The following is a 528,894-nucleotide window of genomic DNA, read 5'->3' as shown; positions in this document are numbered from 1 at the left end:
TAAATTTCCAAGGGCAGCTCATTCCGAGGATAGTTCCTGTACAACAGCAAAGCCTGGGAAAACACTAGCTGCAAGTCATTCCCGAGGAGTTTAAGTTTCCTTACTGCATGATCTGACCACACCAGAGCTAAAGAAGGGTCAAGCAGAAGTTATTCCTCATTGATGCAAGTCCGTGCATCGGTATTTTGACAGCAAACATTCCAGCCAAACTCATATCTGATAGGCAATGCCAGGAATGCTGTTCACAGAGAAGTTGGCTTGAAAGCCAAATTTGTCCCCATGTAACACTACTAAAGTGTGAAGACACTAGAGATGAATTTAGCTTTGTAGATCCTCCTTGTAGCTTTTCTGCCATCATCTGAGTTGTCTTTTACTTTGGATTTGTGACAAAGAAAAATAATTGCTACACTCATGCATAACATCTGCCACAAACAAACTTTTGCCTCTCTGGAACAGAGAATCGGGGGGGGGGGAGGGGGAGGCAGGGAAGGAATTGGTGCTTTTTAAAAATAAAAGTGAAATTTCTGGGAGCAAACTTCATCCACTAGCCGCTTGAAACACAGTAGTCTTTTAAACCTGACTTTTTAGTTCCCTTATATCCTCTTATTCCTATGCTACCTTTACATATCTCTTTTCAATACATCTTAAAGTCCCTTCCCTCAAGTTTCAGTTTAAATATAGACTTTTTAAAATACTTGGGAGAATGAATTAAACAAACATGGCAACTTAATGCTCATAAGCATAAGCTGGCAATAACATTGGAAACAGCTGGAGAAGCCTTTCTCTTTAATCTTGTGATTAAATGAGTATTCCACAGCCTCTAACAATGGCATTCATTGTACCATGCTTCATTTGTGATGGATCACTTTTTTAAAGTATTGACTCACAACTGAGGAGATACGGTTTAATTCCCGACTCCGCTGTGGTGTACCCACGTCATCTTATGCCGAGTAATAATCTTTATGTTTTGGTTGCTGCTCTGAATTACAAAGATAATGATACATCGTCCATTTTGCTTGGAGCAAAAAGCTGCACTGGGATACAGCAAGACCCAAACTGGTGGAGCAGTTACAGAAAGCAATTAGAACAGGAAGCAACCACAGAGGTGTCATAAAGCAGCTGTCTATTGTTTTCACACTAATTTCTTCAGTTTTCACACTGATTTCTCCATGACTATTGACAATTTATCCTTGTCTAACCTCCCTTCTTCACTATCCTACCTTTTTTTTTTGTTCTTTTTGAACTCAACTTACTGAAAGTAAGTAACAAGGCATACCACAGAACTGACATAACACTCTCAGGCAATGCGATATTCACCCTTGCCTGTTTCATTTAGATATATAGAACTGAAGAGACCTGCTGGGACAATGATTCCTGTCTGATGCTATTGCAGCTGCCACAGTTTATGACTCCTTTCACACACTTACTGAATTCCATCATAAGAGCCATTACATTTTTTGTTCCTACAACTCACGTTAGAAAGCTGTTCCAGGCCTGGTTTCCTCTAATGATTAGGAACATTCTTATTAATTTCAGCCTAAATTTATTAACTGACAGCTTATGTTTGTGCCAGCATTAAACTTTACCTCAAGTAGTTGCTTGCCCTTCTTGTATATTTACAGACACCAATCTATCCCCTTTCAGCTTTCATTTCAGAAGAGTAGGCAAGCTAAGCTCTTCTAGTTGCCTCACTCCCTCTCTCAAAAAAAAAGTGCACATTCCACCAATTATAATCAGACTACCTCTATATGAGTTTCAGATCGGAGTTTTATTCCATTTTTCAGATGAGGCCTCACCAACACTTCACAAAATTATTCCCCTTTTGTCTGTTATGCCTTGACAGAACCTATGCTTGTAGCATACGCAAACCCTCGGGCAGCAGACATTATTAGACAATATAAGATTTTTAGTGGCAACTGTTTCACTTGATAAATCATAAGATGATGAACCTCTAAAATGATAATTGCAAATCAGATTCTGCTTTACCATCTCAGCTACTTCTTTTTGCTTTCCAGTCTGAAGTTTCTACCCCAACTTAAAGTATAGCCACAGACAACCGACTAGTAGGGAGGAAGGAGAGTGGATGGGAATTATAGTTAACTCAGATTTTTAAAAAACTTTCTTTCCCAAATGTTTATATATATATATAGATATATATTTGCATTAAAGCTTGCTGCTTTTCACAACTTAAGTTTAGACTAATACTTCATTTTTGTATGACATTTAATAAACCCCAGACTAGAGTGACATCTCTTTTATGCCCCATAAATAATGTCTAACAAGCAGTAGAATTTTGCTTGAAAAGTGCTTTAAAATAATTTACAGTATCCATTGTATGCGCCATGGCTTGCACCAAATTTAATAACAAAGATGTTTTAGATTGGAAAATCAAACTGGAGGCTTATGATGGCAGTGTCTTTGTTCAGATTAAATTAAGCATGTTCTCAAAGGCATTCAAGCAGGTACCTAGAGATAAGACTTTGTATGCTAACCATGGATTAGATCTGGCAGTAAATTTTTAATGAAGCCTTATTGAGGAGCACAAGATTATAGATGTTGCTACTATTTAAATGTTATGTCAAAGGTAAATCAAATTAAGATACAGTAAATTTAGACCTGTATTAGATGAGTTCAGCTCTCTGTTTTGTTGGAAGAGTGCTACATAAGCAGCTGTAACTGGCCACATGTTCTTTTGATTGCTTTATTTAATTATTCACTAATCACAAATTAATTCACAAGCATTTAGCAAATATCTTTCTTAGAAATGGCTTTTCATGAGTGTCAAATATGCTGCAGGAGGTGTGCGGCAACATTACCCTCATGGCAGAGCAGCTGTCAGTCACTGAGAAGGTGTTGTGTAGTCCGCAGGCTAATAGGAGGGGGGAGGGAAAAACCAAAAACAAAATCTCGCAGACTTCTACTGCAGGCAAAGGCTGAAGTGGGCAGAAAGCAAAGGGGGGCAGGCAAGGGCGTCTGCTAAGGAGAAGATGTCTCTGAGGTTGCATTGATAAGAACTGAGCTCAAAAGAGATGAGTCAAACGTCTAGGAAACTACCGCAGTGAATCAAAAACAATTATGGGCAGAGTGGTATAGTCCCTAAGATTTCTTGGTTTAAAATTCACTGAAAACAAGAACTAGAGATAAGTTCCAGGCCCTGCTCTGTCACTTGCCTTTAAATCAATGCCTTACTTTCCCCAACATGTCTTCCCCCCAGGAATAAAATTTTAAGCCTCAGTTGATCTTTGTAAACTACTTTAAAACTTTTAAATGTATAATACTGTTCTATATAAATGCCACATTCCATTCTCTAGAATAATTGCAATCATTATGTTGAGGACGTTCTAAAAGAGATAAAACATTAGGACATTAGGATATTCCTTTGTGTTTGTACTTACTACCAGATAGATGGAAGTAGGACTCTTCAGCACAGAAATGAAAAAAAAGTAAACAAAGGGAGCTAAAATTAAAGTTAGAACTGCCAGAAATGTCGTATAGGAAGCGATGGCCCAACAGACAAAAAATACAAGATATCCTGAGGGGAATGAGGAATTGCTAGAACACTGAGACCACCCATGTCAAAGGCCTAGATCGAAGAAAGCAGAAGCGATCTCAATTTTTGTGCTTCTACAGAATAGCAGTTCATAGCACCAAACATCTGTCTCCCAACATTTCATTAATATTTCCCCATAATCATTATTTAGTTTTATTTTTTTGTATAGCATTATTACTACAGATTGCTTTATATAAAGCAGAATTCTACTAAAACTTGCTTTGGGATAGGTCATCATTAGGCATTTGCATATTAGGACACCAATAGAGGAATTTTCTGGGTTTTAACTACTCCAGCAAGTGAACATCTAGTCATCCAAATCAAATTTGTCAGTAGGAAGTGACAACAATCATTTAGGGTTTAAGTGACTAAGGGACGGAGTTTCAGTTTGTCTTGTATTTAAAAACCCTTCCTCATCTATTCTCATCTGCTTCAGAGAACTGGAGGCAGGGAGGGGAAGTCCACCCCAGGCATTTAAAGCCTTTATTTATTTATCTGTTTAACTTGGGTACATGCAAAAAGCATGTACACTTACTTTTCTCAGATGGTCTCAGAGCAGAAACTTAAAAATAGAATTTTTAATTGCATTTAATGATTCTGATCAGACAAGTCCTACTCACTGCATTAGGATTTTTTTTTTTTTAAGACATTTAAGTGCTTTTGAAATGTAGATCCCCAAACTCTGACACAGGCACAGCTAACAGAACTATCTTCACCACTCAGCCTGGAAGGAAACTTGGTACAGAATTGTGAGAGATGAGTCTCGTCTGTAATTCGCTTTTATTGCCACCAGTGCAAGTTTGAGACATCTTGCACTAGGTACTGTACAAGCATAAGACAACTTTTGCCCCTTGCTGCTTCACAGGTCGTCTTGAGATGGAGTGCAACAGCGCACATCTCAAATATTTGAAAAGAGCAAAAGGTGGGAGAGACGCTGAGTATTCATTTATCATAGGGTGGCCTGCAGTGTTCATAGCTGAACAGTTGCATATCTTCCGCGTTGTATTTAACTGATGAATGAGAGAAATATTCAGGTCTTTATCTGCCAATCTAATTCTGATCTTATCAGCGGCAGCGGGATACAAACGGAGGGTTTCCTCAAAGGACAAAAGAACAACACATGCAAACTGCAACTTTCATCACATCCCACGTTTTCCAGGAAGCAAATGGTTTTGAACAGTAGTTAGAGATTGAAATTTGCTAGAGATTTACATGCAAGTAGGGACAGGAAGAAAGGAAGGGTTCTTACCAGGATCCTCCTATGCCACATTGTTATCATGTGAGCTGTACTCCAACGCCATTGCCAACACAAACTCTGCAACAGAACATTGTAGGCAAAAAGGCAGATAGGGACACATGGCTTTCATGGTCAAAGCTGAATGAAAAAACAAAAAGCAAAGAAGAAAACAGCTTTATTACTTCTAGAATTCAGTTTTAATAGCCTCGCTGTGACTAACAATAACAGATAGGAAAAATGAAGTCTTAGTATTATTTTCTCTCTCAGGAACCCCCACAATATTTTTTAGCAAATTCTGTATTTATTTTTTTAATCCCAAATACTCAGATCTGAATTCTGTACACTTAGTAATTACCCCTCCCACCCTGCTTGGTGAAGAGACATGTTAGCGAACACGGTGCTTGCCAGGGTTGCACCTTGGCACATCCAGGAGACTCCAAGAGCAACACGATTTGGATTTTTCCCCCTTATTTGTGGTACAAGAGCACTTCTCTTTTTACACGTGCCCTACAGTTCACTGGGTCAACAGCTGCTTCCCAGCGCTCTCGCGACTGTGTTCAAGCAGCTGCCCTTCCACCACCCCGACGCTGTGCCTCCTCTGGGAGGGACACGGCCAGGTCCTTCGCCCCTGTGCTGGCAGTCAGCGCCTGCAATTTCCTGGCAGGGGCAGGCACCCAAAACCTTCCTCCTTCCTGCTGGGTTGGTACCACACGAGCAGGGTGGGGAGGCCAAAAAGGAAAAGGCGCAGCTCCCCGCCCCGGACGGCTGAGATCTAGCGACAACACAGCGCAAAGGTAGCAGCTACAGCTGTGCGGGCAATAGCTGCACAAGACCTACGTACCTGTGCATCAGGTTGTAGCAGATATGGGAAGAGGCATCCGGAGAGCCCTTCCCGAGCTTCTCCAGGAAAGGATGGCAAGGTAGATGGAAGCATCCCACAAGCCTTATTTGGGCTGTGGGCTACCTCTGTTTAGTTTTGCCAGCCCTTAAGAAGAGGATTAATTAATATTTTTGCTCAGCCACTTCCCTCTGGATTAGGCTACACCTCTGTTTAGGCAGTCCATGACGGATTTAAAGCCACTCAGAATTGCTGCTCATATTACCACTCGATACATAATTTCAGCGCATGTTACTGACAGCATTATCTACGTAACCAAAGTCAGGCACATTACCTGCATTCTTAGCTATTTTAAGATTTGTGGGCAAGAGGTCCCCCACTTTCACTGAAGTTGCCTTTGCAACACATAAAAAAAACAGCATAAGGCACACTCCACTCCTGATGTTCTCCTTAGTAAAGCTGCCTTGTGTGTGGAAGGGTGACACAGTCACACTTGAGGCCCACAAAGAACAGTGTAAAAAAAAAAAAAACCCAAAAAAACAAACAAACAAAAAACCAAAAAACCCACACACCATTTTTTCCTGGCAGACTTTGTTGACTTTCCTCCAACCCAAGGTGCCACAACTAATGAAAGTCACAAGTAAGCGCAATGCATTAGAATTTTTTTCCTAAATATCACGTCCTTGCTGTTTTTCTATCAACCTGTTTGATTATGCTGCATATGGGAAAAGTGTGATAGAATTAATCAGCCTGCTGAAGTGAACTCTAAAGGAACAGATGAGCTTTGCAAAGGCTGTTGCTAGCATTGAAGAAAAGCTGTGACAAGAAAAAAAGCAGACCTAAATCCAGAAGCGCATCATTCAGAAAGTGAAACATGCTGTGATTTATCAACACAAAAAAATTGATGGGAACATAGATCCCCCATCTCAAAGTGTTGTGTCTCTGCAAATTAAGAGTAGTATCTGTCATCAAGAAACAATGGGAGAAGAAATATGTTTGATAAAAGCAATTCTGTACTCTCTCATCAACAGAAAAACACTGTGTCATTGGAAATGGAGCTAAGGGATTTCTCCACAGTACCATTTCTAGCAGCAAAAGAAGTGGCGTGACAAGAGGAAGAGCAAATAATTAATAACAGAAGATCTAATGGAAGGAGTGGCTTTGCAAGAAGTGACTAATGTTGACCCCGTTTCAGAAAAGTCCAAATTACATTGTAGAAAGAGGATGCTTGCATTGCCCCCAGAGCGCAACGGCAAACCCAGTGCACAGCAGGCAGCGGCTTACCACTGTGGCACAACAGGGCAGCTTTCCCCTTCAAAGAGAGGGCTCCTTTCTTCTCAGATCAACAGCTGCTGCACACCAGTCTCCAACATCATCTTAGCAGTTTGATTTTTGTATACAAAAAAAGCAATATCAAAACATAAAACATGTAACAACTTTATGAACATTTTGCCAGCAGCTGATGCAATGGAAAGCACATCTCAAAACAGCAGGACAGCACAGGAAAACAAAAGCCATGGAGCAAGTGCCTTCACATAATTCGGCACATACTTGCTTTTCCTTGATTCCATTTCATATCTTGGAATGAAAGGCCAAAGTGTCTTATTTACTAATTAAGGTCTCATATGATAAACACTGAACAAGCAAACGACACCCACAAACAGAGAAACGTGTCAGCTGTCATGACCTTGCCAGCAGACTGATTTCTCAGTTCAATGACTTCACACCACAGATAGCAAAAAGAACTCTGGACAACTGCAAATGCGTATGTGTACGCGGTGCCTACTCACAGACACACAAGTATTTTTATGCTGGCATGCACCCAATACCACCGATTATGATCCAAAAGTTACACCTCCCTGTTTGAGCTAAGGACACTACAGATCCTACAGACAGGCGGGGGACAGCAGGGAGAGAAACAGGGACACTAACATAACAGACCTCTATTTTATAGTGTCACATTGTTAATGCTAATAATTAAGGATTCTAAAGTGCTTTAGAAAGTGGCATTATCTATCTAAACTAGTACGATGCCCGTAATCTGTGCAGAGCCAATGAAGAACTGCTGATGAAGCCTACAACACAACAACAAAGTCTGACTGCTTGCCATCTGCTCAAACCACTACATCACACCTCATCCCCTAAATACAGCCATCAGCCACAACAGGATGTAGATGTCCAGATTGTTTAGCTGTCACTTCAGCTGAACACACAGTGGCCATTGATGTGTTACGGTGGACTCTCAATACGAAGCATAACATATCACTGCCGGACAAATAGCTCCTTCCATTTTATGCCTTGCCCATTTTTGTGTGTGGGTTCATTGTTCCCATGAAGCAAGGTAAAACATTAGGGGTTAATTGAACAGTTTGCCCACCATGTTAAGTATTTGTATGTGTTATATAAAAATATAGTTAAATGATCTCTAAAACTCTTTGGCACTCACTCTCCCTTTGGTTAGAAGCCCAGGTACTCATACAAGAGCTTTTGGCTCCTTTCAACTAGATCTACTATTATAAAAAGCAGGTCTGGCATATTGAGCAGATTCTTGCAATTCTTAGCAGTAGAACTCCAGTTCAGAGGAGCTGGAGGTTGCCAAATTGTTGCAGTTTGAAAGAGAAAATTGGTACATTCAAGGAAGGGAGCAATTTGAAATTGTTATAAGGCACTTGGACGGGATGATGATGGGCAAGAGTTTCTTCTGTCATTTCTCTTATCACTTCCCAGCTGTTTCTTCCACTTTCAGATAGTTTCAATTTATCTTTCCATTTTTACCTGCATAGTTACCTAAGAGCCTTCTGGTTGATGCTGCTGTTTTTAGAGATGAGGTACCAGCTGTGCATCCTTGCAAGGTGCTGCACGTATGACCTTGAGATATTCCATGGAGCCAGTCAGAAAATGGCTTTAAACAGTGTCTCCTATCTCTCTGACAGCATCTCTCAATTTTTAGCTCTAGATATATATCACTTTATAGCATCCAAAGTGTTGTGCAAATGTTACCCAGCTAATACCAACAGAAAAATCATTCCTCTCCCAGCCCATACCCTGTTATTGTCTGACTGTTCCTCCATTTCACTGAAGTCAGTCCTTTTTGCTTGCTCCTCTGCAGGAAGATTAAAAGAGAATAAGAATAAAGGGAGCTGTTAATTTTATATCACAGCTAGGAAACCAAAGGTCTTCAGATCACACTTTCTCCCCAGTCTTTAATTGCAAAATTATACTTGAAGGTTTGATGCAAGTCTCTCACCTCCCTATTTTTAAGCTACTAACAAGAGAAAAGAGCCCCAAACCTACATAACCTTGTTTAATCTGCAAAGTCTGCACAATGCCTTACTTTCCAATAGGTGAAGTACTGTTAATTACTAGCATATTCTAATAGTCCTTGACATTTTACAAGAAGCTGTGTTGAACTAAACCAGATTATGGGTCAGAATATGTGCTTTTTTTATTTTTTAATCATTGACACAAATTCCTTCTGTGGATTATGGCATTCTAAAGTGGCACCCCCACCCCTAAGATGAGTTTTTCCCGATAAATAATGCTAGCCTCTGGCTAGCATTGCTCAGCCTCTTCATAATTATTCATCACACTAGATCCAGCAAAAAGGTGTTCACAGCATGCTCTTCTCACATTTTGTTTAATCATTAGATACAATAGCAGTTAATAGACAATTCTGATTTTCAAGTAAGAGATATTGGAATTGTTGTGGGGGGGGGGGAGAATCGGTGACTTAAAGAATTATTGCTTCAGGAGAAAAGGAGGAAAAAAGATTCTTGAGCAGGGCATAATGCCTTTCTTTTTTTTGGATAAGCAATACAAGATCCTGAAATGCTCCCACTTCTAGATATGATGTTTATTAGCCTGTACTTAATTCCATATTAAATTTTAAATTAAAATAATGGAAGTTTTACCTAAATAAGTTAGACCATGACATCTTGTGATACTCCTCCAGATCTCACACTTTTTGCCTTTGCCATTAGACCTGCAAAAGCTCAACAGCACTTTGACCGGTCATGTCCCAAGGTCCTCGCCTGGCATCCTGGGTTGCTCACTCCCACCATCCCCTGTAGCCACTCATTGCCCTTGTCCTGTAATTAGACTCCAGGCTCTAGGATAGAGACTCATTGCCCTGTGTCTGTACAGCACCTAGCACAACAAGATCTTATCATCTAGAGCCCTAGCTGGCAATTATACAAGTAAAACATCATCAAAACCTTTTTTTTCCTGCAGATAAATGTTATACAAGTTATGCCTGCCATAAGATATAAACAACAAAGTGCACCTCTTTGCATTCCAGCGTATTGTAGAAGATCATAAAAACACTTAATATATTATTTAAGCCAGTTAAGCTAGATAGCACAACTGCAGTAATTAGCAACAACTCTCCAAATCCCCATATGCCAGACAAAGGATCATGTTTAGCATTTTCGGGCTGGTAGGAGGGAATCAGAACATTGCAGAAATTAAATGACACACACTGCTTTTTCTTCTTCTGCCTCTCTCACCATAGCCTACGTTTCACTACAGCTACCCCACTGCAATATAAATACAAGAGACTGAAACCCATCACATAAAGAAGGCTGGTCTTTTTTTCATTACTCGTTAAGAGGGCGTGCAAAGATTTAAGAAAAGGAAAAGTTAAGCCACTTCTCTCAATTAGATGCATTCTGTAGGCCAGAAGGGAATTTCCTTTTTCATAAAAATCAAACCCAAAATAAAAAAAAAAAACACCCCAAACCCCAAACCTGACTTCCCCTGGAAAATCCATGATCTGAAGTAAGTGTTAAGTAGAAGTTTAAAATATCCCAGGCAGCAGCCCCCACCCTTGAAGGGAGGGTCAGGCATGGGGCAACATGGTGTGTGCTCAGGTGGGGGCCCCAGGAGAAAACTGGGAAGCGCCAGGTGGGATGCGGAGAAGGGCACCAGGCACCGAATGAGGACAAGTCGTGATTGCTATGGGCAGACAGAGCTCTGCAACCGCTGCAGCCCTGGCTCCTACCACATGCCCCAAAGCCTGGGCAGGCATAACTGAGTTGAGGACAGCCTTCTGAAAGGTGTCCATCTCCACGGGCATTGCTCTATCAGGTTCTCAAGTTTATTGGAGGGAGGGGAAAGTGAGCAAGGTAGTTATTGCCTACGACAGTTTATATGATGTGATTCAACAGATTAACAGAAGAAGTTAAGTCATTTTTGATATTAAAAGATACTCAACTTGTTATAGACTTGACTTTGTGAACAGCAGTGAAGGGGCAGGTTTATGAACATGCCATTAACTCTGCATATTCAATTTGCATAAAACTCTCAAAAAATTCCCAAGTACACTACGAAGGAAGGCCTTTAACTATTCTCACAGGCTGCAAGTCACAAAGTATGGAGGAAGCTGATAAAGCCCTTTCAGTTCCTCAGAAGGCCAAGCAGCTTAAAACAACTGAGATTAGCAAACACCATTAATAAGCACACTAACATCTGATTGGAAGTCTAAAGAGAAGAGCTCAACAACAAAACTGCTGGAAGGACAAAAATAGTGTAGGAACATGAAGAGATGCATCTATTGGCAAGGGGGTATCCAGCACATGAGAGCAGTCACTAGTAGCGCTGGGTACTGTGGAAGATTAGCTAGCTGCATCTTCCAGTAGGAGAATATTTTGCACATGTCTGGTCAGTTTTTTCAAGAAAAGATGAAGATGGTGAAAGGGATGCAAATGTATTTATGGCTTCATGCTTAATACCTACATGGCACTGGACACAAGTAGTATTTGGGTTCTTTACCACATCTGTTCAAACAAGTGATTAAATGAACAACTCCCAACACTCAGCAAAAAGGGGTTCCTATGATGTTTTAAGATGCCTTTAATAACACCACATAGAAACAATAGCTAGGCCCAAATTCTCTTTTGGATCTCTTCCACTGATACAAGATCTATTAACTTGAGCTGTATTTACTGGCATCAGACTACAGGGAGAAGACCGGTCTCCAGCCGGCTGTGAAAGTTTGCATCATGCTGAAGCACCATGAAAGGAATTTCCAGCTCCAGTTAGTGAAGCCTCCACCTCATACGCTGAGCAGTTGCACTGGGTATCATTAATCATTCTATCAAATAAAGTGTTCACCACCCTCTTGGTAGGAACAGGTTACTAAAGAGCATTCCTCATTACAATTGCTTTTCAGTATTATACTGAAATACATCTGGCAATGCTCAATTTGGTTTTTATATTTAACTAAACCACATGTACATTAAGCTGATTTTCAAGTATAATGAAAAATACCTGTACATCTGTATGCGTTTGTCAGCTCTCATACCCTGTGACCTATCACTAAATAAATATTGCATCAGATGCTTGTGTATAATATATGCAACCTGACTCATCAAATCACACATGGTATCCATACTAAATCTGCATAAAATAGCAAATAACAAACAGCAGCATAAACAGAATATCTACAAATATTTCCTTTTTGGCTACATGCATAATCCTGCACTGGAAGAGCTGCTCCACCAGAAGAGTTAGCCAATGTTTGCATTTTCACAGCTCATTGAAAACTAAGACACTCAATAAATGGTAGAAATTACTATTCACAAAAGAGCTGTCAGGGGAAAAGGAAGAATTTTCCCTAAGGTGTACTGTTACAGTACTGTGTGTCTGACTGGCACTTAGGCTCCCTTTCCTTCACTGGGAGAAATATAAGATGTACAATCTATTTGTATTCCTGACTTTCCCCCATCCAATTAGGGCACTTTCAAAGCATTCCTGACCTTAAGCAAGCAATATAATCCAATAGATTTACTCCATAGATGTGGTCTGGGTTTGTACCATCTCCAAACAGGATGGGCTTCAAAGTGGAAGTTAATATCGTCTTCTAGAGGAGCGAGGGCAGGGATACAACCAGACATCTACAGACTCAAAGGCATTCTTCATGCCTGATCTTGTAGGAGTGGATTCATCCACAAGACCTTACGATGAACAAAATGAACTGAAATCTGACTCAGTGCTACCAAAAAAATGCCAAGAGACAGGAAAAACTTACAGCTTCAGTGGTCAGAGTACAGCTTTGAACATTATTACAGAGTTCAAAAGCAGAAAAGAGCCTTTTGCAACCTCACCCTTCTTGTCCTTTCCTGCTCTGCTACTATATCAAGTAATTCCAGAGAAGATTAGTAAGATCACTGCCTCTGTTGTGAATCAGGTTAATGGACAACTCTTAAGTTCAGTGAGATCCTCAGATGAAGAACGTCCAAGGAAGTTCATCTCTACCTCCTGGTTGTATATTTATTGCATTGGCTGTGCTGTCTGTGTGTGGCATATACCAAAAACATAGAACAAAAATGGGATTTTCAAGGGGAACTCAAGGCCTTCTCCATCCTCTGAAACAATGATGTGTACACATGATAAAACAAAAGAGCCTTTCCATGCCGTAATCACGTGTTTGTGGAAGCTGTTATCTCACAAGTGCACAGATATGGCCATGCAAATATGGGTTATGCCTGTGGTAGCGACTGGCGTATGTCCCTAGGGCTCCTGAACAGCTTCTAATCTGCGTGCCAACCTGTGCAAAAGCCCGTGCTGCAGCAGCTTCACTGCTTTTGTTAGCCAGGGACACGCTGTCCTTTGATATCACCCGGCCTGGGAGGCGAGGACATGAGATGGCAACTTCTTGGTTTAGACCTTAGCAGGGGAAAAGAAAAGGAGCTGCCTGCCACACCAAGGATGGATGCCACAATCACAGGCAGAAGATCCAGTGGCAGGGTGTGCTCCAGGCAGCGTTCAACATGTTGAGAAATCAGCTGTGCTTTCAACATCTCCTTCCACCAAACAGCCTCCAGCACAGTCCCCACAGACACCAAACAGAAGCCGTCATAGGAACACTTACCTGGGCTATCTTCACGCCTTCACTCTGCTACGTAGACCTTACTTTGTGTTAAGTAATATACAGCATATCTTAAAATCTGACTATAGACTAAGAAGGTGTAACATACCTCAAAGGGCCAAAGCAAACTTCCGGTGAGGCATTAAAAGGCTGCTTGTCTTTGCCTCTGCTCAGCACCAGCCTGGGCAAGGCTCCTCCGGCATGGAGCTTGCAGTGAAACCGCAGGCATGGGGGAGGCAGAACGCAGCCAGGGAGAGAAAAGATCCACAGATGTGCCAAGGGGGGGGCTTTGCTTAATGGATTTTTGTCATTATTGGATTCAATCACAGATAAAGGCCAAACTTCCATACAATGGCCTGAAAACAAGAACCTGAATCTGTTCCAAGGTCCATACATGAGTACTTTTCCAAAGTTACTACCTGCAACAGCTGTGTAGCCCAATGGGACCCTGAGGGTGCTCAGCATCTCTGCAGGCAAATGAGTTGCCCAGAGAGAGTGGATCAAAAGTGTCCCTCCTTCTGCCACAAAGGGCACCAGTTCCCTCAGCACAACCCCATTCAGGAGGGTCCTGGTGAGCAGAGGCCTTTGCACAGGCCTGGAGATGACTCTCCGCACCAGGAGCAACCTGGCACGGCTGAGTCACAGCCGCAGCGATTGCCCCAATTGTACAAGGGACACAACAACCTCACTTGTCCAACCGGTCAGGGCATGACAGGAGCTCGGCACGTTTTTCTTTGTGAAAGCATTTATCCTTGAAGTAAATCTCCAAGATTAAAAAAAAAAAAAAAAAAAAAAGTCCCTTTTACTCCAAGCCTTTCCAGACTTCCTCCTGGCAAGTGCAGTTGACTCTTTTTAAAAAGGAGAGTTTGCTATTGGATGTCACCTAGAAAAGTTTGATCTCACCGAGGCTGGCTTTCACCACACGTGAAGGAGATATCCCTGAATTTTTATTAAATTGTAATGGGAATTGAGATCTCAGTTCCACCAAGCTCCTTTAAAAATACCAGCCAGGAGGTTTCTGTCACACCTAGATGCGTGTGGCATCCCACAGCTGGGCCACGAATTACCTTGCTCCTAACGTGGGAAACAGCCCAATCCCTGAACGCACAGCAGAAACCAGGGGGAGAAGGAGTCTCCGCAACAGGGAGTTATGAGAAGGAAAAACTGGTTTTAGGGGGAAGTATCAGACCAAGCAGGCTGGGACAGTCCTAGGTCCCTTTACGTGTTGCCATCCGTGTTTCCCATCTCTGGGTCACGGAGAGCATCTACAGCCAGGAGCCTCCAGAAACCAAGAAGGGAACGTCTCCCTCGCTCTGTCTGCGGGAGCCGCCAACAGCGTTGAACATCCTGACTGCCGATAGCACGGGGAAAACCCCGAGTTTTCCGCTTATTTCTCAGGAACGCGTTTCCATGCTGCCGGTGGGGTTGGGGGGTCCCAGGCGCTGTGGCCGGTGGAACTCAGAACCAGCCCTGGGTTGCCCCGGCAGCACCCCAACGCAGGAGCCGTGGCCCCTTCCCAGGATGGGAGAGGGCCCCGTGGCTCATGGAAGAGATGACAAGCTTGGAAGAGGAGGAGGACGACGCTACGGCAGACATGGGAGAGCCCCGGGCTGGGAGTGGGTCTGGCCAGGTGAGCGCGGGCAGGGAGAACGGCACGGAGCCGAGGGAAGCGCAGCTTCAGTTTTACCTCCGAAATGGTGTTTGGGCTCGAATTTGCAAGAAGTAGTAATCTTACAGAGGAGTAGAGCGTGTCAGAGAAGAAAACTTCTCTTCCTACACATTTTAGCATGTTTTAAAAGGCAACATAAGCTTGTTTTCGAGTCAGTTATATAATCTTGACTTTCCAAAAGAGGAGTTACCTACACAAACATTGACACTGGGGAAAAAAGCCATTCCCTTTGCAAAAAGGGAAAATTTTACCCACAGACCAAGGAGGACCAAGTTCAATGGCTGAGTGTTTTTACTGTTTGTTTTTAATCTGGCTTTGTAATGGGTCAGTCCTGGCACCCTTTGACATCAGTGAACGTTTTGCAGGGAACGGAGCACAAGGCGTTACAATTAGCCCATTGTAGCAACGCATTTGCACTTAACAAGTAAATGCCAGCTCTTATTTGATTAATGCCATTAGGAACGAGTGGCCATTGTTTATCTTGTAATTTATTAGAAGTAGGATTTCCAAAAGGGACTTAAAGTAAGTGCCTAATTCTTATAGACTTTTAATTATAATTGAATACCTAGCTTCATTAAGCACCTTTGAAACCCCAATCTGAAATGCTTTTGACACAGAGAGAGAGACAGAGAGAGAAGTGCTTCTGAACCTTAGGATGTGGTTTGTCCTTGACACCTTTTTAAACAGAGGATGAAAGATTTGCATATGCTGAAAGACTAATCTATGGTTTTGGCAATTTGTAGACCACAAAGCAGGATCTGCTTGGCACAGCAAGTGAGACAACCTATTCAAAGGGCAGTCTGAGCACTCCACCTGGCAGAACTCCACTCATCCGCTGCACAGACGACCTTGATCAAGACACCTTTCAAATTGTGAGATACTAAATAGATTTTAGCAGTAGGAAAAAAAAAAAAAGGGGGTGGCATTAAGTTCTCTTGAGAGAATGAGCAAATAAAACTCAGAAGTTTGGCAGATGGAGCAAAAAAGCATGACAAAACACTTCATGCTGTAGCTACTTCCTTTCACATCTGAAAGTTTTTAACCTCCTCATTGTTTTCTAGTCAACTGGGCATCATACTGACTTTTAGTAAATTAACAAAAATGCATAACCAAAAAAACCTCTTCACATTCCTTGTTGAGGTTTTTGAAACACGTACTGCTACGTTATTATTTCATGTAATGCCACATGCACCGGGATTTCAGTTGTTTGGTGGATCCGGATCGCTTACGCTGCGATCACAAAGCTGAATTTCCTAATGTTCCTACAGAGCCCCTATAGAGGGGCACCTCATTTCCATTTCTGTTACATCATGGCATAACCACATGCAAGCCCAGTCCTGGCTGATTGCATATAACAGGAGGAGGAGAAAGAAGAAAAAAAAAAAGAAAGAAAGAAAAAGAAAGAAAAAAGAGGGCATCCAGAAGGTGTTGTTTGCTTTTGCACACCGAGTTCCTGTCATGTGCTAGCATTTACAACATATCCCAGGGTACAGCCACAGGAAGCAGAACTGTGTGAACAGAGGTTCCCTTCCCCCTCCCTGCACAACCATAGCTCTTTTGCAGCCTGAAATCTCTATGTTTTGCCCTATGATGTCAAAAGGGAATCCCGGGTCTTGGAAAGCCGTAAATTCCCTTTTGCTTTCACATTTGACATGCTTGACTCTGGGCATCGTGCCAGGAATGAACCTGAAACCTGCAGGCCTGATCCCCTTGCGCATGCAGAGCGGGCTGCAGAAGATCCCAGCCCAAACCCATTTTAGTTCACCCATGTCCACCCAGAAGACATTCACTAAAACACATGGCTCCCTTGATGTTTCTTCAGCCAGCTATTTAATCAGTTTATTTACTGAAGGAGAGTGTCTGAGCGGGACTTTGAGTGCTAAACACATCCATCTCAACACATTGAACTGTTTTCCTTCACAGTGCAAGGAGTATTTGAGACCCTTCAAAAAATCACTTTGGAAACTGTACTTGCCCCAACACGTCGCCGGAGAGAAAAAGCTGAAGTACACTAAGGAGAGCGTGACCTTACTTGGGGACCGCATCAACATGTTTCTTCAGCAGCACTGCAAACCTTCGGAAGTCAGGCACTGGAAGAAGTAAGGTCACCCTCCTCCCCAACAGCGATGGTGCCCTAACAGCGATATTCCCACACAAGGGGCTCCCGGCTCTGCCCCTCACACCTGGGCACTTGGACACGTAATTTGACACCCCCCCAGTTTCCAGATCCTGGAAAGCTCGAGACTCAAGTAGTTTTTGCTCCAAGCGCTGGATGCTTGGAGATGAGATACTGAGCTCTGGCGTTTCCCTGCAGGTAATTTTAGCAGAGACTGAGCGGCACCTAGTACTATCCAAAACAAGGCTGGTTTCGATGAGCCACCCAGGAGCAACATCCCTTGGCAAGTGCAAGAGTTGCTGCTTGGCCACCCTAGTTAATGGGTAAACCTACACATGCTTAGGGAAGAGCAATTCTTCACAAGTTCATAAGGTTTGGAAAAACCGTTGTGCTGGTCATCCTTGACAACCCGGGGCTGGCAAGAAGCACTAGGAAGGGAATGTAATAAGTCTGTACTCACGGGCACGGGTCATCCTTTCCCTAGGATGCTGTGGAGATACGTCTCCCTCTTCTCGGAGATGGATGCGAGACAGCTGCACAGGCTGTATAAATACGCCAAGAACAACCAAATGCATAAATTTCTGGTAAGCAATCGGGAAAGTTAATACCCAGCAAGGTCTTCCTGCTTTAAAAGGATGCCTATACCATGGCTGGATAGTGTTAAAGGAGAAACCTTTACTCCTCCTGAGAAGTCCTGAGGTGACTGCCTGGGGCTTGGTGATGTGAGGTGACATCTGCCACATGGTGTTTTATGGTTTTGGGCACAGTTTGCTGACCTGAGCCCCTGCCACCGCGCTCCTGCCAGCACCCCTGGCCAGTCATGCATTACAGAACAAGTTTTATCCTTAGTTTTATTTGATAATGGAAGAGTTACATTTTGAAACAAGCAGCTAATTCAGAAAAAAGCAGTGCTTCCTAAAGCTCTCATCTCTATGCCTCGGCACCAGCTAGAAAAAAGGAAACTATAGTGATCGCTTTCCTGAGAACACAAACTCCAGAGAGTTAATCCAGCTAAGCACATTCATGACCAATCACAAATATCTCTCCTGACCAAAGGCTGAGGACTCCAGGAAGTGCAAAGGTCCTTAAGAAACATATACCTTATCGAAAAAAAAAAAAAAAAAAATTTAGAGCCACCTAGGAAACTCTTTCCAGTAAGTTAGAAGACTGCAGCAAACAAGGCCTCATTCAGTTACCGTAGCACTGTTTGCTTCACATTAAAGAGAGAACTGTGGTCATCTGATATCTGGCAGTGATCAGGCAATAAATAAGTTTGAGGCTGCAGGTAAACAGCTGTCTCTTTCCCGTTTTGAGGGAAAGGGAGCAACCAGCCATACAGCTTTTGGTTTCAGCTTATGGGGAAATAAAATCATTTATTTACCTTTAAGACCAGAAAGATATTTCCAACAATGAGGAAATTAAACCTATAGTTTTAAAAAAAACCCAAAAACCAAAAAACATATTGCTAGTGTGAGACACTCAAGATTAATTGGGGATATTAAAATAGCACCTGGAGGCTCTGGGACTGCAACGGGTGTTCTCGCTCCCGTAACTCCAACTCTTCAACGCTACCCAGCCAAGTCAGCTCCGTTTCCAGCACGGCCATTCCCAGAGGCTCGGCCCGGGCTGGGACACAACCTTGGCTAAGGACGAACCTCGCAGAGCCCATTTCTCTTGCGTTAGCGCTCTATAACCACCCTGAACAGTAAGTATTATAAGAAGAATTTGAACAAAAACACCGTCCCATCCCCAAAATAAACCGCACAACCAAAACACAGAATCCGCACCACGTTTCTCTCTCTCCATGGAGAGAAAAGGAAAAAAACCGAATCGTATGTGACAAGCATTAGTCATGCTGCATCGTGCACTATCGGAGCGCATCAGCGCGTGCCGATGAGCATCTACAGGAGCCTGCACAGAAAAGGCTGCCAGATCCCACTGCGTAGCGCTTGCAGGCTCGTCTGCTTCCAAAAAGGCTGGTAGGAGCAGCGACAAATCAGCCCGTTATATAACGGTTGACAAATGCCTTTTGTTATGCAAGACAAGTGGGAGAAAATAAGCATCTTTGCCCTTTGTGGGAAGGGAACAGCAGTCGGCTCCCTGCTAAATCATAAACAACCGGCTGCGGATCGGAGCGGTGCCGGCATGCTCTCCGCGACACAGAAATAGGCTGTTTGGAAACACCTCGTCATTTAGATAAGTGAGCATAAAAATACGGAATCAATGCGTATCTCATAATTGAGGTTGCCAGTATGCTAATTTGATAACTTCGTGATTTTTTTTTTTTTTTTTTTTTTTATACAAGAGATGCCTGCAGCATTGCCAGTGAGTTAGCGGTACTCATTAGTCATCATAAGATCAAAAATCTGCCTTCCCTTGCCTTGCATTTGGGCTTTTCAGCCTTTTTGTTTCAAAAAGGCATTTGAATTTAAACGCTGGCCCCAGTCCTCTGGTTTTAGGCTTCGGTACTGAAAATATCAGGACTGATCCAGTTCTAGGGGTAGAACTGGAAGGCAGCAACATTTTCCCTTGAGCTCTGCTTACTTTCAGACAAGGCAGAAAGCCCATTCGCAGTAGAAATTAGCCCCACGTCTCAGCCCAGAAAACATATTTCTTTGCTTTTTAAGACCACCTGCGATCCCAGAAAGGTTTTTGCTTTTCTTTTCTCTTTGTTTTTTTTATTTTTAAAGAAACGTCAAACGTCATGACTGCTGGCAACGTGAAAATCTTCTTTTTTTTCCTACGGGATTCTAGAGAGGGACGCGGATAACATCGCGAGGCGTTCAGAGCAATTCTGCCCACGGCAGGTCCCGTCGTGGGGACGTTGCGGCTCCGTCCCGGCTCCGGCTGGGCAGCAGCGGCTGCTGCCTCCAGCACAGACGCTGCCTAAACCGACAGTGACATCCAGTGGCAGCCACACGGGCCGGGAGCGCCCGGCTCCGAGCGCCCGGCTTCGCCTCCACGAGTTGGGGCCAAACTCCGGTGCCCGGCGGGCGCGCGTGGGCCCGAGTTCAAAACACGTAGCGAAACGGCACCATCCGCTAGTGACCCCAAAGCGCCTGAAAAACGGCAATATCTCCCTGCAACGGGTGCGCCGGGACGGGTTCTGGGTTTAACCCGCAGCCTGCGGATTTCGGGTGGCTGTGGAGCTGGGGCAAGACGGGGATCTCGCGGGGAGCCGCGGCACGGTGCGGGAGAGCGCGAGCGGGCGCGGATGCTGCCTGGCCCCGGCCGAACGGGGCGAGCGCCCGGGAAGACGCTGTTGCAACGTCTCGTCTCGATGCCGTTGCTGCCCAACGGGGCCAGGCTTGGGCAAGAGGCATTGCCCAAGCGTGAGCCAGGGCACGGCCTCTGCTCACGTGAACGCCCTTAAAAGCGTCATCTGTTCTTTTCCTGAAGCGATTATACTGTCATCCAGAAAACCCAGATTCGGCGCCGGTATCCGAAGAAAAGCTGAGGAAGCTTTGCGACGCGTGGGGACTGCGCGAGGGCGAGAACGACGCGCAGGGACGCCCGGCTCGAGGAGACGGCTGCCACAAAGGCTCCCGCAAAGCGGCGCCCAGCGGCGGGACCGAGGCGTGAGAGGTAGCGTGGCTGGCGGGTGCTGGTACGGCCGGCGTCAAACCTCCCTACTCGGCCAAGCGTAGCCATCGCCGCTTGGCGTCTTTGCAAAATAACCAGGAGGTGGAGATGGACAGCAGCAGAGCGGGAGAAGTCGGGCAGGTTGGACCGCCGCCTCGGAGAGCAGGCACAGAAACAGGGAAAACTGCCGTAGGAAGGGCTACGGCCTCGGAGGCGGCGGGGAGGAGGACGGGAAAGGCATGCCTTCGCCCGCCCACCGCCAGTTGACATTAATTAGCGTGTTTTTACATACCAGTCTGGATGCTCAAAACATACTTGCGGTTTGCGGGCCCACCCCGGCGCAAGCCGCACACGCTGATGCTCTGCGGCAAAAATGCAGACCGACCTGTAGCGGGCAGATTAGCTAAGAAGAGTCACCGGCAACCTGTTTACTCCGGCATACGCACACCCTGGAGGAGGGATGGAAAAGGGACGCCAGGAGTGGCGGCGGGAGAGCTCAGCTCTGCCGCCAGCAGGTGCCCCAGCCTGCCTGTGACGGGCTTGTCCCACATACGCCTATTTTCGAGCTGCTAAAATGCAATCATATGTCCTGTGGGAGTTCTCACAAACCAGCTTGCCTTCCCTCTCTTTTCTCCCCAGGTTCTCTGTTTACCTCCAGAAAAGGTCTAATTTGATTATGTTACAGCACTTAAAATCCAAACTGATGAATTAAAAGTTGAAAAACAAGAAGTAGCTAGACAGCGTGATCTAGAAAACTCAGTACGGAGTTTTCCCCTGCTGGCTCTGTGACTCCGGGCAACCCTCTGCTGCTTCTGCTCCCGGTAAAAATAGGGAAAATGCCACCTAACCAAGCCAGCAGAGGTGACACTCGATTCTTATATGGGTAAATGCACTGAAGACACAAAGTGCACGAAACACTAAAGATCACTGTAATCGAAGTGTAACGACTGCAAACCAAGGATTTGGGATTACTCTTTGCTTGAGAGCCTGCATCCCTGGGCATCATGATCCATATGATGTTCCCATACATTTCTAATGACAAGATATTTGTGGAATTGACCCATATGCAGCATCCACCCGGTAAAGGCCCCAAAGGACAGCTAGGGCTAGAACAGCGTTAGCTTCCTTCAGCTCTCCTGCTGCTCGGGCCTCAGGGGAGTTATTCCTGCCATTTCCTTTGTTTTTTTAAGGTTCTAACAGACACCTTCAGAGGTCAACAGAGAGGCAGAAATCGATAGATGCAGTACCGTCACCCAGCAGCCCGGACACGACACACGTAAGAAAGCAGTCCTCGCCATTTCCCCAAACCGCAAAACACTGAAATACTTGCTTGCGGTGTCATAGCAACGAGCTTCACCCAAGCAGAATGAAAGCGTGCGATTTTAAGCCATGTGATCCTATTTATAATTACCCTGGAGTTTAACAGCGGCGCGCCAGCATCGAGACTTGTTTGAGGACGTCTAGCTATTGCATCTACCTCTGCCACATCACCCTTTCTGAATAAAGCCTCATAACTCAGGAGCAGTTTTGTGCCTGAACAGGCTGCACGTACATTCCCACGGACGCGACCCTTTTCCCACCAGGGTCCCTTCCCCTTCCAGCGCTACTCCAGCGCGCAGGGACACACGGACGCCCATGCGGTTGGCGGCCGCGCTGACCGGGCAGACGGGAGTCAAAGAGGGAGAGACCCTCTTAATGAGCGTGTTGTGGTGTGAAAGCAAGAGAAGTTTCATACCATCTACACACGCACTTGTTATTTCTAACCGTTCCGGGCAAATAATGGCCCCGAGCCAACAGAAATGTCAGCGTTGCTGGCAAGCGCCGTCGCTGCTGCCCATTGATCCAAACCGAGGCGCCGGCAGCCCTCTGCTCGGGGAGGGGACTCATCCGGGAACTAACGCTTAGGGACAGTAATAATTAGAAAAGAAAGTAGCGACAAAACTGCCTGCCCTGTGCTTCAGGGTGGGCTAGATTTGACAGGTGGAAGCTAGGTTTTAGGAAAACATCAAAAACGGCAATAGCATGGCATGGCAACTCTTTAGTCTGATAAGTAAAGAGAACAAAATGAGCAGATCCTGCCCTCGTGCTAAAATCAGATGGATTGGTAACGGCTTCGGTTATTGCCTCCACACCTGAGCCAAGGCAAGCGCCGGGCAAGGCCGTTCCTTGCTAGACCCCTTTGCAGAGCAGCCGATACCAGCAAAATTTTCAGAATTCTTCAGAAAAACAGACTCGCTTCTCAGGGGCCTCTGGGATCACGTCCGCAGGCCTTGGCGTGGGGCTAAGGCACCGGGCCACACTTCCAGCCGGGCACCTCCGCAAAGGGGCAGAGCACCGCGGCCACGCAGCGCCTTCGCCGGCCGGGCACCGCGTCTCTCTGGGGGTCTCCTCGCACGCGGTATCGGACAAGCAGGCAGGCAGCAGGAGCAGTTCAGTTTTATCGGGGGGCTGCAATGAGAAGACAGCTGCTTGTGCAGTGCAGACCTGGGTCAGCAGAACGGGAAGAATTTTCTTCCGATAATTCTGTAGGCTATTTCTGTCAACTAAAGGTTTGGAGCTTTCTCCACAGCACGCGCTCTATAGATCAAGTAGAGCATCACATGCAACTGCGTCAGAAAAACGCTGTATGCCCTCAAAATGTCACACTTGTTTAAAACGAAGTTGAGCAAGCTTAAAGCGTGCTCACATCCTGGATCATTCCTGAATTTATCCAGTAGGACTTGAGGGTCTTAGAAGTGACAGGAAAGCTCCCAAGGAACATGGAGCTCTGCCAGGAACAACGTCCCGGGTGATGTGGGCAAAGAGAGGCAAAAGGAGAGATGTCATCTTTGAGGTTCCCTACTCTCAATATATTCTGAGAAAACCTTTTGTATAAGCTATTGAACGTGTCGGTGACCCTAACGCCATATTACAGCGATGGCTTTTTCCTGCTGTTTAACATTGAAGGCTGGTGAGCAGTGGAACCACCGAAGGAGCCTTGCACAACTGCAAGGGTTCCAGTGCCCAACCCGCATTGCCTAACGCGGGCTGTTTTCTCATTTCCATTTAAACGTAGCATTGGCAAATTCATGGAAGCGTTATGCAAGCTTGGTTTTGGCTCTTAAGAAAAGCAAGGTTTTCATGCATTTTGTAAAATGCCAATGCATAATGTAGAACCAGCCAAAACACCACCCACCCGCTTCCCCCCCGGCAAAAAAACATTCCCTCAACAAAACACAAACCTGAAGAGCTGCAACAAGGCCACTGTTTACAGTTAAAACAAGTTCAGGACAGTAAAGCACGTAATTTGCAATGCAGAAAGCAGAAGTTTTGTTCAATAGGAAACAAAAGATGTCAGAAATAAACAGATACTTGTGCTGCCTGCAGCAGGGACGTCTGGTGGCAGCCAGCCCCTCCGGGATCTGCATTCCCGGCACACGAGCCGTCTCCGGCCTCGGCAGGGATGCACTAGCCTTTCTGCTAGGCAGGAAGAGCTCCCTGCGCTTCAGAGTCTAAGTGGAGGGGGGAAAAAAAGAAAAGAAAGAAAAGAAAAAGAAAACCCAACCCCAACCTTAAAGGAAAAAGGTCGCAGGGCTGAATGCACCAGGGCCCCCTCGGCGCACTAGGCACCGTGCGGCCTCCGCTGCGGTGCCACGTGCTCTTCCCTGGGTCCCTCGCACGTTTGCCCCCGGCCCGTCCTAGGGGAACCGGGGTTAAGTTTCGTCGGCATCGCAAGCAGCGCCGTGCTCGTTAGCCCTTGCTGGTGTCAGGGTTTTGGACTTTGTTCACACTAACCGGGAAGAAAGTCATTGCTGGGAATCAGCTTTTACCCGGCTCGATTTGGCAGCTCCTCCAGAATCACCAGGGGCTCGGAGCGCACGTCTCCATCTGCGGCCGGTTGCCTTCACCGGGGCGGGTTGACTCTTTGCTTGTTAATCCTTCCTTCGCACAAGCACGAGCTCCGCGGCTCCTCTTTATTAGTCTTCTGCTGTCGGTTTGGGCTTTGTCGCTTGGCTCCGGCACTCCCCAAATGTCAGCGTTTCCCTGGGGAGAAGGGAAGGAATTGAGAAAGCCGCAGGTGCGGGGGGAGCCGTCCCCGGCCCGCTGCTTTCACCCATTTCATCCGCGCGGCTGCACGGCGGCAGAGCCCCAACAACCGCGGTGACAGCTCAAGCTTCCCAGCCTCGGGATTCATTCCGGCTTTCCCAAGAGCGGGCCCTGACCACCAGGGGAAGGTGACACGAGGTCCTCAGGGCGTTACGACACACTCGAGGAGCGCCCGGTCACCTAGTAGCCAGGCGGGTATTTTAAGGCATTTTTCCTCTGCAATTGTAACTGAAGACATTTCGGCTCAAAACCGGCAGCGGGGGCACAGCGCTGCTGGTCCCAACCTCCTCCTCTCTCCGAAGGGGAAGGATAGCTTCCTCTTGGGTGCGTTTTTTTAAGCCTCATTAGAGTCTGCCATCAACAGCTTAAAGTTATTCTGGCACACGGACATTACCATGCTAATGCAGTATAGCCTGAACTACTCAACTATAAATACCACCTCTTTTTTTAATCTACTTTTAAAGTGCATTGCCTAAAGAGCTCCATTAAAAAAGCAGAATCAAGAAACTAAAACCATCAAAGCTTACAGCCCATATAAATAGTTCCATTAAGTTTTTCGGGTTTTTAATTCAACTGCTAGGAGTACCAGAAGATCCTAAGTGAAAAAGCAATTGCATTCGCTACTCAATATGGAGCATCAAAATGCAAAAAGATGAAGGGGTCAGCTAAGACAAGAAATCCCCAAGATGCATAACCAGAGTTTTATGCAAACCAAATCATCTTGCTCAGGGTGGATTAACCAGTCTTCTGCAAGCTTCTTCCCCCAGTAATGGCAATGATCGAGTCAGATGCAACCCAAAAGGTAGATTTGTTCAATGCTTTCTACGTTAATGGGGTAAACCGAAACCACGTGTGTGCAGACCGAGCACGTAACCGCTGTCCATCCTGTTAACGAACTCAAACGAGCGCAGTGCGAGCCGCCCTCCCGTCCAGAAGGCTCCTGCTCCAACGGGTAGTGACGAGCTGCTGGTGACAGAGACAGACTAACTAGATCCAGGAACGGCTTAAGCTTTTTATGGCATCACCGAGGAGCGAGCGAGGATCTCTGCCGCAGCGAGCCTGAGCGCGTGCTCGAGCTGAACTCGTGAGAATAAAGGTAACGGCGGCAGAAAAGCTCTAAGGCAACAGCGAGCTGCCGACTCGCTGCCGCTCGAGCCCGTTGCACGTCAGCTTCAGCATCACAGAAGCTGCATTCAAAACAACGCAGATATCACGACAGCCAAATCTAAAACCAGTTCGATGCAGGTTATGATAGAGCAGGGATGGGAGGAAGTGAGAAGGCAGATATTTTTCAAAAGCGAAGCTTTAACTGAATTCAACGCAAATACTTCAAAATGCAGGAACACTATATTTATTAGGTCAATATTTCATTTTAGCAATACAGTTACAGAATATCACAATGCTGGTTACAAACATAGTATGGTTTGATGGTTACAAATAATGTCGGGCACTGCAGTCTGTGAGAAGTAGGATACGAAACGTTAGTCTTGACACGACAAGTAGGGTGGTCTTCAAAGTCTAGTAATGATCAAGATACTTTCATATAAATGACTGTGGCACTACAGGCAGAGATTCTGGTTTAGAGGTGTTTTTTGTATAAGTAGTTTGATTTATACAGTTATACAGTTCAAGCAACATCTTTTTTAGAATGCTATTAAATTAAAATCCCCTGTAGTTTAATAAAGTATAAAAATAGTACTGAGCCTGGTAATATTCAATAAAATGTAGAGTTCATTCACATCATTAAGTAGTAAAGAAATTGTAAAGTTGTAGTTACCATGGCAACATTGCTTCCCATAAAGGAATATACATAAAAGAAAAGTTACACATATGGTACCTGCGACAATTATTTAGTGATCCAACACTGAACTTGTGCACCACAAACCAAGTTTCTAAATATCTCTATATATTTATATAGTATATATCTTTTTCATCTTAAAATTTACTTCTGAGAAAAAAAAAATGTGCACTTCAACAAACTCACTAAGGCCACTCATGCTATAGATACCTAGGATTGCAATGAAATATTGTTAAACAAGACCCTAGAGCACGCACCTTTATATCACTGAAGGGAAACCTTTTTCACTGCCTAAAACATTCCTGAGATTTACAGACAAAAGCGTTACTAGTGCTGTCAATTCTTCCATATATGGTTTATTTCTAGGTGAAGGAAATTTCTTCCCTGCTTCTCACAGAAATCCTCAAAAGGCCAAGAAATAAAACATGCAACAGGCCGTTTGTGTCAAACATGAAACACTCACAATGAATATTCAGATTTGCAAATAACATTTGGCCAGTAATTTTCTTCTTATAAAAACATAGTGGGGAGGGAAGGGGGGAAACAGCGAGCTTTAGATAAGGAAGTTTTTGCACAGGCAACAGAGGAAAGAATCTTTGCTGGAGACTGCCGAGAGCAAGGCCCCCGCGCTACCTGCTGCCAGCCCGTAAGTCAAACCCGACCTTTTATCGATCAAGTAAAGTTTTTGTCAATAGCTTCAATCATGTTTTAGGCACGATGCATTTTCCTTTTTTGTACTCTACCAATCTGTATGACTATAAAAAGGAAATTAAGTTAAATGTGCATTTTTCTGTACCATGAGAAGCAGCGCAATGGCACCTTTAGCAAATTTTAGACTGCAGCACATTTAAAGAAAAACTTCATTTTTAAAGTTAAGAACATAATTTTCCTAATAAGTTAGAATTCAACAACAACTCCCCCCCCTTCAAAATTATTTAACAAAAACCCTGTGTGCAAAAAAAAGTCTTAAACAATAGGTATCTATACAAAGTAAAGAGTGCACATACAGACTCTGAAACAGAGGCAGACACTCGATGGTCGTAATGAATATCATGCCATAAAAGTGACCAAACAACTGCTTGGAGCCAAATAGTCACTAGCTGTTGTACTTCAAGTAACTGAGGGATATACTTATTCTGAAACACCTTTCTGCAACTTTCCCCTTCCTCTTTTGTCAGTTCTTAAACACTGCATGTACTTCTCCCTTTCCATAAACTCTAGCTGGGAGGAAAAAACAAAACAAAACAAAACCAGATAAAAAACACAGAATAGCCTGAGTCCTAAGAACAGGGGAGAAATCCTGACATCACTTTCTCCCCTTTCTTTATAAAATTGAAGTGTTTGCATTAAAACAGGACATAAAAATAACTGATTCAAACAACTTTATGTTAAAAATAAAGTAGTAAGGGCTTGATTTAAACAATAATTAAAATATTCTCCACAAGGGTGACACCTGTCCTCAACACTCGTGAAGATTGACTGTAGTGTGATCAAATTACTTACCTTCAAGAGAGAAAATTCTGAAGAGGCATTTCCCTGGGTCCCAACTCTCAGGTCTCCCTTTTAATGCCAGCACCACATTGCACCTTCTGAGATACTGGTAGGTGCATTGTGCATAAACAAAATGCCAATAATTAATCAACTTTAGTGTTTCATAGTTGGCTACTCGAGTCACAGGAGGCACGAGTTCTCCCAACACGCAAGCTGTCCATATAGCCCCTTCCCCAATACTTACATTCAGACATGCACGAAAGACTTGCTTTGGGGGTCAGACAGGAAGAAAATTCCTCAGTTCTAACCCTGGGAGGAGGAAGGTGCAAGGTCTGTGCTGCAAGTCCTGCACTGAAGAGCCACACAGCGCAGATTTACCAGTAGGAGGAAGGCATGGGGGAATAGACCCTCCGCTCCTTCAGCTCTGCCTGGTAGGGAAGTCATGAAATAATATTGAAGTAATTTTTACAAATCACCTGCAAATTCACTGCAATCACCTGGGAGTTGCCCACATCTTTATGGAGGGACATCCCTTACTCTGGGGGTATGGCCCCGAAGATACGTTTACCTTACTCCAAAGTCACCCAACTGCACTAGACTCCTACTTTCTCAAAGATATCAAACAACGAGCTGTACCAGCAGAGACAACAACAGAGTAGGGTAACGACCGAAAACACAGCATTTCAAATAGTGCCCACATGCCAGTACAGAAGGCTAATTTCTTCTGAGAACTCCATTTGAGACATACAGATTTGAAAACCAAAGAAAATGAGAGTTTTGTAATACTATTACATGAAGAGTGCATCTGCAGCAGGGACAGCATTAAGTCAAGGTTTCAAACTACAGCATGCAGAGCAGGCAACGGGGCATTTCGTAGGCAGCTACAAAGTTGTTCTGCAACCTCCTGTGCTTTGAGAACTTTAGCAATCGGCCACAGTGCTCTTTCACCAAAATTAACATGCTGTGGCACGACTGGAGTTGCAAAGATGCTACAATGAGAAGTCCAACCCAACAGTCATGTCAGGATTTCACTCAGTCATGTGAAAGGCATGCTAATAGTCCCACAAGGATCACTGCAAATACTCTTGTCAAAGCCATGGTTTTTGGCCAAAGCCCATTATCAAAGAGAACTCTCAGTGATTTTTAGGACCTTAATTCCTTCCAGACAAGCCCTAAATACAAAGTATAGAATAAGCTGACGAAGCAGCTTCAAGCAAGAAAGAAAAGTACATCCAGCCAGCAGGTTTGATAAAACAGAAAAACCCTACTGATTAAATTAACTGAACTGATGTGTTGGTTATCAGACAGAAGCATAACCCCTCCCTAACCTGCCTCGTGTCGGAAGCTCTCCTGTTGGCCATAAACTGAAGGCAACTGATGAAACACAGATACAAACCACAGAGAGCTAAAGGAGGAGGGGGGGGGGGAAAAAAAAAAAAAAAAAGCAAAACCCCCCGCAATGGTTCATGTAGAGCACTTTCACCAGTATCGCTTGAATAAGGTGCCCTGCTCCAAATGAAACCTTGAGAACTCGGAGGTTCCTTTGCCAAAAACTAGAAGCAGAGACCCAAGACTGGAAACCCTGAGCAAGTGGTATCTCCAGACAACATAAATCCTTGTACCCAGTTTGAGGCTTTTAAACACTTCTGCAGTACAGAAATTATACAACTTTTCTAGCACAATCTTAAGGCCCCCCCTGCTCAAGTTCTGATACTAGTATTACCTATTTGAGTTTAAATAGTTTTAACAGGAATTAAGAATTCAGAAATTTTGTAATTCATCAGTGCCCTGCTGCATGAACACTCAGGGCTAAATATATTTTGCATGGTAGTAAGCCAAATACATTTGCAGTATCTAAAGCACTCACATAAGCAACAAAACTTGCTATGAAGAAATTAGAATTTAAATCCATGCATAATTTTAAGGTGGATTTTCATTGAACAGCCTTTTAGGATATACTGCAGTCTAAGTGTTAATAACAGTTTCTTGATGCAAATACTTCCTATCACTTCATTTAAAATATTCTAAGTACGCAATCATTAAGGCTGCGTTCACTAATTACATAACTACATTTTAAAAGTTGGTATTATTCAGCCTCTCCCCCCAAAAAGATACTTGAAGGCACTAGTATATGAACTATTTGCCCGCAACATTTCAGTTCTTAAAAGAGCCAGTAAGCTCAAAGTAGTGTCTGAAACTTCTGTTTTTTCTCTGCACTCTCTCAAAGACCTTCAGGCAGCTTTCCCTGCCCCAAACTTTATGAACAAATAAAAAACAAACCCCAAACAAAACATCCAGTCCAAGTCCTGTAGGAACCTTCCTTGCTGAGCCTCAACTTGGACTGAACTTTCACGGCCAAGTTATAAACCCCTGAAAATAGGGGAGGAAGGGAAAAACCCAAAACTGACAGAATCCTAACTATAGAAGCACCGTCTGTGCCACTATAATAAGAACTGAGGTAACAGCAGTGAGTTGTTTCTAGTTTGCTATGTTACACAGACTTTCAAATTGAGTATTACCTCAACATTAAAAAAAAAAAAATCCAAAACCAAAAAACCACACAACAAAGCAGCCCCCTACAAAACAGAAGAAAAATTAAGACAAGCTAGTGAGACAGGCATTATTAAAGGATCTTTATAGCTGACTTCTGCTTTTTAAATTAATATAAAGGAATCAGTTTCTGGTTGTACTGTTGTTTAATGTAGAAACGAAGCATCACAAAAAAGACCTGTTGTGCTTTTTGGCATTTTCCACTGACCCCTGCAAACTGTACAATAAGTTGTGTTCTCCAGAAACATAAAATTGAACTGGATTGTAATACAAAACTATTAGCTGGTATAAACAAGTTACTGCCTCAGTTATTAGATTAAGCCCATTCAAAAAGGAAAATAAGATGGCTGCAGCAAATATTTAAGCATTTCTAGTTTTTGCTTGTGGCATTGACATTAATATCTGTATAAGCTTACTAGTTAAAGACATGCCATCGCAACTGCTAAAGAACGTTCACTTCCTAGTTTTGTATCTATTACATGAATATAATTTTGCACTGATCATACATCTAAATGAAATAATTCTACCGTAAAAGTGAATGCAGGGGCAGAAATATTAAATTAAAGCCACTGGTCCAAAACTTTTTCTAGCAGGCTGGTCCACTTTTGATTTTCCTGGTCCTGTAATGAAGATTAGCACTCTTGGTTGGTACCAAAGAAAACTAAGATTGCTGGTCTACTGGATCTTCTATCACTTACAGATGAACACTGGTCCAGTTCAGGAGATTAAAAACAACATACGGTGATTACTTGCTTAACAACCTATTGTAGTTCACAAAGAGTATGTTGCTTTCCAGAGTGGTTCTTTGCCACTTTTCTTCATAAGGCAGCAGCCAAGGCTAGGGCATTCTCCCTTTTCTTAATGTTTGTGATTAACTTTGCTACAATGCACACAGTAGAAAGACCTTTCTTGTGTAATTTCTTATAGTACAGCATTTATTCTTTCTATTTGTCAGAAGAAAGCTCTTGATGAAACCTTCCATTCATAATAAGAATGCAACTCTTTTGGACTCAAACAGTTTTATTTAATGTTTTCTTGCAGACTTTCTGCAAAGTAGCTTCTTTTGAAAGAAGAGAGAAAGAAGGGGTTTTCCGGAATACCGAGTTCAAAATCTGAGCCGAACTAAACATGCCATACACATGCCGATAAGAATTTAACACACATTCATCCGTATGGGCACTCTTCAGTAGACTGGACCAGTGTTTCAATGCAAATTCCAGCCCCCAGAGAACTACATGGTTTAGATTTCACAGTATGACTTTCCCCTGTAATTTGGGGGAAAAAAAAAACCTTAACTGGTTAATTGACCAAGTTCCTTAGCTACTCTGTCCATCAACGTTCTGAGACATGAGAAAAGACTGGACCACTTCTTCAGTGGATTGAGGGCTGGTGCTTACGTCCTCCAGAGCATCTGTAACTGAAAACTGCCGATCCCGCAACCGGTTCCAATTGGCCAAAATATTGTGGTACTCAAAAACTTTCTCATAATTGCCAATGGAATTGTACAGTTTAATGAGACCTCTGTAATCATATTCAAGTCCACTGTATCCTTCACCAAAAAGCTTCTTTCCTAGAAGAAATCCAAAAGACAACAAAATTAAACGGTAATCCACTCATAACATTGTACTTTTTCTCATATCATTTTCTCGATGATGTGAATAGCACAATCATCACCTTTTGTTAGGGCAAATAAAAAAAAACACAACAGAAGCAACATGCAAGTTTGCTGGATGTTGACATGAATTTATATCCTTTTCCTTGGTAGATTCACATAGAATCTACCAGTCATATAAACAAAGCAGTTATTTTGTGTCCTAATTTCAGTCCAAGTTCAGTTTTAAGCACTGATGTTGGTTTTCATTTTTTTGCCTTCCAATTATATATTTTATCATAACAAACTGTACGTGCTAACTGTACAAACTAAGACTGCCTTAAAATTAAGCTAGAGCATTGCCCAGAGATGCATTTAATTTGCAGTGATAAGCTCATTGCAAGCGACAGATGGGCAAGAAAAAAAAAGAAAATTTTACCCACGATACAGGAAGGCTGACAGACGCAACTATTTTTCATTTCTTTCAAAATGTAATTACATTCTGAACTTAAGTTCTAGATACAACTCCAAAATGTAGTGCAAACACTAATACCCAAGCTTTCAATTAGTCATTTTTTCCTCAATGTTTTCAAGAATCAGAGTGAGTGAGTTCTGACAGAGCACTAAAAATAACACAGTTCCAGAATTCAAAGCCTAGCAGAACATTCAAGAAAAATAATTATGTTTAGATTGAACCCACACGCAAATAAATATGTTGCATTTCATTAAGTCCTTTATTAAAAGGCTTTAGTTTCCCGTAATGTCAGAATGGCAATATAGCATACGTTTTAAGTACCACCTACCAATTGCTATGGATCTCAAATAAAGCTTTTCAGCATTTTCATATTGATTCATATCATAGTTATATAGAGAAGCTAGATGTCCCACTGACAGGGCAACTTCATAATCTTCTTGACCCAGAAGCTGCTCCTTAATCTGAATTGCTTTGATGTGCATTTCCTCTGCTTCCTATTAGAATCAAATTCATATGGGTCAGTCATAGACACCACTCATCATGCCATAAAAAGAAAAAAGTTAGAAAACTAAGATTTAATGAAAAGTAACTATGTAGCAGCTAAGTAGTCCATAGTATTTTATAAAAGGCATAAAACCATAATATAGTAGTAAGAAAGCAAAAACAAATCAAGTTCTCCAAATTCTTATTTACATTAACAGCATATAATCCTACCTTAAATTTTCTCATGGACTGATACAGTCTTCCAAGGTTGCCATAGTGTTTTGCTGTTTGTACATTAAATTCCCCAAATGCCTTTTTAGCTAACTGGAGTGAGGACAGATGCAAGTCATGAGCTTCTTGAAGTAATCTCTGCTCAGTTTCCTTGTTGTGACAGTCTATTGCAATCTCCTCCAGGATAAGTGCTGAGGTACAGGAGAGAAAAAACAACATTACTGTGTTCTAAACAGAGAGATGTTAACTGTAGGCAGCAGAAAGCCATCTACCCAAGACATCTTGGGAGATATCTAATCAGGCTTTTTGTTTATTTCAAACTGTTTTCAGACAGGTATGACTGACCAGATATCTAGTTCCTAACATTTTCACATTCAATATTCTTACCTCTTTTTTCAAAAAGTTTTCCAGCTAAGTTTAAAGTTTAAAATTTTCTTTATATTTTACAAGTGGTGTTGACAGAAAACTTTAAGGGCTACAGTGTATTCTAGAGCAAGCTCTGTTTGGCAGAGGGGAAAAAAACGAAGTTACATTACCTCTGCTAGGGAACACGACAGCATATCTGAATGACTGATTTCCACTGATAAAATATTAAAATGTCTCAGTAATGCAATAAAGGATACTACCTTTAACTCTCTTGGAAGATGCCAAGAGAAGATGGTCTTCTGGGAGAATGTGAGTTATAATGCCAATAGCACGTTCAGCATGAAATCTGAAAGAGTTTAAGTGTATGCATGTTGATTTAAGTTAGCAGCTGACCAGTAAATATATTAGAAACAGAAGCAGTAAGCCAGCAGAGATGTACAACAAACAGATGCATTTAAATTCTAATTGGAAAATCGACATCATTTAAGAACATTTTTTCCTATTTACAGAACTAAATTGGCTGCCAATACCTCAAACAATTGTACTCACAGTGCATTGTCAAATTTTCCAGAGCTGTACTGGTGAACATAAGAAGAGTAAGCCAAGTCTTCATGAGCTGTGGCTACATGTATGTTTTTACCTCCAAATACTGACTGCCGGATATCAAGAGCTGTCTGAAAGTGTTACAAGCAAACAATTTTATCAATACAGAAAACAAAACCAAAAAACCCCACCAAAACCCTTCTGAATCCCTCTCAGTATTATAAATGTATACAAACAAATCCCACCCTACTGGCTAGTTCATATCTACGGAATATTTACAGGCCATAAATGCATAAAAGCCACTTTAGAATCAGGGAAAAAGAAAACCAAACCCCAAACATTTTTTTTTAAACCACAAGCTCTGCAGTAATTAAAAATCAACTGTTAATTATATGAGTTAGCTGTGAGTTCAATAGAAACATTTGAGAGATTAACAATATCAGAAATCAAGGACAGACATTTAGCCTTGCTGCATACCTGGTAGATCGCAACAGATTGGCATATATTGTCTACGTTGAGCAAGTAAAATCCATAGTCTAGTAGCGTATCAGAATATTTCGGATGCTTGGCTCCAAAGTGTTCCCTGTAGAAACGTACTTACATTACAAATTGAGGCAAGTTACGCTTAACTTTAAGAGGTATTTTTGGGGGTGCTACTTACCGGGCAAGGTATACTGCATGTTTTATCAGCTGTTCAGCCTTTTTAAATTCACGTTTTACAACACAAGCCTAAACAAGGAAATAAAGTATATGAAAAGGTGTATATTCAAAACATGTCTCCACCAGATATTGGCCCAATTGCTAACTAGTACTCTTCATTTCAAAACATTGTAATGGTTACTAAAGGACTTTTCAGTTATTCAAGAGAAAGTTCACAGGTGACTTATATTTTATTCTGACAAAAATGACATTAACTAAAGGGGTAGTACTTTACCTAGTCTAGCTCAAACAGGGGAACAGACAACCTCCTTACGGGATGTTAACTTTGTCATGATGTTCCTTTGAGCAGCTGTAACCACTTCTGGGGAGAAGGAAAAAACCCCACTGGCACAAGACGGAGGTGGATCAAACAGACAAATAAGAAACCATAAGGCTCACGAAATAATCCTGGTTTTCTAAGTATTTTGGAGGCACTACCTACCCTCACCCATTCTTGATAGTAATTTTGTTGCAAAAGAAATACAGAAGATTTTAAATTCACCTTTGAAGCTTGTCGTAAAACATCCACTACTACTTTTACAGGCAGGCCAACTGTGATCTCCTTCATAGCTTCTATACACCATTTATAAGCCTGTTGAACAAAGTTACCAACATAATTAAGTCTGAACTTCACTGTGTTGGAACATTAACAAAAAATATTATTCAGCTCTGAGAATATACTCTTGGTATTTACATTACAAAATTAAAAAATGCCATAAAATTGCTTATGTTTAACTAAACTTGTTCAGCTAAGTCTTAAAAGGGACTTAAAATCCCTTTTCTCCAAACTTAGTGTACTTGTAAATAACTGTTTTATACTAGCATAAATTCTATATTATTACAATGTATGTATTACCATCTTTCACAGAAAAAAAAGTTTTATAATCTTTAAGTAACCCTCACAATTCCTATTGTGGAACACAGCTTCCTGGACAGTATATTTAGGAACTAAAAGAAAACTACAGTTTATACAGCAGTTACACCAGAGTCCCAGTTTATACAAAATAGCTACAAAGAAATGCTATTCCTGTTCTGCTTTTCATTTTTATCTATTAAAAAATAGATAAAATATCTATCTTTTGTAATATTTCATATATGGATAATCAAAATACTCTATCAATCTATATTTCAGCATTTCAATCTATATTGAACAACATTTAGAAATGGTGAAAAGTACTGTTAAGAGTTTGTAGGTTATAACTCAGAACAGCAAATAGAAACAAGTCAGTAAATCGAGTATTCCTCTGGTAGCTTTACATAGGTACCAATAAAAAAAATCAGGAATATTATCTAGAAAGATACAGTGAATAATGAGCCAGTCATGAAACTTCCTAGCAGATTTCATCACCAGTTTCCTGAAGAAAAACAAAAACACACTAATCCTACTCACCTCATCATAGTGACTCTTGGCAAAAAGCAGCGCACACAGCTCCCCATAGAGTGCTGCTTTGTTTGCTTGCTGACCATGTTTTGCAAGTTTGTCCATGTAAGACTGAGCTAGTTTGAATGTTTCTTCTCCCAAGTGATATTTACAGTTACCATTTCGAACATGCAGCAACCTTAGGAACACATAAAGAGATCGTCTAAATGGTTTCTGTATAAACTGTTTCAATATACAGTAGTACCATTGATCTATACTTTGATATTATACTCACAACAGAACTGGGCTGTCATCCCAACAAAACTGCGCTCCCTGAATCCCATAACACAAAAAGCTACTTAGAGAGTATTATTTCAGTACTCCATGCTTTGCATCTTGCAGGGCAAGATTTTTTTTTATTTTTATTTTTTTAACTGCTGCAGATGTCGAATGATTTTACATATTGATGTAGTTTTACATATCCAATGCTTGAACCACGTTAGTACGGTGGCCTTATGTTACATTTTTCATAAAATCCATTCTTCTCAACACTGATAGAATCCCATTTTGAAAACCAGTGATACATTGCATTAAATCCCTTCTTTTGCCTCCTTTCCAAAATCTGGTAAACTGAAATGGACACGGAATGAGTACAGACATAGCTAATTTTCACGCATCTCTACACTTTTTCCTCAATCCTTAAGCAGTACAATTTTTCACAAGTTATTTTGTAAGCGATTCAACCACATTCATTCTACATGAAAAAATGTCATTTGCAAATAAGGAATGCCATCTTCTGGTCTGTCAGGAAAGATGGGACAACATTGTTGTTTGGCATTAATAATAAAGTGGGGCTAAACACAGTTGTGTTTTAAAACATATTCAGTATTATGCAATAGTGATTGTAGTCTGAGATAATGAAACAAGCATCTTTAAGAGAGAAAGGACAGCTTATCTTCAGCTGTCATGACAGTTGCTTGGATCATCGTCTTTTGAATGGTGGAAGCAATGTGATACCCACCTAAATCTTTCTAGGTGGGCAAAGCTATTGGAGAAATTCTGGATTAAATAGGGAGCAACAGTACTTACTTGTAGCTACAAGACCCAACTAATTTCAGCGCTGTCCACAAGGCTTTGACCCTTAGATACCCAGTACTGACTTCGCCCCAGCAGAAAAGACTTTGCTGGCCCAGTTTACAATAACTAAACAAAAACCTCGTCTTTCTCTCCCTCCTCTTGCTGCATCTCCTATTCTAACGCTGCTGCTTTCAATCTGAAGGATTAACAGAAGCTTCAGGAAGCAGAACAGCCAAATGCAGACAAAACACACCAGTGCTGAAACATACTCTTTCTCTAGGCAAGTAACAATTCTGGCTTCTGGCATCTATTTAAAACAGAAGTAAAGACTTTTTTTGTAAATGTAAGCTGATGCTTATTCACTTTAAGAGACACGCATTAGAAATGTGTGTAATATTCCAAACCTAAAGGGCAAAACTGTTTTCTTACCCATTGCAGGCTAAAGAAAAGAGACAGCTATACTTTCTCAACTGCAAATCCCTGCCATTTAGACACATGAAATTTAGATAAATGCACCTCTCTCGTCCCTCCTGAAAATTTGTTATTAGACAATGAGTAATATAGACCATGAGGAAACATGAGGAAAACCTTTGCAAATCAGGAGGACAACATAGCACAGGAAGAGAAATGTACGAAGTGAGGCAGAAGTAATGATGGGTTGAAAACAAGAGCTAAACCTTTGAAAATGTAATCTAATGTATAGCAGCACCACTTTATACCTTTTGTGATACTTTATGAAAGATCTTCCAAAAAACTGGGAAGGGTGAACAAAAGGAACAATGAGGTTTTTTGATCGAATGATTCTCTTCTCTAAACCAAAGTTCCTATTATCATTTGAGCAAAGATTTAAAAGTTACTGTAGCTATGTCTCCTGCAACAGCAAGATAAGATGGCTAAATTTGCTGTAAATACAGCCTCTAATGTAGCTTCTTCCTACACTTTCCTATTGTGAAACCTCAAATACTACAAGAGAGGAAATCAAGCTCACACTTTCACAAGAGTGGAGCGGCAGCCAAGCACATAGCAGATGTAAACTAGCCCTACAAAGAGAACACCAAACAAGACGACCTTCAAAAATACCCAGAAACAAGCCATACAAACAAACACACCAGCTTTCCAACAACCAGATACTCGGCAACAAAACTCAAGAACAGAAAGAAAAATGATGAGCATGTTTTTCCTTGGAAAAGGTCTGAGAACTAAATGTGATGCAGAAATGCTAAAGATTGAGTTCTTGGTCATAGGCAGAAAACCATCTAACATTCAAGTAATAAGAGACAGGAATTTTAAAGAAACTACAGAGACCAAGTAACCAGTTACAGCTTCCCAAGAGAGGGAAACAGTATTCTGACTACAGCATTCAGTTGGGAGCTGCTATGCAACATGAAAAATACTCAGCCCAAGTCACACGGAATGATACAGACTAGTAGGAATAGTACTGCAATTTAGATAAGCACTTGGGAAAGATAATATCCAACATCTGCTTCAGATGTTTGTTTAAAAACAAAGCTAAACCTAACACAGTCCTCTATACAAGCTGAATTTTGTTATTTGATCCAGGGTTTTTTTTGAGCAAATACATTATTAACCCAAAGAAATTTTAGAAGATAAAGTCAAGAGCTAAAATAAAGGTCTTAGGACATTTACGCTAATAACTACGAATTTTCTTTGATGTCTGCAATACTAGCCTTTCAGGGGTAGCCTTTTTTTTTTTTTTTTTGCAAAATAAAATTATTCTTTAAGAGCATACAAACATACCAGCCACACACTTGCACATCATCTCAGGAAGCCTAAAAACACCAAACCCCTCTCCTGAAAAACAGGATAGTTATACAAATCAAAAGAATTAGCAAAATGCAAAACAATGAAGTGGAAGAACCAGATCTTGTATTTGTGCTTTGTTGTTTAACATATAATAATGAAAACAAGCAAACCAAAAGGAGCATATACACAAGCAAGAAATAGTATACAAGCTTGTAGAAAAGAAATCTCAAATTTTCACATTTTCTTGAGTGTCTCCATAATTTACTACCACTAGTGCAGCAAAGAAAATCCAACTTATGCCTAAATAACATGAAACTGTATTTCTTCACATTTTTAAACTGCATTCTATTAATAACGCCTGTGAAAACACTAAATTTTCAGTTTCAGTCAGAATCTGCATGCTATGTTCAGGTCACTTCTGTTGTTGTTGTTGTTGATTGTTTTTAATTAAAAAGAACAGTTTTAAGTCTCAAACTTCATTAGACTTGTCAGTCTGTTAAATGATGACTGCAACTAATACCTGTTTCTAAACAAAAACTTCCTTTCCTCCTTACCACCAGTCTTAAGGACACTAATATTCATCTTGTATTAACAAGATGGCCTTACTCTGGCCATAAGACAAACACCTAGAAAGCTAGGGAGCAGATTTCAGTGCACAAGAGTGATGCTTAGGATGCAGCATATACTGAAAGACACGATTTAATATGATGCTAAAGGCAGAAAGACAGCAAGACATGTACACTCACACTACAAATAGAAATTTGACCCTCAAAGTGCAATTGCCTTGCCACATTTCTTATTATTACTTTTTTCCTTTTGTTACCTGTACTAATAATCTTTTAGTTTCTGTGTTCTGGGGCTTTTTATTGTTTATTCCTTACAGCTTGACTGCATTTTTATGTATTTATTTGCCTATTAACACTTCTGTATATTTGAAAAAAAAGTTTCCTCAAGACATAAATAAAGAACCTGAAGAATCCTTGCATGCTTATCAACAATTCATCTTTGTGTAGCCCGTGTTTTACAAACTGTTTATCCTATAACATTCTTTTCAAAAGTTAAGTATTAATAGTTCTGTGGATGCCTGTGAAAGAAACTCACCCTTAAAAAGCAACAACAACTACAAAAAAGAAGAAACCAGAGATTAGACTCTCTAGTTTTTAAGAACAGTGATTTTTAGACTGCCATATTTTCAAAAGCTGGACTTAAATTTTGTTCTCTTAAAATTCCATCTAACTTATTTCTCCAATGCAAACACAGTGGTAAGAACAGGGTATTCTACCGTAGAGATTAGATGGTCAAAACAAAAAGTTTATCTTACTGCCTTGTGATTTTGAAGCTGAGAATAATTACTGCTCTCCCCACAAAAGGCCTTTAGAATTTACATACTTAGCACTTGTGAAAGCATTTCTGCATTCTTTTCATTTGATACATTTCCAACTGAACTATGCTGTTATTTGATTGTTTGTGAGATGCCCGAACATAAAGCAGTGTCTCCTCATTCACACTACGGCCCAGAGGGACTTAATGTTACGTGCAGGCCATCAGCTTTCATTACAAGAACGATGGGTGTCTCTACACAAACAGAATTAACATCTACAGTTCAGAAAAGTTCATTCTAACTTTTTTTCTTCCTAGCATGAAATGGAAGTATTCTTTCCACAATTGTATGGATGGAATGTATGTAACATTCTTGCCCAACAGAAAAATTTACCTAGGGCTAAAGCAATTTCTTCTTCCTATATTTGGAGAAGGAGAGGGAGTTTATCTTTTAAGGTAATTTCTTCTTGCCAGACAGCCTAATACAACAAGGAAGTTTTCTTTAGACCAATTAGAAGGCAGAGGACATTGTCTAGCTAAATAAAGATGATGTTATTTGCCTCCATAATCCACTGATAGATCTGGATCATCCTCTTGTACAGGGAGGAATGTGATAGTGATTCCTAAATCCAATCCCCCTAAAAGCTGAAGAAGCAGCAACTTTATTCACAAGAAGAGGTAGGAGATAAACCAAGTGTGCCAGGGACCATAACAGCCCGAGAACTAAACTGGGAGGAAATGAAGCACGAGAACATAACATGACAGAAATAAGCTGGGAAAAAATTCCTATATTAGTTACATTCCTGTGTGTCAAGGGGTGGCTGCCCAGTACTGGCCAAACACAAACAGTGGTACTACAGCCATCATTCCCCGCTCCTAGAAAGATATATACATGGGTCCAGCCTCCTCCTGGCATCTTATTTATGGAAGGAAAGCCAGTGGTGGCAGGCAGGGCAGAGCAGCAGCTGTTGCCATGGCCCTCTGGTTGGCACATAAAGAAAGTGGCTATTGGCAAAGCCCAGTTGCTCTTCATATTTGTCCAACCATAAAAAGATGCGTTTTGGAGCAGTTTTCCAAAATAAGTTTTGCTCTATATTCAGATAAATACTTTATGTACTCTGTCATTCATTAGAGCAGATTAAAAAAAAAAAATCCTATTTTAACTATGCCTAATAACACTGGGGTGCTCAAGTTCACACTTGCAGCACACAGAGGTCAGGCCCTGTGTTACCAGCGCAGTCTGCCTGGGTACCTGCTGTAGACTGTATCAGCTCATCTAGATACACAACCATAACGTTAATAGCTTTGATAGTTCAGTAAGGAAGTCATGCACAAGCTGGATCTGACAAATCTCTCCTTATCTGGGAAAAACTTATTCCTTAGACCTTACACTAAGCATGTGTTTGTTTTTTTGTACTGTTTCCTTGTGTTCCATTGACGGAGCTTCCCAAACTTTCCAGCAGCTTTGCTGACCAAATACATCCACCTTCTAAAGATCAAATTTTCATAGAACAAAAACAAACCAAAAAGGCCTCAGCATTTTCAAAGAGCTTGATGAAATACTGCATCAGTTCAGCTTTACCTAGTTAATATGACAGGTGATTTTAAAAAGTGCTGTTTCATTGTTAGCTATTGATCATAAAAATACAGTTATTGTACTTACAGTTTTGAATACAACAGGGATACTACCACAAGGACAACTGGTTGCTACCAAAGCAAATATGGAATACAGCAGCAGAAGGTCATTTAAGCTATCATTAGGATCACATTGATCACACAAAACTCCAGACTTTAAACATGAAATGCTACAACACCGCTTAATAGATGAGGGAGCTAACTGTCATCTTAAACCTATTCTCACAGCACAATAAGCAACTAATGTTCTGTCTGAGCTTAACTAAGAGCCAATAATAAGGTCCATGTGTTACACAGAACGTGAAGGAGACAACTTCAGTTCACAGAAAAGTCTCAAGTTTGGACACCATTTTACTAGATGGAAAAGAACAGTTCACATCAAAATATGATTTGGTAACAGTTCTGTCAAACACAAAGACAATATTAGGAAAACTTTCCTCTCAAAAGGAGCAAGTGATAATCTTCCAGGGCTGTCCAAGAAGAATCTGAATCTGAACAGAAGGCTCTGTAAACAGAGCAGGTACAAAAACCAAACGCGTGTCCTAAAAGAAAAAGTTCTTTTCCAAGTTGTGAATGAAGGTGTCCGTAAGAATTGGACATCTGAATATTTACCTAAGTACACAGCACAGAGCAAGAGAACTCTCTGGATCTGGTATCAGGAAAAGTATGCTTTCCTTTTATTTCTGCATATTTGTATCATTTGCAAATGTATTCGGATTTAGTGAGTACTTTTTTATTAAATGTAATTTCAGCAAACATCAACACATGACATCCCTTCACATGCAAAAAGCCTAGAAAACAGGGATACTGGATCGCTCTCACTGTCTAGCACCTGCTGTCTACACAATATTGTAGAGAAGGCAAAATGGTGTTTTTCCACTGTGCTGCCAGTTTACAAGTAGAAAATCCAGGGATCTGTACAAAAGCAGCACTTCTGATCTTCAGCACTAGCCGGGAAAATTCTTTGGTGCACCAGAATACAGAGGAGAGTATCTGAAGCTTGATGATGCCAAGGCAGTTAGTAACATTTTTAATGGTTACTTCACAGCAAGATGTACGGGAAGTAAAGGTGAGCTCACCTTACGCAACATTCTACTGCGCGAAACCAATGAAGTATTTCATCATGAAGGGTGCACAACTGAAGGCAGGAAAGAAATACCTTCTCAGCATCACTATACCATCCTGCATCTGATAGGAACCCCCCTGGAAATTCAAGAACAAACAGAATTTTGAGCAGCAATACACTATTTTAAGAGAACAATGGTTTGCTCAAAGCTTGTGAAAAGAGCACTTATTTGACATTGCATTGTAAATAAAGACAAAAGAACAGGAATACATGAGTTCACTATTTCCCAAATACAGAAAGTCATTGCTAAACAACTTGGAGAGAAAAAAAAGAAAAAGTAAGAGCAAAGGAAGCACACTTCTGTTTTTACAAAGTAGTTGTACAAAATGTCATATAACTACATACTATGTATGGGAACTCTGTCAAGAGTTCCAGTCCTCCAGTCCTGAACTGGAAACGATGAAAAACGAGAGTGGAAGAATTCTCCTTCAACTGAGGATGACTTTTCAGTATTAGATAGTTTTCCTACAAGTTCTCTATCAAGAAATACTTACCAATATTAACATTACAAAGAGTCTTAACATTGTTTAAGCATCACATCTGCAAACAATTCTTAAATCTTATACATTTATAATAGCAAAGATAAGCCTGTAAGTTCTTATAAATTAAAATGCAATATATTTTTCTTAAGATACCAAGTAGTCTTCTAAAAATTATATTCTAAACACACACATGTTCTTCAAGAGGAATCAGTCATAAACACTGAAAAAATTAGTATTAGCTTAAATGAAGATTGCATGAGAGAAAGTATAATACTTAACAGCCCATCATCCCCAGTTACCTAAAACAAAACCAATCTGGATTGCTTTTTCTTTTACAGCAGAATCAGATTCTGCTATGTAGGAGCACCGTCTACTGAAAGAATAGGCCAGTACAGAAGCAACTTTTACTCCATGGTCCATCAAAGCCTGAAAACAGTGATGAAGCAGATGTCTGGAAAAAAAATAAAATAAGAGAATTTGATTATATATAACATTTTTAAAACATTCCGATCAGTTGACTCTTGAGTACCATAAATTCAAGCAAGTAGTGAATCAGAGAAAGAACTCCAAACCTCTCTCAAACCAAAAACAGATGAATACAAGCATAATTGTCAAACTCAAGGCTAATGGATTACAGTTGTTGGACCATCCAACAAATCAATGAGTGTACACATAGCTCTTCACAAAGACATCCTCCAGTGTAAGCAAAAAGTAAACAACCCACACATTATTAAAACTGGAAAACAACATTTTCAGCTAAAACTTAGGGGTAAAGTCTTAGGTTTACCCTTACCTCACAACTCCCAAAGAAACAGCAGATAAATGAGCAGTGAGCTACCCATTAACATCACGGATGTTAAAGCTTATTCTGATTAGAAAGAATGTGATCTAAAAAAGCCAGTTATGGGTATAGCAACACACAATGGAATATTTAAAGACAGGGAAAAAAAATCTTTAAACCGGGGAGATCCTACCAACTTATAACCATACAACTAGTACGAGCTAGAATATAAGGAAACAGACAGTGACAGACCTATAAGTTTTACTCAACTGTTCAATATTGGTTACCAAGGATAGGATTCCGGCTAGCATAGACCAAACGGCACTACCAAAGAAAGCACTTTGGGAACTAAGTACCATAGATACCTTGGTACATTTATCCATAAGTTTTGATTTTTTTAAATAATTTATTCATTCATTCATTTATTTTTGGGGGGGAGGGGGGACTAACTTGAAAGCTCTTCTGAAAATCTGAAGAGATATTCCTATGTTTATCATATAGGCTAGAAGACCAAGAAAATTAGAGACTTTTTCAAACTCATAACCCAGATCAAGGGCTAAGAGCTGAAATGAGAATCATCAATATATTAAAGTACTTACCTTTTATCTAAAGCTCGTAGCACCTTTGCAAAAACTTCTAGTTCACAAAATTCACTACCCAGCTGGCATAAGCGGCCCTGTTGGTAAAGCTGAAAGAAAAATATAAATATATTTAAAAACTTAAGACTGCAAGCTCTCCTAGAAGATTTAGCTTAATTCTAAAGATTACTTATGATGAAATCTAGACTTCAAAATATTGAACTACACCAAACTAAATATTAAAAAGTAATAGTTCCACTATCTCCACACAAGAGCACTACTTTAGCATTAAAAAACAGAACCCCCCCCCCACACTGAGTTCCATTAATTAGTGGTTGCAAGTTGTTTATCCACCAATGTATTTTCAAGTATCTACTACATCTATCTGCATCATCAAAACACTACAATACCTAAGCTTAAAAAAACCCCAAAAAAACAAAAACAACAACAAAAAAATCCACAACCAGCAAAAACCCCTGATGTTTGCAAATACTATAGTATATAGCTTCTTTGATACCAGATGCTTTGAACACATTTTTAAGATGGCACAGAACCTAACACACAACAGTGCAAATAAATTTTGGGAGACTTATAGGTGGAAATATGACCAAAGCTAGCCAGCATAAACTCAAACAACAACAGATTAAAAGCTGTGATCCTAGAAAGCTCCAGGAGGCCTCTAGAACAAAGGCTGTAACAAAACCCGAGTAAACAAACCAAAAGGCACACAAGTCCTGCAATTGGCAACTCACCAATACCGCAGTTACAGACAGACATTAGCTCTGACCCCATTAATACTTGAGCTTACAAGAGTAATTGCTGCTTGAGCAAATGGGAAGACTGAGGTGAATCTGTACATTTATTAAAAGCAATGGCTAGTTTTATGCCCAAAGTGATTTGTTTCTGCAGATAAACAAATATATTACACCATTTGGTTTGTTCACAAAAACAAAACGTGGAGACAGTTCTTAATACAAAGCACAGTTAAGCTGCAGAACTTTCTGCCACGCGATAGTATAAATACCAAGAGTTTACACAGACACAAAAGTGACCATACAAATATATGGCAGAAAAATCCATTGTGGGATATCAAGTCCTGAGCTTGGAGCAGTATCTTGAAGTCTGCCAGAGTCACAGTGCTGGATTACATGGAACATGAGACCGTTTCAGTACAATCATTTTATTTTAGATGTTTATTTTAGGTGTTTAAAAGAGACAACCACTTGTCAATAGTGCTTTGCCAGATTGTATTTTGCTTTCTCAAAATATGAATGCTTTTATAAACTCCAATGGAACAGACACATCATTTCTAAAGGAAGACAGACACTGTGGATGCCATTTTTAACTTTTGTGAGGCAGTAGCTCCCTGGGGAACAACAGAGAAACCAGGATGTGATGCCTCTCACAGGTACTTGTCTCTAGGTGCTGCATTTTTCAATGCAGGCTGTTAATCAAAAAATCCTAACTTTTAATGCATATGTTCCTTAAGCCATTCAAATACAGTGATCAGGACCAGCATATCCGTATCAGCAGTAAGACATGCTGTGCTATCTGAGCAGGTTTTACAGCTAGGAGCGACTTTCAAATTAGGAGTGCAACTACCTTTTTTATGTAAGCAAAAATAAAGGCCAAGAGAAGAACGTGTTATTTAGAAATGCTTAAGAACAAAAGACACATTTAACGAAAACTTTAATAAAATATTCCTCTCTGTCTCAATAATTTCCTAAAATAATTTTATTGTTAAGAACTGCAACACGTGCCTTCCATCTGTTTCGCTTCCTTACTGCACACGCAGAAGGCAGACCAAGTTGGATTCAAAACAAAGCACGTGAGAACTTCCTTTCCATCCAGAAATTTAGTTTTGGTCAACTACTCTTATAAAAGCACATGACACTGATTTTACAGCAGAGCAAGTTTGTTATTTTAACAACAGAACCTACAAAAAAGCCTTCAAAAATACTTTGACCTAATAATGCCAACTGCCAGAAAAGAATGCTCTGCTTTTAGTCACCTACTTCACCAGAGAAAAGGAAGCCTTTTAAAACACAGTGTAAGTCTACGTACAAAGTTATTCTTCAGATAAAATGGTGCCTTGTCCCTGTACTTCAAAAAGATCAAAATTTCTTCTGAAGCTATATCCTCTCTGATAGCAAAAGAACATCCAGTCCACTGTCTTTTTTTTAAAAAAGAAAACTATTGTTATGCTAAGTGCTCTTATTTTCCTCAACATAGCTGTCTAAAGGTAACAATTTAAAAAGTCTCAAGACATTTTCTGGAGAAAAAATTAAATTTTGACTAGCATTCCAGGCCCAAGACATCTTTCTGATAACTGATGACATCATCTGTTAAAGAAACTAAGACATATACCTATTTTACCAGCAGTTAAAACAATCAAAAGTACTATCATACACCCAGTATTTAAGCTTTCAACCAAGTAATTAGTATTTTCCCTTATCATCTTGCAGAAATAACAATTAAAAATGCAGATATTACTCTGATACTAGTTTACCAAATACTACCTGTAAGAAGACCTTTTGAATTAATATTATTTACAAAGTTAGATAAACACATTTTATAAATATCCACTGTTACATGTGATTTTTAAATTCCTAATGAATCCTTATAAACGCACTAGTTAAAAGGAGGAAAAAAACAACAAAAACCCCACAGAAACAAAACAACACTCTCCGAAAACAATACATACACATACCTATTTTAATATAGAAATAATTAAAGATCCATGTAGAATTTGACTTAAGGCCTCAAGGACCTGGCCTGAGATCTGCACATTTCTCTCTCCATTTCAGAGGTAAACACTTGCACCATTCTAGCATGCCAAAAAGAGTCTTTTTCCCCCCCACTGGTATAACCAGGAATACAGAATCCTTTGGATATTTACCACACTATTCACCCCTTCCCTCCACATCCTGGCAAACATTTTTATGGAACTAACTCAGCCTGAAGTCTCTTGAAACTGCTGTAGCTGTTACAGCAAGACTTTTCAAACAAAATCTGACATGGAAATAGTGAGTAGACGTCAAACCATGAAGCAACTCCAGGAGATTCAGTAACATCCATTTGTTCATTGAGAAGCAGTTGCAAGTACTTAAGAAATGGTTCTTGTTAAAGCTCCAGAGAGACAAAATTCCTGACCACAAGCATTGCTACATAACATGAAAAACAAAGCAAAATAGTGATTCAAGAAAAACATCCCCTGACAAGAATAGCAGAGGTTTGGACTTCTGAAATAACATTCGCTTCTTAGGAAGAAACGAATACCTTTTAGACACAAACTTACACTATTTGAAGCTCAACAGAGATTTTTAAAACTATAGAAAACTGAGTAAGAGCCTATGATATTACTTCCAGCTTCATCAGATCAGACTGAAACATTAATTCTGGCACTAAGGGCATGAATCAAGGTACAAATTTAATATATTAGCTTATTATTACACATGTGCACAGTCAAACTGTTTCGTAGAGCTACAAGAAAATCACTATAAACCTCCTCCAGGGTCTAAGGCTTAACATTTAATTCATAACACATTCAAAAGCTGTGTATGGTGGTGTTCCCAATTAAACAAATTAATTACATTAACTTGTAACTTATCTATGATTATATATCGCACTCAGTTCTATTGAAGTTCTTGTCACATTTCTCTCTGGATAGATTAAGTTGAGCATGACCTACATCTTAGCAAGCCTCTGAAAATAAAGACAAAGATATGTTAAACTGCCAGCAAAAGCAAAGCAAAGAAAAAAACACAAGAGGGAAAGCTTTATGATATTTGTATCACGAGCATTCTGGGCTGTTTTATTGTGCACAAGCACAAGAGAGAAGACTTTTTTCTAAACCTAATGAGAAAAAATCATAATTAAAAAACCCTCACATGGAGATTAACTTTAAGCAGTTTTTAAAGGACCCTCTAGAAGACAAAGCATAGCATATGCAATTAAGAAAATATGCTCGTATTGCTCCCATTTGGAAGACAATTAAAAAAATAAATGGGGAGATCAGAGTATAAATTGGACATTCCAGGAAGAATTAAAGATATAAGGAATTCCAAGGGGCTCCCCAGCATACTTAGTAGTATCTTGGATCACTGCATGAGTGAAATACTGTGTCCAATTTTGGAAGGCCTGTATATTTCATCAACAAAAGCAGTATTTGGGAAAAAGTCTGGCTGTGACCACAATCTCCTTTCTCTACTTAACAGGGAAGGAAAAGAATTCTTAAGAGTTAACAGTGCACAGAATCAATCCCTTGATGAATGACACATTAAAGAGAGAGAGAGACACCCTATTAATGAGTGGCATCAAAATATTAAAACAAATAAAAACCTATGCCATCCCTCTCCCCTGCAGTTTAACAGGTTTAGAAAATAATTCAATTAGAAATCTAGATATATAAGCATTTTTCTTAAATCCATTTCAAAACCATCTACTAAGCTTCTGGACACGTGCTAGTTTCTGTTAGGTTCTATCAGGAATGGTTTAGGGCATAAAACAAGCCAATTCTGTAGCTAAACTTACTTGAAAATATATTTCCAGTAACAAGAAGAGCCTCAAGCAAAAAAAAAAAATACTTACTGAATAAGCTTAATTCCACAGAAAACTTTTGGAGCCTACTGCTTTACACACATAGCAGCATACTTCTCCACACCTCTCCACTCACTCCCCCTTCTCAACCTCATCAGCAACTGTAGGAATGTCTTTTTGTTCTGCACCTACACAGAATCCAGCACAAAGGATGCAAGAGCCTGAACCTCAGAAAAAAACCAACCAAACAAGAAAAAGTCAAACACACAACTGATCCCCTGTGCAGCCTGGAAACAAATAGGGAAACCTGATTTTCTCTACCTATTAGACATGTTAGGTGTCTCACCTATTTAGAGGTGTTCCAACACCTCTATTGATGGTATGACCTCATTATGAGAATTATGCTTCAAATTTTAGTGTCTTACATTCAACAAGGATACTGAAAAACTAGAGAAGCCAGAGCACGTCATGTTTAGAAACATGCCTCATAGTTATAGGTTCAAAAAAACTTGAACTACTTAATATATCAAAAAGAAAGGTAAGCATAGGCATAAGGCAAGAAGTTTCACACCAGCAGACAAAGAAGTAACAAGGTGAGATGGCTTGATTCTAACCAAATTTAGACAGAAATATGGCACACATTAATACAAAAGTAATAATCACTGAAAAAAACTCAAAGTGATGACTCTCCTCCATGGGAAGACATTAATTTAAAAGGGGGTCATATAAAGTTTTGATTTAATTCAAACAGGATTCAGGGAAGCCCTCCTGCATGCACTATTCCACAAGTCTAACCAGACAATCAGAACGGTTGTATGTGTGCACATGTGTGCAGAAATCATGATTGTTTCCCCCATATACAATTAGTTTCTGATGCCCACAAATACAGCAGCATGAATTTAATTAAGTTTTTTGCAAAGTTGTGCTGATCAGTCACAGCAAAAGTCCTACAAAATATGACCTACTAACTCTGGCTTTTTGCAGATACATATCTGCAAGATACACTGTAAGATACGCTGCTTGCTTATGACCTTATTCATTTTCCTCCGGCCAGAAAACCTCAAAACCGAAGAGCAGCTACAATTCATATCATAGGTAATTTACCCTTTCCTCCCTCGTCAAGTACCAAGGGGTCAGAAGCCTTGAGACAATACAGATTTATTCTAATCTTATGGAAAAGATGCTTTTAATCACTCTTGATTAGTAAAAGCAATCTCTACTGCAATGCAGAGAATGATCATCATACTGCTTGTTGTGAACAGTGTCAGCAAATTTCTGTTCATTCATTTTGCTTTGTTAATAGAATAACTAGATGTGATACAAGAGCTTTAGTTAGCCATGCTCATTCTTTTTTTGGATTAGCAGAATACAGTGAGGAGACACGATATTGCAGCTACACTCATTGTATAAATGTTGGAATCTAAACTCAGAATCTGATATTTGGATTCACATTAAGGCAGAAGCACACTGGAAGTTTTAATCTACCATTTTATCTAAAGAAAGCATGATTATATCATGAGTTTTGCTTTTGCCTAAAAGTTGTAAATGTCCCCCCCCCCCCCAAGTTAGCATAGTGCAATTACTAAAGGTTACAGGCCAGCACTGACCGATCAAAACAGGTTAATGTCATCTCCAGTTGTTCCTGTGCTTAGTGATCTCATCAGAAACCCTTCAAAGAACAGCAGACCCAAATGATTTTAAAGAAAAATCAATGTAAGAAAAGAAAAGAAAAAAAAAATCACAATCCAGAAAAGACATTCCAAGAGCAGAATAAACACTGGCTGAAACTCCATGTTATCCAGTATAAATCCAAGGATTCCACTCATTAGCCTCCTGCTATATAGCTAACAAAAACTTATGAAAGAGGACATTAAAAGTGATGAAGCAGCATCCTATCAAATGCAGTAGAGAAACCAAAGACATGAGATAATCGCACATAGTAGAATTTAAAGCTGAGGGGTGGGGGGTAGAGGGAGAAACTAAAGCTTCTATATAAGATACCCTAACTGGACAGTCATTGAATTATATAGTTCAATATCTTATTTCTGCCAACAGAAACCAGATTCTTTAGAGGAACTCCCTCCCTCAGAAGGCTACCCTCCCCTCCACAAACCACAGCATAAAGTCCTTTATTAGAGTCTCCTCATTTTATTGCTTTATGAGGACTTAAACTTTTTTCTAGTTGTCACATACTTTTAAAAAGAAAAAAATTGGCATTTGCAAATATCACCCACCTGCCAACCATGCCCTCCGTTTCCTGAGATCCAGTATATTTCTTTCTTTGGCTACAAAAAGATAGACTCTGTCTCTCTCTTCCTCAACAGACCCAGTGAGAAGAACTTAACTAGTTTTACTAGAAAACAATGCAAGCAGGATATACATAAATCTGGCAAAGACACAAAGGAAACAAACCAAAATACATTTGTGTATCTATATATATATTTTTTTTTCCAGAAACAAGTGTTACTTGTAACAATATTAGTTATTAAGCTCTTTTAAAGACAGATGTGATTAATAGACATGTACATATTTCTTAGCACAAGCATAGAATTTGGAATTTCCAGGGTATCGGTACCAGTGCCATCTCTATTATTTTCCTAATGGTTGCCAGGAAAAGTCAAATGCCATTTGAACAAAATACATTTCTGGACAGGTTCATTGTTTTACCACAGTCATGATTACTTGATACTACCTCTTTCAGCTTTAATTATTGTTTAGGAATGCTATAGAAGGATAAATATTCTTGTCTGCTCTGTCACTTTGCAGCAGAACCCATTTCTTACCAAATCCACAATAAATAACACTCTGTGACTAGCAGTTCCTGGTTTGATTCCCCATTGAAGACTGGGGATGCACAGGTTTATAAAACACGCCCTAAAAGTTAACAAATCTAGAATCTGTAGAATTAAAATTGATTGGATTCATTAAGGAATGGTAAATAAAGGCAATATATTACGACAATAGAGCCAAACACTGGAATAGAGGGCACCCTGAGGAAAAGAGCCAAGACATTCTGCTAGCACTTTCCTCCCTTTTAACCAAAGGGCTACTGTTACGAGAAACTGGCTCTTTCCACTGTTGGGATAGTACCTTATCCTACCTACGTCTTCTCAAACAGCGTGAATAGGCTGGTAAACTGTGTAATCTTAGACTGAAAAATGTCAAGTACTCATACTGATGAATATATTAAAAAAAAGTTTTGTATAACCACAACCAATTAACATTCATACTGTATATCAAAATAAATCTGACCAATGCTGCCTTTCATTTTTTGCAATGTGTGTGCTAATTTCTCCAGTATCACAGACTGTGAATAACACCTGGATAGCAAAGCATAACTTGCAAGCTAGATGCAAGAGACTGGCAATATTTTTATTCTTTTTAATAATCACAGAAAGAAAATCTCCATTTTCTTCAAAATTCAAATGCAAGTATATTCATATGAATCCATTACATACTCTTGAAATATGGCTGAGGAACAGTGGTAAGTACTATTCTGTAAGACACTAACAGCTAACTGACAACCTCTCAACACAGCAGCAACAGTGTTATTCAACTGTGTTAGTTGTATTGCTGTAGCTATCCAGATATAGAAATCAAGAACTAGTTACTGAGTGTTGTATAGGTGTGTATTAAAGATGCAAGCACTGTTCCAAAAGATTTGCAATCTGGGTATGATTCTTCAAGGTATTCACTGCAGGCAGACATCTCTGCCTATGGTACTCCATTCAGTAAGGCCTGCAGAGTTTCTTTCAGCATCCTGGCCAAGGCTGAGTTATATCACTACGTAAGCTAATTTGAATATGGCTATTAAAGAGGACAGGTTCCCCTACATAGAAAAAAAATATATACATATATAAAAAAACAAAAAATGAAGAAATGGAAGACTACCTTACCATTGACAGCAATAGCAAAACATTCACTACACAGCGTAACCTAGTTTTATTTATTCTGGTTGTGGGCATTTCATAGATGTACTTTTGTAAGAGGAAGATAGACGCACCTTACACATTTCAGATTCTCAAAGTTGATTTTTGTTATAGAACACAGAAATAATAGGAAAGCCAATACAAATTACTGTCATTAACAAAAGTTATAGCAGCTAATGATTAGTACAACAGAAACGTTATTTTTGAAGACAGGTACTTTGCATGTTCCTTACCATCACCCAAACAAAACAACATATCATTGCACACAAGCAGAAGAAACAGATTAGAAAAATCTCTTTAGAAGTCAGATATATTGGTGGTTCCTTTTCACCTTATGGAACAATTTGAAATGAATCTGATTCAATGCAACCACTGAAGGGTATTAATGAAAGGATAATAAGTCAATGATCTCTTAAGCTCATCTACAGATGAGTTTTTAAACACTTTGCAAATAATACATATTTTGGCATTTCTGTGATTAGGAGTTTTCTTTCTATGCTTTTAAAGAAGTCCTGGAGTACCATCCTTTCATCTGAATAAGCATCAAGACAGAAAGAGCCAGAGAAGTCTACTTGTCAATAGTCATATCTATTAACAGTTAAAATATATTCATGTGCATTGTTAGTGTCGCATCTTTAGCATTTATTTGAAAATTGCCATATTCCAACTGTGTTATCTGTGAGCATGCTCATGTGCAGTACAGAGGATTTTCCATGTTTCCCAACACATAAGGCAGACAACATCTAGCATACAGGAAATGTACTTGCCTGTTTCAACTTTGTAGATGCAATTTCCCTGACTCTAGTGAAGATCAACCTTCCCTCTAAATACTATTCCTGTATTACTGTAGGCATACATGATGGCCACTACCTCTGGTTCATAAAGATCCATCTGAACAATTACTTCATGTAGCACATCCTAAATTTTTAGGAATTTACTGACAGAGGAAAGGAAAGGCTATCCCCCATCTTAGTTTTTCCACATTGCTTCTCTCCCGATGAACGCTCATTTTCATCAGATGGATGAAGGGTCTATTCAGTGGACAATAGAAATTAATGGACCGTCGTAGTGTCCCTTTAACTCCGGATGTTTTAAAGAGGGCAGCAGAACGAAAAATAGCCTCTCCATGAAAGAACGCCTTAAGCATAACAAGCTACATCATTTAAAGAGTCTCAACTCTTTTCACCTGGTCCCCAGCAGATCATTAAAGGAGGTGCAAGGGCACAGCAAACTCGGTGCCTTCTACCATGGACACCAGCTTTTCCACAGACACACACACACACACAAAAGGAAAAAAAAGGAAAAAAAAAAAGAAAAAAAAGGAAAAACGTCCCCCCAGCACAAGCAGCTCGGTCGCAGCCTGTCCTGCCGCCTCCTCCCGCTCCCGAGGCGGGGAGGCGCCTGCCCCCCGCCCCGGCGCCTCGCCCGCCGCCCCCGCCGCCCCCCAGGACGGCGCCCTCCTCGCAGCCCCCGGCCGTTTCCCCCTAGCCACCGCAGGGCCTCGGCCCCGGCCTCCCCGCTCCGGAGCCTCCTCAGCCACAGCCGCGACGGCCCCCGCGCAGGCCCTCGTTCCCCCGGCCCGGGCCGCGGGGCCTCCTCGGCAGCGGCCGACGCGCAGGGCCCCGCGCCGCAGGGCAGCCGCGAGGAGCGGCCTGGGGCCGGCCGGGCTCCGAGCTCCCCTCCCGCTTCGCCTTCCCCCGCTGCCCAGGCCCGGTCCGGCCCGGCCCCGCGCCGCCGCCTCCCCCTACCTTGTAGTACACGTCGAACTGGATATTCTCGGGCAGGGAGCGGATGTCGCGGCGCCGCGCCCGCCCGTAACTATCCACCACGGCCGAGATCGCCGTGTTATAGAGCGTCTCGGGCACCCACTCCAGCTCCACCGCCGCCATCTTGGGTGTGCGGAGCCGCCTTCCCCCTCTCCCCCCCCCCCGCCCGCCCGCCCGCCCGCTCCTCCCCCCTGCGCGCCCGCGCTGCCCGCGCGCGGAGAGGCGGCGGCCGGCGTGAGGAGCGCGGCTGTGGGGAGGGGCTCGGTCCGCGGAGGGATGCGTGTGTGCCTGAGGCGGGAGGGGAACCGCGGGGAATGAGGGATTATGGGGGTATATCGCGGGAGGGGTGAGAGGAAATGGCGGGGGGAGGGGAGGGAGGGAGGTGATTTCAGGTGGCGGCGATAGGGCGGGAGATATCGCGATAGGGCGGCTCCGCGGGTGTCTCCCGGCCTCCAGGGGAGGCTGCAGCCGCGGCGAGGGGTTGTTTGTGCCCGGCTGCCCTGAAGGGAGGTGGGGGGGTCCCGGCCCCCCCCCGCGCCGCCAAGCGCCCCCGTCACGCGCGGAGCCCCGACGTTAATATTTAAAAATAACCGCCCTTTCCTGAGGTAAATTAACCCCGCGACCCCCCTCCTCCGGCCCCGCGGAAATGGCGCTGTATTTTGTCAGTGTCTCATTAGCGTTATCACGCTGTTTCGAGGCGCGTTTTTCTTCCTAATTTGCCCTCCGCGTGGGGCTTGCACACAGCGCTGGGGACTGTTCGGGCCGTTTCCCCGCCGCAGCCGGCAGGTTTTTAAGCTGAGGTAAATAAGGGCGGTTTGGTCTCAGACTCGCGCCGCGGAGCCAGTGATTTAGCCGGAGATCTACGCTGCTTGGGGCAGGTTTGGAAGCACCCTGAGCTAATGTGACTCCCATTTGGCTGCTCTAACACATGGCCCTGAAGAAAACTTCTGTTCTGAGTTAAATATTCCGCATTTATCAAGCTTGTTGTCACAACCATCTATTAAAAAAAAAAAAAAAACACGACACACACACACACCTCTAGACCTGTAACTATGCTAGGAGATATTTTTCCTTCTGTCAAGTTTTACTTGGGCTTGCTTAGCTAATTCAGGACTGCTACTATGACTTACAGTTTGTTCTTTTCAAATTATTTTTGAATTTATGGGAGGCAGCGCTTCCCTCCATTTCACTTTGGGGGCTGCTTTTAATAACCCTAAAGGTGTTGTGGCTGCTGCCCTCCCCCCATCTTGTGAGAGGATGTTATTCTTTGTCCTTTACTTGCAGAAGGAAATGTTGTGGGGTGGAAGGAGTGAATGTGAAGCCGTGGAAGGTTGCTTTGTCCTCTTCTTCCTTTTGTTTTTGCCTATCAGTGGCTTCCAATTTTTTATTTTCCAAGTTTGAGTGTATGTGTGTGGGTGTTTTTTTATTTTTATTTTTCAGTTGAGGAAAGACAGCTGGTTTATGTTGGCAATTAGCCCCCCAAGAGATAGAGGCTATTTACCTCAGTTATTTACTACAAAGCTGGTTTGGAAAACTTAGAGTTGGAGGCCTATCAGGAGGGGACAAATAAAGGCAGCTTTGCAGTGTATGAAGGAAAAAAATATACATAGTACCAGGAAACTGATAATTCTTGAAACTTATGATGTTCTTTATTTTGCTTTAAAATAAAACATCTAATCAGATTTCTCAAAATACGAGCAATAGCTATATTTAAGGTAAACACGTTTTTCAAGACAATGTTGTGACAATGGACCTCAGCCTTTTGTAAGGTTACTATGTCTTGAAAAGCTAGCCAGAATGCACCTTTTACTGTCTTGTCATTTTTTGGTAGACAGAAGACTAGTGTGAATTCTCAAGGGGAAGTAATAAACATCACTGTGAAAGAAGGACATGGTAGAAACCCTCTCTGGAATATATTATTACGTATTCAGTCCATGATTCATTCTGATAGAGCCTGAGGAATAATCTTTATGGCTAAAGTGATTCAATCTCTAGGTAGAGATAAAATTTAGATATGGCAGCTTTTGTTATTTATTAGTACTGCGTGTTTTAATATCTTTATGTATTGAGCAACTCAGTGTCCTTCTATTGTAAGTGCATGTTTTGTTCTTAAAAGCATTCTTATTAGAGACTTAGTGTAGTCCTTAATTCAGTGTATGTGTTTAATGTTGCAATAATAGATATCCATTTAAAGAAATATGTAGTTAGTAGCCTACTACTTATAAAAGTCTGTTATCTTAAATCATTGGTCAATTTTCCAAATACTTTTAAACTTATAAGGTATCTTCATATCATTTTAGAGATTTACTCCCTTATGCTCTACTACTAACTTATTAGCAATATGTCCCCATTCAATGATGTCCCCTTCACATCCATAAATTATTTTAATGCAATTGCTCATTAATAGTTGCAGATGTTAGAAAATTTTTCTGACTCCAGTACTTGTTGGCAGAGGTTCTGATGGATATTTTTATCTTTGTTGATATCTTTCTCTTTTCTTTTGCCTTTTTTATATAGGGAAACATTTAAAGGACTTTTACAAATACTGTCTGTGTCTGAAAGCAAAATGGTAATGTATGTTGTTTAGGCAAAAGCATTCAGTCTGTCTTTTGTAATCTTAGCTTTTGAAGATGCATCTGGGTATCTGAACAACTCACATGTAAAGCGTATGGAGTGCAAGGGGTCTGTACATCTGTGTATCATTTTAATGGATGAAGGATACAGACAAGCCTAATAATGGGTAAATGTATATATAAAGAAAATCTAATCATAGTCTTCTATTATGAAAACTGTCCCTGGAGATCAAACGAGCTCTTGATTGTCAAAGTTTCCTCTGTTGAATAAGTTCATATAGAATAGATTTTACATCTTCAAAGAAAGATGGTTGTGTAATTTCAATAGAATGTCGCTGGAGCCTGATGTTTTTCTGCACCACGTTACAAAAACTTCCCCAGCACCCTTAAGAAAAATCCCAACCAGATATAGGTACCAAGTTAGTAGTTCTGGATAACAATGAATTGCTGAAATTCACCTCTGCTAGTGGAGCTTGTTCATGTGAACATTTCCAAGCCTGTATCTGAAACCATGGTTTCATGACTAAAAAGTCATTCTGTCTGCAAGCTGCTACAAGAAGTAGCAGTGTTGTTTTTGCTTCACACGGGCTCTAACAATTTTTGATTCTGTGGGTAGTCTGGAAACTGAAAACTTGCTTTGGGGGGTTTTGTGTGTGTGCAGACTTATGTTTCAACCAAATTAGGAGCTGTAACTTGTTAGAGTTTACATAAGAAGCAGCAGAATTGCCGCCGCTGCTGCTTTTTTTTTTTTTTTAACCAGTGTTAGTTTTAGATTAGCCTAAACCAACCCTAGTTTCATCTGACTCATTTTTATCTGAAATTAATTAGAAAGCATTCACATAACAAGCATTATTGGTAGACAGATATAGATGCTGATTTTTGTCACAAAGGTGGTGATAAGTGTGGGTGCTTTATTGACCCAGTGAGGAACTGAGATGTGATGTCTGTCTGCAGATGCTCTGCCTTTGACATGACTATCTCAAATCATTTTGTAAATGTGCTGTAATTAGAATAACTCCTGCAATTATTATATTGTCTCTGAGTCAAAAAGATAAGCCATGAAATATAGTTTGAGAGGCAAAATAGGTGAAAAGTACTATTTAAATACTGTGTCTGTTTTGTGGGAACATAATTCTAGCATGGATGAATGATAAATCTGTTTTATATCCTTCCAATGCAAGATTGTTGTTTGCATGTTTTCATTAAAGATAAGGTACTTTGTCTAATAGCAAAAATTTGTTTGTGAAATTAATATGTTCACACAGATGAATCTCAGTATGTATATAGTTGGAGATTCAAACTAAATCATCAATGGAAAAATAATTTCTTAGAAGTTTTAGGCTACAATCTAGCATAGCCTAGGCTTCTCAGATGAGACCAGTGGTTCTCATTTTGTCATGGTTTAAATGTGAGCTCTTATTTTTGTGAACGGCTCTATTTTTTAATTACTATAACTGGACATACTTAGTCCTTCACTTTTAGTGAAAAAAGTTTCTAAGAACACAACAAAAAACCCTGCTGAATTTCCCTGCAATATGCTTATTTCGAAGTGGGAAGGAAGTGAACTGACATGGATAACATATGAACCTTCTATATCTCCTTGATGTGGATATTAAAGGAACCTTGAAAATAGTTTATGGGCAAGTTGTTGGAGGCTTCTAATTTTAAATTCCTAACAGGAAATCATTAAACTGTAGAGAAGCCAACATAACAGACTGTTGCTCTAAAACAAGAGCTAAATGGAGAGCATTCACATGAACTTGTCAGACTTTTTTATTGCTGATATTTCTTTCATATTTACTGCAACACAGATAAATACATCTTAATTTCTATATTCTTCATCTACATCAGTTCTGCGATAACATTTTGGAAGAAATGTTAAAGCAATACTGCTATGGACATACCTTAGGGAATGTGAAAAAAACTGAGATTGTGCTCCAAAGGGCTCCAACTTAATACTCCAGAGGGTATTAAGTCCTTGTGTGGTCAGGCCCTGCACTCCTTCATTGGCTAGGGAAAAACCTTAAAAATGCAGATACTGTTCAGTTTGATTTTCTTCTTTTTACATGAGTTTCTCATGTTTTGTCTGAGGCTATTATACTAAGATGATGACACATTCCACATAGGTTATGCAAGAGCCATAAGAGGGATAATAACCTTGGGTCACTATCAGCTTGGCTTGTTGAAGCTTACTTAGGGGCAGAAGGAAGGAGAAAGACTGGAGTGGCTGTGAGCAATTAAGACAGGAGGATAGTCACCAAAGCCAGCTGAGGTGCTTTGCAGATGAGGGAGGCTTTAGGAATATGCTTTGCCAAAATCAGATGGGCAGTGTTGCTTTCTGCTGTTCTGTGATAAGTTTTTGCCCAGGTTATGAGCATTTTATGTATCTAAGCTATTAATAATTTTGTATTATTCATCTGTCAGGCAAAGTAATCGTGGCTTCCACAATGTTGTGTAACTTTAAGTAAAACATGCTACTAGAAAAGAGAGGGCAGGATGCTGGCCACCCAGCACTGACTTGTGATGCAGAATTACGATGTACTTCTATGTACCTGCGTCAGTTCTTTTTGTCTGATGCAGCTGGGAGAAAGGAATACTGCAGTAAAAAATGCTAGTACTTGTATGAGCCTTCTTCCCTGCCAGTCCTGCCTGAGTGTAGACCTTTAAAATGTTTGATTGCAATTTCATAGGAAGTGTCATTTGAAGAGCAATATGGTGTTTTGGTGCACACTGTTTTCTCTTGGTTCTTCTGCCTCAGCTACAGTGTGCCTCTCTTTTCTCCAGTATTTGAGCTCTGGGTATGTGACCTTGTGCACTGTGTTCCCCTCCGCCCGTTTCTTTTCTTCTTTTTGCTTTTCAGTCTTTGAGCCTGTGGAAGGGTAATCCTCAAAGATACCCTGACGAGTTCACTGATGGTTACATAATGTGTTAGTGAACATCAAAAAGTAACTTATGGAAGTTGTGACACTTATCTTCTGATGCCAGCCAACCCAACCCCTTCATCTGTGTTAAAACTACAGCTGCCTAATTTATTTTAGTACTTTAACAACTTTTGGCTAAAGGTGGGATAATTCTTTTTTCAAAATAGAGCTGGTTTATGTTAGCATAAGCCTACTCCAGAATTACTTAAACTACACTAAAATAAAAAAGTCAAGTTTTAGCCACAAAAGAAATTGTGCTACTTTAATTTTAAGAAATGACTTTTGAATTAATTGAACCAGGCCAAACAATAAAAATCCCCATGCAGCCATTCTGCAATGATTTATTTCAGTTTTTGCTTAAATCTGTTAGCCAAAATGAGAATAAGCTACCATCAAGGTCAAGTAAGTATCCGATTATATTAGTTCAGAAACATTTTACATTAAACGATTGCAACTCTTCTCATATAAAAAAGCTTTTAATTTTGATGAGCTACTTACCCTAACTTCAGAATCTTGTGTCTGTGAAACAGCTGAGGGGAGCAGGGGGAGTTTCTGCTGAGCACTTGATTCCTTTACATATAAAAATAAGGAAAACACTCCCCATATTTGTGTATTAGAGAGAGATGCATGGAAAAATGCTAAATTGCCTTTGAATTATTGCGTATTACTTCTGTCTTGAAGTGTGGAAACTGCTGTGGTACTCTCTGTCAAACTTCTTCATCTTTATTAAAAGTCTTTCTCCCTGCATCTTCACAATTTTTGCGTGCATGTTCATGTTTCTGCAAGTGTCTGGTTTAGTTGAATCCAATTTTCTTGTGAGCTAAAGGAATTCAAGAGGAAATTAGCAGTAAGAATGTTCTGCTTGCTGGATGGTCTGCTGCAGTTGTGTGCCCAGTAAATCTTAAAACAGGGTATTTTTGAAAATGTAACTGTTGCTTGCGAAAACACCTTTAATCTATTGTAACTTGATTAAATCTATGAATGTATCTGTCGCTTATATATGGTACTATTGTCTTGATTGTAAAAGTTAGTATTAACAGATAGAAATTAAGTGTTTTATTCCATTCAAAAATGCAAACCCAACACTTGGATGTAAAAAGGAGAAAAAGAAATACCTTGGAATTTGAACAGTGGTTTTTATGATAACAAATCATTTTTCTCCTTGATTTTTTTCCTTATTTTTAACTTCTTCACAAATATTAAACTATCTAGAATATGTTTACATAAAGCACATGAGTGGGAGCTGATGTTTTTAATTCTGTTCCTGGAGTAGTCTATGATTTTCCACTCTAAACTGTTTAGGAAAGTATTACCTATATTGAAAGATAATCCTTACATAATAACCTGTCTGCCTAAATTTATTCCCTTATGAAATAGGGCTATAGAAATTTTCAGAAGTACTAGCGAGACTTCAGTTGTCCCTGTGAGGAAATAGATCTGACAATATTGTTCTGTCATTTTCTTGTCAGTTGTTTCAAGTCAGTTACATTGTTTTCTGGCTACATTGTAGTAACAAAAAAAAATTAAAAAAAATCTACTCTCCCCTCCGCACTCTGCTGTCATCAGCAGTGGATCTCTTGCAGACTTGGCGATGGACAGGGCATGCTTTGTAGGTGTCCTTAATTGGAAGGGAAATAGAGATACGTTGTGGGTTTTTTGGATTGTATTAGTCTTAGCTCATTTGTATTAGCTCAAATCAGTCTTTGTGTCCTTTATGCATCTTTATGAAGTATACATTTCATTGTATATGTGGCAAATGTGCCTATAAAATCTTGTCTGAAGCTTAACGGACAGATTTTGAAGGCAGCATTTCTCTATTATGTATTTGGCTGTTGATCTTGCAATTGATCTGATGGTGTATTTCTGCCTGTAAAATAGGGAGGGATAGTTATCTCGTTGGATCAGTGCGGATTAATTCATTAATGTTTGTAGCAGGTCTTCAGATCACTGCGTGCTCTAGAAATCCAAAGCCCCGTAGATATATTACTTATTTTTAAATGCTATTGACTTTAATTTGGTTAATGGAAGGAAACCCGAAGTACTTGTAGTACTTAAGCCAGGCAATTATCTCCATTTTCCTGACAGTGGGAATATTTTTGCAAAATTCAGTAACTGTTTTGGCTGTTAAGAGCTTGTAGCAGAAAAGGGCTCTGGGCGTGAGTGGTAGTTGAGTAACAAATACAGCAATATCTAGAATTTACAGAAGCGAAACGCACAGAGCCCTCCTCTGCCCAGGGCGCGTCTTTCGCGGAGTTTTACGGTCGCGAGCGTAAACAGCGCATCAGCCCGCCTGGCTGTGCTGCGGGACCTGTAATTCCAGGGAAATCCCCGCGGGGAATCCTTACGGGCCAGCCCAGGGGAGGAAAGCCGGGCTTCAGGGGGCGGCGGGCGGCCCCTCGCCGGGGGTTCGCCGGCGGCGGCGCGTTGGCTCCCCCCGCCGCCCGGGCGGGAGCGGCGAGCTGCGCGCTGCGCGGGCGGCGGGCGGCAGGGGGCGCCGCGGCGCGCCCGGCCGCCCCTTCCCTTCCCTTCCCTTCGCGTCCCTTCCCTTCCGCCGCGGCGCAGCGCGGGGCCTGGCGCGGCGGCGGCGCGGCAGGGGGCGCTGCGGCGCGGAGCGGAGCGCGGCGCGCCCGCGGTTCCAGCGGGGATCGGCGGCGGCGCGGACATGCCCGAGCGGCGCCGCCGGCATCAACAATAGCCCTCGGCGGCGGCGCGGCGCCATCGCGGGCGCGGAGCGGAGCGGAGCGGCGGGCGCCGCCGCCGCCGCCGCGCCGCGCCTGCCTCCCTGCCTCCCGCCTCCCCATGGCGGGGCCGTACGCGCTGGGGGTGAGCGTGTTCTCCGACCAGGGCGGCAGGAAATACATGGAGGACGTGACCCAGATCGTGGTGGAGCCCGAGCCGGCGGCCGAGGCGGAGCGCGGCGCCCCGCACAAAGGCGCGGCGGCGGCAGCAGCGGCGGCGGCGGCGGGGGGGCCCCGCGCGCGGCCCCGCGGCGGCAGCCCGCGCGCGGCGGAGGAGAGCGCGCTGCCCGGCCGGCGCCCGCGCCGCTCCGTGGCCTTCTTCGCCGTGTGCGACGGGCACGGCGGGCGGGAGGCGGCCCAGTTCGCCCGCGAGAACCTCTGGGGCTTCATCAAGAAGCAGAAGGGCTTCGGCTCGGCCGAGCCGGCCGACGTGTGCGCCGCCCTGCGCAAGGGCTTCATCGCCTGCCATCGCGCCATGTGGAAGAAGCTGCGTAAGTTCCGCGCCGCCGGTCGTTCCCCCCCCCCCCCGCCTTCCCGGCCCCGCCGGGGCTTGTCCCGCGCGTGGGACGTCCGGCTCCGGCCGCCCTTCCGCGCCGCGCCGCGGGGGCGCAGCCTCCCCCGCCGCTGTCACCCGGCGAGGGCGCGAGAGGGGAGGCGTTTTTCGCGTTGGGTTGAGGAATTAGATTCAAAAAATATAAATAAACAACACCCCCCCCCCAAAAAAAAAACCCACCACCCAACCTTGTAAACTGCGGGAGAAAAAAATGGAATCGCAGAGCGAGAAGAAAATGTGGGGAAATTGCCTTCTGCGGTTGGAGATGCAGCAGTCGGTCTGCTGTTTTGCCTCGCAGATTTTGCCGGTTGGACCTGCAAATTAGATTTTTTTTGGGGGGGGGGGGTCTCCATCTTGGTGCCTTGGGGAATTGCACCCCCCCCCCCCAAGATTTTCCTTGCCCAGTGTCGTGACATGAAAAGAAAAAAAAATGTTGTTTTAGCAACCCTGCATGGGCCAGCGCGGTGTTTTTGCATAACTGTCCCTTGACCCCCGCTGTGGCCGGTTGAGCGTTGGTGGAAGGATTCAAAACATGGCTGTTTCATAAAGGGTTATTGTTCGCTCATTTTACTGTTTGAGCGTCGGGGAAGATGCGGAGCACCTGCCAAAACGGAAAGCACGGCCCGTATCCTCAAGGTTACGTAGGCCGTCTGCTTACCGCCCTGGGACAGTAGCGGGGGTCCCGAACGGGCGAGGGCAGAGGGAGAAGAGCAACGAGGCTGGTGGCAGGAGCCACCCGAGACCCGGCGGGCGAGATGGCCCGGCGGCGCTTCTGGAAGGGGATCCGCTCTTCTCCGTGGGGTGAAGGTTATGGCTGAGTTCGGGCATGGTTGTTTCCTAAATGTATGTATAGCGTGTGATGTACTGCGTGGGCATAAAGGTATAGGAAGGCCCCAGAACAAGAAAACGTAAGAACAGTGAGTATGCGAAGACAGGCAGGAGGGGAGCACACCGTAAAATCAGATCAAAAGCTGCAGGCAGGAATAGTGACGGCTGGGCCTGGGTGGCGAATGCGAAAAGCAGGGGCTGCAGTTACGGCACGGTGGGACTGGAGAAAGTGACTCACGGAGAGGAGAATCAGATTGTTGAAACAGTTTCATTTTCTTTTTCCTTTTGAACAAGCAACAAAATGCAGGAGTTGCGCAAGGGTCAGGTATGTGGAAAAGTCCTAGGAGAGCAACGGCGATGGTTGGGGGCACGCTGGAATCGGCGGGAGGAGAAAGGAGTGACTTGCAGAAGCACCGGGGGTTGCCCCGAGCCTGGACGCGGGGCTGCGCCCGGCCGGATGCCGAGTGGGGTGCCCTGCACCCGGGGAGACGGCGTGCGGGAGAAGGATAAGGAGTTGGGTTGTCTCGTTGCAGTCTCCTTGGTCTATTACTCGTCGCTGTAACTACGCGTGGTTGCAAAATGGGGAGAGGTGAAGTGTCAGGAAATACTATTTTAATACTGGGTGTTTAGCAAATAGCCCTTTTGTTGTGGAACCAATTTAAAGTGTTGTCAGAAACAGCGTAGCTCGGGCTACGAGTGTTTGATGGCCGTTCTAGGTAAGTTGTATGGTAAACTCCTAGCTTCTCTTCCATGTAGCATGTATGACCTTACTGATTTGTGCTGCATGTGCCTAACAGCTAGCAATTTAAGGGATAAAGCAGTAATCGTATCTAGTTTATACCTTTTCATGCTGTGTTACGGATTTCCAATGTGAATTTTACTTCTAGTAAATAGTTTTCCATATAACTTTACATAAACCGGATCTTTAGCTGTGCATTGACAAGACTGTGAACGTGAAAGGGAGGCTGGGTATTTTGGTGTCTTGAAATGGGCAGGAGAAGGGTTTGGATTATCTGAGATGAAAGCTGGAAGCTTTATCTTCTCCAGTTGACGTCCGCTGGAAGAGACGCTCATGCTCACTGCCCTGTTGGTTCTTGGAAGCTTTGGGTCATCCCAGTGGCTGTCTCTTGTGATTTTCAGGAAACTTATTGATGATCAGTGTAGCAGAAACGTTAATAGAGCAAAATAGCCATCTGTTGTTGCTGCTGCTTTTTGGGGTGTTAATTATATATTAATAAAATTCCCAACTATCTTTGCCAAAGAGCTTCCAAAGTAAAAGTTAATATTTGAAGCCCGTTTCTACACCTAGCAGTGGTCAGAAAGGTGTTGAAAAGAAGCATACCGAGGAGATCCCAGATTTTGACATGACTTTACTGAGGATTGGATTGTTTTATATTTCTGTGGTAATACACTATTCGTGTCACCAAGAGCTTGTTTTTAAATGTTGTGTTTAGCTTGATACTATTATCTACATTTTTTTCTAGTGCTATTAGTTATGGGTTAGATAGAGTGGTATACTTCGACTTTAGTTATAACTCTTCCCATTAAAATTAATTTAAGCAATAAAAGTGAAATAACATTTTTAATCTCTTCTGTAATAAAATTTTTGTAATAATTTTCACTGCAAAGTCATAATTCCAGAATTATTCTTAGAATTTTTTAAGAGTTTACATATCTATTTGTATTTGAAAAGGACGTAGACCATTTAAGGCAATGCAGACTTTCAGGATAATATAAAATTTTTATGGTCTGTGACTGTGTTAAAAGTTCGTATAGCATTTATTTTTTTGAAGTTTAATAAGATATTAGAATCTCACCAAGTTGAAATGAGGTATTTTAGTTTGACTTTGTATACATGCTTAAAGTAAAATGTATTCTGTAGCAATTTTTGTTTTTTTCAGAATAACCTTGAGTTGATTTTGTCAAAAGTAAACGAAGGCAGAGCTTCCACAAACGTGCTTTGGAGCGGCCTGTGTGCTTCAGATCATAAGCCAGCCATCGTAAATGAATTTGTTTTTTAGTCAGCCACAGAATATTTTGTTCCGTTAGGAATGTGGCTTCCAGGTGTAGCATCCTCATTTCGGAGAGGTAGATGCCCAGTTTGGGAGGAATGGTTTGTTTTAAACAGACTTCCTACCCCTCTCTCCAGCCCCTCAACAGAGCGAGGGCGGAAAAAGGGAGAAGAATTTGAAAGTAGTGTATATACAATTTACAGACCTGGAAAACTGCATGGATCGTCTCTTGAAACTCTCTGCTGCTGTCAGGAACAAACTTGGCTACGCATCTGATGGCTTCGCATAGCTCGAGGCGCGAGCACGTAGCTCGGATCCTCTCTTCCAAGGAAGCGTGGGAGGCGATCCGCCGAGCGGGAGCGCGTGCTCCTCTGCGGCGGGTGCTGCGCGTGCCCGGCCAGGCGCCCGTGCGGGTTCGCCTCCCGCTCCCCGGCGGCACCGGCTCCTCGCGTCCTCGCGTGCCCTGCGCCGTTTCGGAAGCGATGCGGTTTTCGGCTGTAGAGACCCTGGTCACAGCGGAATTGTGTCCATCCTGGGAGGTATCGGCGCTCCTAGCGCGTGGCTTAATAACTGCATGAAAATAAATGCAGAATTCGGGATATAGGCCCACGAGGAAACTTTGACTGACTTTGTTATTTCAAAAGGCTACCTGGAGATATTTCTCCCTTGCTGCAGGTGTAGAAGCGATACGTCATCCATAGACGCTTCAGGTATAACGCTGAAGTGTGGATTTTGTTTTGAGAGCTTTTTTGTAACTTCAGGATTTGTTTTGATCTGTCAACTTGGTGTGGTACTAAAAATGAGCAATAATTTGCTCTGAACATCCTGAAGTAAAGTTCTAAACTTGAAAGTGGATGTCATTTAATATTGTTTTGAAATAGTCTGTTAACTGTCAGAAGAAAAGTGTATGTGGGTTTACTGCTGACGGTTACTTTAATTTTAAAAGGATGTTACTGATGTCGGTTGTGTGCGAAGAAAAAGCTTGTTTCTCTTCTGGAGCAGGTGCCTCTTCAGTGGTCAGGCAGGGATGAAAAACTGTGTGTGTATTTAAGAGAACAACTGGGACAGATGTTTCTACCGAAGGAAGAGCCTAATGCACTGTCATTCTGTACAGTGTTAATATATATCCTCAGTTGATTTGTTAGAGGGGAAGGTGCCTTTGACCATACCAGATAGTTTGGACTGTTGGGGTATCTTATAAAAGAAATAAATGGCCTTTTTTTTTTTTTTGGTCAAAACAAAGTTTGATACCATATCTTGCATCTAAATCTAAGGATAAGAAGAAGGGAACAAGAATAAGATTTAAAGATATCATTTGATAGATTTTGCTGAGTTGTGGCATTATGTAGGTAAAGAATTCAGCAAGAAAGAAAACTTTCTTGATGATAGGGTACTGCGTATCTTTTGTTCATGCAATTTTCACTAAAACATTTTCGAATTTTTCAAATAAATAAAGGAGAAGACGACATGCAACCAAGCCAAATTTCATGAAGCAAAACATTTTATGCTTCCCGTGCTAGGTAGTGGGTGACAACAGTTTGCCAGCTGGTGTGCCAACTACAAAACCAATTGGAATTAACTGAGCGAAGGGTAGTGTTCCTCAAGTGGAAGAAAAAAATGTTTTAGAAAGATGCACTGGTGCATGACTTTGATAAAAATCAGGACCCTGATATGTGGAGGAGGAAACTCAAGGTGGTTAAGTGATTTTGATTTTAGTACTTGAGCTCAGAAGAAAACTCAGGAGTTTTGACACTTCTGTTAATATCGGATGAGACGTAATCTCTAAAGAAAGGAATATGCTGTGCTCCATGTAATATTTATTTCTAAACAAAAGCAAGGCATTAAAACCCCTTAATGATAGGCAGATCTAATTTCTAGTTCTATTGGAGCCTAAAATCTGCGGCTGCTGTATCATTCTTTTCCTCATAAGCGGGTGATTTCGCTTTCTGTGCTCTTCAATTCCCACAAAGACTGATTTGACTCTCCAATATATTTTATTGCTATTGAGGGGTTGTTACACTGACAGAAACTCATTAGTTGCAGCTTGTTTTCTGTTAAGTGCATGGCTGAAGTCCTCATTACCACTTGGCTTCTCCCCTCATTTGCTTTCCATTTGGAATGCGTTAGATTTAATATCCACAGTCACAATTGTTAGACAAAGTACTTTCAATAAGCTGATTGAATGTTTGTGTTCTTGAAATAATGCTGCTCCTGGGGAGAAAGTACGTTTCAGTCTTTAGAACGCAAAGCTAGAAGCCTGCGCTGAGACTTCGTTGTTTGAATTGCGCTCGATATCCCGGTAGCTGACCCTGAAGAAACGCAGCATTTGTCATCGCGCCGTCTGCGTAATCCTGGTCCTCCTTCAGCGCGTCCCCCGTGTCTTCCCCTCTTCCTCGCCTCAAGCATCTGCATATTGCTCGGTGGCACTGGAGTGCACTAAGTCCTCGGTCGTCTTTTGCTATGACTTTTGCCGTAGCTATTTTCTCGGAGAGGAAGGCCTAATTGATTTGTTTTTCTTTTGTGTTGTTGGGCCATAGGAAAATAAATAACGTAGTACTGTGGAAAGCTGCCTTGGGTACTTGTGTGGATGGAATCACGGTGGAGTTTTTATGCTGCACCGTGTAAGCGTGAATTGTAAAGTGCAAAAGCTAGCACGTGCCGAGGGGACGAGGCTCCCTGCCGAGCTCGTCTGGAGCCCGGAGAGCAGCAGAGCAGAAACGTGAGGGTGCTGGTGGCCATCACAGTCGGCTGATAACCGAGACCCTGAAGTCCGATATCTGAAAGTGCTGAAGTAGGGAGGCACATTGGTATGGCTGATCCTTCTTCAATAGGAGGTTGTCCCAGTCATTTTGTGGAATTTTGGAAGAAGGTGAACACGGGTGTGTAGAGACCAAAAAAAAAAAAAAAAAGACAAAAGAAAAAGGGAGCATGTAAGAGAAATTTGAATTGGACATGAATTGGGAGAACAGTGTACGAGAAAATAAGCATTTTGAGGGGAAAGCGGTCAAAAAGAGGGAGCATTTCCCTAACCATATGTAGCTCATGGTAGTATAGGTATTTTAATGTTTATTTGGAATTCAAGGAATATCTTCTGTGCAGATCAGATGTTGGGTTATGGATAGCATACTTAAATAGTCTGTATTATTCCATCCCCCAAAAGGAAACGTGAATAAAACTGTCAACAAATTATTCAACTTAATGTTGTTCAGCATATAAAAGTAAAATAGCATTTTCTTTCCTTTTGAGGAGATCAGTAATGTCCAGGCAACCTGATTGCAAGTCAAATATCCAGACAAAATGATCTGATTTATGACATTTTTACCCCTTCAGACAAGGAAGTGAATAGTAGACCTTAATGCAAAGCTTGATAGATAAGCTCAACACTCAAGTAACACTTCTCTTCCCACATATTATTCTTCTAGTAATACTTGGAAAATTAAACCCAAGGAGACAGTTTTTGGAATCCTAACTCAGTGCTTTGATATTGGTTTTCTATATATGTTTTCATTTAAGTTATAGCTAAGGAGTGTTGTTATGAAAGTGGGGGACCTGAGGGCACTGGTTTGCCTGGCCATACTGCAGTTACGCATGCACTTTTCTGTGACGTTATGCAAGCCTCTGCGACACACCCTTGATCTTGATCTTCCAAAGTATTACTGGTTTGAAAACGTTTTTTTTTTTCCCCCCCCATTACAGCAGAGTGGCCGAAGACCATGACAGGCCTCCCAAGCACATCAGGAACTACTGCCAGCGTGGTAATTATCCGTGGGTCAAAGATGTACGTTGCTCACGTTGGCGATTCAGGAGTGGTGCTGGGAGTCCAGGATGACCCCAAGGATGACTTTGTGAGAGCTGTGGAGGTGACACAGGACCACAAGCCTGAACTTCCCAAAGAAAGGGAGAGAATTGAAGGCCTTGGCGGCAGGTAACTGTCTCTCTGCTTTTCACTTCAGGTTTGACTTCTGGGTACCATCTATGTCTTTCCAATTGAACTAGGCTTAAGCTTGCTTATTTAGGTGGGTAAGCAATTTGGTGGATCTCTTAGTCCATTTATATTCCTTCTCTGTCTATACTTTGATTTTTTGATTTTTTTTTTGACACCCCCCCCCCCAGCTTGTTGGGTAATAAATGACACTGTTCCAGTGTTATACTGTTGTGCTTTTTTCTAGTGGCTTATGGGATAAACACAGCTTTAGTTTCCTGATGGATTCCCATGTAGCTGAGGTATGGTTACAACTCTAAAAGTTCACTGAAAACTTTGTAAGTGAAGATACCGATCTGATTTCTTTCTCATTAAATTCTGGGAAAATTGAAAAGAAATTTTATTTTGCTTTTCCATATAGATATCATTATGAGCTGTGGAGTATCTGGTTTGTCAAATGGTGGAAATACAGCAGTTTGAAGAGAAAATGAATACTGGTTTGGTTTTAGACTCTAGTCTCAGTATGGGCAAAGGATGGACTCTGAGCTAATGCATCATTTCTGTATCTAGTTAAAAAGATTCCATCTACTCTGTAAAATATCTTTTCTCGTTCATCCAGAGGTGACACTGGCAGCTGTGGAGGAGGCTCTTCGAAGCTTCTGTTTAAGGAACATGAAGATCTTAGATTAGTAGCAAGACATGGTTTTTGCTGCATTAAAGTACACGTTTAAAACACCATGTTTCAACATATATCTTAACATTAGTACTTTCTTCGGTGTCAGAAGCTGGCAGATGCTAGGGCATCTCCGAGTTGCGGCTGACACGTGCTCCCTGGGAGCGAGGAGGAGGGCAGGCAGCCCTGTCAGATGGCACTAATGCTTTGAGACAAACCTCGGCGCTCGGATTTGGCATAGCTTCACAGGAGCTCTCTGTGCTTTCGGTCTGCAGTGCCGCGCCAGATGGATGGGCACAGTTTCCTTCTCTCAGCAGCTCAGAGGCAGAGGTCGCTGAAGGTTTTCCTGTTGACATCATTCGTACAAGAGCCCTGTCATTAACCTTCGGGTATCTGTGGCTCTAGCAGGTGGAAGCTGATCCGTTAGCTGTGTTTGTGGTGGTAGGTTTACAGAGAGGGTAACCTGCAGTTTTGCTAGTACCTGTAAATGTATGGGTTTCCGAACCCTGTGTTCCAGCTGGTGATTGAAAGTCCCTGAAGCTTCAAAGAGGCATCCTGTGGAACTTCATAGCAGTAGGAATGGTTAAAAAATATTTTCAAAATAGGTATTCCTACGGGTGCTCCTGCTTTTCCCAGGCTATTGTGGGGCAAATGGTAGGAGTGAGGTGGAACTGTGCAGCTATGCTAATTAATGTCTTCTTTCCTGAGAGCAAGCTGAGAAAAGTTAATGGGAGGACACAATTGAACCTTTCGCTAGAAACAATATTTTCCTACTAACAGCCTCTGAGTGTGAGATGAGGCCTTCTTTTCAGATAAAGTTAGCTTGGTGCGGTCGTTAGTTATACACATGGATGAGATGGATTTGGGGATACGGTGTTTGTGCCGCTGCTGCGCCTTGCATGCGAGAGGCTGGAGCTGAGCATGCCCTTGTCGTTAAGGCCTTTGAAGTCTCAGGAAGTGCATCCTGAATAGCTTCAGTATGGAGAATCTCCAGGCCGTTCCAGAGCTTCTCAGTTTCTAATAACCAGCGGCTGTTCCTTGGATAAAAGCTAGCTTTTAAATGTCTGGTTCTGACTGTTGGGATGAAGCTTTGCTAGTTCCTTGCTCCATTAGCTGCTCTTGTTAAATGGCTCAAACTCTCCCTTTTTCCCTCCTCCTTGCCCGCTCTGTGATAATAGCCGGTTCACTTGCTCTCTAGCTTCTCTTCTGACCCTTCCAGTGCCATCTGTGAGAACTGAAACTGTTAGTGCCTTAGAGCAGGTGTTAACATTGAAATGCAGAGCTGGTTCTTCCTATCTCCTGCTTTCAGCAGATAACAACTATGAACAATTCCCCTTTATTTCTGCCTCGCGCTGGTGCACCAGTAAGGAAATCCCTACTGAAGGCTGCGTCTTTCTCCTTTGTTTTTGGAACTGTACTGTGCCACTCTTCCCTGCCAGACTCTGGCAGATGGAGAACACTGAAGGAGGCACCTACATGATATTTCTGTCCCTGAATGAGCTGATGTTGATGGTCCTCATCTGAGGAAAGCAAATTCGGTTTTGCTTTTTTTCTGACAGATGAAAAAGATATTCTTACATCTGGTTGTCAGCAGCCAGCCAGAATATCTTACAGCTTTTCATTCCCCACTCCCCCCACGCTTCTTTTGGCTTAATCTGGGCTGAAACTATCCAAGTGATACTGTGTGTTTTGAAGTACTTAATTATGCTGTGGACTACACTGAGGGTGCTGGCATTATTGACTCCATATTCGTATAGCTGTGTCACTGGAACTAACTTCCATGGTTTCATTTCCATTTGTTTTTAACCCCTGCTCCTTTTTAATGGTTCCAGTGTGATCAACAAGTCCGGTGTGAATCGAGTCGTTTGGAAGAGGCCTCGTCTGACCCACAATGGCCCCGTGCGCCGGAGCACCATCATCGACCAGATCCCATTCCTGGCAGTTGCGAGAGCGCTGGGTAAGTGAGGCCCACGTTTGGAAAGTGAGGCATCCCTACACACAGGCCACCAGAAAAGTACTGTACTCTGTTTTGCCAAAATGTTTAAGTTAGAGGGTTTTAGTCTCTTGCCTGGATTACAAGGCCTTCTAAAAGTTTGGGCCTTTATAAAGTTTTTTTAATGCACTAAGGATTATTTTCATTTTTCACATAGGGTTGCAGAAGGTGTAATCGGTGAGTGAAAGCCAGCCCTATAATATGCAGTCTTACAGGGCTTTAAATATCAGTCTTACAAGGATGGTACTTCTGCTTCGATGCAAATGAAAACTGTACAAAGCAGCATGTGCCTCAGGACTCTGACTGACTAAGTGATAAAAATAAGTTTTACTGTGTAGTGTATGAATTGCTTTTGTTGTTTTTCATGGTGAATCTGTTTTCTTTCAAGTCTTAAAGTAGAAGTAACAAAAGGATGAAGGCCAAGTCTGTGTGTTTTATCTATAACTTGCCTTTGCAAAAGTACTGGTAATTGGAAATTTTTTTGAGGAACGCTTTTAGAAGACAGAAAAGCATATTACAGTATCTTGTAAATTTTGTTGTGAATGATTTTTTTGGGAAGTACTTGGTAACTTGATTTTTAGCTACAATGTGTGTTAAAATTTTCTGGTTAGTTGCTTCCCTTAAACTTCAATGCGCAAGTCCAACCTTGTGCTGTTTTTTTCCCTTTTCTCCCTTCCTCAGCTCCAGTGAAGAATTCTCTAACCAGCTATAGCCAGTATAGGTTTGGACTTGGTTTTATGGAAACGTGATACCATATTTTTACCTGTGAGCACTGTCTTGTGACTTAATGTCTCCTTGGCGAGCTAGGCAGTTATGTGATAGGGTTGTCAGTGTTCCTAGATCAGCTGGCAGTATGTCACCGGCACAGTCTGTTCCTGGGACTGTGGTCTTCTGGTGATAATTGCATAGCACTACTGTGTCTTATTTCAAAGGCAGTGATATCTGTGTTTCACATGAATTTGTCCAATGTTAAGAGGAACTGTGCAGTGATAACTAATGTTTTAAAAGAGAGCTACACTTCAAGGAAGAGGATGTGTAGTTGAATGGTGATATCTTCATAAAAATACTTTTTTAAATTTGTATGGACACTTTTCTCAGTATCTCACAAATCTTTATCATGTCTCATATTTTTAGGTGATGCATATGCTTATTTTACGGTTGGTAGAACTGACTTGAGAGCTTGAGTAAACTCTTCAGAGTCATGCGTTAATAGATGACTAGCAAATAAAGTTCCTGAACCTGGATTAAGTCTTGTACTTTACCCACTGAGTAGCGTATTTATCTGTTCCCCTTTTCTGCAAAAGAGAATGTGTTCCTCATAGATTATAAAAGGTGCATGTTTCATTTGGATAAATTTTTAATTCCTATGATTTTGAGTTTGTTGTTTGTCTAATAGCTCAATGACTTTTGGTCTGATTCCTCTCAGCAAGTTGAACAAAAGGATTTGGCTGGGTTTTGTGTGCAGGTGGGAATTCAAGGAAGCATGCGTCTGTTAGCCCCCATTGCATTCTTTCCACCTGCATGGATGAAGGGGGATTGCTGGAGAGTTGCAGGTCGAAGAAATGAGAACACCTATCTTTTTCAGCAATTCTTGGATTCAAAAGTTAGCATAACTGAGATCTTAAAAGAGGTCGTTGGCATCTTCAAATCATGTAGGAGAAACAGGTTTACAATCTGGCTGTTTTGGTGTTTGTCTGCTCAAGGAGTCTCCATAGTCTCTTCACATCCCCTTCTGATGAGGTAGGATGAACCTCTTGGAAAAGGAAGGGAACACAGCTGCCTCTCTCTGTAGGACCCAGATGGTGCACAGACGCTCACAGTTTGGAAACAGGATTTAACTTCTCTCTGAGGCCAGCATACCCCTTACACTGCTTACAAAAGACCTACCACAACTAAAACCATTTGCATTCGTGCTATTGAGGCCTGCTCAACCTCTTGGCTGGCTCCCAGATTGCTACCCTGGTTGGCACCACACTGCTGCGTTGGAGCCTCTCCAAGCAGAGTAGTAACTGTCAAAGCTGACATACGCTGGTTACCAGTGTTTTAGTTGGTCCCGTTAAGATCTAGCACAGTCATTCCTTTTGCTGTGTCCAAATTTGGTTGTTACTCTTGATAGAAATCCCATACTGCAAAATACAGATCACAAATTGATTATTTAGACCAGAATTTTTAGTAGGAGGGCAAGACTCTCCCGATGCTCTGCCTTGCAACTAAGAGACAAACCTAGAGTTGTGAATTTATTATCTTTATTTTAAAGTGGGTAGAATATCTGCTGAAACACTGAAATTTAGAACATAGGTATTTAAACAAAGTGTGTTTGTCTTTTTCTCATACAATGCTTTACAGTATGTTGATGTATTCTCATCAATTATCATCTGTGCTAACTTATTACTCTCCTTCCTTCCTGATATCGAAGTGAGAGAATGATTTTGGTGGACCTATTAATCTTTTCTAGTTTATTGATCCCTTCAGCTCTTAACTCTAGCACTCGTTGCAAGGAGTATAGCAGACTTGTGGGAAAACACTGAGTCAGTCAAACTTCTGGAAAGCAAAAACGAGACTGGCGTGTTGAAGTCCTTCTAGCCAGATTAATGCTATTGACATTCCCTTTACTGTTTTGTTTGTCTGCAGTGTCTTACTGCCATAAAATACTGCCATGTGTACTACTTAGTATCATTGCTTCTCACTACAGTAGTGACTGCATTTATGTTATGTATAAAGTAATTTATTTATAGCCCCTAAGCAAGTCAGAAATGTTTAGGTTTCCTATTGCCTCTGTAAAGTATCTTGTATGCAGGTTTTAAGTCTTCTAATGAAATGTGTTAAACTGCACTTTAAGGATAGCTGCTTCTCCTTACCTCTTCTGGGAAATAACAAGGTTTTTATTTATACCGATTTGCTGTGCGATAGCTGCTTATGAATCCCGTGCAGTCTCAAAGAATTGTTCACCTCGGGACTTGTTGCTCATACTGATCAGAAGAGATTTTTGTTCCCTAAGAGCGGCAGCATCCGAGCGAGTTACCTGGCGTCCCCAGTTCCATGGTAACTGTTCCTTTCGTGCCCTTCCCTTTGAGCGCGAGGTAGCTCTGCGGCTGTGAGCGTGCAGGTTGCTGGGTGCCCTAACGCAGTAGATACTCACGGGTAACAAGCCGTCGTGAGATTTGCTTGCGTGTTCTAAAGAGCCTGCGTGCATCATTGCATGGTGTGTTAGTTATTGTCTCCCTGCCATGGATTTACAAGCTGGATTTTCCAGGAAGGCATCCAGGAAGGCATTGCAGCGAGCATGTTTACAGATGCATGTTTTAGGAAAACAACTCAGAGAGGGGAATAGCTTGCTCTCTGTGTGTATAACATAGTAGGCAGATAAACCCTAGCAGATAGGTTACATTTCAGCTATGCTGTCGATCAAAATACATTAACTTAGGCCTCCTGCCTCCGAGACAAGATGCAGTATGATAACCACAGGACTGTGCCTGTACGAGAAGATATGTCTCTTGTTCCCCTGTACAGAACTCATCGTGGAAAAGTGAAGCAAAGAGTTTGGAAGACAATTTTGATGTAAAATCTGGCCTAATGTGTGTGGAACTTTCAAAGACTGTATATAAAGTGGGAAAAGTGTGGAAAAACTACAGTGCGAGCTCTTAGGGTATAACTTGAAACAAGAACTGAATATAGAAACTAATAGAAAGACAAATGCTGTGATTAATCTGCTGAGCTTTGTAGGTTGACTATAAGTGTAACTTTAATTCTTTACAGATTTCTTAAGTTGCTATTTAAGTTCATATCCAGCTGTCCCTCAACCTAATGGAGTTGACTGGTAACATATGGCGTGATGGCAGAAATGGGTCTTGAGACTGTTTTATAAATCATGTGGGATGTCTCTTGTTGGTGAATTAGTTCAGGTCTAAATCTGGTAAATCTTCTATAGACTTTTTTCTCCCCCCCCTTTTCTTGGGGACTAGTATAGAGCCAAGAGCTGCAGCTGTCAGTAGGGTTATGCAGTCGGGGAATGCCTTGCACTGTTGTAGCTAAATCTTTTTTTAATTCATGAGCGATGAAACCTGAACCAAGAACCCATTAGTTAAACACTCATTCATGTGGCAACATGAAGTATCTTCTCTCTGTTTTTTGTGTACATACATGACAGACCCACCCGGGTATTTTTGCTGGAGTGGCCTCGCAATATAGGCTTGTCTTTTCAAGAGAACATAACTCTTTTTAGGGGTCAGCAGGAAATTTATGTACCAGAACAGTGAATGCTCAACATATAGCTGCTACAAGAATGTTGGCTCTGACAGTGATGTGGAAGCTGTTTTCCAGAGCAACCTGCTGGATGCCAGAATTGTTTTATGAAGCTCTCTGAATGTGCATACCATGAAACCCTAGGGAGGAGGGTATGGCTGACCTCAAATGATCTAAGTAGATTCTTTTATAAGGGTTTAGATTTTATATGCATTTAACTGTTGTGGGGGCAGGGGAAACAGTTACAGTCTAGAATGGGCACAACTGCTAGACAGTGTTTGCTTTTCAGGTCTTGTTTCCCATTTGTCTGTAGAATCCACCATGAAGAACAATCATATTAAATTGCATAAGCTGTACATTATATTTATACGTTGCACAGCATTTTTTCTGTTTTTTGATGTCATTTTTAAAAGCTTTATATACATAGATATGTGTGTGTATACATAAATATATCTATATACATAGACACACATTATATAATATGTATTTTAATGTACATTAAAACATATATAAACTACATTATACATATAATGTATAAAATATATAATGTATAAAACACATTAACATTTTAGATCTTAGGTTTCTTCATAGCAGACAAACTTGAAGCGCATTTGGGATTCTACTCTTGTCCAAGGGATGTCTAACTGTAGCTTGCACAATCCCCCCCCCCCCCCGCCAACAAAATACACACATATGCCTGTATAAACTGCAGAGTACATACTTTACTGTGCAGATCTGCGTTAGAGTTATTCAGACCATGTGAAGGCACATGTGGATCCATTTAGCTCAAAGGAGAATGTCTGGGGCTTTCTTCTCTCCCTTTTGGCTGCCTGGAGCTCTCTGTGCACGACTCTCTAGCGCTGCTCTTCGACAACGTATAAAAGCAATAATAAACACCTCTCCGAAAGGTAGAATTGCCGCCAGGTTTGTTCAGTGCATTCTCCTGTTTTACCCTTTGTCTTCAGCTCGGCAAATGCTGTCTAGGATTGAATGTTTTTTTGAAGCTTGAAATTCCACCTAAGTGTTCACTTTAAGGATTTAATTGAGGCCAGTTATTGGGGGGTAGCTTTCTGCATGCCACGTTAACTTCTCACTGTCCATTGCCTCTACTTTTACAGCCTGGTTCTTGCAGTCTTTTCTCTTACGCTTCTCATCCAGCATGTTCTGGATTTGATTCCTTGGAGTCTCAGACGCAGCGTCCAGGGCTGCGGTGGAGTTGAAGATGCAGAGCACTAGACTCGGGACGCCTTTCCTGCCTGTTGCCCGCGGTTATGCTAACACACAAGCAAAGACGAGCCATGCAGCGTTTAATTCACCGTCACAGCGTTGTATGCAGCGTTTAATTTGCTGTTGGTTTTAGGTGCAGTTTGTTTCGCTTGCCCCTGAAATACTGTCCTCTTGTCCGTGCTTTCCCTTTCTACACAGTGTTGAGGGTAGCGCTATTTCAAACGAGCATGTAAAGCTGCTCCTACAATAGTGCTCCCAAAGGAATAGTAAAAGTGTTAAAGCCTCAAGTGCCTCCGTGTAACTTTTCAGCTTGCTGCTGCCTTCAGTCTTACCCCGTCCCTCAGTCTGGACTGTTCTTCAGCCGTCGCCAGCTCGTACGAGCGTGACGCTGTGTTGCCCTCCTCTTTGAAGACTGCTGTGAAGATGCCCTCTTGTGGCTGCAGGGCTGGGTTGCCATGAGTTTGGGTGAAAAACGTTTTCCACTCCAGCTCGGCCTGGATGGTCTGAAGCGGTTTCTGTCCGTATCCTTGCTGGGATTTGTCTCGCTTCCCAGCATCGCTGCCTCTCTGAGAGTGGGAGGAGGAAGTTCTGTAAGTCTTTGCTTTGTTGGAACAGACTCTTTATCTAAAACTTTGATTTTAAAAAGATCTGGGATTAATCACATTGGATTTTTGTCTTGGACTGCGACTTGAAAAAGCGCTTTTCTTTCTTCTGTTAAAACGAAAAGATATTTTTGTATTCAAAACAGCATGTTCCAGAGACGTAAATGAAAGACTTGATTTATATAACTTTTGGACACACTTTTGCTATAAGAAGGCTTTAGACTTTATCTAATCCAGTCTACTTGCATGATGGGTGTTTTTGTTTGTAACTTCAGTTTCTTTCCTGGCAGCAGCTAAGTTACAGGTAGTTGGGTTTTTTTGTCTCCCGCACCCCCCACTGTATTTTAAAAAGTAATAGTAAGCAGATAAGGTAGAGTACATATTTTCATATTTTTATAGGGAGATCAGTTAGTTCCCTGCTCCTTTACTGTTTATTTTCAAATGCCTATTTTTCATTTTGCAAAATGTGATGTAATTTTTGTGTAGATATTTGTAATTTAGTCTGGCTGTAATCATGACCTAGAAACAGATACAATTTTTCTGGAAGATGTGGAAGGAACTATATTAATCTCATTTTTCGATTTGGAAAATGTATGTGCAAACCTCACACCAAAAGAAGTATTTCTGGTCTGTAAGCTTTTAGAGAACAAGACTGCTGAAGTTTTGCAATGTTTGTTTTCTGATTCAGAACAAAAATAGTATGGCTTATGAGATGAAGCCTGAGAACCTAGAGTTTCAGTTCTGTAACACTAGCCTTCGACACATCCCATCATTTTCCTCTCTTGGATTTCTAGCCTGCTAAAGGGTCACTCATCTGTCTGCTTGCTTTGGGACAGACTTAAAGATTTTAGAGCATTTTGAAATGCCTAGGGAAAAGTGCACTCTGCTCTCTGATTTACCTTCCTTTCCCTCTTTGCTTCCCAGGATTGGAGCAGAGCAGTTACCATGTAAAGTCTTTCTTCCAGGTTTGCTGCGTACTTCCCAGCCGCAGTGGATGCTATGCTCTCCAGCTGGCCAGAGAAAGATATATAGCTGATATTAGTATTCTAACTAGGTACCAGCTCTAAAAAGCATTGACTTAGTCTCTGGCACTCTGCCCTTTCAAAAAGGAAAACAAACCAGAAAACCCTTGGTGCTTCACCCTTGTGACATGGATTGGCCTTTGCTAGCTTGGAGCTGAAGGAGCTGTGAGAATCACTCTTTATGGCAGTACTGCTCTAGCAAGGGTCCTTCGCCTGCTTGATTAGTTTATGAGCTTGGGGATCAAATGGTAGGTTTGTGGGAAGTGGATTGATGATAGGTCAGCACCGAAGGCAATTTTCCCTCGTTTTAGGCCAATTTAATAATACTCACTGTGCTTCTGACCTTTGTATAATTGATATTGTCACTCAAATTTGCCTGGTGTACTAAGCAGCTTTGTACACACCAAGATTTAAAAAATGCTCCTTGCATGCCATGTCACGATATTAGGAACAAAACCGTATCAAGAATGAGTTTGTATGAAAAACGGAAATATTACATAGTGTTTTGTTCTGCTGTTCTTCTTTCTCCTCCACCTTTTGCCAAATTTCTGCTTTATGTAAAAACTGCTAGCTCCTTTCTGTCTTAATCGGGAATACTGGTGGTTCCTTTCTAGGCTGGGGAAGGAAGACACAGGGTTTCTCTGTGCCTCAGACTGGAGTGTACTTCGTGGAGTTTTTCCTGGGGCACAGAACAAGTGTTGGTTTTTCAGTTTGCAGTATCCAGAGCTCCATTTCGCTTTGTCTGTCAGGACTTGTCTGGAGCTGGTCAGTTAATACCTGCTTGTGGTTTAATGCTGTTCCATTGTCTGGTTTTGTAGGCAAGTTCTTGTGTGTCCCCTAGAGATTTCTGAGCTTCAGTTGATGGTGGGTACAAGTGAATTTAAAATTAATGGAAATTCAATTGTTCTCACTGTACATTTACAGCAAACTTGGAAAGCTATTTGACAAAGATAGTGCCACAGGAAATGATTTGAAAGACTGTGTTTTGCCAAAAACCCCCACATGTTTAATAAGTTTAGAAGCTGTGAATACTTGAACTGATCTAGCTAATGTTCTCCATTTGCTTTCAGGAAAATTATTTTCCATACTTTCCACTTGCGGTGTCTACAAGACTAATGTTTTTTTCTTTTCTTTTTTCCCCCCTCCCCTTCTACTTAAGAATGATGACAGTACTAGACAGATACGGCTTAGTTATTGATTTGTACCAGCGGTAGGGACTGTTATAGTCATGTAGTCTGACAGCGTCTCTCATGCAGATCGTAAACTGTCCGCTCTTAATTGCTGCATCAAGCCCACAAGTCAATGTATAGTTATACCATGGCCTTCAGAAGGACAACGCTTTTTGGAGGAGATATTGCTGCTGTTGGAAGGCTCTGAGTGGAAACTAGGAGGGTTAGGCTCCCAGCTGGGGATAGGGACTGTGGTTTGTGCCATGTGGATTCCTTGCACGTCTTCCCAGAATCTCTGCCCCCTTCAGCAGGTTTCCTTATCCTTGGAGTCCTTTATACTCCATGGGGAGATGCGATATTCCAAATTATCCCCATGAGGAGCATCTTATCTCTCTCTCTTGACTCTTGGAGGAAGACTGTCTGAAATCGGTGTCTTTATTACTCAGCTGTTTTCTCAGGAAAAGCAGCAGATGGGCACAATGACATGTATGTAGATGGGCCAAAATTAAGTAATACCAGGTTATTTTTATCTTACCACGAACAGTATTTTTTTTTATTAAAGGAATGATTCATCTAAAAACATTTGAGACTTCTCCTAAATGAGTATGAACAAACTAGCAAATAAAAGCCTAAAAATACTACTTGCATGTTTGAAATTGATGCTGGCACTGATTCCCAGATCTGGTTGTCCTCAGATCCCAAGCTCTCCCATCCTACCTGTTGTGTCCTTGACAGATGTGCTAGGAAGGAGTCAGCGTACGAAGACTTTTGGTGGCAATTAACGTGCAGTAATTGCTGTGCCGAAGCTCAGCTCTTCTATTACAGCATTTATTTTGCTGGTGTCGCCAGCCGGCTGGCTTCGCGCGAGCCGGTGCCTGGGGAGCGCACCTCTCCGCAGGCAGCCTTGCCTTCTCATTAGCCCGCAGCAGAAGCGCGTGTTTCCGTCTGCCGCCGCTGCTGCCGTGAGGGTGAATTGGGGCTGCTGCAATGAAGGTGAATTGGGGCTTCAACGAGAGCGAGAGCGGCCCATCCGCGCTTGCTGTGGTGAAGTGGGGTGACCGATTTGAAGTGTTCCCTTTCCTCATCCTTGAAAAGGCTTTTCAGCTGGCTGATAGCTTAAGGCAAAGCTAACGGAAGAAAGCAGGGAGACAAAAAGCTTATTTATTATCTTTAGAAGGGTGCTGATGGGCAGGGAGGAAGGCAGTTTTGCAAAAAGCAAGCAAGCAAACAAACCAACCTGGCAAAAGCTGACTCTTAAACTGAAGGAGTTCTTCATCTCCTGTATGCTTTTCAACTCTGACATTTCAGTTCATTTCTACTTTTAAAGCCATGTGTTCTACTCAGAAAAACAGCCAGTGCTTGCGAATAATACTGTGGCTTTTGTTATTTATTGCTATAGGAGGTTATTTATAAACATCAAGTGGGGAGTAGTCTTTTATGTTTGGTACAATATAATATGTTACCAAAAACAGATAATGTCAAAAAATCTGGAATGTAGAAATGCTTTTGTAAAAGGAGGAGAAGGTGTTAGCACAGCATAATACTCCTCTTGATTTCAAGGCCAAACCTTAGAAAAAAAAATTTTTTTTTTTTAGTGGGTACCTGATAAATGAAATTAAAATAAATGAATACGGAAAATGCGTTTTTTCTGCTTGGAGGCTCTAACTTGAGGCTAATGTGGAGCGAGCAGTTGAAGCAAGAGTTGTTTCGATTCAAACATGACTTGACCTGTTCAGATTCCGGTCGGGCCCCGTTGTCGGGGAGGTGACCGCAGCCTCGGTCCCACAGCAAAGCAGACTTGAAAACGGAGAGCTTCGCTGCGCTGGGCCCTGCGGGGAGAGGCTCCAGCTCTCGTCCGCGGCTTCCCCGCCGGGACCCAGGCGCTGCTTGTGTTCTCGTGGCTCCTTTCCAGCTCCAAAATCTGGCACCCGGCGCTCAGCTGGAGAGACGCTGGAGCACGGCCCAGCGCGGTTCTGGAGGTGAAGCGAACGCTGGGGAAGGAAGGAGGAGGAATGGGGGAAGGAGGCGATGGGGCGAATGAGGGCAGAAGGAAGGGCTTCAGCCTCCCTCCTTTGCCCTCTTCCTCCGTTCCTTCTCCGTGGCACCTGCGTGCGCAAATACACACATGCAGCAAGATCTCCCTGTGTGTTTCTGTGTGGGTGGGATGGCTGAGGAAGGAGAAGCTCAGATTCACAGATTTAAAAAAAAAAAAAAAAAAGAGCAGTTTAGTACCCTGAGTGTGAAGAGTGTGTCTTGTTTTGTTTTCTCCTCTGAACAGGTCCAGATAGGGTGTGCAGAGCAGGTTATCATCCTGGTGCAGAACCGGGTCTAACGCTCTATGTGACCTTGCGGAGAGAAGGGATATTACATGGTTGCACACACACACACACACACACGCGCTCTGAACCTAGTGTCGTAAACTGTCACACCACGAACAGATCCCTTCGGGGGAGGTGAAGGTTTTGTCCAGTATTTATGCTGCACCCCTAACTGGAAAGGCGTATTTTTGTCTGCTGGTGAGCCCAAATTCAGTTTGGGTTCAACAAAGACTTAAGAATAAGGCTTTAGTTCTGTTTCAGCATAATTTTAATTGTTTAAATAGGCTGGATGTTGCTGGCTTCACTGTGTTTTAGGTATTAGTCTGTTCAGTTTCCTCTGCTTTCTGAAAATGTGTTAAAAGAGCAGAAGACTTCTTATAAATATATGGGTTTATGCTTGACCGCATTTCTTGTTTAAATGATTACGTATCAATAAATGTGATCAGGAAGTGACAATAGCAAAACAGTAATTGTAATGAAATTGCATTGTATTACTGGTGATGGCTCGAGACTGGTAGAGTCGCTTTCATGGGAACAGTTTTCTGTTGTTTCCAAGAATCACAGTCAGATATAATGCAACAATCCTTAAACATTTCCTTCCTCACCAGGTGACCTGTGGAGCTACGACTTTTACAGTGGTGAATTTGTCGTGTCTCCTGAACCTGATACTAGTGTGCACACAATCGATCCCCAGAAGCACAAGTACATTATCCTTGGCAGCGATGGACTGTGGAACATGATCCCACCTCAAGATGCTATCTCTATGTGCCAGGATCACGAGGAGAAAAAATACTTCATGGTGAGAGCAGTGGATATTGGTCACCGTGGCAATTTGACACCTTTTTCCTCTAAAAATTGCTTAGTCTGGCATGTATGAAATGTACCTAATAACGGCATTGTTGTCCAGTTTTATTCAATAGTTCTGCCACACCAGATAAGCTGTTATAGTGTGGCCGATATTACTGTGATTGCATGTATTGTCAAATGTAATGCACATTAACATTATTTGTGAAATGCAGCTATTCGTATTATATTTTCCTTCTGAATTAAATTATTTAGTTGTCATTTTTGGGAAATCTGACTACCAGGATGGCATCTGTGAGTAATTAAGAAGACAACATATTCCTTCTCTAAGGAAGTTACACAATATATTGCCTGAAAATGAAATTTATTTCATATTAGGATGCATGTTATAATGCAGACAACTGTTTATTGATTTTTATGTGACGTGATAAAATCTGAATTCAATTATTCTGCTTTATTATACAAAACAGTTGAGAATTTGTAGAGTGGAGCATCAGAGCATTAGTTGGAAAAAAGTGTATAAATCCCTTTTAAGAGTTTTGGAAAGAATGTAGGACATGTTATGACCAGCCAATATAAACAAATAATTTGCATCACTTGTAGAGCTTAAAGCACTAATATATGTGTGGATTCTACCTTAGACTGATTTTAAAGCTACATTTCTCCAAAAAGAAAGATTTATTTCAATGAATATTTCCTCTCGTGTTTCTGAATGAAGTTACTTTGTTACCTGATGTAGGAGTAGATAATCTCGGGCTGTGCTGTATACAATCTCCATTTTACATTTATAAAGTTAAGTGGACCTGATCGCTTTCTCTCTTGCTCCCTTCTAACCCAGGGAGAGCACCGACAGTCTTGTGCCAAAATGCTGGTGAACAGAGCGCTGGGCCGGTGGAGGCAGCGCATGCTTCGTGCAGATAACACTAGCGCCATCGTAATCTGCATCTCGCCGCTGCAGGATAGTAAAAGCAACTTAGAGAATGAAGAGGAATTGTATCTCAATTTGGCAGAGAGTCCCTGCTATAGCAGTCCTGATACGAATACGATGACACCCTCCCGCTGCTGTACCCCACCTGTCAAGGTAACATCTTTTTTTTTCCCCCAACGTTTTTTAATGTTCCATTTTGAGTCTGGAGCCCATGGAATACTTACCAATCTCCTGTTCCTTCTCCTAGAAGTAATTTCTTTTTATATGGCTCAGTCTGATGTAGGATTGTGGCAATGGTGTAGCTGGACCATTGCAAATGGTTGAAGTAATACCTCTGGAAACTACTGGCCTGTCAACTTACACCACCATTTAATTTTACTGATTTTATACTGTAGTGACCTAGGCATTACCTATGTTAGATAATATTTCAGCTGTAGGACAGTAACTTGGCTGCAACTACCTGGCTGTATTCTCAGTGCTTCTCTTTATATACAAAGTTTGGGAGAAATATATGAGCTTTTAACAACATTTCTTAAAAGGCTTTGGAACACCCAGGCAGAGTATAAAGAATGAGGTTCTCAGAATTGCTGAATTTCAGGATACAATGTTTTCATAACTCTTCTAATCCTGATCACTTAATAGTACCTGTTGATCTGTATTCCTGCCTCCACATAAAGAAAAAACTAATGTAACTTCATGCATATAATTCATACCCTTCAAATACACTGTTTCCTGAAAATAAAATTTCTGAGATCCTGCAAAATCAGAAATAGGCTATCAAAAGAGAGAAATCAGACTGTGGGGATTGGGGGGGGGGGGGGAGAAAAAGTAAGTTGAGCTAAAGTTTTTTTTTCTTACCTTACCACATACTTGTATAACTCACACAGCTGATGAACTGCAGACTGTGTGAGGAGATATTTTTAATCCTCCCCCCACAACCAACCCATGGGTTAACGTGTGCAAGCACACGTTGTTGAGGAGAATGTTTTCTGTTCAGATTGGGAGATTTTTATTACCTTCCTCTGGTCAATGTAATGTTCTTTATTAGAGGAAAAGACATTATACTACAAGATCTTTCTTCAGGTTAGAAGTTTTACCCATTAACACAAAGCAGAGCCATTTGGAATCTTTTTTGCTCAAAAAACGGGAGTGTAGTTATGAGTGGATGTTTGTTTAAGTAATTACCAGCTGCTCCTGATTTAAGTAACTGTCCTTTGATGTTCTCCAGTATCTTTGGATAACTGTCCTTCAGATAAAGTAAAAAGAACACAAAAATTAGGAAGAGAGTCCTTAACATTCCCTGGTAGAGACGGGTAGCTAATAAAATGGAAAGTTCAACCTTTCTCTCTCCCACCCTTCCATTTGTGTAGCAAAATGCATGAAAAGAGCTTAAAATCTAGCAAAATCCTGAATGGAGAAAAAATATTTGAATTCTAAATACTCCTAAACTTTTAGGTTGTACCTTATGTTTTGTGTGTGATCTATTATCAATACCCATTGAGTAAACTTTAGGCTAGGTTGGTTGAAAAGGAAGCAGCATTTCAAAATAAGGACTTCCTGAAAATATTCTTCCCCTAAGACTTCCCCCTGCCATGTAAGTAAATTCAGTGCACTGTGATGTGTGAATCTCCACAAATTGCAGCAAGCAGAAACACATAGTAGAGAGATCAAAACTGTAGACAGTTTTGTTGTTTTCCATGTAGACAGGCTATAGTTGCTTATTTTTTCTTAAAGTGCAAAACCCTAGGGAAGACTTTGGCTGGCTACGAATATGCATTGATAATATATGCATAAATAAGTTCTATCTATTTAATGCAATATTTTTCCCCTCTTCAATTAAAACTAGTGGTGCCAATTCAAAAAATACTGATTAGATCCTCTTTCTTCTCTACTTTTTGAAATTAAAAGTATGCATAATGTAATATAGGCTTCTGCTTTAATAACAAGTATCCATCTGCCCTCACAGAATACCTGTAAGTGTGGGAGGAAAAGAAAAAGTGCAAGAAGAAAGTGGAAAAAAACAGAGAGAAAAAAAGGCTGCTGTACTGTCAGAATAATCTTGAAATGTTTCAGGAAAAAACAAATGTCTCTAGGCAGATCAGAATAAAGGAAATGTCTCTGCAGTGGTGTCCCCATGTATGTGTTCGTGCAAAAGAACCACCTTGTGCAGTTAACTATATTCAGTTAACTATACTATCCTGAGTAATATTAGCTTTTTCACAGTAGGAAAAGCTTAAATGAAAAACCACATTGGAAGGAAAAACATATTTCCATATTTTGGTTTATGTAATGTCTGGACTGTAGGATTTTCATTTATACAGCAAACTGATTTCATATGAACCTTCTGGGTAAAATTCAGTGCATGCAGGAGCACTGTTGGCTCAACATTTTCTTTAAAATGCAAATGATGTGAAGCATAAAATTGAGGCAGCTGGGACCCCCCCCCCAAATGGTCATATGAACAGTTTCTTGTGCCTTGCTTCAGTCATTAAATGGTAGCTTTATTACAAGGCAGCAGCTTTGTTTTGAAGTTCTGACTTAAATTGCCTAGACTGAATTCAGAGTTTTCCCTGGTGGTTAAACAGTCCTACTCAAAGTCTGCCCTCAGCAAGGGTTGATCCTCTCTTCCTCCCGCACCCCACCCCACCCCACGGAAGTGAAACCTCCAGCTGTATATGAGCCTCCCGTTTGTAAAGTGTTGTATATGAGCAGGAGAGATGAGAAATGCTTCCTGCTTCCTTCAGAGAATTTACAATGCATTGTACTTTTTCAATTCTATTAAACAATGCATTGTTCTAATACAGTTACCTTCATATATAATATAATCATATATGCTTATGTAAATTCATGTATACATTCAGGTATAATATTTCACCTTTAGGCGCCTAAGTTTTCTTGCATTATGGAAGAGGGTGGATTTGATCTGAGTAATATGCCCTTCAAAATTTTATAGTTACATTGTTCAATTAGAAAGATAAGTCTACCTGTTAAAATGAGTTGTCTGATATCTTAGGCCAGACTGGCAGTGACTGAGCGTTTACAGAAATTACACTTCCAGAGCAATTAATTCAGAGATAAATGGAGACCAAATTGAAATTCCTCAATTAAACAAAAGTATGTGTTAACTGTTACCAGAAGGATATGAAATTATTAATACTAAATAAATTCAAGCATTCCTGAGGTCAGTGATAACGTTTGATTGGATTGTTCAGAAATGAGGCTGATGACTCGTGTTTTATTTATTTTGTTACTCCTTCGCAGACATCCTGTAGTCCATCCTCTGGCTTCTGCATTTGGCTTCCCAAAGCCTTATCTGATCTCAGTTATTCGTGAGATACCACATAAGATACCACCCATAGAGGTCCTCCCTTTTGTGTAGCTAGACGTAGTAAAATATATTATCCAAATGGTTTTATGTAAACACGAGGAGCAAAGGGGTGGAGTAAAGGGACGGAAAAACTAAATCTAGATGCTCGAAGGCAATGATTCTGATATTCTTCTCTTTCGGAATGTGTTTTATTAAGCCTTAATGTTGGATTTTTCAGAAGTGCTGAGCGTTCACAGACCTCTTTTCTTGGAGGTGAACTGAAGTTGCTCTGGGTTGTGATTTCAAAAGCATTTAGTTCTTGCGATCTCGGATGCTACATTGACTTGGTCTGTTTCCGCCGCTCGTGCGCGAGTTGTCAGCCCATAAGTTTCTTGAGTGAAACAGTCATTGTCATTTGCTTTACATTGACAATATATAGAGTAATGTGGCCTTGAAATTTACTGTTGAAGGTCTCGCTGAATAACTAGGGATTTCTTCACAATTAAATCTTTATTAAGGTCATAATTCATATCTTCAGGGCACTGCATAAATATTAATATTCACAATCCCCATGTGGATAGTGAAAGGAAGTATTGTCCCCATTTTTCAGTTGGTAAAACTGAGATTGAGGCAAATCACTTATCAAAGGCTACAGAAAGGATGAACGCTTGAAGGTAGGATTAGAATTTAGAAAGTCCTTGGTTCCCAGGGCATCATACTAAGCAGCCTCTCTTCAAAGTACAGAATTACCGTGCATTATAGAGAACCAATAGATGTACTATGATGAGTAGAGTCGCCTTCTTTCCAAGTTGTAAAGCATAAAACTAGGCAATAAAATGTGTTACTTAGCTGTGGGGAATTGGAAATAGCAAACAGTAATTCTATTTTTAGAATAGCTATGTCCAATGAACCTGTGTTTTTGTATATGCTTAGGACACCTACGATGAGGAGCTTGTCCGTGTCCTTGATAGTCTAGTTACGCAGTAACTAAGAACGCTAAATGTAACAAAGGCCAGAAGACTATTTTTCTGCTGTTTGCCCTAATAGTACTTGGCTGTCTAATGACATTTAAAACCTTCAGAAGCACTGTGGCAAACAACATCGCAATATGTCTGAAGGACAGAAGTAATGTCTAGATGTTGAAAAATGCCACTGATGGAAATCGGAGATTGCAGACTGCTTTCTACGTGGCTTTCTAAATTAACAGAAGGCGTGTGTTGATCCCTTAAACAACTAACCCATTTTATACCAGCAAAAAGGAAGATGCACAGGCTGAGTAAGTCTGAACAGCCCTCCAAATGAAAAATTATGCCTGCCATTATGAGACTCTTGCAAATCGAATAATGGAAATGAATGCTTTTATAAAGTTGGTGGACATAAAGTACCAAGTTCAGATCCAGGGTCTGAATCTGTTTCCACCTCTCCATCTCTGCCTCTCAACATGGGGAAAGGATAAACCTGTTCTGGGATAGAATTCTTCTGTCTCTGATAAGGTTTAGTAGTGTTCTGTCACATGCTGTCTCTACCCTCAAACTTCAGAACTTGTTGAGGGTAGTGGAGGTGGAATAACTATATTTATTCATAAATATTTTTTCTTTTCTCTCAGCTTTTAGAGGATGATCCATGGCCACGACTGAACACTTCTGAGTCTGTTCCTTCCCTCATGCATAGTAACATGATCTCAGAAAAATATTTAGAGCTGCCAAGCGAGATTGCCAAAAGCAATATACCTTCAGGAGGAGCAACCTTGAAGGATTCAGGCCCGCAGGAGGAGAAGTGCAGCAAGGCCTTGGCTTTGAGGCTACATGAATCTTACACTAATGGTTTGTCAGTTAGTCTCTCCCCTTCCAACTCAGCAAATTCAGGCACGGACCAAAAAGGCTTCAAGGTGTCTCCTAATGGCCAAACAAAAGCCCAAGATGCAGAGAGGACACCCACAGCAAACTTTAAAAGGACATTAGAAGAATCCAACTCTGGCCCAGCTACGAAGAAGCCGAGACGTAGCCTGAGTCGAAACATTAGTGTCCAGCCAGAAGGCATGTCCACAACTCCACAGCGCAAAAACTCAAACAAGCTGACCATGCGGCGCAGCCTTCGTGGCCAGAAGAAGCTCAGCAACTCACTCTTCCACCCGCCCAGGAAGGCAGTCTGTGTTTGCTGAAGGGCATTTGTGTAAGGAAGCGTATTTTGGTCTGATTAGATTTTAAAGTCGGTGCAGAAGTTTGACACTCTTCCTGTTTATCTTTTTTTAAAGTAGAAACTTTTTTTGGTATCAAACAGCTTTATCCCAGCCTTGTACTTGCTTGTATTATAACTGTGAATTTTGTAGATGTGTAGGGTATAAGTCACTGTATAATGTGTGTAAATTTGTATTCCTTCGTATAAATGTAGTCTCTTTTCTTCCTTGTATAATTGTTACAGCAGGGCTAAACCTTGTTTTAAAAAAAACAAAAAACTTTTTTGTTAATTTACTAAAGTCATGAATTTGTATAAGCTTCTTGTGATGAGAATTTCACAACTTTTTAACTAAAGTAAATTATTAAACAGAATGGAAGATATGTATTTTCGTAGTACTATACGTTCCACCTAAAGCGTGTCTTTTAGAGAATACACTAGGTCTATATTTTGTTTTTAAATTTTAGATTTCTCTACTCAGAAATGAAATGTAACGTGGAAGCTGAGATGTTGAGTCTTGCTTTACACAGCTCATTGTCAATTTCTTTCTGTTAATTAAAATACTATGCAGTATCTTATTTAGTTGTATTTTTTGTAACCTTAATCGTCAAAGTATTTAGCAAAAAAGTGTGTGTTTTAAAAATCCAACTCCCGAAAGCATCCTATAAAGCCATTCCCATCCCATGTTATAAATGATGGCATTTTTATCCAGGCATAAATGTATGCCCTACAGAGGCATGATTTTTCTGCTATTCTAATAACTGATGGTGCTGCTAATATCTTTCAACCTAAGTTCTTAAATTATTTTATGACAGTTTTCATTGAGTATGTGGACCATGTGTATGTTCACCTAAATAAAACAAATGAAAACTTGACGGGGGTGCCTTTTTTTTTTTCCAAGCTTAGGTTCTGTTAAGCATGTTCATACTTATTTTGTCTAATAATCTCCTTTCCTTCACTGTGGCTATATGTTTTATGAAACAGGACATCCCACACAGTTTTGTTACAGCACAGATCTTGGAATTCATACTGAATGTGTTTGTTAGACAAACTGTAGCAATACATACCCTTTTTTTCTTGTTTTTAATGTGGAAATAAATAGCCAATGTTTTTATTCCAAAGGCCGGGGTGGTATTTTTAGAATCGAATCCTTTACTGCTAGAACAATAAAACATGGGTTGAAAATAGGCCTGCTATCTATACGTTACCATGGTTACAGAAATCCTAAAGGGAATCACAGGCTTTCTGAAAATGTATAATTCTCTTTCATCCAGTGAATGCAGCACTATCTTTCAAGATGAAAGCAATGTTCTGTCCAAATTGGATCAAGAATTTATTTCTGTGTATATGGGATGCAAACTATGGTTAACGGTAAAGTTGAAATTAGCATCGTATATGGGAATAACAGTAGCTTATCTAGCAACAACCTTTGCAACAAACCAAGACAGTAATTGTCCATTTTCGTTCTCCTCAATTTTACCCCTTGACATCCAGCCTTTTAAAAAGATGACTGGTCCCAATAAAGATGTAACATGTGAGTTACATGACTTTCTCTATTTCTCCTTATAATGTAAATACAATTTGAAAGAAGAAAAGATGCTCTGTGTATGCTGGCAGTTTTTCACTTTTTTGGCTCTATACAGAAGCAAAATTTATATTAAATTTTCCTGAAACTCAGATATATTCATGTATGTGCCTTGTTCTCCCACGCTTCCTCACAACAGTTCTAGACTTCTATTTATCCAGCTCCAGGGGCAGACGTTGCTTTCTTCACTTCTAATAAGCTAGGAAGAACAAAACAATTCTTCTCAGGAAAGCTCTCAAGTAATTTTAAATGTTAACATTCAAAGCTCTCCTGCGGTAGATATAAACTGGCTGCAGTTTACTTTTGTGTATTGGTTGTCCACCTACGCATCTGAAATTAATTACCAAAGCTGAGAGAGCAAAGTGTGAAAATTTACAGCTAACATGCTAAGAGCCCCTTTTCATGACACAAAAAAATCAAATTGAGTCATACCAACTTCTTTTTATTGTGAAATAAAGCTCGAATACGTGCGAGAACAAGGTTCCGCAACAACGACGAGCTGAAAAGCCCGCGTGGCTTCACCTCCCCGCTGCGCTTTCCAAAAAAAACTCCCTCGACGCCTTTTCCCCAAGGCGGTTCTCCCGTGGGCACCGTACCCGGAGGCGGGAACCGATCGTTCGGCGTCGTCTTCAGGGCCCCATCCCCGCCCGTCGTGCCGGACCCCGAGGCGAAGGCCCCGGCCCCCGGGTGGGAGCCAGGCCGCGGAACGGACGCCCGCGAGGGAAGCCGCCCCCCCGCCTCACAGGCCGGCGCCCACAGGCACCCCGGCGCAGCGCGCTCGCTTTCACGCCCTGTGCTGCCCGTTGAGGGGCTCAACCCCCGCCGCGACCCTGCCGCCTCCCGCGCCGCCCCCCGCGCCGCCCGCTTCCGGCTCTGCGTCACGGCTCCGCGGAAGGTAAACAGGGCCCGAGCGCCTCTTGGTGGGCGGGTCTTCGCCGCCGATTGGCCGCCCGGGTCGTGACTGATGGGCCCGGGGCTCCGCCCCACACTCACGTGCGCGGGACTCCCGCGGCGGCTCTCGCGAGATCCCGATGTAAACAAAGCGCAGGGTGGGGGTAGCGGTGGGGTGCAGCGCCGGCTGCGTTTCGCCTCTCAACCTAGCTTGGGGCTCAGACGCCCTCCGCGTCCTCGGCGCACCACCCCCTGCTGCGGAGCGGCGTGGGGATTGGCTGTCGGAAGGGAGCAGCCCGCCTCCGGGGCCGTCTGATTGGCTACCAGCGTGCGGTGCGCTAGGTGTCATTCCCCGAGGGGGTCCCAAACACTGTCAGTGAGGAGCCGGGCGGAGGGGAGCGGCGGCAGGTGAGGGCGAGGGGCGGCGGGGCTGCGGCCCAGGGCTCGGGGCCACGGCAGGGCCGAGGCCGGGCTCTGGCTCTGAGGGGGGGGCGGTGGGGATGGGAGGCTGTCAGGGGCCGGCGCGCGGGGGGAGGGGGCCGGCGGGGCCGCCTCGGGTAGGGGTGGCGGGTGGCCGTTGGCAGTTGGCCGTTGGCGGGTGCCGGCCGCGGGGGGAGGAGGCCGTGCCCGCGTCTGTGGAGGCCGCCGGAGGAGGGGGCCGCCCCGGAGAGGGGCGTCCGGAGGGAGCCCGGCGCCTCCCCGGGGGAGGAAGGCGGATGGCTGCGGCCTGATTCACGGCGCCGGCTGGGTGGCAATTTGGGGAGAGGCCGGTCAGGTTGGAGCGTTTCGTTCTGGCGTTGCTTAATCCCGGGTGGCTGGAGGGTGCTCAGGGCTTCCCGGTTGCCTGCTTTTTTTTGTGTGTGTGTGTGTGGGGGGGGACTTGTGCTCCTGTTTTGTCATGGCAAAGCCCTGCTGCTGTAACTTCTCAGGTGCTCAGAGTTGTGCTGCAGGTGACAGCACGCAGGGCTTAACGGCAGGCAGCGAGCACTGCCTGGCCCAGGTGTACTGCTGGATTAAGACATAATATTAAGAGGTATTTTATTCTCCATACCCTTGTTTTTCTTTTGGTGTTGCTCAGCACCTATGTCAAATTTTGTTCACATTGCTGAGCGATTTGGTGTTATTTTCTATGGGGCTAGGTTTTTAGCCTTTTTTTATATATATATACTATTATTAGAAGGCTTTTACACACACTGTAGAAACCATGAAATGGTGATGATAACTGATACCACGTTGGGGATTTGGCTCTTTCTATCATGTTAGTTCTCACTTGGGGTGGGGTGGGGGAAATGGAGTGGCAGAATGGGGGACTTTAGTGTTTTTTGTCTTTATGAAAGGTATTCTGAATTTTCACGTGAAAGAACAGAAGTGTGGAAGTAAATCTGAAGATGGCACAAAGAGCTGACATAAAGTAGAATGTGTTCCATCACATTTTTTGTGTTAGCTTCAATCTAACCAATTATAGATTTTCAAGAGTATAACATATTGCAGCTGTGATTGTGCATGATTTTTATGTCCATTGCTTTTTAAGACAACAGCTCATTAATAAATAATGGTCTTATTTAATACTGATAATAACTCTGTACCCCTACCAATATCTTAAGTGTGTGGTTAAAGAAAATTCTACTTTTTTTTTTTTTTTTTTAAGAGCACTGTAAAGGGGCACAGAGCCTTTCAGGTTTGTATAAGTGAAGTTTCCTTCTTGAAGAGGTTTTCATCATCTTAAGGAATATATCAGGAACTAATGTAAATAACTTAATACAAACTATTCTTAAAAAGAAGTGTGTTGCTTATAGGTATCTGCAAAGAAACAATGGCAACAGAATCTCCACGCCGGCCGAGTCGATGTACTGGAGGAGTGGTAGTTCGTCCACAAGCTGTCACGTAAGCATGTTTTGAAAAATAGCCTTTATTTGAAGTGTTTTGTATGTTTTTGTACAAGAAGAACCTAGCACGAATCTTCTTTCAAAGCTAGCTATGAGGGCTTGTGTTGACAGTACAGTTCTGCTGCACTGAGAACTTTCCAATAAAGGAAAGTAAACAGATATTTTGTTCCTGTCTCCTAGGATTATGCAGGTCAAACTGTCTCCCCGAATGGGATCCTTTTAAACTTAACAGGCCAAGAACTTGGCCCAGCCTTCAAAGTTGCACAGTTAAAAAATGAATGCTTTGTCTTCCAATGTTTTCTTGTTTGTTTACACAATTTTGTTTGCTGAACACTGCACTAGCTGTAGATCAACCATTGCAAAGTTGGTTCTTATGCTAGAAGCAACATATGGGTAGCATGTTCCTTTCTTGCTGTTATATCCATTCCTGTGATAACGTATTACATAGATTAGAACATATAAGCCTGTCATTAAAATGCTTCAGTAAGTGGAGTTGTGGATTCTAATATTTTTTTGCTCAAGAGAACAAAAACAGGAACAAAGGTACCTGTCTCCAGTCAGAGCAAATAAGAGACCATCCTTCCTTGCTCAGGCATCCTAATTTTCATTGTGTTCATGTGAAAGTACTTTCATGGGCGAAAAAGCTTGGAAAGACAGTTTAGAAGATATATCTCTTATCTTTGTCTGTTAAAGTAATTTTAGGGATTTTTTTTTTCCTGGGAACGTTTATGCTACTCAATTGTTGCTGTAAAATTGCACTGTATTGAAATGTTGACTTGTACTATTTGTTTCAGTGTTGTTAGTTTGCTTTAAGAGGTAATGATAGTACAACAGCACTGCTGATAACAAGATATTTAAATATCAAGAGTCACTTTTTTTTTTTAAACTGGGAAGCACAACAAATCTGTTGTTGTAACACCAAGAGTTGTGTTAGACTTTTGTCTTGCAACCACATAATAGAAGAAGCATTTGGTATGTTGCAGAATTTCTTCAACAGGTGCAGGTCTGGTTGCAATGATGTCCTCTTCAAAGTAAGCTTGTTCACTGAAAAAATAGTAACAAAAAAAATGTTGTAAGAGTAGGATTATCTGCCATTTTGTTTTATTAAATGTGGTGGTTTGTTCTTGATGTGTATCTCTTCACCTCAAAACTCTAAAGTATCAACTTTTCTATCAGAACTTGTGTGTGCTGAGCAGCATGTTACACCCTGCAACTTTCTGCTGCTTATGTTCTAGTGTCTTGTAATTCCTAGTGTCTTGTAAGTAGAAGGCAGTAATAGACTACAAAGAGGAGCGATACATAAGTAATAGAGAAAGTGACTTTGAACGTTCTTCCACTACTGATCTTCAGTCCCTTAATGTTAGAAGGCTTCTGCCTTTTTTTTTTTTTTTTTTTTTTTTTGTATGTGTGTGTGTTCTTGTTTTGTTTCTTTCTTTAAGTGCTTTAAAGAAATCCTCATGGAAGTTTTTCAACTTCAGGAAAGACTTGGAGTACATACACTGAATAAAACATTTCCCAAACATCTGCTTTGTTTACAATTCAAGATGTACTGAAAAAAATAAGTACTCGTTTTATGAACTGAAAAATGAAGACTTTATTCTTGCTGACAGACACTCAGATGAGAATTTCAGACACTGCATTTTATACTATACCCATAAGATAGACAAATGTTATTGCTATGTAACCAAGGGCTTTGAAGGTGTACAAAGACAGTTTTGGTGACCTACATAAATCAAAGAAGAATCAGCACTAGAAACCACAGCTCGTGTTTATAAAGCCTCTGCTTTAAGCAGTATGACAAACTTCATTTGATTCAGTAATCCTTGGATTGCTGACCAAAACCTAGTTTTGTTATTCATGGATTGGAATAAGCTTTTAAAATTTTTATGATTTATGGTCTTAGATTTATCTTTGTTTTCAGAGAGGATTCAACTAGTTATATATAGATAGGCTAATCAGGGAACAATGTTGCAGCATTTGACTTAAAGTATCTTCTCTATTGCTGTGTATAATGGAAAGTACTTAATTCTTAACTTCTAAACATGGCAATTTCTGATATCAGAAACTTACATAGCACTGTTTCAGGAGGCACGAAGAAAAGGTATGTACCTTTGGACATCAAGAATCTAGGTTTCCTCATTCTACTAGTACAATCTACCCTTGTTGCTGTTAGAAATCTTCAGTTAGTATGGGAAAAATGCCCACCAAAATAAAAATTAATCTGAGGACTGCCAAAGCTGTTAGCTAAATAAAGTTAAGGTTTTTTTAATCATTTCAGACTTTATGAATGTAGTGCTTGTTGCCAGCATGTTTCAGCATTACTCATATGCAAAAAGTTTGTGCTTTCTGTAACTTACCACACTGTCAGTTTAATGTAATCAACCCACATTATTATGCTGCTCAGGGATTACACAAGAGAATTGCTGCTCGTGTAAGGATAAGCTAATAAAAGCATTAGTTTAAATATACCAGAACAAATGTATCTTGCACTACATACTACTCTAAATTATTGCTGTTAATGAACTTCCAAGGAGGAATAAGCTTCCCAGGCTGTAAAAACTTAACTGAAAATACCTCCTTGCCCTTCTTAGTTAGGGTCTTCCTTTTCCTTCCCCTTCCTACCAGGGATCTGCTGTAAAATGTTTCATCTTGTTCGACTTCATTGTGGTGCATAGTATACGTGAGGTCTTACAGTTTACTTGCACCACAAGGAGAGCTAATGCTTCAGCCCTTATTTTTTTCTTCTTCATGGTACAATATTTAAATCAAGTGTGGGGGGAAAATACTGAGAAATAATTTCCAAAGCTCTGCTCTATGTTCTGCCAGAATAATGTGGAGGACATGGTTTCTCTCTTGAAGACTCAAGAGAGTTGAAGGCTCCCTTGTATACTTTTTCCTGAGCAGTTATTTCATAAATAGGTATCAGCTTTTTACAGGCTTTCGGGCCATATACATATTATCAAAGTGCATTTGGCAGTATATTAAGTAACCACATTGTATACTTCTTAATATTTTTGATTGTGTTGAACATCAGGTGTGTTTTCTGGAGTGATATGAGTAACTGAATATATTCATGACTGTTTATGAACTTGAGTAGTAATTAAAAACTCTCTTTCTGTTTTCAAGGGAACAGTCGTATATGGAAAGTGTTGTTACATTTCTTCAAGATGTTGTGCCACAGGTATGTGTACCTCTTTCTTAAAAGATGTTTTTTCAACAGAAGTTCCAGCAATACACAAAACAGTTGAAGTGTGTTTCAGGTGGACCAAAATATCATAAGGATAAGGGCCAAATTTTTTTCTTTGGACTCTCTTGAGACCTGATTTTTTAGAAAGCATTGGCTGCATACCACCTGAAAAGTAGGCCTCCAAATTTCCTCTGATAGATATTTATTTAAAGGTAAATGTTAGCATGCTACACAGAAGCTTAGAATATATTTATATATATAGTAATTTTTCAACTTCTTACTGTGAAGATGACTAAAGCCTTTTCCTATGATAGCTTTGGCAATATGATAGTTGTGAAGAGGAGAGACTGGGCCTAATAATTATTCTGCCTCTTACGAACACTTTTTCTCTGGCTCATTCTTGGAAACCTATGTATGAACTCATTTTCTGGCTGGATGGTGTTAGAAGAGCTTGATATCCATCTTCTGTTGCTTTAACTTTTATCATTGACTGAGAAGAAGAAAGTTTCTTTTCCTCCTTCACCCCCTAGCCCCTTCAATCTTTTTGTTCCGTGACTTGCCCAAAAGAGCCCTGGTTGATGTGGGATTGTGGGCTCTGCTCACCTGTTGTCATCCAGCATTCTTGAGTTTCATAAAGCAGGAGTGTGTCGCTCTGCTTTCTCTTTTTTTAATTTCTGGAGTCATCTTCTGTGGAGAATGAGTGTGATGCTTACCTCTGCTGCTGGTCATAGTTTTCCCAGGTAGCAGTAGCATGAAGCTAGTATGGTTGCTTCTCTGCTGCTCATGGGCCTTTCCATAGCAGATAGAAAGTAATTTTGTTTTGTTATTGTTTGGGAAAGCTCTAGTCAGTAGTGGAGAAGCGTTGCAGTTAATTGCCTGTAGCTTCAGGAAACTTTCTTGGTTGTTATTTGAAAGATTATCTTGCTTAACTAAAATTTCCTTAATGATGATGATAAAAGATTTTCCCCTCTCTATTATTAATTTGTGAAATGCATTTCTGGATTCATGGTTAAAATGAAAAATAGTTAGACTTTCATTTAAAAGATTGTTGGGTCCCCCCTTTAACTAAAGGATACAGTCTGTGTTTTATTTTACAAATCAGTTTGCCTTGGAAGCATGGAATGTGATTTGTTTTGAAAAGTAATACCCACACTTATTTTTTTAAATTTGTATTTTTGGTTCATGTTATTGCTTTCCTGGCATGTATAAAGTGATTATACAAGCTCTTTTCATATTTAATCCAAAATGCTGCACAGTACTTTGCTATAATTCACTTGGAAGTGATGGTATTTCTACTGTAACTCACACTCTTACTACCACAGTTCCTCCTGTGAACTGTAAAATGTGCAGTTTGGAAACACTGTAAGTTTACTTCACAGTTTCTTTTTGTATCTCATCTTTTAATGGGAATCTGTAGAACACACAACTGAAGCATGGATCTGTTCTGCTTGCGTTACAGTTTACTCTCTTTTAAAATGCCACAAATATAACTAAAACATGGCAGTAAAATAAACTATTTAGTAAAGGTCTCTTTCTCTCCTCAATTTTGCTTACAAAGCTTTTAAGTGAATTAAAAAAAAAAGAAAAAGAATTTTAAAAGTAAACATGCCTCACTTGAGAACCTCTAACACTGCTCTTAAAAGTAGTATACAACTGCTAAAGTTAAAGATTGTGGAAGCCACTGTATTTTACCTTCACTAGGTTGGTATAAGCCATGTGACGTTTCTAACCTGTTTGAGCATACTTATTGTTATATGTCTTGTCATTTCTACTTTAGTAAGTGATGTTACACTTGTTGAGTTATATTTAGTAGGACTTATGTTAGTCATGGAACCATCTGTTTTTAAAACAAAATCTCCCAGGCTGAGAGATGACAAGAAGATACGTTCCCCCCCCACCCCCAACCTGCATTCTGTTTTATGTTTATAGAGAGTTGGAAAAAATAGGTGTTAAACTTTCTTCTTTCAATCTTTCTGCTTTTTATCCAGGCCTACAGTGGTACCCCACCAGCAGAAGAAAAGGAAAAAATCATTTGGGTCAGATTTGAAAATGCAGATTTAAATGGTATGGCTTTGTTTTCTCTCACTTATTTTTGTTATTTTTGAGTCCATGTGCAATAATTTCAATTAGTTTTCATAAGTGAACACTGTGGGCTCAAAGTTAAGTATTTTATTTCCCTGTTCTAGTTATGCTAAACTCTCAGTCAATAACTGGGCTTTTCTTCAGTACCTGGCAAATAGAACAAATAGGCCTTGCAACTTCCTCTGAAGGCAAACTAACCCTTGCTTAGGAAGGGAGAGAGAAAGAGTGAAAGGCAAATCCCTCCCCCCAAATCCATTCTCTTTCCTTGTGGTAGTTGAAAACAAAGCATGGAACTAAATGCAGTTGATCTGCTGTTGGTTTTAAGCCCAGATTATCTAACTGTGAATCCCATCCAGGTCCCAGATACATTCTCAGTGATGTGATAGAATTCATTGAAAGCAATTCATAGAAAGGAAGAGCTGTTGAGGGAAAGCAGCAGGTGATTCCATAATATCTTTCTGGGCAATAACAGAGCAAAGCCACAAAATATTCTTAAAAAGTAACTTGTCATTTCCAGTGTATTTTAAGTCATTGGCAAAGACTACTGACTCGGTGTAGGCAACTGATCTTCAATGTCATTAAGAGAAAATGATGATGGTTACAAGCTTTTGCTGAAAGTGTTGAGTAAAGTAGATCTGCAGTTAAGATCTGAGTTGTTTTACCTAGTCTATCCCAGTTACCTTTTTTGAGTGAGGAAGGCTAGGGACTGAATGAGAGAGGGCTGAATGCTGCTGTCAAGTAACTACTTGCTGGAATTAATCAAAAATTTTATAGCTGTTTGTACAGTATATGTGCTTGTACTAGCTCTGGAACTAAGGGACCTGCTTTTTTGTTTCGAATCTCCTGGAGAACACTGGACTTAAGTCTTTCAGATAATTGCTGCTGCTTGTCTACTAACTTATTTTCCTGTCTAGAGCTCTATGGTAAAGGTTCTTTCTGGTCTCAGATGAAATAATAACAACCATAGCCAGAGCTATGGTGGGGAACTTTCAAGCTTTCCTGGAGGTTAATAGGGAAGATTATATATTTTCCAGCTGTTGAAATGGCACAGAGGTTGGCAGTTCATAAATTCATGGTGGTTAGAAATAGAAAAACCCTATCAACCTGTACATGGCATTATATCCAGCTTTAGGCTACTTCAAGTCTGTTTCCTTGTGGGTTTGTTTTCCTCTTCTGTTTATTTTTTAAAACTCTTGACCGTTCCTCTTGAGGTTCTTTTCTACAGCACAACAAAAAAGGGTTAATTAAGCCTTCATATTCTGTCTAAATTTGCTTTTGTGCAGCCTGATCTAATGAAACCTCAATACATCCTCTTTCACCATCCTAAACATTTGCTCTCTTTCTTTGATTCTTACATGCTTGCAGAACGTTTTTATTCATTATAACATGGTTTAAAATGTAGTATTAAAAGACTTTAGTCAAGGAAAGCTTAATATTTTAATTATGTCCTGTAGCACTTTTCTTCCTGGGGTTTTTCTTCTTCATAAAGTTAATGTAAAGATGAGTTGTATAGTATTTATAAAGAGCTTTGATCATACTGTGTGTTTCTAATTGCAGTATTTGTTAACAATTATTTTGTTGGTCCTTTTGTGAATTTTTCTCTATTTTGAAATTTTGCCATGTTTTATTAATCACTGGAGATAAGACTACAAAAGTTTTTGGGGTATTTCATGATAGCCCACAATATAATGAAGAATATTTTTTCTCCATCATTTTCCATTTTAATGCTTTCTAACCTCTCTGTGAAACTCTAATGAATTTATTATGTGTGCCTAAAAGAGTATGTTCTACTGCTTTTCCAGCATAAAATTTTAAACCACTGTGCTTTGCCTTTAATTATAACAACAGAAACATGAATTGAGAAAACAGTTTCTAGTATAACTGACCCTAACCATAATTGTTCCTAACCTGTTAATCTGTGGCTTTGATGTTTAAACCCAATGTAGACACATCAAGGAATATGGAGTTTCATGAAATACATAGCACTGGGAATGAGCCACCATTACTGCTCATGATCGGATACAGTGATGGAATGCAAGTCTGGAGCATACCTGTAAGTACGGAGTTAACTTGTAGGCAAGACACTTTCCCAAATGCTGTTTTTTTTTTTTTTTTTTAAGACCACATCAATATTGTTTTGATTGTAATATTGTGTTACTACTTAGTTTTTGCTATTAAAATAGAAAGAACCAACGTTCATTGTCCATGTCCATTGGTGTATATGTAATATGCTTATCACAGGGTTAATATTGAGCATAGATCATACACTTGAATTCACATACTTTCAGACTTGAGGGGGTTTTTTGCAAGTGATTTCTATTAGGTAAATGTTCAGTCTAATTGGGAGCAGCATGTGTCATTATAGAACAGTTAGCATCATAGAAAGGAAAAAATCTTTTTAAGCTACAGAAAGGAATAAGGGTAGGAAAGTATGAAAAGAATCTGCTTGCCCTAGAAATGTAAGTATGACAGTATTAATAGTATTTTACAATCACAGTGTTTGTCATGTACATGATTTGCAATTTTAATTTTATTAAAGTCTATGTGTGCATATGGATTTGATTTTGTACTGTCATACACACCCTGCAGTTTGTGTTTCAGAATGGTTTATGAGCACATGGACTTAATTTGGGGAATTTCCCCCAAATTTCTTGAACTACAGAATAAAGTTTAATACAGTAGGTCATAAAATTCTTAACTAAAAAAAAATAGTGCCCATAACACCTTGTCCTTTGAAATAATGTAGTGAGGATGGAGGTTTTTTTATTCATAAAATACATGGGCTTTTTAGAAATATGTGTATTTTTGTATTACTTTATTGGAATATAAAGATATGTCCTATGCAGCTGACTGTAGCTTAGAAAGTATAATGGAAAATTTTCTCATTCTGCACACCATACTGAGAGCTGTGCTAAGCATTGTCTAACTGAGTTTCACTAGGGTGTGGGAGAACTGGCCTTTCCCATCTTCACGTGCATATTGTTAGTTGAAAATGAGGAAAAATAAACTGCTGAGCTTTTGCATTTGAAATAGTGTTTGTAGAAATGGAATAAGACCTAATGTACTTTACTAAATTTCAGTGTAATTTAGGAACTTTTATCTGCTTATATGTCCTGAGAAACTATGGCTGATTCTAATTTTTGTGGCTTTATTTTTAATAGTACAAAACATATTTATTTATTTATTTTAACTTCCTTATGCTGGAATGAATTTGAATACAAAGAATGATTTTACAGTATCAAGTTAGTTTTGCACACCACTCTGAAAAATGAACAATGTTTTCTATAGGAATAGAAAACTGATATTAACCGTTTAGTAATGCTCCACTTTGTTCTTCAAAGTGTATTACAGAAAACAAACATTAGGTGTCACTAAGATATTGAGCTAAGCGAGGAAATACATCTGCAGCAATGCCAGGAGTTAGGTAAGCACAAGTTGATCAGTTAAGATACTAGAAGCAGTTGCACAGATGTAAGCTAAAGCATTTTTGTAAAACAACTTGTTTTATTCTGTTGAAATGTTTTTGTCCAATTGAAAGTGTTTTTTCTGGAAAGTGTACAAGGTGCTTTGTGTTGATGTGGGACTTGTCCTGGCCTCTCCGTGATGAGAAGAGGTTTGTGACTGTGTGTGTGCATATGTGTGTGGATGTAACATGTCCTTGCTTTGTGGTTAGGTGAGAGTTCTGTGCCTCCCTTCTAAGTGACTTTCTGTGTCTGAATGAGTGTCTCTGTAAGAGCTGTCTGTATCAATGCCCTTGAGAAATTTATTGTGAGATGGGATCTTACATATATAAGGAAAGCAAGAATGAAAGAAGAATATCTTAGTTCTTTGGTACATGAATGGATTACCACAGTGTAAGCTGTACTGCATTAACTGCCTGTATTTAAGTTCTTACCCCATGGTGCACTGCACTAAATGTGAAATAATGTGATCGAGCTCACTCAACAAATGAGTAAACTACTTTACCCTGTGTTATGTAGAGTAAGTGTGTTCACCAGTATTGTCATGCAGGTAGTACGAGGTAACTTATCCATGTTTCGCAGTGAGAAAGAAAGGGGTTCTTTGTTTTTGTTTGTGTCTGAATTGCCACAAGTTAGGCCATGGAGTGCCTAAGGTTATCTCTTCTTTCAGCAGGACAGTACAGCCAGATTGTATTTTTCTCCAGGGTATAGTAGTATTTCATAATTCCTAGTTTTTCACAGTATTTCAGTACTTTAGTAAAAATAAGAAAAATGAAACCACAGGAGAGTTGCTCTTAGTGTGGTTCAGTTCTGTGAAGGTATTTTTGATGTGGAAAAATATCCAGTAAAATGGAAGGAAATGCCAACTGTGGAAATATTGCACCACCCATCTTGAGAATGCCAACTGTAGAGATATTACATCCCTTTGTCAGCCCCTCATTTGTATATCCTGTGAAATCTAAGACCACATCCAAAAAGGCATAGCTTCACACTGTGCAATAATGCAATTTGTACGTGTTAACATAATTTCGGTGTTGGAAGGACTTGTTAGTAACCTTTGTTAGTAATGTGATCTTAGATAGCTTCTCAGATTGATAGTTTTTAATGCTGATTCTTTTTTTAAAATATCTTTTCAGAAGAAGATTTGTATATTTAACAAATTTGGAGGTAACATATCTTGTCTTCCCCCCCCCCCCCCCCCCCCACACACACACACCTTTTTGTTTCTCCATCTCATTTTTGTGCTTACTTAGTCTGAGTAAAATAAGACCTGGCAAGTTAGTGACTGACTTAGTATTTAGAATTTATTTGGCAACACTATTTTTGTGTTCTTTGGTATTATACAAAACTATCCTTTCCTCTTGATCTTGTTGAGTGTTTAGGTTATAATTATGCAACATTATTCCAGTTATTAAGAAAACAGATCTCTAGTTTAGAAACCTTTCAATCTGAAAAAGCAACAATATGACATTTATGTGAAAATCTACTCAGTAAGGCTATCTGTAGCATTGTGCTTTTTATTCATACAATTGAACCTCTATTCAGCACTTAATAAAATAATGTGTTGCAGGCAGTCCAGTTTGTGTCTGAGTGATTATGAAGTGTTTATGACAGCTTCTAAGCTGACACTCTCCGTAATGGTGTTACATTGACTTCTAAACACCTTTGCAGTCTGCCTCCAGGACTGTGTGTCTCTTTGCAGTCTGAGTGGTTTCACATTAACATCTCCTTGGAGTAAGATCTTTGACTACAGAAGTGTTACTTGCAAATGGAAGATACCATTAGAGCTGCTTCAAAGGACTGAAATAATGTTTGGACTGCTGGGTGCTGAAGTAACGGCTGGGGTTTTGAAGTGCGGTGTCTAAATCTGTATTGCATAAGAAGCGGAAGGTGTCCATCCAAACGACTTTTCTTTGATCTGTGTTTTGAAACAGGGGTGGGAAGGTTAAGTGTTCTTAAAATATGCCTCACTAAGTGGGGAGAAATCTGGGAATATACAAAAGTATGACTAGAAGTTCCTATTTGATAATTGTGCAGTGTAGCTTTGTGTTTTATTTGGAATTTGTTTTTCCCTTGCTCCTAGTCTCATGTTTCAAATACAGTTGGAACTGGTTTCTGCCTAATGTGGTTTCCAAGTATCTGTTCTAGATGTTCCTGTTCACAGAAATGCATGTTGGCTGGTTTTGTGGCTGATAACTTTTTTTTTCCCTTGTGTGCTGGAAGTTTCAGAATTAGAAAATTACATTAATTGTTCATTTTTCAATTAAAAAAGAAATATCAAGCTTGAGGTTTAGTAAAGTAGGAACTAGCAAAGGGTACTTTTAATAGCAAGCACAGCTGTATATTTAATGAAAAAATCCTTAAAGACTGTGGTTTGATGGTGCTTCCACAGACGGATGGGGTATGTCAGCCCGTATGGTAGGTGACTTGTGGTGGAGAGACCTCTGGAATGTGAGGGAATAGTTGGACAAGGATGGCATCCCACCCTGCTGTTCTTTCTCTGCCAGAACTTGAAATTATTTAAATACTGGTGTCAGTAACACTATGATTTTTAATTTGGTAGAACTGCATTTGCACAGCAGATGGTGTGTGTATGTGGATGTATAGATGGATATGTAATAGTAAGTCGGAATAGTAATGCCAGTTCCATTTTGCCTTCTCTACTGTTCATCAAAAGCCCTGTCTGCTGGGGTTTCAATGTAGTCTTAGTTCCTTTGTGATTCTTTCCCTTTTTAGAGCTGGGAAGAGGACTTGTTATTTATCAGATAGGAAGCTGTAATCCTTTCCCTGTCCAGACCCCCTTCTGACATGGGATACCACTGTTGAGGCTTGTATTAGCTACTTGGGAAAATGTAAAAATGACCTGACCTTGTAACCCTGAAAAATGTGCAAGGACTTTACAAAACATCTATGCAAATAACTTTCTGAAGATTTCTTTTTTTATACTGCAGAGACTGGAGGTATGCAAGAAATTTTCTGTTTTCACACTCATTAAGTGACTGTGCAAATCTGTTGAAGGTGTTTTAATTTATATTGTATCCTGTACCAGAAGAAAAAACCGACATGCAGAATGTTTGGCGGACTGTAGTAAGAAGTATCAGAAGAGTCTAAAGGAACTTTGTGTAGCTCCCCTTGGATGGGGACAAAGCCAAAATGAAGAATGTTGAGGGGTGTTTGTACCCATATTGTGCCTGCTTCAATATTGTCTGCTTCATTTTTGGTTTTGTATAGTAATGATTAAAAAGAATGCAGAACTGTCCCCAAATTAGGATTTTATAGGTAGCTTGCAGGTTGGACATGTTAAAAATCTTCAAAACATATTAACAAATAAAATGATGATGTTGAAGAAATTAAGCAAAACCATTACTAAGCTTTTTTTTTTTTAATTCAATTTGCGTTGTCGTAGTTTTCAGTGGTAGGTAGAATATCATACTTAATTCAGTCACCAGAGTAGACTTTTGTGACATTCTTTGAGAATTTAAATTCTTATAATTTTTAGATAATTAGGGAGATTTCTTTTGAATGAAAAAGATGACTACTTGAATTTCTAGAGTAAAATCCTAAAAATTGTCCTTTGGCCTAAGGTCCCTTCTCACTCTCCCAGTAGTGGGATGACTGGTAGTAGCCTTTAACCCAACAGGATTATATCAAACGATATTTTGTGGTGGTATCTGGCATTTTAGTTTTTGAGGGATGCTTATTATCCTATTACCATTTTAAAATATATATTCAGAATTGAAAAAAACCCTTATCTAATATCACCACTGTGCTTTGTGATAGTTTTTTTTTAATAGCAACAGTTTGTGTTTATGTAGTGGTATAGTAGTTTAAGCATTGAGTTTGAAACTTTGTACATTTGACTTTTTTTTTTTTTTCCACCATGTGAAAACCATTTTCTATGGTTGGAAACTATTAGTTATCCTTAGCATGAACAAAACTTTCTTTGTTCTCTTTTTTTTATGGGTGCAAAGCGGTATGCTCCTAACAATAAAGCTCTGTCATCAAAAATTAAATAGCGCTCCAGCTTTCTGGTCTGTCACACTTCAAGCAGCAGCCCAAAGCGTCGAGGTGGAGGAGCGAGTTCTCCCTCTCTGAGGCTGCCCCTGGTGGAAGGGGGGAGGCAGGCTCCGGCGCTGGGGCGGGCGCGCTCGCTGCTCGCCGCCCTCCGTGGTGGTCCGCAGCTCGCGGTTTGATGCCCTGCGCTGCGCATGCCGCCCGCTCCCGTCCGGCCAGCTTGGAGCCGTCGTTTTGGATTCGCTTGCTCGCAGAATGAGTACCTGAAGCTGCTTTTACAGCTTAATATTCAATTTTGAAACCTGTTTGGAAATTTTCTTGGCTTGTGGAATGGGAAAGAAAAACTTTTAAGAGCTTTGAAAGCTGCCACAGGGACTTGCTACTTAGCTGGATCAAATCCAAAATGGCAGCCACAGCCTAGTTTCTTCACAGGTGCTTTCTGAAGAATTTAAAGCTCTGTTTTCAGTTTGTGAAGTCTATTTATGTTTTGTCTCTGCTTATGAGACTGGATAGCTCAAGGGACTGGTAATGGGATGTGGAGCCTTTCACCGTGTACTTGCCAGCCACATCTCGCCCAAACTGGCAGTGACAAAGTCGTTAGCCATTTAGTGATGGGGTTTGGCTTTTGTTAAATGTAGTTATTTGTCCAACTTTAATTCCTAGCGGAATAAGCGGTCCTATTCACAGAAAAGATTGGCTCTCTTTGTTGGCTGTCTCCGCAACCAGATAAGGCCTGAATTGGCAGGAAGATCAGACTATAACCTCTCTCCCCAAAGATGGTGCTTTCGGTCAAAATTGATGCGCATGGCCTCAGCAGTGCTAATAAAGTTTTGTGTTTTATATAGACAGATGAAGGGCGTTAGCGTTAAGGACAGTTAATTCAGGATTTTACAAGACTGCAAATAGCAGAAGTTTCTGCTGGTGGTAATGTTTAAAAAATTTAATTCTAAGTCAAGGGAAGTCTTGAACTCTGAAGCCCCGATACATTTTTCAATGCCACAGAAACCAAGGAAGCAACCAAGATCTTGCTGATTCTTGACGTGAAACAAAATCTTGTGCCTTCTACTATTTCCTTTTTCTATAGAACAGTTAAGGATAGATGATTTAAAAAAACCCATCCCTTATGAAAACTGTTATTTTATTTAGCTATGATATGCTCATAGGTATTGGAATTGTAATCTGATCCACATAGTTAGTGGTGTCATGTCAGATTTTTTTTTCTCAGCTTTTTGGGTTTTGCTTTTTACCGAAATTGGCTTTTTCTTTAAAAATGAGGCTTCAGTGGCTAATTAGACGGCATCTTGTATTTTCATTACAAAATCAGCAGTGGGGATATGTCTTAAAACTTACTCCTCTTCTGGATACCATGAAATGAGTTCAGCAACATGTAATCTGCTAAGTATATTGAACTGTACAGATGTCTGAACTTATCTGAACAATTGCATGCTTTTTTTTTTTTTTCCCTTTCTTTCTTTTTAATTCTACACAGTTTGCCGTTTCCTTTCCTGGAAAAAAAATCCTATTTAAACTAAGAGGAAAAGGACACATTACATCTTGAAACAGACTGGGGAGCTAACCACTTCTAATCTTGGCTTTGTCACTGTCTGACCCTATGGCCTTGATTAATCCATTTAACCTTTCTTTTGCTGTGGCTTCCCCCAGTGGTAAAATGGTTACTTTTCAAGGGATGAGGATTAATTAGTAAAACATAAAAGCATTATATCTATGAAAAGAGTTGGGCTAGGATTCATGTTAGGTGCTAAAGTACAAATAAACTTCATTTGTCTTTGGACATTTTTGGGCCTTTCATTGAAAATTTCAGCCCTAAGCTTTACCAGGTCTTGGCATCCCAAGCTAAATAAATAGGCTGTCTGACGTTCAGTATATTTAAGAGCAGAAACTCAGTTAAGTAGGTTTGGCCTTCTTAGTGTATTTTACTGTTGGGACTCTTACTTTATTTGAAGTAGATTGGAGTTAGAGCCAATGTGCTGGCATGCTCAAAAAGTAGAAGGAGGTGACTGAATTGGGTTGGATTATTTTATGTGAATCACTTCTTCCATACTTTTGTTATGCTAGTTCTTTTTCCTTTTGTTTTCATTCATAGCCATTGATGTGCATAAACATATGTGAAACAGTGTTTTCATGATTTGGGGAATAAGAAATCTTTAATTGCCAGTAATAATAGTTTCAAAGCCTTATATTTTCCTTTTTCTTCATTTCCTCTTTCCTCCTTTTATAGAGCTGCTGTGTTCCCATAGACAGAAAACCTGCCACTGACTACATCTATTTTCATCTCTTTATTCCTCTCTCTTTAATTTCTCCTCTCACTCATCATTTTCTGCTTAACCACACTCTACTTTTGTCCAAGCTCTCTTTTTCTGAATGCAGATATTTTCATGTAGGTGCTCTTTTCCCCCCCAAACTGCACTCCCAAACTCATGACCTATTAATAATCAGCAAACCTCTACCAAGTTGATTTCTGATCATCATTCTTGTCTGGTATAAATTTGGTCAGTAAGCTCTTCAGAGCAGAGGCCTATTGCTGTCCCAGAGGAGGAATTAAGCTTGTTTTACAAAAGCTGGAATACTACAATACTGTGTTGTTTCGATAGTGCGACTGCTACTAGCTGGAAGAGTAGAATCTGTGATGACTGGAACATCTGCCTAGTAAAATAAGAACAGGATAGAATAAAGGATCAGTTCGCATATTGATTACGGTTTTAAAACTGTTGTGTCTATCAGGAATAATTCTGATAGCGTCATTGACATTAATGCTGATTAATACCACTGTGGGACTGCTAGCTGTCTGCACAAATCTGGAAAATGACTCAGAATGGTATTTCCACAAATTTTCTTTGTGTAGCTTGAATTTTATTCCAGGCTCAATAAGTAAAAGCAACATTTCACTACATCCTGTGTTTGCTTACTGTTAACAGAATGATGGACTAGCTCTGTAGTAAATACAGTGTTTTCAAAATATTCTTGTTAGACTTGTGCTTTAATGGAATAAGTTTTATTTTGCCCACATTATCTACAGCAGCGATAATAAATAATGAGGCTCAGAGTTAAGACTGGAAGTAAGCTAAGAGTCTGAAGTACCATACTCCTGATTTGTTGGTCAAACAGTAGTAGTATTTTAACTTTTCGAATCTGTGAGTGGAAGTGCAGAAGGAAATGGGAACAACTATAAAATGACATTTCAAAAAGTCAACTTAGATTTTTGATTTATGAATTCATAAGAACCTTGTTTCAAATCGTGTTCATTTCTGATACTGTAATCTTTACGCCAACATGCTGATTACATTTGTAGCCTCATTACATCTGTTTTAAGTTGTTGGTTATTTGGAAATGGGCTTCATAATGTTTGCCATTTTCCTGAAGTTTGACGTTCCATATCAGATCCATTACTAGGCAGTTATGAAAACGCGTTCTGACTGACCGTTCTCAGGAAGTCTGGAAATTCTTCTTAAATACTTTTGACTTAGTCTGTTCAAGATTTTCATTAGTGACAAACTTAATTAGTTTGACCCCACCCCCCTCACTTTGAAACATAACTTTCACACCTGGAAAATATGTAGTGTACTAATATATCAGATTATCTGTTTTTTTTAAAGCCAATATTTGCTGCTCTTAATCACTGGTTAGTCAGCACTTTTCTCAAAACATATGTACAAATGTTTATGTTCCAGGTTCCTTGAATGTTTGTTAGATTTTAATCAGCAGTCAGCTGCAAGTCTTGTTTCATTTAAAATGTGTAGTTATTAATAGTGCATAGTACTATAGTATCTCATTCATCCAAGTCTAAGACGTGTTTCTAGAGGCAGATCATCTCTCTTACTATAACTTGTGTTATTCAAGACTTATGTCTCCGCATTTCGAGGAAAATGGAGATGGCTGGCTTGAAAGGCAATGTCTTTCTTACCTGAGCATGCTTGCTTTAGTTTTCAGATGAAACATTTCATATACTGTTACATTTTGATTTAAGTTGGCTGGTCTCCAATGGGAATTACTAAGTAAGGGGGTGGAGAGAATATTAACTCCTCACTACTGTATTTCTGACACGCTCCGTGTTGCCACCGGAGTTACTGCTCATTTAAAACAAACCCAACAAGTAGGGGTTTTCATATCAAAAGGAAGTTAAGAAAATTGGATAAATTAGTGCAATATGCTACTGTGGATTGCATTGTACTAGTGCTAGATCAGAGACATTTGCTCTGGAACACTTTGTGTATAGTGACATTCCTGTTAATGCATTACAGTGATTAAATTAGTTTTGGAATTTGTTTCTTTACTAGATTTGTCAATTAAAAAAAAAAAAGTGCATAGTCAAGCTTGTAGGGTAAAAATGTCATTGTTAGCATATCCCTCCCATCTGAGGTATTGCCTGTTAAGAAAAAAGGAATTTCAGAATTTTTCTAAACTAAACTTCTGCCTAAAGTCGTAAGCTTGAGGATCGGTCTGTTCTCAGTATATATCTGTTACATTCAGTGCTTACCCTGTAAGGAGTCTCGCCTGCTGTGTGACATAATGAAACTGCAGATTTTTTTTATGACTAAGCAACTTTTAGTGGGGGAGCCAATTTATTATTCTACACTATTGCGCATCCTCTTCTAACCAGAAGTCTGCTTTTTCTCAATGTTTGCGTACTGAGCATTTGAGTGCTTGAACTTTATAGAAAGGATGACTGTTCAGGAATTTGTTTTTGAATGAGCTGACTATGGCACAGAACTTTTTTTTTTTTTTAAGAGATATAATGTTCCATGCTGTTGTTATTATTTTTTCACGTTGTCTGTTCACAATCTGTGTGTTGTGCAGATCAGTGGTGAAGCTCAGGAGCTCTTTTCTGTCCGCCATGGTCCAGTTCGAGCTGCACGAATCTTACCAGCTCCACAAATCAGTAAGTATATATTTGTATAGTGCAAAGTTTTATGCTCAACTTTTTCTTTACAGATATTTGTCCGAATCTTTGTTACAACCTGTTTTGTAGATTTTCCATTTATTGTAAACTGTCACCTTGACTAAATTACCCCTTCATAGTAGCTTTTTACAAGTATTACCTGTTTCTTTTCTCCTCTACTCCATAATCCAATGCTTTCTCCATTTTCATCTTAAGCTTGTGGCTTTAATACTGCTTCCTTTGTAGTTTAGAGGATAGGTAGATATATCCATGCTCAGCAATCAGTTAACGCTTCTTTTTGGAAATGTTTATTGTTGATATTTACAGCTATAAAATACTACTGAGAGGTGATTCCATCCATTGTTCCTGACATAATAAAAGTTTTATTAAAAATGTTTTTAGGTTTCTTAAACTTTTTTGGGTGTATATAGTGAACACTTCATCTTTTCCTCCTATTGTTTTTCTATTTATTTCACCTCTTCTGGGAAGACAGATGATGCAGAGCATGCTTGGTGTATGGCAATGTTTGAAGACACCATAGGTACAGGATATAGAGCCCACTCTTACCTGTGGTGTTCTTTTTTTAAAATAAGGCCTTGAAATATCTGAAGGATTTGGTTTTCTAACTGCATCTAGTCTAAATCTATGTCTGCTTTAGCGAGTAGCATGACCCAGTGGTAGTGCATTTGTAGAGTGAAGTGGTGCTGAGGACTTGATGTCACTGCTATACACGTTTCAGGCAGCTTTATTTTGGACTACCTCTATATTCTGGTTTCATGGAGTGAAGGCACAAGTATTTGGAGCAAGTTAGGTGCACTTCTGGAGTACATCTTCCAGTTTAATTTCATCCAAAGGAATCTAGTTTGCGTGCTTCAAGACCGTTCAGACCAAATAGGCTATACAAGCCTATACAGACTATGCAGATGGTGCTATTCAGACCAAAGCACAGGAAGGGGGAATGACTGGGTAATTCAATTCAAAAGTACCCTCCTGATCCAAACTAAAACATTAATGCAGATGGTCCCTAAGAGCTCCTTAAGTTATTTTATTTCTCTTATATTCCCCAATTATCCTTTTCATTTGACATACCACATCTAGCACAGTTCTGAAGGGGAATTTGCCCATACAGATAGTGATTAATGGAACTTGATTTATGGCTTTCACAGTATCATTGTTTAATTCATTTTTAAAGGTGTGTTACCCTGACAAGATAGTAGCAAGAGTATATTTGCGTTCTTATTAGAAAAGCGACTCTTAAATTATAGGATATTTTTATAGCTCTCAAAGCATTAAACAAATATCTGACAAACGTGCTTACAGAGAACAAATGGAATGCTATGCAGCTCTAGAGGGAAGGAAAAATTTCGGTCAAGGACACTAAAGAAGACTTGCATTCTCTTAGGAGAGCTGTGTTGTGATTTTTACACGCCTGTATTTAGCAGACTAAATGCAATTTTTGCAAAGAGCTGGTGAGTTTTTTTTCTTTTTCTTTTTTTTCTTTTTAACCCCAGTAGTTTTTGTGTTCTTGTGATTCTTGTGATGATTATACTGAGGTAGCCTGTAGATAAATATTATGATCCTTAATAAAAATCACTGTATAGCAAGGCAGTGGCTGATAGTAGTAGATATAGAAATTACTAAAATTAATTAAAAAATTCTGTTATAGTTCATTGTATACTCATAATGTGGTGCCTTTCTAACTTTTCAAAACCCTAAACTGTTGAGAAGGATATTATGATTTTGTTATGTCCATTCAGGAGCTGAAGCTGAAACAATGCAAATGAAATAATGCAAAAAGTAGTAGATCCAAGTAATGTAGCCTGTACAAGGAGGAACTTAACTTTTTTAAAACAAACAAGTAGATATGTCAGAAAAGACAGATGTCCTTTGGGGGATTTTCTGTATTTCATTTATGAAGAAAAATGTTTTTTCTAAAACATTTTCTAAAATGTGTAATCATATAAATAGCCTGCTAGTATATACTTTAAGTTTTAGCAGTTGCAGTTTTTAATGATATTTTTAAAGGAGTGCCTTTCCATTCTGATAAAAATAAGCAGAAAGCAGAATTTGTTATTTTGAGTGGTACTAGCTTTTAATTTGTTCCTGTTCTGCTAATTTATGTAAACTTTATTCAAACAGTTTGACCTGTTTAGCGATTGATTTTTTTGTCTCCTTGTGTGCAGACTGTGTGCACTTTCTCTCTTCTGCTCCTTAGATATGATTTTATCAAGTTCTAAACCAAGCTTCTTAGATTGTTAAACTGTATTGTTTCAGAAATTCTGAGTAACCCCTTAGAATTTGCTGCAAATTTTAAGCAACTATGCATAAACGAGCAAATCTTTTTAAAACCTGAGACTTCAACTCAAACACAAGACTTTCCCAAGAAGTGGGCCAATTCACATTTGCTTACAGTTATCCACAGTACTTTAAAAAATGAGTAACTGTGCATCTAGAGGAGAGAACCAGCTTTCTGACAAATTACCTTGAGATCCTTGAATGAAAAAAACAGCTTTGCTGTAATATCAGGAGCTTTTCTTTCATCTTAGAACTATGTTAATTTGCTTAATTGCCTGTTGGGAAATCTTGCCTGTGACCTTTCACAGTTAAAATAATGACAATCTGTCATTCAGGGTCTGGTTCTAGACTTCTGAAAGGCCTAAGATCTAACAGTGTTCTAGCTTATTTTCAATTCCAGCAGCGTTTTGCTTATTCACTCTCCCTGTAACTTTAGCTGGGCAAGCTATTCTGGAGCATGTCTCCTTTGAAATGGTCGCTGTGTTTCCCTTCAGGGTGAATACAGGGCACTCCTAGTGCGACTAAGGTTTTTGAGAATTCTGCTGGATGACAAATTTTGCTAGCACATTATGTATTATTTAACTGGAAAATATAGCCTAGCTAACTTTTAAAATTGTTACCAAAAATAACGAACTAAAATCATTTTGAGTAGTATTTCAATGAATGTAAATGAAAAAAGTTAAAGATATAATGGACATGCGTTACAGTGTCTACTTAAGCAGGAAAATATACAAACTATGAATACATGCAGTTCTGTAATAAGGGTTATGTTTTATTGAAGAACATGATGTTGTGGTCTCTAGGCAAGAATTAAACTTTAGTATAGGTTGAAGTCATTTGAAGTGTTTCACCAGCTGTATATTAGATGAGAAATAACCTGTTTTTTTTCTGGATAATCATAGAAAACATGATATTGAGCTATTGTTATTTGCTCTTCTGTGTCATTAAATAATGAGTGTCTGTGCCTCCCCCTCCCCGCAAGGGAAAAGGGAGAAGTAAAATGTAAATGGATATGAAGGAAATGAATTCAAGTACCTATAAACTCTATTTTTTCTGATAGTAAATTAGTGCTTTGTGATTTTTTTTTTTATTTTTTTTCCTTCCAATCTAGTAAGTTACACTGCTTAGGAACTTCTTCAAGCAGTTATTCTCTTTCTCTAAATTGCTTATATTTAGCATTTGACAATGATAGTTGTTACATTAGAAAACTATTCAAATTAGCTCATATTAAATTAAGTCAAACCTTTTAAAAACATGTTTTGGTCTCTCTTTACATGGCTTGGTTTAAATAAATCTTTGATTAAAAGTACATGAATGTATCATTGACCAGTATCTGGAATCAGATAAAAGTAAAGCTGTAATAAGAAGCCTTAGATAACTAACACATGAGCTTTAATGATTCTGAACAAAATAAAAGGAATTTGTAAAGGAGAAGCTGATTGCCATCAGTAGGCTCAAACGCTATTTTACTGTAAAGCTGTAAAAAGGGAATTGTTGAAAGTGGGACTCTCTTGGTGGATGGATTTGGCACGTTCCTAGAAGCAGATCTTAGTTTGTGATAAGAAGCTCATTCCCAGGTGTGAAAGGAAAGCTCATGGTTTTAACTTGGTGACTTTACAGCAGCAGAACTTAATAGTTTGTCAACTATGTTGCTAAAATACTGTGGTCCTTTGATGTTAGATTCTCTGCTGCATCATGTTCTTCATAGCATAATAAAGCATTGTTTAATAAGAGTTATTTCATGCAGGCTTTACTGCAAAGGAGACCTTCTCAAATCTGATTTAACAGGTTAAGCACTCCCAGTAACAGGAACGTGGTGCAAGACCTGGAGCTGGCCTTGCGCGCTGCCAGCTCAGATCCAACAAGGTTTATTAGTTCGGGCTCTGTGCCACACTAGAACATTTAAATGGCTTCTGGAACTGTTCTGGCCTGGCAGCAACACAGCAGCTTTCATGCAGGGTTCTGTCTGAGCTAATAAACCAGGCAAGACCTGACCTGGCCCAGCACAGCGGTACTTTGATGTCTCTGTGGCACAGTTAATCTGCAGCCTAGATAAGATGTCCATAAATAATTGAGAGATGTCTGTAAATAACCCCCCAAAATGTATGCATTTACTATTCTCTGTGAACCTGCTGTATTTCACTCACAAAATTTAGGGTCAGAAATGGAGAGAAATCTAGCTAGTAAGAAGCAGATGAACTTTGTATTATAGCTGATTGCAAACCAGAATGCATTCGTTCTCTGCCACAAAGCGTGGCAGGACTTCATTGTTTCTCTTGACAGCAAGGTTCAAAGGCAGGAGTCCACTACTGAAAACTTCTGTCTCTGATTTTCCTGAGGTTTACCCTTAAGGTGGCTAAATAATAAGCAATTGTACACAGGAATTTTTACAGTCAGTCTTTTCCATAGTTACACAGTAATATTCTGTTCTAGGTGACTGTTATGGACCTCCTCTACCACAGCTGGCATGCATTGCCTTGTCTTGAGATAACAGGGGCACAAATCTTGAAAAAATGGGCATTTGACAGGTCAGTTGAAAATGAAAATCATTTTTGATCACTGATTCAGGGTAGACAGGGATTCCTTTGACTCTGCAAGGACTGTAAATCTCTTGTTAGTAGTTAAATAGGGGCTATTAGCAACAGTTGAATAGGAGCTATGAAATATTTAAAAAAATTATACTTGATAGTTGTGAACTGTTTGTGTTTAGTGTGTCCGAAATGCTTCTTGCACTATCATAGAACAGAGAATAGCACACCAAGAATAATTTAGAGAAAATGCTGTGGCCATGGCACAACAGTGAGCTGAAGGATTTATTAGAGTGTAGTGTTTTCCAGAACTGGTTATGTCTATTGCTATGGACAGTGAACATCAGAGAGCGGACGTTACTTATGACTGAAATCACGGCTAGTACTGAGCTAAATTATGACAACTAAATGTGGGGAAAAAAATAGATTGGTTTATAATAGAATCTGAGGAGATAAGGCATAGCAGATGCAGAAATTCCTTTATCCACTAGAATATTGCTTTTATCTTTTGTGGTAACTAAAGAAGAGAAAGATTCCAGAAGGGAATTAATACAGATGCAGTTTTCAAGCCAAGAGTGTTGGTCAGCCTGTTGCTCTGAATTCTTCTGGTGGTGGTTGTGGTTATGGGGTTGGGGGGGGAGAGTTTAAAAAGCTGGCAGGATTGCAGAATGTTACGTTACTGTCAGAACACTGTTTTGGTTTTTGGCTGTTGCCAATGGGCCAGTGAAGTTTGGAAACTAATGATATGCAAATTTTCAGCATAAATTAATCTCTAGTTGATAGTTGGACTGGAATTACGTGTGATCTTGCATCATAAATACGGTGAGTGTCTCTGTGTGCATTAGTTCAAATGGGATTGATTTGGCTTTTATCTTCATGTATAGCCTGGAGTGCCTTTCGCTTTTGGGCCCATAAGCCAAATATGTAGCAGGTCTTATTTTTTTTTCTGGTGATGTGATTACATCAGAATGTAGCCAGCTGATTTCCTTGGCCTGAAGAAAGGAACCTTTAATTGAAATGTATCCAAACAATCATCTACTTCAAAAATCAGGTATTTCTCTTTAAGTGATTCCTGGAATAAGTATGAAATAAGTTCATGTCTTCTGATCCCAATTAAATCTTTGCTGTCCTCAACAGTAGATTATAGCTTTGATTATTCTCTACAGCTTGGAATATAAATGGCTTTTTTGGAGACTGAAATTTTACCATATGACCAAATTTCAGGCTTAAGAGAGCAGATAAAGTTGCATATTTGATACTCAGAATAAGAGAACATCTCTGTCTGGATGTTGTCAGTCCTAGGGAAAAAAACCAAAACCCAAAACCTAAGCCTTGGCATTTTGTGTGCCACGTGCTGCATTATCAGCTGAGCTATCTGGTTGGAACAGCTTCTTAACACACCTAGCTCTCCATTTTCAAATCTGTATGCTGTGATTGAATTTAATACTTATTTATATGTGTATAGGTGCCTGGTTTGCTGGGTTCTGGATTTCTCTGTGTGTTCAGATATATCAAGTGTACAAAGGAAAGATGATGTGTTTGGAGACTTTGATTGTTAGAATGGAGAAAATATTAAGTGATAGATATAAAACAAAACAAAGCTGAGACTCTGCCAGTTAAATTTAGCTACCATTCTCTGTGAAAGAGAAAAAACAGTTGGTAATGTTATTTTAGTTAATGATGGTGAGGAAAAACAAGCAAAAATGAGGGTGTATTAACTGCTGCCTCCTCCAGCTTATGATTCAAATTAGTGATGTTCTCACTGCTACTCAAGTTTCTTTGCTTTGGGCTTCCTCTTGTGCAGTACATAATGACTCTATTTAGCTACACTAGCCTAATTATTTATACTCTTTGTGCAATAAAGGTTCTTATTTTCACCATTTCTCTAGATGAGGAGCCTCAATTCCTCCATCATTTTCCTTTTCAATCGTTGCAATTCTTCTTGTCTACCAAAATTATTATTCTGTAAGTTTTGAGAAGTAAAAATGATGTGGCTGCATCCTTTCCACATCCGAGCAAGAACCTTCTTTTGCTCTTTGCACAGTTTTCATTTATTCCTTAGAATATTGCTTTTATGGACTAAAGGTTGAAGGCTAGAATGAACTTGAAAAGCTAAAATTAATTGGGATACAGAGTAGCTTTGCATTTGAAAACCTGAGAGAGACGGAAGTTCAAATTTTATTGCAGATTTATCTCTATACTCTATTTCTTACATCTTTGATTTTGGTAAAATAAAATGTGAACCTCAAAAAGCTGACTCAACTTTATGTGCAGGTATATTAAAAGAGCTATAATATTTAGGTTGCTTTCTAAAGGAAGGCAGATGTGAGTTTTGTATATAATCAACTGCTTGGGTGGCTTAGTGGTTTAAGTCCCTCAAGGCTGAAATAATTGCCTAGTATGTGCAGTAGAGAAACTAGCTCTACAAGCTGAACAAGCAGTAGCAGTTTGTAGCTAGATTTGGGTTGGTGCGAGTGGATCATGCAGGTGTGCGTTTAAATTTTGGTGTTTTGTAACTGTTATGTGAGTTGTTATGGTATAATGCAGGTTAATGTGCGTGGACTGTGGAAATTACAGAACAGAGTTCTCCACCATAGCAAGCAAGCCTCTTAAAGATATTATAGGGAGGAATTTTGGAGCACTACATTTTAAAATACTAATTTCTTTGAAGATGTGTGGACTGACCTGTATGCTATCTTTTCAGTTCTGGCCGCATCATATCAATGTTTTAGACCAACAGACCTTAAACTTTCACCATGTTAGACCGATATGTCTTTATGTTTTTCAAACAAGATTAAATCAAAATATAATATTTTCTTTCCTCAGTTAATGTGTGACTCTAAAAACATTGATCAACAGCAAATGTTTCAGGGTATCTTTTTCATTTTCATATAGAAGCTACTTTGTTAACTAAGAATAAAATTACTGTGTTCTGAGAAAGAAAAAACAACTTTTTGTAAACATGCATGGCTCTGTCTCTTTGACCAGAAATCTGTAATGTTTACACTGAATTTGAAACCATTGCAAAGTATAAGGACTTCTTGTAGGGGTGTGCTGGAAGTGATTTGGTCCAGTATTGTAGCATTGTCCATTAAAATCAAAGCCAGTTACTTCAGTGTCTTTAAAAAAAAAAAAAAAAAAAAAAAAAAGGCAGCTTCCTCTGGCAAATGCAGCTCCTTGTTGCTTCTGTATCTGTCTAGGGCTCATCCTGGTCTCTTCAGCTCTTGAACCTCTTTATTTGTATGCTAATTTTCTGAATACTTTTGCTCACTGCAGTCAGGAGCTGCTAAGATGTGCTCTCCAACCACCTGTTGGGCCCTGCTGACTCTTGCAGTTGCTTCTTGCAGCTCTGCTTTCTTGCCATCTCGGTAATGGAAAGGGCAGAGGAGGCAGCAGATACTGAGATTATACTGGAGTTGAAGCAGCTTCTAGGCTGATAACTTTTGGGAGATGTAGGAAACTGGTATGATGTTGCATATATTAGAGAGCGGCTTTGATACTTGAAATGTCTGGGTGATGCTAGGAGATAAGTGAGATAAAATAATGCAACACTGATGGGCTAGAACGTTAATCCTAAAGGAGTGCATGAAGGTCTGGGATGAGGACAGCAGTCACAGCTTCATTGGTCAGGAATGATACTGAGTAATGTGGTTAGAGCTTATCTGTGCAGGAAATAGAGCATTTATAGATACTAGCCTGAAGCTGAGGAAAGAATTCACACACTATTTTTAGGACTGACTCAAACCTCTTCACTTCTGTTTCAAGTAGCAAGTACGCTTTTTTGCATTTCCATTCAATAACAAATGCACAACAGAGCAGACACAAAATGGAGGTAATGATTAAAAAAAATATTAAGAAGAAAGAATTTTTCCCTGAAAGAAAGAAGTGAGACAAGGAGTGAAAACCATGCATGATGAATGAATGCCAGCCATGTTGCTTAATGCATTTCCACGTAGTGTTTGGCTACTAGACTGATGTGGGGCAGAATTGCAAATGCAACACAATTTTCAAGAAACGGATAAGAAGTAAGAGGGGACCTAGCTGAGCAGGAGATTCATTACGTTGTGAAATTGCCATGATGGAACTCAGTCAGTAGAATTTTATACCAGAAAAATATACTTCATAATGAATATATGCTATCTGCTAATGCTAAATAGGTCAGAATTTGACATTTATTACTTAAGGGAAACAAGGACACTTTATTATTTGATATGCAAGTCACTTCCATGGTTTTGAGTACCTTTTGAGTTCTTATGAAAATCAATGGGTTTCCATTTTTTCTTCAAAAAAGTGTTCTTTTATTACTTAGTGTTCTTTTTTTTAACTATTATTATTATTAGCATTACTGAGAGGCCTTAGCAGGCTCAAGAGAGGTCTATTCACAGCTTCATCAGAAGTACAATACATAAACTGGTTTGAGCCTATGCATGTGGATAACCTTTTGACTTCATAAAGTTCTAAAGTTGATTTGTATGAAATGTCATTTACCCAGAGATTTTTTTTCCAGGATTTTAAGTATACTAACTGATTTTTTTTTTTTTTTTTTTTTTAACATACATATCATTTAGCTAAATGGAGCTGTAGATAAGGTGCCTTGTTGGCAGGAAAGGCAGTTTTCATTACTCTAATTGTGTGATTTGTCAGGATTTTCAGCTTTTTATAAGTGCTGTAGTGTTATATGACAGAATTAAAAGGATTTAGAATAAAAGGAGTTTAAGAAAGACTTTGCAACAGGATTTCAATACTTTTTATATTTGATGGATTTAGCTAGCTGCTTTTCATTTCAATCATCCTACTGCATTTTGTTAAACACTGTGTGGAGCAGGTGTGTACAACATCAGTATATCGCACATGCAAATAAACACAATTTTAAATATAAAAATTAATCCACCATAACTTGGAAGATTAAATTCTATCCCAGAACTAGAAAGGGTTGCTGAGTCCATTAAGCATTGCAGAGAACGACACATGTTGTTTTTTTGCAATCTCATGAGCAGGACTGCTATTAACCTGATTTAATGCCCTGCAGAGTCCTCAAAATGTTTTTTTTTCTAGCATATTAATAGTTCCATTATTTATTTCAAATATATATTTTCAGAATGTATTTCTGAATGGTGGCTTTGGTCAGTACAGTCTGAAACTAAAAGTTTAAGCACCTGTTGCACAGATTTTGCAAATGTGTATTGTAGGTATTAACAACTGAGATTCCTACTGATTTTGTGCAGTTGTTTCCTGCCCACACCTTTAAAGCCTCCTTCCTTCCCCTTTCCTTGTTAAACTTAGAACTAGACATAAAGAAACACGTGAATTCATGTCTTTAATATATCTTGGTTAAAAAAAGTATAGTTAAATACGTAAGGTAAAATCCTGGCTCCACTTAAATCGGTGTCAGAGCTCGTGGTAGTCAGGCTTTCAACCTTAACCATGAGAGACTGGCTAGGTGAACAGAAACAAATGAAGTTCATGTTACTTGTATTGAAGAAAACAAATTGGTTGCCAGAGTCTTAAAAAGACTTTTTATGTTTCATTTATCAATTTACAGGTCAGTACATGCAGTACAGGTGTGACCCTTAAAAGACCTTGAAATAATAGGAATGAAAAGAAAATACATTTGTCTGTTTTAAGTTACTTGTAAACCTATTGTTGATGGTGAAATTATTGATGTGACCCATTTAACTTTATAAATACCCAAATGTGTAGGAGGGAAGACTTATCCTCATATAGATGAGTGCTGAACAGTTTTTGTTATAAATTAATTGCATGTGCCTGAGTTATTAATAATTAACAGAGACTGTTATGTGAAAATATATATTGTTAATTGTTGTACCTTTCTGAATAATTAATTTAGCGCAGCTACACCATTATTTCTGAATTAAATTTTGAACAGAATATATAACTAATATTTTTATAGGTCAGCTGGTTTAAAAAAGGAAAAATATATAAGTATATAAAAGATAATTAGAAACATAAAGATTGAATGAAAACTGAGGAAATTCAATAGTTGTTTGGTTGTTTTTCTGTTGTTGAAATTGGGTAGAAGCATTCTGGAATTCAGTAAAACATTGCTCAGAAATAAGACAGATTTTTTTGAGTCAATTGTATTTTTATTTATGTTTATATAGCAATAAGGCAAAGTCTTCAAAGCTTTTAAAACCCCATTTTAAGAAGCATGACGTCTTTAACAATTTGACGGATCTGGAGTTAAGGTGTGATCGCAGTTTGTGAAGACCAAATAGCTGGTTTTAATTGTCTAGCGGCGGGTACCGGCCGTAGCGGGGCGCGTGAAAGCCGTCGCGGGCAGAGCCGTCGCGGCAGCTGCTGGGACAGGACGACGCTGTGGCTGTGGCTGTAGCTGTGCTGTTGCGACCTGCTGAAGCTGATCCCCGAAGCGGATGGGACGTGCTGTCAGAGCCGCGCTGTCGCTCTGAGCAAACAGTATAGGCGCGTGGCCTGCGTCTCACTGGAAGGCTGTGGATGTTGTTTTCTTAAAGGCTTTAATCGCTTGGAAGTGATGAAGGCCGTCGGGAACTTCATCGCGTCTTTCCTCAGGCACGTGACGGGCTCTGAGCACGGCCGTGTTTTGGGCAAACGCGAGCATCCCAGCTTGTCACGCGCCGGAGAGCGAGCAGCCCCTCTCGTGCTGCGTGACCTCCGTGGAGCAAACTGGAAACAGTGTGTGAAAACTGTGCAGTGGGGGTGACAGCCTTATTCCAGAACGTCTTTTACAAAACAGTGGAAAGTGAGCAAATGTTACTTGCCTTTTCTTACAGGTGCAAAACCTGTGACCACAACTGAAATGAGCAGAAAACTCCAAAATCCTGGCCAAATGTTGCTATTCATTTAATTACTCATTATGGTCTTTTTCAAGAACAATTCTTCCAGTCAGTGTTCATGACTCTGCCTGTTGGTTACATTTTTATAGCTAATCTTGCACGGGCTGTTGAATTTTACCTTGCGTAGTCAATATCCTTCCAGTATATTGGGTGTCTCCCCCCTGCAACTCCCCCTCCCTGAAATACACATACATGCACCTTGAAATGTAACACATACAGTAAGTATATAGTGATTTTTTTCTTTTTTTTCTTTTTATTTTTTTGCTTTCCCTGTTATTAGGTGCTCAGAAATGTGATAATTTTTCTGAGAAGAGGCCTCTTCTTGGTGTGTGCAAAAGCATTGGATCTTCTGGGTAAGAATACTTTTCATGAATTAAGTCTTATATATAGATTGCGAAGTCATTTAAAAATAGAAAATTGCTTCTTTATAGCTTTCTTCCCTTTTTCCCTTTTTTCCTTATGGGATAACACAATGAAGTGCTCTTAAAGATTTTTTTCGGGGTGTCAACGCACATCTGTATATGGCATAGGCTTTTTAAAAAAATAAAAGATAATGACTATAAAATAGATGAAGAGGTATTGAGTTTGTTCTCAATGTAATCACAATTTTATGATTAGCCTTTTCTGATGTTAATCTCCAGTCAAAATTATTATTGAGAAGTCTCTAAAACAAATCCCCGTGTTAAAAAATAATTGAAAGATGCCTTGAAGCAGGAGGTCATATTCCAAATGAATTAAAAGCACCAAACAATCCTACTGTTACAATCACTACTATTCATTAGCAAAATACATGTTAAATCTACTTTTTTGAGTTAGGAAAACGAGTTACCAGTCTTGTCTTGTGCTCCCCTGATGGTATTGTTGTATCACTCCTCTGATAAAAAGAGATTCTAATTTGTGTCTGCGTTAGATATGTTGAATCCAACAGTGCTAAGGGTTTATATCCATACCTAGAGGAAAATAATGGCTTTTCAAGGGTAATCCTTTACACGGAGTTTCAAAGGCTAAACAGTTGAAGTAAATCTTACAATAGTAAGACTAATTCTGTGCCACACCTTTTCCAATTAAGAATTTAATCACTCCGGGTGTGGATGAAGATTAGCAAGTAAACTCTGCAAATTTCGAAAGGACATTTCTCTGTATGTGTTATTAGTGTGTTAAACTAGAATGTTAATGCTACCTGCCTTAAAGGTAAAAAACAAAACAGCACAACCCCCCAAATCAACAAATAAAAACAATCCCTACAGAGTAGAGAGGTGAAATTTCTTTCTTTTGATATGTTTACAACTTGCAAAACTATTTATAGTGTCTTTTGTGTCTTTTCTTAAGTATTTATAATCTTATGAACAACTTTTTCAAAATAAGAGTGCATGTAACCTGGGGTGCAATGCTGCTTAGCTTGCTCTTGTAGGATTTTTCCCTCTTAATCAAGGGTATTTATATGTGAAAAGATATGTTAACTGGAGTAATTTTTCCTTCATGCCCTTGCATAAGCTGAGATATATGAGAAATGCACAAACTATAAAGATCAAAGATCATTGTATTCATCATGCTGTTGTATTCTTGAGTTAATTTGAAAGACTACAAAGATTATTTAAAAAAAGAAAAAGCTGGTATGTCTCCAAAATGAATGGAACAGTATGTATTACTACCCATCAGTAATTGAATATCTCCAAATACAAAATAGAATTTTAAATCAGGCTTTCAGATCAGAAGATTAGAACATGATTAAAAAAAGGAGACTCTGCTACAGGCTCCCTTTTTCCCGTTTAATAAAGAATCAGTTTGCTTTTGATGGTAAACCTTCACCAGAAGATTCTGAAACACTTTTCTACGTTTGCTATTTATTGAAGGAGCTTTACATGTTTTGCCAGTAGCTTTCAGGTTAAGAATTCTTTGATAGTTTGCACTCTCCCCATGACTCCAGTTAACTTGTTGTGGTTTTGCAATATATATTATTTCTTGTTGCAAATTGACTCAAATATTACACTTGTATTCCCTTCTAATAAATTCATAGATCATTTGTTTACATTGCAATTTCTCTAGTGATCATTATACATCAAGAAGCATTTGTGTAGAACGTCAAAATGACTGTCATGAACGGCCTCTGAATCTGAGCCGCAGATTTAGTTCTGTTCCTAACTTGTAGTTTTGTGCTTAACATCATTTCCTATATGTCTTAATGGTTGTAGACAGATAGAAAATGTAATTTCATCATACAGATGAAGAAAATACTACATTTATTCTAGAGCATTTATTTCAAAGCACTTGATATTTTCTCCATAGTCATCTCCTCACCTACTTTGGAGATTAGGTTGGCTATGGCATGAAATACTGCAGCTGTCAGCACACTAATGAAACTGTGCAGTATAGGAAATAGGAGGACTATTCTGTCTGTTGAAATGGCAGGTAAAATAATCAATGGAATGAAATAGCACTGACACTGAAATATTTCCCATTTAACAGAAACGTAAACTTGAATGTCTAAAGACTGAATGATTTTTCTCAAAGGCAGCTAGTCCAAAGCAGACCCAGAAGTGAAATCCAAGTCTTCCAACACTCTATTTATTATGCTGATACATTAGACTACATTGTCTTTCTTTAATATAAACTGAATGAGGTTGGACTTGGTTATGACAATGGGGCCAATGTTCCTGTCTTTGCAAGATGTAGTTTCAAAAGAAACACTTCCATCAGCACAGCCCCTTCCACGCTCCTCACCGGGGCACTGGGTTGCTCTTTTCTTAGAGGAGAAAAGTGTCACCACCTGAAATGCTTCTGCTACTTCTAACAGTCCTCTGGCTTTTCCCATTCAAATTTGACCCTGGTTACTTTCTAAGGTCAGCCTGCTGCCTTGGGCAATGATTCTGTCTAAAGATTGGGGGGGGGGGGGAGGGAGGAGCGGGGTTGTGACTTCTTCAGCCTTGACCATTACTTGGTCTTTCCTTTAGCTGTTCTTCACAATTTCTGACTTCTTCCTTGATGCTCCACTAGAATTTTGCAGCTGTCCTTATTCTTTTCCTGGAACATCCCTGACAATTTTGACGTTTCCAAAAAAGTTTTTTTGTTATCAGTAAATAAGGGGCATGGTTTATGTTTTGGAAAAGTTGGTCGCTGGCACTGTGACTTATTATTGAAGGGTATTTTTGGACTCTGCTGTATCTGGAGTCAATATTCTAATTTAAAGCATCTTTTCCTCTGCAATCGTTCATACGGAATCCATTTCAGTAGTTCTTCTCAAAAGTGCCTTAAAATTACTGACTTTTTGAATGGAAGGTGAGGAATAAATATATTTTACACCTGACTTATGATATCATAACACCTCAATAGATTATTAACGCATGCATTACAGTTTAGGAGTTGCTGTAAATTATCACATGCTAACCTTGACCTTAACAAAACATATTTTAAAAAGCTATTAATGCTGTGTGTACACGTTCCTGCATGATAGATGAGGGATTATACTTACCAATGTGCTGATATATTTTGTGGTTTTAAGGACTCATGCAGATATATTCAAATGCATAAAGTGAGCAATTTAAAGTTCATTATTAAAATTATATATGCAAGTTATAAATGTTAGAGATGTTAAACTATTAAAGTAATACAAATGTGATAAATATGGTTTATGTTTAAATCTACTGTGCTGTCATTTCATAATGGCATTTAGTAGTATTTTATCCTTTGGGACTATATCAATGAGATATTGACACATTCAAGTTTGGAGCTGGGATTTCCTGGTTCTGACCACTAGTCTGCATTAGTGGTTAGCATCAGGAAATTTTTCTGTATTCCTTTTGCTGTAAAGAAATACATCACAATGAGGAAAATATGATAGAAAAATTTTTGTTTTTTTAATGTAGAACAATCTTTGATCTGGAATGCAAAGAATTTTCAAGTGCTAATGAGTTAATTCAAAAACATCACTACTATTAAGTAACTTCAGTACTTTTTACTATCCCTCTAGTACACCACGTATTTTAATGCAGAAAAATTAATGAATAATTTTGCCTCTTATACAATGCTAGGACTTTTCCCCTCATAAAATACAGATGGATATGAAATTATTTTATGCAGAGTAATGTTTGCCTAAAATCAACAACAGAGGTTTGCCTGTGGATCTATTTTTCACTCATGACATTGTTTCATTGTCATTTGTAAAGTGAAATGTCTTTTTGGTAGCTTAGAAATAAAATAGTTTAATCCTGAGATTGCCTAATGTTTTATTGTGTTATAGGTTTTTGATTGGTCTAAAAATATTAAGTTTAAGTATTTCTCTGAAAGATTTAACAACATATTAACTTCAGAAGTCAGCTTGTGGAAAACATGGCATATGAATTGTATCTTTTTCATAGTGTAACCTAACTCTATATATAATCGTATAATCTATGCTGATAAAATTTATATTATTTTGAAAATCTTTAAGGTCTTAACCTTCTGTTCAATATATCTCAATATTGAAATCTTAAAATTTTAGTGAAAGTTGTGGTTGAGAACCTGCTCTAAAAATTTTATTCCAATGCATCTAAAATTTTTAAATCTTCCCACTAAAGTGGTATTAACTGGTCTGTTACTGTTTGGAGAATATCTGGTGCATTTTTTGGTTATTTCAAATGATTTAAGTAGTTCCTTGATTCGGTGCAAATCATAACTTCAGTTTTGTTTGAGGGCTTTGGAAAGAAGCATGATATTCAGAAAACTGTTCATGTCTTCAGGGTCCAATACTGATGTTTCTTTGAAGCTCTGAGTATGCAGAGTGTAATTGCATCCCATTCTGTTCTAATCCCTTTCTTGACTACATACCGCTCTGTAAGTTTCTTATTGTATCCCAGTACTCTGATTAACAGGTATAGGGAAAATGTGATTTATTGCAAAGCAGTAAAAACTGATCTAGTGACCAACCAAAGTTCATATACTTTTCAAAATCAATTATTTTCAGAAGTTCCTAATATTTTTAATGAAAAAAATAAGTATAATCACAATCCATAGGGAATAAGCTAAGTTTGTTTTCCAAAAATACCAGTGTTTTACAAAGCTGGAGTTATAAATAGAAAACAATTAATTTAGCCTCCCTATGAATTAATCTAAAGTCAAAAAGAAACACTTCTCACAGCATGGGGCAAGGTTGTGGCTCTAGTCAGCTGACTTGAGAGCCATGAACGTACAGGTGTATTATATGGAGAAGTTTAGTTAAATAATACTTCCTGCTTGTTAGCTCAGTCCTTATTTTCTCCTCCTTCCATCCTCCATGAAAGAGTGTTTGAAGTCCAGCTAAATTTTTTTTTAATTTGTTCAGCAAGATTTCTGGCCTTCCATGGTACGGAATCCAGCAGACATCAATAGGACCCATCTGCTGTTACAGGAAAGCGGTAACTTTTTAATGACCCCTGTGGAGTCTTGTATTATATGGGACAAAACATTAGAAACTATTTGGGAATGAAAAAACTCCCGACTTGTGCCCAAAATAGACAAAAATGCATCTTTTTGCAATGAGTCTCTTTGAAGTGAAGCGGTGAATCTATTTTTGTGCTAAGCTGCAGTGGAGAGAAACTGCTGCTTTGAAATTAATTTCTGGCACCTGCTTTATGTAAAAGTTCTTTAAAAAAAAACAAAAAACAAAAAACAAAAAAACAAACACATTTGCAACTAATCTCAACCTTTGTGTTCTCCATAATAAGTGTGCAACCAGGGAAGACGAAATCTGTGTTTTCTAAACTTTTGCCCTGTAGCTGAGTTTCAAACTAGCTTTCTGTACATACGTTTTTGTATTTTAAAAGTCAAATTTTCCATCTAGTAAAATGACTGAAATGTCTAGCACAGTTTCACTGTATAATCTTTTCAAAATAACAGTTTTCTCAGCCCCCAAAAAGGATGCAGTCTTGACACACAAATGGGAAACAGATTGTGTTTTTTGGCTGATACTACTATACTGGTTTAGATGTTGATTCAGTCAACTTCAGTCTTAGATTACAAGATTTGCAAATTAAAGGAAAACCAAAACGGAAAGAACATCTGTGTAAATTTTGTCTTTGTCGGGTTTTGTACAGGCATGCTTGTTGTGTTCTTGGTAATAGGATAAACAATCATTTTGCGCGCGCACACACGCACACTCTCACACTCACTTGCTCAATGGCTTTCAGTTCATATTAATGAATTTTGTAGGTGGTGAAACATCAGAATTGGTTATCTGTAAAATGAACAAAGTAATGGTGGTGGCCACAAAACTACATGGCAGAACCGGTCTGTGGTGTTGAGAGCTACTGAATTTAGACTAGCTAGATAAGACCAATTATGTTTAATATAAATACACGTATATACACACACACACACACACACACACACACACACAAAAATATATAAATTCCTGTGTACCCTGTATGGGTTGTTGACACCACAGTTTGGAGCTTACTGAATCTCTAGAACACATTCAAATACACAGAACAGGTCCAAAATACGTTGAACTTGCTTTTTATTCAGCTGAAATGTAAATATACAGATATCTTTAAGCTATCTAATTGCTTCATTTTAACCAAGGCAGATATGTAAGGAGAAATTGAGCAGTATAATTTTTCTTTATTTTGTGGATTATTAAGAAAGAAAACATAGTTTTAAGAGATTCGGACTCAGTAACGCAGATCTGCCTTTCAGTAGAAGGTATAGGTAACAAGACAGCCAGCAAAACACCAGTGGGCATGCCAGGAGGAAAAAAGTATGTGTAGGTGCAGAGAAAGGGAGAAGAGGGCAGTGAGGACAGAGTATCCACAGATGCTTAAATATAAAACCAACTCTCCTGAATACACAGTGCTTTAAATACTTTAAACCCTACTAGCTGTCTTTCCTCAGATGCCAAGTGTTCTGATGACTCAGGAATTTACTCTGTTATGTTTTTGTTATGACATCTACTGAATTTTCTGTTTCTACCCTGAAGACTTTTGTTTCTTTTTGTTTTCTCTATTAGCTATGTAGTTAGGGGACAAACTTCTTGCAATAAAATGCATACCAGTCTGGCTAAAGGACTGCATCAGTACAACTATGTGCTCACATTATGGTAGGCTTTTGACTATAGTTCTGTGATTCCCTAAATAGTGGCAAAGCCAAATTAAAAGTTGCACCTCACTTTATCCACTTGTACTGCTGCTTCTGCACTGCTATTTTCTGCCTCCCTGGGCTGTGTCACTGCAGCTGGTTGTATAACCATACTGTAAAGCAGATGACAGAAAAAATCCTGATTAATTAATGCTTTTTTTTTTTCTTTTTGGTAGTATGAGTTGTTTCAGTCGTCTGGTTTTGCAGTACCAACTGCATACAAAATAGTAAGGTGCAGCTGAGAATGTAGAATGTAGCATGAAGGTGGGAGTAAACAAAGAGGCAGGAAGGAGCTTATTTGCTTGGCTTTGCTGCTAAAGCTGGTTAGCCATGGGATTGTGGCCTTACTCATGTACCTCCCACCCCTTCTATCAACAGAGCAAAACAAAAAAGTTAGAAATCCTGTAGAGGATTTGTCCCAACAACCATCTTTCTTCATGGTGGTATTTTAGCATCAGATAATGAATCGTTCTGGAGGATGTTGTGGAGGTGGGAATTATTGAAAAACTTCTTGAAGATGGGACACAGATTTCTAAACCATCCTTACAAGAAGTATTTAACACTTGTGCACTCTTGCCCTTTGCCCAGATAGGCCAATATAGATGCAGAAAAGTCCTTTCCTTTGAAAATGTATGGCCAAAATCTCATGTAGACATGTATGATACATCTGACAGCTATGCAAGTATAGCTACCTGGGAGATCAGTTATAGAAGTTTAAAAAGCAAACAAACAAAAAAAACTTTAGAGTTTGAGACCATTAGGCCATCTCTTCTAACCTTCTTCGTTATGGAGGGTAAAGGACCCTGTTTGCTATGTCACATGCCGTAGCATGTGTTAGGTTTCTAGCATGTATTTTAGAAGGAAGTTAATTTAAAGACTTCAAGTGATGGAAAATTTTGAATGATTTGAAGAATTGGATGGAGGTTATTTAAGGGCACGGAAAGCAAGAGGCAATTTCTTTTTAATCATGGGAGGAGAAAGGAAATAAAGGCAAGTTAAATAAGGAGGAGTAAGCTGGAACAAACAAAATATAAAACATTGGCTAGCCATTCTTTTTCTGCTCATCAGTTTATAAGGCAAATCAATATGAACAGATTTTCAGGAAACATGCTTCGTTAACATGGCTACTGTAGATTGAAACGTACTAACCTTAATGCAAGTTTATCTCAAGAATGTATTTACAGGAGTGTTAAAGTTTAGGCAGAAAGCAGGATTTACATGAATAAGAACAGAAACAGTGCAATTAAAGCATTAATATTTTTTCATGGTAATATTATTTTAAAATCATATGATCCTCTTCCTTATTTGGCAAGCTAACTAGTGAATGCTAAAATCCAATGTCCAGCTCTAATAGTCAGTGGCTTTTAATGTTTAAAATTAGCTAGCTGTGAAATGATTTGTCAGAGACAAACAGCAAAGCTTTCTGGAAGGATCACCCAAGAGAAGGAAATTAGCTATGATGAATGAAGTTCTTGTGCACAGTTCTCACACTGCTCTGAGTAACTCTCCCCGAATATTTTTACTGGAATGCCATTGCAAATACAGTGGTTATGCTTTAGACTAGCCAGGCTATGCCAGAGCCTGAATCATACAGTAGAATGTGTGAAGGGTGTATCCACTCATAATCAAGCAGATAAAATGCAGCATATTTTTTTCCGAATCACACATTTAAAAAAAAAAGAGAGATTGGCTAGATGGTTATGATTTTTTCAGTTGTACTGGACACCATGAAATAGATTTCATGGAGTTTGCTAAATATTTGTGGTCTTTCATTGAAGCCTCCACAAAATTCTGTCCATTTTTTTTCTCAGCTTTATTTTGTTTTGACCATCCTATATATATGTATATGAGTGTATAAGTTTAATTTTCTAGAGAACAAACTTAATTTAACCCTATGTACAGACTGTTGGAGTATATTTGCCTCTTTTAGTGCCTTCTGACATATTCCCCTTCAAAATAAAGCAAATTTCTAGAAACTGTAGGACTTCATTGCTTCATGTCTCAGCTTGGGTAGGTATGAGGAGTAGAAGAGCCTAGACAACACCAATTTTGTTTTGTGACAACTTTCAAACTGTTCAGTTTTGTTTTCTTTTCTCATTGGAAGACAAAACTTCTTGCCTGCATGTTTCTATTGAATAGGTTGTATAGGAACTGATATTTCTAGATCAAAGTTCTCCTGCTTCTTGATTTGCTGTTTTTCCTCCCTTTACTACTTGGACTCATTCTCCTTTGAAACTTGACATGTTTTGATGATAATTCATTTAGCCAGAGATTTTGTGCCGTGAAAAATACAAGGTTTTGTCATTTTGTTGATGTATTATGCTGCTTAACAGTAGGTGATTCAAGCCTGAGTTGATGGGACCAGTATGATCTATCAGACCAGAAAAGAAGCTGGAAACTCCAGAATTCAAATTTTGGCTTCAAGAGAAAACTCTTCTCTGAAACAATCTCTGAATGGCTACTTCTTTCCTGAATCTCCTCAGTGCTCCTTCGGTGAAGAGCTGTTCGTGGACACTGGTGTGTCGTTCTGTGGGCAGTGGCGTATCCTAGGGACAGAGCATGCTGTTTCCCTGTTGTATTCAGTTCTGAAGGTTTTTTGGAGTAAGCTCATAATCTGCTAGTTAGCTGAGCTGCTACTGTACTGTCAACCTGTATGACTGGTATTTATCTTTCCTAGAGATGGAAAGATGATAGAGCTTTTTAGGATTTTTATTCTTAAAAACTGGAGTAGAACCTTTTAAGCTGGGTAAAGCTCTTTTGTTTCTCTTATCTCTTTGAGGGAATGAGTCCCAAAGGCACTAATTTGTACTGCTGAAGAACTGTAAAGCATCGTTAACTGCGAGTGTGCTGTCCTATCATCTGGCTTGCAAAGATCTCCCTCAGTTCTAGCAGATGAAAAATACTATCATCCCTGGTTATTGTAGAAAACTCACTTTAGCCTTAACAGGTTGTGTGGTAGGTTTTAAATCCTGAGAGATACAAAACTGCTGAATAAAGTAGTTTAAATTCCTTTAGGTGGTGGTGGATTTGATTATTATGTTATGTGCTAAAGCTAGCTACCTTCTTTATTTAAAAGAAGCATGTTTCAGATCCCAGAATTGTTTTCGTGTAACTTGTTTCTGTTATTGATATTAATGTCCTTCCACTGTTTGTAGTGCTCAATTAATGTTTACCAGTAATTTTGTAAAATTTCTCACAAGTTAAAATACCAGGAGATACAGTCTTAATAGAATAAGGTAGTGCTTCTATTCATAAATATTGAGAGTAGGAAAGAACTGATGATGATCTGGTTTACTAAATGTTTGTCTGAAAAAAGCTATGTAATACGCTGTTAATCTTGGATCAAAACTGGAGGGAAGAAAAGGATTATTTGGGGTCAAACTTCCACCAGTTGGTGAGAACTATGGCTAGTTTTGAGCTTCTAGAGCTTTGATTTGTCTCGCTGGTAGTGTGGGGGTTTGGGAGAATAGATTTGCAAGCTGAGGCATCAGCTTACTGCTGTCCCCTGTGCCACCCCCCCCGCATGTAATGATACGGGTAGGAGATGGAGGGAAGGAAGTAGTCTTTTGCTAAATGCATAGCCAGATAAAACCCGCTGTAGCACATACCTTACTTGAGTAACTTGTCAAAAGAAGCACTACAGGGAAAAGATAATGCACAACGCCATTACAGGCAAAGCTGCTGGTTCCAGGGCCACTTTAAATTCCACTTTAAATTATTAAATACTGTAAACGCTATAAAGTTAATTAGAAGAGGAACAAACTCTACAAAGATAAATGTGTTTTCAATATGTTTCTCAGGGAGGGTACAGTAGAAACCAGTGAATGAGAGGAAATTTATTTCTGGCAGCACTCTAGACATGGAACTGTGGTTGAACTTTTTACCCTAATTACGTCCCCGCTAATGCCTGCAGCGGTCTGGAATCAAAGCGGCCCTTCAGGCCCTGGAAAGTCTCTGATGTGGCGAGCGTTTGTTGTGTGATGAGGGTTACTTAAGAAAAAATGGAATATTGTGACAGGATTTTTCAAAATTTCTCAGTTACCACCCACCTCACTTGTTGCCTACAAAAATAGAGTAATTGTTTGCATCTGTGTGTTTTTGTCTGTCTTAGAAATAACTGTTATAAATCAATGTGACATAGACCCAGAGAACGTTTCAGGATTATATTTTCTTTTCTTATGTGTTTTAGGGCTATTTCTATGTTATGTACTGTAAGAAGAATTTAAAGTACATTGCAAAATAGTTGGAGATTTCAGGATGATTTAAGGTTGTCCTCTCTTTTTGAGGATACTAATGCTATCAGATACTGAGTTATCAACACAAAGAAGATGCAATTTTATGTGCTTTATCCTAAGTAATGGTTGTCACTTCATGCTCTTAGTTTGACCAGCTAATTACAAACTGCATTGACTTACAGCCCTTCTATCTATATTATTACACAATTGCTGCCACTTGAGTAATTCACTTCAACTTGACAGTAGTTGAACTTTGCTTCTGTTACTACGTGCCATTTTGTATTTTACAGCAGTCTCTCTGGAGTCCTTGTCTTCTTTCTTTTTTTTTTTTCTTTCAGTAATATTTAATGTACAGAGGAAAAGCCAGAGGAGTTTACTGAGCTCAAACATTCATATACAAACTAATTTTTTTTTTTTTTTAAGTCCTAAGATGAGTAAAAATACCATTAGAACACAATAATTGGAATTAATAAACACTCTTTTTCTGGTATAGTTATTCCTTTTCTTTAGTTTTGATTAGATTTTTGAAATATAACAGTAATTTATTCAGCTGAATGAATATATTTTTGATAGCTTTAAAAATTTAAATTTGCAAAAGATGTAAAACGCATGATACATCAAAATTTTACTAAGTACTAAGCAATTCAAAATAGAGATTTAAAAGGCTCCTGCTTTGTGTTAATACAGTAAGGTATGTTCTTAATCTTTTTTTTTTTTTCTCTCCCAATTTTGCTGGATAATTTATTCAGAATATCACCTGGAGGAGAGTTCTTTCCACATTTTTGGATAGTTGCTCATAAATGTCTTTTTTTATTAATCTGAATTTAAATTACCTCATTCTAAGATGAGGCATTAAGACAGTAATGCTAACAATTTTAAGATCAGGCATTAGGACAGTAACAATAACAATTTTAATCAGTTTTGCCTGCGCAATTTGAGGGGCTTCCTGTCCCATTTCAGAGTCTGCTGTATGTGGTGATCATCTCTGCGGTGAGAATGCCTTATGTCTGTGCCCCTCCTTAATGATTGTAGTTCCTATTGAACAATGTCAGCCAAATTTAAGTATGAAATTCCTTCGAATTTTATGAAAAGTGGCACAGTAAAGGAGGTGGTTATATCTGTGGCTTCACTGAGGGAAAAGCTGTAACATAAGCTAATTCTTTTTTGATGTTGAGATCCATATAGAATCTCAACCTTAAGGCCAATTTGAAGAAATGCAGACTTTATTGGTTCTGCTATTCATGGAGTTCCTTGTTCAGAGTAATTATTGTCAAGTACTACTTCATATGTTCAAGTCGGTTTTCAGTGAGTTCAGTTATAGTGAAAATTCAGTGCTTCTGAATATCAGGGTCTGCTATGTCAAATCATATAGTAAATCAAATAAGACACAAGAACATATAATTAATGGGCACTTTTGGCCTACCTGATGTGACCAGAACCTTATAGAAACTGTGATTCACAGCACTTTTCAAGTGCCTTAACCATAAAATCTAAGTTTATCTCTGTTCCAATTCAGTCATTTACAATCCTTTCAACTTTTACATTAAATAAAACAGAATTTGCTAGAGTGTGTATAAGAACTGAGGTGTTTCCAAAGATTTGGGTTTACTGCGTTTTGGCAGATTATCATAAGCATAGGAAAAGGTACGTGTCTGCCCCAGAAGATACCACTATGATGTATTTCAGATCTTTTTGATAGCTTTTTGGAGAGAATATTGCCAGAATTCTTTTATCATGAGTGCAAAAAATAAAAAAAGTCTCCCTAATTCCTTCTTGGAAACAGAATTGTTTTGAAGCTTTTCAAAAAATGTAATCTGAGCCATATACTAGCATATAAACAGTTAAGATTTGGTGGATTTACAAGCACCTGAAAACAATGTCTTAAAATAAGCTTGGCCTTTGGTGATTACATGTGAGATGAGGGTGATTACATGTGAGGGCCTGTTGTGGTTATAAAGTCATAAGTGACTCCACAAAATGCTCTGTTTAGGTTCTATGCTTTCTTGGTGAAAGTTGGCTGTAGCTGAGAGATTTCGGCATCAATTGGCTTTCAGTGTTGTGCTTCCAGAAATGCCATATTTGTTAAACTGTGGTATGTGGCTGTCTCTTGATGTACAAAAAGTTTATGCGTTTTTGTTTTTGTTTCATCTTGCACGATCTTGAAGATCAGTGTGGTATTTATTACAATACAAATTACATACTTTTTCAGTGGTGAATTCTGCTTCATTTGACAGTAAGGAAAAGAAGGACAAGACAAACCTTAAATTTATTTCGTTCTGTAACTTTTGCTGGAAACACATCTACCACAATGCAAGCTTAATCAGCTGGTCATAGAGATCATGCTGATCATGTTAATCTTTGGTAGAACTATGACGGCCATGCAACTGTATTCTAATCAGTAGTTTAACTTTATTTATGCTCTCTAAGAATTGCAGAAATTTTTCTAGTTAAGCATGCATTCATAGAATGATCAAGGATAGCCAGTGTCTGATAAGTGCAGGTTCATAACTTCTGTGTAAAAGAACTGTTTGGTTACACACAAGAACAAAATCTGGTCCAGAGTATGCCAGAAAAATTGATTCTGTTCTCAAAAGTGAAGCTCCAGATGTATCTTTCCTCAGTGACAGCTATGATCAAGTAAGCCTTGTAGATGAACAAATCCCATGGGATGCTGCTTATCTTCCTATATTAGCTAACTCAAAATATGATGGGACAGCTATGTTTTGTAACATGTGGTATATCTCAATGAAGTGGAAAGTGTGTCACACTCCAGTGTTTCAGCAAAAGCATGCCACAGCTGAAAAGCCAGCTTGTGCTATATTTTACACTTCAGTGGCAGGCATGCCACATGTCGCAGAATGAAGCAATGTAATACAACATGCTGCAGTACGTAAAGGTAGGTTGTAGACTGTTGTTTGGCTTTATGTAACCATGCATTTTGACTAAGTTTAAAAAATATATATGTATATAAAGTCTCTTCTGATGACCAGTGTGAATAATGTTGTTACGGGCAGAAAGCACGCTAGTAGAAATACATTATACACTGTTGGTAAAGCAGAATGTGGGAAAAGCCTTTCTCTGCCTGAACTGAAGGGTATGTTGGATATAATCTGAGAGAGATTGAAATTAAATCGTAATGGTAATCCATTGCAGTGTTGCTGGTAGAGCTTGGCAGTTGCCAGTCATTTCCATTTCCTAAAGGATTCCACGTCCATCACACTATTCTCCTTGAACTGTTGGTACTGTCCTTACAGTATCTGTTATGATTCTACCAGTGTGTTAATAAACCTAGTCTTAAGCTTTCCTCTTGTTGGTATACAACAGTCTTTCTGACAGCCAGGCTGTAGATAGGAAGCAAGGCTGAGCTGTTGATTTGATTGAACAAAATGGACATAATGGTTGTCAAAAGTATTCCGAACTGGAGAAAAAAATCTGTGGCCTCCATCAGTTCAAGGCATCTGTTCCATGATTGCCAAGAAAATTTGTATTTACAGATACTTCCTGCACGCAGCCCCAGGAGTGGAAACAACTTTTCATTCTGTATTTGGTCAGGGGTTTTGCCTGTCATGGGAACTATGGTATGTGCTTGAGTAACCTCATTGTATCAGCAGTGGCATCGGAATGTTCACTTGAAGTTGCAGATGATGGCAGCACGCGCAACTGGTGAGGAAATGTTTATTTGCGTTGCCCTTTATTAGGTTCGCTTTTTATTAGATTGAAGTTCATGTTTTGATCTTCATTTGTCTAACTTAGAATTGTCAACTGACTCAGTAACTGAATTTTTCTCTTATGCTCTGCGTGACAAGCATTCAGCTTCATCTTTTCTGCTGACAGAGCTAAGAGAAACTCTAGGAATTAGGAGAATTTTTGTAGAGGCTGCAGCGGAGAAATCTGTTTCTGTCAGTGTCCTGGTAATTGCAAGCTTGGGGATGTTACTGCGCAACCTGTAGAGCGGAGATAGCTTGCCTTCACCTGTGGCCAAGTATAAGTCCATATAGGAAGAGATGTCAGGAATCCAGGTATCTGCATTTTTATTCATTGTACACAAAAAGCATCCATAAAATTACATGAGTAGATATCCTTAAAATGCTTCCACATGAAGTTCAGAGCAGTGGGCACTCAATTCAGAAAACTGTATTGGATCACCAATAAACGCTTGATTTATGTTTTATATTTAACTGGCGAGAGAATTAATGCTCTTGTCTACAGAAATATGTTTTAAACATAATTATGCTTGTTTTAATCTATAAATTTGAAGTAAAATTTTAGGAACAATTAATGTTTTTACTTTTTTTTAATGGATAAAAAACATTTATAGAGTGGTAGATATGCCTATAACCATCAGTCACTTTTAAACTTTATTTTCTTCATTTGTTTGGAAAAAAAAAAAAAAAAAAAAACCTTTGACTAGCTTTTACATGGACATTCCTTTTACAATAAGGCTTTGTTCCTATCCCTTCCTGTTTCCCCGTTTATCTGTTAATGGCATAAATAAGGATATATTAATTAAAAATACAACAAAGCAGGACTAGTTATTTGGTAACAAACCCATTTTAAATGGAACAAATTAAACTTTGGTATAGCTGTATTTCACTTTTAAATTAAATTGAAAACCGTTTAAAATCTGGTAGATGGTTTTGATATTATTTTAGAAGCTTATTCCTCTGGTGATCATTTTTATGTATTCTGATCTTTTTAAATAAAAGATGCAGCTTATTATGCTACCAGAACAGTAGTTTGCAATTTTTTCTAAGAAAAGGAACTATATTAATTTCCAGATGAATTTGCTGATTAAAGCTTTTTCTAATTGAACTTTTAACTATAATTTCTTATATGTGACCATTTCATACTTGCCAGCATGTTGGAACATTTTTAAATATGTTTAAGCAATATTAAGAAATATATAAGCATTTATTTCTATACGCTGCTTAAAACTAAAAGCTGCTTTTGACACCTTTTAAAAAGAAATAACATCTGGAACTATACAGTTCAACGTAACTGAAGATTTGGCCCGTAGTATTTTGCTTTGAACATTTGAAAGGTGTCTGGGCTGGCAACTTTTGTTCCCAAGTATGAGACTTCTGTATTGCCTACTAAAGTTGTGCTGTCCTCTCTGGTGATTACTCAGTATTCAGTATTGCACTCAAACATCTTGCTGCATTATTAATGCATCCCTGTCTCCTTTTTTTCCCACCACCTGTATTCTTCCTCTACTGTTTTTGCTCTGACTCTGGATTACAAGCCTTTTGAATTAAGGGTTTTCTTGCTTTTGTGAAGCGTCTTGTGGGTTCCTGCTGCTGTGCTCAGCGCTCTCGGTGGTGCTGGAACGGTGCGTGTGTGCAGTACGTACGTACGGGAGGCTCCACTGTTGTGGTAAGTGGATGCACTTGATCTCCTGGAGGGCAGCACTGGCCTTGCCACTCGCAGGCAGCACTTGACAGCTGGTCGTTAGAACAGCTTCACGCGACTCTGTGTGTCCAACACTCGACAGCAGCTATCAGCCATCAACTGATGAATAGGGATAAAACAGTGGGGAAGATTAGGTAGAGAAAATGGGGGTGGTGGTGGTTATTTATTTATTTATTTAACGAAGAGATACAATGGAGGAAACTGTGGCCTGTAATCTTCTGTGATAGAAGAGACGCTAAAATATTTTTACCCTCTCAATCAGTGAATTTCTAATACTAAGTTCAATCATTACCTTAGTTATCCCTCTGGAGACTGAACAGTATAGCAATTCGCTGGCACAAAACTGACTTTTTATTAACAGTTCTTACATCTCTTCCAAAGGTACAATGTTGCAAACTTTTTTGCTGAAGGCAGGTTTATCTTTTGCCATAGCTCTTTAAATTTATAAGAAGTTAATAGAATATAAAAATATATTTGACTGTCTTTGAAAAGGCAATTGTGTATAAGGATAGAACAGGACAGAGTAGAACATTTTTAAAACACTTGCAGACAATAATTATACGTGAGGATAGACCTGGAAAATTACGGAAAAGAATTTCCTTGATTTGCAATAAGTTTATTTTGATGTCCTATTACCATTAGGTATTCTTTGAACACTGTTACCAAGCTTGTAATTATATGATAATGTAACTTATCTAGTTACAAGTTTTGTCTTTTAATGATATTTAACTTCTGTAAGAATTGCTTTTGCTAAAGACAGAATGAACATAACTTTGTCTGACTTAAGGTATCCATGTTACATCATATCTATTTAATACATTTGTTTTCTATAATTTATAATAGGGCAGCTAATTATGATGATACAAATTTGTCTGTAAGCAGAAAAGGGTTATCCACTACCATACCTTGTAGTAAAAGCTAGATATTTTCATCTGAGGATACGCTTTTATGGCGTTGTACAGATAGAAAAACAAGATTCTGATAGTTTTTCTCAGTGATTTGCAGTCGTCAGGACCAACAGACCGCTGTGAAGCCTCCGATTCTCTCTGACCCCCACTTGAGTGGAGACAGAAACGAGTTCTTCCCGAGCCACTCGCTTGTTTTAAGTTAGGCATTTCTTCAAGGTGTAGAAGTCTTATTTATGGAATTATGGCGACAAAATACTGCTATCCTTGAAATTAAAAACATGAAAGGGAAAATGACAAATTCAGTCTTTAAACATTATCATTGGAAGATAAGGGATCAACACTAGGTGTTGTTTTGACCTTTTTCGAGATGCAAGAGTGAAGTTTGTATCAATTGGTATTTAACAGAAATATTTTCATGCCATATCAAATAATTTCCTTTTTTGTATTTAAGGGATTAGATTTAGTAACATATGTCTAAGATTGGTACAGCTTTTTCTTATTTAAAAATAACTGCTTCCATGCTTTTTGCAATTTGTGGTACACTTAAAATGTCTCTGCTGCTTTGTGTTTTACAGATATGTGCACATTTTTGGGAAGTGTCACTTTCTCAGAAATCTTACTCTGCTTTTCCTGATTTTTGAATGAATCTGTTAAATATCATGAGTGAAAGTAACAAAGTTACTTACAAACTTCAGTTTTGAAGCTTTTATTGTAGAAAGCTGTGATTCACAAGGCCAGGGAATTTTAGGGCACTAACTAGTGGAAAATCTTAGTGTAAGCTTTCTCTGCGGTGGTGTTCTCAAAAAAACTAATGCAATCCTTGGATTTCTTAAAAAAAGGGGGGATGGGCAAGACACAGAAATGATTTTGTTTTCTTTACAGAGAATTACTAATTCTATGAGCGGAGTTTTCATTCTGGTATACATTCTTCAGAAAGAACGTGAGACTATTGCAATACTGAAGAAAGTTTGGAGCAGGACTGCCAATATGTTTTAGGGCTGGAAAACAAGCAGTACAGTATAAGACTTAAAATCCTAACTCTTCCATTTTTTTGTAGATGAGGGATTGGTTTGGGTGCATACTGGCATGTGGAAAAGATAACTGAATGCAGTGAGCTTTTTTGTGTTGTTGACACAGACATAAGAGCTGATGGTTAAAAGCAGAATGTGTACAAATTCGATTTTGAAATAAGTAATTTCCTTAAAATAAGATAATCTAAATGTTGGAACAACTTATGATAGAGGACTCATCATTGCTTAAAGTACTTTAAGACAAGATTAGGTTGCTTGGTTATTAAAAAAACAAAACAACAAAAAAACCCTTTAAGCTTCTGGAATGTACATGGCCTGGAAAGAAAAGATGATCCTTCTACTACTGAAATCTATTAATCTAAGCAGGGGCCTTGAGGAGAATTGCCTTTGTGGTATCAATACACTAAGAATATTACTACAAAGATCGTAATCAAATCTCATGCTTCAACTTGCCTGTGTTAAGGCTCAGGTTAGGAATTTTTCCAATATATAATTAATTATGTGTACTCTGGTTTTGTTTCACTTTTCTTGCCATTCTGTAGAGCATCAGAGACTGGCCACAACTAGAGAGAGGTTACTGGATGAGCAGAACCAGTGCACTGCTGTTTGGAAGCTTGTTATGTTTTTTTTTTTTTTTCCTCACTGTTGTGGTCCTCCTGGTTGGTTAAGGAAATACCCTTTTCTCTACCAGTAACTTACTGGTAAAGCTGGTGCTTTGTAGAATAGTTGTTTTGTTTTGGGTTTTTTTATGTTTTTGTTTTAATCTTTCCTTAGTAATTTGTTATATAGATCATTTACACTTACTGTTACTTATCTTTCTCCTGTTTTGTGCCTGTGACGTGCTATTCAGTGTCAGTGCTGAAATACTTGCAGTGCGTTTGGTCTAGGTATAAGGATCGCTCTCTAGGTGACACTTATGACCTGCATTAGGCAGGAAGCCTGGGTGGTGTAATGGTCCCTTTTGACTTGAAGATGAATTAAGCTGTCTGCTGTAAAACAGGTTTTGAAGCGGTACTCCATTCAAGGCATCCAATAGTTTTTAAAAAGATTAAATGTTTCTATAAATGTTACTCCCACAGATTGTTAAACCTAGGCCTAATAAAAGATCACTGTACTAATTAGGCTTTTGAGTATGATCTTGGTATAAGTTTTAATATATTTACCTCTATTTTAAAGACACAAGAATAAAAAATATGCATATTTTCTATGTTGAGTCTGCTGGGCTTGAAAAAATGACTATTGCAATTTGCACATAAACAAATAAAACATCATGAGAGGAGTATAGTAGAATAATGAAGAGTGGTACTAGTTAATGACTAACTGGCCAAAAATTACCACCTTTACTAGAATGGAAGGTAAGTCCCGGGACATGCAGCATTGTAACAGACATATTCTAATGGTTGTGTTTTTGGAAACAGCATAAGGTTATATTGGTGAAAACGAAATTGTACTTCAACATAGAAGAATAAGAAAGTCACCTGACCTAATTTTAAAACACTGAAATGGAAAAAAGAGCTTTTTTTAGTTGTAAAGCAGAAATTTGAAGATAGCGGACAAATCCTGAAACAAAAGTTGCCAGATTTTTTAATTAATAATTTTGTTTTTATGTAAATTAGTGATAATTATAGGAGGACTATCTGATAAATGTTGAATTGCCTTTGACCGGAAATATATAATCTGCTGTTTGAAGGTTGTTTAGTGAGTGCGTTAGACTTACTGATCTACATAATTAGTGCTAGAAGGCTTAAAGTTTCTCATAATTTAGGTTTAAATTTAATTAACTTTTCTCAGGGAACGTAATTCCAATTTGTGGATTTTCTGCTTTTCATATCAAATAGTACTCATGTGAGTAAGAAAAGCAAAATTGGAAGTAGCATTTTCTAGCTGTTAGGAAGTAGTGTTTTGTAGTTACTGCAATAAAAAATATGGTTTTAGTCTTTAAGATAAATTAGTTATATTTAGCCAGATATTTTCTGTGATTTTAATCATATCTTTTTTTGTACCTAGCTTCTGAAGTTAGCAGGCATCTCTCCATTGAGGTCATCATATATATGTATATAACCTATACTAGGCTGCTACTGAATTTTACAGTTCTGTGATTTTTTTTTTTTAATGACGTCTTCATTGGCTACTCCTGTATACTGTCGTGGATATAGTTTCACAGACTGTATATTGTTGAATATTATTTAAATAACTTGCCAGATAATACCTGAAAGTATAAAAACTGGAATACTGATTAAATAAAAGACTTTTTAACCATACATTCATGTCATAAGTATGCTGATCAATAGACCTTTCTTGCATTTCTCCCCGCCACACACAAAACTGTCTTGCACATTAGGAAAGTCGTTACGTAGTGACTGGAGGATTCCCGCCACCCCCGTGTTCAGGAGACAGTTCGGTAACTGATGTCCATTCTCTGAGTGGGATGTTCATCACATGGCAGAGGTAGCAGGGAAGGAAATAAACACTTTCCTTCTAAGCATACAGGATAAAATATTTCTAGGCACAGAAAATTATGGCCTCATGTTGGTTCTGTCAGTCTTCTCCTTTTCTTCATATAAAAAGTGTGTGTGTTTTGTGCAGTTTATTTGTGTCTGTATGCAAACATTTTACACAGCTTTTATAAATTGGGTGATTCTTTGCTAACAAATCTGTGAAGAGATGGTAGTTCTGTTGTGATGCATACACACAGATGTATTCAAGTGCCAGCTGTACAAGGCATCTGTTATTTTTTCTTCTATCTCCATTTTGCAACAGTCAAATGAAAAAAGATACAAGAGCCTCAGTATAATTGTATATTTTATATTTACTATTGTCAACATGTTGAAGTAGTTGGTTGAATTTATGCCCATAATCTTTAAAATTTCAGTTGATATCTCTGCATTAAGAAGCTATTTTAATAATCAGGATATATAACAAAAATTTGCTGATAAGCTATGAGAGTAATTTGCAAGAATTTTATTTGACAGGCTTACTGTTGTGATTAAACTGCAAAAAGCAGCATTTTCACATTCCTGTCCTAATCTCTCCCCTTTGCATAGCCATCATTGGTACACTGAAATACGGTCAGAGCCTTTCTCACCAACAAGACTTGCATGAACCTTCAGTACTTTAGTTTATCAGAAGAAAAGCTGCTTCTTTAACTAGAAGTCTTCTTATTTTATTTTCCTTACATTCATAGAGTAATAAAATGATGTATGTAGTATAAATGATATGGAAGCAGATGAAACATTCATCTTATTTTCCTCTTAGCAGCCTTGGGTTCAGAGTCATTCTTAAATAATGAGTTCAAAGGAGTTGAGAGGTCTAGAATTTAAAAGCCTTACCTAGGATTTAAAATTGGGTCTAGATTTTTAAACTATAAGAGATTACTGTAATTGAATCTGATTATTTCTATGACCTGAGTCATAGAATTCCATGTTTGAAGAAGATTGGGAATTATGAAAATTTCAGCGGAGGTGATAAAGCGTTAGAAAAAGCCGCACTATGCTGCAGCTCTGTGGTGGCAAGCCAGTTCTAGCTTTTGCAGCCCTACTCCACATCTTTTGCTGGCTGATTCATGTTTCTACTTCCTTTCTTCCTTTCATGTTTGTTAGACCTTTCGCCAAGCCCTTTTGGTGAGCTAACCTGGGGGAGAATTCCCTTTGGAGGAGAGAGGAAGGAAGTGTTACTTCTCTGCTGCTGGTTTGGTGTGCTGAAATGGGTCGATAGAGAATCCATTGCATGTGAGAGCCTGTGGGAGGAAGGGATGGGAGCACACAACCTGAGCTGTAGGCAGCACTGCACCCAAATCGGGGAGGGAAGGATAGCTATTATAACTGGTTGCAAGTTCTTTTGGCTAATCGGGGTACTCTTACTGTTTTTTAATTGCTATGGCAGAGAAATGAATGCTTGCATCTGTGTCCATAATCCTCATTCTTCTGCCTTGGGAGAATTGATCTGCAAGCTGAGGAGATATAAAAGAGCATAAAGAAAGATCATTCAAAAGGCTCATACTTTGAGAAGGGTTGAAAAATAATGTCTTTGGAAATTAAATCAAATTCTCCAGTGCAAGAGAACCCTTGCTGTATGGTATTCTGTTCAACAATGAAATGAAATTTCTTGATTTCCCCCCCCCCCCCCCCCAAAGAACATGTTATCAAGTTGTTACTAAGGCCTGATCAAAAAAAGAACTTGACATTATGGATATCAGCCCTGTATCATTCCTCATTAAGGTACACAGCTTTTAGAGTAGAATTTATAAATTGAAATTAGGCTAATTCAATTAATGTTTCTATGTCTAATGAATGGATAGTACTCAGTAGCAAATGAGGTTCATAAGAACTATTGCTTTGAACAGGGAGAGGATTAAAATAACCAGAAGGAAATGCTAAAAGGAGAAGTCTTTCTGGTGCTTGAGACCTTTTCTTTTCTTTTTTTTTTCTCCCCCCCCCCCCCCCCCCCCCACTTTGGAAAGATTGCCAAAAAAGAGCAGGCACTTGTGTTTCCACCCTTTTATGTCATAGTTTGTGGATGCAGCACTTAGCCATGAAGCGGGACTTTCCCAGGAAAGTGTCCTCAGCTGTCTGAAGACTCATGTTACTGCTGAGTCTCTGTGCAGCTGGGAACACAAGCTTTATGGAGCAAGAAAGGAGTACAAGTATGACTTTTTTTAGCTATTGCCACTTGTTTCTCCTAATTGGGTCCTAGGACCATCCTAAAATACACTCGGCCTTCACTTTATATTTATCTGATAAATAAATAACTTGCATATCACTTTCTGATCGTAGACTGCCATGTTCCATGGAATTAAACGAAAGATAGGGTATGGAGGGAGGACTTTGAATTGGAGCAAGTACTTTTGACCCAATCCATACTACTACTTTATTATTAGCACTGGAATTCAAAAGTTATTTGTTTTTAGCCAATGCTGCTTACAAAAGTATTGGTAGCATGTTCTTCTCACAATTGGCCAAAATAAAGTTACGACATACAAATTATTCAGTTGAGTGACAAGAGTGTTACCCAAAATTCTGTTGGTGTGATATGTAGAAGCTGCACGCTCTTGAAGCTTAAAATGTTCTCTGTCGGGGCATCAGATTTTGCCTTGTTCTTAATCATGTTTATTTCTGTTACCCTTTTCCCCCGAGAAAGCATGCTTTGGCCTGAGCCGTATTTTAGTTTGTTACTCTTAGCATCCTTAGTGTTGAGAAGATGGGTCATGAGGCTGTGTAAATGTCAAGTCAAACGGTCAAAATGGCGCCGTTACCTTCAACGTGGGCTTAACCGATACCCTTGCTATTTCCATATATGCTAATATAATGTTAGCTGTATTGGCTTTTGTGACTTCTGTTGTGAAATAAGAATCTGTTGTATCCATCTATGAAAATAATTTCCTTTAGGTAATAAATACATATAATCAAAAGAAGTTTATAGATGGACCATTCTGTGGTTTTCTGCCTTTTCTAGCAGCAATGGGCTGCTAATATAAGGTAACTGGACTTGAACCTCACTGCTTTTAAAGTGCTTTTTGAAGGGTCTTTGAAGTGCTTAAAATAATAAATAGCACCCTCTAGTTATTAGCCTCAGTATGTGCCTATAAAAATGTATATTTTGGGAAGAGTTTCTGTAGGCAAAATGTCCAACTTATTTTTTCTGTTATTTCTTTGACTGTTGTCTTTTTGTGCATCTATTTTATATTGTTTCTCTGCTGTGTGCATGTTGTATAAACCATTTTATTATGATGAGACATTTGCGATAAACAGTTGGCAGTTGTACTCCAGTTTTCCTGAAAATTCTTGAACAGCTTGAGCAATCCAAAAGACAAGCAAGTGTTGTGGCAGGAATTGTGTTAAACTCTATAAAATAAAGCAGATGGGGCAAGGGGAAACACCCTCCTTTACCAATACTTAGTATATGTTTGTACAGCTGGCAACTTGTGCTGCTTCATATTCGTTGACCTAAAAGTAGCCAACATTTTAATGCGTTCTTGGAGGGGAAAAAGGTGTTATGGAAAAGAACTGCCACATCAAAGGCTCTCCTCAGCTTGTAAAATGGTTTCCACCACTACCTTCCTCAACCCTATCGGAGCACTCGGCGCTTTCTTCCTCTCAAAAAAAAGCATGCCTTTTTGTTAAGAAATGGCCTTAGAGCTTTATTTATATTAAAACGATAAAAGTGACACAAAGCAGTTGAAAAGATCTGTAGCTCAAACAAGTTCATCAAAGATGTAACGTTAAGTCTGTATAATGTGTCTGTATCAAATACACTGTCATGATTCAGCTGTTGCGTATAGGGTGGTAAGCGCTCGCTTTACGAAAGTGGTTACTCTGCAAAGCATTTTTTAAATGACTAGCATATACTCTGAAGCTTCGTACTTGTCAAATGATTTGTTTGCTGGTCAGATCTGCTTTCTAAAGCCTTCTTTTGGTACAAAGGAAAGTAAGGGTTTGATTAATGGTTGCTCAGAACAGGTTCCTGACCATTGCGAATATCATAATTCAGTATGTAATCATGCCTTCTCCAAATGTAGAAGGCTTCTGTTGACCCTTTGTTCTCCAACATTCTGGTTGTATTGCTGGATTTTTTCATTTAATGTGCTAGGTAGGCTTGCTTTGTCCTGCTGAAGTAATTTAAAAATAAGATTACAAAAAGACTTTTTCTACTCTTTTTTTCCTTTTGTTATAATTTTTTTCTTTTTCAATTTGTCTGTGCATGAAGGAGATTAAAGTTGATTTTGTGACTACAGAAATGTGTTGGACAATTTCTTTTTAATTTTTCCCATTGAAATTATATGTTTTTTCTTCATTTTAGCACAAGTCCACCTTACTGTTGTGTAGACCTATACTCTTTGCGAACAGGAGAGATGGTCAAATCCATACAGTTCAAAACTCCTATTTATGATCTGCATTGCAATAAAAGGTAAGGATGTCCAATCTATACTCTTCCTGTGTTAGAACATGTAAAATTTCAGTAACAACTATGATTTCTGGTGTCTGGCATTCGCTGATTTTATTCATTTAACTTTGCTGTAAGCATAGCTTGGGTTCTCCACTTCTCAAGTAGCGTTTCAGTTTGAGATATGACAGCACGCTTTTACAATGGATTTCACTTGAGAATCTCAGAAGTTTTGTACATGAAATCATTTAAGCTTCTCTGAATTGTGATGAGGGTAAGCTGGAATCAGTGGTATCCTCTCTCTCTATCTATAGATGGAGAAATGGAGCCATAGGTATTTTAAATAAGGTAGTCATGGTTGTGCAACTCAGTGTCTGATTAGGACTATAGAGTTTATGTCTCTTCCTCGTATTCCTTGTTCTGTCAGATACCTTGCCTTGCTGCACACCAAAAACCTGAACGTGTGCTCAGTGCTCTATGGGAAATAATGTTCCTGTGAGTCAAATAACAAAGCAGTATCTCCTAGTTGGAATAACTTCACCTAATTTCTGAGAGAAAATGTCTTAGAAGGCTGAGCATCAGGTTTTAAATACCTTGTTTCAACAGAATCAGAGGTTTAAATTTTTCTGAATTGACTTCAGGCTGTCATCTCTCCAAGACACACAAAACTTAATATGCTTGTAGTTTACTGCATCTTTTTAAGAGAGAACAGAAAACCCAGGTTCCCTCTTCTACATGAGGATATTGATGATCCTTGTTAACTCTAATGAGAGAATCTCATGCAGTGACTTTGACTGGAGACCGTGACCATGCTGCCTACTCTGATTCTTCCTCCCAACCTATTATTGTTGTTATTTGTCCTTATATGTGTCGACGTATCTTATGGAAGTTGTGGAATACAATTCTTCTGTTAAAGGTGGAGATTGGAAAGTGGAAAAGTTGCCGCATTTCCTTGACAATATGTATTTGTTTGCTGGAATTGATGGTCCTTCAGTAAGGAAGGTGCCAAAATGACATGAGTAATTAAAAAACAACAACAACAAAAAAGTGCCTATTTTGTGTGGCAGTAGATAGCATGTTTTATGTTAAGAACTGAGAAGAATGTGAGCATGTATAAAACTCATGTAACTAAAGGATGTTAGTAGGGTTGGAGATTTAAAAAAAAAAAAAAAAAAAGGATTAAAAGCCTAGAAGCCGCAAATATTTTGTTACAGACATTTGTCTATCATTGGACAATCAAAACCTAAACACTAATGTCTAAATCAAGTTAAGTACAAGTTACAGAAGAAAATTAGTGCTACAGAACAAACAACTTTAATACCACAGCTAACTTATTAATGAGGAGAATATTTTGGTGGTGTAAATGTCTTCAAAGAAGTAAAGGGTGGTAGTGCTTGTTATTCCCAGTCAAACTGATTATCATAGGATGTGAGTTTGATCCTTACATCAAAAAATAATTTCACTGAAGTAGTTGAGTTGGTGAAAATTATGTCATGAAAGAGGTCATTGTTCCTTTAAAAGCCTGCCAGAAGGAGTTCAGTACTTATCTGTGCAACTGTCTCTTTAAAAATTTAAAGTTCCCTTGTGTACAGTGTGATGATAGTAAATCTTTCCAGCCTGGCCTCCTAGCAGAAGAAAAATCCAATTGTAAAAACAGTCAAAAGGCAAATCATCATTCAAAGTCTCTCCCAACTAAAAAGTCTTTCCAGGTGCTAATGTTTCTTTTCCGAAGTGGTAAAAATGGAAAAGCTACTTCAAAGCTGTATCCAGGGTAGCTGCTTTCCTGGAATGTATCAGATTCTGTTGTTATCCAAGGAAAGTTCACTATTTCAGATTGAAAATGCATTAAACTGCCAAGTGTAGCGCTAATGGTGCGTTAACCATAGACAAATGGAGTCCAAAATTTGAAATTAAAATAAAACTTGAGTTGCAGAAGAATGGAGAAGTGTTTATTATTTATGTATTTACACTCCAAAATCAGCCATCTGGTAGGTTTCATTTATACAGAAAGACAGTTCATGTTCGAAGAGTAGAAAACAAATCTACAGGATTGGGATGTATTACAGTCAAATATACATAAGTTTTCTATATATACGTTAAACTTACACATGCATCCAAAGTGTTTCTGTTACAGAATCACAGAATCACTGAGGTTGGAAGGGACCTCTGGAGATCATCTAGTCCAACCCCCCTGCTCCACCAGGGTCACCTAGAGCACATTGCACAGGATTGCATCCAGGCGCATTTTGAATATCTCCAGAGAAGATATTGACTGGTTAATTTTCTTTTGAGCCTTCTGGAAGAAGTTACTTAGAATTGATAGGTTTCTTTTATTTTTCTCTCCTTAAACTTGAGCAATTCAAAGATACTTTGTAACTAAAACTATTATTTTTGTCTGAAACTGATACTAATTTATACATATGCAGAGTTGTCTGCTTTTAAAAATTGGGACTTATAAATTGGAAGAGGGGAGGTGGGAAGCATCTTTTCTGTGATAAGAACTACAAACAAACAAGAAATCCTACATTAATTTCTTTTGTGACTTAGTACATCTGAATCCCTCTTGAGTTACGTTTTCCTCCCCTTTCTTCTGGTGAGTTGCTGCTGTGGGAGCGGCCATGTGCTCCCTGGTTCTAGCACGGTAAATCTATGAATATGAAAGACGCTTGTGCAAAGTTGACCCTTGATTTCTTCCTTCCTTCCAAGAATTCGTGCTTCTCCTTGTTTTTAGTTAGAGGCAGACTGATAAACAGCACAGTGACCACGTGCCAGGGCGAGCTGTTATAGCTAAAGAGTTCTGAAGGACCTGAAGATGCAGAGCGTGGCGTAGCGCGTAAATCAGCTTCTAGGCTGAACAAATGGAAAGTGGCTGTCGTTACAGCAGCTCTGTGAAACTGCTTCCCCAGTCATCCTGGGAGCTACAGGTGCAAGTCTAAATAATTTAGCAAATGTGTTGGTAAAAAATTATAGCAAAGAGCAAAAAAGAATGGTGGGCACAAAGATAAATCATGCATATTAGAGTATTAATATAACTTTTCTAGAGGGAAATCATAACTCAAAATTATTTGTATTATCTGAAAGCACCAGCAAGCATGTGGGTAAGGGTTTTTTATTTTATTTTAATTTTTTTTAATTTTTAGTATATTCCTTCACCAAAGACTCTTACAGGCTTTAAGGTTTATGGTATAAGAAAGAGGTTTTCTTGTGGCTAAATAGTTAAAAATAGAAAATAAAGAGCAGAAGTTAATAGTTGATTTTTCAAACTGATGGGAGATCACCACCATTCTTTACCAAGGATGTACATGGAGACTCCTGTGGTTCAGCATCTTCTTAAATGTTGTTCTACTGTAATATGCAGATATCAGTGATTTTCTAAGGATCTTCATTTTCAGATAAAGTATAGGTACCTATTTTAGTCACTGAGAGATACTATTCATTTTTTGACACAACATACCTTTCCAATTAAAATTATTAGAACAAAGTTTGATAATGCTCCATTTTGTCAGCTAATAAAAAAAAACCTGTCTCATATCTCATATTCTTCCTAATAAGAGAATAATCAGATTTTTATTAATTATGTTGTATTGCTGGGGTTGCAGATAATCAGTAGATTTTATCTGTTCGTTGGTCAGCTTCCCAATGTGGTGCTTTCTAGAGTTTAAGGACATTGTTTTGGGAAGCCGTTATTATAGGAAAAGACGTATTTTGGTATTAAAGCTTTCAGAATGTTACACTTGCCAAGTTTGCATCTTGGGCTTCGACAGTATTGGTTCATGCATAGTTATGTGGCTTTTGTTCTGTTAATGTCTTTCAACTAATGAAGAGATTTTATAAGAGTGTGTATGCATGTGAGTGAGTGTATACATACACCTGTGACTTTCACTAATTGACACAAATCCTCTTTCTCTCAGCTTTATTTCTGTGCCGATGTGCTGCTTTTAGTAAATGAGAAACTGATGGTTTAATAAATTTGCGAAGAGATTGGCAATAGGATTATTTCAAATTTAGCTTGTGTTCTACCGATTGTTGATTTGATTGTTATTTGAGTCAGTGAAGGTAATTGAGGATCCTTGCAATTCCATTCTCTTTCTTTTTAATGGAGCTTTTACTGCAGGAGGTATATCATAAATATGCTATGTTGTTCTGTATCAGATCTGTGTACTTCCTGAAATGAAGGTTATGTGGTTGGGATGAGAGAGAATCCTCAATAACTGCCATGTATTGGAAACCTGGCAGTTTATCACCCTAGAAATTATATTGATGCTTTTGAAATAATTACATTTAGATATTGAATCTTTAAACCAATGCATTTAATGTTTAAAGTACATGTTCCATTTCTGTGTTTTCAGGATACTCGTTGTAGTCTTGCAAGAGAAAATTGCCGCCTTTGACAGCTGTACTTTCACCAAAAAATTCTTCGTTACAAGTATGTATAATGTTGTGTTTGATCTTTTTGCTCTAGTGAGTAGGTGGAGTGACATAAAACAGATTTTTTTTCAGTTGTCAGCAGAATGAAGTTGCATGCCAGAAATGATGCAGCAGCAAGTATTTGACTTTTTGTATCTCCAAAGCATCTGCTCATCTCCATGACTTCATTTGGAGTTTCAGGAAATCTGTTGCTTAAAAAAACCAAAACATTGAGGTTCTGTTACTCTGTGAATCTGTGACTCTTTGCACATCTCTTGTTGCTGTAGTTAATTTCTCATTTGCTGTGAAGAACGCTTACATTGACACCCCTAGGTAGTTCAAATATTCTTTTGTTTATTTTACAGAAATACGAAGACTGTATTTTGAGTTTTGGGTTGTTTGCATAATCAACAGTTTGAAAACAGATTGACAGTGATCTGCACACTTTTTATTTTTTTGTTGTTCCTTAGTCCCAGGTACATTTGTTCTTTAATTTCTCCCTGGTTTAGCAGTCCCCAAAGCTCAAGCGGGTCAGTGATGTGTTATAGCAGCAAAAGAGGTATTTGTCTGCAGGTGCTATATCTTGAGCATGCAGGAACTGTTTGCTGGTGACTCCCCTTCATCCCTCCCTGCTTGCCTCTCAGTAGGAGGCAACTGATTGTAGCAGGCAAGGTGCTCTCCAAAAGCTGTTCCTCTACTGCAAGTGTCCCTTTGTCTGCTGCGCTAACATCCGTAATGCAATAATTCACATGCTTCTAGGGAAAGATGGTAGTTTCCTACTGCTTTTGCTCTGACTTGTTGCTGGATGTAGTTAGGATTAGGATGCAATTTATCTGCTCCCAAGACTGTGTGTGTTGGCTATGTAATACTGAATGCCAGGAAATTATTAACCCCGGAAAATTGAAAATGTAATCTCTCCAAGTGGCTAATGACCAGTGCTAGTGTTCATTCATTAGGATAGCGTCTTAAAATCTCTAGATTACTGAGAGATCATAATCTACTTTGGAAGTATTGGAGTTTTATTGTTAACAAGGAAAAGCTGAAACTTCCTGGGTGTATTTTCAGTCACAATAGGAAAAGTTCTAAATTATCTTTCTATATTACCTGTGTATTTAAAGAAAAATCTATATAAGAAGCTATTTCTTACAATACTTTGAAGAAAAGCACCATTATGCAGTAATATTAAAGTTGCCAATAGGTGTCAGTTTCTTCCTATACATGGACATAAGATACCTAAGAATCTCCTAGCGTTCAGTAAAGACAACCAAATGGGGGAAGACTTGTTTTTTTTTTTTTTTCCCGTTAATCTTCCTTTTTATTCCACCAAAGAGAATCAGGGAACAAGTCTTGCTTTATTTTAGGTCAAAAATTTAAGAGTCTCCATTAAGTGTGTATTTTGTCAATCCTTGTGCTATTCTAATTCCAGTTATTTGCAAAGAAAAAAGATACTGAAATTTGTTTTTAAAAATTAGCTGAACTGTATTTTGCGGAACAGGGATATCCTGCTCCTGACTGTAACTTTAAGTTTTCGGTGCATTTTTGTGAAACAGATGTGGAATTTAAAGACAATAAAAATGAAGCTTTTGCAGATACTCAAAATGTTCTCAACCTCTGTTCTAGCTCTGGGGTTCCAAAACTCAGCTAAAGATATTACTCACTTTGGGTTAGGTGTTTGAAAATGCTGCGTAACCCAGCCAACGGCTGGAGCTGCTGCTGGCGTCACTGCCACCCTCCCACCAGCCCTGCTTGCCTGTGGCCGGTGACGGAGGGGTGACTGGGTAAAAACAGTGTGCTGCTCTTCTAGATGAACGAGTTTCTTGGACCTGTGCTGGTGGCTAGCTAGTTGTCCCGAGGATTTTGAAGCTCCGTTGTTTCACGTAATGGCTTATGCTGTCAAGTGGGTATAATGCTCTGGCATGTTGAAGGCTGCAGTAGGGCTCTTGTCTTAGCTTTCAGGTTTTGTATGGACTGAAATCTTCTAGACCTGACGGTACATTTTTAAAGTGTTAAATTATTCTAATGTGTGAACTCTTTGAAATTTGATGTAAATGAGCTACCTAGTTAGCTACTTTGGTTTCTGACGATCAGCCAACTGGCCAGCAACTGGACTCCTGTCTATTATTTTGCTTTAATTTAGGAAAGGGAAATGTCGGTTTCAATTGGGAAAGTAGAAATCTCTGAAAAGGAAGCTTGGCAAAGGTCTTATAGACCTCTTTTTTTCCTATTATTGGAGCATCCCTGCTCTGCAAAATGGTCAGACTACATCCCATCATGACTGTGGACCCATCCCGATACACCTCAGTTGGAGTGTGACAGTGAGAATCCCGGGGGCTTCCTAGAGAATTTTTCTTCATAAAGAATATTCTCAGCTGTGTCATTCAGCTGCTTTTGGTCAGAAGTAATGGCATAGAGGGCCAAAAATATGAAATTAGGATCGCTAATGCTTTGAAGACATTTCTGTGACAGTGTAAACCACTGGAAAAAGAGGAAAAAAAGACAGGTTTGCGAAAAAAGACTTGGTGATAATACGGGAAATCATATCTCCCATCTGTATCTACTTAGTGGAGTGTAAGCTTTCGAACCTCATTGAGACAGCTTAAATGCAGACATAATTAAGCAGAAGCACTTGTCCATTTTGTTGACTATTCATACATGGAAATTAAATGCAGAACATACAATTAAAAGCAGCGTTAGGAATTCTGAAGTTTGGTGTTCCTCAACTATGCTAATGCAGCTGTGTTACACATGAGTAGTATTTGTCTTTCTGTTTTTGTTTTTGTGGTTGATTGTGTAGCTTAATATATTGTTGTGACAAATATACCATAAAATAGTCAGGATGTAGAACATGATCAAGTTTGTGCTACTGTTGGAATGTTTAACTCTTGCGTTTCCTGATTGATATATATATATATATTTTTTTTTTTTTTTTGAGCTAGTGCAAACAGTGCAAATTTGAGACAGTAGTAATCTTCCTTTGGGGTGGGGGTGGCGGCGGGGAGGTTCTTCATGTAATTAGATGCAAATGCGCTGATTTTACTTGAGTGGCAGAGAGCCAGCACATTTTACTTGTTCCTTTCATAACAAAAACTCACTATACAGGTGCTCCAGTCTTGGTGTGTGAATTTAAGGCAGGTGTTTAAACTCCTAAAAATGTAGTGTGGATAGTCACAGAAAAACTACTTTTACATCTCTATCCTATATATCCACTAATGCATCCTGTGAGGCTGTCTTACTTCCCCGGCAGCTCAGGAAAGGCATGCCATCGGTGTGCAGAGAGCTCGTGCCTGTTGCTGTCACGTGGCAGTCTGTTCTTCGCTGTGCCTGCCTTTGGATCAACTCGGTTTCATTAAGAAAAGACTTGCGTCAAGGGGAAAACAAAACAGTATAGGTTGTGAATTTGCTGTTTGAAGTGCTTATGTGGCCAAGCCTGACAAATTTATTTGATACTTGTAATAAAAATGTTTCTCCTGGTAGCTGTGAATGTAAAGGTGTAGAGTTTTAAATTGTTAAGAGTTTTACTCTGGTTAATGTAAGATTTCCTTCAGACCTTTTTTCTTAATGCTGCATCTGATTGAGAGATCAAAACCTAAAGTGATGTACAGGCTTTTTTCCTGCTTTGTTCTGTAAAGAATAGATGCAAAAAAAAGCTGAATTTCATTGATTTCTATTCCATCAGCGTTCCCACAACCCTTCCCCAAAAATGCTTACTTAGTGAACATTGATGATTATGAATATGGCCTGATGAACACTTTCTTCTCTATAAAGAATATCCTTCCCACCCCCAAGGCCCTAAGTAAAGATTATCACAGATAACATCATGCATGTGGCATCATCTTTGTGTCCGATAACTAGTGCCTGCTCAGTTTCTCTGGCCCTTCCACTTCTTGTATTGATATATTCTCCATCCATTATTCTCTAGGGATGAAGACAGTTATTGCAGCCATTAGCTGGCACCACATTTCTATTGATGCTGTACAGCTAGAGCCTTAAGAGGTAATTTTCCAGATTTTAGTCAGAGTACTTTATTGTATATAAAGTCTCAAAAGACTTTTGCCTAACCACATGCCAAAAATTATTCAGTATATGTTAAATGCACCCCACCTGCACCTCTCAAAATAAGAAAAAACAGCGTTTGACTCTCTAATCTGTAATTCGGCTGTTGTAGTCCTATCTTCACTGATGTTCACATACAAGAAATAGAATGAAGGTTTCAGTTTGTCACAGGTCTGATCTGGAAATCATCTAGGCTTTTTTGTGCGTTTTTGTTAGCTTTGCTGGAATGCCTTTTCCCTGATCGCCACGTAGAGAACAGTTTGATCTCTTTCCTTTGAAGTAAAAACTCTAGATGTCTCGTGAAAAAGTTTAATGCCCAAAGAGTTATAAGCAGAGCTTCTTGAAGAATGTACGATTCCCTTCTCAACTGTGATCAGTAAGTGGTATTTACCCTGCGTATCCCACATGGTATAATAATTGATAGGATTCCTGTGTCCGTGGAGGGAGACTGTCGGTTCAGATTGAAAGTCCTTAATGCAGGTGGGAAGAAAACTCTTGTTTCACAATGACTTCTTGATCAGTGGAGAGAAGCCAAGTACATTCCTGTGAATTGTCCACAGGCTATTAGTAGTTTCTATATCAGTAACATACATGTGTGCACGTGTATATATAAAAATAAATAAATAAAGGAGAACTTCATGTACTTTGTAACTGCCTTCTGTGAGAAACGCTGATTTGATCTTGCTTTTTACTTTTTAACAATGTTGTTTACAAGAGCTTTTTTTTTTTTTTTTTTTTGACTCTGGTAATCAGTGTATCACTTACAGGATAATTAGGCTACTTTTTGAAAAAGCCTTTATGACAAGGTGGAAGATGTATGAAAACAAATGTCTTTGTTTGCAGGGTATTTTACTATATGTCAGGAAAGTGTAAATATTACAGAAAAATTGCATAAAGACAGAAATGAGACATTCACACCCAAGATTTATATCCATATGTCCTGTTTTTGACAAATTTAAAAACTTTATATAGAACAGGAAATGCTGTTTGCTTCTGCATAAGTTACTTTTAGCAAAATAACCCCCAAATTCTAAATGTTAAAGGCCAAAACAAAGCAATTTTATTCACATTGTACTGTACAGGAACAATAACCTCTATAGTAACATTATTATTTATCACTGTCCAATTGTCTGAGGGGTTGGGGGGGGAAGCCTCAAGATTAAAGCATAGTATGTCCTGAAATCAGTAAAATTTGTGTTAATTTGATCAACCAAGCTTAATGAGCATTAAAGGCCACAGTTGTCTATAGTGAAAGCACTGGCACTGGTCTTAAACCTGAGCACTAACAATAAAATACTCAAAAATGCCACGACAGAATTGAAAGGAAGAAGAGGTTTCTATAGTAATTAAGTATGTTTAAAAAAAAAAAAAAAAAAAAAAACTGGTCCTGCCTTGAGTCCGTGCGAGGGAATTCTCCCATGCCAGGATCGCTCACTGCTACGTTGCAGCGCTGAGGCTGCTGTGAACATAACACATATTACAAATATTGCCCTGTGAAGAGGGGTGAGGACAGTATGTGGAGCATTTGTGGACTTACTTTTTCGCTTTATTTCTGGACTTTTTTAGTGTTTGGTAGTGAAAGTGCTGCAAGGATTGAAAGGGAGGAGAGAAAAAAAAAAAAAAAAGATCCCTAGATGGCAAACATGGTTTCGCAGTAGGGTGCATCCGGCTGGTTTGCTCTTTTGCTCAGTTTTTATGGGTGATACTTAAGCAGAAGGAAGCACAAGAACAATAGAAGAGTTTTGGAAAGTATGTGACTGCGAGAGTAGTAACATTTATATAGGGCCTTTCATCTAGAAGGAACCCAAAGGAATTTATAAACAATATTACTTTATACAATTTATGAACAAATAAATTTGATTTGCTTGGTGACGCTAAAAAACAAACAAGAAATATTAGATAAAACAACTTATATGATCTTGAAATAAACAATGCTTCTGCAACAACAGTATCACTCTATCCATTATTTATTTTAAATACCCTTTCTATGCTCTTTGTCATGGGTCTTTTTTCAGGCTGCTTTGGATTGCAATACTTAGTAGTGAAATTACAAAATTATTTTCTACAGAGTGCTATATATTCCATAAGACCTAGAAAAAAATTATTGATTGTAAACTACATCCAGTGGCAGAATTTCTGAAATGTACCATAACTTTAGAGGGTTATTGCAACTACTTATTTAAGAATGCACAATAACTTTGCTTCATGGATTTTTAAAATAGTAAGTGGCAAATGCCTTGAATGATCAAAAGCAAATAATTTAGATCGAATAGAATTCTGCATTTTGGAATTTGCTCAGAAAAATATGTTTGAAAACATTAGGTTTGGAAACCTTTAATGAACCTCTTCACATAATGAAACCAAAAAATCTTTGTTTATCCAGTAATCTGTGTTCTCAGCAGGTTTCAGTTATTCAGTTTTGACTTAGAGGAGTAGGCACAACACACTGACTTACAAACCTCCTTTCTCTAGGATGTAGGTTATCCTTGGAAGTCTTCTCTGGGGTTCCCTATGTTTGCTAACTGTATCCTATCCCAACGTCATATTGCATCTCTTGAGGGTGATGAATATCTTTCTTCTCTTCTACTCGTACCCCCATATCATATAAACACCAAAACAGAGAGGTAGCCTGAAGTGAATTTGGACAGCACTAGTAGGCATTTCTTGCTGTCAGGTGGATACAAGGCATGGAATATCCATTAAAAATAGATGTTACAGTAATTATGAGACTAATCCTTATAACTGATACCAGAAAGGGTGAATATGTATCCGTGCAGAGGAGACCAGAGAGAATCTGGGAAAGGAAGGCAATGAAAATTATGTTAAAAAGATTTTCATTAAGCTGACATAAAGACAGAAAAGAACAACTTTCTAAAATGGTTTTCATTAAAAAGCAAAATCAAAGTCAAGTTAGAGGAGATGAAAGCCTGGCAGATATCGTAAACAGATTTTTTTTTTTTTTTTTCCAATGACTAAAATAGGTGTATATACGACAGTTCTTAGACTATGCTGTGAAAGGAAGAACTGACCAGTCGTGTCTTGATGAGCGTGAGGGGATTTGTTTAAATAAAAACAGTGATGATGATCTGGACCCTTCTGGTTTGGTTTTGTTTTCATTCACTTTATTCATTTGCACATTAATTAGGAACAGTTTAGAGCATGTCATTTCACACTGCATTTTGGAGAGGACTGAGAAGGGAATGCAGCTGTACTTTGTGTAAGGAGCCATGCTCAACTGTGAGTACGTCATTTGTGTACGCTGAAAATAAGTGACAAATTCTGACTGTTAGTGCCGGATTTTTCTAGAGACAAGCATTGCCTCCTAGTGTATATTTAAAATCTGAATACTTTGCAATGATAAGAGTTTATTTAGCTCTTCGTTCAGTGGAGCCGTTCAGGCTGTGCGGGATGTTTGTGCAGGGCACGTGCATAGCGGCGTGCTTCCTTTGAGGACGCTGGTTGGACTTGCTGATGGGATAGGTCATGGCGTTAGCTTGGATGACACAGGTGCATGGCTCTGGTCCTCCTGAAGAAATGAACCATTTAAGGCTTAGATGTCTATAGACATAGGCACAGTTTAGCTCCCAACTTTGCATCTTATCCTGGATAAATGTTTGGGTTTTGTTTAGCTTTTTTTTCTGCAACTTGATGGAGAGTTGCCCCAATTCAGATGGCTCAAGCTTTACGAGTGGCTGCTCGTAGGACGTGTTGTCTTCACGTCTGTGATGGCCCACGCAACTCCATAATGGCTCTGTTCCTCTTGACAGTGTTTTCCCAATGCACTGTTTGTTTAAAAGCAAAATGGCAGGAGAGGAGTCTTGCTTTTCTCTTCTTGGCTGCTGTCTGAGTATTTACACTGCTGTTACTGAAGCTACAGGATGAGCTTTTTTTTTTTTATTTTTTTTTTTAAGAAAATGAGTGGAGTCTTAGTTTTCTTTAGAAGCATAAATCAATGGAGAGATTCAGAGTCAGAGAAATAGATAACTGTGATTTATTTTTTATAATTTTATAACTCAGTTACAATTAAAAAAAAAAAGATGTATACAGTCTGAGAACTTTGTAATGCTAAAGAATTTTCCTACAGTACCATCATGATGTAGGGAAAATTTGTATACCGCGTGCCTTGTTTTTCCCGTTTGCAATATCAAGTACCAGTCTCACTCAGGATGCTGCTCGTGAAGTCTTCTGTAACCAGTCCCTGTTCTGCGGGCGCCTGTAGCCCATTTCTTACTCATTGCTGCTTATGGCCCACAGAAGTTGGAGCTCTTGGGCATAGTAACTTGATCAAGTTAACACAAAGAGCTTGCGCTTAGTTTCAGATTTTCAAAATACTGTTTTCTAGTGCTTTTCCTATTCACAGCTTAGAAGTAGTACCTCTTCTGTGTTTATCGTTATAAAGCACAGAAGAATAGAGTAATTGTGTATTTGAAAGCATTTTTAAATGGTTTCCAGTAGGTTTTCACCTTCTTTTGTGTGGGTGATAGTCCCAGTAAAGCTTATTATAAGATCTCGTGTTGTTTAGTGTTTGCTTGATTTGCTGTACTTTTGGAAGGACTTTCCCTTAGTGATCTTTTCTTGGATGACCTCTCCATACCATCATTAAAACTTGGAAACTTTGGTCTTCTTGACAGTTAGTCCTGCGTTCTCATTATGTTCATTCTTATTGTAAACATGCTAAAATTGCTGCTGTTGTTGCTTAGAATGGCTTTTTCCTCAGTTGTTTTGAAGTTTAGTAGAAATAGAAGTTAATCTTTAAGAGAGTTAGGCTTGTAATGATTGGATAGCTGAGCTTGATAGGTCACGCTGTGTCTCTCTTTTCATTTGCTTAGTAGATGATGTTCTGCTGACTCCAGCTGTTTTTTTTGGAAAGCAGAAAAACAATTTGCTTTTCCTTTCCATAAAATATAACCCTTTGTTTATCCTTGTACTGCTGCAAGTTTTGAAAATGCATATACTCGCAAAGAAAAGAAAGGGAGGAAATCGCTCTTTTTTTATGCTGCTTTTTGTATCTGAGAGAAGAGTTTAGTACTGAGTTGAATTGTTGACCTCTGTGGAAGTTATTATTAGAACTGACTGACTTGTGTGTGGAGCTGTATCTAATTGCTCAAATCCAGTTCATGGAACAAACCACCTACAATAGGTTTGGTGAAAACAGCTGCAGTTTTTCAGAGATAACTTTACAATTTTTTTCTGTTTGCCTTCCTTTTGGATTTAAAGAACAGTGCTTGTTGTAGTTCCTCATTTACATCAGTTCATGGAAAAAATTGATAACAGCTCCCTTTTTCCAAGCAAGGCATTTCTCAAATTGCGTGGTTTTTGTCCTTGCAGCGCATGTGTTGGCTGGTGCTGCTCCTGTTTTCTGCAGGAGAGAGGTTGCGATGTGCTTGCGGAGGCGTAAGAGAGGAAACGCAAGTGACTAATTCTGAAGTCACTGCAAAGATTTAGAGGCAGGTTATCATCTGGCAGCTTTTATGGATATCTTTTGTACAGAAAAGGGAAGAAAAATAAATGCTCTTTGGGGGGCCTGCATGTCTTTAAAGAGCCAGATAAGAACTGCTGAAGCAGAAATCCGCATTAAATCCTTACTGGTCCAGATCTATAATGTCATCGGAAGAACATGGTTGTATTTACAACCTTTTTTTGCTTTCTTTGTTCCTTAAGAGGCTCTGGCTACCCACATTTTATGCAGTGCTGGAATGTAATAACAATTGTGGCATCATCTCTTCAGAAGTCATTTTCCTTCCTGAGATCAAGGCGGTGATAAGGCCTTACAAAATATTCTCTTGGTTTTGCTTTCCTGGCCTGAGATGGGTTTAATTGGATGAATTGCTGCTTTTTTCCTTCCATTGCTTTGTGACCTTTGAAATAGCTTGCTATGATCTTTTGAATTTTGTAATGTCCTCACTGCTCTGCTCTAAAAAAAATGAAATAAGGAACTGTTTATGCTAAAACGGCATGAACAGTATAGAAGCCATTTCTGCATGTGCCCAACAAAAACTGCCATCAAGCGTGTCTTTAAGTGTTATCAAATGTCAGTTTAAAATTACACCTGTATATTATAGTTAACACCCTCCTACACACCTTTTCAATGGTTTTGAAAGCCTTGAAAATAATCCAGTTAACTTAAAAGAAAAGTTTGTTGTCTCCATTAAATATTCTGGACATTTTAGGGGCCTGTTTGAAAAGGTCCTGACTTTTGTCAAACGAGGAAGGGCAATAGGTTTAGTTCTTCTTTCTATGGGTAGCAGATGAGTATCCAAGCATCTGACACCTGACACGATGGTGGGATGGAAACCTATCCAGGCATGTCTTTTCCTTTGTATGTTACTTCTCATAATTCAACACTGGATCTTATGCAATAAATATCTTAGCATTTCAGAACAACACATATAATGTTTGCCTGATCTCAGTGCTCCTTCTGCCTGTGATACAGGTTCAGCTAACCAGGGCTCCTTTAAATGAGAGGGGCAGGTCTATAATTTTTAAAGGATTTGTTTTGATTCTGTGTTTCTTGGTCAACCAGGGAGAGACTCTGCCTTGCTGAATTGTCTATATTCGCCTGCGGTTCAAGAATTGAGGAAAATGGAGACTGACTGTTTGATAGCGCCCCCCCCCCCTTTATCTAATATTTCTTTTTATATATAGTTTTTTGCATATCAGAACTGATTTAGGCCTTGTCTAATAAATAGCTTTATTCATGTGGCTGAAGGCCTTAGTGTTTGAACACTCAAGCTCGTATCTTGTTATCAGGGCCCTAATCAGTAAACGGTTTTGTGGGTTCATCTGTGCGATTTTAGCGTCTGAACTTCCAGACTCTTACCTTGACCCAGAATCCCCCTAAACCCACCCTGCTAGAAGCTCACGGCCCGGATGTTTTCAATGTCAGGGCTGGAACAGCAAAGCGCAGATGCATCAGGAGCATTTGGGTGCTGAACACAAGTGAGGGTTATATGTTCAAAGGAACAACCAGCCCCTCTGAAGAACTTCATCTAAATGACAAAAGACAAAGAAGGGGAAACAGGACATGCAAACAGGACAGCAATAGCAATTAGCATGAGGGTCAGCATGCTGTTTTGAGTTATAGATTACCTAAGCTTTTAATTTATGTTTAACCATTATCTAATTGTTTGCAATAATTTTAAATCTTGTATTTTTAATCTGAGTAGCTAATAGTGTGGTACTCTTTATTTTTGCTTTGGCTTTATTTATTGAATTGCACTTAACATTGGCCCTATCCATTTTAAGCCTTCCCATATTTTCTTTCATATTATTTTTGATTTTTTTCTATTATAGGTATTTTCACCTTTTAATCCTCAGGAGAAATATTTTGTTATATTATGTTCGTCTTTATGCATGTATACATATATATATTTTTTAATTATGATGTAAAGTTTGTGAAAATCAGGCAAACAGTGGAAAGGTTGCCGCTGATTTTAGGGAATGAAGATTTCACTAACTGTGTAAAGCTAAGCATGTGCAGAAGTCTGGGAGACTAAGGGCTTCTGTACACAATTATTAAAAACAAAAGCAGAAGCAGAACACACCACACCTTTCACACCACAAAAAACCAGAAGGGCTTGAATCTAACTGAAACTGTTGATCAACAGTAATACTTCAGTCAAGTAAAATTAAAATGTGAAGATACAAAACCAATTGAGACGTACTTTTAAATATCCCCTCACCCCACTGTATCAAAATGGCATTAAAAAATGCAAGCATAAGGAGAAACTAGTATTTACACGTAATTAACTGTTCAAAATAGCTCATCTAACCACAGCCTTATCTTTAGCTACAAAAATGCAAGCATTTACTGAGTGATATTAGCAAATGAAAGGCCTTTGTTTAGACTTTTTGTTTTCTTGGCAATAAGTAAAATTCTTTGTAAGAAGTCATTAAGATATTTATTTAATGCTGCTTTTTTAAACTTTTCAGGCTGTTATCCTTGTCCAGGGCCAAACATGAATCCTATTGCTCTTGGAAGCCGTTGGCTTGCTTACGCAGAAAATAAGGTAAGGAAAAGCTTGAATTCTAAAAAACAAAAACAAAAAACAAAAAACAAAAACAACCCCCCCCCTTTTTTTTTAATATATGTGTATATACAAAAGCTAGAATTATGATGATTAACATCTCGGAAACAAGCCATGTGAAAAAGGTGATCTGTAAGAGGACTTCCATAACAATGATAGACCTAATTTTAGACCCCCGTTAGTTTTGTTTTGTTCTTCCTATGTATCAGCTTTACTCTGCACATTTGATCTAAGTTTATGAACTTGCAGGGCAAGTGAGTAGTATGGGCAGAGAAAAAGAAATCTATCAACTTGTGTTTTCAGTGAGGTCGCTCAATAATTAACTCATTTTACATTTAAGAAGTTCAAAACATTTCATTATAGAAACCTCTGAAATGTAGGCAAGTGAGGATTCTTAAATTCAATTTAAGGGAAACCGAGTCAGAAAGAAGGCTATGGATTTGTCTGACATAACACAGTAATTCCCTTCATAGGTAAAGAAACAGGATTAAAAATGGCTGCTTTATGACCTCCTGGCTGAAATTGGTAGGCTCCAGAGAAAAAGGGAATGTTGAATTGATTTTGCTTTTTTCCAAGAGTGGGAGAAGAAAATAAATACCAAGGAAAATAATTTTCACTCTTTTTCCCAAGTGCTAGGCCAGAAAAATAATTGTGTATTTTAAAGCTAGAAGCGTTTGAAATCTTTTAAATTCAGCTTCCAATGCCTTCTTTTTATTTCAAAGCAAATGTTTTTTCTTTCTTCCACCTGTGACTGGAATAACTCCTTCTAGAACTGAACCAAAAGTTATCAGAGAAGTGGACTCTATAAATTTATTTGTTGCTACACTTTTCAAGCACAATTGTTTTCTTGCCAAATTCTGGCCTGCCTCTCCCTTTAGTGCCGCGCCTATATGGTTTTGTAAAACTTCCCAGCCAGCTTGGGATTTAAAAAGAAGTACTGTCAAAAACATAAGCAACTGATTAATAAAAGAATTATATCAGAAAGGAATTAAATTACTTGTGTGTTTCCAGGTATATTCACTGTGGACTTCTCCTTTCTCCCTAATTTAACTACTTTCATTTAGATATTTTAACATGAACAGAAAAGGAATGTCTGCAGAAGCAAATACGTATTACAGTGGTGTTTTGTTTTGTTTTTGTTTTGTTTTACTTTTCTTTTAGCAAAAATGGTAGAAGGGACAATTAAACAGGCAACATACTCTGTGCACCAGCAATAAATATCTATAGTTGTTTTACCGTTTTATTTAGTAAGAAGCACAACTTCCTATTTCTTGTTAGTTAAGGTTCAAAGGCAAGAACTGCTTTTGTAGGTTGATGACAGGTAGAAAAGTCTTGTTTTGATTTATTACTTTTGAAGGAAGGCAATATAAAGTAAACCCCATGTACATTCCTCTAATCTATTAAAGTAAAGTAGCTCTTTTCCTTTGTCATTTCTTTGCTTGCTAGTCATAAAAAGGAGGGGAAAGCCGCATTGAAATTCTTAGAATGTCAGATATTTAATGTTACATATACATGGCTAAAGCTTTTGATTATATTTATTTAAATTTATTTGTGGTATTGCTGCCAGACCAAAAATCCCACCATTTCAAAGTTTATGAATTCTTAGTGACTACTCATCTTGTAATTGAAAACTGGAGTTCAGCATGTGACAGTCTGGGTGGCACCCAGAAGATTATAAAAAGGGGTTAAGTGTCTCAGCAGGGCTTTTTGCTATTTGTAGGAAAAAACACACCACTATACATGATAAATAAGAGCTATGGTAATGGGTTATGGGTTTGTGTAGTATAATAGTAGTTACTTCGTTGCTGTCTTTCTTCTTGTAGCTGATCCGATGCCATCAGTCCCGTGGTGGAGCCTGTGGAGACAACATTCAGTCTTACACTGCCACAGTCATAAGCGCTGCCAAAGTGAGTACATCATCCACTGCAGGGAGAGGTTATCATGTAAGGTAATTATTAGATTTCCTTGCTGAATTGTACTGATTTCTTTGTTTTTTCCTTCTCATTCACAAAAGAAAAAATAAGGTAAGAAACATGCTAGCATTAGCACCATGTATATGGTCCTGATCCTGCAAATCTCTGAGTAGCCATTATTTTTCATCTCTCAAAAGGTACTCCTGTCCTTCAGAACTGACTCTTTATTTACTGCAAGCACCTATTCCTACTAGTGACCCCTGCTATAGAAAAATCCTAATAAAATGGATTTGCATAATGACTATTTGTAAGTTATAAGCCTGTATGATCAGAAATCAACTTTCAAAATTATTGATCTTCTAGCATCATAGAAACTAACTTCACAAATGCTTGCTGCTTTTTGGTTTCAATCACATCAGCATTACATGTTTTAATCTCTCTGAAGGATGACTACACAGTATTGTGGCTGATTAATTACTTGGTAGCTTTCTTTGAAGATTAGAGTTTATTAATAATAGTTTATATTTAGGTTCCATTGCCTAGTTTTCTTAATTCTGATGACATTATAATTTCCCTCTGTTTTCAGAGAAATGTCTGGGTTTTCATAGTGTGAGAAGATGACGGTGGCTTGGAAAAATCTTAGACAAGCCAAAGAGTATGCAGAACTGTTGCTTTACTCCTCCCCCTGCCCCTTTCCTTGAGGACTTGCCTGCAACATTTTGCCAAGTTATTTCTTTTTCACGGATGCGTGTGTATACGCGCACACACACGTATGTTTTGGCATTGTCTGGCAAACTTCATGCTGATTACAACCTTTCATTCGAACCACTAGCCTTTTCATTTGTGATATACACAACAAAACAAATCTAATTATAGGAATTAAATGACAGCACAGAATAGAAAGTCCAACTTCACTGAACAAAACAACAGTTATAAGAACCCACAAAGAGAGACACAGGTCATGCCATCTCATGTAAAAACAAATAAAACACAAAAAAGAACATATTCCATCAGCATAGTTTTGGACACAATCTTTCTGTGGCTGGAGAGGGAGGAAAAATCACAGTTTTTTACACTGTTGAGGGGAATTTGAATTGCTGTTCATCTGAACAGTCCCTATGAAATGTGCTGTATCTCTTTGCATTCTTTCACCATCAGCCAAAAAAAAAAAAAGGAAGGAAAATCTCCCCAAACTCTTTGAATTTCTGCATTATTAACATGTTTTTATGATGCAGGTAGGTTTGAAAAACCAGCTGGCATAGCACGAGCAGCCACAGTTATGATCAGATGTGGTAAAATTTTTACAAATGGATCACTACTGCTGAAGTTTAGCCAAGTCATGACTGAAAAACAATCCAAAGCTTTGTTAATCCATACAGTGATTGTCAACCAATAGGCTCTGAAGACTAGTGCTGTTTCTGTTCAATTTTTCTGCAGATGAAAGTTTTTAAAAAAAGAATATCTGTTACAGTCCTTGGCATCCAAAGATCATGGATTACTATGTTTTAAGGCCAGTAAGGACCAAGATGATGACCTTATCTCTTGAGTAATACTAGTCAAGGATCTTAATCCAGAAACTTCCTTATTAAACTGAGTGTATGCAAACATTGAAGCAGTGATGTTGCATCATGTAAATAGTTACTGAAGATAAAATGTTTTTATAATCATAGGAAAGAAGAACTTGTTAGCCTCTGTATAGAGATAAAGTAATAGTGAAAGTTAGGAAATTGCATAATCTTATTAGCAAACCGTACGTGTGTTATTCCATGCCTCCAAATTTAACGTTGGTTGCTTATTAACGGTGAAGGGAAAGAGTTCTGAGGTGATAGACAGTAAAGGATAAAAGGCAAATCTTAAATTTCATCTGTGTGTCAGAACGATATCTGGCATTGTGTTTTCTTTATGCAGTGCTGTGATCTCTGTGCCATAGCTAACAGTGACCCAATTATATATGAAGAGCGTCTTGCATACAGTACAAATAACATGGGAAATAGATGTTTAAATGGGATAGCTGTTTGTGGTGTCAATGAGAATACTAGCTGGGGGAGATTCAGGTGGCCCTGGGCACATGGAAGGGGGAGAGTGGAGTGTCCTGTTGAGGTGTAGGTGTGCCTGAACCAGCTGTCAGTAATATCCCTGTGTCTCCCTTGCCGGCTTCACTGCCGCAGGTGTGAACGCGCCCTTCCTTCTTCCTCCGGGCTACGTGGAACGTGGAGAGGTGAGAGCGCTACGCAGCACTGGTTCGGGCTTGAACGTACCGCCAATCCTGCTGCTGCTCTTTGGCAGTTTGGATCGTGGCGATGGGGAAGCGATGAAACAGTTGGCATTTTGAATGTGTTAATCGCTTCAGTGCCCCTGTGTGGTTTAGGCTGCCATTTATACACTGGATTTCCAGGGGCATCAGGAGTTAGGCTGATGGGTAGCTTGGAGGTCTGGAAGTTGTTTTTCCCCAGAAGTCACTGATTGAGTTTCTTCATATGCCTACTGTCAGCCAGGAGACTTGCCTGAGGGATTTAAAAATAACTGTTCTTTTACTACTGTTCCTGGTCTCCAGGTTGGCTATAGATTAGGGAGGATGCAGCAGAAGAACCAGACACGGCATGGGTTGCCCTAGCACTGGTCCTGGACGTGCAGGGTGACACGCTTGAGACAGCCTGTGGTTCGCTTAATCTGTCAAACCTTGTTCAAGGGAGGTGGAAGAGACTGGAATTTTGGTATCCAGTTCACTCGGAGTTAGCAGACCCAAGTTCATAGGTGTTTGGCAGTCATGTTTTCATGTTTACAGTGTATCACAAACCAGGGTGTTTGCCCTCAGTGTGATGTACTGCTGTATACTTAACCGTACTGCATGTGGAAAATGTAGATGAATTTCTTGCTAAATCAAGGAGCTCGTGAGTGGGAAGCTCACCTGTCAGCATAGCATACCCAGCTGAAAATCAAGGTCACGGTGGAGTGTGTTGTGCACTGGCGCCAAAAGGCATGGTGTTATTCTGGTAACGTTTTGAAAAGTTCCTTTATGTCATCTTCCCATCTGAATTTAAAATTCCTAGAAGGATTTTATTTCGAACATTACACTTTTTCCTGTGCCTCCTTAGACGCATCTTGCCAAGAACGTTGCCTTCTGCTTTTGCTGGAACAATACCTAGGTGTTTTTCTAGTTCAGTCTCTATTTTCATTTCCTCCCGTTTGTTTGGTTGTTTTCTGTCTGTGCATGTTCTAAAAAGCTCTGATAACTTATGAAATTTGACTGAGTGAAAAATTCCTGGAAATAGAAAATGCATGAAGATTTCAAGTTAGGTTAATGTTAGCAAAGATAAAAATTGCTGACTTTGGAAAAATGCAAATATTGTTTCTTATGGGTTGAAGATGCTTTTCACTGCCAGCTGAGCAAACACAACGGAATGGACGTAGGCTGTCTTTAAGAATAAACCCCATTATTATTTGGCAGTGTTAGTGACTGGAGAATATGCAGGTGCTTGGTCTCGGATAAGCATTCGAATGTGAATTTGCTTGTTTTAGTTATCTATAGTTTTGGATGTGGCAAGGAAGCAGACATAAGCAAAGGAATATTTGTGTCTCCATGCTTGTCATCTTTTTTTTATGTCCTGTTGAAGAGAGGTCTGGTCTTGACATGTCCGTGGGTCAGTCATGTGTCACTTCACTCTCTGTTCATGTGGTGCTCGTGTGGACGTTCCCCAGCGTAATGTGTTCCTAGCAGTCAGGCTTTCTGTGCTGTTTAACATGAATTTGCTCATAGGTTTTCTTCCCTGTCTTACCTGTCTCTTTTCAGAGTATGTGGTGAGAGTGGGAAAGTGAAACAGCTTTGTAAAATATCAGCATTTCAGAAAAACAGTTTGAATTTGAATCTATAATTGATTGCATGTTCACGTTGTTCAAACTAAGCATGAGGCTTTTTTTTGATTACCAAGGCATTCATGTTTAAATAGATGCATATCTTTTTGATATGTCTCTTTCTCCTCTCTGTAGATTTTTCATTTGTAAACAAATAAATCATGTGAAATTTATTTATTATGAGAAACAGGAACAATATATTGTTTTGTCATTAAAAGGATGTAAGACCTTGTTGGAACAAAACAGTCTAACAGTCACTGAATGATGCATTTTAATTTTCTCAACTAATTAAAGATGTACTTATTTTTCAGTTAAGTGGGGGTGAGTGCATACATTTATTTTAATTAAATATGTGTGTTTCTTTATATTTGAATGAATGTGAACAGCTTTGTTTTTAAGCAGATAGGGTATACATGAGCATACAAAGAGTTTGTGTATTTGCACAATGTGCATCACTGCTTACAAAAGGAGTTGGATTAAGTATTTTGATTTTATAAGAAAATTTCACTTAGTATGCACTAGCAGTTCTCATCCATGACAAAGGAATCAGGACAGTGCAAAGTCTAACCTATTGCAAATTAAAATGTATTTGGTCTGTCAAATGTCTAGCATCAAATTATAAACCAAGTTCTTCTCACCTAATAACTTCTTTAGATGATTCTTTCTCCATATCTTTTAATCCTCTCGTGGTAAAGTGATTTAGCAAAGGCTGCATCTGTTTTCTCTTGTTACCTGATAACTTCTTAATGAGTACTAACAGCTTATGTGAGAGCAAGGTCATTAGCTCTAATGGATAGAAGGGACAGCTGATATGGCATGGGAAAGGTTAAAGATTACCAGAGAAGTTTTTGCAAATATACACATAGCACAAAGAAGTAAGTGCTGTAATGGTTTTTCACTGATATTTCTGTGCTAATGGCCTTGGCCACATCTTTATACACCTATTAATTCTCAGTAGACCTGCAGTCACAGTCTGCTGTGCCATGTAACAGTAATTCAATTCGTTAGATAAGCATGTTAATTTTTTTTTCTAAAGAGGCTTAAATTGTATGCTTAGCACTTTGTAATTCAGTTTCTCTAGTTAAAATATTGAAGATATTTTCTAAAATAGGTTGATTATTATTCTTGTTCTTTTAACCTGTGTAGGTATTTTGCCATATAGTACCTCTATACTGCTTTTTCTTTCTTGCTGTATAAACTACCAGTGCACTTTTTTTATTGTCTTATATTGGTCAGAAGACTGTCTTGTCAGTTTTTGTGAAGAACGTGTCTGCTGAAATGCGTTCTTGTGATGACATTGACTTTTATGTCTATTCTTTGGCTATCGTTATCTACTTTGTGTTACATTCTTCAGTCTTCTGAATGCCACTGTCAAAAATTGGTTTGTTCTCATTTGTTGTATCTGAGTATAAAAAGAAATAATAAGAAACAAATGGCAGGATATTACTAAAGACTTTAAACCCCGAAGACATTCCTATGATAAAGGCATGGCTCGATTTTAAGTGGTAGTATCTCCATTAGCATTAATGGGGTAAGTACATCAGCTGAGGCATCTCAGAGGTTAATCAGGCTTCCTGGCTAGATATTGCCATCAATACAGTGTGGCGCCTAATTCTGTTGGCCCTTCAGAGGTTTTCCTGACAACACACTAACAGACTTTGTGTAAGTCATTTCCTATGAATTATTAAAACAAACGTTTGGCTGCTAATTGATGAACACTAATGTGTTTTCTAATCACTGCAGTTTGAGATTTTAGCACTAAACAAAGCAGTTGCAATTGATTTGTGGCTGCTGCTTGGTTTCAGTCTGTGATATGTGCATTTTTTTTTCCTTTTCAATTTAGCAGGCAGCTTAGCTTGTCTTTTTAGTTAAGAATTGGCTTGTTATGGTGTCATTCTATTCTGATCTCTTTTGTTATTTCTTATTTATATTGCATAATAAATTCACATAATTTTATAGGCAAGTAAGGCACAGTCCTTGATTCAAGGAGAAAATATTTCAAGTTGTAGTTTGGGTTTTTTAACCTGCATCTTGCTTAATGTGTATACTTTCCTGCTTTTTCCAAATAAAATAAAATAACGTAAAAACAATTTTTAGCATCTTTGGAGAATAAAAGCCAATGCAATGAGTATGTTTTCAAGCCAAAGTTTGAAAAACATGCGGACTATAGCAAGTCACGTTATTTGTATTGGGGTATGGGTGTACTTTGCACAGAGCTGTCCTTTGCGGCACCTATTGGATGGAGTCTTTTATTCTGTTGGGTTTGAGTCCCAGATTCAGTCCGAGTGCTGCAAAGGGCAACTTCCTGAGAAACAAATGAGTGTCTCTGTTATATCCGTCGAAGGCCAGATCCCTTGGCTTCTGCTCTTGTGCTGAAGACGTCTAACTATTTCAGCATTAAGTGTTGTTGGTTGTAGGTGTTTCTGTGTGCAACCCTCCCCCCCCTTTGCTTAATCGTTTGATCCTTCTAACTATTTATGCTCTGTATCTTATGGAATAAGTATATAAAGAAGTTAAAAAAAGAAAAAAAGCCATAACATTTAGACAACATTTAAATGAGTATTTCTTGAAGTATGTTTTGGAAGTTCCTAGTTAAAATATACTTATTTGCCAAATATATCAAGTTGGTAGGATGATAAATCTTTTGAAAAGATTACTGTTACATACAGCATCTCTCACAGTTAATATATCACTTATAAAACATATTTCTTTTGTGTGCTTCTATTGTGTGTGTGCAGCCTACTTACAGTATTAACTGTGTCAAGAAAAAATTCAAGGTAGATCTGTAAAAGAGCCCTAAACATTATTTATTGGTTCTCTTTCTTTTTATAGACGATAAAGACTGGACTTACAATGGTTGGGAAAGTAGTTACACAGCTGACAGGGACGCTGCCTTCAGGAGCAACTGAAGAAGAAATTTTAGCTCATAGCAACATTCGTCGAAGTCCTCTGGTGCCGGGAATCATCACTATTATTGATACAGAGACAGTTGGAGAAGGGCAGGTAATGCAGTTTGCACAGAAACAGAACGTATTCTCGTTTTCACAGAAATCTTAGCAATACAATATATTTTATGCTTTTGAAAATGAATAATAGATGAGATTTTTGCTAGGTCAAAAGCTTTTACAGGCACACACAGCTGTGACAAAACCCTATTTGGGACTGAATTTAAGCCAAAATATATATTGTCCTTAGACCATATTTATATGACACTTTGACAACATCAAGTGTGAAGTGTCACATTTTCTGTCTAACACTTGTTCATAATTGACGTTGATTTATGCTGATCTGTTGAAATGTGTATGTAGTCTGATTATATTTATTAATACATAATGTGGCTGGAAAATATGATAGTTTAGAAATACAGTGAGCTGTTTAATTCCAGTGTAAAATAGACAGTGAGTGAACTTGGCTATTAAGTGCAAAAGCTTATACTTTTACGTATCTTCAAAGCTAGAGTGTAACTGAGTATGACTGTGTTCAGTGAGGTGTTTGTACTGTTTTACCAATAACATAGTTAAATTATGTTGTACAGTGCATGAGGTAAAATCAACTGTTGAAAAATCTATACAATAATCATACCGACTTTAAATTGGTGTTTTGAACTGTCTTTATGCTAGAGAAGATATCCATGTCTCTCTTGTTTGTTTCTATCAATAATTTCATTTTTAAGGGCCTGATCCTGGAGTCAATAGTCATGCAAGACTCCCATTAGTTTCATTATTCTGTAACTATTTTGTAAGTTATTTTTTTCCCTGATGTTCACATTTTGCATTTAAAAAAATTTTTTTTCTTTTTTTTCCCCCATAACTTTAGGATGCATTATTGCAGATAATGACTAATGACAACATTCTTTTTTTTCCTTACCTGAGAGAGGAAAATAAGATGTTTTACTTTATTAAAAAAAAAATGCTGTTTGAAATGTGGTTGTTTCTCAGAACTAGTTTCAGAAGTGCTTAGCCAAGTCACTATAGCATCCAAAGAGGATTGTTCATATAACATTAGGGGCCCTTCTTACAAAATTAAAAAAAAAAAAAAAAAAAAGTAGAGAATGAAAATTAGCACATATTTTACTTTAAGATCTTACAGACCCAGGTCTTAAAATAAGTCTGTTGACCTTTGGGATTTGTTTTTGTTTCCTGGAAAAAAGAAGTCTGTTGGCTTTCCTTATACTGCCAGAAAAAAAAAGAAGTAAAATTCTACTTCATAAATTTCTCATGAAGCCTTGTTTAATGCAGTCATTATTTCTGATGGTCATTGTCTGTGCTTTGACTCTTCTGCATAGGCCTAGGGGAAAAAAAAGATTTATCTTAGGTTTTTAAGTCTTGTTATATATGATTTAGAGGTTTTATGAACTTGTCCTCTGACCTTAACAATAGTAGGGAGCTATCAAGCCTAAAGGGCACTATGGAAAAGTAGTTGTAAAAATGATAACGCTTGCCTTGTCCAAATAATGCTGTTGTAACATAAATAAGCCATCATTTCTACTAAAATATTTTTTTGTCTTGAAACCCTGAGGGAAGAGGCTCTAAGATAGATATCTTAATCATGTGAATGTCTTGTGTTCAAGTTTTTGTGATCTGAAGTTTTAAAATGCTGTTAAATCATTTATTTTCTGTGATAAGATTTTCTTTAAGAACAACTTTTTTTTCCAATTTTACTAACTATTGTTATTTTTTTTACTAAAGTGTGGGTCTAACAAAGAGAAAGTTAATTATAAAATATAAATTAGATTTTTGTATATGGCCTCGGTAAAGGCTGTCATTCAACACTGCCCTAGTTCCTTCCATTATAACCTTCCAATATAAGGAGTCATGTGTGCTTATAAATCCCACTGAGTTATTACTGTTTTTCCCTTGCCAGGTAGGAACCTAAGTTTTTGCGCACGCAGCCGTACTTGCATGTGGCCGATGCTGACTTTGCCACTCGCGTGAATTGACTTGTGCGTCGGAGACTGGCAGGGATCCTGGTCTTTCCCGCTGACAGGAGCGGGCAAGCCTGGAAGAAATGACGTGTTGCTGTTTAGATGGCATGTGTATGTACTAGCTGGGTAATCCTGGCCAGGCTTTTGTAGCATAATCGACTGAAGCTTCAGGTCGGGAAAGCATTTTAGCATGTCTGACCTTTAAACCGTGCAAATAATCTCACTGAATTATATGTGATTGCTCATATGCTTCAACTTACAGTTAAGCATGTTACCGATTTGAAATCTGCACGACTGTTTGAGCTACACTGGTTCTTTCTCACTGTATTTATTTCCGAAATGATTTTACTCCTCTGTGGCGGTTTGGTTTGGTGACACTGGTGCGTTACTGCCAGGTTCACCTGGCTAAACAGAAGAGGGGCTGAGCGGAGCGGTCACTGCCGAGTGCAGCCTCGCCTCTGCTTGGAGGAAGGAGCTGTTGTGCAGCTGGGTATCAAACGCCTTGGCTTGCTCCGTCTCTTTTTTTGACATCGTTCCTTGGCAGTGACTTTTCTAAAGCTATTAGTTTATGATCCTGCTTTTTGGAATGCAGGTGGGAAATAAGAGGTCTGAGCGTGTACAAAGCAACACTTACTGGCATTCCTGCTCCCTCCCAAGATCGTGATGTGGCTTTGTGGTTTTTAATATTTCATTTCTGCTGGCTTGAGATGCTGCTGGATGGCAGCGCCCGCTGCAAGCACTGGTCTTCCGAGGCTGAATGGGAACCTGCAAGAATTAGTGATGCTGAGCAAGTGTTTTCTGGACTGAGTTACCAGTTGAAAGCCTTGCAGCCCTTTCATCAGAGATTTCTCCAGCAAATATATAAATATATTTGTGTGTGTGCGCAGGCACGTGTGCATGTGGCTTTTAAAGACTGTCAAGCTGACTGTAAGCTTGGAGGGAATTTCAGAAAGAAAAAGGAGTTAGTTTCTTATCACCCCCTAACTTCTAATGTAAACTGAGCACTTCATGGTCTTTAGGTCAATAAAGATTTCCATCTACCTGCACAGCCTAACTAAGAGTTGGGATGTTGTAATGAAACAAAACAATTTCCACATAATGAAATACATTTGAAGATAAAATATAGCAAGAAAAGGAAAAAAAGTAGTTTTGAAAAGAGGAAGAAAATGGAAAAAGGAGGCAGTAAAAGTATGGTACATAGGATCTTTTTGCAAGTCTTTTTGAGAGAGAAATAAGCACTTTTTTGGTGAGGGAGCAATATTTTATATAAAAAGGCTCACAAAGTAATGATATATGTGCTCATCCATTTACTTTGAGCTTAGCAGCGCGGGCTGTAAAAGCGGAGGTACTCTGTGCGTATGTGCTAACATGAAGATTTACCTGCCAATATGAGGATTAAGGAATGTGTTTTGGACATAGGTCAGGACTACAACTTTAAATTTTTACTAATCTTTTTATTCAGTCTACCATTTCAAAGATATCCAATGTAATGAATGCAAGGTGGAACTCAATGCATTTCATGAAATAATATTGTGCTACCATGGCATAATTTGAAATAATATTAGCTTTCCACTGAGAAATATACAATTAAGGATCGAAGAAATCTTTTAGTGTAATCTTGCAGAGATTAAATCTGTGGGGAAAATATTTTTAACAAACCTTATGAATGTAGATATTATAGTGAAATCTCATACCCAGCAGTTGTTAGTGATAGTTCCTACTTCCAAAAATTTTGGTACTCTAAGAAAATTCAAATTATGAAGTTGTCAAATAAAAGGACTGTAAGAATTCTTGGAGTTGGCTGTCATGATATATTTGTAAGGGAGTAAAAATAATTATCAAAATGCCCAAGTAACTTTGTGGTAAACCAAAATATGTTAACAAGGTTGTGTGCTTGTTTAAACTTCCTTCTAATGAAGTGTTAGCAACTTTTCAGTTACATGTAATGACTATTTATTTGAATCTGTTAATTAGTTGAAATGGATAAAACTAAAGCTATACAGATGTCCCCTTTTTCAGTAATTGGAATTAAGTGTGCAAGTCTTTAGTGGCTCGAGTTTTAAAGAAAAATTATTTTCTTTTGACCTTTGTTTCTGTATTCTTAATTAATTCGTCAACTAGGCCACCCACGTGCAGTCTGCAATAATGACCTTTCTCAAAAGTCGCCAGTTTTGTGACTGAATGTAAATCTGTTAAACATCTAACATTTAGTTGACAGGGAAATATGTGGTCATTTAAAACTACAAAATTTGATTCTTAATGCTTTTGATAGAGCAACGTGACTGATAATATATCATTGTGTTGCTTTCACAGATCATCCAAAGCACATGAGAAATATTTGAGGAAATATTTTAAAAATAACTTATAAAAATAAGATAACATGTTGATCTTCTTATGTTTTAAAATGTGATTGGTGCTTTTTTCTGTTCCCCATTAACTTTTTATTGCATTAAAGAGGAATTTTCAGAAAAAAAAAATGCAGACTGCTGCAGTTTCAAAAGTTCATTTTCATTTGGTAAGGAGTCGATAACAATTGAACCAAATAAAGATGCTTATCAGGAGTAAGAATTGTTGTGAAACTTCATCCTAAAGCAAAAAGAAGTGAAAAGAATAAAGGGTATTCAATAATAAAAGTTTAACTACATACATAATTTCCCTGGTCATTAACACCACTGCTTTTATTTATAAGAACAGCTTTCACAAAAGCTAATTTGACATTCTAATGCTCATGTATTTGGCATCAATTTTCTTCACTTTTTATATCTACGTGTATTACAGAAGAATGCTTTTTATATATAAATTAAAAAAGAGCAACAGGATTCCCTCAGAGCATAATACTGTCTGCCTTACTTTTATTAAAGGAGATCTGTTTTTTGTCAAGAAGACATTTTTGTCTCCGATAAATGGTTCAGGCTGAGCGCAAGGCTGTTTTGAGTTTATGCTGGATCCTATAAAAAGGAGTGCAGTAGTTAATGTCACAGATTTATCACTTTTAGCCCTTTTCCACTGATGTTTGACCTTAGCTATAAGTTGGGGGGAGGCTAATTGGGGGTTTGGAGGGGTGTTGGTTTGGGGGGTTTTTTGTTTGTTTTTTGAACATACAGCTTAGGAACTGAAGTGGACACTGCACTATAGCGATTTAAATCAGTGGAGACCTTAATCAAGGGATCTTTGCAAGTATATATTGTATGATATTCATATTTATAAATATTGTCAAACTTATTTTTTTTTATGATGATGGGATCATTCATCCTTAATTTTATTAAGAGTAAGACATATTTGATTAAATTTGTGTCCATTTTTATTTGTGTTACTTTCATGTTTTAGTTAAAAACATGTCTCCACTGGGATAAGTGGTGTAATTTGCCTTTTAAGATTAAAATAATTGAAGTCATAATTACCAGTGGCTTCTGTTCAGCAGTATGGAAAATACTGAAGAAAAATATGGCATAGGAGAAGAGAAGCTTCAGCTCTTGCCCTCAAAGCAAACACTATTTTCTGATGGTGAACGTAATGATCCCCTAGGTGTTTTGTCTGTTTCTCTTTTGGACTAAGATAAAAACTGCTTTGTTCATCTTCTATCAACCGCGGGGCTCTGTTCAGCTTTAATGCAGTTGGCTTGATAGAGCATTGGCTCGATGTGGCCGGTGAAGTGCTGGGTAGGCTGGGCTGCTTTTGGCAATCGTATTGCAGCGCTCTTGATAGGAGCCTATCTGGGAATCAAAAATAGGCTGAATGGTGATTTTCAAGGTTGTCTTGGTAGAACAATTTTAGTGATTGGGGTGTGTGTGTTTGTGGGGGGGGGGGGGGTTAATGCGGTTTCTGTTTGTAATGATAGGGAACTCTATAAGGAAGATGCTTAAGCAGCCTGGGCTACTATGCAGTTCTAAGAGGAATACTGAGATTTAATCACCTTTTACAATGAGGACTTTGTAAGGTCTTCTAGTTTTTAATAGTAGCGTGGTTAGAGGCTACCACTTTGGCGAATGGCATCTCTTTGGGACGAAAAATACTGCGGCCCCAGGATTCCTGTGGGCTTTGTCTGCTCTGTGCATGGGGAACTGAACGAGCTGCTACTTTCGAGCTTTTTGACAGCACTTGCATGCATCATTAGGCAATTTGTACCACTGCTTTCATTTCCAAGAAAAATTTCCAACTCCACTCTTTTCAGTGGTTTAAAAAAAAACAACAAAAAACAAAAAACCATAAAGTGGTCGAAAGGAACCAGTTGTACAATGTCACTATTGATCTAATGTGCCATTTGCTACCCTATGGACATCATTCTCTCCAACACCTTTGCAGATAATGTCTTCCACTTCAGCGTCTGTAGGAGGTGTTTTCTGATAACTGCGAAGTCTATGTGGTGGAGGAGGCCTTCAATCCTACTGCATTACTGTGCAGCTCCAGTCTTCAGCCTGGTCTGCATGAAATTTATGCTCCTGGGTCTATCTAACACTATACAAACCCTGTTGTATCAATGCAGTTACAACTGCCTGAAGGTCTTTCTTAAAGAAAATAATGTATTCCAGTATAAAGCATTGTGTATTATATCAACATAAATTTGTTTTCCTTAGGTGTTGTATGTAACGGTGAAAATTGTACTCCTACCAGAGAAAGCTACGCAAGCTCTGAGTTGGTGTGTGAACAAGGCTTACGTGTTATGGGGGATTTGGAAGGGACGCCTCCAAGGCGGCCGCTCTTTGGTTGACAGTATGGAGAGGTCAACTGCTGTAATTCCATTGATTCTTCCATGCGTTGTAGTGTTGAAATTGCAAACTGACCTCTGCAAAAGACCTTTTAGGCACGTGTGCAGGGAAGGACATTACAAATCTTGCAGTGCAGTCTGGAGGTTTAAATGCAAGTCAGTGATTTACAAAAAAGTACTTCCTTTCTTCTCTGTTCTAAAAACATTTTTTTATGTTGTTTTTAAGAAGATGAATATTTATTTAACTGTATGCTACCTTTCACAAGCAAGTGTGTTTCCTCCTGTGTGTTTCGTGAGCAAATATTTCCTCTTTGTGGCCACAATGTGAAGGGAGCGAGAGAGATTGTATGTCAAGAAAGGAGGAGTGTGGTACCCATCAGAAACTGTTTTGTTTGTCCAGATTCGCCACCATCCGAGGATTCCTCTGGTTTTGAGCAAGAAAGGTGTTTCTGTGTGTTTTTACTTTTTTCTTGGCTAATACAGGAGACAAACGTTTCAGTCTGAGTCTGAAAGCTTTGCACGAGGCAGGCTCAGGGGCAGAGCAGGATTTCCAGGATCTGCAAGGTCACGGTTGCTTTTCTTTTTTTCTTGAAGGGATGTTATGCCAAGAGGTTCATTCTTCTTTCTTTTATTTGTATCACAAACAATGGAATAGTATAAAAGCTGAGAAAGGACAAACTTGTTATATCTAAAAAATTAGCTTTTATAGTAAAAAGCAGAGGTTTTGAAAAACTTTTTTTATATTACAAACAAAGGGTGTATATCCAGGAAGATAATTTGAAGCAATGATTGAAAAACCATCTTCAAGCACGGACGCTGTTAGCATAGCATACAAATAATAGATTTTGGCTTTACTGTATGCTCAAATTCCTATATCTGAGGTGTTTCACAATTTTCAATGTCTTGAAATCTTTGTGTACAAGAAAAATGTTTAAAGGTCCTCTTACCAGTCAGAGTGTCCCTACTGAACAGGGGGTTTGGGTTGCAGGGATGACAACAGTGGTGCATTTATCATTAGTTTAGAAAAACAACAACCAAAAAAACATGTAGTGAATTAATCTAGTTTACAAACCATATAACTTGCTTTAACAATGGTTTAGATGCTGTTAATACCTACACGTTTCTAGATTAAATATTTTTGTTTAACAGACTGGATTTAAAAAATCTCCTATTTCTTTTGTGAAGCTGGTTTATGATGTTATTTTATCATTATCATGTATCTTTAATTAGAGCAAAATGTTTAGGATAAGGCTAAGTTACTTAAAAGTGGAAGCTGTGAAAAGATGATGCATAGGAGTTATTTAGTACAGCTTATATAGGCTGAGAAAAGAACAGTGTTTCTTTGAAAAGCTCTTAGGAAGAGCTCCAGACCCTTTGGTTAGCGGTTCTGGAATCGGCACGGAATGCTGACAACGGAAAGCAAAACCATAATTGTGCTTATGTGACAGTGCCAAGTAATTTGAACATTTAAAGTGACGCAGGCACAGGCCTCTTCATCCATATTACGTGACTTCTTTAAGCATTTAAAGATGATTTCTCTTTTTGAAGCGTAAAAATATCTTCTGATTATTCTGATATCTGTTAGGAATAGGAAGTATTAAAAACCTTTCGGATTATTTTGGAAAACAGCAGACAAATTATTATTGAACTTGAAATGGGAAATTTTGCACTGTCTTAGCAAGAAACTGGTTTTTGCTCACCGCAGATGCCATTTTCCTAATTTATTTTCCATCAGATCTTTCTCACTGTTTTACTTAATTCAGTCTTTTACATGATGTAACCAAGGGGTAAAATACTTTTTCATCTCTTCTTGCATCTGTCCACACATCTTTTGGTTCTCTTCTATAATCTTAAGAACATCTTTTCCTTTTCATATAATTGGACATTGATAATACTTGCAGCAGTTTCATGAATTTATGCTGTTCTAGCTGGAACTGTGATAACTGAGTAGCAGATAATTAGAATAGTAGGCTTTTCATTGTAGCAATTGCGTAACTTACCAAAATTATTGAAGTCCAAAGCCTCCCTGAGTGATTTATCTGTCATATGCAGTGTTTTGGTATATGAAAATATCTGTATTGTTTTTTGTGAACCTGCAGCTGGATATCTTGTTTCTGTGTACTTTATTCCTTCTACCTGTTGTTTTCTGTTTTCCAAAGTGAAGCAGTAGAGCTTAGCAGACAAATCAGCCGTTACCTACCTCTGAGCATCCCTCTTGTCCTTCTCAGGTCCAGCCCTGCCCTTTTGGAGATTCTTTTTTGTATCTTCAGTCGGCTTTAGTTCTGACTGACCCAGATAGTTTTTATCAACTTCAAACATCCTTTAAAAAAAAACAACAAACCTTTGTCCTTGCCTCCAGAAGATGTTGCACAAGCACAGATCTCGGCCCGTATACTTGACTTTTCTGGTCATTTCCCTATGTTGTGAAAACTCTCCGCGTCCTACCCTTTACTTGATTTTTAATTCACAAGGGGATATCTTATGACAGCATAGTTTCTTTAAGGGGTTTTGGTCAAGGACCTTTGTAATATTGTTATTTAACTGAGGACACTTCAAGATGGAAAAAATTCTTGTTAGCTTCATTTTTTGTAACGCAGCAGCTGCCTTCGAACACTCTCCCAATCCCCAGCACTTCTGTCATTTGGAAACCCAGTGGATACAAGCTGTAATATTCCTACATATGTGTAAACAAAACCAATGCTTTCCTTGACTGTTTTGTTTCCTCCATTTTTCCACTTGTTCGCCACGTATACTTTATATCCTCCAAAAGAAAATACTGATTTATGCAATGGTTAAATATTCCTGTCTGAAGAACTTTGAAAAATTTGAAAAACTCTATGCTACCTCTTGCTTTTCTTTGTATTACTTGGTGTATGTTGTCACTTAGAGAAAATCATTTGTCCTTTGCAGTTAAGGAACTGTGTGCACCCTTCGGTCTAATTACACCAATCCTCCTTACATTAGTTCAACTGCAAAACAAAAATCTCCTGATTAGCCGTAGGCAAGTGAGGCGCAGTCCCGCCGCCTCGCCAGGACTGGTGCCGAGGCCGGCAGAACGCGGGCTCCTGGCTGCGAAAGAGGCTGATGAATCATGGGGCCCTCTTGGTTGTGGACGCACAGCGAGGGCACGAGCCTTGCCTCAGCCAGCAACAACGAAGACCTTAAATATAGCTTCCCGTCGCACTTGCATGCAGAATCCCTTTGGAATAAGCTTCTATGCAGCTGCTCATGCTTGATATAGCAATACAGTAATAGTTTTCCAGTTTTACTTTGTTTGAATAGCATAAGTAAACAGGGAATCCTGGTATAAAATGCATAATCCTTTCAAGGTAATTGGTAGGATATTTGCACTTTTCTCACTTTTTATTTGAAAAATTTGCAGAAGGTTGTTTATGTGCATATGGATTTTTTTTTTTTTCTGGTTCACATGCAGTTATATTTCTAATTCATGCCATTGTGTATGTCCTATAAAACAAGTCCTGTCTCGGTAACTTGGTATTTTCACTTATGTTAATTTTCATTTCTTAACCTTCTTTTGTCTCCATTAATATTACGCAGGTACTTGTTAGCGAGGATTCTGATAGTGACGGTATTGTGGCCCACTTCCCGGCACATGAAAAGCCTATTTGCTGCATGGCTTTTAACCCTAGCGGTAAGTTATTTTCCTGTTTCAGTGTGATTGTCTTCATCTGGTTAACAACTATAAAATACCATAGGTGTGTGTTTTGTTCCTTTGGAGGAGCTGCAAATACTATTGTAATTCATGCAAATATCTACTTATTATTTTTATACCTTTCGACCAGTTTTGTTGAGTGTTCAATGTCATACACAGTTAATTTATCTTTTCTTGAAATTTCAAACTTAAGCAGCTTTATGCTATGGTATATGTAAGAAGAATCCGTCTACCAGTACAGATGTAGCAGAAATGCGAAGGGAGCTTATTTTGTTGGCTATCCTGATAGCCAGATATTCTGATACACAGGTATCCAGAGGATCAGTACTTTATTAAAATTTTCCTCTTCCACAAATATGAAAATAAAAATGGATCATTTCAGCGGCATTGTTTTCTAAAGTAACATGGTGCCAATGAGTGTTTTGTTGATGGGTAATTTGGAATTCGGCCCTCTTTCTTCTGAGTGAAATCAAACACTAGCTGAAAATACTTTTAAGAAACTCATCAAAAGCACCTATTGCTCTCCTTTCTCTTTATAGATGAAGAAGGATTGCAGGCAGGTGAGATTCATCCTGTTCATAATCTTATTCATTTAACAATTAACATATTTGTTTATCCTGAGGACAGCAAAAAAAACCCTCTTTTGGTTGACTGCAGTAGTGGTCAATGAGATGACCAAGGAATCACCAGCTTCCGCTTGCCTAAATTAGTGAGTTCTAAAATGTAGCAAATGCCATGCAGAGCTTGGGGATGAAGTCACATTTCAAAGAGTGAAACAGTGTGTGTCATTTATGTTTTCACATTTAGTGACCAGTTGGTCTTATTCTGACATCCCATCTGTTATGTCAGAACTCTTTAATAGTGGCATGCAGTTCAAAGCATCTTCACTGTTACTTTTTGACATAAAAAAAGCTGTACTCTCATCTGGCTTAATTTTCTTCTGATAGTTCAGAGAATTTTTGTGTAACTCTGCAATTAAGTGAGAATCAACTATGCCAATTCAAGAACAAAAATATTTTTGCTTTGTGCTCTGGTAGAAAGATAATACCTAGAGTTGAGCAATGCTAATGAACTGAAATAAATACAGCTGCTTAAATTTGAATGCCTTATAAATATTAATTAAATGCCTTCTTAAAACAATCTTTTTTGATTGTATAATTGTAAGGAAAACAATGTTTATGCAAACGCAAATTAACTTGCTATTAATTTTTTTTATTTGTAATATATATTTGAATGTTACTGGATTACTTGTCTCACAATCCAGTTCTTCCTGTTTGTGCAGGTACTAAAATTATATTCCTTTTTCTATAATGTAACAACATATTGCCTTACCTCTAATGTTGCAATAAGAAACTTAATGGGAAAATAGCTTTTTCTAAACGGTGTTATTTTTGACAGCTTGCAAGCTGTGTGCGTTAGGAGGTATTTGCAGAAGGGGATGATTCAGAGCAAGGTATTGAATCATACTGTACCTTCTGGGTTACAGACCAGCGTCAAAGCAGTTGAAAACTATAACCTCAGCTACCTACAGCATGAAATCAGCACTTAACACAGTAGTCTAGATTCTTTATTTAACATCAAGGTAGAATTTTGTTTGAAGCCAGTGTTGTAGGTGACATACACCAATGTATAATGGATTAAGGTTATTGCCAATCAGGCTGCGTCCTTTACAAAGCCGAAGAGAAACAAGAGGTGGCCTTTGGTGCTGGCTTCTTCTATTGGTTGATTATAGCAAACACACGCATTTATTCATATTTAGAAGCTGTGTCTGTGTGATGTTGTACCAAAACATAATTGACTGCTTTTGGTATGAAGACAAATAGTGAACACTGATCTGTGTTACTGAACTATTTTACTTGGTATGGCTAATCAAATAGCTTAATTTCATCATGTCTCGTCTTCCAAGTGCCCATGAGCTATGGAAGTATTCAGGTCTGCAAAAACTTAAAGGTTTGTCTAAAAAAACACCAAAACAACAGCAACAAAAAAAGCAAACCTGTGACCGCCTTCACCCCCAGCTAAAAACCCAACAAAAAACCACTGAAAACCCACTGAAAGTCAGTATCAAGAGGAAGATGGATATATACAGTTCTTGTGTAATAAACCAATAGAATTGACTACCGCAACCACTTTAAGCAGAATTTTAAAGGTATCGTATTGCCAGTAAGATACATTTTCAGGTACATTTTCTGCTCTGTTTTCATACTGAGCATGGACCTTGCTAGGGATAGGTTAATCAATTGCAATAAAATAACAATAACAAATTTAGGGATATTGTTGTAGGATATCATTTCTTTTCCTAGGAAGGGGTAGTATATTTTGCTTCATTATAGGACTTCCAGAAGAAAATTGAATGGTGAAGGCAAAAGATTCACTGATGTCAGTAAATGGCAGTCATGTTTTCCCTAATCGTTCTTTTAGAAACCGAAAAGAAATCCTTTACTGCACTTACAAGGACCAAGATATGTTAAATTATTACAGTCCTGATCAAAAGTCCATTGCAAGCAATGGCTGGACTCTTGCTGATGTGTTTTGGTTTGGTTTTTTGTTTGTTTTGTTTTTTCCCACCAGGTTAAATGATCCAAGTGGAGATCCATGCTAGGTTGTTTGGCTACCTGAGCTTGCTGTAAATGCAGCCTTTTACATTACTGCGGTACAAAGCAAAACCATGAAAGACCAAGCAGGGGTGTCTCTGCAGAGCCCTTTATTGTGCTGCGTAGGCAGGTCTGAAGTGACTTTTGTTGGCATTAGACCCAGCTTTTGTTTAAATTCAAGGCAAATCTATTGAATTTTTTTTCTTTTCTGTTTTTGAGGTATTCAAAGAAAGAATAAACTTGGCATAGAGATAGCATATATATATATATATATATATATATATATATATATATATATATAAAAGATCTATGGCCTCTCTGAAAATATGATTGGTTGCATAATAAAATAGCAAACTTTTGAAATATCATTTCTGAGTATAGTCAAGAGACACCTTACACTTTTAATGGTGCTGAACATGTCCCTGTACACATTTTCCAGGCCCTTATGATAGTAAAAGCCTGGCTTGGGTCAGTTGATTTTAGGCAGACTGTAAAAGTCTTAGTCTAAGGCCTACAGCAAATTGTGCTTAACATGAGAAAGAAGGGGAAAAAAAAACAAAAGGAGAAAAGCTGCAGTTTCTGGCAGTTTAGGTTTTCTGTGTTTTTTCCTGTGTACATCAAATACTAATTTATATTTAACTTAGTATTTTTCAGTCAGATACTAAATAAAAGAAGTTGAGGTGGTTTAGAGTCAGGGGGAAGGGGTGCTTGCTGGGTTTTGGTAGGGGAGGGAGGGTTTGCACTACAACTAAAAAAAAAAAAATTTGTGACCAGGAGTATCTCCCACAAAATCCCTTGGTTTTATGGAATTTCCAAAAGCTAGGTCCGTGCATATATTGTTATTGACGCTCCGCTTGACAACGCTCATTTTAATAGGTTAGTAAGATATGTAGCAGTTCAACGAAAATGAAAAAGAGCTGGTGCTCCTCGCCGTTTGCTGCTGACTGACTCTTTGGGAAGCAGCTGTGGAGCGCGAACTTGAGGCTTGTTCTAGTGGTAAAAAGAAAAAGTACGAGGCAGGCGCCTCCGTCTGTCCCGTTCGCCAGTTCTGTTGTGAGCGTCGGTGCCAGCGCTGCTCCTCGCCAGAGGGCACGTTTTCTGTATAATATACTTGTTCTGTTTTGGGGAACGTGCTTAATAAGCTGGATTCTCGATTCAAGTTCAGGTGACTTGACAGTGTTATTTATGCTTTGTTTTGTTTACATGTAATTGCTCAAATATTAGTATTTTTATGTCTTCCTCCCATAGGATTTTGACACAGATTTTCTGTACACTTTATCAAATGTCAAAATAATGATTTATTTATATAATGCCACATTTGTTAGTGGTTGCTTTTGGGACTTGCATGAAAATAAGATCCCTCTTCTGAAGTACTGTTGTTTTGATTTTAGACATCTAATTTTGAATAAAATAAATGTTGTTATAGCAATAATTCAGCATTGCCAAGTGCCATGGAAAAAAAATGCCACATATTAACAATAAAGAGATCTGATTTTGGAGTATATATTAGATTAAAAAGTAATATTAATAAGTAGTATGGCGTTTCTTTCATGCCACAGAGTTGATCTGTATAGAACCACTGTCTTCATGCATGTCTTATGGGATGTGAAGGAACTCTAGGAGGCATTTCTGTGTTTGCTTTTACTTTTTCATCATAAAAAAAATCTCTGGCTCTTATAATCACTTAGATGGTCATTTAGAAAACCAGTTGTGACTGACAGATACTGCAGCAATTGCTTTGTGTGCCTGCAGAATCTCAAGTACCTTTGAAAAGTCTCAACTCTTCCCCGTGTTCAGCTTATGCAGGCACGTTAAGTCTGTATGCCACAACTCCTACTCATGTCGTGACTGATGCACCACGATACATGGCAAGGGGACTTGCGTATAAGGGGAAGCAGCTGTGGGGCCCCTGGTAATGGTGATGGCCAGAAGTGGGGTCCTGCTGGCAGAATAATTCATGCAGCTTGGAAATGGCCGACAACCCAGCTGAATTTGGCCGGGAGAGCAGGCTAGCAGACTGGGCACGGCAGCTCTGCGCAGCCTTTTGAATGGCAAGCGCTGGATGTCTTGCAGTTGTAGTGCTGTTTGCCAGTTGATTGGGAGAAGAATATTATTTCTTCAACCTAATCCAAAGGGATCCAATTGTAAGAAGAAAGTCACATCTCTTAAGCATATAGAGACCACTGTGAGAGAAATGAGCTGCATTCAGAGACGATGTAGTTCACATTTGAATAGCCACATGACTGTCCGGGAGGCGCAGCTGCTGCGGGCAGAGCGGGAGTGCCGTGGCCACCCTTGGATTTTGAAGGGGATTTTTGAACAGAGGATGAAAGCCTTTAACTTTCAGGTTAAGATGAGAATAAATAGTGCACGGAAATGAAGTAATATTAATAGAGTGGGGACACTGTATGTAGAGGACAACATAGTCTTCATTCTGTCCACCGTTTCTTGTAGCTATGATTTGGCCTTTTCCCTGCTAGGAATATAAGATATTTAGAAATGTCAGTTCTGTTCAGCCAGTAACAATTTTCTGTTATATTATATAAAGCAACAATACTGACACTAAGCTATGTATTTATTATGGTTGAATATTTAACAGAATTAGAATGAGGTCAGGATAAGAATTCTTACAAGACTTTTTTTGATGTTAGAATTTTTCTTCTGTCAATGTAATGTTATTATGCAAGAACTTTTCATTAGGGAGGGGTTAAGCTTTAAACTGCCTTTTTTAATCATATATGTACATATATGTATTTATTTAAACAGGTACAAACACTTTAAAGAATGTCATAGTCATTGTAGTATCATGGAAGAATCCTGTCTGCTACGTAATGTAAATTGACACGAGCTTATTATGTAAACTCTGGATGAAGGTACCCTGGACTAAATTTTGGAAGGTCACAAATAGAAGGAATACACCATGGGGGTTATTTAATTTAAGATGTTTACAAAAAAGCCTCCAAGGTTTTAATGTGTTGATGATAGCCTGCCAGGGATTATAAGTGTATGCAGGGTTTGAAATGGGAAGAGGAAATGGGGAGCGGGAAGGGAGAGGATTAAATGTTACCAATTAGAATCAGTTGCTCAATGATAAACTAGATTAGTCTAAACTAGAGAGTGTCTAGACTGGAGACTGAAGGAACCGTACAAACATCCTCATTTTTCATTATGTTGTATTATTAGACATTGTAATTTAGAAAGGAGAAAAAAGCCTCACCAATTCTGATGTCAGCCATAGTCCATTAAAACTAATTCACTTTGTTCCATCTTCCGTCCTAGGCATCGAGATGATTGCCTTTAACAACAGTCACTAGTAATAAACATGCTAGGCTACACAGACCGCTGGCGTGACCTGTTATGGAAATTTCTGTATGCTATTTAAAAATTTTAGTTTTCTTCTATTCCTTTCAGTATAAGTGTTCCCTGTTTTACTCGTACTTTCATGTGGTTAAGCCTTTGGTTAAGCCTTAGGACCCTAGTGAAGTGCTTGATGTATATCAGAACTGAGATGGTACTGGGAATTAAGACGTGGATGCGATTTGGGAGGCCCTACGCCTGCTTCCTCTCTTTTTTTTTTTTCCCCCAACTATCTCTATATAAAGTTCCAAAGCAATATATTATTTGGAAATTCTTGATCAAAATTTCCAGATGTTTAAAAGAAGTGGTTGATTTTTATGAGACTATTCCCCCTGCCACTCCATGAAAAGGGGGGGGGGGGGGAAGAAGAAAGAAAAGAAAGGAAACTATCTTTTGTTTTGGAGGGCTGTGAGATGGTATTTCTCATCTTTTCACATACTAAACCTGAAAATTGAAAAGGGGACATTTGTTACATATTTGAAAAACACACTAGGGTGCTTTGTCTTATCTTTTTGCAAGATATAATTCTGTATTATTTTTCTTTGTATTTAAGGAATGTATTCCAAAATAAATAGGAAATGCTACTTTTTTATTCTAATTTTTTATCTGATTCTTCATTTATGTCTACAATTTTAAAGGTATGTGACCTCTGTTTACCATTTCTAAATGGATTTTTTTCAAGTATGTTCAGGTTCCTGATTCTATGCCTAATTGATATGAGTAATCCTATGAATTTTTGCAAGTTATTTTCATTGATTGTATAAAGATGTATTTACAAAGTAATGCTTTTGTTCTTAGAGGTAATTCAGTAAGTTTTGGAAAGTCTATAGACTAGCACAAGCTTAATGTTTCATTCCCCTGTATCTAGTTCTTTCATATGATTTTGTAAACGCATTGTTTCAAAAATATTAACCATTTGGTCATGGGATATGTTAAAATGGTCTCTGGATTGACACACATGCAAACATGAATTTATACATACAAAAATAATTTCTGTTCCTTTTGTTTGTGAGGAAGACTGAGCGATTGTGGAGAGATTACACAAATGCTGTCCATTGGCAGTACATGCTCTAATGAGAAACCACCAGCAGATAGTTTGCCGTTGTTTGCAGACCGCATCTCAAAGGAAAAGTTAAAAATACGGTAAAATTTACATGACAGAATAACACTGCAAAATGAACTCGAGAGTGAACGCTGCTTGGCTGAGTGGCTGGCATGCAGGCTGTGGTGTATGGCTTCTATTCATAGAAGTGAAATTAAAGGATGCAGTTAAACACGGTTGTGAAACGGCCAGTCCAACAGCTGCGTTTAGTTTGTTTTTCAATTTCTCATTGCCTTTCTTGTTTATTAGCTGTGACTCTGAGGTCAGAATTAAAACAAATATTTTAATGGCAGCATTTATGATGTTGGCAGGGAGCACTGTGGCTTAGCGCTGCGATGTGGACGGGACTCGCTATGGGCGGTGTGAGGTCGTCCCTTCCGCCTCCGAGCGGAGTCCCCGTTGGTGCCACTTGTCAAAGTATGGTGTCTGTAAATCACACAACGGAGAAGCATCACAGCATCTGCTTTGTAGTTGGGTTAGCAAACTGGACATGCCTAAAGGATCTCCAGTTTTAGGAGGCCAAAAGGGAGGATCCTTTTATAGCTTTTTTTTTTTAAAAAAACATGTTAAAACTAACAAAATTCTTCTGTTCATTTTGACAGATCTAAGGTATAAGGGCCTTTATGAACTGTGATAATTAAAACCAACTTGTGTGTAAATTATACACGTCTATTCATACGATAGAAATTGTTATACACACTTTTAAGAGTAATTTTAGAGTGTATGGGGCTATAGTTTTATTTTAGTAAATTGTCTTAACTTTGCCACATTTAAAAACAAATTATAGACATTTTATTTGTGCTAAAGTTGAATATTAGTTGCTAAATACACTGTTGTCCACACTTAGGCAAGTTCTGTAAAACCATAGGTAATGCAGTAAAAATAGAATCCATAAGGAAGGAAATAAGAGCAATGTTTTAGAAATCAGTTCCAGGCAGATAGATCTTTATATTATATCTATCATTTCTATCAGCCACATTTTATGATAAACTGTAAGTTTCCCCTCCATTCTCTAGGAAGACAGAAAATTTTATAGACATGCCAAGTTTAATTAAGTTTTATAAACAGTGAAGCTAAAAGCCTTTTTCTTATTATAACTTTTTATTTAAATATGGAATGTATATATTTTCACTGTAAAGTCATATCTTAGTATTTCTGAAGAAGGTAAGTAGAAAATAATTTGAATTTTGAAAATTACATAGATTAAGAGACTTAATACAGACTGCACAGCAATGCAAGCTACAAAATTTTTCACCTTTTTCCTCATATTAAGACTCTAAATGATGCTGGGCTGCTAAATGTGACAGGAAACAGTTGGTTTAGCTAGACCAGCTGCTCATCTTGCTGTAGCAAATGTTATCCACGAGCCTGGAAATAACCAAAACCCTCACCCTCTAATTCTGGCAGTTTTTTTTTTTTTAATGTAAAAATATATTGCACACAGTAGTATCTTTTGTCTACAAAATTTGTTTTATGTGGGACAGAATTTTTGAGAAGGTTATCTGAAAAAGGAACTTTTCTCAGTATTTATATTGTGTTGTGGCTAACGCATTTTGGATTTTGTTTATTTGGTGTGGTTTAGGGTCTTAAAATTAGGATTTTTTAGTATTTATAGAAATATGAAGTACAAAGATGAATATTCTTTTTCAGTTTAGCTTGAGTTAGTGTTTGGACTAGATTTAACACAAGAAATAAATGTGTGTTTTACCCCAAGACTCCCTTTTCCTAAAGATATTGAAAAAGAGATCGTATTTGAATCATACGTTGGGTGCAGTTCATAAATAAGAAATGTTGATTTTCTGTGCTTGAGACATTAATTTTAATAAAAAGTTTAGGTTTTGATTAAAATCAAGTTTTAAACTGGAAATCATGCATTTAGTGATGATAAAAACTTTTCTCTCCTATTTTTGACTGCCTAAGAGAGTGCATATCAGTTAGAGACTTTTATCACTGATATCTAGATGAAGTATGTTTTCTAACATTAAAGTTTTTAGCTAACAAGTGTGCGATCAGGCTTATTTTGTCTAGGAAAATATCGTACAATCCAGCTGTAGGTATTGCCCACAAAATTTACTGTGTGTCAAAACTATTGATCATTGCACAGGTTAATCGTGTTTTTTAGCAAGCTTTTCTTAGGACATATGAATGATAGCTGTGGTTTATAGGTTAAATTTCAGATGGTTGGTGACAGTTTTAATGAACACTTTAAAGTCGTATTCATTTTATTGTCTCTAACATAATTTCATTCTGTGCAATTCACTAGTTAATGGATAGTCTGTTCATTTATCTAGTGCATGGGTCAATAAGTTTCTTTCTCTTCCCCCACAGAGGGGAGGAAGGGCCAGATCCTGTGTTTCTGGCAGAGGAAGGTATGTTTTATACCGTCTGCTCTCCCTGACACCCGCCTGGTGGAATCGCACTTCCCGCCGCAGTCCCCCGGCTCTCCCAGCCTGGGCTCTCCCCTCCCAGGCAGCACTGACCGGTTTTTGACAAATACTGGCTTTTTATGACCAAAGGGAAGTTGCTGCCTCCTTTCTTGTATTTTCCACTCGTATATCCCTTGGCATATGGTGGCAGAAGGAGAATTTTCTTTGAAAATTAGGTAAAAACGTCCTTTGCAGGCTGTTGCAGTTCATCTGGGTGTTTTAGTAGCGCATGTTCTCTCGGTCAGGGCTGTGGTGGAGTCGGTGGCGGTAAGACGAGAAGAGAATGTACTTCATAAAACGGAGAAATCTCCACGCTTTCTGGCCGCTGGATCTGCGCAGCAGTTCTGTAAGTGGGTGTTAGGGTGAATGACCTCGGTGTCTGAAGTAAAATCCCCCGCCTCCAGTTGAACTCTGGTAGCATTTTTCCAGGCAGTGTGCTGTGTTTCTGCCAGGTTACTGAGATATTTGCCTCTCAGCCCTTATAGAAATTTGAGACAGTTAATTTTTGTTCTTAAAGCTGGCAGCATTCCTTATGAACATTTAGAGGGCTGCCAGCTATCCACTGTGGCAACTAATCACACAGCTATATTTCCTTTGATTTAATGTATTGTTCTGTGCCAGTGACTTGGGCTAGTCTTACACAAGCAAAGAACAATTTCTGGCTTATCCTGGGAAACAGAGCCTGGCTATCCTTTGCTCAGGACACAGTGTATAAATCAGACCTTTGCAGAATAACGCACTTGTCTGTCCTTTTTAACTGTTAGACCGAAGAGTACATTGCAAGCTTTATACAAATTATTACAATGCTCTTTGGTCACAGGTCTCAAGGATGCTAATGTGCAAATAAGTGAAAAAGTGAAACGTGAAAAAGTGACTATGTGTCATTATCACAATTATAAGTTATAAAGAGAAGTGAGGCATAGAGCAGTCAGCCCTAAACTTTAGATATGTCCACTAATTTTGAGTGCCTCAAATTTCAAATGTCTAGCTTGATTTTTAGACGACGCTAGGACATCTACTATGTTCTGCCTGACTTCAGTGGGACCTGCAGCACTCTTTTCCTCTGCAGTTACATTTTCTCTAGAAGTCTCCAGTTATGCACACCGATTTAGTGAATAATTTTGGAAGTTAAGCTGAGCTACCCAGGGCCATACTGAGACTGGAAAACAGGAAATAGTAATTAGGTCTTAATTCCTTTTTTCCACCAATGATGATTTGCAGTGTAGGATCTGAAGTGTTCATAACCTTATGTTTTCCATACTGATTTTCTAAGGTCTGTTCTGCCAGGGTTTTCAGACGAGGTGGTCGAGTCGCTGCAGGGCTCTGTAGTTATAGCGGGCTGCCGTTCAGATGCATGCACCTTCCCCTTTTTCTGTTTCCGTGTATGGCGCGTTTGGCACAGCCTTTGGCACGAATTCCTCCAAAAACCCTGTAGTTGCACAGTAACTGTAATAGTACAAGCCAGTAACTTATTACAGGGACTGCAGGACCTCCCAGTTTCAGATTTGTACTTTTGCTGTTAGTCTGGGACTAGCCAATTTGAACTTGGATATAAAGTTAGAAACTGCCGATGAGCAGCAGTGCTTAGATTTCTTGCTCTTATTCCTTGTTACTGGGAGCATACTTACAAATGTATCTATTACTTGGATTTGTTTTAGGAATTGAGTTAAGAGTAGAACCTTATACACCTATTAGAAGTTTTTTAAAGCTTAATCTATCATTACTGTTGTTACAAGATTTGTGCCTTGTTTATCCAATTATGGCTGGAGAGGGAAGGCCTTGTGCCAAGAACTCTGTCTACAAAAAATCCAGTAGGTGGCTGTGGGTACCCAGGAAAGATGAGAATTATTCTCTATTTGAATCTTTTTAGAGGTTGTGCTTCAATTGCTGATTTGTTAAAGCAGGTAACTGGACTTACAGCCTCTGAAAAGGACTTTTTATGGCAAAAGCTGAGTGGTCATCTTCTGTAGCACAGGGTGTTTCAGTAAAAGCTTTTTGACACAGGTCTTAAATGTATCCGTAGAAGTATTTGCAGCTACAGGATTCTGTCATGGCTTCCTACCATTTTAAGGGGAGCAGTAGAAGCAATATTTTTCAATACAAGCCCTTAAGTAGGAACTGGAAGTATTATAATTAAGCAGAACATTACAGTATCAGTCGGTAAGTACTCCTTCAATTTGACAGGAGCACCAACATTTAAGTTGATGGGACGGGGGGAGGTATGTTCTCGTATATGTAAGCCTCAGTGCACAGAAGTGTAAATTCATAGAGCTGCCTTGCATGCTTAGGCTGGGGTGTGTTCTTGGTCCAAGATAGCTTCCATGGAAGATAGGAAAGTCATAGGGAGCAGGACTTGATTGTTACTGAGTTAAGGACAAGATTATTTGTGAAGAAAGATTCCAGAGAAATAGGTTTTGAGAAGAAGAAAGGAGTTCTCAGCAAACAGGAAGAGGGAGACTTTTCAGACTGTGGTGGCTGATGGAGCGAATAGTGGCGTGATTCCAGCCGTGCAAGGAAAAGGGGATAGAAAAGACGACTGCAAACAGTGCAGAGAACAAAGAGCAGAAGTTGAAGCTATTGGTAGGATGTAAGTCCAATTTATTAGAGGAGGAGAGGTTAAGAAGAATATAGATATGTTGAAAATCAACTGTAAGAACTTCAAACTTTTGCAATATTAGGGAGTGAAACCTAACTTTAGGTAAATTGAGAGATTGAGTTGTCACTTGTTCAAGGTCACAGAGTAACTCAGTGACAGAGAAAACATAACATAGGATCTCTGATTCTTAATCCATTGCTGTAACCAGTAAATGACACGTCAAGTCCAGTTCTTTTTTTAACTTTGATTTTGTTGTTAATTATGGTAATTTTCATGTCAGACAGAGAAACTTTCAAAATAAGAAATTCAAATAGTTAAAAAAGGAGTAAAAAGTGCCGATGTTTTATAAGTATCTTTTTTTCCCTTTAAATGTAATGAATGATTGATCTGCTTTCCAAAAGTGTTACTCCTGACAGCTTAGCAGCTGAGAGCTGTGAAGTTCAACACATCTAAATTTTAAGTAATTACGCTTCCTTGGCTACAAAAGAGCTTTTTCATCCATTAATAACAAGAAAATTAATGTTGGACTAGCAGTAAAACAGATTAAACTGTATACCCCTTTGGATGCCTGACTGCACCTTTAACGGACCTGAAATTCCTCTGATTATTTAAATGCTCTATATTGAAATGTGATGGTGGCCTTGAGTTAATAGTTAAAGAGGTTTAAATTGGAATGTCTCTGCAGAAGTTTTTCCCATTGATCAGAGCAAGTGGGCAGAAAAATACCTTATTTGATTGTTGGGAAGCATTGATGGTGCCTCACAGATTAAATGAAAATCTTTTTCTTTCTCCTTTTACTAAGTAAGGTGTAAAATCTGACTTTTACTAGTCATACAGATTAGTTAATGTTTGGAGAGGTCTTTTATAATGAAAAGCACTTTTTACAATTCTAGCACTGATATGGCTCCAGCCAGCTTCTCATCTGTGCTTGGACATTTATCACGACTGCAACTTTCTTCTCAAGCTTGTGTGATTAATCTTATTTTTGATCATCACCTCCAGGATGTGTCATCTAGAGTAAAATGAGCTTGAGTTCCTTAATGACCAAAAAATTCTTTGCTTTTTCTCTGTTTATTTTGACTTTCAATTTTCATCTGGAATTGAGGCCTTTCAAGACAAATGTATTAAAAATAATGTAATGACATTATAAGTGATGAATTGCAATTGCAAAGATTGTGTCTGTCTATTTGGCATGTACTGTATATCCTGGGGCAGAAGGTGAGAAATAATTTATGATCTATAGCTTGCTTTATGGTTTGTTTGTGAAGGAAAAGTGTTAACAGTGGAATTTTTAGCAGCTAATATGTAAACGAGGACTTAGCAGAGAGAAGAAAAGTTAGTCTATTTTGACACAAAGTATGGTTTGAACGATGGCAAACAAATTGCCTTATGATTGTGTTTAGCCAGGTTGACACAAATGAGAATGCCTTCCTTGTAAAATTATTTCAATGCAGTTTTCTTCTGTATTTTTTGAAATTCCATTTGTGTATTTACTTTTATCTTTTTTCTTCTCCTTAAAACTAGAGCATTTTCTACCTGAAGGTGGAAGACTTTAGGTTATTATGTAAATAAAGAGAGGGGGAGTTCTTGGCTTATTTAAGTTCTCTATTAAAGAATTAGTGCATTTCAGATAGCCATGATTTAGATAAGTATTGTTTAAAAATACTGTTAAATAAAATCACACTTTTTTTACTGTGAGTTTAAACTTGGGAGCACCCTGAGGAGGATCTTGAATCTGGGAAGAGATGCATATGAAATCCTGTAATCAGTGCTGTGCAGCTTCATGTCATTTGGGTGAAAGAAATGTATTTAAAAAGAAGGCTAATAGTATAATTTTTTTCAGTGCACTGGTTTTTCCCTTAAATTTCAGAAAGATCTGCTCACCTGTGATTAGCAATAGGTTAAATCCATCACTTACCACTCTTATTCAGAACAGTTCAGATCTCTCCTTTTTTTAACTTAAGCTTTAAACCTATTATCAAAAGCAGCTGAGAACACGGGGCAAAACTGAAACTCCCAAGAAATTTATCTGAAAACCAGAAATAAGTATTAGTTAATGAGAGAAGTTCTTAGACAGTTTGACTAGTGCCCATTTCCTCCTTCAAAGTTTTGATATTTCAGTGGGGGGACAAGCTAGGAAACATTTCTTTCCATTGTCATCAAACTGATACTTTCGTGCAAATAAGATATTGTACTGCTGGAAATGTATGATAAATCATTGTGCTTCAACACCTTTCTTCTGCTGCTGACAGCTCATATATAAATGTATTTTTCTATCTATGTACAAAGTACAGCTTGTTTCATTGCTACTAAGTCTGTTTGATCTGAGGCCCTGAAGAGGATGGTCTTAAGCTCCCTGTCTTATTCAGTATATCCTCTATTCCTGTGTTTTTATCGAACAGCGACAGTAACTTTTGCAGTCTCCTATTCCTTGTTTTTAAGAAAAAGGGAGTTTTAGGGTCTTATATTTATCTAGCTTCTTTAGGACAAATGTATGCTTTTAATGTAACATTATTTAAAAATATATTCCATTTTTCCATGTTTTTTTCTACTCTACTGTAGAAAATCTCACAGTTTAATGAAGGATAGTGCTTCAGTCACCTTTTTTGGTCTTTAAATAGAAATTTTACATTTTGTTAGAATTTGACAAATTCTAAAAGTTAGCAAAGTGACTTCTAATAATAGTGTGTGGGCACATGTGTAAATATTTACGTGTTTAAGTGGCAATAGTGGTGAATACACTTTTTGATAAGTGATAGGTTTGTAATTAATTCTAAAATACATTGAAATTATTGGAGCAGTTGTTTAGCATAGCAGGCAATTTTATTGAGTTTTTGAACTTGCTTATGGGTTGAAGATACACAACTGCATAGAAAAGGTGAAAGTGTTTCCCATCTTGAAGTCAGCGGCAAAACTTCTGTAGATTTCAGAGAGGTCAAGATTTTACCCTGTCTGTCTCTGTGACATTTACTTTATTGTTATTCCAATGAAAAGAGGAAAACACAATAATATGTATCAGCAATAAAAATATTTACTGCAAACTCTGCAACTAACATAAACCAAAACACTAATTTAACAGTAGTGGCTATGGATTTGTATGCCTTTTGGAGGAATTACAAGCAGGGTTAAAAGAAAAGGGAGTCTGTTCCTTTTGATCTTTTGCCCTCATTTACTCTGCTGCCCTCAGTGTACGTGCTTTAGTTTAGGGAGGGAGAAACCCATTCTGATAAAGATTTAGTATTTATTGGGCCATCAGCTGTAGTCAGCTAGTGTTTGAAACTGCTGAATAGTATTTTTGTTTATTTGTTTTTAAATATATAAAGCATACCATTGAACCATCTGTTAGATGTGGTAAATGTCTGATAATTTCCATACATCCACCCCAAGCTCCAGATATTCAGATTAAATATATAATTGTCTTAACTGTCTTATAGGGTATAGTGATCTTCAGAGTACAGTGATTTCTAACCATTTAGTCACAAAACAATTTTATTTTTCTTCTGTTTCTTCTAGCTTATTGCTTTTTTAATATTTATTTTAATGCGATTTGTGTGTTTTTATGTGTTTTCTTGTTTATTTTGGTGCATTTTGGTGTTATGTTCATTTAAAAATCCATAAATCAGATTTTCCTTATTTAAATCAGATTATTAGTGACCAATTTTTTTAAACTGTAGCAGATGTGTTGCACTTGGAGATACATACATACATATATATACATACATATATATATACACACACACACACACACACACACCATGGGCTTAGCACTAATGTTTGGCTGTATTTTGACTAGTATCTGCCTCAGAGAGGAGTTAAGTGGGTATAAATAAAGAAACTGTTCATAGGTCGGGTCATATGTTTCATAAACCCATGAACCATATAAACTTGTCGCATCTTGCAGGATGCTGAAGAGGCTCCTTTCCCAGAGGAGCGGTAATGGGGTAGGGCACAATGGGATACAATTAGCATCAAGAGAGTAGGAACACAGTGAAATGCGTATGGACTAAACCAGAAACTACTGTAAGTCAGCATAGCTCCACTGAGTTCTCAGATACTGTAATTTGAAAACCTACAAAGCATAATATTAACATTTCATGGTATCTACGCTCATGTTTAAAAAATAAAGTCTGAGAAATTGTTCACTTTTTTTAGTGTCACTGTTTCTGTAAATAGCATATTTGTGCAAATGGCTACTTAGGTCTCTGGCTATATGCATGTGCAAATGTAAGAACTACATTCTTAAATTAAGTGTATCCTGACTATATATTTTCCTTACGCAGTTGTATGCCTCCTTTCTTAAAATTTGTGCCTTTGGTGTTTTTTAAGCCAAATGCAACACAGCTTGAATGTGTTGATTTCTTTAGTATATAATTACAGAATGACATTGTTTTAGAAGGAGAAAAAACCCTTCCGTTATACTGAAAGATGGTATTATTTAAATTTCCTCATGAAACCTAAACCCAAGGTGAAATTGTGTGCATCTCATTTGTATGCACGTAATAAACAACTATGCAATTAGATAGGTGTTATAAATAGGATGTGGTGGAGATGCTTAAACTACTCAGGTTTCCTAGATTTTACAGCAAGTACCCAACTGAGATTTGCTACTCTCTAATTTTGCCTTTTGGGCTAACCAGCTGACGCCTAGTTGAAAAGAGTTATGTTCGTACAAGGCCACAGAAGCCCTAGTATTCCGTCTCTGTCTGTGTTGGATTGTGGAGAACGCTGTGTACCATCAGCAACTTCAATCCCACCCTTTAGGCCAACCCTCATCTATCAAACCCGAGCTGAGAGAGAGAGGAAGCTCCCAGATAAACATACAGCAGCGCCTAAACTCCTAATCACTCTAGGCTTCCGCTTCCAGGCCCTATAATTAGAAGTCCTTCTTTTCCTTGTATTCCCAGTTGACGCAAATGCTTTTTGTGGCTTGGCACCTCGTTTAGGGCGTGGGCTTAGTTTATGGCCAGGCCAGAGTCTGGTTTAGTCTTCTGATACTGCATAAATAGCTCTTAACCCACAGTCTACATCTGTACTAGTTTTTCCTTTTATGCATATATTCTCTGTACTTTTTAATGTTTCTATTCTGAAAGAAGCTTATTGTTTCCCAAACAGTATGCATGGAAAGGAGGAAGCTTTAAATTAAGGCAAATGGATCTGTCAGCTAAAACAAAGCTGGAGTAATTTTTTTGCATCTAGGATATCAGTTCCTTTTAAACTAGATTTTAATAATCTCTGTGGATTTGAAAAACCACACAGACAGTCATTAATTAAACCTAGCTGCGCCCTTCACATTAGGGATAAGAAAACTCAAAAGTTTTGCAGCGAAATACATACTATCTCCTTTACTCACAAATTTTCACTGGGTTCTGTATATGCAAGACTTCCAATTGATTTCAGATGTTACCTGCTAAACAGGGATTAATGCCAGTTTGAAAAATAAGCAGGAAATCCTTGAAAATTATTCACTTTTCATCTATGATTATTCATACATATAGTACATCATAAGAGAATACATTTTGGAATGAACTTATGACAGCTTTAACCCGTATTTCCTGTCTAAACAACTTATTGGGAAAACTCTCACAAGGTCTTTTAGAAAACTGAGTGTGTTTCCTGCACTTGAAAGTGAAAGTGAGGCAACTACCAAGATTCAAGTTCATGTTTCTCTGCTGGGATTAGGTATTTCTGTATGGTGTTACGGAGTGGGGCAGTGTTCTTCTGCTGCAGGGAGGTGGAGTGAGAAACTAAATAGCTGAACTGTAGTAGTTGAAAATTGTGATTTCTTAGTGTGAAGTAAAGAGAGATGGCAAATACCACACCAAAGAAAGAAGTCAAATGCTCTAAAATGAGTGATTTATTGTTTCAATAACAACAGTAAGGAAGATATTTTAAAACACTAATTGCATTGTAAATATATGTTCTTTCACATCTGTGGTATTGTGCTTGGGACCTCCTAGTTGATGCAATTTATGCAAGGATATATTTTGTATTTCAAATGCAAATGTGAGTGTAACGAAAAAGCCCTTTTTAACTTGCTGAAAAATAGTTGCTAATATAAGTGAAGGGCCTGTTTTCCTTAGGCTTTCATCTAATAAAATGGTCTATTCCAAATAGTGACAGACAGCAGGATTTTAGATTAGACAGGCAAAATTGCCAAATCAGATACCGCCCACCTTTCTATTTTTAAACCAACTCCTTTCCACCCACAAATGCTGTATTACCTTTCACCTCTTTACTCCTTCAAACTAGCAAAAAAACCCCCAAAACCCAAAGGCAAGAACAACACATTAATATGGAACCAAAAGCTATTTACATCATATGGAACTGATCAGAACTATAGAAACACAAGCACATTTCACTGCTTAATTTGTTCAGACACTGTGCGTGTCATCAAAAGAAAGAGCAGGTAAAACCCTATATAGAACGCTTTATGAATTTGTGGGACATACCTTGTTTACAGAGACTGTTAATTTTCTCTCTTTTGTTCTAATTTTAGTGTATCTGCTACCAAAGTGAGTACCCTAGCAATGCCCTGCTCCAGGTAGATAGACATTACAGATTTGGAAAAAAATCTTTGTGAGCAGAAGAAGAATGAGATTATATCATGTCTGCTTACTGTGGGGTTTATTGCACCATCCAGAGACACCTGCATTTCTAGCCAGTATTGGAAACAAGATACTGGTTAGCTAAACAACGGGTAGATTTGATGGAGTATGCATTCCATATGCAATGCAGTATGGTAATTCCCGTGTTTTCACTGGCTTGTAATTATTACGCAGCTTTCTCTCTCCAGCTTCCAGACAGATTGTTGGCTCATTCAGAGTTTTTTATGGTCTTCCTTGCACTGTGCCATGTGATGGAATACACGTGAGGAATGTTGTCTCTGGGTGTGCTCAGTTCTGCGTATGTATTTATAAAAGACTTACAGCACTTTTGCAGGGGAAAAAAAAATCTACTTTAGCTGAGGCTGTCTGTTCAGTGTTGAGAGAAGCCTTACATATTCATCTCTTTCAGCTTCTCTCTTTCCAAAGGTCCTTTCCATCTGCATTAAGAGAGAAGTTAAGAGGACCAGAAGCATGCTCATCTTCCATATAAAGCTGTCTAATGTGTAAGGAGAGGCAAACATGGGTATATAGAAAATAAATACATACTGTGTTGAATTAGATCTTTTGGAATATCCTTGCTCCAGTAATAGTGGCAGCCTAATTCCAGCACAGAAACCATATTTGCTTCCAGTTTTCTCCACTGGAAATGGTATATATTATTGAGGACCGCACACTTTACTAAAAGGGAAGTGTATTTTGTGATGTTTCAGAACAGAATTAATGCAAATTGTGTGCATAATCCCACACTAAAGACTTGGCTGACTTGCACTTGAGCAACTTTAGCTGTATTTCCTATCAACACAGTCACTACAAATCAAGGAAATTGCCAGTTAAGCCAACATTAACATCCAGACCAACCTCAACTCACATGCCTTACCGCCCAAACATAATACCCAAATGCACTCATGGATTTCTTAGCTCCATAACAAACTGCCTTTCATTTCTAACACACACAATCAGAGTAACAGGCTTTAGCAGTAAAAGTATGTCTACTGGAGAGAATCTTGCTGAGGTCAGACATAAGGTTCTGCATTCAGTGATTTTGAGGAAATGGATGTGTGTGATGTGGGTGGCCTCTTTCTTGTCCAAGCCCTAACAGCATCAGTGGTCAAGCTGAAAAGGAAACTTGTAGGCAAATTTGTCTCTAAATGTGATTTAGATTTATCTGCAGTTTTCTACCTTAATAGTATGGTACTGGTGCGCCTCATGGTCTTTCAAGTATTTATGTTCACAAAATCCTTACTTCATAAGAGCTGTGATCAGAGAAACTGAGGCATCGGCATGTTCACGTGCTAGTTCTGTATTTCCCCGCTTAAGGGCTTAAGCGTTGTGCTGTTCCTGTCGACCGAGACCAGGTCTCTGGCGAAGCTCCTCTGACGGGGTGAAGCAGGAGCTGTGGGCCAGGCCTGTGGCTGCTGCAGTTCTCCTATTTGGGCCGGAGGGGAGAGGGTCTCCAGGAGGGCGAAGGCGGGAAAACAGCCAGGGTAGCAGTGAGGTGATGGGGTGACTCTGGTTAAGTAGAAAAGGTGAGAAATTAATTTAGCTTAATCTTTACTGAGAGTGTTTCTCTGCTGCTCAGTACACGAGAGCGTTTTTTTTCTTTTTCTTTTTTTCCCCTGTCCAATTCTAAAATTTTAAAAGGGGTATATGCTAGTACCTTAATGATAATATGTGAGGGGTTTTGAACTTGTAGTAAATACATTTGTTTAGCAGCAGCAAGTAGAAGAGGCAAAGATGAATTGTGGAGCCATGTGTAAATAAACTGAGAAAGCCAACGCTCTTTTATGACAGAAATAAGATAATCGTTTATCCTTCGAGTAGGTGTTGTGTTAGATGTGGAGACTTCAGTTCCCTTCCTGAAGGATGATAGATTTCAATTATGTTTTAAGTGAAGAATCAACACAACCAGACCTAAGTGGAAAATTCCTTTTTTTCTTTAATAGATACGATACCTTTAAAATTATTTAAAAGGCATTTCAGTGTAGCTATCAAACTGCTTAAATCAGTTTTCACTTTAAGTTAGTTAAACGTCAGAGATTTATTTTGGGTTCTCATTTAATAAATTTCATTAAGAAAGAAGGCGATATGGACTTTTTATGTAGAAAAATGTATGTGAAATTTGTTTCCTGTAGGCTTAAATTTTATCATGATGCCACACATATGTGCAAAAGTATTACTTCTTTGGTATAAAACCCTAAAGTCCTAGGATAAATAGACTTCAAATATGTGTTTCTAAATGTTTAAAAACTGGGTTATGGACTGACATATAAAGGGAGAAAAAAGTAAACACTGTATATAAGTTACTGTGATTCTACTGATCTTCTAATTTAATCATTTCAGTACATCCATCAGTGACCTGTTTTCAATGAAATTAGTACCTAATTTAATATTTCACTTGAAAGCTCTCAGCTCTGATGTGCTGCCTTTCAAGCAATAAATCAGACAGTTTCTCTTACATACATTTATAAGAGAGATGCTTCAAGATTGTTTTGGGTATAAGTTATTTTGGCTGTGTTTTAATGGTGTTTCTACTTCCAAAAATAATTATGGTGGAAACATCAATCTTTTTTTATATGGGCTCTTTCACAATGAAGAGCATTTGGGGGTTTCACTCTAAAGTTCATCATTTCAGTGTTTCACATTGGTCACACAAGTTCTCAACTTCAGGTTGAGTATTCCCAGATTTTTCAATTAATGTTAATAGATTTGTACTGTACTGCTTCAGCTGTGATACTATTACATGATTTCAGCTGAAGTTCTGATTCATTTTTATGAAATGAATCCCTTTAAATTCTGTAATTGTCTTGCAAATATTTTCTTTTGTTTCCAGAAAACAAAATGTAAAACATGTTAGCCTTCTAGATAGAAGTTCTTAAGCCTCTTCTTTTGCAGCAATTAATCTCTTGTGCTTTTTCTGTGTTTTCTTTTTTCTTTTTTCTTTTTTTATTTTACCTAGGGATGTTGCTGGTCACTACTGACACACTAGGCCATGATTTCCATGTTTTTCAAATACTGACACATCCTTGGTCATCATCACAAAGTGCCGTCCATCATTTGTATACACTTCACAGGGGAGAGACTGAAGCCAAAGTAAGTTAAACTATTTGCTGAAGAATAATCCCCAGACACCTTATACATTTTGTGTACGTTGGCACTTTAATGTTTGTTTCAGCACACAAAGAACCTTTCTTATGTTATAGCCGCAAAAAGGATAAGAGCACAGCGTTTAACCTGGACAATAATAAATTCTTGCCCTTTACAATGAGGTGCTGTCAGATTTATTCAGATATGACACTACCTCCAAAGAGCCCAGATTATTAGCTGTGTTTGTACTTAACCTTTTCTCATGTAACATGTTAAACATTTGTCTAGTGCCTGTGAAGCAACTGTCAGGGTTTGCTTGGCTTTGGTGGTAAAAGCCCAAGAAAGACACAGAGTTGAAAGCAAGAGTTAATCAAAAGACTCTGATTAACTTGTATCTGCACTTCAGCAAAATGGGGGAAGTTGCTGGAAACTATAGTGATACAGAGTTAACATAACAATCATAGTTCTAAAGATTAAAGTCTAAATTAGGCTAGATTAGAATAGGGTGAAAAAGACTGAAATTACCTTGAAATGCTTAATAAAGTAATTTAATGATAAACTGGAGAAAAGTGAGGGGCACCACTCTTTTGTTAGTACTGCAGTGATCCATGCAGTGCAACGTGTTATGCCCGAGTCCCTGCTTTTAGGCATCAGGAGAGCCTCACCTTTGTAGCACTGAATAACTCTGGGAGAACCTATTTTAAATACCCTGTGGTGACATTTTTATTTGTGTAAGAAATGCACTTGCTGATGCAATTACCCTCTGAAAGCACAGACTTGTGACAGTCTGGCAGATCTAAACTAGTGTGACAGAGAGAAGCCTCAGGCACTGTGATTATGACCCTACCACTGGAAGCCTGGATTACTGTGGTACCATGGTTATAGTTGCTTCAAACCATTTTTTCCATGGATTGTGCAGTTTTCCTTATTATTTCTTTTCCTTACCTTTGTAACAAGTAGAATCTGAAAGCTTTTTTTAAGGGTGGTTGATAATGTTTCAATCTGTGTGAATTTAAATTATTGGTAGCTTAAGATTGCATCATCTCCAAAGTGTTCTTGTTGCTACTGTGCTGGAAAAATCTAATTAATATTTTAGACAATTGTTTATTATAGGAATGAATAACCTATGTGCGAAAAGTGAGAGGAAATTAGGAACAAGCCTGTTCAATACCTTGGAAAATAATATAATACTTATCTTAAGAGGCACTTAGTTAACAAGTTTATCTTGCCAACTGTAAACAGTTGTTTGTTTGTTTTGTGTTTTTTTAAGAAGTGACTAATGATTTTGGATGGCTTTGGGATACAAAATTTAATTCTGTGAAATATCTTACAGTATCTCTAGGCTTTTCAAGAATGAGATGCAGCAAATCATCAGTTACATTGGAAAATAAGTTACACCTGTGCTGCTCTTGTATGTTATTAATTTTATAATCACTTCGCGCTATTGAACAAGAGCAAAAAGATAAGCAAAAATATAAGCAAAAGTGGAAGTGATTTTAAGGAACAGACATTAAAAACTTTAAAGATACTATTTGAAAGTGAGCATGTTGCATCAAGTAAAGTGAATATTTAAAAAATATATAAATAGTATTAAGGGCACATATTTGAGATCTGTGTGTATACATATACCCTGTCATCTATTTGAGTATCTGCTATAATGTTTTTGTTAGTTATTTTTGTTTTGCCTTCATGCAAAAAATTGGAAATACTCTGCAATCAGTATTCAAAACAAAAACGTATAACTCCAATCATTAGGAACAAAGATGTTCTATTTTAAAGCTGATAAATTTATATTTTTAAGTGTATTTTGGAAAACATAGTGCTCATACATTTGCAACAAGGCTTTTTTTCCCCCACTCATTTAAAGCTAGATGTGAATCAAGGCCAATGGTTTGAAAGGTCACCTTCTGTACTCGAACTATAGAAAGTTCTAATTTCTGTTGATAGACATGAGCGATTATCAGTGTCAAAATTTTTTTAGTTATTACCAGTTATAAGTTGTTTAAACATCCTCATATTCCCCTCTTACATGCGGTATTTAATACCCATACCAAAATCATCTGCTTTCTTACGTGAGTTTCTGGCCAATTGTGTTTTACCCCACATTTTCCCAAAATATCTTTCTTTCACAGTCTAATGCATGATTTTTTTTGTTGTTGTTGCTTTTTGATCAGTTAGCGTGTTTCTTGCAAATAGTAAGTATTGGTATTATAAGACCATGGACAAAGAAACTGGTACACTGGTAATACTTGTGAAAGTATCATGTACTTGTCTGAATAGCTCTGAATAAGCTGCTGGACAAATAGAAATTCCAAATTCAGGGTCACTGCTCATGCACAAATTGACTGTACATAAGATAAATTTTTTCCAAAAAATACTGGATTTGCGACGTGGGCCTCACACATTACATTGCATACCAATTTTTGCTGTAGGAGCAGAAACTTGGGAACCATGTATGTTGCATTCCGAATGCTGGCGGATATATCTGGTGTTCTAACAATGTTTGAGTCTCAATTTCACCCAATTTAGAACATCAGCCCGAGCATATCCTCCTTGGCTACAGAATTCCCAGTCTCCATTTTACATTGTCTGTCGTGGTTGAAGGGCAGACCAAGAGCTTAGGATTCCTCATCTGTCTCTTATGAGAAAGTGACAACAAGTCCCCTCTATCATTCAAATACAGAAGTATCTTTAGCGGATTAATTTGCATGCTTAATTTTTATTAAAGAAAAATTAGCAAGTGTTGTGATTTTATAATGGTATTTTCTGATTGATTTACTGCAATTAAGTAGTGTCTCTAAGTCGCCCATGTGTCTTTCTACTCAATCAGATGTGTTAGCTGTGCTGTCACTTTATAACTTAATGAATATCGTGCCTCATTCTTCATTGATTTTTCTAAATTCATGACGAAGTCTGGTTTGGGATTGAGAACTTTCTGTCTGAAAGACCATTTTTACTTTTCCTGACCATTTCTGAAATGTACATACTGGTTGAAAAGAGGTCTGTATGGATTCTGTTTCCTTTCATGGATGTCAGAATTTTGTCCTTGACTTAAGTAGCCTCTAAGTCTGCAAAAAGTAAAAAATGTAGAATTATCATATTTTGGAGAACTGTTATCTTGTGGTGTGATCCTAGATGTCTTGACTGGTTATTTCCTTAATAATAAGTGTGTGTGTGTGCGTGTATATATTTTATTCATATATATAAAATATGTATTTATATATATATTTATATTTTACACAAATGTAGAAAATTAGAAAATTAGAAAAATGTAAAAGGAGATCAAGTGAAATTTAGGCTCAGTAAGTTAAAGCATAAATGCAATTAAACACGAAGTTTAGGAGAACTTGCCTTGGTAAAGGTAGTCTTTTAAGTAATTGTATGAAATTTAGGTTTGAAAAGAGTGAGATTCTTCACGTTTTTTTCTTATCAGGACAAGCAGTGAAAGCTTCAGAATGCTGAACTTCAGAGAGAAAACAAAACAGGAATTTTTGTCTTGACAATCTATCCCAGTAGATGTACCTGTGCTATTTGTAACGTTTCTACTGGAGGAAAAAGGGAGGAGGCTCTTGCAATTTCCCCAGCAAAATAAGCTTTCTCTGCATTGAAATGCTGCTCGTAGCAGGCTGCACTGATATTCAACGTACGATCATATGTATTTTTTGTACTACCTAAGTTCAGTATCTCCTGTAGCCGGATCTGAATGCACCAGCTAGTCGTCATCTAGGTTCTTTTGTCGGTGGCCTTCTTTTTGAGGCTCATACACCATGCTAGTCTGCTCAGGGCTGGTTCTGTGATGCTGAGGGATGCTTAGATACTGTGCTTGGGTAAGGTGGGCTTTCTGAGCTTGCATTTCCTTGATGTGGAGCTAAGGTAAGCAGTAGTATTCTCCCGGACTATTCACAGCTAGTCTTTGTAACATGATTTTTAGGATTCTCTTTCTGCATACTTTGAGCAATGAAATAGAGCATGTTATTGACTTCTGAAGTGTTATTGGGAATCCATATTGTGTTTACTGACTTTGAACAGCAAGTATAGGAAGAAGTCTTATCTGCTGAATAAAGGATTGAGTTGGGATAGAGAAGGTGGCTCAGTTCCTAACTAAGCAACTGACTCTTTTGTCTGACTAAGATCAAGGTAAGGTGAGGTGGAAAGTGGACCTCTCTCTCATAAGTGAATTTTGAGGGCAACAACCACGAAAGCATGTGAAGTGCTCAGAAACTTTACTGGTTGGAGGCATGTGAGCCCTCCAGTCACAGCTTTCAAAGTTACTTTTCTGCAAACACAGCCAGAAGTCAGTGTTTTGGTTAGATTGGATTAATATCTTCTAGGCTTTAAGTTTTACTTGTGCTTTGGAAATTCATGTTTGCGTGTTTTTTGGTTTTTAGAGAACAAGAAACCAGTGTGATTGTGCTGTGTTACAGCACAAAGGTTCATTGCAAACCATGGTTGCATTTAACCATGTGAGAGAGTACTAAAGTTCTCAGAAAATCCACACTTGCATAATTCAGCTGTAAAGGGGAGAAGTGTGTGTGTGTTTTAGTTAAGGATACATTTTCCTGTCTTATGGTTCTTGCATTGTGAATCAATACTTACTGCACTCATATTTTTATCCAAGAACATTTTGCAAGATTTTGAATAAGGTATAGCATATTCTGAGCTGGGGAAGCTCATTTACTCACAGATAAAAGCTAGATTGTCACCTGATGATCCTTTCTCTTTGATCTTAAATTGTAAACAGAAAAAAAAGAGCCTGAAAACAGCATTATCTCAACCTAGAACAAATAAACGTAATGATAGCATCAGTGGGCTGATGGCCAGGGTCCTCTGTAATCTTTAGGCTGTCAGACTTCTGTTATTCTGACTCAAACTGCTGTTACAACTGACTTCAGTCAGTGGAGGTAAACAGAGAGAATGATAAAAACATTCCAGCCTGGGCTGCCACAGAACATTTTACACTTTTTTTAGGGAATGCATAAATGTTTTTGTGACACGACTTCATAGAGACTATTCCAAGTTATGTCACATACTGTGTTCAGACAGAGAAACATTGGAATAGTTTATAAATGTTTAATTTCTTCCTATCTTTTGACATAATTATAGTTACATAGTTGCAATTGTTGAAACAGTCTCTTGAAGACAGTATTCCTGGGAAAGAATCATGCCTGGAAACAGTCTTGAAATAATAAAGATTGATTTAGGGAAGTTGATCAGTCTTTGAAAGCAGCCAATAAAAAAATGCTACGGTTAAAAGTAACCTAACTAGCTTGAGGAGACAGAGCTCTGAGCACGATGGCATTTACAGTTTCAGTACGATTGAAGGACCTTACTTGAATGTCTCACTATGCCCAGGTTCGGCCATTGTTTTATTTTTATGTAGAGTTGAAATCAGTTTTGACTGTTCAGGGAGGCAGAGTTGGGTCCATGTGGGTCTGATGAATCATATTGTGTTAGTCCATGATTTTATTATTTTTTCACTTGTGTTTGCTGCCATATCATTTCCTTAATTTTTGCAACCAAAAAAAGAGTCAAATACAGACCAGTTTTCTAATTTATTTTGACCCTTGCCTCCTCAGTACTACTGCTCTTTCTTGCTGTTTAGTGATTTTGTTTTTTCCTCTGCCATCTCCCTGCAGAGCGTAATTAAATACTTCAGCCACGTCCTTCAAATAATGGTAAATTTTCTCTGTGACATTCCGCAGCGTGCGTGAAACTGGATTAAGTTCCTATTGTGGTAATGCTAGTCATGCTTTAGTGTTGTTTCACTTCCCTCTTAAGGTCTAATTTAACGCAGTGAGATGTACAAGGGTGTGCTTATTGTTACTGGTGTGACATCAAAATTCAGGGGAAGCGGGGGGAAAAACACTAGGAGGAAAAGCACTAGGAAGATCATAATGTGTTTTAATAGTTCTTTCTTGTACTTGCTATGAAAATACATGATTCAGTTTTGTGAGCTTCGCTTTTCCACCTCTTGCATTATGCACAAGCATCAGGAGTGGATTTGCCCAGGGAACGCACCAGCCCTGCCACTCTAGCCCAGCTGTCACAGTTGTGTGGGTTTGCAGCCTCTCTGTTTGGATCAAGGTTGCCTCTGTAGGTACTGTGATAACCCACTAGAGCCTCTTCTCCTTCCTAGGAAAACAGATGATGATGATATAAATTTAAGCAGACTGTGGCATGTTAGTATAATATGAACTTTCAGAAGCCCTGAAATATATCGGCTGGGGCTGTCAGTCATTTTCAAGAGCAGTGGTAAACAAGGTTGCTCTGTCCCATGTCATTACTTCTGTAATCAACCATACCTCTGACTACCCCATTTTAATCAACTGTTTTTAAAATAAGAAGTTTTCTAAGTGCTGCCTTTGCTTCTGTGTTTTTTTTAATTATGGCTTGAACTGTTGGTTTTTCTTTTTCTTAAAAAAAAATTAATAAGTATGTTTTAAGTAATATTGTATTTAAATTTGGAAAAGTTGTGAGAATAAGGAGAGAATGGTAGCAAAAAATTATCTAGATCTCCATTATATAAAGTAAGTAAATGTATGTCAACTCTGAAGTGTTAGGTTCAGATAATTCCCTCCAGATTTTCAGGATATCTGTTTGTGTAAAATGATTTTCTAATCACTACAATTTTGAAAGCTGAGTTCAGTAGAGTGATTGACAAGTGATACACCCTTTTAGAAGTCCATATATTAAATTACCCTACTGTCTCACTCCGTTCAGATTCTGAACCTAGAAGTAAAATTTTCATTCTGTTTTCTGGAGAATTTGACATCATAGTATTCAAAACACAGGAAAGCAGGGAAGTGGAAGTTAAAAAGAGGCATAGGAGGAGAGTAATTGAAAGAAGGCAGGGGAAGAATAGTGTTAGACTGAAGAGAAGTTAGAGAGATTAGGAGTAAATACGTAGATGAAAAGTTGCAAGAAAAACTGAAGATGAGAGAAAGGACAAAACTGAAGGAAGCTACGTAATGGAGGACTTATTGTATAATACAGGCTTATTGAAAGATTTCTGCTAAAATCTGTTAAGAAAACCTTTCTCAGACTGTTATTTCCATTCCATACAAGTACTGGATGATTTCTTTCTGGGTCATGCTAAAGCTTACCAGAGTATTTGAGCATTGTATAATCATCTCTGATAGGAAAATAGTCAATGTTCACTTGAACATAAAGCAAGAACAGATCTGTACGTTCTGTGAAGTGACTGATTGCTAAATGAATTGATGCTACTACAAGTCATTAACTAGAGCAAGAAAAAAAATTATGTAGGAGCAACTTCCATACTACAGGTTTGAATTAAGATTCTGTGGGTGAAACAGAAGGATCCAAGTGGTCAAGGAGGTACATGATTCTGAAAACAGTATTTTTAATATTGTGAAGGTACTGAATTTTTATTTCATCAAACTTGTCATATTAATACTGAGAAGAGCCCATTGTAGACAGTAATGTAAGAGGTCCAGGGTTTTCTGGGCTGCCAAAACCCCTTTGGGGTTAGAAAAATACTGATTAGGTTCTGAAAAAGTTGTGCTGCTGCCATATTATCAAATACAGACAACTGTCTCTGTTAAAAGTACATTTTCTGAGAGGAGGACCAAAGTAACGTGATCAGGGATTCTCATTTCAAATCTGCACTATTTGAAATTTGTGAAACAAGCTGAATGGTCTGTAAAGTAAAGACAAAATTTCTGTAGACCTCCCCTATAGCAGGAGTTATAGAGTACCCGGTTTAGACATAGGAGAATTGGAGGATGTTATTCTTTTAACCTGTAAGGAAATATTATGTGTTTGTCTTAAATAACTACATTCGTTTGGGCCAGAAAAACGCTTTGGTGTTTCTAATAAGGACCTTGAAGCATCCGGTGATTTCACCAAGACCTTTGAATCTGCAAAAAACATAGCTTGAACCTTAAGTAACTAAATTACTCAAGACAAACTGGGAAGTAATAGTATTAAAGCTAGGAGAAAGCTCTGACATTCTCCACAAAAATATTTAGTTTTGCAAATTAAAATATCTTAAAGGTTCCTGAATTAAACAAAATCTCAGCTCTGTATTTCCCTTTACTGGGACAGATAGCAGAAGATAGATAAAATGCTGAAATACAGACATGAGTATTAAATCTGATGTTGACCTTGAGCTATAGAATAAACTCTGAATTGAAAGAGATCTACTGTACTTTGTACTTCATTAACATATATCTGTAAACACTATGGGGTCTTGATTGATCTTTGGTATCTAAACATTACATCATAATTAACAACAAATCCAGAAATATATTATAAATACATGGAATAATAGTACATTAACCTAAAGGACAGCAATAAATTGCAACGCTTAGCATAAACTTGCAAACCACTAATGGGCCACTGTGCAGTTTGTTTATACTATAAGCAGTCAAGAACTCTGTGTAATGTACAGTAACAGTGTGGTGGATAACAACAAGTCTGTTGTGATAATTTATATACATCTTTTTCATGGACACACACAGCTGATTTTTTTTGAAATGATTTCTGAGAATGCTGGAACAAGCATTCTGACCTTAGCTTGGTCCGATGCTTTTTTCCAGTTCTACTGAAAAGAAGTTAAGGATGCTTTAGCCTTGCAGATGGATGTATACCACTTTGATGTGGAAGTATTTAATTCATGCCCATGTATGAAATTGGAAGGATACTCTGAACTGAACTCCTTGATCTTTCTGTTACACTGCTGCTAGTCTTATATCTCTGAAAGACAAGGTAGGCCATCCTTGAGACTTCTCGGAGATAAGTGGTATCCTTACAGGTATAAAGGTAGCTTCCAAAATACTCTTTGCTATTGCTAAGTAAGTTTTCATAGATATATTCCTATAAATCGTAATTCAGTTCACACTCATCTGTCAACACTTTTTTTTTAAAATGAGTCCTTAAAAACCTGTTTGTTCTCTGCTCCTGTGGTTTCAGACATATTTTAAGGAGTCATTACCATGATATTCACTGCAGTTGGGAGTGGGTGTTTGTGATCATTATTTTGAAGAGAACATTTTGGATTACATTGTTACAAACTTTCTTCCTGAAGATCAGGAATATTTGTTTTCTGTGTAATGTTTAGATTGAGAAGAAACATCCTGTAATGATTGTTTCCCCCTGTCTTGGCTTGAGTTATCACATGCCAGGGCCTTTGTATATTTTTTTAAACAACATAATCCTAAGGATGCATAGTAAAAACTGAGTAATAATATAGAAACATTCATTTCTGTTATGCAATAAAGATATATTTATTTCCTCTATCATTCCACAGAAAATGATCTGAAAATTAAATGTCTTAAATCCTCCACCAAATGATGTAACATAAGATGAGCGAGGGTATGTGGTAAACATGAGTGAAAGCAGCAAGTTAGAGTTTGGCTGTGAAGTCTTTCGAAGCAAGTACAGAAGGGAAGAGGTTGAAGAGGCGCAGACGGGCCCATGTGTCTCTTCTGTAAATAAGACTCAAAGACACTGGTTTGCAGGGAGATGTGTAAAGTACTTTCCAGATAGCTGCAGTCTGGGGGGAGAAGACTCTTGCGCTAGGAACACAAAACTACAGAACCAGATAGAAGAGGCCTGTGTTGGAGGCATGGAGTGAGTGCACAGAAGAGCAAAGAAAAAGGAAGAGAAAAGCCGTGTTCTTGAGTGCGGCTGGGACAAACAGTTTTAGAAATCGGGAAGGGAATTCAAAGCTGGGTCTGAAATGAATGGCACGCATTCGGAAAACAGTGATGTGTTCAGATGGGTCAGCACCTAAAGACAGCCATTGCCATTCTTCATGTTATCAGAAATAGAAAATAGGGCCTTCCATCAGATTGAAAATGTATTCCAACAAGTTTAATGATTTTTATTATATTAATGAGTTTTGTAATTGAGAATGTTAATTTGCATACAGTTCTTGTGTTTCATTTTTGACCTGTAGAAATTGTCCCTTTGAACAGCAAATATTTAAATACTCTTGGTGCCATAGTTTGACACTGTGACTTTGGCGTTTCTTTTTTTGGCCCTTGTTAATCCCTAGGGGGTCTCTAATCCTTCTTGAGCAATCTATTAAGGTGAAACACTTTGTAGGCAAACTAGGAGCTTTAAGTGCTGTGACTTTATATCGGTAATACCAGAATCACTGCAAGTGCTAAAGCTGTCAGATTTCTGGGAGGTTGTTTAGCTATATCATTAGCAGATCATTTGGGTATGTCACCATAATTGAAAAGAACAGGTGTGTAGTGCTGTTTTTTAGTTTATCTATGTAATGTTGATATAGCATTTTGTATAGTGACAGTCTGTCAGACAAATATCTTGTCACAAGACTTAAATCCCTTTTTATCTCAAGGCTTCAGGGCTCAGTTGGAAACTTGCACTTTGATGAATACTTGCTGCTTTTGTCTGGAATAGTTGGAGTGCATTTCTGGAATATTTGTCAAGATTTTATCAGTGTTTACTCCAATTTGAGTACCTAGTGTATTGTAAAACTGGCTTCAGTGAAATCTTAAAGAATTTTATTTAGTTTATGCTGTTTAATAATATAATGAAAACTAATCCTTCATCTATATGTTTATTTGCCATGTTAAATCCCACTTGTGTACATGGTTCTTTTTGGTCAGCTTTTACCTTTAAAAACGTTTTGGAAGAATTGTTTTAGGATTTTTTTCTATGATAAATCATTTTAACCTAATCTACTTGTTTTCTTGAATTGTCTGCCAGTATGGGGCTGGAAACAAAGTTTAATCTCTCTTTTAAAACATTCCTTCAGGAACAAGAATTTGCTTTCTGTTGAAGTGTTACCTAAAGCACACTTAAGAGAATTAAATCCTTCTGGATTTCATACCTGAAATCACAAGCAGTAGCTACAACAGAAAATATCTACCTATATTTTTATTTTTGCCTCAAGACCAGCCATTTTAAGGAAAAACTAAAATGAAAATCAGGTTTCTCAAGTGGTGGATAAGTACTCATAGGCATAAAAAGAAATCTAACTGGGGTCTTTCTTGGGACTTTAATAGCTGATTAATAAAGGTTCTTATGTGTCTGCTGTTAGTATTGTGACATCCAGAAGTTCCAGAAAAATGGCCAAAGTTGTTAAGTTTCTTTTTGATAAAATGTTAACACCAAAGAGGAGGATAGGTCAGGGATACCTGGATGAATGGTCACCTCATTGAGGGATAGACTGATAGTAGCAGAAGTAGAGGCTGTTATAGGCAGCTTTTGAAAATACTGGCCATTGATTTTTTTTGTATGTTTAAATTACGTGATATGTAGGACATGCTTTTCTGTTGATTTTTAAATACAGTTTTGTGTGCAAGTACTTCTCAAAATCAGACCCAGCATTTCTCAAAGTAGACTTCAGCAGGATCTGATTTTGAATATTCTAACTATTATGTTTAAGTAATTACGCTCTCATCCACTCAAAGATAGATGAAAAGTGAACTCATGAATCTGGACTTCTGGTTATCACTTAGTCACTAGACATATCAAAAATATCTGGCATAAATATGAAAATGTTGTCGATTTCTGTCTTGTTTTCTTACCTCCCTGGTCTCCTTTTTAGGTAGTTTCTAAAATTTAAAGCAAGAAAGCAAGTGACATAGAATATGTCATTGAAATGATTTCCCAACTCTTTTGAGAAGTAAATTAAATTTAAAAATTTACAGCAAACTCTTGCAGATTTATGTAGTGCTTTGCATCACTGTTTGTTTTAATGAGTGTAGGCATCTTGAAAAGAAAAATCTCAGAATATTTTGAAAAGTACACAGGATAACTAGGTATTAAACTCTACCAAAGATCCTTGATCAGTCAGTATATACAAGAAAAATTCAAGTTAATGTCTAAATTTTGTCTTTTCTTTAATGATTCCTATTAAGATTTGTCCTTTAAAACATGACAGTCCATTTTCTGTTTAGATGTGTGTATACTGACTATATATCCATTTCATTTTTCTATTTCCCAGGTACAAGATATCTCCTTCAGCCATGACTGTCGTTGGGTTGTGGTCAGCACACTTCGGGGCACTTCCCATGTTTTTCCCATCAATCCTTATGGTGGACAGCCTTGTGTCCGAACACACATGTCACCCCGAGTGGTAAATCGCATGAGCCGATTCCAAAAGAGTGCAGGTTTGGAAGAGATTGAGCAAGAACTGACTTCTAAACAAGGAGGTCGCTGTAGCCCTGTTCCAGGCTTGTCAAGCAGCCCATCTGGCTCACCGCTCCATGGTAAATTCCTTTTTTTCTTTCCCCCCTCCTTCTTTGCTTTCTTTTTTCTTTTCTTTCTCTTTTTTTTTCTGTTCCCCCACCACCACCTTCCTCCCCACCAACACACACATTGTCAGAAAACCTAACCCCTTGAATCAGTAATTCCCATATCCTCAACAATATTTCATTACCTGCTAGATAGCTGCCTCCCTCAAGAAGATTTGGTTCCAAAATACTTTTGGAGATCTTGGCCTAAACTTCACTATAGTATTCCAACTTCATATTTCAGCAGTACTTGCTAGCAAGCAGAAAAATGGAAACATTGAATTTACTGGAGTTTGCAAGACTAGATTTAGATCATTCCATTTGCCCATCTAGGTTATGCCATTAAAAATGAGAGTTTCATAAAAATAAGGTGCTGCAAAAGTATGTAGAGTATGCAGATATTATAGGAATGAGCAATGGTAGAAATACTTGAAGATAGGTCTAATTTTGCAGCCTAATTAAGTAAACTACGCTATCACAGATGTGTTAGTAACTTCCACTCTAAACTGAAAGTTTTGTGGTCTTTACGTTTCAGATTTTGTTTCACAGCTAACTCAAGGTCAGTAATCTGGCCTATATTTAAATACAGTTACCTAAAATTCTCATTGCTTATCAGCCTGGATGATCATGGAACACATCTAGATATCCACATTAAATATTATGTGAGGAGAAATGAAAAAAGTAAGCAAAATGATCTTGATGGAATAGATTTCGTCCACTTCATTTTTTTTTATTTTTTTGTTTTAGCAATGTGGTCAATAACAGAATATACGAAGGGAAAAAAGTATATAAGAATTGATCTGTAGCTCCTACTCTTGTGGTTTATATGCTTTGGGGAAACTAAAAGGAGAAGGGAAACCTCTAAAAAGGTTCAAAAATCCAGTTTCTTCAGTTTGTTTTTTGCTGTTTATTTTGCCCTCCTCTTTGAGGTTGTTACTGGTAGCTTGTTTGGATTCAGAATTTGCTCATTCTAACCTCTCCTTTCTCGTAAGAGCAAGTCAGAGCTTCCCTTGAAGTGAATGCTGAAATACCCGTTTGGGGGGGCCGAATGCCCCTTTCCAGCCTAAGAGCGTTACTCTCTGATTGCTACTAGTATTAGATGTGCTTGTGAGAACCTAACTGCTGGATATTTCTACTGTCATAGTCAAGATGGTTGCTGCTAGAGATGATCTCTGGGGGGTTTCTGAATCAAAGGGACATTTTCATTGCTTGTTGATGACTAAGGGAGCAAGAGTTCTCTCAGAAGAACTCTGTGTTTTCTCTTTTAGACTTTTCTAAACAAACATAGCTGTTCTGAAGCATCTACCATGTTCTTCTGCCTGGAGCTATCAGAAGGCATCCAAATGTCTCTGCAGTCTCATTCTTCTTGGTGATACGTGTGTATCTTACCGTTGTCGTTTCTCTCTCACCGTTACACAACAGCTCAGCATGTCATGCTTGAAACAGACTTGGGATTCCTGTACACAATTATAGCACATCCCATCACTTTTAACTATTGACATCACATAGAGAAGAGGCAGGAGCTATCAACTTATGTAGCTTTTATCCAACCAATTCTGTTTTCTGTCAGGGGAAATTACAGTAAGTTGTTGCCTTTACAGTATTCTTAGGTACATTTGATGTTTTTAAATAGATTTGACACATTTTATGAGAAGAAGAAGCATTTTCATTTGGCTTTATCATTTCATGGATTTAAGGCAGCAGGGTTGCTGTGACTACTGAAAGGTTGATAATTATGCCATAGGAATTGGAAGTAGTGAGTGATGACTGTGAAGTGCAGATGAGATCTCAAAAATAATACTGCAGTCTTACAAGAAAGGAATATCCTTTAAATGGTTCTTCCTCATCTGCTACTCTCGTTAACAAAAGCAACTCATGTCCACCTAGCAGACTTAGCATAAGAGTATGCAATAACCGTAGGATATTAGGCACATGTTGTTGTTTAAATTAGATAATCCAGAACACCATGGTGCTTTGACTGAAAATAAGAGATTTTAGACTTAAAACAAAACAGTTCTGTGTGTGTCTTACAAAAAAAAATCGTAACCAAAAGATAAAAATGCTTAATTTTAAATGATCTTCATTTGGTAAAATGCCGTAATGTTTTTAGTAATATTTATTGCTGCTTTTTCATTTAGGTAATCTTTTAGTTTACCTAGCACAAGTCAGGCAGGATATTGAACCATATTATATGCTTCTTATAAAAACCCCTTTATTATCAACTTGGAAAAAAAAAAACAACTGAAGTTCACAGTGACTTTCAATGGAGGGATTTTGTGTGAACGTGTGGCAGCTGGATTAGCCAGCAACTGTGGTGATTATTTTAATTTGTGAACTAAAATGGGTTTACACAGACTGTAACAGCTCCTTATCATACTGTGATGTTAAATTATTTTTGTTTGGAGGAGTTATGGCAGTCTTGTGACGGGAGTGTAGCTAGTACTCAGAGCAGAAAAGAGCAATTCTGGGTTTCATTCTTAGCTTTACTTTTAACTTGCTGTGTGACCCCGGTCAACTGATTCAACTGATTTTTGTATACTGGTTTTCCACTTTGTAACACAAAAGTAGTAATCTCTCTGACCTGTATGTGTAGAATTTAAAGTTTGTAAAAAAATATTTGAGATTACCGGAACTATTAATTCACATGTCTTTTTTTTAGTCTATTTATGTGTTTTTGCACTTACTTTCCATAGAATATTGAAGAATAGAGAGTGATTTTAATTCATGGGCTGTTAGAATTTTTACAAAGTTAGACGTATGTTCTTATTTTGTATTACTATTCAAGAAAGAATAACTATTACTTTCCTTAGTCATCCTTCTAAATGCAGATGATTATAGTAGAAATATCAGCATAGACAAGTGTTGCAGAGAGCACTGTTGCAATGATATAAATTGTTGATTAAATGGCAGATTCAGAGAAGATTATGGTAAACTGGTTTTATTTCTGATTTGTGTGTGTGCGTGAAGTCTTGACATCATGATTTTCCTTTTATGTCCTTCACAATTTAGAGAAGTTTTGAGTAAGCCTTAAGCTACAAAAACTGCTGTTAGTCCTTCTGCTAGTGTTTCTTTCACGTTACGGTAACATTGCAACAATCTTAGGCCAAAAGAATGGACTTTTGTGAACAAGATCTTGTAGGTTATCTCTTCTTTTGGCTACGAATTACAGCCCCTTGATATAAACTTGTGATTAGTTTTTGTTGCTGTAAATATTTGCAGAGTTCGGACTTTGTAATACTTTTCTCACTTGTTTTTTAACTTCTAGTTTCAAAATGAAACAATTTGCTATGTGTATAGTAGCAAAGCAATCTATTTACGTTTTGTTCTGAGTACCCTACAAATTGTTTACCCATACAATGTAAGCCTATATTGGGGGTGGCAATGATTTCATTTCCAAATGAATCATTGTTCAGCTTTGTTCTTTTTAGCAGAATGAAATAAACTGTTAAATAGAAGATGATAGAGGTTGTTTTTTTTGTTTTTGTTTTCGCACCTTTTATAGCTAACATAGATTTTGTTTGGGTTATTTTGTCTGTTAATCCAGTGAGGTTATATTTTTCTCATTCAGTTGGGTTGCCAGAGTATGTTGTCAGTGATATCTGAGTTAAGTTGGTATCCTTTTATGGGCTTTTACTATTATAAGACTATTATGACATCAATTGGTTGCAAGGCTGAAAGTTAAAGTAGAATATGGCCTTATGTGACCTTTTTACATATATAAAATAGAGGTGGCGGTACATAGCTGTCTCACAGGTATGCTTTATTGTGAAAATGGAAAGCTCTGTGCAACCCTTAAGTATTATTTTGCAAATTAAAATTAGTGTGTATTATCATTATTTCTCACACCAGCACTAAGTCAATCTGAACCTACTCAGAGCTTTTTGCTGTTGTTCACTGCAAGGTTTTCCAAAGTCATAACACAGCACAAATGTTAATATATTAAGTTAAGCGTACATTGAACCTTTCACTATGAATCTCCACCTACTAAGAACATTCAATAATGATATGATTTTTTGGAGTTTGTTTTCTTGTTTTTTAATTGTGGATTGAAGTTTTTATTTGCATTGTGTATTTTTGCTAAAAGACCATTTGTAATACACAGTGATTTTATTTTAAAGTTAATGCCTAAGTGGAAATGTAGTACATAAATTTAGCACTGTGAAAAAACAGGCCGTACTGTATATATTGCATTTAGGCTTGAATTTAGCTCTTTAGGAATATTCTATTATAGCACATTTTCCATTGCAAAAATCTGTCTTTTTTGATTTTAAAAGTTAAATGGCGTTTTCTCACTTTTCTTTCTTTTGTAATGAACTTGCAACATGATTAAAATCCAAGCATAAATCTAGAAGTTTGATAAGCCTGCAGTCTGAGATGCTTTAAATATTTTCACGTTACTTTTCACTATTTCCCAGAGTGAAACTCTTTTTACTAGAAGAATTCTTATGGGAAAGCGGAGTTGAAAGGACTGACATCATCAGCCCTTCCTGAAAAACAGATTGGTTTCCTTTAAGTAACACTCACTTAAGAAACCACCTATTTAGAGAGAGGAGGACAAAAATAGTTTCAAAGAAAATTAACTGTATAATAACTTAAAACACTGGGAGGCAGTTCCTTTCCAAGGTTTGACTCAAGAACTGGCACTGTAAACATGAGCTGAAAACAATTATTTGAAATGTCTCTATTAAGCTTTTTTCTATTTTGTAAATTGTAGCTTCTATAGCCTGAAAATTTTTTTTATAAGTGTATAGAAACGATAAAGAATGCTGCGGAATGGGCCCCATTTTTTACGTACTTTACGTGTTGATATCTGCTCGATCATCGCACTCTTCTGCAGCATTGCCCTTGGAGGGTTTTTATTTAAGTGGCCTTTCCAGCTGATTTGTTTCCCGGGCTTGTCCGGAGGCCCGAGCTGGCCGGCGAACGCTTCGCCTCCTCCCCGCGTCGCCGCTTCCCGCGGAGGGCGGCGGGCGGCGGCCGCCACCGGCCCCTCTAGAGGGCGACGTTTTCTCAGCGATGGCGCCGCAGGCCGCGGCGGCCGCTCGGCCGTGCCCCGGTTTGCTTATTTACCACCCCGTTTGCGCTGCCCGCCTGCGAGTCAGGGGTTTAGTAACGCTTTATTCTGTCGACTTCTGCGAGATAAGTTTTAAGAGGAAATTTTATTCACGCTTTGAGAGAATGTGCTTCTGATTATACTCTCTCTCTCTTTTTTTTTTTTTAATATATATTTATTGATGACTCCAGACAAACTCTCAGGTGTGCTCTTGGCTATTTTGTATGTGTTAAACATACCGAATGCCATAAGAATAGACTTTTTTTTTTTAATCAGTGCAGGAAGAGTTTACCTTGCGGTGGATGAGTCACTCGCGTAGATCCTCTGAATTCAGGGGAGGAATGGGCCGGTTAAAATTTATAACCGTTCTGTTAACTTCACGCGCTCTTGGCATCTCTCTCTACAGGTTGCAGGCAATTTAAAACAAACAAGCAAAAAACTACCTGTGGGGCCTTGTCTGCCTCGCGCGGCTTAGGGGCCGTCGTTGCCTTCTGGAAGGTTCCGGGCGCTGCCGGCGCGAGGGGCACCGACAGCCAGCCGTAAGCACCAACTCGGGCACTGCCAGCGGCTTGCTGGCCGTAAATGAGCTGTGTTTTTAGCCGCTTCGTTGTAACGGCTGGAGAATCGGTGCAGTGAAAGAAGTGGGTGGTGTATTTTGGATATTTTCTGAAGTGGAAGGAAAAGATCCATTCCCTTCAGGATAAGCAGGGAAGTAGACTGATAAATTCTGTCACAAGGGAAGTTCGTGTCTGTACATAAAGTGTTTTAGAAGTGGGTTTTTGTGAACAGTGGGGATCTCGGAGACTGGGGCAAATATGCATTTGCCTATATGTTTCAGAAGTTGCAAGTATTCCAGGTAAATTGAGGATTGGAGGAGGCTGACATCAGAAGGGAATTGCAGTTCCTGAGAGATGAAGTGTAAAAAATACGACTCAGTGATTTAACACAGCGAATGCCAAAGCAGTGGTCACAGCAAACTGTTTTGGAAAGGCTGCGTGTGCACTAGGAGAGAGGCAGTAATAGGTGGAGCGTAGGAGAGCGTGGTGGCGAAGACGGGCCGGGAGGTGTGAGGAAGGCTGGAACCGAGAGAGGAGTTAGACTGAAGCTCTCCTGCTTCAGTGGATGATTTCAGTCTTGGTTAACATCAAATTGAAAAAATTTCTATAGGGTCAAGTGCCGATGTGTTGGAGGCATGTAGCAAAGGAGTCTAACAAGATGTCGTAACCAGCTTTTAAAGTCTTTATCTGAAAATTACTTAATAAAATGACATTGTGGGATTCTATTATTATTTCTATTGTTCCCTCAATTTTTTCCTCATAATTTACTAGCAAAAGGATGTTTTTCCTTCTGCAGATCTTGCTACTTAACCAGGGATGTGAAAGACAGGCTAGCATATTTCCTTCCCTTACATCATGAACAATAAAGATGTCCTGCAGATTGTGCATTGCTTTTGCCATTGTCACCAGTGGAAATCAGTAAACCGTGACGGTAGTGATGCACAAGGAATGTGCTCAACCGTTTTATGGCTGCTTCAGTCCTGAAGACCTTTACATGACCAGAGGAACCGGATTCACTTGTATACAGTTTGTTTGCAGAGCTGAATGATGTTGTAAAGCAGAATTCAATGTGAAATTTAATGGAATTTCACTCTGGGAGATAGCGAATGATCACCATAAAAGCAGTCACTAAGATTAAACTTGGAAATAACGAACCAGCTGAAGAGAGATGGTCACCGAATGACTCAGCCAGGAAAGGTGTGTTGAATGGTGTTTGTGTCAGAAGCACAGAAGGGGAAAGGGCTGAAATTGGCCCAGGAGGAAGAGAGGGTCTAGGACGGGGAAGACAGAGTGGTCCAGAAGTAGGTTGGCGGGTCAAGGAGTGGGTTGGGGGAACCACCACAGGTGGAAAAAAAAGGTAGTTTTACCTAAGTGATCTAAGTCCATAATGATATGTTTGATCGGAAGGCAAGAAAGTGGTATCTAGAGTTTTGCAAGAGACCGAATAAGCAAAGGGAGGAGGTTTAATTGTTGAAGGTGTTATATGACAAGAAAGGTTTGGAATGAAGGAGAGTGAAGTCCCCTGAATATGAAGCTCTGTGTTAGTAAGCAGAGGGGGAAAGGAATGGGGGAAAATAGCTGTTAGGAACAGTAATTTTATCTGGTGAAATTACTGAGTTCAAGCCCAAACACTGTCTGCTTCCCCTGGCAGTGGGTACCTTTGGGGCACAGCTGCTACCACTGCTGAAAGGGAATCCAAGGCAAACCCCTTGTGCCTGCAGCGCTGAACCAAATTCTCTGTGTATACGATCAGTGATTGATTATGCAGTAAATGGGTGCTGCTCTTGTTGTCTTTGAGTTTATTATTCTTAAGTAAGGCATTTAAATCAACTGTGCATTTTTGGTAGTCTGAAAAATGTAAACACTTTAGGGAAAGAAACGTAAGCAGTAAGATTGAAAATAAAATATACTTGTATCTTTTAAAAGGTTTATCTTTACCCTTCTTAAATATGCTGATTTGGCTTATTCTATTTGCTTAGTCTTTGTGGGCTGTTAAAATCGGTTGCTTTTTCCCATCTCAAGGAAATGCATCTTTGACACTTCTCATGACCTGAGTCACGATGCTGACACAGAGCCAGAAAACATCCTTAACGGTCATGGGTAAAAGAGCAGAGCTGCTGAGGGTGTGTGTGGTGGGTGGAAGAGGGAGAGAGATTGCTATGGTTTACTTTAGTTCCTATTCTATGGGTGTTTCAGACAAGCCATTTATTATAATTATTCATGGCTATTATTATCAAGTTCTCATATGCAGTGGTTCTCAAGGCACGTTTTTTTTACTTAGCTTGTGATAAATACTGTGCGTTCAACCTGGATTGAATTCAGACATTAAAATATTGTGCTAATTGTTGTAGACAGAGCAAGGGAAAATAAGGTGTAGGTAAAAATGTTCAAAAATAAGCCACAGAGGTATTATTAACATGTAGTTTACCATGGATACCAAATTCTGATGAGCTAAATTTGGGTGAAGGGCTGCTATTGAACTTTCCTATTGCCTCACCCAACGCAACTGCATACAGAGCTGTCCTTCAAGAAATACCTAGAATAGTCTCTTGCAGTTTTAACGCAAACTGACCAGTTTTTCTGACTCTGCTGTCCCAGTACTAAAAAGGTAACAGTTTGCAAAGATCATTTTTTTTCCTATGTAATTGGAAAGTATAGTCCTTTCTGCAGAAGAGTTTACAAACTCAAGTGCAGTGCTGTGGTAGCTACAGCTGCACGGCTTCTGGTCCTGAGCTGGCTTACAGCCGCATGTTGTGGAGCATGGGCAGTGCACCTTCGCATTGGTCTGTAAAATGCTACGTACGCGTACCCCTAACAGTTAAGAGAAACCAATCTTGCAGTCTGTTAATCTGGGAAGAATTGAAGGTGCAAAGCCGTGTACAAACAGGATGGCCGCTCTCTGGACCCCTGCCTACAGCTGGCGTTTACTAGAGATGACCTAGTAGTAGAAAGGCCAGTTTAGCTAACGTTGCTGGTAACTACTGTCTGGAGCAAACCAGCCGAAGTGTTACTGCTACAGCCTGCTTTTTGGCTATGTGAAGCCTGGAGCCAACAGCTGGCAATCAAGTTTTGTTGTTGTTTTTACTTCATGGAGAGTTTTGCCCATAGATGGAGTTGAGCTTTGCACCAACAATGTTTTCGGTTAAATAAATCCTGAAAGATAATTATTAGGCCAGATATACGTGTGTGTGTTTCCGGGAGGGGGGGAGGGGGAGGCTGGGTTCTAATAAAGTGCTTCAAGGCTACTTAAACTGTGCAGATCTTTGGAGCAACTGTAGTACAACAAACCGGTACCTGTACAGAATGGGAGGGGAAGCAGCAAGGGAAGCAAATCTTCACTTCAGATTTTCAAAGAGAGATTTTTTTAACACGGTAGTTAAGTCTGTGGATGTTCCCATAGCTGCTGACGCGCGATTCCGGGGGGTGAGAGCAGAACGCCATCACTGTTGCTAGTACGCCTGGCTTTGTCTCCTCTTTGACTCCTCTAGACTATGAATGTAACTTCTTTTCCATGCAGGAAAAGAAAAAACATGTATGGAGGTAGGAATACTGGTCAGCTGTACATCACTAATTGTAGAAGTAAATGATAGATCCTAATTCCAAGTAGAGCTTGAGTTTTGAATTGTTTTTTCATAATTCATTTTGGATAGGTAGAGATAACAGGCAGCAAAGAGGTCAGTTGTAGTTTCGTATCCCTCTTAACCTTTTCCAGGGACGAGAGATGTTTAGGGCATCAGTGGGACACGTGGTAGCTGAGGGACGAAGATTCTGAAACTGAAGCTTGATAGAAGAAAAGAGAAACTTCAGAAGGAGAAAAGGAGTATTATGAGGAAATGCTCAGATTTTGTGCAGATGATGCTGCACAAAACTTGAAAAGAGTAGAGCTTAGACCAGCTGAAGTTCAAGGAGCTCGGTTAGGAGGGCAGAGGAATCTGTCTCTCATACGTAGCTGAGACACTTGGACTGATGTTCACATGTCTCGGCAGAGTATGCTGGACGTATGAGCTTGCTGGTCACCGTTATATGCCTTCCTGTGTGCAAATAGACAGAAAGTTCTGCTTTTGTAGGATAAGCATGAGAATTAGTGCAGCTAATGTGTTTCAGACAGTTCAATACCGAGCAGTTTTAAACATTGCAAAAACAAATGGCTGCATTATTTTCTCACATCAGTTTGCACAGAATTAATTTAGTGATAGGTTTTGGACCTGCACCAGTTTAGCTGAGAGAAAAAATTGCTACAAATAACTAAATTATGTGTGCATACATGCTGTAGCTTATACAATATATTCTTTCTTTAATGGGTCTAATTGTATTGTAAATGTTGAGGGTTAGGGTGAGAAATAAAGCTAATTTTGGTAGAATACAATTTGAGGAAATTGCAATGTACATTTAATTTAGAAGTGATAGTTTTACTTATGTAATTATGGTTAGCTGGCTTTTTATTCCTATTTTCTAGGAAAATGAGTAATATTTTACAAAGAAAAATAAAACATGTTTGACTGACTAAAACAAAACAGAAAAGAAAAAACCCACTTCGTCAGTAATTAGCGCTCGTGGTATTGAGTGTTTCTTTGGACGCTATTGAATTTGTCTGTCATGCTCTTCCAAACTACTTCTGTGAGCCAGCATTGCTTCCGCAGGGTTCTTTATTCAGGTCACAAGGCAGTGTTTCTCACCAGGGCGCTGCTGTTTCCTCTTCCGACTGTAGTAGATTACAGATTATACTGGAACATGTCTGAGAAAAGGTCAGAAAAGAGGGTGAAAGTCTTGGAACTGTAGCTGGGAAGCTTTTTATTCTCATCTGTGAAACTTTTTGTATTGAATGAAAAGCAAAACAAAATAAGCCACCACATATATGACACTTTTGTTTTCCCTGGCATTTGCTATTTTCCAGATAGAAAGGATTTTATTTCTCTTGCATTATATAATTAGTGAATGTTTAGTTGAGGAATCTTCAGGATTACCCTAGACAGAAATAATGGCTAAACAAAATTCATTTTCTCTGAAGTCAGCCTGCCAATGACTGCATAGCCTCAAGTTACTGTGCCTTTATGTACCAATTTAAGATGTTTATATGTAGTGTTAATGTCATTAAAATACGTGGTACACTTTGAAACCTAGTCTGTTAAGTTCTGTAAGATATAAAGGCTAATCAAATGGTTTTGAATTTTAATGATGTCACTATTAATCAGGTTTTTTATATAGGAGAGTAATAGAAGAATGGAAACAAAAAAATCAACACAAACATTTTACTATGCAGCTGAGAAGTGCTCAATGCCACTTTAGCTTTTTATCTCAAGGGTATGGAGAAACTAAACCAATCATTACTTTCCTACTAGAAAACACTGTCCTGTTTGCCTTGCTTAGTAACCGGGTGAAATTTCACAATGCAGGAGGGTCTCACAGCACTACAGAGTGGAGACAGGCCACATACACTTGAAACTGCTAGGGGAAATTTAATGGGTAAAAGTTATTTAATTTCATTTTGGTGTCAAGTTGGTGTATGCATCCTTTTAATGTTAAGGAATGTAGTTTGGGTCTTATAGCTAGATTGTGCATTACTAAGTACCCTTTCCTCTAACAGATCTAACTTGGTTGAGGTTACTGTCTGCACGTGAGGCTATGATCCCCAGTATAGATGTATTAGAGCTAGATTTGAATAAGGAAACAAGTAGTTTGGTTGCGTTAACATGGTGCTGTGCATGTACCAAAGAGAAGAGCAAATTTACAGTAGATATATCAATGTAGCTGCATCAGCATGATACTTTGAGGATCTAGTGTAGTATCTTTGCATAACATTGGTTGCACTGTGCTGTATTAATATATCAGCTCCTTGGGGCTAGCATGAGTTTATCTGCAGTGCTGCATTTTGATGCATGTGTCATTAATAGCTGCAAAAAGCAGGATGTTTTTCTCCCCCTCGCCTAAAAGAGGATCTCTGACAGTAGAGTGCCCTGAAGTACTCCATTCAAATGCTGACCAATTTGAAACCTGGCCTGAATTCATCAAGGCTCTTAGTTGATCAGAAGAGGACAAGTTCACTGTATTAATTACTTTTGGTTGATTGAATGCTTTTTATGAAGTGTTGCAAACTAGTAAGTCTAGTACATTTTCTCCTAAGCATAGCTTTCCCTTCATATTCAAAAATATATTTATAAAAATTGAAGAAATGTGTGAATTGATCAAATGGCTAAATCTCACATTTGTGCCTTTGAGTATTTTATACTTTTAAAAGTAATTGGGGGAAAACCACTCTCTGGTGATCCGAAATTAAAATTTGTAGCTATCAATAACTTACTATTACAATGTCGAAGGTATCTAAATAACGGACATTGCCACCCCCAGGTAGTGTTAAACTAGTGCATATTGCAGCTATGAAGTCAGCCTTCTCCTTGGACAAGGAAGGTGGTGGTGTCAGGCAAAGGTGAAGCAGAAGGGACACAAGCTCTGCAAGGCCTTACCTGGGAGTAGCTACTGATGGCTTTTCCACAGATGTCCGGCTTTGTCAAAAAACAGTAAATCTTGTGAAGCTTATTTTCCTTATAGCATCTGTGTTTTATAATGGTGCCTTTAATTTGTTTTTTCTTTGTCTGCTGGGATTTCTTTTGTCCGGCACTTTCAGGCCTCCCTTTTTTTTTTTCTTCTTTTTTTTTTTTTTTAGTGGAAGCAAGTACGTGAATGACGACTGGCTTGGGAATATACCCCTGCAAGGCTGACATGACAGGCTGTTCCCTATGTGTAACAACAAAGCCCATTGTTGTTTTCTTTCTTCACTTTTATCCTCAACTTAATCCATTTTTCCTATGAGTATTTGTAGAATAAAATGTCTGGAAAAATGTGGCTCAGATTTTGAATGGATGGTCGGACAGTGTTTTTGTTGCAAAATTTCAGTCAACGGGTACCAAGACAGAACCAATTGATTATATTTTTCATGTCTCGGTAGGCAAAGTTTATCCAATGAAACGCTGTACTTGTAAGTAAACTTTTGCTATCAGAATACCAAAGGCAGAACATCCTCTGTTTTTTGCAAATTGTGTGCTTGTTCTCTGCCTGCAAGTCCCTTAGTAAAATTAATATATAAGATTCACCAAGAGCTTGAATTGAGATATAAGAATTTTGTGCAATGGAAGTCTCAAAGGATGATTTAGGATTAATTGTAGGAGGTTTGCAATTTGTGTTTGGTGATAATTGGGAATTTGGACCTTTATGCATGCTTTCTATCCTTCTTGAATCTGTAGTATTTGAGTGGAAGTAATGCAAGAGTTTCCTTTTGTAGGGCATCTTGAGCTGTGGCCTAAGCTGAAGAGGGAGTATAGAAGTGTAGGCAATTGCAAGGAAATATATAGGAAAAATGAACCTTAAGCTAGACTGGCTTTAATATATTCCATGCACAGCTTGGAAATGCACACTTGACCAAAAGGATTTGCCTTGCACTGTGTCCTGAAGGTTGTTAAGCTCAAACTCTGGCTGATCACCAAGGAAAAGTGCCTCAGTAGTAGGGATGCTCTACAGAAAATGTTCTGACTCGAATTCTTGAGAGGGCACATTTGCTATGAAATTGTGGTGGTGGTGATGATGGTGATTAATTTTCTCTAAATTAACTGCAGTAGAAAGCATTCCTTGAGTGGTCAGTACAGTGTGACCTACCTGTAACATTCAGTATAAAACCAAGTTACCCTTTAAATTGTCAGTGCTAAGTGAAGCTACTCTGTTGTAGCTATAATTCAGGATTTTTATTCTTACTAATATATGTATTTCCTTACGAGTGTTAGTTTATACTGTCCACACGTGGCAAGGTAATTTGAGTACAGGATTCCTCAGTGTGCAGAATGCATTTGGAGGACTTAAACTTTAGCATATTTTGTTGCGTGTCCTTTGACAGTGAATCAACAACTGCTTGAACTGTAGAAATAATGTTGATGCTTGACTGCATTCTTTGTGCTCTTTTGGCCTGATCCTACAGGCTTTTGCACACAGAACTCCCATTTAGTGCAAGAGGAGTTTCACACTTATGAGGGCTGGAGGAGTGGAGGGTGGCTTCTTACTGAGTTTCTGGAGGGATGCAATAGCACACCACAAAATTGTGAGCTTTTTTGAATGACTTATTAAATGTAATGTCTGACACTCTTTCATTCCAGTAGTGAATCTAGAATATAGCTTTTCCTGAATGCTTAGTAAAGAAGCAACACTAGTCATAGAGTGCGTTTACTGTATCCCAAGGCTATGCTGGTAGGAAGACAAGGTTTCATCTTTCTGATAGGTCTGAGGTAACATTTTCCATGCAATGAAGATATGACTGTATAGAACACTTGCATCATAAAAATAGCTAAAAATAATTCAGTGAAAATGAAAACAAGTATTTTTAGTCTTTTCTATAAAGCAGTATTTTCCTTAACCTGATTCAACATCTCAACATTATTGTAGTCAGATTTTGAAGAAACCTCTACCGTCGGAAGTAATTTCTCCTTTTTGTAGCATTTCAACTATCATTTTTTGACTTATGTCATGGTTAATTACATTTATTTTAAATAACTAATATTGTTGTAGAAATAATAGATTGGAAGGCAATAGCTATTTGGATATAAATTTGATATTTACATTTTTCATGTTTGTCATACCTGATTTTTTTTTTTTTTACATTTGTGCTGTGAAGTGCCAAGCCTTATGAGCTCTACTTTAGTGAATTTTTTATTGAAGCTTGTATACATAAACATTAAGCCATTCTTTTAAAATGGAAACGTTTGAACTCCAAATATCCTCTCCTTGAGGAATTATGGACAAGTCATGTCTTTTCTCTTACCTAATGGTGCGCTTAGCAAATTATTTCACCTCTGAGGAATGGAAGCAATTTACAAAGGAAATTTTATATAGGTACAATTCTAGCAGCTGAGCAGTGCTTGCCAGAAAGATAAAATTCTGTTTCTTTTTCTACAGTTATGATGACCGTTTTCAAATGAAAAGGATATGTATTTTTCCTTTTGTACGGAGTAGATGTCACAGCTTGTGTTAGTATCTTATTGTAGCACAAATTTAAATGCTCGTGTTGATGGAAGTGTAAATATCACATATCACAGTGCTCTGGAGAAAACTAATTTGTGTAGGATTTTTTTTTCAAGACCATATAGAGTCAAAAACCACATTCTTAAGAACAAACTTCTCAACTGAATTGTTCATCTTGATTGAAGACAAGGAGTTCTGCAAAGTGCTTAAAACATAATTTAGCCAGAAATTAGGTAAAGGTGCAAGAGAGTAAAGTGTCTTTATAGCTTTATAATTTTCTAGTGCCAAAGAGTCTTAGATTTTGTTCCCTTTCACCATCTTTTTAATACCTTTTCAATTCTTTTTATACACTTTAATATTTTTCTTTGTGATTTCTTTTCTTGTGTGTGAGCCTAAAAATATATATGATTTTATTACTATATTAATGTTTTTTAAAACTCTAAATGATGACTTAATCCTGTAGTCTTCTGAGTATCCTTAACTGCCTTGGGATTCCTCAGCCGGAGTAGAAATAAAGAAACTCATCCTCTTGTAGGAAGCACATCTGTAAATATCTCACCTTTCTGCATGCAAATACTCTGAATCCACTGAAAGTTTTGCTTATGGAAAACTACGTGATGTTGAGAGTGGAGTAATTAAATTTGCCTTGAGAGAGAGAGAGAGAAACCTGGTACAGCACAGTCATTTGGTTCAGTGGTTCATAGTTAATCATTATATTCCTAACAAGTAAAAGAAAACAAATTATAGCAGTTGGAACCCCTTCTGTAGCCAGCGCTCCCTGTTTGCTGTGTAGCATGCGGTTGCCCGTGGTGAATGTAGGAGAGTGCAACATTTTCAAAGAGGCTTTGATTACATCCAACAGTAACTAATTAGACAATAATGCAGAAAACTATTCAAGCTGCTTTCTGCAAGAACCAAGGATGCGTTATGAAACTAATCTTAAAAAATTAATTGCATCTCAGTCTTAATTTAAAAAAAGACGTTTTTTTTTTTCTTTCCTGTTTCTTTTTATTCCAAGTTGGTGCAGGAAAATTGCTATTAATGAAATCTGTTCTCTGAGACTTCAATAGGCTTGTTATTCATTAAAGCCTTGCTATTTCTCTTAAAATGTATTGACCAATGTTCAGGCCAGATACTTAACAGAAAATACACTTTGTAATTTCATCATTTTTTGTTATTGTGCTTTTCTAAGATGCAGAGGTCTATGTACTTTGTAGAAAAACAAATAAAAACTCAAAGCTTACAGTTATATAGTATTAAAAGAAGGGTAAAGGAAGCATTGAGTGTCTTTAGGATGATGAGACATTCATTAAGATTTTTCCGCCTTCCTTTTCCTATTTTCAATCCATCTGAAGTACCATTAAAGCTTTTCAGCCAGCTTCCTGTGAGAAACCCTTTTCTGTGCTGTTTTTCTTCCTCGAGAAAAGGTGGCTGCTCTTGAGTCAGATTGTATGGATTTGGCCTGGGACTTGTATAATATCTGTGCAGAATGCATCGGTTGTTTAGGAGCCTAATTCCCAATATGGCTCCCTTTTGATTAAGAACAAAGCCAGCATTTCACAGCATTATAGGAACACAGAAAAACAAGTTAATGATCTAAACCTTTTAATTCATGGTTGCTTGTCTATTTAAAGTACTTTTGATTCTGTTATAAGCAGACTGGCCCCTTTTTTGTTTAACTCCTTTCTTTGGTTTCTTCACATTTCTTTCTCTGCTGTCCATGAAATTTGTAGCTAGTTTCCCTTTCTAACTGAAGAATGAAAGGTTGTGACTACAGAATGATACAGAAAGTAAGAAAGCGTATCTAAACTGGGCATATATCCAGCCCAGACCTCTTTGAAACAAGCTAAATTTAGTGTTGTTAGGATTTTTTTGTTACGTTTTCCCCTTCCTTCTTTTGAATACCTATATTTTATTTGCTTTTAATTCCTCTTTTTTGAATATAAATTTTGTTACTTCTTCAATTCTTTCTTGATTTTTAAATGTTTTGGGTTGGCTTTACTTTGTATAGATGCTTGTGGTATTTTTCTCCTTTCTTAGTCCAGCAGATTACTATTATGTGTGCCTTTATCCATAAAGACAACAAGAGCGACCTTTTCAGGACTTTCAATTATGAGCACAGAATGTGGTACTTCAGGAAAATAGTTCCCTTCAAGAATATTTTTTTTTAATAGAGAATTTGAATCTAGGATTTGTTTTTTGGACTGAACAGAACTCTCAGTCAAATGACAGCAGCATAAATAATTTCCTTTCCCTGGAGGGGAACCTTAACCCCCATAAATAAGCGTATGTGTATGTGTGTGTATCTGCTTCTGTTGTCTTTATATGTATATATAATTTTTTTACCTGAATTCAAGATGACTCTTTTGGATTTGTTTCTGTTTACAATAGGAGCTCATTATTCCTTTTTATTAGAAACAATAAATGGAGGAAAAAATTCCAGTAATACATTTCATTTCATCTTTATCCTATCAAGGTAAATTGAACAGCCAAGACACTTACAATAACTTCACAAACAATAATCCTGGGAACCCTCGACTCCTGCCTCTTCCAAGTCTGACTGTGGTGTTGCCTCTTGCTCAGATCAAACAGCCAATGACATTAGGGACCATCACCAAACGCACAGGGTAAGTGTATCCGCATAAACCTTTCTTAACTTGGTTATTTATGATTTACAAAGAAATAATTTGTGTTACTAGTGATACTTAGATTATTCATTCTTTTATTCCAGTATATATGATTTAATGGCAACAGAATAGATAGGAAAAGAGGTGTGGTGGGGGGAACTAGCAAGGAAAATTAGCATCAGATAAGCAAACAAAACCTGAAAAACAGATCTGTCCAAGAATTCAGGAGTGTTTGTTTGGATGGGTTATTTTCTTGCAATCTACTGTATGGGAAGTACTGTACACTGACATCAGGAGAAGTTTCATGGCACAAATTGGTATGATGGATAAGCAGACCTGTATTCAGTCAGAGTAAGTTATAAAGTGGTTTTAACTTAAAGATAGAAAAAATGTGTTTATTTTGATTTCAAAACTTTTCAACCAGAGATGGTTTTTGACAATCACAAATAGAGAGTAAGCCAGAATGAATATAAAGAGGAAACTTAATTCCAATATTTTCTTGATATTATTTTTCCATTTAAGTGACTGTTCTGTACCATGATACTTGTGGATTTTCACTCCAGAGCCAGCAGCACTTTGGTACTCTTCAGTGTGCCATGTGTAAAGCACTTCAAAATATTTGTAAAAAGCTCTACCAAATATATGTACTTTATAATTGCTCAGAAGATTGATAGTTTCAACAGTTGATATTTTTGTCTTGCTAATCTCAAATCTTCAGTTTTTGCAATTAATTCATAAAACTAGTAATTGATTTTTTTTTTCTTCTCCCTCTTTTTGGTAGTGTTTAAAACCTTGAACATTTTCTTGTTGAAATTTTGAAGTCTGATTCATTCATTATGTTATAGACTGTTTTTGTATTCATAAGAAAAATAGATCAAGTTTGACTTGTTTAGACAAAACAGTTGAGATTGCTACAGATTTATAATTTTTTTCTAGATTTTAGCAAATGGAGTAGGCAGTGTCTTGCTTCATTGGTTTCTTGATTAAACACCAACAGTTAGGTGAATTTTACCTTGTGTTTTCTGACCCAGGAGGTATTTTTCAGGAAGAAACTAGGAGTTATTCCCTCTCTTCCTAATTACACCATATCCTACAATTAAGTGTTTAGGACACTGTGTAAAATTTATTTGTTATTGTTTGTTTAGCAGTGTAAGTATGCATGATGAGATTCTAAAGCTTACATATGTATGTATATGTATATCTGTATATGTGTTTATCTAACAATTCAGTCCTCCTCTTGCTGCTGTAAACAGGAATTTCACTAGGCTTGTAGAAACAAATTCTGAACTGAGAACATGTAATTGCCTTAAGCGCGGAGACCATCTACCCAAACTTCAGAGATGATTGTAAATGGGACTTAGGAAACAGTAAAGAAACAGGACAAGGGTTATACTGTGGTTTGCTTTTTTCATGCATACATTTCAAGTGCTTATATTTGCAGGTTTTCTCTGCTTACAATTTAATCACAGGCAAGGGAAATGGGGTGTGTTAGTAGTCAGAAGTTGTAGAACAGGTGTGATCTTGGATGAGGACGGGAAGGGAGCTAAGATCAGAAAAAGGTTGATGTGCATGGAAATAAGCAGAAAGATACAGTTGCCCAAAGAGGGAAAGTATCAGAAATATATCTTGAAGGGTAGAGAATGCAACAGTCAGAGAAGGACAGAAATGCAATTCTGAGTTGAGTTGGTAGCTTACTCAAATTGGAGTAGATGATTAGAACTAGAGAGCAAGAGAACACAGGTGAAGAAAATAAAAAGACAGTTGAGGGTCTGCAGGAAGGACGGCAGCATGATAGGAGAAATGGTGAGGAAGATGGTTTAAAAAAAACAAACAACCCGCCAGTGCAGTTTATTACAACAGTAATTAACACTGCTGCCTTTATGAAGACCGTTTCTTTAGTGGAAATACTGTGGTGATACCACAGATTTTCTACAACTATTTTAAATGTAATAAATTGTGTTCCATATTTAACATTTTATTCTTATATATCTTAAATGTATTCAAATGGTTCATAGTTTTCATTAAGTAAACTTTACCCCGCATGAACTGTCCTTGTCCTGTTATTTTGTGTAATTTTTAAATTGCTTAAATTCAAAATATCCAGTGAGGCTTACATAGAACAACAACAACAACAACAAAACAGTCCTGGGAAATACCCGGCTGTGTAAATAGAGTTTTCATGAATGAGGATCATAATTTTCAGCAAAGCCTGTATGAATGTGTAATGCTAAGCCGATAGCTTCCTTCACTTGTTCTGCATCCAAAATATTTGATGAAAGTACACAAAATTAACATGAAAAGCTGTATTTATAAAGCAGGGATTTAAGAGGAACGCCTAGGATCCAAGAAGCCTGGCATGCCTAAAATGACCAAATTGAGACAGCAGCCTTAACTTAAACCTCCAGGGGGCAAAGCGTGTGTTTAACATATTTAACATCTGCCCTCATATTTCTAGAAACACATAGCAATGTAAGTCTGAACAGTGTAACATTTAGACAGGACAGGGACCATCTGCCTCCCTCGGAGAAGTGTAGGAGGCATGTATTACTGCAAATGGCAAAAGACAGATGTATTTACACCTACATGGTCAGCACCTCTAAGCACTGCTCCAAGGAAACAAGCTGCCTCTTTGGAAGCAGCTGCTTAACCTTGTGATTGTGCAGCGATCAGAAAAGGAGAAGAATTTGCCATCGGTTGGATTTTACAACCGCCGTTCAGTGGCACTCAGACCAGACTCCTTTTCTGTTGTTGCTACTTTTAAAGAATTATAACTGTAATCTGTTACAGTACAATTCTGAAAGTAAAAAGCAAGACTAAAAGAGTATTGTATAATTAGCAGTTCTCTAACTGTCCATTGTATTTGCTTTTAGCATTTGAAAGGCTTCTTTAACATTAAAGTTCTTAACCACATTTTACAGTTTTCATAAGCAAAAAGATGCTTTTTGTTCCGCTTATATCTAAGACAACAAAATATTTTTTGTCTAAAAGGATTGATCAGTGCTCTTAAAATTATCTGTCTGAAGCTGAGTTGCAAAGCATGTCACTTTACTTGACAAGCAGAAGAGTAGTAAATTTTTAAAAATTATTCACAGTAGCCCTTTGGGAATGAAAGACCAGGATCTGGAGTTGTGTCATTACTGCACTGTTCATCGCGGGTGCTTTTTCCTCATGTCAGCTTGTGGGTTTCAGAACATTTTTTGATCACTCATTGAACTCTTCATTTTGAATGCAAGTTATATTCTCACTAAGTACCTCAGAGCATTACTTGCTTGCCTGCCCATCACTCTTGTTTCCTTGTTTCTTGCCCTATGTTTCTTCACTGCTTTTTCAAACCTCTCATTGTAATTTCCCCACCTTCGTGAAGCACTTTGCTTTTGTTCCCATATTTTGTCATCTCATTGACTCGCTTTCCTGTAGTTTGTACTGTCAGCACAATCCGAAGAACAGATAGGCTTTCCCAAAGGGGCTCTAATACTAATGAGGAAGGAAGCATCTTATGTTTTAAAGATTAGGGGGATGTAAGAGGGTAAAAGAACTAGTTTTAATAAGTCTTTGTACATCTGTGCCTCAGTTTCCCTCTCAAAATTTTAGCAGTAATGCTGACTTCCTTCTCAGCTCTGGTGAAAGGATTAATTCATTGCTCATTTACAAAGAGCTTATAGATTTGAAAGGGAAGAACTGTATCATCCATCTCATGCTTGTCTATAAAAGACAGTGTATTAGAATATGTTAGAAGACAGCTTTGTGCTTTGCAGTAGCTTTTATAACCACTCTTGTGTTTATGGATCAAGTTGTAGTTAGTTTCCAGTTGGAACGAATGTGGGAACTTGGACTGTGATAGGAAGGAGGAGAGAAATAGAAGATAAAATAATTGCTAAAAAAGAAAAACTCTTGTAAAAGTTGGCTTCTCTGATAGCGGCATTTAACTTCTTGAGGAATGGTCATTGTATTTATATCATACTTCATATCCAAATTCATTACAGCTGTAGCAAAACAGCTAATGTAATCTTCATTATTAGTGTCTTGTCAAAACAGACACCTCCCACCCCCAATGCACCTTAGAAGAACAGGAGCAAGTCTTGGTTTTTCCACCTGAAAGACAGTGAGTTTTTAAATGTAAAACTCTATCCATTCTTCACTCCATTCTCCATTTTTTTTGTCCCCCATAAGGAAATGGAAAAGGAGGTAAAATCTCTGTTGAATCAGGATGAGATTTTATCATTTTAGTGTTTCTCACTGCTTGTATTAAACGTACTGAAAATCACTGATGCCCATTTGATACATTTTGACACAGAAGAGCTTGATTTATCACAGGTTCTATTACTGAGGCAAGCAAAAATAGGAGAGCAAAGTCTTGATGTTGTGATCAAATTACGTAGGTAGCAGTAATGAAAAAAGAGAAAAAAATAAAACTAAAGCTAAATAATTCAGAAAAATAGGTCAATTCACTTGCATGTTGAAGCCAGATATTCTCTTTTAGACACATTTCTCAAACATGTTTGTTATTATCTTAAACTTCTGTGCTAAATTCTGGTAATAAAGCAACTACCGTAATGATTTATAATTGGTAAGAAATACAGCAGTTTGCACTGCAGTAATCACTGCAGTGATTTTCAGATGTCTTTTTTTATGAAAGGATTCTCACTTTAGATCGCAACATGATAGCAGTGAGGGTTAGGGTAAGTGGATATTGCACACTTTATTAGGAGCTTAAATAGTTGCATGTTTTTATTAAGCATGCTAACAAAATTAAAGAACGTAACAGTTTTGAATTTGATAAAACTTGAGATCAGATAACAAATTAAGTAAAAATATATATATTCTCGTGGAATTTTGAATCGTATATCATCTTCATTTAATCATTTTCCTTTGTGATTCCCTACTGGCTTGTGGAGAACCTCAGTGAGTTTTTTGCCTTGGCATTGCTGTGTTACTGTCACCGAATATAGCCATCTGGTGCTATCTTTTCAAGGCTGGGTTATCTTGTATATTGTCTTTTTTTTTTTTTTTAAATTAGCATACCATCCATATTACATAAAGGAATTAGTAGAAAATAATTGTGGATAAAGATCACAAAAAAAAATTGTAATTTTAAAAGAAATTGGATCTACTGAGCGTAAAGAAAATGCTAAGCTTTCTCTCACACTTATGGCTTTTTATTAAGAATACACTTAGTCTTTTGAAATGTAATTGCATGTTCTTGGTGATACAGGAATTTGAATCTATGCCTAAAAAAACCCAAACGCCCTCCTTTTTAGAATGAATCCATCTCAGTCATTTTGCAATTTGAAAGAGAAAATTTGTTAATTTAGAAATATAATCATGTCAACAGATTATGTTGTGCCAAAAAATACTGTTATCTTCTAAAATATTCTAATCTTAAATAAGCGTCGTTTGCCTGCTTTTTGCAGACAGAGAAACTGAGGCAGAGAGAAACAAATTATTTGCCAAATATCCAGGATCATAATTTAGAACTTGTTGGCTGCCAGCCAGATTAGACCGCTAGTTGATGACACTTCAAATTAATTCTAGGTAGCTTCTAGCTTTTAGATTATATTGACTATGGATTATGCAAAATATTAACAATTTTTCATTTAATATTTACAAGGTGCAGTATGGCTTTGCTAATCTTCTGTTGAACCATTCGGATGGCCTTTGACTCAGGGACTGCATGTATTGACTGTATAAGAGATCCATTCATAAAATTTGGGTCTTATCACTATTCAAGTATGATATATTATGTCTAGAAAAGCAGCCAGTTCCACCCTAAGAGCGCTCTCTCTCCCAGAGTGGGAACCAAATATTTATTTAAATAAAACAATTAAAGGTTAGTCTGTTTACATAGAGTCTGAAAGACTTTTAATTTAGTTTTTGATGTATATTGCTAATAAGGGGAAAAAAAACAGGATTTTTTTTCCTGCAATATGGTATTCTTTACTGGATTTTTAATTCTTCAGATCTAGAAGAATACATGGCTTAATTTTTGTGCCTTCACCTAAATGTTCTTTTAAGAGCATGTCTGTACTGATTGATGTTGTGCTCATGTCAGATTTAGTTCACAGAATTAGTTTTTATCACGCTGGTAGATTCTTAATTGCGTAGGCATATGACTGCGTGCTTTATACGTCTCTCTACAGTAGGCCTTCCCTTTTACTTGCTTGCCTGGAAGTATTTCACTTCTGTTTCAAGTAGCCAGAATTTATCCCTGAGTCAGAGTATAAAAAGAATAATGACACACTGGCATTTACAAAATCAATTATTCAGCAATTTTGTGGATAATGTTGCATCCCAAATGAGAATTAAAGAAGCCTTGAGCATGTGAGTAGCTCTAAATTTCAGATTTTATGCAAGTGTGAATATAGCTGTGGCTTTTTCAAGGGTGATGTAAACAACAAAGGAAAAAATCTATGAAAAATGCACTGAAATTACTGCTGTATGATACCTCTCTAAAAGTTGTACACTGTGCAAAATACTTGAACAAAAAAAATTCATGCCGTGGATAAACTGAGTGGCCCAAAACATTAAGCCTAAATCAGCATTTAACATCAAATGCATTTGAAATAAGTCATGGTTCTCTTTCCCATGTTCCGTGCTAGCTTGTAAGTGGGGGAAAAAGAATTCTATGTCATACAGTTGCTAAAGCTTTTTAATTTAATAGTGTATTTTTATCTTGGAAAAGGCCTGGGGAACTCTCCCTAAAAGACACTGCTTGTGCCTGTAGCCCTTCTTGCTTAGGACTTTTAAAACTCTCACAGTCAGACCTTCAGTGTTTCATGGAAAACACCCACTTATTTGTTGCTGTTGATGGTAATTTACTTTGTGTGTTAATTTTGACTTTAATGTCTGTTTAAGGCTCTTGACTGCTTTTGCCGCAGAATTGTCAGCAGATTGCAGGAAGGAGAAATAAACTGTGTCTAACCTGAAAATATAACGTCAAAACCTGCTTGCGACTGACGCGTTACTTTTGCCACAGCAGTTAGTGCATGAGGAGCCTGCCCTGTAAACGCGTGCTTCTGGGCTGCGCTGCTGCTTTGTCAGTGGGACTGTTCACGTGAGCGGTTGTTACGTCTGTGAGCGTCAGCATGCTTGTGACATTGGAGTTCTACATCTCTTTCAGGGCACCATAAACAGTTATAAAAATTATTTTGTTTACCTTTTGCATATATCTTAATAGCATGATATACAGTGTACTTCTTGATAATTGAGTTTTCATCTAATTTTTTGTGCATTTTTCCCCTTTACGTGAAGACCTTACCTGTTTGGAGCAGGATGTTTTTCTATAAAAGCTCCATGGTGAGTTCCTAGTTCAATCCCAGCATGCCTATAATTCATTTGCAATACTCACTGAAAATAACTGTGTTAAGACTTTTTAATTTTTTTTGTTTGTTTACTGCATGGCTGATCCATAGGTGGAAGCACTGCATAATTTCACTTTTAAACTATGGATGTGTATTCACCATCAAGCATTGTGAAACCAATGTATTCACTTCTTTCTTTCTTTCTTTCTTTCTTTCTTTTTGTCTTTGAGAGGGCATATAATTTGCAAGTAAAGAGAAACTGAAAAAATGAAATTATTTCCCAGTAGGCAAAAATGAATGCAATCTTTCCAAACAGGTCTCTCTTTTTTTTATATATAGCTTCCCTTATTGTAGCAGCTGAGCACTAAGTTGCTTACAGACAGAAAACATGATGACCTCTTGATAATAAAGCAGATAGCAATGAATAGACAGTAAAGTAAAATAACCACTACCAAAAAAAAAGGCTTACCATGCTTAAAAAAAAAAAAAAAAGTTCCTCTAAAATCAGGATATTCTAAATAATAAAATCTGTTGGTTTGAATATGTAAAATTGCGGCCTATCACAAAAATACAGACAGAATAACGACAATCTTACCAAGTTTCTCTGTGTTGGAGCTTGGTTTAATATTCATACAGTGCTACGTAATCTCCTAGTCACCTTTTTATAATAAGGTGATGGTTAGGTGGTTAAAGATTAAGGCAAGAAGAATGTCAGAAGTTTGAAAATTTTAGAACTTTTTTAAAAAGTTTTAGATACTTTTAGCTAGGAGTTTGGATGGTTTTAAGTTTAGCTGAGGATCTGTATCAGCTATATCTGTGAATCTGTGTATGTGGTTCCTGGGTCTACTAATAGGAGTTTGTTCCACATATATCACCCCCTTATGTCTATATCAAAATTCTTTCTCCAGCAGAAAGAGCTTCTTAAGAGCTTCATTAAAATACTGAATTCTTAAGAGAATGGAAGAGGATAGTTAATGAAGAATTAAGAGCTATACCAAACACAAGAAAAGCAAAGGCTCTAAATGTAACACTGAAGGAAAGAAGGTGAAATTTCCTTATTCCTAGAGAATCATTATTACATGACTATTACATTAGAATGAACTAATAACACAAAGTTCTGTGAATAAAATACAGTATTTTTTTGTATGTGGTTCCTGACGTAGTCTTCCTAAGAACCACTTGTAAATAAAGTTTACAAGGCACAGAAAGGAAAGTTTGCAATGCGGATTGTCATAGCAAACGCATGTGTCGGTAGCCCCCTTCACAAAGCAGGCTCCCAGCGTTTCAGCAGACACACAGAGACACTTGTCAACCAGAAATGATTTTAGTTTGAAGCAAGATTAAAAGGCCTAGATTAAAGAGAGGAATATATGAAATAGACTCAAAAATCGTTGCCTGTCTTTCCCAAGACTCTTTTGTGGTTTGTTTAGTGCCAGTGCTAGTTCAGAAATATGGTCTCTACTAGCCTACAGAGAAATTGGGATTAAATATACGCTTTGGGCAGGGGAAGAAGTCATGTTGTTTCCATTAAAGTCTTAATGAGACCTAAAATTATGTAAACAAAATGAATGGAGATTTGACAGCTTACTGCCTGTTGAATAAAAAACCCTACATATTTTTTTTCTTATTTTTCTTATTTTTCTTCTTTGTTTTATTCATGATATAGCAACTGGAAACATGTCTTTTTTTCTTGTTTTAGGCACAACAGTAATTTATGTATTTTGAGAAAGTATGCTTTTTTTGGTATTTTATTAATGTAATGACAAATTTCTTGCAATATTTTTCTCCTGATGCTTTTGTTGCCACTTATTTAGGCTACCTTCAAAACCCAAGTACCTTTCCATTTCAGCAGTTTTAGTTATTGATCAGCATAGGTGCTTTTATTTTTATGAATCTGATGTATTTGAAGCCTATTCATTGGTACTATAAAACTGAATAGAAACTGCAGAGAATGCGAGTCATGCTATTTTTATAAATTTGAATTTGTAAACCAGTTCTATCATATCATGTATATGTAATTTATCTATTTGCTTAACTAGAAGATTTTAATCAAGTGTAACAAAGCTTTAAAAAAAAAAAAAGTTGTGACACTTGTTTGACTTTGTGAACTTAAAGACAGATTTAAGAGCAAACAGTATTTTATAAGACACACAGATCTTTGAGGAACACTCCAAAGCTGTACTGTGTAGCTGTCATCATATAGTTGACTATGGTTTTCAAAATATTTTAATAGTATTAATCCTTATTCATTTTCTTCAATAAAGTGAACTAAAAATGTGATAAAATAATTAAAATTAGTATCACTTATTATGATATGTAAAATAACACAATATATTTTCAGAGGTTATGACAGAATTTGTGCCGTTCTTAATCCTTTCTTGTTTCACTGTAAATGTGAAAACACTTGCATGCTACTGCTGAGTCTCTTAATTTTTTTAATATCTGCCAAATTAACTTTTTTTTTGGTTTGTTCCTATCTGTTTTAGGCCATTTCAGTAGAAAATGCTTATCTAATTTTTCTTTGGACATGTATACATCTATATCTTTAAGAATGTTGTCACTAAGTCAGGCTGTGATTCAGGAGTGTGTTAATACGTAGGATAGCACTTTGGCAAGGTCTCTTCCAAATACAGACCCAAGTTTCTTAAGGAAGCATAAATATTTATTATATAGTTTTTATGTTCCTTGTATAGACAATTACTTTATCTTAAAAAAAAAAAAAAAGTCTGACATGTTGATTTTAGAGTTTTACTAGAAGTTTTGAGACATTGTTCTTTCCTACTGGTAACTTTGTCTTGTGCTTTGAACACTGAACCAGGGATTGAGAGCTCTCAAACTCTGTTATCCAAATGTTGCCATTAAATTGTAGTATTTTTATGTGCCTAAGTGTTCCTGCATTTAAAATGGGAATAATATTCTAAAATGAATTTAGAGAGTTTAATGACTAGCAGCAACATGTATTTCCTCAAAGATCTTGGCATTCAACTGGACCTTGGTATTAATTTGACTTTTAATAGGAGTTTTTGTCATTGTCTTCAACTGGGGTAGGTGAACGTCAGCTGTTTGCAACTGCAGTTATGCTTAAATGGTCTTCAGTTCAGGCACAGCTCTCATTAAATATGAGGCAGAACAGGGCCTGTGTCACTGAAAGGTCTTTTTTATGGCTATTGTACTCCTACAGCTCATCTCTAGGAAGGAGTTGCAGCCACGTCTCTGCGGAAAGCATCGACCCCCTCCTCAATCCCCACCCCTTGTGCTGCGGCCACAGGCTCCGGAGGGATTTATGTGGCAGAGGCAAGAGGGCGTGCATGGTCTCCGCTTCTCTCTTCCTCCACGCGCTTTTTTATCCATTCTTCCCACAGCAGAGCTTGCGGTGAAAATCAAACCCCTCAGGATGTATATTCCAGTTCCTTGGGCCCTGCCCATGCCGGGCTTCCAGCAGAGGAGCTGCAGAGCAATGGGAGAACAGCGGAAGTGGCTGGTGGCAGTGGGTTGCCCTTGCCTTTCAGAGATCCGTGAGCCTCCACTTTTATGGGCAAGATTTGTTCAGGTGATAGAGGAAGAAATCCTTTCTGGCCGCCCTGAAGTGAAACAAGCAGAAAAGAATCTCTGCTGTAGGGAGGCTTCCGAAAAATTAGCTGTTTTTTTGGTTTTATTTTTCTTCCCTGCTGCTATAGGTTTCTGCCAAGATACAATTGTGACCAAAATGCTGCTGTGTCTTTTTGCAGTGGTGGTTTAGTTACATAGTTGGGTAGACCCAGACGTGAAAAAGTACACCCTGGCTTTTTATCTTCCCCATGTCTTAAATATAGTGCCATTTTTTCTCAGTGTGGAAGACAGAAAATATAAGGGTGAATATTTTGGTCCCATGTTAACGCAGATTTCCCCATCCAGATGCCCTTCTTCCTGCATCATAACCACTTTCAGTAAAAATACGGCCTAATATTCTGAAAGTCAGTATATTGTAAAGAGTCATTTAAATTAACTGTTTTTAGGAGTGAGGCAAAATGTGCCTAATTTCAGTCCTTGGAATAATTTATGAAGTGCTGACAGGCTAAGAGCAAGTAAAGAGCAGAAGTTCACAGTAGAAACAAGTCATTCACCACCTACCTTCATCATTATTGTTTTGTTATCAATTATAAAGCTGAGAGGGTGTTTGCATCTGTATAATAATTAGGATTTATAGTTTCCAAGTTGTTAAAATATCACATTGATGTGAAAATGTATTTTTCTAATGGCATTACTGTTACTGAAAATAACTGGGCTTTTGGGGTCTACTGAAAGAAATTTGATTTGGAATGTATTGATGAAAACTTGAGGATAAAGTAAAATGATGGTAAAATGAAAGATTCCTTAGTTACAAAAGTTTTCAGTATGGACTTGTTGACATCACTACAGTTTTTTCAGAAATATGTCTAAACCAATATGATGCACTAGTACTTGTTCTTTTTTTTAGCAGAACTAAGTTTAACCACATGAGTAATCATGTTTTACAAGGTCTGCTCTTTCTGTCTACAAAACATCATTCTTAAATGGAAAATGTTTTGGCACTGAAACCAACACTTAAATGCATGCCTTGAAAGATGTACGTTTTAAAGACATGGTGTAAATAGAATGTAGCTTAGACCATTTTCTCTAAGGCTGTTTGTGTGTGTATTTTGACAAACGTAGATCTTTGGGACTAAGAGCATGGAGAACCCTGTAAAGATTTCATACCTTATTGTTAGGGGACCAATTTCACTTCTGCTTAAGTGCTTAAAGAAGCTATTGAAGTCAGTTACATCTCTCAAAATTTATTCTAGTTTGTAACTGAGGCCAGAATATGTTCCCAGATGTATTTTTCTCATTTTAAGTTATTTTAGTAATCTCACATTGTATTGTATAAATGTTCAGAATATGTGAATCATAGATTATTCTCTTCACAAGTGTCTTATAAGAGAAAATGAATATAGCTGAATCATATCTGTACTTATTGTTTGTATTGATTGAGGGGTAGCATTGTCTTTTTGGATAATATTGTTCTATATTAAATACAATCATTTATTGATTGAAGTATAGATCAGTAAGTAACAGGACTCTAGTGCATACATGTACATTTTCATTTCTGTAGGAATACTGGTCATATATAATGTATGAATATATTTGGAAGGTGAGAACTAAAAATAGTTATTGATACGTTGTTTGTTACAGAACTGGCTAAAAATACTGTTTCTGTGACAGATGAGTATTTCAAAGTGAAATAAATCTATACTGAATTTTTCTGAGCTGCTAAAGTACTTAATATATTAATATCAATTTAAATATTCTAATATAGTTGTGAAGTGCCACTGGAAACAAGGTAATATATTTATAGTTGGCAACTTTTTGGAACACAGATTTTTGACCAAGTAATTTGCAATGGTAGTTGTAACAGTTGGATATTGGGTGCTTTGTGATGCTTCAATACCAGAGTTACTGACTAAATTATATTTGCTCTTTTGTGGCGTTCTAGTTTCTCATGTATGTACGAGAGCTTCAGGACTGATCTAAATCTGCTAAAATCTGTCTCAATCTTTCCATTGACTCTGGTCAATGTAATGGAATTTCTTTTGCAAGGCCTTTTTGTAAATGAAACCTGTGACCGCTGGCTTGCTATGTGTGTGATTAATGGCAAGTCGCTTAGTCCTGCTGTGCCTCAGTGGGTCCATCTGTAAAAGCAGCAGAGTAGTGTCTCACGAGGTGTTAGAAGCTCTATAACAATTTCTGTAAAGTCCTTGCAGAAACCTTTCTGCAAATACGGTGTGAATGCAAACAATCAGTCTTTTCTCCCGTTTTCGTAAGTGTATGTTACAAAAAGTATTTGCTTTAGGTTGAGTTCAGGTTGAAGGCAATTTTCAGTGTTTCAGGTTGCATGACAGTAATCATGGTGACTGTGTTTTTAATGACGTTCATGTTTTCCCCATGTCATTTACTGTATCTAGGTGTTGGAAAGAAATTAAGTGTTTGAAATCAGTGTCAATTTTGCCATATATTTCAATGAGATCAGGATTGAGCTTTAGAGGACCAAGACATAGGTCTCTGGGCAGCCCAGGTGCAGAAGTTTCAGAGGAGCCTAGCTCATACAATAATTTTTGTTTAACTTGCTTTTCTTATGTTATTTTTACATTATGTTGATTCATAATTTGTTCTCACTTTAATATCCCTGTAGGTTCATTCAGTTGAGCCACTTAACTGCGTACAAGTAACTTGTAATTAACAAAAAAAGAGTAGTATGAATTAAGTGCAAATATAATTATGCATAGTGTTTGAATTGCTGACAGCTATTTTTAAATATTTCTCTGCCCCTTCAGTTCATGATAATATATTTGCACACACACGCACACACACATATATGCAAGCGCTCACACACTTATTTGTTAGGATTGAAGAGCATTACTTAAAAACAAATAATATAACATGACAATATAATCACAGGATGATATACTGTGGAACAAGAAATTAATAGACGAAAAAAGCAAAGGAGGGTGAGGTAGCAAGTGAAGCAGTGAAACTGGATAAAGAAGGAGATTAAATAATCAGTTGAAAAAACTGAAATGTGGAGAAGGAGGAATCCTGGGTGAACCTCTCAAACATCTTTTCTACTAAGCAAAGGATGAAATCTTGGTTTAATGAATTGAAAAAATGGACAATGCTCTGAAAATTATTTTGAATTTATATAAAATAGAATATGTCAGAGTTTTATTATCCTTAGATTCCTGTATATAGTTTTGCTTTTGAGTGATTGATTTCACCTATTACAAGCTATTTGAAGCCTTGTTTTTAAGAAAAAGAAGAAGAAAATTAAAGCAACAAATGATGTTTCCATTAAACATAATTATAAACCCCTATACCTGCTACATGCACATTGTGGTGTTTCAGAAGAGAATGTTTGTTAATCTAATTTTATATGATAAAATTACTGATTTGTTTTAACATAACACATGTGTCTATGCTTTGTTTCCATTTCCTTGTATCCTCTGCATGTTGTTTCCTTACCCTTTTGCCCGTGTTGCATATATCTTAGTAGTTTCAGTGACATCAGCACTGTGCCAGGTTATAACTGATCAGCAGTCCATGTTAGATGTATTCGTAGGTATCTTTAAAAATGCAAGAAAATGGCAACCAACTAGAATGACTGACCCAGAATCTGGATTTTCATTCTCAAAGGACTTAAGATGAATACAAATGTCTGTATTCACTTTGTAAGTTGTTTGTATTGAATGCAGATGTTAAATATGGGGTCTTTCAAACAGTCAGAAAAATTCTGCATTATTAGACAGTACTCCTCTTAAAGTTAATGCGTTCAATGGTCAAGGGGAATTTGGGACCTATTATCGAGAAACTCCAAGTGTCTATAAACCCTACTAAATCTTTTGGGAACTAACCCTTCTGAATTAATATCTTAGAATGACTTTTAAGCAAGGGGCATCTTAATTTTTGAGAATTAACTGTCATAATTTTATTTTGTTCTTTCTTGAAGCAAAACCAAGCCAGCTCCACAAATTTCGCCCAGTAAATCTGTGGGAGGAGAGTTCTGTGTCGCTGCAGTCTTTGGATCATCAAGATCCTGGTTTGCAAACAATCCTGGTCTGAAAAGAGAAAAAGGTTTGTATACTACAAAAATAGAATTGGATTTAAATTTAAGTTCTCTATTTTTTGCCTCATTTTGTGGTGATTTGTGAGCAGATGGTGCATATTTATTTTGTTCCTTAAACTCAGCGACAATGGAGATTTTTTGGGAATGTGCAGTTGCGGTGCTTTAGGTTTAAAAAAAAAAAAAAAAGACAATTTACAAGAAATTTAAATTAGCTGAATGAGCCATTGATCTTTTATGTTACAATGACAGAAAAGAAACTTTCTGGTGGCTCAATGCAAAGATAACATGTGAAATTTCCCAGAAAAAGCAGTGCTGTAAGGGTGAAACACTTTTACTGCAGTGACTGTATAGACATACCTTTAGCAATGTGTAACTACCCAAACGCACTTTGAGAAACTCTGTTCTACCTACTTGTACATGTGGTATTTATATTTTTGTAAACAAGGTGAAAATTAATTGTGATTTGTACACTTTTCTCTTTGTCCAGCCCTTCCCTTCTTTTAATTCACATTTTTAATGACAAGCGTATAAAGGCAAGAGACTTAAAAGAATTAGGTATCTACTGTTGCTGTAAATACTTTTTTTGTGATTCTGATCTGCTGTTAATAAGATTTTCTCTTTCTTCTTGCAAATAGATCAATCAAAACAGTTTGTAGTGGAATCATTGTATATTATCAGTTGTTATGGTAGCCTGGTGGAACACGTATTGGAACCACGTCCACTCAGCACTGCTCCCAAGATTAGTGATGACACGCCCTTGGAAATGGCGACGTGCCCAAGAGCCAGCTGGACTTTGGTTAGGTAGCTCATTCCCTTACTTTTTCTTCTCTTTATTCTTGTCCAGAAAACTATCATGAGCTTTTCTTGGAAGGGGAAGAATGAACTGCATCATGATTTTCAGCCGTGTTTTTATGCTCTACAGAGTCCTACGATTTTCCATTGAAAGAGAGGACTCCTCATAGCAAATTTAAGACTAAGTTTTCGTGTAGTTCTGTTAGTGCTTAAGTGTCTAAATGGAGCTAACCATTTAAATACTTTTGTAGACCTGGATCTACATGAACATGTTTTAGATCAGTAGAGAGCCTTATCAACTAATGATTTTAAATGATCAGGTTGTAATTTAGTTCTTTATATAAAGAGAAACAATTATTTTAATAGTGTTAAAATACAGAATTCTGCCACAAGACACACATGAGGCTTCCAAGATAAAGCATTGCATCAGGCAAGTTATCCTGGAAGTAGCTGAAGGTAGCATTTCTCAAGATAGTTGCAGAAATTATTCCTGACATGTGGAAGAAAGTAAACAAAAATTGATGAGAAACTGTTGTCAGTGCTTTTGACATTTTAAAATATTTTTCTATCGATTTTTCTTGGCTCCTATATTCCTTAGTGCTGCTCATTGCTGGACTATATTGATCAATACTTGATTTACCAAGCTATTTAGGAATGGCCCACCCTAATTAAAATTACAACACAGACTTCTAGACCATTATTGTTGAAATGAGTAGGTTGTAGTGGAATTGAAAATTCTAATTGGATCAATAGTCCATAACTTTACACAGCTTTATTTTCACAGTTTATAAATGCTCAATTGACTTTACAGTATCGAAGCAATGCTAGTTAACAGAAGAAAAAGTTCCCTGGGTTCTGTTGTGTCTTAATATTAAATAATGTTAGCATGACATACGATGGTCCTAAACATATTTACTAAGTTAATCTAAACTGCCTTCATCATTTTTTGTGCAATATATACTGCAGTCATCAAAGGAGTTTTGTCTTTTCTTCACAATCTGTGCGAAGTGGTCATGCTGTTCAACTGTCTGTGGTATATTTCAGTGTTTGAACAAGCTAATTTAAATAATTGCAAACATTTTGTGAGCTAGTATAGATAATTACATGTGATGACAGAAACACTGATTTACATTCTTTGCATTAGCCTAAATATTAATAGTCTTGTGTTTTACCTCAGAACTCCTCAGTGGAATGAGCTCCAACCACCATTTAATGCAAACCATCCACTGCTCCTGGCTGCAGATGCAGTACAGTACTACCAGTATCTTCTCGCTGGCTGTAAGTAGCTTAGAACTCTTTGTCTTGTCATATGTACAAATTTTAAGCTAGGAATGTGACTTTCTGAAACAGTTTTTCAACATGCATTATTGGAACAAGACAGCAGCCGTTGTCCAGGAGAATTTCTAAAAATTTGTTATGAATGTGCTAGCAAGGCAGAGTTTTTGTGCAAGACATCAATGAAATGCGACAAAGATTTAGAGACAACTTACCATGAAAGATGCAATAGGTTAATTTTAGAAATGTAGCAGTGTATTGGGATAGGTAAAATATTTCCATGGCTTTCCATTATAAATTTCCACACTGATAAAAAGTAGCCATTTATAACTCAGCTATAAAATTTTGCTACAGGTTAAAATACATCTTAAAAAGCTGAGGTTCAATACAGAATTTTTTTTAATGAAAATATGTGGTTAAGTTTACATGACAAAAGTCCAGAAAAGGATAATAGCTTTTTTCTTTTTCTCTGGATAATTTTATAGGATGTGGAATTTTGGTGATCAGGTTTATCATACAGTTTACTAGCTTTGAATCTTCCATCTTTTAAAATTCTAAACTTTTCTTGATGTTTCTTGGCAACCGAGCCAACTGCAAGTTGTTTTACATGTTAAAAAATGTATGCATCTTTATGCGAAATAAATGCATATGCCATTATACCGATACCATGGACATATGGAACAATCTATAAGTATGTTCAGAAAGTTTATAATGCATATTAATATTCAGGTTTTTTTAATAATGCACCAAAATACATTGTATTAAAATACAGTAAACTATAGTAAAAGGGACATCATCTGGACAGTGTAGGGTACCTCCTGAATGCTAACTTATGTTGAGTAAATGCATGTTATATAATATAACTCATCCTTAATTGTGAATGCTTTGTTTTCTTTCCAGCCATGCAATAACCATTATTTACTGGAGAAGGCGAGGAGTTAGGAAAGGGAAGTGGTGTATGTACTGAAAAAGTGGGGAAGCAGTAGGCACATCTACAATGGCAGAAGCTTAGAACTGAGAGCATCTGTGCACCAGGAGTTTGTCAGGAACATACATTTATTTCAATACAAATTCCCCCTCAGAACAGGGATTCATGTAATCAACTATATTCTTAATGGTAGAGTAACAGGTACCGTTTCTTTTTGATCGGAATCAAAGCAGTAAATGAGGCATCATATACCCCAAAAAGCGAGCGTTTGGCAGGCCTTGCAAGTGTGACCCATTACATGTGCTAAAGTCTTCAGGGTTTCTTCACCTCGTTTCTTCTCTTGCTTTTAGCCATTTCCTCTCATGAATTTGATACTTAGTGACAACTGAGTGCATCTGCATTTTCCCACTCCCCTGGAATTCCTGATTGCTGGGCTAGTTTCAGCCAGAATCTCAAGCAGCTGCTTCCCTCCGGAACCTTGGCATCATTTCCAGGGATGTCTGCCCACCTGCTTCGTTCTGTGCGCTATCCAGCCGCATCATTTCAGGGAGCCAATGTGTATTGCATTGTGTATGCAGAAACATTTTATATACATACATACATACATACTTATATACCTTTATGTATATTTATATACACACATGTGCGTGCACACACACACATATATATATATTCTTTTTGTTTTGATCATTCAGAAAGGAGATGGCTATTAATAGTAAAGAGCAAGTCTTTTTTGTTTTTATCTAAGGTGTAGTCAAGATCAAAGTGATAAAGTCATGTTAAAGTTTCACAAGGGAACAACTCTTGGCATACGTAAAGGTACTCATGGGAAAACTAGACCCTGTGCTCAGTTGTCAGTGCAGCTAACGCCAGCACGTTCTGTGACTGAGGCATTTGAAATGCAGAAAGTGGACATCTGGGCCAAAAGACAATATGTCTGAATGGGACTGGTAAAAGCAGCATTGGCGCCAGATTAGATCTGTTGCTTTTACCTGTCCATCTGTTGCATGCTCTCAGAGCTGAAAATGTTGTGGAAGCCTACAAGGTTAGACAACCTCTGTAATTTTTTTGGCTGAGAAAATACTCACAAGGCTAAAAATCCACTTACCGTTTATTCCTTACTTTTAACTATATCTGCTGTATTGAGTATTTGTTCATATGCATGATTGACATATTTAATTCTGATCATTCAAATATAAGCCACCTGTGAATTTCTTTTTCTGTAATTGTTCACACTTACAAGTAAAAATAGAATTGTGATTATGGGGTCTTCATTTGTTTTATTTCAATATGTGGGTGGAATGACATTGTCCCTGAAAATACTTGGGAGATTGTAATATGAAAACAATGCTGTCATTGGATATGGAGGGAAATGGCTTGTCTTGCCAAAAGGAGTGGGAAAGGAAGAGTGCTAACGCATGATCCACAAAGAAAATAAATATGGTACAGACTGATAGGTGCAATTTTCTATTTGAATGAGAATGTTCTTTCATAAACAGATTTGTTCATTGCAACAACTTTAAAATGTTTTTTTACTTGCAAATATAGTACCATTTAATTACAGTTTCTGGATTATTAGTGTGCAGAAGGACAATGCTAGTTCTAAACTGAGTGTAAGCAGAATTGAAGTGCTGTCTAGATTCTGTGCTTCATTAGTTAGGATAAATTTCACCCTAGTCAAGAAAATAAAATCTTAATTTAGGCTGAGGCTTTCTTTTGCAGTGTTGGAAATCTTTACGTTAAATTCTTGCTGGAGAAATCTAGAGTTTTTTACTAATTGCTGCAGCTTTTTTATAGGTGAAAACTAAAAAAAAAAAAAAAAAGTGTGGTGTATAATGTGATATTTCCTTAACATAGAGAGTAAACAGGTTAATCCAGTATTTTGTAGCCAATTCCTCCCAGTATATTGTCTTTTACTGTGGGTATCATTGGATTATCTAGTTGCAATGATGAAAATAAATGTGTTTTAAATTAGTACTGCTTTCTCAAGTACAGGAAACCTTTTTGCTATCCGAAGAAATAAACTGAAAAATTCATAGTAAGGAACAAATGCTAATGAACGCAGAACATAAATACGAGGTCTTTACAAACAATGAGGCTTGATTTACTCTGTTTTATGAACTCAAGGAAGAATCAATTTTAAAGATTTTATTTGAATAAAAAGTACAGGACAAAATAAATTCATTTCTCAAATTCTCCAAGAGTTTGGAAATGTCAGACTTCAGAGATGATTGTTACAGTGTAGGTTGCTAGACTTCATTGAAGACCGTTTTCCTCATAGACGCTAATAACAGTTTTATTAGAAATGTAACTTATTTTATTAAAAAAGATTGTTTTGAAGTATTGCTGCATGGAAAAAGGAAGAAAGGTCACAAGGTAGAAAAAAATAGGAAGAGTGGGTTGACACTGCACAAAACTGTGTTAGCTGTGTCTTTCAGCCAGAAATTTTTGCTACATTCCTGCATTATTTTACTTTCGCATATGAGTTCTGCTTTGAGATGAAGGGTTGTTGCAAGGATGCATGTTGGTTGTATAATATTTATGATACAAGTTTAAAAACAGATTACTGTCTGCAATTGAGTATGTCTAAAGTTAGGTGTCCAAGCCTATACTTAAATTTTCAAGTAAATATTTTGAAGCATTGACTACCATCAGGTCAGCAAATAGAGAGCTGAGCTGTAGGGGATATATCTAGTTTTTATCAAAGCCTTTAATAGGTCCTATTAACTCTAGAGTATTGGTCTGATTTCATAATGTAGCTTAAGGTAACTGCTGCTTTAAGGTCTGCTCATGGTGCTGATAGTTCATTTTTGTATTTGTGTCATTTGTATTATATTGTATTTGTATCATCTTTTGCATATGCATCTGCTGCTGGTGATGGCATTAAATAACTTAGAGTAATGGGATAAAAAAGGCACATTTAATTCATAGAAGCTGCAGCGTTTCAAGAATTCAGGTTTAGCTAGGCATGTTTGCAAGGAAAAGCATCAGCTCTTTCATACCACCACAGGGGATGGATTTAAGACCCTATTTCATCACTTTTCTGTAATATATGTCCTGTTGTCCTGTTTAGTAGTGAAAATACCTGTGTAAGAGAAAGCATTAGGATAAAAGGATACTGTCCATTGTTGTGCAGGTCTGTTGTTCTTCAGGGCTGTCAAGGCTTTTGCTTTGCAGATTTATCTAACCAGACTGTCAAACATATAGTGTCTTCAGGGAGAACAACAATACTGAGTAGTCTTGAAATGCTGGCCAAAACTAACTTAATGCACAAATGCTGGCTGTGTTCGTGAATCCTTGCAGCTCGCCTGTTCAGGACACGTTTCCTTCCCTCTGCCCCATCCCCAAAATCCTCTGCTCTAGTCGTAGGTGTCTTTCTCATTCCTGCTGCTTTCAGGTATTTCCCCTGCAGACTGTCAGGAATATAAATACATAAATTCTTGCATATTATTTGCAGTTACTGTAGCACAGAATGCTGTCTGGAGAATTTTTGAAATTTTGTAGTAGTTTGTATGCTTTTTAGTTTCTGTTGAAATTAAAAGTAATGCATTACATAGATACAGTCAGAACTAAAACCCTTGTGAGAACATTAATGTTTATATATATGGATCACACTCATCTCACCAGCTGAAATCAGGGATGGATGCGATTCACTCTGTGTATTTCATTAGCAGCCCAAACACTATGTGTTTCAAATGTTTTTGTACTGAAACTTTTTGAAGAAGGAAAAGTTCATTGATGGCTAAATTCTGGCAAATAATGAATTTGCATTGTTTGAATTCTTGTTAAAAATTTTCATTTGGGTTTTAATTCACTTAAGTGTGAAATGTAGAGAAAAACAGAGTAATAAACACTGAAGACGAAATCTAGAGAGTAGACAGTAAAAGTAGCGTTAACAGAGAAATTTCTATATATCTAATGTTCTTTTAGGTTATGTTTGTTTTCTGGAATTATTTCATCTGAAAATACTCCACGAAGTTTCTGAAAAAACTGAGTCAATTACTCAGAACAAGATTCACACAAAAAGCCCAGAACACCTGTTAACTCCATCTGAGCATATATTTAATAGGGGAAAAGCTATCTGGCTCTGCTTACCTGTAGTAATGTAATGGGCTGACATTAGCTGAAGCCTGTGGTTTGATGTGCTATCACTTCCGTCAGTAAGTTTAATTGCCAGCAAATGGCTAAATAGGGGTTTCGGGTGAATGTTACATCTGTGTCTGCCACGTTAGTGGTAAAAGGAATTCTGGCGCCATTTCAGGGTCACTATTTGTATCTGTCTATCAGAGTCAGAATACAGCAGTTTCTCTCAGTTTCTGTATAGCATTTCTGCCAATTGTTTGGCTCCATTAAGTGTGCAGGGGAAATAAAAGCCTGAATGACCAAGTCACAAGGGGCTATGGATAGACCCTTTCTTTGTCCACACTCAGAACATTGCATTAGGTCTCATTATCCATTTATAATAAGTGACCTTTGCCCCTGGGGTCACTGAAAAATACTCAGTGTGCTTTTTAGCACAGAGTACCTCTGTCAGCAGCCGGCGAGCACAATGAAGCGTCTGGCAGTCTGCTCGGAGGGCTGTACTTTGCAGGTTTTCATAAATAGGCAGTTTGATGCCAAGACGCAATATCAAAATCTTTAGTCTCTGGAAAGTTTGAAGTAGGCCAGTAAGTTCTTGTGATAAAAAGAGAATGTTTTAAAAATACTACATTTAGTTCTTTATGCACAGTTCAGCTTTTAACTGTATTTTTGAAAGGATTGTAGAGTGATATTCACAGCTAATAAGGAAGTAACTAGGAACCATTGTTTGAAGAAATATTTTGTACAAATGTCCAAGACCTTTATCCCCAGGGTATTTGTAAGTGGATTAGCACAGCTGTTTCATTGCTTTGAGGTCATCTGTGACATCTGCTGCCAAAACCTGGAACAAAGTATGCAGTTCATATCTACCTGAGTGCTTTATCACAGCCTTGTCTGTTGCAGACAAGTGAGAAAGTGGGTAGTGAGAGATCTGGACCTTTCTGCAAGTTCATGCCTTGCAAATGACCTGCATTTTAAACTCCCTAACCTGCTGGCCTACAGGAAGCATCAATATCCTGCTCCTAACTCTTTCAGGCTTTTTGCAGTTGGTCAGAATAAAAATATCAAGTACCAAGAATCTTCTTAGCTTCTGATGGAGCAGGTTTCAAACTTTTTTTTTTTCTTTTTTTTTGGAATTCATTCTGCAGAGCCTCAGGTATATTGTAGACTTCATATCTTCCATGTTAGGTGTTTGTCATAGGTGCTAGAGGTTTCTCCCGTATCCTTGTCAGGTTTAACATGCAGTATTTTACCTTTATTTACGTCTATACTCTACTGGTATTCCCTCTTTATTTGTGTGTGTTCTGGACAGCTCCTAAATTCCATGACATTGAAGGAAGGAAGGGTAGTCACATTTTATTGTTCTTCATGTGTTTTCCCTATAATGCAAATAGTATCCTCTGGTATAGTTAGACTGTCGTTCCTAGTAGACCTGACAGTGGGAGGAGAGTTGTGCTAGGCACTGCGTGCCTACATAGGAGGGTTCCTTGTGGCCCATGGAACTTGCAATATAAAGAACTTGACTTCTGAGAATTTCCAAGATTGATCATTATTTGTTCTTCAAACACTACTGGCTTCCTACTAATTCTTCCACTTAACTCCTCCTAAGGAATTAAGATGCTTTTAATAGTTTAAACTGTTGAGAGGAGTTGTTAAGGTGTGCTGTATGTGCATGACCATCAGCTGATTGTATTCAGGTTTCTTTCTAATGAATACTTCTATCTCCATCGCTATAACCTGAAGTCTTGCGTATCTGATTGACTTAACCTGTGTTTCCTTTTTCTAACTTCCATACCTTCCATTTTTGTGTATTTGAATTTATGCAGACATGTGCATGCTATATAATTGAATTGTAATGAAAATAGATGATTTTAAATACCAGCAGAAATTCTTACACCCTCATTTCATACTACTTGTCGTCTTTCTTCTCCTACTTCTCCTCTTTGAATTCACTTTTCCATTACATTGGAGGAATGGACTGTAGTTACTGTCAGATATCTGAAACATCAGCAGTTAACACATGAAAGAAAAAACCCTCTAAATCAGAACAAAAGCAGCCTGAAAAGGGTATTGAATAACATGAGTTACGATTTCTCTCCTCTGGCTGTGGAAAGGGCACCTTCACATTCCAGGCAAGACTTTTGGCTCATCAGGACCAGTTTTATGGAGAGGACCTGCAGTTGTCAGAAGCAGGCCAATGACAAGAATTAATATATTAACTGGTATGCAGTACTCTTTGACAAATTGCTTACTAAATACATCAAAATTGATTGGACATTCTGTGTTTAAATTGACAAATGACTGCATTAGTGGAAGGAGGGAAATCCATTAATTACAGCTGCCCTCAACCATAGGAAATGTAATCATATAAATATAGATTTTGTTAAAACAAAAGTCTCTACTTTACTGTAGTGTTGCTGGTAAGTGTACTTGCACCTCTTGGCTATTAAGCCTCCAATAGGAGGTTTTGAAGACCGATCTTAGCAATTGACTTTTAAATAATCAAAGACCATTTCTGTTGTGTTAAAAGGAATGATGCAGTGTTTCTTCATCCCACTATGACCACTTCTGGAAATTGTGTTTTTCTCTCTCAGAAAAATGGGCATGTAGCTGAGGCTTCTGCTGTCTCATTAATTGTTTATTCTAAATGCTATGTAATTCATATTCCACAATTTTAGAATTTAAAAATATAGAATGATCCTTTACTGAACCGGTACTCTCTGTTCTCATTCTTTGTTCCTGCACTGTTCTCCAAGTAAGTAATACTTGCATGGCTGTTATTTTATGTCTGAGTAAGAATTTGCTTTTGAGATAGGCCTGAAGATACCAGTTTTATAGACTTTGTTAAGGGATTCTTGAAAAGATTAAGGCCGGTATTTATAGCTGCCTTTGACTTTTGGCTGTTGCAACAGGTTTCCATTTCTGGACCAACTGCTGTACATATCTTGTGTTTTACTTAAATGGCCTTGATTAGAAGTTAAACTTCCTGACTATTCATTGTCTTCAAAGGGATGGGATTAACCTTTTTCACTGTGTGTTTGGGCTAAATCATAACACAATTTATATAGATAAATCTGAAGACTCTTTGACATCATGTTCGCAGTTCCTGCTCCCTCTACTGAAAGTTATGCACCCTGAGCAAGATTTTTGTCTCTAAGCAGCATTACAGTTCTTTATTGCCTATTTTATATTCCTTATATACATTCCATTGATGGAAATAAAAATTCCATACATACAACTAGTTCATATTATGCAGTAGAAAGCAGTACTGAGAATAAGAGTAGTGTGTGTGTTAAATACTGTGTGAATATGTGCTATGAAGGCAGATACTATTAAAAACAAGCTATGGTGCACATAAACATAGCCAAACTACTGCCATATGAATTGCACCAAGCAGCTGTAGTAAAGGATCTGGTCATGTCTTATAACACCGCAAGGCTTTTTCTGTGAGCAGTAGAGAGCATTATGGTCTGGTAAAAGGGTAATGAACTGGGGCTAAAAATTATATTTAGTGTTCCACTGATTCTCAGCCTTGTGTCTTTTGTTTTTTCTTCTTGCACACTTTTATACACACACACACGCATGCCAAAAGAGAGAGAGAGAGAATAGCATATTGTCTCTATAATGTGAAAGAATATATGTTGTTATGGTACCTACTGTACTATGTGTACATAACTATAGTGTGTGTGTGTAGTATGTTCTGTGGGGCAAGAACTGTGTCTTGTTACGTGCATGTTCAGGGTCTATTACAATGGAGCCTGATTTAAAATAATAAAACTGATCAAAACCAGAGCCTGTTCTGTAACAACAATTATGCTATCGTATCGCTATGAGGTGTTCAAAGCCTTTTTGCTTTGTTTCTGTGACATCTCTCTATGGCTATGGTCAAAAGTGAATTCAACTGGAATAAGTTAAGCAGTTAGTGCTCTCAGCTGTTCATTACTGTGTCTCTGCTGGGGTTTCCTGGTTCTGCAGCAATGCTGGTAGAGCCTACATGTTCCTCATCCACTTCAGAGCAAAGTGGGCCAGTTGCACTTAATCTGCTGCTGGAGGCTTTCTCAACAGAGCTACCTGACCTTCCCCTGGAGTGGGTGCAGCCCACTTGAGTTTATATGAGCTACTGTGCTGTGAAACCAGGAGAGGGGTTGGAACAAGCAATGGCGGGTGGATTAACATTTGAAACTGCCATACTTTTTGTGTACTGATATATGAATGTTGCCTAAACTATTGGCTTTTCAGATGTACCTGTACACTGTAGATAATGGCCTTTCCACAAAATTGTGTCAACTGGATATTATGGGCTTAAAACTGCAGCTGCAGCAATCGCATAGTGTACACAATTCATGAAAAGTCAAGGCAACTGAGGTGGGTGTTGTAGAACTGAGAAAGATCTTCTCCGCGAAGGCAAATGGGAGGAGGCTGTTCCATCTATGCTAAATGAATGTAAAAGCAGCCTTTTGGTTGATCAGGTGCCTGATCACAAGACTTGTTATGTTTGAATGATTCTGCCAGGTTTTTCCCCCAACCCCCTATTCTCAGCAAGAGTATTGCAATAACTCTTTGTTAGCTGTTAGAGCAATATACTTAAAGATGGGAAACTGCATTAGGCTGTTATTTTGCTATTTTGTGTACCTCCTGTACACAGCTGAGATTTCATGTACTTACTTAAGTACATATGCTTAACTTTATTATTCAGATGGGAAAATAATTTCTGGTATTTTCTAGACTCTCAATTTGCCATTATTATTCTTTCTGCTTGAAATTGTCTTCAGCTAGTATATTCTTTTCACGGAATTCTACTTCGTTATTGCAGCATAATAAAAGAATACAGCATGCTTTAAAAAAACTTCCTGGATCTGTGCATCAGTAGTTTCAAAGGATTTGTTCAGAGGTAATTTAAAAATACATATCCTTGTAGAACAGTTTATAATTTCTCTGAAATTTTGGACAGGATTTTCTTTATATGGAAAACCTCATTTCAGAATTTCAGAGAATTAATTCTTAAGTGTTCATCTTAACATAGATATTCTCTCTGAATACTACATAAACAAAATATGATAACTGTAAGAAATATAGGTAAAATCTTTTAGCAGAATTTTGGTAATTTAAAAAAGATTTCATGATTGGAATTTTTTACAATACATTTAAAACTGCAGTGGATCTTAAAAATATATATATATATATATATATATATATGATTATAGTTTTAACATTTCCAAATGAAACAGATTCCAAGCACACATTTCCCTTTAATTCTAACATGGCTTGCCTTCAGAGATTGTTTTAGAATTTAATAGTTGTGATAACCCAGTGTTTTCTCGATCAGAGAGAGATTAAAAGAAGCTTTTGCCCACCTTCATAGTACTTTGTTATTGGTTTTGGCTTCTTTTTAGCATTTATCTCTATCACAACATTTATTTTTATAGTCAATTAGAATATAAGCACAATAAGCATGATCATATGTATCTCCTTGTCTGTGTTTCCTAATCAGTGATTGTATAAGTGTTTCAGAGGCAACCCTGGAAGCAAAAAGTTTACCAGTTTTCCCAGAACTAACAAACCCGACCTGTAGTAGTCATCATCAAAGCAAAAAGTTCTGGGTGGGGGAGCAAAGTTTTGGGTTTTCTCTTCAGTTTTTTGGACAGCTATTTCCATTTTCAGTGTTGAATTTTCCCTGTTGTCTTGTTCCTCTGTTGGATTCTTCAGCATTTTGGAACTGCTTGTATTTATTTGAGCATCTTATGAACCAAGAAATACTCTCTTTCTAATACTTTGTAGGTACACTTTGACTTTTCCTTTCTTGTCAGATGTGTAGGAATATCATCTGTGTCAGTATTTGCTGTAGTATTTTCACAAATTATTCTGTTCAGCATTTTAAGTTAAAAGAAGCCTAGCTTCCCTTCCCTCCCACTGTTTCAGTGATTTTCTAAAATTTTCTAAAAGAACACTGTATTTTTAGTTTATCTAATTTTTTATTTTATTTTGTATTTTCAAACTGTCGTCAACTGCAAGTTACTGAACAAGTATATTGCATCTATTTTATTGACTATTTGTGTTTTGCTAGCATTAGTCACAAGCAATGAAAACGGAAATTTCATGTCTGCTTCTTACTTTTCATGGCATAACAGTTTGCAAGCTAATCTGGATCACTTTCCCATTGCAAAAAAGATGTTTTTAATGGAAGTTGCAGTTCATGATCTTTTTAAAGGGGAAACTAAGTTTCCCTAAAACTGTAACCTGCCCTTCCTGCTCCCTACAGGAAACAGGATTAAGTGGTAAAGGGAAGCAAATTTAATTTCTGAGTATTAGACTGATTGGGGTAAATAGAAACAGGAGAGGTATCATTTCATTAAAGGGCTATATCACTGCATATAAGCAATGTAGTAAATCAGGGAAGGAATATATAATATATTCTTTACCCATAACTTATTTATGTAATAATATAGACAGGGCGGATAAAAATTAACTGTGTAAGGTTCATTGGATGCTGCAAGTGTATGTTAAGTGTTTGAAGCTTATATATACCTGGACATGTACATGGTTTCATCAGATTACTCAGTACTTACCCATCTTAATCCATATTTTATATACTGAATGCTGGAAACAGTACTGAATATAGGAATTAAAATACTTTCAGATGTGTACAAACAACAATAATGAACAAGGGCACATGCTGAAACAGTTCTTTACTATTCTTACATGGTCATCTGGAACTTCTTAGAGAGAGGTCCATCAACACTAAGGGGTCAGTTTTCAAAGCAGTGTACAGGGATTTAGCCGCGCGACTCCTATTGACGTTAATGGGAGTCAAACGGGTAAATCCCCACGCACCGCTTTGAAAATTTACTACTAAGCCTCTTGACTTCTCACTACATACTTTGATTGTAACAGTAATCCATGGTTAACATAATTTTCCCGACAATAATGTCAAACATACTTTTGAAGTCAGTGAATTATAGAAATAGTTACCTCTTCCATAATTCTTTAAAGATGGCCATCAGATGGATTTCACCATAGGTTCTTGCATTTAAAATTTTCTTTAACTCAGGAAAGAATAATATATGTGTTGTCCTTTGGTACAGAACTGATAGTCTGCTCAGTCTGAGTATTCAAAGTGTTACATAGTCTTAAGATACTCCATACTGTAAGTAATGTCATAGATTCCAGCTCTGCCTGGCTTAAATGTTCATTTACTTGAGTAGTTCCCTATGGGAACTTTAGAAAAAGAAGCTAGAATCAGGCCCAGGGAACATTACCTGTCCTGTAATGGAACCGAGAGGAATAGTGAAGCCTGAATACGCAATCAGCACCTTTCAGGGCAGAACAAGCCAGGCAGTAGGCTATCAGACTAGTGTGAGGCAAAGAGCAAGTAAAACAGTCATCCAACCTTGGGAAGATCTGAGGAGAATTCATATCCTGCTTACAGTACTAACTATTCCTTTAAGATTAAAGGCAGATACAGAGAATGGATTTCTTTATGTCTATAAAGCACCTAATAAACTGTGGTCAATTTACAAATAATGAATGAATAAATCTATAAGTCAATTGGTGTTGTGAAATAACTGTTAGGCTGGCTAAACTCCTGGTTTACAGTTTTTTTAGCATAATTTTATGATGTTCATGCATATAAGAATCTCAGAAACAGTCATAACACAGAAAGAAAAATTGACTGGGAAAAACTGAGTGAAAGAGGATGTTTTAATTTGCATGGAATGCCCCTGCAGAAGTTTACAAGCTGAAAAAAAGCATTAAACACAGAACTTTGTTCAGTAACATATAGCCACAACTAAAAATGCATAGAGCACATCACCAGAATGCAGTTTATTTTAAATGTGGCTGTAAGAATTCTGTCTGAAAGGAAAATCTGGTCTTCACTTTATTGTCAAGCTTCAGCAGAATTAGAACCAACAATCATAGCTATGCGCTGTAAGAGAGATTTTAGGAACATGCATGCTGTAAAACTTGATAAGCAGTTGCTGGAGTTCAACTATATGACAAACTTTCTTTGTAGCAAGTCACCTGATAGTGATACTGAACCCAGCCTCTGAGGGAAGTGAGATCACCTCTTTAAGATAGGAAAAAAAAGTTGAACCTGTTGAATTTGACAGAAAGTGGCTGTATACAGACCTAAACCAGGACTGTCACATTCTGCTTATCAAGCATAACATGATGTAACTAATGCACCAGTTGTTCCAAAAGTAGCATGAAGTAAATCATTCAAAATGTGTACTTTAATTTTAAAGGAAGTATTCCTGAAGCATGCTGACAAGCATGTGATTACCTCAGGTCTCTATACCACCTATGATCATTTTAGATATAACTTAAAGACCACAGAAACAGCATCAAAATCAGATGTTAGTGTGTGATTTGTATGAAACCAAGGCATATGTCATGTTTGGGGGGTTTTTTTGGTTTTGTTTTTTTTTTTGTTTGTTTGTTTGTTTTAGTTTCCATACCTGTTTCCCATGGACATCACTAGAGACTGCACGTAAACCAAGGAGAGACTTTGGACTTGATGAATTAGTTGAGGCTACATTGTTTTTGTTCCTACTAGATTTTAGAATCTTATTTCATTTCAGATTATAAATTTTGTGAATCCAGTTGAAGTAAAAGAAAGCTTTCTGGATGTGCCTGCATGTGTGCGTACGGCAGGCTGCACAGAACAAATAGGCTTTAGAGTCTCCAAACGCCTTTGTTAGCTCTTAATTTGGACAAACATGCATCCCTTAAAGAAGAGCACATTGGGAATTTCATATATAACTCAATTAAATTGAATTGTGTAAATCTTGTTTATATAAATGAGAAAATTAAAACCTTTTGGTTCAAAAAGTACAGAAAACTAAGTAAAACTAATGATTTATTGTTCACAAATTAAAAGCAGAAGTGCGCACACAACAATTGAGCTGTAGTCTTTCTTTGTTCCAACGCTCCTATGCTGTTGAAAGATGACAATTTATAATCTTTGAATGAATAAGGATTTGTCTTAGGTCTAGGTATTTGTTGTATAATTGGCCCATCTATGAACAAAAGGACTGTTTGTTAATTCCAATATTTGCCAAGCATGTGTATTTCTCTAGGTTTCGCCCATACATCAAGAATGCCTATGCAAATTATTTCTGAGTTTAATATACATTGTTTGCTTTATTTGTGCACTAAATATCATGGCAGAGTTTCAACAAAAAGGTTTTTTCTTACTTAATTATTAAACTGAGAAATAGGACCTGGAGTTCCAGGGGAATATCAGCTTAGCTGTATTTGAGCCTTTATTTTGTCTGTGAAACTTCTGTCTTCGCAGTCACTTCTGCGTGGTTTTCCTTAGCATTAACAATTATCATGCAAATGACTAAATTAGTAATTTGTTTTTATTTTTAGATCCTTGCCTTTAATAATCTTTCTTCCATATAGTAGTAAGCCTAATCCTGTAACTGCAAATAAGGAAGGGGGGATTTTTAAATTTACTTTAGATCACGGGTAAGCACCTGCACCTTTTGTTCTGAGCGTCGATAATGAGCTGACCATGTTCAGGTCATGAAGCGACATGAACAACAGTTTTCACTGGGATTCAGATTTTCCTAAGTTAAACCTGGAATGGTTCAGTAGATCTAGCCTGGTTAGAAAGGCAGGAATATATTCCACATTTAGGATTGATGCAGATCACTTTTCCCTTGAAGGGAGGCGGAGCTTAAAGGCCTTACTATTACATTTCAGCAGCTCAAAGATATTTCTGCCCCTTAACAAATATTTGTGGCAAAGCCCTGATTTATCCTTTAGGTAGCACTCCAGTTTTTAAAAAGTCACCTTGAATGCATGCAAACTTGCTTGTATTTGTTTTACATTTATAAGTGGGCTTTAGAAACTCATGTTTTGCTATATTGCACAAATAAAAGTTGCATGTTGTAATTCTCACCTGAGATTTTTCATAAATGCTTATTTTCATTGCACTTTTTCACTCTGCAGGTAATTGTACAAATTTCAGCATGTTTATGTATTCCTAGAAAAAAAACCCTCAGTTGCGTTCTGATATTTGATATATGGTTGTTCCAGATGTTGGAGTTAGAATAGCAATAAATTAAAAATTGGCATAGCTCAGATACAAAGCACTGGATTTATTGTTTTAGGAAAGCACAAATCACCTGCAATTGCTGGTAAAATATATTTTTGTGCAATAAGGGCATATTCCTTGTCTATGTGTACCGCTTGTCACTTCTCTTTCATTGGAAAAAATGGCAAGAGTGCAAGAAAAAACAGTACTAGATACAAAGCTTTTGAAGAATTTGATTATTTTGATTATTTTTTATTGTGCTACATTATAGTGAAATTCTTTGAGAACTCAAAAACTGTTATAGCATAATAGCTACACTAATGTGTAAGAGTCTGTCATGCCTTCCTTTGTGAATTCGGATTTTCAAAGAATTAAGATGGAAGCTAAAAGATTACTTGTGAGCTCAGATTACTGGAAACGTCCCTCTGAGCTTAAATTAGTCTTGTCTTAGAACTGAATAGTTGATAATGCAAGAGGTGCATGACACAGAAATACCGAAAGAATCGGTTTTACATTTTTATGATGTGTTTGTTGCTATAAGTTCAAGGCCATTTTAGCAAAAAATGGCTGTATGTATATCAGTAATAAGCACTACAGCAGTGGCAAGTCTCCAGCGATGATCACTTCTTTTAAAAGGCCGTATCTCAGTGCTGCGTGCTTCCACTAAGTGGAAGCACTGGTGGGAGTTGAGCACGCTCTGCCTGTGGTAAGATTGGGACCATCATTATGGGATCCTGCTATCAAAACCAGACTCTTCTAAGTGCCCGTTCTTGTGATGGGTGTGGTACATAATGCTATTTTATTAAATAGTAAAATAAATTACTGAGGTTTGACCTCAGCTAAGGCTTTATCACTGTTGCCCTGCTGGTGAACTCTAAGACAGAGCTTTTTCATGGATTTCAACATGTCGTCACTTTTTGGTAGAAAGAGTTAATGGTGCATTTTGAAACTGCACTGAAACGTGTATTATTGCAAGTCTTATGCAAAGTTCTGGCTCCTCAGGAAAAGGCAGCACAGCATAGGACCAAAAATGTTCTTAAATTTAACCATTCTTTTCTTTTTCGGTGTAAAGCCATCTTGAATCTCCAATAACATGTCATTCACCTTTCCAGAAGAGTATTTTGCAGTGGAGAAATACGATGACAAAGCAGTGTGGATGCTGTTGTCCGGACCTAGCATTTTTGCTGCTGGTCACTGAATAGCAACATCCGTAATCTTGACAGTGCTTGTAGTTGCCCCTGGGATAGAGGAAAAAAAAAAATCAGAACAGTCCATAAAGTTCCTGTTGGTTTGAAAGCAAAAACATCTGCTAGAGTCATGAGCAGTTTGTTAGCTGAGTTCAGTAACAGGAAAGCCTGCAGTTGATCAGCTGTGCCCTCCAAAACAGGCATTAGTGCAGGCAGTAGAATATATTGTAGGGGTGTTAGGAGATACAGGGAAGATTAGGGCAACAGCAAAATGTGTCAAAATAATGTTTTTGTTTCATCAGTTTCAAATATAAACTTTCATGGTAAGGAAGAAATACAAGCATTATAGTTTCACATTTAAATATTTACAGTGAATCATCAGCTGTTTGTAATCCAGGATGGTATGTATATTTTCTTAATACAAGTTTGATATGGGCTAGACAGAATCATGCATAAGTCATAGAATAAGATCTGTCGCTTTTGTAATGATGTAGATGCTTTCTACACTACCTTGAAAACTGATAAACACACAATGCTTAAATAATGTCTGTAATTGCTTATGTGTGTATGTACACACACATGCAGGCACAAATTGTATTGAGTTCAATGAATATGGCAGATGCATAGCATCTCATGGGGAAAATGTGACACTTTGAAAGAACATATCCTAATATATATAGCACTTTAAATAATTTTTAATAGGTTGGGTCCTGAATTGCAGTTTTCAGAATGAGGACATGCTGCAATATAGAGGTGTTGGAAATAGCTCCATAGTTGAGGTTGCGTTCAGACACCCTCTTGAAAAAAACAGGATGAAAATCCCTTTATTTCATATAGTATATGAATTTATGAAAAAACTGTGCTGTTTATATTATAGAGGCGCCGTTTTGTATTTATGGCTACAATTGTGTCTGCTTTGCTATTATAAACCCTTATTATTAGGGCTTTATAATATGACTGTAAAAATTTGTAAAAGATGGAAACCTGACACATAAAGGTTAACCCCATAATAATATACTTTTTAAAAATCAGTTTTAAAAAGTTTGATCACTTTTAGATTATGTGACTATAAAAATAGTGGTTATAATTTTAAGATTGTCCGATGTCCTAACACTATAGCATAAAACTCTTCTGTCTTACCAAAGTGACCTTTGTTACACTGGCTTCTTTTGTCTTGCGTTTATGGTGTCTTTTCTTCCCTCAAAATGGGTATGGTTTCTTGGTGTTGAATCCAGGCCTCCCAACAGGCCTGTGACAATAAGCAGGTACAAGAAATTGAAAAATATTCCCTGTCTTATTGTCTTAGGTGCTTACTTGCACTTTGCTTGTTTTAAACTCCTTCAGGTTTCTCAAATGTGAAGTTGTAGTTAGAGCAACAGTAATGCTGCCTAAACTAGCTAGACTGTAAGCTTTACTGGCACATTTAAATGACTCGAGGACCAGGAGCCCTGAAATATTAATAATTACGATAGTGAGTCTAATATTCTCTTTTTTCTGGGTAGCATTTGAACACTCAATTGTGATTTCCCCAAAGTTTTATGTATATTTGCTAATGGTTTTCAAGTGTCTTTGATTCTGTATTATGCACTCTACAATACTGAAAAACTTGCTTTTTTCTGTTGCAGTAAGTCCATACGAAAGGAATGAAAGCAATGAATAGAGTAACAAAATAAACTTGCTTTTGCTCTCTGAATTGAGGTTGTTATTCTGTGCCAGTCTTTTGAAAAAAACAGAGACTTAAGTTTTTATGTGGTTGTAGTAACAGAAGATTTTCATGGTGCTTCTAAGAAAAGTTTTGCTGATGAGCACTGTGGACAGATCTGACGCTGAGAACAAACCTTAAGACTAAGAACTGCTGCACAGAGTCAAACCAAATATTTATCCAGCTTAGGATCTTGTCTCTAGTTTGTTGCTATAAGTAGATGCTCCAGCTTCCAGGAGTTTGCGGATTATGGGCTCTTTGCAGGTTGCATCTGAACTCTTCTGTTTAGAAGCCACTGATAAATTTATCCCTCAGCTTGAAATAATATCTCTTTCTAATTATCAGTGTCAGTTGGAGCTGAAAAAAGTGTTTTTCTCAAAATTATTATGAGATCTTACATAATATTACTCTAATGGTGTACAACGCTTGAATACAGTGTTTCTGGTATTCTACAGTTCAATGAAATCTCCGTTTTTAGCATGTAGCAAATTAAACATCAAACTCTGCTTTGTTATTTATTCTTGATGAATATGTTTTTGTTACTGTAGTAAAAAGGTGACATTAAGATTGTTATCAGGCAGTTTCAATTGAATTGGAAAAAAAAAATACCAAACCCTAAAAAATACAAGTTGCTTGTGAAGCCAGCTTTAAGTTAATTACATAAATGTCAAAATGAGATCATTCTGTTCATGAAATCTCGGAACTTCTCTGTATTCAAAGTTAGTACATGTACCAGTGCTTCAAGATAGCTTTTGTGAGTGCAGTTTAACATAGTTCTTCTGAACTGGACAATGTGAAAAGTTTGTAGAAAAATCTTATATCATTGTCAGTGGCATTTCTCAGTGTTAAATTCCTTAAGACAGATGGTTGTTGTCTGTATTGGAGTTGTTGGGTATGTTCATTACGCACTTCAGGTTAATAGAAGAAGAGCAAGTTGTGTTATCGTAGTGTCTGTATACAAATTCAGATTTTAAGAAGAAAAGTCATTTTCACTTTTGTTGTCAGTATTTAAACTCTTTCTGCGCTCCAGCATATTGTCACAGATTTATGAAAATACATATTGTGCTGTACTAGTAACTTACTGAAGAAGCTTATTTTAAAAACATTTAACAATAAATTTGATTTTTCAATTTTGTTTTGTCTTTTCCTCCCCTGCTCCTGCCCCTTTTTTCTTCACAGTGGTCCCACCAGGGAGTCCCGGACCTATTACTCGACATGAATCATATGACAGCTTAGCATCTGACCACAGCGGTCAAGAGGATGAAGAGTGGCTTTCCCAGGTTTGTTTTTTGGGCAGTTCCAGTTCAGGAGTGAAACAATAATAATATCCATTAGAAGAAAAATTCAGAACTTTATTCAAAATAGAATAGCTCATTTTACCTTTCTAGTGACTTTCCAGTATAGCGGGCAACCTCAGAAAAAAAGAAGGTAAACCTACACTATGGCGATTGGTATATTACTAGTTCTAGGTAGCTATAAAAAGTCAAAGGAACTTCAGATTACTCAAACTTTGTCACATCTATCATTCACTACAAGAGTAGATATATTTATAGGAAAAACTCTCCAATGACGTTACTCAGAATACAGAGAATTCAGAGAATGCTTCAGGAATGTTTAATTTTTGCTAGGTGAAAAGGGTGATGATATCTCTTTTGAGCATGAAGATGCTAGCATTCTCTAAGCAAGCCACTTTAGATGAGGCCTAAAGAGCAAGCATGTTTTTCAAAATTAAAGTGTTATCAACAGTAACAGCATGCAGTGAAAAAACACTGCCCTTCGCTTCAACTTTTCAATTAGAACAGTGGGTAATGTGTGCTGTCAGTGTGAAGTAGATACAATATGTTTGTCCTGCACACAACAGGAGAGTGAATAGGAACATCTGGCCGTAGCCTCAGTAAAATTTCAAAGGCATCTGTTTACCTCTCGGCTCTGTGACACTGATGGTTTCAAGCTTAAAATATACAGATTACTTTATCTGTGGCCTAATTTACACTGCTGCGTAAAAGCTACTTGACTCAGAAATGTCTACAGTCAAACTGAGTTACACCAAGATAAATGTAAAGATGGAAATAGTGCTAAATAGGCTGTGTTTGTCATCTTATGTTAGCAGAGAACTATCTTAGAACATTATCTAGTGTTTAAAATTTCTCCTTAAAGAATTAAGAATCACTAGTACTACAGAAATGTAAGAGTAAAGAAAATTAAGAGTAAAGAAAACTAAGATACACATCTATATATCATAAATTACAGGAAGGTATTTTCATGAAATTCCTTACTAGATTGCATTCTTGTTGTGAAGCTGTTTACTGTTTTAACAGAAATTGATAGGAATTTAGTAGTCTATTTTGTCATCCTAAAACTGTGAGTTCACAAAAGCTTAATATTATCGTTTCATATCGGCAGTTTCAGATAAAAATCTCACGTGTGTTGTTTCACACTGCAAGCAAACACCTTCGCCTCTGTTTTAATTGTCAGAATTTCAGTTAAATGAATATATATATTTATGATTTAGCTGCCATTCTAAATTACATGTTGCATATATATGTTTATATTACATACATGTATAGTGAATATGACCTGAGCTATTCAGTGTCTTATATTGCACTCCCCATTGCTCTCTGTTACAAATTATGTTGCTTTTCAGCAAGATGGTTTCTGCCAGCAGTATCCTCACATATGCCAGTAATGATTATGAGCTTTGATTTGAAATACAGTTCACAGTACATACATGTGAAGCAGTGCTGTTTAATGTGTGAACTCTTAGAAAGCCACAGTAACAAAACTGTAACAGCTTGCTTTTAAAAAGTGCATTCCTTAGCCTGATCAGGATTAAAGTTATTGACAAGCATATTTGGTGGAGGTGGACTTTCAGTTGCTTTGTCTAATCCATGCAGCTTCGAACAGAAATCTGTTCCTCCATTTCTTGCGGCCGCAATGCTAGCTTGTTAACTTTTGAGTTGCAGCATGTATTTCATAACGGCAAGGGAGAGTAATGAACAGAATCAAGTGAAATGATAGCCTTGACTGAATTACAGTCTTCGGAACAATTTAAGAGCTGGAGTGTAGTGTCCTGAAATGGTGATTCAAGGGTTTTCAAGGCTCTGCAAAAAGCTCTTGGCTTTGGCTAGAGCAGACCCTCCCTTAGCAAAGATGTTCTGAGTTTTCCCTTCTTCAGTTTTCTACCAAACTGATAGCACAAAAACCTCTTTTTGCTTAATAGCAATAGGATTTTGGGAAGTTCAGTGTGTTGAAGGAACTAGTCAATTATTAAGCTGCAATTTTGTGTTAAGCATTTCCCAATATTCTCACAGGTTGAAATAGTGACTCACACTGGGCCTCATAGACGCCTGTGGATGGGCCCACAGTTTCAGTTCAAAACAATTCATCCGTCTGGCCAAACAACAGTCATTTCATCGAGTTCTTCAGTGCTGCAGTCACATGGTCCAAGTGACACACCACAGCCTCTTCTGGACTTTGATACAGATGATCTTGATCTCAACAGTCTCAGGTAGAAATAAAATTAATTTCCAAGCTGTTTCACATTTCTTGTGTGAATAACTTGCTTTATGCTTAAATGAGCCCATCTGTGTGGAATGTGTAATAGTTTTCATTGAGATTGTCCAGATGAAAGAGAAGAGCAATGACTCAATAATGATAAAAATTCATCCAGGCCAAACGGCTTAGATTCCTTCCTGTTATTGCTTCTTGCCTAAATGACAATGGAAGGAAGTACACAGTCCAGTTGCCTTGGTCTGTTGCATTCAGTCGATTAAAATTTCAACGTCTCCTTGGCTTTCACAGTTTCTGCATTGCTTATCAAATTCGTTTGCTTGGATACGAGCAGGAGCTTTAGGCCTTAGATTTATATGCTGACTGTAAAGCAGTCAGTGTGTTGGAAGAGTAAGTGAACTTATGGAATGGTGTTTCCCTCCCCTTTGCTTCCTTCTCTTCTTTTCTTTGCTTCCTCCCTTGTTGTGGTTCCCCCCCCCCCCCCCCCAATGTATTTAATTCATCAGTCTTTGGATATTGGCTGATCTGGAAATGGGGTCTGAGGGGGTGGAGGAAAATACATGTGGATTGATACTGATTGATAGCTAGTGATTTTGTAGAACTGCTTTATGCCCCATATGTTCCTGCGTCCTGTCCAGTAACTCTGGGGATATAACAAGTTTCCGTGCTTCTGACTCTGCAGGTGATTTGAAGTCCAGAGTCCTTTAGTGGCAGTGGTTCAGGATTCTATTTCAAACTCTTATGAGTAAACAACAGAAATGCATAATATGACCAGTCCCATTAAAATTGGGCAGATTGTCTTTGGACTGAAAAATGTATGTTTTTGAAATGTGCAATTTCTCCCTGCATAAAATTGCACCCAAAAGTAAGGATATAAATACACAGCACCTTCTAAAGTGATGTGAAGTATGTTAGTAAGTTAAATTTTTTGTATTGTATATATGTACACGTATACAGAAAGAGAGCAGAAATTTGAAAAATACATAGAGATATATATTGCAAAAGGTACAGAGAGTTAAAATAGTATCTTTTCTCCTAAACCAGCAAAGAAAGTGTTGCTGTTCAGGAGGACAAAAGAGGAATTTTAAACAATTTGAGTAGGGTGGGTTTTTTCCTTTTTCCTTTGAGGCTTTCTAAGAGCCCTCATCTGAGACACAATTTGGGGATGCTCACTTTGTGTATAGTCTTTATCTGTCTGTGGCTGGATTATCTGTATCTTGTTTTCACAAAGCAGAGGAAAATAAAAGTTTTCAACAGTTGGTTGATTTTAAAATAAATAGTGGTTTAATTGGTTGGCTCAGTCAGGTTTGTGATTTAATAAAAGCCCTTATGAGCAATGATTTTGATGCATGTGGCAACTGTGAATTATCTTTCAGGATTCAGCCAGTTCGCTCTGAACCTGTTAGCATGCCAGGATCATCACGTCCAGTTTCTGATCGCAGAGGAGTTTCAACAGTGATTGATGCTACCTCAGGTAGAAATATGTTGACTTTATGTTTTCTTTGATATTCATGGCATTCATCAACCTTGGTTTGTTTTTGGTTTTTTCTTCTCCTGATAACATGTTTACTAACCAATGCCATATAATTAAAAGGATATCAGGATTTTCAGCTGTACTGTAGGGTAAGTGCCATCTTACATAAACACATACTGAAGGCTACCATGATAATGACTTTTTTCCTCTTACCACTCAATTCTGAAGTCACAGCATTGTCATAAGATATAAATGTGATATTTGCATTCAGTTTAACATGAACTTCAGAATGCTAGAAATGCCTAAACTAACAAGCAGAACATGTGCAAATGCTAACGCTGAAATGCTTATTAATGATTGCCTAAAGCATAGAATATTACAATTCCATCTCATTTATAAAATACCTTTCATTCAAATGTAATCATAAATGTAGTATTGATTTCTGTGAACATTCAAGACAACAGAGTAGTTCAATGTTTCTGTAACAGGCACATTTTCACTATTCTTCTCTAAAAGTGTGTAAATTTAATACCACAGTGGTTATATTAATATCAACATAGTAATATATGTTCTATAAAGTTTTCTTCTTTTTCTCATAGTGCTGGGTTATAGTCTGTATAAAGAAACACAGACAGCAGTGCTTTATATTCTAGTACAGCTGTGTAGCATCTGAAGGTTCCACCCAGCAGGATTTTGTCAAATCAAATCTCTCACAAGTAGAATATTAAACACACAGCATTAGTCAAACAGTCAAGTCGGAGAGGATTTTAATCTTTAGCGATTTGAAAATCCCTGGAGACTGCTGATTGGATTGAGGTTAAACTGTGAAAGGAAACTGTAACACATACAGAAACTGATTTCTGAAGGTTGTTTTAAAGAGAGCTGAAATAAAAGCTCCTGTTCCAGGCTCTGTTTTCTATGGATATATATTCGGAGTCCAAGATACTGCATTGTTTTCCAGATTAATTTCTTTTTTACAGGGTATTACAGTGTGGATATATATATGTGTGTGTGTGTGTATATATATATATGTTAGATTTTTAGATTGGTGTCTGTAACTGAGTTCAATAATAACTACGTTTACTTTTGCTATTGAGGATTGTTGTTATAAATTCCACTTTCAAATATTTAGAACTTGTTAAGGTAACACAGGTTGAGCTTAGACAAACATCTGACACTGCTTGCTTAAAGGGAATTTTATTTGTTTTAGGATATGTCAAAGTAATTTTGAAAATAATTGTTCGATACATAAGAAAACACAAATGCATCAGTTACGATTTTTTTGGACTAGTTCATTTATGCCCATTACTTCTAAAAAGTTACAAGCTTGAATCAGAGGAGTGCTTCTGTCTGTGTGTCTGAAGTGTGAAATTCAGTGATTAATGGCATAATTCTTCTCTACGAATGTGGCTGTGCTGATACAGATAGACACATCTGTGTTACCAGGTATTCTTTTCTCATTTTTTCCTCTTGTGTATGAATGGAGCAGTGCAGTAACCTATAACATGGATACATTCTAATTCTGAAATATAACCACAAAGCATTCTATAAATGCACTGTTTTGTCTACGCTAGAAACAATGACCCATGTAGGACTATACCTCTTCTACGCTAAACAATCTTTCCTATAGTGTGGATGGGCCCTTAATGTAAAATGGCTCATGTGAATGTGATGAAGCTGTATGGGTAATGCCTTTAACATGTGTGTCCATATTAAAATTGCCAAAGTCAATTGTATACATTGTTATGACACTAAAAATATATTTACTGTACAGCAGTGACTCAGTTTTGTTATAACACCTCATAAGTTTCTTATAAACAATATACGGATTTTGTTAGAGACATGCTGATAGCAATATTTTATTTAACTTCACTGCCAGACTATTTGGATTTGAATTGATTTTTGATTCAGGGACTTTAACATCTATTTACAGTTTTTTGTATTGCCTGATTCCCAGTCCTTTCCCATGCAGAAACTATTGCTCCATATTAAGGGTAGATGTGCCAGATTATGTGTGATGGTACAGGGATGTGAACTCTGCTATAGAGTAAAGGAGATGCAAGAAAAAGTATGTACAGTTTCCTGAGATCTCATGCTATTCTTCTAACAGAGTCCAGCAAAGGAAGAGTATTTTATGCTTACTTTCTTTTTTTTCCACCACTGAGGTTTTTTTTAGATAATTATTAGTTGTAGAGAAAGTTGCATTAAGCTCAGCTCTGAATGTAAAGATTTTTATTTTAAATACTGTTCATGTATGATATTATGTTTTTTGTATTGCAGTCCACTACTGTAAATATTCTCATTTCCTGCTGTTACCAAAGCATAACCTAAATGGCTTACATTCCTTATGAAAAACAAATTTATTGGAAAATACGTTTTTAGGTTTGAGAGATTTTTTTAAGTAGGTCATAAATTTTTACTGCCTAAGCTGAACCAGGAAGTGATTCTTCAGCTATGACCCATGCATTTGAATCTGTTACACTTTATGAAGATGCTTATCTGGCTGCTTGATTGTCTGTTGCTTAGAGATGCAACCAGTGTGGCGCCTATTCTTATCTAACTCCATCGCTTGTTCTTCCCATCAAAAGATTTCGAGTATGTGTTTGTCATCTAAAATTACTCTTGCAGCATACTTTAGCTTCCTTCCCTCTTCCCTGTTGGTGACAACTCTGTCTTTGCATTTAATAAGACATTCGTGTAGTTTTTTTATCGTGATTTAAAAATTACATCTGTGTCTGTAAAACTATCGTATACTCATGATGATAATCTCTCACAAGATCATTTGTAAAAATCTTAATTTAAATATTGCAAGCCTCTAATACTCCTATAAATCATGAAAATCTGCAGTGGCATTTTCAAGATGGATGGCAATATCTTTAAAACCGATAGATGTAAATGCTACCAGAAGTAACACGATTATTGGAGACTTATTTCTCAGTAACAGACTGGAGAGCAAATGATACAAATATTGGTACAACATACATACTTGCATGTAATGGATAACACTTCCTCCAAAAATAATTATACTATTTTAAACTTGGTTTTTGTTTCTAGTGGATATTCTAAAGATCCTGTAGCAGAAAATAACATATGACTGAGTGATCATGAGTTGTTCCAGTGTAAATGTGTAAAAAAGTGTCTGAAGCAAAACATAAGTATTTGAATGGCAAATTCTGATAAATGAAGGTTACTGTGCAGTGAATTCAATTGAATTTAGGAACAGTGGGACTTGAATGCTGAGAAGACGGATTTTTTTCTCAAGTTGAAAGTGCAAAATCTAGGTAGATCTTTTAATAGTATCTTTCTATGGCAACCCTTGACCTTTGTCATGCCTTGTAGATGTATTTTAACAAGTTTATGATATGGAGCTGTAGTTTCCTATTGGTGCAGGGAATTGCATTTGGTGATTCCAAAAGCCCTTCTGGTCATATGACTCTGTGAGATTTAGGAAGTTAAACTAGAAAAGAAAAACCCAACAATAATAAGGGTAAAATCATAGCCTATTTTTAAATAAAATAAATGTAAGTAGATAGAATTTTAATTACTGGACTTTTTTGGTATTAAAATTCAAGATAACTTGCATGAAAAAGTTGTTTGGTCACGTACTGTTTAAATCCTTTCCTTTTCTGGAAAAGATTGCTTGGATAAATGTGAAAAAACATATTTCAATTCGATTGTTTCAAATTGATTTTTTTTTAAAGTCTTAATTTCAAGAGCTCTTAGGAATAGAAAATAGTCTTATCTGTGTTTTTTTTAATTGAATCTTTAAGAAAATTTTGCAAAAATGTTAGTTACCTAGAGCTACTGGATATTTGCCCCGTAATGCACACATTTTAGTCATATGCATCACAGAGAGAATATACCCTCAAGGATTAAATGCATTGTAATTCCAGATGCTATTCCAGATTGGCAATTAGAAATGTTAAAGGGACAACACTGAGTATCAAAGCTTTGTAACGTAGGAAGCTGTTAATATTCCTCAGAAGAAGTACTGTTATGCACACCGTGCGTGGCAACCAGGCACACATGATCGTGTCTGTCTGTGTGTCCCTCCTTTCCAAATAACTGCTGAGGCTCTTGGCTGGTTGCATGGGAGTTTAACAAAGGTGGGGTGGGGGTACAGAGATCTCGGACCTAAATTTTGTGGCTGTAGACAGCAGGCCAGATGGGAGAGGCTCTAAGCAAGTTAGGTTACTTTTGAGTCCTTATTAGACACCAGAAACAGAGGAGAAACCTTGTAAGTGCCCCATCTACAGGAGATGCTTCAGCTGAAGGTCACACTCTTTAAACAGCCAAACCAACCAACTCTTAGACAGAAATCTGTAACCAAAGAAAATATTTATTGCAGAATGACCTAGCTCTGTTTCAGAAGACCACTCTATAGGCACGACTTGAAAACTTCACATTATCTTGATGCTATTCCTTTCTTAGGTGCAGCTAGCATTCTGGGCCATTTTCAGCTAGCTGAGGATATCTACAGAATTATGAAGACTAATCTAGCAAATATAAGCATGGGCTAGACTTGTAATTAAATATTTCCAGTGATAAACTAGGCACCTTTCTGAAGATAAATTGTATTCTGTAACCCGTAAATGAATACCACATGCCTTACTACATACATACCTGAAAAATCAGAAGTATTAGAACTCTGCTAATGCTAAATAATGCAGAAAATAAAGCGCTATAGGAAGGCTAGAATATCTGTGTTGAGCAACAGATCTGAACTTTCAGAAACAGAAAACCTTTAGAGAAATGGTTTTTGCAGCAACTCCTGATTTGCCTTAAATTTGATAGCACAGCTGCATTAACTCTTTAAGGGCAAGAATTTTCCTTAAACTGTAACAAATGTGTGGAAGGGCTCAGGTACTCAGGTATGCTCAACCATACCTGTTAATGCAATCCTGCTCAATTAAAAGTGCATGTACATCGGTATGTGTGTAGAGCCCCCCTTTTCCCCCCTCATACGAAGATGTTTGTTTTTGACACTTATCCATCAATCGTGTAATGAGTTTTTTGCATTGTCATCTGAGTAAGAAAATGTTGACAAAAGAAAAGTTGTCTGATCTCTTTATCTGCATCAACTTTTTTCTTTCCTCCTCAGAGGGTGTCTCTGTTTCTTTCTTGGGAAAAGCATACAATTTAATTGAAGTGAAAAAGCTTTTAAGGAACAAAAAGAATGAATAGAATTAAACGGTAGGAGAAAAAGATACTGATAATAGACATTTTTCCTTTGCTTGGTTATGTGTGGTGCGGGGGGAACCTTTGTGTTCTTTTCTAAAACCTGGCGTGTGCTGTGCAGCAGAGATGCTGTGCTTAAGCAGCATACAGCGCTTAAATGAAGGTTGTTTATGACTGTTGTATGAAACTCTATTAACTGACAATACTAACCTCTCTTCTGATTACTTCAATCAATGCCCACTTAAAATTGGCTTGTAATTTAGTACTTCTCTTTCTTTTGTGTGCAACTGAGTAGCCATGGGCAGATAGCTTGATGCCTGCAGAGAGTTTAATGAACAGAAGAATTGACCTGGGTTTTGGGTTTCATGGGGTGGGGGTTGCCTGCCCCTTCCCTTCCCTTCCCTTCCCTTCCCTTCCCTTCCCTTCCCTTCCCTTCCCTTCCCTTCCCTTCCCTTCCCTTCCCTTCCCTTCCCTTCCCTTCCCTTCCCTTCCCTTCCCTTCCCTTCCCTTCCCTTCCCTTCCCTTCCCTTCCCTTCCCTTCCCTTCCCTTCCCTTCCCTTCCCTTCCCTTCCCTTCCCTTCCCTTCCCTTCCCTTCCCTTCCCTTCCCTTCCCTTCCCTTCCCTTCCCTTCCCTTCCCTTCCCTTCCCTTCCCTTCCCTTCCCTTCCCTTCCCTTCCCTTCCCTTCCCTTCCCTCTGCCTGCAAAGGATCTTTTATTGTTCATCATAACACCTGTGAGATAGGGACCAGGGGACAAATTTTTACTGTCCAGCAATGCTCTCACTTGGAATTTAATAAACACTTCTGCTGTCACACCTTAAAACATCTGAGCTCTTTTCTGTTGTACGTGCAATCAAATATTTATTCCCAAGCACTGTACACCAGAAAGTGCTGCCTTGGAGTAGCAGAGATCAGTTATTCAGGTAGTAAAGATGTGTGAATGCAGCTGGCAGATGAAGTCACCAACATTATGAATTCCCAGCCTGTCCTTATTGCCACAGGCAATAACTGACGGGCTGCGGTGGTCGGTGGTTTCCTGTTACTGGCGTTGGTAGGGCCCGAGGAGTCCTGGCGTCACAGCTACTTAAGCTGCCCTGCTTGAGTGGAGACGGCCAGTGCTGGAGGGGCCTTGATGCACCGAGATGTAATCAATATGGTCTGGAGTCCTTGACCTGAACCTGTAATTACCTGGACGGCATAAAGGTAGTTTGTTGTTGCAGATAGCAATTGCACTCCGATCCTCTGAGTATAATGCTGATCTTTGAAGCCAAGGAAGAGATTTGGCCCTTAATCTGTTCTTCGCAGCAATTGAGAGGTTTTAATAATGGTCATATAACAAGCTGTTCTTATAGGACATCACGTGTTTAGTAACAACAAAAACATGTACCCAGCACTGCTTGTTTTGTAATTCTATGTTCTGTCGGTTTAAATTTAAATGACTTTAAGTTATGGCTCTTTCCTGTAATAACTTTTGAGCAAATTCTTTTTATATGATATCTATTTCGAACATTTATTATGTTAGTTATTTTAAGTGTTTGCGCCGTTCCTCAAATAGTGATAAATGGTGGAATATACTCAGTTTTTTTTTTTCTTGGTGAAATAGCACACAGTTGCGTGTGCACATGCTCTCTCCGTCCATCCATCCATCTAGCTAAATAAACATGTATGCATGTGAGCTGCATAATACAATTTAGAATTTTTTTCAGCTTTATCTAGTTGATCTAATTTGAGAAAATGTTATCTGATGATTTTTGAAGAGAGCCTTAAGACAGAACTGACTTCAGCAGACTCCAAGATGCCGGTGCAGTATATACGATTACTTCTAGAAACAGCTGTGCCCTATAGACTATGCAGATGTGAGGAGAAATTAAAATGACCTGATGCTACTGACTGAGCACTTGCTGCTGGATCATTGCCTGGCTTGGGAAAAGTCGCAGCTGCAGGGGTACATGCAGCAGCATTAATGTCTTGGAACACTGCTGCGCGTCTTCTGTAGGCAGGAGTAATATACTGAAGAGGGAGGGCATGGGAACAGTGACTGAATGGTAGATTACTATAATTATTATATATTTGGTTTATTTTTGCCTCCCTACGGTGGACATCAGTGGGTTAGTCTATCAGTTCTGGAGATGGGAAGCCACTCTGCCATAGTGTGAAGGAGTGGTGTGGGCTCCTTGAGCCCGTTATCCCTGCCAACGGCAGAGACTGTTAATCCTCATCCCGGTTTGCCTTCGGTTTAACTGACAAGACTGGCAGTAATTGAAAAAATTCATTTCTTCTAGGACAGTTGTGCTTTGACATATAGGTGTTGGTCAGCTAAGAAAAATTGGTGTGAGCTAGTGCAAGCTAGTTTCACAGAGGCAAGTGAAAACCAAAAATCAAAAATTTCTAGTCAGTTAGGTTGAGTCTGAGAAAAGGTACTTAGTCCCCCAAAGGCTGATCACCTTTTTCATATCAATAATGTGTTTTTTTGGTTAGTTTACAGGGGGCTCTGACAAGCAATAAAACCAGCAATTTCCATATTGATACCATAGCTAGGTGAAGCCATAACTGTGACCTCACCAACACAATAATCAAATACAAAATAATGGAATTTTTCTTTATATATTAAGGTTGGGTTGCAGTGAGGTCTCCAGGGGCTATGTTAACAGTCCTTGGTGCAGTCCTCTTGCTTGAAGACTCTTGTTCTCATGTCACACAACCCACTTGACGCATGTACCAGGGGTCCATTAATGCAGACAGTGGAGTGTCTTATTGCTTAAGTGATACATACTAACTTTCAGTTGGGAATGCCACCATCAGTTCATATAAAGGTTCGTCAGCTGAAAAATGGCAGTGTGTTAGAGCATGGTCTGTGTCCAAGCATATAAATGGTTCCCATTTATTTATGGGAGAAAAAAATCCAAAATGTGCAATAGATATTTTGTATATCGGTAGCTAAAGTACACTAATTTTAAATATAAGATTGTCTTAGGTACCCCTTAATTGTCTTTCATTAACAGTTGTTGTTAATGTGTTGCATAGATATCTTTAAAGCCCAGAATAAGTGGAAAGTGTTGATTCTAATCTTATCTGACACCACAATCTTCTATGGAACAACACATGAGCTGAGATTCCCGATGGGCTCCTGTAGGATACAATATTTATTATTGCTTGAAATCTAAGAGTTCCTAGCTACTGTTAAACTTGCAAGAGATCCAGAAACCTCAATGTCTGTATTTGTGTTTTTATAGATTGAACAGAAATAACACGTCGTACAGTTCATTGACATTTCTGCTCTTTTTATAAAGTGCTTAAAGGAAGTGTTTCCACAAATCTTAGTATTTTTGTATTGTGTTAGTCTAGTATTGTATTGTCTTAGTATTTATATACTGTATTATACACTAATCTATTAATTGAGACTATTTAAAATTTCTTAAAATGGTATTAGATGTGAAAGCTAAAAGATGAGTATTTGAACATCCATTTGCAAATGAATTTTAGGCTCTGATATTTTTTCGGGAAAAGCTTTCATTTAGAAACAATTTATAATAAATAGGTGTACTTATTTCATGATTTCACTAAAATAGGCCATCCTTAAAGTATTTGCTTTGAAAAAACCTAAATATTCTTGATTATTTTTTGTTTCAAGTGCATCTCCTCCACTTTGGACTCTAGCCTCTGTTAGATGCTAGGTTCCTCTTCACGTCCTCCAGCTTGTTGTCCAGTACTTTCAGGAGCTATTTCAGAAAGTTCGCCCTGCTCTCTAGACCATGGCAACTACCTGGAAAATATAGATTGTGATGGCCACTTTAGAGCTGTTAAATCTATAAGGTGTGAAACGGGGCATGAAGCAGTCTCCAAAAAAGCTTTTCGGATTTAGTTTTTTAAACAGTGGGTAGAAGTAGTGCATCAGCGGCTGAGCAATGTCTCCTAGCTTCATATTGAATTCTGCTTTTTTAAAATATTTTTTTTAATTTTGTTTTATTGCCCTTTTCATTAGTTGACAAAATTAGCTTTTAAAAATAAGTATGCAGGGATTTGAGGGTTTTTTTTGTTTTCTTCCAAGTAGTGAGATGACAGTGCTTCATTTTAAATCAAAACACTCAGTCACAAAAAGGAAGGAGAAACTGAGGAAGGCAGTTGATAAGCGGCTATCTTATTCTGCGGCTGTTGAGATAGCAGAGCTGTACAGAGTGCAGGTTGACCTCCAGTATCATACCAGAAATTAAATATGATCACAATAATATACCTGCTTTCACAATGTGTGTGTATTTCTCCAAACAAATAAAAGGCTAGATATTTCCTGAATAAGCCTACCAGTAAGTTTTTTCTCACTTCTATTTCCTCATACTACAGATAATAGTTTAATGGATAATACTTGACTGCACTATATAATAACAAGTTGTATGATATTCCTTAATATTTGCACAGCCACAAATAACTGTTCTTTTATAAAGCGTCACAGGTTTAATGTCTGATTCCTGTACTGGAGTAATAAACCATTCCGAATTTGACAATTATTGCTCTAGAACGGAGCAGATGTTTCCCTAATCTAGAGATAGTCAAACAAGTATTAATAGGCCAAATGGCTTTAAACCAGAGTAATTAATCTTCACATGTGGTTTTTTTTTTTTTAATGTATTGTCAGTATAGGTACCTATTTTGACCATTGTTAATCCAAATTCAACAGTTTTTAGCTATTATTCATTAGGTTCTAATACGGATGAGTGAGCAGAAGTGTGGTTTTTAGGTGCGCCATGTAAAACTGAGCTATTTGACATGATAAATTAGCCATGCATTTGAGGTATTTTAAGGTGGAGTTTAATATCTTTTGAGGGTGTTATTAATCACTGACTGTTCATCTTACCCTTGCTGAAGTCAGGATGTTTGCTGTTGAAAACAAATATTCATATCTAAGTTGAAATACAGTGTGGTGGTATTTACTTGTATATATTTTATTGCTTCAGTGATGTAAGGAGTAAAAAACAGATGGAAAATATTTTGTTTTTCTTAATGATCCAATACAGTGAACTATCCACCGGCTTGCAGTCTTCCCGGCTCCTCCCCCTGCCTTGGACTCCATCCCTGGCCTGGTCCCAGCTGGTTTTTAATAGTGCTTTATCTGCTGCTTGCACTGCTTTTAACTTTCACTTTTTATTAGAACCAAAGCTAAATTGGGTGATGTTTTTAGTACTATAGCTATGGGTGGAGTGCTGCAAAAAGCCAAAGCTGGTGCCAGCAAACAGTTTTAGAGGAAAGCAGCCAGTGAGCAGGGCGAGGCGCAGCCGAGGGAGCCGGAGGCTGCGAGAGGGGCAGGGGAGCGTGGCGTCGAGGAGCCCCGCTGCCCCTGCCACCTCCCTCTGCCGCCTCTCGGGTGCCGGGGCGGAGGGGCTGGCAATGCCTCCCACCGCGGGGGCTCCCTAAACAGGAAACCTCTTACGCTCCTGACCACCCCGGACTGCTAGGGACAGCCTGCCTGGTGTTCGCCCCCTTCCAAGGAAGAGCTCAGAGCCTTAAGGGGAGCCTGTAAAGCAAAGTCGTTCGCATGCATAAACCTTATGGTGCTCCTCCCCTTGTAAAGGTGAAAACAAGCAGCGCTGGGTCGGTGAATGACAGAAAACAGGCTTGGGATTATTCACATCATTAGCACAGGATTTCTCCAGATAAGGGAGGTGGTGTATGAGCTTCTACTGCCCTGAGGCTGTCTCGGGGTTAGTGCGCAGGGCGCGCTCCTTTAAAGTGGAGCAAGAACAGGGAAAAGAAAAAGGTGGCAATATGACTAACATATGGTTCTTGCTGGAGTTTGGCCACAGATTGAAGGCCTTAAAGCGGATTCCTGGGGCCTTCGTATGCTATCCCAAAACCAACACGAAAGCCTTTCCAAATATATTTTATAAGCTTTGTGATTGTAATAGTCCTATCAAAAAAAACCCACGTTCCCAGGTCAGGTGAGGTGCAGGCTCTCTGCTGAGATTTCCTCACTTGCCAAGTCGTCTTTTGTCTGATGTTTCCCCGCAGTAAGAAGGGGCAACCATTTGCTGCCGGGTGTGCTTGGTGCTTTCTGGAGAATACCTAGCAGAAAGTCCAGCACAGCTGCTTTCGCTTCAGTTCACATCTGTGTAGGGAGAACGGGACCTACATGCACTTACTTGCCTGGGCTTTTGTCCCAGATGCAGCTGGCCCTGGCTAAATACAACCCACCTGTATTTCTGGATAATTCATAGACCTAGCTTGGTTTTGGCGCACCAGCCATATGTCTCTTTGTGAGTATCTGGCTCGTTTGAGAATAAGTTTTGGTAACCGGCTGCTGTCATTCTCTTTTGTACTCTTGACTTTTCCTTTGCTCCAGGTTATAGTGGTATTAATGTGAGAAATATGATATAGGAAATGCATAATGTTTAATTCATAGCCTCTTTAATTAAAAAAGGGAAAATGAAAAGTAATATGACCATGCTGGGACCCTACAAAAAGTCCTGGCTATACTACTGCAGGAGGGGAGGCCTCTGGAAAGATAGTACATAGGTATTTTTGCCTCAGTAGTGAAAACCTGTAGAAACCACAGTTGAAGAAAAGGACTTGTTAGCTCTTTGTCACTAGGACAATTTGCTGCATTAATTGAAAAAAGTACCTCTTCAGGCCTAGCAGCATTGTTTACAGTATAAATATTGAGCAAGTCACTCATTGTCATAGTGTTTACCATCAATTAAAATATATTTTAAAAGTAAGTATAGCATCCTATAAACTTATTTGTGGTTGAATGACTAATTTAGTAATTGACTATAGGTCATCTAGAAGGTTGATTTTTGTCATTTGTGGGTTTTTTAACAATTAACAGAAAGTTGCCATGAAACGCTTTGGAAAAGAAATCCAAATGCTGTTGTGCTCGTATTTTGATGTTCATTTTTAAACCTTAAAAAATTTTGTTTTCAAAACAACAGCAACAAGCAGTATATAGTAAAACACTTGCATGGGAGTACATTTTACAACTGAAGTTAGATTAAAAAAAAAATCACTATATCATAAGTGAACCATTTCCCCCTTGATTTATGTCCAAAGTATGAGGAAAAACATTGCAGATGCATTATGCATTTTACAAAAGAACATATGCATGCATTTAAATCATTTACATTTCATCTTTGCTTTCTTTTATTTTTAACCCATATTATAGTGAATGACAGCATGTTTGGAAAACCTAGGCTGAAAACAAAGTTTAAACTTTTATGCACAATAACCTAAACTGCAAGCAGTGCTTCACTATTTCATGATTTTATTTCAAACTTTCGCTGATGCCTTTTCCTTTCTCTCTGCTGAAACATGTGACTGAAACTTTGGGAAACTGGCTTGCAAAAAGAGGTTGTACTGTGGATGATATGTGCTACACTCCCAGTGCCTATGAGGAAAATCTGTGCTTACTGAAGCAGGTCCTTAGGAAAATGCCTAGCCATGTGCTTGAACACGTTCTAAATCATGACTTAAGACTATTAATAGTTTGATTGTTTAGGCAGTATCAAATATTCCCCATGCTATAAAATGCTTTTTTTTGGGGGGGGGGGGGAGGGTGCTACTCCTGCTTGATAAGATGCTCTGACTTGACTGGTTTTCAGCACTAACCTACTGATATGTTAAAGCAGCAGCTTTTAATTGATCACATTACATAGCTGGTAGTCAAAAAAGAATTTGAATTATGGGCATGATGTTTTGTTTAATGTCATCTGCAGGCATCACTTCCCATTGCTGTGAGCGGGCAAATAAAATTCAGCTTTATTGGCCTAGTTATAACTTCTTAATAACACTTCAGTGAAAGATTGCACATGCCACGAAGTGCTGAACACGTATTCTAAAGTGATGTAACGTGAATAAAGCATAATGATGTGTCAGGCGCATAGCAGCCTCTAACGTAGGTAAGGGTCCACGCGCAGTCGGCTCTGCCTCTACCGAGGCAGCAGGGAGCTGGGAGAGCGAGGATGAGGCAAGAGCCTGGGGACGGGCGCGCTGGGAAGCACGGTGCAGGCGTACCTGAGGTTCCCAGGCACCGCGTTGGTCACCCTCCCGGGGCCCGGGCCGTGCCACCCATGGCCCGGCTCCCTGCAGAGCTGCTCGGCGGTCTTGGCGTGGAGCTCTCCAGCTCCAGCGGTAACACGAACACGGTGCAGAGAGACCTGAGTTAGCTCTGCATGGAGCCAGCTACAGTTTATTAGCTTAGGCTCTGTGCCGTGCAAAGACAGATAAACTGCTTCCAGACATTGGCTGGCCCTAGATCAGGGTAGCTGAGTTTGGGCCCATTTCTGCATACTAACCATGTGGAACTTCTAGGGTTTTCAGTAAGAGTTTGGCACATTAAGAATTTGCAGGATTTGTTTGTAAATGTAGATCTGAAAGTCAGATATTTACACATGCCTCTTAGATTCAGAGCTCAAAATGCAGAACAACTTTCATCCCTAACTGCTTGTAGAAATTCTTTCTCATTGTCTTCACCTTCCAGACTTTCTGTAAGACTTAAAACTAGAGATTTCTTTTGCAAGTAAAAGACTGATATATAATTGAGGGTATCATGTGGAGTACCTGTAACTTATTTGTATATCCATACTTCCATATTTAAAACTGAGGCAAGAAACTAATGAGGTTACAAAAATATTGCTGATACTGAAGCAAATATAGTTGGCAAACATATGCTCTGGTTTTACATTTCTGCCTCTAAAAGGTGACATGTCCTGTGTTTGTCATTTAATTTAACATTCTATATATTTTTAAACGGCTGTATGATTTGAAATCTCCAGATGCAGTGCTTTATGTTAAATGAGGTTGACAGTTCAGTGGTGTGGAAGGCCATTATCTCACCTTTGTGCTTCCAAACTGTAGCCACTTGCCCTTTCCTGTTCATAATGCATTTACTGCATTACAGCATAGGAATTTTTAACACCTATTGAAAGCATTAAGTATTTCATACTGATGAGCACTTTTAAGATAAGCGAAAAGCAAGAACTGATGCTGTTCTTCAGGGCTGTATTTTTCCCATTGCTTGTGCTGGAGATTCAGTAAATGACTGATGAACTCTGGTTATAAATCCCGACTGGCATAGTCTCTATTACATATTATGGTATTCTCAAATTACATAATAAGCAGCAGTTATCTGTTAGGTAACTTGGACTTAAGTGGTATCTTTAATATGTCACTGGAAAGCGAGTATTTGACAGTCACATGCCAGTGTTAGTTTGGTGAATGTTCCTCAGCTGATGAGTGTAACTGAGGTAGGTGGAATTCCAAATATCCCACTGGAAGATCTCTGGATTTTCACACACATTGTAGAGTGATTGCCCTAAATTCAGTGCACCACTCACATTATGACTAATTTATACCAAAGGAATATGACTTGATTAAAAAAAAAAGGGGGGGGGATTTTAGAGTAACATAGTAGTATTCTAGAGGTTTATCTTGAAGCTATTTTACTCAGAAAAGTTGCTTTCATTTTTAAGTAGATTGATTGATATAATATGTTCTCTCCTGATGTTCAATCATTAGTGAAAGGCATTTACGTATTTTCACAAGCTTCTGTTAATGTGAAAGTACCATCACAAAACCTTAGCAGCCAAGAATGTGGGTTTAAAAAGAAAAGGTTGCATTTTGATGTTTGGGGGTTGATATAATCCCATTCCCATAAATTGAAATCCCCTTAAGAATATACAAATTCCATATGTTTTGCCCTTTTAAAGGGAAATTGGTTCCATTTTTTCAGATTATCATGGTGAAATTTCAAAGGATAAGAGGTATCCATAGAAATAATAGTCCTTATTCTACAGAATGCAGATGGGGCGCTGAAGTCCAAGCTTCCTCAGACTATGGCAGTGATGTGCATCAGCCCTGACCTGGAGTTACCATGCCTAAGAGACGTATGATTGTCCTGCCCTTGCCCTCGTGGCTGTGGATGCAGGAAGGCTGGAAAGTAAAGCTATGTGGGGTAGGTTACAACTGCCTGCTAGGAGCAAGGCCAAGACAAGGCACAGATTTACCGAGGGAGCCAAGAGTCTGTCTTCTCTTCTGTCACTGTCATGGCTGGCTCTCAGCTCTTGCTCTCCGTCACTGAGGAGCAGTGGCCGTACGGTGCTCTCTTCATTTGGTTGGCAGCCGAATCTGTTCCCAGCCAGGAGAACTGGTGTGTTTCAATTAAGAGCTTTGAATGACTTTTTGACTAGCAGCTTGCTCTCTCTATATAACAGTAAGCCAAAATTCAGACTTTTGTATCCTATCACTGTTGTTCTGAGTCAGCAGGTCTCCTACAGAATCATTTTTCTATAAACTTGGAAAATGGATAATCATTACTTGGACTATTAAAGTTCAGTAATACAAGAATAAGTCATAAATATAGCACTTGTATCTTAAAACCTAACCAGCTAGTAACTCTCCTTCTTGTCTAATCTGGCCTCCAGTGCTGTTGATCACCATTTTCTCCTCTTTTTCGGTACCACAGCTAACTTTTTAGTTTTCCACATTTTCTTTTGCCATTGTGACAGCGTTCTGCTGCAGATTACAGCTGTGCTTAGGCACCATAAGGTTTATATGATTAGTCAGCATTTGGTTTCCATATATAGCAAAAATACGTCTGGAGAAAATATTCTTATACATATTTCCAGGCAATAGGATCAAAGAGCTCTCTAGGTTCTCAATTTTAATTTATCTTTTCATGCTCACTGTATAAGGAACATCAAAAGGAATCCCTGTTTGCGGGAGGGAAGAGAGCTTTTTGCTATGTAGCTTTGGGAACACCATTCATCCAGGCCAGCTTCAAATCCTGGCCTTTCTTCCTCTGTAGCATTTTTAAGATCTGAACTTTTGCTTTCATACCTACGTGTTCTTATCCAGGCATGACTTCTTTCTTTTCTTGAATCCTGTGATCTCTCCCTTTCTTGTTTCCTTGATGCACAGAACTACCTCTCTTCTCCATCAGCATAGATCCCAGCTGCTAAGCTCATCTTGCTTGTCATTTTGATTGTCACAGCATTTCCCACGGTTGTGAATCCCTGTGTTGGTTCTTTCTGTGCCATACTATGTGCAAGAGTCTTATCCTTGTGTCTAAATCTTTGAACATTTATTCCTATCTCATATTTGTTTTTTCCAGTAATTCCCCCAACCTCTGCTCATACTTATAACATCTCTCAGTATTCTTCCCTTGGGTGTTAGCTCTCAAAACATGCAAGATGGTTCTGAAGCTCTGTGTTTGTCATGATGTCTACTAGCAATGTGATAGCTAAGAATGCTTGAAGTTAGGGTCTGTGGAATGAGTTATATGTGTGGATTTATATTATCGTATTAGGTGCTATGTTTATGTATTTTTTTCTTGCACCTCAGATTTTTTCTGTTTCTTTAATTAGATTCTTAAGGCAATGTTTTGTAAACTTTTATGTTTTCAGAGTACACAATAAAGTGGGCACTACTGGAGGCAGTCAAAGGTAATTGTTGTTAGTAAGTAAGCAGTATACTTTAATCATAAAAATCCTTATAACATTTCCCTATGAGTGAACTTTCTGAAATGTTAGTATGCATAGGAACCCAAGACATTTGAGATCTTTTTGCATCACATTGTTAGAAAGGCCTTTTTTTTTTCTGCTGATAGAAGATCTGCATTAAAAAAATATAATTAGTTTGATTTCAGTCATCTACTCAACATTTCTAAGCTACTTGCCAAATGATCCCAGGTGTGGGATTGCAGCAGGTAATTTCCTGCGCTGTATTTGTGCGGATGATTTTCTGTGTTAGAAGATGATATCGGCTCACCTGGCCTCTCAGTGACAGAGAAATCCTTTGTTTATTCATTTAGTAGGCAGATTAACCCTAATGAATACGGCTTCCTGGAAATAGATACAGGGGACAATGGCAAAGTGAGGAGTGGGGAGAAATGGGGCGAATTCCCTTTTCTTTCTTCACTTTTAAATAATGGTAGCTTTCATAGCAGAGTGTTTTAAATCAGAAAGGAACGCAAAATATGTCAACTAGAAATTCTTGAATTTTAAACAACATCCTTTCTTTCATGGTTCAAAGAGGTACTGGGGCTTTCCTAGTAAGGAAAGTAAGTCTGGTGCAATTCTGCTGTATTGAATCTGCTTGAATGTTTTCTGCTGTTGAGAAGTAGCATAAAGTGGGCAAGAAGAATATTTACATAAAATGGAACTTAAGTCCTCGCTGTTGGAGGACCTGTGTGCATGTCTTATGTGGTTTTTCTTTACTGTTTTGTGGAATACATGTTTTTTATTTTTGTGAATTATGGTTTAATAATATAAACTTCCTTAGAAATAGGTCATAAATTGTATTAGCTAACCAGAGAAAATTGTTAGAACCTTAAAAGGCTCAAATTATTTCATTCTATTCCTTCTTGTTTCATAGGATTAAAAATTTGGAATGGTGTGTTAACATATACATTATGTTTGTTACCTGAGTAGCTGTATTATAAAAGATGACAATGTTCCTAGAAGGGTGATGCGGTATATCTTTTTTTTTTTTTTTCCAGTCATTCTTATATCTTGAGTTGACACAGAAAACTTCTAGAATGAACTACAAACAGTACAATTTCTTGTATTTTAGTTGTATGGATGTATTATGTATGAGATTGGGGGGTTATAAAAGGCCATACTGGTATCAGTTTTATTTTAATAAATGAGTAATTTTTCAGATGTTGACGTGGCATTGGACTAATGTTCATAACATAATATGAGAATCTGCCTGCAAAGGTAGTGTAAGGTGAGTCTGAAGCCCTCAGAAACTGCAGGAAATACTGCCTTTGACTCTTAAGGGATATAAATCAGGCTCGGGAGGTAGTGTCATGGTATTATATGTGGATTCATTACAGTATCACTCAATTTATCTTAGGATAACATGAATATATTAATTTATTTGAGATCAAAGACAGAATAATGCAATGGCAAACTAAGTTATGTATCTGTATATGTTTTTATGCATATACACATTGAATAGTCAATATTTTAAATTAGAGGAGAATGTTTTACTCCAGATTACTGTTGCAAGCTACTAGTCAAAGTGTAGATGTAAGTACAATGAATGGTTTTGCTACGTTTGAGAGAAGAACAATTTCTTGCATTTTTATGTGACTGGTACTCGAGATACATTATTCCCAAGACATGGATGTGTAGACACAGATGTGAAAATCTCTTAACTTCCAACCAAACTTTTCCAGATCTTATCACTATAATTTATTTTTTACTCTCTATAGACTAGAAAAAATGTCTTCTTTCACATAACTTTATACATTTGAGGAAAAGGAAAGTTCTCTTCTACCACATGCTAAGTGTTGAAGATAGGATACTGTTGGCTTTAGCATGCTGACTTTTGTAGTTGCTTGTAAAAACTCTAGAGTTTCGGAAGGGAAGTGAAAAAACAGAATTTACCTTTCCATGAAGAATAAAAGTTTCCATTGTCTCTTAGTTCCTTGCTGAAAGTATAAATGTGCAGGCACAGATAATTTTTTGAAAGTGTACATTTATATATATGTGTGTGTATATGTGTATTGGATAGCAATAAATTACAAATGAATTTGTTTGCTTTGTATGTAGATTGTTTTATCCTTCTTAAAGCTACTATTTATATAACCTTTAACCGACAGAGAGTAGCCAAAGTATTTTCAAGAGTGAGAATTGTTTTTCTGGCTGGTGTGTGTAACAACCTAATTCACTCCAATTGCGTGGCACAGTGTGTGCTCGTACTGACCACACTGATACGCAATTCGCCAGAGATTTTTTTTCACTGCATGTTAAAGCTCAAAATAGATGTATGCCACCTTAGGTGTCATGAAAATAGAACTTGCGATAACTAAATAAATTTAGTGGTAACTAATTACTTTCAAAGATGTTGACACAGTTGCAGAAAAGGAATGTCGCAGATTACCTTTTAAAGCAGTGTGGACTGTCTGTCTTAGCTGGTTTTCTCCCCTCCTCCACCCCCCTTTAGTGAAAACCAAAGGACAACAGTCATTATACGATTCTGTACTTTAAGTATTTTCATAATCCAACATAAATTGGCCCACCCAAGGATTATGTCTGTTTTATAAGGATGTGTTTATATAGTCATTGGGTGAAAGATTGCAGAAGTTGAACCACTAGTTTTGAAAGTCGAGCCAGACCAGGAAAAATCAGGATACAATTTGGCACTTATGGAGACTAAATGATTTCCTTTTTAGCTGCTGATTTCTACTGGGAAATGTATCCTTGGACTGAAAATTGCATCCGGAAAAATGTTTATGTAGTGTTTTTCAAATGACTGATTATTCCTCTAACCTTTAACATGCACTGTGTGTGATTTTGTTCCTTATTAACTCTTTCACAACCAAATGAATGATTTCCTTCACTGTAAATAAAATAAAGTGTATATTTCACTTCATGGAATATTTTAACACTGTAATACCACAAACAAACAAAAGACAAGCCAGGAATTTTATTGAGTCAGTAACACAGGGAAATCCAGCTCTTCTTTTCTGTCAGGCTTTCCTGGAAGATAAGTATCTGGGTATGACGGTGAGGCAGGCAGAACAGACAACGTTTTATCCTGACTACTACACAGAGGAGAACAAAAATGTTCCTAACATACCATTAGATGAAGTCTTCTGCCAGCCAGGGGAGATTTCCCCAAGGCATGAGTCTGAGGTAGAGGGAATGTACTGCCAACTACTGGCTATTACTTGCTGCTGAATACAGTGAATTAATTCATTGTAGGCTTGGGGTTTGTCTGCAGGGGAATTGACTGGTACAACTATAACAGAATAAACAATTTTAGAGTAGCTCCACAGATGCGTGCTCTGTCTGGAGTTAAAATGATTTCAGTGGAGTCATTTTCATGTAAAGACATAACACGTTTCACGTTTCACTGTAATAGTGCCAGACAGCATCCTTGTGTAGAACATGTTTATGATGTGTTTTTTCTTGAATCCAGAATCTCACGGATGTAGGATGCAAGCTTGCGTACAGGCTATTGTAATTCCTCCCTGTGCTGTATTTTGTGCAAGAGCCAGACTATATCCCCCTTATCTGAATGAGGAAGCTGCAGATGACCTTGTGAAACCTCACAGGGGGTAGGGGCAAGCCATGTGTCTTTAAAAGGCATTTGAAGTGGTCCTAGCTCGAGTGGGTAGCACACTAATAAATGAAGGTGTCTGAAACCTTATTTTTCATTTTGGCAGACTGTCTGTAAATTATGCTTGGTGTCTTTCTGTATAAAAATATACAGAAATTCAAGATTAGTTGAACCAGTTTCTGTAAAAATTATCATCCAGTTCATCACAAATGATGTACTTGGTAAAAATTGCTTGAGTGGAAAAGGGGACCTAAGAAAAGCACAGTAAAGATAGTCTTATAATAGCTGTTCCTGATGGTCTCATCCAAAAGGACAGGTTTGTATCCTGAGAGAGGAAGTAGAGTTGGAAAGAAATGAAATTCCAGACCCACAAATCTTGATTTGAATTCAGGCAAAGATGTCCGCTTCTCTAACTTCCAGGGGCCCTGTACTGGTAGTAGCATTCATGATCATAGGATGATCCATCTGTAGTTCTGATAGAAACTTGAGGATTAGACAATGAAAAATAAAAGCTGATATTCCTTGTAGCAATAGTATTGGACATTCTTGCCATGGTGGGGAAAAGGGGAAATGCCTGGGAGCTACTGCTTTCTTTTATTTCTTCTTCTAGTTCTTTTTGATCATTTCTCCTGCACAGTTTTGTTTTCTTACGCATCAGGGAAGATTTGTATTTATACGCACACAGAGGATGCAGCCTTGCTTACTTCAGATAGCTCTCACCAGGAACAGCAATTCCCAGGCAGTCTTTTTTGTTTGAGGTAATAATGGTTTTAGGAAATTCTTAGAATGTTAACAGTCACATGTCTTTTAACCACCTATTGATGGAGTGAAATTTGGCAGACGACAGAGGAACCTTTAGTTTTATTTCTAAATTCTAAATCGCTCGACAGCTGTATAGAATCCCCAGAATTTATGAGATCTGAATGTTGGGGTTTGGGGGTTTTTTTCACGTGGAACCCAGCAGAGTCTCTGATGGAAGCTGTTGACCCTTCTTTGTGCTGTTTCTTTACTGTCTCGTCAAACATCTGGAAAACAGCATGTTTGCAGTCATTTCACAACATAATTTTGCATTTACATCATGTGTTATCTGGTAAAGTTTTCTTGTTTTTTCAAGAAAAAAAAAGAAAAGAAAAGAAAAATCAGCAACTCTAAGGCTGCCATAAGGTCAAGTGGTGACGGTGGATGCTGCCTGTACTAAACATATGTTTAGCTCAGAAAAGCTAAGGCAGTTCCCAAAAATTTGGTAACCATTATAGTACTTCCTAAGTGATTTCCGGATGTCAGGCCCTAGGTGGAGGGGGATGGGGCCGTGTTGAGTTTTCTACAGCTTTCCACGAAAAGGATTTAGTCTGGCAGCTGATTCAGCCAAGGAGCAAATCACGCAAGGCAGAGCTAGACAGGAAACGCTTCTGAACGTGCTGTTTTGAGAGAGGATCATGAGATCAGGCAAGGAGCTGTGAACTTTACATGCAAGCAAGGCCAGATAGCATTGCGCTAGCCACCTGAGGGCTTAGAAATAAGAAAGGAAATTAAAGGATCATTTAAGTGGAGTGGGACCAGACAACATAAATGACAATTTTCATGTTTCAAAAGGGAACACTGAAGTATATTGAATTCTTTGAAGTAAAGAAACTCAATAGATGTAGAGAATATTTTTGTTAGATTCCATACTCTGATTTAACAGCTTTTCTAATATAACTCGTCTCTAACTCTTAACTTTCCTGAACCACCCATTTATAGCACTCACACTGTTAGTCTCCCTAGATTGAATACTGTATGTTCCTTTTAACCATCTGAAATTAGTTGCTATGCTTCAATGACTTCTAAGTTCAAACACATATTAATTAATGAGCATAGTTGCCAGGTTATTTACTTTTATTTTGATTAACAGGAAGTAGTAAATGTTTTTATGTTGCTCACTGTAACCCCTTTAAATGTAGTAAACTTGGGTGTGAGCCTAGAACCCTTTAAAAGCGCATGATTAGATAACAGCGGAGGTTATATCTCTTTATTTCCCCTCCATTTGACCTTCATGTTTCTGTCAGAAGCCACTGCATCTCAGTGGTGCTCTCCGTTGCTTACAAATAGTTTGGCAGGGGTCAGTGGCAAAGCGAGGTGGATCCTGCCACTCTTGAATCCTAAAGAAACGTTTTAGTAACATGACAGATTCTCTCCTAATAGGAGACTTGCAAAGCAGTGAAGCAGGCTGTTGCCAAATCACAGGACCATTATCCTTTCTTGATTTAAATCAAGTTAAACCCAGAGTCCAAAGCTGTGTTAAAACTCTATATGAGACATAGAATTTGAGATGTACAGTACTGTGGCTATGCATCCTACCATAAAAATATCACAGGCACATGCAAGCCTCAGGAGACCTCAAAATTTAGGCCATGTAGAAACATTTGCAGGTGCCCTTCTTTAATTTTCAGCTATAACTGAATCTGTATTATAGTTTATGTAGTCCAAAATTTATAGAGAAAATGTAGACAACAGTAGACAATTCTGTTTGTTTTGTTGGTTTAGTACTGTAGGTGGCTCTTCTGCGGTAATGCTTATTTTCAGTACTAGAGCCTGGTCATTGTGGATGGATATGATTTTGGACATTCTCAAGCTTTGGAAGCAGCGCGGTGGAAGATTCCTCTCCCTGTGATCTTTCCATGTATGGCCAAAATTGCTTTATCTACGTCGGCCAGGTTTCCAGGTACCATAGAGATGAGTCTTAACAGGGAAAAAATTGTGGATGGCTGCAATTGTGGTTTTGGAAAAGCTTACTCTGGGATTTTTGTTTAACAGCTATTGGATACAAGGATGCTTAGTTTGCTAATTTGGATGCCAATACTTAGTATGGTTTTACGGCTCACAGTTATTTCGTAGTGGTGCTGGCATCCAAGATACTTGGGAAAAAACAGAAAGGTTTTGGGTGTGCATTTGGGGTTTTGTTTTTTTTTTCTATGATGTGTTTGGCAAGCATTGAAGCAGACTTGGGAATTTGGACAATTTTAAGGAGTAATTATGATTATTGAAATACTAATTGTTTCTGCAGTTGGAACATGGATCAGTATTTTTAAAAGGGTTCAGATGCAGGAAGGCCATCATGAGCACAGGTACCCTATTCAGATATTTTCCATTTAAGCTGACAGTTGTTTAGGAGATATGTTCATAAATGATCTTTTGTTTTAAAAGAAATGGACAAAAATACTTTCTTCTTCCATTGCATTAACTGGGAAAGAAGTTGTTTTGGGAGCATGTTATCCTCTATCAGTTTCTCTTTCCTCTTCTCTCAGTTTCATCACATACTAACCTTTTTCTCCAAAAATTGTAGGACTACAGCACTAGGTGTTACCAAGTTTGTTTCCTTGAATGCTTCCTAGTAGGAAGCAGAAGTGAAATAAACTGAATTAGCTGAGCCAAGTTCAAGGGTGATAGCATGTTTCCTGTTTATCAATAAAGTACCCTTAATACAGTGAGAACAATTTGTGTGCAAGAGGCTTTTAAGTAATTTCTCAGACTGCAAGTCCTGCTAAGCCTAGAAGGTAGTGATGGTTCACTGACTTATTATTTTTATGTAGGCCATTCTTCCTTGAGGCCACTAAGCCTTCAGGTTTCTCCAAGCCTTTAGTGGTCTGCACTTCGCTGTTATTCTTTCCCTGAGAGTGCTGATTAGTGACTTGCGGTATGGATGCTGATTTATCGCAGCCGAGAGTTGCCCCTTGGGGGCTGAGCAGAAACACTCATGAAGGAGCCCTGATTAAAAAGAGTGGTAATGAAGACAAATGTTTCAGAGGGAGTCAAGAGCAAACCAGGCCTTGGCATTCCCACTGCTCCTCTGAGCTTTTGGAGAGGAGGTAACAGTGGCCAAAGGAAATATTTCCCCCTTGTTGTTTATTTCTCATGGCACTGGAAAAATTTTTCTTTTCCTCCTGGGTGTTCTAACTCTCACTTGTTAACTGCTTTTCATGCAGGGTTGCAATTAACCCTTGGCAGATACTTACCATGTTCCCTTTATATTCACTCTATACATAAAGAAGTTTTTATGTTTTGACCTGTTAACCATTTTAAGATTCTTTAAACTTGACAGTTTCATCTAATTTCTCACGTCATTAAATTGTACTTTATTTTCCAACAGTCCATTCACATGAGGTTTGGTGTTTGTTTGATATCTTTAATCATCTTTTTTTCTCCACTGCCTTTTTTAATAAGGAAAAGAATGACAAAAAGTAATGCTTACAACCTAGTTTTAAATCAGAGAGAGGTCAGAAGGCTCCTATCTAGCGTTGGGCGTGTAACCAAAGGCAGATTTCAAAAGTGTATTGGTAGGATCTAGATGGTCAGACACTTGCATTAAACGGGAATTCGAAACAAAAACAAATGTAATGATTTCACTCTGTTGTAGTCGTTTAAATTCTGTAGGTTTTTTTCATTTTTAAAGATCAGCATATGGGCTATAATTAGCATATGAACTAAAAAATTAAGTACATGGAAAAACATTCCCTGATTTTATTGGTCTTTGTATTATGTCTGTAGAGATTAGGTAGGCCTGTTAAAATCTATCCTAATCTCTGCAATTACTTTCTTCTCAGATTTTTGTTCATATGAGGATGCTGTTGATCCAGAGAGGATATATATCCACTATAAGAACGTTTATTAAAGGAGGAGTGACTGGCGGAGAGCTGTAGCATAGTGCCCAGCCGGCCTTTGCGCTCTACTTTTTGACTGCATGTAGTGCAGGTGACAGTTTCTGAACAGGCTCATAGGAAAATTCAGGTTGGAAGGGACCTCCGGCAGTCTCTTGTCCAACCTGCTACTCAAAGCAGGGCCAGCTATGAGGTCAGGCTCGGTTGCAGAGGGATTTATCCAGGGTAGGTCTTGAAAACCTCCAAGGACAGAGTTTCCACAGCTGCTGCAGGCAGCCTGTCCCAGAGCTGGACTGCTCTCTGGTGAAAAGTTTTTCCTTAAATTCGACTGGACCCGTTCATGTTTCAACTTATGCCCCTTGCCTCTCCCCCTCCCTCTGTGCAGCACTGTGAGGAGCCTGGCACTGTATTCTGGATCTCCTCGTAGATATTGGAAGGCTGTTTTAATGTCCCCCGGAAGCCTTCGCTTTTCCAGACTAAACAAGCCCAGTTCTCAGCCTCTCCTTGCGGGACTCTGCCGGGGGGGCTAAAACTGGAGGCAGTGGTTCAGCGAGCGCTGAGCAGAGGGGGGAATAATCGCTTCTTGAGTCTGCTGGCTCTGCTCCCCTTGGTGCGGCCCAGGATGCCGGTGCACACTACTGGCCACCAGGACCTCCAAGCCCTTTTCAGCAGAGCTGCTCCCCAGGCAGTCTGTCCCCAGCCTGTGTTGTTGCAAGGGGTTCTCCTTGCAAGGTACAAGACTTTACGTTTCTCCTTACTGAATTTCATCAGGTTCCTGTCAGCCTGTTCCTTCTGCCTGCCTAGGTCCGTCTGAATGGCAGCCCTGCCCTCGAGCACTTTGATAGATCCCCCTAATTTGGTGTCATCTGCACACTTGACAAGAGTGCACTTCGTTGCCTCCTCCAAGTCAGCTAAAAAGGGCAGGTCCTGGGGCAGGCCCCTGTGATACTATTGTCACCAGCCTCCAGGTAGAGGGTGACCCCATTAATCGCTATCCTCTGAGCGTGTTCATCCAAAAATGATAATCAAGGCGGAAAGGAAAGGTGCTGCTGGGAAACTGTCTGTGATCTTACATCTTAGACAAATCTGATGAGCAGCACCACAGAGATGGGGGCATTAGTGAATGTGGGAAGCATTTCTGTATAATCCTTTCAGCTTTGCTACAAGTCTGTGTTTTGGGGTTTTTTTTGTTTTTTGTTTTCCTTTACTTCAGGAGACTCGTGGTGAGCTGAACGCTTCCCGAGCAGTTAGAAGCACGTATGAAATCAACCTACTTTAATCAACATCAAAGGCTAGGGATCCTAAGGTTTGATAAGGTCTTCTGCTGTTAGTGTTCCTACTCCCTTTCCACCTCCCTTCCACTCATTTTAAACACCAGCCCTGAAGATGTGAAAGCTGTTCTTGGAAAGGTGTGGGCAGAGTATTTTTCAATTGGAAATACTGTCAGGTACAAGATATCTCAGGTTAAAAAAAAGTTACAATTCCCCTGGGGTAAGATGAAGAAGATTTAGGATAGTAGATTTATTTCGGAAGTTTGGAATATCACCTAAGAGTGTATACCAAAGGAAGAGAATCCCACTTAAGTTGGGCAATTAAGGAATGTTTTGCTCTTGATTATAAGGAAAAAAGTTATATCAAGAAAACAACCATTAGGGTTCCAGTCCTGCTACCACTCAAGCCAATGAGAACTATGTACTTTAGAAGCAGCACTGTGCCGTTGTACAGCTTTTAGCAAAAAAAAAATTGGACATTTTAGGATTTTATGGATATCTTGGTTATACAGTAACCTGCTGAGGGAGGGAGAAAATAAGAGAAGAAGCTATTACTCTAACTAATATACCTCACCAGGGAGAAATATGTGTGTGTATTAAGTTGCATAGAAAAGGGCCTTGAACACATTGTGGAATTATGTATGTGCTTGATTTTACTCTAGTGAATTTTTTTTTCTATTCTGATCATTGGGATTACTTTTGTGCAAGTGTTCTCAGGAGAAGGGTCTAAGTTTGCATTAACTATTAACCAATTACCCATACTTTTTGTTAACCACACACACCTACATACATTAAAAACCATTATTTCTGCCAGTTGGACTTTATTGTACTAGAACATCCAGGGATACTTATTTAATTAGTCTCATCCTTCCAAAATACGAGAATGTAAAAAACATTTCCACCATGCATTTTAAGACTTAACAAGAAAACAAAATTTAAGGTTCTCTAATATCAGTTTGTCCAACTTAATTATTTTATATCATAATGACATAGAATGGAATAACATTAGTGACTGTGCACTTCACAATAGGTGAAGGACGATATGTGATTTAATGCCATATTTTAAAAGTAGGTGTTAATCCACATAGTTTTGAAGCATCCAAATAACACAGGAAGCCTTCAAAAGTGGTTAAAGGAATCTCAAGGGCTTACAAATTTTTTTAAGTCACTTCTGAAAGGTGTCTCTGTAAGCCTGTGAAGACACTATTTTGTAAACCTTGTAAAATTCATCATTTTAGCAGTGTGTGCTTAATTAAATTTATTTCACAACTATATGGAATTAAAAAAATGCTGGTTACACATTTCTAAATGAACAGTCACATGAGGTCTTTTTATGACATTAAAAAACTGTTAGGTATAAAGGGGAGATGTATCTAGTTAGTAATAGTGTCTGGAACATTAAAAATTTGCGGCAACTGGTGTAAGCTTAATGGCACCAGCCTGTGTCTCAGAGCCATTGCACTATTCAGAATTTTGGAAATTTTTGATTTTAAATCTGATTAACTTGTGGGTGTTGGAGAGCTAGTCTGAGGCTGGCATTGCTGCACTAGTCAGATTGCATCACCATCAGCTGCCCGCTAATTATCAAGAAATTTATAGCTGCATTAGGTAAATGTCACTTCACTGCAGTGGCCTGGAATAAGAGCGTTTTCTGCTCTGAATTAGCACCATCGGCACGTCTCAGTGAGAGTCTATCCAAGCAAGCTAAGGGCTTTATTTATGCACAAGCATATTAGGGTTTTAAGAAAGGGTAGCTGAAAGATGTTATATTCCTTTTTTTGAACTGTAACATCTCCCCATCAAAAATGTGTATTTATTTATTCATTATGCATAATCACATGTGAAGTGTTTAAAAATAATTTGCTAATGCCAGAATGGCTAGATCTGCATTCAGTAACCTAATGTTGTACGTGTACTTAATCTCCAGGAACTCTTCAGAAAGATGCTCAGAACAATGATTATTTGGTTTGTATTCATTTTGGTAAAATTCCATGTTAGGTGACATAGTATTTTTGAAAATATGATTGAGTATTGTTAAAAACTGTGGAATTAAATAATTTCTCTTGGATTCATATTTCTGAGTTGCTCAATAAGACAGTAGCCTACGACTGAGGTTTTGGGCAAACATTTGCTGCTATATTTAATAATGGAAGCGGGGGGGCACACATTTGTCTATTCTGACGTGCAAACCTCTCTCTTGGCAAAAGCTGCGGGATCTCGCATCCCGAAAGAATGAAGATAAAGAAACTCAAAGATAAAAAACCCTTCTTTCCTAATGCACTGGGAATGGGGTGCCTAGTTCTCCCAAAAAGTTGTTCAAAAGACCACTCTGAAATTCATCATGCTTCAGAATGATGCCAGAATATCTGAAGAGTATGGCACTATGAATTAATGAATACATACTGAAATGGAGTGTGGCTGCTTTTCTGTGAATGACAGCATCTTAACAATTGCATCCAGAAAAAATAGAAGGCCACTGAAAAAATTATTCTCAAATTTTAGACAAACTCACCTTTTACATCTGTTTTAAAGAACTAAACAGCTTTAGTGCTCCTTCTGCATTTCTCTACCTTAAAATTGAGCATAAACTCTTGAAAGTTCACTTTTAAAAAATATATGAGCTTAAGCTATGCCTGGAATAAATTTTTCAGGTAAATTCTAAATCCCTGGATTATTAGAAAAATGTAAAGAGAATCTTTGAACTTTTGTTTATGGTGTTGCTTACTTGCATCTCTGTAATAAATAACATGAAAACAGTCAGAACTTGTATTTTACTAATTTTATGCCACTTCTGCTGGGTGGTAACCTGGATTATGTGTATTTCATATTCGTCTTAGGTACACTCCCAAAACACTTCCTTAATTATGTCTCCTTTCACAACTAATCCTATAAGGGAAGAAATCAAAATTGCAGTCAAAGCATTACTTTTAGTAGCTGAGCCAAAATGCTTTTGCTCAATTTTTGGATGCTTATCTATGCAGGAAAGGTACCTACCACATACTGCTATTACATGGTAGACTTGCTGTAATTAATTAGAAAGTAGAAGAGATTTAAGGAAAGTCGCTGTCCAGTATTAGACACTTGGCTTCCATTCTATTCTTACTCCTGATGCTTTTATGGTTCAAAGTGATATAGATGAGACAAAGCTTGCATACTATATTCAGTGGGTCTTTCTTCTAGGTTAGTAACACAAGCATTGGCACAGGCCAACTGAACCACTTACTTCAAAAGGATCTTTTTATTAGATAAGAGCAGATACTTACACATTGTAGTCAGAGGAATATAATTTTTACAGAAGACAATTTCTGCCTGCAGGTCTATTTCAAGGTTGTATTGAAGTTGCTTCCCTTTGTTCTTCATAAGATGCAAAACCTCATAACCTCCCCATCCCCCATATCTCCCAATTCCAGCATCCAAGTGAAGAACTGAAGTTCCGGAGGTAAATTCAGTCTTAAACAGGTTTGCTGTAAGCATTAAAACTATCTTGTGAGGGAAGGGCTCATCTCCTCTCCCTGCATAGTTGATGGTATATAATTCTTCCCTGTATGTTCAGTAAAAAAACAGTGATCGTTTTGTTTTTTACATATAGTGTATTTCAGTGTTTAATTACCTTCTCTTATGTGAGATCTAATTTTACTGGGAATTTTGAATTTGACTCCAGTGGAGCAAGATCAAACCATAAAAGCAGGTATCAATCAGTTGTACATCGTAAGCAGCTTACACTGACATATTGAACACAGTTCTCATGATCCACATTACTTATGGAAAAGTCTGTCTTGCTCATGGATGGTTTGCAGGTCTCTGGTTTTGCTTCCTATCTTGTTATATTGCCCAGGTACATTCATTCTAAAAGAACTCTGCAAAGGAGCCATTTGTAAGAAATTATCCATTCCGTCAGAAGGTTACATGTCCCCTAAGGGACATGGACAGGAAGCCTGATGGAAGTTTGTTCTCCCCTGGAAGGTTGTATTTATCTGTTTGTATTTGATAGCTTAATTATATTAGTAGAACTTTATTTGACTTACCATTATTCCACTTAGATACTAAGGATAGGAAGGAACTAAATCTGAATTGACTGTTTCTTTACATCATTCCTGCAAGACTTGTCAAAGTTTAGCCCATGTTATATATGAAAGTAGTTCTCCTTATCATCTGGAGAAGCACTTGGCTTGTTGCAAAGTTGAAAATCAAGGTAAGTGGTGTCTTCAGTGATACAAGTCCTAAAATACCTGCTTTTTTGCTGGGGGGGAAAAAAAATATATATATATATATGTATGTATATTTTTTTAGTCAATATTTAGGAGTGCCTTGAAATCTACATGAAAGGACTAAATAGCTGAAATAAAATAAAATGAAAGAATACAAGAGAAAGAGAGTCCATTGGAGATGAAAAAAAAGTATTGTTGCTGTATATTTTTCCATATATATATATTTATGTATATAGATATGCACACATGTATCTTTCAAAATCGTATCATTAGTCTTTGAAACCTAATGCACCCATCTGTTTAGCCAATAAATACTATTTGGATAATGCAAGGTCAGCAAAGTCTAGATTGCTTCTTTGGGTGTTGTTAGATATCCACCAAAACTTGACAAAAGTAACATCCTACCACCTTTGCAGTAAGCTAACGAGCCAAGAAAAGTTCTGAACAAACTGTTGCTGGCTTTGTTCTGTTAACATCAGCAGACTTGGGATCAGCAGATGTTTTTTTGGTCCTTCTAGACCGCATTAGTGGTCTAGATTGTGTGAAGATAATAACCTGACAAAGTCCAAGCATGTTAAGATGTGTGTGCGTATATATGTGGTTTTGGCAAAATGCATGGAATTTCCCAGGTTCTCTATATGGGTTGTATCTGTCTCTTTTGTTTTACTTCAGCACTTGTCATTTTTCATGAGAAATACTCATGATAATTACTCAAATTCATATTCATTCTCATATGAATTACTATGATAGAGCAGAACAGTGGGCTAGTTGTTTTGTCAGAGGCTTCATGGTAAGATGCAGGAAATTCCATAGTTTGTCTACTTCAAAATAAAGTTATTCCTAGTTTTATGATCTGAGATCCTGGGACTTAGGTAGGTATAGCTTTTCATGCCTTTCCTCCTCCGTTCATAGTTTATAATTATTTTCAATGACTAATAAATAAAACTGATTAATTTGTGGGCCTCAAAAAATCCTGTGGCAGTGAGTTCCAGTGACTTAGTGTTTCTCCTCATCTATGTAGACATCACCTGAAGGTGATTGACTCTTCACTTGTTCTCGTGTGTTGTTGCTTTAAAAAATAACTGCTTTCCTGGTTGTATAGAAACTCTCCTGCAGAGTGAGGATACCTGATAATGCTGCCTTCTCAATGGGAAAATAGTCATGAGCCAAAACAAAGTAAGCACAGAAATTCTGTTCCCTGACTCTAGCGATCACCTACAGGAGGCTTGTTTTCCTTCTAGGTTCTCCCTCACTGTAGCTCTGTTGCATTCGGTCCCTTTGCAATATGTATTCCTATTCTTTGTAAACCAAGATCATTCTCTGTTCCAAAAGTTAAAACATTCCTGAGACAGAAAATAGCTTAGAAGATTTGCTTCAAAAGGTTCCTAATTAGTCTGTGTATTTATGGCATTCATTGTAAATGCTAGTCTCCCGGGAAGCAGGTAAGCACAAGACAAGTGCTGTGCGAGGGAGATGATAGCTTATATTGAGATACAGAAAGAGATTTAACAATTGATGTCCATTCAGTTTGTGATTCTGATCACTGGTTAGTAGTTTGGAATTGGGTAAGTTGCTTTTTTGGAATGCCAAAATGTACTGCGTGTGTCCGTGTAACAACCAGTGGAGAGCTCCTCATCTGCGATAGTAAATTAATAAACAGACAGACTTTTTTGCATAAAACTTTTATGCTAGTGCTTTTCTGTAAGAAATGTCCTTATATAATTAGGTATATTACAGTAGTATGAATTTATAATAAATAGAAATATAATCTGGCATTTGGATATTGCATGACTTAAAATATAGTTATGTTCTAATTGGAAGTGTTCTGGCAAATGCTCAGTGAGCAAAAGACGCTTTTTCCTCTAAATTTTATCTGATTGGTCATTTTGAAAATGTATTGTCCATTTGATGCAAACAGAATACAAAATGGATAAAATATCTCTTCATACAAAATAAATGCATTTTTGATCATAGCAATTTATTGCTAGCTTTTACCATGTTTGATATAGAGTTGCTCAGTATTAAACATGATGCTTTAAAAATATTTTATTGAAAGTTTCCAAATACACATGATTTTGAACATCTTTACTGACAATTGCTTTATCACGGGCCTTGATGGAAGTGAATGACAATTTTCACGTTTGCTTGAGACATTCTTTGTTTGCAGACAGAGACACTATTAGGATTTTATTCATAATCTAAGTACAGTCTCACAATTTTGGACTAGTTAACCAGGCTAAGGTGGCAATGCAAGGACATGGCAGCTAGTCCCTGCGGGGCAAGTGTAATGCTGGAATCTTTAACTTGTGTCTCATCCCAGTTTGGATCAGACTAGGTATCCTGGTTTGCATATCATCCTCTGGACTGTTACTCATAGTCTGGCATCCTGTTAGACCTGTGTCACTGCTGGATTTAAGCTCAGTATTTTGCTTACACACTTAGCTCTTAAATCCTCATTAGCTAGCTTGACAGCCTGAAAGGACACAGGACGCTTGTATTTGGTTCAAGTTTTGTGCCCTGGTGAGCTAGTTAGAAATGCGAGAACCAACATTTCAACAACTGTCACGGCTGCTTTCTTTTCTTTAGAAAAGTGGTGCTTGAGCAGTTCCTATTCAACAGCAATATGTCGAATGCAAATAATTAGTGTTAATCCAGCCTCATTGTTCTAGCGTCAAATGCAAAAGATGAATCCAGTCAGTATGACAGTGTGGTAAATCGTGTTTGTCTGTTTGCCTTGAATATTAGGTTGTCCTTTGCCTAATTTCTGAGCTATCATTTTAGCTTACACTTTTCGTTCTCTTGCAGGCTTTGTGTAGGAACGAAAGCATTCCAGTTCAGTTCAGTTTTCCCTGTGAGGTGAGGACTTTTGTCCTGTATTTTTTGTTATGTAATGTTGTGCTGCTTTCAGTGAAGAAGTAGAGGGAAAAATTGTCTGCCAATATGACTGTGATATTTGGATGTTTTATCTCATTTCTCTTCTGACTAACCTAACTTTGACATTATTCGTGAGCTCAAAGCCTTGCTTGCGTTGTTCTTGCTAGTAGAAAACATAGCTAGGATGTAGTGGGTAATTGAACCCAGATGCATTGAAGGCTGCTCAGCCAGACTGTTATTTTAGCCTACACTAGTAGCTTTTTTAATACGAGTTTGACCTTACTTTGAAACATTCTCAAAATACCATACTTTAATATCAATTTATACACTGTTGCAGATGGGGCAGTCATTCAAAAAAGTAATGAAACACTTTCTACCTGTTAATATAACAGATACAGAAAGAGTTTTGGAGTTAATTTATGTATTTAAGGAAACAAGTTTTACATGCTGCCTTTCTAATTGGAGCGTTATCACGTGCATGTAGTTAGAATCATTACCACCAGGGAAAAGCGTATGTCGTCTTTAACTGTATGAGTTACCTTCCCCTGCCTGTGAAGCAAGGGAACACACTTGTTAGGGAAGTTTTAGGTACAGAGTGATGCAAAGATTTACCAACAGTCAATTTCAGTAATGTATTAAACAGAGTTTAATAATTGTGGTACATATTCATCTTAATTATGTTTAATGGGATGTAAATGTTTAGTGTATGTGTTCTGTGAGCTTAAGCTGTGTTAGTATCACAGCTTTGAAATACATTCCTGATTTCAAAACAAAAAAACCCCCACATTTCATGACAGTATGGTAGATTTGATTTTTTGACATACCTGCAAGGTACTTTCCATATCCAAACTGCATTTTTCTAGAAGAGGAGCTGCCGCATTTCCCTCCTCAATACATGCTTTATCAGTAACAACTGAACACAAAGAAAACTTTTGTATAATTAGATTTCCTACAAAGATAGCATCTCTCTTTCTTTCTGCTTATCCAGAACCGTTTTTCATTCATGATTGCTCTGGTCAGGTGGACCTTAGTTACCTTCAGCACATAACTGTCCAAGTGTCCTTTGTCAAGCGATGGCCGGAAGCTCAAGTTTTGAGGTTGTACATCAACAGCCTGGAGTAAAGTAATAAAGAAACCATGTTTTGTGGTAGGTCTTAAAGTTAAATACTTAAAATTGATTAGTTTTCTCAATTTTGCTCTAACTTAGGGTTAATCCTTTCTAACTACTCTTCGTGGAGCAGAGAAGGGATATTTAAAGGATAATGAAAGTGAGGGAGTGGAAGTTATTTTGAATTCTTGTTGAAGTATTACTATACATACTTTGCAATGTCAGCTCAAGTGAAATGGTATTGCCATTAGTTTCAAGCTGTAATCCTTTGCTTCTTGTAAAAAATGAAGCTTCATTCAGACTGATGGTGGCAAACTGCTTTAAACCTGTTTGGCTTTGGGCAGTGCAGCTTAAAATATAGAAAGTGAGAAATTAAAAATGGTTTAGTGTTTTTCTTTCTGTTCTCTTATCAGAAATGTTCATTCAGACTATAACAACTGTTAGAACAAGATAACAACTTCAGGCCAGCTGTCAAATGTTTACCATTATCAAACCTCTCCCTAGGGTAAGATGCGACTTTGGCTCGCCTCACCGGCAGTAATTTAATTTTTCCTTCGTTCTGACTCGGAAATGGCAGCATTTTTCAAAGCTTCCTCCCACTGATGGCTGAAATTTTCCTTGTGAAATGATTTCCACCAGTCTTGAATCTTTCTTGCTTCTGCCGTCTTCACCTTTACTGATGGTTCTGCAACTCATCACCAGCTATGCAAACTGACAGTTCACATCCTGGGGCAGCAGCCGGGTCTGGCCTGCAGAAAGGAGCAGCCTGACCAAATTTACGCTCACAAGATCTCTTAATTCACAAAAGCATTTGCTCTAGTTCCTGTTCTCTGCTGCAGGGGCTTTTGGGGGGGCTAGCAGGAGAACGGTCGGAGGAGAAGAGAGGCACTCTTCACACTCTACTGAGTACACAGTCTTTCGAGATGAAAAACAGACGGAAAGAGACATTTCCAGCCATCTTGCTGATCTGTGCAGGGGTTCACTGAACTGTGCAACACAGCACCAGACCCATGTATCATTTAATGTGCTAATTTCTTCCCTCTCCCCCCCCTCCTTTTTTTTGAGTGAAAGAGGCTTTCATTTTGTTGACAAGCATATTAAAATTAAAAGTGGAAACAGTTAAAGGAGAACCTAAAATGTAAACCTAATACCCACCAGTTACTCCCATCTTTGACATCTAGGGCTATGGAGAGATCTGCTTAGTTTTGAAAAGCCTCTGACAAATGAGAATAGTCAGAATAAGTTTTCTTTTTGGTCTGAACTGCACGTAGCATTTTGAATTTTTTTTCTCCCCCACAAGCTGAAACATATGCCATATGCTTGCCCAAATGCTTTCCCTTGTTGCACTGCAAGACAAATCCGAAACTTTTGATATAGTCTTTTCTTAGACAAATATTTTGTTCCTTTTCCTTCGCAGCCACTCCCTCCCACCAAGGGCAGTTTGCAGCCAGAAAAAAGTGATGCTTCCCTCGCAGTTCCACTGCAGCGCGACCATTAGCACAGCCAGGGTGTGCTTGCTCAGTAGCAAAAGGTCATTCAAACACTTTTTTGGTATTCTTTGGCTCTCTGTTGGAAGCTTCTCCTAAGAATAACCCACTTTACATTTCTGTGATTACTTTGGAGAAAAAATGTGCAGTAATACCAGAATGGAAATTTTTTTTGGGGGGGTGGGAAGGGAGGGAGGAACGAAACATTCCATGTAATTTGATCACAGTCCTATAGTATTTGCTTTGGTACTTTCCTATCATTAGCTATCCAGTTGTTCAAAGGCAGCTGCAAAGTCTGGTAAATTAATATATGTTGTAGTCAAAAGTTTAGACAGAAGGAAAAGTTAACTTAGCGAGTTTGTACTAAGATATATGCTGATCTCTCTAACTGGTATTCTAATTGAAGATGAAGGAATTTTTAGCTCTTCTCATGTGTAAAAGTAATCCTGTCTTTCAGTAACAGTAGAGGTTTACAAAAAATACATTTTTAAATGGCATATTAAATTGTTAGCATTAATTCGACTTGTATTTTCTGTTTTATTCTGAGCTTTTAGGCATGGTGAGAAACATGGCAGAGATTTGAGAACAGGGCAGGGAGGGGTCAAATGTATCATATGCGTGGATTCCAGCAAACAGGATTTCTGAAAGAGTGCACAGGCTTTAGAAATGTGAATTAAAATAAAATTTTCTTTTGCATATGTTTTTAGAGGCACGCAAAGCAGTGATCACTGGTCAAGATATTTGTCATCTTAATAAACTGGCAATATAGAAAAATAAACATGAGTCTTATCAGCCTGCATTTTTGTTCAGGATGAAAACTGTTTGAAGAAAAATCATAAAGGAATCCATGGTAGCTCAAGGAGGTTAAACTCAACAGTTGTTTCCTTTGAAGTGTATGACCATGAGGTTAATTGCCAAAACTGCTTGTGGAAAAGGTGGTAACAATTTAACAAGACTGTACAACTTGCAGTGACTCAGATGAATATCAGGTGTTTGCAGATGGGCTTTTGCCGAACAGGAAAAGGGGAGAAAAAGCCAGAATGAGAAACAGGGGACAGAGCAGCCGCAGTGGAAGTGCAGCGAAGCAGCCAATAATTCTGTGTTTGCTTTGCCAATCAGCCTCTAATTGGGCGGCAGGTTATTGGGAGCCCCTCGATTGGCCACGAGCGGTGCTCGCTGCTGCTGCGGCTTTCGCTAAAGACTGCAATTATTAGAGCTTTCACGTCTATTCTTCGGGCTCGCTGCTGCTCTGATTTATTAATCCCAGTAAGGCTGCGTAGAGAAGTGTACTGTTCCAGTGCTGCTTTTTGTACTTCTGCTGCTTACAGCCCTGAGCTTGTTTATTTTTCCAGCTTGGACTCAGCAGGCTCATTTGTCCCTTTCTGAAACTGCCATATTTTTAAATACTTCTTAATACAGTGGAGACAAAGTCTTTAAACTCAGAATTCCCTGAAGCCCTCCAGAAACCAATTAGGGCAATGTAATATCATAACAGGAAAGCTGAAATCCTTTATCATTAGTTACTCTTGGTAAGCGGAGATGCAGAAGGTGACATACAGGCAAGCAATAGACATTCTAAAATGAAAAGAGGTATCAAAATAGGGAGACCCCTTATAATTGGAACAATGTCATCAGGGTATTTTAATTTTGTGATCCATTCTCAGAGTTCAGTAGTATTTTTTTTAACTTCTTCCATCTTATATCCACAGCAATTCATGGAACTTGGAAAATGTGTACAAAGGACAACTTTTTTTCAAAGTTTTTCTGTAGACAAAGAATTGGCGATGACTGAAAATAATGAAATGAAAGAATCTTTAAATGGTTGACTAAATGGTTTTGAACCTCAAAGAAAGCTTGTTTATGACAAAAAGTTTGCTCACCAGGTATTAATTTGTGTTTACTTAGATTCCTCTTTGTCAGATGTCCTTAATGAACTGGAAGTTTTTATTAACAGCAATTCAAATGATATTTTTATGGCTTGACATTTAATCGAACAACCTGCAAAACTTTAAAACCTTTCTACTAAAGATAATTTACATGCTCAACTATAAAGCCAAGGTAGCAGCCTGAATCCTAAATTTAATGCACTTTTTCATAATTTTTATGTCTGGTTTTGCTGTTCTCTAACTCTCTCTACCATGTATTTAAAGCAAAACTTTCACTTGAAAGAGTCCTCCCTTTGTAGCAAACCAAACCCTGCTATCCAGCTGGAGCATCGCTGTATGTTGCTGGCCACCATTCACAGCAGTCAGGAAATGTTGTGTGCTAATGTATGTGATGTAATTCAAAGGATCACATCTCTTCGGTCTGTTAAAGAATCATGAATTCAGGTCGTGGTGGAATCATATAAACAATGACACTTTGAAGTACCCTATTTAACCTATCATTTACTTTTTATAAACAGAGAATTCATTAAATCACAAAGTCAGGCATCTACAGGAAGTGATTACAACCAAAGGGCAAGGTATTTAGAAATCTGTAGTTTCATCCTTTGCTATGAGATCTGAGTAAAAGAACTAAATTACCTGCCAACCATCTATAAATGCGCTGTAGCATCTTGTCTGTCATAAGCAATTTACATTTTTATGAATAGATTACTGCTGTTAGATTATTGTTGCGTAGGTGACGTTTTGCAGGTGGCAGACACCTCATCCCAACACTCCAGAAGGTACCCACCATTCTTGGTTTGATTAATGACTACAGTATTTCTTAAACACTACTGCTGTAAAATCAACATAATTCACAGTTCTTAAAGGAGCAAAAGAACTCACAGTTCACAAGTGTGGTATCTCCTGAGCATTGATTTAGACTCTGCTTATGAGGACGCTGGCCTGTTGAAAAACTATGTTGCTTAATGTAAGCCGTTCTTTTGTATATTTTTTTTAAACCAACATTGTCTGTAGTGGCACCCAGTGGGTCCTTGTGACTCAGCGGTGCTCTGGATGCTAATGCAAAAGCTAAACCCTGTTGGTATGCCAAGCAAGGCTCAGGTGGATCGAAAAACAGAAGCCAAGTCTCAACTCGTTTTAAGTCTTAAGAATATGCTTTCTTCATTATAACAGCAAGTATTCACTAAAACACATGGGGAAAGATACTCTTCTACATTGTTGATCTTTAAAGGAAAAAAAGGTGTGTGTGTGGGGGGGGCTTTGCAATCTGCATATGCAAATCTTGCTGTGCTCCTCCTAGACAGGAGGAAACTCTAACTCTCAATAGATATTTATTTTCTAAATTGGCGACAGACATGCAAGCGAGAACGTTCAAATGACTTCAGCTCTCTTTCTGCCTTCATTATGTCAGGCTAGCAGATCACATATGGCATTATGGAAATCAGTAAATGAAAACCATATTGATCAGCATTGAGAACAAATGTAAAAAAGCTGGACTAAAGGAGGAGAGGTGGAGAAGTATGCTCCACTGTTCAACCTGATAGGCCCTCGTTAAGGCCTTTAATCATTTATTAATGTAAACTCCCTCCTTCCCTTTCCACTCAAATTACCTCAGCCATAGAGCATCCTGCTCCATTTATCTTTTAATGTTTCCTTTATTTAATTTATTTTTAAGCTATACATTATACTTTTATTACAAAATCAAGTTTTTTCTTTTCTAGAGGACAGTGTTGAGCAACCAGATTTGGTATAAATTTCCCAGCAAGCTTGCTTGAGCATTAAAGAGGGGAAAAAACGAACAAGATTTGCTTTTTGTTGGATAGCAGATTTGGCGTGCTGGAGGACTTAAAGTGAAAGGGAGTATACATTACAGAGCCTCCCCCACTTCACGCTGTTTGTAATTAAGGTTGTGTCAGCATTTCCATCATAAACCCTTGTTTACAGGCTTTATAATTCAGCTGTGAAAACTTGCTCCAGGCCAGAATTGACATACAAGGGTTCAACCTTGTATAAAGGAGACTTCTACCCTACTTCCCTCCCCCAAATCTAAAACCTACTCACTCATTTTTCTATGACAGAAAAGGGTGAAAATGACGGATGGTGTTATCTGGGACAATGGAAAAGAGAAATTATTATCAATAAAAATATTAGGCCAACATCCTACTTAAGAATCATATTGAGACTATACATTAATATATTGTATGCCATATTCAGCAGAAGCAAGCATTTTTGGTCAAATGGGCAGATCTCTGATTTTCGGTCATTCATCAAAATCTTGTGATGGACATCCTGATTCTGACAGCCACTGAATAGTCTGTGTCTCTGTCAGAATTCAGATAGAAATTTCCATGACAATGATTAGGTCGTTCTGCTTTGAAATTCTGACCATTTTATGCCTCTGACAAAGATCTCACTAGCCCACTGGATGTTTCCCCATACCCTCTCTGCTGTGTAACATAGGCTGTTCTTAGAGATAATAATATCCTTTTTACTTGGAATCCACATCTTTCCCACAGCAGAAATATTTTCACTGGCATTTTTTAATCCATTTGGTTTAAAAAAAAAAAAAAAAACGACTATTTTCATGTGTGTTTTTGTAGCAGTAGGGTGTCTGTTGCATGTTCATTTAAAAATAACTAATAAAAAGCATGAAAAGTAGCCAGAATGGTAGTTCTCACTTTACCCAACACAGATCAAGAATCTGGGGATAAGCCCGAAACGGAGCTAGCACTGCATCTTCCTCTGCGTGGGGCTCGGGCAGCGCCGCGCACCCCGCGGGCTGCAGCGCCCGGGCCCGGCTGCGCCGCTCCAGCAGCAGCAGTCAGCCTGGGCTCCCACTGCTGGGCTGCTGTCAGTTTTGGTTAAATCCTTATCATTCTAACATTTTTATATTCTCTGTGATAATGGACTTCAAGTCGCAGTCATGTAGATGTCTCCTGATTGATTTGGAATGATACTGGCGTCGCATGCTGTAGTATGTACATCTAATTTATTTTAAATGATATTCCAGATTTTTAGGGGGCTGTTCCTAAGGGACCACAAAGATGCATGCAGTGATGTATCTGCAAAATATGTGTATAAGATGTATTCTGTCCTTCCTCTTTCTTGCACACTCACCCACTTCCAACTTCTTTTCCTCTTTGACTCACATTACAATTCTCCTTTCCTTTCTCTGCTCTCAACATCAAACAGTATATAAATTACAGCAAGAGTGCTGTCTGTGGCAGACATACAGTCCTTGTTTGTGGCAGAAGAGCAGAGCATTAAACAGTGAGTGGACTATGCAGAGAGCTCTCTCTCTCTCCCTGTTCCCAGTGGGAGTGTTGTTTATAGAGCATTATAATTTATAACTGAAGAGAGTGGATTTAATTTCAGTGGAGGGGGCTCGCCAGCAGGGCGCCAGCCTGCAATCATATGAATCAGCAAGCTGCAAACTCTATTGAATGGAAAGTATTATCGCTGGCCACAAACGGACACTGTTTCTCCTTAAACAACTCCCTTGGTGCAGGAAGACGTTGTCTTCATTCATCTATTTTACATATCTACTCCTGTTTTAATTTTGCTGTTTCCTAAAAGTATTTTCTTTTTAGAATGCATCTTTTCTTTTACTGCCTTACTTCCTGATCTAACATTGGAAACTGATTATTGTATGTATGTTGCTGATTTTGTAGCTCTTAACTTGCCTTTTCTTTTTAGTGTGTGTGTTTTGTTTATAGTTTTTCAAAATGCCATTTTCTTCTGATCCTATGTACGGCAACTTTTATGGAAAACAAAGTTAAACATGCAACAGGAGTATGATAATCCATTAGCATTAATATTGTAAAATGGTAGTCAGATTCAATCACAGGAAGTTTTATTTAATCATGGATGTTTTGTGCATTTCCCCTGCATTTCTCCTGCACAAATGGAAAATCTCTTTTCCCTCTTTAGTCTTTGAAAAGTTTAGCATTTTGTCCTTTCAGATAGGACCCATCAAATCCATAAGGAAGTCGTACTACTTTTTGAAATACTTTCAAGTAATCTGTACTTTGATTATATTTTGTATCAGTTGTTTTTGTGGTATTCAGTACAGGGCTAACCTCTATGCAGCATTAAGATTGGTATTTCTTTTAAGGATTTTATGCAGCTGTTGTAATTTATTAGATATTTTCAAGCAGAGCAGTAATACAACGCATTAACATCCTATGTCAGATAAGTTTTATGTAAGTCGTATTCTTTTTTCTTCTTTTTCTCTTCTTATTATAAACTAATAACTAAGTTAGGAGAAAAGGAAAAGAAAAGCAGTGGGACATATGGCAGATCGGATGGTATTATGGACTTGCTAAGGGGGTTCCTGGCGGATAATTGCAGCAGCAGAATGCCTGGTGGCTGCTCCTGTCCCCCTTCAGAGCAAAGTTTCTGTTGGAGCTCGGCAGTAACAGGAGCAGGGTTGGACCTTGCAGGTCCCTCGGCGGCGCCCGAGGGCGGGTGCCCTGTCGCGGGGGGGTTCCCAGGCTCCACCTCTGTGCCCCCCTGCGCCAAGGTGTGCTCCGCTCGAGCAGAAGCTGCCGGAGCCTCTGTCGCGCTCCTCCAAGGCGACTCGCGCCGTGCGGGAGGGAGCTCTGCTGCGTGGGAGCGCGTCCTAACTATCCAGCTCGTGTCCCGCACAGCTGGGTGGGGTGATGTTCCTCCTTCTCCCTGCCCTGCACACTGGTCTTCAGACCTCGCTAAGGAGCTCTGGATGTCTAGTGAGGACTGAACCTTTCCGCTGCCCCGCTCTGTGCTGGAGCAGAATCTGTGCCCCGCGCTCCCTTGTGCAGATTCAGCAGTGTGATCAGGCAGGCTAACGATAATTGGCCTAATTCCATGGTCCTTTCATAGGAAAATCCATGGACCTGCGATGGCAGATTGGGGAGGCAACTCCTAAAAGTGTTTCACAGACCTCCATAAGAATGCAGTTCCTGTATTATATTTTGAAATTTTAAGCATCAACAAATAGCTTATCTAATGTATTTTAAATAATTGTGGGTTTTTGCTTGTATATGCTCTGTAATATTTCCTTGCTAAAACAAGCTGTGCAGCTCCACAATACATCTGATGTTAGTACCTAATCGAAGATGTGCCTTTTGTTCAGCATATATAGAAGTACCATCAGTCTCTGTTTGCTTTGCATTGCATTTATGAGCATAATAAAGTTATTGCCCTCGTTTTCACAGAGAGATTGTCCTGCATTAGCAAAAAAAGCCACATAAATTATTTGCAAATGAGTGGCTTGTTTTTGCTTATTGATTTCCCAGAAGTGGCAAAATGCTTTAGCTTATGTTCACGACTATTTATAAAATGTAAAATGTATTTTTCTCTCTGATTCTTGGCACAGATGATAAAGTTTGTTAAAGGATTAAAGGCTACATACTACAGCTTCTCTGTTACCATTCCACAGGCTTTTAAACGGTCTCCTTGACTGTGTTTTCTACACTTAGCTTCACAGTAAATTCAAAAGGTATATGAAATAAAACTAGCTGTTAAATTCCATATCGCCATATATAGCTCTTTTTGTCCCTTTAGGGGAAAAAAGGTAATAAAATACAAACCTGTAACTATGATTAAATAGATATGGAATGAAAAAACTATGTATCTCCTAGTTTTACCTCATTAACTCTTTTGCATGTATAAGAATTGTTTTTATTACAGAATGATCATGTTTTATACTCTTTGACTCAGCTAGTAAATATTTTGGGCATACAGAGTAAGCTAGTTCAGGTTTACTTTTGACTTGCAAAAGCCAAGATGATTCATAGTGTTAACATTTAAATTTCTTTGTTCTTTCTAAATTCAATGAGAATTGATTAGATCTGACTTTTTAAATCATTAAAGATTTAGGTTATATTCAGCCTTTCTGTGTATTTTTTTTTCAGTGCTTCTCTTCAGAAACCTTAAAATGCTGAAATATTATGGTTAGCTTGCCATAAAAATATTTTTCATTCTGGCTTGGAAACAGGATAGTCTGTCTGGAATTACCTTCTTTTTCTTTAGATTAATATGTCTGTGACAAAGGCAAGCAAAAACTACTGCATATTTAAAATTAACAAGAGGAATGTCACCTGAAGTATAGTTAGATAAAATCTGTAGCATTCTGTGTGCAGCGAAACAATCTCTTAAGGAATGCTAAGCTAGGGAGGTCTGGCTGTTTTTATATAGTTCAAAATTACTTGATCAAAGAATTTTAAGAAATAAAATGCAGAACTAATCTTTATTGAAAATATATTTTTATTTTACTAGGTGACTTACTACTGTATAACACTACTTATTTTTGGTTACATGTGCTTCTGCTGTAGGTCTCACTATAATAAAGACATTTTGGGGTTTGCTTTGATGAAACTTCACGAGAGCTGTCTGTACGGTAGAAATACAATTTCCCCCTCTACTTTAATTGTACTCTGTCATGTATTTGGCTCAGCTAACTGAATCAAGCGAGCTCTCTTCGAGTGATCCGTGTGTCTTATCAACAGTGGACTCTGTGCCATGTTTTTAACTTATGCCCATTTGAGAATTAAAATTTGCTGTACGGTTTTATTCTCCCTATCAGCAAATACGGTGAGCCAAGAGCAGTTTGGGGGAAAGCAGTTGCGTGAAAATCTCCCCATTTATGTGCCTCCAAGAAGGTCATGTCCTTATCGGTGATTGTAATTGATAACAACGTGGTGGTTTCAGTCAGAACCGTGACCTTGGTACCCCAGGGGGGCCTCTGCGCTGGTCGCGGCTTTCCGCACTTGCTCCAGCTTTGATGTGATCCGGCAGCTGATAGGGATGCACGTAGGGCAGGGAGAGGCAGCTGGCGGGCAGCGACAGATTAAAATATTTCTGACCCACAAAAGTAACCAAATGCCCATATTTCTTCATTTAGCATAATTAATACCTTGTATTTCCATTGACTTTGATAAACTGACTCCCCCCCCACACACACTTCTTTATTATTTTATTCCCTGTAGCTTTCTGTAATGATTGCAGGAGATCTGTAGTTAAAATGTTTTACAGACTATGAAGAATAACATGTTTTTATAAAGCTAAGATCAAAAGTCTCAATTAGGTCACAACCTAGCAGGAAGCTTATAACCACATTAAAATGGGAAAGTTATTTCATTTTTAGTATACTGTATTTCAGTAGCAAGCGTAGTAAATGAAGGGCAAAAAAGAAACATTTTGGAGCTGTCACCACGGAAATCCTCTTCTCCATGAATCTGTAAATAGGGAAAATATATACAGTAACTAAAAAGTGTTAAATGTGCTTTAATATATATCCTTTTGAGAAGCACTTACTGCAATGAAATAACGTTTAGAGGAACTGGTGAAACATTTTTTTTCCCCCTCTTTTTGTGATAAAATTTCACCATGTGCTGCTATTGTCACCATGTAAAATCACTGTGCAAAAAGTAGCTGTGGAGTGACTGCGTGTGTCGCCCTGTATTAGCTCAGAGGAGCGACAGAAAAGATCTCTAGCAGTGTACCTGAGAGTATCGCTCAGGACCAGGACGTGAGCTGACGTCTTTATTTAAAAGGCAACAGAAAACAAGGGCAAAGCAAGCTGTCTGGCGAGCCGAGGTGCGCTGCGGGCAGTGGTGTTTGTAGCTGCTGCTCCTTATTTCCTCGATTTGTTGCAAGGGGGAGAGCGCAGCCCCTTTTCCCGGCCCGTGGTGTGTAAGCAGCAGGCCTGCGGTGTCCGTGCTGCGGCAGCGCCAGCGCGCTGCCCTGCGCAGCCCCCTTGTAAACAAAATCATGGGGCAGAGATTAACGGCACTGATTTGTCATGATGAATGGAATTCAGTTAGGTTGCTCTTGCAAGGAAAGAAATACGTTTTATGCCATAACCAAATTTGATTCCTTTTTACTAATAAATTTTGAATTGCATTTAACAGCCAGATAAATGTAGAGCTTATTTTATTGCAGTTATGTTTCTAGATATCTATATTATGTGTAGTTCTATTGAACTATACATTAAGTACAGTAGATCTCTGTCAACAAATAAATCAAACTTGGTCCAAGTAGTATTTTTTTATAGGTATCATGGATCTGTTTTTGCAACATATTTTTATTTTTCTGAACACTGACAGCAGACAAACAAAACATAATGTCTATGAGGATTACATATCCTGAAGTGTTCCTTAAATGAGTAGGTCTTGAACTGTTACCCTTGGCAGAGCCCTTGCATTACTGCTGGAAAATCATCTTTCCTGTAACTGTTGCAGCAAAGAAATACTTATGTAGGCAATTTTACTGGTATGCACAGAACGATATAGAGCTGTGCAATAGGATAGGACAAATAATATCACATGAAAATGCTGGCACCTCTTCCTGCCTCTGTAAGGACCGTAAACCCTGGGCTGAGATCCCCTGTGCTGTTTGGTACCTGCAGTGTTGTTTTGGCAAGGTCGCAGAACAGAAAGAGGCTGCTGATCCATTTGGCGTATGTGGTGCTTGGTGGTCAGGATGCTATTCCATGGCTAGGGTAACCTGGTGATTAAACAAGGGTATCGATGACCTAGGCTAGCTGTATAGTAGACACAGGTTCTCTTGATATCAGAATTCAGTGTATTATATTTGTTTTGTGTATTTTGTGTTTGAAACTACTTCTGTAATACTAAAAGTTTATTATAAAAATACTAGCCATCAGGAAAGATGGTCATGTTAAATTCTGGGTGTTTTTCAGACTGGAATTAGAGTTAAAAAGCAAACTTACACTAGGGATGAGTTTTGGATTCAGCAGTAGGAAAGCTGTTCTTACTAGATTTCACCTGCAGAATTGGAATCTCCTCCATCTTCACAGCAAATAAAATGATCCAAACTTTACAGGTAGTATAACATGTAAATGTGGCTCTACATTTTGTGCATGACCTGTTAACTGAGTAAGAATTTGCTGTGAAATGTTAGATAAAGGAGGGGATTCCAGGAGAGTTTGGTCTGGTAGAAAGAAGTGCACGCTGCTCTTTGTAAGCCGGGACTACAAGTTGCTTTTCAAAAGCAGAGGAAGCCCCGCTGGAATCTTACCGTTTCTCAAACTGATTTGGTGCTCTGAATGTCCCTTAGTTCTGTCTTAACGTCTGTAAATCTGACATGTTTGTGCTTGCTTTGGGAGGTGTTAAGTATTTGGGGTTTGTCAGTATTCTTCATTACTGACTAGTAGTTCTGAAAGTGGTAAAAACAAGAACAGGAATCAGATATAAAGAAGCCATATGATTTCTTAACTGTGTTTGCAGCAATGTTCTATTAAAAATAACAGCAACACACACGCTATTTACTTAGGAATCTGGCTAAGCTGCTGTTAGATTGAGTGCGATAATGTACAATTTTTTTCCCCTCCTGTGTGACTGTATTTTTGCACATGCTGGTACAGTCATTCTTAACATGTGCATCAAATCCAGGAAGCAGCAGAGCTACTGTGCAGATTAGCTACTGCACGTGCATGGGGGGGCTGTCAACAGGCTGCTCCTGTCCGCGAATGGAGGAGGTGCCAGAAAAGCAATTTTTACATAATCTGCTTGTTAGACCAAGGCAAGAGTGGCCCACAGAGTAGCCAGACTGTTCTGGTAGCATCAGCCCTCCTAGCCAGCACTCTTCCCCAGGCCGCTGTCGTCTCTGCTACGGCGTGAGTACGGAGTGCTCCTGACCCCAGGATATGCAGCAGTTGCGACTAGGCGGCTGCTACCACCCAAACCAACCGGGCAGCCCAAATGTTGCCTCTGCCCAGCACCGAGGGAGGAGCGCTGTCGGGAGTGTGCCCGGAGACACGAGGTCCTGATAGCCTGCAAAGAGCCCTCAAGCTATAGATTTACCACTCTTTTTCTACAGCAAAATACATATATATGCTGCACTGAAAGAAAAAAAAAAAAGGCCCAGATCTTGTGGACATTTTAATAAACGTCTGACTTTAAGCATGAGTAGTTTTAAGTCTGTGAGGGTACTCTTATGCTTAATAATAAACATGTGTGTAGGTTTTTTTGTACTGTAAGATTTCAGGCAGGCCAAAACTTGAAGAGCTCACTGCTCAGCATAGATGATTTATAGCTCAGGTCAGTATTTAGACAAAATAATGCACAGAACACTTGGGGAAGCAAAAATAGAAAATATCCAAGGAAATGGTGTCTTTCGAGGATGGATTTTGAGCAGGGTATGTGTCTGTAACTTTCAAGTTCTATAGAAATGTTTTAAAAAAATCTGTTCAGATATGGTTGATCCAGTATTTAAGTATATTTTGAGCTAGTCCTTTTAAAAGAAGCCTACATTCCAGCATGTCTTCCTCCAGTAATTTAATTGGGATGTAGGTCTTTGAGCTAGTGGCTGATTAGAAAACATGACCTGCTTGAGAGATCAAGAAGGTAAATTGATAAATGTTGTAGCAAAGGTTAGTAATGTGTGAGAGAGTAGAAGCTGCTCTGGGCTTTGAATCACTGATCAAGGTCAGCTGCAGTTCATTAAAATCTTTAGAGATTTAGATTCATTGTAAATATAGCTGCATACCATAGTTTATCTTGTAAACCTTATGTATTGGTTGTTTAGCAATACTGCACATTATTGCAACAGCTTTATGGCGATAAATTTGCACCAACATACAAAACAAGTCCTGTGAAGTGTTTGAATTAGAAAAACAGGGACTGGAAGGAAGGTTGTGGGTGATAGAACTCACTTTCCTAGCACAGCAGAACATGTCCTCAAGCCCCTGTCGCGTCCTGGTTCCTTTTGTCTTAAAGCCAGTGTTCTGCCCTTGCTTCTCTGATGATTAGGAATCTTTCCAAGATATACCTTTTCTTGTGCTGCTGGCTGTCCTTTAACTTCAACAGTTTTCCTTCCCTGGTGTTTATGTCGCTGGTGCGTTTATGGAGAGCAGTCATACGCGCTTTCTGGCTTACATTTGGAATGAGAAAAAAGCCACGGTGGTTTACCTCCTTACCTGAAGTAGGTTTTCTGTTCCCTTCATCAGACTTCTTTGTAGAGAACAGTACTCAGTGTTTGAGGTGACGGCTCACTGTTAACAGTGTAATATTTCTGTTTTCTCTGTGATGCATCTTGGAGCTGTGTTTGCTCTTGCCATGGCCATACCATACTGCTGACCCTTCTTCTTTCTGCGACTGAAAGACCTAGGGCTTTTACCCCCTCTTTTCTAACAGACAGGCACTCAGAATTCTGGCTTCCAAAACCTTGCGCTTGGTGCTAATGTATCTTTTTTCAATTTTCTTGGTTATAGTTCTCAGGGACTTCCATTTTTTCTGTGCAGTGTGTCCTCCTTATTGGCAGTGTCTCCCAGTTTTGTGCTTTTTTTTCCTTAGGGACTCTGAAAGCTCAACACTTTCCTTCATAAACGGATTCCTCTCAGTAATCTTCCCAAATATCCCATGTTTAGTAGATCCTGTCTAGTTCATATTGATTTTGCTAGTGTTTGTTTTGATGCCGTCATCTGTTTGGTGTCACTGTTTGGTCTGATGAACTTCATGCAGTCTGTGATTTTACCGCTTCCTGGACGGTGATTAAGACATACCTCCTCTGAACCTCCGTCTTGATCGAACCATTAGCACGGATAAAGCTTCTGAGGTAGCATCCCCTTGCTCCTTGCTGCAGCATTTGGACAATTTATTGCCCTTTTCCCAGCATCCTCTCATTTCTTAGTTGTGACATCCATTCCAAGGCAATCCGAGCACTTTCTCAGGGTAGCAAAGACTGTCAGCAAGGTTGAATCTGTCACGAGTCACCTTGTGTGACACATTTCAAACTTCAGCTTTCCTGTCCCACAGACTGACTTCATGAAACCAAATGTTAGTTTTATGTGCACCCATTAATATGCACTTTAAGTGGTTATATTAAATAAAATACATTTGCAGGTGTTCTGGTAAGAGCACAGAAATGTTCTTTAAAACTTGACCAAATATCTTTCCTTTAGGTTTTTCCTGATTCAGTTGTGTTGCCATGCGGTTAAACTGATGTTAAATCTACTAAAAAAGTACCTGACAGAAATACTTTAAAGTACTTTTCTTGAAGCATAACTGAATCACTTTGAGCTTAGTGGTTTTAAAAAATCTAGAACAAAAGAGTTTTTTCTCTACAACAGCTGTGCAGTTTTATTAAAAATTTAAAGAAATCTTATGTGTCTAATCCTTTGAGCGGATGTGTAATTACTTGGCTTGGGCTCTTACACATGGATAACCTAGCTGTACTGTGAGACAAGATTCTTATGTTTAATTTAAAGAATCATGGGTGTGCTTTGGAGATTATCAACACCAAGCCTCGTAAAGGAACACCAAGCCAGAACAACTATTATACATTATCATTTGTTATACAGATGTTACAACCCCTCTGACTAGCAGATAGCACAGTTTGCAATAGTATTAGTAAATGATGGTAGGACATGTAGAATAAAAAAATGAAAACTGTCTTTTTTAAAAAGTTTTCGCTTCTCAAATTTTAGTTTTTTCCCCTGTGTTCGGATTTTTGTAGTTCTTATGTGCTCCCTTTAGGAGAACCTGTTGGTTATTCGATCAGTTTTTCAAACTGTATCAGCTTTTCTCTGTAACAAACACCTTTTTCAACTTCATTATGATCGTTAGATATGAAACATGATTCAGCAATGTCTAGAGCTGGAACAAGCTGTTATCTAAGGTGTGCAGAAGAAATTTATTAAGTTACATTAAGGGCCATCTTGTATCTCCCATAATGTTACTGCCACAGGTTAGATAGTTGAAAAATTCTGTATTTTAGAGGTTCAAGAACACAATCATACAAGAACAATTGAAAAACAGCTCCTTTTATTTTAGGAATTCTATCAGGATGTGTATGCTAGGTACTCTTATCAGAGTATGTATGATTCATTATTTAAAATTTTGAAAAACTAACCAGCATCTGAGATGAATTACAGTCTTTTTCAATGAAGTTTGAGATATCAGTCAAAATCATCCCTAATGTGAGCAGGTACACCTCCACTGAAGTCAAGTCTGCTTACAGTCGAGCTGATTTCAGCCAAGGGATATTTTTTCCTTATTTTCTGTTTTTGTTTTTTCCCCCAAGTAATGTTCTTCATATTAGTTGCATTTTTTATATTACAGTTGGTTGTAGTCACTTTGGTAGGACAAACAGATATACAAATTTCTTCCATAGAAATTATGTGTGCACATTATTTTCAAAATCTGTATTACAAAGTCTTTTATCCTTTTATTAGTTTAGTACTTAAGCCCTAGACATAAGAAAGAAGCCTATCAGTGAAAATCAATTGAAATGCAGTTAGATACAGATCTGATGTACTGTGCAAGGAGGCTTAGACACAGCACAATAAAATCAATTAAGGCCTTTCCAGCCCCATACAGTTTTACCCATCCAATCACTTTTCACACATTCCCTCCATTAGCTTTGCTAGAGTTTTTTATATGAATTATGATGAATGAGACCCTTGTTATGAATATATAGATAGTCATTACCCTATGAAAACCAGACTGTACTGGTGCTTAGTGATTAAAGCTTTCTGCTGCTACTGTCAATAAAGTTCAAATTCATCTGCCTCAATCTATGATAGGGAAGCTGTAGTCATCGTTGTCTAATTCACTTAACAAAGTTATAATTGTGATTTGTTTTTGTTCATCATAATAATTTACGTAAACCCTTTTGTATTTGTTAATAATTTGGATTAGCCATCAAGCTTAAGGAGTGTAATAGATCAAATAAACAAAAGGGAAATAAAAAAACCAAGAGAGACGGGACCTGGCCAGACAGATGTGAACAGCAGATTAAATATTAGTTGCGTACAATGCCAAAGAAATATTTTGGATTGAGAAGTTAAATACATACAAAGTACAGGCTAGATTATGGGACAGACCTGTAGCACCTTGCTCTCAAAACTGGTTTTCCTTTATGGGAGTGGACTGCTTAGTTTAATTTGAATTTAAATTTAAGCCTTCGATATTAGCCAAGCAGACAGGGAGGACGGGAACGACAGCCCTGCTGTATGACTGCTCTATGCAAATGAAGATGCAACTGAAACAAGGCTCCTTGAAAAATCTGCCCTAGTAAATTAGCGGAAAATGCACTGCCATAAACAGCTGTTGCATTTTAATCAAGCATCTGTGGAGTATATTTTGCTTTGTGTTACAAACAAAACAAAACAAAAAAAACCCACCCAGATTGTGGCAACCTCATTTTATATTCGGAAATTAACCCATTCTGAACTGCGAAAAAGTAGTATTTCCCAGGTTAGAGCTTTAATTTGCCGAAGGGGTAGAAGTATTTTTAACTCATTGACTGTCAGGTTACATTGTTTCATTTCAAAAACAATATTTTGAATGGAAGAAAAATTAGCAAATTTTACTTCTCTGTTATTCTTGGGAGTTTTGCTTGTGCAGTGTCATATTTTGAAGTAGGTTTTATAAAGAAATTGATCCAAATACGTTTAAACTCGGTGTTTCTGCTGTATACCTAGCTTTGCACAAATTTAGTTCTAATCTTGCAAAATAGTTGGGCTGTCAGGTCCTATTAGAAAATGTTCTTTATATTCATGTGATACAAAATCGTACATCTTGGTTTTCAAAGAGTTAATAAACACCCCGAGCTGTGCTGATCTTGTAGCTTTAGTGAGCCTTAATCTGTAAGCTTGATTACCTCCTAACCCTCAGTCGCCTGCCTCCCTCCTAACACAGCGGGAGTTTTACGGCAGCATTAGTGGCATTTTGCCCAGCTTTGGCTTTAGGGAAATCATTCAGTGAGAAAGAAAAGCAGAAGGACTGGATCTGTCTGCTGCTGTGAGGTCATTAACACAAGAGCATGGCAAGCCGGCGCTCGAGGTGGCAGTCCCCACCGCCGCCTCGCAGGTTGCATTCCAGCGTGCTTTTAATGAGGTTTGGACATGCTCTTGCAGAGGCAGCACGGGCTGCCTTTGAAACGATTTACAGAGGTTGTTCCCAAACAGCGTAGGTTTGTTTTTTGTTTTTTTTAATTGTCCATACAGAGCATATGCATTGGTGTAGGTTTCTTGGTCTTTTTAATAGCAGGATTTCTGCAGATTTATGCACACCATGCTTTTTGTGCACACTGAGGCAGACAGGAATATTTAGTAGAGTTTGCTCTCACTCCAGGAAAACTCACAAATGGAATAATTCTTAACCGTGTTATACGCTGAACATTCTTTATTTATAACGCTAACCAAAATGGATGGCCCTGTTCTGTCTACCTGACTCTGAGTAATCGCTCTCTCCGCAGGTAGCGGAGAGTCACCGTTTTAACGGGTGAGCTAGTGCAGTCTGCAGGTTTGCTCGGGGACTCTGCTGATACTCAGCACGAGAGGTCGGAGTTGGGCCTTTTTAATTAATGTAATATCCCATCACAGTTTAAAGCAGTAATTGATCTCCTGTTTGGCTCTAGGTACCTTTTTCTGTTAATATTCACAAAACCTGTTTACCTCTGTCGCCTGTGTTGTCACAAGAAGTTAGATGTGGCTGCGTTTAAACTATCACAGACATGAACCGGAATTACACGGCTTCTGTAAGTGAATTGGCAGAGCGGTGCGTTTACACCGGCTGAGGATCTGGGGCCAAAACCCCTGTTTGACAAGGATCACCAACGCGTAGCTGTGTTCTGCGACTGAACCAGCAGGTCGCTGGAGTTCAGACCGAGGCAGATGACTGAGAGACGGCATTTCTGCTCATTAACTGCTTCTGGAAAGCAGCGCTGGCACTTTTTACTTACTGTTTAAGTTTTCTGACTCAGAAGAAATAGTACTGCTCGGCATCATGCCAAAAAGTAGCCAGGAGTGCGTTGCTGGGCTGGTTAGGGGGAAGACCCTGTTCGTAGCTGGAAGCTGTGTAGGTGCAGGATGTCCGGCCTGGAGCAGCCCTCGTTGCGAGCGGGAGCGACTCCCCGGCCGTGGACCGGGCCAGGGCCTCCCCTCCACTGCCGTTTGGCTTCTCTGTGCTGTGTAGGTGCAAGTGGGAGGTTTTGGGGTACAATCAAATTGTACCTGATTGCTATAACAGACCTAAAATCTGTCGGTGTTTTCATAATATAAGCAATGGCTTTTGTGGTGTGTAGACACCATCCTAATTATAATTTGTTGCATTCACTTTGTAACCCAACTATTTGTTAAAGGGATAAATAACTAAGAGCACCGTTGTAAAATAGGATAAAGAAAAAAATCCTTGGCTGAGCTGAAGTAAAACTATCTTTAGAAAAAAGTGTCTTCCTGGGGAAAGCCGTGTTGTCTTATATTCCCTTCTTGTATTTGAAAGGCAGATGGAGAGCAGTAACATGCATCTTCCAGTCAGTATTTCTGTATTATTCTGGTTATAAATTGCTTCCAACTCTTCAAACATACCGTTTCAGCTGAAGAACTTCGAGCAACAAAGTGGCATACAAAACAAAAGCAAATTAGATAAGCTCCCACTTACATTTTCTAAATGAAGTTGAGGCTGGTAGGGTTGGTGATCTAGTGTCAGGTGGTTCTGGTAGCAGGACTTGGCTTTTGGGGATCTTTGGGGATCTGAAGGTTTAGTGACCATGAAGGCCACGGTTTCTTAGCCTTCCTGGTAGCGAGAGAAAGCATATTTAGTTCTCATTTCATTTGAATTTTGGCCATGCCATTAGTGTTTTCTCAGCACTGATGTGCCAGACCAGGCTTAATTCTTGAGTGGAAATTAGTCACTGCCTCCTTAAGAAACTAGAAAATAATGGAACGTGTTTGGGTTGAGAAGCATTGAAGCTGAAGACGCTTGCTGTCTGTTCCACTTTTAAGCTCTTTTCTAGCTTTAAGTATATATCCTAATATTCCTGGGTATCCCAGGCCAATGTGGAGGCTGCAACTCAAATGTGAAAGTTGTATACTGTTCATACAGGAAATTGTATTTGCAGATGAGTATGGATACATGCAGATACACGCTAACCTGTCATAGAGCACAGCACCTATTTCACACCTTGTCTTTGTAAAAGAAAATACTGGCAGATGGGGGTCAGTCTATGCACGCTTCTCTTTCCTAATGACCTACCAAGACTTGCAGAATTGAAATTTTTCATGTACGTTGTGTATCAGTTATTATCAGTATAGCATAAGGCCTATGGGAAATAGAAAAATTGTATTTTCTTTTCTGTCCTTCCAGAGAATAGATGTACAATATGCTGAGTATGAAAGGTTTGCTTTAAAGCGTTAAGATCCAGCTACACTGATAAGTAGGAATAGATGCAGAATGTTTACATATAAATTATATTTGAATTAAAACCTTTTGCTTTTGATACCAGACTGTAGTTTTGCGCTATTGTAAAATACTTGCCAGCATTTAATATTCTTTCTTTTCTGTGACCATGCCGTGACCTTTCAAAATAAAAGTTGCAGATCGGAAGTAACTGGCTGAGAATTAGTGGTTGGTATATTCCAGTTTACATAGAAATGTCCTCAGTTAAAATATGGTTCATTCATCGGTCAAACCGTCCTTACTTCCTTTAATTGAATTAAGATGGGCAAATGAGAGATGTGTGCAAGACAGAAAAAAATTCTTTTGCAAATCACTGTTATCCTTTCGATAGTGTAAAACGAATCAATTAAAAGCATGTCAAAGCATCTTTTACACATGCACAACTTTGAAGCAGAGAATATTTCGTAAAAGTGGAAATTTAAATTGGAAATAGGAGAATGTAAATTAGATTTTACAATTATACATAATCTAATTTTTCTTTTTGAGAAAGATAGATGGCTGTATTATTTTATCATATTTTATAGGCTGTTACATCTACTATAATCATTTTTATAACTTGTTCATTTTAAAAAATCCTCATGTACTTTTTGTCTCATTGAATTGTAGTAGCAGCAACCAAAACAAAAGATTTAAGCTGTTCACCATTAAAATGAAGGAGCCTGTGTGTTAGTTGAGAGAACAACTAAATACTAGGCCCAGAATATAGCTGATAAAATGTGACTTTCAAAAGTGCTTACATTTTTATATTCTTCTCTTGTGCATTGCCTGATCAATAGATTGTCAGGAATCCACTATTTTCAGTGTTGTATTTTTAATTTTTCCTGCTGTTATTTGGAGTAAGTCCTTGCCACCAGTATTTGATACAATTTCTTGTTGTTTTAGTTGAACAGAATGAACTGTTTCAACTCAGAAATGTTTAAAGCTGATTTTTTGTTTCTTCTTTTATTGTTTTTGTTGTTATCACTTTAATTTAAGCAATTAACATAAAGCAAATAGAAGATTAGTAATTGAATGGGTCTGATACCAAGGAAGAAGGTAGTTAAATGGGTAATGTAGGACTGCGTTTTGGTTTCATCTCTGAAAGCTAAAGTGCGTTATCACCAAGATGTCGTAATGCCTGCAGAGGTTCTATTCAGAGGAATCTCATGAACATATATACGCTATATATATATTTTTTTAATTGGAAGTAATTCATATAAATATATATGTAGTAGCATCTTTAGTAAAAGACACAAGTTCCAAATACAGAAGCCTCTGCTACTGTGATACTTTTTTTAGGTTCTGTCCTTTTTTCTCATCCAATAATTTTATTAAACATTTCTATAGGTTTTTTTGAAAGCTATTTTATTAAAAATTTTGCCTCAGTTAGTTTCTTTCTGTGGGATAAACAGCAATTTTCATAGTACCCAATAGCCATAGAAGGTCTTTCAAAAACTACCTTTCTGTCATGAGCCCCCTGTGCCATTTTACTTTTAAAATTTTAGAAAATACACTGTTTTGCCTGCTGTGTGTTGTAGCTTATTTTCATGCCGCTCTTTCAGAGTGGAAGGAGTATGCTGGAAGGCAGGAATTCCAGGTCCTGTGTAATGCTGCTGCATCTTAGTGAGAGGTGGCTTTCTCTTTGCCTGGCTTGCTTGTTGTTTGTCCCGTAAAGACACGTGGAGAAGAGAGAAAAACAGCGAAAATGAGATGATCGTTGCAAGAAGCTCCAAACACTTTGACTAACAGATTTTGAGTTATTTATTGATGTTTTTGCCCACTGGCAGTGTAAAATGTGTGTCAGTTGTCATCACCAGTAACAATTTCAGCACATTGTGTTCCTTTTTTATTTACACCAGTGGCAACACGCTTATAAACACCGTCGCTGGGGTGGGTCAGGAGGTCGTTGCTGGAGGTTAAGAATGGGAAGGGTCATCGGCTATTAACCTGGGTTTAGCAGCAGCCAGCCCAAGCCCGCTACGTACCGGGGCCTCAGCGCCTACTGAACTTACAGCACTTTTGTACCTCAAAGCATTTGGCCATAAGATCCTTTCTAGTTTTTTTGCTTTGTTTTGGTAATTAAGTCACCTAGGTGTTCTATCTATGGCCATTTGTTCTTATGGGCGTCCTGCTCTTTGCACCGAAGTTAAGTATCCGTTTAGGGCTGGATTCCCTTCTGCTTGCAAGTGCTGGGAGTTTTCCATTGGTTTTAGTAGGAGGAGAGTCAGGCTGCTCCAGACACGTCACAAAATAAAAAAGATTGGCAGCAACAGTGATTGAAACCTGAATTCAGAATTGATGAGTTAAATGAGAGTTTTGTTTTGTTTTTTTAAAGGAAAATGCTTGGGGTTTTCTTCCACATACAAAAAGCTTTCCATTTTCATCAGGTTTTCAGGAATGTGCAAATCCAGGCTATTGATAAGGACCTGAAATCGTGATTTGTAAAAGTGGCAAGCAATTTGGTGCGCACCTGGGCATGCTCAAGTGACCTGCTGTTGAGAAAGTGCAGCCCTCTAAAACCAGTTCCCGCTTAGGTGTTTCAAAATGAGCCCTGAAAGAGAAAAGGTGCAAGTGTTGCTCATTGCTTAAAACCTCCCGGCTGATGTATTTGCAAAGGATGGATTATTAGTCCTTAATTTATTCAAGCCATACATGTAGCAACTTTGAGGGTTCAAGAGAAAAGAATATTCCCATAGGATCTCTCACCTTGATATTTATTATATTTCTTCAATATAAGCTTTTACTTTTAGTGCTGTAAAGGTAAAGTAATTTTTTCTTATATAGCTTGTATACTGTGTTTTCTGGAATCTTTTAAAGTCTTAAAATTCGTAACAAATAAGTACAAGACTTCACCTATCTATTTCAACTCATTATCCCACAGTAATGAAATCCATCAGTGCTGTTAAAAGAGACAAAGTGTTCCCGTCGGTGTTCCCTGTGTTTACAAGTTGCACTCTGTTTTGAATCGTGTATAGTCCTGAACGTCTCTTCACCGCTGCGCACTCTGAAAGTTAATGTACCTGTTTGAAATTCCCTCTGTTCCCGTCTTTTCCGTACATTTGACACAACGGTGTTTCCCCGAGAGCTCTTTTTGTCTAGTCTGCCTGGCAATGTCTCCTGCAACACGGGGACGCTCTGCTTAGAGCCCTGGTAGAGAAAGCTGGAACTTTACAGTTGCAGTTCAACACATTAGCGTAGTGTTTCCAAAGATACCTAGTGGATTTGAATACCCAGCTGTAATGAATTTTAATGGGAATAAGCTTTGCATTATGTAAAATATAGTGGGATGTTCATCCTGAGCCAAACTAAAATAATCTTTTAAAGTAACGTTTTAATACACAATTTATCTAACATAGATAATTTATACAAGTTTCTTTCAATGCTAAGTCTGTTCTGGTAAGCAGTATTTCTAGGATAATTTCAGCCAAAAAGCTTTTCATTTTCATAAAGAGTCATGGATTTTCTGAGTTATATTCAGAAAAGCTATCTACAGCTGCCTTTAGAATAGTCACTGAGTCCTGTTGTTTTGATATCCAGGATTTGATTTGTAAATGAAAGTTGCAGTCTGCCCCTCTAACGGATCTTTTGCGCATCCACAGAAATGTGTGTAGTGCGACGTTCTTAAAAATTTGGATTCATAGGCTGATGCATGCTAGATAGTGCTTACTGAAAGCACAAAGCCCATTATTTATATATATTGTATTTGCATAATACACGAAAGTAGAAAACTGTTTTTCCCCTTTTCACTGCGAGGGGAGTGCTCCAAGTCAGGCTTTTCTCCGCCACGTGAGTAAGCGACTCGCGCTGTACGAAGTAGCTCTGTGTGGCTAAACGTGAGCGGCGCGGAGGGGGGAAGAGTGCGGGCAGCCGGAGTCATAACATTCATATGAAATCACTCATTCATTCCTTGAACTGTTTTATGAGAACGTTTTCTAAGGCTAACATCACCATTTTCAGTCTACACTGACGACTGAGGGAATTACAAACTCGTTGCGTTTGGTTGTGTAACAGGGCAGGGTTTCTGGACTGTTGCAATATGTGCACACCAATGGTGTTACTATTAATTTTCTGAATCAAATCCTGTGTGAGGAGCCAGATGGCTTGGGAGCATCTTGTCATCCCAACCATTACAAACACGTCTAGCCATAAAAAAAAAGAAGATTGAACCGTGATTTCACAGATTTTTCATCAGTTAATCTGGGATAGAGAGGCTTCAAAGATTCCATCAGTTAATTCTCTCAGCACTTGTGGAAATTTCTGGCACATTGTGCTAAAGCTGGTTTGAAATCCAAGCTGAAAATCACTGCCTTAAAGAAGCTGATATACTGTACATGCCCATATTGTGTGTATATATATGTGTGTATATATATATATATATATATAAAAAAGCTATGAAATACAAATGGGTTAATAAAACTCCCCTTGTTAGGAATCAGACTGAAGCTGATGTTTTAGAAAACCCTTTGAATGTCTTAAATATTATCCAGAGTAATCAGTGAATCTGTCTTGATCTGTAATCTTTCATTTCAAATGCTTCTTGAAAGTGTTTGCCAAAGTCAAATTTTTCTAAGGATGCAAGTGATAAAAGAAACAAAGTTGTTTTTTTCTTCTTTTTGGCTAGCTATAATGCCACTTTCACCTTTGCAAACAGATCTACTAAATAATAATCAGTTGCAATCTGTGAATTTCCCTCCTCTTATCAATTATTAAGTATCATAAACCTTCTGTTTGGATAATCTTGGCACCACTTTAAGCGTTAACAGTAAATTTATTTTTAATTATATCTGTGCATTGAGAATAAAATGAGGCCCTTCTGCATACTAAACAGAACACATATGCCACCTCTACTTATTATCAAAAAATCTGATAATGCTTATGAAAGTTGTAAAGGCTACAGTTCATTGTCTGCGTCCCATTTAACTTTAGTACGAGTCAATGAGATAACAGCCAGAGTGAATAACTGACTTTTCTTTAGAAGTGTTTGTTGAGAGTATTCCCCTTTACAAAATACTTTTTAAATAGAGTTCAGAACATTCTCGCTTCAGCATAGCTACAGGTGACCAGGAAATAAGGATGTGTTTAGTATGCAGGATATATTTCTAGGGCAGTGCTCTGGAATACAGAAAAAGCAGTTTGCCTTGTCAGACGCATTGATCTGAAAGTTTTAAGTTGTCGTTGTAGGTTGCAATTCTTTTTTTTAATGATTATTATTTTTAGCTGATGATTTAGCCACAATTTTTTTTCCAAGACGGTAGCAAAGAGCCATCAGCTTGTAGCTCCACAGGAGGAAAAACAGTTCTACAAAAATAGCTCTGGAATGTTTTGACAGTTCAGCTCAGGAAACTTTCTTGTGCCCAACACGAGATGTGGCCCGGTGAAAATTCCTTTTCACGTGTGTGTTTCTGTTAACCTTTTTGCTAATGAGAATGGTATCTGAAATTGCTGAGCCCCTATGAACTGGACAGGAAGCCTCCCAACAGTGCTGTGAATCTCATCATTTATTTTTTCAAACTGCTACTTCCAGCGCTGGGGCCGGTGACATTAGCCCAGAGGGAAACACCGGTCCCGGCCGCACTGGGCAGCCATTGTCTGCCGCGTCCCTGCACGAGCGCGTGAAGCTGTTTGCATAGCGTGCTAACTCTGTCAGGGTCAGTTCCAGTCTGTGGCCGCTAAAAATGAAAAACATGCCCCAACCGGGACAAGAGCAGGGTCAACAGCTGGCAAAGGATATGGCAATCATTTATATAAATATGCTTTCTCAAGCCCGCAAAAACAAAAAACCCAAACCCAACAGCTGGGAAGGGTTGGAAGTAGCCCCAAGGCTGGTTAGTTCCCTTCCAGATGGGGAGGTTAGACTGGGGCTAGCCAGACTGCTCCACATAGACTTCCGATTCGCATTAGAAATAAAAAGAGTGGAGGAAAGGAAAAAGGAAGAAAAGCTACAAGCATGACTGCTCTGTTTTTCACCTAACTTAATCAAATAAGTGAAGAGTTTCCGAGACGGAAGGCTTGCATTTATTGGTATTCACGCTCAGTTTTCTGTGTTTATCACGGTGTCTGATACACTCCTTAACTGTTTAAAAGGGAAGCATATATATTGTATAGAATAGTTTATATGTAATGTCATGGTCATTTGTAGACAGATTGAGGAATCATGTGAAGATTTATGCTCCGTTTACGTCTTCTGAATGCTTGCATATTCCACTCCAAAGGCAGGAAAGACAAGGAATTAGGTTGGCCTCGCCTCTGAGTTGTAATTGGCAGATACAGTTTAGTTCTACTATTTCCTTTACCTGTAACTGTGTTCTTAGCACGTTTTTACATGTCAAGTCAAGGAAAGAATCCTAAACTTAACACCTGCATGTCATGATACAGTAAAGTGTGGTTTTTAAACTGTGGTGAGTGATACAAGTCTTAAATATGAGTGCTTTGTCTTAAATATGAGTGCTTTGTGCAGTTCACAAACATAGGTTTAGTTTTTGTGGTGCAGAAGAGACTATGTTAGTGATACAGCTATATGATGCAGCAGTAATTTCAAACTCATCACATAAATGCAGACATCATGTAATAGGTGCATGTTACATCCACTGAACAAATCCAAACCTCTATATTCTGTAACTTTAATTCAGACACTTTTAATTATAAGAACACTTTTCTCAGCTGATTTACTAATGGTATCTTCTGTTACTGCAACAGATCTCTTATAATAAAAGAGAATTTATACTATTACTTGTCAAGAAGAATGGATTAGATTTCTCACTAACATGCTCAATACTGTATTTGTCTTTCAACAAGAACTCTGACCTGTAAGTTGCTTAGCATATTGCTCAGAGTTTGTGCAAAATGCAACCAAATGCTGTTCTGTAATGCTAATTATACAGTGTCGCTTAGCTAGCACTGTGTAACAGATAACAAAATCCAGGATCACTGAGGCCTGTTTCCAAAGCTGTCCATGAGGGTGGAAGTTCACTTAAAATTCAGTGGAAATTCAGAGGCAGCATTCATAAGAGAAAATCACAGTTGCTGCTTTTTCATATAAGTTTGGAATTTAGCCGTATATCCCAGGAGGTTGTTCAACACCATCTTCTTGTGACTGGTGATTAGCTCTTTCTTTTATTTTTTAAAAGAATACAACTTTTCTTTCTTTTTGTTTTGTGAAGCACAGTGCTTTCTGTCATAGGCTGAAAGTCCACGTTTTCATGGTATTTTGCCAAAAATCAAGTCATTTATCTGGAGTTTTCCTCTGTGGCATATACTTTTCTTTAGACTGCTTTTAAGGATCTTTCAAGGCTGGTACTTTTCTGCAATCGCTGCCATGATAATTTTCTATTTTACTTTACATTGGCCTCTTCTTGAGATATTAAAAAGAAAAAAAAGAAAAAAAAACTGTGGCAGACTTGAGCTCCTTCTGTGGCAAGCAGTAGGTGTATTGTACATTAGGAGCACTCCACCAGTCTTGTGGTATGGATTAATCTCAGCTTGGAGTGACCAGGCAAGGAGAGATCTAGGCAGCCATGAGCCGGTCAGGATTGTTTCCTTCAGCGTTATTGCCGTCCGCATGGTGGTGTGAGGGAAGTCCTCTCACAGTTGCTGATAATGTTTTGTTACCACTAATTTTACATTATGGTTCTTTTGTTTGATACCACCACGACCGGTGGTGTCAGTTCTTTACTGATCATGAAGTCATTGCTTGAGCATTTAAGGTTGAGAACTGGGACTTTACCACCTCTTCATGCATGGGGAGAGATTTTCTCTTCTTTCTGCTGCCTGTGCAATAGGTGCATAAAATAATACTCATATAAGCTGTTTTCCCTATTCAGTGCATGTTACATTCTCTAGATGAATGGTAAATTCTGAGCCAACAACTTCACAACAACAGCAAGGAGTGTACAAGGGCTTGGGTTGGGTTTTTTTGGAATCCAAAATCATATTATGATCATAGGGATTCATCTTTTATTTTGGTAAATAATTTTTCAGTGAGGCAAAAAGAATTCCTTGATGGCTGTTCAGCATTGCAGCTGTTCCCCTGAACACTAAATCGCACGTACGCTGCTGGGGAGAGAATATTTTTCAACTTTTGAATATTCAATAGAACTGCTTACAGTTAGAAAAAAGAAGTAAGGACTTAATGTTCAGGTTAGCTGTGCGAGTATATTCACGGATGCAATATTAATCTTTTGTGTTTGATCTTATCTCTCTTCCTCTTGGAAAAGACCAGTAAGACAAGGTAATTTAAAACCACCTGAACACATCCTTCCACCTTACTGTTAGGCCCTGAAGTCATAACCTCTTGACCTCCGAGGTTATGGGTCTAGTGCTTTTTTATCCTCCCTGATTTCGCAGTATCTACCCACTTCCTCCACAACATTAGAGCCTTGTTATATAAGGAAATTGGAAACACCAACTGGCCTGTCTAGGGCTGGCAATCTCTTTCAGAGATAAGACATGTCCTCGGCTTTGGTCTAAGGAGGACTGAGAATTTTAAATAGAAATATGCATGAAGGATATTTAAGAATGCTGAAGTGCTTTGTAGTGGCCAGTTAGAAATACATATACTGAAGAAATGAATCTAGTTTCTTTGACAGCTTTTTCTACTCAGAAATAGACATTTGACTATTTTTTATGAAAAACATACCTTGAGTCTTTTAGAGCTAAAGAGAATAAATATTTAAATCGGAATAATTTGGAGAGGTTTTAATACCATTAAGGATTAACAGAGAGAATTGTAAGATAAAAAATTAATAGGAGAAATATTAGTAACCTGCTTGATCTCTTTTGTTATTGTTGCTAACTTTAGACTTCTAAATTTTTTCTCCCAACTCTTGTCTAACTGAAAAAGCTTCTCGAGTGTGCTAATGAAGAACAGATATCACAGGTTAATTTTAGAGGTGGATATCTGAGCCAGGCTCTACCTGCAAGGCAGTGAGCTCAGTGGAAAAAGTCGGTATTGAAGGGAGAAAGAGAACGCAGTAATTTCAAGGCCAAGTAGCATCATTTCTTCTGAGGACTCCTATTAGACTTCTGTCTTGAAAAAATTAAAATTAATTTTCTAAAGTGCCTACTATTTCGTTTATGTGAAGTGAAACTCAGTAAAATAAGAAAACTGAATGGGGTCTAGTTATCTAAATAGGATAAATAGTTTAAAGCAACAGATTATTATTTTATATCAAGTTAAAAGATTTAGGCATGTGTGTTGTCCTGAAACACAAAAGCAGACATTAAAGCATATCTGTATTTGCAAAATAATAATTCAGATATACTTCCCTCCTGTATTATTTATTGTCTATAAAGCTTAATATGTGTAAGAATAATGCTCTTTTGTTGAGTATGGCAATGTTGCTCCTAGAAACACTCTCAAGTAACAGTAGTTGGAAGAAATGTGATAAAACTAAGTAGTGTAAATTTGTTTACTTAGTCTGATAGAAGCAGAGAGCAAGGTGAGAGAAAATTTAAAATATTTCAAGTATTATTATATGAAATAACCAATAGGAAGCACCTGAGATTGATAACATCCACGGGATGTGCTTGAGTAATTTCAGATCCGGAATCTGAGTCCAATAACTTTCAGGGCACAAAATCTACTTTACAAAATGTAAGAAATTCTTTTTGTTGTTATTCATCGTAACAGATCTGGCGCTTAGAAGAATGAGTAGCCAGATGTTACTTGAGGCCGGTTTTCTGTCCAAGGAAAGCATGTAGCTAGTCTAAGAACGTAAACTTCACATGTTCACAATCTGCAAACTTCTTGACAAAGAAGAACTGCCATCTGCAACAGCAGGGCTTCGTATGGGTTTCTGAAGGCCATCAGTTTCTTCTGAAGTAAAGTTCAGTACAGTTTTAGCTTCATTGGTAAGAAATAAAGAAATGTGTATTCCTGCAGACTAAGAGAGGATAGATTGGAATAGACCCCAGTCATCTCGATGACTGTAAAGGCCAAAGAATGTCTCAGATGTAGAAACCGAAGGAAGACTGTGCATTAAGCAAAAGGGCAAAATAATGTTAGGCAGCAAGAGCTTTCCTTACAAATTTTAGTAATTTAAGGTAACATATTATCTGGTAATTAACATCTCTGTTTCTTGGAGTACAATTCTACAGCACATTAGATGGATTAAAGGAGGTAAATTTTAACTTCTCTACTGGCAGTTCAAGACATGTTGATTTAATCTCATTGAACTGCCCAACAAAGAACAACTGATCCAGTAATACGGGAACATGAACAGGAAAGACTAAAGAAGAAGAAAGACTGAAAAATAAACTATACAGTAGCTGATGCACTGAGAACTTCGTGTAATGAGCAAAAAAGAATTCATAAAATGAAACAGTAATTCCTTTCCAGAAGATTAACCAAATGGAAAATTTCAGCACACAGAACTGGTTAATCAATAGTCAGGTCCATCATTTCACTGCAGGATTTTGTATTTAAGAAAGAGTCTCTATACATAAAACAGAGATAGATTAAAAAAAAATAGTTTAAATTGCAGTACTGCGGGCTTAATAATTTTAAGTCACTTTCAGGTTTACATAGTACTAAATCGACTGTCCTGTCCTAGTATTTTTAAGATTCTTTCCTCTAGAATAAATTCCCTCTTCTTCCTAGTTCCCTTCTGAGCTAGAAGGACTAGATCCTGTTACACTGATTGGTGGATGTCTTGGTAAATATGATCATAATCCTACTCCTGTACAGAGTGTCTGAAGAATCAGGGCTGTGCTATACACATACTTATGGTTGACCTCAGTTATTTTCTGTTAACTTATTTTTAGTAATCACTGTAGGTAAAAACATCTTTTTAAATTCCCCTGCAAAGGTAGCTTCACTCATGAATTATTCTTCAGTGCTTTTCCTTAAGAAATTCATCCTAAGAATATTTTTTCCTTAGTAGGCATCTCTGGTTTTGAAGCAGCAAAACCAATGAAAATAGTGGCTGTAGCTTAAAGACATTTCCTCCCTTTTCCTAGGACCGTGACTTTGACGGGTGTGTGCAGAGCAGCACGCTGATGCAGTCGAGCTGGCTGTGGTCGCGGGGCTGCTCTGCGGCCGCGGCGGAGCCTCCCGCCACCCGAACGCCCGCTGTGCTGCCCCTGGGGGGCCTGGGTGCTCCTCGGAGCGCGGCGGAGGCCTAGAAGCAGATTTGAAAGCAGTGTGAGTTTCATTTGCAAAGTTTAAAACTTCAGCTACGTTACCAACCCCCCAAAACACAAAAATCTCTTTTAAGGTAGAAGGGTTTGGTTTGGCCAGTATTAAGGAGAGCCATTTGAAAAATTCAAACCTAGCTTTATATTCTAACCACATTGTGAGCTTGTCCAAGATACGCAGAGTTTGGATTCAAGAATCATTTAATTTAAACATTTGCTTTATAAAGCAAGCAACTAAACTAGACCAAAAGAAAAGATTCATGGTACAAAACAGAAAATGTTTTAAAAGACAAAAATGTCCCCTCACATTAAATCTTTCTTTATTCCTGCTTTTTCCTCCAATATGAAGCAAGGACTTATTTAGCTTTGGTATTAAACTTCAATAGCTTAATGTCATACTGTTGTTCTTACGAATATCTACTGTGTTGATAAATTTTTTTTGTATTTAAATTCTCACCTACCACCTGTAATTATACAAACTGAAATGTTACTTTTATGTGACCTAAAGCAAGGAGGAATGCTTCATGGGATTCAAGGCTTCCTCAATAAGTGAAATGGATTTCAATCACCGTAGATCAAAATTTTCTCCCTAGTTGTTTTCATTCTGTTGTAACACAGTGAACAGTGGAAGGGGGCACTTTAAAACATCATCATAAACTGTGTTTTAAAACAACATTTTAATAGAGATTTTAAATATATACACACACACACACACACACACACACACACCTATTTTATACGTGCGCGCGCACCCCCCCCCACCCCTCTCTTTATCTTAAGGGAGGGTGTCAAGAGGATGGAGCCAGACCCTTTTCAGTGGTTCCCAGTGACAGGACGCGAGGCAACGGGCACGAAGTGAAACACAGACAGTTCCATCTGAACATGAGGAAATACTTTTTCACTGTGAGGGTGACAGAGCACTGGAACAGGTTGCCCAGAGAGGTTGTGGAGTCTCCTTCTCTGGAGATACTCAAAAGCCGCCTGGATGCGATCCTGTGCAAGGTGCTCTAGGTGACCCTGCTTGAGCAGGGGGGTTGGACTAGATGATCTCCAGAGGTCCCTTCCAACCTCAACCATGCTGTGATTCTGTGAGATATATATATATGTATGTATGTATATGTATATATATTTTTAAAAAAGAAAAAATATATATATTTTTATGTCATGGTTGTCCAGCATATATACTAGGCCACAATCCAGCAAAGCACTTACACACGTGCTTAACTTCAAACATGTGAGGAGCTGAAGTCAAGCATGTGCTTAAGTACTTCCTTTGCTATATGCTGTCTGCCAGTGATACACCACAGAGTGTTTGATTTCTACGGTAGCAGGTGAGTCATTTTATAAATCTCTCTATATTATTAAGTGATTTAATGACAACTCTTCAACTTGAAATAATGATTTCTGGATTTTTTTGGCATAAGATAAGTTCCATATATCCGTACATGCGTTTGCAGTGTGACTACTTAAAAATGTATACTTTTGCCTTCTGGCTATGCCAGTTTTTAGACCCTCCAGATTGTTTTTTTGGATCCTCAGCTAGAACTTAAAACTTTGTCACTGAGATAAAAGGGTCAGTCAGTATCAATCTGTAGGGAAATCACTCAGACCACAGAGAACTTCTTGATGCTTTAACAGTTTATGTTCTGTTTGGTAAAACAAAATTAGTTATCAGGATTATTTGACTGATGATTATTTCAGTGCTGGCAGACCTCCTCAGTTTTGAAATCCTCTAGATTTTTACTGCTTTTAGAAAAATAGGTTTTTAAAAAATATTAAAAATAGGATATGAAGAAGAATAAATGAGACACAAGCGCATGTGTGTATACGCCCTTTCACAGCTGGGGTTTTGGCAAAGTGTCATTCCTGCTGTTAAACATGGTGACCTTGCTGCCTATGATTTACTAACTGTTTTACAAACATTTCCTCACTCTGTGAGGTTTGATATGTTCTCCATCCTCAACAGCTCAACAGAGTCACTCAGCCACTGAGCCAAACCTGCCTTTGTTTACAGCTTTTCCGGAAATTTTCACAGAGAAAAAAACTTTCTCCTTTTCCAATGTTTTATTTTTAAGTCAACACTTTCTGTGGTTTATTTGTGCAAAGCAGCATTCGGGTACAAGGTATTGCACCGTATCCAAGTGGGAATTGCTGCCTTTCTAAAAATAAATTGGGGGTCATGTGAACCAGTGCAGAAAAATCTAAAGATACCAGATATTACAGGACCTTTACATTTGGTGGTTCTTTTTTCCATAATATTCTGGGTCTGGATTTTTCTGAACTTTTTTTCCCACATTCATTTCTATAATAGAACATAATGTAAAATGATGGAACACAGGAAAGAATCTTCTTTTAAACAAAATTATCAGCGTTAAAAATAACAATCTTTTTTTTTTTCTCAGTGTGGATTTTTTCTTGTGAGGGCTTTATTTAAAAGTCTTCCTATTAGATATAGCCAAAGAGTAAAATAGTATTTAAGTGGCATTGCATTTATTTAGTTACAACTTAATTTTGCTAAGCACTTATTTGCCTAGTGTACCTTAAAGTCCCATTAATTTCATTTCAAGTTTTGGGTAGGGAACTCAAAAATGAGTGTGCTTTGGATGACAAAATCAGGCAACTGTCTCTTATGTTTCTTTGCATTGACTGAGTAAAAACTTAGTGCAAATTAAAATTAGAATGGGATGGGAATGTTTTTATTAAATGTTTTCACAGTGGCGATATGTTTCATGGAAACGCACTTGTTTTGATGACAGTGTTTCTCAGGGTCAGGATGGAATTTCTGGGGAAAACGAGGAGGAGACGAGAATAAGCTGAGACGCTGGGCTGGGAGGACACTCGCTGGGCTCTTCCATGCCCAGGTAGCCCAGAGCTCTCAGGAGTGGCTCCCTCCTCCTCCCTTCTCTCTTTCCTTAGAAGCACATCTACATTTAGCTAATTTGTCGTTTCTACGGAAAATAACTATTAGGTATAGCAGTAGGAGAGACATACTGCGAAACAAAATAGTGGCCTACAGAGTCCACTTCAGTGCTCTCCCACTTCAGGAGAGTTCAGAATAAAGAAATAAGATTAGCTGGTTTATTAGACATTTTTTTGTAACTCGCAACAGAAGATACAGGAAGTAAAGAAGGTTAGAGAAGATCAGCTCTTCTGTTAGATATACAAGTCTCTAAGGATTGGTTATTATATTAAAAATTTAGTTCCAAATGAGAAAACCTGTACTTAGTTTGCTGTCCTGATCAGTTTATTATTTGAATTATATCCTACTGAATGTATACTTGCAGAACTAACTGAATAATAAAAGTTTAAGCGTTTCCTTTGGATTTTATATCATTAAAATAGATGGAAATAAAATTTAAATGGCGTACAAAGGTGTTCATATAGAAACCATGCACAACAAAAATGGATACTGTCGGAATACTTTCTTGATATGTTTATGTTTATATACTGTGAATATATTACATCTATTACATTTTTAATCTAGTGAAATACAAGTGATTTATAACTCTAAATCTTCCTTTTAAATGCATTAGATTATTAATGCTGTTAAAGGAAATACCCACAAATGGAATTACTTCTGGAGGGTTTGTTTGCTTGTTTTAATCACTCAGAATCACTCAAGCATTTGAAGTGAATTTTTGTACCAGCGTACTGAGTCAAAATGACAGACAGATAGAGCCTTCACCAAATTAGAACAGCCTTTATATATTGATGAAAAAACTTTGAAAACATTACAGCATGTTTTATATCTACAAAGTATTTTTAGTAGTTTAATATTTGTTACTTAATTACAATTTTTAATTGAAAATTGTAAGGAAATGATTTGATTACATATCTCTTCAGTTTCCATACATATATGGGATGGAAAATTAGAGGGAGGGAAAAAAAAAAGCTGACTTCAGTCCCTTACAGCACCATAGAAGCTGAGGCTGTAGCAGTGTAAGGATCCTGGCTGTCAGAAAGCAAAGATAAAATGGCAGTCTTGCATAGTGCACACAACATTTCCAGTCTGAAAATAACTATTTGCTGTTTCAGTTTTCTGTAAAGTGGTGGTATTAAAAAGTGAAGTCTAAGAAACTACTATGTAGCACAAAATGTTCAGAAAAATGGTAAGATAAAGAGTTTTCAAAAGTCTGCTGAACCCATTTGAGGTGGTACTGTTTTTGTATCATCTGTCTTTTGAATGTATGGAGAATTGTGCATGTAGGTTCCTATCTGTAAAACTTCTGCGTAGAAGCAGTGAAGGTGGAAAAGCAATAGGTTGAGATCCTAACTCCTTTTTTTTTCCACCCAGAAGATGCACGCAGAGTTTACCTGTTGCCTCAGAGTAGATTCCGCAGTCAAAACATTATCTCAGGTAAATGTTCCACAAAATCTAGGGTTCAAGTGCTGCAAAGGAAACAGGTTTTCCTTGCTGATTGATCAAAAAGCACAGTATCTAAAAACAAATGTCATAAGTTAACCAGAATGCTGTATTATGGCATTAAGAAATATGATCTGTCCCATGGACTGAGTTGAGTGAAAGTAGCAAGCGGGTCTTGTTTCACATGGTCCAGAATCAGGGACTACCACAGCATGTTCAAGACATGATCTGGTTTCTAGAATGTAAATAGAGATGTTGCTTATGACTTCAGTGGGATCATGATTAGGTCCATCCCTTCTAAGAACAAGCCTTCACTCAAATTTGGTATCCAATCTACGGGTAGGTTTAAAACTAACTGTCATATTCCAGAGTGCTGGGAGCAATAAGTATTAAGATCTACTGGTCATGTCCCTGTAACTGTTTTTGAATTTGTTGAGTTTGACTTAAAATAAGGGTAGAGGAGTGTGTTTACGTTAGAGTCTACTTGTAAGTGTTGCATATTTCATCTTGGACTGCCAAAATTTTGAAAAGTGACTTCTACATGTACACCCTGGTTTTCTGTCAGTGTCTTGGTTCTCTAGCAGTTTTTCTTGACCATGGTTTCTGCATCCGTGATGGAAGGGAGAAATATGCAATGATTTAAATATATGTACATATTTTTGTGTATTCTGAGATCTTACTGGTCTGTTGTGATTTATTTAAACTTGCAGATGCTTCTGAAGTGCTTTAATCATTTTTTGCAAAAGGCTTCTCCTGTGTCAAGTAGGTGTTTTGCACTGTTCTGGTCCCATTCAGAGAAAGTGGAACTACAAACCCAGGAGGCTAAATGTGACTTGGTGTGTGAAACCCCAAATGTTTGGATGTTCTTTACTCTAGAAATATAAGTGTCATAAACCTAATCTGGTATGTGCAGTGTAGCTAAAAATTTGAGGCATGTGTAAAATAACATTTCGTTGATGTGTTAATCATTGAGGATATTGCATAAACTTCTGGATTTCTCATTTCATCTAAGAAGGACATATCATTAAATTTTAATTTTAAATTGTAATTTTCATTCTGGTTTTATTTCAGGTACTGTGATTAAAACTATGAAGATAAGACTTTCTAGTAGATTCAGTGATGTAGTCAAGGATTTGGGGCTTTTTTCTCTCTCTGGAACTACTTTTTAAATGTTCTTATGTAGCTTGGAGGTTGCGTGACCTCATGCCAGGAAAAACAGAATGGGCAAACCAGCACAAGGGTATGATGTATCATGCCAGTGCCCTTGGAAAAAATGCCTTGTCTCTTTCTTGATTTAAATACGTAATTCCATTTTCTGGTGGTGTTAATCATCCCAGAAATGAAGAGAGGAACACAAGCAACATGTTTGGTCTTATTTTTAGTTGGTAAAAGAAGCTGTTGATGGATGTCTTCTCACAAAATGATATCCACAAATCAAGGAACCAGGTACGAGTCCTGGCTATAGATGTCTTTCAGAGGTAATTCCAGGTGAATCTTGCTTGAAGGGAGAGAAGTGGGGGAAGGAGAAAGGGAAAAAGTGGTATACTTATTCATCTCTTCCTGTTGAAAACACAGCAGCCCTTGATATGGCTGGATGCAGACTATAGTCAGCTCACCAATGCTCTCAGCATGCTTGTGGTTCGAGTATATGATATAAGTAGCGTAGAGTGGTTTTGTTGCTATGGGAAAAGTGCTAAAAAAGGCTGTATCTCTTGTAGAGCTCAGATCCTTTGGGTATTTAATGTACAATTTCTGCTAAGGACACTCAGAATTATACCTCTGATTCTAAATTGCTTAAATGTTGAAACATATGGTCTTGTGTTCTGTTCACTAGGAAACAACTGTCTGTAACCAAGCTGCCAAATTCAAATAAACTCATACTGTATAAAAAGGGAATCTGAAGCAGCTCAGTAGAAATTTTAAAATGCTTTTATTGAAAATCAAACCTGATATATAGAAAAATGTAAATTAAACTTGTGTCGTATATCAGTAACAGATAATTAAATGTTAATAGCTGAGAAGTTCTTCAATTAAAAATGAACTGTTTGTGTCCTCCTGATTTCTTCTGGGGGCCAGGTTCGTGTAGCTGTCATTTGTGGAGTTCTCTGCTACACTAATCATTTTAATAAAATGCAATTATCTGCATAATTAATTTCTTTGACTGCTCTGCTGTGTCCTTCTTTCACAGAGGCCAGAATGTCAAAGATCAAGTAGACTGGGGAAAATAAAAAATTCACATTGTGAAAGGATATAAAAAATACTTGGAATTTCAATCCATTGGCTTCTATTTATCTCAAATGTCAAGGGGAGTGTAAAATGTATTTTTAAAATGTGTTTTTGTATGGTTTGAGCCCATTCTTGGCGTAGTTGTGAATCTAGAGGGGCCATTGTTCTTTGAGAGAGTTTGAGGGGGTTTCTTTGTACAAAGTGACAAAAAGAAGACTTAGAGTACTGGGCTGCCATTGTTCCTGTGCGGCGCTGTAAAATTTGATTTGAAATTAGGACCTCGGGGCAAGCTCTTCAATAGCCAGTTTTTATTTTCTGCCAGCATTTTAATCACTCTTGGGCTTAAAGTGGATGACCAACATAATGCCTCTATGTTTAATAGAACAGTTCATATCTTGAAGGCCAGTTAACTGAATTCAGGGATCTGTCATCTGCCCAACATTAGTCTTTTCTGTTTCCTGTCTATTTATGAAGATAGCTCTCCATTCCAGCCAGCGCTCAAAGAAGAGCAACTCTTTCTTTCCTTTTTTTTTGCCCCCAGAATTTCTTCAATGTACTAACATCTCTTTTAGTGATCTCTTAAAGGAGCCACATAGCGATGCTGCAGCGCAGACATGGTTCAGATCAGAGCACTGGCTGTAGCCATCAGATTGTGTTAATGCAACCGCTGAATTTCACCAGACAGGGACAAGGAGGGGGGGCGACATGCAAGAATCCAATGTCGCAGAGACATAGAGCGAACAGAAGAGAAAAGTGATATGTTGGCCTAAGCCTCATATACCTCACTGGGATTAAAACTGGAGAGACGTGAGAGTAGGGAAACAAGAGGAAAATTGGGAAAGAAATGCTGGAGTTTTTAAAGAGCTGACAGCTGTTGTGTGTGTTGTGATTAGGAGAGACTTGCAGAGTGATGATACAATTCTAGAATGTTTTAGTCAATTTGAGGGGGCAAGGTGTTTGGTGTGTTTCCATTATGTCAAAAATATGAATGTGGTCAAACTAGATTTGGGGTAATTGATGCCCCTGTTGATAAAGAGATAACAAGCCTGTGGCCTGGCTGTTATACAACATGCACGTGGCAGAGCCCTGAATTTCCCAGATCTGTGAGGATGCACAGAACCAACACTGTGGGCAAGTTTCCTGCAATGGAGAAATCAAGCTCATTCCAGAAGAGACAAGGGCATAAATGTATTCAGGTTAAAAGGCATCCAGTAAATATGAGTTAATAAATACAAGGTTTTGCTGTTTTAGAAGGGAAGGTTATAGGAACCCGAGTTTTCATTTCACAGGCATCCCTCGAGCTGGCTGAGGTCAATGCAGATGCAGACGGGAGCCCTTCCTTGGCCTCCTTTCTTGCCTGAGCCATTGCGCGCCTTTGCCTGCAGCACACGGTTGTGATTGATCCTGGGAACTGGGCAGCATTCGTTACTGCTTAGTCCTCGGTGGGGCCATGGAGCAGCAGCTTTCTGGTGGATCAAGATGGTTATATGCAAAACTGATTGTCCAGAAAGCAGTGGTACAGTGCATTTTTAAAATAAACAACTGAATTTGAAGTTATTCTCTAGTGCTGGATTGAAAGACTTAAAGATTGGAGTCGACGTCCATTGAATGATTTGGGTCATGGACACTGAGCTTCATGTCTGCCAGCCAGTATCCCTAGTGTCTCTCTTGAGATTGCGATCATGAGTACTAATTGTGGTGGTGGTGGTGGTATTTCTGATTAGGGAATGTATTTCAATCGCTAGGCTATTTCATATAGACCACTAACTAGTCATTAGATGGTAATGCCTTCTGATTAAATTTGAACTGGTCAAAGTTTACACCAGTAGGAGGGGAAATGTTTCATATCCCATTACTAATTATGATCTGTTATAATTAATTCCTAGCAAGCTTAAATTTGTTTTTAGTTTGCCAGGAATGAAAGAACCTTTAAACACAGATTAGAATCTTCATAACTTGCTTCAGTCATACTCACATGATGCCTTTGTTTCCTTTATTTGTATTTAATCAACAAAATCTAGCTTGTGTTCAACACTTTTCCTTGTGCAGATGCAGAATAAAAGTGGCTAACCAGAGCCGGAGAACTGTAAGAGGTTAATATATTCAACATCATCAAGCACAGCTTTTCATTCATTTCAAATGTAGCTGTGTGGGTGGCTACACAATGTGGGAAACTCTTTTCATTGAAGAATCTGAATATTTTGTAAGGAAGTGAATAGTTGCAAATAATCTTTTCTGTAACACTGAAATAAAGAACAAACGAGCTATTCTCAGAAAATACTGAAGCATTATTGTCTCCAGTCATTTAACAGAACTATACAGAAAAAAATATTCCAAACTTGACAGATTCATATCCTAATCTTTTGCTCCTTCATCAGGAGACTGTGTAGTTTGTATTGCAGACACCAGTTAAAGCAGAATGAGTTAAATAAGTTTGCTTCATCGGTGAATGAATTGATAAAGAGATAACAAGCCTGTGGCCTGTATTTTAAAAAATACAACTCAAATTTTAAAAATAATTAATGTAAAGTAGAGCTAAGATAGTCCAGCTGTGGCCCATGGACTGGATACGTCCTCCAAAAATCTAGCAACATTTGACTGACGACTTTCCCAGAAGCTGTCCAGCTTTTGTGGTAATTCAGTTGTCTGCTACCCTCTTGTTCAAGGGCCCCGTAGCTCATCCCCAGCACGTATCTGAGAATAAGTCAGTTGTTGGGTGCCCCTCTGTGATGGGCTTCCTTCGTCCCCTGCCCATGTGAGCAGGTGATGGGCACCAGCTGCAGCTTGGCCATGGGGCATGTGCTTTCGGTCATATGGTGCAAGAAGGGCACAGAGTGTAAATCCCCTTTGTACCTCCAGAGAGATTATGTCAAAACACTGGATGCCTTTTGAACATAAGATTTTATTTTAGGAAAAGAAAAGTTCTGAAAGATGCTATATTAGAATGGTTAACTGAAACAAATTTGTTCTATTCGTTTTAATAGTCTCATTTTCCTACCATCACCTTCTGTAGGTGTGGTGAAGATCTTGGTAAATAAAATCAGTGCAATTACTACAGGAATTCCTGTGTTATCTGTGCTCTTAAAATAATTTAACTTTAACTTTTGGGCCACAAAACATAAAGTATAGACAGGAAAAGATCATTGGTATGAAGAGAGACAGAAAGAAGCACGTTCTTGCTGTGTACAGACCAAACAACTCCTGTTTTCCTTTTGGCACCTCTGTCTCGATGTTGGACTTAAGAAAGGGATCTGTAGAGCTGGCATGTACCTACATGTTCTCCTCTGTCTGGGGTCTCTTTCAGCTTTCCGTGTAGCTAGACTGGACAGCTGCTGGCTTTCTAGTGTTTTGAGACCACTCTGTACCTGTATAATCAGGTGCTTTAAGTGAAATTAAAAAAAAAAAAGTCTTTTTTAGTGCAGTCTTAAGATCCCCTCCTAAATTCTTCCATGCTGTTTAAGTCTTACAGTAGACCGTAAACCAATGAAGTTGTGCAGGGGATCGTGTGGGCAGAGCTATTGGGACTGACCCAGGAATGGGGCCACTGGTCCCAAATCCTTGCATAAAGGTGCTTGAGGAGCTGCGTGTTGCTGCTCTCGCACCTTTTAAGGTGGTATATTTGCCAGGGAAATGTATGGTATAGGTCTATGAACTGTGCTTGGGTCGGGACAACGACAGGCTAAAGGCCTGGGGAACTTCCAATTCAAAACCCAGGTTCTCTTTAAAAGAGTAGCAGAAATCATATAACATGAAAATAAAATTTTGCTTTTATTATTTTACTGCCGTGAAGGAGTTTTTCCCTGACTTACTTACTAACCATGTTACTGTCTGTGTGGTTTAAAGCACAGGGCTAGCATTCAAGAATCCCTGAGTTTGATGTACAGTCCAGCTGTCTCGTGTTTTCGTCTGCGATATTTAGCAACTTCACAGCGCCATCAGAGGGATGAGGTAGTACCTTCGCTGCAGCCTGAAACCCAAGTGCTGCCCAGGTGCTTCAGAGGCTTTTCACTGCAGGCAGTTGTAATAGCTCCGCGTGTGCGTATTCCTATACAGCTAAAACTTACAGTAAGTGAGAAGGATCTCTGAGGCAAGCCTGAGTAGGTCAGCATTACCCTTAACTAAACACGATTAACTTTATACATCTCCTGGTATATGTCTTTCCAATCCACTCCAGTGCTTGATTTAATTTTCCTTTTAGGTAAACTCAGAGATTTAGCTTCATTAGAATGATTGCAAGGATTCACTGCATATAGCCTGTTGCTTTCTTTATCCCTCCTGGGTTTTCTTAGCAAACACTTCAATCTGTTGAGATGGGGAGAAAATTTAAGAAGTCACTGGCATCAGGGACATGAAAGAACTATCATGGAAGATTTGTTCAGAGAGTAAATTTAGTAGGAATCCTGGCTATAAAAATGAGCAGCATATTGGATCACATTTTAAATTGTGGAAGCAAGCCATTCCTGGTATTCCACACGGCAAATTAATCAGTTCTGTTTCTAATGGCAGATTTTGCTCCCGGATCATTCAGACGAACAGGCATATTGGTGGGAGTCAGGCTGGGTGAGGTTTGTGCCTATTTGCCTGAGCACCACCAGTTGTAGGGTGATCAGTGGATATTTTGTTTTTTAACTCTACGCTTTGTTACTTGCAGTGAGGGTACTGTCAGGCTTATTAGAACAATAAAATTAGTTGTAGAATGATTTTTAGAGAGATTTTATGAAAAGTGGTACATGCACTTGTTCTACGTTATCTACTTTGTATATCTGCAGAAGCGTATCTTGTGTTATATGAGCCTTTATTTGTTTTTACCTTGTATAACAAGTTTAAAAACCAATTGCAAATATCTTCAAGTTTTAGTAGGTTAATATCGTATAGACCATTTTAACCACTGTTTTAAACTTGTTTTCTTATCAAAAAAGGAGTTCTGGCTTTTTCCACAATATTAGATCTATCATATCAGAGTACTTTATTGAATATTTTATTGACCGTCTGCTTGCCCTATGCTAACCTGCCTGACATCCAAAGTTCCTCTCACTCTGGAGATGCAATGTCAGTTCTCATTAAGCAGCAAAGCGTGAATTTTCCCCTCGTATTTCCTGTGAATAAACTTCATCCCAGCAGGCACACTCTGCCCTGGTGCATCATGGGGGCGTCCAGATTTCGAGCCCAACGTAGGCACATGGATGGATTTAAGGTGGTATAGACAAGCGCTTGCTGTACAACAAAAGTATTTTCCCTTTGGGGCTTACATCAGCATTTCATATAATTTTGCTTTACACAAATGTAAAGGTATTGAAGAGGAAAATTTCTTCCCCTGGCAAGTTAATTACTTGCCTTCTCATAGAATGAAACCTTGAAGCAAAAGCTAAGAGGAAAGTACCTTTTTCTTAAATTAGGCAATCTGTTCAAGAACATGGATTTGATTTACTGAACAGTTGCAATTACAAGTGCATTTTAACTATCTCAGTTTGTTCACAAAATTTGATGTCTGTTATTGATATTTCATTTTAGCTTCTGTATACCTTTCTTTTTTAATGTTATATTCTGTATTTCCTTTCTTTCGAGAAAAACAAGATCATGTTCTGTCACTATATGGTTTTATGATTATATAAATACTTCACTGGCAGAATCTGTTCTTGTTGGCCATTGGTTTTGAGAGCTCTGCACTGAACCTTTCCTGACTCCCTCTCTGTAAGATGCCCGTAGTTTTTGCTGTGCTGTATGACATTTACTAAATAATTTTAATATGAGGCAGGTATAAATCTTGCATAATTCTGTAGCTGGTTGACAATTTCATTATTTGCACTCCTTAGTAGGTAGTGATTTCTTGGCAGTCTAATTATGGCATCTCTTAGCAAGCGTTCCAGAGGGAGAGAAGAGAGTGTTTTGTTCAAAAGCCATAAAATATTTCAGGCCACTGTTTCATGGTGTGGTATTTAAAAAGGCTGCATTTTTAAACAGACTCTCAAAATAATTAGAAAGTGTTTTTCTCTTTAAGAATTAAGAACAGAGGCTACCATAGGATGGCTTTTGAACAGTAACTTTACCTGAACTGTGCTATTGTTAAAAAGATCTCAGAATGAAAACAAATTTGGAAGAACAGGGTACCATTTTGTATTTTAAAGCATATTTTCATTGTTGAGGAGCTGAACATAGTTGGTTCAAATTCTCTCGCTGTGACTCCGCCATATGACATTGCTGCGTTCACAGCAATGTGTCCCTAACACAAAGTGAAGTAAGAAAGGAAGGAAATTTGGTTTTGTTCCTGTGGTTATGGAGATCTGCAGAGGAGTGGGTCTGCAGGGGAGCAGTGCTCAGGACGCGTACTGCTTAGACAACTTCGTTTTTTTCATACAATTCCTTTTTCACACTTGCTGTTACCAGCCAGATGTTGAAACTCAATTTATTTTGCTATTAGGTTTTGCTAATGATACTAAAACCTTTTTTAAAAGCTTTCCTAATTAATGATCTTCTTGCTCACAAACAAAAACTATATTGTCTTTGAGAAGTGCCTAAGTATTTTAAAACAACAGGCTGTTGGTAGGTTTTATTGCCTCATGAATTTAGGGTCAACACACGTATTATTTGCCACGGTTAATTTGTGCTGGGTTATTGACTGTCTGCGTTGTTAGGGATGTCTGACTCTTGTAAAAGTTACACTCATCTTAAATTGCTGTAATCGTATTCTTTATGCTCTAGTTGTATGGTGCCACAATATTTAACTAATAAAAGAAGGGAAATGGTCATACAGAGGCAGGTATTTAAATTTCAGGCTCATGAGACTAGAAGAAATAAGACTGTCATTATTCTTTATTTCTTCTTTCTAACACTTTTAACTTTTTTTTTTTTTTTTTAGATAGAGGGAAAAGACAGCTTTCCAGAGTCACAGGACATGTGAAAACATACAAGATACCTAAGATATGCAAAAGTACCTACTTAGGCTTTTCAGATGGCTCTCACTGATTTCAGTGGCTCTGATTGTCTGCTAAGGTGAAGTTAGGCCAGTTGCAACATGTTCAGTGGCACCGAAATACTGTAGCTAACACCAATTCCCCATAGAAAAATTGAAGAGCATAGTTTCATGTAAAACTCTTTACACATCCAAACTAGAAGCACAATAGATAGTAAAGCTAGCAGCTGGTTTGAAAAATTTCGTAAGAAATCATCCTTTGTGTCTGCAATTCAAAAATAAATTACAGTCCTTTACAGTTGTTATTTCCTCTTCTGTTTTTCCAAGCGCTATGTCGACTTCTATCACAAATGAATCTGAGCTTTGTGGAGTAAAATGCTGGTTGAAATAAAACATAGTCATTTTCTATAAACCAGCCGTCAAAAATACAACTGCAAGCCAAGGTCTCTTGCTCTGTCATGCCATCCAAACTTCAGTCAATAAATAGGTCCTCAGCAGAATCCAGCTTTTCACCAGTAGGTCATGATCTGCAAATGTGGGGATTGGAAAAAATCCAATTATTCTGCAGGATATACTGGGAAATAATATGTTACTGTAGACGATTCAGAAGAGTGGCGAGCTTGATCATGCTGTCCCAATGTTTTCCTGGTCAGATTTTTTATATGGCTCAAATATATTATTATTATTACTCTGGGTGATGGTAATGTCATTCTAGAAATAGTCTTTGCTTCCTCTGGGTTGATAGAAACAATTTTAAATTCTTCCCAAGTGTGCTGGATCTTTTGCCAATCCAGGGTATACTTGACAGAAACTTGTTCTGTAAGACAGTTAGTGCAGTCACTTCATATTAAAAAGCAGACAGATGTTCTGACCTCCAAACCCAGGACTGCTGAACAGATGATCGTCTAATTCTTAGCTTCATTTCCAGCAAGCTCTCTCTGTCTTTTGGCTCTCTGTGGTAGATATTTATTGCATAAAAAGGGAGAAACATATGATATTGGTTGAAGATGATCGGTCTAAGAGTACCACTGACTTCCTATCAATTCTGAGGACAATATCTAAGAAACTAAAGCATCCAGGATTATTTTGCATTTGGTTTAGATGCATGTGATTTCTGTCATGGTTCCTCTATAAATAACTAAACCAATCCTTCTCGAATTATTTTTTTTACCAATTTTTAGTGGGTGTATAGCTTTTAAAACTGGAAGACCAAAGCTGGCTCAGTTCATTTTCTCATGAAATTGTAGCCAGAGCAGTAAATTCATAGCTAAGCGCTTACTCATTGGCTACTGTATTATAAATAACTCTTCACCTTGGCCCTGTTTCTCTAGCCATTATTCACTGTGAGTCGTACTTGCTCATGAATGCAGAATAGCACAGAAGTAAATGATTCTGCTATCATTAGCCGTGTTTTAGTTTTAGTACCCTGGCACATCAGCTGGCCTGCTTTCAAGTGAGGCACCGCTGTACTGGAGAAGTAGCAAAGTTTCTAGCCTGATAGGATTACATTTGCAAAAACTGCCCCAAGTAATGGCTATGGAGTCCATCCTTTCAAAAATCAAAGCATGTATACGTATGTGATGTTTTGAAGTGTCTATACCTAAAGTTTTGTTGTGCTTCTTTCTCAGGTTTGAGGGATGTGCATTTGTCACTAAATGAAAAGCTGGGAAGCAGACTGTGAGCGTTTGATTGGGGAGCTGTCATGTGATTCCTTTTGCTTTCTTATAGCCATGTACTTACGCTGCACTCGTTTCAAAGTGTAAATTAAGTTAAAGATTCAAAGCTTTTGGAAAAGATTCCAGATCGGAGGTCATCTTTTCTGGATGGTTTGTTTGTTGGCTGTCCGGTGTCTGCCCACATCTCTAGTGTTTCCTAGCTCAGGGAGTTTATGAAATTTTGATGTAGGAATTAGGTTGTTGCTCATCTTGTACCTCCTTGCTCATATTATTGACAGTACCAGTGAACTGCTTGAGGCAGATAGCATCTCAGTGATCACTGTGCTATTTCAGCTCTCCACTGCTGACAACATCAGAAGTGTTTTGACAGGGTTTTAATGGGCAGCCTCTGTAGCTCCTTGGAGGGTTGCTGTGAAAAACCTTTTCTGCCGCTCTGAGCTGACATGCCCTCCTTTTCTCACCCAGCTGCTACTTGTTTATACGGCTGCAGCACTGTTGACAAGTCCTCCTTATTTGGGCCGGGCACTGTGGAGACTGTGCAAGTTAAGCAAGTTCCTGCATCCTTTGAGTGAGCGGCAAAGAATAACAGCATGGTAGTGAAACCACTGGGAAAAGTAACACCAGCAGAGGGTTACCCAGACTGTGTTCAGAAAACCCCTCGTTTTCTGCAGTAGTTTTTTCAAAGATTATTGTACAAGCTACTTTCATTAATGTACAGTACATAGAGCTTTCTTCTGTATTTTGTCGCTTGCAGCAGGATGTTTCTGATGATATTCCAGAGCAAGAGTTAACAATTTTGATGAAAACAGCCTTTACTTATTAGCAGGAAAAAAAAGGGGGGGTAGAATATATAAGTCACTATTTCTCAAGACAAAGCATTAATTTGATAGTACCAGTTTCTAGCTGACCAGTTGCCTTGCTCTGCTAGTTACCCAAAATGGTGCTTTGAGCACAGCTTTCTTTGGAATATGTAAAAGCTTTCTCCTTCACATTGTGCTTAATATAACTATAATGTGCCTTTTACCACACTTCAAGTTGAGTAATCCCAATTTAGAAATAGTACATTATACCCATGGGAAAAAGGACTTGAAACGTACATTATAAAAAACCTACAGACAAAGCTCAAAAGATCCACTGACGTGTAAATTTAATTAAAAAATTATAGGTTTTTCAATGAGGGTTTGTCCCTTCAATTTAACGGTTTCCATGACTTCTTCAGAGATAGTGTTTCTTTTCACATTCTTGGTGGAAAATACACCAAGGGTTACTACAGTCCCCCAAACTAGTGAAATGCATCTACTCTGTGTCACAGAAAGAAAAATTTATCTAATATATGCACTTGAAATATAGGCTGTAAGAAGAATACCCACTCTCTTGTTCTGTTTTGTTTCTACCCTCTTTTACAAAAGTTAAACTTTCCAGTATCCAACATTGCATGAAAAAGCATATCCTAACTAGGTGAATAAACTCCCTTATCTCTTTCCTTCCATGTGCAAATTTAAGGTATTTCAGTTGTTTCTGTAAGAGGACTCTGAGATCGGATGATACCCCAACAGGAGAGCAGGCAAGCAGAAGAAGAGCCAAAGGCCAGAAGAAGAGGCAGGCTTCATTAGGAGGAACAGGAAGCATTGCGAGAAGCATCAAACTGTTCAAAGAGGATTCTGGCTTAAACACGAAAATCCCAAGGTTTTATTGAAAATCTTATGAATTGCTCCATCTACTGCATGTTTAAAGGAAAAAATCCCCAGCAACAAAACCCCATCTTACTTGGCATAATGTCCTCCGAATGCGAGCGAGCCCTTGCAGAGCTGCCTTGCGCTGCGGCACGGTGCGCAGTGGGAAGCGATGGCAGGGGATCTCCCCGACGTGCCACGGCTGGAGGTTCTCCTGGGCGTCCTCCGTCAGGAAGGAAGAGCAAAACTTGACTCTCTTGTGTACTAAAACTTAAAAGTAAAATCTAAAGGTCTTCTAAACTCGTAACGATTAAATGCTTATCTTAACTTTATTCTTCTATATACTCTGCTTTCAACAAATCCGATCATGAGCTGAAATACTTAAATGTCAGTGTATTATAAAAGCTACTTTCGGTTAATACCCATTATTTCAGTTTTTAATGCAGTAAAGGCAGTGGCTTTTGTGTTGTTTTATTAAGTCCAAAGCAGCTGTTCAAAGCACCAAATCCTTAGGTTAAGGGAAAGAAAAAAATCCCTTGTTCATGGAATTTCATCCACTAGGTAAAGGGAGGAGCTTTTCAGAGAACAGGTGAATCTGAATTTCACACTTTTTGCATTTGAGCTTGTGAGGTCTATTGTAAGCTGCAGACATTGAAAACCACTCCGTTGTTTTTGGCTTCTCTAAAAATTAAGAAAGGCAATTCATCAGTGGGTTGATTCCTTTTGTAGTGTTTTTCCCTGGGTAAGCTTATTGGGGGAGAGGTTCATTATATATTATAATGAGCAAAAAAAAAAAAAAGAAAGAAAGATAGAAGCTTATGTGGTGGACTTCCCTTAGATATAATGTCTCAGCCTAGTCTATTTGAAGAAACTTGTAGCCAAAATACTGTAATTTAGTCTATATATTTTGTTTGATGCATAAAACATAAAAAGTTTAAAGTCTCTTATGAGCAACAGCAGAATTTGGGGACCGGGAGGGGGGAAGGATTGTCTATTTTGAATTCCAAACATTATCGTCAAAACAGTGCTAAGATACACTAACCTCATACTTGGAATTACAGAATTAATAGTATTTGTATGACAGCATATTTTAAGTGGGAGAGCTTTATAATCAGCTGTATGTTAATGTGTGAAGTCTACATGACATACAGTATATATTTATACAGCTAATACCATCCTTGGCGTAGAGGTAAACACACATACATCTTTATGATCTGGGGCAGTGTACTTCTTGAAGGCTGGTAGACCTCATGTACTGCAAACTTCAGAGCTGTTAACCAACTGAACTTATCTGCTGGTGCTTCTCCTTCCCTTCCCACCTCTCGGCTGTTTCCCTGTTTGCAAGGCTTTTGGGACGGGGTCAGACCTCGTCTCCTTTTGCGTGTGCCATGCAGTATTTTACCCCATGAGCTCTGTTTCGCTTGGTGACCATGTACGTGGTTCGTAGATGGCCATACAAGTGCAGGAGGAGTGAGAAGTAGAGATCTTTTTCATACAGTTTGGGTAGCATTGGTTGATACTTCAGTAATTTTTATGCGTATTTCATGGATATTCCACAAGATTTTTCTGCTTGTTAGCTGTCATTTTAGTGTAATGACTAGGGTCAAATCTGCAGAAGCCAGTTAGTGCCTCTTCATTTGCCTCGGTGGACTTTGGATCTGTTCTTGGTCTCAGGACTCTAGTTTCAGTCCTCTCTTCTGGTGAGAACAAGCGACTCGTTACTCACCTGGAGGTGCTTCACTTCAGGATGATGATGATATTATGTGGTGTTAGTTTCTGTTAGGTTTTGATCTTGATTAAGAGAAGAAACAGGAGCAAGTGCCATTTTAAGTTTATTATCATGCATATTGTTTGTCACCTTTGTTGGTTCAGTTGATGCTTTGAAGTTAGTCTTGCATTAGTGTTGTGCCTTAGGCAAAATTGTTTACTGCTTCACTGTTTGCGTAATCTCACTTGCTTTAATGTTCACTTCTGTTTTATAGTTTTGCTCTGCCAATTTGGATATAATAGTATGAAATTTTGCTTTTGGCTTTATCCTGTAACTTTTTCTTCCATGAGCCATCCTTCGCCATTCAGAACAGCATTTGTGTGAATAAAAGGTGTTGGACTAGTCTTGTTATTGTTGAGTTTCCCACCAACAAATGTATAATATTTTCAGTCTTGTTTCTTAACATGTTGTAAACAAGGTTCTTTTTTGGAAGGCCAGAAATTAACTACTAAACAGAGCCACACTCATTCAAGGGGGTGAATATGCTGCTGTATTTATATATCTTTATCAAGTGCATGATGTGGTTTCAGTAAGTATGCAACTATCTGCCTATCTGCATGCTAAGCTGCATACAGAGAGATTTAAAGGACTATTTTGTCGATAGGCTTTCTGTTTCTTTAACATCATGGAAGAGAAAACAGCGTAAAGTTGGATAGGTTATATCCCCCCTTGAATTCCTTCTGTCTCTTTTTCTTTTTTTTCCAGTTTTGAGTGTGAGGAGGGAAGGTGTCTCCAGTTCCTTGAATCACTTACACCAAGCTTTGTCGTTTTTCTCCGAGTTCAACATGCGAGGGGGGAGGCAGGGCTGAAGGCCACGGGGGGTGGCCGCCGCCGCCGTGTCCGGGAAGCCTCGGCAGCAAGATTGTCGCTGCCAGTTGCTGCTTTCCATTGGTTTTGTAAGGGTGTGCAGGGTGCCGACGTAAAACAAATCCAGTTTCATCCTGTGTGTCTGGGGAGAGGCAGGGCACGGAAGAGCCCGTAGAGAGCACTTACTTCAGGGCTGCAGAGTTTCCCTAAAACCAGACACGGTGGGTAACTCTATGGGTTAATTCAGCTAAAATGATTTCTAAATATTCCTTATATAGTCTGTGCTCCTTCAACACACGAAGCAAATGTGAATTGCAGGGTGATAATTAAAAAAGCAGAAAAGAAAATGTCTCTGCTACTTCCCTGTCAGGTCTCAGGCATTGGGGGCGAGATCCCCCAGTGCCGCAGGGAGCCTCGTGCATCCGCAGCGCAGCACTGCGCTCGGCCGAGCGCTTGGTGCAGCACGGGGCAAGAGGAGGTGGCAGCGGCGGCGCAGGGAACCCGCGGCCGGGTGGGTGGCACGCTGTCCCGGCCGGCCTGGCCCTTGCGACGCCCAGCCACCACGCGCGGCCCTGCGAAGCCAGGTGCTTTTCACGTGCGCTGGGCTTCCCCCTCGCATGACCGCGTTCGTAGGGCTCAGAAGGGGTATTAAATATATAAAATATGTAAGTTTAAATGATGTGTTTGGATCTTAAAGTCGCTCCACTGTTAACGTGTTTGTAATAGTTTTCATGATAATGCGCCCAGGTAGGAGCGAACTGGGCTTGCGGGAGCGCGTCAGGAAGCTGATATTTAGGATGCCAGCTGGACCGTGTAGGCAGCCGTGGTTTTGCTACGGGGAAGGTGCGGGGCGGGAGCGTGGCCCTGCTCGCCTCCCATCCCAGGCTGGGCCACGGGCCGAGCAGCACCGGGGCTCGGCTGCAGACTAAGCAGCCTCGAGGGCTGTGGCCCTTTTCTTACCGCTTACTCTGCCTGTGACTACAGCCAGCCCTGGGGAAGTCAGGTGTGGCACAGGGACGTTAGGAGGTACTTGGCGAGTGATGCTTAGGGGTTGGACTGCTCAGAGGTTTTGTGCGCTCGCGGGACCGGAGCGCGCCCGGGGGCAGGCTGGTGCCCGTCCCGACCAGGCTGCCCCTGCTGCGTGCTCCTCGGCGGCTGCGGGTAAGGCAACTCGTCTCGCAGCTGTTTGCAGTCACATGCTGCAGAGGTTTTGGGCAAATTTTGTTAAGCAACTGTCAGATGAAAACTATCAAAGCTCAGTTTTGTTTCTGTAAATCTCAGAGTCTTCATCATACGTTACTGAAGATGAAAGCAGTCATGTGCAGCAAATCCACACTGCTGTACTTGTGTGCTGGAATTCAGAGGGCAGCGAGTACCATCTCTCTCTCTTACCTTCATCGTTGTGTCTTCCTTTGTCTCCATGCTCTGAGGTCTGGCAGTCTTGGAGCTAGTCAGATAATTTATAAAATGTAGTATTTACCCTCTACCACTTATTACAAGGCTGCGCACTCAGTGACAGAATTGATTCCAGTTGGTGCTGCTGCACTTTTAATGTTACCTTTTATGTTCGTGTTTGTTCCAACAGAGTGGCCTCTAGCACAGACAACTTGAACTTGTATCACCCACAAACTGACAGCGCTGGAGCCACCAGTTTGTCATTATCCCTGCTAGTGTATCTGATTTAATTTTGCGACAGTGGATTAATTCTTAAAATTGCAGTGCTTTTTGCTCGTTAATGGTCAGTAAATGATTCTGGGGGATGGGGGAATGGAATTCATCAGTTTTGTAGTCATTTTAATTCTTCCAGTTTTAAGTTGTTCTATAAATATGTCTTTATGGATGTCGTTTTACTAGCTTAAAAACGTCTAATTTAAAACAGTTCCTTAAATCTCTTTGGATCAAGAAGGCAGTAATAAGCAAAGAGAGTATCTTATCCCCACAATCCAGAAATGCTTAGTGACTGGTATACTTGGTGCATGTGTAATCAGCTTCTTGTTTCATCTAGAAACCTTAGCTCTTTTGGTGTGATCTAGTACTTCACTCAACGGTATGATTTTTCTTGTCTCTAAAAAGAAAAAGCATTAGATTTGCCTTCTTGTAAATTAACATTTTGTTATGTTATGTAGTGTTATTCTTGTGACTTAACATTTGCATCAGGCAGGACTGATCTCTTCCAGTTTGAAAGGTACCCAGTACGTGGAACCATAGCTCTTAGTTGCTGTCATATATGTATTTACCTACAGATGCTGTTTGCTGTTCAAAACCAGTGATTTCTGAGAGAGAAAAACCTGGATTCGCATATCTTTTCTTTCCGAAATAGCTAAATTTTTTGTGTTTTGGTTCCGGGGGCATGGTTGGTATGATTTGGTTTTGATTTCCTGACTATTGTTTGTTTTATTTCAGAAATTTAGGTCCTGTCTAGCTTATGAGATACATAATGACTGTAGATCCTATGCAAGATAGTAAGGTACTTAGATTATTTAAAACCCTCTAGATTGTTATGGTAATACATTTAAACAAAAATCATTTATGACCAGTTTGGTTGAAGGAATTCTTTTGTTAAAGGTTTATACCTGCCTTTCTTTGATTGACCATTTTCCAAAGTGATCCTCCAAAAAGTTCTCTAGCAAACCTTGGAAAACTATAAAAGATATGCAGCTCATTTCTAAAATGGAAAGCAAGGAAAATAAAACCAATTTGGGGGGAGGAGGGGAAGATTGTGAGAGGGAAAGCAAGCCTGCAAAACTTTGGGTCCTTTCTTCATACATGGGACCTTGTAAAGGTGAGAAAAGGGCCAAAACCTATGCAGGTCAATTTTGGCGCGGTCTGATTTAGAGGTATGAAAATGCCTAGAGCGTAGTCAGACTGTGCACTTGCACTTCTCTGAGTGCTTTGCAAGTTCATCCTTCAGCCAGACTAACAGAGAGAGCTCTCTTGCTCTGTTCCTGTGGAAAGTAAGAGTTAACTTGCACAGTCTTCACTGATCATTGCTTTGAACACTCTTGATGTTGCATTCATGTGGCTAGGATTGCTCACATGGTCAGTTATCACATCTCATTAGAAATGATAATTAATGGACATGGTAATCTCATAAACTGCAAGTGAACATTTAACTGTCCCCTAAATTGCATGCATCTTATTCTGTATTGTTTAGACAGGCAAACTATGACATGGACTTTCACAGAAAAATTACATAGCTCAGAAAGTGATGTTATTTTCCCATTTTATTCATTTATATTTCTAAATGTTAAATAATTTCATATGACTTCATTAATTTAAAGTATTAAAAAGTTGTGGTAGTGTATTGTTTCACAGTATGGGTAATTTTAATAGGCAGCTTTTTGACAGTATGAAAGAGTGCACACTTGTACAGCTACAGCATCTTACTCTTTGTTCAGGACTTAAAACACAGTGAGAGCTCAACCTCTGAAATTCTTTTTCTAAGTCTTTTTGCTAAGCAAGTAGCACTTCACACAAGCCCATTGTTGAAAATCACTTGCTGTTTGGTGGTTTAAGAAATGCGTAAGTGTATTCTGTCCATCTAAGAGCCATCCATTACAAAAAATAATCAGAGATCCTTTTTTCTTGTACATTTGTGTCATTCTGTGAATCAGAAGCATTTTATGTGCTAAGGGCAGTATGCTTTGCTTTTGGAATTCTTATGTTTCACTAAAACCCCAGGGCATATTTGGTTCAGGAGACCTGAGGTGACCTGTAAATGGAAGCTACTGTGTCCCTTTGCCACTTAGCGAGATCATTTTAAAAAGAAATTGAAGTACTGGGTCCAGATACTGTATGATAACATATGAATCCAAAGAGAAAAGCAGTATTTTTGTACTATTCAATCCCTTGAAAACACATTCAGACATCAATTATTTCTCATCGCTTTCCTCTGAGAGGAAGATGGGCAGTTCCTTCATTTATTAAGTAAGACATCTGAGACAGAAAAATTACGTGACTTTCCTGAACCCACAGAAAGTCTTTATGAAAAGTGGGACTAGAACTCAAGAGTTCCTGTGCAAAGGCGCTTGGCAGACATACTGCTTCGTATGCTGATCTCTTTCCAGGCAGGGAAGGTGTAGGAGAAAGTAACATCTTTTTTGCAGATTGTTTTGCTTATGACAATATGCTGTCTCACTTGTGAACCAGTCTTTCCTTTCTTCCTGTACTTTTAAATAAAATCATAGCTATTCTCCTAAATCCCCCTGATTGTCTACAAACATGCTGACAGTCTCAAAAATAATGATGAGAAATCCGCTCACTGTGTATGTATGTGTTATGTCCAAGGGAAAGTTAACATTATGCTTAAGCACCAGAAACGGCATCTTATTGGGGTTCTGTTTTTGTTCTTCCCCAGCCTTCCTGCATAATCTCTTATTTCAGTCTAAGGCAGTTTGACATGTATTAAGAATCTTCATGGACTTTATCCTCCTTTTTAATTGGATTAATTTTGTAAATTTAAACTATTTCAACCTCTGTCTGTAGACAGAGCGTGAATCTCTTTCCTCTTGATTTATCTGTGGATCCAGTAAGATAATAACGAGTCCCTTCTGCATTTTGAAGTCTTGTCTGTGTCTCTTTGGGGCAATATAGCACTTAGCACAGCAGAGCTACTGGAGCTGTTATAATACAAATGACCAGAAGTGCAAGCACTTATTTTACTCTACCACTTTTGATGATACAGAATTGCAGAGGCTATGGCAAGAGTTTTCTCCTTTGCACAAACCGAGCTTCAAAACAAGATTTCTGGGTCAAGACCATGATGCCTGTAAAAGAAAAACTGTACTTTTTAGCTTATAAACCAAGATTAAAAGCCACATCACCATGAAAATTTAGGCTGTCTGAAGGAGATGCCTTGGCTGAGTGATCCCGTAGTTCTTATTTGTTTGCTTGCTTTGGATTACAGGTCAAAAGTAACTGCTGCAGATCAGTTTGTTGGTCCAATCCGGAAATGGCAATATCTATAGGAAAAGGGTTGCATTAAATTAACAGCCTTCATTCAAGCTATCTCCAAGACTGTAAACTCTTCAGGAGAAGGGTTGCTTTTCGCATGCTAGCAAAGCATCCAGCACAATATTTTGGGTTAGAAGCCAGACCAGAGATCCATGATCTAGCTAGTAGAGGGTCTCAAGCTGGCTGTGCACCCTGAGGGGAGGAGAGGGGATCACTGAAGGCATGAGAAGCTCCAGAATAAGCCTACAGTGATGCAAACGGATCCTTCTTGCCAGAAGGGATCCCACAACCTACTCCCTGTGGCCCCAGCTATTGGCAGTGGCATTTTGCACTGAGGCAGTGGAGCGGCCGTGGCTGGGACCACGCAGTCCTGGGCCCAGCAGGTCCAGACCTCCCCAGCAGGAAAGCAAAGCTTGCGTGCCCTGCACAGTTGAAGGTGCAGTCCTATCTCCCGGGTGCTGGAAGTGTGGGACGTTAGGATTCGTAGAGATTCAAGGCAAGCGATGTCCAGATTCCTCTCTGCACTCACTTATTTCTAATAGGTATTCTGCTGCCCTGCTGCTGCACGGGTTCGTTAGGAGCCGCAGGAGGTGACCATGCCCCTTTCTCTTAGCACACATCGGGGAAGATTTGGCTGTACTTAGGACAGCTTGAGGTTTCTGGTATTTTTAAAAATATGGTTAACTTCAGTAGTTCTGAATCCGAGGGATTCACACTTTATATTATGCAAAGATGTAACTGTAAAATGTAATTTGTGCACTGCTTTCCATATGTTACTGGATGTTGTCCTAGCTGCGTGTCATTAAAGTCCTTAAAGGTAAAGGACTAAAAGAGGAATGGAAAAATAACTCTTCAAGTGACAGTGTACTCTAGGTGCTTCTTCTGTGCCTCTATTTTGTACCATCTTGGTAATTTTGATATAAGAAAAATTGAAATGTTTTCCTACTCGTAAGATGTTTAGCAAAGTACTGCTGCTAGCTTGTGTTGATCATGCAAGATGCAAAATTATGTTCTTGTATCAGTTGGGAATTTTGTGGAATTTGCTTCCATTTAACAGTATTTCCAGATGGAAATGAGCAACTGTCTTTTTCTGTACAGTGCAATTTTCATTTAGTTTAAATGGTTTGGAGTTGTGGGGGGGTCTGGTGCTTTGTTTTCAGCAGTGTGCAGACAGATGTTATTCTACTGGAAGCTTTTTCTCATTCTGCAGCTCTGTAATAGGTATATTTCTTTCTGAACAAAGACAAATTCCAGTGGAAGTGTTATAAAATTAATTGCATTTTCAATTATTTTAATGATTCTTTATTTTTTAGCACAGTAGGTTAGAAACGTGTAAAGGTTAGTGGTAAAGTAATTTATGAAGGGCAGATGGAGTTCAGAAGGTTCAAATATACAAGTTCAGTTCCAGCGTCATTTGGATCTTCGCACCTCAGTGTCCCAAAAGAGAAACTGGATACTGAGTTTTTACAGGTTTTACTGTAAAATCTGAGCCCTCCAGAACTTTCAGTAAGTAATGGATTTTGCAGAAGTGATTTGACTACCCTGGATGTCCATTAGCTGTTTTGCTTTTATGTCTTTGCTGGAAACCTAAATGGCTTTTACTTGCACTTTTTTACTATTTATATGTTTGCAAGGAATGTCTTTTGTATTGTAGTAGCCAGTAGGAAAAAAGTGATGTACTCAAAAATTGTAAGAGTATTTAATCATAGTATATCCTAACTAGAATTTAAACTGTGTGTTGTCAAGAAAGTTTCCATCTGTGGCATACCAATCCCAAGCAGACTACATGCAGTTTTAATCTTCTGACTCTTGAATTCATTCTTTTTTGTGTGGCTTTGGTGGTGTTAAAATTTAATCCTCAGCAGTTACATTGTATTAAGTCTGTATTTCTCTCCTTTCCTTGCATGTCCTACTTTATTACTGGCAAAGGATTTTGAAATATCCTGAAAAATCTGTGTTTTCTAATATGGGGTTGATTGGTAAAATACCTTTCTACCAAATGTGTAGTTTAAGAAAGTTTCCTACCATCTTTGGTAGGAAAGCTTTGTCGAGCTGCTAGATACTTAGCAGAATTAATCCACTGTAATATCCTATACCCTATTAGGAGCACACATCTTTGGTAGGCAACTCTCAAAAATAGCTTGCTGATTTAAAATAAATTTTACATCTAGGTACGTTCTTTATGTTCATCATATGTCAATCATGTTGGGTTTTTATTACACCAGTGAGAATGAATTTTGTACACTAATATTTAATTACAGCATAATCATAATCTAATATTGTCATTTTCTATATTGCAAAATGGTACAGAGTAAGAAAAAAGCTAGATGAGGTCTCCAGACTTTGGTTGCTATTCCTCCCAAGTTCCTGTGTATGTGACAGTTCTGGATATTTTGCACATGGAAAAAACTGACTGGCACAGAAATAGAAGAATAATTATTCTCTGATAAAATCACTTCCATTTTGGAACAGAGGACATGTGATGGCTGTATTTCTCCGTGTTGAACAAGCACTTAGGAAGAAGATAGTGTTGAAGCTGGTATGGTTCACCACACAAGGATTTTATTTTGTGGTGGAAAATCTAATCTTTCCGAGACCATTTCTCTTGGGTATAAGTCTGAAGTCTGCTTTATATTGGGAGATTGGCATGAAATATACAGCACTTAAGAGGATAAAGGCCTCTGTCTCCAAAATGTACCTTTTTTCTTTTTTTTCTTTTTTTTTTTTTCTGGAACTATAAAGGCAAATGGAACAAGAAACTGTTTTAGTTATATAATGTTAAGATCCAACTCTGTAATCCTTTCTCAAGTAAAAATATGTTATGGATCAATTTTATTGATTCAAATCTTTTTTTCCATGTGTTTTAGAAGACATACTTTTTAAAAAAAGGAAATCCTCCGCATTTTCCTAATGATCAAAGAATTAAAGAGAATTACGAGAATCTACACTGTTTAGCCAGAATGACATATTCTTTTGGTTCCTCACAAGGCACCATTTGATTATTTGATTTCTGGGAAAAGCATGAGAGGATTTTATTTGTTTGTACGCTCGTTTATGTGTTTTCTCCATACAGTTTTGCTTTTCCCCTTTCTCATTTACTTGATGACTTTCAAAGTCATCAAGATAGGCCAAAGCCTATCCACGCGTTAAGGAATTGGGTTGGGCAGCTCTTTAGCCTCAGTATGGGCTAAACGAACTATATTCAGAACGACTGCACTTGTTGAAGTATGTACAATTTTCGAAGCTCTACTCTCCTTCCTTTAAGGACTTCAGAAAGCCGGGCCATAAGTATAAGCAAAGCATGGCTACAAGGCAGGACAGGCCTGGGGACGGGAAACTGGGTGGAGGGACAAAGCAAGTCATGGCCAGCTTTCAGGTTACAGGCAAGGGATGGAAGGAAAAATCAAAAGCAAGAGGCGTTGAAAGGAATGAAAAGACATGAGACATGTTCCGTAAGTAAATTAGAAATGAAATGAGATAAATAGATGAAAACAGGAGAGCAGATCCATAATGAATATAAGTTGTTTTGGCATCGATGTCTTCAAATCAATTTGCACTAGCTACGGATCTGGCCAGAATGGATGAACTGAGACCAGATACTAATTTTCAATCTGAATTTCCTTGTTTTGTCCACTTAAACTAAACTCCACTTTGTCCACTAAAACTTTGTCCATGTTTTCTAACATTATAAATTCATATGCAACAAAAATGGAATCAGCATAGGTACTCAGAAGTAGAAGAAAAGTGATTAAAAAAAAAAATGCTATCTGGCGCACAGTAATCTTTGATGTGGGAGGATCGTAGCTGTTAGCTTATCGGTGACAATTAACGTTTCTGTGGCAACTTTTATCTTGAATGCAGTAGATACTCTGGTCGAGGAACATTGACATGACTGCAGTGAGTTTACGTTGATTTTAATCAGCTGAGGTTCTGCAGTAGAATTTACTTTATCGACCTTAATGTAACATATTTCTTGCAACAATATTAATGATTTAGGGAAATTGTACATATTTTGGAGAACGTTTGAAAATTTTAATATATATAAAATGTAAGTACCCAAACTGCCCGGCGTAGTGAGCTGCGCGTCCTGCTTTTGAGGAGAACCGTGGCGTGTGACGTTTTAGAAGGTAGTTTTACTGCTCAGAAGAAAACAGGCCCTGTCCTCTGCCTGTCTGAAGTTAGGGGGACAGCCGCAGCGAGCTTCGTGCCCGGCCCTCAGGCTTTACCGAGCTGAGGTGCGCCGCCAGCGTATGTAAATACACAAGAATTTTCTGTTCCTTGAATGACTCGTTTTGCCACTTTGTTGACGAGCTACCGATGCCGATACGCTTTCATTCAGCGACAAAATTTAGAACAGATGACGCGCGGCGTGTGGCTGCGGGACCCGTATTCTGCGCCTGGACGCAGCGTGCCGCCCCGGCCGTCCCTCCCTCCCTCCCGCCCGTCCGCCCTTGTGCTCGCGCGAGCGTCTGGGCACCTCCTGACGGCGGCCCTCGGCCGCTGCTCGACGGAGCCAGCGGTGCTTGGACGTGGGAGAGGTGCAGCGGTTTGGGAATTGCTCCCAGCTGGTGGATAAGTGATTTCCAAGCAAGCTGGGTGGCTCTTTAACTGCTCTTCCCACTAGAAACTAAAATACATAGCTAAAATACATAGAAATTGTTGCTTTGACAAATAAGCTAATGAGCCACTCAAGTTGCTTTATGCATTGAATATAGTTGCTTGACAGTTATTATTATTTTCTAATTATATTAAGTTATAAATTATTAACAAGTGTTTAATTTCAGTCCAAACAAATCCAACAAAAGGGATTTGCACAGTTATGAATTACAGCAAAATACAAAATTGTTGAGCTTTTAGTGTATGCAAACTTGGAGACCCTGGATATTTTTCCCTCTTTCAACAGCCAGTCATGAAACTTTCTTGACCTTTTCACCTTTAAACTTTATTTGAACTTGGAAAGAAGACTTGTGAATTGTGGAGGGGAAAAAAAAGAAAAGAAAAGGGGGGGGGGAGGGAGAAGGTCTGATTATATGTTACCGTAACAGTAATACTAGCAAAATAATCCTCCTCTTGTGTGTGAGTGTCTGCTACTGCAAGCTTCGGGGTAATAAGCTCACATGACATGCCTAGAGGCTAATGCTGGCCTATGCTTTTTTTTTCTTTTTTTTTTTTGGTACATATTTAAACAAAGGCTGATTATCCAAACAAGAATTTGGACTGCATCAACTGGACCAGTTAAATTATAGTTAGTAAAACTTGGCGCCTTCTGAGCTTGGAATGTTACAATTACAGCTGGATCCTCGTTTGTTAGGCAGCCTTACAAAATAATAAAACGGGAGATTTTTATCTTTATAGGACATAGCTTAACTCTTTGAATGCAGAGAACTAAGTGCCAGATATTACAGTTGCTGCTTAAACATATGATTCCAGACTGATAAATGTGATTTAATAGTTGTATCTATAGGACATAGAGCAAAATAAGCTGCTTTGCCAGCACTCCATGGCAAACGTAGTGGACATTCATTGTTCTCCAGGGTTTCTCTGCGATGGGGAACCAGAACACAAGCAATTTGTTGTTTGAGCTCCCTTATCTCACTGCTGCCTTTTTGACAGTTCTGCTGGGTTTTTATTTGCATTTCTTGTCCTCATATTTCCTGTTTCTGTGCAAAAAGTTTGTGCCCATGCAGGATCTAGATGGTCCACAGAATTGATCTGATTTTCAGTCTCAGATGAGCTGGAAAGCAGAAGACAGGGACATTTAAATCTTTAGCAAACTCTTCACCGGACTCCTCGTAGGCCTGCGAGATTGCCGCTGGTGCCGCGCAGCGCAGTCCTCGGCGGGTGGCTGCGGGCTGAGGAGGTGGCGCAGGAAGTACGGACATTAGTTAAGCTGCATTTTAACAAACTGGTGTTGACCATTCCCGAGTTGTTTTTCACTTCACTCAGCCCGCAGAGCCGGATCGGTTTGGATTAGTCGCTCGCAAAGGCATACTATGGCTTTCTGGCAGCGCGATGCGGCGAGGCAGCTGCCGATCAGAAAACGAAAGTCCTTTTCCTAAAGCTAAACATAAAGTCCCTGCCATTACCTAGAACAAATCGATGCCTCTCCATTAATTTACGTGGAGCAGGGCCAGGTTACAGCTCTTCATGATCTACCTGGTGTTTTCTTGCTCACGGTTTAATCTCAATTTCTCTTTCAAGCAAGTGTTTAGTGTTTGCATTTTCTGAAAACTCTTGGTGAGTTGTAACGATTGCAACTTAAGCAATCAAGACTATCCAGAATGTTTTCAAAAGCCCAACAGCGAGATAATGTTTACCAGGTTATATGAGGAGTTTATCTTGAGTCCTCTTCGCATAGCATAAAAAGCTAACATTCATTAAAACCTGAAAAAGTTTGTTTCCTTATTGTGAAAGTTTTGCCGTGTTTCATTATATTTTTGTCTCAGTAGTGGCAAATAATATGGATAATATGCAATTGCTGCAATCAAGATTATGTGGGAATTATGAGAGTTAGGAGTGGGTGTTTTTGAATGGAAGGACATTAGTTTTCTTACCTTTAAAACTGAGAAGATTTTTAATCAAGATAAACTTGCAGATTCATAAGGTGCAACTTACTCTGGGAGAAATGATGCTAACTGGAAATAAGAAGGACCTAAGGAAAAATTGTGAGTTAATGTTTACTCTTTTATTACTATTTTAATCGAATGACTTTACAACATGACCTTTTAAATTGTAGCTATTTTAAAAAGGAACATTTGTGTGCCACAGGCCCATGGAAAGCTCCGATCAGCGCAGAGCACGTCGGCTCGCGCTCTGCAGCTCCTGCGCTCCCATCTCGGGGTGCTCTGAGCTCGGAGCCCGGTACGGGGGCCCCACCATCGAGCAGTCCAAGTCTGCCACGGTGGCAACTCGAGAGAGAGCTCCTCTCACTGTAACCGCGACTTCCTGCAGCAGCCGCTTTCCGTAATGCTCTCGACTGTTTTGTTGGGAACTAGTGAGCTTCCAGGACATAACGCTGCGGAGGCAGGAGCTGAGAGCTGGATTCTGAGAGGAGAAGTTTGGAGTTTGTCTCCTTCGGAGGCTACTTGCAGTGCGTGTCTGGGGGGGCGATGGAGGATTTCTTCTCCCAGGGTGGGAAGGAGCCTGTGCTGCCCCAGCGAGCTGCTTTCTTGCTTAGTTCGTAGCCATGGCATTGAGAAGAAGCAGGATGCTCCCAATTAATCTTTTGCATGACAATATTTAATTTCAAGCAACAGTATTTGGTTTCTGGCCAAAAGGAATCCTTTATTTTTTACGTCTGCTGCCCTTGATTTTTTTTTTTCTCTATTGAATAGGCTCACCTTGTGCCATAGTGAGATGATTGAAATAGTGCTTTGCTGATTTAAGAGGCCCGGGTTTACAACCTAGATACAAGCGTCTGTAGTACCTAGAATACCCATCAAGAAAATATCCTTGGTAGTAAAACAAAAAAGGAGGTTAGCTGATCCAGTTAGGTATTGCAGATGAGATGATCACCTAGCTGCTGACAGAGGGAATCTAAAATTTTACAGCCTGTCTTCAGATAATCTAAATATATTTTCAGCTGCCAAAAAGAAGTCAGCAGAAAAGGTCCATGGATAAATGAAAGCAGCTTACTGTCTCTGCAAGAGAAGGTTGCAATCCCGCAGCCTTGCTTTTCGAATGTTTTCTAAAGCACTAATTATGAAACAGTCCAGGATCAGACTTTAGGTAGCTAATATAATATATATATTCAAAAATTATTCCCTGTCTTCATTTTTCTCTTCTGTGATCTCAGCTAACTCATCTTTTTGGTTTTCTGTCCTGCTCTGTTCTTTAGATTTACGCCCAGATCACCAAGGGGGTGAGGCAGGAGTTACTTGCCATGGCAGGAGCCTTTCTGAGCTGTGGTTCCCACCCTAATTCTTTTTCTTTTCTGCTTCATGGATTTATTGTGACTTAATATTCACTTCAACCTTAAAACAATTCAGATTAAATAGCAGAGAAAGAAAAGAAGAAAGGTCAAAGTCAAAGTGAGAAGAGGTCCTCAATAAAATTTCTTAGGCCAGTTAGAGGTATGCTTGGGAAAGGAAAGAGGATATTTGTCATTGAGCATGATTCACAGTTGCCCGTTAGGAAAGGATGGATGCTGTTCCTCGTTCTCATCCGATGTACTGTAACTGCTGCAAGGGGCCGGGAGAGACTTTCCCTGTTACGGACACTCTCTAGGGCTGTTTCCTGTAAAGAGTGTTTTAAATCGATCATGCAATTCAAAAGAGAAAACCTTTCACAAATATGCCTGGTATTTAAGAGAAAGAATAGATTTTGAACTGTTTTGTCACTGAGGCTGTTGCTACAAAAGCCACTATCCACGCTCCAGATGCATTAAAACAAGCAGAATTATTTTCATGGTATTTCAATTTTTAAATTTTAATTAATATTATTTATTATAAAATTGTTTGCTTGAGTGTACAAGAATTGCCTAAATAGATGGGTTTTCATCTGCATTTTGATTTCTCAATAACAATTTATGCACACAAAAAATAGCTCTAGCTTCCTTAGATTAACAAGGATACAAATGGTTTGTTTTTCATATAAATCAAATTTCTCAGTAAAGTTGTAGTCCTCAGTCCATGGAGCAGCAGTCAACTGCACCCAACTCTTGTGAGTTTTTTGTTATTTTCAATTGGTCAAAAGGTCAATTAAAATAATACCTCATTAAAAAAGAGGGACAATCCAGTTTAAATGCAGGTATTTGTATAATACATCTTTTTCTTGTTTGAATTCTGTTTAGAATGAAGGTTTACAAAGATGGCCATAGGCTGAGAAATAATAAGAAAATTCTATTTATGTCGCAAGTTAAGAATTCCCATCACTGACAAATCTTAATTTACTTCTTCATCTGATTTCTGATGGGAAAAATCTAATTGCTTTTGTACTGGAAATAAAGTTGATTGAACTCTGAATTTTTCCAGTGGCTCAAAAGGTTATTTCCCAAGCAATGCTCTTTTATAAACTGCAATGTTTTTTAATTTATCTACTTTCTGATTCTCAGCATTAATATGCATAGAGAAAAATTGCCACTTAATACTAATTTATTTACACTATATTGAGAAATGGAACATTATTTGGCTTTGAGAATTACACATGAAATCTTATATTATAGACATGATGGCATTAAAGCCCTAGAGATGAAACTATGTGGTATAGAGATCATCTAAATATGATTTCCATGTTTTTCTTTTTTGCACGTAGAGCTCCATAATTTCTTTCTAGAGGAAAACACTTGAGGACTAGTGCTGTCTATAGGAACTGTTCAATCAGAATTAACATGCAACTTGTCAGGAGATCATTGTTAGAAATATTTATTCTGAAGGTCCCTAGTCTTTGAATAGACAATCTCAGCCATGCAAGAAGCATTTATTTGAGCTTTTTAGTTTTCTAAAGAATTACATGATTTTCCTTTTTCTGGGAAACTAAAAATAGAAAATAAAATGTTGTCCTTTATTTAATCTCATTTATTCCTTGTAGTAATTTCAGTTGACCTCAGTACTACCTGTTGGTGTGAGAATAGCTGATTGTAGGGCAATTGCTTTATTATCTGCCACAGTTTGCCCTGGCAGACCTATTTAGCATGACCAGTGAAACCTTACGGAACAATTTAAGATCTAGGATAAGACAGCTCTGGACTCACCAGCACCCCAGGCTCAAGGTCGTTCTGGGCACCGATGCCAAACCCTCTTGCAGTAGCTGCCCACCCTTTTCTTCCCTTTCACATTTACTGTCTGTGGCAGAAGCTGGTCGTTGTCACCTATATACCATGAGGCCTGAAAGAATGTGAATGAAATATTGTTGCTGTCCAGATAATAAAAGGAAAGAGCGTCTATGGACTAACAGACGTGGAGCGCAGTACTTCTGCTTGTTCGGCAGCTCTGGCCTCCATGTTCTGTGTTTATTTCTCATCGCTTTCAAGTTCACACATCGTCCTGCACAAACTAGGTCCAGAGGTTTACACATCCAAATTAGTGGTTACCTAAATTTCTCTCTGAAGCTGCTTGCTCCAGAGACCATTCTGGGACATCTCGGAGGTTTTCTTGTGAGATGTCCAGCCCTTTCTGGTTTTTGGTAAATTCAGAGATATTTGGAGATTTGCTCTAATGGAGAGAAGTTCTGTTTTCTGTAGCAATACCAACCAAAAAGGCCAGAAGCAAGGGTGGTGTTCTTTAAACTCTAATCAAACTTCTCAAACCTCAAAGGTTTTTACCCAAAGCAGCTTAAATAAGCTGCTTAAATAAGTTTTCCTTTTATCAGAACCTTTTCACAGAACTTGTTTTCCCGTCACTTCTGCAAATTCCATTCACTTACTTCAACCAGTGTGGATAGATACGTCCTCAGAAATGATTGCTGTGAGTAATAGTGTTGGATTTTGTAGATATCTGCATTGAGAAACAGCACATTGCTGAAAATGAGTCAAAAATATACAAATGGCTAAGGTATGGTTTGCTTTGCCCATGGTAAAATTACTTAACTGCTGGAATTACTTAATTCAAGAAACCAGTTGTTTTTGTAATAATGGTAACATTTTCTCTGCCAAGTTAGTGTCAGTGTAGTAGTTTTAAACTGACCCAATTAGTAACGAAATTGGTGTAATTAACCTAACTGTTAATTAAATGGGTGCACTCGTGCTGACTTTCCATCAGTGGTTTTTTTGCATTATCCTGCTACAGAAAACAAATTATTCGGTGGGGGGTTATCTCTCTGTATACTCTGTATTAGAGTATTTTTGGTAGGAATCTTTCTGTCGTGTAGTGGGGATGGAATATGGTTTTAAGGATAACTTTGTTGATTCTTAAGGAATTGAACCTTTGGTCCTGCACACCTTGGATTTCAATCCCCAGAGCTCAAGAACGCTTTAGAGAAATGAGCTTCAAATAAGGAACGATTATTACTATCACAATGCCAAAAAAAATTAACTGGCACAATGGATGAACTGGCTATTTATAATAGTTGGGACCATGATAACCACTAGCCTGTGTTCTGCCTGATGTGACTTCAGAGCGTTCGGGGCACAGCTTAGCAAGAAGGGCCAGGATGGGTGTCAGTGCAAAACTTAGGTTAGACCTGGCTTAGAGAAGGCACAGAAGAAATCCTCCAACATGCAGGATATTCTCTTCACATTCTGTGTAAATGCTGGTTAAATTCATATGTGCAGCATTATGGAAAATTTTACTTAACAGTTGCCTACTTTGTAGTTGATTAATACAAGATTTCAGTGTTCTCAGTCCATTAATCTTCACAAGCACATCTGCATACTGAAAAATATTTTTAAAAACAACATAAAAAACTACAAGCACTGATAATTTTGAAGATAAAAAGAACTGAAAGAACAACGATAAATTGTAGTTCACTTGCATTATGTGAATCCCAGTCCACTGTGAGAGAGGGGTTTTGCCATTTAAAATATTTTAATTACACAGGAGGAACACTTTGAAAAGTGATTGTTCTCCAAGCAATGAATATAGGTCCAGCTCAGAAATATCCGGGCCTGCATTATATCAAGCAATAATATCTTGCAAGTCAAGAAGGTATTAGGGAGGTGTCAGAGACATCAGAGGAAGGGTTAGAGTTAATATCGGGAGGGTTAAGAAAGTTAACTATCTTGAAAAGGAACTTATACTGAAGGTATATAAAACTGAATATTAGGAAAGCAAGCCTTGGTGTTTTTATCTCTGAACTGTAGAGCTATATCCATTCTTTTGTAGCACATTTGTTGATGTGAATATGGTGGCAGTGACGTCCAGATGCCTGATTTTTCCTTGAACAGAATATTCCTTAAGAGTTCCTTGCATTTGTTGAAGCTGTAACTTAAAGAGCAAGATAACCCATGGTTAGTTTAATGAACCTGGATTTCTACCTATTTCATCAAGAACCTTTCTAATACGGAGGTGCCCAGAAAGCGTACCAGGTAACTCGGAGGTCCCCTTCCCGTTTATCCCTGAAGTACTAAAAAGACCTGACTGTACCAGGTGCCAGCTGGATGGAGGTAAGGGTTGTTCAGCATGTCCAACCTCATAGCTGCAGCTCCCCGCTTTCAGCAGCCCTGCGGGGGAGTTCGGCCTTGCAGCTCGCTTGCATTTCTTAACCACGAGACCCGCGAGCGAAACGCCAGTGAGCAAAGCGCTGCCGCGATCTCAGACGTTGACGCCCCGACGGTCCGCGCGGTGCAGACGGCAGGCGAGGCTCCGTGCCCCGCTGCGGCGCCCCGCTCGCAGGCAGGGCCGCGCTCCGGACCCACCTTCCCGCCGCTGCAGGCTGAGATGCTGCGATGTGTTTGGCGTTATCCACGCCGGAAAACCCACGTCTTCTGCCAGCTCTGCTGCGAAGCTGGCAGTCCCCGGTAAAGGCGGGGTAAAACCGTCATTTGGGGGCAGTAACATCTCAAATTGCTGCAGCAAGGTTAGCCAGAACTGGTCTGTCAAGAGCTCCAGGATCTTTCCTTGAGCCAAGTGTTTCCAGCTCCACTGAGAACGAGGCACTGAGAGCAAACATCACAGGAAAGGGCCAGAAATCTGGGAAATTCTGTTTAGTTCTCGTTTAGATCAGATTTTTACTAAAAGTAGCTGGATTCTGAGTTCATTTAAAGAACTGATTTTCTGGATCCGAGTGTTTTTATTGTGAGGGGATGTTGTAACGAAGTTGTTTATAATGGAGTTTATCTTAGACTCAAACTGTTTGCCAGCCTAATATCAGAAATGGTCTGAAAAAGCCTTACAGTGGTGGTAGCTTAGGGAAGGGGACTAGGGTGGGGGAGAAAACCTAATAAAAATAGCTGAGATCATTCAACAGTTATCAAGAAACAGATACTGCAGTTTTATAACAGAGAGCACTAAAAGTATATGCACTCTTAAAAGGCAATTAAAATGTATACTCCAAAACTATAAAACATTTTCTTTTCATCTGGAACATTGAGGGCAGATTACAACACATTAATAACGTTTTGTTTAGAGTTCAGTTTCTGATGGCTTCCAAATGCAGTCTGTGTAGATTAACCAGAAGGAGTCCAGTTCTCTTTTAAGAGAGCTTGTAAAGGAAAGCAATGTGGTAAGATTGTTATGAAAAGCTAGTGTATTTAGGAAATAGCACTTAGCAGGGTCTCTCTGAATGGCTGCCAGGTCAGGAAGCTGAAGTGCAAGGCTTGGCCCCGGTTCAGGCCCCCCAGTCCCGGCTCCTTGACCACACAGTACGTCAGGAACATGTCACGGCGGCCGGGGAGCGGCGCCCCGCCTCCGGCCCCCTTGGCACACGCACTTTCACATAACCCAGCGCTCCGGAGGGGAGGCGGGCAGGCACGCCGGGGCCAAGGGAACAGGCTACTTTTTTAAAATAGAAGTGAACAAATAAAAAAAAGCATGGGAATCGAAGGTTTGTTTAGTCCGCTCGCCGCATTTAGCAGCGTCCGTTCCGCGGAGCGACGCGGGCCTCCTCGCCGGGGAGCGGGCGCTGGTACGAGGCTGCGGGAAGGGAAGTCGCACCCTCCTCCCAGGCGGCTTTGCTCCGGGCTTCTCTCGCCTGCTGCACGAGTTAAATAACGTTTCAGTGAAGAACTAAAAAATCCCCCAAAGGTGTATATTAACTGCGTAGGGAAGCAGAATGCAGGGAATAGCATGAAGCAGCGGGGAAGGGTGGTACGGAGCAGCAGGACGAGAGGAGGCGCGGTGCTCTCTGCAGGGCATGTTTTAGCTCCTTGTTTGCATCGTGGTTTAAAACTCCCGGAGCAGAGCGGGGCCGGGAAACGCGCACCGCTCGGGAGCACGGCCTGGTCGCCAGCCACGGGGCTGCGGGTCGCGAGACCCGGCTTCGTTTCCAGGTCCGGGGGCTGGCATGGCGGTGCATCGTGGCGTGCCTTCTCCAGGCCTTAGTTTTCCGTTCCAACCTGCCGTGTCCCTAACAAGCTTTCAGATGCCCGGACGTGGGAGCAGGCTGTCGAGGCCTGTGCGAGGTGTCCGTGAGGCTTCCCGCTTGTGCGGGGAGAGCAGAGGCCCCATGGGCAGCAGGGAGCTGCCTCGGGTCCGCCAGCAACCGGGGCACGTCTGAAATTCCTTCCTTCCCTATGGCTCCGGCGTCGCCCTCGGGGCTGCAGGGAGGCGTTCCCTAATGCCAAAGCCTCCGGGGCACTAACCGGCTGCAGCACAGCCTGCTCTTCTCATACGCGGCCAGCCGGCGGGGAGCAGCGGTGCCACCACGTATACGATGCCCTAGCGATGGCAGCGCTCGCTGGTGGTGGTGGAGACGGTCCCCTTCTCGCCTGGGGAGACGTGCTTCCCATGCATCCCCTCTCCCCAGAGAGCACCCTGAGTACTGGTATATACCTTACGCATCGCTATTCGGCACTGAATAGACTTGTGAAGCGATAACCTGAAAGAGGCCGTTTCCGTTCAGAGCGTTTAAAGTCTGCGAGACCCGAGTCCTCCTCCTGCTGCTGCGACTGTTTCATCAGTTTGCCCAGTAACTGCTTTAACGTAAAAACATTTCTTACTAGCGTCATCAGCCAAATTCTCATCCCCGAGTATTTCATCCATGTGATAATCTTGTTGCTTTTTTTATAACAATAATGAGGAAGAACAGAATATTTAATTAATCCTAGGAATGCATGCCAGGTTGCCATAAATCATATCAGTTTAGAGACTTACTGCATATTCTCAAGCGAAGCCTCAAATAATGTGCTGCTGGACAGGTTTTGTCTCCTTTCCCTCTCCGTCTCCCTGAAATCAATGGTCTTGACTTTCTGAAGCGCTTTGATCAAGCAATTTATACAATTCAGTTTTATTTTTACTGAGCAGATCAAAATTCTGCAAACGTATGAAGTCCCAGTAAGTCCAGTAATACTGTTTACATACTTAAATTACACATGTGCTTTTGCTGAATCATTAGGACACTCTGATACCAATTTAGTTTGGTTCATAACACCTTAACTGCTGGGAATTTTTTCACTTTTGCTTGATATCTTTTTCATTGCTATTTTATATCAGGAAAAGGTCAAAATGAATGCATCTCTGAAATACTACGCTGTGTAGTTCTTTAGTATTTTTGTTGTCCCCGTTTTCTCCTCTTTGTGTTACAGCTAGCTGTGTATGGAGACTCACCAGCCATTACGCAGAATACTGTGCCAGAGAAGCTTTTATTTTTCTGAAATGCTATAGCAGTGTGTGTTGTGTTAAGTGCAAAAGGAAAATTATTGCTCTCCAGTCGCCCCTTTAAGACAGACTTGTCCTTTGGCCATGGTTTATTTGACTGTATAAATGTTGATCATTTGTACAGACAGTAATCATGGATATAGAGCTGCTCTCTCACCCATATAAAGGGATCCCCTGGTTAGAAAAATCTGCTTTCCACAGCCACAAAGTTCACTTCAAAAGTATTTTTACAGGGAGATGAGGGGGCTAAAATGAATGGTTACGTTTAACACTTAGTACACTAATAACTCCTGCCTTTCTTGGAACGAGCGTTGTGTATTACTGACATGTTGTACGTTAGCAACTCATACATTTGATGGGAAAAAACTAATAAATTGTCATTACTCAGAAGTGAGTAATTATACACAAAATTAAATGTGTGCGTGTATGTATGTGAGAGAGGAACTTTAGCTTGTTATTGGTTTCAGACAGTGACTCATTAAGCCATCCTAATGCCTGGGATATGCAGCAGAAGACTCTCTAAATGTTAACACTTACATTCTCATCTCCATACACAAGGATTTGAACACATAATTCCCCGAGATGAGACTATACCTCTTGATTTTTATTTCTAAATCTACACTACAGTGACAGATGTTAGGGAATAGCTTTTCACTATTTTTCATTTAGATTCTGATTAAAAGATAAGTTTTTTCTCCTTAAACCACCAAAACTAATTATTCACGAGCGCAAAAATCATCATCCCTGGCTAATAGACATCTCAGTTTAAGGTCAGCAGCAGATAACATGAGGTCTGTAACAACTGCTGTATCGTTCAAAATGCTTCTGAGTCTCAGAACGGTGTTTCTATTTTTCATTATCCCAAGGAATAGAGGAAAGGAGCAAGTTCAGAGAATAGGTCTTTGCCCACATAGTGGCCATGCGCACATAATGACTGCAGCCTCAGTGACTTGTAGCAAGCAAAAGATTGCTATTAGTTTTAGAATAGGGCTTTGCGAGGCCTTGCCTTGCTGGTTTTAGAATAAAGGTGCTCAGTGGCTATTGACTACATAGTGAGTGTCCAGGAAAGAAGAAACGGCCATTAGAAGTCTAGTGATTTGTGCTACTGCCCTTTTCCTTGTAGGCGTGGGTTCTCAGACTGCAGAGGTCAGATAGTTGTCTTTGGGGCATGGTTTCACTCAAAGCTGCAAGTATTTCTTTGGTTCTGACTTGTTAGACAACAGCTATGGCTCAAATGAGCCATATATGTGGCTAATGGCTCATATATATATGGGGGTGGGGGGTATATGTATATTTTTTTTAAGCTGGTCTGGTTTCACGGTGACTGAACTCCTTCAGCTGCCCATGCGCTTGAAGACCTGTTACTGGAGTAACAGTTTTCCAGTCCTGTCCTTTTCTGTTATTGGTTATTTGCCACCACATCTTTACTGGTGTCAAGAAAGAAGTTTTTCGCTGGCAGGCTGAAAATATGCTTAGTTTCTCTGCTATTTGTCTTCCTGGTCTGCTTCAGGATGTCAAGAAACACCTGAAATTCTGATTCTTTTGGCACTTAGTAACAATAGAGAACTGTGCTGTACCAGTGTGCGTTATCTAAAATACATGATTTGAAGAAAAAATGCACAGGATATGATTGCATTAGCTGAGATATCATAATCCAATTACTTTCTTTTTAATTTCTCTTTCCTGAGCTTTTTAAGAGATACTGCTTCCTGGTCCTTTGACAGAAGCCTTTTAGTCTTTCTTAGAAAATCACAGTTTGCAGCCTTCCATGTTGGTATTTCTTGAATTATTTAGTTAACTTGAGAAGGCAGAAAAAATACGTTATTACATTACTACAAGTTGCCAGCTCCTTGCTAATATTTTAAAGGTGTGGGTGCTTGTGTTGCTCTTGTGTAATACCAGTTCTCTGGAATTTTGTAAATAGAACCCTATGAACCCTGAATATTCAAACTTTAGTTTAAAGGCAGAACTAAAATTACTCATTTAAGGTCATCTGTTTTTACTGACACTCCAAAGGTCTAGGAGAAGGAGTGAGCAAGCATCATATTTCTCAAATACAAAATTTTACAGTGGGAACGTGTTATAAAACATTCTGCCAGTGTTGTTTCCCTTGGGATTTAGAGTGAGAGACATGAAGGCTGACAACTCTCTTCCTGTTGTAGGTCAGAGCTTCAAGGAACTCTGTAATCTTCCCACCAGCTTTGCTCTCTCCTGGAACTCACGGTTAAAATTAGATGCTGGCTGAACTTTCGCAGTTCAATTTGAAAGCTTTCAGAGACAAAGTAAAACAACTGTAGAAGAGACAGCTTTCTCACAGTACCATTTTGAGAAGTCACTTTGTACAGAGTAACATGGTTTTGCTAACTGATGGGTCTCTTGCATAGATGTTATCATAAATCATGATCAACAAGAGAGCCCGCTGGGCATCATGGAAATAATCTCTGTGCGCGCTTTGTCTTGCAGCGAGGTATCTTCCTTTAGGATATTACATTACCGCTTGATTTGATTTTTCTCTTACTATTTCACCTCTTGCCCCAAAGTTTGTCAGTGACAGCAGTACGCAGGCAGTTTGCTGCTCTAACAGAATGCAAAAGATCAAACAAACATAAGGAAAAGAAAGGGTGACAAGGCCTTACAGTATGTGATGTGAATTATTAAGTGCTGAATCAAGAATTAGGCTGGAGTTCCAGCAACATGGGAAAACCTAGACATACAGTAAAGAAGGGTGAGGTGTTCTGCTTAGTCTCTGCTGCAGGATGCTGTACCTTTCCCGCTTATAACTCAGCCTGGCTTGATTACCCTTTTTATTCAGGACTCAAAACAGCTTGTAAATTTTTTTATCATTCCTTCCCAGACTGCAGAGTGTACTGTAGCCTTTTCCTTTTTTGTCCACATCTGTTTTCCAAACTCATTACTTTCATGTTATTAGGTTCATTTAAAAAGTTGTGTTTATTTCCATCCCACTAGTTCATTTTCTATCTTTTGAAATAATGCAGTGACTGCATCAAATGATGGTTTATTTTAGAAAAATTTCTGTGTACCAATTCTCCTTACGTATTACTTGTTGCTAGCCCCAGCTTTGCCTGCAGGCTGATATCACCATGAATTCTGAGAACCACTCAGAGATGCTGTGCTGGGAATCTACAGTAAGAATAAATCAAATACTATTTTTATTTAGATTACTTATATTATAAATACTTACTGTAATTTAGAAGGAAGCTCTGCTAAGAAGAGCCTTTGTGTTACGACTTGTTTGCACAGTACCTAGCGCAACATTGGTCTAATCCTGGTTGAGGCTGACAGCTTTTCCTCAATACAAATATTAACCTGAGCCCATGGTCCATCTAGCAGCTAGCTAAGGACTATGTCATTCCTGAAACGCGTGCAACTTCTGCTTGCGAAACTAATCATCCTGGCTACGGCACTGCCGTCTCGTGTGTGCTGCAGGCCTGGTTTCTCGTCCCACCCCCGCATTCGGGGTATTTGTGGGCTAGCTGCTTTTTATTCTGTGCTTGCAAAATGCCTAGCTTGGCTTGGACTGGGGCCGTCAGATGGTTCTGCTATGGGAGTAGAAATAGTGATCACAGATCCCTTAGTCGAATTCTCAGGGATGTAATCCAGTTTGGAATTTCAGATAAGGAATACAAAAACACACCATATGCTGTGTTTCATTAATTTTTCCTTTTATTCATCACAATTATAGGCACTGTTTAGATATGAGAAAATGATTTATATGCAGTTAATCACCCTCAGAAATATCTCAGAAATGCAACTCACTTTTGTGCAGAAGCTATGGAAGAGCTGCCTGTTGTCCTCCTGTCTGGAGGGGAGGGACAAAATAAGGGACGAGATGGAACGTGGGGCAACATGTTTTCTGCCAGCCGTGGTGCTGCCTTGCTGCGTAGCTTTAGGAATACCGTACAGGTCCCTGTTGGCCAAATCCCTTTTGAGACAGGGAACAGTACATTTCACAAAGGTGATTTTCAGTTCCGTGGCTGTTTTTGTGCTGTTTGTGTATAAAAAATATACATCCCAAAGGCGTTCTGAAGGTATTCACAGTAAAAGTTACTATTTTCTTCTTCGTTACCGTGTGCTGCGTAGAGGTTGGTTAGACTAGTGTGAAGTGGTATAAAATTGTATCTTATCAAAACTTGTGCAATTTTCTGCTTAACTTCCTCAGGTGCATTTCTTTGTTCAAGATGAAGGCACTAGGTGTTTTGGCTTATAAACATTTGCTATCTATTATTATACAGTAACCTATATTTTAAATCCAGGAGAAGCCTTTGGCAACTGTAAGCAATTGCTGGTTATTAATGCCAAAGCTGTAAAAATGCGAATAGGAAGTTAATGCATAGGCTCTGAGTATTCCTGTTGTTTACATTCCTAATTGGCTTCACATATTAACCACAATTAAAATACTAGCTAGATTTCAAGCACGTTTCTTCCATCAAAATATGTTTTTTCTCTATGCTTTACTCCAGATTATTCTTAGCTAGAAAATGTTTTAAAAAATCAGACAGTGGGAAAGAACTGAAGTTTGCATTATCTTAAGTAATATATTTATTTGAGTGGTGGGGGGGAGGTTCTTCTGTGCTGTGACCTTGTTGGATACTAATGTGTTAGTGCTTCTTAGGCTTCTATAAATCTTTAAGTACACTTTCGACTCTCGTTGGGGGTGAATTTCCTTCTTCGTCAAGTTTTTGCCTTTCTTCTCTCTTTCTGGCACTCCCAGATGGAGATGGTGTTCTTGGTTGCAACTGCAATAATAATAATAGTAATAGCTCTCTGAGTCACATCCACTGTTCCAATCCTGGCCTTTCCGTATTGCCAATAATCCCTTATTTCTCACCCCACCCCCCTTTGGCCTGAAATCCCTCATCCCCCCGTTTTCTTATTTAGCCCTGTGGGCTACAGAGGGATTAATTGTACCAATAAACACAACTTTATTTTATAGTTTTATAGCATGATTAGCTATCAAATACTCCGTACTAAAATAACATTTGCTAGTCTGTTTTGTTAGGCACAGTGGGCCTTTAATCCCTTGAGGAGTTCAACTAACTAAATATAATATTAGTTAACATATTTTACTGATGTTAAGAAAATACTTCTGTGCTGCAAAAGCTATCCTTAGTCTAGTACTCATTTTGCAATAATAGCTGTTTTCCTTTGTATGTAGTTTGTAAACTAGTGAAAGGATTTGGTTGATTAATTCTGTTCCTCATATTTTTTAATGGTGATGGATGTCTTTTATAGGAAGTTGCAGTTAGCATTACACAGACAGAGCCTGGTTATATTGTCGTGCTATTAATTAAGACATTATAGGAAATAGTTGTTTATATAAGCTTTTCAGAGCTAACATTTAGAAACAGATTTTTGTCCCTTTTGTGCCATTTTTCCACTGATATAATTCCACTGCCGTGGTGGAGTTCTAGATTTATTTCTGACACGCTTGCCTCACCCCATGTCGATGAAGGACCTTTCTGAAATCACTAGGAGTTGTATGGTTCGTGCAGTCGAGGCAGTCTGTGATTTTTGACAGTGCTGAGCTGAGCTGTCAGCTCAGACAGAACCTGTTGTTTTTGAGGATTATATTCTGAACACTGGGAAATTAATCCTGATTGCCAAATTGCATTAGACCTTCCAAGTGGTGACAACATCGCCACGTAAGACATTTAAGGTGAGATGAAGTGCTGTGGTAGGGAGCCATACTGCATTCGCAGGAGAGAGGTTAGGTGGTCTACCAGGACTTTTCAGTTTTCAAGTTCAGTTAGGGTTTATGTATAAAATCGTATCAGTAAGGCTGAACCAAAAAGCAAGTAAAACATTAACAAGAAATATTCCTACGGGATATTAGCTGGGACTTAGGGGTTTTCTGCCCTCGTATGAAGCATCTGTTGTCTGCTAGGAGCAGGTAGGTATAGCCTGTGGCCGCTTGCCTGCGATCTCGAAGGCTGGACACTGGTGAATTCGGCTGTAGCAGCTTGCATGTTAAGGACTCGCAGTGTATAACTCTCCAAAACCTTCTAAGCAACCGGATTGTTATAAAAAACATGACTCAGTGGCGCCTTTCCTTCTGTCCTCATAGTGTTGACCGTCCTTTATGCTATGTTAGAAACTTGTATGTTTTGATCTAGTATAATCCAAATGTATTTAGTCTGTATTTTATTCCACTTTGTAAACACGTTTTTTCCATAGCTGCAAATGTCTCCACAATTATTTGTTTCAATTTGTAAATTGAACAAAAGGCTTTAATAAACAATGTCCTCAGGCAGCCTCTCCTCTTCGTCTAGTGAGGAAACACGAGTTCCAAGCCGGGCAGCCTGCAAACTCGTACAGATTCAAAGGGGAAACTTCCACCATCTTGTTCAGCCTGGCCCTTTAGAAGCTCAAAGCACTTCTTGCCATGAATAAACTATGTCGTCAAATCTGTAAATAAAGCGTGGAGTTACAAGTTGATATTTCAGAGCTTGCTGCTGGTGGCATCGGTCTCATCCAAACTGTGGCACCATTTGTGACAGTCGGAGCTTGCTGTACGAGACGACAGATGAGTTTATTGCTTGATTCAATATTCAGAAGTTACGTTCTGTAGCTAACCAAAATGTATGATTTTTATACTTTGGATTTCTGCTTATAATTGCTAAGCTATAATTAGACAAGTATAAGCTCTATTGAGCAGCTTCTGGCCTTGACTACTATAAACACGCACGCTTCGAGCTCACACTGGGACCGGACTGCCAGACAGCAATGTCCAGGAGAGTTATGACTGCAAAGCTTTGCTGAAAATTAAAAACTTGTTTGTAGGATCTCCAAAGTCCACAGCTGTTGTGCCGCATTTTAGCAGTATCCGAGACGATCTTTTAGCTTCCCTAGATCTTAAGGAATTTGAGCTGAAGAATTACTGATTCAAAGGACACTGAATGTTGTTTAAATCACTTTTATAAAAGTCACCAAATCCCTTATAGGTCCTTACTCACGTGTGTTGGTAACACATAGGCACACCCATTCATAGGAAGGAATTAAATCTACCAAACATTGGAATAGTTACAAAAGAAAGCAAGTCTTTTGCTGATTCAATTCATCTTGTATCCAGGAGGGATATTCCTGAGGAATTTGAGCTATCAAATGGCTATACAGCTGAATAGTGATATAAGATCTTATTCATATTTTATGCAACTTCCCTCCCTAAAGGCTGGATACTCACTAGAAGACAGGCATTATCTTGCTGGTTTTACAGCCTTTTTTTTTGGTTCATTTTTAGTTGTCTACAGACTGTAACTAGGCAAACATATGACATAATATGTGGATAATCTTTCTGCATAAGCTATTGCTATTAATTGAAAGAGAAATGCATTTTTTCAGATAACCTTCTAAAAAGGAAGTGTTGTCAGACTCTGAAGTCGTTAGGAATACTGCCATCCAAGGGTGCAGGAGGGGAGAACAAACAAATTTTAAATGGGTTTTGAGTCATTTTGCTATACTAGTCTGTGGTTAAGACTTTTAAAGGAAGACTTTGGTGTATCAAAGACGTGCAAGTAGGTCTGAATCTAAATGAGTTTGGTATTAGACCTCATGTTTAATTGGTGGTCCACGGTGGAGAAGGAGTGCATTTATTTCAGAACAGCTGCAGAGACAACTCACTCTAACTTGCACAGTTGATCATATTGCACCTCATTTTGCTAGGAGTAGAGCTTTGAGAGTTAATGCTGCTTAAAAGCTAGACATTGTCAGTCTTCTGATGAGGAAGAATGCAGGAGATATCTCAGGGAAAGCTGCATGTTATAAAAAGGCAACATGAATGGATTAGAACTTATTCGTGGTTGTATCGGAATAACTTGATGCTAGCAGTAATAGTGCTCCAAATATTCTGCTTCTAGCTCTTGAGCTTGCCTTTTTCTCCCCCTTTCCACAAAAATAGGAGCTTATCCTATGAGCTTCAGAGAATTTTTTTCTTTTGCTTCTTTAAGGGTAAGAGAATGATAATTATTACTTCTTTGATATTAAATTGTAACAGCTCAACTTTGTTGCAGTCAGGTCTGTTATTTGCTGCTGTAGCTCCCGTGGAGCTTTGCTCGGGAGGACTGCTTCTCCCTGGGCTCTATCATCTTTTCATCTGCTAACACCAGGTGCCATCCGGGGCTCTGCTCGGGAGTAGGGAGGCTCACCTAAGGCCGACCGCCGGGATTTCCGCCTCCCCTGCCCACTGCCTTCCCTTCTTGGCTCCTGGAAATTCCCAGCCATCATGGAGGAGCCTAATTGCTCTACAACAGCCACATTTCTTTTATGGCATTTTAAGGTAACAGGGCTCTAAAAATGTGGCTCATCAGTGAAGAAGTAGGTAGAAGTCCTGGGCCCTGGAGAAGCAGCATCTTTGACATGAAGGCTTTTATGTTTAGGAATATCAAGCTTTATCCGTGCTCTGTATGCCCCGTTCATTAGATACCAACATTAGTCTGTAGCAAACGGAGGTCCAGAGTGAAGCCAGGGAAGTGGCCACTCACACGACATCTGTGGTCTGGGGAGAACAGAAGGTGATCTGGTATTGCTAGTGCTTCACTGTCAGTGTTGATTTTGATTTAATATTTAGGTTTTGTTTTTGTCTTCCACCACTGAGGAGCACCTAGCTATCGCTCATGATTATAGACAAGAAATTGAGAGAAGCAGAAGATTCTGTAGCAGAGTTGTTTGAATCTTTCTCCATCTTTCCTGGAACAACTTCTCCTTTCAGTGTATTTTGAGGTATTTCCTGATTGGCACTATCATGATGTTGGTCGTCGTTGCTGTTGGTAAGTCATAGATCAGGTAAAGAAGCACCGATGTAGTGGGAAGAGTTCCGCGCTGCTGTTAAACTTGGTACATAAAACATCCATCTGCTTGACAGCAGCAGTTAATTGCATCCCTTCCAAATCGCTCCTTGAGATTTTAAAGTTGATTTTCAGAAGACAGGGATTGGGAATTTTGCTGACAGATCACCAGCTGGTTTTCAAAACCTTTACCTTTTATTGAAAAGAAGTTTTAAGTCTCTCTCCCTGGTACCTGTTGCAGACACGCTTAGCTGTGGACTGCTTATATCTGCCCATCTAATCTTTGGCTTTTCTATGAATAGAAGGGATTTTTGTTTGTTTTCTTGCATTTAGGGTTTTTTTAATTTATTTTTTAGCAGCCTTTGTGGGGAGGGGGAAAGGTAGTATATAGAATCCCTATCTGTGGTTACATGGTGGGTGATACTGTCTTTGTTATAAGGTTCTTTTGCTCATTTTGTGCAAACTATGGCATGTGAGATTTTTGTTTTGGTTTTGGCCAGCTTCTTCTACCATTGACTTCATTGTTAGTGCTAATAAAATCATGGGAAATGTTTTGATGGATAGGAGATTGCATTGACTTGAGGTTAAAGCTTTGATATTGTATTGGCTGCTGCATATAATCTTTGGTAAACCAAAGATAAAAAGCATAGCTTGTTTTAGAAAGTCATGGGCTTTTTAGAATGACACTTGGCAGATTTTGATACTCACATTGTCAAGTATTTGTCCACATATCAGTAGTTTTGTGCATATGTTTACACTCATTCTGCCTTAAGGCTTGTTTTACTAAGTTGGATAAAGTGTTTATTATGTGGGTTGCAAAATATGTTCCTAATAGTGTACTAAACCATGGTGCCACAATGGCGAGGAGTCGTTTGAATGGCCTGTTGTGCAACAAAGAGTATGGCAGGTAACCACAAGCCAGAGTGCTGGCAATCTTTTAGGGAGCCTGGATGATTGCGGCGGGGCAGTACTTTGCTTTCCGCTCGCTGGTCTCCCTAGTTAACTGTTTGCTTGGTTTGGCTGGGGGCTGCTGCAGCGGGATCCTCCCTTAGAGAGAGGTTGGCGCTTGTGCCCAGAGCCTCCCTTCTTCTATAACCGGTGGCAAATTGCAGCAAGCTGACGGTGATTGAAATTTGAATCATTACGGTGTCAAGATAGCTCATCATGACTCATTCTGTTAGCAGATTATTTTGGGGGGTCAGGAGGTGAAGGCGATCTCTCCAGCACACCGGCAGCTCGGTGTTTACACTAGACCCACACGTTCCTGGGTCGACTCGAAGCTCTTCTTGTTCAGAGCCTGTTTACAGCAGTTAGCCTGTTTATAGCAGTAGTGCTGACACTTCTTAAACGTCAGAGGGGTGTATTTTGGGAGTTCTGTTTCTATCTCATGGGAGATGTGGCATTTTTCTTGTTTCAGGGTATCTGCGGGAAGTCATCTCTGAACATCCAGAGGTCTCTGGATGTTCGGGAGCTTCTTCAGTTAGAGGTAGCTCTAACTATAGATCACTTAGCAACTCCTACCTAATGAAGGCTAAGGAATTTCTTCTAAAACGCATCTTTAGCATTTAGGCAACAATTCTTCCAGAGCCAGAGTGCCTCCTGGAGATTCTGTTTGAAATAAGTAACACTGAAAAAAAATTTTTCTCTAATGCAAAAATATGTAGGAAGGTTGGACTTGTACTAAATTACTTTACATGTGAAAAGATGTTGCTATAATAAAAAAGGAGATTTATGTTTACTGTAAAAAGAAATGTGATTACATTATAGCCTAAATAAGTTATTTGTATTTTGTATTTGTTTTGGAGTAGTGTTCAGGGGCACCAGCCTTACACTAGCTTCATGTGTGCCAGGAGCTGTACAAACAAACAAGATTACTGCTGCTTCAGGAGCCTTGAGGCAAGTTGTGTCTTCCTAGTAATATCGCTTCACCCTACAGAATAAAAGCACGTTTCTTGTAGAAGCCCATCCTTTCACTACTCAAAAGTAGAAAATACTTTCTTTGAGCACAGAATTAAAAGCTGTGTCACAGGGTCTTCACCTGGTTAAAGCCTAGCGGACTGCTTAGTGGGATCCCCCTAAGAGGTGTCTTAGGAAATCCTTTTTTCCCATAGTTTTTTTAATGTATGGCCTTTACAGTTTTATTAAATCCAAGCATTCACCTGACAGCAGGTACAACTGAGATACCTAGTTGTTGTGTAAATAATGTAGAACTAGTTGACTTGGATGAGGTGCAAATTGGGATCACACTTGTGCTGAGGTGGAGTGATTTATGTTCTCTGGTTACAGCAGGTAATTGGGGGGTCCCTGATAACACTTGTTTACTGCCAGATCAGTTTGTCCAGGGCCTGCTGAGCATCAGGTCCTGGAGATTTAAGGGTCAATTGCCTATTTGCATGTTAATTTACATAAATGGTTCAATGGAGAGGAAAAACAAAGTGCCTTCTCTTTTCTGCTTCAGGTTTGCAAACCTGAAATTTCTATTTCATATTCTTCTCCAGAGAGACGTCCAGGAAGCAGAATTCTTGATGAATTATTTCTTTTAAAAATGCATGTTTTGAAAAACAGTTTTTAAATACTGACACATTTTATGGGCTTAAGGGGTGGAATCAGGTGATCAGGCCCTCTCTGTGCTGGGCTGCTTCTGACTGCCATGCCTGTACTTAGTGACTCGGCCAATTAAAGGGAATTCAAATACGTTAAAGAAATGGCCGTGACCCTGATCAATCCTTTTTAGAGCTGGGAAGTGAAACCGAACCACTCAGCAAGGTGGTCTGTAGAGGAGGCTGCCCGGATCTCAGAGTGCCTCCATATGAAGGACCAATTCTTCCCTGCTTCCAGCTGTCCCGAAGCCCGACTGGCGAGGAGCTCTGTGGAAAAGGCCACGCGTTCCCCAGCTTCTGTTACCTTTTTGGTGCAATTCCCACAGGCCGGAACGGAAGCAGTTTGTCTCTGCTCTTGACCCCTGATTGCGCTCGTCTTTCCAGCCTGCCAAGTTTCCACTCCTTTTGTAGGCACATACTCGTGCATGGCGATGGGAGGGAAAGGGCAGCACCCGCCGGCCAGCTGCGACACCCTTCCTTCCCCAGCGGTTTCCCGCTGTGCGTGGACGTTCAGGGAAGGACCAGGTCCAGGGCTGCCACCGGGCATGCGCGTGCACCCGTGGTGCGAGGCACTGCCTGGCTGCTCTGCTGCGAGCTGGTCTCCTCGCTGCTGCGGACCGTGGCATTCTTCTCCCATGTCTTCCCCAAGGGCGTGCGGCTGCCTCTACGCGGGCTGGGGCAGAATGCAAACCGACTCCCCCAAAATTACACCTTCACATAAGTTGTCTTTAGACACCATTGCACAAGGTGAATGATACTTCCAAACTGATCCTTGTGTGAAACTGAATCTTAACAGAAGATTTAACCCCCTCTCCTAAGTGGGTGGTTTGGTGAGAGCATGGCTAGTACGCAGTAGGATGTTGCTCTGCCAGTTTTCCTAAATAGGCAGAGAAGCAGCGCAGTGGGATTTGTTTGTTTTCTCTCTCAGTAGTTCTGAGTGTTCATACTCACGCTTGTGACATCCCCACTTGAGTATGCTTTGGTATATCTAGGATGCAACATGCGGCACTGTGAAACAGCCGGCAGAAAACCTTTGTGATTGTAAAGTAACATCCTATGTTTATCTTTTTTTTTAATCCAAGCTAATTTGTGTTTTAAAGCATTCTAAATTGTATCTATTCACTACATTAAACAAAAGGTAACTAAGGTGAAAATAAAGGACTGCACTTTGCAATTCTTTGAGTGCAAATGATTGTTTCTCAGAAGTAGAATCATTAATGTTTTGCAGCTTCCCTCCTATAATAACCTTCTAAAACCTCCTGTGCTCTGTCCTAGGAGTTAATAACAGTCATGCGCTGGCCCAAGCTTATGCATCCACCTCTCATCGAGGCTTTAGAACAAGACAGGAACTCTGTGAGCAGAGTGGAAGCTTTCGATACAGGAGTAGCTTCAGTCCCCAAGTTGTCCCTGAGACAACTACACAGGGTGATTTCAGTCCCACTGGCAAGAGAGGGATAAGGAATGAGCTCAGTCACTCAAAGGAAGATTCAGCAAACTTGAAAATAATGCATCTGATTGCCAATATTTTGTATAGATTGCAATATGCTTAGTTAATGAATGTTAAATTAGTATGTCAATATTTCCATTCCCCAACCTTTTAGGGAATACAGTCTATGGTATTTAGCATGAGTATGGAAAACTGAAATGTCCAACACATGTTTGTGCAGGCTTCAGTTTTTAAGGACAGCTTGTGTTGGCCTGAAAGTTCCCAGTCCAAGTAGTGGCAGCTAAAAGATACCATAGCTGCCCTTCCAGATCTGGAAGCGTTATAGGGCACTTCTTTCTATATGTGTTTCATGACTTCTCTGTATGTTCCCCCCAACCAGGGACATGAAAACCTATTGGAATTATGATGATTTTAGCCTGATTTTCTTGCTCTCGTTTGGGGTCCTGCTGTACCTGGATTGTAAGCATTCTGGAGAGAGGAAAAGACAGTCTGTAAATGTTCCATCTCAGTATGTGTGAAGGAAGGCTTAATGAAACCCATAGCATCTCAAATGGGTCCCAGTTTGGTCTGTGTGTTCATATATTTTCCATTGATAGCAATTAGGACTGTATCCACGTCTCTGCGAGCGGAACTGCTGACAGTACAGCATTTCTTGAAGGCTGCAATGTTACTGTTGCTTAGTGCGTTTCCTCTCCTTACCTTTCCCAACTTGTATACCTGCTATTTATTTGTATCATCAGATTTCCTGAAAGTGCTGACTGCAGACCAAAGTTTCATTGTAATCAGCATTGTAAAAATGCAGAACAAGAGAGCAATTGCTCCTCTGAAGAACCGAAAGCCTAAATGAAGATGAGACTACCATTGGGGACCGACACGTGTATCGGCTCTGAAGGAGGCAGCTTGCTTGGCTTTAGGCACCTGGTTGTCTTCTCCAGCGGGGCCACTGCTGCAGGGAAAGGTGGCTGAATGCCTAAGCACTACTTTACCGAGGCCTTAAGTTTTATTCTTTTCACGTCTAATCCTCTTGACCAGTTGAATTCTTCGTGATTAATATGTGAATCTCCCTGTATCAAGTTCATATTAGAACTGTCTTTAAATTTTTAGATTAGTCGTGGAGGCTTACATGGTTTCAAGTGCAGAAGTAACTGGTCATTTCCCTAAAAAATGATGAATTTGAAATCCGTTAAAACAAGATCTTTCTGTCTTATGACAAGAGCTTAATAGCTTCTTGCAGTTGTGTTTGGAAACATATTCTTTGAACTTTTGTGTAACATTCAGCCAGTATAAGGCAAACATTCCTCTCCAGTTGGTAATAGGCTGTCTGGTATCTGTAATTCAGTTATTTAGCTTTAAAATTAACTGTATATATTTGTAAGTTTTTAATTAAGATGTGTTTCTACTTTGAGCTTTTCAGAGCTTACTTAGATGAGCATCAAACACTACATAGTTTTGGTCTTTACTTTATGCCTATTAGCTTCTCCTTCTCTGCTTATAAATTTCTGATGACAGACATAAACATTTACCTCCGTAGGCATTACTTAACTCTGAGATCACTTTGTTCTATAAATACAAATAAATAAAGAGCACTTTAATGGGCGCGCTGTAAGCCAGCAGTGAAGTGGTTAAAGGTTTTTGCCTGCAGACTGGCCAGCAGGAGTTGGCGGTGTGGAGCAAGGGGGACGCCAGCCTGTCTCTAAACTTTTTGGCCCTCCCTGAGTGCAGAGATGAAGGAAGAGCCCTCTATAAATCACTGGAGATTAGAGACCCTGTTCTTGCCGACTCTGCAGGGTTGCACTGCTTAATGTCAAAGCCTCACGTATTACTTTAACAGCACTCCTTTTCTTTATTAAATCCACTTTGAAATAAAAAAATGATGATCTTTCCAGTGAGGGGGAGAAGGCCTAAAAGGATTTAGAAAGTATCTGTTATGTTACATTACTGAGACTAATAACTGTACAGGGAGTAGGTAACATTTTTGCACCATCTCGGAGAGTAAAATGAATAGACTCTACAGTTTTCTTCCTTCAAAATATTTATTGCTGTTGATTTGGACTAACTTTTGTGAGCTTTTCCGTAAAGGTGGACTGAGCATGCACACTCACTGGGATTTCCATCCAGTTTGCAGAATTAAATTTGCGTCTTCATTTTTGCACGTTTTTCAGCATCTGGTTTTAGATTAATTTTTTTTAACTTTGGATTTATTCAGGCTGAATTTTCTTCTGTCTTTATCTCCATCTGATTATGATGAAGACATATTTTAAACAGCTGTATCTGTGTCAAATGTCAGTGTTTGCTCTTAGCCTCACTGTCTTGAGGACATAAGGAGGCTTCTAGGCACTGAATATTTATCTGCTCTTATGGCCTGGTTTTCCTCTGGTTTGTTAAAGTCACATTAAGCAAGATATTATATTTTTAAATGCATAAAGTTAATGTGAATGTTTACATCTAAAATGCTCTAGTTTATTATATGTGAATTAATGTTCCACATGTATTTTGTTATCTTATTTAATACATTGCTTACCAGCTAACAAATATTTGAATCCAAAGGAATTGCACATATGAATTTTTTCTGAACATAAATGTTTCAGATCCTCCAGGTCATTTAGTATCCATTAGGACACTAAAGCTTCTTACTGTTTTCTCATTAATAGTCAAGTCTGTTACCACGACAAAAACAATTTCTGAGACAGGATTCTTTTAGAAACATCCCTGATGAAAGTCCTAGAAATCCTAAAAACAAATGTTGTCAAGTTAGATTTTAACCAAGCATTTCTTTTTGACTGTGCAACATTATGCTCCAGGAATGCAGTTTTTCTTTTAGTCTCATGACTTTAAATACAACATTGGCATGAAACCCATTAAGAATAACAGATTTATAAGCTTTTGTTGATGGATTCTGTTCAAATGCTGTAGAATGGAAGGTGAAAATATTTTTAGTCTTTAAACGTATTAAAAATAAACTGTGATTAGTTTAATTCTATACATTTAAAGTAATTTACTTCTTCACAAGCCTACTCAGAGTGTTTTTCTACCCGTTCACAGTTCATTTATGGTACGGTTTTGAAGTTTGGAAATAGTTCACACCTATAAAATGTGGTTTTGCATTTGCCAGGGAAAATGAGTATTGTTTTGCGATGTATCTTATCCAAAAGTTGACAAGTAACAGCTTTTTTGCTAGTTTATTCTGACAAACAGCTTGAAGGTATCACCTTTGTAGGCGGCTGCCGCAATGAATTGCAGATATTCATTTATAGCTGTTTGTACTCTGTGTGTGCTTTCATGTGTTCAGGAATATTGCCCAGTTTGAAAGTATGAGCTCTTAAAATAACTGGAAATGGGGGTGGGGTTAAGATATTGTATAAACACAGCAAATTTCTGGGACTGGATATAGGAATATTTAAGAATACAGCCTCAGCGATTAACGTTTCACAAGTGGAGTTTTTAGCTGAAAAAAGAAAAGAGCAGAAGGTTATCATAAGACCTTAACCAGTGGTCCTGAAGCCGACTTTCAGACCAGCAGTTAGTGTTTTATTAGGAGAGAACAACTCTATAAAAGGAACAGGAGATTCAATCATAATATAGTGGGGTGACATGAAGGCAGCTGACAGCATGGCTTCAAAACCCATTTAAGATCCAGGAAAAGTTGCCACAAGTAATGTGCTGCAGCTGGCGAGCTCGTTCTGGAAGGAGCAGGAGCTGCCCCGGCCCTGCGGCTTTGCGTCGGGGAGCAGCCCCGGGCCAGTCCCCGCGAGCTTCGCTTCGCCCCGCTGCCACACGCAGGCAAAGCCGGCGGAGGCCGCTCGGCCGCGGGGGGTTCTTCCTCCCTCCTCTGGATGTGGTTTGGAGAGGAGTGGGAACCAACGACCAGAGCGGTGGTTCAGACTGGAAAGAAAGTGAATAAAATGTTCGCTCTCAAGTGCGGTGGCGTGCGCTTCTGGAGGGGGGTTGCTGGTGTAAGCAAATGCTTCCAAGACAGGCCATTTTGAAAAGGGGAAAGTGCTCTCATTAAGAATCGTTTAACAGTACGTAAAGAAGTGAAATGCTGTTTAAAAATCCTGTTTTTTTCCCCTCGATTCTTCCTGAAATCTGGCGGTTTAACAATTCGCCATTCTTTTCTTGCCAGTGAAACACGAGCCAGCCTTGCTAGATAGGCTAATGACCATGCTTCGGGATTTACTGAACACGTCTGTCCCTTCTCTCTCTGTCTTTGATAGCCACCACAACTGTGAACAAAGTCCTGAGAGGTGCAAGGCGTTTATAAATCTAAGGGAAAGAAGAGAATGTTTAAAAATTGTGAACTTCGGTGTGCCAGAGCTAGCTTGGTTTGCGTCTGTTTACACCCAAATAAATGGTGAATTAGAATCATTTGGAAATAGGATACTATACTGTGTGTAGTTGAAGAGCGTATTTTTTTAAAACCTAGCTACTGCATAAGTACTTCCTTAGTTGAGACAGACTGTTAAACTTGCATTCTTCAAACAAATCTGGGAGAAACCTTATACCAGCTCTCACGTACGGAAAGCATGTGGCAGCCTGTATACATATCCTTAACTTGAAAGTGATTGACAGCCGACTGGATGAACTTTCAAAGACTAACAGGGTGATGTCCCTATTTAGAGAGAAGATTAGCCAAATTTGTACTCATTTATGATCAAAACCAAAGTTAATCTGCGTTTTGGCTGAAAGTAGCCTGTCATGTATGGAAGCCTGTATGGAAGAAAAGGTCCTCTTCTTCCTAGTAGAAGATGATATTAATTTATGAATAAAATAAATTTTGTATTAGTTGTTGTTATAAAGGTTGCTATCATTTAAAAATACACTGCACAGAAGAGGGTTCAAAGAGTAGAAGCACGATTTAGAGAAATATCACTGGTTTGATATCTCCTCCCTCAGAAAAGAATGAGTAAATAGAGGGAATTTGATCTTTTCTACATGTTGCCTTCTAAATGAACAATAGAAATAGCACGTAAAAGACAATTCAGAATTAACCTGTAGGCTGTCATTGCTTCCCAACAGGGGGAAGAAGTACACAGTATTGTAGAAATCCCCCAAGCAAGCAAATCTTTCATTTTTAATTTATCTGTACTAGAAGCAGAATCAAAATAGTTACAGTAAGTGTTTGAAATTCCTTTTGTTATTAAAAAATTCCATGCCGATTGTATTTTGTGAAAGAAGCAGAAGCAAAGGTGAAATTAGGAAATCCAGGCCGCCGCTCTCGGCTTCAGTATTGCATTGAATTGACTTTAAAATGGGCACCTGGGGACACTGACGTGGACACATGAAAAACAAGCCGCGCTGTGTGCGAGGATGTCGTCCTTCGTTAAAGCCTCCTTCGATCTGTGCCCTCTGGTGAACGTTCCGGCAGTAATTCTGCGAATAAGCTGTTGCGTGGTTCGCTCCTTTCGAACGCACACTGAGCTACGCTCACGCTCCTGTTCTTGCGCTCTGCCTGCTTCATTGCTAACCCAGGGGTTGTCAGTCCTGGCACCAGAGACTGCCCCGTATGGCCCGCGTTTACATGGATTCATGTAAGAAAAAGGATGACTCAATGAAAAAAACTACTCTTATGTGTTCCTTTTCCTCCTGCTGCTTGATTTCTTGAGTGTTTTTGCCTCCTTTTGAAATTCCGTAGTCTCTCTTTGGTGCTTCATCCCATGCAAAAGAGGTTGAATGGGGGTGAGTGATTTAGGAAGTCCTCTCTTTTGCCTGCATGAAAGCTTGTTTTTTGTTGTTTTGTTTGCAGACCCCCACCCCACCCCACCCAGATTAGTGACCACAAGGTAACATAAAACGTAACTTGCTAGTTTGACTCCTAGGGAATGCAAGGCTGTAAGGAGGTTGGGGTTATTAGCAAAGCAAGTATCTATCATCCTGAAAACAAGATGGCTTAAAGATTATGTACCGATTTCACACTTACTATAGCATAGCATTATTGGTGTAGAAAATGTTGGAGAATAAGCTGAGCACTCATTTGCAGATAAACCTTCAGGGGGGTAATGTCCTAAAAAGCCACTGAAATTGGATATATGGAAAATGAACTCATTTTTAAGTGGGTCACAACATCTGTGATTATCTTGTTGGGATTACTAACATGATCATGCTGTGGTATCATTTACGGCTTCCTGTGGACCTTGCCATTCTGCGCCGAGGTTTGCAGGGAGTGCATGTAAATAGTCTGTGGCTTGAAGAGCGCTGGTGGGTCCGGCCAGCACATACACAGCTTGCCTTAGTGGGTGGGTGGAAAAAATATGTCAGGATGGTCTAGAAATGCTGGATACATCATCCCTTATTTAAAAACACTGGCTTTGATTTTGAAATAGGGATGATTTCTGACCTGTTGTTTCCCACCTATTAAAATATTGTCACTCTGCAGCTTCCTAAAACAATCTGATGCTTGTCTGTGCTTTTGTCCTCCCAGTTTCTAGGAGATGGTTTGCGTGGTCCTGAGGCTCAAAAACTATTTAGAAAATGCCAGGAAATTTATTTTAGAAAGCACCTGGAACTTTGAGTCAAGCTGTGTCATGGACATGGATCTTCCTTCTCTCGTCGTCACCAAAAGTCCTGCTGAAGCGGGATCCTTTGGATTGGAGTAGGGAATAAAGTATTCTTTCTATGAACAATACAGATAGTAGGCCTAGTGGCAAAGTTTAAAAGAAACTGAAAATCAAAATCACCCCACGTAATCATGTTCACACTTCTTTGGAAGACTTAATGTTGTTGTCGTTAGTCTACTTCATGAGGATACATGTATTTCAGACTTTTGCATCATTATAACCTAGTGCTGGTTTTCTTCTTCAAACAGGAGACAATTACCTTTATTCATCGCCCCACGTTCAGCAGGGTTTGTCCTGTACGTATTATTAGCAAGGCTTCTGAGCTTCCGCGGGCAAGCACTGTTGTGATGACGCACATGTGGGATGCTCTGTAGCTAGATATACGCTGTTTTCTGTTGTTGACTCCTGTTGCTTTGTTGGTCAAAGGAGATGCTCTTTAGTGTCGTTTGTATCCTTCTTTCACCCTATTGTCAGAGTCGTATTTCACTCTCCCTCATGAAACTCCTTCTTGGGTACATTTGTGGGGCAAACTACACAGGATTTGAGTGTCTTAGCAGTTCTTCTTACACCACCTTCTGAAAATGGTGCCTCGCTGTAGTCCTCTAGGCACTTCAGGCTATGCAGGTGGTGTTTTAATCCTTGGAAGATGTGGGAATCCTCAAAACTATGTGCTGGGATTTGGGGTGGAATCTCAATTTCCTTCCTCTCAGATAGGACACCATGAGAAAAGGACATACCGGTTGCCTGAGCCGTCTGTTAAAAACCATCCTGGGTAGTTGCAGCCCAGAGCAACCATCACTCCCCTCCCAGCCGGAAGGTGAGACAGGACAGGGAAGAGAGTAGCCTTGACTTGAGAAGCTTGGGAAATCAGCATTCCTCACTCCTTCATGCTAATAGCAGTTTTATGACAAAAAATCCTCTTTGCTGAGGCAACCTGGGGAGCAGCCTGTGCTCCCAGAATAGTTGTCTTGAAAAGATGTAGACATATAATTGACTGAAACTTAAAAAATGTATAACATGCATTCAGAAAAAAGCTGTCTTCTGTTAGAATAGTTCTATAGTAAGAAAGAAGAAGAAACAAAACCCACCAATGGGGATTACACATTCCTTTTCTATTTAACACTTCCTTTGGAAGTCGGGCTCTTGTCACTGGCCAAGCGTAGCTCTCTCAGTCCTTGTCGGGGTAGCAGACAAATCATTCTAATTTGGAAAAATTAGTCCCAGTTTTAAATTGGTTGTTTTAATAAGCAGTAGCAACTGAGGCCGCAGGCTTCTCTCGGTTGTTTCGTGTCCCGCAGTGAGCCGTCCAAACAATGTTGTTCGAGGGGAGCCAATCCCAAACAACAGCATACCCCCAAGTGAGTGTTTACCTAACACTGTTTTTTCTTTATTTTTCTTCTCATGCTACATTGTTTCTGTTCAGACCCTCCCAAAAGACAAAATAAGAAATGGTAAAATACATAGAAGAAATAGAGGACAAAACAGCATGAAGAAAAGATTGATGCTGGTTCAAACTTAGGAAAAAAATGCAATGTATGCAAGGATTTCTAAAAATCAGAAAATGTTCAGGTTTCCAGTGATATATATCAGCTTAGCTTAGAATTGCTTAATTATTTTTAAAGCCTAAAACATAATACAGGAAGATGCAGAGAACTGAAATGTATCACAAGATATATTAAGGAATGGTTTGAAGAGTTTTAATACGTACTTTATAAATGTCATCCATACACACGGTGGGCTTGCACAGTAACCCAGAAAGAAAGAGGTCTTGTCATGAAGCATGACAAAGCAATTATTGATCTAACGTAAAGGAAATGTGCTAAAAAAGCACAAGCGACAAATGGAAGGAGGATAGAACATGACAAGGAGGTGGAAGGAGAGGCCAAGGACAGGTTACCAGAGAAGTGGGCTCCAATCCAAATACCCCAGATGCAAAATCCCTCCATTTTGGTAAACTTGGATTAGCATTTAAGAACAAACAGAAGAACACAGCTGGCTGCCTAGCTCTATCATTGATTAAACAATATCTGAAAGTCTTTGAAGTTTGGCGAAGTTTGGGGAGTTTAGTCTTTCAGTTTATCTGGAAAGTTTGAAGTACTCCTTCCTGGTTTTCTGTTTTAGCACCTCTGTAAAGGGTCTTTCTAATGAGCTAAATATGTACAAAGGTGTAGGGAAAAAAACAAAGGTGTAGGGAAAAACTTGCAGAACCTCTGTAGTAATCACACACAAGGCAGTTTTTAGGTGCTCTGTCCTAAGAAACCTGTCCTCCAAGAGCCCCAGATCCCCTTTTCAATGCACAGTTTGCCTTTTGGCATCACTGTAGTCTTCCTGCTCATGATGTTCCTATTCATGAGGGATACTTCTTCATAACCAGAAAATTACCCTTCCAGACCTGATTTGCATATAAACACAAAATTTTTGATTAGTTAGGAGGGAGGGAAACATAAGGCCTGGATTTTAATCCATTATTGGTATATGCAGTTGCAGAATTCACTGACGTGGATTCTCTTTTCATCTGGATTTCTCAAGTGTTTTGTTGCCCTCAGATCCTGGGGAGTTGAAGATATGAAGCCCCTGCCCTTTAGTTACGTTCTACATACTAATGATTGTTCTTTTCTTCTCGATAAATTCTCACTAAATCATTCAATTTGAAGTTTGATTTATAATCTATCGGAGTGGGCTCTCTTTTTGCCAGGATTACAAATTTTTAGCCTGGTCCTGAGAGGTGTTTTGAAAGCCCTTAGCACTTCTCGTTGATATCGGTGATTAAAGTTTTCCCTTAATTCACCGTTATTACTCCCTGTGGATTAGTTTACATATAATAGATTTTGTGACTGTCACAATCTAATATATTTGTCTCTGCAGCATCTACTATGAGGCAACCAGATACAGAAGCATCCTAACGCTCTGTTTGAAAGCTTTGGCATCAGTATGGTGGAGGAATTGAAAGCACAAATCTCTGATGAGTTGTGTGCATAGGAAAAAAGAGTTTTCCTTGGCACTGGAAGCAGGACTGTGAAATCATATACAATAGTTACTTGGTGTGTGTTAACCTCAAAGCAGCTAGTTCTCTCTAGGTAGCAAACCAATGGTGGTATAAATTACAGTTTTACTAACTGGCTTCAGAGTGAAATCAAAAAGACCTTTAGTGGGAGTTTTGCTGGAGTAAAATCTCTGGATCTTCAATGACAGGTATGAATTTTGCTTGCTCTGTTACACTTTAGACAGTGAAATCCTGGATGTATTGAAATGCGTGGCAAAACTGTCACCAACTTCAGTGGGGACAGGACTCCCTCCTCTGATTAAATGATACAGGGCCATTTGCTCTGGGATCTTAAGTAAAGTTTAAAGAAATACTTAAGTCTTCAAAAAGATACATTTTTGTTTGTTGTCTCATCTGTTGTTAGCAGGCAATGGACATTTCTTCTTCAGATCGTTTATGATGCTGTATAATTCCAGTGTCCAAAATGCCAACTTCCTCTGACAGCTAAGTTGTGTTCTTCTTTTGGAACTCTTACTTATAGCTAAATAAAGGAGATCAACAGCTTCCTGACTTAAATATTGGGCAATTATGTTTCAGAGCAATCGAAACAGCTTTTTGAATGTGGATATCTTTAACACCATGAAGGAGATGCTCCATATCCTAGAGCATCAGCTAGATGCCTTTATGCAACATTTATATGAAAGGCTATGAAAGTTGTCTGTCTTCCACTGATAAACATCCTTTACGTATATTAGTGCATATCAGCTGAGTTATAAAAAGAAGACATTTATTGAGAAGGTTGCTAGTTCAAGCTTAGATGTTTGAAACATGAACTGCTGCCTTTTTTGGATGACTGTCTGCCTTACTGAGGGGTGGCTTTTCGGGGTGAAGTAGCCTCATCCTTACAAGTGAAACTCTGCTTCTCTTAGGCTGAGTGTTGGGCAGAGCACAAAGCCCAGCTTGCTGATGATCTGCAACAAGACGCTTCTCACCCGTTGCCTCAGTTTCCCTGTATATGAAATGAGATTGCAGTGGTGTGACTATCTTTCTGAAGTGCTTTGGGATCTATGAATAAAAGCTGTCATACAGCACCTGGAAATTATCATATACGTTATGTTTAATAGTCGACTGTTCATGCAGTTCAGAAACTACAACAGTATCTCTGTATTTTGCAGTGGCCACTGAAATCTTTATGGCTAATCTGAACAGGATGTTATAAACCAACTTGATACCCCAGATGACTCTGTACAGATGCTGAATAGAAACATCTTCCTTATCAGTAAAAAAAAAAAAAAAAAGATATGCAGCCTAACATAAAATTGTTTAACAGAGCTCTCAAACAACAGTTATAGAGACCATCTGAAACAGTTCTAACATGGAAGAAGTTGTGATTTTTTTTTAAAGAAGTAATAGCTCACTTGCAGATAAGTATTTATTTTAAATTAAATAATACATTATTTTAAATCAAGTAATTATTTTAAACTTAGTCTGGATTTGCTTCAGGTAGATTTATATAGTGAGCTTTGCACCCCCAAATTCATGAAAATAGTTTTATTTTGACTAGTAAGGCATAACAGAGTTAATTAAAATCCTTTCATTACTGTAACCGCTGGTCTTAATGTTTCAGCCCTCCCCTTTCCCCAGACAAACTAGGGATCAGAGAAAACTCTGACCTAACGTGCTTATCCCCTCCCTCTCTTTTGCTAGAGAGGGGTCAAGTCCCCCAGGATTCAAGCTCATTCGTGACATTCTCTGATGCTGCATCTTCCCTGTTGCTGTCGATGCACTATTTTACTTTCTCATTTTCTTTATTTGAATTCTTCTCCTTGCCCTTTCTTACACACTCTCAAGTATCCATTCCCTTAGGTTTGCAAAAGGTCTCTTGCCGCTTTTCCAGCAGCATGTTGTCCCTTCATTCTGATCCCATCTTAAAACTTACGTATTTCAGGAAATGCTTCCTCCTTTGCTCTCACTAGTAACCTCTGCCACGTCCTCCTGTACCATTGGTTCTGGGTACTGTTCTCTGTTTTCTGTCCTGAGTTCTACAAGGCAGAGAATGTGTCTGTTCAGATTGTTCTGTACCATATATATTTTTTAACTATCATTCTATGAAATGTTACTCATATTAGAGCCTTGAAAAAGAGAATATTAAGCCTTTATAAATTTTTACCAATACACCTCCTGTGCTTTGTAACATCCTCATTTGAAAGAAGGAAAATGAGGGCCAAGAGGCAGAGTGACTTGCCAAGCATCAACTGATCAAGCTCGTGTAGATCATGGATAAAAGTTCCTGGTTCCTGAATATCAGTAAGGTCTTGTATCTACTCCCCTACGTAATAGTAAATATTAGAAAAAAGCCTATGGATTGGTTTGTAACTCACTCAATGCTGTTTAGGAAATGAAATGAACTGGAGCATTTGATTCTTCAATTTTCAGCTATGGAGGCATGTTTGATAGATGAACTGAATCCTTATATTTGTTTTTAGAAGCGTGTTGTATCCAGCTGTAGGTGTGTGTCTGTGTATATATGGATATTGTGTATATATGTTTATCTATTAATATATGTACAATGTGTCTATGTACACATGCCGTACATTAAAATACTAAGGTAACATGACCAAATTTGTGTTACTTACTCACTGCAAGTGCATAAGAACTCACTTGCGTGATACTGCAGCAAAAGTGATAATAAAAAGGATGAATTTTAGGCCCATAGTTATACGGTTAGTTAAACATAAACATGCGTATTTGCGAGCTAGAGAGAGATACGTGGGAGATAAAAGAGAACAAATGGACAACTTATAATTACGTGTATTTTAGTTCATCTGGTATCCAGATGATGATCCTTGATTCTGACGGTTTTGACAAATCAGTTTATTAGAACTGTAAATGTAACCCGGGGCTGTGCAGTAGGCAATGGAACACTGATTTTTTTTTCATATTATATTCAGTCATTTCATTATTGGAGGTAAATACTGCTTGTACTTAGAAACACAACAGCTGGTCTCATGTGAGAAGGCAATCCACAGATTAACTTGCCAAATGTATTACCAGTTCATTTCACTGGACTGAGAACCTAGGGGTATTTTAATAGTTTTGACCTTGATCAGGCAAGAAAAAAAATGCCCTCATTCTCAAGATGAACCTGTGACTTGAGCGCTGATCTGGTCTACTGCAGCACCAAGTGTGTCCCAGCAGGCCTTGGCAGCTGCCCTCTGAAGCAGACTGAGAACTTTAAAACGTAAGGGTCAAACTCTGTGTTAAAAGGTGCGATTGCGATTCTCAGATTCACTAGAAGATGAGATACTTCGATGACTTCTTTTGCTGGCTTCAGAGCGGCTTACGCGGAGAAGCCGAGGAGAATTGTTGCCATGTAAATTTGCACTTGAGAAAGTAGGAATTTTCAATCGCGTGTTTGCATCTCTAGTTTGGCTTTAATGTACGTTTTTGCATAACAGATACCTTTCGTTTTACTAAAATTAAAAGGTCAGAAAAGTGGAAGCTCTTCCCTCTACCTCAGAGCCATTGCTTCTGCCACTTGCAGAGACTTTGCTCTCGGCTGCATGGGGACCACGTTGGGCTGCGCGTTGCTACCGCGCGGCGGGTGCAAAGTGCGTGAATGCGGAGCAGCCCCGGAGAGGGGGGTGTTCGGAGCTGTAGAAATGAAATGGCAGCAGCTCTTCAAAAAGATGGGTTTTGTTCCATCCGAGGTGGTCGGGGTGCCGAAGCTTTCCGAGCGGGCAGGATCGTGCCCGGCTGCTGCCAGCCGTAGCTCGCCCGGAGCAGCAGGAGGCCTCGCGGGCCAGCTCTGCTCTCCCTGCCGCCTCCCCGGCACTTCCTAGGCCCAAGCTTGCGCAGCTTTGGGCAAAATTGGGCAAGATCAGGCTTATTTCCGCAGAAGGGTAAACTCGCTTGTTCTGGCTTAATTGAGTGCAGCCCCTTGAATTGCAGTGCCCCGTGACTCAGGGAATATACGGCATACGTATATATAGCACTTCATTTTGTATAAGACAACTAGTGCGACTCTGCAGTACGGACTAGATGCTGCCATCTTTGATCCTACAAATAGTCCTTCTTTTACATAAAGTCCAATTGATTGTAATCAGATTAACACACAGTTTAAGATACAAGTTTTAGATTCTTTCATTTATACTTTATTTTGGTTGCCTACCTGTATTCCTGCAATATTACAATCTACTTTCATTCTGTTTAGGAATCGGTGTTTACCATTTTGGCCTAATCCTTCAGTCCTAATGCAAATGAAACGGCCACTGGTGACTGGGGCTATAAAATTTGAATGGTTGGAACAGGAGGTTTGTATGCTCCCAAAAGAAATGGAACTTAAGCTGTTTTGCTGTTGGATTCAATAAAAGCTTTTTTTTTTTCCTCAGTGTAATTAGACTGCAGAGAGATCCTAAATTTTCATTCAATACCATTTAAAGTGAAAATAGAGGCTCTTCATTCCAAGATTTCCTTGTGTTTAGAGTAATTCAGAATGTAATATTACTGAATTTTTAGGCTTAATTTGATAAAAGAAGGCAGAAGTAGTTTCCTTATTGCTTTATTTACAAACTGTGTTTACTTTTTCATATTAACACAGATTTGTATTTCTTAAGAATTTCAGGGTGATTTAAGCATTCATTAATGTCCGTTTCAACATGTTTTTACTAGTTTTGACATGTAATTTCCTGAACACACTGACACTTTCTGCCCTTATATTCTTAAGGCAAATTTTGTTCCACCAACACCAATTTTCTTGCTTGTTCACTAAATTTTCTCTTTGATTCTATTAGTTGGCGATGAAAAAAGTTGAGTTTCCATTATCAGATCAGATCAATAAATCTGAAGGAGAGAAAAGAGGAAACCCCAACTCAGGGGAGTCCCAGTCAGCAAACATTTACTGATAAAGAAAACAGTCGTATATCTGACACGTCATCAGCTCCCAGTGTTTGCTTACACCCAAAGTGCTTGTCGCTACAAGAAGAAAACTCACTGCTACTGGAGCTGTATTTCCCCAGTCTCTCCGAGAGCTGCTTTTAGTCAGAGTTTTGTTTATGAAATGCCAAGTTAAGCACAGCGGAGACTGATTTTTCAAGGAATATTCCTCAAAATGTCGGTGGCTTTAAAGGGACACTTTCAGAAACCCAATTTAATTTAGCACACATGACAAAATTATATTCGATTGACAGCGGCAATGAAAGAATGCTTCCTATGTTACAGAATTATTATGCAACTTTGCTGTCACAGTGGATAAGATACAGAAACATTGTTTTATAGTTAATGTGGCTCATTCTCTATAGTTAATGATGTGCTTTGTCTTGGTTATATTTCAGATATGCTGTTAGTCTCATGAGCTGGAAAATCTTGAAACAAATACAGTAGGTTCAGTTGTGGTATCTTCACTGAGAAACATTATCTACACAACAAGTCCTAAGGGGATGCATGAAGTTGCTTGAATGCTTTGGGCCTGGATTTAAATATGCTTGCATTTAAGTATCTGGGAAGGAATGAAAACTTGTTTATTTTGCACAGTCTGTTACTCAATTATTCAGCAGGCCTCTAGCAACTGCCTTAAAATATGAAAAAACTTGCTCTGATTTTTTTTCTCTTGTCTTGCTGCTGTGGCAGTTGATTTGCAACATATGACCATTGGCTGCTGGAGTTGCACCTATGCAGATGAATTCCTTGTTCCCGCAGGATGTTCGTTCTATATAGCCATCTATTGTTAGATGAGCATTGTTTTCTCTTGTTACTGCCTTAAAGAATGTAGTAAGCATATGGCTTGGTGTGTGTGAGCAAGTTTTCTTTGCAACAGAGTTTAAAACCATCTCAGTATCTCTTGGGACAGAACCATGTTTAATGCTGTTATTATAGAGAGAGCCTGAACCATGTTATAGACAACTTTACAAATAATGTTATACCTTAAGTAGGGATTTAAGCTATAAATCTGTTCTGTACAACATGAAGAAGCACTTAGACCAGGCAGATGTCTTAAGTGCCTTTCTAGGAAGCACAAGGTTTGCGAACGGTTCTTTGAAATGAAGAGCAGCTCAGCTATGAATCTTAGCAGAGTTGCTCTGAAAGGTTTACCTACTTTGGTTTCCCTCATTTTAATTAGATCTTGTAATTTACAGTAGATTAGGGCTTCACAGTATAAATTGGGTGAAAGTCAAGATCTTCCCTCAGAAGATTGGAGACCCTCTATACACTGATATCCCTAATGTTTGCTCATTATTTTTGCAGGCAAATAGAGATTTAGCTTTGTTTATCTGTGGGATTAGTTGTTGGGATTGGCTTTGAAGCTCTGAGGATTATATTGTGATGCTTGTGCACAACACTTCAGGAAATCTTTGCATTCCAGCAAGTATTACAAACGGTGCTTGTCTGTATGGTAAAAATAGTTAAATAGAAGCAGTGAAAGTGGCAGCTGAAGTGCTCTGAAGGCTGAAGCCTTCCATATGTCCATCATGGACCACAACAGGAGAAACCTCCTTGCTCAAGCTGCCCAAGTCCTTACCTGGAGACTCCAAGGCACGCTGGACACATCCGTCTCACGCTCGTTCAGTCCTCTGGTTTTGCTTCTCAACTCCCAGTGAGGACGCGGAGAGTCTGGGGTGGGGAGAACCATGTCATTTGGATTTCTCCCATAGGAGCTAGGGTGAGACCACCAACAAATTCCTTGTAGGCCACCATAGTGACAGATGGTAACTATTTTCAATCATGACGAAGTGGGTTGGATTTAAACTAGTGATTTAGAGCTGAAAGTCTCTGTATCCTATTCCCCTGAGCACTCAAGTACTCTGTGCACACCTCGTTAGTTTGATGGGTGAGCTGCAGTTTTTATTCTACAATTTTTGCCAAATGTCTGCCCTTTTTGTCTGATTCACTTTCTCCAGGAACTCCATTTGATAAATCTCAGTCTAATTTGAAAGTAAGCCATTAACTGAAAAAAGGGTCATTCCAGTTTTTAAAGCCTGTTTCACGCTCAGCCCCTGTATGGTGTTGAAACTCGTTCCCCACCTTTCTGATCTGGGCTCCAGGTGATGGTGCTTGTCTGTAGATGCGGTACGCTGCCCGTCCTTGCTGCCTGGACTGCTACAGCGACGGGACTGTAGAGATGGGGAGATGCTGGCCGGTTTTCTGGCTGGGGTGGATACAAGGCACGTTGTGTTGCACCAGGGCATTTGTCAGGACTTTTGGTGACTCTTGCTCTTGGTTCAGCTGAGCTTTCCACTGCGTAGGAATGTAGTCGCCCTAAATTAAAATAGTCATCACATCCTGCCTGAATATTTGCTCTGTATGATTATGTAATGGACTGTACTCTGCTTTTTCGTAGCGCTAAGGGAGTGCCTTCCTCAGCCCCGTGCTGAGTTTGGAGGGCTTGGAGGAGCCCTAAAGGAAGTTACGGAAGTTGAGCGGCACTTAGTGAATTGAAACTGGAGCTGGCTGAGTTATATTGCATAAGATCAAAATTGGGGTCAGAACCTAAAATGATTTTGAGGATATTGAGAACCATACACTTAAACCACCTGTACTAGAAGTTAATGCAGTAATAAAAGAATTTAAAGCAGAAATAGGAATATCTATTTGATAAAAATACAGAAAAGCTTGTCTGCTTTATAACATTTTAATGTTTCTTTTTAAGCTCAGCAATTTATTAACCAATGATGTTCTAATGGGTTCTTTATTTATTTTTTTCTTATTATCTTTATTTTTGCATTTTAGTGTTTATTCCTTTTTCCTTATTTGGGTTATAACATCTCATTTTTTCTGCCCTTCCTCTAGGAATAATGAAAACCAAAAATACCACGCAGTAATGAGAAACAATAGTGTACAAAGATTAACGTCACAAACCCATCACTGACCTCAATAACATTTCACAACATTTAGTTTTCATTACAGTGAAATGTTACTGCATATTTTTTACATGAACTTCTGAAGAAAAATATATGATAGGGCTTTCCAAAAATACACACATGTTGGGAAATAAGACTTTTAAATCAAGAGTTTTACACATATACTAATCACATTTGACAAATCAGATGTATGGTATTAATTACTCTGAACACACAGCAAACCATCTTAAACATTTAGAAAACAAAGATTTTCTGCATTTCTGATACAGACATGTCATGCCTTCTTCAAAAGATGCATTCAGACTTTTGATGCTATTTGTTCCCTTTGGATGATGAAAGAACATTCAATTTTTAAATTGTATTTGTAAAAAGTATTGCTTGGCCTAGAGTTTAGGAAAGAACATTTAGAGCAGGTTGATCTGTAACACCACAAGCAGTCTGTTTTCTATCAATGATTCCTAGCCAGCTTATTAAACAGATTTATACAATGAAAGAATCTAATAACAAAAACATTCACCTCCTTTATTACTTGGCATTATTTATGGCTCTTACTTTTTTTTAGCTACTTTTTTATATATCGAAATCTGCCAACATTGTATTTATAAAGTTTATGTACTAGAAGCATTTGTTGGGCAGGGATTTGGGTTATTTTACGTTTCTTTCCTCCTACACTTATTATTACTAAATCTCTACACAAATGCTTGTAAAGATTTAAAAAAGAAACAATTCTGCAGAAATGGAATTTTTAATGTACTTACATTTTAGATTTCTCTCAATAATAATAAAAAATCACGCTTATGATAGAGCCTATTCTAGGGTTTACTGTATTGTCTAAAGTCTCCAAGGTTGAATCACGGATCAGGAAATGTTTACATGCGGAGAAATTAAAAGTTCCTCCTAAGACTCTCCATTAAAATCTCTAAATATCTATAATTGCTATCCAAAGAAGAACTTTGTCTTCGAGAGTTCCTTCCTCTCTTTCCTCCTTCCTTCCTTCCTTCTATCTGTCTTAAGGCGACTGTGCTACAATGGAGCGTTTGTGGGCTGCAGCGGGGGGTTAATGGGAGCCTTTGAGCCCGGCCTTCCCCGCTCGCAGGGGCAGCTCTTGGCCGGCGCGTTGAGGCAGCGCTGGGCCTGGCGCGGAGCGGAAACGTGTTCTGCCCTTCCTATGGACCGTGCCTTTGCGGCAAGCCGGAGCTGCGGCTCCGCAAGTGGCCGGGGCGGCCTCTGCTCGGGGACCCGCGCGGGGACGTGACAACCTGGCAGGAAAGCTGCCGCGCTGGGAAGCTGCTGCTTCCTTCTTTGATGCTCCCGCGTGCACGCGGCGGTCCTTTTCCTGAGGTTAGAAATGCCGTGAGATGCCTCCCCTGCACTCAGGGAGGCAAATAAAGGCTCGTGCCTAAAAAAGGCGGTTGGAAACCCTATTGCAGCGTATGAATTTGAATTCCCGTGCGCGAGCTGTGAGCGTAATAAGCATAGAGAGGAGGTGGTGTTTTCAAGCTGCAGCCCCCCCGGCTAAAGGGAAACAGTTAAACCCTTAGAGACTCTTGCAGTGAGGGTGGGGATCCACTGGTTTCACCGTGCAAACAATAGCAATAAACTGTTAAAATAAATAAAAAGCAAGACATGAAAGCAAGGCAAGATTTTTATTGCATTCTCTTGATTGAAAATTCCAGGTATTTGTAACGCACCTGACTGTACCTGCTTCCCGTGAAGCGTGTTCGGAGCGCGGTATGAGCATCGTCGGGGTCGGGCAAGTCTCTGCCCTCCCAAACGAAGCGTTGCTGGTTCCTAAATAATCAATCCAGAAATGAGCATTTTGCCCCTGGCTCCTGGTTTGCTTTTGTTTCACCCTTGCAGAAACATTGCCTCCCAAACAGCCATGTTCTGGCTATTTCAGAAGAAAAACTTTATTTTTCCACTGAGGTTAACCGAGCCTCATTCCATTTTGCTGTGCTCAGCAGTTAAGGCCAAAGTTTACAAGAAATGTGATTACATTCTAACTTTTAATTGTAATTAACTACGAGTAAAGAAGCAAAATAATCCAGCTACTTTTTTGTTGAGCTAAAACATTATATATAACGTGACAAAGAGAGCGGCTTGCCCTTCAGCCATTAATTTTAGCAGCTCTGTTATTCCTAAATTACATAAGCCTCCGGTGTCAGAGGGGAAACAATATGAATCAGTTCAGATATTTCATTGAAACAGGTTGCCTATATTTGTGTCAGAATTTGCAATGCTTTTGAAGCACTTCAGATTATGATAAATTAGCAACGTGTAATTAAGAAATTCAGGAACTCCAAATAAAGAGGTCATGAGTGAAAAATGTCGGTAATGAATTACAAGTGTCTCTGAGTTTGTAAGATCCATATATAAGCTTAGCCTTTTGAAGGGAGTCTTTAATTGCAAAAAATGTTTGGAGAAGTGAAAAAGCATGGCAAGGAGGTTGAATGTAATGCAATTTTAAGGAGTCACGCAGTGCAATAAAAAGACAGTATTTCCCTGTAAACTAGGAAAGTCCCATACGTGTGTAGATAAATATTCAACATAAGATGAAGATGAGAAACATTTTAAACCTCTTACTCCTAACTATATTCACTGATTATTACCTGGAGTCCAGTCCTGACTGTTTGCCCCTAGTTGTGACAAATGCTATTCTTCCTGAACTCTTTATTTAATTGGAATCAAACTGGTATTTTCTTATTCGAGATTTGCCTATACCATGGTCACTTTTCTTGTATACGTGGTAGACGGCCAGCCCAAAAAGAACTGAGGAAGTATGAGGATCAATGGTACCATTGGTGACAAATAAAGAAGTTGAACCAATTCTTGAAAATGCAGTGAAATGTCAGATATCCATGTTTAAACTCTGTACCAAGGCAGGCTTTGCTTGTGCTGCTGGCACTTAAACAGCCAAAAATCCAAGCTGAGATGGACCTTGGCAACATTATTAGGGTGATCTTCATTTAAAGATGAACTATTCTGGAACAATTTCTCCACTGTATCTGACACAAACAGGCTTTTCTTCATCACCAGACGTGCATGTCTTCTTGCTCCAACTATTTTTTTCTTGAACAAACATATGTATTGTAGCCAATGCAAGGAAAATCCCACTCACTATTTATGTTTGAGTTCCCTATGTCCCATTAACAATATCCCAGTGTACTCATGGCAGTATAGCATCTTGATCCAAATCCAGCTCTGTTTTCCTGGATTCCCCTTTGGAGACTTAAGTGCCACAAAGCAATTGGTATTATTTAGTGACCTTCCATCCCAGAGGCTCTATTTTTTGGCCATCGAAATAGTTTCCAGTCCCTCTTTACAATTTTTGCTAAAAAGGAAAGATCACCTCTTACTGTGAATCTCAAATGAGAACATTTGCAATGGCTGAAACTTGGTTCTGCTTCAGGATTTTATTTGCTCTGTCCTGTGACTCTTTTGCATAGAGGGGAGATCTCATTTTGGTGATGCTGCTGGACACTGTGCAAAGAATTAGTACACGTGCACTATTTGAATGTGCTTGAAGCAGCATATAACTATCAAAGTGCAAAATCTTTCTGTAACTTGAAAAAGGAGCCAACTGCTGATGCGTTTCCTTCGAGGCTGTTTTTCTTTGTTGCAGTATATGGATATAGACATTGGCACACATATATTTGTGTCTGAATATATTGTGTGTGTGCGTATGAGGGCTAAATGCCAAGTGATTGATTTGTTGAGTGATTTGTGTAACTAATAATGTGGAAAAATAACGGAATACTGAACGTTCACCCCCCCAGATGGATTTGAAGGTAAGGGGAGAAGAAGCTGCGGCCCTGCCCTGCCTTGCCGAGCACTGCGCTTTGCAGGACTGACACGGCCGAGCGGCTCCCAGCCTCCCGTTCAGGTGGCGGCTGTATTTGGCCCTGTGCAATCCATGCAAAAACGAACCAGTGATTGGGCTGAAGAGGTTTTGGAAAAGAGCAAAACAGGGCAAAAACGGCACTTGAGAGAATCATGTACATTAAAAAGATGTACCAAGCCTAAAGTCTCAAAATAACAATTGGCCATTGCCAGCGATTAGAATTATCCACCCCTTTTTTAATGTATTTTGATATTTCTTTAGATCACTGGATAGCCTATCGCTAATGCTTCAAAAAAGTAGCGTGAGGAAATCTCCTGCGCCGACGTACACGTTCCGGTTCCACCGACGTTCGGCAGGCAAGCTCTGAACGGGGCGCTTCGCCTTCTCCTTGCACGGCCCTTGGTTCAGCTCTTTGCGGGCAGCCGGGGGCTCGGGGGCTCGGCGGAGGACTGGACGGCGCAGCCGCGCTGCTCCCACGCGGGTGCAGCCGGCGCCGGCTCTGCCGGAGAGCGGGGTGCTCTATGCTAGCATCCAGTGCTAACAGATCTCTAGCTAAAAGCTTTCTTGGTTATTTCCTGTTTATATGTTAGCTTTCTCTTTTTTTTTCTTTTTTTTCTTTTTAAGTATACAGGGCAGTTAGGTACACTCTTCTCGGGTATTAATAAATACAATTTAAAAGTGTACTGTTATGGACTATCATTATAGAACATTTTAGTGTGTTTTAATGCAGGTTTATTTGGGGGATGGGGTGTGACTGCTTTTGTTAGCTTACGTTTGGGAAGATGGATTTAAAAGGTGCCTTCGGTTCGGTGAGTTTTCTGTTCTGTCAGTGTTGACCGTTGAATTATCCAAAAAGTCGTGTTGTTTACAACGAGGACTTGAATCATAAAACAACTTTCCTTGTATCCTGTGCTCAGATAGGCAAAAACATTTCTTAACTGCAAAAGCAGCTGGTCTAATCTTTAATGACTTTGGTGCAGTGGCCAAATCTAGCTCTTTCTGTGTTATAATGCGACGTTAGGTTAGTTGCTGTCTCTGAAATTGCTGTCATTCAGGCCCTGTTTGTGAAGGATCGTGGTATTTTTCATAAATCATTTTTTTCTTCTTTTACCATTTAAAGGATAGTAGTACTACGGCTTTGCAGTTGTTTTATGAGGCAGTAATCTTGTTCGATGAGGATAAACCACGAGGCCAAAAGCAGCGTACTTTATCTCCAGAGAAACCAGTTATTACTGAGGAAATCTCTACAAAACATCAATTATCACTACTGTAACAGAGGTTTTTAAAATGGCAAGGTTTTACGCGATGAAATATCAAAGGTACGGACTAGATTTTGTGTCAGTAATAGTTCATACTAACAGGCCAGTGAAACTGAAATCTATAACTTGTGAAATCTTTTGAAATTAGTTCACAGTATCCTATATACAGTTTGCTTAAAAATCCATGGCCCAAATCCTCAAATATTATTGCACGTTACCGGTTTGAGGGAGCTACGAATACTGGCTCGTACCGGTACCGTGTGTGTTGCCTGAGCGTGGGATCAGCTCTGCTCCTGCCGTAAGCGGAGCGTCGCCGAGGACTTTGGCAGCGGGCAAATCGGAGCGTAGTTAGGTAATCGGGGGCGATCCATGTTAGTAAAACCGCACGGAGAGTTTCTGCTCCGCTCGCAGCTCCTCGGCGTGCGTTCAGAGCGGGCTGCAGGCGGGGGCTCTGCGGAGCCGCCGCGAGGCCGGCGCAGCGTCCCAGCCGCCGGGCGCAGGGCTTTGCTGTGCCTCAGGTTAGAATCGCTTTAAAACCTCTCTGCACTGAAGAGCACCTGGAGGAAGGCACCTTGCGGAGACGATGGCGGAGCTGATGCTGGGGACACGCCGGAAGGCGTCTGCCAACACCCGTGTCACCGCCGTGGTTTTAAAGTAATGTAACGCATAACCGGTGAACTGTTAAACATCCTGTGTTGATGCACTCAGTCCTTAAGAGGTTTATTCAATTAACAGTTTAAACTTTCATTATATTTTGCCATTTGGCGAAGAGGATTCTTATGCATTTAATAGTTTTATGCATTTACCCATTAGCCCCTTAAGTGGCCGGGGCTGGGCACAGCTCTGCCATTTCACCGTGCCGGGGCGGCGGGGGGCCGCGGCCGGCGGAGCAGACAGTGATACATGGCACGTGTCACGGTTGTTTGTATCTTCCTGACCTCCTCAATCCATCTACGTGAGGGTTGCTGTGCGTTAATCCTGCAGCAGCTGCTGCTCCCACCACTTTTAGGCAATAGGGCAGGTAGCCAAGGTGGAGGTAGCCTCGCTGCAGCCCCACGTGTACGAGAGTCCGGAGTGGCAGTATTTTTTCATCAAAACAGAAACTTAGAAGAAAATGACATCTGTGCTTTAACCTAAGGACTGCTGATCACTTTAAATACTTTAAATTAATCCAGCTTCATTTGTTAAAACTAGCATCATCTGCTTAGTGACTAAGGGTATACTGTTTTATACTGAAAAACAGCCACCGCAACAAATCTTGCAGATCTTATCCTGATGCTTTCTGCAAGATTCTCTAAAATCATTTCACAACCATTTTATTTTTATATGTTTGTGCTTATCTTTGTTCCTTTCTAAATTCCCACTGCGTAGAGGCACAAAGTTTTAATTCTCCTACACTGCAGATATTTCTGGCCTCATAGTTCCTGCTGTGTATGTGCAGAAGGCTGTGCAGGTCGCAGGCTTCATTTGCACACAGTCTGCTTTTCTTTTCTTTTCTTTTCTTTTTTTTTAGAGCTGAGGTTGAATCCAAGAGTCTAATCACTTCATTACTTGATCTACAGGTAAAGTACTGTCCTGAATGTGGTAGAGTTTTACCAGTGTCAGAGCCTTCTGGAAGCGAAGTTGTCAGTTCTCTGTGGCTTCTGATCGTGGAGAAGAATGAAACGTTTGCTGTCTGAGGAATTGAAAAGAATAAAATAAGGAATAGCCATGTAATTACAAAACTGTTCAGAAATGCCATAATAAGCTGCATAGTTCTAGAAACCCCTCGGAACAGTAACTCCTGCTAAAGGCAGTTACTGCAGACCCGTGAGGAAGGACAGAACTACGCTGTATTTTTTTTCTGCCGTTTTGAACTGAAATAATCAGCATATTGCATCAGGAGAATAATTATTGTAAGGTCTCAGGCCTTTGAGTGGCTCTGTCCTCTCGCAAACCACCCTTAAATCTACGGGCGCCGGAGAGCAGGCGTTCCTGGTGCCGTGCTCTGAGACGTCGCTTCCGCCTGGGTTTGGGAGAGCTACAACCCGCCTCCCTTCAGGACTCTTGCCACCCCGACAAGTTATTTGCCGTTTGTCTGTGGCATTGAAGCTGAAGTCACAGAGAAGAAACAAATTGGTTAAAATTTGCTGATTAGTTTTTACTCCCTATATAGGCAATGAATAGTTACTTTTATTCCAATTTTTGTAGGTGTTATCTGTTTGTAAATTCTCCCGTAAGGTCAGTATCTACACAGATAGCAGAACGGATTTATCTGCCGTTAAAAACAATAGAAAACCTAGCAACAGTCGTGCACAGAAGATTTCTGCACACCCTGCTTCCTGCTTTTTCTGCTTGTAATAATCTGTATCATTATTATACCTGTGTTAAATTGAGCAGAATTAATTTAATTCATGTAATTTATGAGAACATGAGTATCTGACTAAAATGTAGTTGGTCTCCTCTATGAGAAGTAGCCAGCTGAAAGTGGAAGAAGACGTTAAGTCAGCATTTTTGCATCAACAGGCTTTAAAGGATCTCGTGGGCAGTTTCAGAAATAAACCGAGCTAAATCATACCCTGCCTACTCAAGTGGTTTGCTACCGAGCTAGGAAAGGAACTGACTCTCGTTTTGAATCTCGCTGTGAAGCTAGGCAAGGCAGAGTGTTTTATCTGAGATTTAATCCACCAGCAATACTTAGGTCTACAGCTTTTACTCAGGGAATCTAATGGAAATGGTGATTATTATTTATCTGTAGGTCATATGCTTTTGGTGAATATTCTTCTTACTTCATTTTCCAGTCTGCTTACTGTAAAGAAAAAAACATACGAAAATTCAGTAAGGGCTGTGTTATTGGAGCACCTAGCTGTTTTCTTGTTTACTTTGGTATTGGTTCCCAAACTATTTGTTGTTCTGTTGCGTTCTGGGTGGGCCAAGGCCTTGGAGCATGTCATATGCTGTGAGCGTCACGGCTGCAAAATCAGTGCTCCTGTACCCTTGTGCTGGCAGAGTGCTTGGGCACGCCGGGTAACTGCAAGAGCGCTGTGTGCGATGAGCAAACGGTGCACTTGGCCATCGCTGGTCTCCAGCTCCACTCTGACAGCAGTGTTATCTCAGGCATTGCTTTACAGCAGACTCATCTACTGCGGATGTATTATTTTCAGCCAAATATGACCACCTGCAAGTTTGTGCTGGTGTTAGCATTTTCATCTCCCATTATTCGAGTCCAGCTGGCTTTCCTTTGAAGTTAGTTCTCTCATGTTAAATGTTAACTATAATTTCTCTTGGCCAAAAAAGCAGATAGTGCATTCTTTCCTGTCTGTGTGATAATGGCCACAAATGTGCTGGCTCCAGGCTGCTGGAGCCCCCTCTGCAGCTCGCTGCGCTCCCAGAGGCAGCGAGCGTCCGCTTGGCTCGGCTCGGCTCGGCACACCGCGAAGGCCGGCCCCGAGCTGCAGGCAGCTCTGCTCGGAGCGCAGCTCGGAGGAGTGTCAACGCCGCAGATACCTCCCGCGTCCAAACCTTTGTTTCAAGATTGGCGTTTGTGTAGGGTAGGGGACAATTGCAAAAATCACGTCTGGGGATAAATTTTGAAGAACCACAAAGTTCAGGGATTTGTTCCGATTCCTACAGGCTAATGTTTTGCTTTTTCTAGCTCTGCTAGCATTTTTCTAAACATATTTCAGTGCTTATCCTTGCATTAAGCACAATGGCAATATGGGGGGAGACTTGTGACCATTTGAACTTGAAATCCCCAGAGAGCTTTTTATTCTAATAAAACAGCAAAATATTGGATACATGACACCCCTTACATCAAACTCTATCATATTAAGGAAACCTTAGAACTCTGGCCCGCAGTCTGGCCTGATACATTACAATTCATCTGGGATCAGTATAAGGAATAATTACATCTATTTATTTATTCCACTGTCAGAATGTTGACACTAGTTTTTCATATTGTCTCTGTCATGAAGAATCATAATTAAATAACATGTCAAAGGTATTGATCATACATTTATAAATTTGTTTGCTGTATCATAGAGGCCTTTTGTTATTAGGAGATATCACAAGATTAAAATAAAAGTTTTCCAAGCCATCCAGCTCATTCTACATAGTACTTTTTCCTCCTAATTAACCGCAAAATTTTGATGGCTTGTCATTCTGATATTAAATGAAGTAATCTCTTCCTTTTTATTTCAAGTTCGGTATACCATTTCCCTTGCACTAAAATCTGGCTAGGTATGTACAATTATATTAGGCTATGAAATGACATGCTTCTGTTGTATTTTTCTATTATTCTGTCCTAATTTCTCTACTTAAGATGCACTGTCTTGCCACAAAGAGCAGCTGGAGACAGCCTTCAATTTTTGTGTTCTTTCTGCACAAAACAGCAAGAATCTTTACTACTGTAATTCGTTTCCCTTTTTGTAGTTGCGTGTGAACACAGCACGGATACCCAAGTACATGCCGGCTGGTGCTAGTTTATATGAGTACGTGAATGTCCACCTCACCTTTGGGAAAAATAGATTTCTAGGAAGCTGACAGGGGTAAGAAAAAATTGGTAACCTGTATGTCTAAATGGTACCATTTCTCCAGATCAAATACGACTTGAAAAGAATCGTGTTATCTGTATCTTCTGCATGCAACCTCGAATTATAAAAGATGTAAAAAAATAGACATTTAATGTTCCTTCTTGATGTGTTTTCTCCTGTTTTCTGTAAGAACATAAGCTAGGAAGGTTTTACTCAGATTTGGTGGCAGAACATATGCATTAAGATTATGTTTCTTTTTAAAATATGCATTCTTTGCTTTGTGTGTTTCCTAAATGGGGCAAGAGGGTTTCTTAGTATGTCTTAGTATTAAAATCTAAAGTAACAGACCTTCATTCTAATGAGCTTTGTAAATCTGACCTAAAAAGTGTTGCCTAGAGTCTTTGAAATGAGTTTCCTACAACTTCCTCTGATCTGATTGTGTGTTTTAGGGGAGGTTAAATGGGTTAAGATTCTTAGCTGTCCTAAAGCCACTGGAGTGGTTCTTTATTAATCTTTTTCACCCCCTAAGACATCATCTACAGATCTAGGTGGATTTAGTGCATAAGATAACACAGTCAACCCTGCCATAACTATCCACACAGCTTCTGAAAGGACAAAAGGGGGACAAAAATAGTGTAGAAACCCTTCCAAAGGTTCATGTTAACAATAGTTTCCAGTATTTCCCTCGCCCATATTCAATGCTTAGCTGTTGCATAAGACAAGTTTCATCGTCACAGGATAATATCTCTGTAACTTGTGATCTAAATTACAAAGAAGTTTGTTGTTCTCTCTGTCCTATGGCAAAACTTGTGAGCGTAAGACAGCGTCTCCAGATAGCCCTATTGCCACGGCTAAGCAAGAGCTGCTTGTTTCTGAGGGGAGGTGCTCTGCTGCGATCTGGCAGCTGCTCCTCTCTGGGGCATCAGCCCCTCCCCAGCCGGCTTCTCCCATCATTCGCCTTTTTGCCTGACCATTGGTAAAACTGTTAAGTTCTGGCCTGAGTAGTTACACTGATGTGTAAACATCCCAGAGCTTGACTTCAGGGAGAGAAATTTCCTTTCCACCAAGTAAATACCAAAAAAAGTAAAAATCCAGAGAAGGTTACATTCATCTGGGTGATTAATGCTTCTGTCTTTAGCCATCCTTTGACATAATACTACAGTTCAGGGCCTTTGCTTCTGGTGGGAAGGTCAGGCAGTGTTGTTACAATACTAGACTTTCACTATAAGGAGCTTTTTTTGGAGAAAGAAAAATCCAGTTAGTTATCCTTTGAGATCAGCTATATCTTTTGCATGATTCCTTTCTGCCCCATTCAGGTGTTGCATCTGTGTGGCCTCAATGGTGTTTCCAGGTGAAGCCTCTTCTGCTTCTGCTAGTGCCTGTTTGCTCGTAATCATTTGCTGGGCGATTAAACGTGAGCGAGGTCTCTGGCCAGAGGGGGTTTTATATGACTGTCCAGTGCCTAACAGTATTTGGGAACTTCAGGTGTTTTACAAAGAATAGTAATATAATTTCGGAGCTCAGCTGCCATTTAATCAGTGTCGGGAGACTGTCAATTGCTTACATGATTTATGGTTGTGAAAATACAGGATGACTTGGGGTTAAGTGTAAAAGAACAAACAAGACGCTGACTTAAACTGCATCCCTTCGGAGTGTGGTATTTTGAAAACAGCAAACCGAAACATGAAACTATTCTGAAAGAATTTTCTCAGCATTTTGAAGTGCTCGCCTTAGTACTGAACTCCCTGTTGACATAAGTGTCCCTTAGTCCTTCCCAGGTGCTACCGTACTCTTATAGAGATCTTATGAACCCACTACAGTCTTTCGGCTTAAAAAAGAAAAACACTTAAAAATACTGAGTAGCTTCTTCAAAGCCGGAGCGCTCTGATAAGTAATCTAAGTGTATAGTTTTCCATGTGTTTTAACGCTTTTCAAAATGTAGGAGTGCGGTCCTACAAACACTACAAGGCCTAGCATTCCCTGCAGTTGGTTTCTCACCACAGTAATCACTATGGCCTGGGTTCAATAATATACTTAAGCATGTGCTGAACTTCTTCCCTGCTAGGAAAGCCTTTAAGCATGGTTCTTAAATCTCAGTGGCTCTAAATCAAGCATATCTTTAAAGTGCTCTTCTCAATTGGCCCTATGTCCAGTGGCAAATCTCTCAAGGAAAGGTTCTAAAAGCTGAATGGAAATAAAATATTGCTCATATAAAACAGGTTCTTGTACGTGCAGGAGCGTGAGCTGCTGGATTAAGGAAGCGGGATGCTTGGGGACGTTTCCTTGCTCGTCCGCAGACTCACTGTGTGCCTGGCGTGTGTCATTTAGACTCTCTGCACTTGTTTGCCGGTCTCTAAAATGTGGCCAATAATTTTATTTTCAAACTACACTGGAGATACTGTATATGTTCGTGTTTATAAAATGGTTTGAAGTCACCAGGTAGTCAGCACTTCCAAGTGCATATGCTTATGTTTAGCTGCACATGTTATTACATCTCGGAGATATAGCAGCAGAAGGAGCACTTCTCCAAGGAGATATAGCTGTCATTCTTCCTCTTTAACGATATTTAAAACGGAAATGATTAAATTATACAAGTATTTGAAAAGCAATTAGACCTGTTTATGGCAGAACATTAAAAAGCTCACCCTTTTCTAACATCTGTGAAGCAAAAATGATGACTTGTGTTGCACTCTGCCTAGCAAAAGCATCCTGCTTCCATAATTCTCCTTCTGGTCCTTTGGACGCCAGCCTGCCAGGGATTTTTGGCTGCGTGGAGCCCAGCTTTGGAGCCTGTAGAGCCGTTTTGGTCAGAATGTGGCCGTGCTCTGGAATGCACGTGTTATTGAAAAAAATACATGGGAGGCCTTCAGGTATTTAGCCTCTGAAGCATTTTTTGTATCTCTTAATTACTTATAATCTGACTTTTCTTTCTAATTGAGGCTCCCAGCATCTGTCTAGCTACCAATACTCTTAACTACTAATTTGCGTTGCAGTTGGCACCTGACCTTGCATGACACCCGTAAGACTCTTAGACAGATAATCCCGGCTTCTTCTGGAGACTTATGTCGCCGCGGAAGGGTCAGCGGTGTGAGACAGCACAGCCCGAGGTGCGAAGCGCAGCCAGGGCTAACGCACTTTACCTAGCTGAGACCAGGAATCCCTTAACAGGCTGATCCGGGCTTTTATATGGCGAGGCCTCCTGCTTTTGCACTCCGCCGGCATTTCCCTGCCCGGCGCTTAGAGGCCTCGGAGCAGCGCGTCCCGGCTGGCTCCTTCGCAGGCATCGGGAGACACGTTTCACACTGAATTCCGCCCTGTGGGGCCGTGGCTAATTGGACAAATTTGAGCAGCAGGCAGAAAAGCCACCGCAGCGTGGAGCAGTGATATATGGGCACAGGCGAACGCTGGAAACCTTAAAGACACAGAGCCTGCCGTCGTCCTTGCCGGCAGGCCCCGGCTCCCGGTTTGAAGCAGAGCTGCCGGCGAGAGAGACCCGTAACAGCCCTCGCAGCGGCGCGGGGTCTCGCGTGGCCGCCCCTTCCTCGCTGGGCACATCTCTCCCTGCCCGTTCGTGCCGCTAACGTAGGGCAGGAGAGCGTCTGCGACTCTGCAGCGTGTCAAAGTAATGTTTAGTCTAGCCTAAACCCCTTAAATTAGAGGCCGTTCAGCTTTGAGCTGCTGCACAGCTGTGATCCACATTTGAATTTCTTCTGTGAATTTCCTGCAGAAGGCAAGGTGAAGCAGCGAGGCACTATTATTAGCAAAAAAATAAAAAAAGAAGAATTTCAGAACCTTGGCAATAAAAGTGAATTGAAGAGTTGTTTCTAGTCATAGATGTTTCTTTTCCATTTTACGTTTCTTAAGCATAAAAAATGTCAGGTGGCTTGAGTCGCATTTTTAATAGAATAGCTGAATTTGGAGTTCCTGAGAGCGTTGCACTGATACGGCTGCCTGCAGCATGTCTGTGCAGGGAGCAGGTGGGAGGGATCTGTCCTACCTCTAGCCCTAGTTTACAGGGACCATTTTTAGACACGAGAAAGGGACTGACATCTCTGTAGTTGCTTGGGTTTTGGTGTCTCTACTGACATGACAAACAAAAGTGCCACCTAATGACAACTATGAAAAACTTTGGAATGGAAAATTGGAGAGCGTTTTATGGCTCGGTTGGATTTTGGTTGGTTGGTATTTTGGACTTTTCACTCAGGCTTTAAGACTGAGACTCTCAACTTCTTTTTTATAGTTTGCAGAAAGGCCACCAGAAGATTATGATTTTCCACTGTTGTTTCTGCAGGTTGCATTCAAACTGCGGAGCTGGTTGTGCGATATTGCTCAGCAAAAGTTGTTCCTGTGGGAAATCCAGCTCCCGAGTGTGTTGTTTTGGATTTCATCAAATTCAAAGTAACTTACAAAATATCAGGCCCCTCAATATAATCGTTTCTTAGAAGTATGGTGCATGCATTTGTATTAGTGACATTTTGATCGGTTACAGGTTCCTCACTTGGGTTTTGTTTTTTTAAGCATCTCTGAGAACCATAGCTGCATATTGTGATTTTCGCAGGTTATGGTTGTTCTGAAAAAGATCTTATTAAGTGCAAAAGAAAAGTGTTGAGACAGCTTCCCAAAGGATGGCTTTAGTGACAGGTATTTACATTTTGGGTCAGTCAAACTTTCGTGTTTGAGTCTGAACTTGAACTGAAAAGCTTTGCCTGACTCTTAGTGGCCGAGAGCTTTCTGCACCCAGCAGGCTGTTCCAGCAAGAAAACCTACCAAAAAGAAGTCGCTCGGTGGCTTTGAAAGGATATTGTCAGAGTTTTATGCTAATACTATAATATATTGATACTCAGGGATTTAAAGAAGTATCTTAAAATTTGAGAACGTTGTTTAATTTTTAGAACATTGTTTAATTTTTATTGAATTTCAGCCTCCTTCGCTGCAGGCAAGTGTGCAGTGCTGAGCGGCTCGCGGTGCTGCTTGCCCGGGTAGAGCTGCTCAAGGCTTTGGGGTGCAGACACGGCTAGGTGGAGCGGTTGCCTTCGGGGGCTGCGGGAATGCACAAACCGACGGCAGCGCTGGCAACAGCCGTGCAGGGAAATCCTTCCTGCGCTTTCCCGGGCTGATCCCCGCTTGCCGGGAGCCGCCGGCTCCGCTTCCGCCACGGCTCCTTGACGTGGCGGCGGTCCTGCCGTGGGCACATCCATCACGAGCCGCCGTGTCGCCCCACTCCCTTCTGCTCTATAGCCACCTCTCTTTTTGACCAAAATGCCAAACTATGTGGATGGCATTAAAAGGTCTCTAGCAAGTGGTGTGGAAGTGCTGGCTTCTGCTGGTAGAAATAGTAATTATTACTGCTTTTTTCACCATGCCTGATGTGCTTGCATTTAATCACCCTGCAGTTGCTAGGTGAAAACTTGTCTCTGTGTTAATCAGACACGTTTTTAGACAAATCGAAGTCATTCACGCGGATATGGTTGAACTGTCTCCTTTCCTTACAGCCTGCTCCTCTAGGCCGATTCCATAGCTTAGATCTGTGCGTTTGCTTTACATAACTTCTGAACTGAACTAAAAGCAGCTTACTTTACCTTGTATCAGGGGAGCATTCTGGACTTTTTCCCCTCTGGGTTCCCCAAAACAAGCCCTAGGCCCAGCAATACTGCAAACCTACATGAAGCCGAAAGCGCAGGATTTAGCGCCTTGTAGCTTTACTCTGTCTCCCCAGTAAATTATTTATGCAGGATGTGTCAAAAGCACGTACGCTGTGCAGCGGGGAGCCTCCGCGCCGTGCGAACGGCAGGCAGCGCTGCCGGAGGCCAGCTCCGGCGCTGGGCAGGTGGACGTCAACGGGGACGAGGCCGACCCGGGCACTGGGCGCACCTGGCAGCTAGGCTGCAGGCTGGGCAGCCGAGGAGGGTGCCAGCGCCGCGGCCGAACCCCCCCCGAGCCCCGGCTGAGCCGAAGGGCCCCTCGGTGTGCGCCTGCTGCCTGAACGAGGCCGTACTTTGCATAGAGTTTTGCAAATAGGGATCGTTGCTGAAGTGCCGGAATGATAATTGGAAAGGTTTTCTGTTCTGGCTTCCATCTACGGACATTCCTAATACTGTCATTTGGCAAAACCGGGGCATCTCTCTCGATGCAATTGCCCAGAACATTTCCTTGAAAGAGCAGTAACGCCCTGCCTCTTCCTAACACTTGCACGTGGAAATCACCAACTGTTTTATAGGCATTAGTGAATTATGCTTTCAGTGCGAGGAGGCATTAACTTTCTGTCTAGTCGAGACAGCTGTAAAGCGGCTTCGGAGATTAAGTGACCTGCCTGGGATCACCCACCCGGCGCTGGAGCGGAGTCGCGAGCTGCGGTCACGCCTCTGCCGCAGGGCGAGAAAGCACAGGCGCTTCCACACGTACAAGGTTGTCTGTCCGGGTGTCTGTATCGTTTTTCTTCTCCTCCTCCTCTCCGATGTGTACGGAATAGAAGCTGCAGACAAGACGTAGGGGGTCCTTTCGCTTGGGTACGTAGGAGCGGAGCTGCCTCTTGTCTCGTGGCCGCGTGGGCCGTGCGTTCGTGCCGAGACGCCCTCCCCTGGAGCGAGTCGTGCTTGTACGACGGGTGGGAAACGGTGGGAAAACTCAGCCCCTGCCCGCAGACGGAGTCACCGCATCTCTGATTCTTCCCGCTGCCTGCTCCCTTCTCCAGGCGGCAGGTGGGATCGCGGGACGCCGCGCCGGTGGTGCTTCTCCTCGGTGCTGCAGTCGCTCCTCAAGCGCTTCCGTTTGGAAGAAGCGGAACGGCTCTCCTGCCACCCTGTTAAAGGACGCCCTCTAATCTCCTTATGTAGTTACGGGCATTTACCTGCTAGGCCGTCAGACCCTGGACCGACAGCGACTGTGAAACACGGGTGGCTCTCTGTGTTCGTTACTAACTGGCAAGAAATACCTCTTGGGTTTTGTTTTTTAAGAGAATGGCCATGATATCACTAGAACTAGTAAATAAATAAATAAACAAACAGATCTTTAAAATCAGTTGCAGAACACGCTTTCTATTTTTGGTCAAAACTTTGAAGATCTGGAAATTTTCCAACTATTTTGAAATGCAATCTTAAATTAAAATGATAGCTTTGGGGATTTTTTCCTTAATCCTTAGTACCAACAAAATTAATCTTCTGGACATGTATTAAATTGTGGGAACAATACTGCATGGGCAATTAAGACTTTTTCCCCCTTCAGCCTGGTGAAAAGTAAGTTTGGGGTAATATAGGCTCAGGTCTTCAGCTGGCCTAAATTAGCACAGCTCCACTCAGGCTCCAGCTGTAGTTACATATTACTGTTCCATTGCAGCAGATCTCATTTATGACATGTTTTTAAATCAGATCTGTGAAATGGTCCAGCTTTAAAAAAATAACACTAATAAGGGTGTAGTTACACGAGCATCTTATCCAGCAGCAAAGCCAGTTTAAGAGGCTCCCAGCCCTTGCCTGACCCTGGCCTCTCGTCGCAGACCCACGATGCGTCTCCCCCTCGGTTCTGCCGCCGCAAGGTTTCGGTGTTGGGGGGTTGCAAGGTTTGGGGTTGTGGGGGTTTTTTTCCTTCTTGCGTTGTTTCGGGGATCTAGCAGAGCAAGTTTCCTTAACACAAGCATGGGCAGAACTGGGAGCGCAGTGCAGTGCAGCGAGGGGCTGGGAGGAGCGTGACAGCGGGAATCTTTCAAACGGGCTTCGGTGCCAGGGCGAATGTTGCTGCGGCGGCGGCCGCTGAGCACACGTGGGCTTGCAGGGTTTGTTAGTCGGAGGCGGCCGTGCGCACGCGGGCCTGGGCACTCCTGAACAGACAGTCGCCTGGGGTGGGCGGTAGGAATTCACACTCAAAAGAGTGATGTTGCTTTGTACCTCGGGTCCTAAATTCAGCAAGGCATGTAACATATTCTTAAAGTTAATCAGTTCCTGAACCTCTGCTGAATTGGGGCCATAGCTGTTCAATTATTAAGTAAATTGCGCTGATGCTTTGTTCACAGTAGCAGTTCAGTTTTACCAGAGCAGCACTTATGTTATCTCTGGAATAGATGAGAACGAGTCAAGATTTCAAGGAATCTAAGAATAGTCTGCTGTACCAGGAAATTTAGTCTACCGGGATTCTGTGCTACATAGCAATGAGATCAAATGCTTTCCTAACCTATTTACTTTAAATATATCTTTGGTATTAGTAATGATGGAGTAAACAGACAGATCTTTAAAAAGCATGGTGCCTGGTGAATGTCTGACACAATATTTAATGAGTGCGGGAAGGTTTTTCATCCAACTGCCTTCAGTCTGTGGAATGTGTTTTCTCCTTATTGTTTTGGCTGGGTGCATCTTGTGGCTGATCTATTTAAAAATAATTAAGTGAACATTTGCAGAAACAGCATGGTATCTTAGACCTGCACGTGGTACAGATTAGGTGGAAACACCAAGCTTTTCTTCATATGCGGTGTGGTTATCAGCAGCCCTCCAAATAACGCATGCAGATATCGTTCTTTACGCATCCTTTTTAAAGGAATCGAAAAACATGATGACATGTAATGAAACCTCCCCAGGGACTGGGGTTTGTTCTTCAGGGGGGAAGCAGTGTTATGTATGGTGTAGCACCGGGCCTCAGAGGCTCGCCGTGGCTAGTCCTGTGCGACAGCTAGTCCGACGTGGCCAGCCGGGCAAAATGGGAGGACCCGTATCCTTTGGTACTTGCTGGTTGAATCCCACCGGCCTGTAAGTGCGCCGTGCTAATAGTAATGTTCCAGCGTGTGTTTGCTTGTCTGCTGCTTTGTGAGAGCAGGATATATTACTCACTCCTCTTATTCCTTTATACATTACCCAGAGTGGAAACAAAAATCAGATATAAACACAGAGTCCATCAATCATTACTAAACTAGAAGATAGACTGTGATAGTAAATCTTCCTTTTTCTCTCTGTTCTTTACACGCAGCAGTCCAACATGCCTTAGTAACGCAAGAAGAATTAAGGCGCTCGGATGCATGCCAGAATGTAGAAACAAGTGTCTGTGCGCTCGGAGGTTATTTGGCCAGGGTACCTGTCTGCTGAATACCCTGCGTGCTGGCGTGAGCAGCTGGCTGTCTCCCTCTTGGGATTACGGTGTAGTTACTTGAACAGTTTGGGTGATGCCAAAAGGACTGCGAGACAAAGCTCAGCAGTTCTGTTTTAGCTGAATCTGGAATAAGGTGCTAAGCCGTGCGCCCAGTGGAGCCGGTGCCTGGAACGGGCCCCTGAGGCACGGGCTGGTGCAGTTGCTTTGCTTTGGGGTTTCTTTTAGTAATCATTTTTGTGCCAGTGACAGTAAGATGGTCATGATAAGAGGTGTTTGCTTACATGTGATGGTTGTTAGTGTCATTTCTTTTTTGTTTAACTTTTTGTGTACTAAGCTGTTGAGAATTTATGATAAAGGCAATTTAATGCAAAGAGTTTGAGTTCAGGGGTTTGTATCGGGCATGCATAGGGTATTGCAGAAGCATCCACTAGTTCTCCTTTTTCCTGTAGTTCTGCTGATGTCAGTTATATGATCATAAAATTCATATTAGAATATTAACAAACCCAAACACGTAACCATATTCCGGTCATTTAGACTAATTTTAAACCTTTGCATGAAGTATTTAAATTTTATCAATTCATAGATAGGAAGGTGACAAGCCCTTTCGTAACTATCTGTGATACAGAGCAGCAGCACCAAAAAAGCCATGAGATTTTGGAATCGGCACTGAGAAGCTTTTCCATAAATGCCAGGAATAACATTACGTTTGAATATTTAACCCTTACCCAGGCAATTTGAGGACTGGAAACCATATGTGCTTTTCATAATGGGAGCCAAGATGACCCTACATAAAGATAAATATAACTACATAAAAGCATTCAGGAAGGCTGGTGTTGTGGTTAAGAGCCGGGCAAGGACGGGGAAGCTCTAGGTTGTAATCCCAGCTCAGCCACAGGCTTCTTGGGTGATCCTGGGCATGTAACCTCATCTCGGGGTGTTTCAGTTTTTCCATTTGTGAACTAGTGATAATAATACTGTCTCACAGGCACGCTTGGGGAATAAACGCAGTGCTGCTTGTGAGGAGTATCTTTGGACGTAACGTCGGTGACCACCGTGGTAAATCTCAACTAGGTGCTCCGCTGAATGTCTGTATTTCACCTCGCCTTCTCTAAAGCTTGACTGAATAAACCCCTGCCCTCATTAGACAGCGTGTCAGGCTAAGGTACCACACCTGAAGCTTCCTTGGGGAAGTCACATCTTGGCAAATGTTCCTTGTTTGAACGTGATTTAAATTCAAAAACAATGAGAGAAACAATGAGGGAGAAAAAGGTAAGCCTGCAATAGATGAGACCATCTGGTTTTGTTTGAGCACTGCCTAAGTAACTTGTGTTTATTGGTTATAGACTGGTGTTTTCTTTGTCTGCTCTCTGGCCTGGTAGCTGTTGTGCTCGTGACTTGGCATTCTCCTCTGCCCTTTGTGAGCGTGCTCAAGAGGTATAAATCCTGAGCATCTTATGACTCTTTGAAAGAATGGGAAATTTCAAAATAACCATCAGGACAGAGACATTTCTTAATGTTCTGGTTGGGCCCTGAGAGTTTCCACTTGTAACCTGTGGTTCCCGTTGGGATACAGTTTCCTCATCCGTGGGCGGAAAGGCGATCAAGGTGAGTGGGAATGGGAGAGAGCAGCCCAGGTGATGGCAAATGTGAGGAGAGATGTTCATGGATAACCTCGCTGCTGAGGTGCTGTCCGTGCTCTGAGAACGTCTGCAAAAGCCTGCTGGGGGCTAACACAGACAGTATTGTGTTCGGGGTGCAGGCTACACAACGCAAGGTAGGGGCGAGCATAATCTTCCATTGTTTAGGAGGAAGAGTTTTTGTGTAATTATACCCTTCAGCCATTGCCACACTTTCCTCTCTTTCAACTTCAGGCAGGTCCACACGTTCAGATGTGAAGCTGGAAATGAAACACATCTGGATATCCAAAAATGACAGCAGACTTTTATTTGCTATTTTTGGTATACAACAAAAGCTTTGTATCTTGCTAATTGAACATATGGACTCTCAGTTGCTTTTTTCCCCTACTAAACTCTACTTTTCCATGTGTCATCATATGATTCCAACATTTGATCTGTCGAGTCCATCTTAGCCATGTGTTTGTTGTAATCTGCTACACATGTAGGCTTGTTTTCGTGTGCGTCCTGACCTCCAGTGAGAGCTGCAGTTGTTTCCATCATGGATAGTGTTGAGGAGTTACACATCCTTTTTATCAGTGTATTTGGCCACCGGCAGCTCCTCACAGCGCGGATCAGTGATGCTGCCAAGCCTCTGAAAGCTCCGTGTTTAGGGTAGCCATATCTGTTTGTATTATGATACCAGATGCTGTTTTTTTCAGTACAACAGAAGTAGAAGGGAAGAGTTACCAAAAATAGAAAATAGTCACATCGGTAAAATCTCGAGCCTCCCCCAGGGAGGCTAAGGGTCGGTGTTGCTCAAGTGGAGCTGAAGCAGAAGGGAAGCCGTGGAGATGGGTGGGCAGCCCTTTCCTGCCGGACCTCACAAACTCCAGTGTGTCTGTCGGGATCATGTCAACCATCCCTGAAAAGCAGCATTTTCCTGTGCAGAGGGCAGCATGCTTTTAAGAGCGTGCAGCAAAACTCTCTGCATGATAAAAAGAGAAAAATGCTGTATCTGCCTTGGAGAACTGAGACATTCGAAGTAAACTGTGCCACAAATACCCACTGGGAGCTTGGCCCCGCTGTATGTACGTTCGTGAGACTACTCGTTGCAAATACAGGACCTCTTGATTAGCATGAAAGATTCGTCATCAGAATTTTTTTATGCCTGTGGGGGATCCACTTACTTATTTCAAACTACAGTTCTAAATTGTTCCCATGCTTCATCATGGTTTGATTAGCTAAAAACTTAGAGTAACTGTTTGAGGAACTCACCATAACTAAAAAACAGGTGACAATGATCAAACTGTAGGGTGCATACCAGAGACTGCTGGTGCTTTAGGCTGTTGTGCCTGAACGTAGTTAGAGGTTATACAACCCGGTTACAGGTTTGCGAGCGCTGAGAAGCCTTACTACCTGCACGCTTTCAAAGAGCAATGGCAACACTGGTAGGCACTGTTGCATGTTGTTCTCTGGAATAAATGACAAATTAAAGCAAAAAAGAGGTAACTGTGCATTTAATTGTGCATACACGCATGCATATGTAGTCCCAGCCTATGCATCCATGTCATGTTACAGCTGTGCTATAAGTCACCTTTCTTGCAGTAAATATTGGGCCAATTTCATCACATTTGGTTTATGTTTATCAACACAGCACTTATGCAATGGATTTTTGGTTGCAACAAGGGAAATAGTCCATTTCTGTCTAGCACTTAGGTGAAGGATTAAAAAGCCATATGCGACATAGCCCTGCTGGAGGCTTTCCTATGTCCATGTTGCAACACACCCGCATGACTGAAGTAAAAGTCAAATATTTGTACTTGAAGACAGAGCTGAGGCAATTTCCCGCAGGAATATGCTGTCTCTCACTGGTTGAAAAATGTTATACATCATTCAATTCTTCATCTGTTCAATTCTTGACATACACTACCTGGCAATTTTGTATAGGACTCCCCTCCTCTTTTGAGCCAAGAGGATAACATTTGACGAATATGAGATTGCATTTGAGGACTTCCCAATCCGCTGGAGAATGAACTCGCAAGCTGAAGTTGTTCTAACAAAATGAACTTACAATTATTATTCATAAATGCGCATGTTATGGCTGCAGTTGTTTCACTTCTTTCTTTTACAACCCTATAAATTGTGCGCAGAACATAAAGGCTTTACTTCTTAAAAAAATGTTTTGCAGCCGCCATGAATTATCTTTCTTGCATTCATAATGAAAAAAAATCCCTGTTTGATGTTTTATATCCTCTTCCCTAAAATGTAAAATATGGTAGTTGGAGCCAGATTTTATCTCATTTGAAAATAAAAGAAGGTTCATTTCCTACTAATTTTTTTCAGTCTTAGGTTTGGAGTTCCCATGAAATGTTGCCCAATCTGTAAAGCAGTGTTATAATAAACTTTGCATTGTCTGAGTGTTTGTGTTTGAGGTGTACCCGTGCTAATAGTTGTCATCATAAAATGAACATAACCCAAATCTTTTTTTTTTCTTTTTAATCCCTAACATGGGTTATTTTTCATCTCTTTCCATGGACCCTGAGTCACTGGCTGGATAGCGAATTGTTGAACTTTTCTGTACGCTAAACCTACAAGGACCCTGCCCCAGTATCGCTGTCCTGGAAGCAGGCCTTACTAAACTCCCAGCTCACTGGTTTGCAAAGCAAACTTCAGCCTTGTACTATTTACCTTGGCAAATGCCCGACCAGATTGATGATCTGTAAAGTGGATTTGTTATTTGGCTGTTTGCTTTGGCAGCTCTTGAAAGCAGTTTGCTGATTACAGTCCCAGATGTCATTGCATACATTACTGTTCACTATAAGTTCCTTTTAAAGTTTTAATTTCAGCTACAAATACTATTAAGCTTTTTGCACCTCTCTGTCTTTAACTCCTGGGTATTAAATAGCAAAAGCAGGCAGCCTTGGTTTCCTTCGACATCCCTGTTCCGATCTCTTGGGGCTCCTCGGGGCACCTCTGCGGTGCCGGCGGGCAGGAGGGGCAGCGCAGGCTGCCCCTCGGCTCAGCACCGGGCCGCTCCACGGCACGGGCGCTTGGGAAGCGGCACGTATGCGCTTCATCTTCTAATTGCAGATAACCTGGAAAGTTGACGTAGCATTTTGTAAACTATCGGTTTTAAAATGGCCAAATACTTAAGTCAGTAGAGTTGAGAACATTAGCAGTAACGTTAGCTAAAATTGTGCTGCACCCCTTTTGTATTAGGGTAGACAAAAAAGCAACGTGCATCTGCAGAGGTGTTTTTTCTGGGTTGTATCCACCTCCCGTAACCATCATCTTGGGTTTTAAAGAATCTCAAGCCTGGTAAACAATCTGGTGACTTGGTAGGTTCAAAACTGGCTTTGTTTCTGACTTTGGGCAGCCACGAGTTAGGCTGGGACGCCAGCCGTGCTCCGCTGCGCCAGCGCTGTGCTGGTGGGACGGCGGGACGGCCCGGCCCGGCGCTTCCCAGCAGAGCCCTCACGCCGCGGCCCAGCATCTCCCGCCTCCGCTCCGTCCCCCCGGGGCCGCCGAGCCCTGTGTGCCCAGGGTAAGGTCGAGCAATACCTGCACGTTTCATTTCAGTGGTACCTCGAAATACATTTTTCTTTTTAACGTGCAAGGGAAAAAAAAGCACGTAGGAAGCCCGGCTGCGTGTTTGCTGCGTAGCTGGCCGCGGGAGCGCTGCGGGAATTGCTCCAAAGGCAACAGCCCGGGATTGGCCTTGCAGCAGGGCCGAGCGCCTTGCAGCGGGGCCGAGCGCCTTGCGGGCAGCCGTTTGCACAGAGGACCGCAGGGCCTGGCTTTGGCCAGTTAAACCTTTCTTCGGGGACGGGAGCTTTTTTTTTCTTTTTCTCTTTGGTGGGGGTACTTTCAGCTCTGAAATATTTAAGTTGAAGAAGTTAATTCACTTTAAGTAAGTTTGCTTTTCGAGGGGAGGGATATCGTTGCAGTATTTTTGGCCACTGCTTGAAAATTCCTCTAACCCTTTACTATAATAAGCAAATTGAGCAGATTAAAGACACGTTGCACTGCCAAATGGTTTTTCTGAACTGTGCAAAGCTACCCATGGTGACATATATTTTTTCTGTGGAAAAGGTTGTGGGGGTTTTTGTGAGCTGCTATGCTTTTTTTAGCACTTCCTGTTTTATTGTGTTTGAAGTGTCTTTGTGGTGACCTGTTGGGGTAAGATTCTTCCATATGGAAGTGTTTCTTCAACTTTTAATCATTTTGTTTTCAAAAAAAAAAGATTTTGAATCCGATTTGCAGATGTCCCTGGTTTTGTTCGGAGAGAGCTAGTCCAACTCACTGCAGTATTCTGGAACTGTGAGTCATGATGAATTGTTTATATGCAATAAAAAAAGACATCCACATATCTGCACTTTTAATTAAGTTTGACACCTTACTTAAAATGTGTTTAAAGTATCTTTAGAAGAGCGTTCGTTTGTGTTTTAGTGTATTCTCCTCCTCCAGAAAATGATACCCCTTTAAAGATTTGGGGTGAAATCCTGGCTTCCTTGAATGCTTTGGCAAAACCCTTATTGGTTTTGGTGGACTTGGGATTTCACCAGGAGGATCCTGCTCTGCTCTGGGCTTCTCTGAAGTCAGTAATATCAGTATAACAAGCTAGTTTGTCTTTTGCCTAATCCTGGAGAAAATCCTGTTGGGTTTTTACACGGGGTCAAAAAAGGTTGCAAGTTTATTTTTAAGTCTACAAGACCAAATTCTTCATTAATTTACAACAGAACGCATCCCCCCTGCACTCATGTTGGACTCGCTGTGTTGTAACTGAGACCAGAATCTGGACCGCGGTATTTACATTACAGCTACATCCTGTTTCCTATTAGTTTTGACACTAACATCTGAATTTCAGCTTTCTTCTTGTTTGGGTTTAAGTGCTCAATCCGTGCACACAACAGACGCGTTGGGACCTCTCCATAGTCGTTTGGTGTGCGCGGGGTGCGAGGGCAGAGCTTGGCAGCTGCGCAGAGCGCGCCGGGGCGGCCGCCGCGTCGGGCTGCTGGAGCGCGGCGTGTCGCCCTGCACGCAGCTGGGCTCGCCGAGCCGGCCTCTCCAGGCTTTGCCTCTGCATCATATCCTCAATGTTTTAACCAGAAGAAAACTGTCTTTGACAGTGTTTTTGAGCCCACATGTGAATACCACATGTTGAGGTCTCATGTCTGCAGTTTCACTCCTAATTAAGTGTAGATGTGTAAGTACTGGGTATCTTATAAGGTCTTTGGCTCTCAGCAATTCACCACAAACATCTAATTTCCACTTCCTTTGTCTTGGACCTATTATTTATATGAGAATGGTAGGTGGACTTGGTGGTTACAAGTCTATTGGATTATTATGTTTCTATAGCCATCATTCTGTCAAAGGTCCTGCAGAAATTTGCACTATTAGCTATTGCTTGTTTATTATGGGTAAAATCTCTTTCAGTGCCGAAGGCTAGCCCAAGGTCTGTACGCCACTTAAGTCTTACTAAGCCCTGAAAGTGGATCTTAAACGGTGTATTGGCCTTGTGCCTATTCCCAGCGTGGAGGTGAGTTTCATTCATTATGAACAGTGAGATTTCCAGTTCAGCTTAGGCGGTTTGTCTTCACTGCTATGAGTATTAGAACAGGTTTGCTAAATCTGTCAGACTCCTGGTGCAAGAGCTGCAGAAGCTAAGGCCTTGCAGGCCTCGTGACCTAACAACAGCCTTGTTTGAAAAACAGCAGCTTTTTGATGTAGATGGGCGTTGCACTCATCTGCTTTGGATTTTCAAGGTGTTCAAAGTTATATTGTTAGCTACAGGGGATCTTTTGTGAGCAGTGATACGTGCTGACTTGCTACTGAGACCTCAGAGCATTTTCAGATTTTTTTTCTTGGAAAACTTAAGTAGCTATGAAGCCTCATGCCTATTTTACAGATGGAGAAGCCAAGGCATCTGATGGACAAATGACTTTACTGGGCTAGTCAGAGTGGTATCAGTAAGATTCAGGCATAAAGCTGGAGAGTTATTTTACTTCTTGCATTCAGTCTGCTTTCCACAGTACTTGAAGTGTGTTGGAAATAATTTCAGTAAGGAAACCATTTGCCTTATTTGCATCTCTCTCAAGAAGGTCGTATCCATGTAACCCCTTGAGCTGATGCTTTTCCTTGTTCTGCTTGACAACTAACGTGTTTAGATGTGAGCATGGATTTAGGACTGGTTTTCAAAGCTGACACTGAAAAAATTTGAATTCTGCACTTAAAGGTTTTTATTCACATCAGGGCCTTTTTTCAACTCCATCCTGGCAGGGCTTCAGCAGGAAGAGGTGCTTTCAGCTCAGTGGCAGCTCACCAGTTTAAATATTTCACCAAAACACCTCCAATGTATCCCACTTCCTCAACAGTAGAAAGTGGACTTTCTGAAGCCTGTTTCCAAACTGTGTCCAACTAGATGAAAATTAGCCATTGAGAGAGCTGCAAAGGTCAACTCTGTTGGAGACCCAAAGTGCTGAGATGCTAATACTTCACCATGGAAAGAGGTGGTAGGTCTCTGCTCAATTAAGCAGACACTTCAGGTGGTCTTAAACATCTCCATTTTCACCTCGTGTTCCGAATGCAACTTGACAAAATTTGCTGTGGTTGCAGGGATGATAATCAGCTTCCAGCGCATTCCCAAATCCTGTCCTGAGATCGGTTCTGACGCAAACCGTCCGGGGCAGGAGCCCCTGCGCGGGCTGCGAATGTGCCCAGCGGCGCGCTGGTGCGTGACCCTGCCCCGGCGGTCCCAGCGCCGGCTGTGCAGGAAGCTGGGCCCGACCGACTGTTCTCACCCTGCGCCTCCCACACTTCTCCTTTGGAATCTTGTTTTCCACTTTTGGGAGATTTGTGAAACATATGCTTTGGAGGGCTCCCAATTTTTTTCAGAGCAAGAAAAGAATTGCTCTTTGCATTGTAAAAAAACTCACGGAAAAGTATGCTCCTTTTTTATAATGGACTTGCCTGGCACGGCTCAACAGTCCGCATTTCTCATCACTTCACAGTGTACTTTTATGGGGTATAAAAACGGTGTTATGATCCATGTTCCCAAACCTTGCCTCGGCTAGCAAGAACATCAATAAACACAGCTTGATAGACAACAGAGCTGCAGCGCCGCTCCCCTCCGCTTTGAACGCGGCCTGACGTATCTTTTGAATCTCTTCCCCGTATCTGAAACAAATTGCGCCTCGGTTGACCTCTTAATCTATCAAAGGTGATACTTGTGCGCTTAGGAGAAGTCACTTCTCCCGGGTTACATTTCCAATCTGGACACTTATATTCTCCTTACTTCGACAAATGTCCCACTTTTTTTCTCTTTCCTTGATTTAAATTAATCTGCCAATAGGGAGATTTGTGTACCTGGAATTGGCAAAAGATTTCACTTCATTTCTCCCCCTTTCTTTTTTCCTCTCTCTCTAAAATTGTTGTTATTGTTATTTCCTTGGTTCACTACTGAAATGATTGTTTTATGTTGAAACAGTGAAGCGCTCTGTTCCAGGAAAGTCTGTCTTTGTTCCAAGGCTTCCAACGCACAGGCTCTTTCCACCTTGATCTTTCAGCAGAGCACTAAAACATTTGGCAAGTTTTTTTGTCACATATTTTGCTGCTGTCCAGGGTTTTTGAGAGATTCCCTTTGGACAGCTTCCACCTTTGAGCTTGCCCACTGCAGGAAACACTTCCGCTTGTATTTACATAGCCACATCACCATAACTGATACCTCGTTGTCGTATCTTCGTTAGCCAGTACCTGACACCCACTTGGTCACCACCGGGGACTTGGCGTTTTGCTGTGTTTTTGAAGCCAGTTTTCCCTCCCCGTGCGTCGTGCCAAGTGTACTTGTAGATGTCTCTGTGCTGGAGCACCGTGCGGCCGATGGGAAGATCGTTAAGACACCGAGGCAGAAGAGGGGTTACGTCTACAGTCGCATGGATCATCACTGCTAGGAAGAGCGAGGCTGTTCAGCATGCTGTCAGAAAGCAGTCTCTCCTGCAAACACTAGTATTTTGATTCATAACGTTAGACGTGTCGGAAGAACCAAAAAGGTGTATGATCGGCTTCTACCTGAGTTATCAATTTTTTTTTCCTTATAATCAGGTTTCTTTTCCATTTTAAATCCCCCAGAAACTTGTGATTAGCCCCACTTCTGTGAGTTCAGAGCGGCTTAATTCTCCTGTAAAACTGTCAGCAGTGATTTTTTTTAAGACAGATTTTGGTTCTTGTACAGAACTACTTCTTACTAAATTCCTTTTCAACCAAACACACTTGTCATTTCTCAGCCATTAAAGACAATAAACTCCATCTTTGGATTTTTACATGCTGAACTTCGTTTATAATGGTAAATACTTGTTTATAACACACTGAAGATTTTTGTTAGCTTTTTGGCATAAAAATTGGAATCTTCTCTTTTGATTCTTGGTTATTAGTAGCAGGTTTATCCTTTTGAATATGTGCAAGCTATGATTTCAGTAGAGTATTTATTGTCCACAAGAATGACAGTCCGCAGCCCTTTGGATCCTTCTTGGCAAGCAGGATGGTTATAACCATCAAGCTATTTGCGTGGACTGAAGCTAGTTGCACAGACGGGTTTAGGTATCGTGACACGGAGGGCGCCAGTTCCTGACTTTTCGTTGCCGGCATCCCTGCGGGGTCACAGGGAGGGGGCTGCCGAGCACCCGGGCCGGGCACCCAGATGCTTTGGCGCTTCGGGGCGTCACGGTGTCAGCCAGTCCGGGGCAGCCCGGGGGAAGACGTGTTTCTCCAATCCTTCCCTCAGGGCTGAGGGGAAGGCTCCGGTTGTTTGGATTTGCAGCTCAAAGTCCTCTCCCGGACGCCCGGTGCTAGCAAAGGGCTGGCAGCTCTTCCCGGGCCAGGGAATTCTGTTGGGCAGGGAAAGGTCCTGCGGGATTAGGCAGGGATTTGGAGCATCATGGCTCAGACTTCCAGACACCAAAGTCCCTCCTCCATCCCTCTATATGCCTGATCCCTTGGGGCCTTTAGGGGCTTCCAGCTGAATGGTTAATCCCAAATTACATTATAGGTTGCATTGCTTCATAAATCACAGCAAGGCCCGTCCTTGCCAGCAGCGTTCCAGAATGGGTTTTATTGACAGAAGAGAAAAACAACATTGGCTATAAAAATCCAGTTCTTGTATTTCAGAGTTAGAGCCCCCTGCATTTCATAAATTATCAGCACAATGTGAATTATCAGACTTTCCTCTTAGCCTTCATTTTTTTGCATTTGTTTGGGTTTGTGTATCCACTTTCTCTCATTTTCTGGTTTCTTGGGAGATGCATTTTTCTAAATGAAACAGATATTTGAATTTGTCCCTGTAAGAATAATGTCCTCTAAATGTACCCTTTTAGTCACCTTTTATCACTTTTGTAACACTAGGTCAGAGTACCATAGTCAAGTGAAACAATGGCAGTGTTATTTAAGGTAGTGTAAGTCCCTGTATTTTGTTTTGTTGGTTTGGTTTTGCTCTTTTATTTATTTATTTTTTTAGTTCTTGCTTATGGCTGAAAGCTTCACTTTTAGCTGTAAACGGTGAGCCACCTTTGCCTAGCTCCGGTTTGCATTTGGAGCTGTTACTGCAAATTGCCAAGTGCAAACATGAGGCGTGTAGAAGGGTAAATCTCCTGCCCTGCGAGTACGGCCTTTTCTGAGGATGAGAGCGAGATGAGTTAAATGACCGAAAGCCTTAGGCTGGGACATGCCAGCTGCAATAATTTTTTCACTCCATCATCTCACCTTGCAACGTCGCTCTGCCTTATACAGCCACCAGATGTCTGACGGATAATACAAGTGACAAGGGCAAAACCTCCTGAATACATTCAGAGGAATACTTCAGACGGGGAGGACCGGTCTACTGGCTCGTGACCAGCTGGGTCCTGCCTGTCCTTTCTAAACCCTGCCTGGCTAGAATGAAATACCTCTGCTCGACATGGGGTGGTAGGAAATCAGACCTTGGTACTGCAAGTCGCCGAGTGCTCTGGCCCCGCTCCAGCAACACACTTAAGCACACACTTAACTTTCAGCGTATATATACTCCCATTGAAGTCACCGGGGCTATTGCATGCTTAAAATTAAGTATACGCTTAAGCTGGCTTGGGACCAGAGAGTTCAGTGCTTTGTAGGACCAGTCCTTGCTAGAGCTTAGATAACTGTCTCATGTAACTTGACACATGCTTTTAATGAATTCAGAATCAAGCCAAAAAAATTTGTCTTCCCTGGCTTGGAAAGCTTATGAGGAAACAAGTTTAAGTTTTTTTGAGTTTTTGTTATTTTCTAAACATAAAATTTCACATTTCTCTATAGAATCCTTATAGAATCACATTTTTCTAATGTTCACTGAGAAGCCTACAGACTTTAAGTGAGCAATTTCCAAAATGCCTGGAGTTCCTGAAGAGGATCTGTGATCTGCTGCCTGAACAGAGCTGGATTTGGTGGCTCAGGAGGTCCCTCCCAGATGTATGTTTTTATACATTTTTAGGAAGATGTGGCGTTTCCCTGAGCTGTCCTCAGATAAAAGATTTAATTCCAGGCAGGACAGGCTAGTGATAAAAGCATAAGGGTCCTGTCGAGACCTGGCCTTGCCGTGGACTTGCTTAGTCCTTGGGTGAGTTCCTTAAACCATGAGGTTCTAGCTCTTCTCTGGTGGAAGCAATAAAACTCTTACTTATTTCAATGCTGATAACTCATTTTGCCTCCAGTAAGGGTTTGGCCCTGTAACTGTGTTTTATAATCTCTCCCCCATTCCCCAGTCTGCGGTAACTTAATAAGTAGCAAGGGAAGTTTCCAAAGCAGTTCCTGATGTTCAGTGGTGCCGTAGTCTAATGATAGCCCTTGAACCTCCCCGAACACAAACATTACCATCGTTCCCGTTTAGTGTCAGAATCTGTCTCTCGCTGTTTGTGAAACGCTTTAAAATACTTTTAGGGACGTTGTTATTACAGCAGGTTGTGCACACGTTATTAGATGCAATTCTAATAAATTGAACATTAATGCAGTAAGATTTGCTACAGAAAGTGTCACAAGAAGGTCATCACTTCTCTGTAGTTCCCCAAGGAGAAGCCGCTTTACAGCATCTGCGTATAGCGACGAGTTACATTAGTGACATGGAAACATATAAATGTCGCAAATATGCTGATTTCTGCAAAGCAGTTGGGAAAGGCAAATGCCTGGTGCCGACGAGCGCGGCATGCTGCTTTGCGGGGCGTTTGGATGGCAGCGAGCGGGCGGCACGACCGGGGCGTTCTTGCTCTCGCGGGTTCAAGCCGGCGAGCGTGGTGTGCTGCACGCCCTGGGTTGAGGCTGGGGGGAAATAGAAGTCATCCTTCGAGGACTTAGATCCTCCTCCCAAACACGCAGCGAAAGCCTAGTATTTGCAAGTGAGATTTATTTACCCTGTGTACAAGTACTTATTAGACAGTAGCTTGGAACTGGAGTGTGCATTATCTCATAGTGAGGTAAGACAAATAAATTACAAGTTAGAGGCCCGGAGCGGGATTAGTGATGCACCTTAGGAAAATATTTTGGTTTCTGTTTATATGTCAGCTGGGTAGTGAAATGTCTCATCTGGAAAAGGTGATAGGAGACTAGAGAAATATTTGCTCTTATAATGCAAAAAATATTTCAGTTTCATTCTTAACTGGTTGCTAGTGATAGAAACCAAATTTCGCATTTCTGGAGCTTAGATGGCTGCTCAGCCAGTTTCCTTTTTTTCTTGAGCTTGTCCCAAATCCTTTTATACAAACTTTCTGCTGGCTGATAAGAAACCATTCCTTTATCTCCCCCTGTTTGTGGGCATTTCTTTGTGCGGACGTCGCTGAGCGGAGCGCGGTTGTTTTTCCGGCAGGACTCCTTCCCGAAGTGCAGCGCAGCGCTCTCCCTGTCGTGTGGACTCCTCCCGCCTCCCCTGGCGCGCGGCTGAAGCGTACCAGGGATGCTAGATAAGGCTTTAGTGCAGCGTGTTGTGCCAAATTCATTCCTGCTGTGCAGCTCCGCTGAGGCCGGTCTCTGGTGGGGAGGCCTGCGCCCCTCCCTTGCCGAGAGGTTAAAATACAGTATCCCCGACAGTTCAGCTGTGCGGGAATTATACCCAGGATGAACTCGCCTTTCCAGGCATTGCAGTCGCTGTTTCTATTGCACAAGAAAGAGTCTCCTATTACAGTTTGAGTGATATATTAGTATATAGCACAGTTCCAAAGCTTTTTCAACACTAAGATTTTTTTAATTCAAATGAAACAATCAAAATTAAATTCCTTGGCTCAGACAGTTACCGCTAATTCTCAAGCAATATGACAAATCCACACTTGTGTCTCAAAGTGTAACATAAGATCTTAGTTATCCAGAAAACCCTGATGAATTGTCAGATCTTTCCTTACTTGTGGGTAAACATGAGCCCTTTATAATCCATTACGTGTCCTTTGTCCGTATATATATGTGCATTTGCACATGCCACAAGATTGATAATAAGCATGATAAATCTTGCTGTTTTCTTAAGGGAAGTAACAATATATTATTCAAGTACCTCCAGTGGAATTGGCATGTTTCTACCATGTGAAGTGGTGTTACTAAGACAGGGTATGCCTGCAAGCCCTTTTCAAGGAGTGAAGAAATCGCTTGGCATAGAAATGCAATGCGAGTAAGATGTAGTATGTAGTATCACAGAAATACAAAATGTATCCTCATAGCTGAGCAGGAGGGACCTAATCCTGTGTGCATCTCGTGCAGCTTGTCGTAATGAAGCCAGTACAAAGACTTGCTTAAGTGAGTTTAAGTTTGAGCATCATAAAATGGCAAGTTTTATTGAGATGAGACAAAGACTTATCTAAAAAGCCCTCGTTGGTATTTAATGGAATTCATCATGTGTCTGCATCGCCTAGGCACTGTTGAAAATCTTGGTCATCGTCTTATTCAAAGCTTAACTAAGTCCTAGTTCTTTGGAGAGTGGGAAATTTTATTTGGAGAAAAAAGTCACTGGATTTTCTAATTTTAACCGGGACTGAGAATTATAAGTATGTGAATACCACAAGAAAACATTTCCAACTCTGCAAAAACTAAAAAGTGCTGAAGATCCTTTCTGAATCCTTTTTTAATGAAATTTCCAGACCTAGAGGTTGAAAGAACATCAGGTGAAGTTTCTGATGTGCGGAATCATGCCTGCTAAAGTATATCCCCCCGAACCACCTCGGAAAGCCCGAGCAGTCGTTCAGAACTGTCTGCTTTTCAGAATATTCTATTTTACTTCAGGATTAATGTAAAGAAATGTTAATCTCTAGGGGGGGCTTGGGGCTGATTGTAGTGTTCCTGATTTTTTCCAGGCATTCTGATTTTGAAAAGCTGTAAAGAGTTGAAATATACACAAATCTTGATTTTCAAGAGGAAATAACGTTTTTCTTGGTAATTATTTTTATTATGAAGAGGCATTTAGTTTTTAAAATCATAATAGCACCCAGTTATACCGTAGTTCCCATCTCTTTTTGCTTTTTGATTGCAAAATAAATTATACTAAATTGCCCAATATTGCAAAAAATCTATTTATATGCTCATTTTATTTTTTAATTCATTGTATTCTTTAAGTTGTAGTTGAGTTTTGAGGTTACTTAAATGGTACCTTTTTCATCTAACCTCTTAAATAATTTAACAGTTAGATATTTAATTGTAGCCAAGTAACATACAAACAATAAATACTCGCAGATGGGGAAAATATAAGGACTCATTCAGAAGACAACAAAGAAGTAAAAACAACAATCTGGGACATGTTCTTACATCTTTATTTGCTGTAAGCTGATTTACACCACAACAGCACTTGGTCAGTTCTTCTCCTTCTCCTTCTTCTCCTCCTTCTCCATTACTACCCTTAGTACTGAGGGATCCAGGTCTGAGGAGGAAAGGTGCTTCTGCCCCTGCGCAGAGCGGTATTTTCCGTGCACGCAGGGAGGCGCAGGAGCACCTCGGGGGCAGGAGCCGGCGCGCTATCGGCTCCTGGCGTTGCTCTTCGGAGCGGGCTGACGAGGACCTGTGCTTCTGGTGCTGCGAAACTGCGGCGTAAATTTCCCTGAGGACACCAAACGCAGACTGTTTGCATTTTATCTTTTAAGTCCTGCTCTGTATAGATGTCACATCCTGCCTCCGCTTCTGAAACCGTCCCGTTTCTCTCTCTCTTATCCTTTTCCTAACCTCCGGGCCTGCAGGGACGCCAGCGGTTTGGCCACGTCTGCAGGAGCGCTCGGCGTCGCCGCGCAGCGCGTCGTGCGCTGGCTTCGCGCGCGCGGCGTTCGCCAGCCGGCGCTCGGCGGCTCCTGTCCGGTGACACGCGGGTCCCTCGTTTGGTAGCCAGGTGCCTCACCAGCGCGCTGGTGTGAAACGACCGTTTCGATGGCACGTAACAGAGTCGCAGGGAGCATTCGAGGCAAAGGCAGGGTTTAATAAATATACTTAATCATTTATGTTTTGACCTTAACCCAGACTCTTACTCAGACATAAAAAGCTGCAAGTTGGAAACGTACTTTGTCAAGGCTTCCTTGGCCGATGCTGCGGCAAAACGGGGCAGCCGAGCGCTGAGGAAAGGCAGATCCTTCGGAAAGGAGAGTGAAAGGTCAGGCCTAATCCAAAAGGACAAGCAGTGTATGTCTGTGTGTATATTGGGTTTCACATATGAAATCCAGTCATGATAAATCTGATGGCTTTAGAAACATCTACTTTGATTAATGAAAACATAGTTCCCATAGACCCTGGGTTTCATACTTCAAAGTTCTCCGGGATTTAGGACCTTAGGTTTTGCTTATTCATATAACATGCAGGAAACTATTTTTAAATGAATAAGGGAGTTAAAAAAAAAAAAAAAAAAGGCAAACATTTCAACATCCGCGGCACAGATAGGCTGGATAATCAGGAGCAAAATTAACAAACAGACGTTTTATTATGCATTTTACAATAATGTTTACATTCTTTGCTCTATATTTGTTTTTCCTTGAGAAGATTTATGTATTTATAAAAATATCGCGCTGTTCCAGCTCTGAAAATTGCAGCCTCGCTCGCAGCGGAGAGCCTCCCGGTCGCCACACTCGCCGGCGGCATTCCTGCCCATCGGAAACGGGCGTCACCGTGCGGCTGTTAACCCTCGCGCCGGGTGCGAGGAAGCGGGTTTCTTGGGGGTTGCGGGGCGCAGGCAGCCGAGCCGGGCCCCGAAGCCCCGCCGAGCCGGCAGCCCCGGCCTGCGCTGGTCCCGGACGTGGAAGCCGGTCGCCTTGGCCTCTCCGTCGAGCGGGATGGGGGAGCCGGAGCCGGGCAGTGCCCGCGCGTCCCCGCGCCTGATCACCCGCCTTCCCCAACCCTCCCACTGCGCGGCCGGGCTTCACCCGCGCGGGCAAGTTCACCTACACTCGAACCTCAGTTAGACGTAGCGGCAGAGGAATAAACAGTATTTTCGCTTGCGACGGTAGCGTGCTGAGGAGGGACGTAGGGAGCTCGCTGCTCCTGGAGCGCCGTGGGCCCGGGCACCCCGACCGAACGGCCTCCGTTAATTCACCGCGCTCACAGGATGCAGAGCTGGTGAGTAATGTCCTGTTTATAGCACAACTGTGAGCGATTCTGGAAGAAAGGAACTCCGTGGGAGGGAAGATGGCAGGGAAATAGAGTTGCTTTCAAACGCTGCAGCTTCTGCAGTCGTTTCCAAAGGCAGGAATTAACACTTCCGCCCTGATTTGCCGGCCCGGCGCAGAGGTGCCTTGCGGCAGAGCCGGTCCCCCCGAAGCTGCGATGCGCCGGCCCTGCAAGAGCGAGAAGGGAATACGGGATGTGTATGCTGGAGAAAATCAGCGTAGCGTGCAGCTGAGCGTGGGCACGTGCTTAGAAGCCAGATATATGGCAGGTCAGGGAGGAGCCCGTTTCCTCCACGGTTAAAAAAGGAATTTGCGCGGGTCCCCGTTCAAGCGAGCACTAAGTGCTGCTGTTCTGTGGCATTCCCCCTGGAGCAGCAAAGCTACGGCGTGCAAGCGAATTGGCAAACCCTGGAGGAAAGTTCAGCCATTAATATTTAGGGGGGTATGCCAGCATTCGACTCATGACTTTGGGCAAGGAATTTCCACATGCCCATCGCTGGCACGCGGGCTTCTCTCCTGGCCGAGGCTCTTTCGGGCAGCTCGGTCGTGCTTGCGCTGCACTTCCCGGTGTTTCCGGTCCCGGATGGATGGGGCCTCCCGCCCGAGTCCCCCCGTGCTCCGTAATCGGCCAGGAACGGCAGCGGCGTGGTGAGGCGAAGCCGCCCCCCTCCTCGGAGCCGGCCGTTGGCGGCGGGCACGCAGCCGGCGAGGCAGAGCCCGTGCCTTGCATGGGAAGGAGGCATCTTTTACGGGCTGGAATTGGCAGGTCATTTCCGGTCCTATTTACTCTGTTATTTTTGCTCACACGTATGTTGCAATATACAAGGTGAGGCTCAAAACTGTCAAGCCCTTTAATAGAACCATTACTGTATTTTTGGAGAACGTACTCTTTTTGATTTACTGTTCTTTAGAAGACAGGAAATGGAGCTACTTGATTTCATATTTTAAACAAAGCCGTCCAGAGGTTTAATGAAAAAAATTTCCCCTGGCTTTTGAATTAAAGGGCTATGGTGAAAGATTTAGCTTAGCTATTTTGACTTAGAAAAATAACATACTAGAAGTATTAAAATATTTTGTAAAAATACTTTTTAGTACTAGATTTTTCAGAGAAGGAAATAAGCTGCTCTGGTTTTCTTGGTCTTTGGTTGGTAGTGTGAACTGTGAAATGAAAGGATGTTTCCAAGGTTCTTTTTTTTTTTCCCCTTTCTGTAGAATTTAATTTATTTTCCTTTTATATTAAAAGCCTTGAAACAATTGCAATGTTAAAGACAAATCTTGTGCTTATAAGCAAGGTAATTTGGTATGAGTAATAACAGAAGCCTATACCATTAATAAAATGCGAGAAACATTAAGCAGAAAGATGCAGGGCCTAATTCTGCTCTGTCCTGCAGCAGTGTGAGTAAAGGGCAGTTCTCACTGTGAGGCGAATGTCAGTGGAAGGACAGAAGTGTGAGATCCCTATCAGGAGAAAATTAAAGTTTCAGTAGGAAAATTCTGCGTGTAGAGCAGGATTACCGTGGGGTGTTTGGTGCAGCAGCAAGCTAAACACGCTGGAGCTGCACAACAAAGTGCTTTCAACCTAGATGTTGAAGCCAAAGTTTCTGCTTGTTCAGTTTGGTGGGATTTGAAGCTGTTTTTTATTATAGTGCAGTGAATTTGGGATGGTGCTTGGGCATCATACAAAGAAGGCTGATGGTCTTAATTTCCACCTAGTTTCATCTTCAGTAAAGAAGGGGAGGAGTAAATTTTCTGCTCGGTTGAAAGCACCAAGCCATAGGATCAAATGTTAACGCAATTTTTAGTCAATGGGATTTTTTTCAGTGATTTTAATGAGGTTTCACCAGGATTTCACTAATGATTGCTTGGCTATAATAACACCGGTTTTCTTCTTTCTTGAGTTGTTTCTAAATTAATTGCTCCTTTTAGACGGAACCTGTTCCACCGTCAGAGAAGTTATGCCGTGTATTTGGTATAGCAGAAAGGCTAGTTTTCACACATCACGGTCTTATATTTGTGGCTGTCAGTAAGATTGCAGCAGTTTGTCAGTAAACACAGCCGGCGAAGTCTGCCTTCTCTCAAGCAGTCAGTAATCCTTTGAATCAGCGGGAGGCTTTCGCTTGCTTGCTGGCGGCGCAGCTAGGTCCGGACTGGGGGCTTTTCTGCTTTCTGAGGGCAGGATGCTGCACTGAGATTTATTTGTAAACTTCGCTCTGGCCAGCGATGAGAAATTTGATACGTTATCAGCTGAGATACTGGGATTGAGAAAGGGAGAGCAAGGCAGCCAGAAAAAGAGATTACAATTTAATAAATAGCAAAGATATGGTTAGCTGCTATCAGTTTAACTTTAATACCATTAGCTCTTGTCCCGTTGGTAATGATGTATGTAGGACAAAGCACCCAAAGGCTCCTGGGGAATAACCAGCCCATCTGTGATTTCATGCACTTCACAGAAGAATTTTCCAAGGCGTAAAAATATCCAGGACTTAATTCTGCCTTGAGAAAATCATTCTGCTTTGATACATCTGCTGTCTATTGTCAATGGCAAGAAGAACGGGAAGGTCCGTGACAACTGGTCTTGGTTTTCGTGAAACAGCTTTTTTCACATTGGAGACAGGCAGAGCTAGCGGTTTGGGCTTTACAGTACAAAATGACCTCTCTGTTTTAAGCAAGGCCCTATTTTATGCTCCCACACCCTGTGTGTTCATCTTATGTGGAACCAATTTAATAAATGCGTATATTGAAATAAGACTAGGTTTATGGAGGCCGGTACGACCTGGAGCACAGGAGAGCGTACAGACCTCCTTTGCCCTCACCGCTTGTTACTCGAAGGCGAAGGGACTGTCCGAGCAGTGCAGCTGTGGCCAGCGAATCACAGCTAGATGCGTGGACATGAAACATACTGCCAGTGGCGGACACCTAACATGGAAAAGGAGTGAAATGGGAGGAAAGATAAAACAAGAGCTTCCCCAGCCTTTTGGTTTTTTACAAGAAAGCTTTCTGTGCAGTTAATCCCTCGAACCTGCATTTACATTAACACTTGCACCTCACACGTTGCTGCTAAGAACTTCTGGCAGCTCTTGGCCCTGATTGCCGAGGTAATGCTACACTTGTCTCCTTTGCTCTCGCTCAAGTATCTCTGGAACCAGAGACCGGCACTCTATGAAGTTTCTCGTTGTACACGTATGCAGTCATCTTGGCAGAACTTCAAAAACCATTTGCCTTATTATTCATATGTCTGCTTATAGGAGCAGAAATGCTCCCATTTCTCACTTTCAAAATAAGAGCAGACACGAGTAAAGAGCATATTTCTCATCCGTGTTTTCTGGCACAGCAGCGAATACCCATGGGAGCTTGCCAGCGCCTGCCCGCTGCTGCTCTGGCTTTTTGGATTCAGTTTTGAAGGCCCCCCAGTAGCTATCCAGGTACTTAAACAGCCCCATCAAAAATGACCGAAATCAGTGGGGTCTTGACAGAGTTGAAGCCGAGTGAGGGTCTCAGGGTCTCATGAAACCACACAAGGAGGAGTTGAAAAAAGAAGCTTTAAAAAAGACCACATCTTGCTTTTCCTCCTGCAGTTAGGAAAGCTGACAACATGGAAATGTTGCAGAGACTTAAATACAATAGAAATTACTTAGCCTCACTTCATTTTCTCAAACAAGCTTCAAGAACCCTTTCTTTAAAACAAACTGGTGGACTGGGTAGCCTTATAAATCCGAAGACCCATTAGAAAGTTGAAGTATTTGGTCAGTCCTCCTCGAGGTTCAAACTGGGATTCATCCAGAGTTCAAGTGCATGTATCACATAAGAGCCATGGGCCCATTTTGTAGAGGTCCATTTCAGTGTTGATGGTTTTCTAGTGCCAGGAATCTACTCTGCGGCCAGGCGAAGAGATAAATCAAAGTTGTGTGTGCTGATGAAATTCAGGAGCCAGAAGTCACCACTGCAGCCCATATAAATCCCTGAATGCCAGTCCTTGTGCTTTTGTCCATGCCATTAGAGTTCAAAATTATCTGCCCCTCTTTGCTGATGTATGGATTAACTGGCCGCCCGAGTGTTTACTAACGGTTATCACCCAGTACTTTGGCCGTTATCAGAGGAAGGGACGCCTGCCGCGGGGCTTGGTCTCTCACCCTTTCTATTACCACCTGTCATTGGCAGAGAGTGTGCTGTGAAGCTGTACAGTCACAGCGCACAAGTGTAGATAGTTTCTGACGGCTGATCAAAGGGGAAAACCAAAGGCCTGATAACAAGGACGTGTTTCATGTACTTTTAACTTTGAGAAACATTGGCATTTGCATTTTTTCCCCTCTGTAGGCTGGCAGAAACCAGGCACAATAAACGCTGCATATTCAGTTACCTAATAGTTGAGTAAATGGTATGTGCTTGAAGCAACAAAGCATAACTGTAATCTTGTTCCAAGTGGGAATGATTTAAGTAAGCCTTCGCAGAAGTCTTGCTGTATAATAAAGTAGAATAATTTTAATTTGTACTTTGAAGTGATCTTGAATTCAGAATCTAATTTTTGCATTCAACAGGATGTTGTATACTATTTTGAATTAGGAAATAACTACAAGTTAAGGAATTATTTTATGTATCTTTTGTAGGTGCGTGGACTCTCTCATAATAGCCAGCATCTTCAGTAAAGCACTATTGATGAAAGAGGCTCTTAGCTCAAATTTGACCTAAAATTTCACTGTGCAGGAACACAGAAAATCCACATATAACCTAGACTGAAAGAAAGGCTCACTTTTTTTATTCTGTAGGCATATTTAAAATACAATATAAAAAGCAAGCAATCCGTTCCTCAGCAATGTATCACACTGCTGGACTTTGCTACACAAGAATGTGACAGGGACAGTAACTCAAGTCTGACCATTAGCAAAGATGAAGTGACTTGGCTGTTTCCATTGTCCGAGATGAGAAGGGAGAAGAGTGTGAAAGAGCAACCCAGCGAAAGACAAGTCAACTTCAGGATGTCTAGGATGTACTTAATAACATATATGCAATTTTAAAACAGTACAGCTCCTGATTCTGTTGTTGTTTGCGTCGGTGTCATTAGGTTGATTTCAGTGGTGCTACTCCTGATTCTCACTAGTGTGAGAACAGAATTGGATCTGTATTTTTAATTTAACGCTTTTGCTTACAACTGCTTGGTGGAGCAGTTCAGTTCTTAGGGCTCTGCTTGCTCCTACTGTGCTATTAACATCAACATTTGAATTAATGTGCTGAAATTAGCTTTTCAGGAACTCAAAATGCAAGGGCTTCTTTCTTTCAAATGAACCATTGCAATAAATTATATATGTGGAAGAAGTTTGGTCCTGAGGTCTACCAGACGTCTCCCGTTTGTTTGTTAAAGGTGCCTTTGACCGGAGCGTGACCTTGCTGGAGGTGTGTGGGAGCTGGCCCGAGAACTTCGGTCTCCGCCACATGTCTTCCATGGAGCACACTGAAGAGGGCCTTCGAGAGCGCCTGGCTGATGCGATGTGCGAATCTCCCAGCAGGGACATAGTGGGATCAGGAACAGGTACAAAGAAGAGGTGTGATCAGAGATCACGTACATCTCACCCAATGGTGATTTTTTTTTTTTAACTAGTTAAAGTTTTGCTTCCCCTTTTCTCAGCCTGCTTCCTCTGTGATTGATTAACTTCTCTGGGGGTCTCCCATTGTGTGAGAGAGATCACGTATAAAAAGAAAATGTTGGTAGATCACATAGGTGTAGTCTGAGAAGCCTCAAGTAACTTGAAGAAAAATACTGACATTTGAAGCTTCCTTACTGTATTGCTCTGATAAGGGCTCTCCTCCCCCCCTGCCAGCTCAAGAGCACCCTAGTCTTTGTGCAGATTTCTGCCCATGCCCACACTGTTCAAAACAGCATCATCATCACGCACATCCTGATTTTGTGTTCTAAATAGAGCCACTGTGAAGTGCTGGTTCTGTAATCCAAATTAATCCATCTTCATCAGTGTCCATTATATTGATAAATTATATCATCTGTTTAAATAAATGGAATGGCACGTCAGAGATTATGCTGCTCAGAAGGGGCCCAGTGGTAGGAAATGTTCAGAAATGTTAAAGTGCAGTTATTGTGGTTTAATTGTCTCCATTAATTTTGACTTGTTTTTAAAAATACTGTCTAGTAAAAGGGCTAGATCCATCTTTGATCCACTCACCATTTGTGTTGTGACCAGCAGCTGATAGTAATGGTAGCTTCTAACATCAGTTGCCAACTCACTTATCACTGTTCTGGCAGGTTGCCTAGGAAGAAAAAAAAGAGCAAGCTTTAGCAGTAATGTATGGGTATGCCAACCTATTGACATTACAGAAAGGCTTCAGAGAGTGGAAGCTGTCTCTTCCTTGTCAGCTGTTGCCCTCATGTATTGCTGAGGGGTTGTATAGCGTGGCGCTCTCCCTACTCTTCACTGCTCCAGCTGGAGATGACTCGAGGGCTCTCCCATCAGGGCTTGTCACCCTCGCTTAGCAGATGAGTCACTATTGAGCATGTAACCCACGGCAGGCCATCATACTGCTGCTACCTCCCACAGTTTGGGGGAGGAGGAGGCTGAGAATAAGCAGTCAGAGTTTAAGCTCCTGTATGTAGGTACCAAGCTGCTGAGCAGTACAGAAGCACCTTTCATATCCCCAACTTCTGTTCTTTCAGCCTGTCTGTCCTCTGATTTGCGAGTGCTGAACAAAGATGGACTCAAGGGACGGTTTAAGATTTGGTTGTTGACAGAAGCAGGTTGGCTGAACATTAAGTATGGGTCACAGTTACAGATCTGGTGCTAATTCTTACCATCTTGTTACCTTGGACAAGACGCTTAACCTGCCTGTGACTCAGGTGCTCCATCACTGCAATAAGGATAGAGATGCCTCATATTGGTGGTGTGGAGTTTAATCAGGTCATGTTTTCAAAGCCCTGTGAGGATGGAAAAATGGGCTGTGAAGATGGAAAAACATCCATCCATCCAAAAAACATTTTGTTACTTATTGACTCACAGTGTGGTCAGAATGAACTTTGGGGTGATGTCCACTTCCAAGTGATGGGTCAGCACCTCCCAGGCTGTGTACTTTAGGGGAGATGTCAGGGGGATACCCTCTCTGAAAGCTAAAGCCATCTAAACACACCAGGATAAGGCAACTGAATGCCCCAAAGACTTTGTATTGTATTATATTGTAAACCAGAAACTTCGTCAGAGACAGAGGTCTAGATTTGCCTTCCATTTGCACCAGTACAACCTCGCTGATATCAGTGAGTGCCAGCTTCTTTGGCATAAGATTAGGTTCCCAATAGTCAAGGTCCATCAGTATAAAGACAAAACAGAGCTGTTTAGAAAAAGATACCATCACTGAGCTAAAGTTCTTCCAGAGAGAAGATTTCCCCCAGATCTTTGACTCCAGATACATAATGTTCATAGGGAGTGTAAAAGATGAACCATTTCAAAGTAGCAAACGTAAGCATCATCGTGCAGTAGTGAGTAACATGAGCATTAACCCAGCTCACCTAATCCTGCTCCCCTACTGTCACTATTACGCTCTGTGTTTTTCTGCCTATCGTAGGATTCTCGCTATCACTAACATTTTATTCTCAGAATTTGGGCATGTGATGATTTGATGCAGCAGAGAAAACCTATTGATAGGGCTGTGAACTCCCATGCCCTTTCTACTTTCATCCCCTAACTACTCTTGAACTGTTCTTCTTACCAGATGGCTATAAAAAGTACTATGCTGCTCGGATGATACCTGGAAAGCACCACTTGCCTAGGAGGTGGACGAGCACTAGTTACAACACGGGTGGTTCCACTCGAGGCAGGCTGCCAGCCAGCCGTTTGTCAGTGTGGATCGCATTAAAGCACTAGCAGCTGGCTGCTGGTTAGTAAATAAAAATAGATAAGTTTGGAGGTACATTACCCCTGCTTCAAAGATGAGGTGTCTTTGTTAGCTCCTAATAAGTAGGATTGTTTTAACTTCCCCCAAACATCTTAACCAACTTAGGCTGAACTGAATGGATCTTTGAAAAATGCAAAGTTTTCTAGCCTGGCTTTTCCTTCCTTGGAGCCTTTTCTGCCCACTCACCTCAATGAAATGATAGTAAAGACCTCAGCAGAGGAGGACACCATAAATATGCTTGTTGATAGTTGGTCTCTATTGGTACTGGTTCCCAACACAGTATTTGTATTTCTGCATTGGACTCAGAATTACATAATTTATAAACCTCCCTCTACTACCCCTAAAATGACTTATTTTAAGTTGAAGTTATGCATGCCTTTAACACTTGTTTGTGCTCTTTGAATTCTCTTCAGACAGTGCTTAAACACATTTTACAGAAATTTAATGAAACCTACAAAGTCTCACTTGAACTGAAGCATAAAATAACAAAAATTTTTAGTGCTGAATGTGAATATATGTGCCTGCATGGTGCTCAGGTCCACTACGTGGACAAAGAAAAAACGGAAAGTAAGATGGACAGTGAGACATTACCAAGTGCTCAACTGGTCCTGACACACACTTAAGGGCAAGAGATAAATAGATTCTTTTAATGCCTTAACTGTTAGGACATAGCTGGCACATAGATTTATATAGTATTCAGGGCTGATACGCTACAGTAGTGCAGAGGAAACGCAGGTTCATAATACACAGACCTTTTGGGGAAGCAGATATTAACAGTTTTTCTCTGTTTTTACCTACAATTTTCACTGAAAGCAGTGTTAGCAATGCATCACTGGTTCTGTAGTCCTAGCTCCTGTCCATCACAGAGAGCACCGTGAGGTGCTCTATAGGAAACACCCAACTAGAGGACATTAAAACCATGAGGAACAATCCTGCATTTGCAGGGAAGTGGAGTCAGATGGCCTAACGGGTCTTTTCTGTCTGTGACTCCGGCTAGCTGCCAAGGGCTGTCGGACAGTGGACGGGAGAAGAACCAGGTCTGGAAAATGACCCCCCAAAAATCTACTTTGCTTGTGACCTAAATGATAACTCCAGTCATACAGCTAGTTGAGTTGATTGGGAAACCAGCTATTCTCCTTGTTATCCAATTATCCAGACAACCCATGTCTATCTTAAGTGGAGTCTGCTGTACATAAGCTGTCAGCCTAGATACACATTTAATTCCAAAGAAGGCGTAAATTGGCAAAGATGCAAAAAGATGTTTTTGCTGTTTCAGTTGCTGTCAAACTCTAACAGAAAAAAAAATTGAAGGTCTACTCACAAAACGTTAGTGGTCAGTGACCTCTTTTGCTTGCAAAGCTTTGTTTTCCAGCAGCCACAATATTTACATTTGCAATATAGTTTCTAAGTATGTGCTGTGGCTTCACATCGCATTCTCAAAAAAAAGAAAAAAAAGCTAATATTTTGATTTATGAAACTGTGCTTCCAGGAAACAAATTTCTTTGACAATATTGTGCTCAAACTTGTCATACAAAAATTGCCAGCCTGGGTTAGAGTTCTTTCCTTCCAAATTATTGTAATGAGTAAATCCTCTGATTTATGTAGTCCTTCAATAAGTACAGTTCTTAAGCTTCCAAATGCATTTTGGTCATCTCTAGGCATAAAATTGAAAATTAGTCTATAATATGAGACCAAGCCTTTACAGTGCGGTTGATGGTCTGTGCTCAAATGTAACCGAGGAAGACTATTTCTGTGACGAGTCCGTGTTTCTGTGCAGTAAGAGTTAAATACGCTGAATCCCATGAGACAGCTGCCCCTTGCGCTCTCTCCCCTTCACCTCCGGGCTGCGGAGGGCATCAGAAATCACGATGCTCATGCGGTTGGGTTCTCTAGAGGTAAATCATGGGGGGATCCATGTATATCCCAGGTATCCAGATTCTTTAGGCCCCCAGTCGTGTCCATTAGGATGTAGGCTGGCTCGAAAGAAAACCAGTGGGCCTGTAATGCAGTCCCGTAACAGAGGCTACTAACTGCAGGAGAGCAGAAGTGAGCATGAACTGGCACTGCTGGGCGTCTGCCGCACTAGGAGGGAACGTATGCCCAGCGCCAGGGAGTTCACCCCAGCTCTTCCTTCCTCCTTTGGCACAAAAGGTTTAATGTATATTAAATCTAGGCACATTTCTGCTGTAGACTTTCATGACTTAACCAAACAAGTACCATTCTTTACATCTTTACATAGATAGCACGGTGCCAGGGGGTAAATTTATTGCTTAGAGGACTAACACAAAACACAGGTTTCCAAGGGAGAATTGTGAATTTATAAAATAAATAAGTATAAAGTAAATGAGACTCTTAAATGAAATTTCAAGGGTTTTTAAGAGTCACCATTTTTTCAAGCGCTTGAATGAGAAGAGCATGCATTTGCTGTTATTATTTTAACATGTTTTTATTAGCTATTTCTCACATGCAAAATAAATAAGTATTCCATTAATTTTGTCAGGATAGGCAGTGCTGCAAACTTCCCTAGTAACATATGTGATGCTGCCACTGTCAGACCCCTGGTTCTGCTGCTAGATCGGTGGAGTGCCGTAGGAGTCAATGCGACTTTAGAGATGCAGAGCCTGGCTTACTGTTTTACTCAGTTTGTGGTTCCAGTTCATGCCTGTCTGCTGTGTCTTCTCTGTTACAATTTGTTTGGCTGCCTGAATGTTGTAGTTGTATCTAATTTATTTTGACAAAGAATACCCAAATCCACATTTCTGCAATGTTTTACAAGTGTTGGAACTGTTCCATGGTCATATAAGAGTAAGATTTTTCTTTGTGGGCACATATCCTTTTTTTTAATTCATCATGAAATTCAGTACCTTGTGTTAGCTCAGTTTACACGTCAGTTTATGGAGCAAAATAGCATTTTTCTCTACCAATCCTGTATCAGGAATACATTGAACTTCCACTGAAAACCTGTATTAAAACATTGCAGAACATCCCCCCAGTTTTGCACCTTAGAAGCAGTGCCAGTAGTTCTGCAGAGGGAAAGATTTAAGTATGGCACCAACATGGTCAAGAAAACCCACAAGATTTGAAGATTTATTATAGAATTTAAAGGGAGGTAGTTTAAGCCCATTATAATGTGAGCAGAGTTTCAGTAAAAAAAAAAACAGCATGTCTCATTTTTTTTCAAAATTCCTGCAAAACTCCAACTCTGTCAACTACCAGCTTTGGAAAGTTAGTGAGAGAAGAGGTGAGGCGCAGAAGCAGCAGAGCTGTGCACAGCCCCTGTCAGAAATGCTCTGGACTCCTCCTGAATTTCACGAACAAACTCGTAGTGTGATGAATGAAGCTCATATTTTGAAACAAACTCTTTAATGTGATTAATGGAATTGAAGTAAGTGGAGCTAATTCGATGTGCTGGTGGAGACCAGCCCCTACTACAACGTGGCTCTGCATTGCAGGACAGCTTGGAAGCTGACCTTCCTCTGAAGCCACGCGCTGCATCTGGCTCTCAGATGCTTACAGTGGCCTCAACCAAACTCAGGGCTTGACACCTTTAAGCTTTGCAAGGGGAAGTTTTTGAAATCTTTATGTGAAATTTGTGGCCTGGGTCTAGATCTGAAGTTCATGACAAGAAGTGAAGTCACAAGCTTTATTGCATGCCTGGTTCAGGTCAGAAGGTATTCATCTGCCTGAAAGGAGGAAGGAACGATCCCTCTGATCCCGGCACAGGAAAAACCTTCTGATGCTGGGTTTTTTCCAAAAGAGAAAACGCCTGTCATCAGAAGCTGTGTTCAGAGATGAGCAGCCACTGGTACAGAAAAATATCTGTACATTTAGTTTCAAGAATAGGATTAGCCCGCTACAGAGTTAGAGCTTGAATCAGTACCTTTCCTTCCTTCCCTCTTTCTTTCCTTCCTCTTCCTTTTAATTTTACTAAGATAATTCCCCCCCCTCAGTTTGCCTTAATTCTAACTGGGACATGGGATGCAGGAATGCAGCAACACAGAACAATTGATTTTCCCTCTGAAGAGCATTTCTGCAAAAAGGTTTCTGCATAGGTTCAATGCCGAATCAGCTTGGGCAGCAAACGCCCTGGCATATCAAATAGCACCGATGCTAAAAGCAGCCTTTGAACTTTTGGAATATTCATCCCGGGGTCAGAGATTAAATTACCCCCTCAAATAAGTCTCAGAGCTCAATGCAGTTCTTCTTACAAAAGGCTTATTACAATGAGACTCTTTTAAAAGAAATGAAATTTCAAGGGTCTTTAAGAGCCACCATTTTTTAAAGTGCCGAATGAGAAGAGCATGCATTGCCCCGTGTTATTTTAACCTGTTCTTATTAGTGATTTCTCGCATGCAGCACGCAGCAGTGTAGCTCCTCGAGGCACTTTGGTAGCGCTCCCTGGGGACGCGGGGCAGCGACGGGCAGCGACGGGCGGCGATAGCGCCCGCTGAGCCCGCGCCCCGACGCGTGCTGCCCGCCGCAGACCGACAGCTACGACGGGCCGCCCCGTCGCGGAGCCGTCCAGGGCCAACAAGCGCTTTTTTAACTCTAATTATTTCCCAGGCCACCAAATCTTGGCTATTGTCCCCTTGTCACCCTGGGCCGGGGAAGGCGTCGGAGCACGGCGCAGCCCTGCCAAGCGGGTCGCCTCCTCCTCGGCCCTTCGGGGCGACGCGCAGAGCGCCAGAGCCAGTGCCAGGATTTTTTTGGTGGAGTTTCTCCTAGGTCAGGCATTATTAAGGGGGGTTGGATGAATGCTGATACTACAAATGTTTCTGGTGTGAACTGAGGCTCCTGGTTTGTAGAAAAAGTCTGTGGACGTCTCTAAAAAGAGTGCTGATACCAAGAGCCAACTCTGACTCTCTACATTTGATAAGAATTTGGTCAACTGCATTTATTTATAATCAATTTTGGTTTGGGGAGATTCCTTTTAATTTTCTTATTATTAAACCAAGGCTTTTTTTTTAAGAAATATTTTATTTTTGATACAGACACAGCCGGTGAAGTAGCGGTAAAAAACATCACCCCAAAGAGGCACATGGCTTTGAAATGTTTTGGTATGTAACATAACTGTATTGTTATCAGGTCTTTACTTTTGCACAAAGAATATTTCTCCTAGTTTTAAAAGGAATCCCTTTGTCCGATTTCACGGGGTTACATACATAGTGTGGCCGTAGAGGAACAAAACAAAAAAATACCCGAGTGTTTCAAATCATTTCACAAATAACATTGTTCTATTTCTCTCTTTAAATGAACAAGAGTTTCTTTGATTTTTTTTTAAGTCAAATTTAGGATTCTGCTGTTCAGAGCAGAGAGGTCACAAGGCCCTAATGTATTTAGCATTGACTGCCCTCTCTTGTAGTGCGTCTATTAGTCAGTAATTTGATTTGTACCTATTCATTTGCAGTCCCTGCAGGAGCTCTGAGCTGGCCCCAAGTATAATTGGTGCTGTCTCTATTTTTACATCATTAGATTAGCCCCGACTCCTGGCCACTTGTTGTCTGCGCTTGTCTGTCCATTTATACAACCTAATGTAACACAAAATTCATTACTGATCACATTACTTTCAACTCTGAAGCCAGTTTTGTGATAAACATTTTCTTAACCCTTTCTTGCCAGTACACAGACCTCGGGGATAAATGCACTTTCCCTTTGCAGGAAAAATCAATATCATAATAAAACAAAGTGCAGTCACATTTCTAGATTTGTCATTCCTCCTGGAGAAAGAAATGGGAAAAAACATATGTGAGATGACTAAATGATGTCTGCATCCAGGCATCGCAGGCTGGTGGATGTGAAATGTGCTCAGCGGTGTCCTTTCTGCTGGAATATAAAGAAGTGACACAAGATAGGGCCAGCACTCAATTTGAAACTTAATTTCTTACTCGTTGTTCTGCAAGTGTTTTAGCTCTTCTGTGCAGGCTGTAATCAGGTTATGACATTATTGGAACTGGACATTTTTCTTCCAGTGCTTTGTCTCCAAGTAGTTAACAGAGAAACAATTCCCTTTCTCCTTAGAGATTTGTTATTGTGTTGGATTTTGTTTGTTATTTTTTTCCCTAATGATCAAGCAAATTAATTCTGCTACTGCAATCCTCCAGCACTTCCCAGGAAAATGTAAAGCTCCGTTCTGTCGGGCTTGGCTTTGCTCACGTTTGATTGTTTCACTGAGTACCCTGTAAAGCATTAAGCTTTTTTGCATCGCTGGGGCTTTTGCTATTGATTTCAGTGGGAACAAGAAGAGCGCCATGGTAAGTATTCATTTAGGCCTGATTCTGCAAAGGGCTGAGCATCTTTACAGCTCCTTGGTTTGCAGTATCAAGCCCATGAAGTGATTCTTGCTACTCAAGGCATGTGTTTTGGTACACACAAAAGCTGTTGATTTTTAACAGTTTTCTAAAGTAATTTTCTGTTTGTACAGCTTGTCTTGGAAATCTGTTATTTGGGGTTTTCTAAATGTTTGAAAACATTTCCTCGTGTTTATTAAATCTTCCCTTTTAAAGTCAAAGATATGAAGAATGCCCCACGCAGCCCGATCCCACACTGAGCAGGGGGCAGGAGACTAGACAGCCGTATAGGACTTTTCCAGCTCTAATTTCTGTAATTGCCCTGTTATTCCTTTTAGGAGTCTGTGCATGATATTTTGATGTAGGAGGTAACTTACATTATGGCAAGCGTATATTTCTTAGTAAGAGCCCTCATCTGCAAGCATTTGAAACAGGACTGCTATTTTTACAGCTGTTTTGTGAGCCAAAGCCTGTTTCAGCTGCTGAGGTGACGGCAGAGTACAGACAAGACGGTTCCGCTTTCTCCTCGCAAATGCAGCAGGCCCAGAGACCCTTTCAGCGGGGGGCTGGGGGAATTTGGCTGATTTTTGCGGGAGTGCTCCTAGGTGCAACCATCAGTTGGTGCCCGGGGCTTGCTCCCGAAGCCTGGCTTGGCGCGGGAAGACGCGAGGTCTCCGGTCGGCTCTGCTGCTCCCTTGCTTTGCGCTGTGGCCTCTCTCTCTCTGCCTCAGTTTTGCATCTGGACAGTGGAGATACCAGAGTGGTCGGAAAATCACCGTACAGTGTTTTGGGACCCTCGTATTAAGGGCAAGTCGGGTGGTGCCCTGGGGTGTGCTGTGCCTCTGGGGCGGGAGGTGGGCAACAGCTGCCGGCGCGGCGCCAGCCGCTCCGACCCCGGCTCTCTCCGGCGTGGGTTGCTGGGCTGACACCGCTGCTTGCATATGCGAGCGCTCGCCGTACGCCGCCGGTCTGCTCTGCATCTCGCATTACCTCTCCACAAGTTTGGGCCTTTCTTTATCTGAAAGCTACGTGCGGCCAATTTGCAGACTCCCCTTCGTGCCCTGGTAGAGCATTAGCATCACACTGATGTCACGGGCGTCTTCTCTTCCCTGGGTCTGAGCGGAAGGTAGCCAAAGCTATTGCAGAGCAGAGCGCTCATGAAGTATGCATGGCCTCATTAGGGGAGACAGGGGAGAAGGCTAGAGAATGGAAACCCATTTATGCAATAAATTGTTAAGTAGCCAAACTGTTAAATGAACGCTTCTTATTAGAGAGATACAATGAAGTATGAGTCACCAAACAACAAAATACACATTAACACAGCAAAACTCTCATCAATAAATGGAAAGTCAAAAGCTAAAACAATTATAGTGCAGCAGTGTGAGCCAAGCCTTTGGCCCTGCCGCTTTGGCTCCTCTCGGCTGCAGAGGCCCCTCTTGCGCTGCTAGCTCTGCTCCCCAGGGCTCCAGCGCTGGGAAACGCTGCGGAGAGGCAGGAGCACCCTGATGGGCTGCTAAAGTGCCATCGAAGCCGCCTACGCCAGAGCAGAGCAGCACTCCAAAGGCCATCTTCCATCTGCTCAGATGCCACATCGTTTTCTAACACAGTGCTGTAGTCTGCAGTCTTGTCTGCTACAAAGCCGTCACCTCTCATCACCCCTGTACCTTTCTCTAAAAGAATATCAGACAAATAGCAACCTGATTTTTCTGATAATCTAGCCCTGCTATCCGAGCTGCAGTCTAAGAGCATCAGGGCTTTGGACCCGCATCCTTGTTTAACAGCTCTGCTGTTGGCTATCTGATGCGTGGAGCGTATCTAGTGGAGATGGTCAGGCAGAAAGCGGAATGGGGGAGAGACAACAAGGGAAAAAGGAGAAAAAAACAAAGGCGATCTGCGCGCCGGGAGGCTCTCGCTTATCGCTGCTGCTGCTGCTTCTTGGAGTGCTGCCAGCAGGGCAAGGCTTGGTGTCTGCAGCCAGGAGGAAGCAGTGCTGCGGCCAGGTCCTAGGGGTGCCGGGTGCGGGTAGTTCTTCTTGAAGTACATATCGTAATTTGTGGTATGAAAATATCATCTCTCCCTCTATTCCTAGCCTACTGTCTCCCCACCATGGATAATATATAAAACAGTAGACTTTGATTCATTAACATTTATGGGAAAATGTTAATATTAAACTGTAAGTGAAAAGCCCTATCTTATTGAATTCTTCTGCTGTGTTATTGGGAGCCTAATTACATTTTGCATTTAAATAAAAACCAGATGATGTTCAGGACAGTCAGGCAAGCATTCTGTAAGTGAGAATTTATCTTGCGATCTGGGTAAACAATGTCTCATCATTTAACAGTTATTATAAATAATGGGTTTTTAAGCACTTTGCTGGGAGTTCATATTGGCTCCACGCGGGTTGCACTAAGAGAGAGAGAATTTCAGTGACATCTTCCAGGCATCCGGTGAGGAGAAATCATATCCTGAGCTCACTTCTCAAGCTGCAGCAGTTTTTATCTTACTCTGTTTGTTATTGCTGAATATTGTATGCACAATCTGTTGGCAGAAAGCTAATAGTAAGAAAAATTAGAAATCATTTGGAAGCATTTTGCAAGTGGAAAAACCATCTATGCTACTGTCCCAGCAGAAGGGAGACATGGTTTGGGCTGTTGCAGAATTCCACTTAAGTGGTTTTAGAAAGAAACCTCCAAAGGCATGTTCTTTCTGTAAAAATGTTGCTATGTAAAAGTTGTCTGTTCTTTCACGAAGAACAAAAAAGATGTTGAGGTGAAAGGTATAGACAAAAAGGTAGAAGTAGACTGGCTGCGTTTTCCTATGTTTTTGCTGGTGCCCTCTTAAATGACATCGTTGGTTGTTACATACTTGGTAACGCATGCGCTCATTTAGAAAAAAGATAAAAACTTCTAAAAAATGTAAATAGCATTTCCCCCACTTCTGCTGTTTGTTTATATTCTGCATTTCTTTCATTTCAGACAAGGTGGTTTTGCTCTTGTTGCTCGCTGGCTGTTAGTCTGTGCTCCGCGGCGCTCGGGCATTAGCAGATTCTGGTTTGCTGAGTTTTCTCCAAGACGGTTCCCATCATAGCGAGCATGTGCAGCTTCCTTATGCTCTGAATGTGCTCTGTCCCATGTCCCAGTGATGAAGGAATTAGTTTTCCGTGCCGATAGAAACAGGTAGTAACAACCATTCACTGTTGGGGAAAAATACAGAATTTTGCAGTGTCTAGCCCTGGCTGATGGCAGCCGCTTACTGAAACTCCGCTAAGCCATCGTGCTGAGAAAATGGCTGTTTCCAGGAAGCAAATTGTTTGCTGCCTTTTTCTGTGAGAGGCATTTTATCCCATTTTACAAGAATACCCCCACAGCTAAAAATTGTCTTTTTTTTTCCGGTATTTATTTGTTATTTCCTTGGTCAGTGACTTTCTCAATATCTGCCCAAAACATGAACTCTGTGTTTACATCAAAAGCGGATGGTGTTGTGAAAGGCAAAGGGTCAGCATCGCTTCCCTGGCTGTTCCCAGAGCGGTTTTGGTGGGAAGGCCGGAGGCGGGAAGGTGCCGGCGGGCCGCGCAGCCGGGCCAAGCCCCATCGCTCCGCCGGACCCAGCCAGCAGCGCGGCGTGCAGCGCGGCGGCATGGGCAGCTACAGCCAGCAAGCGCCCCGCGGAGCTGCCCTCGGTGAGCGGCTGCTCCGGGGCGGAAACGGCGGCAGCATCCTGAGCGGCTACCGGTAACGCCAAGCGCCTCGTCCGCGTGCGGGGAGCCGGCAGCAGCCTCCTGCTGCATGCGAGGCGGCGTGCTCGGAGCTTTTCCCCTTGCTGCGTGTTACTTTTCCGATTCCTTCCTCGGCCGGAGCAGAGCATTCCCAGCCCTGGGATCTCCCGCCTCTTGTCGAGGCTGCTGCGCACATGCCTCGCTGAGCAGCTCTTCCCCTTGGGCTCGCAGACACGGAGGCCGGCTTGTCAAGTGGAAATGATGTTTGGAGGAGATAATCAAAAGACAAATTAACCTAGTAGCCTTCCTCCCTGATCGGCAGCCACAGAGGCAGCCGTGGACGGGGTGCATGGTGCAAGGACAGCCCCATAGCTGAGCTCTGAACATACTTGTTTGCCTGCACTTAGGGCCAGTTTTATCAGCACTCTTTAAAAAAGAATCTTCAGATTATATTTGACAGTATTCTGCCCTCACTTGGTTGGCTTACCGCTTGGAAGTGCGGCTCACATCAAAACGTGAGCGAAAGTCTGCAGAAAAATGCAACATGAAGAGCAGGTAGTTATATTAACTCTACTGCCAGATGCCCAAATACAAAGCTGAATCCGAACAGCTTGAGATGATTTAACTTGGTTTTTACGTGGGATGGGACTGCAGGAATGCCTCGCTTTGCTAATAGGTTTGCCACCTTTCACACAAGAGTTCTCCTCTGCTGCACACTTTTCCATGGTGTGCAGCTCATTCCCACATTTGATGGTGTTTTTAATAGGGTAACTAAAAAGGCAAAATATATTAGAATCACTACTTGAACAATTTTTAAACTACAGTGTTTTAAAAGTGAAAATGCCCAGTCTACTTTCAATAGCTGTCCTCTGGTTTCATGAGAACAAATGCAAACTATCGTGCTGAGCAACCCCATTAACAAAATGCCATATTAAGCTTCAGATGCCACTTTTATTGAGGCTTTTTCATATTTATGTCTAACATAAGAATTTGGAGCTATATAAATAAGATAGTGTATTAAGAGCCTAAAGCAGTCCTGCAAGGAGTCCACAAGGTTGACCTGTTGTTTCTCCAGGCACAGTTCATACTCAGTCTAGGTAGAGACTTGATTTTAAGAGCTTTGAGTGCTTCTTAAAATTAGGTCTGCGTTCAGAAAATTGATCTGCTTGAAGCAGCAATGTCAACGTAATTTTTAAAATAATTGACTGAATTGACCAAATCAGTTCACTTTGGAACTAGAATTATTTGGATGTGTTTGGAGTTTCTCAATGACACTAGAACCAGCACTGGGGAAATTAAAGGAGAAAACCTCTTCTCATGAGATTTCCACCTGAGCTGTTCAGATTCAAGAGGCTGGAACCAGTTCGATTAGCAGGCGAGGCTGGATCCTTGGTGACATGTTGTGCGGCTGCACGCGCTTCGGCGAAACTCTCTGATTTGGACCAGCTGAGCATCTGCTCCCCCCAAACTTTTAACTTTTCCTTTGAATCAAACCCAAATTCCAGTCCATTCTAGCTTCCTCCTCAGCATCAATCTGTGCCAGGAAGACAGCCCAGCGTCTATCAGTAGCTTTCCTCACTGTCCAGAAAGGCCACTTTGTGTCAGAAGTACTAGAAGCTGTGCCAGAATTACTTTGCTTTGTAATACTATCCTTTTAAAATGAACTCAGCAATACATTTTTGTCAGGCACACGTAAGCCTGCCCACACATATGCGCAGATGCACACATAGGCACACGTGGAAAGCACAGAAGTTGTCCTCCTCATGAGTTATATGTTGCCTTGTTTTCCTAAATGAGGATTATTAAGGGGATCCAATAACCTAGGCAACATCACAAGAGGGGGAAAAAACTAGGTCTTAGACATGAAAGAAATTGCTGAAGTTTTGAGGTTTAGGCATGTCTGAAATCCCTCATTCAGCATATCAGTGAAATGCTGCCCAGACCGTGAGGTAATCACCATATTTGTTATTTTGACATTCAAGCAGCTTTTCCGTACCCAGCTTTTTCGCTAGGACCGCTCAGTTGAGCATGGGAGAGCAAGCGGGCTTCACCTCGGCACCCCTGGAGCGCCGCGGGCCGTCGCGCTCGCGCGCCGCAGGGCTGGTACAGCCGTCTGCGAGGCACGATCCAGGTCCCCGAGGTCCTGAGCACCCTCGGCTCCTGTTGAAGGTCACGGGAAGGGGAAGCCTCGGAAGCAGGTTGTGGGGTCTGGGCCTGGCCGGGTAGAGACGTGGTGGCTGCAAGGGTAGGGCTAGGGTTAGGCTGCACGCCTCCACCAAACCTCCGAGCCGGAGCCAGAACCTGCGAGTGCAGGACGCTAAGCAGGAGGCTGGTAGGTGTCCGAACACGTGGATTGCCTTTGACTTTGTATTTTCCTCCGCGGAGGCAGAGGCTGACAGAGGGGTCACTGTTGAGCAATCCGAGACACTCCCATAACCCTGGGAATGAGAGACCAAACCCAGGAATTTTAATACAGTGTTTTCTCTATAAATGCTTTTGGTCTGATACACACAGATGTGCTGCTTGCGTAACTGAAGATACAAGATAATTCTGCCTAAATACATTAAAAAATGTGTATACACACTGGCTCACACAGGAAAGTGTGTGTTACGTATAAGGCACATTATAGGATTTATGGTAGCAGCATACTGAAGCTCTCAAGATGGGGTAGGAGGGAATTCCTTTAAACCAAAACAACCCGTATCTGCATATTCATTTTAAAAACTCTTCTGGAAACCTTGCATAAGGAGTTAGTAGGTTTACATTATGCTTATAGGCTGGAGAAATCTATTGTCTATAACCATTGGACTGTTCTAGTTTTTGATATTTCACATACTGACTAAAATAGGCAACTCATCCTTCTGAAGTGCCATTTATGCAGGAAAACATCCTAAACCTCTTTACAAAAATATACAGCTCTAGGAAACTTGAGATTATTTTTTAAAAGCACTGCAGTCATTGTGAAAGTGCCTATCATGAAGAATATTGTCTCTCTAAATGCTAGTCCTTTATCTAGTGCACTTTTAACCTTCCATAAAATGTTCAGAGTCAAGTCTGGCTAGATGCCAAAGTCTTGGGTCTCATACTCTATGGAATCAAGTGGTATGGAGCTTTTTGGTTTCTCTTTTTAAAGGAAACACAACTTCTTTTTTGTAGACAAAAGTCTTTAAAAGTTCATGCATGAGAATGTTTTGTCCGTATCTCAACAATCTCTTCGTGCTTGAAGTAAATCCAGACTTTTCTGTAAGTTCAGATGTCCCCTCGATTTTATAAGTGTTAGTTGTTTGGCATCTTAGCATTGATATAAGGCACTAGAAGTGAAACCTGCGGTCTCCGAGGGGTTCCGATGTTCAGAAGGCTCAGTCTTTGTTCCCTTGGTTGCGCCATGCCTTCTCCGCCTCCCCATCTCGTTGCGAGATCCTGCCACCTTTTTTCCAACATGCCAGGTCTCATCTCCAAGTGCATCGCGTTAAAGAACTCTATGCGGATTCAGCATTAGAGTTATTGTAAGATAATTTGACAGTAACTAATATTTTACATAGGCCACTGAATTCTGGTTTTGGAGAAGTTGTTCGGGCAGTGTTTGCAAGTCTTTTTTACTTTGAAAATTTAATGGAGCTGCTTCTGTGGGGTCTCAACATCTTTCAGGTTGCAGCACAATGAAACCGTTTTAATAAGGAGGTTGATTTTCAGTGGTCAAATGCCGTAGTATTACGTTTCCTCTTTTGAATGTAGTTTAAGTTCTCTTTTTTTCCAAACTGCTGGTTTGAAAAAAAAGAAAAAAAAAAGTCTTTCTTAGGAGCAGTTCTGTCACGGCCGCCCGAAGCATCGCGGGACATCCATCCCTGCTGGCTGCCTCCGCGGTTTGCCGAGTGCCGGGGGAGTCGGCGCAGGCGAGCGGCCTCCGCCCTGGGCAGCGGCAGAGGGCAGGTTTAGCCGACTTTTCACCGTTCTAATAATCTGGTTCTCCCAATTAGTAAAGCACTATAAAGTAGCTGTTGGGGGGGGTCCCGCGGCTGACTGATGTTAGCAGTAACTGTTCTTACGGTAATAGAGCCAGAAGTGTGCAGCTGAGTTTGGGACGTTGTCTAAACACTGGAAGACGGAGAGCTTAGGTTTAAAAGCGCGCGTCACCGTAAAGGGGAGCGGAAGCGGCGCTCCGGGGCGGGCGGGCGCGCGATCCTCCGCGGCAGCACGGCCCGCGCCGTTCAGCGGCAATCAGTAAAATAAAAATGTTTAACTAATCCATTCACTAGGGAGCGTTGTGTAAATTACAAACAGTTTAAGAGATCCTCAAGACTTCCATTGTGTTAGCAGAAATTGCCTTTTAGTGTGCGCTTTGCACAGGATCCTTTTGAATGAGAATCCAGATGGCAGAAGCTGCATAATTATTATTCATTACAGTTAATAAGTAACACTTGGAAGCCCCCGTCAGCTATGCAAGTCCCCTGTAATAGGCATTGTACAAATATAGAGTAAAAAAATAGTCCTTGCCACAGCGTGTTTTACAATTTCGGTTAAAGACAGGAAGGTATGAAGTACCCTTGCATTTGTCTGTCTAAGAGCACAGGCCAGGCTGTCATTTTGAAAAGTGCGTCTGCAGGGAGTCTTCTCATTTCTCTTAAAAATGAAAGAAATTATCCTTCATTTTAAAAGGAGGCTCTAATTTTGGCCTTTTAACTGTTCATTCAAAAACTGCTCGTGGCGGTGGAGACGTGCGAACCAGCTCAGTGGTTTTACTAAGCAGCACCTTGTCTCTCTGACCCCACTGCGGAGCAAGGACCAGCCTTGCGTCCCGGTTGCGTGACGGCAGCGCGTCCAGCCCTGCGGCTCGCGCTGAGCCCGGAGAGACGGTTGCAGCAAGTGACGGAAGTGAAACCAGGGAGGCCCCGGCCCTCGTGGCCATTCCCCCGCTTCCTGCATTCCTCCTTGTTAATTGTATAATTCCTAATGAATCTTCAGCTGTCCGATAGGCTTTCTGATGCGTGCTTCTCCTGACGCTTCCTTCCCGCCCCTCCCCGGCTTCGTGCCTTGCCAGAGACCTCGTTCCTTTAAAAATGCCATCCTTAAAAAATCAGAAGTACTCAGCCCAGAAAAAGGAAAAGGGAACTTGACATTAGTTGAGCTTGAAAGGCTTGGTGCTGTGAAAAGTGACTGACGTGTGAAAAGAGGCTACAATTAGTTCTTTCCCCGAGCGCTCTCCCATTCAGCGCAGGGTCACTCCTCCAGCGAGCTGGGCTTTGAGCGTAATGTGTTGTGACAGTTCGAGATGATGAAGAATAATTCTTGTATTCAGAGCTGCTGCTGCTTCCCCGCTAGCCCGACACATCAGGCTGGCTGTCGCTGTATCGTTTATCCCGGCCCCGTCTCGGCCGTGCCGTGCAGGGCTTGGTGCAGTTCTCAGCAGGTAAGGGAAAGGGTCAGCGCTTTCAGCAAGTGATTTTTGAGGATATTTTGAAACTGTGCTTAACAGCCTGTTGTAGGGGAAGGCAAACAGAGAGAAAGGAAAAACCATTAGGAGAAATAATGCACTGGAGATGAGACTTTTGAGTAGACATAAAGGAGATACCATGGCTTCAAGTGGACCACTACGCAGAGAGCACCAATAAGAAAGGCAGCATAATTTATGAGTGTTCCGGGCAAAAGAGGGCTATATAGATTTTCTTCGGGCATTGAATTAATGTGCCATATAAAATGGTTTCACATTTAAGCTTGGCAGGGCTTTGTACCTTTCTAGATTTGATGTAGTCCTTTGACAGTTCCTGGAGCTTTTTGGAGTGGAATATAGAGCAGGCGCGCGCGGACTGGGGCCGGACGGGCTTCTCGGGCTCTGCCGCCTACCTGGAGATCGCAGGCTTTGCCGCCGCAGCTCCTCCCTCTGTCCTCCCCGCTTTGGTAGCGAACTTCGTGAGAACAGAGCATGACTTCAGGGGCAGAACAAGGGACACAAGTGTGAGGCTCCAGCACGGTGTTTAGAAACTTTAACAGAAAGCAACGTTGCATGTGAGGCTTTTTCGGTTTCTCCCTCATGCAACAAATGCGGCCTGTCATAGGCACGGGAGGAAGCAGGGGACGGCGGCTGGTCCCGGCTCCTGGCGGCCGTGTGCAAAGTAAGGCCAAACGGAGGGTGACCGCCGTTTGCTTTGCAATGCGTTCGAGCTTCCAGTGCTTTCTGAATAACTCTTGAGTTACCGAGCGCGCCGGGCGCTGGGGGAGAGGGCCTGCCCCTCTGCGTGGGCTGGGCGAGCTCACCCTGTGCCGATCGGCAAGCAGCGGTGCACGGACAGCAGGACGGATAGGACGATGGGACTGGAAAAAGGCTGGTCCACAGAGGGAGCCACGAGGCCGGAGCGATCGTTACCACAGGGTCATGTCTGCCGTGCTGCAGAGCTCGCAGTCCCGCGAGCGGCACCTCCCTGCAGGGCCAGGCCAGCTCAGGGTTGTCCCAACGTGGCAGGGACGGAGAGGTGACTTTGTTCAGGTGGGAGATGAGGGCCCAGGTCACCGAAGGGGCCTGTGAGCACTGATGTCTGGTTTGTATGGCCATCACCAAGGGGCCGGACCACCAGAAACTGCCTGCGCAGCCCCTTGCCAAGCATCCGGCCCCGGGGAGGTGCCCCGGATTGGGGTGCCTGGGCCGTTCGTCACTTCGGCACGTGCTTGTCTGGGCAAACTCAGAGTGCGTGCTGGCGCCGCTTGTCTGAGCGGGGGGAGAACCTCACCTGCCCGTAGCCCCTGTGGGCAGCTGGTGGCCGTGGTCCTGCCAGCCCTGCTCTGCGAGCCCAGGCACTGCCTGGGCCTCCAGTGCTGCCAGATGTGCATGGCTGGGATGGTCCTGCCAGCCCTGCTCTGCAAGCCCGGGCACTGCCTGGGCCTCCAATGCGGCCAGATGTGCACAGCTGGGATGGTCCCACAGTCCTGCCAGCCTTGCTCTGCGAGCACAGGCACTGCCAGGTCTCTGATGCTGCCAGATGTGCACAGCTGGGATGGTCCTGCCAGCCCTGCACTGTGAGCCTGGGCACTGCCAGGTCTCTGACACTGCCAGATGTGCACGGCTGGGATGGGTTTCATTGCTGCAGCTTTCAACGCAGCAGAAGGCGCATGTGCCCTGAAAATCACTATTATTCTGGGACCCTCGATTATGCCGGCGGTGCCTATTACTGTTACCATCAAAAGTGCAGACCGGGCTATTCCTCGTCTCCCCTGAAATGACTTTCTCCTCATCACTTCAGCAGATGTTCCTGCTCTTTTCTCTTTTTTCCTGTCTTTTTTTTTAGAGCAGCTAGAACTTTGTGAGTCGTTTCCTCTGGGGACAGGGGCAGGTTTTAGTATTTACATTTCCAGTATTAGCATTTATTTGTATTTGTGTTTGTTTTTCACGGGCTTTGGAATGCCTCAGGGAGCCATTTATGGGGCCAGAATAATGCAAGTGCTGGTCTTCTCACAGTATTTCATTTCCTTGATAGTGGAAATACTACGAGAAGAGCAGGTCTCATGTTATTTTGACCCCATAAATAGCTCCCAGAGGCCCCTTTCTTCCTTCTCCCACCCACTCCCCCCCCCCCAAAATCAAATATTTAGGTTTCTGCAAAGCCTGACTTCTCAACCCTGGTTATCTTGCTTCAGCAGAAGCAAATTGCAGTTATTACAAAATAGCCAGAGAGTCTATAAGGCAGAATGGGTTTTATATGATGCACAATTTGTTGGCTACTGTACAAGTTCATTAAAGTGTATCATAAGAGGTTGTTTTACTGGTACATTTAAGGAAGTTAATACATCTCGACAGTATATGCATGGGGGAATGCAGATACAATAACCCTCAGACAGGCTGGGGCCAAGTCCATTCCTGGCGCAACTCCACCGAAGCAAACGCAATCGCTCGCAGGATGGATTTGTCCTGCTCTATTTGAGCAGCGCTGAGCCGGTGATCCCACGCAGCCGCCGCCGCCGCACAACCGCCCGAGCTGCCTTGCCTCTCGCGGGCGGACCCTTTCTTGTGCTTGCGTTTTTTATTTTTGAGTTTATCCCCCTGGTGTGGGACATCAGTGGTCTAACGGGTTGTATGACACGTTCCTTTTAGGCCTGGGAGCTGTTTCACCTTCCAGCTGTGTAGGGTAGAGCTGTTTCTAAGGGGTCTGCTGCTGTTGTCCCAGCAATAGCCTGTACTGCCTGTTTCTGGGAGTTTGCCTCTTTTGTCACCCAAAAGCCCCAGTCGTCTGCGGTGGCAGGTGGGCACGTGTCAGGTCTATCCAGGACTTGGGTCTATCAGAAATCGGCCCCCAGCGTGACGCTTTTGTGCACTTGCCTCTGAAATGCCCTTGGTCTGTGGGGAAGGTCTGAAGGAAAGGGTAACAGTTTGTACTGTTGGATTTTTTAAAAATGAGGTAGCTGGACGACATGGACTGATTCTGGGGAATCCAGGAAAGCGCTGGACGTGGTCCTCTAGCCCCCTAATGTGGACGGGGTCACACTCGCAGTGCAGGTAGTCTCTGGAGGCCGTGTAATGCCTAATTCCCTGTCTGCCGCGGCCTCGCCGCTGCGGAGCGACCCAGCTGCGCGGAGCAAGAGCCGGGGCCGGGGAGGGCAAGAGCCTCATTTCCTCCCTGCAGCCCTGCTTTCTCCTGCAGCCTGCAGGAGTTTTACAGCGGTTTCTTAGGTATCAAAATACATCGCTCTTCTGCCGTGCCGTGTAATTGGTTCCAGAACGAGCGTATTCTCCGTGCGGAGCTGCGAGCGAGCGCTCGGATGCGTCGGTGGAGAGGAACGCGCGCGTCGGCCGCGCGCGGAGTTGGGGCGGCAGCTCGCGGACGCGGGCGGCTCCCCGGCTTCACGGAGCGGGCTCTCCGCGGGCTGCCGGTGGCGGGCTGCCGCCCCGTTCCCGTGGGGCCTCTGCTTCTGTTTTAACCTCTCTTTCGTCCCTACCCATTCCTAATTAAATGGCCGCGTTTGCCTGACAGCAGCGAGGGGAGCTTGCGGGAGCGGCGGCTGCCGGGGACGGGGATGGGGACGGCGCTCGCCCGACAGGAGGGGACCCCGGCCTCGCTGCTTTTGGGCTCTGGGCCCATGGCGCTGCCTCGCCGATGCTTTCGCCGTCGGGTCGCTGCGGCTGGCGTCAGTGTCGGCAGTGCCACCCCCTGGCAGCGCGGCGCACTCGGGCCGCCGCCGCCGCCACCGAGGCCCCCAGCGCCTCGCGTAATCGCTCACAGCCCCGCGCAGCAGCCTGGGGAAAGCAAGCTGCAAAGAAAAAAAAAAACAAACAAAAAAATCCCGGCAGCACGTAGGAGCCCAGACAAGCCCCAGGACGGGAGGCAGGACGGCAGCGTCCCCGGGAAAGGGCCGGGCGCCGGCAGCGCGGCCCGCGGGCGGGAGCAGCGGCTCGGAGCCCCCCGCACGCGCAGGGAAGCACGCGCCCCTCTCCCGCTCCTCCTCCCTCTCCTCTTTTGTTACGGTTACTGAAAACACAACATTTGCCCGAAAATCAATTATAGCTTAAAAAGAGAGAGAGGGAGGGCGAGCGAGAAGTAACCTCGTCAGGAGTTCAGGAGCCTTAATGATGTTTGACTGGGGCCGGAGCGCGTCCTGCCTTGCTGGGGACGGCCGCGCCGCGAGTGAGAGCTCTGACGTGAGACGCTTAACCAAAGCCAGCTGTGCGCCGAGCGAGATAAAAGCACCAAATCAGACAGGATAAGCACAGTATTAGTGTGGGATACGCCACTCATTTCTGATTTAAATTACTGTTTTTACTTCCTGAACTCATGGGAGAGTAAGGATGTGAGGAAAATGGAGAGGTTTATACGTGGACATTCCTTAACGAAATACCGGCAAGAAATCGTGATTAATACAGCTGAGGTCAGTGTCATTGCTTCTTAGAGGTTGACTGACTTCCTGCAGATTTGTTTTCCATGCACCCAGCGCAGATTACCTGCACTGCAAGTCCCTGCCGTGATCCCGTCTTGCATTTCCGAGCCCTCCTTTGCTGGGGTGCAAATTCGGTGGCCGTTGGCCTTTCCGTGCCCAGGTAGCTAGCGGGAATTGTGCAGTTTTCTGAGGACACCCGAGTGAGATGCTTTTTAGTGAAGAACTGACTCTGTGCTTTTGCCCTGTACTTCATGTATAGTTCTGGCCTTATCCTGGAGTCCTGCTGCAGCAGAGGGACTGTCGTGATGTTTATACGGAGCAAAAACCCCAGTGCGAGCGGGAGGCCTGCAAACGGCAGCGATACAGTGATATTCAGCAGCGAGGGAAACAAGGACCGCTCGCCTGGCTCCTCAAGGGTGTTGCTTGCTTCCTCAGCTGTCCTCGTGGCAGCAGAAAGCACGTGGCGCTTGCTCCGTGCCGGGCACGCGCGACGCCCCCGCCGAACCTGCTCGTCCCCTTCCCCCAAATAGGGCCTGCGCAGGAGCGGGGTGCCGGAGCTGCGCTTCGGCTGCACATCGCGACTCGCCAGAATGTTTCGTGTAGCCTGTCAGTGAGTGTCTGGGAGAGGGCTGGCGGCGTGTCCGCGCGGCTCTGCCTAATCTCGCCGCTGCATGCCGCCGCTGAGTGCCGGCGGGCTGACGCTGCCCAGCCGCGCTGCCTGCGCGCTGCCACTGAGTCAACTGCCGGGTTCAAGTGGCTCCCAGAGAGGCCGCGGCCAGCAGGGATGTTCGGCGCACACACAAATTCTAGTGTTTCGAGATTAGGAAGCAGTAAAGGCTTCGGGAGGTCAGCAAGGGGAGGAATGATGTGATGGCTCGGTGTGTGCAACTGCGAGAGGCAAGGCCACGACTGGGTCCGCTTTCTCTTTTGTTTTGCGGCACAGCGGCCTGGCACATGGGAAAGGTGATATTTTCTCTGTGCCTCAGAAAAGCAGAGCTATTTGCGTCCGTTTATGCAGCACAGAGGGCTGTGGGAAGTCCCTGGTTTTCGCCAGGCGTCGGAGTGCGCTGCTCGGGCACCGTTGCTGCGCTTCGCTGGTGACTGGTGCTGCTGCCGCTTTCCCTTCGCAGCTCGCCCGCCGCAGTGGCGGAGCTGTTGGGAGAGGTGTTTCCGCGTTTGCAACCGTGCACGTTGCACCCTGCTCTGTTCAGCCGCGAGCACCCCAACTGCTGAGTCCCGACACGTCACGAATCAATGGTCTCACCCCCAGGAAAGGATTACTCTGCCAGGCAGTGTTTCACATCTTCATACAGCCCCGTTGCTGTTCGGACTGAAATACAAACCCAGCAAAGAGGTAGAAACGGGAGCGGGGATGCCTCTGGAGTGATTCGTCAAATCACCCAGGAAAAGATGGATGACAAGCAAATGTAACGTTAGAGCAATGATACAATAAGCAGATTTGTCAATAAAGTGGCTTTCTAATGGCGCTCTTGGTTCTTTTATCTGAAACACTAACCAGGGCCTGTTTTCTCTCTCATTTCAGAGCTTCAGCGAGAGGGAAGCATAGAGACGCTGAGTAACAGCTCGGGTTCCACCAGCGGAAGTATTCCACGCAATTTTGATGGTTACAGATCACCCCTCCCGACTAACGAAAACCAGCCTCTCAGCCTTTTCCCCACAGGATTCCCTTAAATTAGTCAGACATACAAGGAGAGATCAAGACAGGGTAACAAACTGTCTCTCCACCTAAACAGTCTCGATATGCGTCTCACCCACCAGTTAGCTGCCGTGCTGGATGGTTCTTGTTACCCTGATAAATATTGACGATTCTTCCACGTAAACCTTCCTGAAACATGTTCACAAAATCTTGACTTTGTTTTCCTGTGCAATATGAAGAGACTCCGTCTTCGATCCTGATAGCTCTGTGGCTTCTTTTTTGCTGTGTTCAGGAAGAGATGTTAGAGGAGAAATATTTCTAAGCCATTTTTGGTTAAGCACATGGTTTCACAACCATTATCTGCTTTTCGTGTTAAAAGATAAAGGGAATCTCCGTAACTTAGTGGTGCGAGCGCCAGCCAGGAACTCTAGCCGTTTGCAAAAGTGCCGAGCATTAAAGAATGAACTGGAGAGAGTGGGAACTCAAGGACTTTCTGTGGACGGGGGTGATAAGGTTATTCCTTCATGGTTGCATCTCCCTGCTGCCCTCCTTCCCTGCTGATATTCATCAATGCCAGGAGTATTACAAATGGAAAAGTTTCTTTTTGTTCTTCGGAAGAATTATCTCTATTGCTCCAGTTTTATTCTAGTCATGTATTTTAGAAATATACTTAATTGACTAACTGCAGTCACCAATTTCTCATATTTGGTTATAAAAGTTGTTCACTGGAACGCTGATATCTGTCCAGAAATGCATGTGTCATTGAATAAATCTAAGTTAAACAAGAAACTGCTTAAATGTCAATGTTCATGGAGTGTTACTAGGCTTGATGTGTGCTTCATATATCTTCCTGTACCAAAGACTATGTGCATCTTTACTAATTTGAGGGCTTTAATTAAAGCCATCAGTGGATGTTACTCAGCCAGTCTAGTTTGTTTTTGCATCCTTGTTTTCTCATACCCTTGTGCAAGGACAAAATTTTTTAACAAAAAAAAAATTAAATGAGGTTCCTTGCACCAACTTAGCACCTATGAAAATCAGCATCTATATCTGTGTTTTGGTGTCTTACTTCTGGGCCTTGTGTGACAATTACAGCCAGAGTTTTTTGCAGGCTGATTTTTTTTTTCTTTAAAGTAATTGCTTAGAATATAAAACTCATGTTGGTGGAGTGTGCTTGTCTGCTAGACCCAGGGAAGAATGAGCCAGGCTTGGATCTTTCATTTGTCTCTTTAAGCCTAGCAGTGCGAAGAGGATCATGACTATAGATGTGTATGTATGTATGTGTATATATAAAGTTGTAACTTCAGTGTTCCTGAGACACAGTATCCAGAAAACATGGAATATGGACAGAAGGAATCCTGATAGCTCCTTTGAATCACTTCCATTTTATGTGCTGGTGCCTCCTTGTGAAACAGTGGGTCAGATTTTTACCCGCCGTGAGTTGGCACAGCCAAGGGACACGCGCTGCTTGTATTGGTTGAGTCTGGTTGCTCGTCCCACGGAGCTTAGCTGATTTACGTGAGCGGAGAGCCAGGCACCCTCTCACAGCAGAGGCGCCCACCTACATCCATTGCATTACAGGATCACACGTAGAAGGCTTGCAGAACCCCTGTAACGTGCTGAACCCATGTAACGTACTGGCTGTGCACGGTAAATACGTGTGCTGCACAACTCTCTTGATAAAATACTGATGGCCTCACACATAGCAACCACAGAAATTTCTCTATGTCAGCCAACTTGTGTTGAGAAGCAGAAACTGAGATGAGGCTATCAACTTATGACATTTCCTTCCCACTACTTCTGTTTAATAGAAGCTGTTTGAGTCATGGAAATGAGAGGAAACTATCTAAACCCACAAATCTTTTTGCACTCCTGTAGCCACACTGACTGATGCAAAATTGACCACCCTCTTCCTACTCCATCCCCAAGCACCCAATATCAAATTCAGTCTTGGGCTTGATTTTCTTTAACTGTAATGCCATTGCTCAGATCTCAGAAGCTTTTTTTTTTCTTTCTTTCTTCAGGGTTGGAAACCACTATTAAAACCTGAGAGTCTGCAGCAATAATTTCAGTTTCTTGCTTGGTTTTCAGTCAGTCCTTTCTCAAGCAAAAAAACTCCCTGGGATGAAATCGGAGGAGAGTTTGCCCGTAAGTAAGAACTTGCAGCTCAGGCCCACTGGCTATATCTGTGCTAAGAGGCTCCGCTGTAATGCTACGTTTCTTTTATGTCTGTAAAATAATGGATTGAGCTAAGCGAGTCAGGGTAGGGCTGGCATTGCGAACAAATGGAACCACCGGGTCAAGTCAGTCCACGCCAGTGAGGATTTTTAACGCAGTTCAAGCCAAGGTCAGCTCCAAAAGTTCAAACAAAATCCAGATTAACACATACAGAAGGGATTGTGTTGTCACCGTGATTCTCGTTTCCTTTCAGTCTTTCCAAAGAGCAGCCATAAGGGACAAAGTTCTTTTAAAGGAAAGCGACTGCTGTTCTTCGTATTACTGTAGCCTCGAACAGCTCAGCTGCTGGTTCTTTATGAACGCACAAAGTAGGATAGCGCATAATGCAGAGTGGTGTCATTGGAAATGTATTTGTTGTTGGCAGGCTTTAAATCACTTTTTATAAGTGCTGCAATACGGCCATGTGGAAATTCCCAGTCTGCAAGAAGCTCCTTTGAATCAGGATGTTTTGTTTAAAGGGGGGGAAAAAAACCCTACAAACTGGGGCTGTACCAAAATATTTTCTGTCTGGTTCATTGAAAAGAATGTCCTAAATTCCCTGCTGTTGATAGCCCCGTAGCCAAACTGTTAAGAGAGCCCCAAACTAAAAAAAAAAAAAAAAAGCAAAGTGCACTGCAGTGAGGTGGCTAAATTAGCTTTAATTTGATACTTTCACAGATGACCCAGCAGAATAACCACCAAGCTCCAGCTCTTCAGTGAGCCAGGGAAAGCTGAGTATTGCAACAGTAACGCGATAGGCTCCGACTCAACGAGCTCCCAAGGAGCGTGCCTCGCTCCGAGCGCACGCGTGGTCCCATCGATGCCCCGTGCGTGCGTTCCTTGCAAAGGGCAGGCCCTAGAAAGTTCACTTTGGACAGGGAGCCGAGTGCTTGCATGCAACGTCACCTTTCCTCCGCTTCACCCCCAGCAGCGATATTCTTTTGGGGCACCAAGGAAGAATATTACTGCTTATTGCCACCTGCTAGAGGCCTCCTTGCAGCTTATCCACGTGGATCTTCAAGTGTTGTATTGACCTGGGGAGAGAAACACCCGCATTGCACGGAGCCACCGGAGCCCGGGTCTCAGTGCCGCTAGGGTCTTTGCTGCCCTGAGCAGACCCACCTTGGCCACACGTGTCTGCAGCGCTCGCTGGTCCCTAAGCTCTGCCCGTGTCCCCCCTTTCCAGCACCCAGCAGCAACGAGCTCTGCCGTGTGCTTTTGCGGTAAAACTGCGGTCTAAGGGCGTTTTGCCCCTGAATTTAATGGCAGCAGGACTTCAATCTTTGGACTCGATCCAAACCGAACTTCAAGCAAAATCAGAAAGAGTCTTAACGTCTTCCCTCATTCCGGACGACTGTCTCGCATTGCTGTGGAAACAGTCCAGGTGAGTTTGTGAAATGCCGAGTTCTCCGGCAGCGCGGCTGGCAGACGGTCACCGGCAGCGCAGCAAGAGCGCTGTGCCATGATATAAAACACTGCCTCGAAAAGAGCCCAAAAGACACGCTGGACTCGCAGGTTTTTAAACTGTTTCCAGTAGTAGTAGTGAGCAGTGGCCTCCTGCTGAGTTCAAAAGGCAAAACGTCTCATTTAAAGCCGGGCGGACTGTATATCACTCTCTGTATAAAGTGGAGCTCTTCTATTAAAAGCTGAGTTCAGATTTCATGAATTAACATGAAATATTGCTTTCTTATTCTGCACTGGTTTCTGTAATAAACACACGCATGTAGCGTGCTTAAATCATAGGAGGGGGAATGTTCTGCTGTTGGAAAAGCGGTGGAGAGTCAAAGGTTCTCCAAATGTGACAGTTTGAAGTTCAGACAAAATCAAATCTCAGAGCGAATCTAGGGCCTGACCGCAAGCGGCGGATCTGGCGTTCGCGAGCCTCTGCAGAGCCCGGAGGCTGCCGAACGCGCGACGCTCCGGGCTTCGCTCCCTCGACCGCTTTGGCGGCCTCTCGGACGGGCCGGAGCGGGATCTGCTGCCGCGCGCAGCTGCGGGGCCACCACGTGCCGCTGCCCTCCGCTCTGCCCTCGCCGGACGCGGGGGGCAGCGGGGCCGGACGCTGCTTCCCTTGGGGCTTGAGTGGGAACTTCCCGAGGATCCCGGCTGTGCGAGCGCCACTTCTCTGCGTTTCTTTTCTCCCTCCTTCGCTTTGGCTTGTTACTGTGCAGGGTAGGAAAGTTTGCGCCATTTCCTGTTGTCTTTCCCTTATGCTCCTGAGATATTGTAAAAATGTTCGGTATCCTCCAGTAGGTTGTAATCACTTCACCCTAATGTTTCACAGCTGCTAAGTGTAACTTTAAACCTAACCATTTGAATGCTTACAATTAGCGAGTCGACGGGGCTGAGATCGCCTCTTTGTGATTGCAAAAAAAGAAAATGAACCTTTTTTTTCAAGTTTAACTTGGATAAAAATAGGAATGAAAGTTGTGGAGATAAGGGGTTGGGGTTTTTTTTTAATGCAATAAATGATTAGTGGTTTATGTGCTAGGAAAAAAAATAATTGAACCCACCGCTTGCCCTGTTTCACAGATGAAAAAGGCACCAGGACAAACATGTGTCTGCAGCAGCCGAGCCTCCGTCCCGTTAACTGCACGAAACCCCTCTCCGATATTGCTGCTCTTAATCTGTGCGACTGTAGCTGGTGAGGACAAAAGTAGCAGGAGCCGAGAGGCTTCAGCTGCGTTTGTCACCTACCCTCCGCGGGAAGCTGCGGCGCACACGGGCTGGGATTTTCATGCCACTCTTGCACCGATTTCGGTCTGGTACAACCATTTGGCTGCCCCAGCGTTAGCCTGGTTTTTTACCTTCCTCAGCTGGCAGAAGTGCCTTAAGCGCCATCCATAAGCGTAAGGAATTAGGAAATCAAGGTGTTGCATTCCAGTGGCGTTGCCAGGAGCAGGGAGGAGGGGATGTCTGTATCGCTTTGCCAGAAAAAGCTATTAACTGCGCAAAATGGCACATGCCTAGCACGTTTGACGGCTGGGGCAAATGAGACAGCTAAAGATCAAGGTTGGTTTGACACCTCCGGAGACAGGAGGGCTCGTTTGGGCTGTGCACAGCATCCCGCCGGATAATTCCCCAAGGTGCAGGCCAAGCTGGGAGCTGGCAGAGCTGCTGTAAATCAGGCATTGGTCTGCAAAGTCCCCGCACGGCCTCGCCGCCAAAGGGGAGCGAAAAGTAGCCACTGCCTGCGTGTGCATATGGATGCATATGGGTGCGTACGGGTGCATATGTGTGCGTACGGGTGCATACGTGTGCGTATGGGTGCGTACGGGTGCATACGTGTGCGCGCTGGCGGATCTTTGCTGACGGCCTGGCTTTATGCAAAGCTGTTTGTAAACATGTTCTGAGCCTTTTATAAAGCAACACAGGGTCCATTTAATCTAACGCTGTTCCTTAACTTTGATTGAATACAAGTAAGTGTAAACTGAGGCTAATATTGAAGATTGCTCATCTAGCCTAATAGGATAAAAATCTCCTTTGGCTGATATTACTGGGTTTTGTTCCTGCTTAATGCTCTTGCCTTGTGCACGTTTGCAGAGCAGGTTTCAATTACACCAGAAAATGACTTTTCCCTAGCGAAAGCAAAGGGCACATTTTAACGTGGAGACACGTCACTAGCTCCAGAGCTGGGCTGTGACCACGGCTGTGACCGCGGCTGTGACCGCAGCTTCTCCCAGCCCCGTGCTGCGCCGCAGGCACCATCCGGGCAGCGAGGCCCAGGACAGACCGAGACACCCGCAGGGGTGTGAGGTTTCGTAAACTCTGGGGAGTCCAGGTCTGGGATTTTGGTTGTTTCTGTCACTCGGTGAAGACGAAGCTCCTCAGACCTCGGGGACGTGACAGTCCCTCTGACCGTCTTACAGCACCGGGGTCTCCGTTTTGAAGGGGTGGCAATTACGAAAGCGCAAGCTGTCGTCCCGGGGGGCAGGTTAGTGTCTTCCTTATTCTGCAAGCCGGTAAAACTGGAATTAATTTCGCGCTGCGCCCGGCACCACCTTGCACGTGAAGAGCGGAGGTGGGGTCGCACGCGGGAGCCCTCGCGCCTCGGCTCTAACCCCGCGGGGTCGGCGCGACCTCGCTCTTTCCTGCCGCTGGCCATACGGCTGCGCAGGGGGTGCGGCGGGCGCCAGGGCCTGCAGGAGCCGGGATGCTGCCGCACGCCTGCTCGGCGCTGCGCACGGTCGCTGGCACTTGTCCCTTCGGTGGCCACCCGGCCCCTCGCCGCACCTGGGCGTCAGCTGCTTCAGCGGCAAGGCCCTGAACAGCTCGCGGCGCCGGGGCTCGGTGACAGCCCCGGCCGGGCGATCGGCGCTGTCGGCTGCTGCCCGGCCCTGCATCCCGTCGGCGGGGGACTGGCCGCTCCGGGAAAGCGCCGCGGGGGCATCGGCCGCAGCCGGTCCCTCCGGGCAGGCGCTGCTCACCGCGGCGGAGAGGGGGAGCAGGCGAGGAGCCCGACCTTCCCGGCTCCGTGTGTCCCGTCCCTTCCCCTCCGCCTCCCTCCCCTCCACACGGGGCGACGGGCGCTTCCTCCTGGGAGCCCTCCTCCGGCTCCGGCACCGGCACCGGCACGCGCAGGAGCCGCTGCTGCCACCGGGCGATGAATACTGATTAATAGCCAGGCCCTGGTCTGGATCAAGGAGAAGGCTTTGAATCTTCTTGGGAGCTTCATCGCCTGAGAGGTATCTTAAATATTCCCGAGCTCGCAGCCTATCAGTAGGTCAATTATCCCGTGAGCAGTCATACGAAGTTAATTTCTAATTTAATACAATGTTAAAAGGTTGTCAGGTTAAAATCTAATCTATGAACAAGACATGAAACGTCTCTTTAAAACGAGTGTCGTGAACCGGTCCTGGCTGGAAGCGCTGGCTGCTGCCGCGGCTCCCGCAGGGCGCGATCGCTTCCCAGCGGGGATTTACGGCGCTCCCGAAGGTGCCCGCTTCTCCCGGCCGCCGCCGAGCCCCGCGCTGCAGCCGACCGCCTCGTCCCTCCGCCGGGCTCTTATCTGCCGCCGCGAGAAGTGGCGGCTCGTGCGGCTTCGCTCCCGCGCCGCGCTGCAATAAGGCGGCCGGCGGGAGGATCCGGGCTCCCGCGAAGCGCGTCGGGGGGAGCGCACGTGTCTCCAACGCCCCCGGCACGGGGGCTGAGCGCCTCCGCGAGAGCCCGGCAGCGCCGACGGGTGCAAGAGGCGCCCCGGCCCGGCCTGGCCCGGCCCGGCCCTGGGATGTCGTGTCTGACGATCGCCGCCGCGAGCCGGGGGGACACGATGGGGGAGTGCGCTCGGTTGGGAGCAGCGTGGGGAAAGGACTTTGGCAAGCGCTCGCTGCGGACTGAAGGTTACAAACCACGCTGTGACCAGCGGGCTCCATCCAAGCGGAAAACCAGCGGCGGCACCCGCAGCCCGGAGCAAAGCGCTGGGTGTCCCGGTGTCTCGCCCGCCTCCCCTCCCCGTACCTCATCCATGTCTCCCCTCGCTTCGCCCGCAGCAGCGACCCAAAGGGGATGGAAATGGCCGGGTCCCGCTTCCCCGCGGAAGGGCCGTCCTCATTACGGCCGCCGGCGCGTCTTGCTCCCCTCGCCGTCCGCAGGGGAAAGTCCAGCAGCCACGTGGAAGCGCCGAGACGTTGTCCCGCACGCGGCCGCCGGCACCACGAGGTTCCTGCTCCCGCGCCTCGCGCTGCCCCGAGCTGGCGGTGCCTGCGGGAACGCTGCGGGACCAGGGCTGCTCCCGCCGGGCTCAGCCGGCAAACCTGGGGCACCAGCACCCCGGCAAGGCAGCCGATGGGCTTGGACACCACGACGGGGGGTTTCCCAGCAGGAATCTTATTGGCTCTGGAGGTTTGGACCAGGTTCGGGTCACGTTTGTGAGCTTTTCTCTACTCCCAGAAAGCCTTGCAACTTTGCTTTTTTTTGCTGTTTTTAAAGAAGCCGGGGATTTTCACAGGAGCAGGCGATGCCAGCAGCGAGGGCCGCGGGGGCGCAGAGCGACGGGCGCTAAAACGCCGGGCGCTGGCGACGGGCTGCTCTCAGCCGCCCGCGAAGGCGCAGCGCCGTCAGCTCGGCCGCCCGGGGGCTGCGGCCCCTCCGCCGGCCAAGAGTTGCTTTCTTCCCGGCGTTTTCTGGTGAATTCTGCTGTTGTTTTTAATTGAGAAAAGCTGCTGATGAACATCTGCCTAGACGCTGTCCACTCCGAAATGTTTGCGGGTTTCGGTCATGCCGCTGCTGCCTTCCCTTTGATGTCTGTGATTCACGGCTCCGGCTGGGGCCTCCCGGCAGATGCTCCGCTTCTGCTCCTCGGGACGCCGGCGGGTGGTTGAACGAGGCCCCCGCGCCGGCCCGCAGCGAGGTGGGCCCGCGCGCCAGCCCAGCACCTGCACAGCCGGCAGCTCCGTGGGAGCCGCCGCCGGAAGCACGCGGGCACTTGGAGACACCGAGCGCTTTTTCCTTAGGGTTTGGAGATGACCTCGCCGGCTTTGGTTTCCAGAGGGAGGTATCTCAGCAGCTTCAGGGATGTGGGCAGAGGCGCCTCAGGAGAGGCCCCAGCTCCCCGCGCCACCCCGGCCGCAGAGAGCCCACAGGGCCTGCGGTCGCCCGAAGGAGGAGATGCTCCGCGGCCACCTCGAAGCCGCTCCGGAGCGCCGTGGCCCGGCAGCCGTGCTGGCAGTGGGGTCGCGGCGGAGGCGGCGCTGGGGGGAAGGCGGCTGGTGGCTGCGCTCTCCTCTTTGGGAGGCGGGTAAGGGGCCGCGGGGCCCGGCGAGCTCGCAATCCCTGCCCTTAATCCCGCCGCGAGCGGGGCCTTCCCAAATCCCCTCGGCCGCAGCGCCGGCCTGCGAGACAGCAACGCCGAGCGGAGGCCGGGGGGGACGGGCTGGACGGGCGCCGGTTTTAAGGTGAGATTTGAAGGATGCAAGACAGATGGCAACTGGGGAGGACGCACGGCTCAAGTGCAGGGCTTGTTTTCGGCGCGGAGGGGAAAACGCAGGAGGGGTTTATCGTTGGTTATAAAACAGGGGCTGTTGATACCCGCAGCGCCGGGATCCCTCCCCGGCCGTGTCGGGCCCAGCAGCGGCGCTGGGGCTGGGGAGCAGGGGACGAGGCCACGAGTGCTGCGAGACGCCTGCTCACGGCACATCATCCCGCACAAAACGTGGACACCGAGCCCCAGCCGCCCTTGGAGTTTGCAGACTTTTTTTTTTTAATTAAGTATCTGTAAGGGTTAATCCCACCTCCCGAATGCCTCACCGCAGCGCACAGCTCCACCTTGCTGAGTCGTAAAAGCGTCTTCATCAAAGAGCAGCTCGGAGGAGCATTAATTTTGGGGGGCAAATGTGAATAAAAGTGATGAGAGTTGGCCCTTCCGGGCAGCCCTGGATTTAGGTCACATTCATCCACGGTTAAATACCGACGCAATGGACAGGTCTAGCGAGCAATAGGGAAGCTTTATTCCTGGCCGTGACCAGCACGGTATTTATTTTGGCTGCAGTCATTTTTTTCAGCAGTGAAGTCCATTCTCTTACACATATGAGACAGTGATTTTCTGCAGTCCTAAAAGTCAAACCTAGAAGAAAAACACAACTCATGTGACAAAGGAAGTGCAGCGTCAGATCCTGGTTTAGATTCAATTTCAAATACGTTCCCAAATCACATTTAAAGCAGATATAGGCCCACGATGCGAACGCTGATTAACTGCCCCCACACAGGAGCAGTTAATTTGCCCCTAGTTTAATGCCGTGACTTTTAAAAGCTCATTGCCCCAAATAGAGGGAAGAAGGGAGACTTTTACGAAACAGTTTGCAGAAATGGTGTCAGGACTCTCTTTTCATTCTGGCTGTGTAACAGTAGTGTAAAAGATGGAATTTAATGTCCAGATTTGAGCATCTCCCGCCCGGCCTCCCGTGTGAGCGAGGATTTCGGTCCCAGTGATGGGTACGTGCTGTTTCGGGAACGCAGGCAAGGCGAGGAGGACTGCAGCGCCGCTTTGCCGACGTGCGAAGCTGGCCCGGTGCAGCCACAGGACGAGCGTCACGAGCCCCGCGGCCGCGCTGCGCTCCCGCACATGCCAGCAGCGAGGGGACCCGAGCGGCACCTGCCGCCGAGCCGGCGGGGAGCCCCGAGGGCTGCGGGCTGCTCCCCCCTTCGCCCGAAAGGCAGATAAACAAGGGATTTGCAAGACGTTTCCAGTTGCCTCCACGTGGCCACGGTCTCCCGAGGAAGTGGGCGGCTTTCCGTAACGGGCCGTTTGGCCGCGCACCGTCCACGGGGGCTGCGCGGCTCGGGCGCACTTTAAAAATAAAGGGGAGGAGGGGAGGGAGCCCCCAGCCCCCGGCACCCCCCTCCCCGGCGGGGTTTCCCTTGGGGTTTGCTCCCGGCGCCGCTGGCCCGGGCGGCCCCGACGGGGCCCCCGCGGGAGGGAGGCTGGTTCGGGAGCCTTTGCGAAGGGCCCCGACGGCGCCCGGTGCGGCGCAGCGGAGGTTGCGCCCCGCGGGGCAGCCGCGTGCTGCCTCCGCGCCTCCTCCGCGGCCCCCGGCGCGGAGCTGCGGGCCCCGTTTTGACTTTTATTTTTTTCTTCTGCAAAAGCGATGCTGTGAAGTCGCTGCCGCCGGTGCCCCCCTCCGCCCCCCGGCCCGGGCCGCCGCTGGGTCCCGTTTGATCTGCTCTCGGAAACGTCGCCCCTTTCCCCGATAATTCGCATTTCTGCGGCTTTTTTTTTTTTTAATCGAGATATTAGTATGGTAGGGCTGTGAGGGAGGTGGAGGATGTTTGGGGGGGGGGTCGGTTTTGTTTCATCCCTGCTGTTACTGTAACGATCCAGGTCAGACCGTTGAACAGTCTCAAATCCTCACTTTTAATCCTGCAAGGGAAGGGGGCAGGAGCCGTAACAGCATTATTTTATCAAATAACGTCGTTTGCTAATCCCTTTTATTTAAGAGATGAGCCGGCCACAAAGAGCAGCTCTGGCTGGAGGCGCCCTCGGAGCTCGCCCCGCGGCCCCTGCCCCGCTCCCCCCACGCCCGCCCGCCGGGAGCAAACCCGCCGCTTGCGTGAGCTTCCCGCCGGGAAACCTGCGCAAAAAATGTCAGTGCGATGAGTTGTGAACAGCCACCCGGTCCCCGAGCTGGGGGAACCCGCGGGTGCGCAGGAGCCGCGGCCGGGGATCCTGCCGGCGGCGGCCCGACGGGACGCGCGGCCCCGGCGGGAGGCGTCGGCGCAGCCCGTCCGCGCCTGCGGGCGCCGCAGAGCCGGCGCAGCGCCCAGCTCCGCGCCTTGCCCGGCTCCGCGCCTTGCCCGGCTCCGTGCCTTGCCCACGGCCTCCTGCTCCCCCCCCACCCCGGCCCGAAACCCGCGCAGCCGGGCCCGGGGCGGCCGTCGGGCCACGCGTGGCGGCGCGGTGCTCGGCGCTGGCCGGCGCTCGCCCCCCGGCCCGATCCCATTACGGCGATGAAGCGGCCGTAATGCCATTAGCCCGGGATCACGCGCCCGCGCCGGGATGTGACACACTTTCTCAAATGGAAGTTTTTTAAACAGAGGGATTTATATGATTTCCCCCCTCCGCTCCCCTCCCCTCCCCTCCCCTCGGTGCCAGCTCGGGTTTCACACGGCGGTGCGGGTCCCCCCCGCGCTGGCACGGCCCCGGCCAGGGCTCCCGTGTCCTTTTAAGGCAACGGGCTCGGTGCGTGCGAGGCGCCCGCGCCCCGACGTGGGGAGCCGGGCTGCCCCGAGGGCTCCCGGGGCCGGGCGCAGGGGCCCGGCCGGGGTTAATTCCGCCCCCGCGGAGGGGAGGCTTTGCCGTAATTGAAAAAAATCAATCAACCTGCGGCTCTGGCGAGGGCTCACGGATCAAAGCGGCGCGGAGGTAACGAGGACGGGGTGCCGGGCGGAGCGCGGAGGATGCGCCCCTCCCCCCCCCCGCGCTCCCGTGCGCGGGGCGCGCAGGGGCCGCGCTCCCCGCCCGGGCGAGCCGGGCCGGCCCCGGGCTCCGGGGGTCACTCGCCGCCGCCCCTGACAAACAGGCTGGAAAATGTGTTTATAAGTTGTTCAAACTCTGGATAAACTTCAGCAGCGCTTGTGTCTGTGTCTCCCCGCGTGTTGTTATTTTCCAGAAATCTGGATTACTGGAAATATTTTCTTTAAAGCTGGAGAGAAATCTAAACAGTCCTGGGGCAGGGGGAGCTCGGGGGGGGGGGGGAGCCGGGGGGCCGGGGGCTGCCGCTCCGACGGGGCGCGTTGTGTTTCCGCAGGCGGGCGCGCAGCTCCGCGGGCGCGCAGCGGGGCGGAGGGACGGCGGCAGCGGGGCTTGTGCCGGGCAGGCAGCGGAGGGGGCGCCGGTGCCGGGCAGGGCAGCTCGCCCGTGCCGTCGCGGCCACCTGCGAGCGCCGCGGGGAGCGGAGCGCTCCCGGCCGGGGCCGCCGCCTCCCACCCCCGACGGGGCGCGTTGCTGCGGGCGCTGCGGGCGGTGCAGCGCTTGCCGCCCCCTCGGAGCGGGTGTGAGCGGGGCGTGCAGCGCCCAAAGCGCCTCGGGGAGGGGAGGCGGAGGAGAGCGATCCCCGACATGGACGGGGTGAGGGCAAACAAGGGCCGCTTGACTAAAGCCCGGTTTAATTATCCCCTCCAAGCGGAGGGGATGAAGCTGCGGCCGGCCCGGCCGGGCCTCGGGGTGTCGGGGAGGTTTTCTCGGCTGCTGGGGCCGCCCTTCGTCCCCTCCCCGCCGGCCCCCGGGTCCTGCCCGTCCGTGCTCCCTGCGGGCCCTTCCCTGAGCCGGCACGGTGCGGCACCGCGGCCGGTTTGGCTGTGGAGGGGGGCGAAGGAGCAGCGTGGAAGTGGGGGCGGTCGGACCTCGGCACCCCCCGTTGTGCCCCGAGGCACCGGGGTGCACCCGCGGCCGCCCAGCACCCGACGGGACGCCCGCGGCTCCGGGCGCCTCCTGCGAGGGGCAAAAGGCTCCCGGGACCGCCGGGGCCTCCCTGCCCGGCACCTGCCGATTTGCTCCGGTTCCTCTCCAGGCCCTGCGCCGACGGGGCGCCCCCCAGGCCGAGGAGAGGCCCCGAAGGCGCCTCCCCGCCCGGGCCCTCGCGGGGCTCCCTGCGAGGAGCATTGGGCCGGCCGGGGGGGGCCTGCAGAGCCCCCAACGGGACGCAGCGACCTGAGTCCCGGCTGCTGGGGGGGGGGCGCCCCGGGCTCCCCTTCTGAGAGCGGGGCTGGGGAAAAGGGGGGCCGGCCGTCTAGTGAGGTGTTTCGGGGTGCGATTGCCGTCGAGCCGTGCCGGGTGGAGGGCGTGAGGGGGAGGCCCAGCAGGCGGCCCGGGAGTGCCGGGCCGCGGTGTCAGCGAGCTCCCCCGGCCCCACGTTTATCTCCCAAACGCGCCGTGGCCACCCCCTGCCAGGCCCTTATCTGCTCCCGGTGTCCCCCCCCGGGGCTGGGGTCCCCCCCGACTCGCCTGCCCGCCCCGTCGGGCCGCCCTCCCAAAGCGCCCCGGTGGGGGGGGGGGGAGAGAAGGGGTCCCTGTCCTGGCATTTGGGGCAGGCAGCGGGGACCGGGCAGCTCGCCCGGCAAATGCGACCCCCCCCGCGCTGCGTTTCCCCCCCCTCCGCAGCCGCCGGTGCTTTGCGGGCCCCGTCCGCGCCCGCGGCAGCCCGGGCGGTGGCAGCGCTCGCCGGGGCGCAGGGCCGCGCCGCAGCCCGGCCGACCCGGGAGGAGGGAAAGGCGGAGGCCCGGCTGCTTGTGAGAATTGTTATTTTTCATCAATCACCCGCAATTTGTGTAAGTGCCCAGGACAGGACACCAGCCGTCCTGCTGGCTGGGGTCACCGAGACAACACAGCGCTGGAGAAGAGCAAATTGCATTTGCTCACCAGCTCACAGATCCGAATTACGGGCCCCGCATGGCGAGGGGAAGGGAGCGAAAGGTCCATGTGACATGAGGGAAATATGAAGGACTTTGACAGGTCTTAAACGGCCTGGCGCCAAGGCCTAAGTCTACGGGCTAAAAATAGAAAAGGGATGATGAGTGGAGATGGGCAGAGATGAAAGGGGAAGGGCGAGCGGGGGCGAGCCGCCGAGCGGGCGGGCCCGGGGGGCGCGGGGGGCGGCCGCGCCGGGACGCGCCGCTCGCCGGGGCCGCACGGGCGGCAGGGCCGGTGCCCGCGGCCGCTCTCCCGTTCGCCCCGGCGCTTCCCGTTCGCCCCGGGGGAAAACCGTCCCCGGGAAAGGGGGCGGCGCGGGGACATCTCTCTCCCCCCACACACCCCCCCCGCAGCGGGGGGACGCCCCCTCGGGGCGCTCGGGCGGGCCGGGAGGAGCGCGGCTCTGCCCGCCCGCTGCCGGGCATCGGCCGGGGGCGCAGGGCGACGTCGGGTTTTGCCCGGCCGCGGGCACGGGCAGGGCAGGGCAGGGCAGGGCAGGCCGCACGCCCCGTCCAGGGGCACGGGATCCCCGAGCGGGTTTCGCCCCAGCGTGGGGGTGGGAGACGCCGCCGTGGGGCCGGGCCTGCCCCGGGGAAGGGGTGCCCGGGCTCCCTGTGCACCTTCCTCCCGACAGTCCCACCGACGGGCGCGGCCACAGAGGGTCAGGGAGACTCGGGCTGCGCTGGCTCGGGTTTTATTCCGCAGCGAGGGCGTTTGCGACGTTACAGTGGCACCGCGGTGCGGGGGGCGCACCCCCAGCCCCAAGGCGAGAGGAGAGGCGACGTGTTCCCCCGCTCGGGCACGGCTGCTCGCTTTTCCTCTCGGAGCCGCGACGGAGGTGTCCGCGGGTCGCCGTCGGGGCCGCGGGAGATCTGCCGCCGGCGTGGGGCGATGCCATGCCGGGGCAATGAGCAGCTCTGATTTTGCTTTGTGAGAAGGATTAAAAAAAAAAGAAGAAAAAAAAAAGCAAGCCCCATTTTTTGCCAAAGCTGCCGTCAGCACATTTCCGCGGCGGCGAGGAAGCAAAGTCCAGATCAGGTCTAAATTTCAATCCCTGCTCGCCACCTCTCCCCGCGCCGCGTTCAATGGTCAGCGGGACCCCCCCCCCCCGACCCGCCGACCCTCACCGCGGCCTCGGGGCGCCGAGCGCGGGTAGCCCCGGGCCGGACGCGCTGTGTCCGCCCCGTCGGGCCGCGGCGGAGGGGTCCAGAAAGCAGCAGGCAAAGGTGAACCTGCCACGGGACAATGGCAGGTTGTAAAGCGCCTCTGATAACGCAGCCCAGGGCTTTGATTTGGGCTCCCCGTGGCGCCAGGAGGGGACGAGCAGGGGTTGCTGTCAGCAAGATGTAACCTCCGGGGCTGGGGGGAAAAAGAGAGGAAAAAGGGGGAGGGCAGCAGGGTGGGGACGGGGCATCCCGGGCGGGGGGGGTTGCGGCTGCAGCCCCCGCCGGACCCTCGTCGCACCGCGCACCGCCGCTGAGGCCGGGCTGGCGCCGGGCGCGGGGCTGGCTGCGGCGGCCGCGCCTCGGTGCGCACCCGCGGAGCGGCCGCGCCGGCGGGGCCGGGGAGCAGTTCGGGGCCGGGCGAGGGGGCCCCTGCCCCCGCCGCCTCCCCCCCACCCCCGTCTGGGCCGGAGCGCAGGCGGCGGGGGCCGGAGCCTTGGAGGGATTGCAGGGCGCTTTTTGAAGATTTGGGGGTAAATATGAAGTGACAAGAGCCGGGTCTTTATTGTGAGGGCTCAGCCGCCTGGCGCCAAGGTCCTCTTCAGCAAACGAAGCCCTCAGTTAATCAGAACAGATCTCCAAATGGACCTCTCCAAAGGGACACACACAGCGCCCTGCCCGCCCCCCGCCGGCCCGGCCCCCCCGGTGCCACCTCCGCACGCCAGCCGGGGGCAGGGGGACCGGCCCTAATCCCTCGGCAAACAGCCCGGGGATTTTCCTTCAAGATTATCTGCATCCACTCGCCCGAGTAAACAAACTCTCCGGCTCGCTCCTGCCGGGCAGGGACGCGCCAGCCTTGAAGCCGGCGGACCCGGAGCTCCCCGAGCTGATAAAGCCGCCGGCGGCCGCGCCGCGCCGGGCCCGGCAGCCTCCCCGACGGGCCGAGCGGCCGCGGCGCCGCTGCCCGGGGCCCGGCCCGCCCCGACGGCGCGGCCGGTGCCGCCGACGGGCGCGCGCGCGGGGGCCCCCGCGGAGCGGCGCGTTGCAGCGCGGCGGCCCGGCCGCGGTGCGAGCGGGGCCCGGGCGCCGGCAGCGACTCCGCGCCACTCACCCAGGCTCGGCCGTGCTCTGCTGGAAGTCGCCGCCGCTGCCTCGCTCCTGCCCGGTGGCGTGCAGCTCCCCGCCGTGCCGGCGGCCGCCCCCGCGGCCGGGCCGCCCCATCGGCGGCCGGCGGGGCGCGGAGCGGAGCGGAGAGGAGCGGAGCGGCGGGCCCCACCTTGCTCCGCGTCCCGGGCGCTGTCGTAAGACGGCGCGCACGGAGCCCCGCCGGCCTCCCCCGCCGCCTCCGCCTCCCCCGCCGCCCCCGCCCCGCGCCGCCCGGGCCCGGGGCTGCGCGGCGCTGCGCGCCCCGCGCACATCGGCGGCGGCGCCGCCCGCGCTCCCCCCTCCCCCGGCCGCGGGCGAGCCCCCACGCGGGCGCGGGGCCGCGCGTGGGGCGGCGCGGGGGGGGCCGCGTGTGCTGCTTTCACTGCGCCGGGGCGGCGGCGCGGCTCCGCGCTGGCTCCGCACCGGCGGCGGCCGCTCCCCGGCCGCGGCGCAGCCAGGGCTGACCCGGTATGCGGAAAGGAGCCGGGGGTGGGATTTCGAGCACTTTTCTCTGTCATTGGTTAATATTTTATTCTGTTGACATGTTTTCTTACTGCCGATGCTTCCGACACCTTCTTCTTTTTTTTTTTTTTTCCCTTCTTCCTTTCCTCCCTCCCTCCTCGCCCTCCCCCCCGCACCCCAGAGCTTGGCCGGAGCTGTCAAAACCACGCCTATGCAGATCCACAATTGGTCTGAAACGCGTAAAATCAGCAATCAAGGGGGCTTGGCTCATTAGCGGGCGGATCAGAGCAGGAAGGACATGTGAGATAGTCACAGTTTTACAGAGATCAGGACAAGATCTAACCGTTTCCACTCCGGCTCCTTTGGCCATGGGCAGCGCCGGCCCCAGCGCCGTCCGCGGAGCGCGCAGCCGTGCCGGCCCCGCCGGGGCGCAGCCCGGGCCCGCGGGGGTGTGAGCGCCCCCGCGCCCGCGGCTCCTCCGCGCAGCCCCGCGCCGGCTTTTGTTTCTATTTTAGTGTTGTTAAGGACTTTACCGGGCGAGCTTGCTCCCTCTCTCTCCCTCTCTAGCTGCAACAACAACAACAAAAAATAAGGACCTACTGTCTCCCCTCCGCAGACCGGGAGTCCCAGGAGCCGGGAACTGCCTCTCTTTTTTTTTTTTCTTCTTTTTTTTTTTTTTCCAGATCTAGTTCCTCTGTTTTTCGGGTTTTTTTGTTGGTTTGTTTTGTTTTGATTTTGATTTTCCTTCCTCTACCAGAGACTCGAGCGAGTTCGCTGGGCAGGGGGGAAAAAATTACACACGTTTTTGTAAAGGGAATCCCTCCTTTTCTCCTGGATTTGTGGATGCACCGATGAGAGATCCAGCCTTTCCGGGGACTGCAATGGCTTACCACCCCTTCCACGCACCCAGACCAGCCGACTTCCCCATGTCCGCTTTCCTAGCAGCCGCCCAGCCGTCCTTCTTCCCCGCTCTGGCTCTGCCGCCGGCGGCGCTGGCTAAGCCCATGCCGGACCCCAGCCTGGCCGGGGCGGCCGAAGCCGGGCTGCACGTCTCGGCGCTGGGCCACCACCACCAGGCTGCTCATCTGCGCTCCCTCAAGAGCCTGGAGCCCGAGGAGGAGGTGGAGGACGACCCCAAAGTGACGCTGGAAGCCAAAGAGCTTTGGGACCAGTTTCACAAGCTGGGCACGGAGATGGTGATCACCAAGTCCGGGAGGTAAGAGCCGGCCCCGCGCAGCCCCGCGCAGCCCGGCCCGCACCTGCGGGACCGCGCAGCGCCCCTCGCTTCCCGGCCCTTTCCCCTCGGCTTGGTCCCTTCTCCCCCGCCGCTTATAAAGTCCACCGCAATGAATTAACCCCGAGCGGGAGCAGCCGGGATTTTCGATATCTTGAGTTTTTCTGTACGTGTTTCATCCTCTTCTAGCTTCGCCCTCCTCCCGCACCCCGATTATTACTTTTTTCAGGCGCGATCCCAAATTAAATTTGTACGCAATAATTTAAAACCCCTTAATCCCCGATTACATGTGTTTACACTTCTCTTTGCGGCTTCTCGCCGCTCCGGAGCATTTCGTTTCCCACTTCCAAACTTTCCCCCGCGGCCGGGGTCGCCCCTGGGCCGCGCCGCCGCCGGCTCCACCGCTGCCCCGGGGCTCCCGGGCTTTGCCCGCCGGGTCTCCAGCCTTTCCCCCGGCTCCCTCCTTTCCCGGGGAGCCTGGCAGGGAGGGAAGGTGGAGCCCGGCTCGGGGCCGCGGGCTTGCTTCGTTTGTGCTGGGAAAGTGCCTTTCTGGAGGGAAGGGGAAGAGGGTTGAATTGGATCCGGGATGTGTTTTCATCTCTGCCCTTGATTTCCTGAACTGGGATTTTGAGACTTTTCCGTGTTTTCTGTCCCGTGGATGGAGCAGAGCTGGGTTAGAAGAAGCGGGTAATTCTTGGCCGTGAAAAATGCTGGGAATTTACTGCGCGATCTAAACCAAAAATATAAAAAAAGAGAATGTTTTTTTGGAGGCGGCCGAAGGGGAGGCTTGGCGGCCCCCGGGCAGCGCGGGTTTTCCGTGCGCAGCTCCGCGGACTCGCTCCGCGGGGCCGCCCGGCTCGGCCCGGGCCCTCGGGCAGCGAGGCCCGGCTGCGGCGCGGGCCGGGACGCGCCGTCGGGGCCGGCCCGGGGGCTGCACACACGGACACACACACACTGCGGGCACCTTCCCCCACGGCTCCCCGAGCAGCAGGTTGCAGCGCCGCTGCCCGCGGGTTTTTCCTCCCCTCGGCGCTGCTGCTCGGGCCCGAAAGCGGCTCTGCCCTTTCCGCGCTCTGCCTCTCTCCCCAGGAGGATGTTCCCCCCGTTCAAGGTGCGGGTCAGCGGCCTGGACAAGAAGGCCAAGTACATTTTGCTCATGGATATAGTTGCGGCCGACGACTGCCGGTACAAGTTCCACAACTCCCGCTGGATGGTCGCCGGCAAGGCCGACCCGGAGATGCCCAAGCGCATGTACATCCACCCCGACAGCCCCGCCACGGGCGAGCAGTGGATGGCCAAGCCGGTCGCCTTTCACAAGCTCAAGCTCACCAACAACATCTCGGACAAGCACGGCTTTGTAAGTGCGGCTGCGGGAGCCCCCCCGGGGCACGGGGGCGGCCGCTCCCCACGGCAGCCCGGGGGCAAAGGGGAGCGCGGCGGGGATTTGGCGGCCCTGCGCCCCCCGGGGCCCTGCAGGGCGCTGCCCGGGTCCCGGAGCGCCCACGGCCCTTCCTCGTCCCCGGCCCCGTCGGGGCAGCTCCTGGGACGCGGCCGTCCCGGGACGGCTCCCCCCGGGGAGAAACGGGGCGTTTGGGCTGCGGGGAGCCCACGCAGGGTGGATGCCCCTGCCCGGCCGCGCTGCCTCACCCGCCGGCCTGTCCCGCCGGCTCTGCCCAGCTCCCGGCGCTCGGCGGGGAGCAGGATTTGGGGGGTGAGCTCGGGGCGGGGGTGGGGGGGGCACGTGCGGGGCAGGGGCGCGGGGAGGCCGGCGCCGTGCCCGAGGGGGCGGCCGGCCCGGCCGCGGTGGCGGCGAGGGGCGGCCCCGACGGCCGCGCGGGGCAGGTGCTGCCCGGCCGGGGGGCGCCGGGGGGGCCCGGGGAGCCCGGCGATGCCCCGGCGTTTCGGGTGCGGGCGCGGCGAGGCACCTGCGCGGCGTTTGCGGGGCCGGGAGCGGGGCCGGGGCTGTTCGCGCTGGCTCCGGCGCCTCTTTGCACGAAACGCTTCCGAAACGCTGTCACACGCCCCAATTTATTTCCTTATTGATCACATCTGCATCGCCTCCCGGAGGGAACAAAACCGGCAGTGTCTTGGCGCTTTGCAGGGAGCCCCCGAAAGCAGGGTCACTCCGAGATGGGAGTTTGATCCTCCGTGAAAGCACGGGGGAAAAAAAAAAATCACAGCAAACAAGCAAGCTATCTTTAGCCTCTGGACAAGCATTTAGGGCGATAAAGGGAAAGTTCATCGTCCTGCGTTTTTGATATGGTAATTAACCGGGATTTGAAGCCCTCGGTGTGTCAGTCAATGCCGTGCAGAGGCAGGCAGCGCTCACCCGGGGGGGCTGCGAGCCGCAGCCGTATAAACGGGTATGAGGCGTGAAAGAGAGCTCAGGTGGGGAAAATAGGTCCCCGTGTAACTTTTTTCTTTCTTTTTTTTTAGGCAGGAAACAGCGTGTATGTTAAATAATACATTGCAAGGCTATTTATAGACTGCAAGGTAAATCGATAGCAAGGGAGTCTAATAAATAGCATTTTTTGATACTGGGGAAAAGCTAGTTTGGTTGAGCGTTTTTAACGGTTCACCTCCTTCAATTAAAGATTTCTGGTATGTGTCGTTTTCCAAAATCCGGACTGTGTTAAATCTGGGAGACAAGGGTTTAGCCAGTGCCCATCTGGTCAGAGAGGGATGATTATTATTTTTTTTTAAGGAATGAAGCTTTGCACGCCTGAATGAGAATTTTTGCACCGTTTTCATGATAAATCCCAGCTAGATTATACCAATATAACAGTGATCTGACAGTTCATCAGCAGGTGATTATTGCTGGGGTTAAAAAAGGGGGGATTTTTTATTGCCTTCTAAAACGAAATGAAGTGATAATTATTTAGCCATTTGGCCGATGTTATTTGACAATAATTACTCAAGCTTTCGCCGCTCCTCTACCATTTCTATGTTATTAATACTGCGTTTCAGCCTGACCACAGCAGGTTCCGGGATTATTAAATCCCGGTCAGGCGGGAAGCGGCAGCAGCGCGGGCGCGGGGCAGCTCGCCGGGCTCCGGCGCTGCCGCGACCTGCTCTCGCTCCCAGGCTGCAGCTCTGAGGTTTCAGCGAGTTCCAAATATCCTAAGCGAAATCTCTCTCTCTATATATATATATATTTTTTTTTTTTCCCAAAAGCGAGGGGGTAGAGAATTGCTTTGACTGTTGGCGAGAATTTCAGACACCTGGTTGGAAAAAAAAATGTCCATTCCTTCTGCAGCGTTGCTCTGAGACATAAATTTAACATGGCTCGTGGTGAAACGCTCCTTTCACGAGTCCAGTCGCTTGCTTGGTAGCTAGAATATTTTTTCTGCTACAACCAACTGGATATCTAGAGGATTTTTTTTTTTTTTTTTGATGAGGTAGAGTATTTTTTAAAAGGACAGAAATACTAAAAGCAGATAGAAACGTGTCGAAAAAATAGCTCTCGTTTTCAGGGTTGTAATAAAGCGAGGTGATACCTTTTGCTGCTTTATTACTCTGCTTAACATCCCGCCTTTCCGAAGAGGTTGCTGTGCCTCTCTTTTCCCAGTGACCGCCTTATTTGGGGACAGATCCTACAATGACATAAACAAAAAAGAAAGAAAGAAAGAAAGCAATCTCCATTTCTCTGGCACCCGCCGGCATTGTTTCCTCACAATGATTTTTTTTTTTTCGGGAAAAAAAGTCTTTTATAGGTGTCTAGATAGATTTGGGTGTATTTATAGCCCGGGATCTGCGCCTGATGGCAGCCCCTCGCTCTTTTCTCTCGCCCACCCCCCAGACCATCCTGAACTCGATGCACAAGTACCAGCCCCGCTTTCACATCGTCCGGGCCAACGACATCCTCAAGCTGCCCTACAGCACCTTCCGCACCTACGTGTTCCCCGAGACTGACTTCATCGCCGTCACCGCCTACCAGAACGACAAGGTAAGGCCTGTGTGTCTGTCTGTCTGTCTGCCCGCGCTGCGAGCCTGCGCTGCAGGACAGGTTTGGGGCAAAAGGGAGCAACAGGAGAAAGGTTAAAGCCGAAGCAACCAGAGCACGCGGCACCCGGCACATTATTATTATTATTATTATTATTATTATTATTTATTACTACTACTTTTTATTTATTTATCTTTATTAATTTCCTGCTGCGGGCTTTTCCGCACCTTCTCGGTGCTGCTCGGTGCCTTTCCTGCGGCTCCCAGGTAGTAAAGAGGCGGCACCACGGGCCTCGGCCGCCTTGCAGGGAAGGTGTCCTGGGCCCGGGCAGAGACAAAAAATAGAGCAAGATAAGCTAATTTTAGTTGCTTTCGTGATTTAGCAAGCGTTGCCCTGAGAGCAGCGCAGCCAGGACCGCCCCACGGGGAGCTGGGAGCCTCCACCGGCCCTCTCCAAGAGTTTTGTGTGCGTGTGTGTGTTTTAACCCAAAAGCTGACCCCCACCTCCACCCCGGCTGCTGATGTTAATTGACAGCTCTGTCTGAGGGTCCTGGTGGGCTTGTTTCCCTCGTAAAGTTTATGGCGAAGAGTCACAATCGATTAAAGAGCACTTTGTGTGCTCGCCGGCTGCAAGCGGCGCGGGGCGGCGCGGCGCAGGCGGCCGCCGGTGCGCCCCGTCGGGCGGCGGGGCCGGCCCGGGGCGGCGGGGCCGCGGCTCTGCGCGGCTCCCGGGCGGAGCAGATCAGGCATGCATTTTTAAAGCGCCCATCTCGGGGACATATTTCAAAGACATGCATTATTGAACGCCCTAATGTCGCCGGCCCCATAAGTTCGTCGCGGGCAGAGATAAGAATAGCTTTTAACCAACGCGGCGAGGTTCAGTCGCCATCTTCCCTCCAGGGGGCCGTGAAAAATAACTTCCTATCATTAAAACTCTATTAATAATTCAAGCCAAAACCTCAGCATCATTTTTAATAAAGCGTGCGGTGTGTTAAACCGGGGCCCCCGCGTGTGCCGCGGCGTTTGCAACGCGCCGTGCCCGGGGCGCGACCCGGCGCCGTCGGGGGAGCCGCGCCATCGGGGCGGGGGACGTGGGGGGCAGAGCCGGGCTCACGGCGCCCCCCCGGTCTCTCTGCCCCCCAGATCACCCAGCTGAAAATCGACAACAACCCCTTCGCCAAGGGCTTTCGGGACACGGGCAATGGCCGGCGGGAGAAGAGGTAAGGCGCCGCGCACCCGCCGCCTCCGCTCGGCTCCGCGCAGCCCCGCTCCGCGCCCGCGGAGGCGCCGGCGGCGCCGCTGAGCCGCTGCCTCTCGCCCCCCCGCGCAGGAAGCAGCTGTCGCTGCCGTCGCTGCGGATGTACGAGGAGCCCTGCAAGCCCGACCGCGACGGCGGCGAGTCGGACGCCTCCTCCTGCGAGCCGGCGGCGGGCCGCGACGCGCTGCACTCCCCGGGGGGGGCCGTGCCCAGCCCCCTGCGCCTCAAGGGCAGCGGCAGAGGTAACGCCGCGGCCCCCCCGACGGCGCGGCGCGGCCGCTTCCCCCCGACGGCGGGTGGACGGACGGACGGACGGGGGGGTGGAGGGAGGCATTGCCCCCGCGAGCCCCCCGGTCGGGTTTCAGCGAGCCCCGCGCCTGCTCCGCCGTCCCCATGAGCCCATTGGGGGGGTCGCTTTAAAAAGGAACCACCTCTCCGTGGGCTGGTGGGCTCCGGGCACCTCGCTGCGGAAAGGCGAGGGGGGAAGGAGAGCCAGCTCGCAGGGAGGAGAAAGGGAAAAAAAACAGCAAAAAAAGATGGGCACGAAATAGCCAAGGGTCTCAAACGACAGAAATAGAGCTGGTGAGAAAACGCGCATGGTATTTACGGTTTGCAACGTTTTCCTGTTTATACATTAGTGTAAACAACAAGTAATAGCAATGCAAGCCGTATGCTGCACGCTTTTATTCGGCGCTCCTCGTTGGTGTGTCGCCCTGCCTTTAATGGCTAACTTAAATTCCCTTGCAAAAAAAAAAAAAAAAAATTAATGCACTTGAAAAGGGAAAAATGTTGTAACTCCAGGGCTTAAAGTTAGTAAATTAAAATGAACGAGCGGTTCCCACGTTGCAGTTTTTAGACGCTGGATTTAGTCTTGCCACACTGTCAATCTGCCCCTCTCTGAACTGGCCGTCGTCTCCAGGCCTGATTCTTTGTAGAAGTCCACCAAAACTACAAAAAATGCCACTGACCCGGCGGGGTGGTTTATTTACACCACCTCACCTCTTTGAGAGGCTTCCCAGAATATTCACCCCAGACTGCAGAGCTTCGCCCAACCCGCAGCAAAATCTTTTCTTCGTTTAGTGGGAGCTGGTGGGAGACTGTGTACAGGGGGGGCCGTGGGGTGCCCTGCCGTGACGGGGGGGCAGAGGCGCCTTTTGCAATAGCAAAGCTCTGCTCCCCTCTGCTTTGTTATAAACTCGCATTTCTGCAGCTCCGGCCACCTTCCCCCTTCCTCCTCCAAGAGCTCTAAGTGCTTTTTAAATTAAAGCGCTTTTAGAAAACACTGTAACATACCTCTCTGCTTAAAACTGGCTCTTTAACCTGACTCAACCTTCACATTTGGAATAAATCCACGGAGCCCTGTTGATCAGCTCCATGTAATTAAATATATACAGAATAATTTCCTCCTAGCGCTGTCCACCCGCCTGCCTTCTCTTCATCTCCCTGCTCCGCAGCCCGCTTTGAGTTTGCAGCTAACGAGGACGATGCTGTAATATATTTTGGTCCTCCATCAAACATGTTTTTCCTGTTTGGCAGCGCAACAGAACTGCAGTTGTTAATCCCCTTTCCCCAGAATTACCGTGGCGCGAGGGCCAATTTCTGCCCCCTAAATAGCCTGAGTTGCTCCCATTATTAATGCTCAGGCCCTTTCCCTTCGCAATTTCTCCTTAATGGCAGGGCTCGTGCTGGTGACCCGCTCCTCACCTCTCCCCGGCCTTTCCGCCAGGCGCTGGCCAGGGCGGGTGAGCTGGCGCTGGGTGCAGCGCCCGGCGGGGTCCCCTCTGGTGTGGGGCCGGCGAGAGGGTCGCTGCTCCCTGCGGAGCCGTGCCGGGGAGAGGGTTGCTGGGGAGAGGATCCCTGCTCCCTGGGGGGCTGGTGCCTGGGGAAGGGGCCGGGTCTCTGCTTCTCGGGGAAGGATGCTGGGGAGAGGGTCGCTGCTCCTGGGGGAAGGGGCTGGGGAGAGGGTTGCTGCTCCCTGGGGGACTGGTGCCCGGGGAAGGGGGCTGCCCGCGGGTGCTGCTGCTTTCGCCCGGGGTGCCCGACACCTCCGTCCTTTTTGCAGAGGAGAAGCCGGGGGCCGACAGCGACCAGGAGGCGGAGAAGGCGCCCGAGGAGCGGCCGGCCGGAGCGGGCAGTCCCGGCAGGGAGGACGCGACGCCCCGCGGCAGCCCCCGGTGCCCGGAGGAGCGGAGCAAGGAGAGGCGCAGCCCGGAGAAGGGCAAGGACGGCGCGTCGCCCAAGGAGGGCCCCGTCGAGGGCCTGTTCAGCCTGCGGGGCCTGGAGAAGGACAAGGTGGAAGGGCGGAGGAAAGAGCCGGAGCCGGGCAAGAAGGAGGCGGAGGGCAGCGGGCTGGGCAAGGAGGCCTTCGCCCCGCTGATGGTGCACACGGACAGCCCCCCGCACCTGAGCGCCGGGCACCTGCAGAGCCTGGCGCTCTCCGGCCTCCACGGGCAGCAGTTCTTCAGCCCGCTGGGCGCCGGGCAGCCCCTCTTCATCCACCCGGGACAGTTCGCCATGGCCCCCGGGGCCTTCTCCGCCATGGGCATGGGACACTTGCTGGCCTCGGTGGCCGGCGGCGGCAGCCTGGAGAACGGGGCCCTCTCGTCTGCCCAAGGCGCCGCGGGGGCGGCCACCCCCTTCCCATTCCACCTCTCCCAGCACATGCTGGCCTCTCAGGTAAGGACCCCCCCGTGCGCGGCCCCCTCCCCGTGGCCCGGCCCCCCCGGCGGGGCTCGGGAGCCACCGGCGCCTCCCGCGGCCCCTGCCGGCCTCCCCAGCCTGCGGCACGACCTGGGAGGGGACGAAAGGGTCTGAGGGCTGATTTGAGGAGGAACCTTGATTTTTCTATTATTTTTTAAGCCATGGTTCCTATATCGGCGGGGGCAGCGTAGGCAGCTCCCACGGCCCCCCAGTTTCCCCACCGGCATTGAAACGGCTCTGGCAACACCCGGAGCCTTTGCATTGCCTTTGGCCAAAGACGTCTTTGAACCTCCCTGGTTTATCGGTGCTGCTCAGCAATGTGTTTTAACGCGGGTGAAGGTGGATGATGCTGGCGAGGTGGGGGCCGCTCCGTGAGGGGGGCCACCTCGGCAGCGCGGAGCTGGCCGCCTCCTTAACTTGATTCCCACTGAGCAGCTCCGGTGGTCGTTGCCTCCCTGCCACGGGTTTTGCTCCCCTCTTCCCTCTGGGAGCTGCCGGGGAAACCCCCCATGCGGGGAGGGGGGGGTGTTTTTTAGGGGCAAACGGGGGCACGGCGGGCAGCTCCCGCTCGCCCTGGGGCTTTGCGGCACGGGGCATCCCGGCTCTCACAGGCTCTCCGTCTCTCCGCAGGGAATCCCGATGCCCACCTTCGGCGGACTCTTCCCCTACCCCTACACCTACATGGCGGCGGCGGCGGCGGCCGCCTCGGCCATGCCGGCCAGCGGCGCGGGGGGGCCGCTCTCCCGCAGCCCCTTCCTGGGCGGCAGCCGGCCTCGCCTGCGCTTCAGCCCCTACCAGCTGCCCGTGAGCATCCCGCCCAGCAGCAGCCTGCTCGCCGCGGGGCTCCCCGCCGGCCTGCAGCCCGCCGCCGAGGGCGCCCGGGGCGGCGGCAGCCGGGAGCCCAGCCCGCCCCCCGACGGCGCCGCGCACAAGGGCGGCAGCCAGCGCCCCGCCGCCGCCTCCCCCAAGGCGGCGCTCAAGGAGTCCCTCAACGAACTGCAGAACATCCAGAGACTGGTGAGCGGGCTGGAGAGCCAGCGGGAGCTGTCGCCCGGCCGCGACTCCCCCAAGTGACCGGCGGGGCGGGCCGCGCGCCCGCCCCCGCGGGGCTGACAAGCACTGGCATTTTGTACAGCACAGGATAAATATTTATTGCGGAGCGAGGGGTGGGGTGTGGGGGGCAGGACGGGGGTGCCCGAGGAGCGGCCGAGCCTCCCCGCCGAGGCGCCCCCGGGGCGGACGAGGGGCGCGCGGGGCTCGCCGGCCGCCCCGTCGGGGCTGCGGGGCGGCAGCTGCTGCCCCGGCGCCGCGCGGCCCCCTCCGTCCCTTCCCCGCTCCGGGAGCGGACGCGGAGGCGCCCGGCGCGCAGCAGGCTCCCGCGGCGCCGCTGGACGGGGCGGGCGCCCGCCGCCTCCCGGCCCCGACCCCTGCCCTGGGGGGGCCGAAACCTCATCTGTGCAAGGGGGGGGGGGGGGAGGAAAAAAAGGAACCGAGGAAGGAAAGGTGGGAAACACGCCGCCTCCGCAGCAGTCGCAGCCGCCGCTGAGTTGCGATGTCCAGCGACAGTCAACATTGGTACCAGGCAGTGCGGCGGGAGGGTGGACTCGATCTGCGTACCAGGAAAAAATATTTATGAAATAAATGGTAATTTGTGTAAATAAGCTATAAGGATCCCAGAATATGCAAATTGGTATTAATTTATTCAGAGTTGTACATTGGTGTGTACATAATATTTAGAGTTTAACTCATCGCATTTAAGTTTTTTTTTTCATTTTACATAAACATATATATTGTAAATGAAAACTATTTAGCTCTTTGTGATTGAAGGAGATATTGGTTTCTTTAACTGTCTTTTAAAATATTGTTTATCCCGCCTGTTCTCTAGGACAATCATGTGCCATCAGTAAAACACTTTTTGGAGTCATTGAAACTAAGAGTTCAATTCTTTAACGGACTTTTACAAGAAAAAAAACGAATCCAAAACGTAACTAAAATATCTCTACAGTGCGGGGTATTGAGAATGCAGGAATAAACCTCAGGTTTTTATTTTTCACTCCAGAACAAAAAAAATATAATAAATTTAAATATCACATGGACTGTGCTCTATATTTGTTTTAAAATAAAAAAATACATGATTTGAAATGTGCTGGTTATTCGGGTATCTATCTGTTCATTTTTGATGAATTCTCTCACATCTTTCAATAAAAAATACTCAGAGAAGTCCTGCCGGCTTTCACGTGTTTAATTCCCGCCCGCGCGGCAGCAGCGCGACCCCGGGGCCGCTCCGCGGGTGCGCAAGCCGCGGCGCCCCGTCGGGTGCCGGCGCTGGGCGCTTCCCCTCCCCTCCGCGCCGTGCGCAGCGCCGCGCAGCGCGGGCGGCACGTGCCCCGCTGGCGCCCGTCGGGGTTAATCCTGGGATTTCCGCGAGGGGATGCGCTGAAAATGCGCCCGAAAGCGCGCGCGCGGTTTGATCAGGGAAGGTTGAGACGCCCCGACGTGCCTCGAGCGGGGCGGCGGCGGGAGGCCTGTGCGCGGCGCTGCGCGGCCCGCGCGGGGGCTCCCCCCCCCCCCCTCCGCGGAGAGGAAGCCTTTTATTTTCGTTTGGCTTTCGGGGAGATTTTTGTGTTTCATCTGTCAACGCGTCGCTGGGATGTTCGCTGCCTCCAGCAGCCGCCCCGCCGCGCCCGGGGCAGCCCGCGGCCGCGCGCGGAGGGGACGGCGGGGGGAGGGGGGGGGCCCGGCCCCGCGCAGGTGCGCAAGGCGGGGCCGCAGGTGCGCGGTGGGGCGCGGAAAGGGCAGCGTCTGTGCGCGCCGTCTTCGGGGTGCCCCGGGCGTACAGGCACCCCGAGGGACGCGCAGCGGCACCGAGCCGGGATGGAGGTGCCCTGGGAGCGCAGGCCCCGTCGGGGGTGGACAGGACACGGGTCTCGGTCCGGGATGGGGGCGCTTGGGACACACCGGCCCCGTCGGGGGTCGACACAGGTGCCGTCCGGGGCTGCCCGGGCGCAGCGGTACCCCCGCCCGGCCCGAGGGGGGGGGGGGGGCCGTGTCCGTGTCTCTCTGCGCTCGCAGAGCAGCTCGGCGGCGTTGCGGGAAGCGGGCGCGGATGACATCAACAGCCCTTTTCTTCACCAATTACCCTTTTCTCATTCCGCGGAAGATTTATTAGCCCAATCGCGGGGCCGCGCCCGGGGGGGGGGGGGGGGGGGGCGCGTCCCCGGCGGCGTGGGCCGAGCAGCGCCGGGCGCGGGGCGCCCTCTGCTGGCCCCACGCCGCCGTGCACCCCCCCCCTCGCCGGCCCGGCCCCGACGGGGCGGGCCGTGGGCGGCCGCGGCTCCTCCCCGGCGCTGGAGGTGCCGCTCGGTGCGCGAGCACCGCCCCGAAACACCGGCCCGCGCCCCCGGGGACCCCGCTGCGTGACAAGATCTGTGGGGCGAGGCGAGAGCCCGAGGGGGGGCGGGCTGGGCAGGGCCGGAGCCAGCTCCCCCCCCCCCCAGTCCCCCGACCGACGACGGCGAGAGAGGAGCCGCTGTCCTTATCTGCGCACCGAGAGCAGCGCGATTGCTTCCGCCGGCCGGGGGATCGGCAGGGTGGAAACCACTTAAACAGGAGGAGGGAAGTGTAGTTACTAAAAAAGGCTCACAGGATTATTTCTGAATAAACACAGTTCAGGATGAGTAATAATTTAATGGGCTCTATTCTTAGCGGGGTGGGGGGGGACGCCCGGCCGGTCTCCACGTGTACCGGTGGCGGGGGCTCCCTCTGGCCCTTTCAAACACACTTCCTACTAAAGCCGTGTTTAGACTAAGCCAGGCTAGGGCGAGCTTAAGGCGGAGATGGGGATGGTGCCGCTAAAAACAAACAGTGGCAGGGGAAATCTCCTCCTGGCGGGTTCCTGCTCTCCTCCCCAGGGCCAGGAATGCAGCCAGGCTGTCTGTCCTGAGCGAGGGACGGCCAATGTTTAAATCTCCGCTTCCTCCGCGGAGGCATTCGCGGGGACGCCGGGGCCAGAGCTCCAGCGCTGGCGAGGGCTATTTCCAACCTGCCCATGTGAAGCAGGAAGCTGCTTTTTGCTAGGAGGGGAGAAATGTGAGGAGGGGGCCGGGACATGGGGGGGGTCCCCTGCCCCCCGGAGGGCGGTGGGGGCTGCGCGCCAAGCAGCGAAGCGTTGCAGCAGGAACCAAGCTGCTCTGGCGAAAACAAGGCCCTGATAAATCCTATTCAAACAACTCAGCTGGCAGCTTCCTATTAGTCATGCATGGCGCTATTATTATTTTCCCGCTGTTGTGAAAAGCCCCTTGGAGCCGGCTTGGGGTGCAGCCTCGGGAGGCGACGGGCCGGCGGCAGCGCGGCCTGCGTGGCACAGCACTGTGCATGCGGCAGCACCGGGCTCCGCCGTCGCTGCCTGCTGTGCGCCTTGTCAAGGCACAAAATAAAACGCCGTAGGTTTCTGTGACCGCTCCGGCTGGCTCAGGTACCTCTAAGGCACTTTTCACGCTGGCGTTTGAGCAGCAGGTGACGCGGAGCCAGTCCTTTACCAACACAATTAGCTCCCTGAAAACCGACGATTTCATTAGTGCCTTGAATTGATCGCCCCTGTTCGTAGCCTGAGTTTCTTCAGCTAAATGCCCAAGGTACTCTGCTAACGGCTAAAAATAGAATTCCTGCTTTGGCTGTTTTAGCAGCCCCATAGACAAACCCTGGCTAATTTGGCCGCCAACCTGATGGGAAGCACAATAGCTCCGCTGGAATGGCTCCACGGCTGGATGTTTGTAAACAGGAACAAGGGCCCATTCCAGAGTAGCTCGATGCTTTTTGGAAAGGGACCGCTATAGCTATTTGCCATCTGCACACAAGGCCACGGGACTATCTTTGCAGGCCTGAGTCCAGGCGTTGGGCAGCCTGTTGGGCTGTGCTGCAGCGGTCGCCAAGGCTCATGCATGTGCCCGTCCCAGTGCCACCACGCGGTGGGGCTGCGTTGGCCGAGCACGCCGTGTTACCGGCACCGAAGGGAGGCAGCAGTGCCGTGCTGGGTGTGCTGAACGTGGGAGAGCATCCGCTGGGTGCTTGGGAGGCGAGGGGAAGCAGTGCATTTTGTCGCTGGTGGCGGTGGTTGTAAGAGCTCGCTGCTCGTACACCTGCGTGCAACGCGCACAGGGGCAGCAAACCCGGTGTGCTGCTGCCTCGTTTTGCTCGGGCTCTCAGAACAACCCCGGTGGCGGGAGCTTCCCTCGGAGCCCTGCAGGAGGGTTTGCAGGACCCGGCTGGAGGTGCAACACGCGGGTTTGCATCCCTGTGGACATCTCCACCAGCATTTGCGCCCCCTGTGTCGCGGCGAGCCCCATCCATGCTATTCGGGTATCCCCGCTGCCGTCGGGGAAGGGGTGGTGGAGGTGCTTCACTGTCCGATCCCCCTCTAAAGCGGCTGCGGGGCCGCGGGCAGCGCCCCGGGGCCGGGGGGAGCCGGGCCCGGCCGCAGGGGTTAACGGGGGGGGGGCGCGGGGCGGCGGCCGCGGACGGCGCCTTGTGCCGGCGCTGGCGCCCGCCTGCCGGACGCGCTGCCTCCGCGCCCCGCGGACAAGGGCGGAGCGGGCCGGGCCCTGCGCCGGCAGCTCCCAACGAGGGAGCCGCTGGCTGCTTTTCCCCTCCGTCTCTCCGCGGGCATTTGTCTCCCGCCGCCCGTCGGGCGCCGCCGCGCGGAGGGGCCGCGCCGGGGTCCAGCTCTCCCCGCGCCCCGGCGCTGCGCTGCGCTTCCCACGGCGCTGCGCACCTGCGGCCCGGGCCGCACCTGGGAGGGAGGGAGGGAGGGAGGGAGCCGGGCGCGGCCCCGACGGCTGCTGCCGGCTGCGCACCTGCGGCCCGAGGGGATTTATGGGGCTGCGCGGGCCGCGCTGCCGCCTCGGGCTGCTGGCGCTAATTCCCACCAGGTCGGTAGGTTGTGGGGCTGCTCTGGTGTTGGTCTCCCCGCTCGTCCGGGGGGCTGGGGAGGGCTGAGCCCTGTGCGGGCTGCGGGCTGCCTTTGCAGCAGGCTGCTCGGGGGCGGCTGGGCTGCCACCCTATAGAGACAGAGTGTGCGGGGGGGCCTGCTGCACCCCACTGCCAGCCTCGGGCCTCTGCCTGGCCTGGGTCCCCCCCCATGCCTGGTGGAGCCCCCGTACCCAGCTCCTTTCTCCATGTGCACCAACGTCCTAAATCCTCATCCTCATCACCCCCTCGGTAGGGTCTGGCCTGCAAATCCCACAGGTAGTTTGTGCTGCGTAAACCCCAGCCCTGCAGTTGCCCTGGGCCTGCCGTGGTCTGGGGGTGCCAGCGGGACCGAGCTGCCAGCTGGCTCTTCCCCCCCTCCCCTTGGTTCCCAGAACTGCTTTGATCTGTGCAGGCGTCTTAGGGTTTAAAAACATCATTGCGGGGGGAAAAAAGAGCTGTTTACTTTAATGTAAAGCTTGTTATTTGCAACAGGCAATGTTTACTCTGCCTTTGCTTTAAGGGCAGGATGTAAAAGGGGAAAGGGGAGTCTGTCGGTTTACTTCTGTTATTTATAGTGACTGGTGATGGTGAGGGAGAGTCAGGTCCCTCGCCCCAAACGAGAGCCTTTCCCAGGGAGAGCCGCTGCTGGGGCTTGTTGTTCAGGCACTGGGAGAGTTCGTGTCCTGACGCGAGCAGCCACTGCCTCCCGGAGGGTTTGTTATCGAGACATCAAACAGTAACGGGCCGGGGGCTCCGGGTGAGCTGCACACCCCAAAGGCCGAACCGTCCCATGCGCTGCTCTGCGGCAGGAGGCCAGCGGGCTCCCAGGGTGGCCGCCGGGGCGGCACGGGAGAGGGGAAAGATGTGCAGCCTTGGGCCGCGGTCTCCCTCTACAAGCCGCGTGGCGTGGACGGGGGTAAAACCCTGCTTTTTCTATAGCAGAAATGCAGCTTTTCCTACAGCCTCTGCTTGGAGAGGTCCTGCACGGCCCGGGCCGTCGGGCGGCGGCGCTGCCCCGCGCTCGGCCGCCAGGTGGCGCCGCTGCACAGCGCCGCGCCGCGGGGAGCCCCGACGGGGCGGGCGGCGGCGCCGCGGGGCTCAGCTCCCCTCGGGGGGACGGAGCAAGGCCGTGGGGGCTCGGCTCCCCTCGCGAGGGGGCAGGTGGCAGCTGTGGGGCTCGGCTACCCCGGGCTAACCCCCCCCCCTTCCCGTCTGTGCTCTGTGCCCTATCACTGTAGCCCAGGCCCTGCCGTCTGTGGTTGCACCTTGCTGGCCGCTGCGGTGTGGGCATACGCTCGCTTTTCGGCACGTGTATCCTGTGTGAATGCACACCTACGTGCTCCCGTTGCCGCTTTGCTCACGCGTGCGGCTCAGGTTCGCGTCCTCCCTGCAAGCTGCAGCTGCAAAATGGTCACAGTGGGGTCGTCTTGCCCTGCAGCGGAATAAGGCAGCGGGGAAGGACACGGCCGCAAGCCGCGGGAGCGACTGTAACAGGTGCAATCCCGGTTGCAGGAGGTGGAGGCCCCGTGCCGTTCCCCTGCTCAGTCTGCGGGCTGTGCCAAAGATCTGCGTGTGGTAACTGGAGACCAGCTCACCCCACCGTGAGAGGCCGGTGATCGCTCTTGGGCGGCCAAGTGTGAACAAGTGGCCAGAAGCAGTGTGTGTGTTGGGGGGGGTCTGTCTTCTGCATACTGGATTTTAAATTGTCTGAAGTATTAATTCATGAAATTGCGCAAGAAAGGCTGTTCCTTGCTGTAGCTCAGCTGGCATCTCTGTAAGCAGTGACATAAGCAGAGGTACGTCCGTCCTTAGCCTCTGATTGATTTTGGTAAATGGTACTTGCCTTTAGCCTTGGGCTGGCGTGCTCTGTAATTCTTGGGAAATAAGATCTAATTAAAATGAGACAGCGCTGTCAGGGGACTGCCTAATTGTCTTTGCAAAATGACCTTGTGGAGCTCTTGGCTCGCTTCCCAGTAGAAAGGTGTTGTCAGTGCAAAATCCTGTACAGTTGTGGGGAATCAGTTAAAGACTTTTGGGAAATAATTCCCCAGGCTGGGAAATAATAAGCGGGTGGAGACACTGTGATGCTGTCGCCCCTGGTCTGCTCCGGCTGCAGAGCTTCGCTTGCCGGCGCTCTCAGGGCAGGCTGTCCGGCTCCGGGGTTCCCTCGAAATGCCTCGAAAAGAGAAATGACATGCACGAGGCAGCTCAGCCAAAGCAAACATCAACAGCTATCCGCTGTGCTTCCCTCTGCTCCCTGCAGTGCTAAATACCTGCAGTTCCTCTCCACCTCAGTGGGAAGGGAAGGGATTTTGGCAATCCAAGTGTGCAAAGTGCTGGAGATCCCCAGGTGAGTGATAACGAGGGCTCAGCAGCCAGCCCAGACGCTGTGTTGCCCCGTCCCGCTCGCTCAGCGCTTCTGCCCCTTTTGCGATCGGAAGAAGGTGTTTGGATCTGTGCCCTGCCGGCGCAGCCAGGAGCATCCCGAGGTGCTGGGCGCCGCAGGGCCGGGCGCCCCATCCATGCTGCAGGGCAGGGTGCCCGCGCATGGCGTCCGCTTCCCGGCGTTCCCGTCCCCGCAGGCTCATGAGCGCCGCTCTGCCTTCCCCTTCTGCGCATGGCCAGCATTTGGGGGGTCTCGCTCAGCCCCGGGCGGATCCCTTGGGACTGCGGCGTGGTTTCTCCGGCGAGACCCAGGCCTGGTCCGCCCTGGGAAGTGGACAAGGCGCCCGCGGGATCCCTAATGCAGGGAGATCGGCTCTCCACGAGAGGGAGTGTGTGCAGGCACTTTTTTCCCAGTTGGACTTTTTTTTTTTCCTCCCTCTTTTTGTTTCCAAGGAGAGAAACATCCCTCCTGGTTAGGGACCGACACACACGCGCTGCCCTGCCTGGGTGTTTGGGGGAAAGGAGACCGTCAGCGAACGGGAATGGGCAGAATGGCAAAGCTGCTGCTGAGCCGCCTCGGTTGCCAAAGACCTCTGCCCACACGAAACTCCGTATCCGTAGGGGGAGAACCGGGCAGAAACCTCAGCTTTCCTGGGAAATCAGCCGTGCCGTCATTCTTCCATGTGCTTTATGTCAGCAGCCCGGCGGTGGGAAATCCCGAGTTTCCCGCGGGGCGGCACGAGGCCACTGGCACCCCGCCGCTGGTGCCGACCTGACAAGCCCCGCCATAGGGGTAAGCGGGTAATTCCTGCTTTTTTGCCCATTCACCCCCTATTTCTCCTCAGCCGCAGGAGCAGCAAGGCCCAGGCGGCTCCGACGCCCCTCCGGAGGAGCTGGCTTTGCCTTGCCCGGCTCCTTTCCCGCGGGCGAAGCCAGGTGCGAGGAGGGCACGGGGGATCCTGCGCTCGCAGCGAGAAGCACCGCAGGAGCCTGCTCTGCCGCGTGTCCTCCGTGCAATGAGCCCGTTGCATCGCAAGGCATCCCGCGGCAGGGCTGGGAAGAACAGGGAGGAAGCACCACCACTCGGCACGGTGCAGCCAGCTGGTCAGGGCAGCGGTGCGGAGCTGGGCCGGGGCTGTCCGGGCAGCTCTTCCTCTCCCTGGCCCCTTCCCTCCCCGCAGCGTCTCGGGAGCCTCCCGGCGCTCGCACGACCCTATCTGCAAATTGCCGAGCAGATTATCAGCAAGCGCTTTTGAGATTAGAGGCCCGTATTTATGTCTGCTTCCCCCAGAGCCAGGGCGTCCCGCGCCGGGGTCGGTGCAGACTCCTTGGCACCACGCGGCTGATTGCTGGGGTAACCTTTCCCTGTTCTGGGAGCTCCTCGTGGAGGGCTCGGACGAGCTGCGGCTGAAAAGGAAAAAAGGAGGGGAAAAAAGAGGAACACACAACAACAACAACAACAGTTTTATCCATCCGGGCTGTGAGGAAAATCCAGGCGCGTCTCCGAGCGCTGGCGCGGGTGCAGGCGCGGAGCGGCCCTCGTTCCCAGGTGGCACGAAGCAGCCGGTCCTTTCCCAGCACTCGGAGAAGCTGCCTTTTGGTGCTGTGTGTTCCTGATCCAGAAGGCAGCGAGAAGCCCAGAAATGGTGTTTTTGCAGCTACTGCGCGCGGCTGGGCCAAGCGGAGCGCAGGAGGAGTCACTGCTTCGCCCTCCCGCGAGCCCGCGGGGCGCAGAGCACCTCCTCGTGGGTGCCCCGGGGCCCTTTCCGAAAGGCACCGGCTCTTGCTGCGGGTTAATATCCAGCCTCTCTCGCGACTGTCCTCCCCGTGGTGCTTCGGGTTTCCCATCCTCAGAGCCGTTCCCGTTGCGCTCAACAGGAGGGCTCGCGGGAATCTCACTGCTGAAAAGCCGCTCGGGGTCCCTGGCTGCTCCAAACCCGGCTGCAACCTTTGGCCGCTGGGTTAGCACCGGGATTTGCCTCCTGTCGGCTACGGCTGCTCCTCCTGCCCTGCTCGGGCGAAGACGCAGGCCATGCCGCGGCGCAGCAAGCGGCAGGAGCGGCCGAGCGGGGAGAAACAGGGAAGCAGGCTGCTCTCCAGCCCTTCCCCGCGAGCCGGGCGCTTTCTGCTCCATGTGCGGTCCGGTGCCGAGCGCGATGCCCTCCACGTCCCTGGCACTCCTCCTCCCAAGCAGTTCCGGGAAACACACAGGCAGAGCGTCCTCACTGCTGAAACGCAGCTGTTTTGGGGCGGAATGCCCCGTTTCTGAGCGGCCCGGAGGCACATGCTGCGTGCGCGCGAGGACAGGCAGGAGCGGAGGGGCAGCGGCCCGAAGTGGGGCCTGGGCTGGGCTCCGGCGGCTGGGGCAGGACAGGGCAGGGCAGGGCAGGACACGCCGCGGCACCTGTAATGACAAAAAGTGGGTTTGCACCTCGCTTGAAAGCCTGCTGCCGCCGACCCCCGGGGCAGGGCCGGGAGGGAGCCGTGCGGGCAGCAGCGCTGGCTGAGCTGCGCTCCCGGGAGGCGGCGCGGGAGCCCGGGATCGGCGCGCGGGAGGAAAGCAGGCTTAGCCCTCCGCTCGCCCGCGGCACGCGTTTCCGGCTGCTTTTCATCTCGCGCCGAGCTCGGAAGCTCCTGCAGCAGCAGGGCCGCCGCCAGCCCCGGCACGGCTTCAAAGCGGGGCCGTCTCCGGCAGCGCCGAGGGCCCGCGCCCGACGGGAAGAGGGAGGGAGGGAGGCTCCGGCAGTGCCTGCGCGTCCTGCCGAAGCCAGGCCGGAGCGAGCGGCGGGGAGGGCCTTTCCGCCGGGAATTCGCCACCGCCCTGGGGAGCAACGAGCCGGCGGCTTCCCGGGGGAGCGTGGTGGCGCGGGGCCGGCTCCCAGCCCCGGGCGGGTGATTTTTTCTTTTATTCTTGTTTTTTGGAGTTTTGCATCCTCTTTGCACATTCGCGCTTAACTAACTTTCCCGTTCTCCCGGGCGGCGCTCGGTGGGGGGTTTGGCACCTCGCGGCCTGGGTGAAGGAGGGAGCGCGGTGCGGGGCTGCAGCACGGCTGCACTCCGGCACGGCGCCGGGCCTCGAGGCAAGACCTGGATTAAAGCGGTGGTGCCTGCAGTGGGCTGAACGGAGAGGCTCTTGGAGTCGGCAGTTGTGTTTTCTCTCTTTTAAAATTTTTATTTATTTATTTATTTGGCTCTTCCTCAAGTAAGAAATACCAGATTTGCAGCCCGTTTAGGGTACAGGAGGTGTCTTTCCTCTGGGATTAAGCTCCCCAAAAGCTGGAATGCCCTTTCGGGGCAAAATGAGGAGCCCTTGTTGCCCCTAAAGTGAGCGGCATCAGCGCCGAGGAGCCGGATGGGTCGGCTCCCGAGTGGGAAACGCAGTCTGCATAAGGAGGGAAGCATTGATTTTTTTATTTTATTTTATTTTATTTTATTCCCCCTAATTAAAGGTGGGGGAAGGCTCAGAAGATGATTAGATGTTCCTCCGCGGCTTGAAATTTGCTGCCAGACTCTTCGTTTTTTGGCCTTGATTCATTTGTCTAGCGCTCGGATGTGCTTCTCCGTTTTTTTCCAAGGCCTCTTGCTGCAGAAAATCTGTCAGAAGAAGTGCTCTCATTACCCGGTGACAAAACGCATTCTTGAGATGGAAAAAGCTCTTTTCAAGGAAAACATGACATTTCAATGGAAAAGTAACTTTGTGTGCTGTTTCTAATTTTAAAGCTCCGGCTTGGAATGTTCCCATGGACTTTGAAATCAGAGCCGCCTCTTATGCTTTCCAGGTTTTATCCACCTTTCCCATATAATTTCAAATCGCTCCCTCCGTTAACGAGACAATATTAATTCTGCCGTGGTGGATTTTGCATAGATCATTTCCAAAGCAGAGTTTTCCTTATCCTGCCCCCTTTCCCCCCGCCCCCCCCAGCTCGGCTATAAATACGTTTAGCCCAGCGCGCAGGAACCGCACGGAGCCGGGTAGCGGGCTGGCGCCTCGCGAAGGGGTGAACATGCTTCCCGGGATTGCTGCTTGCTCCCGGTAACTCCTCTGGGCGCCTGCTCCGAGTCAGCCCGTCTGCTCGTTCCCGAAGCAGTTTGTCCGCCGCTACACGTGCCGTCATTAACTTCCCGCTGTTGTTCGGGCCCGCGTCGCGGCGGAGCGCTGCTGCTGCTGCTGGGTGTTCCCCCCCCCCCTGCATTTCCAGTAGTCCCAGTTTGGCTGCATTTTGGTTCATTCTTTTAAAGCACAGGAACAAAACTGGAAACGAGTCGAGTGCTGCAGCTTGAGGGAGCCAGTAGAGGGAACACAAGAGCACGCGATGCCGGGTTTTTCCCCCCACTTCGCAGTAAATTTCAGGGCAGGAGGAAGATGGCTACTGGATCTTTTCAAAATTATCGTTATTTCTGAGTAGCAAAGCGTCAGACTAAGCAACGGAGGCGGCAGGAAGCGGGAGGGCATCCCCGTGCGCCGCCGGCCGCGCTTCGGGCGCCGCGTTCCTCCCGCGACGGCCGCTGTCGCCGCAGCCCCTGCCGGGCGCGTCTTTGCCAGGCTCGCCCGCGGGTCTGCTCCTAAAATGTGCATTAATTTTCTTTGTTTTTTCCTCACCTCTGCTTCAGCGGGGGAATATTTATGTTTAAGGTGGATATCATGACACAGCTCGGAGAAGCCTTCGGGGTGAAGAGCAAGCAGCTCCTTTCAAACAAGGCCATCCCTTTCCCGGGTTTAAGTGGGTTCCACCATAAAATCAATTTATTTCAACAAAAACCTTTTTTTGATAAATTAAACCAGCACCACTCTGTATATAATTTCTATAAACAATCTTCTCTAATGTTTACCTAACCTGGGCACGCAGAAACTCTTGCCCATTAAATATTAGATGAAAAGGGGCTACGAAAGCTTTAAATACTTTTTTGGGGAGGGAGGAAGAAGGAGGCCTGTGCGCCATGGGAAAATACCTTGCAGAAATCGTCCCTGGTGCATGCCTTCATCTGCAAAGCCAGAGGCTTTCCTGCAGGCTTCCTCTTCCTCCTCCTCCTCCTCGTCCCGCAGGACCTGTTTGTGGTTCAGAGCTGCAGGGGCTGGGGGCTGCGCCGGTTCGCTCGCCAAGGCGCCTGGGTCCTTGCCCGGGTTCCGGCGGCGAAGCCCCCGCCGCGGTGGGCCGAGGGAGGCAGCAGCGTTAGCCTGGATAGCGGGGTGCTGGCGGGAGCCAGCGCGGCATCGACAGACAGACGGACGCCCTCCCGGCCCTGTCCTGGCGTCCGCTGAGCTGCCGACCTCGTCGTCGCTTAAATCGCTTGGGAATATACAGACTAGAGGTGGCCGCTCCTATCGGTAAAAGTTTCCCAAAACCGTTTTGGGGGATGTTCAGGTGGTTTTGCATAGCTCCAGCCCGGTGACGAATAACTCGAGCAGCAAAACGCTCGGAGAAGTGATGCTCCTATTCAGGCCACGTTGCACGCTGGCTCGGGAGACTAAACTAATTATCAGCTAGATCTGGGGGATAAAACGAGGTAGGAAGCCGAGCTGGGTGCTGGGGCTCCTCGGCAGCACCCGGGGGGGCGTCGGGCTCACGGCAGCGTCTGCAAAACCTTCAACCCGAGCTCCTTAACGAGCCTGTGGAGACGAGCCGCGAGGCTGCGCAGGCATCTCGTGCGTTCCCGCGGGACCGCGTGGATACCCGTACCGCGGAGCCTTTCTGAAGTGCGTGTTAAAAATGAGCTTTTCTCTGCTTACCCTCCAAATAAAAGCTCGGAAATTCCAGTATCTCCAAGATGTGCTTGGAAGCAATTTATTCTTTCCACTTTTGGTGTTTCTCTGATATTCTTCAGCGTTATTTTTAATGATACTGTGTTACCAGAGATCACTGTTGGTGGATAACACACTATTTATGGAGAAAGCAACAGCTAAATCTGGTTATCATTGACATTGCTTATAAAATATACACAGCAATCAAGATACTGACCGTGGCAGTAAATTGAAAATATATTGAAAACATAAAGCATTTTTTCAATTTATTAGTAATACAAAAAATATTTGGGCATTTTTTCCCCTCCTTGTTAAGAAGAAAGATATAGAAGCTGCGATAAGGAAATCTGTAGTGCTGTTGGTCCGAATGTCAGTGCGGTGCAGAGGGCAGGCGGCGCTCCGGGTTTTGCAGTCTTTCGGATCGCAAACAGGCCGCTTTCGGCGCGCTGAGCTCGTGCTGGGGGCGCGGGGCGGCCGTGGGCCCGGCGTGTCCCGCCGCTCGCTTTGGGCGAGCACACGTGCTCCTCCCCAGCCGGGAAAAACGGGGCCGCCGGGCCGTTTCCCAGCGTCAGGCCATGGAGACGCCCCACGTCATCGGAGAAAGCTGCCTGCTGGCGGCCGCTTCCTTTGGAAGTGCTGCAAAAGGGCTTTGGGGCAAAAAAGCTTTCGGGTCACCCGCTGCGGGGTGACGACGGCTCCTGGCCCGCCGGTCCTTGGGGAAAAAACCCAAAAGCTGCTGAAGGTCCGTGCGCATTCCCAGGGCCGGTGGCTTTCAAGCGGTAGCCGAAAAAGGCCCGTAATTTTTCCCTGCTCGCACCAGTCCTGGCGCGCGGTCGGGTCGCCTCTCCCGCGCCCGCTGCAGGGCGCCGCTCAGGCGTGTCGGTAAAGGGTTAACCCGGGCAACTGCTGGGGAAGTGTAAAAATATTAATAAGGGCTGCCGCGGGTTCCCCGAAAATCGGAATTTACTGTGGTAGTCAGAACTAATGTTTCGGATCAATGCGACATCCCTTCTCCGAATGAAAAAATAAATTAAACGGACCGTCGTGCGGAGGCAGCGTAACCGAATCAATCATATTTATTGCGTTTAATCAAAACGCGCCTGGGTTAAATGTATTCCATATGACAGCCGCGCAACGCGCGCGGGCTACGCGCCCCGGTCAGGCCGGCGGCACGGCTCGGCTCGGCTCGGCGCGGCGCGGGGAGCGTTTCGCCATGACCGGCAGGGAGGGCTCAACCCCCCTGTTGCTGCGCGCTGATGAGATTAGGGGTATTAATCTGCTTATAGTGTTACGAGCAATGGATGCGGCGCGTGCATCCGGGGAAATGGGCCCAGGGTCTTTGCTGAGGATAAATAGTGCCGGTTTAGTAAATACTGCGGCTGCTCCCGGGTTGCTGCGCCCGGAGGGTGAAGCTGGCTGCATTGGCCTGGGGCCGAGGCTGGATGCTGAAATCCCGGGTGGGACGGGCGCAGGCAGCAGTCCATTGCGTCCTGTCCGTCCGTCCGTCCATCCCCTGCGGCGCCCCTGACCCGGGCCGTAACGAGCTCCCGGGGCCGCTTTTAAGTGCGGATGCTAATTGGATCCACCTGCTCCAGCGATGCTCGTCGGCATCTCCGGGAAGGCTCTCGGCACCCGCGGGGCCGCCACGCCGGAGCAGCCGGCTCCGGGTGCTGCTGCCGCCGCCGCGCTGCCCCGCTCGCTGCCATGCGGTAATTCCCACCCTGGGACGAGGATTCAAGCCGCCCGGGCCTTTCGTCTCCTCCTGGAAGTTAAATATTAGAATTCCTCCTAGCTGCGGCCGTAATTCCCGACATTAATCTTCCCTTAAAGCGCGCTGCTGCCACAAAGCCCCTCTGTATCGATCCAACAAAGACAATTATATATCGCGGGGGGGGAAGGGGGAAACAGCTGAAATATTTGAGATCGGCCCTTCGGCTGGATTTATTACGTGCCTGAACTGTAGTGTCTGCCTATTTTTTATTCTAAGCCCCTATGACAGGGGTCACGTCTTCCTCCGTGCACGGTGCGGCGCGGCGCTAAACGGGCGGCGTGACGTGCGCGGCGCCGACGCCGCTGCTACGCCCAGCACGACCTGCCGGCCGGGGCGCGCGCGACGCTGCCAGCCCTCGCTTTCCCGGCGGTGTTTTCCCGGCCCCGGGGCGTCGCGGCATCCCAGCCCGGCGGGTTTTGCACCCTCCCGTCGGCTCGGTGCCGGCTGGCCGGGCGCGTGGAGGCGGGCGCCCCAAAACGCGGAGGCAACGCGAAAATAACGGATCAGCCGGATCGGCTGCCAGCAGACGTGCGCGGGATGAATGAGCGAAGCCTCCTCCGTGGCCCAGAAGGCCTGAAATCAATCCCGCGCTCCGCGAATAATGAGGGAATCAATAGGATTACGGGGTTAAGGCCGGAGTAAACCGGAATGACAGCTGCAAAATAAATTTTATTTGGAGGACGTGGCTGGGGTTAAATGAAACGTAATAAATAATGTAAAGCGTTGCAGGGGTAGGGGAACAGCCCGGAGGCGTCGGGAAGAGTGGTGGGACCCGCGGCCGCCCCGGCTGCTTCCACCTGCCTGTTTTTCCAGGCCGAAAAATCCCCCGGAAAAGCGGTGGCTGGGCCGAGCTGGGCACCCGCGGGGTCAAGGCAAAAGCTGCCCCTCGCTAGCGGGGTCTGCCCGCTTCTGCTGATGCCGACCGGAGAGCTGAGCCGCTCCGCCGGCGGGTGCCGAAGCCGCGGTGGCGCCGATTTGCCCGGCGCGGGCGGTTTTTGTGCTGCTCCTTTCGGACAGGCCGCGAGGAGCGACTGCTCGAGCGCCAGGGCTGAGCCCCGTCCCGGAGCGATTTCCGCCTCTCCCTCCTCAAAGGCAACACGTTTCCCACTCCGGCGCCGGGGGCTCGGCACCACGTGCCTCTTCCCCCGCTGAGGTCTCACAGCAGCGTTTGGCGAGCACGGGGCGAAAGCGGGACGCGCACGATGCTGCTCGCAGCCTTGCAAACGCTGTTCCAGGCAAATTGCACCGGATCCCGGCGCGGCGCGGCTTGTCGGCGCTGATGCCGGCTGGCGGCGGTTTGTGCGGCCACGTGTCCCGCTTCCACAGGACTGCCCGTGTGTGCCAGCCCCGTGCACGGGGCACCTGCGGCCACCTCGCGCGTGACGCCGCTCCGCAACGGGATGCAGAAAAGTGCTTTTGTGCGTTTCCTTTAATAGCTCCTGTAAATCTCATTTTACGCTAAAGGCGTATTCATTATCGCCGTAAAGGCGCGGGAATCCGCAAGCCCGTGGCCGCCTGCGCAGGGCCGGGGCGGCAGCTCGCGGGAAGCTGTCGCTCCTCCCTATTTGCCGCTCGGGAGGCCGCATCCAGGGCCAGCAATGCCAAAGCCTCAGGCGTTTGTGGGACAAAATCCCTGCTGCAGCCTCCGGACGAGCCGAGGGGCCGCGGCGCGTCGGCCGGGCGGCGCTGCCCCAAGCGCCAGGCGGGGGGTTCGGTCCCACACCCTCCTGGCTGCGGGTATCTGCGGCTTCCCGCTGCGCTCCCCGCTCCTGCAGGCTTTGGCCGCTTTGCTGGGTGTATTTTTTTTTTTTTAATATCTCTTAACATTACGCAGGCGCTCCGTGTGGCAAATCCCAGCGCGGCGGCCGGCGGGGAGCTGGCCCTGCACCTGCGGCTGGAGCCCGGCACTAATTGGGGAGCGCGGGGGGGCTGCTGGGCTCCTCCGCTTTATTCCGAGGCGCCGTTTCGAAGGGCACGGCCAGGAAGGGGAACTGCGTGCGGTAAACAGAAAACCTGTTGTGAAGCTATTTACGGGTTCTGTTTTCTCGCACGTGGGCCGCTATTGATTTATTTTGCAGCGTCTCTAGAGGCTTCTTCAAGGTTAAGACGTAGACAGCGCGTGTTAGGCTGGACCAAATACTGGCAGGAAAACACATTTGGCTCTTTTAATTGGAAAAACACGCTCCTTTTATCACCCGGAGGCCGCGACTCTGCAGGACAGCGATACAGGGCAGCGCACGGAGTCAAAAGAAACGTGTCGAAGCGCGAGGGGCTCCGGTCCTGTTATCGGGGGGCTCTGACGAGCACCCGGGCACCCACACCTGCGGCAGCCTCGGGTGCCCCCGCGCCGTCGGGCTCCAAGCTCAGCCGGGGGCGGATGCAGCTTCCCCCCGGGCCGTGCCCGTGCGAAGCCCCTGGCCGTCACGCTCAGGACGTGCAGTTACAGCTGTTATTCGCTTGGAGCAGATAACGCTTAATCCCTAAAAAGCACTTAATAGAGCCCGTTATAGCTTCAAAGCGCTTTTCAGCCCAGGCGCTGCCCCTCCGCCCGTTGCAGCCGATGCTCTGGCAGGTTAAGGGACTTGGCCGGGGCCTTCGGAGCGGTCGGTGTCGGAGGCGGGATGGAGGCCCCCGCCACGAGGGTCCCACTCGGATCGGCCCCGGCCCCGGTGCTCTGGAGCCGGCGGGTGCGGAGCTGGGGACGCCTGCAGCAGAGGTGCGGGCTGAGGTTTGGAAATCACGACGTGTGAATTGAAATGGGAAGCGGCGGATCTAAGGCATCGCCGCAACCGCCACGAGGTGTTTCTGAAGCTGTCAGCAAGGCACCTGCCCGCTTCCCCCAGGGAAAGAGCCGGGACGCAGGACGCGGTGCCGGGCCGGCTGCGGCGCTGGGGGTTTCCCGCGGGTCCGGGATGGGCGCAGGCAGCCGTTCCCGGCGGAAAGGCAGAGGGTTGCGGGGCCAGGACCGCACGGCCCGTGGTGGGCGAGGGGCTGGAGCGAGCCCTGCGCTGCGGCACCTCGCTCCTCGTAACTCGTCCCCGGGATGCCCGGAGTGAAGGGGGAGTGTGCGGGCGACCGGAAGGGAGACGCAATTTATGGCTCCTGGCTTGAGGGAAAGAGGGAAAAACAAAACAGGCAGTCTGGAGCGGAGCAGCGGGCAAGAGGAGCGTGCACGGGGGCAGGCTGCTTCCCGTTTTGCCCCATCTTGTCCCGCTTTTGTTGCTGGGGCATGTGCTGGGGCTGGCAGAACCAAAGAAAAGGGAAACTGGGAAAGAACGAACCTTTTCCACAACTGCAAATGGGCGTTTCGGACAACTCAGGGTCCACCCCTGAGTTGTTAGGGATCTGGAGCGTGTTTTGATGTCGGGGCTGAGCCCCCTTGCCGGAGACGCCGGGAAGCGTCAGCCCGCAGCTCCTCGCCATGCCAGCCCGGGCTCCCAGCCCTCCCCGTCGCTCGCGGTTCGGAATGAATAGGGGGGATGAACATGACCTCGAGCGTGTAGCCTAAAGCTTTTAAAACTCCTCTAATTCTTCTGGCTTCCCACACATCTATCCTCTGCACCAGCCTCCTCATTTCTCTTTCTCTACAGTAAACTTATACCCTGTCTGGAGTGCCCAGGGAAGACGCCATGCATGAAATGTTGCTTTAGCCTAATTTCCTATTCCTAACATGCGCTTTAATTAATGTCATTTTCTTTGATTTGCTGCCAGCGTGCCAGCGCAGCACTTCCTTCGCTTCCCAACCTCCGCAGCAGCCTCGCGGGGATACGCGCCGGGCGTCCGTGTCCGATTTCATCCGTCGCACCGCATTCGTCTCGAGCGTCGGGGCTCTTCCTGCGGCCGCCGGCCCGAAACCGCAGGGTCCCGCTTCCCCCGCCGTCCCCGCGGCCTCGGGGCTGCTCCCGCCTCGGCTGTTCCCCCCCGGGCGCGGGTTTGCCGAGGAGGCCGCGAGGGCCCTTTTCCGCCGGCAGAGCCGCGGCACAAGGCGGGCTGCTGCTTTCGGGGATCTTCCTCCTTCCATCCTCCTCCCGGAGCCGGTTTCGCCTCCCATCCCAGGCTGGGAGAAAAGCTGTGACCGTGTTTATGTGCCGGGTGCGGGAACGGCGCCCTGCCCCACGTGGCCCCGGGCGGCGTTCGGGGGTGTCCGCTCCGGCCCGCGACCAGCCGGGGCTCGGCCCCTTCCCCGGCGCGCTCCTCCGACGAGCCTTTCCTCTCCCCTCGTTAGTTAACGAAGCCTGGCCGCCCGGGCTCTCCTCGCCGCAGCGGGGTAGGTGCAGGGGAGGAAACGCGCTCTGCTCCCGCGTTTAAACCTTCCCCTTTGCCCGGTTTTTCCTGTTGCTTCCCTCCTGCTACCCAGCAGTGTTTTGCAGCCGGCAGCAGGTCGTCTCCCACTGGGAGAAAGCGCCCAGCGCCTGGGCCTGACCTCCGGCTCGCTCCTGTCTCCCTTCCCCCTTGGCTCCTACCGCGGCAGGGGAAAAAAGGCAAAAAAACAGGAATGGATGGGGCAGGCGAGCTCGGCACGGGGAGAGGGATCGCAGCGTCCAGAGGGAAGCAGGGAAGGAGGGCAGCCGGGAAGCTGCAGACTGCCTGGCGGGACAGGGAGGCTGCAGTGGTTTTCATGGGCATTGCCTCTTCCCGGGAAAAGTCCGCTGCCTTTTATTCCCGCTGCCCCCCCTCCCTTTCCACCATCACCTTCCTGACGGCTCTGCAGCCTTCCCAGGGCTCCGGCCTGGCCGGAGAGCTGCTCCCTCCCTTGCTGTGCAGTCGGGAAACATGATGCCGTTGCCCCGGCCCGTAACCACTCCCCTGCACGTCCCGCTCCGGCGGCGGCGGCGGCGTCCCTGTTCCCAGACCTCCCCAATTAGCTCTGCTTCCCTCCACGTTCCTCCTGGCCGTCTGCCTCTCACCTCTTCTTCCTTCTGCCCTTCTTTCCAGGTTTTCCCTCCTCCCTTTTAAATCACGCCGGCCTTCCCCATCCTGGAGCCCGGAAAGCCTCCGACCGGTTCACTCTTGCCCTTCAGCGAGTGCCCGGGGCCAGGTGCGACCCCCGTTTCCCGCCGGACTGCGGTCCCCGGCCGCTCCAGGTGTCCGGCAGCCGCTTAAACCCAGCGCTTCCCGTTTGCTGCCGGCTTCCCGCGGTGCAGGCGGCAGCGGCGCTGGGCTCGGAGCAGGCGTCACCCGGCTGGCGGCACGTGCGGGGCCGCGGCGGGCTCCTTCCCTCCCTCCTGCCGAGCCTCTCGCCGCCCGCGCGGTCCAGGCCGGCGTGTTCCCTACGGCAATGACCTCCTCGCCCCCGGGAGCGCCCGAAAGCCCGGACGGCGACGGCTCCCGCAAATAAAGCCGCCCCCGGTGCGGGGAGCCCTGCGCTTTCCCGCGCCGCTGCTGCCGCCGCCGCGCAGCCCGGTTCGGGGCTGCCTCCAAGCGAGCTTTGAGGGGCGACGCTCGCCCCCGTCCTTGCTGCGCGGTGGGAAGCGCGGGCAGGGCCGGGGGCCGCCCCGTGCCCGTCCCCCCGGCCTCGAGCCCCGCTTGGGGACGGCCAGCCGCCCGCGGCGCGTCCCCCGGTCCCCGCGCGGGGCGAGCCGGAGGCGCTGACCCGCTGACCTGCCGTAAACGGCGGCGGCGGTGGCGGCGGCATGGCCCGGCCGGGCGCGCTTGCCGGCGGCACCATTTTGACTTCGCTCAGGAAGCGCAGCGAAACCGTGGCCCTCGTCGCGCTTGTAGGCAGAAGGCGTAAAAAACCCGTAACGCTCCTAGCGCCGCTCGTGGGGTTTGGGGCTTTATTTTTTAAGCTATTATTTCCATTTCCATGTGGGTCGATTTGCCTGCCCCCGTGTTCCAGCAAACCGGAGCTTCAATTTTTTGTTTGCATTAAAGAAAGAAAAAGTAATTGCAAGGCAGAAGGGGCAATTTTGGGGTATATATCAAAGTGAAATCAGGCCTTTGGCTAGGGAAGACCGTTTGGGACTATCTCCAGCTGACGTTCACCAGGATAATCATCTCTGGACTATTCATTCTTCTACAGAGTATTTCCGAGCTCATCGTAAAGTGTCTTCTGTGCAAAATGCACAGTTTGCTTGAAATGTTTTTTTCTAAATGCTACTTTTAAAAATAATAAGACAGCATATTCAAAATATAAATCCAGAGCACTCGGACAAAATTAGTGTTAGTTTTAAAAATTAGAATAATTCCACAATTATTTATTTTCATTTGTAAAATACTTAGGCTTAAAAAAAAATTTCTGGATAGACGAATACTGGTGCATTGTTTAAAGTATTACTGGTTACATAATGAGTATTGTCTGTTTTGCAGCTACATAGCTTTGCTTGAAATTATGAGGGTATAAATCATACATTTGGTATGCTGGGATAAAAATATGAAAGTTTCCAAAATATTAAAAAGCAAATTGGAATATGGTTGTTCGTTTGATTTATCCAGTTTCAGTGCAGATTTCTACAAGACTGAATAACACATCGGTTTACAATGTCTTAAAACATTTGTTAAAATATTCACTTAATGGTATAAAAAAACCTCATCCTACAAACGTGCACAGAGGAAGCTTTATACATGCAAATAATTCGATTGAACATTATATGCAGAGAATCACTTTTATTTAAAAACGTGCATATTTTAAATACACCATTAGTGCATCTATTTTAAGCAGATGCTTTAAGATTAAAGGGCTGCGTGTCAGATTGTATCTTACCCATGCTTCCTGTCATCATTTCTTTGCAATTTGATTTTGTGTTTCCCTTTCAGCCTAGAAGTGTTTGGTACCAGTCTCTTGGCAAAGAAGCCTGAGGAATGGAAGGGTAAAGAAATATGACCCAGCTGCTATGCACAATGAGGTTTGTAAGTCCTTGTATGGTATAAATAAGCATATTACAAAGTTATTAGAAATTTGGCGCTGTCCCTGTTTATAAACCCGGGTTAGATGCTCTGTGATTCCTACCGAATACACGAATAATTCGGTATCAGCACTCCGTGGTTGCAGCGATATTACGGGCCAAATTCGGCAGCCTTTCTCAGCCCTCGCCCGTTCAAGCGCTCATCAGCAAGCGTAAAGCGGTGCCTTTCCGCGCAAGGCAATAAATCTGCGCAGATCTGCGCGGCCGGGGCTCTGCTCGCCCACCCCGCTCCGAGCGCGCCCGGAGCCGCCGCGGCCGCGCAGCGGGGCCGGGAGCGGGAGCGGGGCCGGGGCGTCCGCGGTGCTCCGCGGGCCGCGGGCGAGCCGGCGGCGGGGACCGGCCGCGCCGCTCCCGAGCGAGCGCCGCCCGCCACGGCTCGAAAAATATTAAACTATTCCGGCATCCCGGCAGGTAACTCGCAGATTTGATCCCTTTCCTGTTCCTTTTCCCTTTTTTTTTTTCCCCCCCCCCCCGTCCCGGAGACGGAGTGCAAATGTAATTATTGAAGAAAAGCGACAGTGAACTATTATTAATCGTCGGTGTTTGGGGCCAAAGCACGAACAAGTTCGGTGACAGTGATGAGTGATCTGGAGTGCCTGTCGCGGGCAGCGTGGCTTATCCTCCCCCTCGCCTGCTCCTTGCCTCGGCGATGATGAGCCCTGCGTCGGAGCCACCCTGCCGTCGTGGATCCGGCCGTTTATCTGCCGGGTGATGACAGTCGGGGCGCTTTGGAGCCGCGCCGTGAATTGCCGGAGCCCCCGGGACGCGCCCGGCGGCGGCGGCGGCCGTCGGGGGGGCTCTGCCCGTGGGCGCGGGGCCGGCGGCCGCGCAGGCACCGAGGGGGCCGCCGGCTCCTCGCTCCGGCCGCGGATTTGGGCGCAAAGATGCAGCCGGCCGAGGCCCTCCCGAGCCGGGGGCAGGGCCCGGGCAGAGCCGCCCCCGCCGGGCCGCAGGGCCGGGGCTGGCCCCGTCGGGCCCCGCGACCGGGCAGCGGCTCCAAACCGCCGCTCCGCCGTCCCGTCCGCCCGGGCGGGGAGGGCCGAAGGGCTGGCGGGGAGGAGGGGGAGGCTTTTGCTTTGTTTTTTCTTAAATCCTCCCCACTTGGGTATTTGACACCCCCCTCTTTTTTTTGTTTGTTTGTTTTTTGTTTTGTTCAAGGGGGGAAAATGCACTTAACGTAGGCAAGCGCAGGAAACGTCCATGATTTCTGCTGCCTCTTCCCGCGGCTGCAGGAGGAAGGGGTGGAGGGAGACGCAGACCCCAGCAAAGCGGAGCGCCCAGCGGAGCCCCGCGGCCGCCGGCCTGCGGAGCAAACACATAAATTCACCTTGCGCGGAGCGCGGAGCGCGGCGCCCGCAGGCTGCACGGAGAGCGCAGCCCGGAGGTGCGGACCGTGGCCGGGATCCGGCCCCGCGGCAGCGGCGGCGGCGCCCGTCGGGTGCCGGCCCCGAGCCCGGCTCCGGCCCTCCCCTCTGCTTGCACGGGGCTTAGCGAACCGGGTCTGGCCCGGGCCGGAGCCGCCGGAGCCCACGTCCCGTCTGGCCCCGGC

General features: G+C 41.7%; 4 protein-coding genes and 1 long non-coding RNA gene across 18 annotated transcripts; 3 read left to right on the top strand and 2 right to left on the bottom strand.

Moving 5' to 3' along the window:
- Positions 1 to 30,911: 30,911 nt before the first annotated feature.
- On the bottom strand, positions 30,912 to 55,666 carry APPBP2 (amyloid beta precursor protein binding protein 2). Its single transcript, XM_067309611.1, has 13 exons — positions 55,512 to 55,666; positions 45,317 to 45,405; positions 44,236 to 44,387; positions 43,408 to 43,531; positions 36,563 to 36,731; positions 35,675 to 35,764; positions 35,135 to 35,202; positions 34,951 to 35,056; positions 34,480 to 34,604; positions 34,191 to 34,276; positions 33,565 to 33,755; positions 33,179 to 33,344; positions 30,912 to 32,354 (listed from the first exon to the last, which is right to left on the bottom strand). Exons 1-13 carry the CDS (start codon positions 55,650 to 55,652, stop codon positions 32,101 to 32,103), a joined length of 1,761 nt encoding a protein of 586 aa, XP_067165712.1. The 5' UTR covers positions 55,653 to 55,666; the 3' UTR covers positions 30,912 to 32,100.
- An 8,006-nt stretch (positions 55,667 to 63,672) lies between these two features.
- On the top strand, positions 63,673 to 92,411 carry PPM1D (protein phosphatase, Mg2+/Mn2+ dependent 1D). Its single transcript, XM_067309723.1, has 6 exons — positions 63,673 to 64,252; positions 70,851 to 71,079; positions 73,582 to 73,706; positions 84,931 to 85,121; positions 85,965 to 86,207; positions 90,968 to 92,411. Exons 1-6 carry the CDS (start codon positions 63,823 to 63,825, stop codon positions 91,520 to 91,522), a joined length of 1,773 nt encoding a protein of 590 aa, XP_067165824.1. The 5' UTR covers positions 63,673 to 63,822; the 3' UTR covers positions 91,523 to 92,411.
- Positions 92,412 to 94,067: 1,656 nt separating this feature from the next.
- BCAS3 (BCAS3 microtubule associated cell migration factor) lies at positions 94,068 to 479,474 on the top strand. Of its 14 annotated transcripts, none has more exons than XR_010886230.1 (26): positions 94,068 to 94,420; positions 95,809 to 95,896; positions 99,025 to 99,079; positions 101,074 to 101,149; positions 103,114 to 103,220; positions 113,458 to 113,539; positions 125,476 to 125,548; positions 150,660 to 150,767; positions 155,093 to 155,169; positions 167,136 to 167,212; positions 169,054 to 169,137; positions 175,828 to 175,998; positions 186,183 to 186,276; positions 207,934 to 208,067; positions 220,006 to 220,270; positions 237,381 to 237,531; positions 244,780 to 244,824; positions 252,328 to 252,452; positions 253,080 to 253,245; positions 254,414 to 254,514; positions 273,630 to 273,730; positions 275,762 to 275,958; positions 277,337 to 277,434; positions 454,506 to 454,686; positions 462,028 to 462,093; positions 478,440 to 478,466. XR_010886230.1 is itself a non-coding variant. In XM_067309859.1 (26 exons), exons 2-26 carry the CDS (start codon positions 95,826 to 95,828, stop codon positions 478,586 to 478,588), a joined length of 2,841 nt encoding a protein of 946 aa, XP_067165960.1. In that variant the 5' UTR covers positions 94,068 to 94,420; positions 95,809 to 95,825; the 3' UTR covers positions 478,589 to 479,474. The 14 variants fall into 14 exon arrangements, 12 of the variants coding, with proteins under 12 accessions (XP_067165960.1, XP_067165961.1, XP_067165962.1 ...); XM_067309859.1 differs by having other exon boundaries at positions 454,506 to 454,673; positions 478,440 to 479,474; XR_010886231.1 differs by lacking the exons at positions 454,506 to 454,686; positions 462,028 to 462,093; positions 478,440 to 478,466 and adding exons at positions 278,754 to 278,880; positions 282,536 to 282,565.
- An 8,719-nt stretch (positions 479,475 to 488,193) lies between these two features.
- Positions 488,194 to 495,180, bottom strand: LOC136993922 (uncharacterized). The gene is made up of 2 exons (XR_010886188.1): positions 494,947 to 495,180; positions 488,194 to 488,331 (listed from the first exon to the last, which is right to left on the bottom strand). It is a non-coding gene; the product is annotated as an uncharacterized lncRNA (long non-coding RNA).
- A 1,031-nt stretch (positions 495,181 to 496,211) lies between these two features.
- On the top strand, positions 496,212 to 506,797 carry TBX2 (T-box transcription factor 2). The gene is made up of 7 exons (XM_067309524.1): positions 496,212 to 496,659; positions 497,767 to 498,034; positions 500,477 to 500,623; positions 501,763 to 501,839; positions 501,950 to 502,119; positions 503,940 to 504,553; positions 505,208 to 506,797. The coding sequence occupies exons 1-7, from the start codon at positions 496,295 to 496,297 to the stop codon at positions 505,649 to 505,651; spliced, it is 2,085 nt and encodes a 694-aa protein (XP_067165625.1). The 5' UTR covers positions 496,212 to 496,294; the 3' UTR covers positions 505,652 to 506,797.
- Positions 506,798 to 528,894: the final 22,097 nt, after the last annotated feature.

This window comes from Apteryx mantelli, chromosome 22 (assembly GCF_036417845.1).
Source record: "Apteryx mantelli isolate bAptMan1 chromosome 22, bAptMan1.hap1, whole genome shotgun sequence".
Lineage (NCBI taxonomy): Eukaryota > Metazoa > Chordata > Aves > Apterygiformes > Apterygidae > Apteryx > Apteryx mantelli.
This window is presented reverse-complemented; position numbering and strand designations above follow the sequence as displayed.

Bases quoted from the DNA above. Each gene is read 5' to 3' on its own strand.
- APPBP2 (XM_067309611.1), bottom strand. From the start codon at position 55,652: ATGGCGGCGGTGGAGCTGGAGTGGGTGCCCGAGACGCTCTATAACACG. The intron at 43,532-44,235 runs GTAACTGGGGAT...TTGAATTTCCAG, and splicing joins CCAGATTGGTTTTGTTTTAG to GGGGGTTCCTATCAGATGCA. The intron at 33,345-33,564 runs GTAGGATTATAT...TGATTCTAATAG, and splicing joins AGTCCATGAGAAAATTTAAG to GAAGCAGAGGAAATGCACAT.
- PPM1D (XM_067309723.1), top strand. From the start codon at position 63,823: ATGGCGGGGCCGTACGCGCTGGGGGTGAGCGTGTTCTCCGACCAGGGC. The intron at 64,253-70,850 runs GTAAGTTCCGCG...CCCCCATTACAG, and splicing joins CGCCATGTGGAAGAAGCTGC to CAGAGTGGCCGAAGACCATG. The intron at 73,707-84,930 runs GTAAGTGAGGCC...CTTCCTCACCAG, and splicing joins GGCAGTTGCGAGAGCGCTGG to GTGACCTGTGGAGCTACGAC.
- BCAS3 (XM_067309859.1), top strand. From the start codon at position 95,826: ATGGCAACAGAATCTCCACGCCGGCCGAGTCGATGTACTGGAGGAGTG. The intron at 220,271-237,380 runs GTAAATTCCTTT...TATCCTATCAAG, and splicing joins ATCTGGCTCACCGCTCCATG to GTAAATTGAACAGCCAAGAC. The intron at 462,094-478,439 runs GTATGTAACATA...CTCTCATTTCAG, and splicing joins CATGGCTTTGAAATGTTTTG to AGCTTCAGCGAGAGGGAAGC.
- TBX2 (XM_067309524.1), top strand. From the start codon at position 496,295: ATGAGAGATCCAGCCTTTCCGGGGACTGCAATGGCTTACCACCCCTTC. The intron at 501,840-501,949 runs GTAAGGCGCCGC...CCCCCCGCGCAG, and splicing joins AATGGCCGGCGGGAGAAGAG to GAAGCAGCTGTCGCTGCCGT. The intron at 504,554-505,207 runs GTAAGGACCCCC...GTCTCTCCGCAG, and splicing joins AGCACATGCTGGCCTCTCAG to GGAATCCCGATGCCCACCTT.